Source organism: Pieris napi, chromosome 12 (genome assembly GCF_905475465.1).
Source record: "Pieris napi chromosome 12, ilPieNapi1.2, whole genome shotgun sequence".
NCBI classification, from domain to species: domain Eukaryota; kingdom Metazoa; phylum Arthropoda; class Insecta; order Lepidoptera; family Pieridae; genus Pieris; species Pieris napi.
In genome coordinates this window covers 507,935-968,378 of record NC_062245.1, presented here as the reverse complement: position 1 = coordinate 968,378, position 460,444 = coordinate 507,935, and the positions used below count along the sequence as shown (strand labels likewise).

General features: G+C 34.2%; 16 protein-coding genes across 33 annotated transcripts; 8 read left to right on the top strand and 8 right to left on the bottom strand.

Annotated features, from left to right (window-relative positions):
• Nucleotides 1-35,704: 35,704 nt before the first annotated feature.
• On the top strand, nt 35,705-279,076 carry LOC125054947 (homeobox protein homothorax). 5 transcript variants are annotated; one of them, XM_047657101.1, is made up of 14 exons: nt 35,705-35,986; nt 48,888-49,060; nt 53,424-53,565; nt 69,938-69,988; nt 75,689-75,739; nt 81,125-81,292; nt 131,233-131,272; nt 156,467-156,475; nt 171,497-171,595; nt 194,201-194,349; nt 223,252-223,328; nt 270,110-270,168; nt 277,528-277,714; nt 277,984-279,076. In XM_047657101.1, the coding sequence occupies exons 1-13, from the start codon at nt 35,972-35,974 to the stop codon at nt 277,698-277,700; spliced, it is 1,206 nt and encodes a 401-aa protein (XP_047513057.1). In that variant the 5' UTR covers nt 35,705-35,971; the 3' UTR covers nt 277,701-277,714; nt 277,984-279,076. The 5 variants fall into 5 exon arrangements, with proteins under 5 accessions (XP_047513057.1, XP_047513056.1, XP_047513053.1 ...); XM_047657100.1 differs by lacking the exon at nt 131,233-131,272 and adding an exon at nt 118,461-118,584 and having other exon boundaries at nt 171,497-171,583; nt 277,543-277,714; XM_047657097.1 differs by lacking the exon at nt 131,233-131,272 and adding an exon at nt 118,461-118,584 and having other exon boundaries at nt 171,497-171,583.
• A 24,903-nt stretch (nt 279,077-303,979) lies between these two features.
• LOC125054597 (all trans-polyprenyl-diphosphate synthase PDSS2-like) lies at nt 303,980-310,978 on the top strand. Its single transcript, XM_047656591.1, has 3 exons — nt 303,980-304,345; nt 304,910-305,131; nt 309,888-310,978. Exons 1-3 carry the CDS (start codon nt 304,106-304,108, stop codon nt 310,623-310,625), a joined length of 1,200 nt encoding a protein of 399 aa, XP_047512547.1. The 5' UTR covers nt 303,980-304,105; the 3' UTR covers nt 310,626-310,978.
• A 1,747-nt stretch (nt 310,979-312,725) lies between these two features.
• Nucleotides 312,726-316,388, bottom strand: LOC125054942 (all trans-polyprenyl-diphosphate synthase PDSS2-like). The gene is made up of 5 exons (XM_047657092.1): nt 316,178-316,388; nt 315,547-315,706; nt 314,735-315,041; nt 313,865-314,020; nt 312,726-313,291 (listed from the first exon to the last, which is right to left on the bottom strand). Exons 1-5 carry the CDS (start codon nt 316,360-316,362, stop codon nt 312,732-312,734), a joined length of 1,368 nt encoding a protein of 455 aa, XP_047513048.1. The 5' UTR covers nt 316,363-316,388; the 3' UTR covers nt 312,726-312,731.
• Nucleotides 316,389-325,440: 9,052 nt separating this feature from the next.
• LOC125054476 (exosome complex component RRP46) lies at nt 325,441-327,755 on the bottom strand. Its single transcript, XM_047656402.1, has 5 exons — nt 327,556-327,755; nt 327,246-327,372; nt 326,956-327,064; nt 326,152-326,350; nt 325,441-325,595 (listed from the first exon to the last, which is right to left on the bottom strand). The coding sequence occupies exons 1-5, from the start codon at nt 327,650-327,652 to the stop codon at nt 325,468-325,470; spliced, it is 660 nt and encodes a 219-aa protein (XP_047512358.1). The 5' UTR covers nt 327,653-327,755; the 3' UTR covers nt 325,441-325,467.
• A 63-nt stretch (nt 327,756-327,818) lies between these two features.
• LOC125054475 (ribosome quality control complex subunit NEMF homolog) lies at nt 327,819-336,592 on the top strand. Its single transcript, XM_047656401.1, has 15 exons — nt 327,819-328,013; nt 328,095-328,266; nt 328,349-328,551; nt 328,912-329,048; nt 329,398-329,573; nt 329,851-330,042; nt 330,549-330,731; nt 331,383-331,573; nt 332,463-332,658; nt 333,149-333,327; nt 333,557-334,097; nt 334,416-334,688; nt 334,915-335,067; nt 335,562-335,686; nt 335,983-336,592. The coding sequence occupies exons 1-15, from the start codon at nt 327,958-327,960 to the stop codon at nt 336,179-336,181; spliced, it is 2,976 nt and encodes a 991-aa protein (XP_047512357.1). The 5' UTR covers nt 327,819-327,957; the 3' UTR covers nt 336,182-336,592.
• A 686-nt stretch (nt 336,593-337,278) lies between these two features.
• Nucleotides 337,279-345,610, bottom strand: LOC125054940 (radial spoke head protein 6 homolog A). The gene is made up of 13 exons (XM_047657091.1): nt 345,276-345,610; nt 344,665-344,854; nt 343,897-344,022; nt 343,472-343,560; nt 342,957-343,044; nt 342,204-342,288; nt 341,651-341,784; nt 340,661-340,780; nt 339,890-340,043; nt 339,288-339,433; nt 338,959-339,173; nt 338,033-338,177; nt 337,279-337,405 (listed from the first exon to the last, which is right to left on the bottom strand). The coding sequence occupies exons 1-13, from the start codon at nt 345,404-345,406 to the stop codon at nt 337,310-337,312; spliced, it is 1,719 nt and encodes a 572-aa protein (XP_047513047.1). The 5' UTR covers nt 345,407-345,610; the 3' UTR covers nt 337,279-337,309.
• Nucleotides 345,611-346,156: 546 nt separating this feature from the next.
• On the top strand, nt 346,157-349,046 carry LOC125054751 (mitochondrial GTPase 1). 2 transcript variants are annotated; one of them, XM_047656804.1, is made up of 4 exons: nt 346,157-346,687; nt 346,812-347,020; nt 347,370-347,557; nt 348,296-349,046. In XM_047656804.1, exons 1-4 carry the CDS (start codon nt 346,284-346,286, stop codon nt 348,503-348,505), a joined length of 1,011 nt encoding a protein of 336 aa, XP_047512760.1. In that variant the 5' UTR covers nt 346,157-346,283; the 3' UTR covers nt 348,506-349,046. The 2 variants fall into 2 exon arrangements, with proteins under 2 accessions (XP_047512760.1, XP_047512761.1); XM_047656805.1 differs by lacking the exon at nt 348,296-349,046 and adding an exon at nt 347,794-347,877 and having other exon boundaries at nt 346,158-346,687.
• Nucleotides 349,047-352,935: 3,889 nt separating this feature from the next.
• Nucleotides 352,936-358,271, bottom strand: LOC125054450 (flavin reductase (NADPH)). The gene is made up of 3 exons (XM_047656359.1): nt 357,846-358,271; nt 356,939-357,325; nt 352,936-353,102 (listed from the first exon to the last, which is right to left on the bottom strand). Exons 1-3 carry the CDS (start codon nt 357,913-357,915, stop codon nt 352,945-352,947), a joined length of 615 nt encoding a protein of 204 aa, XP_047512315.1. The 5' UTR covers nt 357,916-358,271; the 3' UTR covers nt 352,936-352,944.
• Nucleotides 358,272-358,386: 115 nt separating this feature from the next.
• On the top strand, nt 358,387-376,758 carry LOC125054448 (rRNA biogenesis protein rrp5). Its single transcript, XM_047656357.1, has 20 exons — nt 358,387-358,570; nt 358,672-358,812; nt 358,966-359,121; nt 359,910-360,057; nt 360,353-360,472; nt 364,292-364,455; nt 365,060-365,167; nt 365,812-365,949; nt 367,829-367,961; nt 369,082-369,270; nt 369,772-369,863; nt 370,236-370,391; nt 370,759-370,878; nt 371,503-371,580; nt 371,693-372,640; nt 372,997-373,209; nt 373,376-373,504; nt 375,234-375,489; nt 376,061-376,226; nt 376,572-376,758. The coding sequence occupies exons 1-20, from the start codon at nt 358,496-358,498 to the stop codon at nt 376,729-376,731; spliced, it is 3,690 nt and encodes a 1,229-aa protein (XP_047512313.1). The 5' UTR covers nt 358,387-358,495; the 3' UTR covers nt 376,732-376,758.
• Nucleotides 375,940-378,759, bottom strand: LOC125054451 (N-alpha-acetyltransferase 80). Its single transcript, XM_047656361.1, has 2 exons — nt 378,602-378,759; nt 375,940-377,419 (listed from the first exon to the last, which is right to left on the bottom strand). Exon 2 carries the CDS (start codon nt 377,401-377,403, stop codon nt 376,825-376,827), a length of 579 nt encoding a protein of 192 aa, XP_047512317.1. The 5' UTR covers nt 377,404-377,419; nt 378,602-378,759; the 3' UTR covers nt 375,940-376,824.
• LOC125054449 (EEF1A lysine methyltransferase 1) lies at nt 378,479-379,716 on the top strand. The gene is made up of 4 exons (XM_047656358.1): nt 378,479-378,633; nt 378,800-378,965; nt 379,038-379,188; nt 379,294-379,716. Exons 2-4 carry the CDS (start codon nt 378,813-378,815, stop codon nt 379,635-379,637), a joined length of 648 nt encoding a protein of 215 aa, XP_047512314.1. The 5' UTR covers nt 378,479-378,633; nt 378,800-378,812; the 3' UTR covers nt 379,638-379,716.
• A 171-nt stretch (nt 379,717-379,887) lies between these two features.
• LOC125054447 (kinesin-like protein Klp98A) lies at nt 379,888-410,378 on the bottom strand. Of its 3 annotated transcripts, XM_047656355.1 has the most exons (27): nt 410,122-410,377; nt 409,182-409,251; nt 407,756-407,866; nt 403,139-403,255; nt 400,886-401,125; nt 399,869-400,044; nt 399,173-399,297; nt 397,889-397,995; nt 397,058-397,228; nt 395,713-395,952; nt 395,168-395,357; nt 394,300-394,474; nt 393,698-393,854; nt 392,936-393,109; nt 391,042-391,167; nt 390,685-390,804; nt 389,132-389,279; nt 388,634-388,772; nt 387,880-388,099; nt 387,206-387,296; nt 386,847-386,992; nt 386,269-386,477; nt 385,195-385,351; nt 385,086-385,125; nt 384,556-384,725; nt 383,794-383,982; nt 379,888-383,048 (listed from the first exon to the last, which is right to left on the bottom strand). In XM_047656355.1, exons 1-27 carry the CDS (start codon nt 410,166-410,168, stop codon nt 383,013-383,015), a joined length of 3,891 nt encoding a protein of 1,296 aa, XP_047512311.1. In that variant the 5' UTR covers nt 410,169-410,377; the 3' UTR covers nt 379,888-383,012. The 3 variants fall into 3 exon arrangements, with proteins under 3 accessions (XP_047512311.1, XP_047512310.1, XP_047512312.1); XM_047656354.1 differs by having other exon boundaries at nt 385,086-385,351; XM_047656356.1 differs by lacking the exon at nt 391,042-391,167 and having other exon boundaries at nt 385,086-385,351; nt 410,122-410,378.
• A 304-nt stretch (nt 410,379-410,682) lies between these two features.
• On the top strand, nt 410,683-411,527 carry LOC125054452. 2 transcript variants are annotated; one of them, XM_047656362.1, is made up of 3 exons: nt 410,683-410,832; nt 411,007-411,184; nt 411,402-411,527. In XM_047656362.1, the coding sequence occupies exons 2-3, from the start codon at nt 411,019-411,021 to the stop codon at nt 411,467-411,469; spliced, it is 234 nt and encodes a 77-aa protein (XP_047512318.1). In that variant the 5' UTR covers nt 410,683-410,832; nt 411,007-411,018; the 3' UTR covers nt 411,470-411,527. The 2 variants fall into 2 exon arrangements, with proteins under 2 accessions (XP_047512318.1, XP_047512319.1); XM_047656363.1 differs by lacking the exon at nt 410,683-410,832 and adding an exon at nt 410,839-410,863.
• Nucleotides 411,528-413,090: 1,563 nt separating this feature from the next.
• LOC125054446 (bromodomain adjacent to zinc finger domain protein 1A) lies at nt 413,091-427,148 on the bottom strand. 9 transcript variants are annotated; one of them, XM_047656344.1, is made up of 27 exons: nt 426,803-427,148; nt 426,271-426,600; nt 425,915-426,107; nt 425,078-425,303; nt 424,670-424,869; nt 424,283-424,438; nt 423,813-423,942; nt 423,528-423,672; nt 423,104-423,273; nt 422,041-422,165; nt 421,399-421,633; nt 420,685-420,873; nt 419,997-420,169; nt 419,457-419,639; nt 418,828-418,992; nt 418,526-418,658; nt 417,863-418,057; nt 417,013-417,287; nt 416,451-416,468; nt 416,051-416,166; nt 415,595-415,767; nt 415,143-415,268; nt 414,489-414,600; nt 414,168-414,235; nt 413,902-414,035; nt 413,574-413,737; nt 413,091-413,327 (listed from the first exon to the last, which is right to left on the bottom strand). In XM_047656344.1, exons 1-27 carry the CDS (start codon nt 426,913-426,915, stop codon nt 413,168-413,170), a joined length of 4,407 nt encoding a protein of 1,468 aa, XP_047512300.1. In that variant the 5' UTR covers nt 426,916-427,148; the 3' UTR covers nt 413,091-413,167. The 9 variants fall into 9 exon arrangements, with proteins under 9 accessions (XP_047512300.1, XP_047512305.1, XP_047512301.1 ...); XM_047656349.1 differs by having other exon boundaries at nt 415,179-415,268; XM_047656345.1 differs by having other exon boundaries at nt 419,997-420,166.
• Nucleotides 427,149-427,983: 835 nt separating this feature from the next.
• On the top strand, nt 427,984-447,970 carry LOC125054565 (DNA-directed RNA polymerase III subunit RPC1). The gene is made up of 27 exons (XM_047656540.1): nt 427,984-428,156; nt 428,501-428,636; nt 428,780-428,929; nt 429,204-429,545; nt 430,173-430,327; nt 430,799-430,976; nt 431,710-431,847; nt 432,916-433,113; nt 435,869-435,993; nt 437,257-437,368; nt 437,750-437,982; nt 438,686-438,786; nt 439,236-439,371; nt 440,034-440,147; nt 440,746-440,865; nt 441,009-441,088; nt 441,161-441,274; nt 441,885-442,042; nt 442,192-442,364; nt 442,699-442,803; nt 442,903-443,092; nt 443,897-444,115; nt 444,520-444,638; nt 445,519-445,731; nt 446,246-446,339; nt 447,128-447,328; nt 447,676-447,970. The coding sequence occupies exons 1-27, from the start codon at nt 428,113-428,115 to the stop codon at nt 447,883-447,885; spliced, it is 4,158 nt and encodes a 1,385-aa protein (XP_047512496.1). The 5' UTR covers nt 427,984-428,112; the 3' UTR covers nt 447,886-447,970.
• A 2,844-nt stretch (nt 447,971-450,814) lies between these two features.
• Nucleotides 450,815-459,431, bottom strand: LOC125054453 (retinol dehydrogenase 12-like). 2 transcript variants are annotated; one of them, XM_047656364.1, is made up of 8 exons: nt 459,341-459,431; nt 454,337-454,414; nt 454,092-454,218; nt 453,530-453,666; nt 453,190-453,346; nt 452,558-452,726; nt 451,923-452,127; nt 450,815-451,318 (listed from the first exon to the last, which is right to left on the bottom strand). In XM_047656364.1, the coding sequence occupies exons 2-8, from the start codon at nt 454,408-454,410 to the stop codon at nt 451,186-451,188; spliced, it is 1,002 nt and encodes a 333-aa protein (XP_047512320.1). In that variant the 5' UTR covers nt 454,411-454,414; nt 459,341-459,431; the 3' UTR covers nt 450,815-451,185. The 2 variants fall into 2 exon arrangements, with proteins under 2 accessions (XP_047512320.1, XP_047512321.1); XM_047656365.1 differs by having other exon boundaries at nt 454,337-454,410; nt 459,091-459,372.
• Nucleotides 459,432-460,444: the final 1,013 nt, after the last annotated feature.

The window sequence follows — 460,444 nt, the reverse complement described above, 5'->3', positions numbered from 1 at the left end:
CCCCCTACTCGAACCAGCTTGGGTAGTTCCAGCATTGCTGCAGAGGATCTTGATGTTTTAGATTTCATCACAGTATTATAGTTAGTAACTTCTTTAACTTTTAAATTCATTTCTTATTACTTACTTATTACTTACTTTTAATTCATATTTCTTTGTTTACTTTTATTTTTTAAATTTATCGCATGTACGGCTATATTTTATTGTGATTATTTTAAGAACGACTACAATGTTACGTTATCTAGAGTATTATTCTCATGTAAGTGACATTTTTTGTCTTTTTTGAGAAATAATGTCTTTAAACCTAACTTCATAGATTAACGGACCTTTTTAAATAGTCCGATTTTATGAAATCGTTATTTTTTTTACATATTTTAAGTGTCTAAAATCAAAAAATCAAAATCAAAATACGTTTATTCAATTTAGATGCTTCTTAGAGCATGCTTATGAATGTCAGCAACGTTTACAAAATTCACGAAAGAGCAAGACTACGCCATCCGTTCGCAAAACTACCAGGAGGCCTTGTTCTAATTATTGTATATGTGTTTATCTCGTGTATGTGTTACATATATTACTATATATGTAACACATACACATATATTACTAATGTAAAATAGCGTAGACGTAATCATATTTATTTAAAAATAAATAAGCGGGCGACGGGTGTCGCGTCGTAGACAGTGACAGCTAACAAAGCATATATTAAAAATGACACGTATTGAAACTCCTTTTTGTAGTTTATGAAAATAAAAATTACGTAATAGTTACGCAAGTCACAATGTGTTTTAGACATTTTATTACTTCGTTAATTGAATGGTCGCAAAACGGACCACCCAACTTTCAAGTGTTGTCACAACAGGAGGCAAAAGTGATTTATGTCCACGCTGGTGGCACACAAGCTTGCATCAGCGAAAGTGTGTTTTCGGTAGTGAATAGTACGTCATAATTGTGTCTTTAGTTTAAGTTCAATTCAAAATCATTTATTCATTTAGGTAACACAATGTACTAATAGATAAAACTTGAGCAGTGTGGGCCTAGTGGCTTCAGCGTGCGACTCTCATCCCGTAGGTTCGATCCGTGGCTGTGCACCAATGGACTGTCTATGTGCGCATTTAACATTCGCTCGAACGGTGAAGAAAAACATCGTGAGGAAACCGGCTTGCCTTAGACCCAAAAAGTCAACGGCGTCAGGTACTGAAGGCTGATCACCTACTTGCCTATTAGATTACCAAACAATCATGAAACATATCTGAGGCCCAGACCTAAAAAGAATGTAGCGCCATTGATTTATTCATAACACAATGTTCACATATGAATGTCAATGTGATTCGGGTATCTATATTATTTTTACGCTTTTCGGCAAAGACCACGAATCTCTTGGCTATAGTCCTGACGTACCTGTCTCATCATTCATCATCTCTCGCTCGTCTGTTATGGTAAAAAGTAAAAGTAAAAAAAATCATTTAGTCATATAGGTAACATAATGTACACTTATGACTCGTCAGTAAAGAAATACATATTAATGCTTCTAATTCTACATTTACTGCCAGTTCTCAAATCAAGGGCGTAAAACGGGAGAGAAGAACTGACAAAAAACTCTCCACCACTCTTTTAAATCGCCTTTTTTTTAACACAACGCTTGTAAGGAGCTGCAGCCATTACATCATGTTCCACATGACATATCAAGTATTTAATAATAATAACATAATTAAAAACAAAGACTTGTCCTCTATCAGCAGGAGGCATGGTACTTTTAACTAGTCCCTTCTCTAGTACGTTTTGGGTTTGGTACAAAGCCAATCCTACCCGACTTCATCCACGGTTGCTTTGTGTACTGGTCAACTGCTTCTCATTCCGTTCATGGCCGTACCACCTAATACCATGCATACCATGTCGTATCCTTGTCCTTTTAACCCACACTGCTCATGACTCACTCTTACTCACTCACTCATCACTCTTACTTATCCTATGTGTGTTATACCACACATACTTAACGCTCTCAATACGAGGGCATTTCTGCATTCTTTCTCTGCCATTATCAATACCGCCAGTTGAGCCTCGTTTAAGAACTCTTGGCTACACATATCACCCGCTCCATTATCCCCAGCATCTATATTACCAGGTCTAAACCATGGTATTTATTATACAAGGAGACGTTTTAGAGTCAAAACCTGGAATAAACGGACACTTTTATTTTATTTTATTTATTAATATTTAATTTCGGCCTTTTGTTGTTTTAAAAGTGTGTCCATATCCAGAATACAAATAAAAAGGTGGTATCACTCCATCAGTTGAGCCTTCTGCCCGTTTGCCAGGGCATTTCTTTAAAGAAAATAGGTCTGACGAATGACGTCATATTAGCTTATTTATATACGAAGACCAATCTAGGTAATTTAAATTCAACAAAAACTCTTGCCCAGTAGACTATTTTTTTAATTTCGTATTCATATTTTAGACATTTCACTACAGCAAAAACATACTTCATATCTAAAGACACCTAGAATAAAATCTATACACATAAATAAAAACACAGCTAAAATAATTATACTTTGTTGTTTTAATAATGTCTCAATATAACGTTAAAGTCAACACGTCTAGCATTATTTTTAAGATAAATCGCCTTTTCTGTTCTATTTCGAAATTTTGAAATTATTTAAATAATCTGTTTAAAAGTTAGTTTTTAGAAAGTATGTCTCGAAAGACACATCAATATACCCATGTAAGAAGTATATAAAAACACAATACTGCATTACTTTTCAATAACATTTATACTAATTAAAAATAATTACGCCGTTAGTCACAGCTTAATGTAAGTAGGCATCTCATTCATTATGAAAATAAAATGAATAATTTATCGCGAAGGCAAAAAATATTCGCACCACATCGCGAACTGCATTTGCATTTCCTATCAAACCTTTTTTCTACCATCTACTTTTCGCCCCGCTCATTTGACATTACCATTCCGTTTTCCCGCGTCACGCATTGGGAGGCACCTTCCCGCCAAAAGCTCGCCAATCAACTCGACCGCCATGTTGTTATCGGGGCGGCTACGAACTCCTTGAAGCCACATCTCCCTCCCACTTATGTAAACAAACCTACGTCTGTCCCGCTCGCACACGACTCTCTCTCATTGGCAGGAGTGCAATTAGCGCGGGAATTCGAATTCTATTTTTGAAGTAAATGTTTTTTCAGGGATTGTTTATGGTTAGGCGGTCGGCTATGACGCCCTATCGAGCGACACCTGTCTCGATTGTGAACTCTTTAGAGTTAATCCTTTTTGAATCAGTCGTGTAATGGTGGTTCAGATATAATGTAAATCTGCTAGGATTTATGAAGTCGTATTAGCGCGTTGATCTTTGATAGATTTATGATGTTTCGGGGATTAATTCGGGATGTTATGTAATGATTGTAGGCGGGACCTGTCGTTTAGATGATAGGCGCCTTGCTGATCAGTTGATGGACTGTTGAGTGGTTTACGATGTGAAATGAATATATAATTATGTTCGAATTAATTTTACGCTTGCGATTTCTAGTTTGTATTAGGATTCGAAATGTTGCAAATGGGTCTAAAATAAATAATTACATAGCCAAATATAATAATTTCTAGTAACAACCACTTGTCAGATGTGACAATTAAAAACAATGTCTTCGTAAAAAAAAGTAAATATGCATTTAGGATGTGAACAATGAATTTTTAAAAAAATTCTTAGACTATCTTATTAAATTACCATCTGGAAGATACAAGTTGTTTAAAGTGCGCAAAACTTAATAAATTAGCTTGTTCGTAAATATTGTACGCAATATTTTTTGTTGAACAGGTATTAGTGTTTCCGGTTTGAAGGAAAAGGCTAGCTCTTAGGTTAAAACACTATAGATAGCTATGATATCTTTTGAAGAGTTACTACGGGGTGTTTTGTGTATGTGAATTTGGTTTACGTTCCTAAAAATGGCTTAGCAACTGTTATTTTATAACTAATAACTAAAGGTTTGGATAGATTAGATAGACGTATTTTACGCATAACAAAGCAGGATCAGCAGGCTTAGACATTAGATGTCTATGGTCTTGAGTTTTAGGCCACTTATAAAAATAATAAATACATATTTTTTTTTAAGTTTAAATTTTCTTGTACATTTTCGGCAGTAATGAAGTTGATGCAGCAGACTTGGCCTAGTGGCTTTAGCGCGACTCTCATCCCTGATGTCGTAGGTTCGATCCCCGGCTGTGCACCAATGGACTTTCTTTCTGGGTATATGGGGGGCATATATCCTTTAACCATATTTTTACTAGCATAGCGTAACTTTAGGTATAGCAAAAAATGTTTGCCTAAAGCAGGTGCAGGTTCGCATACCTTACGTTAGCTCATTCAATTTACATTATTATAAACAAAGTTTAGTAATTTGTATAGAATTCTGTAAACGTACTAACGATTTGTTTGAAATAATCAAGTAGAGACTATAGCCAACACGTCAAGACTTGGTGAAAACCTTGAAGAAAACAGACGATACTACTTTCGTGTGAGAGAATAGAACAGACAACTTTTTTTTATGTAACAGTAGGCAAACAGACAGGAGGCTCTTCTGATGTTAAGTGATATAGCCGCCCATGGTCACTCACATTGCCAGAATTACTCTTTTCTTGAAGAAAACTAAAAGTATGCGTAAGAACACTTATATATAAATTATAAATTTCGAAACTCAAAATAACTTTAATCATAGGTAATGAATTGATTCTAAATTTACATTTACTACCAGTCAAGGGCGTAAAGCGGCAAGAAGAACTGGCAAGCAACTCTCCGCCACTCTTTTAAATCGCCAAGTTTTGAGTCATACAACTTGTTTGAACTGGAGCAAATCAAAAGCTTTACTGATTAATTTACGTTTAACGAGACTTTTGATTTTAAATATATTAAATAAAGAAATTCTTCTTCAGCTTTTTATTTAAGTCACATCGTACGAATGGCGTAAGAATTAGCCAGTTTATTAAATGTATCAAATGCTACGGCTAAATATTCGGTCGCTAGTTAAACGGCGCTATTTAGTAAAGAGGCTAAGACGATTGAACGACTAATTAAGCTAGTTGCGACATATCTAAATCCAATCAAATAATTCAGAGGTCACCGAGTAATGGCGTAGTTTTGTGTACCGCAATCAATGACGCTTATAGGCAGTAGACTGCTTATTAGGAGAAAGTACTACTATTGTAGCTCAGTAGAAGTTTCTCTTGACTTCAGTAGTCAGTGTGTGTCATATACGTCCTGACTCAAGTCCACCCATTCGCTAATGATGCCATCTTTCATCATTCTCGACCTGTTCTTTGATGAAACGGAATATTATTACTATGCAATAGTTACAAAATGTAAGTGTTACGTAGAAATTATTACGTCAAGTACAGTTAACACGTCGAAAGGAAGTGACATGCCCACGATACAGGGAATCCTTTTTTTTTAACAATAATAAAGTATTTCTTTTATTTTGATTAACAAATTAACATTGGTTTATTTATTATTTAAAGATGGATACCTAAAATTAAGTTAATTTGGTTGGTTTGGTAAAAAAATTACCCTCATGCGCCTTAAGAAGTTTCACTTCAAAAAAAATAATAGATACCATAATAGCTTTATAGCCAAGTCTAGCTAAATTTAACGTTCCTGAACTCAACCGTATCCGTTGTTCCACCACCACTTTGTGGGACCCGCTGACCAATGAAGTATTCCCAAATCAATTCGATTTGTGGTCCTTCAAGAAACGCGTAACAATTCTTAAAAGGCCGGCCGAAGTTACGAGCCTTCTGGCAATGTGAGCCTGCCTATTTGCCGCCTATAAGATTAAAAAAAGACAAATTTTCATACACAACTTTCAGGTAATTTCTTTCCGATGTTGTCCATTTAACACACATGACCTTTGTCGCCGACTGATATCGTTTCTGAAATTGGTGCCCTTTAGGGGCTGGGGATAAGTAGACTACGACCTGACGTAGTAGACGTTACCTGCCGACTTGTTTGCTTCAAGTAGACGAAATATTTAGTCTTCCAACGCAATTTTTCTGTGAAATAAAAGCGGTTACGGGTGGTCCTTCAAGTGTGTTTGGTGTCTTTGAGTTTCTCTTGAGTTGATTTATTATGTGCTAAAACATTTATTTATATTTTGACGGGTGTATATTTTGATACATTCAATTTAATTCCCGATTTAAAGTTATCAGCTTCTAATCTATAGAATTTTAGGGATTATTTTAAAGAACAGGGGGCAAACGGGCAGCTAACCTGATGTTTAGTGATACCGCTCATGGACTCATCAGATTTCGCGAGTGTGTTGCCGGCATTTTTCTTAAGGAGGCTTAGTCTTAAAGTTGTATTTGGTCAGTCAGTTTAATATTCTTATAGGTTTTGAATCTTATAAGACATTACGCAGACATTTTTGTTTAATCAAACATGAACACAACACTTGTTTAGTTCATAAAAGTTAAATTAAATTGAACCGTTTTAACCATCAACAAGTTAACAAACTCATCTCTCTCTCTTTAACTGTGTTTTAGAACTCCACAAACGCACAAATTTCATCTTTATACGCGTTAACTCCTGCGCATGATAAAGCAAATATCGCTATCAAACAAGGCTACTTGCTACAGAAAATTTCACCAACCATTTGAGCAATTTTTTTATTAATAAAAAATCATTTATTAGCTAAGACATTCAGATATATTTAATTTAAAATTTAATTATCACTGTTTACATAATATGTTTTACTTGCTTTGATTTGTTTCATTAATATTCATAATAATAGCCTTTTAATTCAGATAATTCTTTTGGTATCTGTGTGCCCTTTTTTGGCAAAGGCCTCCTCCAAACCCAGCCATTCCTCTCTGCACTGTGCCACTCTCGCCATGTACCTGCTGTTTCTTTAATTTGGTCTACCCAAGTTGTCTTTCTCTTTTTCGCTTGCTGTACCTTGGGCACCAGTTTAGTACTTTTTGCTCCACTTTTCTGTACATCTTGCCATGTGTGTGGAGATGGGCGGGATCTCCACTTTAGTTTATTTATTGTTATTGTAACATCTGTTACCTTAGTTGGTTTTCTTAAAGCTGTATTCTTTATTTTGTCAATCCTTTCTTCCCTATCAAACATCGTTCCATCGAACCACACCTGTAGCATTGTATGCTACGCCCGAGTTTGAGATCCATTAGAAGTACAGGTAGTATATACGTACTGAAGAGCTTTTTTTAATTATCATGTTCGTTTTCTTATTTTTCCTGACACCTTTAAGGGAAATTGTTCTATTAGTTGTGCCTAAATGTGTTTTTGCACCTTATTAATGCTTTTCTTTTCACAGTGGTGGCCTGGAATAGATCGCTTGAAAGCAATAAGGCCGCCAGTAGCCCTCCTTTTTATTTCTTTTACTGTATTTCTGATTAAATAATTGAAATATATATATCAAAGTTATACGGGTCTCTTTTCGCACTTGACAACTCAAGGCATATTTACTCATATGACAACTTTGACATTTGGAGTGGCGTGATACGGAGTACATTAGCTTAGATAAATGAATCAGATACAATACTGTGGGTGTGGTAAAAATAATGGAGATTGGTTACTGATTAAACCTTGAGACAGTTTTTAGTAAAAATCTAAATTTAAATATATTCATTGCAGTGTATCTTATCGAAGTGGCTTGTTTATTCCTACTGGAATGGGAAATAGTTCGTAATAAATTTTAAATAGGCAACAAAATAAACTACACTTCGGGCATTGATGACCTAATGTTACTTGAATGAGCTGATGTTAAGTGATGTCCATGAACACTTTCAAAGCCAGAGCTGGCGAGGACTTTTAAGATGGTACGTTCTTCTCTTGAAGGAACCTAAGTCGAGTTGGAAATACTTCTGCACAGTGGTTCCACATGTGATGGCAACTGCCTTAAACGCTCAGTTGTGGAACGACGGACGTCGAAGTGTAACTGCCGTCTGTCCGATGATGAAAAAACGTTTGTTATTGTTATTCTATTAGCTACGTCGAACAGCGAACGCGAAATCTGCTTTAAAAAAATTAAAATGGCCTACAGTATTATATACAGTAATTTGACGACTCATTGGTCTAGTGGTTAGTACCCCTGACTGCGAATCCATGGGTCCCGGGTTCGATCCCCGGCTGAGGCGAACATCGATGTGATGAGCATTTGGTGTTGTTCTTAGGTCTTGGGTGTTTAAATATGTATTTATATGTCTATCTATAATATGTATGTATATCCGTTGCCTAGTACCCATAACACAAGCTTCACCAGCTTAGCATGGGACTAGATCAATTGGTGTGAATTGTCTTTAAAAAAAAAAAAAAGGATGTTGAATCAAAAATACTTATACCATTTAAGGTAAGGACAACGAAAATGACTCTTGTATGTCAAAACACGTTTTTGACGTACGAAAGACATACTCTCAACTCTGAATCTTACTCTTAGATGCCTTAAAGGCAGTTAAAACATTTTATTGAGATAAATACATACGCAGTGTTATTTTAAGTGCCTTTATTCGTTGAAAATAAAATAAAAGTGATTAAGAAATTACAATAGCATCATTTATACAACTTTTTGTAGAAATAAAAAATAAATCGGTGGCGCTACAACCTTTTTAGGTCAGATCTCAGATTTCTGTATATGTTTCATGATCAATTATTAATCTAATTGGTAAGAGGGTGGTCAGCCTCCTGTGCCTGACGCTGTCGACTGTTCGGATCTAAGGCAAGCCGGTTTCCTTACGATGTTTTCCTTCACCGTTCGAGCGAATGTTAAATGCGCACATAGAAAGTCCATTGCACAGCCGGGGATCGAACCTACGACCTACGATGAGAGTCGCACGCTGAAGCCACTAGGCCAACACTGCTATGTAGAAATACTTTTCTTTATTTTATAACAGATAAGTGTTTTATAAATTACAATTCCTAATTTTAATGCGCTCTTAAATGTTATAGCGCTAACACCCACTCAGTTGAAATTAAGCCAAATTATCAACATAACTGTATCGTTCGTGTGATTAATACCATTAATTCAATAATGAAACGCAAACGCCGCCGTCACTTTGACAGATCGCCGCGCGAAAACTTTGATAGCCCTGAGCATTATTTTCACAGGTAATTCCGTATCTCCAATCATACTAAATCATAGCTTTTATTTCTTATTACGCCCGCTTTGCGAAACTACGCATTACACGCAGCGTTTTCGCGCGCTAATTTCAGTACAGCGCGGCGCACGCCTTTGACATCTGATTGACAGGTGAAAGGGCGCGAATTAGTGGGAGCGCGGGACCGATTGGCTGGAAACTTGGAAGACGTAGGAATTAGCCCAACAGAAAATTAACATAAAATCGTGCGAAAACAACATGCTGTGATCGAGTTAATTGCGGCCATGTTGATCGTTGGTTTTGGGGTGATTCTGTTGAATTAAGTCAGGTAGTCCATTAGTGTGACATATGGAGTTGAGTGGGCATAGATAAGATAGACCCATATGTCATAATGCGCTACCGTTTGGCATCTGTGGACAAACAGAGGATGCTTGGATTAGGAAGCAAATAACGCGAGTGTGATGTTAAAACTAGCGATAAAGATGTATGCTTGAGATAATGGAGGTTTTAGATATACAGCTTAGTCATGTCGGAGTGTAGAGAGGCTTGTTTAGGCATATATTTACGTTTATGTTGAGATAACGCGATCATTAAAACGAGAATTATTGCGTATTGTTAGCGAATCGCAGTGTATTTTTACGTCTTCATCCCAATATGAAGATTACATTTTATACGATTTTATCTGATACCCATATTGTTTAGTTGGATGTCTATTCGTGTAATTTTTAAATTTCGAACTCTGACCCTCGACGCCATGTTTAATCGCGTGACGTCATCGATCATCAATCACGCGGGAGTTCGTATTCCCATCAGAAATCAATATTAGTTAATAATTTGAAGGAATAAAGCATTATTATGATAAAACTATTAATTGTTATTACTTTTAAATAACTGTGTCTACGTATGGCAAGAGCGATTCTGAAAATATATTTTGTTGACATTTTCCAAGGGAAATTTTCATATGATCGCATCAAACAGTTTTGTTTTAATTTAAAAATAAAGGATGTTTTTCACAATTTATACCCGTGGTTTAGGCTTAAGAAATAGTTGTGAAGAAGTGGTAGTTATAGGTAATTGTAACAACAGACGAAGGAGTGTCATCTATATAGAACATATATTTAATGAAAAATTATTAGTTTTCCAAAATTACGGTCTATAATTTTTAGAACAAATCCCCAAAGTTAGTCAGTAATTTCTTGTGTTGGAGAAAATGTCTAATAAGATTTATTTTCTAAATAAGTACCTATTGATTAAAAAATCCAGTACCAGCTTCTTTCACTTGACCGTATTCAAGCGGCTTTCCGAGCTGCTTGATCCCTTGGCGTTGAGTTGCGTGGGGTCTCTCTGCATCTTCTACCGCATTTACCATGGAGAGTGTTCAAAGGAGTTGTTCGGACTAATACCTGCAGCTGAGTTTCGTCACCGGACGTCGAGGCAGAATACAAAACCATCCGTATCTCGACGTCAGTCGTTCTACAACTGGGCGTTTTTAAAGCAATTTTACCGCTAAGAGAACCAAGACCTCAAGAACTCCAGAACGAGTCGTTTTAACAACCTTGCAGTGTAATTATCATAACTATATGCTAGTATTTACATACTATATTCGCGGACGTTCGTTTTTTTTGTCAAATGTATTATAATTTTTCAATTGTACTATGGAGCTTATGTTTTGAATTAATTGTATGGTAAAAAGCAAAGTTAATGATAAAAGAAATCCATTCAAAGATATAAAAAACTCGCATCTCACACAATCTTTCTAAAATTCAAAAGCATTTCTGTCACCTATTCATAAAATGCAAATGGCGGTCTATTAATAGAAACACCTGCGAAATGAGCATTATAAATCTCACAAGGTGTTGCGACAATTTGTAACGGGAATAAAGTATTTTTATTATATTATGCCTAATCCCAGGTATTTACCCCCAATGGGGCATGGGGTAAAGATATTTCTGCGTCTGTTTGATTATAAGTATATTAGTCCGGGCCCCAGATTGCATGTTTATTTGTACACAGGTTGTTCCTAAATTGTTGTTGGATTCCATTAGTGAAGGGTCTGAATGCAGGACCTCAGGGTTGAGAGTCGCGCTCTTAAACTACGCAAACACAGCAACTGTCACCCATATTAATATAAAGTGCCAAATATTTTATGCAAAGTCAAGCATTTTTGTCGTTCTGTTAATAAAAACGACAAGTTTACAAAGTAACTCATTTTCAAACCCCGCTTTTCAAATACAGACATTTTGTTCAGACATTCAACAAAGCAACCAATTTCAGCTGAAAAACAACAACAAAACACAACAATATACGCTAATTAACTTCGCCCGTGCCCGACTTAACTGCGGCCATCTTGTGTAAAATATTGCGTTGTAAATTAATAACGAAAAATTACACTTTCAAATGTCGAACACGTAATTGTCAAGTTTTTTTGTAGTTTACGTAAATTGCTTTGAAATAGATGTATTTAAAAGGATTTTTAATAGATGTAAAGAGGTGGCAATATATAGATAGAGATTCCTCACTGATTCTAATATTATTTAAAATTTTATCGACTAAGGTGTAAACGCAAAACATAGAATTTTAAGGAAACACTTATATACCTAGGTTCTTGGTGAACGTTTTCTTCAGATAACTAGCTACAAATTATTTGAAGAAGTTTATTAAGAATGGGGTGATTATTTAATCAATTACCGTCTAAAGTTTCTCATGTAAATAATTTTTTTTTTAATAAGAAAATAAAGTTCTTTAAACATTAACTAGACTGATCACCATTTTTATTTATAGATTTATTCTTAACACACACTATTTGTATATTCTTAACCTACATAATAATAATAACAAATAGAAAAAAATTGGTTCTTGTAACGCTGGCAGCATTTCCTCGCCGTAGTGCGATACTTATTCCTTGAAAGAGGAAAGCACCAGCTCTGCGGTTACCGGTACCATCTATCAGACGCCAATTCAACATACAATTTTAGTTTGATTACCTTAATGTTATTTTATATATTAATGTCAGTTCTTTATATCTATAGTCAGTGCTTTAATATGTCTAATCTTTTATTATTGTAATCGTGAATTGCAAAGCGAGATATGTTCATATTACGACGGCTATTCAAGTTAATTTACATCAACTCATAAGTCCGCACTTTTGATAGGACTTTTATAAATTAATTAGAATTTTTGTATTAGTTTAGACTTGACTTAATGTTCTATAACCCCTAGATGGGGCAGAGGACGTCCACAGTGGGTGTCCATCGCGTTCGGTATTGAGCCTCGTATTTCACCTCACTTCAAGTATTTCCGACTCTCTTTACCTCATCTGCAACTGTGCTTCCGCTTTGATTGCGGGTCCAATCAAGCGAAGCTTGGGGATATAATTGGAATCCCTTCAGAGTGCCTATCCATTTCCACTTCCGCTCCCAAAGTTGCTTAGAGATCTTCTCGGAGAACGAAGACTTGGAGTTGGTGCGAGTTGCTTTAGTGACCTTCCACGTTTCACAGCCATAGAGTAGCTCAGATTTGATGTTGGATCCTATTATTTAAGGTAGGCTAAATTCGCAACCACAGCATCTTGTCAAGTCACGTTTAGATTAGAAAAAATAATGAAAATTGCATACTCCTACTGCAAATAGCATCCCAACGCGTAAATTCTATTCATAAATTTATCTGTGACACAACCTCTATAATCTATAGGTATTTTTTTAATCTGGCAAGGCGCAAGTCATTCCCCAGTCGTCTTCATTTGCAACAATGCGTTGTTAAATTGTACAGAGCAGTTATTACTAATTGTTCTTTAAACGATTGTCCGAGAAACGTGTCTTAATGACTCTCGAGGAAACAATGCAATTATACAAACTGTGTATTTTGTAATAATTCATCGGGACGACTGAAAATTTTAAAATGACGTTGTGTTTTCCGTGGATTTTCCCGCCGAGTATTACTTTTCAGTAAAGCATAATATCTAATTCAACTAATCACTGTGCTATTAATTTTAAATGTTTGTTATTTTATTCGCTTTTGTTTACCAAGACTGATTTTAACATTCAGTTTCAAAGATTTGATAATGTACCTATATACAAATAAAGCCCGTTTATTTTCAATCTTTACAAATATATAGTTTATATTTATCAAATACATTGTTGAAGATATACCTACTGCTTTTGGCGGGTTAGGGAAAAATGATGAAAGTACTGACGAAGTACCGACACCCTGAAGTCAACATTTTATTTATATTTTTTAAATTCCTTTATACAACTGTTGATGCTATATTTGTACGATAATTAGACAATGTTTCTACAAGAATATTTGTATCATACTTTAGCTATCATAAGCCTCTTGTAACTCACATGTCTACTGAACTTCAACCATTGGACGTGAATAGTAAATATCAATAGGTATATATAAGTTGCATGCTAAAATAAAAATGTCCATTTCTTTACGTAGAAATATTTTTTTGTGATATTTAAATAAACTTTTTGAAAAGATTTTTCGTTTCTTCGTCTTATAGTTTATTAGCATTCTTCTTTCCACTGCTTCTGGCACGCTACTAATTTGGTTTTTAATTTTTTCAGTGGGCGACTTCCAATAATAAAGTAGCCATGAGTGCTCCTTTGAAGGTTGACGATCATGGCTACTTTATTTTTCGAAGAAAATTGTACACTGTTTCAATATTAAACTACTAAATAAAATATGTAATTAAAAAATTAGACTGTCGTTACGTTACTAAAACCCGTTTTTCGTTTGATTTAATTGGTTTACAGTCTAGATATTGACCAATAGGAATCAAGCGACATAACGCAATAAAGGAAACGTCATTTATACACACTTTTACATACACAGAAAAACGCGTTTTGGGTGAAGCTCACCGATATCCAGATTGGAAATTCTGATAAACTAGCTAGTACTACTAGTACTGGATATTCTTGCTTGTACTCTTTGAAATCGATTTTCCATTAGAGTTTATAATTTATGAATTTTTTTTTTCACTTCAAGTTTGTTATGCCTAGAAGTGGTCACATTAAATCTTAGTTTCTTATCAGTGTGCCACGCGTTGACAAGGTTTTATAAGTAAACTAGCAGACCGGCCAAGCGTTGCTGTGGCTAAGGTTTTTGTAATATTACATACTTAGTAGTAAACTATTCAAGGGAAACGGTAGGAGAACTTATGTGAAAGGTAGATGACAGCTTATGTGAAACGTTGATAATTTTAACACAGCGCCATCTGTTAGAATTGTATCAAATAATAAACAAATATTTTGCAATAAAATAATATTGCGGGTATAAATTGAGATTTAAACTATCCTATCTCTCAAGTTGGATCGAACTGCACATGGTGTGCAAATTTGATTGATATCGGTTCGGTAGTTTAGGAGTCCATTGAGGACAAACATTGTGACACGAGATTTATATATATTAAGATAAAAGAAAGTATTGAGGTGGTATCAACTCCACTGGAGTTTCAATTGACAGAACTATTATTTTTTTCATTATTAAAAGGATAGTAATATTCAATTACTACCATCATTCTTCTTAGGAGAGAAGATAAGAATATGACATTATTATGACACGCGAATTCGTCACTGTTTCTCGATTGCTAATTGCGTACATGGAAAGAAAATTCTATTTTGCTCCGAAGAAACCCTTTTTACAAATAATAATTAATAATGTAAGGTAAATTACATATATTCTATACCTATATATACCTAAAGAATATTAAATTTCAGTGCATTTAAACAAAACAATAAATGTCAATCAACAACATAAACAAGAATGAAGCAATCTAACTAACAGATGTACCTAATGGTATATATGCGCGAATACCAATAGCGATTCTTAAAAGGCCGGCAACGCATTTGCGAGACTTCTAATAGTGTCAGTATCTACGGTATTAGGCAGATTATCAGGCCGTACCCATGCCGATTGCATAGCTTTATAAAGAAGTGCGTGCGTACAAAGACACATGTCAGAAGTGAAACTTCTTTGGCAAACTAATTTTAACTCTTGTTCATATTTATACAAATCTAAAACTTTAGATTTCCGAAACTTAGAGGGAGGGAAAAAGGAAGATATGTTAGGAATTTAATGAATTTAATTGTCATTTTAATGAGTCGGAAATTATTACAAATAATATTTTTTTTTAATTTATTTCTTCGATAATAATAACACGTGGCATTTTAATTTACAATTCGTCATTTGAGATTTCAATAAATTATTTTGCATAAAATATAAAATACTAATTTCATAAATTCTCTTTACCAAATTTTAATTTTAAAAATAGAATTTCTATAAGGTAATTCGCCCTTCTCATTCTCTTTCTCGCTCAATCGGTCTCAATCGCTCTCTCCCTGTTCTTGGACAAAAACGCTGCACATCTTCGTGACGTTCCGTAAAAATTTTACCTTCTTGCGCCTAAAGAAGTTTCACTTGTAAAAATATACGATTTACCTTCACATCTTAGACCTTAGTGAAGAGCATCCAGGTCGCATAACAAGTGTGATGGTAATGAACTGAGGGGCGAGTGGGGGAGAGGTTTAAGTGAAAATAATCTGCGCGCCGTTAGTCGACGGTATTACCTGGCCTCTTGGCGTGGGCTCATTTGTACCTGGATCTAGATATCTGGAAGTACCTAAAACGTATTAAGTATTATGGATTTTTTTTCTCACTGATGTTAATGGATACCGCCGTCCATGGACACTCACATTGCCAGAAGGCTCGCCAGAACGTTGCCGGTCTTTTAATAATTGGTACGCTCCTTTTTTGAAAGTCAAATTAGTGGTGGTGCGCGGAAAAAGCTGCCTAAAGAAACACTCAGTTGTGGAACGACGCACGTCGAGGTGATAGGGATTACTTTTTTTGTATTTTGCCCTGACGTCCGATGATGAAACTCAGCTGCGGGTATTAGTCCGAACAACTCTTCTAAACACTCATACTTTAGGTGGTAAAAAATGCCTGCGCTTAGTAAATTCCTGGCTAACTAACCCAGCCTATCTTCTTCCAGAAGCACAGAAGACTCCTGGGCACTTCGCAGGCTTCACGGAGCGACCTTACTGCTCCAAGGACTTCTGTACGTTGGGAAGCCATATCCACGCATTCCAGGACTACGTGGAAGTGACTGATTCCTCTGCACTGAAACGGCCTCTACACAAAGGACTGTCTGTCGCGCTTAGGACAAAAAGATGATAGTGAGCAGTGTTCGCCAAGTGGTTTCAACGTTCGACTCTCATCCCTGAGGTTGTAGGTTCGATACCCGGCTGTGCACCAATGGACTTTCTTTCTATGTGCGCATTTAACATTCGCTCGAACGGTCTTAGACACAAAAAGTCGACGGCGTGTGTCAGGCACAGGGGAAGAGCCTATTAGATTGAAAAATGATCATGACACAGATTCAGAAATCTGAGGCCCAGACCTAAAGAGAGTGTAGCGCCACTGTTTTCTTTATTTTATATTATTAAGGAGACAGAAGTCCGGTGAATTATTGTTTGGAGATTAGTTCTGTTGATTATTTTACACGGTAATATCTTGAGCCAAAAATGAGTTATTTACGCTGGCGACACCTTTTATGTTAAACTATACAAAATTATATTGGTTGTTTTTATTGGACTTAAATGTCACATTCGATCACACCTGTTATGGTTGTAGATGCTAATCTTAAGGTTATTAGAAAATACAAGTTTTTGAATAGTTTCGTCTTTTTCTGTTCACCTATGACTCAGTGTCGAGTAGATTTCATGGATTTTGACAAGGTTTCTGCGACCTGCAAATCTTAGTCTGGTGTTTTTTTTTACAAAAGACGCAACCGTTGAACTCCGTTGTTTGTGGAAATCGACAGTAAAACTTTAGTTATTTTGATAAGTTTAAATAAATTGGAAAATATTTTAAAATTATGCTAATTTAAACATGTTTTATGCAAAATAATGTTACTTGTATTGTGTATATGTGTATACTCATACAGCCTTTGAAAATGTGTCAAAATTTGGATGGTTCCTAAACAATATAAGTTAAAGAGGATTTTTAAATAAGATGGGCAAACGGCTCACGTGATGTTAGGTGATACCATCACCCATGGACACTCTTAAAGCCCGAGGGCTCGCAAGTGCATTGCCAGCCTTTTAAGAATTGGTAAGCTCTTTTCTGTAAGGACCCTGTCGATAGTTCCCCATAGTGGTGGTGCACGGCAAAAATTTCCTTAAAAACACTCAGTTGTGGAACTGGAAATTAGTGAAGACTGACTGCACATCATCATAAATAGAGAGACTGTAAGATTGTAAGAAATAAAAGAAAATTAGTTTTCTATTAGGCTATTGCAAAGTCCAAGCTTTTTCCGATTAAAAGTCGTATATATCGGTGTATTTGTGTAACGGATATATTAGGGTCATCCAGCGCTATATGTCGCGAGGTGTAATATGTTTGGTTGTGTACAGTTTGTAAGTCACTCTCAGCGGGGGTCAGGTCCCAGGCATATAGGTAATATCTGCTAAGCTGATACACACATTTTATTTTTCAAATAACTTCACATCAACTTACGATTTCCTCTCTTATCGAGGATTTTAAAACCATCCAATTCAAATAAAAAACATTTTTAATCTGCTTCGACACCAAAATTCGTTGTAATTTTAATACGATTTTTTATTATACACACCTGCTTAACATACTTTATTACTCATAAAAGATGGTCTAATTTAAGTGTGTTTATCACAAATGGGTAGTTATGGATAGTTATTAATAATAAAAGGTAATAAAATCACTTTATAACATCTAATGAAGTTCATTACGAATTGGTTTTATAGTTGAAAACGTATTATCGGGCTCTTAATGCGCCAAGACAAATCGTATCCTATCAAACTAGATAGGCCTGTATTAATATGACTATAAAGCTACCGCCTCTAACGTCTTCACGCTCGATATTTGAGGGTAAACGCCAAAGTCGTAACCTCAATCAAAAAGGCGATAAACTTTGACAAAAATTCCACTTTAAGCCGCATTTTAATTATCCATATATTACAGAATTCGAATTTTAAACTACCTGATGGCAATTATAAGCGCTCACCCACGTCAAAAGCGACCCATTCACTGATATAAAAACTCTTTAGAACTGGCCGGTTATAATTCAAGCGAAATGTCCAAACTGCTCTCGAAAAAAATTAAAATTGAACATAGAAAGTGTTAGCGACAATAGGATATACAGAATCTTGTTAAGTCTATGAAAAAAAAGATGTTTCCAAAAAGGCCGAGGTTTTTTTTTCGACGCAGCGTGAGATCGGATACTTGGATTTTGGACGTCATGTGTGTAGTTTTTGTTCATTTGAAATGGGCATATGGCTTATAATTTTTTTTGGAAAATAATTTTAATTCTTCGTGAAGTTATTATGAGATTTGCGAAGTGGGCGGCTCAATACCTTCGTCAGAATGTTTGTTTATTTGAACGTGTAAAATTGAGATAAATTTACGAAATTGTCAAGTTATATGATGTAATTAAGTTATAAATCATAATTACGAATATATTTTAAACAGTTATGAGATTTTAAACAATGGAACATGAGTTTGTAACAATTGTGTTTGAAAACAATGCTTTTGTTTTGTCAAGAAGGTTTAAAAATGCATTTTAAATAAATAATTTAGTTCGCTTTAATAGTTGTGACAAGATCTATTCATACTTGGAGCCTTTTTTGTAACTACTTTTGTTTGTCTTTACAATCTCCGTGTTTTGGCTCCATTGCTAATATCACTAGGATTATTTCAATGTCATCAGGAGGTCCTGCATTCGATTACAAGCAGGTAGGTCTTATAAATAAAATTTTATGAGTGAAACAGATATTTCTTTACAGATATGTCTTTTCCCCGTAGAATATGATGGGGCTTTTTAAATATTTAGTAATCCTACATCTAAAAAAGATGATATATAAAAAAAACAATTACACTAAAAATATAGCCAAAGATAGAATACATAATATTTACAAAAAGGTACAAACATTTACAAAAGGGAAAACACAATAAAATAATTATTCAATACATTTAACTAAGTAATACCTAATTTGGCTGTCATGTGTGATGGTGTAAAAGTGAGGGTAAGGATGTGAAGATGTGTATGTGGGGTATTAAATCAATTTATTATATGTATTATATATTACATAATTGTAGAGCAGTGTTGGCCTAGTGGCTTCAGCGTGCGACTGTCATACGTAGGTTCGAGGTAGGCTGTGCACTAATGGACTTTCTCTCTATGTGCGCATTTAATTCTCGCTCGTACGGTGAAGGAAAACATCGTGAGGAAACCGATGTCTTAGACCCAAAAAAAAAACTACGGCCTGTGACAGGCACTGGAGGGTGATCACCTACTTGCCTTTTAGATTCAAAAATGATCATGAAACAGATTCAGAAATCTGAGGCCAAGACTTAATAATGAAGGTTTATTTATTTTTTTAATACATAATGGTTTAATTTTAAACCATTCCTTAGCTTAGATCTACTTCCAAAAGATGACAAACTATTTTCGTGACGAGATTTTTATTAAACGGAATTATGAGATCATATATCTATTGCATTACTCATACTATTAATAATAATACGTAATGTACTATTAAATCTGCATTAATTTACTTTTAATCAAAAGAGTCTGTAGCCCCCTATCGTCCCCTAAGTCTTTCCAATACCTTAATATATAATATATCGTACAAAGTTTCACGAAAGCACACAAAACCCTTTGCATTTCGATATCTTCTCACATTTATCCACATAATAAGGATAAAAAGCGTGTCTGTCTATGTAAACACAGCGGACGCGTGTAAATCGGTACTCGCGCCGATAGATCATTCAATGCGCGGAGATCTATAGATCATTCAAGATGGCCGCCGCAACTGGTGTAGTTTACGGAATATATGCCCATGCATTATTATTGACTTTCTCTAAAGGCGTATAAATGGAAATAGTACGTGTAAATTTTAAACGTTTCGATTTATTATAAAAAAAATAGGCACAGAAATATGTCTAGCCCATTCCTGATTGCGATTGAAGGATTTTACTCTCTAATTATAAAGAATAAAAAGTATAAATTAATAGTTAAAAGCTATATCATTAAATATTTTTTCTAAACGCTTATCTATTGAATACAAATTTTGCAAGTTAATCTGTATATCAAATGCAGTCTGCTAAACAGCCCATAGCTGTCACTTTGACAGCTCAACGCTGCGCGCCGAAGCATACCAAAGCCTTTTATTTTAATGGCGCGAACACTTCCCAAAATCGCTACGTCACGATAATCAATCACCATTTAAAATATCGAAAATGATTATATTAATTCTCAACATTATTTGACTAAGCCCCGTAACAATGCCCCGAATGACCGTTTAAAAAGTGGCTCTATGCTGGATGACGTGTCAATTATAAGCACATCAATTGTCAGTTGCTTTATGGACGCCGGCATAGACAAGCTGGAGCCGTCAAAGTTTTTGTTTAATAAATTTTAAATGAAATCGCGTAACGGATATACATTTCTTCATCTGTATACCTTTTCAGCCAGTAACTCTATGGTTGATTTATGTGGTTTGTAGGATGATCTGTGAATAGTTACGATACTTCAAATTTTTGATTTTGCAATAGCTGGCTCTTTCATTTTGCTTACTCTAATAAGAGATAGCAACAGCAGGAACTTCTAAATTTGTTTAGTTCAAAACTATAAACCCAATGGATGAAATAGTTTAAAATACTATATCTAGCTCTTTCGTTAGCTTGCTAAAACAAAAGACAGCAATATTACCTTCTAAATTTGTGAGTGCTGTGATAGCCCTATACATAAGGTGCATTCGAGTTTAATTTGTAGAGCAAATTCACCCCGTCATGAGTGTAATTACAAAGCCATCTTGCTCTGACCACGCCTTCTGTTAAAGTCTTACATTTGCATAGCCATTACGGTGACCATGAATAAATGATTTGAGGGACTTGTAATTTTTTATCTATCTTTGTCTTCAGGGACGTTAACTTTACGGTCAACAACAAATGGCTACAGGCTTTAACTTTTGGACCATTCAGTCAAAAATACATGTCTCTACCGTAGAGACGCTTGTTTAATTGATAGAATTTACCCATCAATAAAACATAAGATAACATGCTTTTCATCATACGGACCATTGACACCAAGGCTCAGCTCATGGCTACATGAGTAATGTTTATAAGTATATATTTAATGGTTATATACACAGCAAAATTATATGTATCAGCCACAACTGACACTACAGAGTGATCTGCCAGAACTGCTGACTGCCCATTTATAACTAAAATAAAAAGTCAACAATTAAGAAAAATAGTCGACTCTACTCTATTGTACTTTATCAATTTATTAACTTACAAATATTATAATATTAAATGTGAAAATTAAAAAAGATATGGTTAGATATAAATTTTATCGACTTCTGAAGTAAAGATTCTAAAAAAAATCTAATTTTTAATCCATGAAGTTCCGTAATTACGGTCACATTTCTAACCTTTCGTGAGTTTACAATTAACACGAATCGCTATGTTAATTTTCCGCGGTTTTTAATAGCTTCCATTATGCATACAATTATGTGAATATTATGGAAATCGATAAAAAAGTGGGAAATACGCATCGCATTCTGGAAATATTTTCGTAATTAATTGACTTGTATAACTGATGTTCGTGCGTTTGAACTTCGGTGATTTTTCTATGACCAACAGGCGAATTTTGTGAACATATTAATAAAAATAAATAAATCAGTGGTGCTACAGCCTTTTTTAGGTCTTGGCCTCAGATTTCTGTATCTGTATCATGATCATTTGTCATTCTAATAGGCAAGTAGCTGGTCAGTCTCCTATGCTTCAGACACTGACTTTTGGGAAAGCCGCTTTCCTCACGATGTATTCCTTCATCGAAAGTCTATTGGCGCACAGCCGGGAATTGAACGACTTCAGGACTACTTCAGGACTACTAGGTCAACACTCGTAATATCGACTCATTTGTCAGGGATAGAAGCCAAATCGTATATTACTTTTAAAGAAAAAAAATCGAGACTTGTAATATTTAGAACAAAGATTCGGAATTTATTTTATAATGGAAACAATTAATTCGTTATAAAATATATGACAAAAAACCTTCAGTCTCCATAATTAATTTTTTAATAAACAAAAAGAGTTCTCCAAGTATTTTTAAAAACTATAAAAAGTTCTTTAAAAGGATAGTTGCGGACTTGTTTCAGATTAATTCTATATCAAAGTTTAATTTTAAAAAATACGTAATTATAACGATTTCTATACGGATTTAAGTGGTAAGTCCACCGCCCATGGACACTTGGACCCATGGACATTCAAAGTTATTATTATACTTCAGTGGGCATCTGCGACAAAAACTACCCTGAAAATACTTAGTGGATAAATTATCCAGAATTTCAGTTTCCCAACTTATAGTAACTGTTTCGAATATACCTGAGCACACCGCTTGGAGATAATAAGCCCAAAATACACTTAAATTTACTGCCCACGTGGTAATTAATCTTACCCGATCAAAACAAATCGCAAAATTCAGTTAACAGCCTCTGTATGGGCTGTAAACTTTAGATTATGTAAATATTATTTCTAGATCAAAAATATAGTTCAATCTGGTACACGCTCAATTTCACCGTTGAATCGAAGTTTTTACAGACAAGTTCGGGGTACGGAATGAATACGATATCAAGTGGTATTATATATATTTATTGGTGATATACACAACAAAATAAAATTAAGACAGGAGCAAAGTCGACTTTATCCTATTCTTTGTTAATTTATTATCTTATATATGTAGGAATATTAAAAACATACAAAATTGACTCTTTTGAAGGGCATAACGCGCGTTATATTTTAGTATGACTGTTATCGGTCAAAATGCGACTCAATTGCAATCTTGGAGCCTTAAGTGTCTGTAATGAATCGCTTTGATAAGTCCTTAGGGCGTTATTCATATCAAGAGAGGCGCTGGACAGAAACAGATAGTCCACTTCACGTTTCCTTGCTGACCACGACGCTCTTGCATGAGCTACCGACTGAAGAGAGAGAGAGAGTGAGCTCTTCCTGAGGTTGAATTTAAATGAATAGAGAAAGATATGTGTGTTAAGTATTTATTTATTTCTAAACACAAATCTCCAGTTTATGTCACAAAAATTTAATTTTACTATTTTATTTCGTTAATACTGTTTTAGACCAAGGGTACTGATTTAAGTGATTTACTTTTTTTTAATAATCATAAAACTGTATTTATGGTTGTGTCAAAATTCATCTGTATGTATGCGTGAATATTAGAATATTTAAGTTAAAATATGAGTAAAATACTGTAATGCCCTAATGAAGGAATATTAAAACCACTTCATAGTACACTTAAGGAATGTTTTGATTTTTTTGCGCTAGTTTTTATCCCGTCCCAATGTTTTGAGTGCAGTTTATTTATGACCTGCTAAGCTTTGTGAACCGACACATGCTTTGATTTACAATGTGTGACTATACATCTAAATTATCATATCTATAATTGTTTTAATTCATTCAGTGTGTGTACGAATATCATAGTAAGGATTTATTAATCGCGCAGAAGTCGCGCGTCATTTAAAGAATTAAAACGACCTATAAGATGAATATCATAAAACCATTTAAAACTCTCATTCCTGAGGTCGTAGGTTCGATCCCTGGCTGTGCAATGGACGTTTATGTGCGCATTTAACATTCGCTCGGACGGTGAAGGAAACCGACATTTCTAAGACCCAAAAAGGCGACAGCGTGTGTCAGACACAGGAGGCTGTTCGCTTATTTGATTGAAAAATGATCATGAAACAGATTCAGAAATCTGAGGCCCAGACCTAAAGAGGTTGTAGCGCCACTGGTTTTTTTTTTTCAAATATTACAGAAGGAAAAAAACAAAAATTATTCAATATAATTAAACTAAGTAACCTAATTTGACTGTGTTGTGTGATAGTGTAAAAGTGAGGGTAGTTATGTATGTGAGGTTGTGTTTGGGGTGTGGTCAAGATGCAGATGATTGAATTAATTAAATTTCGTCTATGGTTTTGACACATTAAAATCTCTGTATGTCGTGTATACTTTAATTGGTAGTGTAATATTTTCACTATTGGTATGTGTTATGGCTTATGTATAAATAAATAAAATATCTGAAGTTGACTTAAATGGCAGCTTTTAATGTTTTGCAATCGACGAAACTGACGATTTAATTTTACAAGGAAATATATTTTAGCGTCTTGAAGGAAAATTTCCACAATAGTTTTAAACACATAAACAATATTTGTATATAGTTGAGAAACATGACAGCCTTATGTGCTTATCTTGTTGATCTGTTTCTAAGTAAGATACAAGCATTTGCATCGTTACAATGTAATGTAACAATACTATTATTCTGAAATAACTAAAAGTTTATCGAAAATAACTAAAAACATAACTTGGAACATGGATTATACGTAGTAAAGTCCGTCGGTTTGATAAATTACCAATGGCACTACGTTTTAGTTCTGGGCTTCAGGTTTCTATATCAGCCCTGCGATTCTGTAACTCACTTTTCGAACTCACACAGCGGTTATCGCATCGGCGGTCGCTCTCAAATCAGTCGTGAAGCAGTCATTTTATGATTTGGCATTCTGAAAAGGTGGGAGCTTGTAGTTTATTGTTTATTAGATCGGTACATTTTAGTCTATGATATGTAATCGTATTATGTAATACTAGAATCAGCGCCCCTGTTTCTTAGAAACAACGCCATGTGTTTCTTAGTAACAAGAACTGACGCATATGGGCCCATGTTGTGTGGAGACGGATTTTTTAGAAACAAATCCTTCTTTTGTTTCTCTATAAAAGTCTATGGTGTACAATTTTACTACGCGAGACCATAAAAGTACTAAACGAATATTCCTTTGACTGTATATAGATTATTAGTTTTATGGCATATATTTAAACCGAATTTAATGTAATTATGCGGAATTTTATCTCATTTAGATGTCAAGACAGGTGCGTGAAAATACATATTAGGAGTTTTAAGACGAAAATAAAAACGGGGTTCATTGGGGACGCGGATAGCATTTACAAATAAAAATACCCAATTAAAAAAGTAATAAGCTATATGTATTAAAAATATATTTAGAAACATTATTGTGTAATTTTTACTATACAAGGAACGATAATATTGCAGATTATATTAATTGACGTTTAAAGTCATATTATTAATTACACTTAAAACTATTTACACTCTGACGTCAGCTCCGCCCACGTGTATTATTTTATTGTACGTTTTTTAAAATAATAATTAATTGCAAGAATATGGTACAAAAATGTGTAAGGTACAATCGTAAGTTCGCATATTCTGCCACACACAATGGCGCGCAAATTTGTCTTTAACGTAATTTTACATTATTAGTCATATGAATTAGTCAATTCTTATATTATTTGTACCGTACATATCATTTAAGACCATAAATACAGAAATCAATACAGAAAATCGTTATATTTCAATTAATTTATTCAAAACCATAATGAATTATACACTAAAAGCTTCTTCTGGAATCACACTATTAGCGCTCATAAAATGCGTTCGTTTTTTAGTCTAACCCGCGACCGAGGGGCATCACTTTGTTATATGTAAAGTTAACTATATATAATATTAAACTAATAATAATGTCAAATTTAAATAGACACACACATCACTTAGTTTTTCTTTTAGTTAGTTAGTTGTTTAGATGTTATAGTATTTTAATCGAAAATTTGAATAAAACGTCGATTCCACATTATGTTAGCCGTCAAAATCTTTACAAATGTGGACGCGGAAAGCCCTAAGCTGAGATGATTAGTTTTTTGTCTCGTTCTTAATACCCGAGGCGAGGCGAGAGAGATTAACGACGCCATTCTTAATTAAAACTCATACTAATTCTTGAAATACGTATAAGACAGCAAATTAGTTAACATTGAACTTTTGGGCTATTTTAAGGACTCAACAAAAAAATAAATGGACTTTTGTTAACGTGACATATACAATTAACATCAAATATGTATTTATTCTGTTGAGTGGTGGCCTAGTGGCGACTCTCATCCCTGAGGTCGTTGGTTCGTATCACGGCTGTGCACCAATGGACTTTTTTTCTATGTGCGCATTTAACATTAGCTCGAACGGTAAAGAAACATCGTGAGGAAGCCGGCTTGTCTTAGAACCAAAATGTCGATGGCGTGTGTCAGGTAGGGACTGGAGGTTGATTACCTACTTGCCTAATTGACAAATCTTGAAACAGATACAGAAATCTGAGGCCCAGACCTAAAATGGTTGTAGCAACTCTAATTTATTAAATTTATTAATAGAATAAAACAATCACGACGGAATGCCAAATATACTTAATTAAAAGACCCCGTTTCTTTTATAATTACAAATATAGTAAATCTATAAATACAATAAATATTTACTTCAAAGACTACTGTGTCATGTGTGTAAATAACATTGGCATGATGAAAATATCGATTATTTATAAAAAAATTATGCATATATAATTTTTCTTTAAATAATTAGTAGTACAATATAAATATATTACTTATAATTGGTATATATTGATTAGCATAGCTGAAATTTCAATATTTCAATTATAATCCTAGTTAATATTTTAATTCAGATTTGATAAAACTGTGTTCATGAAACATATTTTCCTGGGTTTATTAAAACTCCAAACGCAAGGTGTTTGATGCAATACTGACATGATGCTAATATATAGTATTTATTTATTTACTAAATATAAAGAACAATAACGAAACAAAAATGAAGAAAAAAACTGTTATATACGGATTATTAATCATTGTTGTAATAAAAATATTTTGTACCAAAAAAGAAAAATATCTAAAACAATCTATTAAAGTCAGTAAAGGGTTTAAATAGGTTAGTTAAATGGCATTTGGTTTAACAAACTAAATGTTTACTCAGAATCGGGGTTTAACCCGCATGCGCCGTCATTCAATTTAACCAATGCAAATATTTCTTAAGTCAAAAAATTATTTATGTTGACTAAGATTGATCTTCCAATCGCAATTACAGACTCCGTTGGTAGCAGTAGCTAAGGAAGCTGGTACAGCTGGCACCCTTTTGGACACTGAATCACTTGGAATTGCCGTACCGCTTATCAGCCTTACGCTTAGGAGTACATTAGTGTGCCATTGAAGTACCTTGGTCACCATGAACTCCATTGCCAAAAGAGTGCAGAACATGTTTCTCGACACGCCTTCGATAAGCACAAAAGTTTACGTGGCAAAGCTAGCGTAAATTAATAAACAGCAAAAATATAAGAGTCTTCCTCAATTTTGATTATATTCTTTTTGGAGTAGATACTCTTGAAGTATTGGGTTCAAGTGCACAGGTGCATTAACGATATAAGTTGGCGTTTGGTAGACAGTACCGGTGACCCAAGAGCTGGTGCTTTCCTCTCTCAATGAGTATCGCAATAGAGCGAGGAAATGCTGCCGAATTTAAAGGAACACAATCACAAGGACCAAACGATTTAAATGTAGACCGTGCGAGTTTATGTTCGAATAGAATATTAAAAAGAGTGTTTATATGTTTATTGAATGAAAACTGAAAAAATGAAAAAAAAAACAGTATGAAAAAATTCTACTATTAAAGAAGAAACTCTAAAATATTTTAATTAAATATACTAATATATAAATTAATAAATTACTCGTAAATTATATAAGCTACAATAAAAGCTAAAAGTTTTGTTCTTATTATTTTCTTGACAGTTTAAATATTTCCTTTTAAATGTCTTGGTTATTCTAGTTCAATTATATAGAACGCTTTAATAATGTATAATTGTAATAAGTAAAACTGGTACTTACAATTAATTTGTGATGTTCTTCAATCTAACACAGATGAACTGACTTAAAATTAAACAAACACATTCAATATTAACTTATTTAACGAAAATAATTCATATGAGTAAAGAAACTCAAAGTTGTAAACTAAGTAAGAAATTAACTTATTAAAGTTATAAATAATCTAAACTAGACATAAATATTTGCATTTTAACTTTGAAGACATTCAATTTTGATATTAACAATCGGCACTTAATTTAGTTTCACTACTCGCCAAAAGATGGCGTGAGTAGTGCGCAAATAAGTCCTTTCAAATAAAAACACATTAATCTCATGCCTGATACAATTTCTATTTTAAACTGATTTACTAGAATTAAACATACTACATAAACATTATTCATCAAAGACTAATTCCCGAAAAGCAGGGAAATAAGCCTATAAATAATAAAGTCGGATCGCGAACGTATCACGATTCGAATAAAATGCAGTAATAAAAAATAGAATGTTACCCATTATAGCGTTCATTAAATTTTTACTTCGCTTATACGATCGCGTCCTAATTTGTATATTTTCGTATCTTGTATTTGTTAAATATGTCTGATTTAATGGTAAATATATAATAGACAAACCTAAAATCGATAAAATGTAATTTATTTGGCATTTAAATTCTACTTCATTTGTCGTAACTTTTTCATTTCAAAAATTGTACTTTAATGTTAAATAATGAAGATTTATAAATTAGTTGACTGTGAATATTAATCGACAACGCCTTGGTCCAAAAAAAATATATGATAAAACTTTCTCTGACCACAATTAGTGCAAAACTACTTTCTTTTTGAGGAAGATTTATTAAATGAAAATTTTGTAGCGTCTAAATAGTATTCTTAAGAAAAATAGATCATTCGAATCACTTATATTAATTTAATACGAATACGTACAAATAAGGACATTGGTATTGGATCTTACGCACACGAACACCAATAAAACAGGCCATCAAGTGTAGCTGTTAAAAGCTAAACACAAGGCGTGGCTGCGGGGTCCCGCCTTCGATTCCCGACACGCAACTATTTCTAGCTTTTTGCGAGCTTTTTAAAATAAATGAGTTTAAAGCTCAATCATTAGACCTATTGTGCGGTTTTGAGTAGTAAAAATTGTTTTGATTCTCCTGCATGATTCCAGTGTATACTAGCTGTTCTTTTCTCGATTTCTATTGTATCACAAGTTTAAAAACTGTTTTTGTAACGATTTACTAACACATAATGTATTAATTATTGCTTGGAAAAGATATTTTTTGTAATTCGGGTAGTTTTACGATATAAAGGTGTATGTGAATATATAACCTGTTATTAAAATATTTAATTTAATATTAAAAATTTAAGTTAACGCCTGGTAGATCCAGGTGACCCCAGAGCTGGTGCTTTCCTCGCTTAACGAATAAGTATCTCAATATCACTGCCCACTGAAGTATTTCCGAACCAATTCGTCTTAGGGTCCTTCAAAAGAAAAACGTACCAATACTTAAAATACCAGCAACGCACTTGCGATCCTTCTGGCAGTGTTCGTGTCCATAGGCGGCGATAAACGTAAAAGTAAACGCCAGCATTAAAGGTACACTGCCACAGGGACCAAATTTTTAAAAATAAAAAAAAAAGGTAAAGAATATTGTAAATACTGTATAGGTATTAGTATTGGAAATAAATATAAATTTACTATTTATCTGAATAGTTTATTTTTATGTTCATTCAGAATCAAAATCCTGTATAGGTAATTTTTATACAACTATTGGTCTGACCCAGCTTATGTCCCAATTATTATTCCGTTTCGTTTTTTATTTAATATAGGAAATTTTTATTCGTCAAAATCCTCTTTATAATATTTGTGTAAATTTTTCTAATCGGTGGATCTGTCCAAAACTAAATTGTTACAGTTTTATTACATCCGTTGATCCCGCCGCGTGTCAGTTCTCGCAATAGACATTACTTAAATCAAAACTTTAAATACGATACAAACAAAAACATTACCCACAAATAAGTTACAAATTACTCAATTTTAATGAAAGAAAATTATGAAGAAATAAACTATTTATAATTGATCGAAGGGCATTTTAATGAATTTTTCTGTGGTTGAACTTTATAAACAACAGTTTTTACAGTTATAACAGTTTGTCGTCAGTTTATTAACAATCAAAATTGGTATTTGGAAATCATTCGGGTCCAATAAAAATTTCATAAATATTGAATATAATTACGAAATTGTGAAATCTGAAAAAAGGGGTTTTAAGTAATAATTAATAAGTACGTTAAGGCGAGGTAATGCCAATGCAAGTCAAGCACGAAACTAAATTATCGAATTTTAACAACTTAAACAGTTAATTTATATTTAAAAGTTTATAAGTGGTCTGTTTCACTATTTTATACAATAAAAATAAAATATATAGGTAATTTTGACTCTACATATAATAAATACTATCTTCCTTATTCATAAAAAAACAGTCTAGTGTAGTTACCTGTCTCTATTCATCACAGAATATACACAATTTGACAATAAGATACGAAAGAGATCTTTTGCGTACCTACTAAAATTCTAGATTGCGGGAAGTCACTTTGCGTTAAACTATAAGATTATAAACCTCATCGCATCGAGAGTGATCAGACTCGTTCGGATTAAAACCTGCAGCTGAGTTTCATCATGGGACAGTAGAATATAAAATACCATCCGTAATCCGTATCACCTCGACGTCCGTCGTTCCACAACAGCGTTTTTTAAGGCAGTTTTTGCCACGAACAGCTAGTACTGAGGTATTTCCGAATTAATTCGACTTTGACAAGAAAAGAGCGTACCAACTCTTAAAAGACCGACAACGCACTCGCGAGCCTTCTGTTCTATAAAAAAACCTTCCTCTTTAATCGTTTGATTCACCAAGTCAAGATCAACCGCATTATCTGTTTCGTAACTTTAAACACAACCCTACAGTGGCATGCTTTCCACATGCTTAACAGTGGCGAAGGGCGAAGGCTATACACCACCAGTATCAGGCAAACATGGACATGATGTCATTTCATTCAACAATTGTAGATTTATATTATTTATATAATTATAGATTACACTCCGTCAAATGCTCTATGGAACTACACTGCCAGATTCCGTCTTCCCCTTCTAAACAACGCTGATCTAGAAGCACGCTGGAGTTTCACCTCTTCGTTGTTGACATACCCAGGTGCCGCACGATTTGGGTCGTCGTTTCTTATTCTCACCACAAGTGGAACTCCTTGCCTCCCACCATCGTTCCTAGATAGTTTAATATGGGTTCATTCTGGCGGTTCAACAGGCATCTTCTGGACAGTTGTGCCTTGCAATAGGCCACATCTCACTTAACTTAAGGTGGGATTGGGGCCACAGTGTGTCCAGTTCTGTATATAAAAAAACGTGTGTGTACTTATGTGCACGCGTTAGAAGTTATACTTCTTTGGCGTAAGGTAAAAATCTTTTCAAAAATGTTATTCTACGTTTGTAGAAAAAACGACACTAACAATAGAAAAAATTAAAATGTTGACTATAGCTAACTTGAGGGTGTCGGTTTTTTGTGACGGTGTAAGCGTGCATCGTAAAAATTTACTCTCATCATTATTCCCTAACGTGCAAAAGAAGTATAACTTTAAAAATTAAGTCCAGTAGTTCCCGAGACCAGCGCGTTCAATAGAACAAACTTACTTTTCAGCCTTAAACTAAGAGATTCTTAAATCCACTAGAACTTTTTATCGGAACATTAATTTAGAGATTCTAATAAGATTCTCTTGCTTAAAATACATCATCATACGCTCATCTTAAAGAACTGTTTCCGTTATTCTAATAGTATCCAGTAGTTCTTTCTTGGTTTCAAAATCAATACCATCGAACCCTAAACCTCGAGGTTAATTAGATTAAATTCTTACTTGGCGTAAAAATATTACGTATTTAATTATAGTTAATATTTTTATTTATTGTAAAAGATTTAAACTTATAACTAACTAACTTACTAAATATAAAGTTCTTTCTACGCCATTACGTAAATCTTTGATAGGTATACTACTTAATAATGATATGGATTGGTAACAATAAAATCATTTTTATTCAACTGTCTATATATATATCATAGAAAGCAATTAACTTAAAATTTGTTGAAGAACACTTAGTATAACTTATACACTTATAAAACTTAAGATATACTATATTTCTAATAAGAGCACTAGGGTTGCAACCCTTATTAGTTTTAATATTCGATACTAGATGGCGTAAGTCGTAATGTTTACAAAACAAATTTGCATTATTGTAAGTTAAGGTTTAATTAATTGCTTTGGCAATAAGTATTCATTTGTTTGTATCAGTACGATTAATAATTGTTTAAATATAATATAATTCATGAATATATAATATCATCAATTGAACACCGTCATACTTGTTCGAAGCTATGACTAGGCTTGTGAATTATAAAATTAATCAGTGGCGCTACAACCTTTTTAGGTCTGGATCTCAGATTTCTGTTTCTGTTTCATGATCCTTTGTCAATGTAATAGACCTGTTGGTGATCAGCCTCCTGTGCCTGACACACGCCGTCGTCTGTTTGGGTATCTCGGTTTCCTCACGATGTTTTCCTTCACCGTTCGAGCGAATGTTAAATGCGCATAGGTCCATTAGTGCATAGCTATTCGAACCTACGACCTCAGGGATAAAATTCACACTCTGAAGCCTCTAGGCCAACACTCACAACACAACAGGCTTATGAATTAGCTGATAATATATTTAATTCAGATATATTGAAAATGGCGGCTTGCGTTTTCTTATTTTTCCCTATATAACTGGAATAATAACTAAAGTGAAGAAAACAACCAAACAAAGAATTAGTCTAGCTATTCAAAGGGGGAGCGCTGCCAGTATCTTCGGAACCTTACCTAAAGGGACTCCTTTTAATAATATATTTTAGTTATTAAAATTTAAGGTTAGCTATTGTTTTCAGTTAAAAATGTTGTAATAATAAAGTTCAAGATTGTTATTTAAATAAATACTGTATATAACTAAAGTATATATATACTCTCGTACTAGTAAAATAGTTTTATCTCAAATGTATAATTCTGTTCTTCAAGCACATTATTACTATAAAACGTATAAAAATTGAATTATTTGGAAAATATTATTTAGCCAGCATTTCTTCTTAGCACAAGCTCTGAAGTCACAGATTTTTTGGATTTCATACTTTATTAACGGAAAATATCGTGAGGATATCAGATAGGAACTAAGCTAACTCATAGACATATCATTTACTACTTACAAAACACACACACAGAAACACACCAAATAACAATAATCAAAAAAATAATTAAAAATAATTAAAGATAACAATTTTTTTTAAGAACAAGCTACGTTTTGAGTGTGTACTGCGTGTGTGTTATGGTTGTAATTGGCCTTAGCTCAGCATTATGCTGAGGAACAGACTGTTCCACAGCGCTGGTCATTCTGCCAGATACCACAACAGCTAGTTTGCGCCTAAAAGAAAATAATGTAATAATAATACTTAGTACACAAAAAATATATTAGTAAAAGTTAGCAGTGTAAGTAATGAAGTCTTGTATAAAAGTATATAGTAAATAAAATAAACTAAAAATAAGAATAATTGTAGATAAATAAATATTTTTGGGCGAATTAAAAACTAGTTTACGTGGGATTTCTTTGTTACTGCGACGAAAATTGGAATTTAAAAAAAAAATCCAAGTCCAGGTTAGATTCCACGGAACTACCAATTTATGAGCCATAATGTCAATATTGTCTTAATAACGAATTTTCGATAGAAAAAATTCTATTCTATGATTACTTTATTTTTAATATGTAGAGGAAAGGTTTATAACGAATAAACTAAATGATTTCAAAAAATATTAAATAAAAACGCCCTGAGAAATTTATGCTATTTAAATTCACAACATATTATATGTTCCGCCGCCAGAAGGTCTAAGCAACCAATACATTTATTGACACCAAATGGAATTTAACTGTTTTAATTTAACTGTAAAAATTCAGTTACAATATATTTTTTAATCCAAAGTTTCCGTGTTCACACTTCTCTTATTAATTTACTAAATAGTTCTATATGACACACAAAAAATCTAAAATATAAAATGTGTAAAACAACCACGGATTTAAATTAATTCAATATTTATCTTTTAATTGCGTAATACATATAAACTTTTTAATATAATAATTAGTCTGTGCACCGTTTTAACATAACTAATCTGTGTAATCTTGTCTCTATTCATCACAGCTTAAACACAATTTGGCAGAAAGTGACGAAAGACTTCAGCTGAAATAATATTTAACTTTTATGATAGGAGTTAGTCTCTATGTCGTATGGTCTTTGAAACTAACTGAAACTTGCTTCGACTAGATATTATTTGTGATACAAAAGCTGCTACATCTTTACATTAATTTTTTAACAGCCGGAGTTGTTTAGTTATATTTAATATAGATTATTGTTTTTCATACGAAATTCAAACCCAATGGTACGGTTTGTAAAATTCTTTTAGCATTAGAATTCTATATTGTCTTTGAGTAACACAGATATTTATTTCCATAATATTAAAAGATAGAAACTAAAAATAAAATATTCTTAATCATCTATTTCGAAGCAATACTTCCTAAGATTCGTTTAACTAAACGATGTCTTCTAGTTTAAAATAAATTAGCTACGGATTTCAGCTCCTACAAAGCACACACAATTGAAAATCTACTAACTATATACTTTAAGAAATAACGTCAAATAATATTCTGTTTAGTTAATCTACTACATAAGGAACAAACATAAGTTTTTTTAAATTATTTTTCATGCTTAGTACTTAATGATTTGCGTTCTTATTATAATTCCTTTGTTTTTGAATATTCAAATAAAACAAACGAGTTCGTTTACCTTGTTAAACAATTTAATAGAATTAATTTCCCACTATTTCAATTCTACTTTGAGCCCTCTTCGAAGTAAACAATAAAAAAAGCCATTTAAATTATCATAATAGTATACTGTATGTACTGAAAATGGTAATTTTGAGGAATTAGTCAAAACTAGGCATTCTAATTTAATTATCCGTAACAATTTTTGTTTAATTGTAACCAAAATTAATTAAGATAAGGTAATTTGCTACTTATCTTCTATAACGTTAAAGTCGAGTTAGTATTTAAAACATTTTTTCAAATATAACTTTTCACATTAAAAAATACGCATGCGCATTTACAAGTTACAACACAACCTTTAGGCAATTATCTGTAAAAAAACATTCGGATATCATAGACGTTCCACACGAAAGACTCTCAGATATTTTGATTAGGAAAAATCGGAGGAAAACTGAAATCGGTGCGCGGAAAAAAACGTGCGTCCGCGAATGTGAGCGTACGAAGAGTGGCGGGCGGGAACGCGGCTAAACCCACTCCTTCAGATAATAACGCGCTGTTCAATTATTAAACCCGCTTAAACGCTCTTCAAAATTTACTCAGCGTTTTTAAATAATGTCTACAATAAAAATTACTATAAAAACATAAATATCTTGAGGTTCCAGTGTACTTTAAATATTTTAATAAGCTTCTTAAAAGTGAACGAAACATCATTCTGCGTTCTATTGCTGTATAGTTACAAACAACTAGGCTTCAGCGCTGAGTTGGTCACGTTTGAGGCGACGGAGTAGCGAGTGCAAGGTTCCATCCGATGCTCTGTGTTCCCGCGCTCTGATTGGTCGATCGTGTTCTGGGAGCGACGCCACGCCCCGGCGTCAGCTTCAGCGCGGCACACCGCGCCAGTGTCCGACAGACTGCCGAGCGTGTCGGGTTTCCCGCACCCCGCGTTCGCTCGGCTACGCGTTTCGTTCGTTTTAAATCCCTAACCGTCGCGAGTGCATTATGACACTAGTGAGCTAGCGGGCCGCTGTGACGGTGTCTATTTGTTGTGTTTGTGATCACGTGCTTGTGTGGTGTGTTAGCTTGAGGCCGTGACATAAAACGTTCGTGGTGGCCAGCGGAGCCTTACACCCGGGCTCGGGCCGAGCTTTCATGGCTCAGCCTAGGGTATGTACAGTCTTTTCATATAGATAGGGCATCAATCCAATAGGGCTTTAATCATACCAACGTAGGATCAAAAACGAAGCGTCGGATGGTTTTAGCGTTAGCTTAGGAAATCTGAAACAAATCAGATGTGATTAGATGTCAGGGGAACGATCCCAAACGATATATTAACGTGTCCTGTCACCGGGGAGTTGTTTTAACAAGTCAAACGCGAAATGAATACGTAATTTTGTTTTAGAATGCATCGAACGACCGCCGACGCATTACGGCCGATAATGAAAACGAAATGAATGCTTTATGGTCATAAAAAGCTTAGATAACGTAATCACAACACTAGCCTGTCTTGGTAATAAAATAGAAAATGCGGTATAAATGAGTGTGAACCGTCAATTGTTTTGCCGACGCCATGTTTATCATAGGTGTTCTAAATTTAAAAGTTCTAACACCTGATGAGTTAGTTTAGAATGACAATAATGAGATAAAATGGCGTTCAGCGGGGCGTCTATTGTCGATTGCTCTTATGGGGTCGGTATGGAGCAGTAAAATAGGCCTTACAAGCGGCTTTAAACGCACGGTTGGGCACAAAAGGGCCTATCTCGGAAACCAACAATAAAATTCAATTGACAATGAAAAGAAAGTTTTTTTCGTTCGCGCCACAAAGATCCCTAACGGTACGGATGGGGACAAGTTTCCAAAGATTTAGGGTTGTATTGTTTTTACTCAGGTAACACACAAAATTTAATCCCCCATTGCGAACTGTTCGGAGGCATTCAAATGTAATGTAGTGTTGTTAAAGATACATGAATAAATTACTATCAACAAATGGCAATATACGATTCTATGAAACCATAAATATTAGGTACACTTAATATGTATTGAAAATAGTTTAATTAAAAGAAAACAAGTGTTATCAACTATTATCGTCAACATGATAATATTACAAGATAAATAAGATTTGGAAAAAGAATTTTATTACGTATATTGACAATTCTGTTTATTGGCGATAATATAAATTATTGTCTACAATAAACAGAAGCTAATCCGTTATGTTTTAATATATTTTTATCATTATTACATTGCCGACGGTACAGTCTACTTTTAGTTGATTTTGATGTTTAAAAGATGGAAAAGTTTAAGCTGTATTCAATATGTATTTACATTTTACGTTTAAAAAAATACTTAATATTAATTCTACTACTTTATAATAGCAAGAAATTTTCATTTGTAGTGTAGCTCAGTATTTAATATCCAATTTATTATTTGTTTATATCAAATTTATAAATTAAATTAATTACTTCCACTTATTTTTCATTTTGAAATGTATAAAAAAAAGTATACAAAATTAATTAGAATTTTAAAGTCCGCGTTAAACTGTTATTATAACTTAATTAACAATACTATACGATTTATAATAAATATATAATCTCTCGCAAATATAAATAATGCATATATTACAAAAATGTACAATAAAAGGACATTATTAATGTTTATTCAATACTTTGTGCCTATTTGACATTAATGTCACGGCCAGCATTTGACATTATAGTGGCCTAGCATAATCCTTATTCTTGTACCTAATTTAAAGTGTTTATGTTACGTTAGAAATATACTTAGAATGACAACGCAATACTTTCAAGTTGGTTTTAATCAACTATAAACCAAGAAGGAATAATTGTAATTGTATTTATTACCTATACATAGACATTAACTGTAATTTACTGGCGTTCTTAGACTTCTCTCTCTCTTTAATCGGCGGCTCATGTCTTAGCGTCTATTCAGCAAAAAGCATCTGGAGCTGACTATCTGTTTCCACCGGTTTCTGTCAGCGCCTCTCTTACAGTGTACAGTTTTGAGGACCATGAGTCTTTCACTTGATCTATGTTCAAGATTTTAAACAATAAAAATACAATTGGAAGTTACATATTTTTCGCGTAGACTCGTTTTTGTGTGTGTGTTTTTGTTTGTAATAAATGATATGTCTAAGTCTAAAGTCAAAATCCATTGCAGAGTTCTAATTGCCGTTAATAAAAGCGTTTCATTAAAAATAATATTATTGTATTTTTAATGGTGTATTATCAGTAGATACATATAGTAGCAGTACTTCGCGTTCAATGTCTTTCAAACTGTAATAGATATACATATATTTAAAACGGATATAAAAATCTTGCCGATATTGTTTCTAATTACATATTATATTCACACAAATCGTTAATTATTGCGTATCACTTTTTTAAATCTCGTGCCGTCTGGTCATTGACTCAACAAAAAAGCCTCTAGACACCATAATTGCTAATTTATTCGTTTCAATGTTAGTTTAATTATAATTTAGTTAATTTCGCGAATTATAGTGCAATAGGGGTAATAGAATTGTATGTTATATTTGAATACTCACTGGGTACGTCGTTGTTACGAGCAAGTAACGATTGTTACTTTTGGTTAAGACCAAGATTCGACTTGAATGTTCGTTTTTAAATCAATAAAACTTGCGCCGGCGTCGAACGGCGTTAGACAATAATATATCCCGTCTCTTAAATTAAAATACCTACACGACTTTTTGGAACCTTTAAACTTATCTATCCGATTTCGCCGCGCCGTTTATAAAATATAGTTTTATTTAATAAAACCTCTCGCATTGCGCGTGGGTAAAATTATTAAAGGGGGAATAAAATGACGATGTAATGATATTTGCTTAGTTGTTGTAATGTTTTGAGTGTATCATAAAGTTTATGATATCAATTTGTCCACGATAATTCGGCGATGGCCCACTAATATCACTGATAGCTTATCATGCCGTACCTGCATCTGTCAAATATTAAAAAAAAATATTATGACTATTAATAATTAATTTAGCGTAGGTACTTGAGTACTTGACACTTTGAGATTAAAAAACTATGACAAAGTCGGGTTTATACCTAACACTTAGCCTTACACTAAATCTCTAAAGATTATAATATAAATGAACGGTATTTTAAATCTTTGTTTATGTTTAATGAAGGACTCTGAGTACGCCTGTACGGCCCAGAGAAACGCCCGGCGAATTAACCGTCGTACAGTTGTGAGATTTGAAACTTAGTATTTGTTGGATAAATAAAGATTAATAATTAAATTTCCCGACGGGTACTTTGAAGCGTTATTAAAATTAATAAAATAATTTATTTGTAAGTATTAAAATTATTAAGTCTTAAATTTCAATTTTATTTTAATATATTTCTAGAATATGAATAATTTCATATTTTAATGTGTCTAATAATTAAGGAAATTAATTAACACGTAATGAAAAACAACAGTTCGAATGACTTTATTATTAAATTTATAATTGCGACAATGCTAACAGTTTTTTCAGCGTTTTAAGTCTCAGAGGACTTCTAAAATATTTATGAAATTCATTTAAAAATACAATTAACTAATGATATATTATATACATTAAAAAATGGACAGTCCAGTAATCTTAGATTAATAAACAGTATTATAAACGTTTTATAAATATTGTCTGCAAGTCAGATATGTTATTTAATTTTGTAAGAGTGTCTAAGTTTCGTTCTTCTGTTTCCGTTTACGCCCTTTGTTTAAATACAAAAAGTTATTCATGAGGCGTACTAAAAATATATTTTTGAATCTACTGGTATTTCTATTTGGTACCTACCTGGGTTACCATTAAATAAGCTAAACTGCGAATATAGTTTTGCCTTCATATGAGTCTTGCTTAGTCTACCTTTTCAGTATCTACATACCAACATATGGAACAATTTGCTATGCCCATAAATGATGATGACGATGGTTCGCTTTCCCAGAATTAACACCTAAGTAATAAATAAAACTAATTTATTATTTTTTCAATGTTTCTCCATTAAAACCTTTCTCAAAGTTAATGGCATAAATCAGAGTTTTACGTTAATTATATTTTGCTATTTATTTTTATAGATATGATTAAAAGAGAAAAGCTTTAGGAACGTAGTGATAATATCAAATTTATAGATTATAAATTAACTACCAACAGGCCCGACGGTTCGCCGGTAGAATAAAAGTTATGTCTTAACTATACAAAAAACCCGAATGAATTTCCTAGTTAGATAGGTACCTATATTTTCTCTGGCTAATCGTCGGCTGTATATATTTTTAACTATTATAAATTGTGTAATAGTTATTTCAGAACATACATAGGGTTAGTTTGTCTTGTTATTCATAATTTTAGCAGTGTTGGCCTGGCATCTGCTTCCGATTCTGACTCTGATATCGTAGTTACGTACCCCGGCGGTGTATCAATGGACTTTCTGCCAATAACACTGCTAGTTTGATTTTCCTACACCGTGAGAAAACCTTATAAAAATCGACAGCGTTGGCAGACCTATTAGGTACCTACCTACTGTCTACTTGCTTATTAAGAAAAAACACGAAACATACAGAAATCGGGGGCCCAGTTGTAACGCCGCTAGTTTATGTATTTATTAAACTAAAACGATTATTTTCTTAGTTACATATGTGCTATTTTGAGTTTAAAATGTCAACTTGCCAATTAATTTATTTGTCGTTCAAATTTATTATAATGTACCGACATTTTTAACAAATCGTTATTTGCAAAATTAACAAAATAACTATTGTAACATATTTTCTTTTTCTTTTTCTTGAAAATTTATTTGAACGGACATCAAATTTCCTACCGATATTTAAGGAAATATATTATGTGGAAAAGCTTTATCAAATAAACCATTTTTATAATCAACACAGTTAAAGTATACAGTAGACACAATATAGTTCATTATTCTTTGTGCGTTTCAAATTTGAATACTGTTAAATAATAAGTTAATTGCGCAGTTTAGATTCAGAGTTAATTCGTTAATTTGAGAGTTTATTGTAACCGAATGTTTAAACATCCTCTTAGGGTGCGAATCGTGAATTCCTAATTGCATTAAACATTTAAAGATGGACACAAAAATGTCGTTTGAACACACTAATAAATAACCCAAACTGTTTAACTTAACAATTGACTATTCAATTTAAACTTAAAAGGTCGGCCAACATAGCTTTTCAATGTATATATTATATATGTTTGGTTTATATACTGCTATACTAATTAAAGAGGGAATATATGTATCGAAAAACTCAAAAACGACTGGACTTATTTATCTTAATAATATAGGCTATAGTTATTTCTACAACAAGGAACCGGGATAGGCCGCTAGTTGGTTATAAAAAATAAAGTATGTATAATACTATAAACAAGCATTAAAACTACCAAAAAGATAATATGAAACCTTATTAGAACCGTTAAAATCACTGAAAACAAAGTGTTGATATTCATGTCATGTCCCACAACACTTTGTTTAACGAATGTAATTCTTCTAATACGTCAGCTACATTAAATAATATTAATTGAAGCGAGGTGATTCAGCTGTTTATCGGCCAAGGGTTGGAAGGACAATGACTCCGGCTTCGCTCTTGGTGCTCGAATTTTCGAAATTCGAATTTTGCGTTTTTAAATTAAATCTTTATATAAAACCTTTTTGTCAAATTTGAAATTCGAATATTATTAATATTGTCTGTGTTATTTTGACATTGATTTATAAATTTAATTCATTTGAAATTAAATGAAAATTATTGATTTTTGTTTGTATATATTAGATAAAAATATATTAAAAGAGAAATGAAAGCTTGCTTGGCGCAGAAATGAAAGCTTGCTTGGCGCAAGAGCGAAGCCGGAGTCATTGTCCTTCCAACCCTTGGCCGATAAACAGCTGAATCACCTCGCTTCAATTAATATTATTTAATGTAGCTGACGTATTAGAAGAATTACATTCGTTAAACAAAGTGTTGTGGGACATGACATGAATATCAACACTTTGTTTTCAGTGATTTTAACGGTTCTAATAAGGTTTCATATTATCTTTTTGGTAGTTTTAATGCTTGTTTATAGTATTATACATACTTTATTTTTTATAACCAACTAGCGGCCTATCCCGGTTCCTTGTTGTAGAAATAACTATAGCCTATATTATTAAGATAAATAAGTCCAGTCGTTGGTACCGTCAAAGAAATCGACTTTAAATAGTCAATCAAGAGTTGGTGTGGCTAATCTCATTCAGACAGGCACAATAGAGGTAACGAACGGACAAACGGACAGACACGATAATAAGACGCGCGTGGGCGGCTTTATGTCAACGTTATTTATGATGAGGCAGCTTTTTTTCAAATCTTTAAGTTATAAATGCCTAAACGCTTTGAACTAGTTTTTTTTTTTAAAATAGGTAATCGCCTTCCTTAGGTTTGCCCTCTTACTAAGAGCTGAGTAGGTACTTAATATTAACCTTATTAAGTATTAGAAATGTCACATACTTCCGTTTTAGCAGTGTTATGTTTCTGTTTTATTCGTCATACTACGCACGGGTGGCAACTAAAAATCTATGTATGGAATAATATCGTGGCTATATGTTAATATTATTTAAAAAAAGCCCACGTTATGATATTAGGACGTAACTTAATCGTTGCTGTGCGTGTTTAGTAGAAAATAAACTAAAAAATAGCACTCAATTGGTCGATATTTTCCGAGTTAATTTTTTTTTATTTGCAGCCAGTATTAATTTAATTTTTCTATAGTTTTCATATGTTTTGTCGCTTATATAGAGGAAACGAGAACGGAATGTTTACAATAAACGATAATATTATCTTAGTTCATATGCCAGTTATCGACCCCCTGTTTACAATTTTGAATTAAATCAATTTGTTAATTTAATCTAAGGCTGAGGTTAACAGTCTATTAAATTGTAATTAACCGGGTCGTGTAACTGGTAAAAACTAACAATATTTGTAATATCGTTAGTGTGTGTACTCTGTAATTTGTGTTATACTGCGAGCACGCTATAGATATCTAAAACTATATCGAAACTGGGTCCGAAATTGCTATTGGATGTTACTGAGTACTGTAGCAGGAAAACGTTTAAACTGCAGACGGGAAATGTCTCCTTTATACAAAGATATCAAATGTGAACCTTCATGAACGAATTGTGACGTAACACACTAACAGTAAAATATTATGATAGTAGACAAACCAGTAAGAAACAAACATAATATAGAAGGGCGAATTTATTTGGCCTCACTCAGTACATACTGAAAAAAAAAACAACAGAAATGTGTCTGCTTAAGCCCACGGTCAAAGCTTATAGACAATTATTAGAGCTATTGAACCTTCGTACGTACTACGTAGTCTGTGCAAACATTATTAAAATAAGAGATTGATGATTTATGGTTTATAGATAGTGCAATGCGTTGAAATACATATTGTTAAAGTATGTTTTGTTAAGAAAATTGAAATTATATAAAGCATTTGTTTATATGTTACGACTTTTTTGTCGGATTGAGTAATAAAAAAACCTTAGGTTGTAATTTTGAAATAAATGTACGTTAATAGTTTAGTGTCAATTCTCATTTGATATAAATTACTTTTCTATACTTCCGCTTACAACGTCCCATCTACCATTCGATTTTGCGTGTTCGTTTGTACAAATAACTGTGCCCCATGCCCCATTCACACTAAATAATTAAGGTGGGTTCGGAAACCGTTTTATTAACACGTGGTCCCTGCGGATGGACAAATGGAATAATAGTCGTCTGGGCCCGCATCCGTCTGCGATACAATTTTTCAATTAAACACACCAGACGGATCCCTAATAGGTGTCGTTAAGACGTTCCGATTTTGAACGAGACGTTTTTATTGGTATTTATTGTTTCTGCGCTCTATGGATAGAGTTAAATCACCCACAGCGTAAAGCTCAGCGGCGCTGCGTTAGCCTCGGTTTTCATTTATAGCAAAAATATAAGAAAATTTTAAATAAAGAATCCAATTTTTGTAAACATTTTTTAACTGCCAGCTTCTTCCACCATATAATTACAAAAAGTATAGAATGCCATAGATAACATTCTAAAAATACATGATTTATTAAAGCAATTAAATAGCGTATAAATTAATAGGTACAATTGCTACCATTCTATAATTATTAGGTATTTCAACAATACTGGTCACCCCAGCCAGATGACTCGGAGCGGGATAGATATACGATTTGTCTATAGGTAGGAAAGAGACAGGCTGAGGGTGGAACCACCCCGTGTCGCTTACAAGTGACGTCTTTCGAAACCCTCCGTTTTTCATATACTATTTATCATTCTTGGGTTGTATTTATGTAGATAACAAGTAATAATATATATAAAACGTACTACAGACATATTTCTGTATCCGTTTTACATGAATTTTATAGGCACGATCTTTGCCTTGGCTTGAGACATTGTGACTAATGTTAAAGCTGGCCGTTCATAATTTTAATGAAATCTCCATTTCTCAGGAATTTAAGTTAACACCCAACACGAAACCGCAAAAGCTTATATCACCGCAAATTCTCAGAAACTTTAAGAGATAAAAATACACCTATTTATCCACACAACTGGCAACTCAATAAAACTAATTAAAAAATAAATCGAAAACCATAGATCGCAAAAAGAACTCCACAGAAAAAGCCACAAGTATGGAAAAAAAATAACGATTCTTTTTCCGCTCGTGGGATAAAGGTTATCTCAAAAAAGGCGGGACCGAGCGATTCCATTTTTAAAACGTATCATTTAATTTTGAAACCGGCTCTCAAGACGTCAAAATGCAGTCATTACGTCTTTTCGTTAATGGCTAGTTTCGGTTTGGACTTAGCGCCTACAGATAACTTATTTTCTCATATTGTCTCTGTTATCTGTGGTTTTTATTACTACATATTTAATATCTGTACTACTATTTTGTACTTTTGTATTCTAAATTGTTTGGTCATAGTAGATATGTATGTTCATTTAGGTCATTGCCTTATAAGATGGGGGTGTTTAGAATTTTGTGATAAGTATTAAGAATTCTAGGTAAATAGGGTAGAGCGGGGCTAGTTGAGCATAGGGGCAAGTTGGGCAATCGAAATATCTCGGAAACTATTCACCCTACGCGGGAGTATCAAATAGCGAAAAGAAGGAGTCGTAGGAGAGGTAATCATCGCACGATAGCCAGTGGCAGCTCGACGAGTGAGTGAAGTGTGACGGCGTTTTGTTTATTTTGTGACCAAAAAGTAAAAACATTGTTTATCGCAAGTTTTCGTCTGTCTTTGTCAAATGTTCTCTGTTTTCAATCAGGAGAGTGTTAATCTTTCAGAAGATTATTGTATTTTTGATTTGTAAATAGGTTTTGAGTCTAATTCTAGGCATTTATTTACAATCCTACTTTTCTTTTAAAATTCCGGGTTGGGGTAAGTTGAGCAACTATAGCTCAACTAACTCTACGACTTAAACAACTGATGAGTAATGAATCTTTTATTTTTTGTTTGGATGCGGACTTACAAGAGGTAGACTACAAGATGTTCTTACACTACTGAATACTTAAATAATGCTGCAAAGGCTGTCCACGATGAGGGAAAAAGTGTGAATACCGCCGCTAAAGAATTCGGTATTGGTTGACTGTTAAATAAATTAAATGAAGGTGATGATTCATTTATGAGCTTATACAACACCGAGGGAAGTATATCCTCTCTCACAAGAGAACTGTTGAAAAAATTCTTGCTACAAATGGCATTTTTCTCCAAAAGACGTCCGTCGCCTTGCCTAAGAGTGTGCTGAAATTCCACCAAGCTGTGCAATTCAAAAAGATTTCCGGAAAAGAATGGTTGATGATGTTTTAAAAACAAAAAAATCATAACTATCCATACAGAAACCAGAACCCACCAGCCTTGGTAGAGTTTTTTAGAAATTATCGGAAGTAATGGATAGATATGGATGCTCATGTTTTGTTGATTCTAGTTTCGGTTAATTATACAAAGAAAATTTCTTTAAATTTTGTTGTTCTGTCAATAAAAGACTATAAATAAAAAGCTGACTGTCTAACACATATTTTATTTCATCTCAAGTTAACATAGAACCCATGGTTTGGCCTAGACATTCTTAGTGCTCAACTTGCCCCATACCCTTGCTCAACTTACCCCACCTATGGGGTACATTGAGCATACTTGACTTTCTGCATTTAAACATCTGTAGCTATTATATTGGACTTGTTACAAAAAAATACTATGGACACTTTTGTTAAGGGATAAATTACTAATCCATCAGGACACATAACAACTCATTGAGACTTATCATTGAGGAGCTATATCCAAGCAAGTGAAAAATTGCTCAACTAGCCCCGCCCTACCCTACTATATGTTCACAGCCGTATAAAACGGCGATTTATCATACCTATAATAGTCATATAAAATGATTTAAAGCGATATTGTTTCTACCAATAAAAGTACTTGACGCCATATTTGATGAAAAACAAATTTAATAATACAATTACATTTTTCATATTGAACTGTAATCCTTTGTTTTAAGGTTTAATTTTAAACGACAATATATTTTAAATTTGCAGCGTTAATTGCACGATTTTCATTCGAGCATATGTCAAAGGAATAAGGTTTTAATTCGCTTAATTTTTGTTTGATAAAGCGGTCTATATTAATAATGATTTATAGAGGTTTATTTGCGAGTACTTACAAGGAAGGAGCAGTGTTGGCCTAGTAGCTTCAGCGTGAGACTCTCTGAGGACTTTCTATGCGCATTTAACATTCGCTTGAACGGTGTAGGAAAACATCGCGCGAACCTTAGACTCGAAATGTCGGTTTGTGTCGGACACAGGAGGCTGATCACCTACTTGCCTATTAGATTGACTAACGATCATGACACAGGTACAGAAATCTGAGGCCCATACCTAAATATAGTACCTATATAAATATAATATAACATATTATATACAATATATTCCACGATAATATCTTTCTACATTAATATTCCTTCTAGCGCATATAAACTTTAACTATAAGGAAGTATTAATTTTAATAATTATAGTAATAAACAATTATAAATTAAATTAACTGTTAATTTAACTACAAATTAAAGTTTATTTCCCCTTATTATGAAGTTAACCTGGAGATTTTCGATTCCCGTTGGATCCGGGTTATGTGAGGATCCCGCTATTATGGAACTCAGCTAGGCTTTTCGAAGGTTTAGTATTATTATAAATAAAATAACAATTATAATAACAAATTGCAGTAAATTTGCTTACGTTATACTTGAGAGGCCCACTGTCAATGTCATAAAAGAAAAAATACAGCGTTTGAAGTCAGTTTTAAGTTACGTTCTAGAATACTTCTTGATCTAGATTGTAAGGTTAAATTATAGAAAATTTGATATAATTTTGTAAGTTATTAAAAAAGTTCGTGTCATAGCTACAGGTGTGTCGTATTGATCCATAAAAATGCTTACTCATCGTTTTTGATGGTTAACCGTTGTAACTTAACCTATTCATATAAATATTATATAAAGGGTGTATGTTGTGATCGTTATTTCATCTACCCTCTTTTTTGCGTGACATTATTTCACTAATTTTAGTATATTTAAAATCAAACATTTAATAGGATCTAAGGCTGTCCTATTATATTGGTATAGCTAGCGATATAAATTATTAAATATGGGGGTAGAAGTAAAAAGGTATTTTTTTAATTGTATAACAGACTAAAAACTTAATCCGTATGATAATAAATAATGGCATGGACCACTGCTTATAAAATAGTATATGACCTATTTTCCTATTCCAACTTAGATCTAGACCTACAGTTAGCAAAAAAATCATAAAAATCGGTTTAGCGGTTTCTAATGTAAGACCAAAACTTAAGAGACGACTGTCCAGGATTAAAATAATTTGTATATTAAATAAACAAATCAATCAGTGGCGCTCAATATTTATAGGTTTAGGCCTCAGATTTCTGAATCTGTTTCATGATCATTTTTAAATCTAATAGGCAAGTACAACATGTCGGTTTCCTCACGTTTTCCTTCACCGTTCGAGCAAATGTGAATTGACACTAGGCCAACATTGCTCCTTTCAAAACACTCTCCAAGCATTGTACCATGAGCGCTTACGAAGCATAAAATTATTTATCTTAGTACAAATTAAAAAAACAATATTCCATTAGTTTTAATTGCGCACAATCCTGGCTTAAAAGCCTTAATTGATGGTTTGATCGTAGATACAACCACAATGACTTAACCGATTCTATGAATATTCATTGGATTTTTGTTCCCTTTAATTGTGGCCTCTTAATGCGTTTATTTCATACGAGATGTTTAAGAAATTTAAATGCTTTTAGGCCTGAAGGGCGTTACAGTCTATGGTGGTCCATCTTTGTATTCAACTTCAGCATCACCTTGATGGCTGGAAGTCTATGGTTCGCTTCACAAGACTTCTTTTGCTTCCGGTGGGGGTCTTACTGGGAAATATGCCCTTCAATTGTTTAAAGAAAGAGTATACTCCTCCATCAAAGACCATGGGTACCATCGGCTGCGATGGCTTTCCTTTTTGGGCGTACCGTATTTTCCCGTCCCGAGATTATTACTTGGAATGGATGGATTCAGTAAAAATATTTTAATCTAAAGCCAATTCGGTAATCAATCGGTTTCGGAATCGAAGCGGTAATACCGTCCGATACTTCGCACACAATTAACGGTATTTATTCCTCGATATTATGTAACTTATATTATTATATGTATTATTAATTAGTCTTTATTTAATATCTTTGTGAAACTGTGGCATAATGTAAAATGTAAAGCCAAAAATGCATTTTTTTCGTCCGTTTAGTTTTAACTATAGAAGGGTAATACCATCCGATGCTTCGCACACACCAGCATTTATTCCTTTATATTATGTTTAATACTATATGTGTTACTGTATAGATTTATGTCAAACGTATGAATGGCGCCAATTGGAATATGTCATATTTAACATGCAAATTGCGCTAGTAAAAACTTTTTGGTGACTTATTTTTTATTGTATTTAGATTTTTAACAGTTTTCTTTGAATTTCCAGTACGACGAGAGCCTCCACGGCGGGGGCTACATGGAGGGTGGGGCGATGTACCACGAGCACCGGCTCGCTCACCCCCACATCCCCCCAGTGCATTACCCGCCGCCCGCGGCGCCGGCGCACGCGTTACCCGGCGAGCCTTTAGTGCATAAACGAGACAAGGATGCCATTTACGGGTGAGTGGGTGGTAAAGTGGCCTTTTGAAATTTTACATACTTTATAAAACTGCAGGGCTACTCCATAATCTTTGAGAACTACAACCCTTGGTCTTGGTCTCAGTTTTCCGTAGAAGTAGAACTAATATTGTCTTAAGTACCCACTACACATTTAAAAAAACTTCAGGTTTTGTTTAATTATTATTAAGTAATAATAGCTAAGAAATTGTATTGGGAATAGAAGTTCTATGTTAGGTTGCCTATTACGTATACAATATATATATAAAAAAATAAATATAAAATAGCCTTTATTCGAGTACCTACCTACCTACTACACTACACTCAGTTCATGTCATGTTTGACACTAGTACTCGACCTCCGACGGAAGTCAAGTGTGAAGGTTTCCTCAAAATTCTTCCACTTTTCTCTAAGTGCTTTTCTCTCTCTTCTCGTCTTCTTCCCACTGGGCCATTCCAAGTAAAATACTATATATATACATACTTGGATGATTATGAAGGATGGTTAATAATATAGCGTCTCAAACAATAATGCTGGACAATAAGTGTAATACTTTCCTTAATGATCCACCTTTTCCAGGCCTTTGATTTGATAACAAATTTAGGGAACTTTGACTTAAGCGTATTAAATAAAATTTTTGAGAGTAAGAGACACGCCCCAAGTTATAAATATACCTACAATTGGGACGTTAACATCTAAAATACCTACGCAATGAGACATCGGATGACGGAGTTTCTTTGTTCGTAAATTATATTTTTCCTTATATAAACCGTTTTTTGTATTCTTAGAAAATCGTCACAACCCGTCACAGTTAAACTTTATTTTGAACCAACCTTTGTGCACATGTTTCATCTGACATAGTTATATAATTAAAGATTAATAAAAATAAAAGAAAATTAACACTAATTTAAAAAGTTTGGTCCCTGTGGTGTACCTTACATTTCCTCGTATTGTGATACTTATTCGCCGAGCCAGAAAAGCACCAGCTCTGAGGTCACCGGTACCATGTGCTAGGCGACAACTTAAATCTTTAATAAGCGCCCAAGAGTCTCTAATCCAAAGGAAACAAAATCGTAGTTGGAAGAAAGACTCTTATATTAGAGCCGTTTGTTATTTTCTGCTCGCTCTGCGGCCGCCCAAGCTTATTGCTTGTCCGAGAAAAAACAAGTAATAACATAGTAGTTTTTTTTAAAATTAATTTCTTCTCACAGTGTTCAGCCGGGTAAAGTTCGATTCCCGGCTGAATGAGCTTTCTATGTACCTACGCATATAACTCTCTTGTACGGTGAAGGAAGAACGTGACACTGCCGTACTTTAGACCTGTGTCAGGCACAGATGGCTCACCTACTTCGAAAAATAATCACGAAATAGATACAGAACTAAAAAGTTATAAGTTTTAATGGAAACTTGTTAGTTGATATATTTATCAAAATATTTTGTAACAGGATTAATTGATAGGTACTATAATCTTAATAGATTAAATTTATCATAAACAGTAGCAAATCTTTATATGCAGAGACATTTGCAAAAGTAAATACAAAGTTTATAAGAATCTTATCGTTTGCAATAATTTAGTATTTCCAATGTTTTTCAATTAGCTTCATAATTGTTTCATATTAATTAGTGTTATATAATGTTTTAATTAGACATAGACGAAATATATATCATTTAAAATTTGAGTTCCTATTCGTACCATTTATTTATTTGTTAGTAATATAAGTAAAAATTGATCATTAACATTTATTAGTGTGTGTATTAGTTGTTTTAGTGAAAGTTGTTAAAAAATAGTTCCGTTTCTCTTTCTTTTCCTCTGATTTTTCTCAATGCATTGTTCAGATCTAATTGTCTTGTTTCGATGATTTTACGTTAAAAGTGCATACTTTTATGGAACAAATAGGCGGAGGCACTCTCAATGCCAGAGGGCTCGCGAGTGCGTTGCCGCCTTTTACAAATTTACATTATTGTGAGGTGGAGCGCCTTTTTTGGACATCATTGTCCAGTGCTTCGTTTTTATATGTAGCGGAGGGTGGTACTTGTACCATTTTCCCAAACCAAAGATTTTTTGTATCTATGGTATATTTAATTCCATAGATTCCCCGACTTCTTCTGTCATGACTCCTCCATACCATTACCAGTAGGTACATCGAGACTATTCGGTTCTCTCCACTCAGTGATAAAATGATGGTCCACAGTCTGGTGGTGATTTTTGTTGGTTAAGAATGGACGCTGATGATGCAAAGAGAATAGTTTAGAGAGTAAAGTCAGGTTAAGGTATGACGTCACGATACGATCAGTCGTAATGAATGGCGTCAGTAAAGTTAAATTGAAGCAGATATGACAACAAAGGTGTCATATCGCAGATCGGTGCACGAACTTTCTATCTGATCGAAACTTGTCAAACCGTATGGTGTCACTGATAGCGTTTAAAAACGCTTCCACTTAGCGGCTAAGCGAATTTAAATACATTTTTATGAATTTACTAGACGCCCCCGCGAACTTCGTTTCTCCTTAATGCCTAGCCTACCTTTTTAGTACATACCAACATGGAACATTTTGCTATGCTACCCCACAGACTGTTCGTTTTTCTGGAATGAAAACCTTTAGTTTTTCTGGGATTTTTTTCTCTGTATAAACCTCAGCGTTCAAGTCATAAGATTTTAATTAACAAATAAAAAAATGGTGTTGATCGTAGACGTAGAGGGGTGACAATTTAGGGTTGTATGTATTTTTGTTACTAAATATATTATAACATAATATATTTAGTAGCCGATTCTCAGACTTACTGAATATGCATAAAAATTTCATAAGAATCGGTGGATCCGTTTCGGAAGAGTATGGGAACGAACATTGTGACACGAGAATTTTATATTTAGTTTGCGCATGAAAAAAGTAGTTTAAAAAGAGGAATCTAACCATCAAATAAGGAAACTAACAACGAAGAAGAGACTTTCCTCCAATTTCGATTTTGTTCCCTTTGGAGTAGAGTACTGGAGTTGGTACTACCGGTGACCCCAGAGCTGGTGCTTTCCTTAACGAATAAATATCGCAATACAGCGAGTTACTGCTAGCGTTAATAATTATTACTATTACTATGTAGTAATACTGGATATTTGTGTGTTGGAAATACACACAGTTCTCTTTAGAATTAATACTTTTTCTTTAGTTTTTGTTCCGGTTTCAGTTTTGTCTACATGTATTATGATTTTTTGGCACTCCTAACCTTATCTATATTATTTAGAAGGTTGCCTGGAAGAGATCGCTCTAAAGCGATAAGGCCGCCAGTTGCTCCTTTTTGTTTATGTCAATTATATTATATTTCTTTTCAACAAAGGGTAAATAAATATATTAAAAGCTATGAATCGCTTGCCTATGCTAGCTTACATAGTATTTCAAATGCATTGTTTAAAGGTTAATCGCCGGCGCAATCAGCTGCCCGCATTTATTACAATTTTATTACCTTATAAAGCGTATTTACTACACAATATGTATTTCTTGTGTAACGGTTGGGTCAATCGTTTAGTTTATTAAAAAATAAACTGTCTATGTTTCTAAGTCTAGTATGATAATTTAGAAAAAAATAAATCAATGGCGCTACAACCTTTTTAGGTCTGGGCCTTGATTTCTGTATCTGTTTTTTGTCAATGTAATAGGCAATTAGGTGATCAGCCTCCTGTGCCTGACACTCACCGACTTTTTAAGGCTAACGCAAGCCGATTTCGTCACGATGGTTTCCTTCACCGTTCGAGCGAATGTTAAATTCGCACATAGAAAATCCATTGGTGCACATCCGGGGATCGAACCTACTACCTCACGGATGAGAGTCGCACGCTGAAGCCACTAGGCCAACACTACCTATTACCAATTACTAAAAGGCCGGCAACGCACTCGCGAGCCTTTGATATAACTGTGGTATCATTAAACAGTAGAACCTCCTGTCCATTTAAAATATAGATTTTCTATTCGTTAATTAAAGATTCCCGCGGTAAGTGCCGCCGCACAATGGTGTGATGGTATCACCATCACGTGCGGCATATCTCCATCTAATCGGCTTCTATGCACCTCAATTATTGCCTTTATGGCGTATTTTGCTGGATATACATCTTAACGTTGAGGTTTTTCTAGTGGTTCTTACATTATGGCTTAGAATGGGTGGTCAGGCATAGGAGGCAGTGATAATAAAAATATCAATGACATAGATGCGAGACCAAGATACATAGTGTAGCGTCATTGAATAGATTATAGAATAAAGTCCATAAAAACTCTATGATGCCAAGCTGATAAATTACATATTAATTTGGTTGTTAAATTAAACTATATATTTATTAGGTCTATAGGATGTGATTAAAATGTATCTTCTCTTTTCCAGGCATCCCTTATTCCCCCTCCTGGCGCTGATCTTTGAGAAATGCGAACTAGCCACATGCACACCACGTGACCCTGGAGTCGCTGGTGGAGACGTCTGCTCGTCAGAATCCTTCAATGAAGACATCGCAGTATTTAGCAAACAGGTAAGTTTAGTTAAAACATAGACTATACAAAAAACTAAGAACATAGACTATAGATCTGTCATAGATTAGGTACGCACAACGTTCAAAAAGTTTACTGTATTCTGCAAAGTTAAGTTTGTATTGAATAAAATAAACTCTGGTTTCTCATGACACTTTCCCAATGCGTTCGTCTGAATAGCTACCGCAATGGCGAAACAAAAAGTTTTCATCTCTTTCGAACTTCGATTACATTTCAAACTTCCAAATAGGATTTTAACGCTTTAACAACGTCCAATTCCGCTAGAAAATAAGTAAACGAGACAGTAATAAAAATCCAGGCAACCCCAATCGGAATCCACAGAGCCATTTTGAAAATGATTCGCGAGTCTGTATAACTTTGTGCACCAAAGTCCATTTGTGTCCATCAGAATTAAAAAAGTAAAAAAAGCGCGCGAACGCATTCGGATATTAAAATGTCGCGCAAAATGGCCGGCGTAAATCAACGGAGGCAATTTCTTGAATGCCTTTAATAAGTATAAAGTGTAATTAGCAACGGTAAATCTGTTATCGGAGTTTCGTATTGATTGTCATGCTTGTTTGTTTGGTTTCAATATCGTCTCATTTGTACGGTAAAGTAATTTAGGTATAATCGATTCGGCGCGAACGTAAAATTTTAATATTTGTAAATTGATTTTCAATACGCTGTGCGCCATGATTATTTATATTACAATAATAACATTTGCGATCGTAAGAAAGTGGAGCTTTTATGTTTCAATCACTACAAATAACAATACAGAAAGGCTTTGTTACGAAATACCATTTTGCGGTTTTAACAACAAATCAACATGCACTTAGGGACACCTATTATTTGTTCGATAAAAAGCTCTCGAAAGAACTAAAATGGAGTCATTTTGTTGCAATTCGGTCGGAACAGGTAATCTGGTAGACCGACAATCAACAGCCATATAATTTTCTTGTATAAATTTATTAAACCACAATACTTTTTCACTTTTTACCCCACAATGCCCTAACAGGCGTTGACACGTTGCGGTAGGATGCAATTTAAAAAAAAAAACTGTCACTTTTGCGTCAAATGTCAAACGCCGGAAGCGTCTTTGTATCGACAAGTTTCACTTTCATTTAATAACTTATTATCAGTCAAAGACACCATTGTGAGCTAATTATTGAAATTAAATTGTATTAATAGCTTTAATATTGCAAGTTGTCTGACCTCTTGATAGCTTCTAGATAATGTCAGTGTCAGAGAACTGACCAGTTCATGTTTATTTATGTCTCTTGACTTAGGTCTGATAAATCGGGATTGATGACATTTAATAAGTATTATTGTTACATAAATATAATGGAATCTGTATCGGGCGACAGTTAGTGATTGTAGTTGAAATATCGGTTGGCGATCGGGCCGTTAGCTGTCATATTTATCATCTGTACGCACATGTAACGCGTAAGCTAATCGCTTCTTTTTAATTACTTCAATAAAACGTTTATCGGCGGCGGTAGCACGTGAAATCGCCGCAAAAAGAGATAAAAATTCGGACCTCCCGCTCTAGAGCACTTTAATAAGTAACGTTCATAATTCATCGGCGCACGAAATAAATCATAAACGGTAAAGTGTTTATTTTCAACGTACTTAATATGTTATAAATTTATTTAAGTGGCATGCGGTACGATTGTGGAGTGATTGATATAGTGCTCTCTGGCGAGCGATCGGTTTAGTTGTGATACTGTCATCCTGAGCTGTCATCGATACATTCGCGGCACATCACTGCCGTAGTGATGCGATCGAGTGACCGCTTATCGAGTGCCTAAATTGTCAACTCGATGTTTTTATTGCCGCTAACTTCTATACACTATCAAAACAAAAATTATCTGATTACACCTCGAGTCAAGTTTACGACCGTTTTATGAACGCAACCACTTTTATTATCTCTTAATGTGGCCAGGTATTGCGTTCGTTATTAAATACTTGTCTTGCCATACGATCTGAATTTAATGAGTCCCATGGACTTATCAAGTGAAAGATAAAACACACGATTTTAATGAACATTTGTCGTACAGCAACTCAATTAACATAGAACAACGTAACACGTAGTTTTAATAACTGCTATAATCTGTGGAGCGAGAAATTAAAAGAGTGGAAAAAATAACGAGTTCCGAACGCGGTCGTGGCTCGATTATTTCTTAACTTTTTATGAATACGTACGGAATCGATTAATAAAATATTTATGGAAAATCGCTACCGACACTAACACCGCGTCTTAAATAATTGGTGATGTTAAATGGAGAAGCATGTATAATGAAAAATAATTGCTGGAATTTTAATGGCCAACGCGTAGATTCATTGAGAGCGATACACAGAAAACGACTCGTATACACCATAGAAAAAGTGTCGCGTCACAAGGTCACTTGTTGCGTTGCGCGCGTTTTTTACTGTCAACTGTCAACTGAGTAAGTTGTCATAAGACATTTGGCCTGGAATGTGGGGAATGCCGGGCGAATATTTTGCACTAGACGAGCGGTGTTAATTAGTGTGTAAAAACACGATACCTATTACGGAAAATTATCGGTTGTTAATATATTAATGACTTGCTTCAATAGGTTTTAATTGCCTAAGAAAAAAACATTTTGTTCCCACGCACTATACAATACCACTCAATCTTTAGTGTGTACCGGTTTTAGATATATATAATTGCTAACATCCGCAAATTCGGGTTAAAACTGTCTACTCTTTTTAAAATGATACGTTCAAAAATCATAACCATTTAGGAATGTTGCCACTTAACGCTGCTTACTTAAGAACATACATTTATTTAACTATAGATAACAGAACGTTGATGAATTCATTATAACATTTATCTAAAACCTGTATTCAAATATAGATTAAATCAAAGACAAACCAAACAACCACAGATTTCATCAGCCACAGATAATTTGGAAAGAGCACCCAAAACACAAATTGCCGCGACAATTAGAAGTACACTGTTAATTATTTATATTAAAATTCATTTATTCAAGATGCAGGCTAGTCGTTGAATATATTTACACCTTAATGTCTTAAATTATAAAGATGTATAGAAGATAAGGCAAAGATATTATGTGTAAAAGATTAAATTATTATGATTTCAATATCTATTTGTTTGCGACTTATTTGACATGTGACTTATTTATTGTCTTATGTTCCTTTTAAATACTGTGGGTATAAAATAAAAATTAATCAGTGCTAAAACCTTTTTAGTTCTCAGTTTTCCGTATCTGTTTCATAATCATTCGTCAATCTAATAGGCAAGTAGGTGATCAAAAAGTCAAAAGTAAAAAATCATTTATTCATATAGGTACACTTATGATCGTCAAAAAAGAAATATACATTAAATGCTTCTAATATTACATTTACTGCCAGTTCTCAAATCAAGGGCGTAGAACGGAAGAGAAGAACTGGCAATAAAGTCTCCACCACTCTTTTTAATCGCCTCCTATGCCTGACATACACCGATTTTTTGGATCTAAGGTTATGGTTCCTCTCGATGTTTTCCTTCACCATTCGACCGAATGTTAAATGCGCATAGAAAGTGCATTGCACAGCTGTTCGAACCAGAACAGATTAGAGTCACGCGCTGAAGCCACTAGGCCAACACTGGTATATAATATATGCACCTAAATACGTTTAAATATACATAACTCATTGAAATAATGAAGAACTTATGGTAACTATATCTGGTAAATCGTAACCTAACACTTTAAGTTGGCGAATTAAGTGCTGGCAACCCTGCCTTGGTTTCTGAGGTCCCAAAATCAAGTGATTACACTAACATTGTGGAGCACACGACTCACCCCATCAATGCTCTATTCGTTTGTCTGTTTGTTTACATCTGTCGTCTCGTTTAAAGCATCTATTGTCTATTGTTAAGGGATTTGGCGCGCAATTTGAGCTCTATGCCGCCATGATCCATTTCGCACGGAAATAATAAATATGGCGTCGCTGCAGCTGTGCGTATGGGATAAAGTCTTTTGATAAAATGGACACATTAGTGAATGTGGGTTTAGTACCTATTTGATTTTTTTTCTAGTCTATGATAAAATGGTGTCATACAAACACTTTCGCATACGTAATATTTTTTTTATATGCTATTTATTATAATAACACGGAACTGATTGAGTACACGAAAACAACATCGAGTCATTGCTCGGAGTTACTGGAATGCGATAATAAAACCATTTGTGTGAGATATTTTCACACTATACTTAATTATTATTGCAATACATACTATGTTTTATTACTTCAACATCGCTAGAGGCTAAATCATAGCAGCGTTTAGAATCTTTCTATTCAAAAGTTAAAAGTCAAAAATTCATTTATTCATATAGGTAACACAATGTACACTTATGAATGTCCATTCCATTCCAAAAAAAGTGTACAACGCCGCTAAAGAAGTTTTCACTTCAAAAAAATCCGGAACACAACGTAAAAAAAAGTACTTTTCTTGCCATAATAATAATGAAATTAGAGACATACGAGAGATGAGGTTTTACTATAACAATGTACTCTTAAAAACTACAGGTTATTGACTTATTATGGCAATTCGTGTCCTGATTGAACCCCATGCGATTGCGTGAGCCACTCAATTAGCGTCTGACACGTCGTTTTTGTACATTAATATGCCGATGGACTAAACATTTCAACACTGACGTCAGACAGGTTTACAATTTACAATGTTCGTTCCTTTTTTGAAAAGCCTCAAACTCAAACTCAAAATAACCGTTCCTTTTTTGAAGAGCCTCAAACTCAAACTCAAAATAACCGTTCCTTTTTTGAAAAGCCTCAAACTCAAAATAACTCTATTCATAACCAAGTACACAGAAAAGATGGTAATTTGATTCTAAATTTAAATTTACTACCAGTTCGCAAGTCAAGTAGAGCGGGCAAGAGGAACTGGAAAGAAACTCTCCACCACATTTAATCGCCAAGTTTTGAGTCATATAGTCTTAACTTTGAGCAGTGCGCTAGTGACTTCAGTGCATCTCTCATACCTTAGGTCGTAGGTTCTTTCCCCAGCTGTGCACCAATGGACTTTCTATAGGGGAAAAGCCGGATAGTTGCCCCACTTTTCGAAAAAGCTTTATATTTTTTAAATATGAACTTGCTGAAAATTATTTAGTATGTATCTCGCAACATTGGTCTTTTATCTTCTATAAAAGCCTATTTTTGTATACATAATACACAATGGTTTTGAATAAATACTGTTTTATTTCACCTCTCAGAAAAGGGATAGTTGCCTACTATGGCGGATAGTAGCCTAGCGTAGAAAATGCTTCGGGGGATACTTGCCTCGTGCGTTTTTATTTTGGATAGAAATAAATTTATATCAATTAGAGTAATCTTTATTATTTATTTAACAGTCTTTATAATTTACTGAGATATTTTATTAAGTACAATTTGAAATATTAAGAAACAACAGTAATTTTTCTCCTTTTTCACCGGAAGTAACTGATTTAACTGCTTTAGCACCTTTCTTAGCTAATACTTTACCAATTTTATTATTGAGTTGGACACCGCTTTCATCCATGTTAAATATTTTATCTGGCTTATCCAGAAAATTATTCTCAGTTAAAATAGTTGTCAAGAGTTTGAAAAAAAATTGCAACTTCTGTTCTGTTGAGACCCTTCGCTCTTTCAATTGATAAACCCTCAGCTTGTCTCAAAGTTATATCAGGATTTTAGCCATTGAGGTCCAGCCATTTTACTCTCATTAATAAAGTTGTGCTTTAATCCCAACTTTGTCTCAATTTTTCGAAGGCAAGTGTTAAGCTATCTTCTGTTGATGAGGCATTTTGCTTATTTATAATAAATATATAAAACTGTGAAGTAGATATATATTTAATTTACAACAAGTTAGAGACAAAGTAAATTCGAATAAACACCAAAAAAACAGCAAAAAAATAAAATCCGTCTTTGCTTGTTAAGAAATGTTTAGTCACTCTAGGGGCAACTATCCGCGACAGTAAGCAGGGCGACTATCCTTTTTGATGCGGATACTTGCCCTTTTTATTTGCGAAATAAATAAAAATTATTTAGCAATAAAACATGATAAACAGTGTAATTTAAACTCTAATGCATGCAAAGAAACAAAAAGTTGACTGAAACCACGATCAGTAATAAAAATATTCAATAGAAATTACTTACCAATATAAATATAACGCCCGTCAAAGTTTCGGCGCGGAAGATTTTTGCTTACACGTACAAAACACTTGGGCCTATTCCGATGGCTTACGTGGCATTTAGGCCTGAAGGGCAGTCACTACTTATTGTAGTAAAGCGCCAATACAAATTATAATCTTAACATAGTTTTTTAAACACCGGGGCATGTATCCCACCGAGGCAACTATCCGGCTTTTACCCTATGCGAATTTAACATTCGCTCGAACGGTGAAGGAAAACATCGTGAGGAAACCGAGATACCCAAACAGTTAACAGCAACAGATGCTGATCACCTGCCTACATCATAAAACAGATAAAAACATCTGAGTCCCAGACCTAAAAAGGTTGTAGCGCCCCTGATTTATTCTATCTTTTCTCATGTCCAATAGAAAGTGCGTCAAACATGCAAAAACCATTCAACGATAAAGACAGTTGCATGAAAACTACGTAATAAATTCGAATCGTTACGCTTGGCTAATTCGTAAATTTTGAATTTTTGATTAGGGAACGCGAACGGAACGGAGGGTTCGAAATTTGAATGCGCCAATGATGGGCACGGTGTGATGTGATTGGTCAATTTCTCGAATTTCATACCTAGTCTACCCTTCGCCTGCGGCTTGACTCCAATTTAATCTGTTTACTTATATGAATAATATAATTAAAATCTTTTGTAATTTAAAGCACGAATGTCCTTTTCGGTGCCGGCCGGTTCGTTGTAAAAAGTTGTAGCGGCGGGCGGTGGTATGGCGGATTTTTTTGACATCTCGCGATAAAAATGGTCGTCAAATGAGTATTAATTCGCACCGGTTAATAATGACATAAATATTGTTACAGGGTGTTTTGTTTTGAATTAGAGCAGTTTTTTAAAACCTTTTTTTTAAATATTAGTTTTGTTCACCTATTTTTACAATCATACTATACATTAAAAACGAGAGAATATTAGAATGAAGATGAGAAATTGTCTATAAAGTATCAAAGGCACTTAAAATACTTCGCTATGAACATAAAAAGCGACCTATAAATAATTAAGTTAATAAAGAAACATTCTGTATAAACTGCGGTGTAATTATAAGAGTCGCAGGCGCATTCCACACAACACGTCTTGGCTTTTCGCTCGCCGCGTTCACCGACTGCGTAAAAGGAAAGTTATTTGACGTTTCTTGTGTAAAAACTGACAATTCTATTGCAGATTAAATAGCCATCTAAATAGTTTTACATGCTCGTTTAGAAATCTGTAAAGAATTCCGTATTTTATCTATATAACGGGCGTGCTGGCAGGAGGCTCACCAGATGTTCAGTGATAGTGCCGCCCATGGACTCGCGAGTGCGTTGCCGACCTTTTAAAAATTGAAAGATAATCTCTGCGTTTACATTAAATATGATTATTTTATTTTCCAAACAACCACCGCTTGGAGTCTCCCTTCGAGGCCCTGGCACAGGTTTCTTTACTTGTCTTTAATAAGACTCAAGCCTTATACATAGAAGTTCTAGTATTTTCTTTCCTTGCCTGACATTACCTATGAAATCTTCGTATAAAAGGGAAGAGGAAAATATGATATTAAGGGTTTTTAACCGGTATTCGAATCCAAAGCCGCCCATTGCTATCAATCCCCATATAAACCTACATATCCTTTATCCCTAAAAATAAAAAGCACATGCATTTGACGTAACCAAAGTAGGTTGACCCGCCGCAAACGTATTTCAAATGAAATGTTTACGGCGCTGGTACTTTTATGGGGTCAACGTAATTTTGCCGAGGTAACCGATATACGTTGGACCCTGAGACGGTTTGAGAATAAGGCAATGGTGGGTCTTTGGGGTGCGGTAAATAAGGGTGGGTCAAAACCAGCTGACGCGGATTACAGGCTATACGAACTATATATTTGCTAATTGTATAATGTGTTTAATTTTCTAAAACGTAAATCGTTTTCGCCATTTTGAATTTATCGCCAGGCTTCTTTATTTGAATTAGGAATTTCGCTTTCTTTTTAAATTTAGAACGCCTAAATTTAAAAAGAAAGCAAAGTTCGAGAGGTTGTAATCATTTTGTCATAGACTAGTGTCTAGACCTCTAGGCATAGATAACAAACCTAGCTTGTGGTTCAGCTTGTGTCGATTTGATTCTTTTTTACAAGTAGGTACATTTCTTCCCTTTTAGTCCACAGTATATGCCTTAGACTCCATTTGACTACTTTTTACCGATAATTTTGCTGATTAGATTTATGATGATTTTATCGGATGTCAAGGCAGAATACAAAATACCATCCGTATCACCTCGACGTCCGTCGTTCCACAACTGAGCGTTTCTTAAGGCAGTTTGTGGCACCAGCTGCCCACTAAAGTATTTCCGAACCAATTCAACTTAGGGTCCTTCAAGAAAAGAGCCTTCTTAAAAGGCCGGCAACGCACTTGTGAGCCTTCTGGCAATGTGAGTAAGGTATCACATCAGGTAAGCCTCCTGCCCGTTTGCATCCTCTTACATAAAAATATAATGAAAATAACAAGTAGTAGGTACATCCGTTTTCCATATTTAAAATTAACTATCAGTTAACAAAGAAGCCCCCCTTAATATACATGTTTAACCTGATCAATGCCGCCTGTTATTAGGGAGCTAGGTTATTTCAATACGAACTGTAACTAAAAATTAATTTACCCTCGCAACCCTAGACAGTGTTGCCCTGTAATTATGGAATACCAGTTTTTATTTCAATTTTATTCCGCTTGTAATTTTAATTTTTAAAATGCCATAGATTATTTGCTAATTATGAAAGTTTTTGTATTAATGTCAGCTGTTAGCTAGCTAGCTTTAATTTTAATAGTAATATATATACCTACAAGCTGCCCCCGCGAACTTAATAACTAATAAATAAAACTTGAGCAGTGTTGGCCTAGTGGCTACAGGGTGCAACTCTCATCCCTGAGGTCGTAGGTTCGATCGCCAGTAATGCACCAATGTGCGCATTTTAACATTCGCCCGAATGGTGAAGGGAAAAATCGTGAGAAAACCGGCTTGCCTTAGACTCAAAAAGTTGGTGTGTGTTGGGCACAGTAGGCTGATCACCTACTTGCCTATATAGTAAAAATGTTCATGAAACAGATCCAGAAATCTGAAGCCCCGACCTAAAAGGTAGCACCACTGATGTTTTTTAAATAAATAATCTAAATTTTCAAGTATTCTTTTATTATTTTCCCCATAAAAACCTTTCTCTCTGAGAAAAGCAATTAATAAAAAAATACTTGTATAATATCATAGATTGAAATAAAATCATTAATTGATTGATTGACCGATTAAGGAACGTAATTAATGAATATTAAACGGAATTACTTGACGTCTTCCTTAATGCTTCATCGACTTTCTATTTATCGTTTATAATACAATGGTTTAGCGAACGAGACTCTCATCCCTGAGGGCGTAGGTTCGATTATCTTAAGGTAAGGTAAAATTAACGGTTACGATTGTCTCAATAAATCCTTTTAAAAAAAACTGCATTGTTATAACAAAAGCAAAATACAAAAATATAAAAGTAATAAACAAACATGCAAACACGGACCCCGATCCCTTTATAGTATTAACTTATAAATGATATTAACAAAACTCACCCGCAGATAAGTTATAAAACATAGCACCATTACACTTTAATTTAACCCCCAGGGGTTCTGGGGGATTAAAAAGAGCATGCAATATTCATATGCTTTTTACACGTCTGTGGTTGTTTAGGGTTGACTATAGTTTTAAAAATAGCGCGAAATTAATATATTTCTTAATTTTTTTACGTAAAAAGTAATGAAAAAGAGTTAAGATTTATACCAGAGCCAATTATAATAAAAAATGTGAAAATTTTGTAAATTTAAAAACTTTTTTAAGAGTACAGACTACTATTATAAGCAAAATATGTAACCTATTATTAAAAAGAAATATTTTGACTAAAACTGGCTGGAGAGAAAAAAAATGTTTTGATACTGGCCATTATTAAAAAATGAGAATGTATTCAAGTTTTTATCGATGAATACAAATATAAAAGCGAAAGATGCAGGATTAAGGGGCAGATGTATAACTTTTTTATTTTAATCTTCTTTACGATAAACGTTTAGTAAAAATGAATAATAATTTTAATAAAAAAGTTTTTATACTAATCCCCGTTAAGTATTTGTTTGGCTTGAAGTTTATACTTTAGAATGAATAATAATAATAATAGCCTTTATTTTTGTAAAATGCTTATCCTAGTAGGTACACAAAAATGTGAAGTACTATAAACACTAATAATTAATCGGCAAACCGGTTAATATCTATCTTACAGCTTGTCTTTGGACATTGGCCTCCTCTAAGAGCTTCAACTCTTCTCGGTGTCTAGCTTCACGCCACATAGGGCCTCCTGCTCTACTTATATCTTCCTATCTTCATATTTGTCTTCCTTGTTTTCTTTTGTCATAGCTAGAAAGCCATTCCGTCGCTTTATTCTTTCATTTATCTTTGTCTTCTCTCATAATGTGTCCTGTCCATTTGCATTTCAGTCTTTCACTAGAAGTAACAGCATGTCTAATCTTTGTGTCTGTCTTTTATTTCTTCTAGATTTACTCTTTCAAAATATACCATAGACTAAATAATCTTTGTATTCCAAATAGGTTTTAACATAAGAGTTTTTATTAAAACGTATTGACCGCTTAAAAGTGCGTTGACCGTTTCAAAATTAAATATGGCGGGTATGAATGCAAATTTATTTATTCGATTTTACCCTTGTATCTCAAGTGCGGACAAATAAACATACAGGGATTGTATACAAAATCGGGGAACACGCGTACTTTAAAAATAAACAGTTTTTCATCAGTCAGCCCCGAAATATAAACGCTTTGATCAAATAATCGATCGGTTTGGGGAGATTAATTCTGTGACGTCATTGCTTACGTCACTACGTGTATGTTTATAATGCTGTAGGGCTATTCTGAAAAACCGATATAATTTTCTGATGTCTGAATTGTCTAAGACAACGCGCTGCAAATTGACGTCATCAAAAATAAAAGAAGAAATATTTCGGGAGTGCCATATAAAAATCAGTTGTAGCGACAACCTTTTAGGTCTGGGCCTCAGATTTCTGTATCTGTTTCATGATTGTCCATCTAATAAACAAGTAGGTGATCAGCCTTCAGTGCCTGACACACCGATTTTTTGGGTCTAAGGCAAGTCGGTTTCCTCACGATGTTTTCCTTCACGAATGTTAAATGCGCATAGAAACTCCATTGGTACACAGCCGGGGATCGAACCTACGACATCAGGGATGAGAGTCGCACGCCGAAGCTTCTAGGCCAACATTGCCACATATATAGCTTTGGTATATACTGTATGTATACAATTGTCTAATACCTTTTGTCTAATCAAGAACTACGTAAGTGTGCACTTAATAGCTTAGTTGAACGCTAAAATCACATATTCCCTGCGTTATCCGGGCGTTTAAGCGTCCCCCTGGGGGTAATTTGGACCAGGAGGTCAGTTTTTCGGCCATTAACGCGATCAGAGGGTTGAAAAGTAGATCGTAAAGGTGTAATCACGAGTGGAGACGCGGTATGTTTCAAGTTTATTGCCTGTGCGATGGTTTAAGCTTTAACTCATTGAGTTAAATGTTAAATTAACCTTATGTCTTAGATTATTATACATACAATACTATCTATGTAAAAGTCTGACCTGCCGTCAGCACTACAGAAAAACTAAGAAATTTTGAGCGGGTCTGGCGTAAACAAACAAACAGCTATACTTTCTTCGTCAATCGCCACTCATCATTCTTCTATACAGATGAATTTACAATTTAACTTAATTTGTACCGTCAGTTTTTGCAGCACAGATAATGAGCAATACTTGATTAATCAAATAGAATGACGTCTCGTACAAAAACATAAGTGACCCGTGATTTAGAAGACAAATCATTCCGAACGAAATAACAGGTCCCGCACTAAAATTACACGTTAGTGGCAACTGTCAAAAACACGATCACGCCCTAATATAAATTAATAAATCAAATCTCCGTTAGTGACAAAACGCATCAGAGTCACAAATCGTCAGACACCAAGATCGTAAATCAACTTGCATTCTTGGCGAGATAAAAAAATTACCCAAACACCCTGCGAGCGTCTACCTGCTCGTATCTTTAGAATTTCTTGTATTAAAAATAAAATTTTCGAAGGCAAAGCAAAAAATGCAAGAAAAACTTCGTATTCGCTGTCTCGCTCTGGCTGTCTTGTCTTCATGTGGACTAGGCCATCTGCTTTTAGACTTTCATCTTTCTTCTCTTCATTTTCTTCTCAATTCATAGACATCTTCCAATACTTGTATGATTAGTTTTTATTATACGCTTACATAAGAAACGTTCGATTTTCAAAATAATAAAACCTTCAAATGTTTAAAGACAACTAACAATTTGAAAATCGAATCACGAAATACACTTTGAGGACAACGCCCAACTTTCACGCATTTATCAGTGAAATGCAGAAATCCCCATTCGTCCCGGCGGGGGTATAGGAACATGTGCAGTGTAGAATAACATTTTTTTGTGCGTACGCGTCATTACTTGATCCGACCCCAATCCAAACGAGTTTCGAAGCTCACCGTTGCATATTTTCGATGTTACGATCACTAAAATATTTATGAATTCCACTTATGAATAGTTTTCTATAATTTACATATTTATGGCGGGGCCGAGCAAACAAAAGGTCCGAATTTGTATAAACTTAACTTTATAGAGAATTTACGACTCACTCGTTCACAAGTAGTTCGAATTTTATGGATCTCAAAACGTTCGCAGTTCGGACCACACAGTATTTTTTGGTTAGCGATTTACGTTTCTATCCAAAGATATTGAACTAGACTGAATGAACTTAAGTACTGGAACAAAAAAGCTTACTAAAATTGATAAGCAAACGAAAAAAAGCTCCATTTAAAATTAGCCTTTATTCTTTATTGGACAAGTGCGTTATTTAATTAGCATCACCAAACTGCTTATTATCCTAAGTAAGGTATAATCGAAAGCATCAAAATCGTTACCAAACGCGGTACCCTGTAATTTTTAATAAAAAATCTATTTATACGGAGCTGAGAAGGCTACCTAAGATTCCCGATTGATCGATTTCGTCAAAGATTATTAAATCCGTGTAGACAATTTTGGCACTTGTCACCCACAACATATGATCGAAAATCATAAGAGATTTGGGAATTTAATGGTAAATTATTCCATACATTTTGGTCCTCCTATTTCATAAGTTTTTTGATTGACGGCGATGTGCAGGTGTTTTTTTTTTAAAACTCAGGCTTCTGAAGTAGTTAAAATTATAGTGTATTAATATCTGTTACGAATTTTATTAATAGGATGCGCGTGCGCTTGTATTCTTCCGGAACTATAAATGTCACGTTAAAATATGTCCAATCATTTTATTGTCTTATTAGGGCTTCCTTTATACGTTTAATGGTGGACAGGAAAACATTTCAAACATATATATCGTATGTAATATTAACTTTGAACAATATAATATATAACGACTTAACTTATATAGTAATAATGACTTATGACACATTATTTAAACTTGTTTTACTAAAGTTGAGTCAATATAAATAATAGAAATTGATTTTTTAATTAAAAATAAACTAAATCTAAGTTTTATATTACAATGTGTTTGTAAGAGAGTGTTGGCCTAGTGGCTTAAGCATGCGACTCTCATCCCTGAGGTCGTAGTTAAGATTCCTGGCTGTGCTGGACTTTCTTTCTAAGCATTTAACATTCGCTCGAACGGTGAAAGAAAACATCGTGAGGAAACTGGCCTGCGTTGTACACAAAAAGTGTGTGTCGGGCACAGGAGACTGATCACCTACTTGCCTATCAGATTGATAAATGATCATACAGATACAGAAATCTGAGGCCCAGACATAAAAACCCTTAAAATTACACTGTTTTATAATTTTAATAACAATCCAATATTTTTTTAACACTTTTTACCAGGTTTGTCAAATGTTTGACATAGTATTGTGATTGTCAAAGACTGAATCTTGTCATAAAGTGACAGGAATGGGAATTTGTATCTCCGTGACAAGACACAAAGGCCTACGGTGCATTGATTCAATTAGCTTTACAATTGGCCTAAAGTGCACAATAGGACCAGGTAGACGGACCATGAATAGGCCCGACAATTGTCGCTGAAGAATTTAAGTTATATTTATAAAAAGAGTTTAAGTATGATTTATATGTGTGTCTTTCTTGTGAAATTTGTTTAGTTTCGCTTAGTCTTGGGTTAGAGGCGGGTTCCACGAAGCTTTCATGAGAATTTTGCCTTTTGATTATCACAGAAAATGTACTATTCAATAAATTATTTTTATAAGCATTGACTTTGACTAATAATGTAAACTGTAAAATTCCTTAAGACAAATTTGCGCGCCATTGTGTGTGACAGAATATGCGAACTTTGTACCACCTTACACATTTTTGTACCATATTCTTGGAATAAATAAAATATAATTATTATTACAAAGTATTATTTCTTATTTTTGATAACTTAAATAAAGTGATGTATTTTTTGAGTCAGTGATTCATTTAAATAAAAAATAGAGTCGGAAAGCCTCTATCAACAAACGGACAGAAAAGTAGCTGACCTGCTATATATACACATACACATATAGCCACGAAACTATGTATAACAAAAACAAAACCATACTCAAAGCATCGCGTGGGTGTCGTATTAGCATTTAATTTGACCAAAAGTGGGGGGTTTCGGGTCGATGAGCCCCCAAATGAGGGACTTCCTCCATGAAGAGGCGTGACCTCACGAGATTGGTTGGAGATGGGCATACGTCATAGGTCACTGACCTTATTTAAATAAATGGAAAATAATGCTATATTAATATTTAACGATAGCTTTTCAGGTACACGGCCTTGTGGGATTATATGTTATTATTTCTTGTACTTTTAGATTCGTCTTAACTCATGCTATGTTAGCTAACAATAGCCTTTAAGTGATTTATAAGTTACACAAGTATTTATCACAATCACCATAAATCATATGTGGTGTGTGAAATTTTTTACATTCGCTTCAGTAGTTCTAGAAACTTTAATTAAACTCAAAACTATTATAAAAATAAAATAAATAAATCAGTAATCAGCTGTGCCTGACATACACCGACTTTTTGGGTCTAAGGCAAGCCGGTTTCCTCACGATGTTTTCCTTCACCGTTCGAGCGAATGTTAAATGTAAATAGAAAGAAAGTTCATTGGACCTACCGGGGATCGAACCTTAGGGATGAGAGTCGCACGCTGAAGCCACTAGGCCAAAACAACTCGATACTATTAAAGATGTGATAAATGTATAGCCAGTCTCTATAGTATCATACAAAGGCTTTCACAATTGTGGCACTATAGTACTTAAGGTATTACATTCGAGTGCATGACCCTATCTTAATAACAAAGTTTCATTACTTGTTAGTTGTTAAAAACAAGCTAAAGCCACGTTTTTGTACGTATTATTTTCATTTTACACAAAAAACTATGACATTTAAAATTCCGCCAGCGTGCACAGATGCGTGATAGTATAGCATTTCCGGTCAAGAAAAAAGGTACTCATAGACTAAGCGAATAACCAGACCGAGCAAAGAATAGACTAAAGAGGGAACTAAGATTTTTAATTATACACACACTATAATAAATAGAATATTTAAAAAGTTTGGTATTGCTGGCATTTCCTCGCTGTATTGTGATACTTATTTATTTTAAGTTTTTCAAATCTATTGTTAGCTTAACTAAAAAAATAATAATAAATATCTGGTTTTATCCTCATACAAATAACTAAGTTGAATAAATCAAATCGTACATTATTCGCCTTTCTGTAAAGTTATAACGTGTTAATAATTATGATAATTTAAATCGTAGAAGTGTTTCTCTATGATTTGTGTATCTATGATAAGATCTATAGTCTTTGTAGTCAACGAAGTGTAACCGCTAATATTAACTGACGCGATGTTTTCGTTCTATTTTTGAATTTCTACCTTGCAACTGTGCGAGTTTTCGTAATTTTTATGTGTGTAATTATTTGTATTCATCTTTTGTGTTCTTTGTTATGAACATAACAACCACAGCAATAAACTTCTTATGTAATTTATACAATTTAATGATGTTTTTGTTGATTTTATTAATAAATAATTTTCTTTTCTTCCAGATACGTCAAGAGAAACCTTATTACATAGCGGATCCGGAGGTTGATTCATTAGTAAGTACTTCATTCATATATCACACTTTAGTGACCAAATAATTTACAATTTGATTGCTCAAATCTAAAATTAACTGGCAACATCGGCAAATAAAAAAGTATTGTATGTCATAAAACCTTGGAGATTTTTGTCCCCCGCGGCTAGGGTTGCCATTAACGTATTTATAGATTTCGTATAACTACAATTATTGTCGTAAATCACTTTGTTTTATAGTAAGGGCTGGAGAATATTATAAAAGCCTTATTTGTTCAGGTTTAAAGATTTACACTAATTATAAAGGGTCTTCTACAGTGCTCTTAGATACTTGACATTTCTTTCATCTTCTTTCTTTTATCATTTGGACATATGTTTATAATTTTTGACAGTTCAGTAAATAATTTTATTTGAAATGAATTATTATTCAATAATACTTAAAAATTTATAAATAGAAAAATACAACAAATTTAAAAAGCTTGGTCCCTATGTACCTATAACACTGGCAGGAATTCCTCACTGATATTTGAGGCGAGGAAAGCAACAGCTCGGATCACCGGTACTAACTACCAAGCGCCAACTTAAACTACTAGCACTTGAACACCACGGCCCAAGAGTCGCTGCTCCAAAGAGAATAGATTGTAGATCAATTTGTAATTTTCCGTTTTAATATAATATATTTATTAAATATAAAAAAATCGTATTAGATTACGATGTAACCTTTAAGAGACTGGCAACCCGTGGTCTAGCGTCAAACAAAAAATTAAAAAACACGCCGACCACCCACCAGCCCGTTCGTTACGGATACTTAACCGATTTTGGACAAATAAAATTTGAGCCATTACGAATCGACGGTGGCCATTCATGCCTCGGATTAGAATTAAACATTATAAAATAGGTTCACCGTGGACAACGAAATGACATGTCAAAATAGTCAATTTCTCTTGCGTCCATTTTTGTTAGATTTCTTTCACATATGGAATGTGTTATTAGAAAAGCAGTTTTTCTAGACTTAGTAGTTAGCTAGTTCTCTATCTTCTCTTCCTTAATATCAGAACAGGCACTGAATATAGGTGATATTTATTTACTGACGTTCATAAGTGTACATTGTGTTACCTATGAGAATAAATGATATTTTGATTTGAATCTGAACTTTTGAGCTTATATGCTGAGTTTATAAGTGTTTTAATGGACGCTCTAACCTCGACGTCTATCATTCCACAACTGGCTTTTTAAGGCTCTTTCACGCCCTATTGCCCTCTAAGCTATTCGACCTACAACCCACCCATACCCCACAACATCATGACGTTCATCATAATACAACCGAGCTTTTTTTTAAAGCTTTTTCGTGCCCCGCTAAGCTTAGAATCGGGATCATTTTGACATAGGATACTTCTCACTAATTTTTATATTGTGATATTCATCAATCAGGCTTTCAATTTATAAGGCCTTAGTTAAAAACCTTAATATTTAAACGTTATGCTATCATCAGGTAGATCAAACAAGACTAGTGAAACAATTTTCCCTTCGCCGTCTCCATTGTATCTTGAACGGTAGCAGTCACAAACATTCTGATAAGCACATTGATAAGGAACACAAACAGAGCTTTCTTGGCAGTTTTGGGTGTCTTTTTGAGCTTTACTAGACGTTTTTATTTAATAAATGTGTTGCTTGTTTCTTTGTAATGAATACGGTCTCTGGAAATATAATAATATAATATATTTAGGACATATATAGCGTATGTTACGGGGTGTACATTTGAAATCGGTCCAGCAGTTTATGAGTTCTTATGAAGTTTTTCATCTTGGTATGACACCGTTATAAATTTTACATTTTTATTTTGCAGTATGATTTAGTATTATTATTATTAGAGCATTATTATAGTGGTTAAGTATAGGCCACCTACGTTTTATGGACCTACCTATTACATTATATCTCATATTTAATTTTGTATTGATTTTTTTTATTGTTATCGACTGCGTGCCTGTCTAGTTTTAGCAGTGTTTAGCAGTAAATTAACAATTTTAATTTGTGATTCTATATTCTTCACTTTTCGAGCCAATTTCAGAGCAGTTGGCCTAGTGGCTTCAGCATGCGACTCTCATACCTGACGTCGTAGGTTCGATCCCCGGCTATTGGACCTTCTTTGAGCGAATTTAACATTCGCTCGAACGTTGAAGGAAAACATCGTGAGGAAATCCGGCATTAGACCCAAACAATCGATGGTGTCAGAAATAATCATGATACAGATACAGAAATCTGAGGGCCAGACCTAAAAGGTTGAAGCGCTACCGAATCTTACCTAAAGATTTAATAAATTAATTCTAACATTATTATTCCGTATAGCTATACATTGATGAACTTTTATTACTTACAATTACGTAGCAACAATTTTAATTATCCCATTACCCATTATTGTAAAGCCTTAATTCAATGCGAAATTGGTTCAGCGGTTAACCGTTAAAGCCTTTTCTCAAGGTTGTCTCATTAACCCTGCAAATACCCAGGGGCTATTGTCCCAAGACCCAGCTGACACTTGGTCATATCCCGCTTGCAATGTGTCATTCATACATCAATAGGTGTTTAAACTATATATTTCTTTAATTATGTATAGTTTATTTTTTATAAGAAAGTCTTTAATAACACTACTTACAATCTCTATTTATAATACATGACCTGTAAATTCGAGTCCTGGGGAATAATTTTTTCTGTTCTGCACAGTCAAACCTGTACGTACTCAATATATTGTTTCTACTTTACTGAAGTATTTCCGAACCGATTCGACTAAGGGTCCTTCAAGGAAAGAGCGTACTAATTCTAAAAAGGCCGGCAACGCACTCGCGAGCTCTCTGGCATTGAGTGTCCATGAACGTCGGTATCAATTAACATCAGATGAGCCTCCTGCCCATTTGTTATTTAAAAAAGAGCTTTTAAAAGTTGCAAAACTAAATTTGACTAATCATATCAAAAACATATGTTTATCATTATGATGGTATAGTATTCTGTTTGTCAAAGATCAATAGTTTGTTTTTGAGAAGTTCAAACTTAAAACCCACAGTGTTTATTGTGCCACCACAGATTAGTTATGGGTGTAGGGTGACAACTATTTCATATTAAGGAAAAGATATTTAAAATATTCAATACCCTCGTTCTAGGCTTCAAATGCTGGAGAAAATGTGATTTTATGTTACTTACACACAAAACAATTTAAATAATCCATGGGGATACCATGACACTTCAACAAAAGAGCGTACCAATTCTTAAAAAGCGGGCAACACACTTGCGAGCCTTCTGGCAATGTGACTGTTCATGGGCGGTATCACTTAACATCAGATGAGCCTCCTGTCCGTTTGCCTCCTGTTACTTAAAAAAATATTTACACATACCGTTATTATTCAAAGTAATGTTACAACACCCTTGCTTGATGCACTGGTTCATAAATTGATAATTCTAGGCTTTAATTGCCACACCCCTTGTTTTATAATTAAGTTTTATTTCTAGTTAAATTTATGTATAATGGGACGACTAATTATCCTATAAAATTTGACTGCATGGTTACTACAGGTCCCCAAACGCAGTGAAGTTGTTTGCACACGTCACATCTGTGTTTGCTCCTGCTGCATTTTGAGTCGTTTAACACCATCAGATAGGGTTTAGCCTGAGTCAACAATACTGTGAATAATTAGGGAGATATCTTTAGAATGTATTAATGTATAAACTATTATTTTCCTTCCTTAAAACAATGATAGGTATCACAACAGTATCTCATTAGTTTTATAAAACTCATTCCGCTGCTTCTGCGGCCCCAAGAAGTGTCTTGGACATCGAAATGTTAACATCATACCCGCGTTTCAGTTTTAAAAGCAAAATTTATCCCACTATTAAGGATATATCCAACTCCTTGGCCTTGGTCCTTCGGGCCGGACTGTCAGTGGTTATATCGATCTAGAATTTTTTTATAGAACAGAGGGCAAACGGGCAGGAGTATCACCTGATGTTAAGTTATACCGCCGCCCATTTAATGATAGAGGGCTCGTCTTACCGGTATTTAAGAATTGGTACGCTCTTTTCTATAAGGACCCTAAGTCGAATTCAGAATTGGTTCGGAAATACTTTAGGCTAGTTCCATATACCTAGTGGTGCTATACCATTAAGGTTGGAGGAAGAGCAGCAGTATCCTTACTTCACATTAAATTATGAACAAAAGAATATATGAGATGGAAAATAAAAACATATATTTCCTTCCGTAAGGTTTATTTTCCCAACATCTTGGCCGATAATTCCTCCACAGATAAAAATATAACAACTTTATGACCAGTAGCATAGAGAACAAACATACCCCATGTTTACTGTCACTTGACTTTTTAGGTTCTGGGTTGACTTTTGTTCTAACAGACTCTGTGTCATGACTTCAATAATTCAAAGAGCACTTAAATTATAACAGTTTTATATTTTATCAAAAATAAATCTCTCATAAACAATATTTACCTTTTAAAAGGCCATTTTAAGTTGAAAAGCAATTCATCGTTTGCATTTGTAAGTCAATAAGATCGACCACACCCTATTTAATCAATTGTCTTTAATCCAATATTTATATAGCCTTAATAAAACAGACCTCCCCATTTTGCTATTAGATTATAGAAAGTCCTACTAAAAAGTTTTTTTAGATAAAGAATAGAATAACAAACGTTTTTAGCTCTGAGCCTCAGATTTCTGTATCTGTTTCATGATTGTCAATAGGCAAGTAGGTGATCAGCCTCCTGTACTTGACACACGCCGCCGATTTTTTCAAGCAAGCCGATTCCCTCACGATGTTTTTCTTCAACGTAAGAGCGAATGTTAAATGCGCATTGAGAGTCCAAGCCGGGGATCGAACCTACGACCTCAGGGATGGTGTCGCACGCATAGCTACCAGGCCAACACTGGTGTACTTTTATAACCTTAATTTTGAGGCATAACTCCATGTCCAATGCCCCAAAACGGTATCATTTGACCGTAGTCACACATAAATAACATTATTCACTCAAGACACGTCCAAATAATCACACACAAATCAATTATATTAAAAATGCATCGCTCGTCTATCAAGTTGATTTATCGAAAGGGTTCTTAGAACAAATGGCGTTATTACCAAAGTGTGTTATACTGTTTGTTTGTATGCGCTAATATCGGGACAGAGATATATATAGTTTTAAAATATAAAAATACCATCCGTATCACCTAGACGTACGACGTTTCATAACTGAGCGTTTTTAGGGCAGTTTTTGCCGCGTACAACCACTATGTGAAGTATTTCCGAACCAATTCCACTTAGGGTCCTTCAAGAAAAGAGCGTACCAATTCTGAAAAGGCCAGCAACGCACTTGCGGCTCGTAATTTTAGTGTCCATGGGTGGTCGTATCACTTAACCGTTTACCTCCTATTATATAAAAAAAAATTATGTAAAAACCGCAAATTAATTTTATAAAATGATCTAATCAATGATTTTAATACATCCGTACTCACGATAGAACTCTGCGTACTTTAATGCCTAATTAACTAACGAGAGCTTTAAGGAAAATTTTAGTAATTTCTTAGTAGACAATGGCTATTTATTTCGCCCTAAAGGGCAGGCTTTAGTCTTTCGCCCATACCTCTCGTCTATACGTAATTATACCTAATCTAACTTCTAATTTAAAAAATCGTTATGTTTTGAAACGTGTGTTCTAATTTTTTTTTGTCCACAGATGGTGCAAGCGATACAAGTCCTACGGTTTCACCTCTTAGAATTAGAAAAAGTAAGTGTCTTTTATATAACGAGGGAATACATTATGGAACCAGTTTTGATCACCTGACAATATTCGATTATACTCACAACGATCGAATCGAGATAAGATATCGATGACCCGTTCGGAATTTGAAATTTTGAATTAGTTCTTTTTGATATGGAATATCGGTTTTCAAAAATGGAATACGGTTCTAGTCTCGTATTCCATTTTTGAAAAACTTTAGGGATCTGTCAAATACTAAATATAGTTACTGTCTTTTTAATTTTAATTTTATTATTGACCGTAACTTTTGATAGTAAAATATAGTATAGCAATTTCATAATATGATATTTCCCATATCAATTGCAAACCTGTCTGCGCTATGTTGTAACGGTGTGTAAGATCAATCACACTTTTCGCATGTCCATGTTAATTATATTTCAAATTTTTAATTAATGCAATCTTGGGATTAACCCATCGAATTAATTTACGAAATGTGATAATTAAAAATTATTACGTCACAATACTTTGTAACACGTCATTTTTTAACTAAGCGCCATCTATTGTTCGAACAAATAATTGGGACTCATTAACTTATGATTATTATACCAACATCTTTACCACAACGCATGCATACGATTCAAAATCCCGCGCTCGATATTTTGAATTTGGAACGCGGCTTTATTTTTTTAATGGCTTTTATCTCGCCCTCCAGCCAGATTCAGATTGGGTTACACTCGTTATACCGCATTGTATACTTTTTTTTACTAATATTACCATTTCTGAACGACTGTACATCTATAGCCAATGGTTTTTTAAAATTTAAACAAGGAACTATTCTATGTGTTCTTTCAACAGATTTTTACTTGAATTAAAGGAGGTCTTTATATTGACAAAAACTGATTGTTCACCAAAAAAATATACTGTTAATGACACTTGCGTAAGTTTCTGATAGATTTTAATGTTAATAACCTCAAAATACGAACGTCATAAATTATTTAAATTTGAATTAAGAATTATACTTTAAAAAGAGAATAGTGTTTTAAATAAGGAACAAGTTTGAAATTACGTTTTATCCAACACATTAATATTACAAAGAGCTCGAAATGGTTAATGAAACGGAAATGAATCTAACGGTATTTTTTTCTTTGTACAAAAAACTTAAGACGAGATATAAAGCGACGTATGGGATTTCAACAAAAAACTGTTTTTGATATCAACAATTAAAACAGGTATAAAGGCTTTAATTATTACCTACGCCCGCGACTCCTATTTCGTATAGTTAGAATTTTAATATGAATAACAAACAAACATACTATATTTCGATTTATATAATTCATACACGATCAAATCGAATACATATATCTAAAACCTATTGTAATTGGAATAACCAAAGGTCAGACAATACGTGATCATACCGATGTAAAAAATACCACATCGATATATACCTAAATCATTTAAATTGTTAATATAGGAACAGGTACAAAAACTCACTTATCATTCATACACTTAAAAAGAATTATCCTATATTATAATATCCAATAACGTTTTTGATTTATGTTCGAAATTCGAAATTTAAAACATGGCCGGCGGCGGTCCTGTCACAGCGGACCTGATTGGTCTATACGTATGTACCCAAATTACTTTATGTATTCATTTTGTCTATCTCTTTTAAACGCTTTATTTTTCATAAATGGCCAGTTTTCGACAATTCAAATCGACAATTTTTTTTTTTAATAGCATTTTCTTACCGGCCTGCTACTTTTTTATTATTAAAAGAAAAGTTTAAAACAAGAATTAAAGAATTCTATATATCTTTATTAAACACCTTGTTCTGTTCCGTTTACAGGCACTCATTAAAACCTAGCCCTTTTTATGTTACTAAGTCGTAAACGTTATCTGTAACGTGGCTAAGTGATTTACGATGTAGGTCAGATTTGTTAGTTTACGGGCCTCGAACCTGGGACCCTCTTTATGACGCAACTATAACTTTTATAACCATACCAACATACGTTTAGTCACATGGAATTTTTATTGTTTTATTAACGATTTGTGTGGTTTTAATGACTTTGCGGATAAAAAATAAACACATCTGCTTGGTACATTGTCAACGTCAAATGTGAGGTAAAGCTTCAAGCTCCTTTATGAATATTTAAAAAAAATTAACTGTTTACATATAATCGCTTATACGGAAGAATAAACATTACTAATGGTATGGTTAGGTATTATATATGATACGTAGATAGCATAGTAGCGCGTAAACAAAACTATATATAAACTTTAAGATATATTAGTTTGTATAAACTCGGTCAGTAGCAAAAAAACAAGTGCGAATCAGCTCAATTTAAATCTCGACCGGTTTTTATTTAAATCGATGAAAAGAATCTTAACCCATCGAAATGTCGGACGAATACCTTTGAGTGCCGGTAAATAAAAGTATTAATACTTTAATATATTCCTATACTTTACGTATAATTTAAAATGTGGCTATGGAATTCGAATTTTAAAAATTACAATTTCCGCAAAGAAACCATAGATTCTATTCGCGTCAAATTAAGAACGTGTTTATTATTTATAGTCAAATCAACGTCGGAATAAAAATATATCTGTCACATAACATTTCACGGTTGATTTAGTAACGGAAAACATGAATATTAATTAAATCATACGCTAAAATAAATGTTATATGATGAATGTTGCAAGGTACCAAAATATATGGAACAATTTACGGATGTCAAAATATTCTATGAAATCAAAACTTGTTATTTTAATAAAAAAAAATCCAATTTGCGCTAGTCACACCCACAGGCCGCAAATTCAGGGTTGGCGCGAAGCTAGAAAATAGTAATAGGTCTTTGATTGAATAAATGATTTTTTAACAGCAGTAACACTTAATGGGTGTTAAATAAAAGTTATTCGTACTTTAATCTATAATTAGTAATAAAATATAAGCATTTAGTATTTTACCTTAAATAGATAATATGACGTGATTATAAACAGAAAACTATCGTTTGTTTTTATGTTTAAAAATGTCGGCTATGACAGCCCTAGGTAAGCCGCATTAGTGCGGGAAGTGGGTAGGTATTACAAAAAACCCTTTTAATCGCACATCGACCGTGGCACAGATATAGCGCCCACGCCTTGGCGCACTGACAGCCCTCAAAACTTTAAAAATAATTCCCGCATACCTTTATAAATGTACCGGACGATACTGATTAATTTGTTTTTACACTTGCCAAACGTACAAGGATGTGTTTTTAAATACTCTACTTAAAATAACAACAGATCGCGGCGTCTTGCGAATTTCGTTTATTCAGTGTCCAAAAGCCTCGTATCTGTTTCATCGAAATCAAACTTCGACGTTTAAATTGTGAAGCCATAATCTTGGCGTTCTAAATTTAAAGTTTTGATGTTAGTAACGATAATCGCCTCGGATTCGGGAATTGGGACCGAGAATGTCGTAATACCTCATTAAAGCCATCAACACCATACCGTCTCATCATCATATGTTTTTATACGATAATGACACTTAGAATTTATGTTTAAAGGCTATTATTGCGTGTGGTGAATGGTAGTTATGTTGTTTACAATTTTCATGGGACGCTGATCCGCATTTGGATATCGAAAGAGTTACGATGACAAACTTGTTCCAATGAACGGATTATTCGAATTTTATTCAAAGTTCACTTTTAATTCTTTGAGAATTTACAGATTATTTCGTAAAAATAGTGATTTTTCATACTTTTTGCGGCAGTTTTTTATAAAAATAATAATAAAGCCACTTTAATACCTTTATCTACGTACTCTAATCGACGGCCCCTTTTGGGTAAAGGCCTCCTGCTGAACTTTCCATTTGGTTCTGTTCTTAGCTCCGTCCATTTCTACCCACGTTTCTTTTTCCTGGAACTCCACTCGAGCGTTGCTTGTTGTTAGGACTAGGTGAACTAAATGTCTTTACATGATTCATCATAGATTGATTTAATCAAGAGGAAACACTCACTGTTATAATAAATTCAAAATTAACGCTCATTTTATAACTATTTTAGTGTATTCCTGTAAATTAGAAAAAGCTGTCGATTAGGAAGACGAACATAATTAGCTGTCAACGGTTGCACTGTTTCCGCTTCCGGCGTTGTTCTATTTTCAAATCCGCTAAGGTCCTTCAGACACCTGCTGTTTATTACATTACGCCGCTAAATTGTTTTTGTAATATGTTAATTTCTAAGTTAATTATGGAAAGAAGATTAGGGGTCGGATTTTATGGGGGCTCTATAGATTGATAGGCGATGCCATGTTTTATTTCTATCTTTTTTATTTCTTTAAAACGAAGCATCATACCATCATGCTCCTTATCATGTTTAGGTACCTATACGTTATCATTGAAATACATCTTAAGTAGTAGAGTAGATACTCAAGTATCTTTAAGTTCCGTTAAAAATTGTTGCCATATCATAAAATTAAAAATCATTGGTTTTCCGATTTCTTTTTTTTTTTTTATGTGGGCAAACAGTGTTAACACCACTCATGGGCACTAAAAGAACTCGCAAGTGCCAGCCTTTTAAGAATTGGTACCATCTTTTCTTGAAGTAGTCGAATTGGTTCGGAAAATCGTTAAAATAATTCAGTATTTTAATGTATGGAGAAATATTTTGTATTTATTTTACAGTAAAGTTTTTACTACAGTACGCAAACGGCAGTTGGTCCACGGTTCCAAATGTATTCCCTTTGTTTCTATTGTTGTGTTTTTGTAGCATTGTATACTAACATTAGTTTAAAGGTCGTATTTCGATGTTCGTGCGTTCAACTGGAGTCGCTGAACTTTGGGCACAGTTTAGAATGAGCAGTATTTTTATCTCCAGCACTAGTGTACTACAGTGGGCAGGTTACAAATATTAAATGGGAGATACTAGAACTTCAAAACAGTGACCAAATTAATGTTATTCAATTGTTTTTTATTTCTACAATAGTCTAGTTTAAAAAAAATGTTTAAATTTGTTATGAAAGAGCTGAAAGAGGTATATTATACTTAAAAGAGTTCCCTAATCTTACACATTGCAATGCATACTACATATTCAATAGGCCCTTCATAAGGCTTTTTGGTTTGGTTTGGTTATCCTACTGCTCTCAATGTCCTATGTTTCCAATTTACAGCATTATAAAATGCACTCTATACAGGGTGTTTAAGATTTAAAATTGAAAGAAGCGTCTAGGCATTCACGCTATAATTACTATTAATAAATAGCCTAAGCAATTCTTCTAGGACTCAAACCCTGGATCTATTTATATATAAGCTACATCCTTGGGAATTGAACCTTGGGACCTCTTCAGTTAGCAGTAATTATCAAGCATTCTTGCAATGCAAATCCAGCATACTCCATCTAGGTGAACAGCTCGCTAACCAATGCATTTCTGCAGGTGCACGAGCTTTGCGACAACTTCTGCCACCGCTACATCAGCTGTCTGAAGGGCAAGATGCCCATCGACCTGGTGATCGACGAGCGGGAGAGCGCACGCCCCCCTGACGCGAACGGCGAGCGGTCGGCCCCCGACTCCAGCCACGACGGAGCCTCCACCCCCGACGTCGTGAGTACCCCCTATAGCAAAACCCATCTCATTCAGAGGCGCGATCCCCAGCTAGCACCCAACTCGACAACGAGTTATCTCGTGCACCCCTGTTCTTAGTTTGGCCATTGCAAAAACGAAGTCTATAGAGGGGTGCTCGCATTTTAGTTTTTAAACGCCTCCCTCGCTTGTAAACGGACCTTCCGAGGGCTTCCCACGAAGCCTAAGGAATTTCCGCTAGTTTAAGTTAAAAATCTTCGTTTTTGCAATTGGCCAACCCTTTGACGCTGTAAAGTTTCATTCAAAAGTTACAAAATAATTGACAGTGAAGGGGTGTTTTGGGTGCGATCTTTTTTCACCGACAATCGACGTTGCGCCGTCGGTACTTATTTTGCGCTGCATTGTATACGATTTAACTTAAACTACGTATAACGTTGAATGTATGTTTATACTAATAACTTAGTGAATAATCTTATCTCTTCTTATCGGGAGCCGTTAACTCTTCTAGCGACTATAACTGAGCTTAGTTTAAATTAGGATATTTGGAGAACTATTTGAAAACGAAGTATACGTAAAACACTTTAACTTGCCTAAGTGAAGTTTTAATTAGGAATTTTAAATTATTGTCATTGTTTTAAAGGTGGTAGCTGCTAATCCTTTTGGCTAGAAATATACGTAAATAGTTAATAATTTGCGTTACTAACGAAGAAGCACTATAATAATAGAGTTCTAGTTAGGTCAATGGTTATACGTACTTGGTATACGCTAGGTGTAACATTAGGTCCGTTATGATTCGTTCGCCATTTACGTCAGTAAGCGATCTATCGCCTCTGACTGTAAATACGATCGATTATTATAATTGGATATTATATAATTGTATGTATGTGTTAGAGGTAGGCGCTTCAATGATATACACTTAGGTTTCGCGAAGAGAGCTATTATTTGCTGTATTTTTGTACATTGCAAAGCCTATTGGAACAGTTGGAAATCAATCGCCGATCAATTCTGTGGCGGTTCTGTGTGACATTTGACAGTTGACAAGTGACAGGATTGGTTGGAGTCGCGTTTTGTTTAATGCTAAGATATTTTTGGGCGTTGAGACTGATTGTTTTGTTTGTGTTATATATTTTTGTCAGTTTGTTAACAGCCATTACTTATACAGTTCTTAATCTGGTTGGTTCGGGAGTATTTTATATGTATATGAGTTTTAACATGTAGTTGATTGTCTAAGTTAGGTTTTAGATATTAACGCGGTAGATGTTCTGAATTTTCTCAATTAAATCTTAACTCGTATTGTATATTGCTATTTGGTGTACGTCCATCTTGTATGTCAATGTGATTTTAATTTTTTATTTTTCTGAACGGATTAAACAATAAAATGTTCTGTTTGAAATATCTTTGGATTTTATTTATAACAGAACTCATTTGGCACTAATCACTAGATACCATGCAATCTATACTTCAATACCAGAGACAATTTATCTGCTATCAACGAAGTACTAATGTAATGTGTTGAGACAGTCTTGTCGATCTAGTAAATCATATAATTTAAAATCAAATTTCCCAAGAGGAAAAATCCAGGAAAATCAATAGGTCCAAAATAACATTGTTAACTGTTTCAAAGCGGTGTGTTTTAAAGGGAATATTTAAGGGAAATATTGTATTTTTATCATGTACCGGGGATAAGCTCCCCCGACGGCGAGCGTTGGAAAATTGTTTCTTTACAACCCCCTACGCGATTATCTTTTGCGGCTTTCCGCGCCGTGAACGCACTGCGGGAAACTTGGGAAAATAGGTTACAGAAAAGATTGACAAAAGTTGTGTCAAGAGAATTGAATAAGGGAATTTGGTTCAATGTATTAGATAGTAAGTGGCAAATACTATAAGTGTCAAATACTTTTGGTATCAAAATACTATTTTAATTTAAATACTAATTTAAAAGTAGTAATTTGCGATGATAATAATAAGTGCCCCGTGGTCACTCACTTATAGGAGAGACATATTGTTTAGTGTTGAGACCAAGATAAAACTGGTGGTGGTACTTGGTACTAGGAAGGTAGAAAGATAGAGGAGTCTACATTAAAAACATGATCATTATATCAAAAACCAGTAGTGCGGATAAGGACCGTCTCGTGGATTCTTTTCAAGAGCGGTTTTCGTGCGACAATCTGATATTTTATTTATTCTTTATAGTCTGCCATTGACGTTTGATGGATGCCGATTGCGATGCATGCTGAGAAAGTAGGGGTCACGATAATTGGTACGAATATTTTGGGAATGGCGGGAAATTTCAGTGACAGAAAGAGACTAATTGAGGTTCTTATTTTAAATAGCAAAGAGGTTCTAGCTTTAAAAGGAATTATGAGTTGTAACTGATCCGATTTTTCACGGTTTTTATTATTATTTGAATCAAGCCGCTATATTCTCTTGAAGAAAAAAACTGGCAACTAAGATATCTCTTTATCTGTGTAGTTTCGTTCACAAACAAAACATAGATACAAAAAATAGGGAAAAATGTCCCGCAATTTTTACAAAAGAACGCAGTACACACAATGAATAATTTAAGAGCATTGGGGTAATAAAAAATAATAAAAATAAGGGGACAAAGACGGGATTTGATCCCGGATAGAGCGCAATTCGTCACGGATTCGTCACAGTGTCGACAATACTCCAGGGTTACCAGTTATGTTTCCCCATTATCCAGGAACGAGGGAATTTATCCCTTGCAATGGTACCCAAGTAAGATTACAAATGATAAAAGGAAGAAGAATAAAATTAAAAACAAAAACATTAAATGATGTCCCTTTTACTCAGTATGAAATTGGAAACAGACAGAAAATATTGCGCATAAAGTACATCCTTCTAAGTATTCATACTGTTTTTCGTTAAATGAAAATATCTAATAAACAAAAGGATTACAAAATCTCATTGCTTATGTACAGTTGCGCAGTCGAACCTGCTCGCACGCATACATCAGATTGTCAGTCCGTCTGACATGACTGCTTTATTACGTAGTATTTCTCGCCAACTTTACATATTGATTCATAAATTTCTTTAATTAAATCTGTAAAATATAAGTCGCCATCTTTCCGTAATTCCAAGATCCAATAAAATACTGTAAATACACAAATAAATCATTAAAATGTTTGTCCAATGGCAACACATAAAACGCATTGTTTTATATACGTTTAATTGGCTATGCAAACTGAATTTAGACTGCATCAACAAAATCCATTTTGGCGGCAAAACGAAGACGCCGCCCGCTCATAAAGCGCTTTTAAATTTCGAACGAGCCGCCATTGGCCGCCCGCTCGCCAATCTCGCTGAAACAAATTTTACGACAACGCTGGCCACACCGAGCACTATTTACGACTCCTGAGAATCGCAAATAATTCTATTAATAAATTAATCGTAAATGCCGTGTAATTTATTGTCATGGCGTTCCCTCTAATTATTTCCTTTATTAGAAATATTTGTTATTACCGCTTTTACGGGCTAATTCTGTTGAGGTTTGCAATAAATATTGTAAATATACTCAAGACAAAGAACAATTTCAGGCCTTTGCTTAATTATCTAATATGTTAGGTGGAAGTACTTTACCAACTTGACATTCATCTCAATAAATGCCTAAGCTATTTCGTCATTTTATACTTTCATCCTATCCTAGAGAGATATTCATATTCTCTCTCTCTTAAGTCGGTAGCTCATGTCTGACCATCGTTGTCAGTAGACGTAAATTAATCAATTAAGCTTTTTATAAATTTGACAAATATTTAAATGATCCTAATCCTTGGGACTGATTTGCTCCAGTTCAAACAATTTGTAAGACTCAAAACTTAGCAATTAAAAAGAGTAGCGGAAAGTTTCTTGCCAGTTCTTCCTGCCCGCTCTACGCCCTTGACTTGCGAACTGGTAGTCAATGTATATTTAGAATCAATTTAACTTCTTTTCTGACGTTCATAAGTGTACTTGTTCACCTGAATGAATAAAGTTATTTTGAGTTTGACCTTTTTTCACCAGTTTCCGCCAGCGACTCAACAGCATACAGTTTAGAAGAAGATGATTCTTTCATATGATCTGTCTATCTGGTTGGTTTACCACACTCAGTTTCTCCAAGTTCTCTCAAGTGACTCTGCGCATTGTTAAGACAGGCGAGTTATGTTAGGATCAAATTCAAAAATCATTTATTTATATAGGTAACAAAATGTACACTTATGAACGTCAAAAAAATAAATATATATGAAATGCTTCTAATTTTACATTTACTGCCAGTTCTCAAATCAAGGGCGTAGAACGGAAGAGAAGAACTGACAATAATCTCCGCCACGCTTTTTAATCGCCAAGTTTTTTGTTTTACACAACGTTTGTAAGGAGCTGCAACCATTGCACCGCGTTCCACATGACATTTAAGTAATTAATAAAATAAATCGATCAATTTCGCACATATTCCTAACATTCGCCTCCAGCACCACATCTCAAGTCCATCCCTTGCAATCCTTTTATATTTATATTAAAAATCAGAAACCACTAGTCCAATAGATCTTTGATAATAAGACATCTCCATAAAAGTCATCAAATGAAATCGTCCATATAAATTGTCTAATTCAAGAAATGGAGGCGGTAAAGAATTTCTATTTAGCAACAAAAGATATAATTATTTGAAAAAGTGCCCGCTGTGCCCCATTTCACGAAGTACGAGAAACTGCAGGCGGTCTATATCTTTATTAGGAATTGATTGAGCGAATCTATAGATCTATTTCTTGGCTCTTATGATTTTAATAGTATAAAACGTATGTAGGACGCCTTATTAATATAATGGCATTAATAAAGAAGATTATCAAAGGGGTATGGAGCGTTCTATGTATCGGTTGAACTTAAAGACAAAGTTAAAAACATTTTTAGGTCTGGACCTCAGATTATATCATGATTATCTCTCAATCTAATACAAGTAAGTGATCAGCCTGTGCCTGACACACACACACACACACCGACTGTTTGAGCCATATGTTAAATTATTAGAATATTTATTTACACTTACCATAATATATGGTAGGGGAGCCCAAGAGGGGATTTCGGGATTTACTCAAGCGCGGCAGATTAATATATAGGGGGATACCTTGTACCCGGTTAAGTACCTCCACAAAATATGAGGCCCATATATAAAGCCGCACGTGAAGGAGACAGAATCAGTTTAGTAAAAAAAAATTGACCATCAGAAATTCCCGAGCGCGTCAGATTAAGGTAGGGTGAGTTAATTACATCCTAAAAAGTGTATATTCCACTAATCTGACAATTTGAGAGTGACGGAAAAAAAGGGGAGGGCAACAAAGTTGTAAGAAAAAAACGTCATCTCGACATTCTCGAGCGTAGCTAATTTTTTTTTTATTTTGAAGGAAATAATTCAAGAATAATGAAAAATATATAATCTGACGATTTCCGCAAGTCGAAATAACGAAAATTCGTCGATAAAGTTAAATGCGTGCAGCTGCGTGATGCCTACATTTCCTTAAACCGATCGGAATCTACTAAACGGCGTTCTAAACATTTCCCTCAAAATTACATTTCCTGTGAATTTGAACCGATTCGGACCGATAGATTTTGAGAAATTTTGAAAAATCTTAAAAAAATAAGAAATATTTTTTTTTAAAGTGGTTTCTTTATCGATCAACTTCAAAAACTAATCCGCCTTTGAGCTTGAAAAACCACGTTGATCGCCACCAAGCTGGTCAAAAGCGGTTGATTCGTTCGAGAGATATCGTACACGAAAGAAACCCGAAAAAGTGTTTTTTCGGGATTACTCCGAAATTTGTGGTTCGATCAATTAAAATTGCAAAATTATTTATGAGGATGATAAAACTGCGTCGAATGCCGCCAACCGCGTGAAAATTGCTTGATCCATTCAAAAGTTATTGCGGTTTGAAAATTCCAAAAATAGTGTTCTATGAAACTTCTATCAGACTTTCGAGCTGGGAGAGCTCAAATGCATAGAAATGTTATTTCTTTGAACTCAGCGAGCTCAAAATATCAATTTTAAGCGCCCAGGAATGGAATTAGCGGGAAGTTGCAGGGATGGCCCTTTAGGTGAACCGTTTTTCTATTTTTTTTTTGTCAGATCAGGCGAATCCCTCTAGATAATCGTCAGATTATGAGACAGTACGTTTAGAACATAAAGATGAACCACATATATCTTAATCTGACGCGCTTGAGTATTTCAAAATTGCGATTTTTTTTTGCAAATTAAGAAAATGGCTGTGGGTTTGCGTCCCATCGAAATCGTCAGATTAGTGAATGAGAGCTTTTTTTTGGTGCACTTAACACTCCCTTAGAAAATCTGACGCGCTCGATAATTTTTTTTTTTTTTTAATTTTCAACCCTTAAATACAACCACCCGCATCATGCAAACGATCAGATTAATATACGTACATTATTAAAAATACGTAGGGCATAGATGCTATCAATATCTGACGCGCTCGAGGATGTCCATGCAACAGTTTTTTTTTACATATTTAACAATCTATAGCCGCTTCCCCCACCGATGAAAAGGAATTTATCATATAACATTTTTTTCTTCTTTTTATCTAAGCTTTGCATCCCAATAGGTCTCTACGACGCTCGAGTAAATCCCCATTTAGCATCGTGGGCTCCCCTACCAATACAAAAACATACAAATAAAAAAAGCAGGTTACATAAGTTATTAGGCAACGGGCGGCCTTATCGCTAACAAGCGATTTCTTCCAGGCAACCCTAATATGTAACAATAAAAAAAAGAAATACCTACATATAATTATAGAATATAGTAGAAATGGGAGAAATGTTACATTTCTGCGTCTATTCCACTTATTAGAATGGTGGTGCCATACACCACCGAGCCTACACAAATAGAATACAAATTACTTTTGCAAGTTCCCCTGAATTGGAGTTTTACGTCATGTTTATCCCAGGGTGGTCGGAAATCTCTGGTCTGCAAATGGCACCATGGGGCGACAACACGCTTCAGATATAATATTGAACGTTTTCCCTAATACAACTTCCTTAACATCTAGTATTGTTACATTCTGATGTCCAGGATTGGTAGTAACCAAAATTCTTATTGGAACAGAATATATTATTATTATAATTTGTTTTGTTTTTCTTTCCTTATTTAAAACGTTAAATGTTTGCCTACCCATATATGTATGTACTTTTTGTTACTCAATATGAATTTGCTGAGGAATGGAATGGTTATCCATATCACAGGTTCTTACCTAGTTTGGAAACCAGTCTCCCAATACCTACTTAACTGTAATCTAATTGTTGCAAATGTTAAATGGGAGAAATAAATAAATTATTATTATATTAGTGACGGGAATTTCCAAATCAAAATAAACAGTGTTGAATATATTGCCTTAGAAGATTAGAAACAAATTGGTATCACCTAAATACCAAGTCTTTTAATGAATTTCTTTAATTGACTTGATTTGAAATAAATACTGAAGGACGAATTTTAAACGTTTCCAGCCGCAATAATTGCTATTAATCAATTACGTATTTTTACCGAATACATTAATTTAATTGAGAGTTCAAATTATTCAATTAATATTCAGTGTTTATTGCTTTTAATAACTTACAATTAATTAGTGATAAATGCCAGAGAGCTACTGAACTCTCTCACAGACAATGTGCTTCATATAAACATGGTAACACCAGGAGTGGAAATAGCTCTTTTGAATTTAAATTTCGAATTAGATTTAAAACTTTAATTACAGAACACCGATCGGCTTCCGTAAAAGCACAACGGCGAACACATTTTCTAATTAGCGATTGGTCACGCGCTCGCCGGCCAATCGCACTCGATTCCAAATCCGAATCGGGTAATTTGAATTTGGAACGGTTCGGCTTATGATTTGCTCACAATGTTTCTTGTATTCATCGATAACGGTCGTGTTTTTCATTTAAACGACTTCTGTGTTCGAATGTATTCAATTATCTTCAAGTTATTTATACCTAATGACACGTCAGATTTGGCACGCCCCGCCGTACAAGTTTAAATTAAAAATATAATCGTGGATCGAGGTTAAAAATGCGGATGAGAAATTCCTCTCAGGTATTAGGCGAGATTTCAAAACGAACACTTTAATTACACGTTCAGATTGGCTTTTTTGAGCTGTGAATACTTAAGATTCCACTATTATGATTAGAACAAAAACCTTATCAGATATCTCGAGAGCGAATGAAGATAATATCTCGAGGATAATTAAGGAGTGTACGAGTCTTATTATGGGGTCTCAAGAGGCAAAAACAAAGCATGTTAACGTCGAACAAAAGAGTGTCAAAGTGATTGACGCGAAGTCAACAAAAGGAATTTTCAAATCAACCAATGTCACGCTACAAGTGGCAGCCGTCGCTAAATAAAGTGATGTCGTCACGCCAATTAAAAAAAATTATCCCCCTTAATAAGTGTCAATTCTTAACGAATGTGTGCATACGCATGATTTTTATTTCACGCGCCGGGGCAATGTCGCCGAACAAAAACTAAATGATAATAAACCTTAAATTAGAACTGTTGAAGTCCATTTTGTTGGTGAAGCAAATTTTACGATTATTTTTATTGACGCCAAGTCTCGACACTCAGTGTAGCAATTGCAGCGCGAATGGTCCTACGAACCTACCGAGCCAAGGAAAATTGCACCCTCTCCCACTACAATACAGTTGGATATTCAGAAATCATTGAATATAGTTTAAATATTTTACTACCAAGTAGTTGGTACTAATATGTACCGAGTCGAAGATGAATGTGGTAGAAGTGGCCATCAAATTTTAATTGTCCGTTAAAATAATAATCAATGAGGCGACTACCTTTGCGTACACTAGGATAATTGGACAGCGCACATGTGCCAACTACTAATGACACATAAAAAGGGCTATAAAAATAATTCGGGGAACAACTAAATTTAATATAAAATTACATGAATTCTTCAAATGAGACATTACGTATTCTAAACGACTTGAATTTCGTGAGGTGCGACGAGTATTTTGCTTTTAAAATACGCAAATTCGGTAAGATTGTCGCTTATCTTGGTATCTTTAGAATTACTGGCAGTTAATTCTCCATTTTATGGGTCGTTATTGGTTTAGACGTTAAAGTCACCGCATCTCCTGCGTCTGCGATCTTATTTCTGCGTTACCACTAATTAGGTGCGTAAATATGCTGATGTTGTCTTAATTGAAAATATATCTTCACTATTTACTGGATAATTTCCCGTTTAATTACGTTTAATATTAATACGATAATGTCCTTATGTGGTCTAGAAATATGAATATATATCACTTTTTAGGTCCTCGCTTTCTGTATCTGTTTCATGATCATGAAACGCTGTTAAAAGCACACATAGACAGAAAGTCCATTGGGGCACAGTCGGGGATCGAACCTACGACCTCAGCCATGAGAGTCGCACCCTGCAACCACTAGGCCAACCCTGCTGATGTGGTCTAGAGATAGTGCCGCGTTTATGAACGAATTATTATTACGAATCGCAATAAACGCTTACAATTCAAAAAATGCCTTACGATTCGTTTTATAATAAGAGCTTAGGTTTCTCAAATTAACCTCATTTGATTTGACATTTTAATCAGTTTTAATCAAATTTAAAAAAATCCGGGAGCACTCCGGGAGTGCCGGCAGAAGTGAAAACTTCAATATTAACGTTGTGTTTAATTATAAGTATAAAAGTACTATCATTTATGAGGTAGAATACAATGTTTATTTATTGCGCTATCGTACACAAATATGACAATTTATATGTTGTTATTTATAATATTATATCGTTATTTATATATTACATTAAATTTTATCTCTCAGAAAAATTAACTTCCATCCATAATTTCGACGACTTTTACACCATCGTTATTATCAGAATCATCATCGCAAATTTTTACAACTGATACAATTGGTTTATGATAACTGAAGTAAGAAACAAACAGTTTCGATTCGAACCTATTTAAGTGTCTAATAAAGACCGCATCGATAGTAGCTCAGGCACGGTAGAAAGAGTGGGAGATACTAGTTCCTCTCCCTTCCCCTCGATCTTACGCTTTTTCGATCAGCATCACGTGACCCTGACGAGAGTTTGAAAGTTTTTACCCATACAAAAAAGTGCTCAGCGCCGCTAAAGAAGTTTTCACTTCAAAAAAAAACAAATTTCCTTAAAAATTCTGAGTATTTATAGCTAACCGATTATCTGTGTCGTATCTATTGTCAAGTTTATCTTTATCAAATACTCAATCACTTTATAATTATCTTCCATCATAAAGTAACGGTAATCGGGCACTTAGGAAGTTAACAGCCCAAAGTTTATAAACATAGTTACAGATCATTTAAAGCATCACAATGCTTGTTTTCCCATGGCTTTTTGCTTTAGCTGTTAGGTCGTAATTTATTCGAAAATACATTTTCATGTTTATGCCATGGAGACTTAGCTATAACAATAATAATAATAAATCCACTGTAATTCTATACTGTTAAAAAATTACATGTCAAATGCGTGTTTGTTTTTTTATAATACTCTTAGTCTGCGTTAATTATTGTTTTAAGTAATAAAGATAGTAAATAAAGTATAGTAAAAGTTAGTAAAGGCCTGAACTTTCCATTTGGATCTGTTCTCCAGAAAACTATCCACCACTTTGGTGGTCTTTACACGTTTCTTTTTCCTGGGCGCTTGCACTATGGTCTGCCCGTTTCCATTTCAGCTGTAAGAGACTTGGCTACTATTAATAAACTATACAAAACACACAATGTTTGCTCATTTATACAGTATTCTTATTGATTTTGCCGTAGCTATTATAACAACTTCAATGGACCAACGCATTGAATTGACTTCTAGAGATGTTTGCAATGGTTTTCTGCTATTAGATGCTGTAGTTTTTATTTAATTAGTATTATGAAAATATATGTAAAAAGTTGCTTTAAACTAGACGTGGAAACGACATAGGAAGGAGTGGGGCGTTCTCCAAAAAAGGTGGTTAGAAAAAAATAGAAGCGTTAGCAGGAACGGAGATAGAAAGCTATGGGATAGAGATATTTGGAGAAAGCTGGAGGTCTTTAGCCATGAAGGGATTCCAATGGAACTGAAGCTAGGATAACAAAAAAAAATGAGCTTTATATACTAATTTGTAATAATTGGAAATTAAACGGGCTTTTATTATTATAAGACGTGTTGTTTTCGCTTGAATTTCAAGTACTTTTAAGAGTCAACGCATTCCTATTTATAAGAGCGACGTAAACACATATGATAGTCGCCTCTCCGTCGCCAACACTTTCTGTACGCACGTGCTCTATGATAATAATAAATGTTGGCGCATTATTTATTTATAGACACAGTTGCGGCTGTCGTTCGTCTGTCTGTGGATCTAAAACATTCTATGACCATTAATGAAGGATCAAAGTGTCCAGGACTATCTTTGTAACGTCTTTGTGTCATTGGAATGTCTAAGCCAAAATTAACAATTTTACGTTAATTTAACACTGAACAACCCCGTTATCAGTTATTATTCCCACAATCGAAATTCATACGGACATTTCAAAACAAAACTCATCTTCGTACAGTAATATCATACGGCATTGTTTTGCTCCGACGCTATTTGCGTCGTCCCCTCTCCTCTCGGAGAATCGTCTGAGCGCTATATTTTACCCGGGGTACGCTAAACTGTCAGAATCGCATCGGACATTCAACTCTTTATAACGAGCTACACTTAGGACCTTTAAATTTTGGTTTGTGCTTTGTTGGTTGAATTTTAGATTTCGTTTCAGTTTAAATTGTAGACTTCTGAACCGAAACACTAAATACATATTTTAAAGTTCATCATACATAGTACTAAATCTATATATAAAATTAAAAATAATATTAAAAAATACAATTAAAATATATACAAGATAAAATAAGCATACAATAAAATTACCAGAAAATTTTAGTAAAGCAGAAAAAAATCATCAGCAAAACAGCGAAGTAGGTTCGAGATAGGCACCAATGCTTTCTCTAAAACCGATCAGCCCAGTACAGAATATATCCAGCTCCGGATAAGCACTGTTCAATCCGTTAAAATCGCGAAGAATTCAAAAGAGAGGTGCCTGAACTCCTAGGTTGGTTTTTGCAGAAGAAATTTGGAAAATATTGCTGATAAAGTATTCTTGTATTAGGCAGCATAGCGTGTGTGATTTCGGCAAAGTCTTCTACAGCTAGAGCTAAAAATCTTCAGATGAAATAAATTATTTCTAACACAAACGCTAAGTGTCCTAATTGATATTGTAAACATAGATCGCATACTAAATTAAAGCCCAAATCGTCCGTCTCATGCAAGACATTAACAAGCACGGTAATAATTAGTTATAAATCATGAAAATCATCGCGACGATGCATTGATAAAAGACGGTCTATATCTCAAACAGATTTGAGTAATGGCGGGCGTCGAGCCGACACTTGGCGCAGTGCTGGCCAGATAATACGGCCGTGATGGATTTCTCCTTCAATGCACTTTATATGTATTTAATGCTTTTGTCTATGGCAGGTGTGTATCTCCTTTGTCCGAAATTTGAAGTTTAATTTTATATACATCAACATAAAATTCATTAGAAAACGCTTTATGATTCAATTGCCATCCGTTTTTAAATTCATAACGCTAGACGACTTTTATGAAGGCATAATAAAGTTTAAATTTTTAATTCCCAACACGTGAAATATCTTCATTTCCGAGTTGTTTACGACCGTCATTGCGACCACTTACCAACTCGTAACTACATTCTACAGTAACGAGATTCTTTATGACAGTCCGTATGGTGACATCCGCTGTTCAAACAACATAAATTATTCCTCAAATCACATCTGATGCGTATTACCCACTGGTCTACAAAAAGCTCGTGTATCTCTACATCTTCACGCAACGACAAATGTGTAACAAATAAATTATAAAATCAACGGGCATGGGTTTTTATACTCACGTGTGAATTGCCGTCTCGTTTCAACTTCCAGGGTCGACCATAGTCTTTTCCCGCTCGCCCGTGAATTGTCACTCCACATTCGCAGTTTATCATCAAGCGTCCTTTAATCATGACGTCTATATTATGTATGGGGATCCAGGACCGAGTTCAGTGCACTCTTAAATTATTCATCAAATGTGGTTTACTCAGCTCACTTAAGCGATACATTGTTGAGATCTAAACGTATTGGCTAGTGAGATCTCCACACAGCGTGGTAATTAACAATTTGTCGTTAATAAATTGCCGAGGTAATGCCTCGCGTCGGCTGCGGCGGGTTTAATTGCCAATTTTTCAATTGTAATTCTTTAAAATAAAAGTAGTTAGGTATCATCCTAATTAATTAGCGTGGCTATAATTAGTTGCGCAGGAGTTGCGGGGAGGTGCAGCTGTGACGTTTGACAGATGGCGACGCGACGTTGGCGCGCGCGCAGCTCTTTTGAAACCCGCCTGGAATGTAGGGGCAGGGAAACAGATCTAATTAGATGTGAATTTATTCTTTGATGGTATCGGAGCACACATCTGGCCGCGTCTTAAACGTAGCTTTACGGAGCCATAAACTTATCTTAACTGATACAATAAAACTGTAAAAAGCTCTCTAAATGATTTACAGTGCAATTTACACTTGGTCCTCCAATCATAAGCATCCCATTGTCAATACAAGTAATGCGATAGCTATGAGCGATCATCTACATCAAGTGAGCGAAGGAAAAAAGTGACAATTAATGTCAGACAAAGTTTAGTATCTGACATTAGTAATATAGTAATGCCGCGTTCTTTAATCCGGGTTCAGTTTGAAAAAGTTGAAAACGCTAGATTGACTCCGAGATATGTCAATTCAATATCGCGGCTAACAAATTTGTTATTGCTATCACGTAATTTATGTCGTGCGATAATGGAGCTTATTTGTTTGGGTATAGAGTCGTGGCTGTTCCTTTGATCTTGAGGAGCTGTGGACGCATTGGTATCTTAATGATATGCTCGTCTCGTCGTCCAGCTACGATTTAAACTCGTTTATCGACCATTGTCCGTCTGCTCCCAAATAAGTCGGTGAGATTAACAGGAATTCGTGTCGTTGGAAAAACTTTTTCGCGCGGGATTTTTATGAATTAATTATAGTATTTGTTACTACAACGTGAATGCTTTAGAAAAGTTATGGGTTGTGAAACAATGTTTTCGTAATAAGATTATGTACAATAGTTTTAACACTGAATCGAAAGTATTGTAGATTATGAATTCACAGTTTGATTATGAGAAAATGTACATAATAGACTATCATTATGATTTCCAATAAACATTTATTGAACATAGCATTTATAATTAACGAAACACACAAAATAATAATAAAAAAGGAATAAGGTACATTTTACGTGTGTGATGTGTGTGTTGTGGTTGTAACTGGCCCTGGCTCAGCATAATGCTGTGGAGAAGACGTGTTCCATAGCGCTGGTCATTCTGCCAGAGACCACAACAGTTAGTTTGCGCCTCAGACGCAAAAAAATAAATAAATGTAATATGTAATAATAATGATAGTAGAAAAAATAATAACAGTAAAAATTAATAGTGTAAGTAAAGAAGTCTATAGGTAATGGATAAATAAATATTTTTGGGTGGATTAGATTTATTTCAAAGTATGTAATATCAATAAACACAGAAATCTTCAGCAGACTTCGTTTAACTCCAGTATTGATTGATAACCTCTAAGAAATATTTACTACACTATAAATGCAATATATTTTGACACGTCTCAGACCTAGGAGTTGTCATTCCGCGCGCATTTAAGTGAATATTCGTCGCACGCGCATCTCAACTAAACTAAATACATAATGGCGTAACTAGAACTATGGTGAACGGATTCTCATGGTTCTATTAGAAGTATCAGTTGATAAAGAGAAATTTAATGGTGTAATTATGCGATTGAAATTTACTAATTAATTATTATGAAGAACTAAGGTTGCAGATGTTATAATAAAATAAATAAACTTAAGCTTAATGGGCGGGGCACATGGCAAGAGGAACAGAAAAGTGGAACAAGAAAGTACTAAACTGTTGCTCAAGGTACAATAAACGAAAAAGAGGGAGACAACTTTGAAGGTGGATAGACTAAATTAAGGAAACAGTATGTATGTATGTACCTGACATAGCAGAGAGTGGCACAATGCAGACATGAATAGCGGGATTAGACCTTTGCCAAAAGAGCACACAGATACCAAAAGTAATGAGATAGAAATATAAATATAAAGTGTAAAAGTATCTGAAATAAAAGGCTATTATTTATTACTAATTAGTTTAGTACAGTAGACATTATTCAACAATTCATTTCTCTGTACTAAAATTGCTACAACTGTCCAATCATACAAGAATTGGCTTTTCCATCATTTAATTACGCCTTTAATCCAGTTTATACATCAGTTTGTACTCTTTGTTAGTGCTGGAACAAAAATCAAATGATGCTCAACGAACCGGAAACACCTCAAATGCTTTTTGTCTCTGAACGATGCATGTCTAGATCTTCAAGTTGCTCTGATCCATCATAATTGATTTAAGAGTTGCATTCATACGGGTTAGTTGATAGAAATTTACTAATCAAACTTGAGAGGGTTAAGTGAATTATAAAACAGTTAATAAAAACCTGTTAAATGCGATAAGATTATCGTAGTTAAGTTATCACTACTACGCTATTCACTTTACCAAAGACCCATGTTTGATAAAATTAACTATTTTTTTAACTACATTGTAATGTTATAATCAACCGGAGTTGAGAACGTCCGTTAAAAACCTGAGACTGTCAAGATTTTAATATCAAAGAAACCACCTACAACCTCTAGGTCTTTGCCTCATATTTCTGTTTCTGTTTTGTGAACATTGTTTCTTAATAGGTCGTCTGTGCCTGACACGTAATCCATTTCTCCGTCTAAGGCCAGGTTCCTCACTATGCTATCATTATCATGGGCTGTCAAGCCCAACGGTGCACATAATTTGTCTATCTTGATGATATGCTAAAAACAAAGGCTGACCATCTGATCCGACTTCGTTTAAGTTTTACGACAGGCACTACTTTCAGTACTGAACGAAGCGATGTTCGATGAATGAAACATCTACCAACGAATATAATCGAACATAAAGACACAACTCACGGGTCAAACGCCTGTTAAAATTAGCTAAAAGATGATAAGCAAATTGTTGGGTGATAGATGTCGCTCGAGTCGTCGTGTCTCAGCCGAATACCAACGAGTGTACGCTGCGCTTGCGCATACTGAGTGCTTTTCTGTGACTGATCGACACTTTGTATGTGGTGTATGTTTGTTTTAATCTTGGATTAATGTTGATTGGTCTTATAGGGGCTTGTCGATATATCGCTTTTTGAATGTCTACGTGCGTTACGCTTGGGATAAATTTGCATTAAAGGAACACGAGTGGAAGTTCTAACTGAAAGCCGCAGGCGCAACTTTAAAAAAAAAATCAATGGCGCTACCACCTCTTTAGGTCTTGGCCTTAGATTTCTGAATCCTTCAGTGACACACGCCGTCGACTTTGACACGTGTAAGACATGTCGGTTTCCTCACGATGTTTTCCATCACCGTTCGAGCAAATGTTAAATGCGCACATAGAAAGAAAGTCCATTGGTGCACAGGCGGGGATCGAACCTACGACCTCAGGTTTGAGAGTCGCACGCTGAAGCCACTAGGCCAACACTGCTCGCAACTTTTACCTATAGATAAAACCTAGATAGAGAGATTTACACCTGATATACCGTTATATCTGGTGGATGTGGGGCAAACTATCCCTTATAACCTGTTCCACAATCCCGCCGAATATAAAATGCATAATTTCTAGCGCCCCGGGTGAGTAATTCAAAATGCAAATGCATTTCCATTTGGTATTCAAGAGCATGCCATGCAAGAAGTGGCTACGCCCATCGTCGTTTTTACTGGAAAATCATGTAAAAATCGCTCGTTTTTATTCCGTGCGCATGCGACTTATTCGCTGTTCCCATGACTCTAATTTTCGCGTACATTTTTGTAATGAGATTATTTACATCCGTATATATGCTATAAAGCGAAAGTCATTTTATTAAATTTTGGTTCAAAATAGGTGAAAGGGATTGTATTATTTTGTTATATGACAACACAAGTCAAAAGTCAAAAATCGTTTATTCATATAGTTAACACAATGTACACTTATGAACGTCACAAAATAAGTATACATTAAAAGCTTCTAATTGTACATTTACTGCCAGTTCTCAAATCAAGGGCGTAGAACGGAAGAGAAGAACTGGCTGAACTCTCCGCCACTCTTTTTAATCGCCAACCAACATATCTACTGTTTCAGTAATATAGTCTCCTTAAAAACCCCTTTCAAAAAACGTGATAAGCTTCACAAAATACAGTCGTTCATTAATATAACCCAAAACTCCTAAAATCCCGTACAAATGAGACGGCTGTTCAGACAGTAACTGGATGCCCGATTCTATAAAAAGTCGCTTCGTTAGTCCCTGCACCCCTCGCCGGTCTAAATTTAACCGGGAAACGAACCAAGGACTCAGCACGTGTTCCTACTTAGCACTTAGGACGTCCCGACTTTTTGTTTACGTTTACTGTTAAGTTACCGTTAATGTAAACGTCGCCGTTCTCGATAAAATTAAAAAGTATAAAGAGCTTTTGTTATCTCAAATATTACAGTTTATTACAATTTTAAATTCGAATCATTCCACTTTTGGTTTCAATGCCTCGGGCCATTCAGTATTTATGCTGGACTAACGACTTGACCTGGCTACGTTTGTTAATGTTTTTTGTATAACTATTGGTTAGGTAAGTTGTAACTTAGTTTAAATGACACCTGACATTTGGTTCCACGTGTATATATTTGAGAGGTTATGTTATTTTTTTTAGTTTCGCAATTAGAGAAAATAGCTTTAACACTTTGTCAAAGTCATTTTAGATTTGTGGTAATATAGTGCGTATACACACATACTAAAATGATTAAATTGAGCCAAGGCACCAGTTTTTCCACATCGGCCACTTACATATTCTATTTAAATACTCTTTTGGTTCAAGGATAGATTAAGTCTGAAAGACAAATGGAATAAATGTTTCCATCAGTAACAAATTGTTGTAACTAAAGACATATACTAAAATACAATAGGTATTACGTATAATCAGAACAACATAATAGTATAGTAATATTCACAAAATTAGCATGTGTATGCTTCAGTTCTTATATTCTCAATAGCAATGCATTTATATTAGCCAGACCTAATTACAATATATGCACGCGAACAATAATCTAAGAATGAAGCAAAAAGACGGCCCTTTATGGTCGCTCCAGCCCAGATTCAAATCCATTCGAAAGCTCAATTTGCTAAGCCGAATAGTTTTGTTTTGAACACAACCGCCATATCTCCGAAACTATCTTGAAAATAATTCAATGTTGCAACGCGAATCGCGCTCGCGCAACGCAAAAGGTGCCCTACGCAAACGCAAGACGGCACATTATCCGGCCGAAGTCCATATCCACATCGATTTTAATTGGAATTGAGAACCAATCACACGGTTATTGCCTTAAGGTACATATTGGTCTGGCGAAGATGAAGATATAAGTCGTTCTCGCGGAGAAAATGGTCTGGAATTCAAAGTTAAAGATGAGCGCGACAATTTTCGAAATACGAGGAGTGAAATCTGAAAGCCAGATAGCTTTTTGCGTGAAGACCGCGGCGGGGACGGTCCGCTTTTAATTATTCCACCGCTAATTAGCTTTTCGGGGTCCTTTTAATGTTTATGATCGACTATTCTGAATGCTTTATTTTTCGATTAAATTGTCACACATCGTGACGAAATAGTTTATTTAAAAAATATACGTTGACCATCTAAATTTCTATGGTTTCCTTTGACTTAATTCAGCATTGAATGCGCTTCACCTGTTTAATCGATTATATAGTGGGTTTAAATGTGGAGAACAGTCATATTTAGAATTGGTAGTCTCTTTTTTATGTAATAGGAGGCAAACGGGGCGGGAAGGGTCGCAAGTGCGTTGCCAGTCTTTCATGAATTGGTACACTCTTTTCTTGAAGGACCCGAAGTCGAATTGGTTCGGAATTACTTCAGTGGGCAGCTGGTTCCACATGAAAGTGCGCGGCAAAAACTGCCTTAAAAAACGCTCAGTTGTGGAACGACGGACGTCGAGGTGATACGGGTTTTTCGTATTCTGCCTTGACGTCCGAAGATGAAACTCAGCTTCAGGTATTAGACTGAACAACTCCTCTGAACACTCTCTATGGTAAATGTGGAAGAAGATGCAGAGAGACCCCACATCTCTACGCTAGTCTTAGTCCGATTTTCGCAATAGGCCAACTTCATTACTACATTTTCAAAATGTCCAGTTATGCAAGTACCACACATGGTATAAATGACGTAAGCCTGCCACACAAGAGCTCAAAGAGAAAGTACAATGTATAATATCAATAAACAAACAATGCCATAAAAAATCGTACGTCTCCTTAATCACTCAATTAAACGTACAGAACCAAAGATCATAAATAACTGCGCCGGCGCTGATTCCTCAGATTTTATGAGTTGTTCGGAAAGTTGTATCGCCACAAAAAACTGGCTACGGTCTGAGGCTTGGGTGTTTGAATTTGGCGACTTTTTCCCGCTAATATTAAGAGATGCACTTTGTCTCTCATTCACATATTTTAACTGGAAAGTTAAATTATGTCTGCTTGATCGTTTATCGACGGTTTAAAACCTAAGGCGATATTTTTTCAAGAATTTTGGCTCTTTTCTTACATCCAATTAAACTTTGCCGACGTTGAATATTACAAAAGTATTATTATAAACATTTTAACCTTAAAGCAATGCATTTAATATTCATGTTTAATATACCTGTTCCGTTCATATAATGGCTATACGTAATCCATCTTTCTACATAATGATCGCTGATTAAATCCTTAACGGAGTAAATTTCAGTATAATGTCGTGTCATTTCGGCGGTAAAGTAACCCAATACCTTGGAGGCAGCTTGCTCAGCCTTCAATGCTAAAATTGACGAGTTGTATTGTGCGCCACATTGTTATATGATACGCTTTACAGTTTATTAATCTTGCTCATCGTTACGGTACATTTTTAATTTCTATTCGCTTCATAACACAACAAAATTGGTTACATCGTCTAACATTATGAACACATCGAACGTTAAACACAAACCAAAATTTAAGAGTACAAATGAACTATTTGAACTGAAACTGCAAGACAATAGTCCTATTTCGATAACGAAAGACGTATGAATGGACGCAGGTGACGCGTTGACAATTTGTCAGATGCTGTCACTGGAATGAAATGATGACGGGGTGGACGCGTGATTAGGAGTGATGCCAACGCGCTGAAACGGCCTTTCAGTTATAGACTGATTGGATATTTAGCTAGCAACAACTCTTGGAACCAATGCTTTGATTAGCTTTATTAATAATCTGTGATATCAAGATCGGATGTATAAACGAACTTGAATTCTGTCTTTGATCATATTTGCAATTGTTTATCTACGTTACACTTGCTTGCAAAATAAATTACAAGATATTTCGACTCATTTTTGTCTGAAATCGAATCAGATGCAACTCTGCACATTGCATTACTTAAATGTTTTAGGTGTAATAACGTAACTCACAACTTACATGTATAATTATAACAAAACTAAAATTTGCGTTCTCAAAGCAGACATTGTATATTCAAAATAGCCCATTCAAGAAACAATTAAAAACAAAGAGTTGGCAGAGGACAGGAATTTGGTCAATCAGGTATCAACATTTCTGCCAATTACGAAATGCCGGCTTGGCACACGATGACATCAATGTCAATTCGGAATTACATGCATTCTAGGTCACCTGTGTTCTGTCTTAACCACCAGTCGATCACGCATTTTGTTTACAGCTAAATCCTTTATTACAGTGGAAACGTGAAACGTTTCTGTTTCAAAAGGTACCTATTTAAAGAAGACGCTGGCAAGCTTCTTCCTCTTGCCTGTATATCTCACTAGCGAGCAGTGTTAGTTAATGTCGTTTCGTGATTCCCAAATTCCAGAAGGAAAGTCAGTAAGAAGACTGGCATCTTCTGTTGGACATGTAGTTAATCACCTTCTTGTCTAATGCCCTTATCTCTTCATCTAATCCTTGCTCTATATGAGGCATACCCCCCGAGACCTCACTCTTATGACAACTTTTTTTCTTTACTTTACTTTTGACAAAAGATTACCATTACGATATTTAGGTTATATTTTATGAAAACGGCAAACAATAACAATTATCATAAGGCAATGGAATCCGCCAATTAATTTTGAACACAATGGCGTAACACATCATTAACGAACGTTAAATTATGAAGAATTCCAATTAAAATATAAATGTATACGAGACTTTTATAGACAATGAATTGGTGGAAAATGCAACAAGGAATATTGGTAAACAAACATAAAATCCGCGCGTTTTTTGATCTCCCGCAAGTAGCTAGTTAAATTTTGATTATTTTTCTCGATATATATTTGATTTTCCGACTCTTCTATCATGGAAAGGAGTGCAAACATTAGTCGTCCAACGGTTGATCCATTACAAAATACACAAGGACAAACAAATGTATCGTAGAAATTATTATGGAAAGCGTTTAAATGAAATGATACGGGGTTTAAAATATCTCCAAAGACGGTAATAGTTTTATATTCTTTGTTTTCTGTGTATATTTTTTGTTTAGCATATATAAATTTATTATTGACTGACAATTGCGAACTGTAGGTTCAGATCTCGTATGGTGTCTTGTTGATTTACGAACGCGTCCGACTCGTAATGAGATGCGCCGACTGTTATGCGCATTTGTAAATTAACAATACGTTAGCTTCTTGTTTTGCTTTTTTGCTCGACTCGGAGGGTGATAATGTTTTTCATAATTGCAATTAAGCTAGACGTTCCAGCTTTTATTTATTATCGTGGAATATTGAACTTTAAAGCTTTTCGAATACGTTTTTATAGTTTTTATAGTACATTAAAAACGCTTGTCTGAAAACCATCTTTTGTTTAATTTGTTTTCATTATTGTACATTGTGTGACTATAACTAATAAGGAAAATTACCCAACTATATTTCACTTATAAAGAAATAAATTACCTGCCTCATAACAAGACGGCAGAGGCCACATCAAGGGATCCCTAAGGGATCTATTTTCGGGCCCTCTCAGTTTACAAGCTATGTATTTCTTATAGAACTATGTAGTGGTATTCTAGTATCATGTGCGATACACATCTTGGAAGCATAACGAGACATGAATATCCACTTTTAACTAAAACTTTTTGTAATTATGAGTTTTGAAGTAGGCAACGAAGAATGTTTAATTTAAAACGTAACGAAAAGAAGGGATTTAATGAACGAAAGTGTCACTTTCTAAACTAACATTTCTCGCTAATAATAGCCTCGATCCACCCTTTAAGAGTTCCCGACAAATAGAACTAACAGACAGACGATCCATCACAGATCCCCCTCTATATATTATTTATGGGACATCCTGCTACCCATGGCTAATCTTTCAATATCTTGAGAAATTCGGGATCTGAACATGGGGTCCGTTGCATTCCAACAAAGTCTAGACGATGCAAAAACCAATCTTCCTGTGCAGGAAATTAGGACTATATTAGCTAGCGCTTTAGACGGATTTGACCGCAAACCTAATAATTCAGTTATTGTAGACATTATGGTAGAAGAAATAGAGTTTAAATTCCCGTGGCTCAGAGCGTGAAACACAGTAGGAATAATTGCAGGATTTGTTTGTTTTGGTGCGGTAGGAAAGTAATGGCTTTGCATTGAAGGAGAATTGTAATTAATAGTTGTTTCTTAATGAATTTGCGCTATGACGGCCACTCAGCGGTAATTTCGGTGATGTAATTATACTTGTATATGAGTGTGGAGATTTTTTTATTTCACTAGCATTTTACGATGTTGAATCATCTGTATGCTGTGGTTCGTGGTGATTATTACAAGAATTATTCAAAGTTAAAGTCAAATAATTTATTTCAATAAAGCCTATTAAAATATCAAGTTAAAAATATTAAAATTGACTAGTTGCCTCTTCCAGAAGGTAGTTTCATATGAAGAAGAATGGGCAAGAAACTCCATACTTACTCTTTTAAAATAGTTTTTTCAATATTTTGTATACATTGATATATATTATATGTGAAGACCATGTATCCAGAACAGATTAGATTAGTGGCACCGTTCTAAAGATGTTTAATTAACTATGAGTGATAATTTATCAGCAACTCTAAGTACTGCTGTCTGACTTAAGATTTCTATTAGGCATGCAATCATCATAAGCAAATCCTGAACATTATTGGCCAATAAGGTTTGTATTTAATTGACGTAAATACCAAATGCACTCTTACTAAAGTGATTCTAATGATAATCTGACACGCGATTCTCGTCTTTGTGTGAAAATGAAAGTAATATTAATTTACTAACTGAGACTGTATTGCGTGAGACGATTTTCTAAAGAAAAATTGTTTCATGCGGATTAGTACGGAATAGATAACTCAAACTCTATATTATGCCAAAATTCTACGTTATATACAATCATGATTTATCAAATATGACATCAGTGGAGGTGGGAAGGTTTTTTTTTTATAGAACGGGGGGCAAACGGGCAGGAGGCTCACCTGATGTTAAGTGATACCGCCCATGGACACTCTCAATGCCAGAGGGCTCGCGAGTGCGTTGCCGGCCTTTTAAGAATTGGTACGCTCTTTTCTTGAAGGACCCTAAGTCGAATAGGTTCGGAAATACTTCAGTGGGCAGCTGGTTCCACATAGTGGTGGTGCGCGGCATAAACTGCGTTTAAAAACGCTCAGTTGTGGAACGGCGGACGTCGAGGTGATACGGGGTGTACGAGGTGTACTTCCAACCTTAAGGATCCCCGAGCTTTGATAACGCGATTCAGATTTCATTTATGTATCTTTCCATTGATCAGTTCTCTTCATAGGTTCAGCTGTGGTTCAAAGTCCATCATCATCATCAGTCATACTTGGAGCATCTCTATTTTGCCCGTGCTAGTTTCTCTTGATATAATACAATGAAACATATAGAAGATTTTGTGAAACCTGCAAAATTACAATCCATAACCAAAATTACATAGACATTTTGTAAGATCTATTTAATATCTCGATCTTCGCTTGTCACTACTTGATTTACACATGCTCGTAAATCTCTCGGCTCGTAAAAGTAACAAATATCCGAATATAAATTGTTTGATATTATCTCTGTTTGACCGATAATGCTATCAGTTGTGAAGTTTACGTTTTGTTTGTCTCACTTGGGTCAGTGAAGAACTGTGGTCACAATTCTTGATACCTCACCGAGAATTGTGACCACAGGTACGTTGTTTAGTAGAAATTTTGGGTCATTGGTTTTGAGTGTTTTTCCTAAGAGATTATAATTTAAATGTCTCATACAATCTAAAAATTTTAGTTTTGTGCTTAAGAAATGTGAAAACGTTACGTTTGAACAATTTAACAGATTTTTATGCAGATTAAAGAAATATGGGTCATTATAATTGTACGCACTTAATACATCTCTCACAGGGTGATGTGTTCTGTGGGTTTTGAATGCTGAATTACTTTTGATCAATTTTAATATGAACTAATTTGATATTGACAAGAGAATACTGTTATAAATTCTGAGAAAAGGAAAAAGGCTTTTTAGTATAAAAGTCATTGATTTTTAACAAAAAGCTTTTCGAAGTTAAAAAACTTTCCAATACTAATAAAATATACTTACAAAGTTCGACAAATTGTCGCGTTGTGTGAATCGGAGACCTGACAATTGATTTTTGTTATTCACTGCGAGATCCAAAGTTTTTCCACCCCAAGGCTTTTACAGGAAAACTTGGGGTATCTTTAAAACCATACATCGTTTTCACTTTGTATAAAAACCGACAAAAGATTTTGAAACAAAAAATACATAAAAAATTTCGAGACTTATTTTTACGTCCAGTCTTACTTGGATTTCTTTTAGTCCTCGCTAGTGCCCTGGTTGAGCATAAATTAAGGAAGAACTGATGTGGAAACCAGCCAAAACCCAAAGGTCGGCGTCTGCTGGAACAAAGAACATTTCTCTCTACTTATTAAACAGTAACCTGTCCCTACTTGGGTCTAGAGTACTATTTAGGAAATAAATTAATCCTGCATCAGAGTATCAATCTAATACATCCCCTTCTAAAAAAACCCCAAAAATGTATTTATATTATTTGTTTGAAAGTTTGTCTGTTTAATACACTTATCGGACGTAACTTCAATCATACTTGCCCAAACTTTGTAAGTGTCCCAAAGTAAATTGATTTGTTTCAAACTTTTCCGGTTTAAATATTGAAACGACATTTCTCTATGAAAATTTTTCTTTTTATGTGGGGAAAACTTTTCGTAAAAAAGGGGTTGTCTTATGCAGTGTTTTAAACAGAACGTTCATTTCAAAATAATTGATAATGAATTCAATAAACGCATATTTATTAATTATTTTTAATAGTTTTATAATTAAATAGATTTATTATGGAACATATGATACAGGTATCACTTATTCCACGTCAATTAATTATTAATCCCTATTCATCGGCAATGAAGACAGATGATGTAGGCCGAGAGAAAAAGCCGGAGTAAAAAACTCTCGGTACTCTTTTAAAATAGCAAATCATCAAATAACACTTATTTTAAAACAAATATCGCAAATTAATTAGAAGTAGCCTGTATAGCACTAGTCCCAGGCCATTTTACCAACTAGATAATCGTTAACTTTATAGAAAGCCTTTTTACATAGCTTGTCTGTAATACATTTCTTAAAACTTGTCTTTAGTTAAGTTTGTAGTAAGCAAATTATTTGTTCTGTGAATAAAATTCCATCTAATTTAAGCAGCATCTCCTGGACAGGCGTACCCTTCATTAGGACATCTCACTTGACATCAGGTGGGATGTGGCAAACATCTGTTCACTACTGTATAAAAAAATAACAAAACAAAATCAATCGGTTCAATCCAATACACGCCTTGTAAAACTTAAAGTTTTAAAGTCTATTAAAAAGGCCACATATTGCATACGCCACATAAAAGCCGTTCCCCATTGACGGACATATTATTGTGGCTCAATTAGCCTATACTTAAGTACTTTTGTTAAACGATTATTTGAATTTTAAGTGTTTGTTTGTAGGGTGAACTTCAATAGGCTTTTAACCTACTTTTAAGTGGTATTATTAAACATATAGGTAAATTTATGTAAATTAAAAAAGTAATTATAATAATAGCCTTTATTGCTTATCCTAGTATATGAAAATGTGAAGTACTAACACTAGTAATTAATCGGCAAGCTGGTTAATTTCTGTTTTACAGCTTATCCTTGGACATAGGCCTCCTCTAAGTGCTTCCACTCTTCTCGGAGTCTAGCTATACGTAGTCACATTAGGCCAGCTGCTCTACTAATATCATCTTCCCATCTTTTTTTGTCTTCCTCGTTTCCTTTGTTAATGAAAATGTTCCATCTACTAAGGAAGTATAAACATATTTAATCAAACATTACAGACATTAGTAGTACTCACTTAAAGTTATTTAAACAATTTAGTATCTTTAGGTATATGTATTTCAATTATTTGGCAAAATAATCTTTTACTAATACATGTTTCAATCATACAAAAAATAAAAATAAATCAGTGGCGCTACAACCTCTTTAGGTCTTGGCCTCAGATTTCTGAACCTGTTTCGTGATCATTTTGAAATCTAATAGTCAAGTAGGTGATCGGTCTCCTGTGCCTGCCACACGCCGTCGACTTTTTGGGTCTACGACATGTCGGTTTCCTCACGATGTTTTCCTTCACCGTTCGAGCAAATGTTCAATGCGCACATAGAAAGAAAGTCCATTGGTGCAGAGCCGGGGATCGAACCTACGACCTCAGGTATGAGAGTCGTACACTGAAGCCACTAGGCTAACACTGCTCCAATCATACAATTCACCTAAAAGTAGAAAACGCGATATCCAATACGAATTTGCCCCACATTTTTCTGCCCCAAATAAACGCGCAATTAAAATCGGCTCGCAACCCGTCAGTGGTACATGACAGGCAAACAATCGAACCCACTACCGCACGCGTACACCACTGAACAATCCCCATTGTAATCAACCCCAAAGTTTTTCCCTATTTGTTTTGGTGCGGTAATTATTGTTTGGTTTTCTTGTGAATTGTGGTCCTTAATAGCCCCTTAGACGGATTTATTTGTAATTTCGTTTGAGTGTTCCTGGCGTTAATACGCTGTTGATTACGATTCGGGGGTGTAGGTAGCGGTGTTCTGTCGGATGGGTGACCGGAAGTGAAGATTATTGGTACTTATAATGTAGTAAATAAGAGAGTTCATTACTTATTATTAAAGGTAGATTAAAGTAGCCTGTGTGTTACCGTGGTAACGATGTTATTTATACATAAAAGGAATGATAACGAGTTAACTTTTAACACGGCCTACGGCTGTAAAAGTCGGATTTTTTTTAAATTTAAAGTTCAACTAATTACGTAGTACATAAAGATGAACTCTCCGAGCGGCTTGAGTCTTTGGCGTTGCGTAGAGATGTAGGATCTCTCTGCATCTTCTTCCCATACTTCTTCAGAGGAGTTGTACGGATTAACACCTGCAGCTGAGTTTCATCATCGGATGTCCAGGCAGTATACAAAATTCCACCCGTAACATCTCGACGTCCGTTGTATAAGGCAGTTTTTGCTGCGCACCACCTCTATGTGGAAACAGGTGCCCATTGAAATATTTCCGAACCAATTCGACTTAGGGTTCTTCAAAAGAGCATACCAATTCTTAAAAGGCCGGCGACGCACTCGTGAGCCCTCTGGCATTCAGAGTTTCCATGAGCGGCGTTATCACTTAACATCCTCCTGTGAACGTTTCTCTAAATTTTAAATATTAGTGTTTAATTTCCTACCTTTTATAAAGTGAAAATTCTCTCCCTAAAATTAACTAACTAATTAATTTGTTCACCCAATAAACAAAGCCATCCAATTAAATCACTAAACGTAATAATACTAATTTATACACCTACGCCGTAAAAACAATTAAACTAATTCTAATGTTACAAAAGTAATTAGTAATCGTTGCCCGTTCTCAATTGAAACGGAATCTAGACAATCTGATTTAAATAACATCACTATAAAAACATTACGCATTCAAATTGCCCGCCGGAAATGCGTAGACGCTTCCTAAGGTGCCCACAGATTATAATAAGTGCCACACTTGTTGCTATGTATAGATTAAACATGCTTGATAAAATTGTCTATGACATAGACTAAAATAGACTTGAATTAATTATCTATTACGTTATTAAATTATGTATTAGGCATTCTCTATGCTAAGTTTTTGGCTCTTCACACAAAAAGTTTCCCTGTTCTAAAGAGCGGTAATATAAATTGTCAATCTTAGCTGTCAAACGTCAAACTTATTAAATGTCAATGAGTATGTCACATTCTGTCAAGTATATATTATTGCGCAACTAGTGACTTGTAATAAGGCCTCATTTTCACAAATAAAGGGTAAAAACTTCCAGAGATTAGGCGAAGACAGTTCTGTCGTCAAAGACAATAGATTTCATTATATCTTGGAACGTCTTGACCGCATTGAATTATTTATGTCCCGTTCCGTTACATTGACTGGTTAATGAGGTGTGTTCATGTGTTTGTCTAGTTAATATTAATACCCCGTGTCTGCCTTACGTCTGATGGCCAAGAGATTTTTATTTGCTTCGTACTGAAATTCCACAATATGATACTTGTATATCAAAGGACATCAGTGGCGCTACAACCTCTTTAGGTCTTGGCCTCGGATTTCTAAATCTGTTTCATGATCATTTTTAAATCTAATAAGCAAGTAGGTGATCAGCCTCTAGTGCCTGACACACGCCATCGACTTTTTGGGTCTAAGACATGTCGGTTTCCTCACGATGTTTTCCTTCACCGTTCGAGCAAATGTTAAATGCGCATAGAAAGAAAGTCAATTGGTGCACAGCCGGGGATCGAACCTACGACCTCAGGTATGAGAATCGCACGCTGAAGCCACTAGGCCAACACTGCTCTAAATTCGCTTTGTCTATTAATAAAATTTCATAAATAATTTGCGCTACAACCTTTTTAGGTCCGGGTCTCAGATTTCTGTAGCGTTAAATGCGCACATAGACATAAAATCCATTGGTGCACAGACGAAGTACGAACCTCGGGAATGAGAGTCATGCCCTGAAGCCTCTTGGCCAACACTACTCTTGGTAGTAATATTGCTAAACTAAATTAGTTCACAGTCTCTTCGTAGAACTTACCAGAAGAAAATTCGTGATAATTAAAAGATCCAAAATACTTAAGTTTATTTCTGACTATAACAAAAAAGATATAGCTAATATTAATCCAAATCTTTTAATTAAACAAAACGAATGGTTATAATGGTTTAAAGCCAGTCCAAAATCAATGTCTCTGCGGGGCGCAGGCCACATGCCACGATTATTCGATGCTCTTTTATGGACCTTAAAAAAACTGCCATTTTATGGATCAAGTTTTAATCTTTTTTGTATTTTTTATGATTTAGATAACGATGTTTTTAAATGCGTATTAAAAGTCAGTAATTTCTTGTAAAATTCTTTATAATAGTTTTTTATTAAGGTACCTATCTAAAGGCATGAAGTTCATCTTTTAAAATAAAAAGCGAAACAGCCTGTCTTACTCAAGACTCAAAGAACAGAGTGTCTTTCCCTTAATAGAGACTGTAAGTAGTGTTATTGGACACTTTCTTATGTTAAATATCGTTTTTAGTAGTTTTAAATTACTTATTAGTCTTAAGTTAGGATCGTAATGTTCTCTCTTTGTACAGAGACTAGTTTTTTTTTTAATTTAAATAATTACATTATAATAGACACTTAAACAATCGTCTATGATAAAAAGTTTTTTTTGAAATTACATATTGCGCATTCAACTTCTACAATCGCAGCTTAAAATAATAATAATAATTAAAATAACATTTTATTTTCATACGAAGAGTATACTTTACTACTTGCTTTTTACTGATTAAAAAACGTCTTGTTAAACAATATATGTAACGAGATAAGCTGAGTTTTGACGCATTGAATCAGTGGTAATTGTTGGGGTTTGGGGGCAAATGATCGGGTTACTATTGTATGCGTGTGAAATGCTGGCCCCAATAAATTCTGATATAATGAGTTCTATTTTGAATTAGTTTAATAATTGTTATAACGCCGCTGTATTTAATAAGTAACTCAAAGTTTATTCTGATAAACCATAAGTCATAGTAACAGCGATCAAAACACGATAATGACTTGATACGAGTTGGAATACGGGAAGAGAATTATTTAATAAACCAAAAGGCTGGTGACATTTTTGTCTGTCTCATTTGATGACACATACCTGAGGTCGTAGGTTCGATCCCCGGCTGTGCACCAATAGAATTTCTCTCTATGTGCGCATTTAACATTTGCTCGAACGGTGAAGGAAAAACATCATCAGGAAACCGACATGTCTTAGACCCAAAAAGTCGACGGCGTGTGTCAGGCACTGGAGGCAGATCACCTATTTGATCATGAAACAGATTCAAAAATCTGAGGCCAAGACCTAAAGAGGTTGTAGCGCCACTGACTAATTTTTATTTTATTTTCATTTAATGACACAAGTCTACTAACAATTTCTTTATTTCGTAATCCTTACCGCTAACAAACAATTACACTAAAAATATAGCCAAAGGAATATATATTTTTTACAAAAAGATTTAAACATATACAAAAGAGAAAAAACTACATAAAATTATACAATAGATTTAACTAAGTAATACCTAACTTGGCTGTGATGTGTGATGGTGTAAAAGTGAGGGTATGTACGTGGTGTGTATGTGGGGTGTGCTCATGATGCAGATGATTTTGCTCTATATTCCGCGATAGCTTTGACAAGTCAAATCATAATTATTATTTAGCTAAGATTCGAATTCCCTTTAAAAGGTAGTTGTGGTGTATGCCATGCAAAAGGGAGATACAGTAGGAATATCATATAAAAGAAGAAAGTCAAGGGTTGGATTTTGATGAAAATTTTTAGAACATAATTCCTTTTTAAGAATGACCTCTACCGAGGAATGTAAAAGTATTTCCTTCAATTTTGATTTTGTCCCTTTGGAGTAGGTACCTAGAGATTCTTGGTCCGTGGGGTTCAAGTGCACAGGCGGTAATTTAAGATTTAAGTTGGCGTCTGCTGCAAGCAAAAGAACACTGTCACAGGAACCAAACTTTTTAAATTTGTTTTAATTTTTATAAATTTTTAATTATTATTATAATAACTATGTAATATGTGTATGATAATAGTTCTAAAGGTTCTCTTAACATTCAAATTGTGTCACTTTTAACAAAAATATTTCGATTTATTTTTATTTTATTTCATATTATGACCTATGTAATCTCTTACGAACGTACCATTTGTTATATATGTGTGTTGGAAATAAATATAAATTACGTAATATATCTTATACACACCCAGATTATAAGATTCCAATATTTACTCGGAAATTTCTAAGCAAATATGATTTTGAGCAAAAAATATTATCAGTACTATGTGAACTAGGGCAAGATAACCATATATCACTTTGGACCTTAGCACCTGGACATAAGGGCCATAATATTCTTTAATCTCGTTCCCATGGTGGTCACTGACCTGGCGCCGAAAATGTTTAAGAATTATCAACGCGTTCGCAATAAACGTATTATGGATACAAATTTAACTATCGTAAAATTTGACCTTCAATTTATTGAAACAGGCTATAAAGTTTCTAAATTATATAGCATAGAAACGCTGTCATATACGTGCCAAGTACTTCATATAAAAATAAATGGATAAATCAGTGGTACTACCTTTTTGGCTCTGCGCCTTAGATTTTTGTATATATTTTATGATTCAACCTAATAAGCAAGTAGGTGATTTGACACACCGACTTTTTGTGTCTAAAGCAAGCCGGTTGGTCACAATATTTTCCTTCACCGTTCGAGCGAATGTTAAATGCGGATAGGAAGTCCATTGCACAGCCGTGAATCGAAACTATGGTCTCAAGGATGAGAGTCGCACGCTGAAGCCACTAGGCCAACACTGCTAATGTACATTCTATACTTTAAAAAATGGCGGTTGATTAAAGCGCTTACTGTGAGAATCAGCCGCGACTTACCTTGTGTCATATATGCCATATCCATTTTGCCGTACCTACAGGAGTCACCCTGAGAATCTGAGGGTTATATGTTCCAAATGAAGATATATTATTTGAACATATATTAAAAAAGGACTGTATCTGGTTGGTGAAGAACCAGCCAAGTTAAGCCAGATTTCATTAAATGATAAATGATTTATTTTCTGTAACTAGGTTTGTACAAACACTTTTACACGTCAAGCATTTTTTTTTAAACTAGATGAGTTCGACGTTTCCTATCTGACTACTCTGAGAAGAAACGCCGAAACAAACTCAGAGGTCACAGTCTCTTTTAAAGTCCAGACATAATCTTGGTCAGATCATGTGAAGACCATGTAGATTGCAGTCTGAAATGGTCTTTTGAGGAAAGAACCACACAGATTGAGTGGACCTGTCAAGATTATGATGTATTTTTGTTTGAAACGTAACATATAATTTTTCAAAGAATTGTTAAGTGCCTATCTGTTTAGTAATTAGTAGACATTATATATGATAAAAATATAACAACTGTTGGATAAAAATAAAGAAACTTAAAATTGTCTTGTAAATAATATTTTAGATTTCAATCATTTGTTTTACGCACAAATACAACTAAACCTATAAGAAATGCAAATATATATTAATGCCAGCTGCCAGTAACTTGATCCTGCGCACGCGTCGCCAAACAATCGCACAATACCTTTCAAACCTTTAGCTTGTTCATTTGTTTAAACAAAACCCGTATTGTTTATATTTTTCTATCGTGAACAGCTGACAAGTTAGGTGTCTTTTTTATGCGATCGGAACCCAAGACATCCGGCCTAATAGTACTCAGAGTCATTCGTTAACCTAATCTACCTAATTGAAAGCCAACGCCAATTTTTTTCAAGTAAACTTTAATTCTGAACCCTTTCTATCCTAAATTATTTAACTAATGTAGTAGTTACTTTAAAACAGTGTAATAAAACCGATTTCGCCTAATTATGTATGTATATATGTTGCTATTTTTTATGGACATATTTATTTAAATAAAAACAATCATTTACTTAAATTGAATAATACAGTATTAAAATTTTCTCAATCTACATAGTAATAATAAAAAGAAAATTGAAACAAATTTACAAAGTTTTGTCCCTGCAGTGTACCTTTAACGCTGGCAGCATTTCCTCGCTGTATTGCGATAGTTATTCGTTATGGAAAGCACCAGCTCTGGGGTCACTGGTACTCTTTAATTAGCTGTGCACTTGAACCTCACAGCCCAAGAGTCTACTCCAAAGGAAACAAAATTTGGAGGAAAGACTTCTTATATTTGAGCCGTTTGCTATTTTCCGCCCCAGCTTACTTGCGGTTATTTAGTTATTTTGTAAAATAACATTCGTAAACTCGGAGTGTTTCTACGCATGAAATCAAATTAGGAATGCTATATATATCCTATCTATCAACATATACAACTATGCGTACACTTTTGCCAGTGTCATAAATTATATAATCAACTCTGGTCATTCATCACACATCGGCTAATTGTCGACGGAAATCGCACATTGCTTTATGAATACAAAATTAATGTACACGAGTATTTTTATATTAATATTTGGAACCGCTACGTTTTTAACCTTAAGCTTAAAGCGAAATAACAGAAAGAAAGCTTTGCTTTATAAGTAAACATGCAAAAATGTCCCCATGGCCCAGCGTGGAGTTACGGGTATATAATATTTAAATATAAATGCCAGGTTATACAAGACAGACTTACACAAGCTTTGTTTGCGGATTTAATATTTAGAACTGAATTTAATCGCGTTTCAATACAGTTTATTTTATACAAATTTAGGTATCTCGTGACCATAGCATATAGGTATGTACTATGTTTAATTATTATTAGTTTGATTAAAAACAGTAGATACTAATTAAACACACTGATTTTGACTGATTGACTGATTACGGATCGGCCTTTTGGCTTCGTACGTGTGGATTTATTTTTTTTATATATTGGAAATAGAAAATACAGCATTCTTTTTTTTATTTAATAGGAAGCAAAAGGGCAGGAGGCTCATGTTAAGTGATACCGCCGCCCATGGACACTGCCGTCTGAACTTAATCACTGTGTACCATAATCTACAATATTAAACGAAAATCAAATTCATTGATTTCGTCTGATGACTGTTACATAAACTTTGTTAAATTAATACATAAGTTTTAAACACATAAAATATACGAGAAACGCGGCCAAATTTTAACAAAAAATGACCTCAAAATCTCCAACCAAATTGGATAGATGTCGCGATAAATGGCGTCCAAGACTGTCCATTCCCAGTGGGAGGGGGAACTCAACTTTTCCATTATCATTAATCGTTGGAAACTGCTCACTATTGTCATGGCGAGGCGATGCGTCTTAATACAGCTTTTGTTTTTAAGAGCTTTTGCCGAATGTGTGTGCCAAGTGATTAAGATTTATTTAAAAGGGACACTTTAGTGTTAATATAAGGTTTGTTTATAAGGAATTTGTATCGCTATAATACTACTATAATACTGCAGTTGAGTTTCATTATCGGACGTCAAGGCAAAATACCATCCGTATCACCTCGACGTCCGTCGTTCCACAACTGAGCGTTTCCTAAGGTAGTTTTTGCCGCGCACCTCCACTATGTGGAACAAGCTGCCACCTGACTTAGGGTCCTACAAGAAAAGAGCGTACCAATTCTTGAAAGTGTCCATGGAAGATATCACTTAACAGGTGAGAGTTTGTACTCACAAAACATTTTAAAGATAGCTTGGATATTAAAATCACAAAACATTTTAAAGATAGCTTGGATATTAAAATATTTTTTAATAGTGATATTTTATTTTCATGTAATTAAATCTCTCTGGGTTAGTTTTATAATAAAATTTGTCTCTGCAACAAGATTTTGTAACAGAATATTGCAAGTTAATTTTCATTATGGGGTTGGCATTACATCACGCGACGGCGCGTGCGCCGGATCGGATTTCGTGGGAATTTGGCAAACTGCGAGATGGTCACACGAAATCATCAGTTACGCCCTTTTTGCCTTGGCCTCTGCATCGCTTTAATAATTTTTCTATAGGCCAGCACCTGACATCGACCAAGAGTTTTGGGTTTTAGACATGATTCATGATGTATACCTTCACAGTGCGATAAAAAAAGAAAAATTAATAAAAAAAAAACTATAAATGACATACCAATTATCAACACCTGCGCACGTCCAATAGTTTTTAAATAATCATAAATTACAATAAACTAGACAAAATAAACGCATCGCGTGTTGTCATATCGAAAAATAATTACAAAGGTGTTCGATCATTGACTGACAGTTTTTGCTAACGACACAACAACGGAATTGTCTATGGCCCTCGGAAACACGCTATTTTTGTTTCAAATTTTTTTTTTACTTTAAAAATTACTTTTTTACTTTTACTCGTTATTGTCAATTAACTAACTCGTGGTATATAATTACCGCGTAATAAACTAAGATAATTTTTATCGTCAATTAAACTATTTATTATACATCACTGTGATTCGTTATGAAAAATTCTAGCTGTTTGCTTTGTTTGAAGGCTTCCAAAATGAATAAATTCCGTGTGTGAGGAGGTCCTGACATGTGGATAAACAAAATTCGTTAATAAGTAAGTCATTCCGATTCTCACATATGGTGTGAACTGAGCGCATTAGTGGGCCCGCTTCCTGTCAAAAACACCAACAATTTGCTTTTATTTTAAAACAACACATTTCGTCTATGATCAGAATAAATTACTCTCTTTAATACATACTCTTTGAACAAACATGCTTTAAAAAAATATGTCAATTGTCAACGAGGAATGTATGATTTGAGATCTCAAGTTAATGCCAAAAACATATGTTCGATATTCAAATTAGGGAATAGACCTGAACATCGTCAGTTTTTGATCGGTGTAATTGAAAGTGGCGCGGCGGACATCTGTTCTAAATACAAATTCAAATTCGCCGCCTGTTTGCTTTCTGTAATGATTATTGAAATTGCCAGTTGGCTATACGCGTTCTATTTTTGAATGGAATTTCAGCTGGTGTTACATTTGTAATCTATGGTTTCGCCACAGATTACAACACGATTTTTACTTGCCTGAGGCGTCTCATTCAATTAAGTTGAGGCGCCATTATTTTAAATTAAAACAATCTCCTGTAATTGGACACCTAATGATCGTTAGTGCGATCAATTAAATCCAGCATGAATTGTGTTTTAATTGCGTTTCTTGTGAAATGCTGAGATATTAATTATTATCTCGTGAAAATATTTTGACTAACTTTGAATAAATTAATTTCACTTCACAGCAATACGAATAAAATTATCAATATTAATTGCAATATAAATAGCGTGAAGAGATATTAGGACAAGGGCGAACGCAATCCCATACAGTAATTTTTACTTCTTTTTTCTGAAAGTCGACAGCTTTAGCATAATTTTTGATAGTTTTTATTATAACCCTTTTACCGGTAACGAAAAATAATATTTCGCAACTAGCAACAGACGCAGTTAATGATGCGCGCGCGCACGCCAGCTCGCCATTACGGCCACCTGCAGGGTAATGCCAAGTTACGGTCAAATACATTTTATATTGTTTAATATTTTGTTGAAAATACGTGCTGTGTTAAATGCAAATACATTATTTATTCCTCTATTTTAAACCTTTCTACCACTACCTAGTTACCATAACCAATAAACCCAGAAAATTATAAATAAGCAGCCTACTTCCAACATACGATGTTTAATAACTCAAGGATCTCCCAATTGTCTCAAATGACAGCTCTCTAAATTGTCTATGAACCGGTTCGACTGTTGATGTGTTCTTGGGTTCTTCAACATCCTAACAGCTTAGCATAGCTTGCACAGTAGTATTAGGGGGGCGCGGAGAGCAGCATCATAACTTCGAGTTGTTGTCAACAGAGACCTCCCTCATCCTCGCTGTCATACGGCGCTGTGAATGACGACGTGCGCTCTCCGGGGTCGGGCGGAACCCCTGGACCCCTCAGTCAACCGACGCCACAGACCCTCGATGCGACAGATCCAGGTACGTCAAGCTCTCTATCCTGGTAACATTTGAAGTGTCAGATCGGATGTTTGTATGGAATTTGTTTAGTGTATCTATTTAAGCTGCCAAAGTTTTTTATTCGGAGCTTATTGTGAAGCTTTATTGTTACCAGTTGCTTCTTTAAAAGCGCTGCCGTGTTTAAATCTGCCGTTTGGAGAGTTGACAAGTAAGTTTTGCTTTATAGACGCTTTACGCTTGCTTTATTAACAACCCAAACGTATTAACTCTTATTAAAGAACGGAAATTCATTTGCGTTTGTACTGCTGAAATCTTGACAGCGATTTCGAAAGGTCAGGGGTTGGACGAGGTTTTAATGAAGCGTTGTCAATATGACGTACTCCTACGCAACCGGCAACCGACAATTAACATGTCTGCGATCTAGATGCACACGTCAACACCCGTCAAACGTCAATGTAAGAATGACAGGCAGCCATCGTCGCTATCTCGCGTCACCTTCCACAAAGGAAGTTTTTAAACCCTTCAAATCAGTCACTAGAATTAGTATCACTCAACGTTTCAAATCTCGATCGATTGTCGCGAGTCTCGTGTTCGGGAATGATAGATGACTTCTGAATGCGTAGTTATGATTTCCAATACAATGGCTATTGAAATGAGCCACTCGAATTGTTACGCGCCAGATATCACCTATTCATTACGGCGCAGCGCGGTAATTCAAATTTTTTTTTTTATAACAAAAGATGCGTTGACGTTTGACAGCTATCAAAAGTGGCCCGCCGCGGCGCGAAAAACTAACGGGGCGTCGGTGTTTTTTTTGCCACAATTCGCGCGTAGTTTTTTCATGGAAAATTATGCTTTCGACGCACGTTTTTGTAATTGTTTGGTTTGTCGGCTCGTACATGGCGAAATGAACGAAATTGAATTTTGGTGAGGCTGTACAATGATCTCCACCTATATAATGGGAAATTCGTATCGCCTTTTGTTTATTAAAATTCACCAGCGTGAATTATTTTTCATTCTATAGCCAGCATATCGGAAATTTTATATTATGAACGTAATTTACGTGACTGTAAATTTTACCTCTTTATTAAAATGGAAAAGTACCTAGTTATAAATGTGTACCTACAATTAATTAAATAAATAAAGCGATTATTTGCAAAGAAAGTGATACATTCAGATTGATTAATTATAAAAAAAGCACCGCACAATCAGCCATATAAAAGTAGGCAAATATCATATTTATAATCATAATAATAAATAAATAAATGTGTGGCGCTACAACCTTAGGCATTGGCCTCAGATTTCTGTATGTTTGATGATCATTTGTCAATCTAATAGGCAAGTAGATGATCAGCCTCCTGTGCCTGACTCACACCGTCGACTTTGAATTAAGGGAAGTTGGTTTCCTTACGATATTATACTTCAACGTTCGCGTTTGTCGAGAGAAATGTAAGCCGGGGATCGAACCTACGACGTCAGGGAAGAGAGTTGCACGCTGAAGCCACTAGGCCAACACTGCTGGTCATAATAATAAGAACAAGTTAATTGTAATTGCCTTTAAAAATTTCATCACCTTACCTTGGATTACACAGCAATGCTATAACTTCTAGGAAGGTGATTAAAAAGTTTTATAGCTATGCGGTAGTTTTTTAATATGCGTATTAAACAAATATTCATAGAGTCCCTTTATATACAAAATGATTTAAAATGCACATCACAATGCACTCAGAATCAACCCTAAACATTATAAAACAATTAACACACCAGTAGGTACGACCAACATTTGAACTAATTAAAAATTCAAATCTAAAAACGGAGCGTCACTCCCGCCATTCCAAAGGGCTAACTTTCCCGCGTGAATTATTCAAAATTCAAAATTTCCCTATAATTCAATCATCCCATCCCCCCGGGAGAGGGGAGGGGTGATTATTTGCGAATTTATTATTAATTAACTGACGTGCGCGCCATAATTACGTTTTTCAATTATATTCAATTATACGATGAAATTCGGATGCGAGACTGGCTGGTAATTTCGTTTTTTTGTCTGTGGAATGAACCATAAATTCGCTTTTGACAGTTATTATCTGTACTCCACATTCAGATTACCTACAGACTTTAAATTTCAAATCATTACAGTATACACTGCTTCACATACGATGCTGATATAGTATATACACTTATGAACGTCAAAAAGAAATATACATTAAATAAAACGTAAAATTACAAGTTCTCAAAAGTTCTCAAAGTTCTCGAATCAAGGGCGTCGAACGGAACAGAAGATCTGGCAATACACTCTCCACCACTCTTTTTATTCATTACCTAAAACATTTTTCAATTGTCTGTCAATTATTTTCCCCTTTAAAAAAAATATGTTTATTATGGAATATAAGATACAGGTATCACTTATTCCACGTCATTAAATTGGAATCGGTAGACATCCCTACTTATCGGCAAAGAAGACAGAAGGTGTAGGCCGAGAGAAAAAGCCAGCGTAAAAAACTCTCTTACTTATAGTCATGTAAAAATCACCAGCCCAATATCTCATAGGAATCCAAGACCCGGATGGCTGTCAGATAATTCATAGCACATTTGTGAGTGGCGGTCACTACGCGTGATGTGTTTAAATAATATTAGCGCCTACTCTATACGAACGTTGAAAAAGCTTCAACTTATCTTCCAAACGGTCTACCCGATGTGATAATCTGTGGTGATGCGAGAACCTATGATAAAACGTTTATTTTATATATTAATGTTAGAAATTGTTTGAGTCAGTTTTTAAAGAAATCTATGTAATTCGGACCCGACAGACGTTGTCATGTAAATAATAAACAAAAAAATCAAAGTTAAACCCAATTCCAAACCAACACTCTTTAAAGTCCTACCGTTTAGGAGGAGTTTCATTACAAACACACGATTTAAATCACATCAAATGTTTTGAAGCTAGAAACTAATTGTATTGGAAAATTAAGTTACCTATATATATACTCTCATTTTATATTTACGTGTTTCTCAATTAAAACCTTCCCTGGACCTCCAAATATTTCAGGATCAAAACTATCGAAATCGGTCCAGCCATTCTCGAGTTACGACAGAAATTAACAATGAATTTTTACATATAAAAATATCTATTGTAATCAATGGATTAATATCACGCTGTCCTGCTCGTGTGTAAACCGCCTTATTGTCAAAGTTATGAAGTAAATTGGAGCGTACAGCTTGAAGGAGCGGTAATTTTATTTGCAGACCCCAGCCGGGGAGGTAACACAATAATCGTTGTGTCAGAATCTATTGCCAATTCCGCATTATGGTAAAATCGTTACTTATGAAGAATACAAACCTTGCTATTATTCATTAGATTCCAATTTTATTATTGATTATTGGTATAAAATTAAAAAAAAAAGTGGCTCTACAACCTTTATAGGTCTGGGCCTCAGATTTCTGTTGGTGATCAGCCTATGCCTGACACACGCCGTCGAAGTTTTAGGTCACGTTTTCCTTGACCGTTCGAGCGAATGTTAAATGCGCACATAGAAAGAAAGTCCCTTGGTCCAGCCGGGGATTGAACCTACGACCTCAGGTATGAGAATCGGGGGTTCACGCAGTGACTAAAACTTTACCTAAAGGCTATAAATATATTTATAATTTTTGCCGGTCTCATTGCCCGCGTTTGTGATGCCAGATGGGTCAAAAAGACCCTTACTTGGAATGTCCTTGTGGGACCAAAAAGAGAGCACTCCCACCAAAAAACCTGGAAAGAAAAGAGATAGCCGTGAAAGATTGGAAAAACGTAGCGAAGATTAGAGATAAGTGGTAGAATTTGAAGGAGGTCGTGTACAATTAAATACCATATATATACTAAAGATCATAGAATCAAGCACTGCCGAAAACTTACTTGCGCCGGCGCAGCTCAAATTAATCGAGTGACCGTCACGCGTCAAAATGTGACGGAACGAAATTTTGAATCAATTCCCAGTTTCACGGCTGTCACTTTGCCATTATTTGTTACATTGTTACACTGATTTTGTAACTATGAATAATTTAATTTAATTATATTGTTTTATTATAATCGTAAAACATTTAATTAGATGATGCAGAGGCGTACAATGTGGGTCAAGCCTAAAAAATAAAAAAAATAAAAATATGTTTATTATGGAACATAAGATACAGGTATCACTTATTCCACGTCATCATCCATTCCTTTCCTAGTGATCATCTTTCTATGCCTGACAAATTCTTGGGTTCAAAACGTCCCGGCTCTCTCTCAGTTTGCCTCTTAGGGGGAGTTTTTTTTAAAGTTTTTCTTTTGCGACTGACACTGAATATCTGTTCAAACGTCGGTAAAACAGTCTGGGCCGCTAGTTGGTGCTTGCTCTGTTTTATCGACAAGTTGCATTGTCTGTCATGGCGTAGTATTTATTTAAACGAAAATAATGATTTCTATACGAGAAAACCCGTTCCAATGTGATAAAAAACATAGTGTTTATTGTATATCATGATTAGTACATATTATATCGTTTCGATTGGAATTGACCATTAAAATGGACAAAAAAAATGCAATTCGAAGAGGGAAACGTCCCTCTAAAGTGCTCGAAGAAAATTATTACGTCAAAGAAGTATAACTTCTAATGAGTACCTACATAAGTACACACACGTTTTTTTTTATGGAAAGGACACAGGCTGGAGCTGATTATAACAGCTCTGGTAATAGCTAGCATCACTTACATAACTAAGTCTAAGTCTTTTAGCCCGCATATATAATACACAAAGTCTATAAACAAACACGTCAAAAAAATCATAGTTAATCTATCTATCAGTCACGCCCTTTTCCCGAAGGGGTAGCCAGAGATCTCCACTAGCTATGGCCCTGATAGCTAGCACTTTCTTGACATTCACCATGCATGCTCATCGATGGGTAGTTTTGGCCTATCCCTTCTTTAGTCCCCCTGGATATCTCTACCTCAGCAAGGAAGCTTCTCATTCTTAGTTCTACAAGACCTAAACATTCCCCTTCATATACACACAGCTACACTGATAAAATACATCTATATCTAGAATACTCTCAAACCAGATTGATTCTTCATAAGTCATAACATAATTCGAAATCAATAATTCAATCGTAAAATTGAAAACGGCCATTCGTATCACGTATACAACCACTTACTAAATGTAATCGCAAAACTGTTAATAATTCATATTAAATTCGATATTGTGGAATAAATATTAGATTAGCTGGGAAGGGCGGGACCCACGTTTCACCGAAATATGATTGGCCCGTTCTGGAGGGTACATCGCGTGCGTCAAAATTCCGAAATGGATCAACGTATTTCAATTGTTTGTAGATGTACTGGTATTAAAAAATCGGTGTAAAGATATTGGGAAATGAAATTTTTACGGGCAGTAACTGATCAAGGCAAAAATATTCGCTCGAACGGTGAAGGAAAACATTGTGAGGAAACCGGCTTGCCTTAGACCCAAAAAGTCGGTGTGTGTCACAGGAGGCTGATCACCTACTTGACTATTAGATTGACAAATGATCATGAAACATATACAGAAATCTGAGGCCTAAAAAGCCACTGATGTTTCACTAATCAAGGCAAAATATTAAAGTTTAATGATTACATTCATTTTGATTAAATCTCTATATAAACCTTTCTTTTTCTATTCAACTAAATGTAATACATGTATTTTTGCACTTCTTGCCTATCTTATGTAATTTAATACTTTTTTTTTTCTCACAGTGGATGCCTGGAAGAGATCGCTCGAAAGCGATAAGGCCACCAGTTGCTCTCCTTTTTATTTAATTATGTCAATTGTACTGTATATGCAACGAAGTGTTGATAAATAAATAAATAAACCGTTGTTTAAAAAAAATATTCTGAACAATCTAAGAGACAGTCCAAAGTTAGCCCTAAGTATGGTAAAAACGAGTTGGACTTCGACATTCATGAGTTATGTTACGTGCAATCTCTTTAATTTAGTATTTTCTTATTCTTATTTCATTCATCGCAATCAAAATACATATTATTGATTCGTTATATAATCCGACTTCAGAAAACCCCAATAAGTTTACGTGTATTTCTTGTATATTTATATCTTTACGCCACTTGCTACCCTGACATACCTCTCTCACTTCATCCACTTTCATATTATGCTGTTCCTTCTCATACTAGAGTCTCTCAAGTAATTCTCCTGGATTTGGTCCAGGTATATACAAGGACTACTCGACTTCACAATCCATGGTTGGCTTGTATATTTTACCTGTAACAATATAGACATAGACAAATCATTTATTACAAACAAAAACACACACACATAAACACACAAAATAACAATAATCAAAGAGAAAAATTAAATAAAAGATATATAAAAATACATATATTTTTCCTTTTCCCATTCGGTTCGTCTAAAGTATGTAATGGCGTAATGCGTGTGTGCTGTGGCTGTAATTGGCCCTGGCTCAGCATTATGCTGAGGAGCAGGCTGTTCCACAGCAGTCATTCTGCCAGACAGCACATCAGCTAGTTTGCGCCTCAGTCGCAAAAAAAAAGAATATATTAACACTTAGTAGAAAATAATAATAATATAAGTTCCTGATAATTAAGTCTTTAAGGTAAATTTATATCACTTCCTACAGTTAAAGTTTCTCTGTCTACCAGAATTCAATACCGTTCACCGACATGGTGTGAAAGCGTCACAAACATTTATAATTTTATAAAGGATTACAATTTACTCAGACTATATTCATGTTAACAAAACTATAATATTTAATGCGGCCTTTGTTTGGCAAAGGGTGAAAATTAACAATTGGAGATCTGTCAAAAATGACAAAGTGATTCGTCATACAGCTGCCTGTTAGAGGGAGAGGCAAGAGCGGGATAGAGCGAGTCATGTAACAATCAAAATGTGAATATTTTATTATTATTTCTTTATATTATGGGTCTGGTACAGAATACCAGCACCTACTTACCTTATGTATTGATCAAAGTCAAAGTCAAAAATCATTTATTCATATAGGTACACTTATGAACGTCAATAAAGAAATACGTATTAAATGCTTCTAATTTTACATTTACTGCCAGTTCTCAAATCAAAGGCGTAGAACGGAAGAGAAGAACTGGCAATAAACTCTCCGCTACTCTTTTTAATCGCCAAGTTATTTGTTTACTTTGATTTGATGATTCGAATAGACATCCGAAAAGACGTCCACTGTTGGTACCAGCATCCATATTCTTAAGTAAGAACAGCATAGAACAGCTGAGAATATAGAAAGAGGATATCGTCCCCTACTATGAAAACTAATTATCACGTCCTAAACCCCATTAATGGTGGTGATGAAAACCCCCTCAGACACAAAAAGTCGGTGGATGTCAGAAGGTAGATCATCTGTTTGCCAATTACACCATGAAACAGATCAAAATAGTGGCACTACAATCTTTTTTTCTTAAAAAAAAACACGCCGTCGACTTTTGGTGTAAGGCCCGGTTTCCTCACGATGTTTTCCTTCACCGTTCGAGCGAATGATAAATGCCCACGTAGAAAGTCCTTTGGTGCACAGCCGGGGATCGAACTTACGATCGCATGTCCAAATAGTACTACTAAGGTTGTTGCGCCACTGATTTTAACCCAAAAAATGTATGAAGAATCTAATAAATTAAATTGAACATAACTTTATATATACATTATACAAATTGTTAACTGTTTTACAGTATAAATCCCGACATACGAATGTGTTACAAATATGCACTAAATGCACTGAAATTAAATTCTCCCTGACAGTTCCATTACTAAGGTATTTAAGGAATTTTCAATTACGCTTGATTAAACGAATCCGAGGTCTTCGTAACGTAAGGAATATTGTTCCTTTAGACATAGACAAAAACATAACATTTACACATATTACTAACACAACACACACAAAAAAAAAATGAAAGATAATATTTTTTTTCTTTTAAAGAACAAAGTACGGTTTAATTGTGTAATGCGTGTGTGTTGTGGTTGTAATTGGCCCTAGCTCAGCATTATGCTAAGGAGCAGACTGTTCCACAGCGCTGGTCATTCTGCCAGAGACCAGAGCAGCTAGTTTACGCCATCAATTTTGTTTAAAAACTGTTACGTATCCACTAAATAACATACTCGAAGTAACCACAACGTCAATGTCTACAATGATTAATTACACACATTTGCGGCCCTTTTACAACTGACAAACAATCTTAAATAGGCTACCAGAATATTTTTCAATTTTTAAAAAATGCTAATAAACCCACCAGTTAACAAGACCCCTGATCTCTTAATGCGTATTTGACAATTCCCGAGTAGAGGGGCTCATCGAAACTGGTCGTCCAAGAATAATTGTTCTTAAACGGTAGCATTGTAATGAGTGAAAAGTAACACATTGTGATTATGTTTATGAGTTGTAAAATGTGGCTTCTGGTGATTTAACGTCTCAGACAATGGCTGACGTTGAATAGACAAGTGACCACAGATTAAACAATGGAATTTGAATTTCGAACATGTCGAATACAGATTAAAAATTACTGTATTTTTGACAGTTACTGTGGCTTGTTAGCTAAAGTTTTATACACTAGCTGCGCTGTGCAGTTTATTTATTTATTATCTTACAGCTAACATACATATTATTAGTATGTTAGCTGTAGATTACATAAATAAATATAAAAAATATTAAAATAAACTGAAATTTAACATTAAACAAACGACATTGAATACTTAATATTTCCAAGCAAAAACTATATTGTTTTTGACATTAGCAAATTATGGCGAATTATGCGCAGTAATCACTCGCAGTGACGCAATGTCATAGAGCCTATAGATCTGTCAATGTTCATCTTCTATTCTGTATTGAAGATCACACAGTCTCATTCACTCACTCCAGTTTGGAAGTTATGCGCATATATTCTTGCGATTAGTTTTTATTGGCACACTAGAATTATAATAGCTTTATTAGATTAGTAAAATTAGGGGTTATTATAATTTTATGAAAGTCAGCGGTGATGTTATGTTGTCATCCATTTCTGATATTAATAGCGCTACAACCCTATGGATCTTGGCCTTAGATGGCTTCCAATTCTATAAGTAGATGGATAATTAGGTGATCATCTCTCTATGTCCTACACACGTAGATTTTTGGGTCTAGCCAGGTACCTACCACTTCACGGTTAGAGTCGCACGCAGTAATATTACCGAAATTACCATTAAGTAGAGATGTGGGTTATCTCTGCATCTTCTACCGCTTTGACCGTGGAGAGTGTTCATAGGAGTTGTTCGGATACCTACAGCTGAGTTTCATCATCGTGGTGATACGGGTAGAATTTCGTATTCTACCTCGACGTCAGTCGTTCCACAACTGAGAGTTATCTTCTGGCGCGCACCATCCCTATGTGGAACCATCTAGTACTGCTGTATTTCCGAACCAATTCGATGGGCTTTTCAAGAAGAGAGAGTGTCCATGTATATCACTTAACATCAGATTCTACCCATTTGCTTCCTGTTCTTGAAAAAAAAGAGAGTCAAACGTAATCAATGAGTCGCCGGTGGTCCATGAACCATGTCAAATCTCGTTAAACTATTCAAACAAGATCTGAAATTAGCATTTTAACCTTTATTTCTTACCCATAGATGTCAAATTACTGTAACCGTTCAACAGCTTCTATATGTACATATATTTCACGGTTATAAAATAGTTATAATTTACTTTGGCAATTGTTAAGTCTATTGTTTTAACTAATTGCTACTGTGTACGATTCTGTGTTGAGAAATAAGCTTTGAATTAACTTATTTAATCGTGAGTTTGTCGTCCATTTTTTTGGATTAGAGTCCTGGTTTGATAGAGGCGTTCCAGATGTGTGTTGGAGAATGGTTCGGCTACTATGGACTGCAAAGCCAACAAGTCCATTCTCAACTCGTCTACTTGGTCCATATTGCCAGGAGAACCTGGATAGTCTAGACTAACTAGTAGAAGTGATGGTAGGAGAAGTCGGGAACAGCCTACCCGTTCTGACCAAATAAGGGCAATTATGGTTCTGAACATCTTATGTCCACATGCGGATGATAGAGTGGTGTGGAAGTAGCAAGTCAGCGTATCGGTTAGGGTAAAAACAAGAGGATTAGTGAAGGAACTTATTATTCGGAACTGCTTTTCTCCTTTTCACGTAAGACCTTCCCTAACCACGAATGTCAAGTGCAGTACTGGTAAACCGATCAGCATTAGAAGCTTTTCTTAGCAGTGTTGCTATGATGGCTTGTCCTACTCATTACTGAACCTCGATTCTGGCTCTGCACAAATGGACTTCCTATTTATGAATAGGAAGGAATTGAGGAAACCGGAAAGCCTTGAAGATATAGGACAGATGGCGTATGTCAGGCACGGAAGGCTGACACCTACTTGCCAATTTGACAAAATAAATGAAACACGAATTTGATAGAATTCTAATGCCAAGACTAGCGATTGTAGCGACACTGGGTGTTATTTTAATCATTAAAATTTTGACTATTTTACTAACGTATTTTAACTGACTTTAATAAACGATCCGTTATCATTACGACGGGTACAGCACAGCGTCAAATAAGTCTCTTAGAATTTTGTAATCAGATTCATTCATACCTAAATTTATGAAAAATGCAATTTTTTCCTCTTTAATGTTTCGAAGGCGGTTCACTTTTTTTTATGTAATAGGAGGCAAACGGCATGAACACACACTGCCAGAAGGCTCGCAAGTGCGTTGCCGGCCTTTCAATAATTGGTACGCTCTTTTCATTAGGACCCTAAGTCGAATTGGTTCGGAAATACTTCAGTGGGTAGCTGTTTCCATATAGTGGAACTGGCTTGATTTCTGTCAAATTGTGTGTGTGTGTGTTTGCTAGTCACTAAAATAATGACATTTAGGTGTCATTATTAAATCATATTATTCATTCCTGGTTTAACGTGAAAACAAAAATTAACATCTTGAGGGGAAAAAATATTTTGATTAAAAATTTATTCGGCTAGGGTCGGTTCGACCCTAAGCTCTGTCAGATGTCAATCTTGGGTAGGGATGCTGTCTATTTTTTATTGTCTGTGATGGGGTGACCGTGCGTGAAATGATTCTGAATATTTATGGATAGAGCGGATTATAACTTGTAATTGTCAATGCAATTGAGATTGTCAACTGTCAAATTAACACTAAATTGGTTGATTATGGATTAGGGCTATTAATTGTTTATTCTTATTTAAACTGCAATCCTCTAACTGGTCGTTAACACAACGCTTCGTAGTAAATACCACTCGTATCTTGGCTATAGAAACCGGGATTTTAAGTCCTAGATACAAACTCTGTCCTAATGAAAAATTATCTTTCTATAAGCTGGAACGATTTTGATGAAATTTTTGTGTGAGTGAATTTGATTTACAATAAGATTCCTTGTCCGCTAGTATATTTATATACATTAAGAATATATAATATTTATTAATAATAAAATAATTTTTAACATAAAGGCAACCCCACACCAGGCGACAATTACTGTACAAAGGTGCAACAGATGATAATTGTAAGCGACGTATATAAATATTAATATGTCTGTCTGTCCGTTCGAGTGTGCCTTTTTACGTCCCCTAACTGTATTACATTAGTGAATTAGTCAAGCGTGAACTGGGAATATTAAGCATTTGATAATCTGTAGGAAAATATTTTTTTTTTATTTAAATGACGGTAGGTCATTTATAAACAAAGGTTTTCTTACTGACTTAAATCGTTTATTAGCTTCTAATGATTAATTCTGCCTTAAATGGTTTGACGCAGGTGGGTAGATATAAATTTGAAAATGGAATTTGCGCAAGTACAAACTGTCAGGTATTTTCGTTTATATATGTTAACGTAAAATTGTAAAAACCGTTAGATTGTAATCTATCGGTTATCGGTTATCGGTATTCGGTAGATTGTACTACACTAACTTAGTTATCATTCAAACTTCTTTGGTCAATTACAGATTATTTTTACTTCCCAACAATTTCATATAACTACCGAATAATAATACGTTAAATTGCAAGCAGTATGTTGAGTTGACAATCTTTCGACAGTTTACAATCTCGCGAGATAGATTACAATCTAACGGTTTGTCAATTTTACGGTGACATATATTCGTTATTAGTCCGAAGGAAAACGATCGACGCCGAGTGTCAGGCACAGGAGGCTGATCACCTGCTTGCTTATAAGATTGACAAATGATCATGAAACAGATATAGAAATCTGAGGCCCAGACCTAAAAAACTTGTAGCTCTACTGATTATTAAATAAATTATAAAAAAAATACATTGAAGTACTATTCTGTCTCTTTCAGTCAAAGTGTATTTACGCTGTGATGAAAAGGGACAGAACACAGTCAGACAATACTAGACACTATAAATTATAGCTTTAATCATTAACATTTTACACTTTTTACTTGTTGACTTAATTATAACTACTTAACACATTCAATTAAACCAGCGTTTATAATTTATTTGCTTATAAATAATAATTATTTTATATATATAAAAAACAATGGCGCTTTATTGTCTGTTATTTCTGCATCTGTTTCTAGAAGTTCTATTGCCTAAGCTGAGTATCGAACCTACGACCCCCCAGTCAAACTTAGTTAATACAAAAAAAATTTAATTAATGTTCCATTGTATCTTTACAGGTAAGACCGAAATATGAATTCAAAGAAGAATTGGATGACAGTAAGTGAATAGTATAAAGCATCTTTGAAAAGGCCGGCAACGCACTCGCGAGCCCTCTGACATTGAGTATAACACATCCATATAAATGTTTCATAGAAAAAAAAAATCTTGAATTATTATTTTTTAACTGTGGTATTGTGTAATAATTTGTGGACAGGAAATAAAAAAAACAATAAAATATCTAATTAAACCTCAGAAACAGCATACTAAGCGTTTTACGACTTAATAAAAGTTTCCCCGATACATAAAGTCCGCTGTCACTTTAGTCTCTATAAAACTAGAGAAAAAGTGATCTAAAAACCTTAAAAATTGTGTTGAGCACAGTGTATTTGTATCAGTTGGGCTCTCGCAAACGCCGTGTCCTTCACGGTAGAGCTTAAGATTTTATTGTAGTAGGATGGAGCTATAGCTGAGCGCCTCTCACACTGGGCACGGCACAGTTTATACTTTTATATGTTTTCATTGTGTGGAATAAATGTTTTGTTACATTATGAATGAAATGAAACAAATCCACATGTTTTTTTGTGCTTTTAGTACTGATAAGAAGTATTTTACTAATAATTACAAATTATATTGTTTTATTTATATATCTATCCTGTATCTTATATACATGGCAGGCATAGGTCCATATTCTAATTCCAATCTTACGTCACAATCTTGTATACAGAAAAATAGTCTGTACCTTAATAGGCGTGCCCTCCAATAGGCCGCACCTGAAGATTGTAGCCTAAGGTCTGTCCAGTTCTCTCTCTGAACTTCTACCTTGAGGGTAAATGTCATGAAAAAACAGTTCATTTGCAGTTAAAAAGTTATTGGTAAAGCGTTTTACCCAACTGTTTGAACTGTGCCGAGGTCAATTAGAGCTATTTTAACAAAAGTTTTATTAATAAATTTTATTGGGTTATAAAATATTTAATTGTAATAAATACCTGGAGACATTTATGCGCGCGTTGAGAGAACAATCGTAAAAATAACTATAAAATTTCTTTCGCATATTGCGCCTGATTCTCTATATATTGACCTTTAAGAAAAGAGCGTATCAATGATTAAAAGGCCGGCTACACACTCGCAAATCCTCTGGCTTTGAGAGTGTCTCTTTTATTTTATTAGTTTAAAATACTTTTGAACCAAGCTTTTATTTTAAATATATTTTAAAACATCGCTTCTTCACTCGCTCGTTTATTTTAAGCTTAAAAATAAAGCTTCATCTCCCGACTTTCTTCGAAGTATATTATTTAAAAAAAAAATTAGTTTTTTAATAAATAATAATGTAATATTTTAAAATCAAAATTTAATGTTTAATTAATTGAAAATTTTCCAGCACTCCCTGTGCTACCTCTCACCAATTGCAGGTTTAGCTGCAGCAGGAACTCCTCCACTCTATCCTAGTCATACTGGTCTCCGAACACTAGACAGGATCCGTTAAGCCTCCTTCACCACCTGATCTTGGGCCAAGCCCCAGCCAACGTAGTCAAACATACCAGTACAGATCAGTTAAATCTGATAATTTTCTTTAGTTAAAAATATTAGTTTTAGTTTTGATACGTTTCGTAGAATTGCGGCAAAACTAAGCCAATGTCTTTTCATAATATCATGTCTCTTATCGAAAGCTCATCATATTTAATTCAGCTTTGAAAAACCTAAACAACTTCGTTGAGAATTAGTTAAGAGATAATTTATCTTAGAAACGTCATTTCTCGTTTCCATCTCCCCTAATTTAAAAAACTCAGATAAAACTTGCATAATCTTAACAGCTGACTTATTACCGGGCTGTCATTTCGAAAAAATTGTAATTAAACTTCAACAATCGCGCGCAAATATCTAAAACGTTCAGTCAAAACGCTCTAATGCTCAGTTAGAAAGAGAGAGATGTCGTCTGCGCTGCATTTACGTATACGTTGGAAAGGGATAAGGGAAGAAAGTATTGTTTTAAAGACATTTTTAATTTCCCGAAGGTGATTTATCACTTTGTTTCGACTCGGTGTGAATATGGTATTTTTTGTGCTGCGAGGGGAGCGAGCGTCCCCCGCGATGATTTGAATTTAGAATAGAGTGGATTATGGAATGGAGAAATGCCTTTGCGGGTGACGGATGACTATTTTGAATTTGGAACATTTTCGAATGAGATTTTAAAACTGGCTGAGCGGAATTTATTTCTTTTAAATCCCTGGATTTATTCCAAATTTGATTTCGTAGATTTGAATAAAATTAAGTAAAAGTATTTATAGACTAACAACTCTACAGTTTATGAAATTATTGTGCACTACAGATAAAATTAATGAATTTTGACTGATTTCGTTTTTACTTACGAAAAGAAATATATTATTCACTGTTAAGTACGGATTTTTCTAAGGTTTATTGAGTTGTAAAGTTCACTCGCTGCCTTTTAAAGTAATCGGCTTATTGCGAGCTTAAACGTCAAGACCTTTCAGCAATGTTGCGTGAACGTATTTCCGCAAATAACTTTAATAATCATATCTTATCGTTTAAAAACACCAACTAGGCCATTTAAATGCTAGCATTTAAAAAAACTATTATCATTTTTTGATTCTGCTATCAATGGATTTATCGTAAATTCCCACGCTTAAATAGGTATTTATAATTAACCGCAACCAGTGACTGCAAAATTAACCGCAAACTAAGCTTAAAGTACATGAAATCTTGTCACAACCAAAGGTAATACAAGCGTTATAACTAAAAATACATTAATCGTTGTGGCATAGATAGACATTGGTCTAGCAGACGCGGAATTGTCTTTGATTGTATATAATACTTATTTACAATTAATAATTCTTATTAGTACATAGCGTTCTTTGTCTTTCATTTTGAATTTCGAACAGCAGTAGTTCCACACATAATCAACATACAATCGTCACATCTTACTGTTTGCAAATTAAGCGCGATTAGCATGTGTTTTAATCGCGTTCCAAATTCAAATTCACATTGGCCGTTGGTGGTCTATGTATTGTCTGTGGTGTTTAGGGATGGGCCACAGATTATGTAATGATGTATTTTTAGCAATAGGTATTTGAATTACCTTTCGTTATAAACATTATTTAGTTAGTAACAAGGCACACAATATTCGTACTAATCAATTTATAATGAGCATTATTATAGAATTTAGCCACTCTAAAGATTTATCTTCAGAAATTTTTTTTTTTAATTCTGTCAAAGCGTTCATAGAAATATTCAATGACCAAAACCTCTATTTTAATTCCAACATCAAAGGAAAACAAAAGAAAATTCATTTCCATGGTACATAAAGGCGCAGGTGCTCATCATTTGCATACGTAATCGCGGGACAAAGAAGCCAGAGCTTTGTAACTTATGTACGCCTGGTACGATTATTTACATTTCCCTGTTTATTTAAAAAGGTACCTTAAGCTAAACCCGCGGTTTTGTCTGTAATACAGAGACGTCCATTAAACATCTAATGAACGGTTTAACTAAGCGACGAAATGTAACCAGTTAACTAAAATTAGTTAAGTTATTTTGATAGGGCAACTTTTAATGAAATCTCTGAGTAGAGAAAATTAATTTCCCCGACATTATTAATATGTCAAAATGTTGTTATTAAATTTTTAATAAAACGCCTTACCTGTCAAAGAGTGTAGAACATGATAAAATAATATTTATTATTTTTCTGTATGAAACTAAAGTTATTATTTTTCATACTTCGGTATTTTGAAGATCGATTTAAATACCAGCATCTCATTAACATGTAAATTAGTTGGCCACAGTAACCGACCAACAAAAAGCCAAAGACTAAAAATGAATAGCGAAGAAAACGGAACGATTATTAATTAGTTCGTCCCAGCCCCAGGCAAAAACTCGAATTACCTAATACCTTATGAGGTCCTGGTAATTAAGAAGTTTTTTCTTTTGCTAAACAACGAATTGGAAATTTGACGAAATAAATAAATCTCAAAATTATTGTTAACTAGCTGGCCTGGCGAACATCGTACCGCCTGACAGTCGATTCTTTATTTTTTTTTAAATACTTATTCTGCTATTCGGGACACCGGTCTAGCTAAGATAAAAAAAAGAAAGTTGATAAGACAACAAATACATTATGTCAAAAAATAAAAATTTACCTTCCCGGAACACTAACACTTGAACTTTATGATATGGTATTAAAGTTCAAATTGACTTTTAAGTATTATTACGAATATTATGTATGGGAATATAGAAAAGTGTTGTTTTTAGACTTTTTCAGTCAATTTTTTAATTTTTCTCTCCGTAAGAACCATCCTCGTACTTCAAAGAATATTATAAAAAAAGAATTGGCCAAATCGGTCAAGCCGTTTTCATGTTATGTCGTGACAACGGAAAACGGTTTACATATTACATACCTATATAAAACCTTTATTTAGCATTTGCGATATATATTATGTATATTAACAACGCGGTTTCACTAGCGTAGATTTTTTAGGAAGTTTTATTTTACGCTACTTATAATTGAAAAATTCTTGATTTTTAGTTCCGACTCGAGATAAGCTAACATACAATAAATACGGTAAAACATTATTATTTCTGTAGATATTCTGTTTAGATGTACGATGTTTAGATGTATGATTTATTGCACAAAATTTTCTTCATCAATAGCGCACGCAATGACAGATTATATATTATTTCATTTTTGTTAGGGATCCCTATATTTTTTTAAATATAATATAAGCCTATGTCAGTCGGTGAAGATGTATCTTTCTAATGGTGGAAGAATTTTTGAAATCGGTCCAGTAGTTTTTGTGTGAAAACATTACAAAAACACAAACTCTTTATAATATTAGTATATTATTGCTTCAAATTACAAAAGCTATATAATATATCTCCCAATCTTTTTAGATGGTATACGATTTTAATAACTTCAACATCGCGATAACCAAAGAAATGAACGAAACAAAGCGATAAAACCATGTAAATAATGATTGTCGTACAACGTACAATTTGTACCACAATCGAATCCTCCCCAATAGCAATATTTCCAAACAATATTTTCGTATGAGGAAATCTCCGTCCCATATATCATACCCGCTCAGATTTAGCCCCGAAACAAGACCGGAATCTCCATAGAAATTGCCTGAATATCATTGGTACAATTTTATCATACGAAACGCCGGACCTAAATAACCTTATTATCATATACCAGGCCGCGATGGCACGGAATCGACGCATACTTCGCTTAAATTATCTTTAGGCCTGTTAAGTTGGGAGTTGGGGATTTGCCGAAAAACCGCACGACAATCCCAAAATTCATTAAAGTCTTGGAATTCACAATATTGAAATCGCTCGCGTTCTTCTCGACGCTATTACGCGGATAAATTGTTCTGTAGCAAATGCTTAGTTCGGATAGAATCCGACATTCCATTATAAAATTGTAACTTGACTTGGAGATTTTATATCTGATAGCTATTTTAATTAATGGCTAACAATATAAACTAAAATAAAATATGAGTAGAAAAAAAAATATTGTTATTTTTTCTTCTATTAATTTTTTCTTTTTTGGCGTCTGAGGCAGTCTCTGACAGAATGACCAGCGCTGTGGTACACCTCTGCTTCACAGCATAATGCTGAGCAAGGACCAGGTACAATCACAACGCACACACAATACACACTTAAAATATACCTTACATTTTAAGTGTGTATTGTGTCTTATAGATATTTTTCTTTTTGATTTGTATTTTGTGTGTTTCGTTAGTAATAAATATTATGTCTAAACTAACTAACGTTTAAGAATTGTTTGTAATAGTGGATGTAATGTCCCATTTTTAGTTTTTTCGCTCATAATAATTTAAATGTTTTCACACGCAGTCGATAAAACTCAAGCGAACAAAGCTACTTATCAAACATGGCGTCAACGCGGACATAAATTTATAAATTCACTCTCATTAATAATGAAAATATATCGTAAAACAATTTAGTCGATAATCTGGCCACGATTTACAGCGGGCAATATTCGTTCAACATAAAAAAGCGGTAAATGCGTATTAGTGGACGGGCAACCGTTTAATAACTGTTATTATAACGCAACCCATTAAATGACCACTTCACTAGTGAAGCGCCTAGGTGTTTATTATGTCCTGGTACTTTTTAGAAAGTTTTACTTTCCTTTCTATTTCTTTCTTTTTCTGGATTTTCTTTTACAGTTTGCATCTAAAGATTATGAAAAATAGGGTGTCATCTTTATATTTTTAACTATAGTAAGTTAACGTGTGAAGAAGATTGGTTGAAATAAAGCTGTAATTCATTTTATGGTAGTAACACTCTCAAAGTACCTGTAAAGATTAAACTAATGAAAGGGTCGCGTTTACAAGCGTTTAAGCAAATCCGGGGGCGGTGTTAGTAGCGGATAAAATGTATCATTCGGTTAATGTCGGTTCACTCGTAAAGAGTGCATCAGTCCTCCGTGTGTCGTAAAGAGACCTCTTCGACTAACAATTTCCTGATGGTCTGTAAATAGTAAGTTTATTGTCTTTTTATGAGGTACTCGGACCGTAAAAAGGAAATAAAAGAGCACCGCCGATGGTGATAATAAAAAAAATAATTTTCGACTCATCTTCGTGATTATCTCGCTCAGTTTTACGAGCGGTCCTTAAGCGGGAGCGGGACGGAGCGCTTTACGGCGTGTCGCGACCCTTTCCGATGGGGGTAAAGGTCGTAAAATGGAAGCATAAGGATAATGTTCTGGGTTTCCTATACTGCGCTTCATTCATGATTTCCTTTTAGTACAGTACATGTAAATCCGATTGCTTCGTCAATACTCTTATTGGATCGTTCCCTTGTACTACACTCGTAATAGAATTCTTCGTCGCTCCTTTATTTCCTCTCGAACAAGCCATTCCCTTTGTTTTCGACAGACGGTGGGAGAATAAAATCTAATGAAAAACGTCTAGTTCCAAATTTGAATTCAAATTTTCGCGATAACTGTTCCATTAATTGGGTGGGGCACCGCTATCCCGCGGCAAGTGGCGAGATCCCGACACTCGATTAGTTCAGCTCCAGTGAGCGGCCGGGACGCATCCTAATTCTTAAAGGGCCATCAGCAGACCTTTATGCGTTAATAAAGTTGCAATATAAAAAGAATGGAGGCGTCCGAGGGTGAAGGAAGGGTAGGCTTAAGTACGCGTTTAAGACGATGTAGAGGGCGTGCGAATTTGTCAACCCGTACTGTGAGGATTCAATTGCGATGATTAAATAAAGACAAGAGTCCTTTGTCGAGGAAATGTCCGATATCTTGGCTTTTGTTCGCCGATTTGTACCGGATGCTCACTTTGCGTACTTGGGACGGAGTGACTTGTTTATGGCCGCTTCGATTTTTATGACGGCTCCTATGATCTCGTAATGTTATGATAATGTTTTATTGATGTGCTTTGGGAAACCGTAATGTTTCGCTCTAAATGATGCATCAAATTGACGTGTTTAAATATTTTTATGGTAATGTAAGCATTTTCAATATCCTAACACATTATTATGTCTTATTTATTTATTTATGCTTTATTACCTTACAAACATACACATAACAAAAATACAAAAAAACATGTTACAAAAGTTATAAGGCAACGGGCGGCCTTATCGCTAACAAGCGATTTCTTCCAGGTAACCCTAATATGGAACAATAAAAAAGAAACACCTACAGAGGGTAGAGTACAAGAATTGCAAAAATTATTAACAAAAAAACAAAATCTTATGACGTTGCTAACGTGAAAGTTCTCTAAATCATTAGAACATGACTCGGCCAAGAAGTGTTTTATTTGCCTATCTTAAACTGTTTTTAATTTCTTAACTACCAAACAAAATGTATTTCTGGACCGATAGGACTACCACAACGCTGGCAATGTTCTCAGGAACAGGCACTCTAAATGCCCATGGGCGTCAGTATCACATAACAGCAACTCATCAATTTTCTTTCGCCATTTGTCAGCTTAATAAGCAAACATTCAAACCATCTATTAAATCCTTCCTAAACCCTAGTTGCATTTCTACGCTCATTACGCGAAAAACTATTTTCTTTTTTCCTTGATCCCAAACAAATAAGTATTTTCATAGAACATATTCACCGCTGAGATATCCTTAATCGCCCCGTTGCCCCCAAACAAAGAGTACGTCGTAAAGGAGTCGTGAGTGTTTTATGAGTCGTTCGGGGGCTTTATTTAACGGGTTCTCATACTGATTTTATACATGGCGACTGAATCTCTTATAGGCCCTATTACCCTGGTACTTTAATCGATTTCTTCATTTTAATTATTTATATTTAATTGGACTTTTATCAGTTGTATTATCCTAGTAGGTTAAATTTTATTATATTACATTTAAAAAAATGGTTCTATCAATACAGTGCCACTTACTTTTCTTGGCAGGTAAGAGCGTCGCTGTCATATTAGTATTGCCAGTAAATAAAAATTAACCATAATAATTTGAATTCATATAGGTTTACTTAATAATTTATTGTAATATCATAATGAAACAATGTGTATCTAGAAAATACAGTTCTAGGCTTAAATGTGACACAAACTAAGGAACAACTGATATTATAGGTTTTGTTACCTGTACTATTTTTAGAATATATTTATACTAGCGGACCGGACAGACGTTGTCCTGCATGATGTTTCAAGCGAATAGGATACTAAACAAAGTATGAAAGTACCGACTGCAGCGCCATCTGCCGGGTTAATTTATGAATCTAAACCATTCCCAGATCCCCTTGAACACACACAAAAAATTTCATCAAAATCGGTCCAGTCGTTTGAGAGAAGTTCAGTGACATACACACTCACAGAAGAATTATATATATAAAGATCTTAATTAAAATATACTTAAATAAAAAATTATTAGTATGAACAATGAACATGTAGTAAGCACCAAAATCGCCTGATAGTGGTATCAAGGGCTCCCTTGATTTGGCGGGACGTAATGATACGTTTGAGGAAAATTTGCCTGTCCCGGAATTTTCTCGGGATATAAAGGCCGTATGTTTAATAAGTTATTTATGAGCACTTGACATTGTGAGTGTACCGTGCTTATGTTATATTTTCAAGATTCATTTTTAGTTTTGTTTGGTTTAAGTTTTAAGTAAAAATAATTCGATACAAGAATTTCACTTCTCTTATCCCCATTAATCGCGTAACTCATGATTAGGTCATTAAACTTAAATGTACTCAACAAATAAGCCTAGATTTTAAACCTTTGACAATTATCTGAATGGGCAATATAAAACGGCTAAGCTCAATAAAATTTTATTATAACCGATTATAAGAGGAAATTTATGGCTTACAAAGATTGTAACACCTTTTACGAGCCGTAAAATATCGAAATCCCAAATACATCGTATAATAAAAAAGAATCAGTGCGCCTGTATAAAAAATAAGAAAGAAAGTTATAATTGTAGTCTGTATTTTCAATTGGAAGACGAAGATGATATTGTCTAACACTAAGACTGAATTTTTAATTATTTGTCATTCTTAATGTCAATGTCAATATATTTATCTCTATGCATACCTATGAAATTCTCGTGTCACAATGTTCGTTTCCCATACTTCTCCGAAACGGCTCAATCGATTCGTTTGAATTTTTTTATGCATATTCAGTAAGTCTGACAATCGGCTACTATATATCTATCTTTCAAACCTTAAGTGATAAGAGGTTTCCACCCCAAAATATTTTTTTTAATTTTTCGACAAAATTTTTCGTTTTTATAATTTTATGATACATACAAAAATACATACAACCCTTAATTTCCACTCCTATTTTTTATTTTAGTAGATAGTTATTTTTATTGAACTAAAATTTTTTTTCCTAGAAATAATATACATGGCAATACAAACGTTTACCGGGTCATTTAGTTTATTAAAAACATTACTGAACCTTATAGGTCATTCAAATAGTTCGAACAATTTAGTTATAGGTAGACTGCCGTCGAAGTATATACAACAATCATAAGAATAATTCAATTAAATTAGAATTCTTTTTCTTGTAGCAATATACCAGTGTGCCGAGCGTTGGCAAGCTTTTATAAATAAATAAATAAATAATGTTCTATGTACAACTAGGTTAGTCTTCCAAATTTGAAAATATTTTTCCCGCTCTTCAAGATACACAGAGTATAGTGCACAGAACATTCACATTCCACAGACGATATCACATCTCCAACCATCAAGTGAATACTTAAATAATCGAATAAAGTGACACTCGAGGAAAGCAAGTTAGGAACCCCTGCACTAGCTGGTAATCGAATTGCAGACCGCCACTTCACTTGAAGTGTGACGTTGTTAGCCAGTTGGGAGGGTTACAAGTGGTTACATTATGCAAAAATCTCATTTATTTATTCGACAATTGTGTGGTTTATAGACCCTATACGCCATAATCGTGGTTTATAGCAAGATATCTATGTATCAACTAAATTAAGTCTGGTAGATAGTACCGGTGACCTCAGAGCTGGTGCTTTCCTCGCTCAACGAATAAGTATCGCAGTACAGCGAGGAAATGCTGCCAGTGTCAAAGGTACCAATTCCTCTCTGTGTTGATTGTATCACACCCTTGTTCTGTATAATTTAATGTCAATGGAGAACAACAAAAAATACCCTCAATTGATCTATTCATTAAAAAATGATTCATAGCATTATAGACAGAAAGATGTTTTGTATACATAGTTGCGCATACAAAGTGCTATTGGATGTTATATAATGTGATACATTGTAGTGTTATGAAAATGATATACCTATAGGGTGGTCTCACTGCCACAGGGCAAACTTTTCAAATTAATTTTCTATTTATAATTTTTTATTATTGTTATTATTATGTAGGTTAAGAAAATTGTTAATACTGTATATTTGTATGTTGAAATTAAAGATTAAAATTCTGTTATAGATTTCAGCGTCTATGCACACAGTCTGACTGATTAACGCGGAGTTTGCACATATAACATACAAAATAGGATTAAATATGTAATTAAAAATATGTTATACCCATGGACACTAGTGCCAGAGGGCTCGCGAGTACGTTACGGGCCTTTTAAGAATTGGCACGCTCTGTATAATGCCTGCAAAGATAAATTTGCATTGTCAACAAAATATATGTGAAATACAAAAATTATTTTAACATATGTGTCGGTTTTTTATATTAAAGAATTAATTCTAGACATAGACAAATGAGTTAATTTACGTCAGAAGCGGTCATTGACATTAATTAAACCTGTATAGATAGATCGATAAGCAACCAAAACAGTTCATCAATATTCATTGTTTCGTTCAGATTTTGTTCTATACAAAGATAAAAGATAATAATATAGGAATTATTATTGTGGAAATACTAATAATGTTATGAAGAGGAAAGATTTGATAGTAAATTGGTCCAAAACTGGACTGATCTAAAATTTCACCATTATTATCTGTAATAAACATGGGAGAATATTCAAAAAAGTGACAATATCTAACGACAAACTCAAGTCCTTGTATTGCGTACGTTGCGGAAACTATTGACAATAGAGCATAGTGATGTACCTACTGTACTGTTATAGAAGACATGATGTCAACGTCCAAAATAGTTTTTTTTTTGTTCTTTTACTGTTATTCAAAACATCAAGACATCCCGCTATTCTTTCAATGATTTTTCCAAATTTAATCGTCTATTCCCGAGCTTATTCTGAAAAATAATTGCTATTTATATCTTACTAGCTGACAGGGCAAACGTCGTTTTGCCATGTGTATCATTTATAATAAAAAAATGGGGGTTGATCGTAGAGAGGTGAAAGTTAGGGGTTGTACGTATTTTTTAATGCTGTATCATAAAAAAATAAAACAGAATAAAATATCTAAAAATTAAATTAAAAAATTTAGGTGTGGACTACCCTTAACATTTAGGGGGATGAAAAATAAATGTTGTCCAATTCTCAGACATATCCAATATGCGCACAAAATTTCATGAGAATCGGTCAAGCCGTTTCGGAGGAGTTTAACCACAAACACCGCGACACGAGAATTTTATATATTAGATTATTAATTAAACCAACATCCCAAGGCTCCATTCTTGTCCAGACATTTACACACAGTAACATCTTTGGCTTTGGTCCTCTCAATACCTAAATACAGTACAGTTGTATTAAATAAAGGAAAACGCGGGAAAATTCGATCCGTGTGACGGAAAGCAATTACTCGGGCGTTGCTGACGCTGTAATCGAGGCGAGTCAGTTACAGTTTATGGCGTGACAATGACGACCGACGGTTAACTGTGCCAAAAGTCAGTTAATTTTATGCTTACTGTTAACATCTTGCGGTTTAACTATTGTTGCGTTGATTATGATTCAATTACGTGATTATCAGGAACATTTCCGCATTCAGACTTGCCTAAATTAATCAATGGCGGTGCAACCTTTTTAGGTCTGGGCCTCAGATTTCATGATCATTTATCTAATAGGATCAGCTGTGTCTGACACATACCCACTTTTTGGGTCTAAAGCAAGCCGGTTGCCTTCATTGTTTGAGCGAATCTTAAATGCGCATATAGAAAGTCCATTGGTGCACAGCCAGGGATCGAACCTACGACCTCAGGGATGAGAATCGCATGCTGAAGCCACTAAGCCAACACTGCACTGCAGACTGATCTTTACGATTACTATAGGATAAACGTACTGGAGACACTTAAACGACATGAGAATGACCAGCGCTGTGGAAGATTCTGCTCCTCAGCATAATGCTGAGCCAGGGCCAATTACATCCACAGCACAGACGCATTACACACTTGAAACGAACCGAATGGGAAAAGGGAATTTTTGAAGTTATACTTCTTTAGGCGCGTTATGAAAAATTTATGAGAGTAAAATTTTACGATGCGCGCGCACCATGACACAAAATTAACAGAATGAAGTTGCCCACGGAAGATGCTACGGCATTTATGTTACACTTAATGTAAGAGAATAATAATAAATATATCTTTATTTAATTTATCTAATGTAAACTGAACTTTATTGACTATAATGACTCCTTTTCCAGTCTTTGATTATTTAATTGTAATTAATTATTTGAATGCAATCAAAAACTATTTTTAATAATGCCAAAGAAGTATAACTTCTTACGCGCGTGCATAAGTACACGCACCCTTTTTTTATTGTTTTTGATATTCTCTCATTTTATTTTTTTATTTTTTCTCTTTGCTTATTGTTGTTTTGTGTGTTTATAATAAATGTTATGCCTATGTCTATGTCCATGCCCCTTTGGCTGATTTTTAAGACAGTATTTTGCATATATTTTTATTTGTAACAGTATCTATTCTTTTAATAAATGACAGTTTGACAGCCTCTGAGGACTTTCACATCAGTTAAAATTAATTAACAGTCGCCATTTTGGCATCGTCTGTAGAAAAATTTAAAATAGTTTCAAATAACTAATGATACCGTGTTAATGTATGCCGTCGGACGCGTCATCAGCTAAATTAATGTTTATCTTTGACTTGTTTCGACTTTTAAAGCTTTTGTCCTGATTGATGGAGTAACAGTTTCAAATTTAAAGATTTCTAAGCTATATATCAGTGATGGCCTAGTGGCTTCAACGTGCGACTCTCATCCCTGAGGTCGTAGGTTCAAATATGCACCAATGGACTTTCTATATGCGCATTTAACATTCGCTCGAACGGTGAAGGAAAACATCATGAGGCTTGATTTGACCCAAAAAGACGGTGTGTGTCAGACACAGCTGATCCTATTAGATAAATGATGATGAAACAGATACAGAAATATGAGGCCCAGACCTAAAAAGGTCGCACGTACTTTTAGTAGGAAACAAAACTGATGTTGTAGTAAAACCCATGTCTTCCCAGCTGCTCTATAAATATTGATAATTGGCTGGCTGAAGTAAAGAACTGATGGCGTCATCATAATAAACTAGAACTAAAAATTGTACATGGACTTTATGGTACGAAAATGTATCAATATCGTGATAGCAATTTGGACGTCGGCAGCCAGACAGTGTCCGATGATTAATAAATGCGTGACCAATTTAGCAATACGTGTAAAGATAATGTTATCGAAATTTGATAGTAAACTCTTCAAGTATCGTTTCTGATAAGATTTATAAATGTTACCTTCAAAAACAATGAACAAACAGTTACCAAGCTACTGACTGACACAAATATACGAAAACATCTTGTTTGAATTCTCGTGGAAAGATCCAGCGGTTATCTATTAAGCAAACATTGTCTATGCTTCATCTGATCTAGCCAACATCCGGCCTTATCTAATCTATGGTCACTGTTTGAGATACACCGAGATACACGCCACTGTAAAAAACAGCAATTTAAAATTGGAAGCCGTATTTATTCTATGCAAATATCAATAGATAAAGCTGGCGCCATTCGAAATTCAAAAATCACATGTCAAGATGTCATAACTTTCTTGTGTCAATGTTTTTTTAATGTCAAAGATGACAGGTCATACATGTGCAAGTAGGTTCTAATCGTTTTTACACGCTCAAGTATTGTCACTAGAGATTTGTGCCCATCGACTCCTCGAGTGGTTTTAAACAAACATCATTGAGTGGAGAACAGAGGTCTCTTGTGCACCCTCATAAACAAATAACGTTTATTTATTTAGAAAAATAGTAATCTTGGAGTTGAGATATCGTTGCATCCGCTACATGCAACAAATATTGAGATTTCTCACGGTAGCGAATTAAAATACCACAGTTTTTATTAACTAAATATTTCTTAAGGTTATTTTTAACTTAACGAGTAGGTATTTCTGATGTAAATAGCAAAACAACTGTATGCATTGTCTCCGAAGCCGCGCAGTAGCCCTAAAAACTTTTATGACAGGTAAATTCTAAGCAAACTTCAAAGCATCAGAGAAACCGCGATTTCACAAGTCGAATTACAAATGCCAAGTGTTTGTTCTGACATTATCTAGCGATTAGCCCAGATGACACAGACTTCAGTTTTGTTACGCAAATGTTTACTCTGGGAATAACGTCGACATTTTGATACCTCCACAAAAACCTTCTTTAGTTTTGTCACAGACTATAAAAGTTGTCTGTGGATCGATGAGTGAAAAATTGTTTTTTTAAATTATATTACTACATTAAATTGATATTAATTAGCTTGTTAATTAATATGTATTTGAAATTAAAACGAACATTACGCACAGTAACAGGAACACAGACAGAATCGTATGATGTCATCAAACAGTACCAATTACCAGGCAAGCAGAACGACGCAAGAGTTTATCTCTTTGATCACCTCCTTAATTACTACATTGGCTGCCTGACAGTGGCATTTTAACTAAGTATAGTAAATTCTGACTTAAGAAAGACGTAATGTGAAATGACGTTTTTTCGGTTGACAGTGACGTATGACGTACGGTTTCGTTTTCGGTAAAAATCAGAAGGTGTGTATTTCTTAATTAAGTTGTTGTGTAACAGGAGCAACAATCAATTCACTGATACGCCTAGTACTAGGCGTCCATAAGTCAGCAAGCACTAATAAAGACGCTGGCACATTGCATGTCCATGGTAAAACGCTGGGCGTAGCGACCCCGCCCCGGCGGCTTTTAGCGGACTTCGCTTTACTGCACTGGCGTTTTATGACTCCCTTGTACTGCCAACGAATTAGTGTAGACAATCGCGTGTTACTTCTGTGAAATGACCGCCGTCTTAGGGGTGCGTGGCAAAATAAAATGAATCCAATTTTTCCGCCAGTACAAACATATTTTACGATTAAACACTATGTAGTATAAATTTACGTATTTCAAACTTATAAAGAAAAAGATTATCCATATGCATATTATATATGCAGAATACCATCCGTATCACCTCGACGTTCCACAACTGAGTGTTTCTTATGGCAGTTTTTGCCTCGCACCACTATGTGAAACCAGCTGCCCACTGAAGTATTTCGGAACCAATTCGACTTAGGGTCCTTCAAGAAACGTACCAATTCTTAAAAGGCCGACAACGCACTTGCAAGGCAATGTGAGTATCACTTAACTGATGAGTCGCCTTTCCGTTTGCCTCCTATAACATAAAACATCACAATGCAGTACAATTCCGAGTATTATAAGTGCAATTACAATGCAATTGTGTCGATTGTTCAAGCGTTTTGTTTGTGCAAGCACATTTTACAATAGGTGCGAAGCTTAAGGCGCCAAATTCCTATTACCCCAAAATAATTGGTCAACACACGCGAACTGTCTATCAACTGAGGGTGCACCCTCACGCGACGTCAATAATTAATTCATTATTCTTCTATTAACTGCTCTTGCGGCGATTTTGCACCCCAGCGAATAGTTCAACTATTATTAAGAACTTAAACAAATTATTTTATTTATTTATTATAGAAATACATACTTACAAACTATTCCAATACAATAATGTCGAGATATAATAAAATATAATATAAAACACATAATATACAACACATCGCTACTGTGAATTCACTTTTCGAATATATAAGTATGTCGATATTGTGTGAGACAGCAGTGCAACAAACTGGTTCTTGCTTTTGGTATCATATAACCTAGGCCTGCGCCATCATATATATCTAATAGGTACAAAGAAACCCAGTTCTTGGAGTACACTTGGGTTGCACACTACCCTCAAGACTTTATATTTGGTTACGAGAAAAATAATATACAAAAATGTATTAGAAGAAACGCACGTTCTAGAATATATGTTTTTATTTATTAACACTTCGTTACCTTAAATATATAAAAAACCAGGATACATAAGTTACGTCTTTAGTGAGCAAGCGATTTCTTCCAGACAACCCTAGTATGGAGAAATAAAAGAGAAACACACACATATAGTTTTTATGTTAAGATTTGTGTTGAATTTGACGCAAAATATGACATTTTAACGGTCGCTAGGCCAAAATCAAAATATAATTTATCCAAGAAAGAATTTAATGGCTAAAAATTCTGCCAGTTCTCATAATCATGACGTAGAACAGATAAAAAGAACTGGCGATGAACTCCGCCACTCACTTTCGCAAGTAATGCCTGCAAGAAACTAAAAACATTGCTAACAAGATTCTACCTATAAAAAGACCAGCATTTAGCTTCTATCAGCAGTGCATAATATATGACTTCTTCATACGCTGATGGGCAGTTTTCCTTCAGAAAGAAACTTACACCCCGTCTTGCGGAATCAAACCCCGACGCTAAAGACGAAAGCACGGCTGTATCAATGTAAACAAAGTTGAACAATACGGAAAGTTTATTATTGAAGCTATATCAAAGACACGATTCCAAGAAAGCGGCTCTTTGTACGCCCTGCGTTTGTTCAATTGGAATTAGTGGAATACTATTTCATTACTAATTAATAATATGCTGTAAACTTAATATATGTAATACCTTTCGGGCCTCAGATTTCTGTATCTGTTTCATGATCATTTTGTGATCTAATTGGCAAATAGGTGATCAGCCTCTAGTGACTGACACACGCCGTCGACTTTTTTGGTTCTAAGGCTTTCGCTAATTTCGGTTTCCACACGATGTTTTCCTTCACCAGCGACTGATGATCGAACAATCTCCAAGATGAGAGTCGCACGCTGAAGCCACTAGCTCAACACCATCTAGGCAATATTCTAATCGTTGTATCATTATACCACCACAGCTTTATTTTCCTTTTGATGAACGTAGTTTTCACACCACTATTTCTTTATGATCACCCTTCTGCAGTTCAGTGTCGCGAGGGAATCAATAAAACTTGCTTGTATTTAATATTAATAAGTGCTTTCTCAAGTAAAAACATTTCAAGCCAACAAATAAAAGTACATATTAAAAAGCAATGCTTTAAAAACAATCGCAATGAAGAGTTCGGATGAACACTTAGGCGTAGCTCAAACGCAAAAATGGCGCATCTCTCGCTCCATATACGCTCGCATGATTTATGTACGTGCACATGCATTGTCCCGAACACATAAAATAATATAATAATGAAGTAATCGTCCCGAGAATGGCTCTTCACAATGGTTCCGTTAATTGCGCCCTTTGTGCCTCCGAATAGAAAATTCTCATGTTAAACCGAAATAGTCCTTTTATTGCCATATTTAAATCACGGCTTTGAAACGTCAAGTGTTTGCAGGGAATCGCAATTAAACTAAGCGCCCCATTTTGTTATTGATTATATTCCTTAATCGTGAATCTTTCAGAGGTTCACTCATCAATGGATTTTTGAAGTTATACTTCTTTTGGCGCGTCACCGTCACAAAAAACCGACACCCTGAAATTAGCATAGTTAACATTTTAAAATAAAAAATGTTAATTTCTTTAATGATGTAGAAATAATTTTTTTGTGATATTTAAATGAACTTTATTTAACTTGATAATACGTTATAGTAAAACTTTCAATGTATTAAATACCTTTTTTCTATTGTTAGTATCGTTTTTTCTACAAACGTAGAATAACACGAAAGATAAAAAATTTAAAAAGATTTATATCTTGTTACGCCAAAGAAGTATAATTTCTAACGCGTGTACATAAGCACACACACATATTTTTTTATCTATTTTTCTTCCTAGTTTTCTGAAAGTCTTGATCAGGGATGTTGAGACCCATAATTGTCTTAATTTAGACCACGAGTAGACCCCGACTTCTGCCATCACTCCTCCATTACTAAATTTTTTATATACGTGTAAAAAAAATATATTTATTTTAGATGGTTAATTATCTGTCATGTGTCAAAACTGATGATTTATTTAATTGTTAGTCTGTGGAAAGAGACGCGAGTCTTGGCTTGTCACTTGAATTTTTACAGATTCTGTTAAAATGTTTTCGAATTATTTGGAATTTGATTAAAATAGCACTTTCGAAGAACTTTTATGAAATAAACTCTAAATTTTGTTTCTGTATTTAAATTGATGTCACTACTTTATTCATGTATTTTGTTTTTGGTTAATTATTAATTAAAAACTAATGCTAGATATTGCAGCAACACATTTATCATATACGTTATAAACACTTGCCCAAGACATCCACTTCACACGTACTAAATCAGAGTCCAAAATCATGCGTTCTAGCGCCACTTATTACTAAATAAATACATGCAAAAGTCAATAAGGAGACTTACAACCGACAGAGTCGTTAATTAAATATTACTTAAGCTACTTAAGGTAGTCAAATGATTATCAAAACATAATCGTAATGAAATAATTTTTATAAACTCTTTGTTGAATGTTTTTAAAACAACATAATATTTCTATTCAAAAACATTTCGTAAAAAGTATCTATTTTTAATTTCGCCTTACATTCCTAGGAACTGAATTGTCTTTGAATGCGTTGCCTGGAACCGCATGTTTGTTTGTCGGACTGTAAACTGTATCATAAACTGTGTGTGGCCAGCTCTTACGACGAAATCTGAACAGATGTGTATAGATCAAAAGAGTTGCCAGCGATAAAAAAGTTAATGTAAAGTACTAGAACAGTTGTTTCATTCTCGTTACACGCCATATTCCACCTAGAACTCCATTTTCCAGGTAAGCCGCTTATTAGGATTTTTACATCAAATCCAGATATCAGACAAATCTAGATATAGATTTATACAAAGCTGAAACTCATGAATATGAATCTAAATGAACCGATTTTAATGAAATTTAAATAGTAAAGAAATTAATAAGTTAAAATTTAATATATTATATTTTTTTTATAAACAAAAATGATTGGATCATAATTACCAGGCAATTATAACTTTCGAATGGTTCATTATCGAAGGTAGCGGCTCCGTTATTAACCGGGATTACGGGTATCCGAGACCCGGATACAGGGATTTGCTCGGATTCGGGACCGGGAAATGATAACAGAATGGTATATATCTTTTGATACCTCGCTTGAATTATAGCTACGGTATTAGTGTAGGGCCCCTTGTGTAAAAGATATAAAAAACACAGATGTTTTACCAACCTTTACCTACTCAAAATTAAATATTAGTGGCGCTCAAAATTATTCTATGACAGGAGTGTCACAAAAATCCAACAAGAACTAAACTTGGTACTTCGCAGACTACAGTGAGTTTCCGTTCTTCCCTCTTGGCGATTGACCCTGCGACGGCCCAAGCCGAGGTCCGGCGGCTAGCGCACGCCCAAAAAAGCCCATTCGCAGAGCTACGCTCGCTTTAACAGCCCGAGCTAAGCTGTAAAGTCCCTTAAGGCCATTAGAAAAAATAGTACGTGCGTACTAAGTACACATGTCAGAAGTGAAACTTCTTTGTAAATTAATTATTACTAAGGTAAAAGCCCCAATAGATGATCATGTACCAGTATATGATTACTTCATGTATTTGTATACCTATGTTTGTGAAAAGAAAAAGAAATACTAATATTTCATTAATTCTCTTTACGAAATTTTAATTTTAATAATAGAATTTCTTCATGCTACATTCGCCCTTTCTCACTCTCCCTCAATAGGTCTCGCTCTCTCCCTTTTCTTCGACAAAAACGCTGCACATCTTCGTGACGCTAATATTTACCCTCATGTGCCTAAAGAAGTTTCACTTCAAAAACACTCGGAGTCTGATAAATGGATCTTTAAACTATGTTAACAAGATAAACAGCGAGTCCATTAAGCTATCAAAAATAAAAATTTAATCAAAGCCCGCATGAGGTGTACTATAAATTAAACTCTAATGCGCAAGCGACGCTGACTGATAGTACTCGGTGACGGCTAAGTGCGATCGCTTGTAGCTCGATATCGGCCTACGCTCTGGGACTCGTTTTTCCCTTTGGGATTTCTATTTTGGTCCCTTCAAATGTGACAGAACACGGTGCTGCTAAAAGTATATACTTCATTGTCGACAGGAAAAACGTCATCTTTGCTTCCATATCAGATTAAACGTCATTTGATTCCTGCAACTGTTATTTTTTATAGTACATAGAAGTTTGTTTGATATGCCACGTCAGTAAAAGTGTTTACATTGAAAACCCGAACTGTGGGATCATCTCCGGGTACCTGGGAAATAGTCCTCATCCCTCAAAGGCCGGCACCGAATTAAATGGGTGCCCATGGGCGAAGACTGTCCTCGTTGGGTGCCCTGTATGCTTGGCTCCCCAATAAAATCTATTCCTTAATGACCCAGGTTCGAATGATTAATGGTACATAATTAAACCATCCTTGCGTAAAAAGTCTTGTACAGCAGTGTTGGCCTAGTGGCTTCAGCGTGCGACTCTCGAAGGTTCGATCCCCGGCTGTGCACCGATGGACTTTCTTTCTATGTGCGCATTTAACTCTTGCTCGAACGGTGAAGGAAAACATCGTGAGGAAACCGACATGTCTCAGACCCAAAAAGTCGACGGCGTGTGTCAGGCACTAGAGGCTGATCACCTACTTGCCTATTAAGTTTAAAGTTGATCATGAAACAGATTCAGAAATCTGAGGCCAAGACCTAAAAGAGGTTGTAGTGCCACTGATTTATTTAATTTTTTTCTTGCGTCAAAAGCTCATAAATCCTCTGTGATACAGTAAAAAAAATGTATATCTTTATATGTACTCTGTCTGGTCGTTAGAACTCCATCGAGTTAATGTTAAACCAGCTGAAGTATTTCCGAACCAATTCTTAAAAGGCCGGCTCACGAGCTCTCTGGCATTGAGAGTGTCCATGGGCGGATCACTTAACATCAGATGGGCCTCCTGCCCGTTTGCCCCCTGTTCTATAAAAAAATCTGGGGGATCTATCATATCTAATATATTTATAAGCCGGCAACGCAACTAAGGTAGTTTTTTGTATTGGAGCCTCAGACTCCTTAATAACAACTTCGTCTGTTCTTGTTGACAAGGTAATTTAGTTCAATTTGAAAAAATCACCCGGGATCCATTGAGTTCTCGAAGTTTCGAAGTCCAGACACAGATTATAAATACCCAGTTCCCTTTGCACCGTTACATTCCACCTGAACTTGTTGAAATTGTCAAACTGAGCTCACGGCGTATAAATAGACCCCTGCGTATCCGCGATTACGACCCGTATTCGATTGTGATAGAGCTCAGTATCGTGATAAGACGTGTGTTATTGTATATAAGCTTATTAAGAACGAATCCCACTGGCGAACACGCAACATCAGTGGTTGGGGCTATATGGCGCTGTAATTAAAGAGAAATCTGATATTTTTATTTTATAAAAGCATTAAATTTAATCAATTTTAAAATGTTATGGAAATAGACGAAATTTCGTTGTCAGAAATAAAATTCTACCCTCTAATGTTAATAATGCATTTAGAATCTAGATAATTATCACTGAATCGATTAAAAACTCTCGATAAAATGTAAATGTTTAATAAATTTGACGATTATTTAAATGATCCTAATCCTTGGGATTGATTTGCTTCAGTTCAAATATAGTAATAATAATTTGTATGACACAAAACTTTTTGATTAAAAAGAGTGGCGAAGAGTTTCTTGCCAGTTCTTCTTACCTGCTTTACACCCTAGACTTGTGAACTGGTAGTAAATCTAAATTTAGTATCAATTTACCAACTTTTCTGTTGACGTTCATAATTGTACTTTGTTACCTATATCAATAATGTTATTTTGAGTTTGAGTTATCAGAATGTCAAAACAATTAAATATTGCTTTCTATATATCATTTATAAGACACCAGCTCGCTACTGTAGAGGTATTATATACAGAATTTTAATAACCTTATTTTTGTGTGTTGTGCTTACGTTTATAAAAAACGTAAATGAAGAACCCGCGCCATGTAAGCCCAGTCGGCGAGTAAGTGGAATCATACGTACATTTCCAAGTATGGCCGCGTCACAAGACCCGGTGCAACGGAGATCTTTTTATTTTAAACGACAGTTTAACTACGGTTTAAATAAAAATACAATTATTTTAATCTAACAATTCATTCTTTCTTCAACAGATGTATAAATAATATTGCTTCTTATAATCTTATAAGAATAATTATATTTATTAATAATTACACTTGGAAGAGTAAAAAGACAAAAAGTATTAGATCACTACCGTGTAATTCTGTAAGGGGAAGGAGATTAAATTTTTAAAGGCAAGGTGCCTTTAAAGGGAGAGTATAACCATAACTTTTACAGGGTCATAACTTTTGACAACCATTATAAATAACATAACTGTTCTTATAACATCATGATAATTAATATGACTTTTGCATGACTATTTTTATATGGCTGTTTGCGGTTTTTTATTATGAATCAATGTAAATGTTCTTTATTTGCAAATAAACAAGGGGTATACCCTTTCAAAAATAAAAATAAATAATTAAATAAAACTGTCTTATAATCTTGAAATGTCTAGACATTATAGCTTATTTATTTTTAAATAGAGCATAGTTATTGCAGAAAACAGCTAACATATATTATATATGACATAAAACAATTATACTAAAGATATAGCCAAAGGTTGAATACATAATATATACAAAAAGGTGCATTTGCGAAAGGAAAAAACTTAAATATTTTTTTTAATTAAGTATTAACTAATTAAACTGTATGTCGGTATGAAAGTGCGTGTGGGGTGTGTACGTGATCAAAAGTAGAGATTAAAAACAGTTCTAACTTAACTTGTTTTTATGAACATCAATTGAACAGTTTATTTAACCCGCCCGTTAGTGGAATGGTGGAATCGGGCGATCGTGCTCAGTGCGGAATGTAAATAGATTGAAAACCGGCGGTCTCTGAGCTCGGGAAAAACGTTTAATTATTTATTTACTCACCCGACTGCGCTCGGGATTACTCTAATCAAAATCTTTATATCGGTACTCCAGATATTCTAGATAAGATATATATATAAAAGATGTCGAAATATATTTTAGTTAGATTTTAAATGTTTGCATGATTTTTCTCATGACTCTTCCGTTCTACGCCCTTGATTCGAGAACTGGCAGTAAATGTAAAATTAGAGGCATTTAATGTATATTTCTTTTTTGACGTTCATAAGTGTACATTGTGTTACCTATATGAATAAATGATTTGATTTGTCTCCGACTTCTTTTGCCAGCACTCCTCCCTACCATTACCAACTTGGTCTTCTGGCAATATGGCCAACGTTAACAGTCTTGTGGTGATCTCTAGTTGGTTGAGAATGGATTTTATTGTTTTTTTTGCAGTTCATGATATTTCCAACATTCTCCTCCAACACTACATCTCATACATCGTGAGGAAACCGGCTTGCCTTAGACTCAAAAAGTAGACGGCGTGTGTCAGGCACAGGAGGCTGATCACCTACTGCCTATTAGATTGACAATCATGAAACAGATACAGAAATCTGAGATCTAAAAATGTTGTGGCGCCAATATTTTAAAATTTTAGATTATATTAAATAAAACTCCAAAATAAAAAATATATTGTCCCATCCATAAATTCAAACATACTATATAAACATGCTAACCCTATATTGGAGCCATCACCTGTCAACCTGTCACCTAGCTGTCAACCTGTCAAATTTGTCCCGATACAGATAAGAAATTCTAAGAAAATACGATAAGTCCGATAATACCAATGTTCCAGATGTAATATATAAGTGTTTATTATATTTGTAACCTCGACTTTGTCTGGGATAAGATTCATTTATTATATAAGTTGATTATGTGGCAACGACTTGTAGGGTTATATTGTTTGCCTCCAGTTACATAAAATAATATTTAAAACCCACTCGCGAGACCTCTGGAATGTCCATGGGTGTCACTATCATAAGACTCTTGCCCCCAGTTCTATAAAAGGGGTAAGATTATTCTTTTTAAATATTCCTAAAAAGCTCTCTGTGTCAGACACTAGCCTGAAGAAGCATCCTTAAAGGAAAGCCCATTGGTGTATAGCTGTAACGTAGCTCCCCACTGAAGTATTTCCGTCCTTCAAGAAAAGAGCTTACCAATCCTCTTCATCTTTATATTTTATTTGACGTTGTATGAATAAATGATTTGACTTGACTTAATAGGCCGGCAACTCACTCGCGCCTCTGGCTTTGAGAGTGTCCATGAGCGGTAGTATCACTTAACATCAGGTGAGCCGCCTTGTGCCTATAAAAAAAAGTAAAAAAAAATCACATTTTGAGAACTGTCAAATATGTAAAAAAAAATGGTTTGACAGTTGAAACTATGTTTAAGATTGATTGACGTTCGATTACTTAGGCTACTTGTAAACAATTTTTAGAATATTATTTTTTATGGTAACATTTTTAAATTTTTATAAACAAGTAGATAATAATTACGAGATATTTTTAAATTATTTACGTGTTTAACAATTCTTTCCTCTTGTTTCAGATGCAATGGGTAAGTGGTGCAGTGGTTTTGTGATGGTGTGAGTGGTTCTCTTCATAAATCATGTCTGCCCATAAACGTGGCGAACAAAAATTCCAATCTTCATAAAATTCGAAAAATAATTACGGTCAAGTTGACTTTAGGGCCCAGCGGGGACTTTAACGAAAAATTAACTCATATTATATATTAACTGACTTAATACATATATAATTTAACAGTTTTATAGTTTAATATTAATATTTTTTTTTATTTACTTTATACTTTTACACACAAATCTTTCAAGACTGAGTAAACTCACACTGTTAGTATTGACTATTTTAAATTATTTTTTGAATATTATTATTGTTACATTCCGAGGCAAACTAACTGAACATGTCTATCAGCATAATGCTGAGCCAGGGTCAAACACAACACACACCAATTACACACCTAAAAAGTACCTTATTCCTAAAAATATTTTTATTATTTATTTGTTATTTTTCTTCCTTTTTTTGATTATTATTTTTATTATATTGTGTATTTCTGTGAGTGTGTTTTGTTTATAATAAACTTTATGTCTATTTCTAATTACAAAATAACTATTCTTTTGACGAAAATCAAACTTACTGATGAGAATAAAACACAAAAAAAATTTTTTGTTATTTATTTAAACAAATGAAAAATTATCCAATTAAAGCCATCTAAACACCACTGTTTTAAAAAAAATAAAGGTTATTAAATATATATGTACTAATAATAAAAACAACTCTGTCTTCGCCACTTAGTTCTCGCAAAATTATATCGGGAAACACTAGGAGTCGTGAATTCGACTCGCGTCGTAAACTTTGATTAGGTCATTACAGATTGTTAATTTATTAGCGCAAATCGTCTGGTTATCAAAGGAAAATGAGTTTTAATATGTTCGTTTAGGGTTGATTTTATTCTGCGTAATTTAATTGTAATTCATATTAAAAAGTTATATCGCGTGTTATACGGGACTCATCGTTGTAGGAAGTATGTTTGAAGATTGTTTTGGTTTTTCTATAACGTTGCCAGTTACAATACCATAGAGTAATAAAAATTATAGAAAACATTTATAAAATTCATTGAGTAATATAATTTTTTGGAAACCGCCGTGTGTCAGACACAGCTGATCACCTACTTTTCTATTAGATTGACATACCATACCACAGATACAGAAATCTGAGACACAGACCGAAAAAGGTTGTAGCGCCATTGATATTTTTTTATTTACAAAAAAGTATAGGCTGCCAGTTAGAAAAAAAATAAAACGCATAGTCATAGGAACATTGCGCTGTTCCAATTTAAAAAATCATAATTTGAATTTCCATAACGTTCATTCACGCAAAATAAATTAAAGAAACAATTCCAATCGGACACGGGAATACACTCAAAACATTTTGCTATTTATCATAAAATATTGCTTTTCTCCATCCCTTTCTCGCACCGTACGTGTGAGTGGGATAGCAAATTGTTCTTTTCAAATCGTGTCGTGCGTTGATTTGTTCGTGCCGGCGTCGATGTAAGATATTAATTACGGAAATAATGAGCTTTCTTGTTATTTTATAGATACGGTTATAATATTTGGTAGTGATTGATTGGGTTCTGTACATTATTATAATATTATAGTCAATTCCTTGAGTAAAGTCCTTAAAGACCTGTTGATTACTAAATAAAAAATAATTTATATCACTTAAAATCATTTATGTAATTACTAGCTTTTACCTGCGTATTTGCTCTCTTGATGATGTTAACATTAAAATCTTAAATGAATGCAAGATTACCAATGTCCTTTAATAATAAGAAATATCATTAAAATCTGTTCAGTGGTTAAGGCGTGAAACCATAACAAAGTTACTTTTGCGTTAGAAGATTTGTGCTAAAGATTCGTTAATTAACATTATCCCTTAGATTCAGAGTAGAGACTTACTTTGTATTAGATAATTCATTTTTTTTTAATTACCTCCCTGTTTTTGTAATCCATTCATATATTACTTATGTATGAAAATTTTCACCCACGGATCCCAAAAATTGATTAATGGTTCCGTAGCACGCTGCGTGGTAGATAAAATCAGACGCGTTGACTAGAAACTATTGTTCTAGTGAGACTGACCCACAATCCACATCGATTGAAATATCGGCTAATGAAGCCCAGACTAAATAACGTATAGAATTTTTTACCTATAACTTGCTTACGGTTAAATGCTATAAACTCGAAAACTGCTGTAAAGATTTTTGTATGGTTTTCACCAGTAGATAGAGTAATTCCTGAAGAATGTTTAGGTGTATAATAAATCGTGGTTTTATGTAAATTGACGGAAATATAACGATTATTGTTGAGTAAAGTGTACCTTATATAATTATATATATTGTCTTGTTATCGTTAAAACAAATCCCATAAAAACTAAACAATATAATAATCTGATAACTCGTACAGTAATTAAAATATTACAACGATAAAATCGAACAATACCCATAATTTAATAAAAATCTAAATGTCGTAATTAAAAAACATGGCCATAAATTGCGCATCCGACAATTACACTAACGTTGTAATTGCAAGATGGCGTCCGATAGTGACAGATTGACATTTGATTACAGAAAGCGCTTATATTGTGGTACAAAGAACATTTTAAATTTAGAACAAAACATTAAATTATTTATTATGACCTACTAGTTTGATTCTCGAACTTCCTTACGTTCCTTAGTTCCTGGTAACTAGTGGTAAGGTGACCAGGCAAAAGACGTCTTGAATTCACCATAAGCTTTTCCTCTCTTCTCTTCTGTTAGATCAGAGACTTAGTGACATTCGAGTTATATAATGCCCCATTTTTTATATAAAATATACCTGTCAAATTACTGTATCTTATGATAACGGCCAAGTGTGGTTCTCAAAAGGAGACATTGTAATGCTGACCAAATAAAAAATCACTAACGAAATTCGATAAGAACAAAAAGCTCTTGTGCATTTCGAAACAAAACGACCACGTGAGACTTGACATTGAGTCTAAAAGAAATAAGGCATCGACGTCTTAAATATATTATACTGTTATTGTTAACAGCTTGTCCAAGTCACGCAAAACCGCTAAACGTCGCGTTGACACGTCCCAAAATGGCCATATCGTACGAAGATTCAAATTTCGAACGTAAAATTCAAGATGGCGACCTTCGCAAGTCGTATATCAATCGTGATTTACGCGCCACGGTCGAGGTCGACGGCCGCCCGAATTTCGTTCAGAAATGCACTGAGTAATTTATTTGTGACCATCTATTATTTTGTAGACTCGCGAGGTCCTAAACGCAGCTGACATTAATATATCATTTTATGCGATGGCACGGTTCATCGTTCTCTGTCCTCGTCGCGCGTACGTTTTAACGGTACGAGAGAAAGAGACGACGATAGGGGGGCGAGTAGTTCGTGTTTTCACTTTTTATAGTAGCAATATATTTGATCAGCTGATCGTCATGACGTTTACTGCCTGTGTGGCTATGTGTAATGTTTTTCATAATTTATATTATAGTGGTTTGTTTTTATACGTGTTGGATAGGTCGCGGTTTTATTTATAATGTGGAATATTTATCTAATGGCAACACAAGCCTCCATGTGGCCAGTGTTGACAGATAAATTTTGCATCGACTACCGTTTTTGGTTATTAAAAGTTTATTTATGGTTGAAACTGGTCATAAATTAGAATTTACCATAAATTCTGTTATTAATCACAATTAATATATTACTTTGCTTTATGGCTTTTCAATTGACAAAAATTATTATATTAGTTTATACATATGATGCCTTGTCATATGGAGTCCTAAAAACCTAACATAAGCTTTATTTCTATACTCTATGCTGTCATTTTAAATCTAAAAATTAAAAACAATAATTATACTCAATGAAACAAAGTTAGGTTACTATTAATAACTTCTCTTTTTTAAACCATGACAGATGTGTTTCATATCTTCTTTTAATCTTCTATATTATATAGTCTATAGGTGTTAAATCTATTTTAGACTCTAGTCAAATTAGGACGAAAACGACCGGTGGGCCGTTCAGGTGACGTTCAGAAACGGGACTTAGCCCCGTATGTCAAAATCCAATACCATTTCACATACTGCAAGTTGCCAGCATTAAAAAAATATAAACCTTCATCGCTTTTATTTTGCTTAAAACAGAGGATATATGAAAAACTAATAATTAGACACTGAACAAGCTTTGTAATTCTTTATAGTAATAATAATGAATTAAATTAAATGGCCGGCAACGCACTCTCGAGCCCTCTGACATTGAGAGTGTCCGGCGGTATCACTTAACATCAGATGAGCCTCCTACCCATTTGTCCCCTGTTCTATAAAAAAAAAGTTCCGTTTCAGCTTAATATATTGAAAGACTTATATGAAAGTGTGTTCGTTGTTTTCCTGGAAATCGAACACGGACACGGGTTATAAATAACTTAGCTTTAATATTAACTTAGTTAAAAACGATAATGTGGGAAGATGTGTATGTGTCTCGCACGTGAACGAAAATATTTTTGGTGGCAATCGATTTCCGAAATCCATTCCCCAGCCCTTGTGACGATGAATAGTTATGGATATTACTTTTAATTCTTTATCTAGGCAGACTTTATTATTATTTAGTTTCTAGACAAATGAACCGGAGAAACCCTAGATATCTTTGTTGTACATAAACACGAATCTATGATTTTTTACTTATAATCTGACTAATGAAAAATAGACGGATTTTTAAAGAACTAAATGACTTATAAGGGACATTACGAATTTATGTCACTAGACGACGTTACGAAACATCTAGTTGACAGATAACAAATTGTTTTTTTTTTAAATTACTACATGGGCATGGATACAATCCTTTAGCCAATTATGATTATTCAAATTTGCCGTATTAACACTACATTTGCCGTAAAATTTGTATTTGCATTCCAAATCCGTTAAAAAAATTACGTACGCACCAGAGACAATATTCTGAAAAATTATGTTAGTTCATATTCTTTATTCGGAGAGTAGCTACTACACATTCATCGTAACACATGCGAAATTGCTAAACCAATTTTAGATACGTTCATTATTCATAACGAAAACCTTATTGATATAGGCATGGGTAGGCACCGCAAGCGTGACGCAAATCATAGATTTTGAATAGTGCTGTAGTTTTGGCGGTCAAAAGTGTACTTGTTAAGTGCAAAATAATAACTAAACCCCTTCATTTAAAGTTACATTGTGGCAGAAATTTGCTGAAATCTTAATCACATGTAACTCTAGTACTACGACACTTTGTTTATGAACTTGTAAATTCACTATGATTGATGATCCAAGTGTTATCATGAGATAAACAATTTAAAAACGGCACCAAGATAAAATTATCAGATCAAGGATGTTGGAAATCTTCTAAATTTTGAGAAGCGCGTATTTGCCTTATTATATAATATTAATTGTATATATCATGTGCCTATTACAGTTAAGAATTAATCTGTATCTAACTAATGCCGCAGTAGCGCGAACACTTGCCACTCAAATCAATACAGTTTAAATTCTAAATTTGAATAAGTCTACCTGAAGTACAGTAAAAACATTCCAAATTTAAAATAATCTACGGCTTATCCATACAAATCCGTTCGCATTAGCGCGTATCGCACCGTCCTGGCATCATTAATCTACGTGACAGTTCAAAATTTAGTTACAGAGGGTTACCCCCTCTCCCGCTGCCGCCTCACACCCGCGCCCGAATGTATCGAGGCATTCCTAAATAAAGTTTCATTCTGTTTTTGAATATTGCTGGCAATAAATAGGTTTTATATTTCGAAAGATGCGTTCGAAACGCTTGTTAGCGTGGTCTTTTATTTGTGTATTTTTATAATCTGTGTCATTCTATAAGGCTTATTGATAAACATAGAATCTTACTTTTAACGGGTCTGTTATCTATTTATTATATTTTTTTTAGGTGTGACACAATATCCAACAAACATAAGTACTAGATATCTCGGAGAAGTACGTCTAAACTGATAACTTCAAAAGCAGCGTTTAGCTTCAAAAGACCAACATACATATATACATAGAAACCCGTATACAGCTATCTAAACCGCCTAAGGGAGTTATACAAAAGGGAATTAATCTGCACATAATTACAATATTCGATAGAGATCCCCGCTGCGTATGTCGTGAGCACATCCACTAATTACTACTTCCTATTTCTGATTGCCTGGTAATTTTGCTGTATATTTGATACCTTCTTGATAGCTCAGGCGGGTGGGTGGGTTTAGCCCAAACATCCTGGTTTGATTGGGAGACAATAATTTTCTAATAACACTAATTACTATGTTAGGTTTATAATTGCCTGGTAATATTGATATATTACTAATTATTTCATGGCAATGGTTCCGTTCAGGATAAGTGAAACAGATGCAGAAATGTGTCTGCTCCACAGAAGAAGAACATACTCTCATCATAATCTGATATGACTTTTGGAGGGTTTTTTTTTTATACCGGATAGTAATGGCAACTCCTTTACTCATTACTACCTACCTTAGATTTATGGATTGCCTGGTAATTTTGATATTAGTTATTTTTGACGCATTGATTTTTTCTCGTTCCATCAATAAAAGTATAAGTGAGACAAGCTGCTTACGAAGAATATATAAATATATACTCTACAGACACACATTTATATACTTTAGAAGGATTTTAAATCGGCTATCTAAGTACCCTTTAAGTAACCTTTAAGCTATTGCTCTAATGATAAACCGAAACCTTCTTTGGATTTTCGTTTAGAATTCTTCTGATTTCTTCTCAGTCTGAAACAAACAAACGTTTTCTATTGAATACTACTCGAAGTCGAAGTCGCAAGCATGTAGCTTTATACATATATGCATAAAAGAATTATTAAAATTAATTGTAAATTAATACAAAAATAAAATAAAATAAGGTTTTATAAGTTCGATGGGCAATGTCGGCTCATTAAAGTCATTTAGCTGGTTTCAACTAGACACGTTTAATTTTGCCAAGTCACGCACAGGACCGCACGAAAGATGTTTTCTTAATCACGGGTCAACGAACTTTCATTTTTTAATACATTTCGATTTTTATACAATCTCATTTAATCTACGCGACAACGATTTAAAATATATGTATGTTTTAGGTTAAATAATTCCGACCTGTATTTTAAATGACGCAACGGAATTTAATGCGCTTTATCGATAGATAGTGATAAGCATCTATATAAAACATAATTCAGTATCACCTCGGCGCTTTTTAAGGAATTTCCGTGCACGACTACTATGTGCTACGCTCTGAAGTATTAACGAACCAATTCGACTTAGGATCCTTCTAGAAAAGCTTCTAATTCTTTAAAGGCCGGCAAGACGAGCCCTTTGACTTAAGTGTCATGGGCTATTACTTAACAGGTGATACGTTTGTTCCTTAACAAGAAGAGCTATGCCCTTTTTAATAATGTCCTTATTCACGACTTGAAAATGAAGACTAAAGTTTAATTTATACAGTCAAAACATTAAATTAAATTAATTTACCACCATATATTTGTTTATTTAAAGTTTACTAATTCTTAAAAGGCCGGCAATGCACTCGCGAGCCCTCTGGCATTGAGTATCACTTAACAACATCACTTAACAACAGGTGAGCCTCCTGCCGGTTTGCCCCCTGTTCTATAAAAAAAATTTGATCGTTTTTTGGCTCTATGTTACATACAAATAATGGTGAACAGTTTAATTCTCAAGTAATACAAAGTACATGTAATTGAGACTAATAACAAAATGGCTGCAAATCATAGAGAATTTATTAAGAATACCAATTCTGCGATATCAGTTACTCAATAACATTTTAAAGATGAATAATCAAAAAAACATTCCCATTAGACAGTATGAAACTCTATTCTGGCCCCATAAAGTGTGTATTTAAGGGGATATTTCGGAATTTATGCCCCAAAACCGTGACTGGCACAATTCCGTACCGTTCGCCCTTTTTTATTACGGCCCCTGTGTACACAATGTATACTGTATGTAGGAAGGTATTTCGGTAACTCAATGGCCAAACCTAGATATTGATATTACAGAGCAACACTAATTAAATGTTCAAAAACTACTTCTAGCCATAACCCTGCTGTTGTCTATGAATAAAGGCTGTTACAGCTGATAGATTAAGGCGTGTCAACAATGCATTATCAGGTTGGACGTACCTTCTAATAAAGTATTATCAGAGGTCGATGCAGAATACGAAATTCCACCCGTATCACCTCGACGTCCGTCATAACTCTAGTACCTACTGAAGTATTTCCGAACCAATTCGACTTAGGGTCTTTCAAGAAGATACCAATTCGCAATTCGCGAAGAGCCCTCTGGCATTGAGTGTCTCTGAATAGGTGAGTCTCCTGCCTCCCCTGTTCTTAAAAAAAATAAATCGGTTGTCTGTAAAGTTGGTTTACTGACGATAGTTGAACGTGACAACGTCACGAATCGCTCACTCAAGTAGGAGAGAGACAGATGTCGAACGCTGAAGCGCTCTCGCTTGCACTTCAAGCCTTAAATGGAACGCCTCAGAGCGAGGTAACGCCGCATGAGTCATGTTTTTTCGTGCGTGCAGCCGGCTCCATTGATTTATAAGACGTTGTCACGTCAAAAACTCCATTTTGCTTTTCGTCAAGAAAAATCAAGTTGCACATACGTATAATTCGAAAACAATTAAATATCGCGTCACGCCCATGTTGTAGCCCTCGTCCCTGTCAATCACATTACCGAGTCACTTGTAAACGTGGATCGCTATCAAACCGTCATTACTAGAACACACCCCACCTTTATCTGGACGTTTTATATTCATTCCCTTATAGATGAGTTTTAAACTTAAGGGTCAATTTCTTGCAAAAACTGGTCATTTTTTGTTGGATTTTATGTGTTCTTATCAGCTGTCTACCTGTGCAGAAAGTTTTCTTCTAATATAATTAAATGGAGTATTGAGAATATCCATAGCGCTGCATTATATACCACATACATAACCTCACTTTCACACTATCACACAACACACCCGAATTAGGTATTGCTTAGTTAAATGTATTTAATGATTTTTATTGATTTTTCCATTCGTTAATGAACCTTTTTGTATATATTATATGTTCCATCTTTGGCTAAATAAATATACCTATATGTTCAATCTATACGCTAAATATGCGGCAATACTGATTTTATCTGTAATTATTTGCTTGGCGAAGGGTGGTATTTATTTTAGTTTAATTTAAAATAGTAGGTACCTACTTATTAATGGAAAATCTGAATTATAAATAACACCAGCTTAGATGGTTGACGACCACGGCATCTGATGATCCATCCATCATAATAGCCTGATGCAAAATTATGAAACATCTCCGCATTAATGTATTTATAATTTTATATTCCCACGATTACCTACGATCTCTGATCAATAAAGCACGTGGTCAATGACGTACGGCCGTGCATGATCGATGAACAGTCACACTGACAGTGTCAAGGTCGAGTTTGACAGCTGTCAAATCGGGACAGCCGCTGTCAAACTGCGCTGAAAAACGTGCCGCTGTCATGGCGTAATGGATAGCCTTCCTGACTCCGGCCATATTTGTTGTGATGAACTTAATATTTTTCACATGTTATTTTAGAGATGTGAACGTAATAATGTTTTTAGTTTAACTGGGGCTTACGATTAAACTAAATCATTACATACACTGAAACTTACAATACTAATACCTACTTATTGTCGCATTTACTATTTCACAACCCTTCTTCATACAATACAAGGCAAACCCAACTATTTAAAATTCCTCGGTCTAATACAAACTATTTACGTAACTCAGTCATGTATTACCTTCAGATTATAACACAAATTACCAGCAAATTGATATATTTAATGTAACTAAACGTTTAAAAAATAATTAAATAACTCTGGTATCTTTTATTAATAATGGCTTAGTTATTCTTCCTTGATATTAAATATATATTATAATGATCAATGAAACATATAAACTTTGTTATATGTTTTGTATATATAGGTGAAACTGTGCTTTGTTTATGTTTGAATGTGTATTCCGTTTTTGGCTTTTGTGTACAATGTACCTAATTGTTTGGATATTGTTTAGTGAGTAGCTGTAGGAAATAAATAAAAATCATTAAATACTTTGATAACACTGAACGATTTGACGGCGAATAAAAGCAGACACCTAAGCACATAGTCGATCGATTCGTACCTACAATGATATACCTAGAAAGCCTCCCTCTATCGACCGGGATGGCTTCAAGCAAATACTCTCTTTATCTCCAACAAAAGACGCGAGCTTTTCGTCTGACACCTCCGACTTTTCTTACCGTACATCATGTTCAATAAGACAGTAAAACCCAGTGGGCAGTTGTAGAAATTTAGCGTTTATTTCTATCGGCGGAAGGGTAAGGCGGATCCGCCCTAGCTAGGGCGGGCGCAATTAGGCAACTCGCGTTTAAAAATGCATTTTTTTATTACACACTGTTTTTACGCTCGGATGATATTTGAGGCGCCCATTGTTATTGTAATTACTCTTTGTTTGGTGAGAATTTGCGGAACGATTGTTATTTTTGTGAGTTTTCCAGCTAATTCCTGTTCGCGTGGCGTTTTATTGCTTTTATATTAAAGATAAATAACATGATAGTTGCCATACTTGCTCTTCATTTATTTCTTATATACCATACCAATGCTACAACCTTTTCTATCTGGGCCTCAAATTTCTGCATTCCGTGATTCAAGATATTTTCCTTTACCGTACATTAAATGTGCACATAGAAAGTCCAAAGCTCAGCCGGGGATCAAACGTACAACCCCAGGTATGAGAGCCGCACGTCATTTATTTCTTATACTCCGAACAACGAAACATAATTCTTTTGTCCTCAAGTACTTCAAAAACTAAGATTGAAATCATTAAGATATAGTTGGTTAAAAAGCTCAGCATCATGTATCAATAAAGCTATATAGGTAAGCTTCGTCCATTTTTAATCTGTGGACTTAAGCGATGGACATGTATGGGCACGTATATAAATATGTAGGCCCTCCGGGAAGGTACGGCGCCATTACGGAAATTGCTTTATAGGCCTTAGGATATTGGTTTCACGTTTTTGTAATATATACTCGGGAACGCGGCTTTGCTTCCTGATACGGGATCGGTCGGGATGTTAGATATAGCTTTTGTTAATATATTTTATTCCTAATTTAATTCCCTTATATTTAAACTTCTTTAGGTGCATGAGGGTAAATTTTTGCGGATGAAACGCAATCATAATAATATTAGCGTCACGAAGATGTGCAGCGTTTTTGTCGACTAAAAGGGAGAGAGCGATTGAGAGAGTGAGAAGGGCGAATTACCTTATAGAAAATATATTTTTAAAATTAAAATTTTTAAAGAGAGCTTATTAAATATTAGTATTTTATATTTTATGCAAAATAATTTATTGAAATCTGAAATTACGAATTGTGAATTAAAATGCCACGTGTTTTTATTATCGAAGAAATAAATTAAGAAAATTAAATTTATAATTTGTATTAATTTTCCACACTTTTAATATTTTAATGGCAATTAAATTCCTAACATATTATGTTCCTTTTTTTCTCCTTCTAAAATAATTTAAATAATAGACTTTTTTTCTTTTCAGTGCAACACAATTGTTTATTTGAATTTTCAATTCCAAATAAAATAAGATAAATTATCATATATATATATTAAAAATATATAGTTTACAAACACATAAAATGCAAAAAAAGGTCCCAAATCTTAAAACTGATTTATTGTGTGAACATTACAATTTACAGGTATAATGGCAGGTGTCTCACAAATCATCCCAAACGGTTTAAAAAAAACATCATTGATCCCATTTCAAATGTATATAACGACTTTTTATCAATAGCGTTTAAGCGACACTTTATTTCGAAAATTTCGTATCGAGTTAACTATACGAAAACTGTATTGTCGTGATAGTAAATTCGGTAGTTAATATCCAAGTTCAATATCTTCTTCACCATCGGACGTCATTCCACGTAGTACTGAATTCCCGAACCAATTCGACTTAGGGTCCTTCAAAGAGCGTACCAATTCTTAAAAGGCCGGCAACGCACTTGCGAGGCTAGCAATGTGAGTGTCCATAGGCCGCTGTATAGCCTCATCCCTGAGGTCGTAGCTTCGATCCTCTGTGCCCCAATGGACTTTCTATGTGCGCAAAACATCGCGAGAAAACTTTACCTTAGACCCAAAAAGTCGGTGTGTGTCAGACACAGGAGGCTGATAAACTACTAGTATTGACAATCATGAAACAGATACAGAAATCTGAGGCCCAGACTTGTATAGTATAACACTTATCAAACACAAAACTCATTAAAATTGAAGCTTTGGAATCAAAAGGGGAACGAATAATTAACTGTTACATTAATTGTTACCTTTACACTGTTATTATAATTCCCTGGATCAGAGATATGAACTTAATTATTGTTTAGAGTTATTAATATACTATAATATAGTTCTCTATATGTTTTTTTGTATATAGTTCACCACATACGTAATGTTTACAATGTGTTATGAGTGCGTTGCAAGCCTTTTAAACCTATATTCTGTGATAAAATTGGCTTTTAAAGATTGCTATTCGTCTGTATTTCAAGTTTACAAGTAGCATTATTAATTTATTTAAGTTCATACATATATAATGCTATATCTATATAGGTTACAAGCTATCCTTTCTAAAATACAAAAATGACTTACTACACTTCCAATTTTAGATATTAAGTACTAGTAATGTTTGTTAGGTAAGTAAAAAATGACGACAATAATGGCGGATTATGTATATTTTTTTATGTAATACACAAGCACAAGCACTCGCAAGTGCATTGTCGGCCTTTTAAGTACGCTCTTTTCTTGAAGGCACTTAACAAGGTTTTATTAAAATTGAAAACCACTACCGAATATTTAAAAAAAACAATTCGAAATAGCTTCTGAGATTATACCCTTAAATTAATTGTATATCCAAAATGTTTTAATAGGTAGATCCACTTAAAAACCACACACACACACTTTTATGTGGGACAAAATTTTGAAAACCAAAACAAATTAGTCAAGTCAGTGTTTCAAAATACTAACCTATATTTGGAACGAGTGTTATTCATAATTAAATAAAATAAACAAATTGCATTAATTCTTTTTTTTTTTCGCCGATGGCGCAGGCTATAGTCTTTCGACCATACCGCCTAGTCTTTCTTAGATTTTTTTTCTTTAATTATATATTTAGTTCATTTATGTATTTCATAAAATTCAATTTCTTTACAAATCCATGTTTTAAGTTATGTCAACAAATTGCATATAAGTATATCATTGTCACTCGTATACATAGACAATTTCCTCAAACACCTCACCCTATGGTTATTATAATTTTTCGCCTTATAACCCTCGAGGGAGTCACACCTCAGCAATTTTACTTTAATTCTTATTTAGAGGCTCACGCTGACAAGATTTTTAGTATTTGTTTATGGTGTACTCGGCAATTTTCGCTTTCCTCAATTTTCACGAAACAATGGCGCTTACGTGTCGTCAAATTACCCGGGTGAACCGGGAATCATCGAAAATTGTCTATTTAGCTCTTGAGATTATGTTTTTTTATTGTCGCTGTTATTTATGGCTGCTTTTAAATTCGTTTATATAAAATACTAACATTGTGAGCAAAATGGTATGATAATCATATATCCTGTTTTAAATTTACATATATAATAGTATAATTATTATAATTGCGCGTATGCTAAAGTCTCACTACTATAATATCTTACGTAATAATTTCCGCTATCGACTAAATAAATAGAAATAATATTCAAAACGCAATGGCGTCGTCCCGCCATTTTGATTTGAATATAGAATAAAAATTAGGTCTAAGACAAATTCAAAGACAGGTCAAGGGCTTTTTAAAAATCGAATGTTCATTTGGCGCGCGTCATCGCGCCGCTATCAATCATGCATGCACCATTGCTTTTGTTCGAATTACGAATTTCAAAAAAGGAACGAGCGAAAATTATGGACGGGTTTGAAAATGCCTCGCCTCCCGCGTGGTTGGTATTATTCAATTAAATAATTAAAAACACGTATGCGAGTTTCTGTTTGTATTGGTTTAAGAAAAAGGCATCAATTTACTTCATAACACGTCATATACCTACCTAAGCCATAAAATATAAACAGTAAAAGGCTGTAAGAGACACATTTGATGTTCGGGATAGTCGGATCACTTCGGTGTTCTTTATTTAAAAATAGCGCGAAACATATCAATGACACGCATGAATTATTCCACAGATTTTTAAATCTGTGCTACAGATAACAAATAATGCAACTTATTTCTTTGTATACTGTCGAATAGCTATGATATTAAAACAAGCTTTGAACGTATTGTGAAGCGAAATACAATAAAAGCATGACCCTCCATCCACAATCGGGTAATATTATGAAGCAAACAGTGTGACACCGTTAAAAAGTAGGAAAATTGCTAATGGTGTATGATATTGCTTCCCCTTCTGTAAGACTGGGGTGTCACCTTCGCGTTCCCAAGAGGTATTTTTTTTTGCTTTTTTTCGCTTCTTTCGTCGTGTTTTTTGCGTAATGACGCCTCGGTCCTATGAGAGTTGGTAGAATCCATTAGATAGGCGGGAAGAGCTTAATGTAACGGCTTTTTTCTTGAGAATCGAACCCCGAAAAGGCATTAGCGTGTTTTATCGGACTGGGGACGTTCCCAATTTGTTGCTACGCGATTTATCATTTACACAAAATACAAATAAATGCTTTGTCAACGATATACTAGAAGACTTTCATCGTGGTAATAATACTATAAAAGTTACCACAGTTCCACATATTGTAAATCTAAACTTTACTCAAGCTCGAATTTCATTAAAATCAGTTCAGTGTTTCAGTGACACAGAACAAATATTCATATATTTATATTTATTTCGAATAATAAGTGTCTTTCGAAATTCGAAATTCAAATAACGTTCCAAATTCAATTTCAGGCAAATGGTGTCCGTCGAGACGCGAGTGGTCATCACCTCCCGATGTAGCGAGACGGGTCTACTCCTCCGTGTTCCTGGGCAGCCCTGGTGAGTATCCAGGTATATATCGACCCAATTTTTTATTAATTAATTTCTAATAATCTTTATCAACTGTAATTTGTATGAAAAATCGTAAAAGGTATGATAGCGTTTAGGTTCACTCAACGCTTACTTAGCGTCTGTAATTATTATCTGTCAATGTTTATGACACTTGTCAAGAAGTGATGACAGCTGTAATGTGGGCTAAAAATATTTTGATTGTCTAGATACTGTAATAAAAACTACAGAAATTCCTTGTTAAAAAAATTACGTCGCGAAATAATTGATATAATCATCCCTATCGCGCTAATTTTGATTAAATAGCTCGTAACTTCAAAAGTTTTAAACAAAAAATCTCGAAACATCTCAATACAAAGCACTTGGCTGTCAAATAAATATGACATCAATACACCAGCGCCATCTATCGGCTCATTCATAACAATCAACTGTAACAGATACCGCATTCTACAATCGACCCTAAAAGTATATAGATAGAGGTACAATTAGAATAACATTGAACTGCACTTGCCACGCTACAACGTTAGTACAAGTAGATCATCCATCCCTCTCGCACTTGTGTGCTATTCGATTACACATCTCGCTTGTATTATAATACGTCAGTAACAGTGCCCGTTTCCATTACACTAAATCAATTACCGGACGTTGCTCACTTGACCGTACATCGATATGATACGGTCGATGTTTCGTGAAAAATTCAAGTAAATTTACTTTTTTTTGTTCTTATAAATACAGTGTGTCTCTTTTCCTTTCGATATACAATACTAATGGTACTGTAAGCGTCCATAGTAATGACTTTTTTCTAAATCCGCTTACGGGATCGATCAAACGCACCGCGGTCCCAAACACACGACGTCAGATAAAAAATAATAAACTACCAAAATCAGAAATGGAATCGGAAGGAGCAGAGTCAATTTATATGGCTTCGTTACAATTCTGATTTTTATCTACGTCTTCAATGAACGCCGAAGACGGATTACCGTGGAGCTGCGTCACAGAACAGACAGAAAGGGACGGCGATAGGTTATCGATTCTGTCCTCAACAAGAAAGGATCGCCGGAGCGAGACCGCGCGATGCGTCTTTACGACGTGAGAAAGAGATAAAACAATTCCTTACGCGGCGTAATGGAGACACATTCGAAATAGCACTTTACTCACTGATGTTACGGTCGCAACTGTCCTGTTATTATTACAACGATTGCGGAACCATCGAATGTAATGTTATAACTTCATTGCGCGTTCGATGCGACTTTGTTTTTTGTTTCTTACGACTTAGAGTTGTTTTTGTTGTCGCCTTTTAAGGACATAGAGATTTTTGGTTGTAATTTGCGGTTACTATGGTGACGCGCTTTGGAATGTTTAGGCTGAATCAAAGATGCTTGCTACTTTGATGATTTTCTCATAAATTACGATGTCATAAATGTAATTCATATCGTACTCAAATAGATAAAATAATTACTAAGTAGTTTAGTGTTCATGGCATCGTAGTAATCATTTCTGGATAATTTACTGGTCCTGTATAAAGTTTAATATGCTTATTAAATAACTATAAATATTTTACTGCCATTTTTAGCGGGAATTAAAGGTGAACTTTTTGAGTTTATACCAAAGTTATATTACCTCATTAAAACGCGTGTGCTTTAAGCATATCATAACCACATCACATGACAAGTTAAACAGACTTGTCTATGGTTTACATTAGTCTTTGTATGATTTGCAAGACAGTGATAGCTATAATGCGATAGGTATGTAATTGCTCAATTTGTGTCACGACGTTCCTTTTTCAAAAAATCCAATGAGATCGATCGTTCGCCATGTCCGCAAATTAGAGCGGGAATCGGTGTTCGTTAGCGTATTCACCATTCCGTAACGTCTCAAGCGCCAACTTTCTTTCACGGAGAAATCGCATCTGCACCTTTCGTATTGGTGCGTTTATGTCTTGAGTGTTTTAATCTCAATCTTCGTTCAAAAGCGCGCCGGTGCAATGCATTTTAGCTAGCGGTCGCGCTCATTTCGCTTGCTTTTAAGTTCCAGGGTCGTGCGAAAATTGCATTCTTCGTGGCAATGGCCACTATAAGTGATATAGAAATACCTATACAACATCTAAAGCCTATCTATTTATGTAGATACGAATTTAGAACCTGTTTCTACGGATAGAATGACTAGTCTTCTCTGATTACGTGTGATCAAGATAAAGAATGGTTTCAGATGGTTATCAGTTTAAACTTTATTCGCAGTTTTAACTTATAGATGTACTTTTAACGATCGTTTTTATGAACCTTAAACCTAATTACATCTCAAAGCAATTTTCCTGTCAAAGACACAAAAATTTATCTTTTGGTATCCGTCGGAAACTGGATGCTTTTACTTAATATTTTTTTATAAGAACTCAGTTATTAAATACACAATTAACATGATAATTTTGAACGCCAAGTGTTTTAAAAGTTCATCAGACTTCTAAGTAGATACCCGTAACAATATTTTTCCGCCGGTAACCGAACCCGGCTTATAAGCAACTACGCTATGGCAGTAGTCAAAGTACTAGGAACGCATAAAAAATAAGATTTAGTTTTGAACTGGTTGGAAACAAAAAACTAAAAATAAATTTTAAATTTAGAATAAAATGCGAAGCTTTATTCTCTAAACAAGGTAAATGTCCATTTTGTTTAAAATAATGATAAGAACTAATTGATGGAACTTAACATGGACGCTGGTGGTCATTGCGTGAGAGTGCAATTTGTAGCTGACCTGACCCCAAAGGAATGCGATTATATGCTAATAACTTTACGATTCTGTAAAACGTTTTAAAATGTTTCGTGAGATACGTTTTTTCATTTGTATTTTATTATGTAATAGTAATTTAATTGAGCAGTGTTGGCCTTGTGGCATTAGTGCGTCTCTCCCGAGTCGTAGGTTCGATCCGCGGCTGTGGGCCAATGGAACATACAGAAATCTGAGGTCGATGCCTCAGAAGCGCCATAAAGTTTACTATAATGAATTATATCATATTCTACTAGGATTGCAGAAGTCAGTTGTAGGTGTTGAATTTTATATAAAAAGAAAAATGAAATAATAGAAAGTAAAGAGGCGTAGGAGTCAGCGGGGCCAAAATGTAATGGATCAAACGTGTTTCGGTATTTAATACATAGACTAAGTGCTAAGTGTTACGCCCACGCTAAAAGCATTATCGAAATCAATCTCGTTAACAATAACGCGAAACAAAAACATCGTAAACGAATACGAGAAATGTAATCGACCCGTCGGGCCAAATAAAATAAAAACTCAATCAAAAATCTTAAAACATTCCGTATCATAACCGGAGCGGTGCGTCGACCCGGCCGCCATACGAGAAAAAAAACTAAAACTAACGCACTAAGTATCTTAAAGTACGCCTCGCGTCGGGTAGACCTTAGAGCTCGGTAGTTGGGTTGAAGTTAGCCCGGGGGTGAGGTGCGCGCGGGGCGGGCGGTGATGGATGGCCCAATCGGGCGGCGTGGCGGTCCCGCGCTAATCGCGCACTGCGCCCCGAGACTCGGACGCACACACACGTATTTCACACAAAAGCGCATCTTGATACCTACCGGAAAATCGATGGAAAACAGCCGCCCCTCAAACAAACATGAGTTACGTCGGGTCGATAGCTACCAACTGTTGTAAACAAGCGGGGAATTGGGGAAAAAAGCTCGCCACCCCGTGGGGCTATTAACGGCCACGTGACTAATTTTGTGAGCTGTCACCGGCAGGCGCACGTGGCTGTGGTCTGCTGCTGACCTTAAGCTTTGAAAAGTGGCTTCCACCAGCTGCGAATTACTCTTTGCTGACTTAAACGATTGTATGCATACTTTAGATACTAAATGAAACAATTGTATTAAACATTTACTCTGAAATCAATCAACTAGATAACGTTTTTTCTGTTAAAAAATATACTATATTTTACAAAAACTAGACTAAAATATATGTAGAACAACAGTACTTCAATGTTTTCTGTTTGTTATTAACTAATGAACTTTGGCTCAACAGATTGGGTCATTAAATATCCTGTGGTACACAAGAACCACAGTCCACAGAGCATAGACATTTTAGCGATTGCGTTGTATTTAAAAATTACTAAACGGTTAAACTAGCCGTAAAAGTATTATAGTTAATAAGTATTTATCTGTTTATTTGACGCAAAAGAACCCCCTAGATATTTTTCATCGCGCTTCCACAGATTATGAACGACCATAGTCAATTCAAGCACATTCCACGCATAATCTATGGCATTTGATTTTCAACATATTTATGAAATTACTATAATTTCGTGGGTTAAACTTAGAGCTGTCAAAATTGACGTCGGTATATCATGAGTGACCCTTTTTTGTTGCTCTAATAATTTCGTTAAGGGCTTTTTAAAATGTTTGGAATAGCTGCCGGTACTTAATAGTATGAATCGGTTTTATTGGAATTTAAATGGGAACTAAATTGATCATACAATTTGGTAGGAATTTTAAGTATGATTTGAATAATGGATCTCCGTGTGCGTTTAAGCCTAGCTCGGCGAACTTTGTTTTGCCAAAACAGTCATAATTCCTATTCTTATAATACTAAATAATAACTTTGGCTGGGCCATACTTATTTTTTTGAGTGATACCGCCGCCCATGGACACTCACACTGCCAGACTTGCAAGCGCGTTGCCGGTCTTTCAAGAATTGGTACGATCTTTTCTTGAAGGGCCCTAAGTGGAATTGGTTCGAAAATACTTCAGTGGGCCGCTGGTTCCACAGAGTAGTTGTGCACGGCAAAACATTACTGAGGGGTATAACAGACCTACCGAATATACACAAAACTACATAATACCTATGTATATTATAAAGCGGTCAATACGTTTCGGAGTTTTGTTTACAAACAAACGTTTAAGGCGATATCTAGAAACATTTTTTCGAGTTGGTAGTAACTTCTTAGTTGACTCAAGGTAGTTTTATATATAATTATTAATGTTTTATTTAAAAAGAAAAAATACTTCTCATTGATATTATTGACCAGGCCGGTCGGTCGGAGCGTAAATTAGGTATACCTAGATTTGTTTCTTCAACAAAAGTCAAAAATCATTTATTCATGTAGGTAACACAATTTACACTTATGAACGTCAAAAAAGAAATATACATTAAATGCTTCTAATTTTACATTTACTGCCAGTTCTCAAGAACGTAGAACGGAAGAGAAGAACTGGCAATAAACTCTCCGCCACTCTTTTTAATCGCCAAAATTTTTGTTTTACACAACGTCTGTAAGGAGCAGCAACCATTACACCATGTTCCACATGACATCGGGTTACGAATTACGAAATAAATTCCTCACCGATCTGCCTAGGTATAAACCCTAGAGCAACCACAGCTCACAGGCTTCTAAGATACAAAACTAAAAAGCACAAAACAACATCAACTATCAAACGAAAGGATTTATCATTCTCGTTATTCATATCTCAACAAAGAGGAATAAATTATGCGCCCCAAAAATATCTAAATCCTAATCCATTTGCCTCGGCCGTCCCCGAATCCGATTTTAAAATATGAAAAGAAAAAACGGACCGAGTTAAAAATAAAAAAACCCACGCCTCGAGGAACGGAAAAAAGTTAAAATGATCGCGGGCTTTTTTCTTTTTCATTATTCTGGGATTAGAGATACTGTCTCTTGATTTATACTTTTTGGGTGGTAATTAATTGGTCTATGGTGTTACTGTTATGTGTTTGAACCCTATTATGCGCAATTAACAATACCTCGAAAGGAAAACGTAAAATTTTTTAAAACATACAGAAATGTCTATCTTAACTGGAAGACTTTACACAGTTTTAAACTAGTATGACACACTATTATTATCGTGTGTAATATAATAATCAGATTGTAATTAGTAATGTATAAATGATTACGCGATTGAGTCTCGAAAATAGCAACATTAAATTCTGTTAATTTCCTCTTCACTCCATTTCACTACTTCCGATGTTTAATAATTATAATAAACTGGCAACATTTACATTTGACATTGACGTAGGGCACACACACGTGCGCTGTCAATATTCTTTGTCACATTTTTGCATCAGAACCGCTTCGAGACTTAAAATACTATAACGGATATAAAATGGCGAATTTATTAATATGATTTCTTATACAGGTCCTTATTAAATAAACTTTGAATCGAAAGTTATATCCCGCGCGGGCTCACGGCCGCTCGGTCACAATAAAAACAGGGATTTGACAAGATTAAAATTGTATTTCAAGTCTTTGACGTGTATCTTATTGCTTTTTCGCTACGGTGTTGCCCCCATCTTTACTTTTTATTGCTCAAACCTATCGGTGTATATTTAAAATCAACGTTGCCAACAATGAAAACGAATTTATTTTATGCAAATTAGCCACATTAATTATGAGACCTCTTACCGTAAGCTATTCGGATGACGTTTAATTTTTTACCGCCGTACAAAATGATGTGTCAGTAATTTTGAATATTTAAACTTACGGAAAAAGGTTTTAATGAAGCGAATAATTTCCGAGATAAAACGTTAAAATGAAGTTTTTATGTTTTTATGCTGTTAATACGTCAATAAAGGTACTTATGCAATGTCATTTTCGAGAATTTCGTAAGAATATCTTAATTCCATTTTGTAGCCATTTAAGAGAAGCTTAAAATACGTAATATTCACATTTATTTTGTTTGAGATAACGTTTTACAATAGTTGCTTAATTTGTAAGTAATTATTCATTCATCACAATGTAAATAAGCTAAAAACACGGCTCAGCCGACGTAAGATAAACGTTTTACTCAGATACAACTTTCCCATTATCTTTATGTGAATTTAACAACACAATGAACATTTTAAGTCCCTATAATTTTTATTGTCTTCCAACCTTTCCCACATTTCGGGACAATCAGCAGTCTGGCAACACAGAACTGAGCGATCACGGCCGCCATTACGGGAGATTACCTCTAATGTAATGTGTAGGTGATTTGAAATAATCACGCGGATTACCCTGGCCTGCTATTTAATCAATATACAAGTATTACATAAATGATAATATGAGCGCCATTGACAAATGAGGTTCTGTTTTTGGCGCCATACGGCTTATTATAATTCTGTAAACACAAACGAAACAATAGTATAATAGACTCGTATTTCACATGACTCCTGATTTATGGCTCTATAAAACTATTGGTAGGCCGCTGAATGAAAATATTTTTGTCTATTTAAAGCGTGAGCTATTAAGGTGACTTATTACTTTGTTTATTTTTACTCGTAAATTAAATTTAAGAGACCTCGTATTGAAACCTGTAATTATCTGTGACCGCTAAACCTTTCTACAAAACTCCCATAGGTTATAAAAATGACACGTTCAAATTGCCGCCAAAACCACAGAGTACAACGTGTGACAGGCTGGTTAGAAAAAAAAATTAAATGCGCTAACGAGAACTAGTAAAATATGTTTAAGTTGTGGTTAAACTTATGCCGTGCGGTTATTATCTGTGGCCGCGGGAAAAATCTATTTTAGAGGCTTGTATTTTAAAATTACCCGCCTCGAGCTCAGTGGAATTATAAAACGAATTGAATTAATTCGAAACGTAATCGATTTCCAATGTCAGGTACCGCTACTTGCCGACAGATGGCGTTGTAATTAGGCTTCATGTAATGGGCCCATCTTGAAATATCTTAGCGGTGGTTTTATTGTATTTTATTTTTGGTTGGCAACAAGGTTATTTAATTTAAATAAAAATAAAATAAAATAAACGCCGACAACTAAAAAATTTTGTTAGTTACATACTTTTCTTAAACAAATTTTTTTTTCCACAAATGAAATAATCAGCTTATTATGTCGTGACAACTAACCTACCTTATAAATAACAAATATTTGATTTCCTAGTTAAATTTGATATAAAAATATACACGGAAATAACACAAAGGAACCCGAAAAGCATAACAATATAGCTGCTTATACATTCCATACTCCGGAGTCGTAATTGAACATCGTATGCAAATGCGGCGCGCGCTCGCCATCTCTTTAATATTTATAGTACCTTGGTACTTTCATATAGAGCAGGTGGCCTATTTGTATTTTTATTAAACTGTTTAACTGCGGTTTCGCTTCTACCAAAAAACTGTCTATAAGACACATAATATAATTTTTAATATGTGCTTGCATAAATGCATTAAGTACATGTGTTTTAATAACACAATGTATGTACTATTTAAACACAAAGATAAAAACTTTAGCATTTCCGGTTTAGCTTCATTTAAACTTATCCATTTTAGAATGAACCACAGTAATTAAAAGATGAACTCAAAACAAGAAACTAAGATAAAGATCGCATCAACAATGACACAGTTATTTTGGTCAATGTCACCACATAAATCACGCTGATTTCACATAAATTTACATTTTAACACTCCCGACGTCGTTTAGGAGAAAATAATTATAATACGGAACAATTATCAGAGCGGAGTTTATTTTAAATATATGTACGTTAGTAATGTTCAAATGAATAATTTCTTAATTATTATATTTTGCATCGTGTTAATTCTATTTAGCTTTGTCTAGAACAGACTATACTCCATTACTAGAAAATTTATTGTCTATGAGTATTTTTAGCAACAATTTTAGTTTAAAATTCCGAAGGTGTACTACGCTGATTGTGGAATCAATTCCATACAATTAATAGTTTGTGTTTTTAATATTTAAATTAAATAAAGTATTCTAGACAAGAATATACAGTATTTAAATTCGTCAAACCTGAAATAAATTCTCAAAGACTACTTTAAAATTAAGTTACCACAGTATACCTCAGATGGCAACCTAGTCTGTCACGCCAAAGACAATGACATTTTCCAAAAACCTTGCCATATTAGAATTCTATTTAGTTATTCAAAATTAGAATGTTACCAGTTGAAACGCGTTTGTCACCGGTTCTATATTTAAATGGAGATGACTTCGCGTAACGAGGTGGGCGTACTGGCCGTTTCGGTTGTGCTTTTTTGCTTGTCATTTTATTATAAATATAATACGTCTGAATAGATGGTAAGATAATGTGTTTTGATACTTGAATATTTTATTATTCACGTGCAATTGAGGAACATCAGGCAGAGTAATTTAACATACATTTATCTAAAACTAAAACTGTCGAAATAATTCTGTTGTCATTGGAGAATCGTAGAAAATTAATTGATATCGTTTGCGTTTGAGATATTTACTTACATTTAGTGTACCCTCTAGATACCCCAGCCATTCCATCATCCCATTTGTCCTTTGAGAAGAACGCGTTTAGGCCAAAATTCTCAAAATAAACCAGCTAGGTCTGGATATCCATAGTTACTCCTCCCACACTTTGATATCTTGGTGTAATCTTTGCCTAAAAGTGTTTTCTTATACCAATGTTTCTTGTACAGAGCGTTGGCAAGCTTTTATAAATATATCAAAATACTCATTGATGATACGCTGTACATATGTGGGGTATAACGGCATCAAAGACACCGTACAGAAACTTTGAGAAGAGGTTTTATATGACAAAAAGCGTATATACAAATTACGCATTTGTCCCGCTAAACACCGGCTTATTATAAATTATCACATCTAACGGACCGGCTTATTCGCGTTAACATCACGAGGTTCGCGTACCATAAATTAAGTCTTAATTAAGGTTCGCATGGCATTTAAAATAGTACGGAAATTATAATTTGGCTAAGTAGTTTCACACCTAAGGATAGTTCTGAGTAGGTACGCGAGTAAAATACCGTACTGTGATTTTTTTGATGACCCCTTTATTTATTATTATATATGTAAACTAGAAGTACAGAATACACTAAAAACCGACTAAGGGGTTTAACCTGCCTAAAGAGTTTAAAAAAATACAATTAATACAAAAACAAACAAAAACATTACAACAAATATGTTATTAAAACGAATGAAAATATCACTTAGGAAAGAATATATTATGTCCCAATGAGTACCTACGACATATATTCATATCGTAGGTTCGATCCCTGGCTGTGCACCAATGCGCATTTAATATTCGCTCAAACGGTGAAGGAAAACATCGTGAGGAAACCAGCTTGCCTTAAACTCGAAAAATAGGTGTGTGTCTGGCCTATTAGATTAATAAATGATCATGAAACAGGAGATCTGAGGCCCTGATCTAAAAAGGTTTTTTATTAATATCTCTTAAAGGCCATACACATGATAAGTGAAATATATCATGTCCATTCATGTCTAATTTTACTGTAGAAGCAAAATTCTATAAAGTTATTTCCAGCTACATAGGCGTAAATTTCGGCCCTGTCACGCGTCCCGCCTAATTACGTGACAAATATAATCACGTATTTATGTCCAAGACGCGACATCAATCCCGCTAATCCAGCTTATTTGCAAAACTGCATTCAGTTATTTCAGTTCGAATAAATAATTGCAAAATGGCGGGCGTTTATGACGCGCGGCTTGACAGTAATATTTGTGTACTCGCTGATTTATTCTGCGATGCGTGCCCTCTATCGTAAAATGGCTGTTTTATTATCACAGATAATGACTGCTCAATTAAAGAACTATTTTAAATTAATGTCAATATGAATGAAGGTTGACATTAGGTGCTGTGTTGCTAGGTTAAAGTTCAGTTCATAAATTAAACATTGCTGACTTTAAGTAAACACTTGGCTCTACTATCTATTTAAATAAAAATGCGTGCGTACAAATTACACATGTCAGCAGTGAAACTTTAGATTTCCGAAACTTAGAGGGAGGGAAAAAGGAAGATATGTTAGGAATTTAATGAATTTAATTGTCATTAAAATATTAAAAGTGTCGAATTAATACAAATAATAAATTCAATTTTTTAAATTCTTTCTTCGATAATAAAAACACGCAGCATTTTAATTTACAATTCGTCATTTGAGATTTCAATAAATTTTTTATTAATTTTAATAAAATATAAAATACTAATATTTCATAAATTCTTATTAATTAAAAATAGAATTTCAATAATATTCACCCTTCTCACTCTCTCTCAATCGGTCTCTCTCTTCCTTTTCTTCGACAAAAACGCTGCACATCTTCGTGACGTTCCGTAAAAAAATTACCACCTTGCGCCTAAAGAAGTTTCACTTAAAAAATACTTGACTGTGATGGTATAACGCGGGAATCTCAACATTAGGTGCGATGTTGCCAGCTCTTAAAATTTTGGCAGGCGCGTCCTCTTAAGTTTGTCGCGATACGATTTCCTCAATGTATTGTTGCCAAATACCTATTTCCCGTATCTTGGTGGAATGCTTAAATATCTACAATTGACAGGCCCCGTAAAGTGCTCGACGGAGATTGCCAAAATTCGTTATTTGCTGTACAGTTCCTTGTAATTGTGTTGTTTATTTATTGCTGTCAACACATTTGGTTAACCTATGTTTATCATTCCATTAAACATATTATTTTCTTCTTCCATCTCTTTTATTATTGTTTTTTTTTACTTCTTGATTTTTTAAGAACTTATTAAATTTGTTTTCTCTGTAAATAGAACCAGAAAAGGGACAGAGGAACTTATATTTTATAAAAATTGTTTTATGTAACTCGGAAACACTGACATGCTAATTTCTAAATCTGAAAGTGACCATAGAAAAACTCGGAAACACTTACATGCAAATTTCTAAATCTGAAAGTGACCATAGAAAAAATCGGAAACACTTACATGCAAAGCGCAGCACATTCGAAGATTAACGGCACTATAATGGTTTTAATAACGCGTGTTAGTATTCTCTAAGCGCTTAGTTCAATCACGTCTGCACTCAAATAACAATTAGACGCAGGTCTCGCGCAGTCGACGCCAGAATATCTATTGTTTATAACCAGAACTGTGATTTGAATTACGGACAGAAGAACTTTTTGGTAAAACTTGTAATCTGTGTTTATTTTTATGAGAAAAAAAATAATGAAGAATCAGATTTTCTTTGGTAGATGAAAAATACATTTTATTCAATCAATTACTATTTTGTTTTTCTTATGTACATTATTTTTAATTTGTGACGCCAAATAATTATAAGCCATTTATTTTAAAAAGTATAATCAAACACGCACGCGTAGTTTTTGTCGTAATTATTGTAACAATGCGTGGCGATTATTGAAGATAATTTATATTACAACATGACAAGTTTATTATAGAAATGATATTGCAGTGAATTCTTGATTCTGATCATTTTTAATAACGATACTAATCAAATCATATTATTTAAGGAATTTTACGCAGAACATTAGTAATTATTATTTAAATCTTTCAACATTTTATGTGTCATTCGCATTAACCTTGACGTGACTGATTGGTGTTTAGGTTGCCATAATTAAAAATCTTGTTTTATACACGCTTAAAAAATAAAAATTTGATTGTATCGATTCGCCGTACGCGCATATCGAGCGATCGAAGGGCGATGACATTTCGCTTTTTTGTTTCTTTAGCCAAAGCCGTGAGATTTTTAATGTTTATATATATACATAGACATAGACATAGACATAGACATAGACATAGACATAGACATAGACATATATAAAAGTCGAAAATAAAAAGCATGGAATTAATCACACAACAAGTGTATAATGTTACGTGTACCAGGATCTCATGAGACGGCCGGTGTTCATAAATACGTAGGCCGCACACGGTGCTGGATTAATGTTCTCCCGGTCCTGACCGGTTAGTGCTACTAGGCGTAGGCGCATCATTTTATACGGCTAAAAGAATTAATACACGTAATTTTTTGAATATACATCAGCTTCGAGCTTTTTGTAATTTTTGAAATATTAATATATAACTGTTCCTTACACTATCTTGAATTTGTCATTACAAAAAACATGTGACTTATATCAGATTTTTTTTAAACATAAAAAATAATATATATCACACCGTCGTACGCAGTTATTGCATTAGAGTCAATCTACCACTCCCACCGCTACCATTTCCCGTATCAGGAGGCAAGCTGTTGTAAAGACTCGCTCCAAAATAGGTATTTGTATAATACCACTTATTACCCGCGGTTCGCCCTCGTTCAAAGCTTTATATTTTCCTCTATAAATGAGCTATCCAACTCTCAATGATTTTTGTCAGAAGTGGTATCCAAAAATTGTATGACCGCTATAATCGTTGAATCGCTCTCTCTATGTAAATAAGATTTTTTCCATGTTATGAACTTTTCAGGCCACCCATTTTTAGTTCTAAGATTAGCGCTTTCAAAGCTTTATGTTATGAGATGATTGCTTATGTATATACTTATACAAGTAGAATAAAACTATTTTCATTAAAATGAATAAGATTTCGCGTTACACGTTGTTCGCCCCCCGCTGGTTCTGCATAAAATTTTATAGAGCTTAACGAGGCAAGAGACATCGACCTGCGATTTCTATTATTAAACGTTTTGTTATGGACCCCCTAACGTGGACTGGTTTTCTTTGTAGAAAAGCATTCGTAAAATCGTATTCTTCAATACAATATCTGAGTTGAGCTTGACGCTAAAGATTTGCGCTGAAAAATAGCTTATGTATTTTTATTTATTTATAAGTAACCTAACAGTATATAAAGCCAACACAGATAAACAAAATATATGGAACAGGAAACATAAATACATTACATAAAAAGAAATCTGAAATTAAACAAAAGACAACTTAAAATTAAAAAGAAAACTAAATTGTCATAGCTAAATTCTTGACACTACGGGCTTAGTGAGAAGCTAAGAATAGGACAGAAACATTTGAATTAGTGTTAGTGCACGTTAGTCTTAAGTGCTAAACAGTGGTAACTGGTAAGTGAAGAAATCGTACACAAAAAAAGATGTCATGTGGAACACGGTGTATTGGTTGCAGCTCCTTACAAAATTTGTGTAAAACAAAAAACCTTGACGATTAAAAAGAGTGGCGGAGAGTTTGCCAGTTCTTCTCTTCCGTTCTACGCCCTTGATTTAAGAACTGTCAGTAAATGTAAAATTCGAAGCATTTAATATGTATTTCTTTATTGACGTTCATAACCTATGTGAATAAATGATTTTGATTTTTATTCGAATTTTATACATCTCTCTCTCTCTCTAGCAAGTTTTTTCCCGACCACTTGGAGAATAAATAATTATATTTTAGTCAATTTATTAGCTTAATGAAGCTTTCTTAGAAACACTGGTAAAGCTTACAAAAATCGTTTTTTTAGCTATGACACGCGATCGAGGGACTTAATTTTCTAATAAGTTTAATATGTCTTTATTAAAACACAAAAATATTTTTGTTTAATCCAACCCTAAGTTTATTATGACCAAAAGTCACTTTTGATTTGTATAAAGATAAAATTAACCCTTCAAATACGATAACAAGAGCCGACCGCGCGAAATGGGATGTATTAGAAAAATTTGCATTTTAATTATATGTCAAATTGGAATCAAGTTCCCGTTAGCGTCCTTTAACAGCATTCATATTAGAGCCTATGTTTAATATAAAGACTTGTTAGTATTAAATATAATGTTTTCGTTAATGTAATAATAGCATTTTTAAAGTTGTTTTTTAGTTGTTGTTGTTGTTTTTGTATTTGTTATTAGTAAAATTATATTCACGTAATTTTACAGTTAAATCTTTACGTTAAACTATTCGTCATATTTTTAGGCCTGGGGCTCAGATTTCTGTATCTGTTTCATGATGATTTGTCAATCTAATAGGCACGTAATAGCCTCCTGTGCCTGACACACGCCGTCAACTGTTTAGGTCTAAGGCGAGCCGGTTTCCTCACGATGTTTTTCTTCACCGTAAGAGCGAATGTTTAATGCTCACATAGAAAGTCCATTGGTGCATAGCCGGGGATCGAACCTACGACCTCAGGGATGAGAATCGCACGCTCAAGCCACTTGGCCAACACTGCTCACGTATCTGTCAATAATACATATAGATTTCACTAAGTTTTAGCTTAATTAAAAACAAACAACATTACTCGAATCCAATTAACAATTAATTATGGAATTATCTCGGAAAGTCACTTAAAGTATTCACTTAGCCATCAACTTTAAAATTGCGGAGATTTTAAAATACTTAAATCCCGCTTTTTGATAAGGCATTATCGGGGACAATTAGACCCTAAGTATTAAGATTATCTTGACTTGTGTTATGTTAGCTGAACTCAGAGTCAAGCATTATTTAAAGATAGTAATTTATATGTGTACAACGGTGAAAAAATTAACCGACTTAATTTTTAAGGAGCTTTTTGACGTTTGAGTACACTATTTAAAAAAATAGAGGTTCTTTTATCTAACAGTGGGCAATCGGTATGGCCGCCCATAGACATTTCCTCTGGCTCTTGTCTTTTCAGTGCTTCAGTCCTTTCAGTATTGGCACGCTCTTTTCTTGAAGGACCCTAAGTCGAATTGGTTCGGAAATACTTCAGTGGGTACCTAGTTGCAAAAATTCCTTAAAATAGCTCAGTTATGGAACGAAAAAATCTAAATGAAAGAATTCAAATACAAGAAGAGTATCAACGTCTAAAAAACACATACATATATATTATATACCTTACATTACGTTGTTTTGATACTATTTAAAGTGATGTATATGTGGCATTATTAAATTCGTCCCAATCGACTTCATTACACAACCAGTAGGGTTAAAAATATGCAAAAATCAAAGGCCGGGGTGAATTTTAAGCAATGTAATTTTGTATAATATTCAACAATTAAAATTCAAATTGAAATCAATGCGCGGATGAACGGCGTACTTCGTGGGGTTTGGGGGTAACTTTAATCCCTTAATGTGCGTTTTGCGACGTGGGGTACGGGGTATGGGACGACCCGAATCCGCTTGTGTTAATGTCCATTGAAGCTATTATATTTAGCTTCTTGTAACTTCAAATTATGCATGTTGAGGATTAGTTTTTGATGTGACTTTAACTTGTGTCGTAATAAAAAAATATGATACTAGCTGACCCGGCAAACGTTATTTTGCTATTATTATTTTAAGGAAACATTTTTTTAGTTTAATAAAGCTTTCTATCTACAATAATAAATAAAGGGGTTGATCGAAGAGGAGTGAAAATTAGGGGTTGTATGTATTTTTGTATGCTGTATCATAAAAAAAAACTACTTCACTTTCTATTCGTCTTTGTTTTTGAGTTAAAAAAATCTGTGACGCTACAACCTTTTAAGGTCTGGGCCTCAGATTTCTGTATCTGTTTCATGATCATTTATCAATCTTATAGGCAAGTAGGTGATCAGCCTTCTATGCCTGACACACGCCGTCGAGTCACAGCTGGGGATCGAACCTACGACCTCACGGAGAGTCGCACGCTTAAGACACTATGCCAACACTGCTCTTCTGCTGTTAAATTATTAACGTTTAAGTAGTGTATGATTTGTCAAACCGATCATTCAAGTAAAAGCTTGTTTAATCGCGAAATATTCTCAAAGTGTTCCTGAACGGTTAATGGCCTATAAACTCACCCCATAACTCGGCTATCTTCCCAATGTTATGCGGATATAATTGGCCCTTCCGCCAGGAATCCTCAATTGTAGATATTAAACTAATTTTCAATGCGTTGTAATCGCGCAAACGTGCAATAAGGGGTTGAGAATTTCAGTTTTAGCCTCTTCTACGCTTTTATTTGCTTTTATTTAAATAGTTTTTTAATTCACGATTTTATACAATAGTAAATTGTATATACTGTATTTACAATTTTAAAGGTCCCACGGGGACCAAAATTTTTAAATTTGTTTTATTTTATTTATTATTTTTTAAATATTTATTATTGTCAAAATCTGTTATAACGACATCGATAGGACTACTAATATTTGGTCGTAAAAACCGATAGTCGTAACAACCGATGACGTTGTTATTAAGAACCTAATACAATAGAATTCAGCCGGGACCTTTGAATTTGGTCAATAAAACCAGTATGTTCTAAACGATGTCGTCGTAAACTTTTTGATTATATATATATTTTAAGAAGCAATTTATGTTGGTCCAAAAACTATGTTTACCATATCGGATTGAACTGTCGTTAAACTTTTGTATATCCTGGCGAAGATTTTGAATTTTTTTTTATTCATGTTCGAAACAATTTTACGATTTAACGATAACATCTTAGTCTTATCAGCTTAGTAATTCTTGATTTTTACGAGCTCAACACATTTTGATGATGTTTCACTGATAACAAACCATTATTAACGAATTTTTATTCAATTAAAAGGGTTGATATGTGCATTTAATGCACTTATCGGGTATGTTTTTTAATCAATTCATTTATTTAATGTATATGCAAATTATAACAAATTAATATATTGATACTATGAAACCTAGAAACTTCCTTTTTGGTTTGCTTAGCTAGTTATAAAAAGCAATTTTATTTTATTTATTACCACTTCGTTGCATACAGAAATATATATATTATATATATTACAATTGACATAATTAAATAAAAAGGAGGTCAACTGGCGGAATTATCGCTTTGGAGTGATCTCTTCCAGGTAACCACTGTAAGATTTTTTTTAAAGTAGGGTAAGCGAACTAAACAATTTTGTGCTTTGTGTAGGTACCGAAGTCCTTACTTCATTAATCCTCTGTACTTCTACTGAATCAAAAATAAAGAGGAGTCATTCACTTGAAAAATACTTGTAAGACTAATATACAAAAATTCCCATACAAAAAAGAAGAGAATCAGATTTCCAATAATATCGCACGCTTCCGTCACACCCTTAGCCATCATTACATCACCCAATAAGCTCGAAAGCTTTGTGTTTTTAAGCGAAAATGGGCTTTATACCGTGACACTAAGATCACGCGTTTAAGTCCCCGTTTCGGGTGCCAATTTTAATTAGCTCCCCTCCCCCCCTTTGTTCCCCCTGCGTCGTCCAGATAAGGGTGTTTGCAAATAGTGCCGGCAAAGAAGCCAATCCATCAAATTGGAGCATTACCACACCATGTTGAGGGTTGCGCAATGTCGATAAGTAAAGAGAAATTTTGTCGATATTTATTTTTTAAATGTCGATTTAATAGTGCGTATCATTTTGTGATAAATCAAGTTATTTGTTTGTTTTTATTATTATTATATTTTCTTTTATTGCTGACACCCAGTATGATATATAAACACTTATTTAAGTCACATAACCTAACTTAATCTAATACTGACGTATTGATATTGATATATGACCTGATTTACGTAATCAGCGTGTCCTGTGACACATAGGCCTCTTCCAGCTGCTTCCATTCTTTTCTGATGTTACCTCTACTTGTCCAAGTTGTGCCTCTTATGCTCTTTATATCGTCTGCCCATCTCTTGCTCTTTCCTTACCTTTTTCCATCTCGTGGTTGCCATTCTGTAATAGTTTGTGTCCATGTCATCATATGCCCGGTCCAGCGCCATTTCAATTGCCTTATTTTCTTTATGATGTCCTCTACTTTGTTTGTTTTACATGTGTCTAAATTAAAGATATACTATTTTATTTTGTAATAAATGCCTCCGTGCTGTAGTGGTTAATATACAAGTCTGGTGTCCTAGGATCAAATACAAGTGAAAACATAATAGTGTCACATTGGTAGACAGATACAGTGTGCTTATTTCTTTTAAAAGAAGACACAGGTCTGCCCCGGTGGACTTCAAAGAATTGCCAAAATAAATTCCTTTCGACACGCGTTTCGAGAGAATTAATCGTGTAATCGATTCCCACGTTGTCACATCACTAGCGAGCGCGTGCTTTCAGTTGATTGGCGTAACTCGATAGCCCCACACTAATGTTGGTCGCGATAAATCTCACAGGAACCGACGGTGTCAATGACACGCAGGGTCTAAGTTCACATCGATGCTAAAAAATTGGGCACATCACTAAATTACGTACTTTTTCTAGAAATGGGATGACAGTGGTGGTTTTGTTTCGGAACACTTGGCTACTTAGGCCAAATTATAAGTCTGGCGTTGCCATGGTTACGATTCTTAAGTCATCGTTACCATGGCAACAAACATTTAATAGCTTAATTCCACGATATTATTTGGCGATCAAAAAGAGTGGCGGAAAGTTTATTGCCAGTTCTTCTCGTCCGTTGTACGCCCTTGATTTGAGAACTGGCAGTAAATGTAAAATTAGAAGCATTTAATATGTATTTCTTTATTGACGTTCATAAGTGTACATTGTGTTACCTAAACGAATAAATTATTTTGAATTTGAATTATATACCTACCTAGTTTCTATATAGAAAAGGATTTGAATATCAAATCAAACAGTAACTAATATTTTTATGCATAATTGTAAATAATAAAGAAAAAAATAAATAAAACTCGTTCTCAGACCAATAACACTCACACAAAGACTCAATGTAATTAATAATATTTTTTTTAGAAATTACCTTTAATTAAATACATCGCAAATGTTTGCCTTTTATTGGCTTGGTAATAATTGGCCCGGCCCCTAGTATAGTGGTGTGAGCTTTCGCAATGGGGTAGCGGATTCGGTGTCGGATTGCGGCAATCGGCTTACAAACGCCATGGGAGTCACCGCGTTGGGCCCTAATGAGCCATTTCGGTTATTGAACTTTAAACAAACGTCTTCTTTTCAATAATAATACTTTACTTCTCTTACGTGTAACGACTCGTAGAGAACATTTAAAAACGACTCGTAGCTATTACGTACTGGTACGAGGTTAATGTCTGCTTATTCCTGGGTCTATAAACGTTCGTAGGCTGTCATAGAATTGTTGATAAAATTGGATTTGATTTTTTTAATAGATACAGCTATTGTAGTGGTAATACAATTTTTAGACACCATTTTTATAGTTCGATTTGTCTTTAGCCTCAAAATAGGCTTCAGTTTCGGCGATTACTTATTCTTTAGCGCAAAATTTATGTCCAGCGAGCATTCTCTAGAGGTCTGAGAACAAGAAAAAGTCACTAGCGGCCAAATCTGGAGAAATATGCAACGTGTAAAAGAGAGTAGTTTCTATAGCCTACGATTCGTGGCTAACATGACTACTATTTTAATATAAAAACCGGGAGTTAGTCTGTTAAGCGATATACATATTGTATCACATGAAACCATTGCTATTGTTATCATATTTGTCTACTACTGTACCTACTGTGTGTGTTAGTAATTGCAAAAATTTGATAGGCCTAACTAAAACTCTTATATCTAGATATAGCTTAATGTTAGCACTAAAAAATAATAAGCATTACTACAATCCAGAAGTTAATTTCATTCTCTTGACTTTTCGCACGCGTGTGTTTGCACACACCCATTTCGGGTGTGTGGGGTTCGTTAATGTGCCCTAAGATGAATTAGGGGATTACAATACTGCATCATGCAACTGCACTCTGATTTTGCACGCTGATACTGTATAGGGTGATGTATTTGATGCATCACTACAACCAGTGTCATCAACCACCTTTCTTTGTCCTCTGGATTCTAAGGTACCGAGCCAAGATGTAGCTTTTCCAGGAGATTTAAAGCTGACACATCCGAAAGCAGGTGTAAGTGATCCTAGATGATAAGTTAATATAAGATAAGGTTTTCGTTCCGAAAGTAATCTCAAATTTTATTACTCATTAAAAGCTTTAAAATGTTTATCACCCATTGTAAAAACTAGATTCAGCCGTGTTTGACAATTAGGTGCCTATAAATTTAAAGAAAAAGAAATGATGTGTCAATTTTACTACCCAATGACAATAAAATGGTTATTTTGTCGAATTAAACATTTTTATTGTTACACCCTGTACGCTATGCAACTCTAAGGGGTGGCGGGTAATGGCCTAAAAGTAATTTTATTACTTTGCCCCCATTACAATGCATTACCATCACAATGCCACCGGTCGCGATATGCAGACAGATACTCGATATGTTTCGTCATTGTCAGTAATTTTATCTTTACGTAATCTATTTAAGCCAATGTTGAAAACTTTAATAAGAACGGGACCGAGATATGAACCTTGTGAAAGCCAGTATAAAAATTCGTACTTGTAGGCATTTTTAAAAGTAGAATCATAAAATCCAACGAAGAAAAGCTCTAACAATTTAAGTCGCTTGTTTAAAAAGGACTACAAAAAGTATACCAAATAAGGCAGAAGCTGAAACAATTGGAACGTGCTGCAATTCGGATTTTTTTTATTTATCAACATCGGATTACAAGGAATAAGGAGCTCACACCCGGTGATTCGATTTGTTCTTCCTCCGATGAATATTTGATGTGGCTCAGTGCACACTAATTTGTTTATCGTGTACGCTTTTGTTCAGTTCACATTCCCGAAGTGAAATTCACATTAATTATTCAGAAAAACAAACGTATCGCTGTATTGTACGTTTCTACAATTTCTCTTCCTTTTTATAATTCAATAAACACTAGTTATTTACCGTTTGGTTTTAGTCTTTCGTTTATTTCTTATACAATAATTTCAGTTGATTTTAATTTAATTAATAATATTATTAAAAGCCCGTTTGATTTCCAATCATTACAAAAGTGGAATATATAGCTGAGATTTATTAGATACACTTTTTATTTCTTGTTGTCCTAATGTCCTAGCTTCCTTCTGTACCGTTGATGTGAACCCTTTATGGGTTCAGCCTCCTCCGGCTTTTTCCAAATATCTTTCTCCATTCGCTTCCTGTTGACACTTCTATTTCTTTTATCCACATTTCTGGGGAGCCCTCTTTTCCTTCCATAAGTTGTCTTCATCTGTGCATCTTGCTATTGCTATTTTAATTTCAATAATTTTATAAAATTTCCAAATCCCTTTCAATTCCCTTCTAATACTTGTTTTAAAGTATGAGATTTAAGTCTTGCTACGCCACATAGGAAACACTATACGCGAAAAGTCATAGCAAAAAACAAATAGCAAATCAAGCACGTACCGCGACGCACCGCGAATTAATTGAATGTTGTAGATAGGAATCAGTGGAGGCAGGTGATTAAATAAATACTAGCTAGCGTTTCTAATTAATATGCCAGACGCAAAGTAGATAACACGTCGAAATATCTCCGCTTTAGACGCGATTAACACATTATTTTAATGAGCTACAGAATTTGTCGCGATGTCTCGTGATACATTATCTGACATAACCGCTAGATCCTGGATCTATAGATCATACTGCAACGTTTTCCCACAGATTAACTAGACATCACTGGACGTTTCGTTAAAATTATATGTATAGCTTTTACTGTTTCTGATGAAAAATTTATACTCTTGCTATACATGTTTATACTTTAAGACATATTGTAACGATATATATATAGGTATTATATTTTTAGTATGATATATAAATCAGTGGCGCTACAACCTCTTTAGTTCTTGGCCTCAGATTTCTGAATCTTATTCATAATCATTTTTAAATCTAATAGGCAAGTAGCCTCCAGTGCTTGACACACGCCGTCGACTTTTTGGGTCTAAGACATTTCGGTTTCCTCACGATGTTTTCCTTCACCGTTCGAGCTAATGTTAAATGCGCACATAGAAAGACAGTCCATTGGTGCAAAGCTGGGGATCGAACCTACGACCTCACGTATGAGAGTCGCACGCTGAACCCACTAGGCCAGCACTGCTCTAGTATGATATATAAGACACGAATATATATATTACGCTAGAAATCCTAGAAGTTTTTTATTAAAGTTCTTGATGTCTTTTACAGGTGACGCGAGTAATGCGAGTATTGGTTCAGGGGAAGGCACGGGGGAAGAAGACGATGACACGAATGGAAAGAAGAATCAGAAGAAAAGAGGGATTTTCCCGAAGGTGGCCACAAACATCCTGCGGGCGTGGCTATTTCAACATTTAACGGTAAGTTTAGGTTTAGAATGTTTAAAGTCAAATTTTCTAATTCGATTGGCAAAGAATATGGTTTATATTATTACAAATATTTTTTTTTTACAACTACCCACCTACACAGACAGCTTTCATTCGAATTTTAAACGAACAATATTCATAGATATTTGAACTATGACCCACATATAACTCGCTGGCGTGGAAAATGAGTAAAGTTCTGTAGCAATTGACAAAGCAAAGTTTATATCCTGTAAACGCGGATCGCGTCACAGATTTATTGTTAACAGTTCGACAAAACAGGAATCATAAATTGTATAAAGAGTAGTTAGTATACATTGCTTTAGGCATCAGTGTTGGCCTAGTGGCATTCGCGTGCGACTATCATCCCTGCTATGTATGATTATATACTAATATAATAATGCACCATAAATAGATATATATATATATATAATTTCACCATAATATAGAAATTAAATATAATTTGGTGCTTTGAGAAATTATATATTTTTTAATCAAAGCCTGTTAATATACCACATACAAAATTTATATTTTCATACTAATATAGTGTGTTTTCGTACATAAAGTTTTCCAGTAAAACCTACTATTTACATCAATCTGGATCAGTTCAGTTTTCAATTAAAATTTTCCCGTTAAAGCAATAAATTTTTCATTGCGTAAAGAACAGTGAGAGCGATTCTACGAACAATTAAACGCGTTGTTTTGTTTGAATCCTCTTGTTTATGCAGTTGGCTTTTGTTTAAAGGGCACACGGCTCATCCTAAACTGCTGAACGAGGCTCTATAGATTTATTTCAAAGGCCGCACAAATATATTGTTTAATCATAACAATATGTTTAATACGTGCAAATATGAAAATTAAGCTCATGTCAGTCATAGAAATCTACTGGGCACTTGTGTGCGGTTCGAAATTTAAACTTTAAAGTAGCTTTATTCGAAATTCAAAATTCCATTGTAATCTGTATATTTTGACACGGCTAGCGTTAGCGGCGTCGTAATGAAAGCACTTAGCTTTAAACGAAGCAATTATAAGCAATTCGGACCGTAATGGCGGCAGACGGGACGCAAAAACGCGCACTAAAAGCCTCCTAATTCGATTGTCAAGCGACTTTTTAAACTTCCAACCGGAAATAGAGTTGAAAAGTGTTTATTGAAATAACCAATGCGCGTTTGATTGAGTTTCTGTTTCAGAAAAACTAGTGTTTTGAAAGCCAAACGAATCTAAATTAAACTTGAAATTATCGCAGATAAAAGCTTTTCTTATAATTACAGCTAAATCATGAATAACAGTAACACTAATGTATTCATTTACATTCTAAAACATCATTACGTCAAATTTTCGAATCCGAGGCGATATTTCAACAAAGCTCTTCCGTTCCAATTAAAACTCGTTTCGGAATTCTCGGAATGGCTATAAAGAATTCGGAATCTCCTGAAAACAGAGTCTCAGGCGTCACCTGAGTAGTCTTCGGGCCCCGGTGATTTATGGACGCGGATCCGGACCGGTAATGAAATTGCACCCCCTTCTTGCCCCCCTCTTGCCCCGTTTCTTGCCCCGCATCCCTCTGAAACCCCCTTACTCCGCAAAGCCATTCGAGAAATTACAACTTCGCGACACTCGTCGTATGCTAATGTTTATTTTTAAACCATCCATCACTATGATAATATATCAGACATCGATAAAATTAATGTGTTTTATTCCACATTTTTTTTTAAATGTTATCTATGGCTTTCTCTACTTTAAATCTTTACCCAGACAATCCTAAAAACACTTGTTTTATTAAAAACTGTCTATCAAATAAAGAGTCTCCCGTCACATGCGTACGACTTTTAAAAGAATATCTCAAAGCTTTAAAAGCTCAATATTACCGATTCAAAATTCGAATAAGAACTATAACAAGTACAATTTCCATTTCCGTATTCCGCGTAGTGTAGACACTGTGGTGGAATGTCAATTGTCAATTCGGACAAGCTTTTATGCAGACGTGATAGTTGTAATATTCATTCGATTAGTTGCGGCACATCCACCTGTAGCTTTCACACCAATCTTGATTGAACGGAATATATTTTCGTTTTCAAGATATCGGAAAGGATTAAATGAAATAAAAAATCTCATTGGAGATTTGTGTTAGACACTGATAAGTCCAAGTAGAATAACAACTACTCATTGTACTCATATCTATATATTTCTTTATTTATAAGTAATCTAACACTAACATACATATTATAAAACAAAACACTTAGACAATACAGGAATCCAAAACAGATTACATAAATAAACAATATATACGAAACAGAAAACAAATAAGTACATTAATAGACAAAAATATAAAAAAAAACTAAAGAAAATTGAAATTTAACATTTGAAACAAAATTAATACTTAGGTAATATTCCAAATTACTGCTTAAACAAGATCAGAGTCCACCCGCCTCTTCAAATACTTTCTCACATCTTCTTTGGTGAGGTGGAAAATATCAAAATCCTCATAATTGCGTCATAGTTAGATAAAACTCGAAACATTAGCGAATTATGCAGGTAATTCGAGTTTGTACGAGGCACATTTTTGTGTATCTTGTCGCATAAGGAGGAGGTATTTTAAGAGAAATTAACGACAGCAAATAGGAGCTATCTATCCGCCCATTAAGAATAGCGTGTAAAAATATAATGCATAATAAATATTGTACGCCCTTTAAGCTCTTCATTCCGATAAAACTATTGGTACAATTATTTTCGACGTTGTTTTGAATTTAGAACACCATTTGTCCACGCCCCACACCTTGCCGATAATATTTCTTCCATACGTGTAGACACGTGTTCTCAGTGATGGAAACTAATTCTGTCTGGTGACCAAAAATGGAGTTAACTCGATGGTCGGATCGTGGCCGCATTTATATTCAGCGGGATGCAATATCGGTAACAACACGATTGTCCACTGCAAACTGAATGTTAAAATTGTAGCACGTTTGAATTCTATTGATAGCACTGAATTTTTAAAAACATAGATGCTGCCTATCAATTTACAATCCACATTTAAAATGGCAGGGTTTTCACAATGAGTTAATTAATTATACTAGTTTAGAGAAAGCATTGTGGGATGCCTTTCTCGAACCTACTTCGCAGTTTTGCTGATGATTTTTCTTTTTTTCTGCTTTACCAACAAATTTCTAGTAATGTTATTTTATTGTGTGCTTATCTTATCTTGTATATGTTTTAATGGTATTTTTTAATTTTTAATTTCTATTTTTTGTAAAACTTATGTTTACTTTAATTGTCATTCATTTTAGATGGAAGATTTTGTAAAATAATCAGTAAGTTTAGTACTATTTATTTATTTAGTACCAGCTGCCCATTGAAGTATTTCCGAACCAATTCGACTTAGGGTCCTTCAATAAAAGAGCGTACCAATTCTTAAAAGGCCGGCAACGCACTCGCGAGCCCTCTGTTCTATAAAAAAAAACTATGTATGATGTCGTAAATTTAATAAATAAATAAGTGCCTATACCAAAAATAACCTCGGATGATAAGCAATTAATAACTTTGCTGAACGTAAAACCATTGAACAGCTGTTAACATTCTGTATTCTAAGAAACAATAGGCGCGCGCCGCGGGGATTCTGTCTTGGGATTACGGCAGCCTTATAATTATTTTTAGCCCCCTGAAAGGGCTTAAAGTCCCAAGGTGGGATTTCGTAGGCGACGTTATTCAATATTATGTCTTGGCGAGGGCGGCGCGACACGTAGCGATGAAGTATTGCATGGGTCCCGCAATCCCGTGCCACGATTGATGATTAACGGGATTATAAGCGACGGCATACGCAATATGTGTGATGGAAGAGTCTGACAACAGCTGAAGGTTATTTAATATTTATGAATGTCAAGTGTATTAGTAATTATCATTAGTAGACTTCTGTATTTCTCTGTCTTGTTTCTGGATGTTTTCAATTGCTTTAACTTTTGTTTATATGTGCCAAAAAATCTAAAATATATCCATCTATAGCTAGCTGAATGCGATAGCTTTGATCTCCGCGACTCGGATCTTCCCATTATGACATCCATAATCATAAACTACCAAGAGCACATAACATACGAGAAACATAAATAAAGTATAAATTCTTTGCTTCCATTCCGGTGCGGTGCCTCTCAAAGCGAGCTACGTAATACAACACCGGCTAGGAATTCCGTGTTTCGCCATCTCTCCACGTCTATGATGTCCTGGTACTTCTATTAATATTAAATGTCATGTGAATTATGTTCGTGTGTGAAACGAAGCGTGATTTTCGGAAAATGTATTAGAAATTCTGCGCCAAGAAAGGTGATGCGAAACGGGTTTTATTAAATTAAACCGTCAGTTTTATAGTAGATGTTATGAACCGAGCAACTTTGTTCTCAAGGTATATTTAAAAGGAAAGCCTGGCTGACTGATTTATTAACGCAGCTCAAATTACTATCTGATAATGTAGAAAAATATATGCTAAAGAACACTTATTTGTGCAAAGTTCTGGACAAAACCCGTTAAACCCTTGATTAGGAATAAACAGCTCTAAAAGATTTGTCCAAATAGTCAATAATTCGTCCATCTTATTTGACGCAAAGCATTGTTTACGCTGTCACCAAAAAAGTTAATTCCTTAGACCCAACACGTTCCAATATTAATAAATTCTCATTTCCTGGATTCGTATGCAATTTGCCCCGGACTCCTCCAAGTAAAACTTACGGCCTTCCCTTACCCTAAATAAAGAAGGGCCGCACGTTTTGAGAAAAACGAAAATTGAGCCATATTTTGGTGTTCCCAGTTTATTGGATTAATGGCTCGGCTGGGCGTTTGGATAATTTTTTATGGTTAAGTGTTGCCAGTTTTAATAAGGTGCTGGAAAGTCGGGGCTTTTCTACTTTATGAAGAATTAAGTGTAGCGGGGTTAGGGTCATTGTTTTATTAAATATTGTCGCGAATTAATCGTTAATTACGCTCAAATATAGCATATAGAGAATGTTAATTGAAGATAGGAGGTAGGAATTTATAATGTTATTAAATAGTGAGAGAAGAAATTTCTCAAAAAATATTAGGTAACCAGTAATATTTGGTATCAATAATAACCGGGACCCCTGGTTTAGAAAATAATAATAACCATAATATTTTAAAATACGCATATAAACATAGCCTATTGTATTTTTTATTAAAACTCAGTGGTAAATGTTACTAACTTAATATTTAAAAAGTAACCCCGATCTCAGCTAGAATAGATCGGCAAACTCGCAAACACCATACATCTTACGTCTCGTTTTAAACTTCCGGTTATCCGGGTGTGTCCGGGTACGACGCGGACTATTTCCGGGCGCCCGCAACTTTTTCCACGGACAGGATATTCGCTACGGCCCGGAAATAGAGTGAGACGCTCTTAGGAATAACGGGCTTTGAAATTTCTTTTTTAAATATAGATATGTGGATAAATGCCTAACTTGATATATTTAACAAATTATACTAATAACTATATCTATTCTAAAAAAATATATGTTTTTGAGTTTCTTTGTTAAAAACTAAATTTTTAAAAGACTTCAATCTTTTAGACGATTTAGAAATGGAATGTGGCGGTAATTCGAAATTTAAATATCACACAGTAGACACTTGTTCTTTTTTGAATTCATCTACGAATATCCAAACGCCTAACTTGATACTATATTTTTCAAATTATACTAATAACTAAATCTATACTAATAAATAATATCTCAAAAATAATATAGGTATTTACGACTGGGTTAAGTTGGGCAAATTTTAAATTTTGTTATTCTACTTCAGAGATACTTACGGACAAACTGTATTATGAATAGAAATTATTTTTTATTGATTACAGAATGAATTTATCACAATTATTATTTATAGTTCCCGAAATTAGTGTTTCATAATATGTCCTTTTTTAATATAGTTTCACTGTTTACATATTTACATATTTTAATTTCTTTGCTTTGTTTCTTTTCGTCTAAGTAACTCACCTTAGCATGTTTTCATCGACCAAGCTCACCTTATACATATTTTTTCTCACAGTGGTTGCCTGGAAGAGATCGCTTGAAAGCGATAAGGCTGCCGTGTGCTACCTTTTACTTAATTATTTTAATTGTACTTACAGCTACGAAGTGTAAATGAATAAAATATAAATGTATGTTACTTCTTGCTTAGTAAAGGTTTTACGTCACATATTCCAATTGTGATCAGGAATTTAATAACACATCAAGGGCATGGAGTATCCAATATCCACGGAAACTTTAGCGATTCCAGTCGATAATCCACGGGCAATTACATCAGAACAACAAAGTGCCATTTCTAGTTTGACCAAAATTGCCCATCTCATATCTACATCTACCCCTTGGTCCCCCCGGTCGTTAAGATAAGAATGGGCTCAGGTTTCGGAGTGGTCAAGGGTTGATTTCATATTTTGATCTTTGAATTATGTCCGGGACGTTTGAGGACAAAATTCAAACATGAAAATTGTATGTTAAAAATAATATCAATCTTTCACCGTAACAGTACTGAATTGTCCCTTTTTAACACTGCGTAAATATAATTTGACAGAAAGAGTTGCATAGTTTAATCTGCTTTATGTGAATTAAAAAATTTATCAAGTGAATAGTTAACTAATATATACTTTGGTATATTTCCCCATTCAAACCATAACAGCTGAACTCTTGAACTAATGTGATCTTATATAAAACTAATACACTTTTCTTTTTATTATTATTTATTACAATCAAATATACAGTATTTACAATTTTCTTAACCAACAAAGTTATAATTAAAATTAATAAATAGAAAATTAAAACAAATTTAAAAAGTTTGGTCCCTGTGTACCTTTAACGCTAGCAGCACTTCCTCGCTGTATTTTTCTAACTTATTTACTAAGTATTCAATAACAGTCTTATCTTTTATCATGGCAACATTCCCTTTATTAAAGCTGGTGATATACGAATCCCGGAATCCCGAAATCCACACATGATAAATGCCCGAATAAGACCGTATGAAGATATCAAGAAAGAATTACGAAGGGATGCTATATTAAAATGGGGCCAGGTGTGAAATACTGCCAATGTCATATTAAATACTAAATTGTTAAAGGACTTCAATGTTGGACGGGTTTGAAATGGAATGTGGCGGAAATTCGAAATTCAAATTTTACACAGTAGACACTTGTTACTCTTATTATTGTTAGACGTTTTCAAGCGATACAAATTTACATTTGAAATTTTTTTATTCAATTTACTTCACAAATAATTCAAATCAAAATTGTTTTACACAGTAGATACATGCTACTTTAATTATTGTTGCGTTGATTTGAGTTGTATTTATGTTTACTAGGGTTCCTTTTCAAGCGAAACAAATTTACATTTGAAATTTTTTTATTCAATTTACTTCACAAATAATTAAAATTAAAATTGTTTTACACAGTAGATACTTGCTACTTTAATTATTGTTGCGTTGATTTGAATTGTATATATGTTTACTAGGGTTCATTTTCAAGCGAAACAAATTTACATTTTAAATATTTATTCAATTTACTTCACAAATAATTAAAATCAAAATTGTTTAACACATTAGACATTTGTTACTTTAATTACCTATTTAAAGTAAAAAGCGTTTATTAGAGTAGTGATTAGGGTTATAGGGTTCGTTTTGAAGCTGGACAAATATTTAGATTTTTTTATTCAGAAGCAAAAATTACGTCCGAAAGATTACCCTTTACAAATAATTATGATCAAAATTGTTTACTCAACGAATGCCTAATGTTTTTTCAATATTCCGTAGCACGGTTAATTAATACTTGTCACAGGATACTGTTTGCGAGGGTCCCGGGTTTGATTCCTATCGTCTTACGTTTGTATAGGATGAAGGGTTGTGGACAAAATACCATAATCTATTTGGTAACTTTTATCTTCTTGTCTTTTGTGATCCTTTTAAGAAACTTTATTCGCATTTATTGTAGAAGAATTATAACCTAAAAATTAATTTAATTTGTATAACAAAATTTTGCTTAGTTTTGCGTCCATTTTTATTTAGTTCTAACTATAATTGGCCAAATGTTTTTAGGTATACCTGAGTAATTCCAGATTCTATAAACAGCATTTTGTATAATTATCTATGGATTGGGCCGTAATTCGAAATTCAAATAAATTTTATTCGAAAGCTGTGTTAATTTCAAATACTGTCATTAGTTTTTAGATAGTTTATTTTTTATTGGAAAATTCGTACAAAAATTCGACTTAATTATTAGATCGTGTATAGCACTCATTATTTTAACAATTTTTTTTATATATCAAACCAGTAGTTCTATACATCATTATTAAACGTATCTATTTATGATGCAGATGATTAGTTAGTGTTGCAGTTTTGATACATATTTTGGACGCCATTTCTTCACTGAACGTCCAATCGTAGTTTCAAGAATAAACCACATGACCAGTTACACTGCCGTGTCTTTATATTTAATTCGTATTAAATGATAAACCTATTAAAATAAAAGTACTTGAGAACGGCAAAAATCAAGTGACACGGTATTTCCATTACTGTGTATATTCGATTTGCATAAAATAATAATTTAAATGCGATAAGGAGGACCGTAGTTCCCGGAGTCGATTTAGCTGATTTTCTACGCGACGGGTGACGATTTTTAAATTTCACTCGGTTTTTAAGGGTTTTAATTGGGTGTTAAGTGTGTATGCAATTTATTTAAATAATTTCTTTAAATCATTAGAATTTAAATTAGTTGTTTTTAAGTTTAATAAGCCTTTAAATTAATGCATCAGTGTTCAGCGTGCTAATCTCATTCTTGAGTTGAGGTTCGATCCCCGGCTGTGCATAAATGCACTTTCTAAGTGTTACCATTCACTCGAACAGTGAAGGAAAACATCTTGAGGAACAGTGCTTTGGATCCAAAGTCGATGGCGTGTGTCAGGAATTGGAGGCTGATCACCTACTTGCCTATTATTGAAAAATGATAATGAAATAGATACAGAAATCTAAAGCCCAGCCTTAAAAGGTTTTTTTTTTAATTCTTTAAATTGCAACGTTTAAACATAATCAAATAATATTTTAATTTGTAATAAAATAAATTAAAAGCCTTTTTTATTTATCTTTAATATCTATTTTGATTACGCGGTTAAAGCTAAACAAAATACAATAAAACCGAATGCAAAACCCACTTATCAACCAAGTTCATAAAATATTTATTGATTGCGCTGCAAAAACACCATAAAACAATCAAACTAACCCTACATCACTTAACCCTTAAAAATACGTAAGGGTCTGTTCCTTCATTAAATATTCATCGGAATCGAACCCACTATCAGGCATAAAGTGTTTAAAATATTTGTCGGTTTATTTCTGCCCTGGGGAACATTTTTTTGCAATATTATGAATGAAACGAAATCGAAAAAAATATTACAGACTGTGTTAGATGTTTTTAAATATCTTATTTAATAGTTGTCTGATTAATTTTAATATAGATAAACATCTGCCCCATTGCTGTGGACTTTTAGTAGAGTGATGGGAGAAAGTCCAAAAGAAGGAGGGCTTTGAGATACAAAATAATAGTTATATTTGATAATAACGGACACACGAACATAGTGTCAAAACATTATAAAACACTAAGACTGTCAATGAGCATTAAGCATTTAAGCTATTCACTAGTATTGTAGAAAATTCAGTCAAGTTACTATACTTAGTAGCCATAATTATTGTATAAGCTAGATTATAATTACATACCTACGCATTATTTTTTGTGAACTTTGTTATGGAATTTTTTTTTATAATAAAGTGCAATTAAAATTGATAACATACTTCATTGACTATTAGAACCAATGAAAGTGGTTAATAACCACCAGAAATTAATTACTCATCATGACGTCTTCACAGATCTTCAGTCTTTAAAGAGCATATACCTCTATCAAAGGCTTGCTACGCAACCATGATCTAAATGCGTGTAATTGTTGCTTTTAATAGCTGAACCACAGGAACAATTTATATACAAAACATTTTGTTCCAAAAAAACTTTCCGTACTCACAGTTTAGCAGAGCTATTTTTTCCAAAATTTTGCAATAACTTCGCATCTATATCTTTCGCTTTTTAGACATACATATTTGTAGCTTAGGAATGCTGTGTTTACCTGTTAATTCGTTTTTATTGTTATTGTTGACAAACCTTTTTTAAATACATAAATCGACATATTAAGTATTTGTAAAAGTAATTACGATAAAACGTCTGCTTCTGATACACAAAAACCAAATACAATATCCAAATAAAAGCCGCACCCCGGTAACAATGTGATTACAGCGTAATTTCAACTTGCCCACTAAATTGGGTGGAGCGTGGAATTTTTCCCGGGAAACTTTGAAAGAGTAATCTAAAGTTGGCGCTGTTTAGATGCACATCTTAACTCACCCATATATCTGGATTGTGGACTAAAGCTGCCTTTTAAAGACAATGCTTAAAAATTTGTTAGAAAATGCGGGTAGCGGGTTTATTAAATCTATGGTATTTCAAAAAGGAGTGAAATGCAGCGCTGTGGAAGAGTCTGCTCCTCAGCATAATGCTGAGCCAGGGCCAATAACAACCACAGCACACACGCATTACTCACTTGAAACGAACCGAGAGGGAAAAGATTTTTTTTTATATCTCTCATTATATATATATAATATATATATATATATTTTTTTTTATTATTGTTGTAATGTGTGTTTTTGTGGGTGTGTTTTTGTTAGTAATAAATGTTATGTCTATGTCTATTGCTAATTTTTTGGTCACCGTTTTAAATATTCCAGACAAGATTTTCTCTTTCTCTTCGAGATAATACATATGATTTTCTTTTAAACCTTCGGAATTCGCAATCCCTAAATAACGATTTATACAAATTAAAAAACTCTAAACAATTAATTACATAACAATAATGCAGTAAATCAACTATTCTAATATCCAAAGGGTCATGCCATAATCCATAGAGTCCAGCTTAGCTAATCAGCCGGCGGACGATTGCGCCTGAGCCGATAACGTCCACGCGATTACACTGACCGTCCCAAGCCCCCGAGTTTTCAAACTTTAATCTCATTTTCGGGATTTGGCAATGTTGTGGAAATTCTCGAAACTAATAACAGCGAGAGCGTTTTGTTATTTACGGAATTAAACGGACACATAGTTTTTATATTCAAAACCTACTTTCGCCTGATAAACCATCTCAAGAACTACCCTCTAAATTACTAAACTTAATTTAGTGAAACTTGGACCCTCTTTTTTTTTGGACATTTCACACCAATTGACCTAATCCCATGCTAAGCTGGTGCAGCTTGTGTTATGGGTAGTATACATACATATTATAAGTAGATATACATATACATTATACATACATATTTAAACAGCCAAGACCTAAGCACAACACCAAATGCTCATCACATCGATGTTTGTCTCAGCCGGGGATCGAACCCTTGACCCATGGATTCGCAGTCAGGGGTACTAACTAGTGGTGCTCATCTGGTGCATCGATCAATCAATCAAAAATCACCTTGATATGACTTTTGGTTTTCGAGAAATTTTTTACATAATATGTTTGGCACACGAAATGAAATAATATCCAATGAAGGCCTCAATTTACTGCACTCTCTGTTAATAAAAAGGCTCGGCTACGGCTCAAATATAAGAGTCTCTTCTCCAGCTTCGAGTACAGACAATTGGGCCATGGGGTTCAAGTGCACGCATTAAATTTATAAGTTGGCGCCTTATAATACCAGTGACCCCAGAGCTGGTGCTTTAACCAATCAGTATCGCAATACGAGCTTTCAAGGCACTGCCACAGGGACCAAACTTTTAAAACTTGTTTTAAATGTATTTGTAATTATTATTACTATGTTAAGAATATTGTAACTACTGTATATATGTGTGTTACAACAGTAGACAAACGTTTTTAATCAATTACGAATTCCCGCAGTACGAATTACAGTGATCAGTAATAAGTCATGGTTGTATTGCATTATCAGCGGCACGCAGGGTTTGTTCATGCAAATCGCTGTTTAAAATTAAATATTGGTTGATGGTGATACATATTTAAGCAAGCGATATAAGCCGGAATTAAAATTAAATGTTGTTTATCTACTGTACAAACAAAGACGTATTCAGTGTCTTTCATAAATGATGCTATTCTTTTCTAAACCAGTCGTTAGCTAATCGGGTATTATAATTGGGTGTGTCGTAGTTGAAAATGAACATATTAATCTACTTAATTTATTAATTTGCTTAAATAAAATCAAATCTAGTTATCGTGTGGTTCTTAATTGAAACTATCAATAGTAATTATCACGACTCGTAGATATCTGACAGTAATTCGCCTATTTTACATTAATATATATACGTATATAACATAATATATTAAAATGTTGTTTATGTATTATATTCCGTAGGTAAATGTCAAGATCGATAAACCGTTTTAAAAATATCTAGGCAATTACAAAAGTAGACTGTATACAAAACAATTACTTAGCGTGGGCGTTGCAGACTGGTGGGGGCGTGGGGGGAGGCTATCCGAAGCCATTTTCATAATGCACCGACTTTAAACTTCATACTTTAAAATAATTCAAGAAGCATGTTTCTTTACGTTGGCACTTTTAAAGTAATTGCAGATAGCCCAGCCCAGTGGTTTCGTTCGAATCGCGGCTTTTCACTTGCCGAACGAAATCATTTTTTTACGTTCGTAAATGTATGTTGTTATATAAATATATTATTAATATAAAAACACAGAAATTGAAGTGTTGATAACCAAAACATTCAGTTAAGAAATCCTTTAAAATCCTCAAAGATTTCGAAAGCAAAGTTTCAAAATATAAGACTGAAAATAAATCCAAGTGAGACGTAAATCTGGAGGGATTTTTAATGTGCCTAAGTGCAAGGTAATTTAGTGGGTCCTAGACTAGACTGCAGGCGTGGCAGAATATTAAGACGCATGATATATTAGCTTGGCTTGGCATTCCTCCACTATCTGATGAATTTTATACAGTGCTTTTTTACAGAAATTGATACCACAGTATTTATTGATAAAAGGTAAACCAGTGGCGCTACATTCTTTTAGGTCCGGGCCTCAGATTTCTGTTTCTGATTCATGATTTTAATAGGCAAGTAGGTGATCAGTATTATGTGCCTGACACACGACACGTCGGTTCCTCACGATGTTTTCTTTCAACGAGGGAGTGTCGAGTGTACAGTCTGGGTTCGAACTTACGACCTCAGATGAGACAGCAGCCACTAGGCCAACGCTACTTTATGATTTATAAGGAAATAATAGTATTCCAGTCGTATAACCTTGTATGGGTAGATGCTGCATCATTCTTTTAGATTCTTATAGACAAGTTCAACCGAATGACTGAGGATTGCCGATTTTGTCTCCTTATGAGGCAATTAAAATGATAATTGCCAAAACCAACCTAGGAGTTCAGGCACCTCTCGTTCGAATTCTTCGTGATTTTAACAAATTAGTGTGTGGTAGTGTGCTGATCGGTTTTGGAGAAAGCATTGTGGGGTGCCTTTCTCGAACCTAATTTCGCTGTTTTTCTAATGATTTTTCTTTTTTTTCTGCTTAAATAAAATTACACTTATTTAAAAAAATTTATTTTAATGTGTGTATTGTCGTGTGTGTTTTAGTTGTATTTTTTTTAAATTTCTATTTGATTTTTTTTGAGAAACTTATGCTTGCGTTGATGTACGATTTAGTGAAATAATTGGTCGATTTAGGACTGTGTGTGATGTCGTGGGCTTGATAACTTAATAAATTAATAACTATCCCAATTTAATGACAAATAAACTATATTTATATATGTGTTTATAAAATATGTCACGAAAATGTTAATTAGTAACAATTTTCGTTAGACATACTAGAAAACTGTTATTTTGCTAAGGAATTTTCCACAGTTAAAGCGTATTTAGTTTTAAATGCCCTAAGGTGATGCTTCAAAGCTACAAAAGTTAAATCAAGTTGAGGTCAAAGAGAATTTTCGTCTGATTAGGCATTGCTTTGTGATCTTTCGACTTTGAAGATGACGGACCTTTGGGCGTATCCTTTGTCGTTATGTCAAAAATTACGAGAAAATTAAACTGCGAAATTTGTTATTTATTTGTGTGCAAAATTAAGTCCAATGTAGTGAATAGAATAAACCAGAATCTATGAAACTTGGGTCTTCTGGGGTTTTTCTTTTACATACTAAAAACTATATCTACTTCGTAACATATCGTACGAAAAACATATTAGTGATATAGTATGAATAGCTTCCTTCTTGGCTAATAATTGCTATTGTTTCAATAGTATTGAAATTACAATTAAAGCAGTTTTTGCCGCGCTCCACACCAATAGCTGCCCACTGAAGTATTTCCGAACCGATTCGACTTAGGGCCCTTCAAGAAAAGAGCTTACCAATTCTTAAAAGGCCGGCAACGCACTCGAGAGCCGTCTGGCATTGAGAGTGAGCCTCTTACCCGTTTGCGAACTGTTCTATGAACAAAAAATTACATTAAATATACTATTCATTCCTCTGAGCTCTCTTTCTCTCTCTCTCTCTCAGAGAGAACTCGCAGTTAATTTCTTAATATCACGATAGAATTCCTAATATTAATTTTTAATAGAATTTTAAACAAATGAAATCCCACTATAACACACAACTCATTTCATCATGACCCGTGTAGGCATTGTGAAAAGTGTCAAACTCGATAGAGAAAACATATAAAAGTATAAAATCGCTACCGCCTATACCTTGATATACCACCAGATAACCCTGTCAGGCGTGTGACGGAGTGCGCTAGTTATCGCGACGAGCCATTGTGCATTGTACATCCACATCTTCATAGGGATATCGCATTACCCTATAATTATACCTTTTGTAACATATATTTATGTAAAAACCTGTGTAATCTACGTCTTAGAAATTCAATAGATTATACATATAGATTACATGTACAGTTTTTGTCTTGTTAATGAGTGTAGCTGTTTTATTTCCTAGTTATTAAAATAATAATTTTATTAAAGACCAGACAACCCGTTCAATAGTAACTTACTTTATTAATAAAACAAAATCAAAGGCGCTACAACCTTTTTAGGTCTAGGCCTCAGATTTCTGTATCTGTTTCATGATAATTTGTTAATCTAATAGGCCAGTAGGTGATCAGCCTCCTGTGCCGGACGCACGCCGTCTTTTTGGGTCTAAGGCAAGTCGGTTTCCTCACGATGTTTTCCTTCACCGTTCAAGCGAATGTTAAATGCGCTCATAGAAAGAAAGTCCATTAGGGCACAGTCGAGGATCGAACCTACGACCTCAGGGATGAGAGTCGTACGCCGAAGCCACTAGGCCAACACAGCTATGCTCACTGTATTAATAACAGTTGAAAAAAGGCAGAATATCCTACCCTCGAATCCAAACTGATTATTTTTAGTTACTTTATGCCGCGCACCACTACAACCACCAGCACACTGAAGTATTTCCAAACCAATTCGCCACAATCGCCTATACCTTGCACCACATAACTTCGCGCATTGTTAGCTGAACTGTAGAGCTCTTAGCCATTGTCTCGTGATTGGATACATCATTGTTGCGTATCGAACTCCCTACAGCCTGTTACAAATTAGACTGTATTCACTGCGCCATTGCTTCTATACGTACGTTATGATAGGTAATAGTGTCTTCAGTTTGAATATAGATATAGATTTTGTGTATGTGTGTTTCATGATCATTTGTCAATCTTATATGCAAGTAGGTAGTAAGCCTCCTGTGCCTGACGCACACTGACTTTTTGGGTCTAAGGCAAGCTGGTTTCCTCGCAATGTTTTCGAATCTAGCGGATGTTAAATTGTTGATTTTGTTTATTTAAAACAGATAACTAATATATTTATTACTGTTTACACTCACTCATAGACAATTTTGTAACCCAGAAGCTTTAAGCACAAAAGCTTAAAGATATAAGCATATATCAGCAATTTCTCCGTTCACTTACAAGCCATATTCACAATTACATACAATAAAGTAAAATCCATCAAAGCCTCGCCGGCGGTCCGTGACGTCTCAATCCCGATACAATCTCTTGAGCTACGACCTACGCAACCTTATACTCTTATCGAACAATCTACCATTTTTACGTACGATTCGTCTTGTAACAATATCATTTTTACAATAAATAACTCTGTATTATGTTTCAAAGCATGTGTTTCTGAATTATTATTAGTATAGGAATTTAAATGAACAGTGGCTAAGAACTTATGTACTTTTTTGTCTATATGTTTAACACTCGCTTGAATGAAGAAGAAAAACATCAGTACTCCGGTACTCCTTAGATTTCCTTGGACACCCGAAAAGTTGAATCACGAAAGAAATACAATATGTAGGGCAAAGACTTGTTGAAGCGAAGAAGAGAGAAAAATGAGAGTGAGAGTGAGAATGAGAATGAGAGTTTTTTTGGCAATAAGGTGGTTTCTTGCAGTATGAGCGATTCTATGAACTCGGACCTAACGGACGCACGTACATACCTTTTAACACAGAAATCATTATGTAAACAAGACTATACGTAAACAAGATAGATATGATTTTGGGCACCACAAATAACTTGTAACATGACAACTATACGTAATACGCCCTAAAAGCAGCCATTAAGTTAAAATGGCCAAAATTATAATATCAATTACCGATGCATTAACAATTCATAAGTCAGACGTGAATCGTAGGGTGGGGGTGGAGGGGGTAGACAAGGCAGCCGCCGTCGGAGAGCTGTCAAAATGTCAAATTTCTCGGCGCAACTTCAAACGTGCCCCTACTGGCATGCACCGGCATCTCTAATATAGTTATGGAAGCCTGGTACTCTGTTAATATTCATGCATATCCTAGGCAGCCATTTTCGTGAAAGCCTCTATGAATATGAATTATCCATTTCTTGGATTTAACTTTTGTCAGTTTATGAAGAAGAGTTTTGTTTGTTTACTTTAAGAAAGCTTTTTATAGATAGCTTTTACACATAAACAATTGAGTTAGCGGAGATTTTTATTTATTCTTTATGGTTCAGAAAGTTCAGGATATTTCGAGGTCCGTTTAATAGAAAATCATAAATAAAATTCGGAACCAGACAAGAGTTAATAACACTCAAAACCAAGTAAGCCAAAACAGAAATTGGAATTTTCAATTTGGCTACTTCCTGGAAAATAGTCAGTTTCATCTCCCTAAAAACTACACAACCTACCGACGCTGTCTGTCCCAAAGCTGACGTGAAGGATATTGGACCGAACCGAAAATGAGAAGCAAAAGAAACACAGATTTTTGACATTTCAATATGCACTCATCTGCCCCACGACTCACGAGCCAGTAATTAATATTACGGATGGAAATTCAATCGGAAAATACACCTTAACGCGACGCCGTCGATGCCAAATTGCCAGCGACAAATAATCAAAACATTTCTTACGTTAGAACACTTGTACTAGAGCGTTTACGAGCGTCAATCACAACTGTCAAACTTGACAGAAGTCAAAATCCGCCCAATATTAGCGGGAAAGGACGTTCCCAATTTGAAAAACACACGTACGCGCGTGCTCGATTTGGCGATTAGTGTTTTTTCGAAAATGGAACGGAATCGCCGCCGGGCGAGCCCGCCTACAAAATGGCGGCTCTAATCAGCGTTCGCGGGGAAGAAACTGAATGATATACAATTTTATTGAAACGATGTGTTATTACCGAGTTGAACGTATAATTACGTGAACAAAACGCGTGGGAAGATTAGAAAAAGCATCTTTTGGGCTCGTGCTCTGTAATTGGTGGCTCGGGGTTACAATGGGGCACGGCGCAGGCGCTCATCTGATTATAACAATTTGTTTGCAAATAATCAAAACTAACTCGCCCTTATTGTGTTCCGGATTAATGTTTTAAACTATTTTATATCTAAACCATTGTTGGCGAACGAAACGAACTACAAAGTTTATTGTCTATAATAGGTATAACATAGACACACACATGTTAAATGTCGATATACCTTTTTGCTATACTCACACTTATTAAAGTAACCCAAGTACGATGTATGATGATACAGCATTGTTCTGTATAATACAAACAATGAAACATGAATCCGTCTAGGGATAACTAAATTCTGCTATCGTAATAAGGCTGATCACCAACAAGTTGACCCTGCAAAGGTCGCGTGACAGTCCCGGTGGCCACGTGTATAGGCGGGCGCCACGCCCACGGTAGGGCTCCTTTGACACAAGTTTTGCGGGGCTCAAATAACATGATCTCACGCCATTTAAACTATTACCAATAAAGCTGGTATGTTAATATTTTAAACAGAAGTACTGTGATTTATATATGTGAGTACCAGGTTTCGGCTATCATAAGAACATATTTGTTTAACATATTGAGATATATAAGCGCATAAGTTATCTTAGCACAGTACCAGCTCCTTCCACTTGATCGTATTCAACGAAGAGATGTTCGACCGGCTCGATCCCTTGGTGTTACGTAGAGATGTGGTGTCACTCTGCATCTTCTACTGCATTTACCATGGAGAGTGTTCAGAGTTGTTTGGATTAATACCTGCAGCTGAGTTTCATCATCAGACGTCGAGGCAGAATATGAAATTCCACCCTTGTCACCTCGACGTCCGTCGTTCCACAACTGAGCATTTTCAAAGGCGGTTTCTGCCGCGCTATGTGAAACCAGCTGCCCACTGAAGTATTTCCGAACCAATTCGATTAGGGTCCATCAAGAAAAGAGCGTACCAATTCTTAAAAGGCCGGCAACGCACTTTCGAGCCCTCTGGAAATGCGAGTGAACCTCCTGCCCATTCGCCTTATATTACATATTAAAAAAATATTTATTGTGAAAAAAATTAGGTCTTAAGATTACCTGTTACAATTATGACGTAACAATATTGTCAATATAAAAAAACTAATTTAACACTGCAGCGACCTCAAATCCGACGACACTTCTACACCCATAGACTACAGAGGTGACTTACAGTACTATCTTGACACGACTATGAATGGGAGGGTCATTCAGTAGTAACAGGGTCAGACGCTCAAAACATAAGTTTTGCGGGGCTCTGGAACATCTAAAAGGTGTTATAATTTGTGTTTTCTTGTAGGTTGTATATGGGGAGTTTAACCTTCAATATAGGGGGAGGCTTTTACTACATTAGCATGGTATAAAGTAATGAATAAACTAATGTGGATAGATAACGTAAAATTCCAATGGTGAAATCAATAAAAAAACAAATGTTTTATTTTTATAGTAATAATTCAAAAGTAAATACATACTATGAAAAGGATTTCTAATCTATACAAATAGGAAATACATATAGACTATGTTGTGATAAAATAACATTCTAATAGTAAAATTAATATTCCGTTAGCAACGTAAGAAAAAACAAATATTGTCTCTTTATAATCTGGGTAATTAAAAGAATTAAGATGTAGTGTATAGGTGTAATAGGTACTAGGTTCAAAACGTTTTTTCTTTTAATTTGTCAGATTAATGCTTAGAGTTAAAGTACTTAACTTTGATACAATTCTCGTAACTACCTTGGTTTCTGGCCTACAATATTCGTTAAATACAAGTGTATATATCCTAAATAATTACATAGAGAATCGTGTGATTAATATTAATACATAAACCGTATATTGGTTGAATAATAAAAGGCGCTAATGATTCCTGAACGCGCCACATAAATCCATTGGGCATTGATTAGTGCCGCTAGCGTAAATAAAATACGATTCGATTTTAACTACGACTTTATGGTAATAACAATAGTCTGTTTGGAATTAGGTTTTAAAATCTTTGTTTAGCAGACAGTGATATAAAGAAAACAACTATGAAACTTTTTCTATAGATTGAACTCTGTGTTCAAACTACACAACCTGAACCCGCTATCCCCTTTCAACGCTCATCTACAAGCACCGGAGTTTCACCCTTTCATTGGTGACATCCCCAAGTGCCGCTGTACGATTTCTTGTTCACAGCACAAGTGGAACTACTTGCCCCCTACCATCTTCTTTAGACAGTTATATGGGTACATTTAAAATAGGCATCTCCTGGACAGCGTACTGCAATAGGCGGCATCTCATTTAACATCAGGAGGTATTGTCGCCTAATCTGTCCAGTTCTGAAGAAAAAGAACTGATAAAACTGTTATGAAAATTGCTACCAAATCAGAGTTTTCCCAGATTTTCTTTCTCAAATCTACCATACAAAGAGTTATTCAATAGAATTTTGTATTTAGCTATGTACATTACATGTAATTAACATTAGAAAAGCAATAGTCGAAATAACATTCGTGGCGTCGCATAAACAGTAAATCGATTGGCCATAAATCATCGTGTGTGTAGCCGCCATTGCTGAGAGTGCGTAAAACATTCTACCATGATTTGATATGATATTTTCCTTTTATGAAGATATTATTGATTTTTATCTAAGCAATAAATTTTCACGTTTAAAGATTTAAATTCAAAACAACTCTCAAACGTTGTCGATTTTTTTGCACTGTCAACCCTATTCGGAACTGTCATTTAGCGTCGATCTCATGAATATTTTTTCATGTGTTTACTTTGCGCGAGCGCAGGTGACTCCGCGGTATTCTTTGATCTCAATCGATATGCAAAGTATCATACTTACATATTCATCAAGCTCTGTTCACAATGTAAAGAAATTCTTATTTACCGTCCATTCAAGTTAAATGTTGCCAGTTTCGCGGAAGATTTACGTTCTATTTACAATTTAGTCAAGTTATACTCATGGTAATATTCAAAATTGTTCGTCAGTATCGTTATAGTTAATATCTAAGTGTAAAAGTTACCATGATCTATAAAAATTCAATGATATTCATAGCTAAAACTCAATTTTCCAACCAGTTCCTACCAAATAGTTCATCACAATGTCATTCTGAGGGTATCCGCAAAACAAAGGGTATAGTGTATACTGTATAGTGACGTCACCCAATTCGATCAAAGCGCCACGTCACGGCGCAGTTGTGGAACATCTATCTCATTTCCTAACCCAGTTGCGTGTTCCGAACGCTGTCAACACGTCCGGCTCGTGCAGATTCCTATCGCCATTTGACGCCCTTTGTTCTTATTGGTCGAGACGTATTCTATTTTCAAAAATCCAGTGGGTAGTTTAAAATCATCTGGTTTCAAATAATAATAAAAACAATTTATTTGTCCAATTAGTATGTGAAGGGGCGACGAAAATGTATTGTGTTGCGAATAATAAAGAGTTTTTTACTAAATTTAGCAGTTTCGAAAAAAGGCTCTATTTCAGCAAGTAAATTGCACGAACGCTGTCCATTACACTTTTGCATAATTTAGACGATCCGTAGCGGTCGGAACACTGAATTCTTTATCTATAGGTATTCAGAGTAAAAATGTCGAAAAATAGCAAATGTCCGATTTGGGAAATAAAAAGTATCGGTTTGTCTCTGGCACGTTGACATTGGTATGCAATTAACGTGCAGTCTGCTTCGAGCTTATGTGCAATTTGATGTCAATTGTCAATTCATTCACCATCTTGTATCGCCATTAGAACAATTTGGTGATTTTTGGTTTTTATGTTTTTATCGGCTACTAAATACATGCTGTATCATTATTATAAATAAATTTATATTTACAGATAAATAAACTAGCTGACCCGGCAAACGTGGTTGTGCCATGTATATTATTATTCCTAGGAAACATTTTTTAGTTTAATAAAAAATAGGGATTGATCGCAGAGGGGTGACAATTAAGGGTTGTATGTATTTTTGTATGCTGTATAATAAAAACAAAAAAAATAGTCTAATAAAAAGGGGTGGGTACCCCTTATCACTTAAGGTTTGAAAGATAGATATATAGTAGCCGATTCTCAGACTTACTGAATATGCATAAAATAATTCATAAGAATCGGTCGAGCCGTTTCAGAAGAGTATGGGAACGAACATTGTGACACGAAAATGTTATATATATAGAGATTATGTTATATTTTGTATAAAACGAACGAAAGGATTTATTTATTTAAAAAGAAATGTTATAAATAAAGTGTTGAAAAATAATGTCCCTCGCATAGTAGGCGATCATAAATAAGCAAGAGTTGCAAGGCAAATGGCACCATCCATCTTGCCACATCTTCGATAGGGTTAGGACCTCCGCACCTTTATGGGTCCCTGGTGGGCCGTAACGCACGTACCCCTGGACCCCTGGTACTTTGACATCTATTTTGTGGTCACCAATGGCTTGAATGTCTTGTGCACATAGTATTTTAATTAAAAAGTAAGTTGTAGTTTAAATTTGGAATAGTATTTGTGGATATTATCATCTTCAGAAGAAATTTAATCTCATTTTAGAAAATAAAAATTGCGTGCGTGTCTATGAATCAAAAACTAAAGAGTCTTGTAAAAAATAGTTTTGTCGAGTCCCATAGCAACCTGTAATATAAACGTGCATAATTTATAGAGGAGATATGAAAACGTCACGTCGAGCGCGAGAAAAATTTAATACATCAACCTGTTTGGAGGTGTTGGCTATAAATATTAAACTTTCAAAGGTGGAAAGAACTTTATTGTGTAGTCCCGTGGTATATTCGTGTGTTTTGTAGTTCGTTAGGACTAGGCCATCATAAGGTACATAGACGAAATTGAATTAATTACAATAAGGCCTACAACGCACTAGCGGCTGGCCGTGATGCGGTGTGCCGCTGCGGTAGGCCGCAGTATATACGGTCTGCCGTAGCGGCATGCCGTATTCCGGCTAACCGTCCCTATTGCGGTCCTATTGCGGTCTGCCGCAATCGTCACTCGTCAGTGCTTCTTGAAATATTACAAATTCAAATTTAATGACGTGGAATAAGTGATACATGTACTATCTTATGTTCCATACTAAACATTTTTTTTTTTTTTACTCTTTTAAAATAGGTTTACAATATTTTGTTTACATTTGTTAAATAATTATATGTGACGACGTAGGTAGGACGGCTAACCGCGCCGAGTGAGTGGAGGGGACACGGCGCGCCGCATCATTCAACCGGTGCGGCTCGCCGCAGCTCCAGATCAACCGGAGCGGTTGACGGTTGACCGCAAGTCAGTGCGTTGTTATCGTGCGGTTTCATGTAATAATCGATGTGCGGCCAGCCGCAGCGGCACTCCGCATTGCGGCCAGCCGCTAGTGCGTTGTAGGTCTAAGAAGCGCGTTGTAATTATTTAGTACTGTGTCTTATGAAAACTTTACACCATAGCTAATATTTTTTGATAAGTAATGTAAAAACAAATTAAAATAAAAAGTGCGTCCGTACAAAGTACACATGTCAGAAGTGAAACTTCTTTGGCAAATGATTTTTTAAGTCTTATTCATCATATTTATCCAAATCTATACATTTCTGAGACTTAGAGGGAGGGAAAAAGGAAGATATGTTAGGGAATTTAATTAATTTAATTGTCGTTAAAATATTAAAAGTGTCGAAAATTAATACAAATAATAAATCACTCTCTCTCAATCGGTCTCAATCGCTTTCTCCCTTTTCTTTGACAAAAACGCTGCACATCTTCGTGACATATCCGTAAAAATTTTACCCTCATGCGCCTAAAGAAGCTTCACTTCAAAAAGTCCTTTTTTAGTGAAGATTTTGAACCCTAAAATAGTCAGGACTCAAGAGAGCTCAATGCTCGCATCTCAAAATCAACCTTATCTATATATTATTGTTATGGCGGAATTGTGAAAAACTGCCGCCTCTTCGGGGAACTACGTGCCTTTTAGTGTGATTTTATTTGAATATACGATTTTGTTTTTCCAAGGACGAGGGTTTTAAATAATTTTCTTGTACATGACATTGTATCCTGGCCAAATAATTCCACGTGTTTTTTCATAATTGCATTTATCAACTACCAGGGAGATAGGAAGTGCGATTTATTTAATATAGTATTAGTATAGATGTTATTTATACATGCCCTTTTACCTCTCAATAACAACCGTAAGTACTTTTGGATGTACCAATCGGTAAAGTTCGTAGTTATTTTATTTACAAGAAACTAGTTAAGATTGGTTTGACAAGGATAAAAACATATCCCTTTCAATTCAGCCAAGTATTAACATATTCCATTCCGACACCCCATAAAACAAATGTATCTGAAATTTATTGTTTCGCAAGAGGCGAATTTTTTCAGGCCCTCCGTTCAATATATTTCTAACTTATGCCTCGTATAATCGTGATTTTAATGCGACATAAGATTTATGTGTACACCGGATTGCTACGAAATTTGATATCTCTATCGCTTTATGGGATCCTGGTACCTACAGCTCGTTAAACAGTAAATTTATTACGTATGCTAGTTATGTCTTAATTAAGTTTAGCTATTGGTCCGTTAAAAACTAACCTTGCAACTAAAGTTCGCGTCCGAAAGCTTTTGTTTAATAGTCTTTTTATCCTCCATCCTCTCACTACTTCTATTTCATCAGCCAGTTATATTCTATCTTGATCTTCTTTCGTCCAACTTCCAATTCTTATCGTAACAAACGAAGTCCTTGACAACTCCATTCCACTAACGCAGCCTGCTATCTCTGTTTGTCAAGTTTTCACTTGGCACCAGGTCCAGTAAGGTCCTTGGGGTTCTGTCATTTGGTGCACACGGCGTATACAATCACGGCCGTCGTAAATAGGGCCAAAAAATCTTCCAAGAAGGCCGCTTCCGAGAGGAAGCTCGTCCTTCTTGCTAAGACTATCACAGAGACAAGAGTATTTTTATCTATGATTAGAAGTCTATTCTAGGTAAATTTAGGTACTACACAAAATCTGTTTCCTGTTTCCTCATTTAAAATATCCCGTAATCAAAAAGTATCCGAATCTCAAAGCTATCCGATTTAAAATTAAAATGATTTTAATAAGTCGGCTCCTTACATCAATACCGTTAAGGGTGGTCACGATCTGTATTGCAAAATTAAAAATAATTGAGGCACGTCAGCAAAAAGCCGAGTGCCGGCATAAATTTGACAAATCCCGTTAGCTGGCCGGCTCGGCTCGCCAACTTTATCATTTCACTGTTTTTGTGTACATCGTAATAGGGATCATAAATTTTTGATAATGTTTTTTCGATTTTCGACGCGGTCTCGCGTGCTGATGAAAAACCGACACAAAAACTTGTACCGTCAACGTTTCGTTCAATATTTAAACTCCGAAATAGGCAAGACCGAGTTTTGTTTCAATTTGTTTCAAACGAATTGTGTCGCTGTTATTTATAAGCGGATTAATGGATAAGTTTCAAAAACTCTTGTCTACGCCACGGTGTTTTTGTAGCTAGTCTGTGAACAACTTTACGGTATAGATTCTAAATTTAAAAAGGCAAATGGCTACCTGACATTGCAGATTACCAAAATACTTGTCAAGGAACCATAGACTAACGCAGGATTAAAGAGTAAAGAGCAAAAGTTCTCCGCATCCTGCATCTATATGCGCACAGCTGATACACAGTCAACATATTTTGAATTTCCGAAGAAACCGTGCAATCTTCATCGATTCAGCAAACATAAACATCCGATGCATTACCGAAATGATTACAATCGATCGAAACAATAAACAGAGGACCTCCCATATTCTGTTTACTTCATATTCAATAAACAGTTCGATTTAGAATATGGCTAAAATAGCTTTAGATTCGCTTTTAATTATTTTTCTCACACTTGACATACCTACACTGACAGCATGAAAGCAAACGTTGTAAGCAAGGAAACATAATTATATAAAGTCAATAAAAAATATCATTACCTATATTGAAAAAAAAAAAATCCTGTAAGCCCCTTAAGGGTCTTAACCTCAAGTATCACCATCGCAATTTATATCGATCTTCTTGTGTCCAACTTCGAACTCCTATTGTTTCGAGGTCCTTGACAACTCCATTCCACCAACACAGCCTCGTTCTACCGCGATTTTTCATGGCACCAGGTCCAGTAAGGACGATAGGGTTCTGTCATTTGGTGCACACGGCGTATACAATCACCGCCGTCGCAAATAGGGCCGAAAATTCTTCCAAGAAGTTCACTTCTCAGAGGAAGCTAGTCTTTCTTTCTAACAGTATCACAGAGACAAGAGTATTTTTATCTATGAGTAGAAGTCTCTAGGTAAATTAGCTTTTTATTCAGGACATCGAATTTTATAGTCTATTTAAAATATTACGAGTGAAACGTAATTCGGCATAACACTCTCCCCTTAAAATGGAGATGTTTTTACATGTTTACTATGAATACATTACGGGAACTCTTATTTTTATTAGTTGTTTTATGGCGCACAGCTTTTCCAACCGCATGGGGAATAATTGATATTTTTTTATGTCTACGTTACTTAACGGGCTTTATAATTCCAGTTTTCTGTACACTTATGTCGCTTTAGAAATAATAATAGAACAGTCTAGAAACAGATTATTTGTGTTGCAATGCAAGATGCAACTGTACGGTAAAAGTTAAAAAATTAAATAGTTGGTTCATTTTATATAAAATCTTCCATTTTTTTAAATAGTTTAGATCCTATAAGCTAACATCATTATGTTTTAACTGTAAAAGTATAAGTTTACTTGTTTACTCTAGCCTGACAATATAAGAAAATGAAGCGAGATAAAAAATTGTATTTTTAAAATGAATAACAATTTTCCGGGCGCAGTAAATCATAATAAAGCTGTGTACACACTCGGACAATGGTGCGTTATGCGTCGTGTACACGACTGTAAGTGACGTATCAATTTCTCTCAGAAACCGATGTGTACAGGGCCGAATTGCTGACAATTTGTTTTTTACCTCAAAATTTTCGTTGGTTTTCTTTAAACTTTCGTTTATAGATTTTATTTGTTTATTTTTTCAATTCATTTTCAAATTTTTACTCATTTTATAAAAAAATTAAAGTAAATCACTACTATATTTGATATTACTTATATTTTTCAAGTTAATCAGTACTATATTTGATATTACTTAAATTTTTCGAAATAATTTCAAAAATATGTCTCTCTTTCTCTCAATCGGTCGCTCATGTTTGAGCGTCGTGGTCAGCAAAGAAGCATCTGGCGCGGACTATATGTTTCCACTGGTTTCTGTCCAGCACCTCTCTTATAACAGTGTACAGTTTTGAGGACGATGAGTGTCACTTGATCGGTCCATGTGGTTGGGAAACGGCCTTCTGTTTTACCAACCACGATCAGTTTCTCCAAGTTCTCATCTCCTCTGCGCATTGTATGGCCGAAATATAATACAACATCAATATTCAAAGAAACTAAGAATCCCTTGTATTTTATGAGTATATATTGATCGCCAGGGCCTCTTAAACTTGAAAGGCCAAGTCCGTCCCTGTCCATATCAGTGAAATCTGGCATTTTTATACTTTATTGTTACACGCGCGTTCGTGATTTTACGAAACTGATGTTAGTGTTAACTTGTATGAATAATGTTCACGAATATATTTTAAATAGTTATCCCTGACTGTGTGACTTAAGAATTTTAGAAAATATATTTTTGGCTTGACTGTTGGTCTACTGGCTTCAGCGTGCGACTCTCAACCATTTGGTCGTAGGTTCGAGCATTGTCGATAGACTTTATTTCTATGTGCGCATTTAACATTTGCTCGAACGGTGTAGGAAAAGAAAACGTGAGAAAACCGGCTTGCCGTACCAAAAAGTCGGTTTGTGTCAATCACAGGAGGCTAATCATCTGCTTGCCTATTAGATTGACAAATGATCATTATACAGAAATCTGATTGATTTTTATTATTTTTTTTGGCTTATAAATCTAGATAGGTGCGACCATTCAATCTTTTTTCTTATATAAAATAAATACAAAGTCTTTGATTAGAGTTTTTAATGAACGAATTATTTTCCATTATTTTTTATTCTATTAATACTAATTATATGCATTTTATATCTTTTTGGTACACAACAAGATTCTTACGCACACCTAGCCACTAGGCTAACACACACATATATATATCTTTAGCAAACGAAAAACAACCGAAATAGCTTCAAAGTCACGTCTTGAGTCGAGCTGGGAATCGAACCTGTTAATAATTTACACTACCTGTACCGGGATGACATGAAATAGAGGAGATCCCCGGGGACCGCCCTCACGCCAGAAACCAATATCATTAGACTTATCTCTCTCTACTATTTATGTTTTGTTTTCGTTAATTCTCTTCCTAAATAGGAATTTTCCTTTTATAAACATAGGCGTTGATTAAAATATATTTAATAATAATAATGTCACAGTGTTTATTCGATCTTAATATAAAAAACTTTGGTACTTTTTGTTAAACTGTCGTCTACACACACATCTTTTTTAATTTTGGCTATCAATATAGGATATATTGATTATGTTATGTTACTCCGGGATAATGTAGTTTTTGTGTGTGTGTGACAAACAATAATAATAGTATTTTATTTCAGATATTTTTACACTTAAACACATTTATATTTTTATCTGATTATTTTTATGTGTGTCCTTTTTTGGCGAAGGCCTCCACCAGATCCCGCTATTCCTGCCTGAACTGTGCCACTCTCTTCCATGTACCTGCTGTTTCCCTAATCTGGTCTACCCACCTTCTAAATTATCTTCCTCTTTTTCGTTTCAAAATTTAAAATCATTTATTCATATAGGTAACAAAATGTACACTTATGAACGTCTAAAAATAAATATATATGAAATGAGTCTAATTTTATATTTACTGCCAGTTCTCAAATCACTTTACTGTACTCTGGTCACCAGTTTAGTACTTTCTGCTCTATTTTTCTATCCCTCTTGCTATTAAAAAACATATACAAAAATCTCCTCTTTACAATAAATATTTAGTACACAATTACAATACTCATAATGGCAAATGAGAATTGGAGAGTTAATTAGCAATTATATTAATTAGATTTTCCTTTTTCAGCATCCGTACCCTTCGGAGGACCAGAAAAAACAGTTAGCGCAGGATACAGGGTTAACTATACTACAAGTCAATAATTGGTAAGTACAAAGCCTGGATTTTCCATTTACTAAGTATTTCAATAGGAATTCAAACGCTTTGTTTTTTTAAATATATTATCTTGTTTCATATTAGAGAATACGGATTGGAAAAGGTTAAGGGAACTGCTTCTGTATATGTTTCATAAAAAGAGAAAAACAAATAACATAAATTATTAAGAATGCGGCCTTATCGCTAATAAGCGATCTCTTCCAGGCAACCCTAGTAAGGAAAAAAACTAAAAAAATAACTATTCAGTGTGAAGTGCAAGAAGACCAACAAAAATTATATTACAAGTAACATTTAAAAAGTATAAAATGACGAAACATAATATAAAATAATACAAAAAAATAATTAAATAAACTAAAAACTAATATATGATATCACAGTTTTGATATTACAATGCAATACAAAAGAATAAGAAAGATATCACTACATAGTATAAAACAAAGTCGCTTTCTCTGTCCCTATTTCCCTTTGTATGCTTAAATCTTTGAAACTACACAACGGATTTTGATGCGGTTTAGTTAAATAGATAGAGTGATTCAAGAGGAAGGTTTATATGTATAATAACATCCATTAAATAGTGGAGAAGTACTGTTATTTTTGAGGTTTTTAATGTGATGTCGTAAATAATTACATTTTTTCCGCTTACATTGCAAACGCAGGCTCAACCCTACGAGTTTTATCAAAATAATGTACTAAGTATTATACACATTGAAAAGGTCTACAGAAAAGTCCGTGATGGTATATGTCTATCTCTTATGGATAACCCACAATAACTTTTTTTTGTCATTTACTTTTTACGACAAATAATGGCTAATTTTCGAAGCGATTTTAACCAATACAGCATTAATCCTTAACCAATTAAATACCTTGAATACATTGTTCATTTAATATAGATCTATATGGCCCTTTACACCGTATGATTTAAGTGAATATTTTCGAAGATATTACAGATTTAAAAATTGCGGGACGTAGCGTTTGCGGCGGTACCGGCCGGCCGCACAGTTTTTCTGTAGTGTATTTAGTATCAGCATTGCACCCGTGCGAAGCCGGGGCGGGTCGCTAGTTTCTTATAAAAGTCACGATATACATTTGTATATTTATATCTATAAAAGGAGATAGGATTTGATTGTTAAATAGTGCAAATTAGTCATTAACTAAACGGACATTCAGGGTATTAGAGATTATTTAAGAACTCTGTGTACGGTTGTTAATGTGTTTAAATCTTTCACATATATAAATCCGTAGGATACGCATAAAACACAAATATATAATAAAAATACAACTACCAATTTCCACGTAAAATAATTTATTGAATAAAATCGTATAATATCCGATTAATGTCGTGTATGTTATTTTGCACCTACAGGGTGACATTTTTAGTATTATTAAAAGCCAGTCCTCTCTGCATTTCTGAACATCTCTGTAATGCGACACCTTTATCTTTATTTTGCATCTGTGGCGTCTTCACACGAGCTGCGTTTAAAACGCTTTCAAGTTATTTATGCCTTAGCTTCAGTCTTGTCTTACCATTAGGTATAATTTAAGGATTGCTAAAGAATCATTGATTGGTAAGCTTTTAAGGATGTATTTGTTTATTTAAAGTATTAGATTATAGCGACGTTCTTAGAATCAACTTTTCTTTATTGTTCTCGTGTTAATATAAACAACATCAAAAACCTTTTTCAAGCAAAAAATAAGTTTAGGCAGGAATAGAAAAACACCAAATTTACCGTTTTCTGTTATCAAAACTAAATATTTGTAAAAACCATGTCTTAAATATATCGTTTTTAGCAAACAAAATAATATTTACGTATTCAAACACGCAAACGAAATGCGACCCATATGAATACGACCTTACGAGAGGCGACTCGATGCAAAACATAAAATACTAATTTTACGACATCAGCCTCCCACTTCCCCGCATTTAAAATTACCTGCCTCTACTTAATATCGTAAGTGTTTATTTTTGTATTAAATTGATTTCACAATAGTTTCTTTAGTATTTGTACGTCGTACTTACAGAATTGTTAAAGATATTCAATACAGCGGTCATATATTATTTACTTATGTTTGTCTCCTGAGCAGTGTTGGCCTAGTGGCTTCGGCGTGCGACTCTCAACCCTGAGGTCGAAGGTTCGATCCCCTGTGCACCAGTGGACTTTCTTTCTATGTGCGCATTTAACATTTGCTCGAACGGTGAAGGAAAACATCGTGAAGAAACCGGCTTACCTTAGACCCAAAAAGTCAGACACAGCTGATCACCTACTTGCCTATTAGATTGACAAATGATCATGGAACAGATATACATATCTGAGGCCCAGACCTAAACCGTTGTAGCTGATTTTTTTATGTTTGTCTCCACTAGATTGCTTAGATCCTAGTAGACCTTGCTTTATTCAACCAATTTCTCTAGTGAAGTTTCAAATGCGATTGAAATCTATAGAAAAGTCAGTGGCGATAACAGCTCTGGGCCTCAGATTTCTGAATCATTTGTCAATATAATAGGTAAGTAGGTGGCTTCTGTGCCTGACACACGCCGTCTAAGGCAAGTCAGTTTCCTCACGATGTTTTCCTTCACCATTCGAGCGAATGTTAAATGCACAAAGTCCATTGGTGCACAGAGATAGAACCTACGACTTTACGGATGAAAGTTACGCGATGAAGCCACTACCAACACTGCTCTGAAATGCTATAAGGCTTTATTTTACGAGTGAATCAATGATAATGAAACAATTATAACTCATCTTAAACATATTAAAAACGACATAAAAATTAATCAATAAGTAATGTACAATTGTCCACGTGTTTCACGGTTAATCCCGACCACCCAGAGTTATTTATTAAGTGGATTTTAAATAAATCGCGTTGTAGAATCCTCGACAGCAGTGGACAATTTGTTTAACACTTTACGGCAGTACACCCACTGCGAATCGCTTTCTTAATGACTCATAGTATTTCAGAGGCTGACTATCAGAACTGTATATTTTATTGCAATGACGCCATGATAAAAGGCGCTCTATATTGAGTGGGACCCAACGCCATTTTGATTTTTCCTAAGTTAGGAATTTTGAGTAGTAATACCTGCAGTTGAGTTTTATCATCGGACAGCATACAAAATACTATTCGTATCCTACTACTACTAGTCGTTCCACAACTGAGCGTTTTTTAAGGTAGTTTTGCCGCGCATCATGTGGAACCAGAAAGTACTGAAGTATATCCGAACTAAATCGACTTAGGGTCTATCAACAAAAGAGCGTACTAGTTCTTAAAAGGCAGCAATGAACTCGCGAGCCCTTTGGCATTGAGAGTGTCCATGGGCGGCGATATCACTTAACATCAGATGAGCCTCCTACCCGTTTGCCCCGTGTGCTATAAAAAGACATAAATACCTGCGCCTGCGCGTCCCTAAAGTATTCTAAAATAGAGAGTTAATTTGTGTCTCTGCACTTATGCTTTATATATCTTGTGTATATGTTAACAACATAATGTAACTGCTTTTAAAATTGATATTAATTTATTAATATACCAGTGACAGCTTAGTATTTGTCGCGTATTAATAACCTGGAGATTCGATTTTTTATGGGAAGGCAAAGAAAATATATGAAAATTGCATAACTTACATATCGTGGGAATCGCTATCTTGACAGAATTAATATGAATATGTCTAAAATATTATCAAACTCTCAAGATAAAATAATCTTTATATAAAAATAAAAAAGTTAGCATAATATCCTCTATATTTATGGAATTTGTCGTATTTTAATACTTGAAACATCGACAAAATTGCAAGCTTGTAGCTTTATTAATAATAAAAAGTATCAGATGATTATTTTAATTTAAGTCTTTTATTAAAACGTGATCTGTGGCCCGTGACTGGAATGACCCGTGGAATGAGTTTCTAAGGTCACAGGTCAGCTATTGTCTAACTCTTTTTCACCTATGATCCCCTGGTTGCTGCAATAATTATATTAAAAGCTTTTTTATATTTAAAATAAGCGTCAAAAAGGCTAAAGACAAAGACTTTATTACTTACAAAAAAACACACACACACACATATTAACAATAATCAAAGAATATAAAATAAAATGAGAGATAACAATTTTTTTCCCTTTCGGTTCGTTTCAAGTATGTATGTAATGCGTGTGTGCTGTGGCTGTAATTGGCCCTGGCTCAGCATTATGCTGAGGAGCAGACTGTTCAACAGCGCTGGTCATTCTGCCAGATACCACAACAGCTAGTTTGCGCCTCAGTCGCCAAAAAAGAAAAATAATGTAATAATACTAATAATTAGTAGAACAAAATAAATAAAATTAAAAGTTAAAATATTAATAATTGTTAAGAAGTAGATAAATAAATATTTTTGGTTGGATTACAAATTATTCGTTTCCGTTTCCACTGAAAGTACCACAGTTTTATAAAACGTATTAAAGTGACTATTATTTATACTCTAGAAAACAAAATACTGTATTTCCGTAAACACAAACACCTCGGAAGCGACTCCCTTGAGGTATGAATGAAAAAATTTGAAATTCAAATCCGTACGCCTTATCAATTACATGTACCGAGCAACAATACGGAAGAGCGTTCTTCTAATTTACATCTTCATACAATACCAATTAGGGGCTCGCTTAATGCGACAAGGTCCCAATGGCGGTTTCAATTCGAATGCGATGTAGTAATGTGATTATGGGGCATTTGCATCTATTTTATTCCCTCCTGGTATCACTAGTTGATGTTATTTGAATAATTCGCTTGTTTTATTCGCAATTGTTTTGAAACACGAACAAGACTAAAAAAACTGCCTGAAATTCAAAACTCTTGTTAAACGTAAATTAATCAGTAAAGAAAGCTTTTATAAATTTGACGATATTTGAGGATCCTAATCTTTGGGATTGATTTGCTCCAGTTCAAACTTATATGACTCACAACTTGGCGATTAAGAGTGGTGGAGAGTTTCTTGCCAGTTCTTCTTCTGCGCTCTACGCCCTTGACTTGCGAAATGTAATTTGTAATAAAAAAACATGTGTGTACTTATGTACATGCGTTAGAAGTTTTAAATTTTTTATCTTTCGCCTTATTCTACGTTTGTAGAAAAAACTACACTAGCAATAGAAAAAAAGTTATTCTAGTTAAAGTTTATTTAAATATCACAAAAAAAATTATTTCTACATAATTAAAGAAATTGATTTTATTTTAAAATGTTAACTATGCTAACTTTAGGTTGTCGGTTTTTTGTGACGGTGTGCGCCCGCATCTAAAAAATTTACTCTCATCATTTTTCTCTAACGCGCCAAAGAAGTATAACTTCAAAAAATTGTAGTTGATTCAAACTTAATTTATTTTGAGTTGCTTACTTGCTCTGGAAATGTCTTTAAATCTAAAGATATATTATATCTTAATAGGATATTTCTAATCATCGAAAGGCAGACAGTGCATATAGACGTAAGCCTATATAGGAGGTTTAGGCCAGCCTAGGCTGCGTCCGAGGGATTACAGGCTTAGGGGATCATAAAGGATTAGCTGCTCAATAGATTGGGATGGGCTTATAACTCGACTAGTGTTAATTTGTTGCTTGTAATTATGAATTCTGCCATGTGGATGCTACTGGGAACTCTTAAATTGCCAACCAACAATTCCTCAGATTTATTATCAATTAATAACTATTCAAATGTCAAATATCATTTATTCATATAGGTATCACAATGTACACATGAACGACAAAAAAGAAAAAAAAAATGCTTCGAATTTTACATTTACTGCCAGTTCTCAAATCAAGGGCGTAGAACGGAAGAGAAGAACTGGCAATAAACTCTCCGCCACTCTTTTTAATCGACAAGTTTTTGTGTTACACGATGTAAGGAGCTGCAACCATTACACCATTTCACATGACATCTTAAATAATTAATAATATAAATTAAAAACAAAGATTGTTCTCTATCTATTGTGTCGGTGGCATATTCCACATTAAACAATTAGCAAAACATGTCACATCATTTAAACGACATTAAACACGATAACAAATTCATCGGACAATCAAAGTAAATATTGCAAATAAAATGGCAATAGACAACGGAGTAATGCGCCATAAACTGTCACTTTTCCCTCCAAAAACCCAAATTGTCCATCAAGAATCACTGTCGCAGTTTACGAGGCCGCCGTAAAACAAGTTAAGATGGCGCGTGAAGCACTCCGCCATTTTTGTTTACTCCCGATAAAATCGCATATCTTTTTCCCTTATTTTTACAAGCTCCTAAAGAGCCTTGTAAATGAGATGGTGGTTATCTTTTGAGTACGCGGTCTTTTAATTAAGATCGTTTATGTTTACTTCGACAGAGTTCCATGTCGGGACATTTAGCCGCCATAAAAATTCTTTACTATATTTTTACGAAGCGATTTGAAATACGAGAACAATGTAGTACTACGACGGAAAACATTGAAAAAGCCAACATATCTGACCCAAAAAATCGTCAGGCATTATTCGACTGATCACTTGACTACAAACGGAAAAAATCAGGCTTTTATAATCAGATCAAAAATACCACATGAGTGCAGTGTTTATCTAGTGTTCTGGTATCTAAGGACGTAGATTTGTGCGCGTTGCCGATACTATGTCGGAAAACATTGGCAAGAAACCGTCATATCTGTCCCAAAAGTCGTCAGACCACTTGACTATTTAAAATTTAAAGCTTTTATAATCAGATCAGAAATACCACTAACCGCTCTCTTCCTCTTCTATAAATCATTATGCAAATACAAAGATTACATCGAGGATATCGAAGGTAGCATCGAGCATCTACAGGGATCGGGTAAAAATTCCGGCTCCGATTACAGCGGGGAAATGGGTGTTTTATCACAGGCAATGCCGTAGAACGAACTGGCGAACATACGGGTTTAGACTTGGGGCGGACACGTAGAAAAATATTGACAATATAAGCATTAAGTATTATGTGATATCATAGTGACACAACGTGACATAGACACACAATATGATATAACAAAATCTCACCTCCCTCGGACAAACACAAAAGCTGGCGCGGCCCAGAGCAGACGGAATGCCTCAAATATAAGAGTGTTTCCTCCAACTTTGGAGTAGACTCTTGGGTAGGGTAATTAAATATTACCCTACCCAACCTAATACCTATAGCACCAGGTGGATTCAGGTCACCCAGAACTGGTGCTGTCCGTGCTCGACGAATAAGTATCGCAATACAGCGAGGAAATGCTGGTACATTGCCACGTTGCCAAACTATAGACGCGACGTTTGATTCCGAATTTTCGCCCGTATCTCTCACAGAATGGGGAAACGCGATTCCAAAGGTGTTGTAAAACGTAAGTAAAACGCAATAGTGCTTTACACGGCGTGATTTGATCGCGGTTACCGCGGGAATGGAATCCGATGGCTCACCAATGGGCCGTTTGATAATTCTATTTGTTTTTTGTTTGAATTCTGTAGGGTTCTGTTATGCAATTTGCAGATAAATTTTGGTCGAACTTTGTATACTACTACAACAATTTCGTACCTTTAAAGATTATTTCATTATATCATATTATGGTTGTGTGAATTCACAGTAGCGATATTGTGTATATTATATACTTTATTATATTTTTCTCGATATTATCGTATTGGCATAGTCTGGAAGGATAATGTATGTATGTATTTCAATATATATACGTAGATCATGTTTTTTATAGCGTGCGTACATTCCTTATCAAATAATACGTAGTATCGCATATGGCGTATCGGAGTTCGATTTCGGGCAAAGAACAGACGGCGTAGTCTCAAATGTCATGTGACATTGACACATGATAAAGCAAAAATATGTTATTTGTAATATCATCAATTCAAGTGACTATAAAGAAGACCACATGCCCCATACCAAAACATAATTAGCAAAAACAAACCAAAACGGGCAATTACAGCAAAAACAAGCAAATTAAACTAAAAACAATTACCTCTTGAGGCAATAACAATTGCCGTAAACGGGACTCGAACCCCCGACACTCGTCAAAATAATTCATTTTAATTTTCTTTACGGGCTAGTAAACCTTTATTTTACGAGAGCAGAGCCCGAGATAACTCGGGGACTCCCTTAAAGGCTGTTGGACCCTTTTACATCCCCTACTAAGATGTGATAAAATTCACCGCGAATTTTCTCTTTTGGATTTTCTTTGTGTTTTTTAAATCCACGCTTAGACGGACATTTAGATGAAGATTATGAAGAACCCGATACAGAAATTTTCTTTTTTACTCTAAAATGGTCGGAAACATAAATCCAACATACAAATATACAGTATTTACTAACTTAACCTACATAAAAATAATAATAATTAAAAGATTAATAAATAGAAAATTTAAATAAATTTAAAAATATTTATCTACTGCTGGCAGCACTTCCTCGTATTATATATATATATATACTTATTCGTTGAGCGAGAAAAGCACCAGCTCTGGGGTCACCGGTACTCTCTACCAGGCAACAACTTAAATATTTAATAAGCGCCTGTATACTTAAAACATGTGTTAATAAGTTACTTAATATAAGTTACTTAAAATCACTCCTGGATAATTCTGGTCTGAAATCGGACCTGTGATTGGAAATACACGAAAATAAGAAACACATGTAGGATAATTGTTAAAACACATTACGACATATAAGAAATAAACATAGAATATTCTACTAATTTAAGCTAATATCATAAAAATATATCTAAAATACATGGAAAGATTATATTATCGTTATCATATCGTGGTACAGGGGCACAGAATACAGATCTCAACATTCTTAAGGCGCGCAATTTTTCGCGTCTTGTAAATATTAATTATAATTAAAGGGCTTTTTGTGTAAATAAATTGCCGCAGGCCACTTTTTCATTGTTATTTTAATTAAATATTCCTCATTGTTTCAGGTAAGTGCCATTTGCTGTTTACGTGCTACGAATTAATATAACTTACCGGTGGTAAGTAAATACTTATTTAGACACCAACGTTTTGGGGTTGATTTTTCCCTTACTAAAAATCATCCTTATGCTCTGTGTAGACAAGTTTCCGTATTGTCACGATTTTTGGCAAAGCACTAATTAGTCATTCCAAATTTTCACCAAAGAACATCCCGCCAAAAGTGACAACTACATTTTTCACGAGCGGAAACTGGCAACATTTGCAAATTAGAACCTTTGTTGACCGTTACTTGTAATCGCGAATTTCGGCTTTGGTAAGAAAAACATTCGCTGTTCAAATTTTCGAATGTGGGAATCTTTTTTTCTAAAACGAAACAAACGGTGAACGGAACACAAAAGCTTTGTCGTTCAAAAACTCCCGACCCTTTCAAAGAGTTTCCGCGCCGTCGGCGTGTACTCATTTTTCACGGCTCCTTCCATTTATTTTATCTGTGCGCCGCACGCTCTGCCCGCGATACGGCTCTGTTTCGAATTTCCAACATCAGCTGTTGAGACGCGGGTGAGATTTATCGTCGATGCCGGAGCGCGGGCTTTTTTCGCGCCCGTTTCGAAAATCGAATACAATTCCTATGTCGAACTTAATTGCATTTGAAAAAGTTCAATTCTCTTAGCTCACATTTTTTACTAGCCTATATAAAACCTTATTAGTGCATCCGCCAATCCAAATTAAAAATGCAATAATCTGTCAAGATGACAGCGCGGTACAACTACAGATAAGAGAGTATTGCCATCAATAAGACGTAAAAATAAAAGCAAAACATAATCTTGAATGTATCCATTGCTTTCTTAATTAAATGTCAACATGGCGGTCTTAAAGGGCAGTACTAGGCTTAATTAATTCATTTTGATTACAATTTATGGGATATCATTTTGAACGTTATCTAATATATATTTTACATGAACGTAAAACTGGGCGTTTATTAACGGTGAATTGAGATTTTGTCGATTTAGCATTTGCAATCTTTTAGTCATTAATTCGTTTACAAATAGTTGTTTTTGTTATTTGTTGGTTCAATAACGAATATTATAGGCATTTATCTCCAGTTTTCAAGTTTATTAAGACCTTGATACGGACGTTTATATAGACACTTTCTTAATTATAAAATAACCCTTAGACTGTGTGTTTGTATGAATGTGATAAACTTTAAAACTACGGAACGGATTTTTTTACAGTTGTAACTAAAATATAGTATGATTTTATCTAAACCCCACGTACATACCATCACACAAAACATCCGAATTAGGTATTACTTAGTTCATAATTTTTGAGATTTTTCTTTCGTAAATAACCTTTTTGTATATATATACGTATATACTATGGATTTTTTTATATGTAACAGGAAAAATGCTCACCTGATATTAAGTGATACAGAGGGCTCGCAAGTGCGTTGCCTTTTAAGAATTGGTACGCGTTTCTTGAAGGACCCTAAGTTGAATTGATTCTGAAATACTTATTACGAAATAAATAAATTTACTGAAACAACAGTTATTAAAGAGGTCCAAAAGACACCAAATCCAAGTCCGAAGCTTCTTTATTAGATTTGTATTAAGCACAGAAAAGCATTAATCATGACCTTCGAAGCCTTCGAAGCAGTTCCAATGCAAGATACAAGTACTTAATTTTAAAATCAGTACGTGCCCAAAAGGGTCGACTCAGCGACATTTCCCTATCTCATTTTCCATTTGGCAAACATCATTACATCTTCCGGGCGACAATTTACCCACTCCACTGCATGCGACCCTATTTTATACGAATGATATGTTTTTGCCTTCGAATAAAGATTTATTTTAAATGTATAGACATACTGGGTACCTACAGTTCGATAGCGTACCAATTCTTAAGAGGCCGGCTACGCACTTGCGAGCATTGGCAATGTGAGTGTCCATGGGCGGTATCACCATCAGATCTTGAAAATATTTGAAAAAAATATAATTACTGTAAGAAAATATTCTTAACCATCATAGTAATAATAATAATTAAATTGATAAATAGAAATAATAAATTTAAAACGTTTGGTCCCCGTGGCAGTGTACCTTTGATGCTGGCAGCATTTCCTCGTATTGCGATACTTATTCGTTGAGCGAGGAAAGCACTAGCTCTTCTCTCTCTCTCTCTCTTCTACATTAATGTTTTATAATAATGTCACTGACATATATCTTTCAATAACAGCTATATTAAAATGAAACAAATATGGGGTTGAGCAAACGCAACTTACTTATATTAAAAAAAGTCGATCCAAGTGCGGTTTTTCGAAACCTTTCTAAAACAAAACAATTCAAACATATTCCCATCTAATCCTTTGCTTTTAGCAAAAACTTCGTCCCAAACCCACCCCAGGCAATTAATCACCTCCCCCGTCCCATGCCCCGGTATTGTCACATCGGGTTGTGCTGTTTCATTACAAAAATAATATGACTCATAGAAAACATGTTTATCTTTGAATTACAATAACATATTATGAACATATACGAATGATACAGTAGTAATTTTTAAGTAGAATTTTTTGGTCTTCTACTTTTATCTTAAAAGGCCGGCAACGCACACGCGAGCCCTCTGGCAATGTGAGTCCATGGGTATCACTTAATATCAGGTGAGCCTATAAAAAAATAAGACAACCTTTTCATGACGTTATCCTAAGTAAGAAAGTGAACTATTTCGCTATACTTAAAATAAATATCTCAGTGGCGCTACAACGTTTTTAGGTCTAAGCCTCAGATTTCAATCTATATCTTGCCTATAAGTAGGATCAGTCTCCTGTGCCAGACACACACCGATTTTTTGGGTCTAAGGTAAAATTTACTCACGTTGTTTTACTTCACTTTCTTCTAGAAAGAAAGTCCATTGGTGCCCACGGGGATCGAACCTACGACCTCAGGAATGAGCATCGCTCGCTGAAGCCACTAGAGCATACTACCAAAAATACAAATACTCAACCAATTAATTGCCTCTAGATTACATTTAATAATCTATTATTAACATATACTATGTCTCCATGATGAACATGGCCCTAAATCTGAGTCCCGAAGTGTTTTCCACGAAGGAAGTGGAACATCTATGGTGAAAATTACAATGAATATTGGAAAATCATTCCCCCAATGTATACAGAATGCGAGTAAAACCAGATGACATCGCTAATATACACAACAGTGAAATACTCTCGTCTGCATCCCCTGTTATCTACAACCGGAACATCCCTATACAGGGGTGACTAGTGATGTGGCTGTATCGATAAATTTACATGGCTATTTAAAATATATAGACTGCCTATCGTTACGAGGGTTTATAATAATAATTATTATCATCCTTCAAAAGGCAGTTATATTAAATAGAGAGGTATAGGCAAGAATAACCCTCAAATTTCTTCAAGAAAACCCATTAAAAGAACTGTGTTCACTTGGCTTAGAACTAAAGTAAACAGTTACCAAACAATAATAATAACTTTTTTAGATCACAACAACGAGAGAAAAATTAAATTAAATAAATAATGAAACTCAGCTGTAGGTACTAGTCACAGACGGGTCTAAAACATGACGGTTCTGTCTCTATGTTTTTCTTTCATTAGAAGCAAGTGTTTATCGCGGGAATAGGAAAAAATCCTTTGCAAAACGGGGTATGAACTCACTCAAAAAGTCCTAGTAGTTGTATGTAGTGTGGACTTAGTTTCCGCTCTAAGACGCTTATTATATATAGCCTAGCTCCTTCCAGCAGCTCAGAAGTTTCCTGGCCACTTCACAGGCTTCACAAAGCGACCTGCTAAAAGGATTTCTGTTCGTATACATACCTAAATTGTCATTACCCTGCATTTTATTAAATTTCTTGTAATTTGATATCTAATTTTAATTTGAAAAATCTTGTTTTACTATTATGTAAAAAACCGATAAGACACCGACACATCACTAGCACTCGAGGCGAGACGGAAGCCCTCGAGATTCCTGTGTCTGTTTGTTTGTCTACAAAAACAACTGCGGTAAAATTGTTTTTAAGTAAACCTATTTACAGAAAACACATGTTTTTAATCAAAGGAAACTTAATAGCAAAGTATTTAGTATTATATATTAAACAATATCCTATTGATGCCGTTTATTTTATACAGTATTTAGAAACAATTAATAATATTAAAAAAAACAAAACTAAATTCAAACTTGACCAGGGACACATAAATCGTTATTACCGTATTATATACAATAGTTAAGACAGATTTTGTTTGTCGAGAATAACTTTGTACGTTTTAATCAATTCAAACAAACAGAACGAAGAATGAAGATAGGTCATTCGTTCATTGTTCTTAAATTCATTCCCGGTTCGGGTACTAATATTAAGTAAAGGGTGTACAATAAAACGCGCGTAAAACGCATTACGAGATACGTTGACAAGATTCACCCTACAATTTCACTTTATGACGTATTAGTGAGACGTCAGACGACGACGTTTATGACGTCGTAAAGCGACCTCTGTTCACTTGTTGAGTTTATTGCTGTGGTACGATGGCGCGTGTGAACGGACCTTATTGTCAACACTAGATTAGATTGTTTTTAATTGTTTTATGATTGGGATATGAAAACACTGTAAAATATAAAATAATAATGGCGCTGCGACTCTATATGGGTCAATACCCACAGATATTGTTAAAATAATGAAACAGAGCCTAGAATAATGGAATACCAATTTTAATACAGATTATATTGTCATCATTCCACAGACTACGAAATGTATAAAGCCAATGCTTTAGATTGTATCTGTTTCTTTAAACATTTTTATTTCATAGGCAAGTTGATGATCCTTGTCTAACACATGTTGTAGATTTCTTTATATGAGATATATGGTTTCCTCACGAAGTTATCCTTCACTTTACGATTGACTTAGATGCGCAGACAGAAAGTCCATGCACCAGGTGATCGAACCTACGACCTTAAATGACTAGACCAACACTGCTTAACAGTAGAATTAAAAAAAACTGCATACATGTAGTCTGTGGAATGAAGACAATATAATCTGTATTAAAATTTGTATTCGTCTACTCTAGGCTTTGTTTCATTATTTTAACAATATCTGTGGACGTAAACGCTCACGGCATTCCAAGGCTGTGTTCCATCATAAATCGTTCCAATACATCGTAATTACGCCAGAGACAAATGTTCATAGGTGTAAGTTATGTGCGGGGGTTAATAGCACTTCTTAATGACCACGCTCCTCTAATGCGCCACGTGGGACCATCTAGCGGTTATGTTGCCCTGGTCACCTGCTAATCTTTTACTATTTTATTACTTGCTTTTAATTGCTGTTTTACCCTCAAAACAGCATACAAACAAAACAATAGGTTCTTTCGAAACAACCACTCCAATAAAAATTATTTTGACAGAATTAGTTTGTCCACAGACTTCTTTCTCAAAGAGAAATGACTCAATTGTTAGTTACGTATATCTATTATTGCTAGTTTATCTTGTATTATTTTTAATGACATGTTTTCGATTACTTTAAGTTTCTATAGTTATAGATTTATGACACAATTAAGATACGAAAAGATGTTACTATTTCACCATTTAATACTCAATATAACAGGTTTTGGTCAGCAGATTAGATACTGAGAAAAAATATTAAACTTTTCTATCATCAGCACCACATTGGAATCTCGTGACTAAATAAATAAATACAAAAATTCGTGTAATTCTAAGTAATAATTTTACGACAAATAAGATGCAGGTTATTGCTAATTAAAATTTTAATAGCCTATAAAATTTCTAATCAGGGATTTGTACAAAAAACGCAAATAAAATCTATTAAACTCGCACATAAATCACACCGAAATGATCCTGAATGCAGGCGCCTTCAAAATGGCGGTCGAAAATAACACGTCAAAACATAAACATGTCGGACATTTTTACGTCCCAAATTTAATTGCCTATACGATTACAAAGGAATCCTTGTTTTCACAGGCCATTTGATTTATTATTCTTTAAATAATGCTAACTTAATCCTTTGAGGAATAGGAACTTTGAGAAGTTTGTGAAAATATTTAAATTTACTACTGGAGTTTGATTTAGATTCGGATCTTTGAATTTTATGTGTCGTGAACGAATGTAAACGTCACGGAAGATTGAGGAGCTTAGAAATCATTCGCTTATTTTTGTAGTTTATGACTCACATCAAACTTTGAAGTTAACTATTATTTGTTTGTTTTCCGTTAATATAATTTTTTAAATCTATTTCTAAATTAATATTACAAAATTACCCACGATTCTACCATATGCTCATAATAATCGTAGTTAAGTTAATAGCTATGTTAAAAGACGATCTTAATTAAACTACAGCGATCAATCTTAACCTCACCTTAACGTTTAAACTACACACAGTAATGGTAGATACGTAAACTGTCTCGCGAATCGGCCGGTGCACAAAATTACCCCGAATTACGAACAATTACATCGAATTACATGTTATAACAACGGGTATTATCGTGTTATACTAACGAAGGCGTGAGCGTTTAAAGCCTGAATAATATTATAGCCTACATAACGGGTATATATGTACGACTATTCTTTATACTTGTGTGATATATAGGTGTACTCATTATAAAGCTAAAACACTAATTAATAAATGTATTTTAAGAGAAAGTAGTAAGTTGGCAACATTATATTTCTGTTTAAAAAATCAAAGTCATACCCTAACCAACGAAAAACCGCAAAAAACGTCAATTACGCGTTCTGTGCGCATTAAAAACAATTTGTGTAGCGGAGATCCTGTGCTAACGCGGGCGGCGCAGGCACCTCAGTCCTCACCGCAAATTGCGCAATCCCGCCGTTTACCGGAACAATTTACGCCAAATGTCAATTGTCAAACGTCACTTTTACGCACGCGGCCACAGAATGCCACAATCTGTTCTAATCGCTTCCGGGCCTTGAAGATAATTGGGTGACCTTTAATTTTCTTTGAACTTTTGAATGGTCTGTGGTTTAATTATTCAGGTGGGGCACAGAATATATAGGTATAGAAATGCCTTTTGATTTTGAAATATAAAAACTTATGCACGTTATTGCAGATAACATGATGACGTAACATAATGGTTATATCAAAAGTATTGTACTTTACATATTCGAAGATTGTTTTTATTTGATTATTTCGTTGAAATGCCAAAAACTTAAACGGCAATTTGCGCGCTTACACTAAACGTAAAAGATAACCGAACTTTAATCTTTGCATTTTTGTATGTGCTATTAAAAAACGTACTTCATAGATTCGTAAGCAAAAGCTCAAAAGCTTTTCTTTAAAATTATATATAAATGAAAGTGGAAAACATGTATTGAATTATATAATAATCTAAGGATATGTGACATACAGGTGGTACAATTTTCCCGGCACTTTCCAATGATTTCCTCTGAGACTCCAAACACTTCGATTCCAGCCTAAGCCTAGCCACGCCTTCTAAGACACACCTACCTTTTGTACAGAAAATGAACAAATCATTTTGTTCTAATAGATTACAATTTAATGTAATTTTATTTCTATTCCTATGAGAACTTCCTCCACACCAAATAAGGGAATCAGTCTTAGAAAATGTATCTTCAAGTAACTTGTTTTGTCTGCCGTTATTAGTAATATAACAATATTTTTTTAGTTGAACGGGTTTGATTCTCGACGATACAATTATTTCGTGAACTTGATCACCTAATCACTAGCGACTTAGATTGCGTCATCACAACAATACCCCGAGGACATAGTAACCTGTTACAAATTTAAAACCATTTTTACACGCTTTATATTAGCTTAACCTGTATGTATGTATGTATGTAACCGACTCCTTCGGACTCGATTTTGATCCACTTTTAACGGACAGATTTAATTCAAACTTTGCGCACCTGTCAAAGATCGATGACAATGCTATAATCCGAAAAAAAAAGAAAAAAAAAAAACTAGTTTAGTTTGATGTGCTTTAAAAGCGTGTTTTATAGGTTTTTTTTAACTATTATTTATTACGAATATCTTCTACTCCTTCACACACGTCAACTAATCTTTGGAAAGATACCGAACAAACTCAACCACTAAACCAATTTCGAAAATTATTTCGCTGTTACATTTTGCCTGCGTAACGGTGTAATTTCCAAAATATGCCCATGTAAAGGACAGGAATAAAGGCAATATTCGGGACATCATTATGAGCGAATAAGAGAGGTTACAATCGAATCCCGCGGGATCAAGACTCGATCGCACGCCGTCCCGGAATAATCTCACCCGTGTTATATGATACGGATCCCGGATTTAGTGTATTACGATCGATATTTTATATCCATATTTGTGTCTTTTAGTTTAGACACACGACGGCTTTTGGCTGTGTAAATACTTTAGGTGTAATCACTATTTGAACTCTTCATTTCTATAATATAACTACGATTTACTACCTTTGGAGTAGACTCTTGGGTTGTGGGGTTTGTGGGGTTTTATTAAAGATTAACGTTGGGGTATGGTAGATAGTACTGGTGACCCCAGAGCTGGTGCTTTTCTTAATTTATTTATTTATAAAAGCTTGCCAACGCTTGGCACATTAATACATTGACAGAAGAAAAATAAAATACAGTTTTCAATGTGTCAAGCACTTACAGGCAAACATAGCATACAAGAAGTAATAAAATTAATTAATCAAAACAATAATAAAATTTAAACAAACACGAAACGAAAATCGCTCTCAAAGTCTGAGGTGAGCAACTATAGATGTCCAGATCCAGGTCGTTTAACAGAATGCTCAATCTGGACATCGGTGAATTTCGGCCAAAACGCGTTCTCCGGAAAGGAGGGATATTATTGGGATTAACGGATAAGTATAGTAGTAGTAGTAGTATAGTGCAGCGAGAAAATGCTGCCAGCATTTTAAATTTGTTTTAATTTTCTATATATAAATTTAATTATTATTATTATTACTATATAGTTTAAGAATATTGTAAATACTGTATATTTGTGTGTTGGATTTATCTATGGATTAAATTAATTGTGGATCCGGTAAAATGTTAAGTACATTTAATTCAACGTAGTAAGTCAAATGTTAAGTTTTAAAAAAGGTATTTTGAACTCAATACCAATTTGGCAATTACAACCTTTGTTCTTCTTCTGGTGCCACTTTATTGCTAAAGGTTGGCTGTTATCAAGTAGAATTGCCGGGTGTGTTGTGTTAGTTTAAAAACTCCTCGGCGGATGTGGATCCAGTCCCGACTTCTTCCTACCAGTCTTTTGCTTTGAAACACTACTGAATAGTTTAAACGTATGATACTATACTGATCTAAGGGATTTTATATGTTATTCTGCTTTTGTATATTATATTACTTTGCCCCATAGTTTCTGCCCGTTTAATCGGTCGGATCTGATGTTAATACTATATAGCCTTATTTATTTATTGAAGTTTACCACATTATACATAATTCTTTATCTACAGTATATGTTACAAGCTATCTTTTCTCAAATATATGAAAATTTTGGTAAACAAAAAAATTGAAATACTTTAAAAATTACTAGCAAAATAGCCGATTAGTTGAGATAGGCACTTAAAAATGCTTTCTTTAAAACCGATCAGCCCACTACCGAATATATCCAGCTTCAGATAAGTACTGTTAAATCCGTTATAATCGCGAAGAATTCGAATGAGGCCTTCCTAGATTGACTATCCAATGCAATATTAATACTTCACTTCGGACCAGTAGTTTCTAAATAAAGAGTACTCAAATACTATCAAATAATAATGAATGTAAAAGATATAAACAGATAAAAGAACATTCGTCGTGTTAACATTGCAGGTCGCAGACTTGTAGTTTTTAGTGCAGGTGTAAAATATAATATTTATGGGGTAAAGAAAACAGCCGGGACGCTTGTTAGTGATAATGAGGTGCGCGCGCATCGATAAATTCGTTCCGCCGCCCGCCGCCTGGGGGCGCGGCTCATTTGCATCTTTATGTATTTCGAAATTCGAATTCGCCTTAACACTCGCTGGGTCATTGGCTTTGCATAGAACGTTTGTGTGGTGGCTATTTGGCGATAGATGGCGCCGTTCTTTTATGTTCTACCATCTATATATCACTGTCCTATGTGCCCTTAAAATATCTTAAAATTTATTTGTAGTCTGTGAAATTTTATTTTTATCTATCGCAATCTAATCATTTCTTCTGTCTATCATCTATGTATCCTTAAATTATCTTAAAATTTATTTGTAGTTTAGTTTAGTCTATGCCTTTTATACAAAGATTACAAACCAGGAATAAATTATCTATAGAATGTATTATTAGTACATTATTGGAGTAAAAAAAAATCATTATTATCATTTTAATTATAAGAATTAGAAAAGTATATTGTAATTTATTATAAATAACTCAGAAATAGCCAAGTTAGTTAAATTGGTGTTTCATTCACTAAAAATAGCTGAGTTTATTTACCTGCTATCGTTTAAAGCCTTGACCGCTTAAAATAAAAATCCGACGTGCATTTTCCGAGATAAAAGCTCCGCTGAATCACGCTGAGTCAGCAACTTTCGGCTCCACTCGGCTCGTTAAGCGAACACGGCGCCTGTCAGCTGTCACTTTTGACAGTTTTTGACACAGACATCGATCGCTCGTTACATTATCACAGATATCACACGTTGCTATTAGTTCTGTGTGGTTTTGTTTTGTGATAATGATCCTAAATCGTTTTGTAGCATGACTGACTTTTTTTTTAATTTTGTATTCTCTTAGGTCTATAGAGTAGGAATTTATTTATTTTAAACTTATAATTACCAGTAAAAGAACTACACTACGTCTCCAATGTTTGATTTAGCTCCAAAGAGTCTAGGTTCTAACAAAAAATGAGACGGTTCACAGAAAAGAGGTCCTTCAAGAAAAGAGCGTACCAATTCATAAAAGGTCGGCAACGCACTTGTTAGCCTTCTGGCAATGTGAATGTCCATCACTTAACATCAGATAAGCCTTCTCCGGTTTCCCCTGTTACATAAAAAAAAGTAAAAATTTAACTATTTTTCTACTTCACCTACTTACTATTTTCTCTTTAGTTAAGCGAGAGTCCTAAAACAACTATTTAACATTGAAGTACTTTATATATTTATAAATATATATATGCAAATCGACTCAATGAATAACAAAGTAGCAAGTCTACAATTTTTGCATCTTAAAAGCGGTTTAAAACCGCAAGATCGCATAAATCACACACAGAATAACGCTGCGAGGTGAAAACGTTATTATCGTTATAATTGCACGTCAGCCCCGGAGCTGTTTCTTCCCTTTTTCTCTATTTTTCCCGTTTTCCACGTGATATATCGGCCCATGAATACGCTATGTGGTGACACGTGCTTATGGAACCGAAAATTAGATTTAAATTTGGAATGTAAATACTTTTGTTGGTAACACTGGTGTAGTACAGATTATATAAAAGTCTATTATATTCTGTGGATGATCATTTATAACCTGGATTATCAAGTCTCTATTTTGTCTCTTCTCGATTACTTTAATCTGAACCCAGGTTTCTAGGAACTTATGTTACCCAAATTGATATTCTAAAACCAGATTTATTTAAATGAATGGTCAAAATAGGTGTTAAAAAGAATTGGTCAAATCAAGTCGGCTTTCCCACGCTCAGGCTGCTCTATAAACAATGCCCCCACTAAGTAACGATGACCGCGTAAACTATTTTGATTAGAATAGAATTAAAAAACGAAACCGAATCCGCCGTCCTGACATTTCTCAAGTTGTCAAATGTCGACCCCGCGCTTTTTGCGCGCCAAATACCGCGCGCTCCCTTTGAAATTATTTTTTTATAGCACATCTTTGACTTGAAATCTTAATTCCAAAGTTTTTCCCTCGACCGTAAACAAACGGCGATTTATAGAACTCGATAAACAATAACGATTTGTTCCTTTCTCGGATCAATGATTCGTAAATGTCTTAATTATATTTTGTATAAATTCATAAATAATATGAGATATCAAACTACCAATATTTCTCGCCATGAATGGGTAATTACTTAACACTAAAAAGTATTTATTACATCTCGTGCATCGGAAAACAGTTTGGATCATAACTCATGTAACGTAATACGCGACGATAAAATCAAAAATAAGCTTAAAACAATAATTTAAGTCCTGAATATTCCGCATTATCAGCTGAATTCGCCTAATCCGGTCGGCGAGATGCGGACATTCGAAGTCGAAAAACAAAACATCGATCAAGTCCGTTCTCTCCCACATAAATCACTAGCATGTGAAAGAGACGGATCGATTTTACAAATGGGCGGAGCGAAGTGTCGACAACGAAACAAAAGAGCGAAATGGCAATAATTCGAGGTGCAAGTGCAGTACGTGCGAGGGGGAAGGAGGTCTTTTTTGCAAGACTCTCGGAAAATCTTAGAACGTGTTCCATAGTTCATTACGGCTGTTTGAAATAGGAATTTTCTAGTAAACGTGGAAAAAATCGCGTGCGAATCGTACTTAATACTTATGCAATGCGGTTACATTTTTCAATGTCTTATTGTAGGCGATTTTGATAGAGTGTAATTTTGTTTGAATTTATTGTATTTTTATACTAAAGAAACTGCTCAGGTTATCATAAATTGTGAAAAATTATGCATATAATTTTCACGCCCTCTTTTCTTTAATTTAACCAGACATTAGATTACATTACAAGAACAATATTTATTAAATTGAAATGATTCATTTTTGAATTTCGAACTGTAAATATTGAGGCGTGACAAAGAAGTTTGTATAAAAATAATTGACGCGTCACAGTTTACAAAAGAATTACACAGATAATAATAGTATTATCTGTCAACCCAACCCAATTCCCGCCATTGATCGTGACCGTGAAGCGTGGCGTCATGTCACTGTCATGATACGAAAATTGCCCAGATTGCTCAAATTGCTCAAAACAAGTTTAATTCAGCAATTTGTAGTTTCAATTGTGTACACATCACGGAGCCAGTGTTGCTTGATTTAAAATTACACTCAATTATTTTCTATTAGCCCTAATTTACATAATACGCTATGATATTTTAAAATTATTTAATGGGCAGTTAATGCAACTGCTTTTTAAACTTTTAAAAGTTTATTGCGCATTTAATGACATGTGCCAATTAATTACCTACAGTTTATTGCGTTTCAATCAAATCGTTATAAAACGCAAATTATAGACAAATTATTGTCTGTCATTACGTGATTTTCACATTGCAAATTGCCAGATAATAATTGCTAGTTTGTACATGACAGCTGCACTTCGATAAATGATTTTTTCTTTTGTTTTTTTTCCGTAAAATGAAATAAAAAATTAAATAACAAGTGTATCGATATCTTATTTTTTTAATACACACCTTAATCCAATTAATTTAAATAGGATACAAATTCGAATCGGTAAACTTAAAACTCGACAATCGAGATGTTAATCGTAGCGTTATTCGATACCATGGCGAATGATTGAAACCGCTGTCCAGAATCGAGATAAAATCGGGAGAAATCGGTAACTCCACTCCACAAATTGCTTCTGTTTATTAGAAAGATACCTTATACATAAATTGTTTATTTAAGAGAAAGCGGAATACGAAATGTCTCTGGACGCCCACAGCTAGCGATATCTTCCATATAGACGCGAGAAACTCAAAAAATACTTAATGGATTTTTATATAGTTTCCATTAATTGATAGTGTGATTCATGAAGGTTTAGAATTTAGATGTATAATTCATTATGGTTGTATGTGAATTGACTGAAATATAGCAGTTAGTAAAAGCTTGCCAAAATAAACCGTGTCGATGCGGGCGGATAGTAAATGAAATTCGTATATATTCTAAGTATAGTGCCATATCCTTTTGAAGATTTGATCATGGCTACTTTCTCAGCCAGGAGGACTTGGTTTATATAGTTTATGGTGACAGAACTAAAGACTATCTTCAATCAGCAGCTCATGTGAGCTCAGGGTACTATCTGTTTCCACTGGTTGCTGTCCAGCGCCTCTCTTATTACAGTGTAGTTTTGAGGACAAAATTCACTTGATCACGTCTTCTTTGTTACCAACGAGTGCGCTAAAAAAACTAAAGACAAAAGAAGAAATGACACATATATTTTTGTATATTTTGTTATCAATAATTATCGATCTTAAATTAAAGTACCTATATATAGCCTTTTTGGTCGAAGGCTTAGCGATCAGATCTTGCATTCCAAGCATATTTTGATGTTATTCAACCGTTTTCGGACCGGTATTATAAATATCTTTTATTTTTTCTTTGGTGAGATTACATGAACTCAAGTGTATGGGTGGCTGATTCCTTTGTAAGGTAGTCGATTCATTACGTTCGGGGAAATATGATCTTTAATTGTATAGGCATACGTGTCAAAGTCATACGCGGTTTTGTGAGCATCTTCGCCGACAGGACAAGACAGGCGAACAAAATTAACGCGCTGAAAATTATTATGATATGTTTTTTATGCACGAAATAAATATTTTAAGGATTTAAATTATACAACGCGTTTAAAATCGTGATGGTAGCTTATAGCAGTGTTTCCCTACGTGGGGCCCAGGACCCACAGGGGTCCGAAAACATGATGTACGTGAATTTCAGTTCTTGAAAATTTACTTTATTTTGTGTAATTTCAGAGTAAATTCTTCTATCATTTAAGTTTCTTAAGTGAACAAATATTTTTTTATGTTATATAAAAAGCATAAGAATTTTAGAAACGCTAAGATGGGAAAGAAAAATGGGAAGCACTGCTTTTGACCTGTGTGTGAGGCACAGATGGCTAATCACCACGATAAAAATATAAACGCAAGTCTGAGGCCCAGACCTAAAAGGGTTTTTGGAAACATTTGTAACTCGATATATTTTCGAAATAATTCGCAACTGGATGGATTTATTGATACTAATTTTAGTCGATGTCAAGAATATTCTAGAAATTAACGTTTTAAAAAATATATATATATTAAATGGATTTCCGTTGACTCGTTAGTAGAATGCATAGTAGATTTAACACTTTATTTAAACAACGATTTTACAACACAAAAGATTATAGAAAATGGAAACTACCTTATAAAGATACCCTAAATCCGCCCCTAAATCTTACTTGTACGAGAGGAGAAGGCAAAAAAGGCTCTTTCAGGCTAACTTATGTGGATTCGTGTCAGGTATGACATAGTGGTACCAGGGCGTCACGTCACAACGCACAATGCCTGCGTTATTGTCCAACAATGCGTGAAATGGCGTGACAAACGATGACAGCGGTCGCCCGATGCGCTAGTATGCTGCAATTTATGATATCCTAGTATGAGATTTAATGAATAAAGTCCATTTTTAATTGTGCGCCTGGTACTAGACTTGATTTGAAGGAAATTCGTTAATTAATAAATCATTGGCGCTGCAACATTTTAAAGTCTGGATGGATTTTTAAGTCTAGGTGATCAGCCTCCTGTGCCGGTTTCCTTCACCGTTTGAGCGAATGTTAGGTGCGCTCATAGACAGAAAATCCATTGTTGCATTGGTGTGATTCTGTTTATAATAAGTATATGTATGTAAAAAAGATATTATTACTCGACTTTAAAAAGGTTATCGATGTGTTTTTAATTATTTTAGCATTAAAAACGTCGATAAAAAAAAAGTTATCAAAAAAGTTTTCCACACTTTTCTTTTCCAAAGCAAGCAAAATCTTCGTTTTCCCCAAATATTTGCAGCCGTCTCATAAATTGTACCGGGGCAACATACATAATGCGGAGCTCGGATCGGTAAACATATTGTAATGGAAAACGTTGTTTGCACTTTATGATGTCCTGGTTGTTGTAAACTGACGCCCCGTTTGGACGAGATAGCAAATATTCCGAATTTTCGCTTTGCAAGTAGCAAATTTATGAACGTTGAATTACTATAATTCCAAGCAAAATAATAAATACAATAAAATAAAGAATTTTGAAGTGAAACTTCTTTAGGCGCATGAAGGTGAATTTTTTACGTATAAAACGCAATAATCATAATGTTAGCGTCACGAAGATGTGCAGCGTTTTTGTCGAAGGATGAGCGATTGAGACGGATTGAAAGAGAGTGAGAAGGGCGATATAGAAATTCTATTTTTAAAATTAAAATTTCGTAAAGAGAATTTATGAAATATTAGTATTTTTTATATTTTATATAATAATAATTTATTGAAATCTCAATAAAAATGCCACGAAATAAATAAAAAATAAAAAATTATAATTTGTATTAATTTTGACTCTAAAATATTAAAAATATTTTAATGACAGTTAAATTCCTAAGATATCATCCTTTTTCCCTCCCTCTAAGTCTCGGAAATCTAAAGTTTTAGATTTGTAAAAATACAAAACTGAAAAATTAGTTTGTCAAAGAAGTTTCACTTCTAACATGTGTACTTTGTACGCATGCACTTTTTTTCTTGTTAATGAAACAGTAATTAAGGAGAAAAAACTTTTTCGTCAAACGTTCTAATTTCAAAGAAAAAAAATGCAAAAGCATTAGTATTTTTAATCTGTGCCCTTAATTCGCAAAAGCAATAACACGTGCACCTCTATCAAAGGTTTGACAGGACGAGCGTATCCCATTAAATACGAAACTCTCACCTTCTACAGTTATAGCACGTACAAAATGAAAATAGGGTGGGAGGAAGGGGAGGGTTGGGTATGGAAATGCTGGTCAAATATATCATGCGGTGCCTGACAGGGCAATTCTCTTATCGCTCCGGCGCGGCACGGGAGCGATCTAAGCGAGCTTAGCTAATATAAAATGGTTTTAAATTCAAGTTTAATTCTGACTATCTCGGCCCGCTCTGCCCGCACAAAGGGTCGATTTACGGGGCCGAATGTGTAGCTTTGGCACGTGGCTCTGCCTTTCTAGATGTTTTGATACGAAGCTTTTCTTAAGTAAGTTTACTTAAGTATTCAAAAGTTATGATGAAGCCTAAGAAATCCTAGATTAAGCGTATGCTCATGCCACACCCCTATTACAGGTTTTAAATAATGCCTTAAGGAGAAGTTATAGCAATAAAATATACAGTATAGTGTTGGAGGCACAGCTGGTGTGTTCGTTATAACTTGCGGATTTTGTATGAACTCCCATTGGGCGGGGCTCTTGCGTATTATAATTATTCATCTCTGTATAATTAGGCATCAGCTTTGCTTTCTAGTTAAAATAACTACATTGACGTTTGTGCCAAAGATAGATGTTATGTCTCGTGACATGTTTGGATATATCATTAATAGGATTATTAGTAAGGAAATTATTAATAATTTTGTCGGTTATTATCGTATCGGAAAGGGCCATCAGGGAAAAGAGAGGTCGCGTTAGGAGCTTAAAGAAGTTAGTGGAGAAGATTGGGGGGAAAAGAGATAAAGAGATATGGAGCTAGTTGGGGGACAAAAAATATAATTATTTCTGTATAAAATTTTAAGTGGTTTTTTGTATTGTTAAAGTTGAGTTTCAAGAAATAAATGAGGTGAAATAACCTTTTTAGTCTCAAGTTTGCAAAACGCAATGCACCAGGAACCACAAGGCCCAACCGCATGCCGGCGGCTGCCAAATTTTTAATTATTCACACAGACTACGTAATGCAGACGTGACGTCACCACATTTAGTGTCTATTCTCAAAAATGGAAACGAATAAATAACCTGATTATTTGATAAATGTAAAAGAATTCCATCTAAATCCAGTTTCCTCTTTAAATGTTTTTTGTTATACATATTATAAGTATTTTTAAATCGTTCTATCATTCTTCAATTCCTATATAAAATTAGTGCAATTATTACGTAATTCTCATTGCCATAAAGTACTCGGAATAATAATTTAAAGATAATCTAGACACGCTAGCTGTTGAAAGCACTGCATTCGAAACGAGTAAGAAATTACAGCAATTTGTAAATTGATCAATTTCCCGCCTAGCCGCCATTTTGTGTTAGTGCGATGTCATTGGCGTAATTATAGAATTATCCATAGATTATGTATCGGTTACTGCTTAGATAAGAAAATTATAGACTATATAAGTGCTGACTGTTATGCAAGTCTTGGGTAATTGATTTAAAAAATAATTTTTGTATTATGGCACAAATAAGTGGGAATGTATATGTCGGAGTAATGGCGCTGGTATTAGCTGCCATTTTCATTATCATTTAATAACATCAAAGTCAAATTAGTTAAAAAACGTTATACGGTTTATTTAATTTGCTACAAATAGACTTTCTGATATTGGCAAATCAAATAAAACAAAAAAGCAGATTTTGAGTACGTTTTATTTTTGTCATACACATTGAATTTCGATATAAATTTTGAACGGTTGACAGAATATATTAATTATTAATGAATATTTAATATAATTCTCGCATTTAAATATTTAATTAATCCATTACCAATTCGTTTAAACGCCGTTACGAAATTTCTGAAAAATGTCATTTTTCAAACCGGATATAAGGACAAAAAGCTTGGAGCAGTATCGCAAATCAATATCTGAATGGAGATCAGGGTGTCCCGAGTGGGGCATGGGACAATAAATCAAGCTATTGTGACCTTCACTAATGTATTGGCTTTTATCCCGGTAACGAAAAATTCTGAGATACGAAATAGTGCTGTGTAAGAATAGTTTTAACATTTGTTTTATTTACAAGATAAATAAATCAGTGGCGCTAGAATTTTTTTTTAGGTCCGGGCCTCAGATTTCTATATCTGTTTCATCATTATTAGTCAATATAATAGGCAAGTAGGTGATCAGCTTCCTGTGCCTGACACACGCCAACTTTTTGAGTCTATAACATGTCGGTTTCCTTACGATGTTTTCCTTCACCGTTCGAGCGAATGTTAAAGCCGCATATAGAAAGAAAGTCCATTGGTGCACAGCCGGATTGAACCTACAACCTTAGGGATGAGAGTCGCACGCTGTAGCTACTAGGCCAACACTGCTATTAACAACACATTAAAATTAAAAAAAAAATGCAAATTGTCGCCATTAAATTATCAGATGTTAGCGTTTGTATTAGTCAATTGTCAAAAAAACTATTTTCACAAAATTTGGGAAAATAGTTACGAAAACCTGTGATAAAGCGTCGAGAAGGCTTGCGAGCCGTAGTACCTTCGTATCAGCTGCTCCAATAGATATTTAATCCTATTTATGCATTGTTTTAGAACTAGAACTGTAAAGGAAGACCTAGGAAACCAGCATGCTGATGGTAGGATTCCAGTAGTTTACAGTGCCAAGTGCCTATGCCAAAAATATTATTATACATTTGATATATGTCGAAATCGATACTTTCAAGACTTTGCATTAAGTTTGAATTGCGTACGTCAAAAATGACTTACGGGAGTCATAGGTAGTTGCTTGTTAAGTCTCGTTTCCTAAAACTTACCCATTCATTATCGACCACTAGGCACAGACTAACTTACTATAGAAAAATTATCTATGTCAAATAATCTATCTGTGATCCATAAAAAGTATTGAGGGGTTTTAAGCGGTTTTAATATGTGATAAGCAAAGCCGAGTGTCCAAACAGTATACTAAGATAGCATAATACTAGATTTATACAGAGTATTAGCGCTGGGCTTTCATGATGCGGGAGCTTTTAACAGAGCTTTTGGCGACCGGCCAGGAATGGATGTCACTTGTATACTAAATATACTACTTAAATACTATATTATATACTGTCTTTCAAGCGAGGACAGAACTCCACTTCAATATCGACATATCAATAGAAGTTTATATATCTATTTTTTTATTCGGATAAAAGTTATATTATGTAAAAAAAGTACTAAGTTTTACATTAAAATAATCACATATTAGAGGCCCTTCAAGTATTACGTAAGCAAATTTATTGCAATTCTCCCCCCCCCCCCCCCTCCTCTTGTCAGCATAAGTAAGAAAGCTCTCCAAAATAATAGTACATAAACGTATTAATTTTTTGTAGTAATCCACGAAAATGCATTTCGTTTCAATCATAGACAATGTGTGGATAATATGTGTAAAAAAGTAAGTAATTACTGTTGACTTAATCACCAATTAATAAGAAACTCAAAGACCCCCCCCTCCAACCCTCGATAGTGCTTAGATAATACTTGAACGACCCCGAAGTATTAAACAAAAATACAATGTTAAATTATAGATTACATGTCAATAAAATTAAAGAATAATGCGCCATAGCGTTATTTAAAGTAATTTAGAGTTCTAGAATTCACATCGGCGAAACAAAGCTTTAGTTCGTAGGGCGTATACGGTAGTATGTTAAAACTCATAAATTAATCAAAATTTATAATCCTTTTCACATAAATTAATTGCCAAAAATCTAAAACTCTGTATAAGCCCGAATTAGTTTTACCAGATGAAAACTATAACCATTAGAACAACGTGCTGTCAAGCTGTCACACTCTGACACACGCGATTAACATAAGTGCGAGCGAGTGAAATATAGCATTGTTTGTTACATTCTGTGGACAAAGGAATTAGCTACGGATTTATGCCCGACCAAAAATGGTATTTATTTGTGAAAAAATGTCTGCTTACGTTGTTTTTAAATGTATTTGTGCAATTCGTGTTTTCTATATCTAATCATTCATCATCAAAATGTTTTTTTTTTATTATACACTTTTACTTACACCGCTAACTTTTACTAATATTATTATTATTTTTTTGTACTAAGTATTACATTCTTTTTCTTTTTTGCTTCTGAGACGTAAACTAGCTGCTGTGGTCTCTGGCAGAATTACCAGCGCTGTGGAACAGTCTGCTCCTTAGCATAATGCTGAGCCAGCAAGCCAATTACAACCACAACACACACGCATTACACAATTAAAACGTACCGTGTTCTTTAAAAGAAAAAAATTGTTATCTCTCATTCTTTATTATTTTTTCTTTGATTATTGTTATTTTGTGTGTTTCTGTGTGTGTGTTAATAAATGTTATGTTTATGTCTAATGTTAGTTACCGCATTGGAGTAATCTGTAATGGTAGCTTTTTTTCATAAATTTATTTAACTTGCATTCGAGCTATTGAATTCCGCACTCAAAGAATTTATTTTAATACTTTCTCGATCAGATTGCCTGAACTCTATTAAAACTTTCCGTACCTTTAAATTCAAACCTAAGCCATCTGATAAACGAATAAAAAGTTTGAAAAACTGAACTTATCTTTCTTAATACCACAATTTGAATAGACTTTTTTATTGCTTTTATCACAATCATCCATTTCATTTAATGGAAACACTGAGTTTGCATAGTCTGTAAGGTTCTCTATGTATTTTGACAGAGCAGTGTCTTGTCAAAATACATAGTGTTGGTCTTGTGGCTTCAGCATGCGACTGTCATTCCAAAGATCCCCGGCTGTGCACCAATGGACTGTCTATGTGCGTTTAACATTCGCTCGAACGGTGAAGGAAAACGTGAGGAAACCGACCCAAAAAGTCGGTGTGTGTCGGGCACAGGCTGATCACCTACTTTCCTATTAGATTGACAAATTATGATGAAATAGATACAGAAATCTGAGGCCCAGACCTAAAAAGATTGTAGTGCCACTTAAGCTCTAAATCTACGTAAAATTATACAACAAAATATGACAACACAATTTTACATACATACCTACACATCAAATATATTAGAACATTAGCAAGCTAGTAAGGGAAAAAAATATCAATGAAACAAGCAACCACATTATACTTTTTATTAAAGTTTTAACTAAAACTGTCTCCGTTTAAATCAAAAACATGTGTCGTCACTTTTCCTCATTAACACAAACAAATATTCAAAAGTCCATAAAGCACATTAAAACTCGATAAAAAATCGAATCGCCACGGAGCGATCATTCGTCTTGTGCCCACGCGCATCGATTTATGTAAGATATCGACTCATTTGTTTTGTTATTAATTCGATTAATTAATTTCCCGGTAGGCATCGTGTCCGTTCGTGTGTAATCGATTCTCCTTTTTACATCTTAGAATGGATAAATTATTGCGACACCTACGCGTATTATTTAAAATTGTAATGCGTGCCATCCGATAATTAAATAAGGAATTTATTTTTCTTGAAGCAGTTTTCTAACTGTTACGTGCGTGCTACTGGGAATTTAATGCGGGCTCGCGAGCGGGAGAAACGATGTTTTTTTTCGATTATGCAACATAGGCAAGCCTTTTTGACATATCTGCTATCACTGCTATTTTTGGGAAAATAGCAGGAAAGTTAAGTATAGGTATCGTACAAAGTGTACTATGGAGAGAGTGTTCTGCGGTGTTCAGCGTCACCTTCATTTCGAACTAGCTTTGGAATGGACTCCCGGTGGGGGTCTTCCCTGGGAGATACGACCTCCAATTGTTCAAGGAAAGATGAAGTATAAGGGAGGAGTACTCCCAAGGTCCAGGTGTCCATGCGCTGCGATGACTGCCCTTTTTGGCCTCGAATGATAACAATTAAACTGTCTTGACATAGTCACGGGCTGAGTAATGGGTAAGATGGAGTCACTGTTTTGTTTTTTTGACAGCAGTCATACGACGCTCAGAGATATTTCTTTATTACGGATAAGGATATTTAGACGGAAATAGAAAGTAAATTTAGAAATATTCGAAAGGCTTTGTAATCACATGTCGGTAAACGTAAAAAGGCTGTGTTAATGGGGAGCCATGACATGTAATTAACGGGCAAAGCGATCAATCACCACTGCAAATTGCCTTGTGGAACCATAAGCAACAATTAGACATCACATACGATTCGATTATTTATGTATCGACATGTCCACTATGATTTGAACGTGTAACGTGCTTGATTATCTGTGGTTGCATTAAAAACTTCTTCAACGACTACAGAGCACCCAAATTGTTACAGAGGCTTGAGTTGAGTAAAATTAACTCGTGTAGGTACACTACGAAAATACGACACAATTTTGTTAAATGTGTTTTGTTTATGTATATATTTCCTCTAACATAATAATAAATAATAAATGACTATCTATCAGTAGAAATATAAAAAATAGTACATTGTTTCGTATTTCATATTAATACCACGATGTTTATTAGCAAAATGATAAGCTTGTACTACAACGGCCATTTTGTTTTAGAGACGTGTTACAAGACTAAATTTAATCTATTCTTGAAAGCCCCTGGACATAGATAATAAAGTAAACCTGACAATGTTTTGGCCCGTTTTCAACATATTTTAAAACTAAGATGAAATGTTTCACAAACAGTTTTTTCATGTCAGCGATGTATCATATAATCATGTAAATAAATCTCGTCGTATGACTAAAAGCATAGAGCATAAAACTATAAATTTTTCCAATCTTATCACGAAATTGCGAGACATACATCAATTCTAATGGAATATAATCTACACCGGTTCGCCATTGTCTATTGTTTTTTCTTGAGTGTTGCCATAATGGCTACTTGATATATTTTTCTTTTATGTTGTGTCATCGCGTTATAAAACTTGAGACTTTAGGTTGCTATTCGATATGAACTACTACTATATTAGTTAGTCTTTTGTCGTTATACAATGATTTTAATTGACTATGAATATTATATACAATTCGTAATCTATTATTATTTCTTACAATATCTAGGGCAGATTATTAATGAAGAGACACGCCTATTCTTCTATTGTCTATTATAGGTATTGTTTGTAAAGATTCTAGTTATAGATAAGACTTTCTTTTACCATAGATTGTAATTATGAGGCATACATTAAGCTTGTTTACGTCTGTCTGATATCTTGTATATGTGAATTAATTATATTTAAAAATATATACAAACATTCATAAAAGCACACTTAAGTCCTCAATTACAGTTTGAATAAGGGAAAACAAAGGGAGGGACCCTCATCAACTAATGACACGCCGAGTCCACCTGAGCCCACTGAATTATATAAAAACTGCACTTAATCCTTTCCAACGAGAATACAGGCTATCTAACGACTTACATTTTGTATTACGAGCATAGACTACAAACAATTTTAACAAAGAGTAGTATTACCATGTTTATTAATATAAGTAATTTAACTTAAATGTCAAAGATACTAAGATAACGTGCAAGTATTTCAATAACGTATAAAAATATATTATTAAAATGAAATTACCATTTCAGATCAAGAACGATGATAACTGTTACTGTTATTCGAATCGCATCGATTTTTCAACTCGATGACAGCTCGATCACCGATAGCGATATTTTTACTCTGTGCAAATAATAGGATGTTAATGCAATTGCAATAACGGAAAGCGGATGTGACCGCGTCTTCTGTCACAATTAATTTCCGGGTCCGTTGAAATTGGCGCGAAAACTGTCGCGGCGCGCGCCCGGCCGCCATGGCGGGAATTTTAATTACGGATCGTATCCCGAATAGCGATGTCGTCTTGTTTAAATTAAATATAAATTATACGCCTAGACGCTGTTCGTTTTGTAATGCGAATTGCTACTGTTGAATTAAATAACGTTTTTGGAATACGCAAAATGCGTCTTGAGATGTAAATTGAAATTGTTATGAACTGGCATTTAATTAAGAAAGGTTACAGTATGGAATTTACTATTGAATGATACAAGAATACTAATTACGCTAGCGTACAGCTGCTTGGATTATTTCTTTTTAACTTCCTTTTTTATTCTTGCCTACCATTCCTACTTATTATAAACTTAAATTTTAGCTGAATTCTATTGTAACATATTGGTGCCTGTTTTACGTACTTCAAAAACATTATAAGTGTACTTCATAAAAAATAAAATAAATCAGTGGCGCTACAACCTCTTTAGGTTTTGGCCTCAGACTTCTGAATCTGTTTCATGATCATTTTTAACACACACCGTCGACTTTTTGGGTCTTAGACATGTCGGTTTCCTCACGATGTTTTCCTTCAAATGTGCAAATGTTAAATGCGCACATAGAAAGAATGTCCATTGGTGCACAGCCGGGGATCGAACCTACGACCTCAGGTATGAGAGTCGCACGCTGAAGCCACTAGGCCAACACTGCTCTAAGTGTACTCCATAACTTATAAAATATCAATAGATAAAAACGTAATTACAGCAGACTCGCAACTTTGATAAAAAGATTAGCTGTGACAGTTTGAAATATAGCCGCAGGAAAAAGTTCTCCATTGTTGGGACTTGGTTAATTCGGAAAGAAGCAGGCCACAGGTGCACGGAGTCGTATTAATTTGCGTCTAATGTACGGGCCGCAGCTGGTTCTATACAACGTATAGGGATTATGATGTCTGTCATAGTTTAGATTCTATTTGTTTTTAATTATATCGCCCGTTTTGTGTTATAATTGTGTGCGGATGTTTTGTTACGCGCTTATTTTTAGTGAATTAGTGTGTACGTTAGCCTTAAGTGCTAAACAGTGGTAAGTGAAAAAACACAAAGAGTCTTTTGCTAGTAGTGTTATTGGACACTTTATGTTAAATATCATTATTAGTTAATTAAGTTAAATTTACATTAAATGCAGGTTAGTTTACCGTGTTATCAAATTATTAGAACATCATTTAAAATAAAAATATCGTTTTTTAAACCTAAACATAACAATCAAATATGTATACAGTATGTACAATTTTAGACTTAAATTACTTCTTAGTAATTACTTATAAGTATTAAGTCTAAAATTAAGTAATTGTTTAAAATAAGTTACACGTATAAAAAAACGCGCTTCTTTCGTTTGGATTTTTTTTCTAATATCTATTTTATTTTGACGCAATAGCCATTTTTTTGTGGGTAAGGTTTGTGACGTTTTACACACAATAAAATGGCTGTAATATTATCCTATGTATGTCATTTAAATCTGTTTGACGTCAGATTATGTATACAATAAAAAAAATACAAATGTATGTTATACTCCCTTTTTCTTTACTTTCAGAGAAAGCTTCTAACCAAATAAAGATAATCACTCGTTCGTACTCATATTTCGTTGTTTCTTAGAATGATAAGAGAGATAAGGGGAATGGCGGAATGAAATGTCAAACGGTGCGGGCCGTCACTATGCAAATTCGCATCTTAATTACTGAGCCTATCTTAACTACGATCGCAGTACGTTTCTTTCGAAATTATGTTAATAGCAACAAATCTGGATTATTTAAAATTAATTCTTAGTATTTTTCGTGGCGTGTAAGATGGTGAGATAGGCTTTTCATCGATACGCGGTAATGCAACAAATTTGGAGTCTAAATAAGGCTATATTTTTGACTCAGAGTCTTTCATTAATTAATTATATATTTAAATAAGTCTACAACTAACTAAAATTTTAAAACATCAGTGGCCCTACAAGATTTTTTAGGCTTGGGCCTCAGATTTCTGTATCTGTTTCATGATCATTTGTCAATCTAATAGGCGAGTAAATTTAAACATTCTATGCCCGACACACACCGACTTTTCGGGTCTAAGGCAAGCCGGTTTCCTCACGATATTTTCGTTCACCGTTCGAGCGGTGACCAGCTGGGGATCGAATCTATGACCTAGGAATGAGAGTCGCACGCTGCAACACTGCTAAAGTTAAGATTACAACTAAACTATGAAATAACGCCATATTTGTAACTACTTTTTTAGTTGTCAATTGAAAAAGAATTTTAGAATTTTTATTTTTTACTATTAACACGTTTTGAGAATAAAAAGTATGTATATAAAAAGACCACTTGTTAAAGAATCATTAATGAATAGGTACAGCCTTCGCTATCTCTTATTTATTAGAAATCGGAAATTATATTTGGAAATCTTAATTTCATTACTATTATTAGTTAATGCAAAACATTTGCTTATAAATCCCATTACTCGCCAGAAATAAACATTATGCTAGGGGCATAAACAAAATAGAGTGACAGCAATTTGTCACCCCAATTCTCTGATTGTCAAAGGGTTGCCAGCGACAATCCGTCCGTGTAAAATCTAAGCTTTTGTCTATGGTGTCTGATCGGAAAAGTTAACTTGTAATCTCTGGTTGTTTTGTTATGGGGTTCTGGCATAACAGTGGGGATGACTGCCTCTTTGAAGTTAATCTTTAGAACATACAATATATATTATATTTAGCTTGACAAGATTTTATACTTTTAGTAGAAGTAAAGATTACGTAAAACAAGTTAGACATAGTATTCAATGAAGATCTTCATACAAAATATTCCTTTCTTTGTAATCCTAGAGTTACTGGAACTAAAAGTGAATAGGCTATCTCTTACAACTTAATTACTAACAATAATGAAAATATTGATATACTTATTTTATAACAGTCTTCCAACTTACCGTAACTTTGCTTATCTCTTAATGAGGTTTTAGTTTTCATTTAGTTTTAGTTATTTTTTCCTGCTAGCTTGCTTATGTTCTAATATAATTGATGATGTATGTGTGTAAAAATTTGTGATATCATAATTTCTTGTATAAATAAAATACACGTTTTTTTTATAAATAAATAAATAAATACGGAAATAGGTAATACTTAGTTTTGTTGTAAATTTTGATTTCAAATACAACTATGAAAGTTATATTGAATTATTCGCAAACGCAATCTATATAATTAACTCCTTGTTTTAGTCGAAATTAATTTAAACTACAATTAATCATAATAATTTCAATAAACAGTGTTACGACACTAAAGTTAACAGCCATCACGTTTATTAAAGTCGTAAAAATTAAAATTCTAATTAAGAATAGACATTTATTACATAATCATGGTAGAACAAGTCGTAAACAACGTTACGGCTTCAAAAATGATAATTTTACGAGGCGTTAAGATTTGAACATTACGATCAATTAAATAATCCAATATATTATCAACTACATTACATGAAAAAACGTTTATTAACATAACAATCAACTCTCCTACATAGTAATAATAAACATAATTAATAAATAAATAAAAAGAAAATTGAATGATTTTTTTAAATTTGTTTTAATTTTCTCTTAAATGTATATTATTCCCAAGATTAGCTTCTAATCTAAAACAGAGCAATAATTCAAAACAACGCGCTGATAAGGAACTTTCATTAACGGGAGGTTGAATTTAAAACCCGGCTTAAATGAGCTTTATTGGGGTCCACGCCACCTGTGTGTTTAGGAAACGGATTATTTTGCGAAATTTTCCTATGACATTGAACTTTTCCAGGGATTTTTCTGTTACACAATGTTTCAAACGACGTTTATTAAAGCAGGCATTATGAATTTGTTGTTTTCTAAAATAGTCCAGTTTGATAAATAAGGCTGTCTCTATCAATCAGGATATTTTCAATAGGGATAGAAAATCACATACCTTTTAATATGTTTAATAAAACTGAAACTGATATTTTTATACATACGTATCTGAAATTGTTTAAAAAAATCAATTAAAAAAACCCCACGATCTGTTTGTGTGTGTCTTAAACAGTGAGTGCCCGGGGCCTGTACCAGGGTAGCAGAGAGCGGCAGGAGCTAACCCCTTCTTTGATAAATGGCCAATTACCCAACCCTACTGTTAGCTTGTTGCCTATTTTGAATTGCTTTTTCGTTTAGATTAATATCTAAATAGGATAGATACGAATCCTATCTACGTTGTTTTTAAACGTAAATTCGGCTTTTGTTTTTCTTTCGCATTGTTCGCGTCTTTGTTGGAACGCCATTGTCCTAATTCTTGATTACGTATGTCTAGAATTCGTTGTGTTTTGTAAGTTTATACAAAAACATGTCTAATTTATGTGTTGATTAATGTCGCCGATAAAAATAATCGAAAATCGCATTAAGTCTTCGAATGTATGCTATTAATGTACGTCAGAAATACGTTGTAATATATAATATGTCGAAACTTTCTTACGACATATTATTTATTATTTACTTAGATTTTAGCATATTGTGGGAATTTAGGTATACTAAACTGGTATTTTGACGCATTAAGTCATGTTAATTGGGACGGATATCAATTTAACAAAAATAACAAGTCCGAAAGCTGTATTAAAATATGTCCAAATTTATTGAATATCGAAATACAGATAATACAAGTATTTTAACAACGTAGTACAAGTCATAACGACTAGATTCTGTGGCGATAGCCGTCCAGAGACAATAAATAAAGTTAAAAATTTAAGGGCCGACGCCATTAGAGGGCCTTAAAGATGGCATCGCGACGGCCTGCGTGAAATTGTTACTTGTTTATTGAGCTTCGAGGTATCTTCTGTCTATAGATTACAGACTGGCTATAGACTATCCAAAGTGATTTAAAAGCGAATTGGATTCTTCTTCTCACAGATTATTTTACACAGAGTACGAGAAATCCAATGTCAAAATCTGACTTTTCCTTATTATAATAAATTTAATAAATCAAATTTCAGTTCAATATAAAATAAAAATATTAGTTGATCTGCAAATAAATAAAAAACAAAACTGAAATGAGTGTGAATCTATTTCGTTTAATAAATCTGCAATTGATAAAATCATAATAAGCATAATGGAGACAGTTTTATTTTATTATTATACATTAAAACGGATAGGCGTAGTAATCTATCAACTATTAATGTATTTATTAATGAATTCAAAATAATTTAGTGCTTTCATCACACTAATTGCCTAATAAAATTAATAAATTAACAAACCTATTCTTAAATTTAATGTCGTAAGACATTCGAAACAATTTATCGACAAACTTGACAGATGACATAATATATAACGATTCTAGTTTATGACTTAAAAATTTAAGACTATTTTATAAATAGTATACGATTATAAATTAAAAAAAATAAATAAACATGCCAATTTCAAAAGTTCTTATTATCTATTTGAGTGATGTGTTATGAAATGTCAAATCTTTTCAACCTGTCAGATAAACTTTGAATTTTAAATTCAGACTTGTCAAAACAACGAATTTAAAATTGGAATTCTAAACAAAACCGTGAAAAGCGAAGTACACACGACATAAAGCGCGGCGTACACGGGGTGTGTCGGGCAGCATCCCGTTGCGATTCGCGCACATTTGTCAAATTAATGGCGCGCGAATCAGTTTTAAGGGCACCTGATGGCCATTGTGACGTCACAGCAATCCTTAAACATCCCATTCGTTATAAACATATAATTCTAAGTAATATTTGAAGACCAAAGACGAGTATTTTACAGTACCTTGATATATAACTGTTAGGTGTAATTCATATTAAATGATGAACATTTCATAATTGTTTATTAAAACGAATCGGTGACATTTGAAATATGACATGTTAACTGTCATTTTAACAGAGTGACGAAATATTTCCTAGAGTTTTTAAAAAGTTTTTGATAGCCTGCAATGAGAGTCAAAGGCGATCCATCACTGTAAATTAGTTCTCGCGGCGGCCGCGGTGGCCGCATGGCGCTGCTGTTGCACTCATTAGCGGTCGACGAATTGCTACAGCTCTATGCTGTCCTAGTCCTCGTATTTTATGTAATATTTGGCTTTAGTTGAAAGAAATTTGTCAAAATGGCATGATTGTTCTGTGCGGTTCTCAAGACATTTATAAAAATTCTGACTTAACCAAAAAATAAGTAAAACGTTTTTCCTACAACTTGGATTTTGTTCCCTTTGAAGTAGAGACTCTTGGGCCGTGGGGTTCAAGTGCACAGGCGCTAATTAAAGATTTAAATTGGCCCTGCTAGAAAGTACCGGTGACCCCATACCTGGTGCTTTAAGGAATAAGTATCACAATACGAGGAAATGCTGCCAGCGTTAAAGGTACACTGCCACAGGGATCCTTTTAAATTTGATTTAATTTTCTTTTTAAGTATTTTTACTATCATTAGGTTAAGAAAATACTTTTATTTGATGTTTAGTTCCATTAATAAATAATAAGGCGTACTTTAAACACCGAAGCGTTAATTATATCTAATTAAAACTCTATTCATCTCATTAAGTAAAATAAACAATGTAAAATTCAAGTTATAGCACCAAAACCAAATGAATGATTACCTAAATTCGTCATATCAACGTAATCTACATTATATATAGTTAGAATTATCACGTTGCCATATTATATTAAATTCAGTACATCTGTTTGCACCTTAACCCCTTTAATTTGAGATAAATACGTTTTCTCGCAGTCAGAGCAATATGGCGCCACGATTATCACCATAGCACGATATTCGCGTGCGGGTGTTGCCACTAAATAAGCGGGAATATCACAAAAAAGTATGTCCAGTTATTCCTTTTTAAAGTATATACGTTTTTATCGAAATTTGTTTTCAGAGAATTATCACTAAATAAATTCAAAGCCCTCGTTAAACGTAAATTAATCAACAAAGCTTTTTATAAATTTGACGAATATTTAAATGATCCTAATCCTTGGGATTGATTTGCTCCAGTTCAAACAATTTGAAAGACTCAAAACTTGGCGACTAAAAAGAGTTTCTTGCCAGTTCTTCTTGCTCGCCTTACGCCCTTGACTTGCGAACTGGTAGTAAATGTAAATTTACAATTAATTTAACTTCTTTTTGATGTTCATAAGTGTACTTGTTTACCTACATTAATTAAGATATTTTGAGTTACCTTCTGCCACTCTTTTTAATCGCCAAGTATTGTCATACAAATTGTATTGATTGATATTTGTCTAGCTCAAACAGTTGAATCGATTTTAGTATACGTAAGAAGGGACGTAGAAATAGTCCGGGTGGGTTAGAATGAAATTAACTATATATGTATGTATATCTTGTGAACAGTAACAGAACTATTTCAACCTATCTAGAAAGCACCTATTAAGATACTGTCTTTCACAAGAAGGGCAAACACAAGTGTTGCCATAATCCCGATCCGTTTCGCCCAATCGTCACCCTTGCCCTTATTAGTGAAGCACCATATGCCGACAACTCGATAGTGCTGTAATTATCGACAACAGTTGTTTGACCCTTGTAACCACGGCTCGATGTCAATAAGTTTGGAAATGTCATTAATTTATGATATAAAGTTAGCGCTACCAAAATTAGTTCTACGATTTCTAAGTGGGAGATGAAATTACAGCGAGCGAATTTAGGGTTCATATTTTTAAGGTAAACGATTTCATGTATTACTAGTTCCAAACACACACACACACATACAGCTCTTAAAAACGTAATTCATATCTTTAGAATCAATCAATCATGTTCTTAATGAGGTTTAAGTTTCTATTTAGTTTTAGTTATTTTTTTGTTGTTAATTTTGTGGTTGCTTGTTTAATTTTTTCCCATGCTATCTTGCTTATATTCTAATATAATTTATGTTTATGTGGGTAAAATTTGTAATGTCATATTTTATGTATAATTTTTAGCATTCACGTTGTTTTACATAATATAAATATCGTTCTTATATGAGTCTATTTCGGATATATTGAGTTTTCCAAAATTCAAAATCAAGTACTACACACTGTTCAATCTTCTAGCACAACAGTGTATTGTTAAGTCATCAAAATGACCAATAAAATACCTCTGTATCACGTACGTAACGTAATCCCTGAGTCCCGGGGGCGATAAATATTTTTCATGAATCGAGCGCGGGCGGCGCATAGAAACTGCCCTAAATCAGACAATTATTAGCGTCCAATTATAGTACCGGGATCAAAACAATTGCCATACGAATCCAAGATTCCGAAATAACTTACGCAATATTTACGTCAATACCAGAACAGAAAATAACAATAGGGTCAAAGTTTATTCGTAGGTACATATATGTTCTAAGTTCTTAAATACGGTAAAATATAGTAACAAATATAGCAGGTAAAACAGTCAAGGCACTTATATTTATTTATTCACAAAAATAAATAAGTAGTGGGAAGAATTGCCTAATACCTACAGCTGAGTTTCATTATCGGACGGCAGAATACAAAATACCATCCGTATCACCTTGACGTCCGACCCACAACTGAGCGTTTTTAAGGATGTGTATAATTTTGTGCTCAAAAATCAAACCCAAAAATAATTTTACGTGCAACGATATTGTTAGATTCTAAATATAATCTAAGACATGACAATTATAGAAGCAAAGGCGGCAAAAAATTCACAGCCTATTATGACGACTCATTGGTCTAGTGGTTAGTACCCCCCCTGAGGTCTTGGGTGTTTAAATATGTATTTATATGTCCACCTATCTATAATATGTATGTATATCCGTTGCCTAGTACCCATAACACAAGCTTCACCAGCTTAGCATGGGACGAGGTCAATTGGTGTGAATTGTATTTAAAAAAATATATATATATACATATATAGCCTTGAAAATTTGTAAGTCCGCCACTGTAAACTGACCTTTGTCTATTAAGACATTCTCTTTCATAGCCAACGTCCATTTAATCAAACAAACCATCCATCCACAGTGGATTTGTTACATATCGAGAGATCTACTCAATTTATTCACCCTTTATTGTCCGGCTCACGAAGCAAATCTTTTAGATTTATTGCCAGCACTTTAATAGTTTCCTACTAAACAACTTTGTACCCTATCATCAAATCTTTTTGTTTCAACTATCGATGGTACCACAAATACTAGACTAACAAGACATGTTTTTAAAAAGGAAATGTATTTTACTCCATGTGGAAGAATTGCAAATTTGGGTTTAGTTGTTACACACAAAATACAAATTTTCTTCTTTAAGCGTATTAATTTAAACTTGAAAGGAAGAAATTTAACTATACATAATAGTGCAGGATTGGCCTGAGGTCGTAGGTTCGATCCCTGGCTGTGCACTAGGACTTTCTTTCTATGTACGCATTTAGCATTCGAATGGTGAAGGAAACATCGTGAGGCTCGACTAACGTAGACCCAAAAAGTCGGTGTGTGTCAGACACAAGAGGCTGATCACCTACCCATTAGATTCATAAATTAACATGAGGCAGATACAGATATCTGAGGCCCAGACCTAAAAAGGTTGTACCGCCACTGATTTATTTATTTACAAATAGGACATTTAGTTAAAAATAAAGTGCACTAGTCCCACACTTGCGTTTCTGTCTCTTCCATTTGACATGTTAACTCACTTGACATAATCATTTCCTAATAACACTTACATTTTATAATTAATCTATTGCATATTAAGAATATTTTCCGTTTAAGCCTATTTTATGTTTAAGATTATTAGTAAAAGAAGCTTTCTAAAATAAACATTTCGACATCTTCGACATAACTACGTTGACATATTCCATACATTTTCTCACAAATGCCTTAGAATTTCGCCAATAACCTACAATATCCGGGTACAGGGGACAAAAACAACTAATAATGAAATATGCCTCGCAACCGCTGACCGTACTTTCTAATACGTCGTAAATTTTTATTGTTCCGTTTGTTTTCCTCAACGTTTCACCGTACGTTCTGACTTTTCATGCTTTTGGGTATCACGAAACTCTATATCGATCTGTCATTTAATACAAAAGGAATTATTGAAAGCAAAACTGTCTAAGTAACTGTTCTTTAAATAAATAAATCTCTTTTTCTCATGTATATTAGTATGTAATATGTATACTATAAATAGATATACAGTTGTTAGGGTCGGCTTATCTCTTTTATACAAAAACAGTATAATATCTCTAATTGCACAGATACTAATTGATCTATGGCAAAAGATTATAGAGCATCCATAGACAATCAAGAGGTGACCATAACGCGCACCTAGCTCAGTCTTTGATTATTACTATGTGATTCCCCCAAATAGGAAAAGTTAAGTGTGTCATTTAACGGGCTCGACACGTTCTTAGGGGTCCCCAGGCATATACAGAGCTAATTTAAAATATAATAATATCGTCTTATTACTCTCAATGGCATTGGATTGTAAAGCTAATCTGGCAATCTTCAGTCTTTGCGTTTATTGGAGACAAAATTAAACAGCAATTATAAAAGGCCACTGTCTAAGCAGCATTGGTTTACCTGTTTAATTTTGTTTTTTAAAACTATGTAAATGATATTAATTAAAGATTTAAACATTAATTAAAAAGCAAACTATGTTCTTGAAAGCTGTCATAATGTTTGATTACAATAATTAAAAAAATAAATACGTTACAAGTATTTTTTCGTATACCGCAGATCTTATAATTTTGCTCCAAATATTATTGTAAGTTTTGTAAGTGACGCATAAAAAATTAATAGTTAAAATATACCTACTAATTACACTGTAAAGCATAATTTTGTAATTAAACTATAGGTTTAAAAATTAGTTGTATTAATCAATTACAACGCATAACTTACCAGGACTGAATAATTTAGGAAAAGGTAACTGAAATTTAATTCCAACAAAGTTTTTAGATTTTAATCACCTAAGAGGAAATTAAATAAGAGGGAAAACGGGAGCGACCGTGACGTGAAATTAGAATTGTTTCTTTGTTAATTAAAAACGACTCGGGTAATCGGCCTGATATAAGAAAAAATAGTCCATCATCAATTAAGTTATTAAATAAAAGATACTCTTTAATATCACGAAAAGAGAAAAATCAATTTATACTAAGGTTATTGTAATCAAATCAGGGCAGTGTTGGCCTAGTGGCTTCAGCGTGCGGCTCTCATCCATGAGGTCGTGAGTTGTTTATATAGTTATTAGTTATGTACCAAGTAATAGTCTTGCCCTAAACTGACTATTTCCATGATCATTTTATTGTTATATACCTCATCAGCATTTTGTGCCTCCCTCATTTTTGGGTCTAATACACGCTGGTTTCCTCACGATTGCTTTCACTGTTCGAGTGATATAGAATGAAAGATTGCACAGCTGTGATTCGACCTCACGAACTTAGAGAGAGTCGCACATGTAAGCTACTAGGCTCAGTGCTTAATTATGTTATATGTATTATAGAAATAAATGCAATAAAGTTATTTTTGTTAATATATATATAAAAAATATAGTTATTTTTTGTAACAATAATATCAAAATAGTTATAAAATTAACCATTAGTGCAGCAAACACGATAACACCCCTCTTAACGCCTTAATCTCACAACAATTACACTAATTTGCATAAAAAATAAATAAATCAAAAGTCGTATCCCTTTTTGACCTAACCCTTCCACTACATTGGGTATTAAACCATCTCGCATGATTTATTACCAAACTATTGTGAATTTTAAAATGTACGCAGATGCGAAATTTGCGTAGCTTTTTATTTTTAATGCCTAAAATTGATCACTTTAACTAATTGTAGCTTAAGGTGTATTTATAATTAAGGATAAGGTTGGATTAGTTTTTAGTTTAAATTGAACTAAAATCAATGTCGCTGTCAATTTAACTGATGTGCAAAATCATAAACGATGATTCTCACGTACTTACAGAATGCTTGCCATCCTTATTTATCTACTGTCTATCACACGCTTTGCACATGTTGTAAGATGAAATTCAATTCCAATTTTAAATTTCGAATCACATCGCACAAGTAGCAAGGTTGAATTTTATTCCAATTTTAAATTTCGAATCGCTTAGCACAAGTAGCAAGGTTGAATTTTATTCCAATTTTAAATCTTGAATCACTTCGCACAAATAACAAGGTTAAATTTAATTCCAATTTTAAATTTCGAATCGCTTAGCACAAGTAGCAAGGTTGAATTTTATTCCAATTTTAAATCTTGAATCACTTCGCACAAATAACAAGGTTAAATTTAATTCCGATTTTAAATTTCGAATCGCTTAGCACAAGTAGCAAGGCTAAATTTTATTCCAATTTCAAATTTTGAATCACATCGCACAAGTAGCAAGGTTAAATTTTATTCCAATTTTAAATTTCGAATCACTTCGCACAAGTAGTAAGGTAGTTCGCCCACCATCTTTCCACTCGCCCATCAACCCACGACCAGAGCAAGTCGGAAACAATAAGTGATTCGTCATAAATTAACAAATACACAACCCTCAGTTCGTAAAATATTTAATTACGAACTCGCAAAATCTAATAACACGACAATAAATCTCACGTCACGCGTCATATTGTAAGAATAACAATTACAACCCCGTCCCAAGGGCCAAAGTCGGGACCTGTGGAGTTAATGAACTAATCGCGATATTAACGATACATTACTGCCAGACTGCTGTAATTACGTAAGGGTCTCTGTTGTTTTGACCCGGAGGGTTAGATCATAATTTTATGACGCCATTTCATAGTTTCGCGGATTGGGTGGACAGATTCTTTGAGATCATTATACTCTGTAGAAACGTTTTATCTATAAAGATATATACTTGAGCTACTATTTAATACAATTCAGTAGTTACGGAATATCTTGTGTGATAGTTATAATATTCCACAGACAATTTAAAGTATTTTAATCTGTGGTTAACTAATACAAAAATACAAATTATTTTTAAGTGCTTTTGTACTTGCGAACCCTTTGGCGTTGAGAGTGTCAGAGGCAGAGGAACAGAAAAGTCAAGCAACAGAGTAATAAACTGGTGCCAAAGGTACAAAAAACGCATTAAAGATAGAAGGTGGATATACCAGATTAAGGACAGACCGAAATGGTGGGATCTGGAGGCGGCCTTCGCCAAAAAAGTTCGCCACACAGATCTCTAGAAAGAGATGATTGATATAAATGTATTTAAGTAGTATCTGAAATAAATGGTTTTTTTTTATTTTATTTTATTGGACAATTCACACCAATTGTCCTAGTTCCATGCTAAGCTGGTGAAGCTTGTGTTATGGGTACTAGGCAACGGATTTATATAGATATTATAGATAGATAGATAGACATATAAATACATATTTAAACACCCAAGACCTAAGCACAACACCAAATGCTCATCACATCGATGTTTGTCTCAGCCGGGAATCGAACCCAGGACCCATGGATTCGCAGTCAGGGGTACTAACCACTAGACCAATGAGCCGTCCTTTTTTTCAGGCTTTTATTATTATTATTGAGCGTCCTGCCGGATTGCCCCCCTGTATGTATAAAAAATAATAACCAAGAATTTAACTCTGATTTTTTCTGTACTAATTATTGTATTTTTGTTTCAGGTTTATAAACGCGAGACGTAGGATAGTCCAGCCAATGATCGACCAGTCAAATAGAGCAGGTAACATTTTTCTTATACGAATAATTTTGCCTTTAAATCACCATGCGTTACACCTGCTATGCAGATGTTTGAGGTGTCTATTTTAGCATTTAAATTTGAATTAACGCATCCTTGATACACCTGGCATGGCAAGTATAACGATTAAATGCAAAATTTCCGTGTTGGCCTAGTGGCTTCACGGTGCGACTCTCATACCTGAGGTCGTTCGTTCGGTCCCCGGCTGTGCACCAATGGGCTATCTATGTGCGCATTTAACATTCGCTCGAACCGCGAACGAAAAAACCTCGTGAGGAAAGACGACGGCGTGTGTCAGGCACAGGTTGATCACCTACTTGCCTATTAGATTGTCAAATTATCATGATACATATAGAAATCTGAGGTCTAAAAAGATTGTAGCGTTGAGATTTTTTCCGTGATCTATGCTTGACACGTCGTCGTTTTATGTGTTGGTTTCATAAGTATTAATAGGGAAAGGCAAACTCGTAATATTGACATCACTTCTGGACATTACATATTAACTTAACAGGTCTTACAAAATTCTACTAAATCTATGTATTAGTGCTTTGATGTACTAGCTTTTTTTAAGATTCAAGTCCCAAGAGGACAAGTGCATAATGCATACTGTATGAAGGTCCGGTCAAGTCAATTCACTTCAAAGGGTGGACGTGAGCCGATTTATTGATGCGGCACTTAGAGTGGACCACAAATTTGGACGCAATAAATAAAATATTTCAGAAAGTTTCCTTTAAATCGAAATCTTTTTAAGCAAATGCTGAAATTTGAAAGAAATCTCTTTAGATCAACGTATATAAGCAAAAGCTCTCATATAAGCTTTATACGTAATCGAAGATATTTTACAGTTAACCAAATAAGTAAGTTCAGTAAAGTAAAGTTTAAAACAACGTCCTCTTGGGAGTGAGCTGCTGTCCTCCGGGAGCTGCATTCGCTAATGTATAGATGAGTTTGCTGACGGTACTTTCATACAGTATGCACGACGTAAGAAATGACCATTTGAACACTATTTCTTTCCTAACTCTACTAGTGCTGTGCTATAGCTACGATAGATCGATTATAATGTGCAATATCTTTCATTGGTTAATTGAATCACCATTTGAGTTTTTTTAAATAAATAACTCCATAGAAAATCTTGAATCAATTTATCTCGTAACGTTAGGACATAAATGTTGGATAATTTATATGAAATATTCTATGTGGCCACATCTTGCCACTGAAGTATTTCGGAACCAATTCGACTTAGGGTCCTTCAAGAAAAGAACGTACCAATATTTAAAAGGCAAGAGTCCTCTGGCAATGTGAATGTCTATGGGCACTTAACATCAGATGAGCCTCCTGCCCGTTTGCCTCCTAAACATAAAAACAACACATTCCCACACACACTTCAACCAATAAACTATTAGTTAATTGTCTTTGTTAGTACATAATATTTTTCGTATATGGTGTAATCCTTTTTTTGATCAATAAACTTTTAAAGAATGGGAACATTTGTAACAATCAACAAAGCATTAAAATATCTAATATTTATATCGATAATAGACCATCACTAGCACTTTATCGCGACACATCTGCCGGAGTGAAATAATGAGTAGATTACTGGCACGGACGGGCGCAGTGCAATTGTCACAAATTACTTCGTAGATACCTCTTGCTGAATCTTTAGTATCTTTTAAGGATATTTAATTGCATTTTGTCTCTTTTAATTTAAAGTTGGCTAAGTTAACACTAGCAGTGTTGGCCTAGTGGCTTTAGCGTGCTACTGTCATACCTGAGGTCGTAGGTTCGAACATCTGTGCGCTTTCTTTTCTTTCAGCGCATTTAACATTCGCTCGTTAGGAAACCGGCTTTTCTTAGATCCAAAAAGTTGGTGTGTGTCAGACACAGCTGATCACGTACTTGACCACCTACCAAGGTTGTAACGCCACTGATTTAAATAAACGCTAAGCGCTCTTTTTTAAACAGACGTTGCGAGAATACATTATACACATACTCATTTTTCATAAAAACTAAATCAGACACTCATTTTACTAGAGAATTACTTCGTCTCTTTCTAACAAATAGCATTTAAGCTATGAGGAAAAGAGACAGAAAAGTTAGTAGACATAATTAGACAGTATTCATTCACATACAAGACAGAACATTCTTTAATTAAGAGTTTTTTTTATGAATTGTGGAACTCAGTCATCGAAATCTAACTTTTTAATTAACGGTGCAAAGCCTTAATTAAATATTTAATTAATAATTTTGGCAAAATAAACGTCAAAAACATGTTAATATGAGATATTTTATTAATTTCCAGAAACCTTCCCATATCTCAAAAACAACTAAACTATTTTGATGAAACCTGGACGGCTACGGTGGAAAGTATCAATTCCGAGTATGCACTACACATACATTATCACATTACACAGGTCTAACTGATAGGCAACCTCATTGATATTCTTCAAATCAGCTAAAAATTAATTTATTTGCACGTTACCTTAACATATAAAATAATTAAGCAACAGTTTATCGCTAACAAGCCATTTATTCAGGCAACCCTTGTATGGCAAGGTAAACAAAGAAATACCTACTGAGGGTAAATATATAATTAACAGAATCTAAAAAATAATCTTAATGAAACCCTCTTTTTATTATATAAATTGATTCCTATCAGAATCATTATCGGAATTGCGACCATACGTCATTACGTCACACGAAGACAAAAGCATCTAATCCCCGAATAGGCAAGAATGTCCGAGATGGGGTGAATTGTTCGCGTGATGGATGGCCGCGGACGGGTCAACGAATTCGTACATTATTCTTTTTACCCTTCTTTTCTCGGCCTCTTTGTGTCCTTTTTGTAGTGTAGGGATGTTTTTAACGTTATAAATAAGCCCATTTGGCTTTAGCGAGTGGTTTTTGTCGAAGAATTTTATATTATGTAATAAAAAAGTCAAATATTTAAAAAATATCAATTCGGACAACGAAAAAAATTACCATTATTAATTAAAATTACATTTGTGTTTATTAGGATATTTTGACCCGATTATGAAACTTTATTGCGATTCATATAATAATAAGGATTTATTATTAATAACTATTAATTATTAAACTTATTAATAATTAAGTAAGTGCCTTTATAGTTTGGTAGACTTTTTAGATCATAAGTTTTGACAACAAATATAAAACTTAACTATTATAATGATAATTAATATGACATTTGCATGCCTATTTTTATATGGCTGATTGAGCGAATTCATTGATTGAAATAAACGGTTTATTATTTATTTATAAACTTAAACTTATATAAGAATGAAGACTCGAATTAAAAGCCAGGGAACTTAAAAGCAAATTTCAACCATAAATATTATTTTACTATAAACTCTCCATGAATAAAAAATACACCCGCAAATCTAGGGTCCATTATATCACCATCAGTGTCCAACAGAAATTAAATTTATTACAAGAGCACAAATTGCCCACTTGCCCAATTGCCTATTGATAGGCAGCCATTAATGACACGTCAGCATATTACAATACTCGACTGATCGACTGATTTTCCATCAATAAACCTACTTTGTCTGACCGGTGATTTTTAATACGGGGTATTATTTTTAGGGACGAGTTTAATAATTTTAAAGTAAAGAGTATCCGATTTTAAATATAGAATCATAAACGAACTTCCGGTTATCAAACGTTCCATTTTCAAACTCAACACCTAACGTCCGAAATAGCGACAGAACAATTCTTTAAATTCGACAAACGGTCAAGCTAAAAAAGCCATCACGACTTCCTTTAAAATTGCTCACGGCCCATAAAGTCTAGTGTTTGCTAACAGGAAGCTAACTTTCGTTGGAAAATAGAAAAACGCGGACAACGGAAAATTGTTTTGGCAATCGCTCGAAGAAAACGACCACCGCATTTCCTGCGGTCAGCTTATGTATTCCCGGTTCGTTCCAACTGCCAAGGGAGGTTTTTTCCTTTAGTTTTCGCTTAAAAGGGGCTTGTCAAATTCGAATGACTAAATGGAATCGGCAGTACCTTATTTTTGCCGCTCCAATAATTCAACTATGCGGGAAAATGGCGCCGATTTCTAAAAGGCTGCATTGTTCTTTAAAATTACAGAGAGATATTTCTCACATTTGCGGTCATTTATAGACGTCTTAATACGATCTAAATACTATTTTAGTGGCTTCAGTAGTAGGTTCGATCCCCGGCTGTGCACCAATGGACTTACTTTCTATGTGCGCAATTAACATTAACTCGAACAGTAAAGGAAAACATCGTGAGGAAACCGACATGTCCTAGACCCAAAAAGTCGACGGCGTGTGTCACTGGAGGCTGATCACCTACTTGCCTATTAGATTTTAAAATGATCATGAAACAGATTCAGAAATCTGAGGCCCAGACCAAAAGAGGTTGTAGCGCCACTGATTTTTTATTTTTTTATTAATTAGTTAAAACCGGCAGTTAGTTATAAATGAATAATCTATATGAGTCGAATAATTATAGAACATACATATACTCTTTCAAGTGATGCATGTCGGTAGCGGAAACAATAACGGGTCCCTCGGGAGAGAGCGCCACCAGGAAACTATGATTTAGTGAGCGATAATCTACGTCCTTCACGTGTTATTGCGAAATGCTTCTATGGTGCTCTGATAGATTGATGTTTTTGTTACTAATTTTTATTAAAAATTAAATACAAAGTAATATTATTAAATCGAAGGGAAACAGGGTGTGTAACACTCTGTCTTCACGGTCTCGGGGACGGGGAACGAGAACTAGGTACAATGAACCGATGACGAGAAAACACGACCAGGTTAACAAGAACAAGAACTGATAAAAGAAGATAATGACGTCAGCATTTCTGGGCATCAGCCGTTAAATTTCGACATTAGAGTCAACTTTTTAAAGGCTTCTGCATGGTTCCACTGCTCAATCGTACCAACCAGTGAATGTATTTGTGATAAATAAGTTTCGTGACATTTCGTGTACTAGTTCCTTGACGAAACCCGAATCGACTACAGTGTCAAATAATGAATGAGAGTGCGTGCTCCTATTTCACCATGCCTCCTGCTGATATAGGACAAATCCTTGTTTTTAATTTATTTTATTATTATTTACCTATTACGTTGTCATGTGGAACATGGTGTAATGGTTGCAGCTCCTTACAAACGTTGTGTAAAACAAAAAACTTGGCGATTAAAAAGAGTGGCGGAGAGTTGATTGCCAGTCTTCTCTTCCGTCTCTACACCCTTGATTTGAGAACTGGCAGTTAATGTAAAAGTAGAATCATTAATGAATATTTCTTTTTTGACGTTCATAAGTTCAACCTATATGGATAAATGATTTTTGACTTTTGAATTAATTTAATATTGAGTAACTTTAATTTTATAAGGTTTTAAATTATATATTACTTTAAATAATAACAATGGCTATGAAGTTACTATTACTGTTATCAATTAATCTGTTAATTTGTAGATCTAGTAATATTGGCCTATAAACACGGTGGTTAATTGACAATACTTTGACATTGTCAATTACGAGCTCTTTGACATACAATAACAACGGCAGACGATACCAGCGTCATTGCTCCAACATGTATTATATAAAAATATAAATATAACGTGTTGGTGCAACGTATAACAACGGTTAACTGACGTGGAATGTTTATTAAACAACGTATTTCTAACTTTCAGTTACTTGCGCAAATAAGCGTATTACCATTATTAAAACGTTATCGTTCATATCACTAGGTTATAAAAACTCTATCCCACAAAGCAAACGGAAACAATATAGTTTATAAAAACAATTTAGTTTTTCGTAGTAAAACGTAAACAAAGACCAAGCAAGCATGAACGCGTTTATCAAGCAGTGTGGGGTGTAGGAAAAACGTTAATAAGTTTCTTCTTAACCAACTTAAAAAGGAAGTGTTTTTGTATGGCCTATTTTGATGCGGAATACAAATAGAAATGTGTCTATTGCGCAACGGTTAGTTTTAATTTAAAAAATCTACCATTAGCAAAACGCATAGGGTAGTCCCCAAATTTAACTAAATATATTATTTTTATTGTCTATTGATCTTAGCCTTAAAACAAGCAAGGTGACTCTGTAAAACCGATAGCGATTCCGAAGTTTCAATACTTGGCTGCAATTGGAACTGTCGAGTAACGATTTCAAATTTTATTATGTAATAGGAGGCAAACGGACAGGAGGCTCTCGTAATGTTAAGTCATACCGTCGCCCATGGACACTCATACTGCCAGAAGGCTCGCAAGTGCGTTGCCGGCCTTTTAAGAATTGGTACACAATAAATTCCTCACAAAACGAGATACCCATACTTCAATAACGTAATATGGCAACCGCTGTTTTAGTTACAGTATAAGTGTGCATTAATTATCACTTTTTCTAGTATGACAATAAAAATTAAACTTTATTTGAGCAAATACAGCAAGAATTAAAATCAATTAAAAGTTCGAACACCATATCGGATCGATATACGTTTTATTGAAGCAAAAACGCTGCAACTCAGTTACATATACGAGTTATTAATTATTCACGCGAATCATAGGCGTGTAATTAAAGCAAAAAAATGCATTCAACTGAGTATATCTCCATATAAAGGATAATTATTTTTCATTTTTAAATATAGTCAATTGTCAACAACAAAAAAAGAAGGTTTCCAAATTAAAAAACAAACGGCATTTTATATTTCGAATGCAAATAAGGCGCGCTCGAACGATCTGTCATCGTCAAATTCAAAAATCGAATACACGTAATGAATGTTAGAACTTTATTCTCCTCTCAAGTATTTTCAAGTAATTCGAAACGACATTGCGCTCTCGTGTTTGCGAGCTCAGAGCAATGGCGCGTGCCACCATAAAGACCCCACGACGGCGGAAATCGGCGTCAATAATGGACGAACACCATTAGTTTACGATTGATAATCCCCGAGGATATATTGCTTGCGGAAGGCATAACAGTTTTGTGGTAAAATTGAGCGAATTCCTACCGACTTGACAATTGTGAACGTTTTTTGTCAGAATGTGTAATGTCAGCTTTATTACTTTCGGGGTTATTAATCGCATGCAAAATTGCGTGTAACGAAAGTTGGGAGCAATAGTTATCTATCCGTTAATTTGTCTATGGACAAGTTTAATTTAAATTGAAATTAGTAAAAGTGAACGAAAACCATACGATATATCGTCCCCTTAGTACACTGAAACAGAACCACAATATTCTATTAGCTATGAAATTACCAGTCCTAGAGCAAGTCACAGAAACGTCAAAACCGCTTAACCATAGAAATAAGAGTTCTATCCATAGATATGTCAACAGCAGGCCTAATTAACCGTTCAGTGTTCTATCCTGCAGTGTTCCCGCATGCGGGTCCCAGTGGTGCATACAGCCCGGAAGCGACCATGGGGTACATGATGGACGGCCAGCAGATGATGCACAGGCCGCCCACGGACCCCGCCTTCCACCATGGCTACGCGCAGTATCCCGCCGAGTATTACGGCCATCATCTTTAATGCAACTTGTACATGTAAGTAATATTCAAAAATAAAATACAATCACAAGTTATAGGGACTTAAAGTAAGTTTGAAAATTTAAAGATTATGATAATAGGGTAAGGTAAAAACTGAATTAAATTTAAAAATTATTAAAAGTCAATAAATAATTTATATTTTGTCTAGAATGCGTTTTAATAAGATTTGTAATTTCAGTTGAAAGAAACCAAATTCGAATCTCCAAGGCCTCGTAGTTCTTGAAAGACTTATTCAAATGAAATTAATTATTTTTTTCTCTTTTCAGATATGAATAACGTACACAATATTTGGCCTTAGTTAAAGGCCGATAAGTGTCCCAAAATAAGGCCCCTACTAATCTCGTGTCTCGATAAGAAGCGTTCGTGCGACTGGACGCATCCCCACCAGGCAAATGTGCGACTGCGCATCTCATCTACCAGTCGCGAAGCGCCGCGATGCGTCCGTGCGACCGGACAGGCACGTGATACGAACAAACAGGAGAACTATGCTATGTACATAAAGCTATACGTTTTGTAATATTTGAAACAGTATACGATCTCCTAATTAAGATTTAAAGTCAACTCTAATGTTAAAATTAATGTAAATTAACGAAGTGACATTGTGGACGCTGTATTATACGACTGGTGCAATCACCTATTATAAATATTATAAAATCGGTTTATCACTCGGAACAATAGGAGCAAGTTGATGAATGTAACAATAAACGGTTTGATAGTTATCGTATAAATATTTATAGCTAATTGTGTATTGTTATTACGTAAATATAAATAAATAATTGATTAGTAAGTAACTATCACAAGTGCTGGGCTCGCTGGAAGGACTTTTGTAAGAGCTGTGTATGTAGTTGTATTTAGCATTTCTGTTTATAATTTGTTATGCGAGGATTCGGATTTCCGCGACCGTTTTAATGACGCACGGTCGTTCGTGCGTTCGAGTCGTAAGCAGTTTGGGAGCAACCATCGAATTGAAATTTCCGTTTTCGTTTTCCTACTTATTTATAAAGCTCAATTTAACGTCAATTTTCTTCGCAATTTTGCTTTACAGGTGACATACATATCTTTGAATTAACTATATATTATATTACGATTAGTAACATAGTTTCACCTTGCCTTGGTGTTCAGTAATAGCACAATTTGTAACCCATGTATACGATGAAATAAATATTTTACACTGTTGAAACGATGAGATTTTAGCTATATTTTGTCTTGATAATAAATTGCCTTACACACGGATTTGATTCACAAGTATATGTGACCGGTTATTTGAATCGCATCAGAATATGTTAAGTCAATTGAAGATTCCATCGCACATTAAACATATTTTGAAGCGTTTTAATTGAACTGCCTCGTACATTGGACTCAGTTTCATGTTTTACATTATGTATACTTTGAAAGCATTGAAATATAAGAATCATATACTTACTGGATCGTGTTTTTTGTGTATTAAACATAAATTAAAACGGCTAATGTTGCAAAAGTCAAAAGAAGCCATAAGTTTTGCCGGTAACTAGGATATATGTCAGAAGTTTATCTGATCCAGTACATAAGTACCAGGATGTCATAACTGTCAGAAGTTTATGCTGCGTATACGATTCTTTATGTTCAAATTCTAATAAAGTCGATAGTATACTATAAGGTGACGACCACGAAAGTAATTTTAATGGTAATTTCTCGTTACCAGCCTTAGCGATGTATACGAATGGGAGCTTTTGAAATTTGACAGAATTTCGATAAAAATTTTTGATCCTAGCCGCGGTTTTTGATAGCTATAGTTATCCGGAAACAAGCTTTATTCTATTTTTTAACGTTGTGACATGATTGATTCATACTTCAAATGACTACTATAAACCCTACTGGATTCTACTGTTTCAAGAATAAGTATCACGTCGGTATGTCAATTTTAGATTTTTTTTTAAATTTTATACATTAGCGCCATCCAGATTTTATCATCCTATATCCTATTCATAAAAAGTCTTCAACTGTTTTAACAAAAGCTTCTCTTTCAGTCACATTTTCATTATCGTGTGATGGAAAGAGACAAGCATTTGTTAAAATCGTGTAAGAATTATTGTGAATAATCGGGATATGTAATCCATAAAATTTGAATTTGAAACAATGTCGTCACAACAAATCAATATTATATTCGTTATACACTGTAAATATATTGTATTAAATATTTTTGTATAAAATGTTTCGTTTCATGAAATTTCAGTATTAATCGGATTTCGGTTCAATAAAAACATCCCCAATTTGTTACAATTTTATTGTTAAAATTCATCGCGTGTAATATATTTTATTAAGAAAAGTCTTAAATAGTAGTTATTAGATTAATGTATTAATTGAAGAAATTTATTTTGATTTTTCTCTAAAATATGTATTATACACAACTTATATGCATTCTCCTAAACACTGTACGGGCGTAAACAGTAGTATTTTATGTACAACCTACCTAATTTCGATAGCTGAAAAATGTTTTTCCTTTCACGTCTCTTGTTCATTAAGTACAGTTTAAAGTTGTGTCAAAGATAGCCCTGTACAGTCTGTCTACTAGAATGTATAAGTTAATTATACATAATGAGTTTGGGAGCCATGAGGTCTGTAAATATAGTATTACATTGCGCGTCTGTCAGCGAAGAAACCTGTATAATTTTCACATTGCAACCGATCAACACATAATAGATTTTTTGTTTATATAATAATAAGGTCATACTAACACGCTGATGAGACGTTTTCAAGAAAAATGTCAGCATTATGAATGCTACGAATTGTGTAAAAAATATTAAAAACCTAAAAAAAGTTTTGTATTTTATTTTCATGATTTTATCCCTAATTAAGAGTACAATAGTTAAGAAAAGTTAGGTTGGTAAAATAAAATATTAAAAAAAAGAAAAACTTAAAATTCTTCTATCTCTCTCTTTAGTCGGCAGCTCATGTCTGAGCTGACCAGCAAGGAAACATCTGGAGCTGACTATCTGGTTACTGTCCAGCGCCTCTCTTACAGTGTACAGCTTTGAGGACGATGAGTCTTTCACTTGATCGGTCCATCTGGTTGGGGAACGGCCTTCTGTTTTACCAACCACGATCAGTAACTCCAAGTTCTCATCGCCCTTACACATTGTATGGTCGTAATAAGATACAATTCGCTGTAGGCATATGGTAGTGAGGCGACTTCGTATGCGGAGTTGGGTCAGGATCAATGTACCAAGCGCTTGGAATTCCAAGCTTTTCTTAGCAGAAAATCTAAAGTCTTTTATATCCATACTTAGAAATCAATTTGCAATTGTTAACTATTAAAACATGCTTTGTCTAGAGAAAGAGAGTTAAAATCGATAGCCAATAAACTAGCGGCTTAATTAATAAAACAAAAAATATTAACACAGAAACAATAGAATGTTTAGAGAGCTACGGCGTAGATGCGAGCGCTACGCCGTAGCGCGGGCGTGGCATCGAAAATGGCGGCCGACAGTGAGTAATGGCACGTTGCGACGGGTCCAGTGACGCGTACTACAAGGGCTGCCAATATAAGAGTTATATTTATTACTTACAAGTTACAACATACACAAATTCATGACAGAAAATTGAAATACATAATTCTTACTAACTCAGCAATATTGTCACTTTAACTTTTAAGTATTAAGATATATTATACAGCCATTTTTAAAGACAATTATGCATTGTAGGAGGTGGGTCTTACTAATAATTATTGCATTTTAAAAGTAAACTAAAGACAACCTTAAAGAACAAAATTACTCTATATTTATTAATATACTACTATAATATAGTCACTGCAATTTTATTCCACCAGAAAAGCCACCTTTATAACAAATTATGATTTTATGATTAGCTAGCTAATGTTACTGTATCAGGTTCGATTTCTGGCTAAGAGATATCGTAAAACTGATACAATTGGTTAAATATATAAAATTCGATGTTTTTACAACTTGTTAAATTCCTTACAACATAATTTTTCAGTTGGCAACCCTAGTTTTTTCCTTCGTAGCTGTAAGCAACGCACCGATTGTATCGCTCGCGGATGCTCCGAGCGGCCCATTTGTCAACCTTAGCCCCCTACACCCCTACACCCGCAAAGAAACTCGGATGCTTGTGATATCTACCTCTTAGTTCTATTATTCTGGCTCTTAGATGTACCAGGATAAAAGAACTTTATTGTTTTAATAGAAAATAAAGAAAATATTGTCTATGTTTCTCTCTCTCTCTCTCTCTCTCTCTCTTAATCTCTGACACCTAACGACCTAGCCCTTACTGAAAAAATCTAATACAACTATGACATATTTTATACTATGATACGTTTGAAATGTTTTATAATTATACAACTGAGATTAGTGTCTTCTTTGGATAAATCTTGTCAGCGTGTATGTAGGTGTGGACTTAGTTTACGCTCTTAGTCGCCCATTAGGTCCGTTGTGAGTAAAATCCTGACCATAGCCAGAGTGGCTCCTGCCAGAAGCTCAGAAGTTTCCAGGGGAGGCTTTAAAAATAGTGAAAAATAAGGAACAGGCAACAAAAATAATTGTTTAAACTTTACTACTGACGCTAATCAAATAATGATGCCAATTCAGAATGATTTTATTCAGCCTCTTCGATAAATCCTAATAATCAAAAACCAATTACCAAAGTATGACCGTGAATCTAAGCGCAAATAAGTTTTAATTTAGGAATTTGAAACGTAAAGTTAGTTGCCTATTTTGAATATAAAATGATTACTGAATGTTATTATTTATTTCATCCGTTGTATAGACAAGAAAGAATTCACTGAAAATACCGTACATGGCTTTAAAAAGTTTTCATTAGAAAAAGAAAGTATTTATTCAAAGGAGGTTTTAATTAATCACAGTATTAAGCATTTTGACATTAAATTGAACCCATTTAACATGATTATAGCGAGGAATTATATAAGTTAGCCTTATTTAAGATGGCTCGAGACATGTTTATTGGTTAATTAAAGTTTTACGTTCAAACAAACAAGTAGAAAGTACGGACAACGAATAAAATTTATGTATTTTTCGTGGAGGTTGTTTTTCTATCCATATACGGCAGGATTTGTATTAAAACGCTCTTCTAAATATTGCCCCTTCAAAACATGAAAATCTTTTTCTTCTTCTAATGCTAGTCTTTAATTAATTATTCTATTTAAACATTTACGTGTTTACGTTCGACTTATGAACTTGAGTGCATGAATCAATTTTGGACAAAAACAAAAAAAATCGAACTCAAAATTGTGAAATCTCTTGACTATGGTTTAGTTGTAGTTCTGTTATTGAAAACAATACAAATCAGTCCTATGAGACCCTTGAAACGAAGTGGACAGATCTTTTTATCACATAAACACAACCAAGAAGAAACATTTAAAGGCCGGCAACTCAATTGCGAGCCCTCTGTCATTCAGTGTCCATGGGCGGCGCTATCACTTAACATAAGTTGAGCCGACTGCCCGTTTGCCCTCGGTTCTGTAAAAAAAAACATAGGAATTAGTAATTCAATGAAATACTATAATAATATTAGTGTCTTTGACTTTATGTCCTATAACCCCCTAGATGGGGCAAAGGGGGTCCACAGTGAGTCCCTATCGCATTCGCTTCTTCTATTCGTCTTAAGCCTCGTACTTCACCTCGCTCCAAGTCTTTCCGGTTCTCTTTTCCACTTCTGCAACTGTGTGAAGCCAGGTTTGCTTGGGGCGGCCACGCTTCCCCTTTCCTTACGGGGTCCAATCAAGCACCTGCTTGGGGATATGATTGGAATCTCTTCGGAGTGTATGGCCTATCCATTTCCACTTGCGTCGCTTGCTGGATAATCGGGGTTTCTCGGCTGAGCTCCCTTGCTCTTTAGAGATCAAAAAAGGCAAGACGTATTTTTTTTTAATATCCCTTTCAGGTTTATGCTATCCGTACACATTCAAAATCACCTGAACGGCAGCGGCCTGCGAAACAATAAGGCGAGAGCACAATTTATCCGCGATCCCGATTACGAGACCCCCCCGGTCTTCCCCTTACCCCGGCACACCTTGGGATTGACTTTATAACGGACAACTGCCTAATAATGAGTTTAGACCAGTTTAATAAATTGTTATAGTGTAGTTAATACTCGGAACAAACGCAGGCTGCAATTTCCCCGTACTAGACTATCTAAAGTTAGTAATTATTTTTTGGGAAAAGATATACTTTTATTATAAAATCCCAGAGGCTCTTTTATCTCTGCCTTTTAATAAATTTAAGATGTATTAAAGAAAAGCTGTGTAAAGGCTTACTATAAAGTTAACGACGAAAGTTGATAAAAGGGCCTGGGACTAGTGCTAGACAGGCTACTTATAATAAATTTGCGATATTTGTTTTAAAATAAGTGTTGTTTGATGATTTGCTATTTTAAAAGAGTACCGAGAGTTTTTTACGCCGGCTTTTTCTCTCGGCCTACACCCTCTGTCTTCTTTGCCGATGAGTAGGGATGCCTACAGATATAAATTTAATGACGTGGAATAAGTGATACCTATATCTTGTAATCCATAATAAACATATTTTTGTTTAATACTGTAACTTATAAAATAAATTAATGGTACAGGACACTTTCTCAAAGACACAGTGATTAGTTATCATGGATACGGATATCATGATACGAATCATAAAACAACGGACAGATATTCCTACCTTTAAATCTATTTGATTTTATATTTGTTTCAAAATTATATAAGACTAAACAACTAAAAGTACAAAAATACGCAAGTAAGACGTAAGTAATAAATACATAATTTTACATATTTTATTAATTTATTTTTGTTTGTTTTGAGCCATTTAATTAAAATTTTAATCACATTGATTATGTATTTGCCATTTAAATAAGTCTGCTGAGGTTTTCTGAAGACCGAACTCAACTGAAAGATATTTCTGTGTTCTATTACGTAAAGAATAATTAACCACGAGATCTGGATGCAATTAATAAAACTAATTACGAGAATGTCACATCGGTTATCCAATAACAGAAACAATACAAAAAATTACCTGGGCCTTCATGTTTTAGCTTATACTAAATATGCACAGTAAGCCTAAAAAACAATAACAATAAGTATAGAATGAAAAACGCAAAGGCCTGACTTACTAGCTTTTGGGGTGTAATTTTTGAACATAGTGCCTTATTTTTAACCGACTTCAAAACACCAAAGGAGGTTATCAATTTGACAGATATTTTTTCATATGTGGGTATAACAGTATATATTTATTTTTTATATAGCATAGCTAAACGTGCAGGAGGCTTACCTGATGTTATGTGACAACGCCGCTGCCCATGGTCACTCACATTGCCTGAAAGCTCGCAAAGCTTGCAGTGCAGGCCTTTAAGTATTGCGTACGTAACAAGATTCACATTGAGCTATTAAAAATCGTTATTTTATTTAAGTTATTACTTATACGATTTTAGAAATTTTATCACATATAAGAAGCCTTATCAAGCTACGAAGACATCGATAGATTTACGTTCAAAATTTAGTAGCAGGAATGTCAAAAAAATTCAAAAATCGGCACCCGAATGGACTGTCCAGTCGGCAGTCATACCGCATCGCTCCATTTAACTTGAAATACACCCGCGCAGCGGATCCACTGATTTATCGTGCTCTACGCTTTATAAGAGTGGAGCCTATATACCTAATATAAGCTTTTGAAACATAAGCTTTCCCTAGAAGCTCCCTGATATTTTCTTTAACAACAAAAAAAAATCAAAATCATTGATTCAAATTGGTAACTTACTTACTTATGAACGTCAAAAAAGAAATATATATATTAAATGCTTATAATTTTCCATTTACTGCCAGTTGTCAAATCAGGGGCGTAGAACGGAAGAGAAGAACTCGCAATAAACTCTCTGCCACTCTTTTTAATCACCAACTTTTTTGCACACCACATCACCATGTGAGCTGCCCACTGAAGTATTTGCGTACCAATTCGACTTTGGTCCTTCTAGAAAAGAGCCTACCTAAAAAGGCCGGCAACGCACTCACGAGCCCTCTGGTATTGAGTGTCCATGGGTATCACTTAATACAGATGCCCCCTGCCCGATTGCCCTCTGTTCTATAAAAAAAGGTGTTGTTACACAATTTAGATTCCTTTCAGTCGTATTCAACACAAAAGCATCGCACGTTTGGCAAACCTCACCACAAGCTACATCAAAGCGAAAGTCGCGTTCGTCAGGCGACCGAAATGCGATCAGTCGTGCGACTAACTGGCGTGTCGTTTAGTAGCGTTAGCAAAAACGACAAATTATTATCTTAATTTTGATCAAAACTACTGTCGACTGGGCCACATAGGTATAGGATATAATTTATTACTTTTTAGGTCTGGGCTTCATGATCTTTTGTCAATCTAATAGGTAATCAGGCAGGCTTCTGTGCCTGACACACGCCATCGACTTTTTAGGTCTAAGGGCCGGTTTTTCGATGTTTTCCTTTACCGTTCAATGAAATGTTAAATACGCACATAGAAAAATAGCTGGGGATCGAACCTTCGACCTTAGGGATTAGAGTCGTACGCTGAAGCCATCGGGCCGACACTGCAATATGTCATAATCATGGTGTAATTTTGACAAAACACTGCGCGTACTCACCATATAATTTGTGCTAAAATGTTTATATATTTTGTATTATTTATATTATATATACTACAAAATCTTTTAATTTTTAGGAGCCGTAAAGGTCTGTATAAAAATTTACATGAACTTTTAAGTTGCAACAGAGAAGTTATGTTTCAAACTACTTATCAACTTGAGAAAAGAACGTCTTTCCGTATAGACTATGCGGTAAGAGAAGCGTCGTGGGACTTAAAGACGCTGCAGAGCTAAATTACCTTTATGTTTTGTTGACACCAATATTACGTCATTATAGTTCGCCAGTATCTTGTTACTTGTTACTTTATAAATTGTCTCTGCACAAAGACATCATTTAACATTACCATCTAGGCTAACTTAAGACTAATAAGTAATTTAAAACTACTAAAATCGATATTTAACATAAGAAAGTGTCCAATAACACTACTTACAGTCTCTATTAAGGGGAAGACACTCTGTTCTTGTGTACTATATATACACTTACCACGGTTTAGCACTTAAGACTATTGAATGATTTTGTCCTATGCAATCTTCTTACTAGGCTCGTGGTGTTAAATTGACATAACCTCGACATTCACGTGTTGGTGGAGCTTTTGTTCGAGGGATCCAGCAATCATTTTGTGGTGACATCCTCTACATTATGTGTAAAAACTTAACTACATAATAAAAGTGAAAATTATACGCCGGTTCTCTTTCAGCACAGACCTTTCTGTATTCTTAGATTTTGTTATAAAAATGATGATTATAGTAAGAATAGGAAAAACTGTACACCAGTATAATCATCACCGACGAAGACTGCAATTGAAGGAGCTTTTTTATATAACAAACGGACCTGGGCCTTGATATTAAGTGATATCACCTCCCATAGACACTCACAATGCCAGAGGACGCGCGAGTGTGTTTCCCGCCTTAAGAATTGGTACGCTCTTTTCTTGTCCTAAGTCGAATTGGCTCGGAAATATGCATGAGCAGTATATTGAGTGATGCTAACGGTACCTAATCGCAGCCCATTTGAAAAATAGCGCGACAAACAAACGCAATGCGGTCACTTGATGTACTAGACTCGTTCGCGACAACGATTAGTTGCCAACGAAACTAACAACTAGAGATTTTAATCAAATAACGTTCAAATTTATCTATATTTAGTCCTTGCATTTTGATGGAAATTATAATTATACATACTCAATGCTTTATCAGTATAATGGCCCTCTACACACTTTTTAGGTCTGGGCCTCAGTTTTCTGTATCTACTTCATGATCATGTCAATCTAATAGGTAAGTGGGTGATCAGCCTCCTGAGACACACACCGACTTTTTGGCTGTAAGCCAAGCCAGTTTCCTCACGATGTTTTCCTTCACCGTTCGAGCGAATGTTAAATGCGCACATAGAAAGTCCATTGGTGCATAACTGGGGATCGAACCTACGATCTCAAGGATAGAAGTCGCACGCTGAAGCCCAACGGAGACGGTAAAAGAGTTGCCTGGACAGAATATGGCTTTACAGCAAATGAGAGGAGGAGCAAATGTAGTAGATTAATATTGACTTTATGAAAACTAAGAATCCTACAGTTGTGCCCATACAGATATTAGTAATATTGGTGCAGATACCAAGAGTAGGTTCAGGGATTTTCTCAAAGCTATCTGGAAAGCTCACCACATAAATTAAGAGCTTGAAGACTTCACCACTTTGAGAGAGTGACACTAAAATACTATTCACCGTGTCTCATGTTATTTTAGTGAGCTGTTGGTGCATCGCTTTAGATACAAAAATGTAGGACAACCGTGTCAACAGTATCTGCGAATTCATTGAAATCTGAACCCACGAAATCTGATCTTAAGAAAAGAGTGTTCTACTTCCCTGTAGGCAGTACTTATAAAACTTTTCCTGGCACTTTTTAAAAACATCGCAACACTATTTTTAATTGAATTTATCTTTTATTTTTCGTAAAATTGCTCTGAAAACAAATGAATATATTGTTCCGTGATTTTGTAATTAAAAAAAATAAAAGTCATAATTTACTTGTCAAAAATCCCCTTTTTTATGTAATAGGAGGCAAACGGACAGGAAGCTCACCTGATGTTAAGTGGTACCGCCGCCCGTGGACACATTACTAGAAGGCTCGCAAGTGCGTTGCAGCCTTTCAAGAATTGGTAAGCCCTTTTCTTGAAGGACCCTAAGTTGAATTGGTTCGCAAATACTTAAGTGGGCAGCTGGTTCCACATATACGGATGGCATTTTGTATCACCCTTATTTGCAAAACATAGATCTGTGTAGTTACAATAATAAAAAGGCTAATACGAGATAAAGAACATACAGGTATCATAATAGAAAAGTAACGACGAAAGCTCGCTTCAATTGAATATGTCTAGTAAACCATAAAAATTGTATGAATAGTCGATATTCTCCACCTGTCAATGGCTGAAAATTTGACATTCAATTGAAGTAGGTACCTATAAGTTTTTTCATTTTGTCAAAAAAAAAGTCATCAGGGTTTTTTTATTAATGAAGCGATATTAAGACGGGTCAAAGTCACAACAATGTCTATTGACTATATTGAGAAGTTTTTATCTAAAAAACATGATCAAACGTAGAATTCTCATTACTAATAATGTTATTTAGTATAACATCCATCTCTATCTGGCATAAGGCATTTTAATACTTCTTTCTCGCTTTATCATACGTGACTGGCCATTCTAATGGAAGCATAATGGCCGCTTTGACAATAACATTAGTTTTGGAGGGAACGCATTGATTGGATTATTGAAAGACGTCACGTGATTTATGACGGCCTGGTACTTTTGTCATGATTGCGTTGATTTTCCGCTTCCGGAAAACGGAAAATTTCCTTTATTGGTTTAGAAAAACAATTTGGAAATACAGATCAGGCAACAGATTTTTCTTAATTTGATGTTAGCTCTAAATGATGTTCGGGACATGTACACGTGTTAGAATTGTTTTTTTTTTTGTCCATTTTAATAGTCACTTCTAATTGAAACGATATGTATTAATAATGATATTTTACAATAAACACTATGTTTTTTATCACATTGGAACAGGTTTTCTCGTATAGAAATCATTAGTTTGGTTTAAATACAAGACTCTGAAAAAAGTAAATGTAGAATTAGAAGCATTAAATAGTTATATAAATTATTTTTTGACGTTCATAAGTATACATTGTGTTACCTATGAATAAACGATTTTGACTTTGACTTAAACTGCTTCTTATTTCCGTTCTACATGGCCAGAACCACAAACCATTTCCTTTCGTATCCTTGGCAATACGTCCTCTGTGAACCCACACTGTTTATCTATGATATTAATTGTTCAAAACTCTTAAGGTTCTAATTTTCCATATTAAGTCAAAACCAAAATTACGTTAGATATCCAGATGTAATGTTAATAGTGAATTGTAAGCAGTCGTAGCATGCATGTTCGTATAGTCTGTCAGACGGGAGCTTTAAGTACATTTCCTTCATTTCGAAATTCCCGCTCACAATCATTGTAGCAATTTTCCGGGGCATCCGTCGAGAGGGCCACGGGGGCTGTAGCACAGGAGATGCTGAAGATACTGCATCGTTATTTCATAACTAGAAACTTATATTTATACATTTGTTCTAGTGTTTCCCAACGTGGGGGGGAGGCCTCACGGGGGGGCAATTTGATTGTTAAGGGGGGCAAGTCGAAAATTTATTTAAAAAATTTGAAATTGTTTGCAGTATGTTTTAAAATTTACTTATTGTGTAAAACAAATGTGTGAAACTTATATTTATACATTTGTTCTAATGACTAGATGACTCTCAAGCCCAGTGTTTCCCAACATGGGGTTTACGCCTCACAAGGGGAGCAATTTGATTGTTAAGGGGGGCAAGTCGGAAATTTATTAAAATTATTTTGAAATTGATTGCAGTATGTTTTTAAAATTTACTTACTGTGTTTCGTTAACAATTTCCTAGTAATTTCTTCCTAAAACCTATCATTTGAGGTTTTTAAGTGAGTAAGTAATTAAGTAAGTAAGGCATGGCACTTTTTTTCTACTTATGTGTGAAATTATTACTTGCTCATACATTAAAGGACCAAAAAAATTACAGCGTTTGTACTGCTGATGACATACCAATAAAAAAATATTATCTAGAAAATGCAAAATCTGAGGCCAAGATCTATACAGAGTTGTAACACCAGCGCATGCATAATTTAAATAAAACCTCCAACCTTTGAACTTTTATTAAAAACTCGCCCAGAAATCTTTGCGTCATTGGGTAATCTAACTTAGAAAAAAACAATTTAGTGATATTCTCCAGTGTTTATAAAAGCTTCACAATAATATGAGCGGCTCTCGCACTAAGGGTGTCGCGTTGGGCGGCTGGGCGGTCTGGGCGGCGCTGGGCGGGCGGCAGTGACGTCGCTTGAGCGTGCGAAAATTACATTCCGAGAGCGCCTCGCATATCTATCACTTGCAAATTTAACTTTAGTTTCTGAACTACTCTCCACACTTTCATATACCTCATGTTTTACATAGTGGTTGGATTTTTAAACTCCAACTAGTCAGGTTTGAACGACAATAATATAGAAAAGTAATAAGAATCGCTTATTTATTATTTTTAGTACTATGCGTGTTGTTCCCACGATAATGTAAGCGTGTGCTCCTAATTCACCATGCCTACTGCTGATAGGGCAAATCTTTGTTTTTTTTATTATTATTAATTAACTATAAAGATGTGGAACATGGTGTAATGGTTGCAGCTCCTAAAAAACATTTTATAAAATAAAAAACTTGGCGATTAAAAAGAGTGGCGGAGAGTTTGCCAGTTCTTCTCGTCCGTTCTACGCCCTTTTGAGAACTGTCAGTAAATGTAAAATTAGAAGCATTTAATATGTATTTCTTTATTGACGTTCATAATTATGTTACCTATATGAATAAATGAATTTGAATTTAAACAAAGTTTTTTGAGCTGACATCCTAGTGGGTTTGCGACTCCGACATCCAAAGTGAAAACGACTTTTACGCATCTCTCGCACCACAGTGAGTACGAGGGTCAGTGGGTTTCACCTCACTCCAGGTAAATTCTCTACTGCTCAATGAGCTGGGTGCAATTACCCACTATCACCACATAGGACATCTGTTCTGCTGCTCTCAGAAGGAGGGGTTTACTTCGAGGTTTACTTTCGCCCTATACCTGAAGATTTGCAGGAGAGCTGAAACTATAAGTTGTAACCATCGCACCTTGTTCCGTATGGAATTAATTATGATTTACGGCCGCTTTATAAAACCTGATTGAATATCGATCCATCGATCGGTTATTGAAAATTAGTTATGAGAAATGAATTATCTATCTCTCGTATATATATATCTCTAGTAGTAAAAATTGGATTGGAAATTGGGATTGAGTATAAAAAGCGGCCGTTAATGAATAAATAAACGAACGTTTTGCTTCATTACGAAATAGGAACACAATATGGGGTGAACCACACGTCACTTAGGCTTCGGTTTTAAACTTAAAAAGAAAGTCCAAGTTTGGCAGATATTATTATTATACTCCTCTAAAGTCTAAACGGATATGCTTCATCTTAGCGGAATTTCAGAGTATTTTTTGCTATTACCCTCTAAGTTCTCGCACAAAAGCCTATTTAACAATCTACGCTTACAACATTTATCACATTAAAAATGTAAAGTGAACACCTCTTGGCACCTTCCCGTAGCAATCAGAATCACATTAGTGGTCTCATTTGGCAACTCGCTGTAGCTTTATTGATTTTAAGTTATATATTATGTTTAAACTTTTACTAGTTGACAACAAACAGTTTCTATATATTTTGCTTATAAATTTATAAAGGAAGGAAGGGAGAAAAAAAAGCGGTATACAAACTTATAAACTACAATTCACAAAATTTGTAAATTGGTAAATTTTCAGAACTAGTACAAGAACGCCAAAGACCTTATTCATTTTAAAAATTTATTCAATCACTTTTCTGTTTTATTTTAGTATTGCTAACTTATTAAATCTTTCATATTACGTTATTTTATTAAAGCGTTGATTTGAATTTGAATTATTTAATATTCGGTTGAACGAATAAATCAAACACGTCGGAATTAATATGAAAGCCAAACATCATCAGGTGTATTTATAATTTAAATGCCAGCGATACTAATAAAATTTATTATTGGTTTATTTAATGGTTTGTCTTTTGTTTGAGGTAAAAGATTAAAATAACGTTCAAGGTGAATTGGCGCGGCTGAGACAGAAGACTTTTTCGAATACTAACCAGTTCTATGATTTTCTAAAAACGAAGAGAACAGAAGTAAATGAAAGATATGTATATTTTAAAGTAAAACGACATTTTTTTATAGAACAGGGGGCACCTGTTCACCTGATGTTAAGTTACACCGCCACCCATGGACACTCTCAATGCCAGAGTGCTTGCGAGTGCGTTGTCGGCCTTTTAAGAATGGTCGTGCGTGACAAAAACTGCCTTAAGAAACGCTAAGTTGTGGAACGACGGATATTGAGGTGATACGGGTGGAATTTCGTATTCTGCCTCGACGTCCGATGATGAAACTGTAAGTATTAGTCCGAACAACTCCTCTGAACACTCTCCATGGTAAATGCGGTAGAAGATGCAGAGTGACCCTACGCAACGTCAAGGGATCAAGCCGCTAGGAAAGGGATTGGTAGTCGACGATTCGAACCACTCTTCGTTGAATAGTTTTATATTGTATAATACGCAAAATAGATAATGTCTATTTTTTATAAAATTAAAAAATTAATTGAACGCATTTAATCCGGTCAAATGTATATTCTTTGTTTTTTTAAATAAACCTTACGCGTTAAAAAATATATTATATTAAAGCTCCACCTTGTGTCAAATAGCGGAACTTTGTCAAATGAAATACAGAAACTGACCTTATTCTCTTTACGCCAGTTCAATTCGAATTTTTAGATTAATTCGTAGATTTTTTATTTCAGTTGCTCGTAATTTAAAATTAAAATGAAAGCTAGAAAAATACAGTGATAGTACTAGAAAAATTTACGGTTTACCTTAATTAGTTTTCGGATAGAAATTTCTAGAAGACCTTAAAATGTATCGAATATTATAAGTAATAGACCAGTGCAGATAGCCTTTAAAAATAATAAAAAGTGAAAAAAATTACAGTAGGATGAAACCCATTATAAAAGCAGGGGAATATGATCAAAATGAAAGGAAAAATAAATTACGGTCGATCTGAGGTCGGGAAGGGGTAGGGGGGGAGGTTTAAAGGTAAAAAACGGTTTATCTCGATTTCCGGCAAAACTAAAAGTCCTATCGAAAAAAACTAAACCGCAAAGTTGTAGGTCATAAAAAGATCTACAACTTTTGTATTCACACATTTTTCACATAACCTCAAAATTTATGTGAAAAATTCAAAAATCCAACTTTTTGGTTTTTTATTTCTATCTTTTACAAAAATTAATTTTTTTAAACGAAATTTGGTGAAAACTTACCTTATTATGTCCCAAATATACTGTAATTTATTTGATTAAAAATATTTATTTCTTCACCTTATTTTGAATTAATATCGAAAAAACACCCTAATTTTCAATCGAAAATTCTGACGTCAAAATCTCAGCTTTTTTTAAAAAGTTGGTGTGCTTTCAGTTCGTTGAAATCTCTACTTTCCTATGGTAAAAAAATATATATATACTACCATAGTAAATCTTCTCAGAAAATGCAAAAAATCGTATGCAGTAACGCCCAGACCCGTCATCCCCTTCCCTACTTCTCTATTGAGAAGAGATTTTGACGTCAGAATTTTCGATTGAAAATTAGGGTGTTTTTTCGATATTCATTCAAAATAAGGTGAAAAAATAAATATTTTTAATCAAATAAATTAAAGTATATTTGGGACATAATAAGGTAAGTTTTCACCAAATTTCGTTTAAAAAAATTAATTTTTGTAAAAGATAGAAATAAGAAACCAAAAAGTTGTTTTTTTGAATTTTTCACATAAATTTTGAGGTTATGTGAAAAATGTGTGAATACAAAAGTTGTAGATCTTTTTATGACCTACAACTTTGCCATTTAGTTTTTTTCGATAGGACTTTTAGTTTTGCCAGAAATCGAGATAAACCGTTTTTTACCTTTAAACCTCCCCCCCTACCCCTTCCTGACCTCAGGTCGACCGTAATTTATTTTTCCTTTCATTTTGATCATATTCCCCTGCTTTTCTAATGGGTTTCATCCTACTGTAATTTTTTTTGGTTTCAAAAATTATCGGCACTGGTCTATAAGTAGTAATCTTACACATTATAATGAACTGTTGTCAAATGAATAAACACATTTTTGTTTTATTAGCTTATACGTAGTCTATAGCACTTGCTATTATTTTTTCCTAAACAAATATAACATTGTTCTACTACGTTCTTGTTAATATATCTACTTACCATATAATAAACGGATACGACCATAAAATACCCACGTATTATTGTACCCCATACGGACGATGTCATACTAATATTATAAACGAGAAATTTTGTAAGTGTGGATGGATGTTTGTTACTCTTTCACGTAAAAACTACTGAGGGATTTTAATGAAACTTTTCAATAATATAGCTTATACATCAGAATAATACATAGGCTACAATTTATAAATTTATTGTATTGTCCAAAATATCAAGTAAGTAGGAAAAAATCTACCATCTGCGAGCTATTCTGGCGTGCGCTGCCAAAACCGCTAGAGTTACACATATGTATGATGGAAATGTTTATCTTAAATAGTTCTTACAAAAAAGCCTGCCATAGTATATATCTATGTAAGTGTAACCCATTATAGCCAAAAGAATAAACAATACAATCAAAATTGACAATTTATTTCTAATGCAAATTTGGTAGTAATAAATTGATTACTAAATGATAATACTTTTATAGCGTCCGGTATTAAAAGTAGATAAAATATGTCTTTCATTTTTTTTTGTACAAATATTATTTAAACCCTGCGCAGACGAAGTCGCGGTAATAATTTATAATATAACTGATAACAAGTCAAAGTCAGTCATATAGGTAACACAATGTACACTTATGAACGTCAAAAAAGAAATATACATTAAATGCTTCTAATTTTACATTTACTGCCAGTTCTCAAATCAAGGGCGTAGAACGGAAGAGAAGAACTGGCAAACTCTCCGCCACTCTTTTTAATACATAGCTAATAATTTAATAGATAGTAGTTCCACGCTTATGTTTTTAACTATGGAACACTGTGAAGCATTTTTAATTAACCTACACTTTGACAATGTCACCTTTTCTCGCGCTGTCAGATCTCGGTCAGCGGCGAGATCAAAGCTTTACATTGTACGTTAATGCGACCATTCATTCTAGGGTTGTGTTTAACTCAATAATATACGAAAAGAGAAATATGTTAAGAAACAACGACTCAAAGTATAAGGTGACCAATGCTATGCAATGTCAGGCTGAAGTGCCATCCTTATTAAATAAATGGTATTAGCTGTACGGTATCAAAAAAAACTTAAAACGTATTTTCATATTGGAACAAAAAGTCGTGTTTTATTTATTTATTTATTAATTAAAGCTTACCCCATCATACACATGTAAAATTTCGACAATTTAGGTAACCATAAACTACCGGATATATTCAGCTCCGGATAAGTACTGTTTAATAGGTTATAATCGCGAAGAATAGGAGAGATCGTGTTAAATATATTGTGAAAATTTGTGGCAGCCCTATCCACCACAATGTCCAGATCTACATACAAACTGAAGTGTATTGAAAAGCCTTTTGTGCGAAGGTCGTGTGTTCGATCCGATCGACCGAACTTGTTTCGTGTCCCTCGAATAGGACATTCACCTTTGTCCTAATCCAGATAAATACGTAGAAAAATCAACCTGTGTAAAGACTGCTATTTAGGACAACCATTATAGGAACGGGTGTCTTATATATATATATATATATTAAAATAGTATATTATCGTTGAATTCTCTTGCAAATAAACTATAAAAAAAATATATTTCTATGAAAATTAAAAAAAATCGCTTATAAGCCAAACTAATAAAGTTAGTATACATGTCAACTCGCATAATTAATCGTTGAATAAACAGCCTAGTCTCTTTACTAAACAGCGGCGTTCAACTAGCGGCCTCAATGATATTCAGCCGTCTATGGCCACACTAAGAGTAACAGTAAGAACACTAACATTTTAAATATATTAAATAAAGAATTTTATTATTATTTCTGTCACATGATCGAACGAATGGCCTAAGGCAGGTTATTAAATGTTGTAACAATATGTTAAATATAGTTTTAGTAGTTTTAAATTACTTTTTAGTCTTAAATTAGGATCGTAATGTAAAGTTATGTATTTGTTTAGAGACAATTTATTAAAAATATAAATAAATATAAATTTCCGATTACTCAAAAACGTCAAAAATTATGAATAACGTATTGCATTTGTTAGATTGGGTACGAGTACCCCATGATCATAAAGTCGGGTTGTGATGCTAGAATCCCGTGGAAAAGGCAAATCTTCATAGGCAGACTTGAATCGATCTATGTGTTATTGTCATCCTGCTGCACTAATTGAGTGAACCTCCTACAGCAGACTTGATCAGGTCTGTCCAACGCGTTGGTGCCTTCCACCTTCCCTTGGACGACGAGGCGTTCTATGGACTGATCACCACGCCAATAATGTAATATTGTACTATTGAGAACAGACGCTACTTAATACCGAGTTCTTGAAGTATCGAAGCACGTTTCGAACCCCAAGCATTCTTCTCCAGCACCACATTTCCATAGCATCTATTTCCAGCCTTTCCACGTCTCACAAGGTCCTCGATTCAGCCGCGTTTAGAAATATGGGGACTATCAGTGTCCACACGAGCCTGGTCTTCGTAGCTTTTGGTATACACCTGTGTCCATCGCCGTTCTTGTGATGACCACACGTCGTTTGACCGCATTGCATCCGCCATTGCTTGACATCTGAGCCCCAAGATGATACTGCAATAATGACACACAATTCGGCGAAGTCCAACTGGCGATGAAGATGACCTCAGTAAATACAGATTTTTATCTCTGCAATACATATATTTAACACATACATCTTCAGTAACAAGAATCCCATAAAAAGCTCAAGACCCTAGTCTTAATTAGCAATTTTGTTTGCGCCGGAGGCGGCAAGTGCTTTTCGTTTTTAATTATTGCTCATTTGAAGTCTGTTATTTATGTTTTATGGAAATTAAGGTTTAAATTGCCTGAATATAGCTAAAGGATACCAAAATTACGTTTTGATCAACTGGTTTAATGTCGTAATGTTGGCACAATTGTGTGTAGCTGCTAATTTTATTCGTTGTCCGAGTTTGATTCCTTCTAAAAGTTATTTCAGTATGAGATTTCTTTGATTGCCAGTAAATTCATAACAAATTATTGAATTCAAATGCGTTAGAGGCTAGTTTAAATGCTCGTTGTCATGACTTCCAAATGTCAAAAACGTATTTGTTTTTACATACAGAAGTCATACTTAAGAAATCAAGAACGATTTCACAATCTAATACAGTTTTACATAGTTAATCCCAATAAAACTCACAGCATGTTTAAATAATCTTTTTAATCCCACTTTTATAGTTACCACGAGTAAAGTACATTTAAACTTGATATTTTATCTTCAAAATTTTATAAACATAAAACAATATTATTAAATGCACCTCCATTTATAGAGACGATTAGTTGTAACAATGTATAGATAAAAATAAATCAGCAGCGCTGCAATATTTTTAGACCTAAGCCTCAAATTTCTGTTTCTGTTTCTGGATCATTTGTCAATCTAATAGGCCAGTAGGTGATCAGCCACCTGTGCCTGACATTCGTCGACTTTTTGGGTCTAAGGCAAGCCGGTTTCCTAACTATGTTTTCCATCACCTTTCGAGCGATTGTTATAATGCGCATAAATATGGTGCATAAATTCCATTGGTGCCGGAGATCGAACCTACGACCTCAGGGAAGAGAATCGCATGCTGGGCCACAGTACATGATTAAACCATAGACACTATTATTTACGAATTTATAACCAACATATTGACATCAGATTCAGTTTTTGTGTTAATAGTAACACCTATTTATTTGTTATTGTATATTTTATGGATGATCCATTAGCGAAACAAAACATCAATTAGCTTGACAGCATTACAAAAGACAATATATTAAGCCATTATATTACTTTTAATATCAAGTAACTGTTAATGAACTAATGTACTTATAATGTATGTTAACAAATTAAACCTACCTGAAATTGTTTTTCAGTATTTAGAAAATAACTAGCTGACCAGTAAATATTAAATCGGTAAAAATAAATATTATTAAAACACAGTATTTATTATTGTTATGCTCTATGATCTGTGTTAAACAATATTTGCAGCGCGCATTCTGTCAATCGATGACAGCTATTTGAAACGACTGACAGTTATGTGAAATTAATATCCGCGATAATTTTCCTAAATTTTGTCTTGTTCCACTCAACTTCATAATTTTTTTCTTTCATATGACAATAATAAACACAACAAAAAAGCATTAACGAAATTGTTCCATCCGTTCACGTGTGATGCGATGGCTAATGGAAATAGACATTCATATTTATATACATAGATTATAAATAAAAGAATAATCGTTATTTAAAAGGAGGTTATAGCTTAATTGATTTAGCACCTTTGTGGTGGCAGTACTGATGTCGAAAGTGTACGATTCGAGTTAATGATTGAATTGTAAACCTCACTCATGGCTTGTTTCAAAATGATGATACAGAAGTATGTCACTTACAAGATTATACACAAATTCTTCTCTTTTTCTCACATTTCACATCCATTGTCCGTCTCTATCTAAAATAATCGTTTTTAAATGGCCACGATTGGATAGTGAGGCAATTTTCTCGACGAAGCCTATACTTACTAAATTACACTATGCATATTCATGTTAATTTTAAGGCCGGACTGCGAGGGAGTTCTTTCCTTATATATACGTAAGCATCATTTCGTTTCTGGCTTGGACTATAATAAACACAAAAAAACGTGTGTGTGTGTGTGTGTGTGTGTGTACTTATGTACACGAGTTGTAAGTCATACTTCTTTGGCGTGACTAGATAAAAATCTTTTCAAAAAATTTATCTTTGGCCTTATGCTAGGTTTATAGAAAAAACTACAATAACAATAGAAAATAAACTAAAATGTTAACTATAGATAACTTCAGGGTGTCGGATTTTTGTGACGGTGTGCGCACTTGTTAAAAAAACACTCACAATTACTTAAATATTTAAGTTGGTAGATAGTACCGGTGTCCAGCCTTGCGATTCTGTAACTCACTTTTCGAACTCGCACAGCGGTTTTCGCAGCGGCGGTCGCGCTCAAATCAGTTGTGAAGCAGTCATTTTACGAATTGGCATTCTGATAAACAATAAACTATAAACTACAATCCTTATCAGAATGCCACGACCGCCGCTGCAAAACCCGCTGTGCGAGTTCGAAAAGTGAGTTACAGAATAGCAAGGCAGAGCTGGTGCTTTCCTGGCTCAACAAATAATGCAATACAGCGAGGAAATGCTATCAGCCTTAAAGGTATACTGCCACAGGGACCAAACTTTTTAATTTTCTTTTTATTAATTTTTAATTATTTTTATTATTACTATGTAGGTTAAGAAATTGTAAATACTGTATATTTGATTACTTCAACAATAAATATATTACGAACATATAGCACAATTAATAAATATTATATAATTCGTAAAACTGCATCGATATTTTCTTTACTTTTTAATAAAAATCGTTTTCAAAACTAACAAACTGTGTTGCCATTTTAGTTTTCGCAGATATGTAAAATGGAGATAACATCAAGGCGTGGTCCTAGTGTATTAGTGAATTATTCCCGCGAAATGAATGCAGCAATTAGGCTGGTAATTGCCAAGGGCCCGCCCGTCGATATATAGATAATCTACTCGTTTGACCACCTTTGTTTATTTCAAAAGTTGTTTATGTATCAAAGAAGTCAGTCTGTCTGAGTAATTTTGATCAAATAAATACTACGTAAAAAAAACAATTTATGTGTTATTGTCAAAGACAACAAATGATAAACATAAAATATTTAAAAAATCAGTGGTGCTACAACCATCTTAGGTCTAGCACTCAGATTTCTGTATCTGTTTCATGATCATTTGGAAATCTAATAGGCAAAGGTGATCAGCCTCTTGTGCCTGACACACCGTCGACGTTTTCGGTCTAAGGCAAATCGGTTTCCTCACGATGTTTTCCTTCACCGTTTGAGTGTTGTTAAATGCGCACATATAAAGAAAGTCCATTGGTGCACCACCGGGGATCGAACCTACGACCTCAGGGATGGGAGTCGTGAAGCCAGTAGGCCAACACTGGTATAGCAAAATAAAATATGTTTTGTATTAACTTTTTAACTGATATTCTTGCTTAATTACAACCAAAAAAAAACCTAGTTTAGTCAAAATTTATCATTATTCATGAGCCTTATTAAAAAAAGAAATATTCGACGAAGTCGCGGACCTCAAGTAGCACATAATAAATGACAAGGCTGTCTGCCTTGACCTTAAAAGCATCCTTTAAACGTTGTCATTGAAATTCTTATTATTACGTAAAATAACGTAAAATACATTTTATTCTTAATTGCACTGCAAATATAAATTGGTTTTGTAAATCTTGTGTCACATGAATTCTTTTTATGTTTAGTATTAAATAAAAACCTTTAATGCTGAGTTATGTAACATATCATTAGTTAAGTTACATAAATATTCAAAAATTTAAAATTCGAAATCATTTATTCATAATATAAAATGTACACTTATGAACGTCAAAAATGAAATATACCTATATGAAATGCTTCTTATTTTACATTTACTGCCAGTTCTCAAATCAAGGCCGTAGAATGGAAGAGAAGAACTGGCAATAAACTCTCCGCCAGTCTTTTTAATTGCCAAGTTTTTTGTTTTACACAATGTTGATAAGGCCATTTACCACATGACATCTTAAGTAATTAAGAATCATAAAATAAATTTAAAAAAAAAAGATTTGTCCTCTATCAGTAGCATATTTTAGGTAATAATTAGAAGTGTAAACAAAATGTAAACAATTATCGCACACTTGAAGCCAATATGAGCCCTTTAGTTTTTACCACACTCATAAATTACAATTTAACATTCTCGTTTCCGATAATGTCCAATAACATAAGTGTCACTTAGATGTACGAACCCTTCAATAAGTCAAGTTAGTTTTTTGTTAATCCAGCGTCGCAACCCCACTACCTAATGTTATCTTATTAGTTATAAGCTCATGTTTTAAACAATTGTTACCTAGCTTCAAACAAAGTGTTTCCTTTAACATATATTTGAACATATCCATACAAGAACCGCCACCGAACTTAAAGGCTGTTCGTCCGTAGACTCGCAAGTGCGTTGCCGGCCTTTTAAGAATTGGTACGCTACTTTCTTGAAGGACCCTAAGTCGAATTGGTACGGAAATACTACAGTGGGCAGCTGGTTCCACATAACTTACATGCTACATTTAAAGTAATATAATAAAATGTAGTCTAGGTATACTTAGTAATTATCTTTCGGCGAACGGTAGTCATAGGTACTTCATAGTCAGAACTTAACATTAGTTATGTTACATATATATATTTTAGTAAATTAAAAAAATTTAGATGTACCATAGCCATAGTAGATGTGGCAATTATATTAGTATTAGCATTTTGCATTCGCTCAAATTTTTTCGTAGGTAGGTGAAAATATGTGCTTTTGATAACTTTCCAAATTGTTTCATTCTTATAACATTTTAATTAATAAACAAATATGTAGTTAAAGATTTATACTGTTATAACATTATTACACATGATTTTTCTTATACGGAAACAAAGATTTTCTCTTTTTACATTCATCAATTTACCCTAATAAACAAAACTCATTGCCACTAACAGGGCAAAATTTATTTTTGTACACGTCTGGCGTACCTCAATCAGAAACACAGCGATCAAAATGCAAATGTATATTTTTTAGTTGTTTTGCGGACGAAACGGGCCACCATAAACTGGCAACAAATTATACGTCAGTTTTATTTTTAATTGCTATGGAAGCCACCGACTTCGCCAGGGGCTTGACCCTTCTATTTTTGAATAATGGCGCGCAGACACGTGATTGGCTGGCGTGGAAGCGTTAACGTACTGTTGTGTTTATGAACGTTTTCAACGATAACAATCTAGATGGAATACATAATTGCCTTAATTCTATTCAGTGTACAAAAACGATTCTTTCTTAGTTACATAACAGATAAACGGTATATATATTACAGGATTTATTCAATGAGACTCATGATGATGGGCTTTAAAAATTAAATTAATGTAGGTACTAATTAAGAAATTCAGTATTATGTTTAAATTTAAGTTATTCTTCTTTTTCTTCGTAAACTCATTACTGTAGATCGTGCCTGTCTTGAAGAGCGTCGACTTGCTGCCTCCACACCAGTCTATCCTCAGCTTGTCTTAGTACATTAGGGATGTTGAGACCCATAATTGTTTTTATTTGGTCAGACCAACGGGTAGCACGAAATCGACTTCTCCTGCCATCACTCCTTGTGCCATGGTAGGGACCATTACCAGCTTGTCTAGACTATTTGGTTATCTCCTAGCAATATGGCCAAAGTAGCTAAGAAATCGTTTGAAAATGATAGTCGACAGTCTTGTGGTGATGTTTTGTTGGTTGAGAATGGACTTATTGGTTCTTTTTGCAGTCTTTCGTCATCTTTTTTCGGTCCGCTGCACGAATTAACCAGGACTCTGATCCGTACACAAAAATGAGAAACACTAAAGTTCTAGCGAATCGGCTCTTGGTAGCATCCGACACGTTTCTCTAATGCCATATTCTGGTCAGTTTGCTTATTGCTACTGCTCAAATACTCCCTGGTTACTTATGAGTAATCCCAAATATCAAAGTCCGCTAGTTCAAGAATGAAGTACTTATTGCATAATAAATCATTTATTTGCTACTACTAACTCAAACTCAAAATATATTTATTCAAGTAGGTAAACAAGTACACTTATGAATTGTCAGAAAGAAGTTAAATTAATTGTAAATTTACATTTACTAGATACCAGTACGCAAGTCAAGGGCGTAGAGCGGGTAGGAAGAACTGGCAAGAAACTTTCCGCCACTATTTTTAATCGCCAAGTATTGTCAAACAAATTGTTTGAACTGGAGCAAATCTATCTCAAGGATTAGGATCATTTAAGTATTCCTTAAATTAATAAAAAGCTTTATTGATTAATTTTCGTTTAACGAGGGCTTCGAATTTGTTTAGTGATAATTATCTCATTTCGCTAGGGAGTTTGTTGTAAAAACGAATACAATTTCCATATAAGGAGTGGTTTAACAGTCAAATTATAATAAAAGCAATTAAATTATTTATTATGTTAGTATGTCAAAACTTAAAATTTAGGAAGTGAAGTGCGAGGGGCGTTATAAAACAAAATATTTCAATATCTAATCACCTTCCTTCAACTCTAGCACCAATAGTGGTTTGAGAGTCCGTGTGACGTTTACACTTGACAGCAATACTTTATAGAGTTTTGATAGACATTATGGCAGATGTATCCTATGATTTTTGACAAATGACAGTACATGCAAAATATAAAACAGTTTCAAAAGTGATCGTACGAAGGCGCGCAATTTGTTTTGATATAGATTTTTCTTAAAATATGCGTTAATAGTTTTAAAAATTTAAGATACATACAGAAACTAGACATGTCATACACTATGATTAGGCTTTTACGTCGGACAGTCATGTTAAAACCTCATACACGATCCGAAAGTACGATGACTAACCTCACCCAAGAAGAATATGTCTTTCGACCTCCCATCGCTCAATGGAGTAAAGTTATCAAAGAAGCTGAGAAAATTGTGGGATATCCAACATCGTTTATGAATTTGAGGTGGTTGTTAAGTGATGAATTTGCTAATTTAGCTCTACATCTACGAAAAATCGTAAGTTCGATACACTTCTTAAAACATTGCTTTATCATTATATCAATACTTAGTTTATTTTTCCTATGATTATTTTCATTATGTAACTTGTTTTTCAAAGGTTGACACTGTCCTTTCATTAAAATTAATGAGATCTAAATACAACGTGTTCTAAATGACCTTAAACAGGCTAATTGACTTAGAAATCGTGATATCAAGGATAATTCTTAATAAACAACATTTTTTTGCTATATTATCCTTATTACTTGACTAAGAACTTATTACTATCATAAGATTAAACATATAGTATTGTTACAAAACATGTTTAAACATTATGTAATAACTTTGATTCAAGGTTACAAGGATATGTTTTTTGTGTTGTACTAATACCTATACATAAGGTTACTTGCAGTTTGCAAGTTATGTTTATTTAACAGTAAAAATATTAATTTTTGGAGGTTAATGTCTAAATAGGCTGAAAAATTATTGTTTTGATTCTTACTGTTATAATGACCATGACTAAAGTTTATTGACAATTGACTTTCAAATAAACACAATGCTATTCACTATACTGTTATATTCTAGGTTGGGAGCAATCATCCAATTATGAAAACAGCTAAAACAGTCTTATACAATGAACATAATAATTTACAACCTTGGGGTCTTATAATCCTACTATTATCAAAATCTGTTGCTTCAAAAACAACATTACTTGATGCCAATCACGTTGCTGAACAACAAAGGATGCTTGCCGAACTAACAGAAATGATAAGAACTGGCCATTACATTCATAGAGGATTGTTAAACATACCTCCTTGGGGGGGGTCGGTGTTGGTCTTAGTGGGGCATAATCTATGTCAGGGAATATGCTCCTATAAAAAGCTAAGCATACCGAAGCGCACGCCTAGGCAATGGAGCTAGGCTATCAGGCGCGCACCGAAAGTTCTTCATACACGTCCACGCCATCTCTGTACTATCGCAGTGGTACATAGATGGGCCCACACTAGTTCTACCTTGTGGGCCGTCTCCTCCGGGCAATGCTGTGATCTGCTACGAGCTCCATTCGCAAATACCTCGAGATCGCAGTAGCAAAGTATGAAGAACGAAGGCGAGTCTTCGGCGCCTTAACCGAACCAACTGACTAAGGGAAGACAACCCTGACAGAAAATCACAAAAAAAAAATGGAAGCAAAACCTAAAAACAGTATACCCCAGGAGGGTACCGGTGTAGCCGGAGAATCCCTCTCTGAGCCTTGCTCAGGCTGTCCCACGTATTCTGGGGGGGACAAAGTTTTGCTAAACAAAGATACACTCGCAGAAGAAACCTGTAAGAGGGTGGGAACCCAGGCCCCCTTACCAGTTAATGCTACTGGTCCTAATGTGAAGGATAAAAAGCTAGTTCAGCAAGCCTTTCATCCTAGCCTATTTCTGGCTCGACCAAGAAGCTCATCTCTAAGTTCAGTAGCAGATGTTAACATCCAAAGCCCGACAGCTCTATTGAATAGAGTGCAGACAAATTCTAAAGACATTTACATAGACAAACAGAATCCTCCTAACTGGCAGAGAGCACCGACACTAAGGAACGCCAAAAGGAAAAAAGTTTCCTCACCATCTCCAGATAGGATACCAGTTTCCAATCAATTCAGCGCCCTTCCAGTAGATCAGGAAGCAAATAATGATATAGAACAAACTAAAAAGATATCTAAACCTCCGCCTATAATCCTATATGGTATTGAAGACCTAGCCAAACTTACCGAACTCCTGGAGTGTGCCGTAAACAAAACCGACTTCGTCTACAAAATAATAAACCAAAACCAGCTGCGCATAAATTGCGCCAACGTGGTGGTTTACAAAAACATAATAGACCTTATCCGTGAAAAAAGACTGATCGGACATACATTTAACAGGAAAGACAAAAAACCGTATAGAGTGGTTATCAAAAACCTACATTATTCAACTCCTATCCTTAAAATAAAAGAAGCACTGGAAGACACGGGAAACGTAGTGATAGGAGAAATAATAAATGCAAAGTATGGACCTGAAAAGAAACCTACATCTACATTTTTTGCAACCCTAGAACAAAGTCCGAGCAACAAAGAGATAAAAGGTATAAAGTACATAAACCACCAATCGGTCGTTATAGAGGAACCACGTAAAAGGAACTCCATAGTCCAATGCCAAAGATGTCAGCAATATGGTCACTCTAAAAATTACTGTATGAGGCCCTATCGCTGCGTGAAATGTGCGCAAGCACATAGAACAGCAGACTGTCCAAAGCCTGATCGAAGTACTCCAGCAAAATGCACCTTGTGCCTCGGTGCCCATCCAGCTAACTTTAAAGGCTGTGAAGTATATGTAGAAATCCTATCGAGAAAATCTAAAAGGCAGTATACCCGCGGATCAAGGATAAATAATAATAATCCGGAACGACAACGCAGCTCTAAACAGATGGCACCTGAGATGAACACACTACCACAGTTAGAAAATAATAAACCTATTGGTGACAAAAACTCCCAGTCACTATCACAACCACAACACTTATCTAGGAACAAAGAAATACCTAACCATGGAAATTATCGATCAAGCTACGCCGATGTGATAGGATCTAACCAGAATACTTATAATACACCAAAACCTACAATTGAAGAAATGTTAGTCAAACAAGCTGAAAAGTTTGATCATATCTTACAACAAATGAGCACTTTAATCAATTTAATTTCAACATTAGTCACGAAAATGTCCAAATGACTTCCCTAAAGATAGCTACCTGGAACCCAGATGGGCTATTGCCTAATCTAGAAGAAGTAGAAGTACTACTACACACACACAACATAGACATATTATTAGTGTCTGAATCTCACCTTACAGAAAATAACAGAGTCACATTACGTAATTTTAATATTTATGCTACAAACCATCCCGACGGTACTGCACATGCAGGAGCAGCTATAATTATAAGATCAAACATCAAACATTATGAACAACCACAGTTTCAGAAACCCTACATACAAGCTACAACGGTTGCAGTTATAGATAGAAACGGTACGTTTAATGTATCCGCCATCTATTGCCCCCCCAAGCACACTATAAAAGAAGAACATTTTGAAGAGCTTTTTATATCACTGGGGCAGCGATTCATAGCAGGAGGTGATTGGAATGCCAAGCATGTTCATTGGGCCTCTAGGCTAACGACAACAAGAGGCAGAGAGCTTAAGAAAAGTATAGATAACAACACTCTGACAGTGATTTCAACGACGGACCCGACCAACTGGCCGACTGACTCAAACAGGCTTCCGGACGTCATAGACTTTTTCGTCATGAAAGGCCTGTCTAGACTTTCTTACCAAATACAAACTTGTTTAGACTCGAGTACAAACCATGTTCCAGTTATATTGACTATTGGAATAACTGCCTTGAGCAAAGAACACAGCCGTAAATTGTACAATAAACGAACTGATTGGAACTCATATCGAGAACTGGTCCATGACAGACTAGACCTAAAAATTGCCTTAAAAAGTGAAGCAGACATTGATCACGCAACTCGCTTACTAACCGAAGTGATCCAAGAAAGCTGCTGGATGTCCACGCCCGAAATCACTGCTCGTCTGCCACAGAGTAAGACCTACTCGGACACCATACGACAAAAAATATTAGAAAAACGAAGGCTACGTCGAATATGGCACACTAGTAGACTGACATATGACAAAACGGCGCTTAATAAAGCGATACGTGATTTAAAATCCCTAATATCCGAAGCTAACGAAGCAGCCTTGAGTAAACACCTGGAAGGATTGACATCAACAAAGGCAACCGATTACTCGCTCTGGAGAGCCTGCAAAAACCTAGCTCGACCACTACACCAAAAGCCACCACTACGAACGCAGAACGGGCAGTGGATTAGAACGGAACGAGAAAAAGCTGAAGTTTTTGCCAATCATCTTAGTCATGTATTCAAACCGAATGACCCCAGGCCTAATGTAGATGAATCGGATATCGAACTAATCATTGACCAAGACCTGCAACTTGATCTACCATTAAAACTAGTGAGACCACGGGAAATTAATCGCAATATCAAATCTATGGATAATAATAAAGCGCCGGGCTATGACTTAATAGACAAAAAGGTCCTCGAAGAATCACCACGCAAAGTGATAGTGTACCTTACAATGCTGTTTAATGCAATCCTAAGAGCTGGGTACTACCCAGACTTATGGAAGGTATCACAAGTAACTATGATCCACAAACCTGGAAAACCGATTCACGAAATCACTTCATATAGACCCATTAGTCTGCTGCCTATAATGTCCAAATTATTTGAAAAATCGCTACTGCATAGAATGCTGGACATAATAAAAGAAAAGCATATCATACCAGATCATCAGTTTGGCTTTAGGCAAGAACATGCCACAACAGAACAAGTCCACAGAGTATGTAGAAAAATAAGAAACTCCCTCGAGAGGAGAGAATACTGCTCATCTGCATTTCTAGACGTACGACAAGCCTTTGACAAAGTGTGGCATAAGGGTCTTTTGTTTAAAATAAAATCCTTATTGCCACACACATTCTATAGGATTCTACAATCATACCTGTCTAACAGACTATTCCAAGTTAAAGAAGGTGCCAGCACATCCGGTTTTTACGAAATTTGCGCAGGTGTGCCACAGGGCTCAGTCCTCGGACCCGTCCTGTACACACTGTATACATACGACCTACCACAGAGCCCAGAGATTACTATCGCCACCTTCGCTGATGACACGGCTCTACTTACCTCCAACAGAAGTCCCATTCTAGCCTCTAAAATTCTACAAAATGGCTTAAATAAGGTAGAAGACTGGTTGGCCAAATGGAGAATTGCAGTTAGTGTGTCCAAATCGGTGCACGTCACTTTCACGCTCCGAAAGGAAGACTGCCCCCCTGTCACTCTAAATGGCACCCAATTACCACATCAAAACACAGTCAAATATTTAGGAATGCATTTAGACCGCAGACTCACCTGGAAAAAACATATTCAAACAAAGCGAGACGAAATTAACCACAAATACAAGGGTCTCTACTGGCTAATGGGACGAAATTCAAAACTATCCACTGACAATAAGTTGCTCTTGTACAAAACCATTCTCAAACCCATATGGACATATGGAATACAGCTTTGGGGATCTGCTAGTGCCTCAAATATAATAATAATACAAAGAGCTCAAAATTACATACTCAAGCAAATATCAAACACCCCATGGTTCCTCAAAACTACAGAAGTCCATGAATTTCTTAATATGCCCATGGTAAAAGAGGAAATAATCACACATGGGTATAACTACAAACTAAGACTTCAAAAGCACCCCAATCAGCTAGCAGGACAGCTAACTATACCAGAAACTACTCGACGACTAAAAAAGCGGCGAGACATTTTTGATCAGGACAACCCAACAGACTGAGTTTAAATAAGAATAGGCAGGCTCCGCTGGGAGTAGCGCCTAACACGTCAAAAAGCTCTCAACGTATCTACTTATAGTCGCAAAGACTGATTGTATGATTATTAATAAAAAAAAAAAAAAAAAAAAAAAAACATACCTCCAGAAGAAAGAAAAGGGAATAACGACTCCCTGTTTGCAAACAAAATCGCTATACTCCTTGGAGATTATTTATTAGTAACAGCTAATGGTATGCTTGCTAGGTTAAGAAATCAAGATTTGTCTTATTTAATATCAACTGCATTGCGTGATTTAAGTGAAGGTGAATTCTTTGGGCCTAGAGATGAACAAAATATACCAATACCAAGTATACCCAACCAAAACAAGCCTGATGACTTCAGAATACGATGTGATACATTACCATTAGAAGTAAAGGATGTGTTAGGGTCTCCAGTACGTGAGTGGACATTACGAACATTGTACAATGGTGGTACTTTGTTTGGTCGAGGGTGTCAAGGTGCCATGTTTCTAGCTAAACAAAGCGTTGAAGAAGAGCAAAGGGCATTTTTGTTTGGTTGCCATTTATGTTTAGCATGGCAAGCTGTAAGTGATCTACAAAAATTTATGGATACCAAAGATATGTTTTCTTTAGTTAGTGCACCAGTGTTGTTTGGTCTCTCTCATTCCCCACATTTACATACACAAGTAAGTAATATAAAAAATATAAATGAAGTTAATTATCACAAATTAAAAGAAGATATATTAAATACAAATGCTGTTGAACGCACAAAGTTATTATATTCAGAACATGCAGATAAGGCAAAGCGTTATGTTGAGCTTTTTGGTGACAATGAATCGGTCAGAACTATCAAAAGTATGATAAAAAATTCATAGCATTTAGAAGGTCCTAGTTGAAATTAATAGGAACTTTGAAAGTAAGTTATGATATTAAGGAATTCACATAAGTACAAATATTTATCCTAATTGACCAAATTGGGGAAACTTTGTATTATTTGTATTTTTTTCTTATTCCTATTTTTACTTTAGATGTGATTTTTTCTTTTTATTCTTTTTACAAATTACATACATCAGGTTATCTTAAAATAGAACAAAATTTACACCATTCATATATTGTATTATTTTTCATAGTGGATCCAATCCTAATTTTATTTAATAATTTATGTGTACAAGTAGATCGATTTACCATGTAAATAGTTGTGTATATAAATAAACTTTGTTGTGTTTTCTCATTGAGTATTATTTAAGCGATTGACACAATATATTGAGTATCTGTTGTCAATGCTGCAGCCACCTTAAGGACTTCAGAATTTCCAACCAGAGTAGTGTGTTTGGCCTGCATATATAGATTTATTAAATATTGAAACTTTTTATAACAAGTCCCATATACAAGTATAATAAAAATATTGCATTATATTGGAAGAAAAATAACATCAACGCTACGATAAGTTTAAGACACATTAACGAAAGAGAAATCGTGAGAAAAATTTACAGTGCCCGAGGTAACGCCACTATTGAAAAAAAATTGTTAGTACCGCTAATTATATCAAAAATAAACTCAGCCACAAAGTTATACAACTAATTTAATTACTATTGAGCAGTTTTCAATCACTAAAGTTAGTTTAATAAATTTAAAAGCGTAGTGTAAAATATCCAATACTGCGTACATTTTCATTTCCTGCAAGCATCCGGCCAACATGACAGGTCAGGTTTCATTTAAAATGTTCAACTTATTGACAAGTTTATAGCATAAATATTGCAAATTCAAATAAGCACAGCACAAGTTATTGTCCTGTGTTTAACGGCTGAAAAGCCAGTTCACGAATGAGGATAAAAAGATATGACACTTTTTACCTTGAATGCTAAAACTATTGTTTTAAAATAATAACTATGGTTGAAAACAGCTGAAAATCGTTAGGATAAATTAATAGGTAATAAAGTAGAAAATATAGAAGCCTGTACAAATTACGATTTTTGCCTAGAATAAATATGACACTTATAACAAGTAATAACCAATGTTGGCCTAGTGGCTTCAGCGTGAGACTCTCATCCCTGAGGTCGTAGGTTCGACGAGCAGGAGGCTCATCTGATGTTAAGCGATAGCGCCGCCCATGGACACTCACATTGCCAGAAGGCTCTGCGTTGCCTGCCTTTCAAGAATTGGTAGGCTCTTTTCTTGAAGGACCCTAAGGCCGTTTCTCCACTGCTCCGGTCCGGCAAACGTTAATTACCGATCCGATTTAGAAACTCACAACAGTACTTACGTGCTTCTCCACTACTCCGGCATCCGGTTTTTAACGATCCGATAACTTGCTAGATCGGAACGCGGTGTTTTATCGGTCCAAGTATCCAAGAGGTTATAAATTATTATTCACAGGTTTATTTATAGTTTCTTTAATTTGAAAGAATCTGGATAACCTGGACCAAACCAAATTATGTTGCTATTTATTTATGTTTTTATACCATAGTATTAGTGAACTATGTATTTATTAGGTAGATAGACAATATAAAAAAGTAATATACTAGCCAGGCAATAAAATATTCAGAATTTAGAACGATTTATTAATCAAATTAAGTATATGGGTTTTAGTTAATATAAGTGTTGCATGATAAATACACAAGTATCGATTATTGTCGGATCGGATATAGTGGAGAAGCGCAATCCGGCCTTCCGATATTTTTCTCATGACTCATTCCGGTATCCGACGCCGGACCGGAGCAGTGGAGAAAGGGCCTAAGTCGAATTGGTTCGGAAATTCTTCAGTGGGCAGCTGGTTCTCCATAGCGGTTGTGCGCGGCAAAATCTGCTATAAGAAAGCTCAGTTGTGGATCGACAGACGTCGAGGTGATACGGATGGTATTTTGTATTCTGCCTCGACGTCCGATCATGAAACTCAGCTGCAGGTATTAGCCTTAATAACATTCGTAAAATAACTAAAACTATTTTGTTATAAATTGACATATAATATATAAACAATCCAATTATTTTTCCATATACTGCAAAGTTTCACCATGGACAGTCAACGCCATCTTTTGCAATGCCGATCTTGCATCTTCAACCGGAAACTTGGCGCTATATTTCATAACTGCCGCTAATTCTTCATCCAATAACGTTGAAATATATTCCATAGATCTCGTAGCACGCACCGCGTAATATAACTGCTTAAGCTCTATGGGTTTCTTTTCCATTTTAGATGTCCAAATATGCCCATAAATCGATGGATATTCCCATAAGGCAATAGTGACTGGCGCGCCAACCAAGGAGTATGAATATGGATGTGTAAAAAAGTCTTTTATGTCTAGATAGAGTTGCCACATTATGGCCAAATGTCCGCCAAGTTTGTAGGCGTCTCGTTCAAATTTCTTGCCCTTATTTGCGAGTTTCATTGCCCCTTGACAACCCTTGCCGAGTAAGCTTCCAGAGGTAAGCATAGTGCGTACCAACCACTCGTCTTTACCTTGGCCAAGGTATGTATTGGAGCCAAGTTTGGCAAGATTCTCTTCACTTTCCCAATCATAGTTCTCTATGATTTCGTTGCTCGCTACGATGTAAATATATTAAGTTATTACTTCGCTTTGTTTAAACGAGAAAGAGTACGATCTACTTATATAATAATAATAATAAAAGCTTTATGACAAAAGGGTTGTGACAGAATTCAACTATCGCTAGTCACTAGGGAGGACCTGTGTTGTGGGTAACTAGAAAAGAATTATTACTTGGTACAGTTTAAAAAAAAAAAATTTGGTGTTACAAATTAAGAATGAGCGTGTGAATGCGCATGTATTTGAGAGTGTAGCTGAAAGTTGTTATGATCGTGCACTGTCTGTGTTAGTTTTTGAAACCTCAAAGTCATACCAAGATATTATGTAGTAATGCCTCTGTAGATTCGAAATCCAATTTGGCTAGTGTAATTTCTATGTATGTGTGTCTAATAATATATTTAATCTAATTCAAAACATTTTGGGCACTGTCACTAGTAGGTGAATTTTACTAACTCATCATCAAACTAAATTTTTAACAGGAGTTTGATTCCCGGAAAATGTAATGTTCGGGATATGTAATCAATCAATATCTTCGTAAGAAAAAAACAGCTAGGGAGACTAATTCGTCATACCTTTGGGCTTTGTTGGCAACGGTTTATGCTCATCATCATGATCACCAATAAAGTCTCCTTCTACTAGATCCCTTAAACCAGTGGAGATCAGCTCCGTCACTTCATTGTTACGCAGACCACCGAGGTGCTGGAGACATCGAGCTAGGAGGTAATCACCTAAAAATAAATAAAATAACCTTCAACGTCAATACGTTTTATTTGCTAATATATTTAGATTCTTAGGTAAACCAGACGGTGTTTGATTAAATAATAAACACTAAGAGAATTAAAATTATACATAAAAACTAGCGGATCCGACACACGTCTTACATACAAAAAATACTTATCTAATAATGTAAATTATTCTCGACTCCACTTGAAAACACAAAATTTTATCAAAATCTGTACAGTCTTTTAGGAGTTTAATTAAAAATGCACTGAATATTTATATATATACCAGCTGTTTATATGCTGTATAGATAACCTTGATACCGCCTGTAGCGCCATCTGCCGGGCTGAATTGTGAATTTAAACCATCCAGGGTGCTACCCAAACACACACATAATTCATATAGGTAACACAATGTACACTTATGAACGTCAAAAATATATATAATATATGAATTAATGCTTCTAATAAGTATTAATATTTTCCGGTCACGTTTCAATATATGTATATATTAGCTATTTGAACATAATGATACTAATTCATAACTTCTATAACATTAATGAAAATGCGATATACTTACATAATAATCAGGACTCTATATTACGAAGTATACCTTTTCGATTTTGTATTAACTGTATAACAGATACAAATAAACGAAACATTGAATTATATTATATTATACATTGGCGTTTAAAGGTACATATTTAATTTAATTTGAGGCACCTGTTAGCAAAACAATTTTGTTCCCGTATAGCAAATCCTGATATTTATCCCCATACTTTTGCCGGTCCTTAAGATTCTCCATAGTCTTATGAATCAAGTGTCCTGTTCTCTTCATTTCGACTATTTCTGCGAGAGCCCTTTGGGAATGAAGGACGCCACAGTCGTGGGTTTCTATTGCATGGTGTGCAGGGTCGAACCCAGCCGCTTTGGACACCAGGAGGATGATCAAACCAACAGATTGTAGGTTGCTTTTAGATCCGATCAAGAGATTTTTCGCCGATTTCAGTAGGGGGTGGTTCGTACCTACCTGAAAAAAATGCGTAGTGAAATGTAGATTTTTTTTTTATTGTTATAGGTATATCTAATATATAAAATTCTCGTGTCGCAATGTTCGCTCCCATAGACCTCCGAAACGGCTCGACCGATTCTTATAAATTTCTTTATGCATATTTTTTATCCCCCTAAATGTTAAGGGTGGTCCCACCGCTAAATTTTTATTTTTGAGACAAAACTTTTTGTTTTTTTTAAATACAGCATACAAAAATACATACAACCCTTAATTTCCCCTCTACGATCAACCCCTATTTTTTAGTAGATAGTTATTTTTATTAAACCAAAAAAATGTCTCAATAATATACACGGCAAAACGACGTTTACAGAGTCAGATAGTAAATTATAAAATTTAAAACTCCTGCATTCGATTCTCGGCGATACAATAAGTGTTTTGCGTTTGTACTTGCCCCATTAATGTATCTACCTCAAGCGGAATATGTGAGTTTTTGTTTAAGTTGTATAATAAAACAGAACCTTACCAATTTCCGCAAATGTATAGCGGTGTTTGCAATCTCATCGTTGAATAGCCATCTAAGGTTGAGGAAGGAGGTTGGATAGCCCACTATCTGCTCTGCTTCCGTAGTTACGTCACGCCAGTCCAGTTCTGGAGGGGCTCGAAGCACGTGGCATTTGCGGCAACTGTCATAAAGTAAATTTTATATATCTATTTTTATTTAAATATACTAGTTTCAATAATTATAAAAGCTACCATATATGTGAAAATATCTATAAAACAATGTTATGTTGGTTTGTGTAGGATTCAAAAACTCAAAAAGTTCTGCACCGATCGAGCTATAATCGACCGATATATAATCGGTATCAACGATTGTTTTTATCAACTTTTTTTTTAATTTATAATTTTTTTTCCCACAAATATTGCAAAATTAAAATGAAATGTATTCTTTGTTTTGTTTCTCATTTCTCAACACATCACAATGCGATGCGTGGCAGGGTACAGCTAGTGAAAATATAAATGTATCTACTATTATTACATTGGAGGCTGATCACCTAGTTGCCTATTTGATTTAATAATGATCACGAAACAGATTCAGAAATCTGGGACCTTAAGAGGTTGTAGCGCCACTGATTTATCTTTATTATTATAAGCACCATATTAAAAAAGTCCGTTTGAATGCTTCAGAACATCCGCTCGAATTCCAATAGTTAACGGTCAACGATTTGAAACCACGATAGCACAAATTAAACATCAACAAGTCACCATTTAATCGAAACGTATGTGATCTGATTTCTGAATTTAAAACAAATTTTAAATACGACAGATTTCTTGATAACATTTTTGCTCCTCACATTTATGGTTATTTGTGAAGCCAATATTGTGACAAATGAAGTCAGGATTTGGTGTTAAAAAGTATGGCCAAATGAGGTCGGCTATCAGTTTGTTTGATCTGATCGTCGCGTCATAAATATAGAGAATATTTTAGGGGGAATATTATAGAACATCAATTGGTGCTGCAGGACTTTTCTACAAAGTGTATGGAGTGTTCTGAAGAGTTGTACGTTCATTACTGTACGAGCCGTATTAACTCCAAATTTCACTTTGATGGCTGGCATTTCGGTTCAAAGATACTTTATTTCTCAAAGAATTACATTCACTTTAAATCCAGGTGTCCAGAGGCTGCGATGATTGCCCTTTATGGGCGACTGGCAGGCGCGTTAGCCTTTAAAAAAAATGATCGAATTTGTGTTACTGGTTCTTTGATTATTATTCTTTATCAACAAATACATGACCAGCTGTCTATACCTAGACATACCAGGGAATATTTAATGTCGAATATGATATCCTTCCAGCAAGTAAATTGACTATAGAAATTTCATGACAGACTTCTGAATAAGTACCTATACCTATTGCTACCGGTTTTTAACTATATGGGCATACATTGAAAGATAAGCCAAACGCTAATATTGACATCCAATACCTATTTGACATAATAATAATAAGCCTGTTACGTAACCCTATACCATGGAATCTGCATTTCGCAATTTATAAAGAATCACACGTCCCTCACGTTACATGGTGTCAGAATTTGTTGCCTCATTATTTCGATATTTAATGTGCCTTAAATTTCCTAACTTCGGGTTGTTTAGCCGTAACTTTAATTTTTAAATAAATTTGTTTAAAACATTTGTTTTGTAACCTTCCACTGTAGCCTTCGTAATTAGCCTTTATCCACACCTTATTAACATACATATAAAAATAGATATAAATACAATTTTTATTACTCCTGAGAAGGTCTCCTCCAACCTATTTTATTTTGTGCCATCGTCATCCAATTTTTTCCAGCTACCCTTTCGATCCCGTCGGCTCATCGCTCTATTGGTCTGCCCATGTTTTATTTTTTTTTGAACCACTCCATTCGGTTACTGTTTTAGACCATCTGTCATCTGTATAACGGGCTACGTGCCCTGCCCATGTCCATTTAAGTTTTTGGGCATGCACGGGAGTCGTATTTAGCGCTATTAGTCTCGATGATGAATTTTAGTAGAGAGATTAACTGTAAAACTTGAAGTATACTTGAACAACGCGATATACCTACAAAACTGTTGTAATTATAAATCAGCCACAGATACAAAATATGGACACCATTGCCGCAACTCGGTTAAACGTTTACCGCCCGCTGGGCAACTAAAATTAAAGGAATATGGAGTGCAGTTTAAAATACCAACCATAATTAAAACCGAATAAATTAAATCGTGTAGAGAAATGTAAACTAGTTCATTATCATTCATAACTAATTAATTTAAACAAGATTTAAGATCCATAGTGATAATAGTCACGTACTACCTAGGCACTTACCATAAAGAGGATATATCTACTATAGGTTGTATACCTATATTCTATACTATGTTATATGTTCTGACCCACCATATTGATAATAGTAAGGTAAAGCAATATTTTTACCGACTTCAAAGAAGAGCGATTAAATTCGATAAAATAAAATAAACTTTTTGTGTATTTTAATTTATCACTCTAACCCAATGTTTCCCAACGTGGTCCCATGCCCCACAGGGGGACAATTTTATAGTAAAGGGGCCCCCCCCTTACGATTTTTTTTGTATTTTCAGTTTTGTTAACAATTTCTTCCTAAAAACTATTATTTAAGTAAGTTTTAAGTGAGCAATTCAATTTTAGATATTAAAAATTATGTATGTTACATGGGGTTGGGGTGGGGGCTCTAACCATTACTCAAAGACGATCGAACGTTAGGGTATTGAAACCAGAAATCTATTGATCTACCTACAGTCGAACATTCAATAGCAGCAACCACAAGACTAATTAAACAATTCCTACATCTTCCAGAAAGCACAGATTAAGAGTAGAATAATTCCACAGGATAATTATTTCCTATTCTTCTATTTTTGAATTTAAAAAAGAAACAACATTTAAATGTAGAATTACGGAATCAGGATTGCCACAATTAAAAATTCTCCCACTATAATTACCTATAATCAAATACTGGCTCAAATGCACGCGGTTTATAATTACAACTAAATAATACGTAAGAAAATCGAGGGATAATAATTAAGGCAAGGCTTAATCGATGGAAAGGAGTAATCTTAGTTTCGATCTCGCAGATGGACCGCGTTAGGCCATTTTTAACAAGTTTACGAGCACCTTTTCAGTCGGCTGTCTAATTATTGGAAAGGTTTTTAATTTAGATAAGCTTTTAAATTAAATAGTGTTAATGTCTTTAATGTATAGGTATGTAATGTATGTATGTAACAGTTTCACAACTATATTTTAAATAGGTTTTATATGGCTGAACATATATGTTTAATAGAGCTTATTAGTTCAAGTAATTCGGAACGTATAATTTACGAAACACAAAGAATAATAATAATGATGAAACTTTTCGAGAGTGATAGTGGTAAAATCCTATATCGTTCTATGGTTTCTTCGTGTAAGTAGTTTTTAATGTAAAGTAAATTCTCTCATTCGAATTCTTCGCTGATACAACAGAATAAACAGTAGGTACTTTTATAGATAGATAGAGATATTGATATATTCGTAAGTGGGCTGATCAATGTAAACAAAAATTACTAAATGCCTATCTGGTACCTAAAGAAAAGTAAAGACTAAAATTGAAAGTGTTTTTTTTTTAATTTATGTTATATTTACTCTATTAAATACAAGAGTATTTTACGAGCTATCTATAATATCCACTCGTATATGTTACTATATATATAGTATTCTATGATGAGGAGTACTTCAATAAATAAATAATGCACATAACTTATCTACTATGTACTTAGTTATCTTATCATCATACAAAAAATAGAACATTTTAAAAATATTTGGCCATGACGAAAGTAAGATCCAAGGAGGTACGCCAATACAAGGATTTGACATACAACTTAACAAAGTAAAGTGCCCTGTAAACGATCAAATTTGCTTGACAAACTTGTTTGTCAAACTTCACGTTTTCATCAAACAATAGCTTAGACGATTAAACCAAATATCTATCAAATTTGTTAAATTTCTAGTAGATTCTCCTTTCGTGACGTGACGTCGCCGTGCCGAGCGCGAGTAATTCAGATGACGCAGATGGCATTGACTCTAGCACTGTGTATCAAGACAAAAAAAAGAAGACGATGGAGTCGAGAATGGTTGAAATTAAGAGATAAATACGAGAATTTGCTACGGGAAATATTGCGCACTGAACCTAAAGACTACGCAAACTTCCTGCGCATGGACCATAAAACTTTTGAAGATTTACTGACTATACTCCATCCTCGTATTGAAAAAAAGGACACAGTTATGCGGAAATCTATACCAGCTTCTCAAAGGTTATCAATAACTTTGAGGGATACCTCCTTAGGATAGCCAAATATGGCTAGCGGCGATGATTTCGAAGACTTAAAATTTCAAGCCTGCGTTGCACCTCGAACATTGAGCAACATTATCATTGAAACTTGTGAAGCAATAAATAAAATAAAATAAAAAGCCTTTTATTTCTTGCTAAAAGATATACAAAATAACATAGGTTTACTAAAAATAAAAAAAAATCACGATAAACAGATATGAAATGCAACATAAATTCTATTTTAGTAATATTGACACTCATATTGTCACTGAGCGTAGCGTCCTCCATGATGTCAATACAACGAGTGAGATCTTGTTTCAAACTCGACATCAATCCAGATTTTCATCAAACACGACAAACACGTAGATTGTTTGACAAACGCGTCAAACAGCAGTACACTATCAAATAATTTGACAAACACGTAAAATTTGACAAACAATTTGATCGTTTACAGGGCACTTAAAATTCATGTTGGTTTACCTATATGTTATGTTATGAACACTCTCATATCCTGCAGCCATTTTATTTTAAATATATTAGCATAAATAAAATAAGTTACATATTATTATGTAGTCATAACAAGTATGTAATGGCTGGTTTAAATAACTACGTAAATAAGTGGCTCAATTATAAAAACCTTCCTTGATATTATATACCTACAGGAAATATCACAAAAACAATTTCGTAATAACAGGCAACCGATTTACGATCCTGCAACCAGTAGGCGCTCGTCTTGCCACGCCCTGTTATTATCCCAGTTTTTTGGGGAAGCCGACATACGGCAACGATACCTATATATTCTGAACTGGTTACAACGAGGATCAGTAAAAGTACAAAATTCAACCCATTAAAAACAAACTATTACAAAATATTCCTCCTTATTAGTAAATATCATATGACTAGAATATTGGAATTCAGTTCGTGGCTTGGTACGTCTAAAAATATATTTCTTGTACAGCTAATAATAGATATTGTTAAATAAACTAGATATAATTAAAGACCTTTAAAGAAAAAACTTTTTACCGGATTAAAGTTAGGTATTATTATAAATTTAGAATTATTTGACATAATTTTAAATATATCCGACGTTTCGTAAATTTAAAATTATATCAAATAATTGTAAATTTATAATAATACATAACTTTAATCCGGTAAAAAGTTTTTTCTTTAAATGTGTAAAGGTTATGTTAATCAAAGACAATAATTAAAGACCTTGTAACTGCAACGAGAGAATTCTTTATGCACAATATCGTTATACACAAGTAGTTTGTGATTTAGGGGTACGCACGCGTATAATTTAGGGCATACAGCCAGGAGGCTCACCTGATGTTAAGTATGGACACTCACATTGCCAGAAGGCTCACCAATGCGTTGCCGGCGTTTTTACAAAATCTATGTTACAGATAGCTGCAGCGCATGCAAATTTTACTAGACGCAGTTTTGATGCCGTGTTTAGTGTGTTGAGTAATTTTTTAATATATAAATTTATAAATTCTCACTTAAAGAAAACGTCTCGAGGAATACGGGCAATTCCCAAAATTATGAAGAGTAAGAAAGGGTTGTAACATCACTGGATATGTGTCAATGTATAAAAGATTGGGTGCGTTCGTACAAAACTTAAAAATAAAAAAAAAAACAATGGCGCTACAGCCTCTTTAAGTCTTGGTCTCAGATATCTGAATCCGTGTCATGATATTTTTTTTTAAATCTAATAGGCAAGTAGGTGATCAGCCTCCAATGCCTGACACACGCCGTCGACTTTTGGGTCTAAGACATGTCGGTTTCCTCTCGATGTTTTCCTTCACCGTTCGAACCAATATTAAATGCGCACATAGAAAGAAAGTCCATTGGTGCACAGCCGGGGATCGAACCTACGACCTCAGGTATGAGGGTCGCACGCTGAAGCCACTAGGCCAACACTGCACTTAGTAATATTTATATACCAGGAACATTCTAGGAATCGGTTATGCAAATATCACAATTAGATTGGAAAAGCCTTGAAATGATGACACGCAGCTTTCAATTGGCTTACCTGATTGCATCTAGATTTGTAGGACACAATCAAGAGACTGGCGATCCGTTACCGTGGGAACATTCTATATGGCTAGAATATATGTTGTCGTAATTTTGCTGTTTATAACTAGATGAAGCTTGCGACCTTTGTTTTCTAAATAAATGAGTTTTTAATTTACAAGCAGTGGGGAATTTCCCAGCAGGCTGAGTAGGCTGCAGCAGATTTTTAGAGCGGCAAATTTGGGAACTGATTTTTTTTGCTGCCTATTAGAAATCAAAAAGATTTCTGCATGATGGTGTTCTGATGTTTTACAGGTCTGCAAAAAATTCTGCCCAACCCCCGAAACAGTAATCAACCTCTGTACCCTCAGATCTCACTTTGTATGAGTGAAAAGAGCGAAATTGTAGAAAATTTATTTGCCTCTTTCCTCTTCCCCCTATCAACCTATTCATATGTCAGTCTTACTACTGGTGGGAGGCTGCAAACTTATTTGTGTATAATTTTGTGCTCAAAAAGCAAACCCAAAAATTATTTTACGTGACAATTATAGAGGCAAGGGCGGCAAAAACTTCACAGTCTCTTCCTTGAAAATTTGTAAATCCGCCACTGAGCAGGGAAATGGGAAGATGGATTGCCTCAAACGCAGATCATGTTGAACATGAAAACAGTTATTACTTCAAGCCTTGAAGTCCTCGTTGGCCTGTGATTTATGTATCTGTGATAGATTTTCTATTTTAGGCAAGTAGGCTTCTGTACCTGATACACGCCGTCGATTCTTGTGTTTTAGACGTGCTGGACTATTCGACGCAGTTTTCGTAGTTTTAGAAAGTAGCATACATATTTAGTGTTTGAACATTAGAGTTTTTGAGTTTGAGTTATACTTTTCCATTACATATCACCTTTGACACAAAGTCAGGCCCTCGCTAAATGCATAATGAAACATCTAAAAAAACATAATCCATTCATATGTTATGGCGACAGTAAACAAAAAGCTTCATACTAAAATTGGTAAACATTGAAACCAACCAGATAACTAAATCTTATCTATTAATTAAATAAGGCTTGTGTTTTTAAAGTCGACACAACTGAACAGTGTTCACATTTCAAACTTAACAAAAATTAACGCCTGTCAAAAATAGTAAGGCACATATCAACATTTTAGAAACACGTTCTTAAAAAAATAGCAAATATATTACAAAACTAAATGGAGATTATAACGGACATATTTATTAAGAAACAGGCATGTAGTAAATAATCGATAAACAAAGGTCAATTTAGAAGGAATAAACATGTAGACTGGTTGCGTAAAGGTTTAGGTGCGTAGATCTATGATAGCAATTAATGGTATAGGTCAAGACGATATTTTGTACAATAGTGTTGATATTAGTGTTCGAGCACATGCTATATTTTGTATTTATAGCAGTAAAATAAGATAAACTACAGAATAAATTAAACAAATATTATTAAAGCCGTGTATTATTATGATTTTTATAACAGAATACAGAAGAAGAAACGTCAGATCTAGTAATTACAAATTGTTATTTTCTTATGTATTACTATTACATACTTACTTATGAATAACTGAATAAGCTAAATTACTATAAATTATTTACAAAACTATTATAATCGTTCTGAGGAGGCATCGCGAAGCAGAAATACGATTTTCACCATGCCTCCTGCTGATAGAGCACAAAATTTGTGCAATAAATTAAAAACAAAGATTAAATCTTTGTTTTAAATTTATTTTATTATTATTATTAATTACTTAGGATGTCACGTGGAACATGGTGTAATGGTTGCAGCTACTTACAAACATTGTGTAAAAGAAAAAATTAGAAGCATTTAATATGTTTTTCTTTTTGACGTTAATAAGTGTACATTGTGATACCTAAATGAATAATTTTTTTATATGCCTTTTACTACATTAATCACTATATGGCATAGAATAAACTAATTATATCATTTTTTTGAAAAATATAGATACTTAGTACACGGCGAAAATGTCAATTCCAGGTTTTACAAGCTTAGTAGTGTACTATCGGCCCACAGCGCGACGTTTGCCCAAAGTAGTTGGCAACTTATCTAGAGATCATTAGCCATGTTAAGAAATTCAAATAAGGTCTACGCTATGATCGGTATTTAAATCAAAGTTCTCAAGACACCCGGTAAATAGAGCAAAAATGACGGAGCCATCACCGGAGAGCGGTGACATTTAAATGTGCAGGCGGCACTTTTACGTTCTCCATTTGCATCAAATCGCGTCGATCCAATCTCATGTTTGTTTTTTCTTGCCAATACGTTTTTGGAAATAGGCTGACGGTACACTGGGGTATTCCCATCTTCTAACCCAATGAAGCGTTTAATACATTATAGGTAGACTGAAAAAAGGTAGGCAGGAGGCAGAAGATTCGCCTAACTATTTCGCCTAAAACCAGGTAGTTATTTTATGTGGAAATCATGCTAAATAAATAGAAAGTATTTTTTTGTGCGCGTTTTAGTATTTTCTAAATAAAGTTGAGCAAATTATATTAGTACTATTTTGCACCACGGCATAACCAAGCACTGTACGAAATCAATTCATTAAGTAGTCGAATCGAATTCCTTCCAGAATCTGATCAAACTCGAAACTCTAAGTAGAAAGTCTGCTTTTAAGACGGTGCCTATTTGTGCCTACACTATCAAGTCTCAAAAAAAACCTAGATATAATTATTTCACAAAGGAATAGTCTAATATTGATTAGACTATTCCTTTGTATATAAAAAACATTGGTTTTTTATGTCTTGTTTAATTATTGGCACTAGTACTCATTGTGTCGTACACTTAATTGAAAAACAATTTATTATGCACTAACCCGCATTGTTTATATTCGGTAGCGGCTCCGCAAAGGATTGCATTCAATTACTTTTGTTTATGCCTTGGCTAGGATTTCGTCATTTCACATACATTTTCTCTGGTTTTAGTTAAAAGGAGTGAAGTGAAAGAGACAATACTATCTTAACGTATCGTTATAGACTTTAGACCATATATTGTAATATTAATAGTACGCTACGCATAGGTTTACGTCAGTTTTCTGCATCTACCAATATTCGCATACTTTTAAATTGTTTGTCTACTTATTTCAGTGGCGGATTTACAAATTTTCAAGGAATAGGCTGTGAAGTTTTTGCCGCCCTTGCCTCTACAATGGCCATGCCCTTGATTATATTTAGAATCCAACAATATCTTTGCACGTAAAATATTTTTTGGGTTTGATTTTTGAGCACATAATTAGACGCAAACCAGTTTCAGTAACATGTACCTTTGGGTTGATAGGGGGAAGAGGAAAGAGGGCAGTACACTTTCTGCAATTTCGCTCTTTTCACTCATACCATCAAAACATCAGACCACCGTCCGTCTTTAAAATTTGCCATAAAAATCTGCTGCTGAGTAGTCCCTTCGATATCGTTATTACAGATTTTGACTGTATTTTGATTTTTTAATGCCGCTCTTATTATTATTATTTTTTTCAATTTATTTTTATAAAAAAAAACATATAATGGAAATAATATATTTATTTTAATATTTTAGCCTATAACTTTACAGTACGTAGCAACAACTTCTCTATAAAAATCAAATACAAGATCGCTGGCCGCTCGGCATCTTTCTAGAGCTTCGTCGTATGCACCTTCACTGAATGTACCCGTTGTAAAACCTAGAAAAAATGATATACATAAATATCAAAATTTAATATGATTTTGGCTTACAAAGTCAAATATCAATTATAAAAGGTTCTCTATACCATTTAGTAAATATATTTATATGAAAATAAAATATAGATGAAGATAAAAATTGGGCAGTTTTACAGATGTAAGAAATTAAATGCCATTTTAGGTTTAACTAAAAATAAGATGGCTGTCATATATCAAACAGATCTTAAGTCCCTTTTCTAAAAGCCAAAAACTTCCTTGCAATGTTCATTCTGAGTAAGAATTAATTTGTAATCCATTAGTACACCAACACATTATATTAAAGGGTGACTTAGTTTTAATAGATTTTTTGTTAGCCAGCTACCATTATATATTTGCGCCTGTTTTATTTTGACAGCCAACACTGACTCCAGCAGGGCTATTCAGAATACCCTAGTATTAATAATTATAATATTGGTGATATTCATTTAAAGGAAATAGCTTATTGTATAACTCTCATTATTTATTATTATTTCCTGCACAATTCTACAGGTTGCAAAACATTAAATTAGGTTGTTATACCTGTAACTAGAGTCTTCTCTCTACTATCAAATACAAAATGCATAGTAGCTGCAGCACTCTGGATTTGGTCAAAGGTAGGCTCCAGCACTAAGTTACCACTATCATCGAGTGCACAACTAACAGCTGCAACAACATGTTTCATTGACAAGCCAGAGTTCAGTAAAGCTAGACATGTACAGTTCACTGCGCAGGTAAGTAGCTGAAACAGTTAACAATAAAAATATGAGTGTTAGTAATTTTACAACTATTGAGCTTGACCTCATTTAAAATTGTAAAAAATTTTTTTACAAATTAAATTTTTTTTAAATTTGTAAAAATTTTATTTATGCTAACCTGTGCTATAATATTAAGCTTATTTGTGATTTCACACCTAATTAAGGTAAATAAAAGATATTACAATTGTATTGAAGTTGCTCTATTATGTAATAAATAATAATATTAATACAGAGTAAACTCTTTATAACGAATTTCAAGGGACCAAGCATTTTTATTCATTATAGAGAGGTTTTGTTGTAGCGAGGGAAGAATTAATGTATGGGTATTGGGTTAAACCATATAAATTTAACGCAATTTTTCGTTATCACGAATGAAGAGTTATAGTAGTATAATAAAGAGTTTACACTGTATATTAAAACCACACCAAGCAGTCATTGGTTTTTCAAAATATATGTGTTCAGGTGCAAGGTGGTGGTTTTTAGTTAACAACAAAAAGCAAACATCTACTTCAAAAAACATTCAATGACACAGACACTGCTATATATGTATTTATTCCATACGAATCAAGAATATGTATAAATTTTTTACCCCTCCAAAATCCTCTAGTTCTTGTATGGTTACTGTTATACCTGTACGAGGATATAAACACCCCAATATTGCAGTTTCACAAGTTTGCCTTATCACACTCTCTTTGAATCTGAAATTATAAAAAGCTAAGTTAAAATTTGAATTTTTGCTGTGTACAGAAGTACTACTATATCTCTAAATCATCAAGATGGTTAAATGGATGGTTTAATTAAAATATTGTTGAACTCACTTATTGGTTAAATCTTAGATAAATAATGAAAAATTTTAGAGAACACTATTAAAATATATACCTATCAGATACATTAGGCTTTCCTCCTTTTGCACTAAATAATACTTCTAATGTTGCCTTTTCCATACTTTGGCTAGTAATTTTTATATCAAGTGGCCCATTTACACTTGCAAGTACAAATGTTTCACCTGAAACCCAATATCCACATTAATTTAAAAACCATTATTTATTGACTAGGTTATCTAAAGTAACAACTGATTTTTTATTAAGAATTATCTCAAATCTAGAAAATTAATTACTGAATTATAGATAGCAGCTCATTTCAAATGATAGTAAATATTAAAATTTATATTGAACTAAGAAAGTCTGACCTTGCGCTAATATTGCCGAACCATCAGATTTACTTAAATAGTTAAGTTCACATTTCATCGGTTTCAATTTAAAGTCTTTAAATTCTTCTGCAACCATCTTAATGTGTTGAATTATTAAAATTTTATTAGAGATAGTTGATATAAATTCATGTAAATTATAAACAAAAACATAACCTCCAAGCTTAAAAACTCTTAATTTCCTTGTCAATTGTCAACTATTTTCATATACTTAACTAACAAATGACATCAAAATTTCAATATTCAAATCGGATTTTCAATTTTCGGTGACGTTTCTAACCTATCCTGTTTGTATTATAATTGATTACATTTATTATTTAATTTTTGTTCTATTATAAAGCAGAAGTAACATATTAAATTAATAAATAAATTATTTCTTTTAAAATGAAGACCCGCTTTAATACATATGACATTGTTTGTATGGTGACAGAGTTACAGAGGTAAGTTTCAAAACAAATCCCTCCCTTTAGAAAATTATTTTAGAAAGAAAACTATTTCCTATGATATTTTTTTTCTTTCAGATTAATTGGTATGAGAGTGAACCAAGTCTACGATATAGATAATAGGACATACGTTATCCGGCTTCAAAGGTCAGAGGAAAAGAGTGTCTTGCTTCTAGAGTCGGGGAATAGGTTTCACAGTACACAGTTTGAATGGCCAAAGAATGTTGCTCCATCAGGATTTACTATGAAGGTATTAAAATCTCTGTTAGTATTTCATATTAGCATATCTTTTAAAGTATTAGTACTTTACTACTTCATTTATATCTTTACAGCTCCGAAAGCACCTCAAAAACAAACGTCTAGAACATCTTACTCAACTTGGTATAGATCGTATTGTAGATCTTCAATTTGGAAGTGGAGAAGCAGCATACCATGTTATTTTAGAACTATATGACAGAGGAAACATAGTCCTTACAGATTATAACTGGATTATTTTGAATGTCTTGAGGCCTCATGTAGAAGGTGATAAAGTCAGGTAAACTTTTTTGCTGAAATATCATTGTATTTAATAAATATAATAAAAAGAAAAATATTAACTCAGATGTATAGGTATATCCCTATTTAGTACAATTATCTTTCTTTTTAACCTTTGAATAGATGGAATTCTACAGAATGATTTCATTTTAACACATTAATTGAAAGTTGTAAGTAAGGTGTATGGCAAGTACAGAATTTACATAATTCATTGCTTTGAGTGCTTACAATAGAAAACTATTTAATATCAAAAATATTTGTAAAAAACATCAAAGACAACATGAAGTAATTACTCTTTTGAAAACAACCTAATAATTAGGTCATACATTAACAAAACTTTAAAATATTCTTTTCTTTTTAGATTTGCAGTGAAAGAAAAATATCCATTAGATAGAGCAAAAACGAGTTATGCAGCCCCAAATGAAGAGCAATTAAGACAGATAATTTCGAATAGTAAACCGGGTGATAATTTGAAGAAAATACTTAATCCTAATTTAGGTATAGAGTTTGTTTTTGATCTATACTTATTTAAAAGGTTGTCTAATTATGCTAATCTCAGGTAATCTGGCAATTAATCGAATAGAATAGGGATGTGAGGTGATCCATTTCAGTTTAATTTTTTTCTTATATACCAATTCTTAAAAGGCGGGCAACACACTCGCGAGCCCTCTGGCATTAAGAGTATCCATGAGCGGCGGTATCACTTACCATCAGGTGAGCCTCCTGCCCGTTTGCCCCCTGTTCTATAAAAAAAAAGCAGTTTATCGGACTTATACATATTGTTAATTGTACATAATTTAGAAATTTCATCTCTTGCCTACTTTACTAATATTATTTTATTTTGTAGAATATGGTTCAGCTATAATAGACCATGTTTTATTGGAAAATGAACTATCAGGCACCTTAAAAGTAGCATCTGACCCTGATAAAGGGTTTTTCGTTGACAGAGATGTTGATAAATTGGTGACTGCTCTAAAACAGGCTGAGAAGCTTATGGATGAGGCGAGGAACCAGGTTTCTAAAGTAAGCTGAAACATAAAAAAACCTCCAAATGGGGCATGGATATATTCCTAAAAATAGAATTAACTTAAAAAACAAATACATAACCAAAAAAAGGGTTGACCTGTAGGAAGTTTTATTAAATAAATAATATTTACAAAAAAAAACATTGCTTAATATAATAAAATTGGATTTTAATTTATTTTTTAGTAATTAACCATATCTTCTGTTCAATGGTATTGATTAAAAACAATACAACCTATGGTATATATGGTATAATTTATTTTTTTGTTAAATTCAGGGATTCATTATTCAAAAGAAGGAAGAACGTCCAAATCCTGAAGCTGCTGGTGACTTTTTACTAACAAATCAAGAGTTTCATCCGCTCCTCTATAGCCAACACAAGAATCAGCCCTACTCTGAGTATGAGACTTTTGATAGAGCTGTTGATGAGTTCTTTTCGGCTTTGGAAGGTCAGAAGATTGATTTAAAGGTATTTTTCACTTTATTATCGGTAATAAAAAATCTACTCTTTACCATTTAAAAAACTCTTTAAAGTCTTGTGGGATAGTACTTAGGTGTTAATAAATAGTGTATTTTTTACTTAAGATTATTTATTGTATTATTTTGTCTGTTTCATTGATGTTTTATAAGGCTATTAGGTACATGGTACTGAAAGTGATAAGACCGCATGCGCACCAACCCGATTTTTTTTTTTATCAGAATTGAATCCCGGAACTTATGGTTCTGTTACTTAACTATGGAGGTAATCTCTCTAACAACTTTTTAATAATTAACTCTATAATATTTTTTTTTAATATAATACGGGGGCCAACGAGCCTACGGAACGCCCATGGTCACCCATTTTTAGTGGGTGCGTTGCCGGCCTGTAGGGAGGAGTACACTCTTATTATCTACATATATATTTATTTACTCTTGTAATTCTATATTTGGTCGAAAGGATATCCAGTTTTTTTTATGAAACTATATTTTCAACAGACAATCCATGTGGAACGCGAAGCAATGAAAAAACTCCAAAACGTAAAGAAAGATCACGAGAAGCGTATCACTGAGTTGGAGAAAGTCCAAATAGAAGACCGACAAGCTGCCGAGATGATCTCCAGGAATGAACAAAACGTCGAAAGAGCCAGGCTCGCTATTCAGACTGCTATCGCCAACCAGGTAATTCTTTACTAGCTGATACTAAGACTTCGTGAATTTACATTTAAGCAGGCCAAAAAGAGACGATTAGAGATGTCTAAAGCAAATATTAAACCATACTTATTATTTATTTTATGTACGCAAATTAAAAAAGGATATAATTTTTTTCAACTTAAACAATTTACTACAAATCTGCCAAATTTCATAGTTTTTGATCTATTGTATAATTCTCGTGTCTCGTGTTTGTAATTCCTCTGAAACGATGTCACTAATTTTTTAGTGTGGTGGGTCTGATAGGTCATAAACAATTAGCACCTAAATGATAAAAGTGGCCTACTCTAATTTATTTATTACTTTGACGTGATAACTGTCATCGTAATCGACGAACGCCTGGCTGCACACACGAAAAAGCATTCATTGTCCCGTTACGCTCATTGTACGCTTGCGCCGCATCTATCTCTCTTCTCGATTGGCCTATGCGTCCGAGGATTCACTCCTTTGTATCCATACAAATTAGTGATAATTCAATAAAAATTATTCAATTTAAGTCACGTTAAACTATCGTCCGTAAACCGACTTTACAGACAACCATTCTTTTTTAATGTTTTGTCATTAAAATTCATATAAATGGCATTATATGGATGTCTACTAATTAGTTAAATATAATTTTAGATGTCCTGGGATGACATACAACTGTTAGTCAAAACGGCCCAAGATAGTGGAGACCCTGTAGCATCGACTATCAAACAACTGAAACTATCAACCAATCATATCACGTTGCGTCTGACAGATCCTTATGAAGACATGGGACCGATGATGGTGGATATTGATCTGTCTTTGACGGCCTTTGCTAATGCAAGACGGTAATAATCTTTAAAATCTGTAAATAGAAGTACTGAAACAGATATCTTTCTCTATCTATCTCTTTTAAATGAATCTGAATTTAATTATTTACTTGTGGTTGTCTTTGTTGTTTTTAAAATCCTTTTGAAATTATAATAATAATAACAATTTATTTATTGCAAGAATATGGTACAAAAATGTTAAGGTGGTACAATCGTAAATCGTTCGCATATTCTGCCAAACACAATGGCGCGCAAATTTGTCTTAAGGAATTTTACATTATTAAGATTATTAAATCAATTCTTATATTATCTGTATCGTACATATCATACTTTATTAAATTTATTTACAGTGTCTCACATAAATAATAATCATTTATCGAATTGTATATTTTTTCTAAAAGTAATACACTAAGTCGCTTTTTAAAGACTCTAGTCGGAAGATCTTTTAATTCTTTTGGTAATTTATTGTAAACTTTAATTGCCATACGAAAGATGTTTTTCCGAAACATCTCCAAATTGATTTTTGGCACAGCCAATTTCTCTCCATGCCTACTTCTTACTTCGACTTAAAAATATGTATGTTTCTGTGAACGAATAAGGGGGGAATATTTCTAAAATATAAATACATGGAAGAGATAAAATTATTATTATTATTAAAATGTCTTCTGTTCATGTACAAACATTTTACGTCTCCTTAATTTTTTATAGAACCTAATAACAGTCGTGAGAATAGAATAACGCTTGTAAATTTTAAATAAAATATAACAAGCGTTGCGTTATTAGTAACTTATTTGCCTAAATCAATTGAAAAGTACTGCGTGAAAAACCTGCGTCATAAGGCATGATATAATATCGGCTATAGCGTGTTTTAAGAAACCGCGCAGAAATAAATACAAATGATTTACAGATACTATGATCAAAAACGCAATGCAGCTAAGAAACAACAGAAAACAGTTGAATCGTCGGGAAAAGCTCTGAAGAGCGCTGAACGTAAGACCAAACAGACGCTCAAGGAAGCCCAAACAATCAGTACCATCAGTAAAGCGAGAAAAACGTACTGGTTCGAGAAATTCTACTGGTTCATATCTTCAGAGAACTATTTGGTGAATATAAATGTTTTATTTATGTTAACGATTTTCATTCATTCTATAAATCATCAAAACAACTTTTTATAAAGACACCGCCACCGCTTGCATAGAAGCCTGGCTATACTTTATTTTTTTGTATAAATTTAAAAACCTTGTAGATTTTTAAGGTTTTTTTTATTTCACTTTTTTCTAATCATAATAAATTACGGCACTGTTTCATAGGGACCTTTCATGTATTACGTTAGCAGACTTACTACAATTTATTAACCCCCCCCCCCCCCCCCCTTCTTCCTCTTGTCAGCAAACGTTAGTTATTTACTAGCTCTAAAAAATAATAGTACATAAACGTATAAATTTTTTGTAGTAATCCTCGAAAATGCATTTCGTTTTAAAGCATAGACAATGTGTGGGTAATATGTGAAATAAAGTAAATTGTTACTGTTGACGTAATCACCAAATAAGAAAATCAAAGATAATATATAATTAGGTGGTAAATATTTCTCAGGTAATAGGCGGTCGCGATCAGCAACAAAACGAATTGTTAGTTAAGCGTTACATGCGTTCAACAGACGTGTACGTGCACGCTGAAGTGAGTGGTGCTTCGTCCGTAGTGATTAAGTGTCCGGCGGGTTTACCTCCTCCTCGGACGCTTAGTGAGGCAGGACAGGCAGCGGTGGCTTACAGGTTGGTTATTGGTAATTTATAAATATGAAAAATATAGGAACGCAAAGACATTTTATTTCTTTGCAGTGTCTGTTGATCTTATTTTGGTTATCCATTTTATATTATGACAAATTCTTAACATTTTCATATTCAGTTCGAACTTGAGTTGGTTTCAAATCTAGAATGCAAGGAGTTTGTTCCCACATTAAATATATATTTTCTTCAGCGTAATACTTTTCTTATATTTTAGTGTGGCCTGGGAAGCAAAAGTTCTAACTCGTGCGTGGTGGGTGTACGGGCAGCAAGTATCAAAATCCGCCCCAACCGGTGAATATCTAACGACAGGATCCTTCATGATCAGGGGCAAAAAGAACTACCTCCTTCCAGAACATTTACAATTTGGCTTTAGTTTCCTCTTTCGGCTTGAGGATAGCTGCATAGAAAAGCATAAAGATGAGAGGAAATGTATAGCCGATGATATTTCTGAAGTGGCTGAGAGTGAGCAAGATACAGAAATTGTCGTATCAGAGGATTCAGATGACGAAAAAGATAGTAAAGATATATTGGATACAATAGTTGAAAATAAGGAATTACAAAGTAGTGATAGTGTTGAAGAGAATTTGGAAAGTGCTAAAGTTTCAGATCAGAATAAAACTGGTAATTTAGAAGACAAAAATGTAAGTGAAGATTTAAATAAAGTAAGTGTAAAGGAAACTAAGGAAGTGAAAGAAGAAGATAAAAGTGACTCAGATAGTGATAGTTCTGATGATGTCTTGGATACACATATTAAGGTAAGAGTAAAATTCACACACATTACAAAATCTATCGCAAAAATCTCTATTCAATAACAGTCACGCTTTTCTTTTCTTAAATCTTTATATGTTAGGTCTTTCTTTATGTTCTATTGATTTTACGTCGTTCTTAATTTTAGCCGCTAATTTTATTCTTCGTACTTGTTCACGTTTAGTTGTTTCAAAATATTATTTCGTAGCATTAAATATAACTGATTCTACTCCTCTTACCTCGGAGACTCTATCTTAACTTTTATTCTCCTTCTGCCTCCCATTTTTTAAGGTAGAAAGGAGTATTTATTTATCTTATCACTTCAGGTCGATCACGGAACAGGGCAAGTAATAACCGCGTCCAAAACGCGAACAATATCAGAAATGTCAGAACAGAGTGAAGAGCTACAATTGAAATTCCCCGCTATGCCCAAAAAGAACCCTCAGAAGAAAGAGAAACCCCCGCAGAAGGAAAAAGTTCAAAAGGAACAGGAGAAGAATGGTCCAAAGCGAGGCCAAAAGGGAAAATTGAAGAAGATAAAGGAAAAATATAAGGATCAAGATGAAGAGGATCGCGCGTTCATGATGGACTTATTAAAAGTAATTAATAATTATCGACTCGATTCTTCGACTCTTAGTTCGACTTAGTTGTTGGCAGATCTAGAAGTGAATTAATTATTAATGTTTTATCATACGTCGAAATATCGATGTCCATTACTGAGGCCAATTATAATGATTTATTTTAACATTGCAAATTTTCTGATAAAAAATAGCATGATTTCCCAAAAACCAGTAGCCAAATTTTAAAAATAAAATATCATTTCAGCCAGACAAATGCGCAAAAGAATCAAAGAAGGCCCTAAAGCAGGCTGCAAAAGGCAACAAAGACAAGAAATCTAATCGCGGACCGAAGATACCACAACCCCCTCCATTACTGCTTGAAGCTGAGTCTGAAGATGAACCGGAAATCGAAGCTGAGGTAAGATTTTATGCCAATCTTTCTCTAAGAAAAGAGAAATAACTGGTGAAGTAATTTATCTATTTCCAACACACAAATATACAGTATTTATTTATAATATTCTTAATCTACATAATAATAATTATAAAAAAAAAATAAATAGAAAATTAAAACATATTTAAAAAGTTTGGTCCCTGTGGCAGTGTACCTTTACCGCCGGCAGCATTTCCTCGCTGTATTGCGATACTTATTCGTTGAGCGAGGAAAGCACCAGCTCTGAGGTCACCGGTACTCTCTACCAGGCGCCAACTTAAATCTTTAATTACTAATCTAAATAATAAATAACTTAATCTGTGCAATTGAACCCCACGACCTAAGAGTCTCTACTCCGAAGGGAACAAAATGGAAGTTGGAGAAAAGAATCTTATTTTTAAGCCGTTTTTTTTCGACTAGTCTGCGGCTGCGCATGCTTGTCCGAGGGAGGTGAAACGGGGCTAAATAAATATTTTTCACAGACGGAACAAACAGGCGATGCGGATACGGAAATGCTGTGTCAGCTCACGGGCGCGCCATATCCTGAAGACGAGTTACTATTCGCCGTACCTGTTGTAGCGCCGTACTCCTCACTTCATAACTACAAGTAAGTTGGATTATTTTTAAGGCAATATAAAATATAGAGAAAAACATTTATTATTAAGTAGTAATGTCATTTAAATGAAACAATATTTTTGCGGAATTTAAAAATCATAACTTAAATTAGATGCAACAAAAATTGATTTTTTACGTGTTTTATACTGCATGATCAGACTGGGGTAAATGTGATTACAGTGTTGCTAGCGTGATTATTTTGTGAAACATAATCATTTAATTAAATTTTAGAACCAATTTTGTATCTACGATTAGACGTAAATTAACGATTATTTTGCCATTATCAAGGTTTAAAGTAAAATTAACCCCGGGCACAAGCAAAAGAGGAAAGGCGGCTAAAACAGCTGTCCAGGTCTTCTTACGGGACAAGATGGCATCCGCACGCGAAAAGGACTTGTTAAAAGCGGTCAAAGAGGAGAATGTTGCTAGAAATTTCCCAGGAAAAGTGAAATTGTCCGCCCCACAGCTGCATAAACATAAGAAATAGTACACAAAAAGCTCTAATTTATCGCAATAACTTTCTGAACCTATAGTACATTTTTTACCCGTATAGGTATGTAAACCAGAGACAATAAAGTATGTTATAAATTGTAGAACACAGAGCGAACGAAAGATGTGAACTGGTGATGCACGATTTAAATATTTATTTCAATTCAGGCGACTGCAATTATTTATACCTTCATGTTCGCGTTGTGTTTGAAAAATATAGCTATTGATTTCATTGTCTGCAATAAACTTATATTAATTGGAAAACCATTGTTTAAGGTTTAGTGCGAAAATAGATACCTCTTTTGTTTAACTATATTTATTTAAAAATGTAATGTAATCGTAAAATAATTTAAGATGCGATTAACGATATTGATGTGATATTGTTAAGTTTAATAAATTTTGCACAAAACACTGTATTTTTATTGACACATCCCACACCCTGTTTTATTGAAAATAAGTAGCACACAGAAATGTTTTAAAACTCAAAACATTGTCAGATTTTGTTGCCTAGCGTATTCTGTGGACTATATTAGTTGTAGTCCTGTCAAATTAGTTAAAAAAACAAGAGAGCGAGCGTCATTTTATGCACACGTTTCCACGCCACCTCTGAGGTAGTGTACCTACTTAGCGCTACAACTTTCTGAATCGTTTTATCTCAGAAGAGGTAGCTTTTAGAAAAAAAAATATTCATAAGGTATCAATCAATTTTATAGATAGTTTTGTGATCTAAAATTTTTGTCGTTGTCAATAAAACTTGCCGTTTTGAAGAAAATCCCGAAAAAAACCTTTTTTTGACATTTGGCCTTGACTTAATTTTTTTCCATGGGTCGTAACGATGGAGAATTTTGAACAAGTTTACTCAGTTTCAGCTTGATGGTAATTCTGGTAGCTTGCAATGTATAGATTGACCGGACTATTACATTGTTAAAAAAAAGTACTATAAAATCTTATAACAAAGAAACGGTCATATTAAGTGACTCGTCTTTTTCTGTCAAAATTGTATGCACGCTGTGATGAAAGAGATAGGCGAGTTAAAAAGCTCAAAATTTTTCAATCGAAAATTACAATTCTATTATACAATGCCAATAAAATCGCTCACAACTAAATAATGTTTATTATAATGATATTAATCTTCATCTTCCTCCTCTTCTCCAAAGGCACCTTCTCCCTCTCCAGGTAGTTCTGGCAGTGGGGGTGGAGGCAAATGAGCAATACGATATGCCTGAAACACCCCAGTTTTTTCTTTAATGCAAAATTATGATTTGATATGTAGAAAGCGAAAGATTTCTTATCCCTGACGCAAGTTCCTAATCTATATAAATGAAAATCAATCGCAAAATATGTTGCTAAGCTCAAAAATCGAAGACGGTAAGACCAACTCGAGTAATTTTTATTTATTCCTTGAACTCTGGGGAAGGTTTTATGGAAAGTAAAAAAGAATATAAATAAATAAATATTTTTTTTCGTATCTATGGGGTAGCACACTAAAAAGGTAGGCTAAAAAAACATATTAAAGGGAAAGAAAGTTCGCGGTTTCGCGGGGACAGCTAGCGTAGAATAGTTTTATCACGAAGGATAGGCTTTCCGCTAAAATTTGTTTTCGTTGTGATGACTACTAATACCTAAATAGTAAAAACGGTGCAACCAAAATTTAATCTGATGTATTTTTTATGAATAAGTAGGTTAGGTTAGGTTAGGTTGTTTTAAAAATTTTACCAGAAAGTGAGTTTTGGTTTAGCATGTACATTGTACATATGAGCCACTCTGGCTGACTGGACCTTTACTTAAAAACCGTTAGGTTTTTTTTCGTGGAACTGGAAGAGTTACGAAAATAAACGAATGAATTTACCTCTTCATCAGCGAAAGTAGGATCTGCCATTTCCATAACCTCAGGTCCAACCATGTATTCATCTTCAGGCCGAGGCAGTTGGAGTGGAGAAAAATTTGGCGGCTGGTACTTCAATCCCCAGCCGACATACATACATTCTGATCTCCTACGAATTTACAAATGGCTTCTATTGGTATCGAGCAAGTTACGAGTTAGGTACTTCTTCACCTGATTAGACATTTGAACCGTGGAACAAATATTTATCTGGCGATTTGGATACTTGATGATTAAGTGACAAAAACTAAAAAAAATCTTGGCGTATTTTGGTAATCCGCCCGTTGCCTTATAACTTTTGTAACATGTTTTTTTTTGTATTCTTGTCATAACAAACTTAAATAAAACTTGTCAAAACAAACTAAAATGTATGTTTGTGAATAAGGTAATAAAGCATAAATAAATAAATAATCCGATGCCAAAAAATAGACGTAAGTACTGTTATGAATTGTCTTACTTATTTCCTTTGTTAGTTCACTAGTTGTTTCTAGCACACAACAAGATAATTGTGTACATTCATATCACTGAAAGATTGCAAGTTAACTAAATATAGTAGGTATGTATAACAAAACTAACTGAGCAGTGTTGGCCTAGTGGCTTCAGCGTGGGACTCTCATCCCTGAGGTCGTAAGTTCGATCCCCGGCACCCATGGACTTTCTATGTGCGTATTAAACATTCGCTCGAACGGTGAAGAAAAACATCGTGAGGAAACCGACATGTCTTAGAACTAAAAAGTCGACGGCGTATATCAGGCACTGGAGGCTGATCACCTACTTGCCTATTAGATTTAAAAATGATCATGAAACAGATTCAGAAATCTGAGGCCTAGACCTAAAAGAGGTTGTAGCGCCACTGATTTATTTATTTTTATAACAAAACTACTAAAGCATACTTTCCAGTAGTGGCATACGCCACAGCCCCAGGCCACACGTTGCTTCTCAAGCTAACGAGGGCTCTATCCGGGGAAAGAGTAGAACTGACTCGAGGGGTCCAAGCTGGGAGTCCTTCTAAGTGAGCATCCTCTGATAGCGGGGTGAAAAGAGAAGGGCCACTCTCCGGTTGCACTGGAGGTGGACCCTCGTCCTCTTCTTCTTCTAACCCCTCTTCCTATTAAAAAAGCAGGACAACTAAGCCCAAAAATGTTATTCTAGCTAAATGGAAAAATGAAATAGGCCTGTCTTATTTCAAGTAATAGATAGGCCTTAGTAAAATCATATTAACCATTCCAGCATTAGGGTTCCACCAAATGGTTCTTCCCTGTTTCAAAATATGTCTTCCGTGATGCACCCAATATGTTAAATTGGTGTCCAGTAGATCCTTTAACGTGTGCCCTTGGTAGAAGGGGTTGGGATTGAAAGCTAAATCACCTGGAATAAATTTACATTACTATTAATATTAGAGCTTTATTAATAATTCCATACAAAATGTAAGTTGGTTTTTTACATTACTTAATACTTATTTGTAACAAATATTTGAACTTTATTCGCTAAAAAAACATAAACGCGTTTTCTACATACTCAAACATCTAGCATTTAACCAATTTGATTGTTCCATTGTTACATAATGTAAATGTATGTAGTCGAAAACCTTATAAAATTATTCACATTTTATAAACAAACATTTCAGGGGAAAAAATCTCATTAACAACAAAGCCAAAAAAAAATCCGATATACTGAGATAGGTCGACCCAGAATTGTCTTTCATAACTTTTGTAATTTTACTCTTCACTCTATTATAGAATCATCCCTCACACTCGCACATAAACAGTTCGTAATGCTCAAGTAATTAAACCAACTTCTAGTTAATGAAACTTAATTGTGTACCAGCTCCTTCTTCCATATCAATATCTTCCTCCTCCTCTCCAGAACCAAAAGTGAAGAAGCCCTGAGGTGCGATAGACGTAGCTGCCTGGATTCGAGCTATTTGAGCACGAAGATAATTACGCTCCGTACCATCGAATGGCGGAAATGTTTGTATCTATAAAACATTAGAAGCCTGTTAAAATACTACGATGTATTAAACTTAATAAATTATCCTTTTATTTTATGTTACAGGAGGCAGAGGGGAAGGAGGCTCATCTGATGATAAGGGCTACCGCCGCCCATGGACACTCGCACTGCCAGAAGGCTCGCAAGCGCGCTGCCGGCCTTTTAAGAAATGGTACTCTCTTTTCTTGAAGGACCCTAAGTCGAAACCTCAGTGGGCAGCTGGTTCCACATAGTGGTGGTGCGCGGCAGAATCGCCTTAATTGCACTCGGTTGTGGAACGACGGACGTCAAGGTGATACGGATGATATTTTGTATTCTGCCTTGACGTCCGATGAAACTGAGCTGCAGGTATTAGTCTGAACAACTCCTCTGAACACTCTTCATCTCATATATTCTGCTTCTGTATAGTATGTCGCATTGATTCTCATAAAAGGCTTAAACTTCTGAATTTCGAGTCGTCGATATATCCAGAAGAGTTCTTAATACTGTATCGATACTGAATATGAAATACACACACATCTAAAAATATTACTTAATAAGTAATACATACAGATACAACAGAATACTGAATATGATAATTATTAAAAGTATTCAACAGAATCTCACCTCAGCATCCAAATCACCAGTCATACATCTGACAGAGAGACGGGCCACTCGGACCTGGTCAGGTGTCAGGTCAGGAAGGCATATCCAAGATTCCCCAGGCAAATTGCATACCCAATACACCTATAAATTTGATTGCTTTCATGCTTAAGCTTAGGTTAATTAGATGCCTATTTATTACTATTTTAAGATAACTTATATATATCTGAGTGACCTTAAAAAAAATTTTTAGCCTTTAGATGGGATAAAATTTTCGTATTTCATAGAGAAGTAGGGAAGGGGACGACGGGTCTGGGCGTTACTGCATACGATTTTTTGCATTTTCTGAGAAGATTTACTATGGTAATATATATATATATTTTTTTACCATAAGAAAGTAGAGATTTCAACGAACTGAAAGCACACCAACTTTTTGAAAAAAGCTGAAATTTTGACGTCAGAATTTTCGATTGAAAATTAGGGTGTTTTTTCGATATTAATTCAAAATAAGGTGAAAAAATAAATATTTTTAATCAAATAAATTACAGTATATTTGGGACATAATAAGGTAAGTTTTCACCAAATTTCGTTTAAAAAAATAAATTTTTGTAAAAGATAGAAATAAAAAACCAAAAAGTTGGTTTTTTGAATTTTTCACATAAATTTTGAAGTTATGTGAAAAATGTGTGAATACAAAAGTTGTAGATCTTTTTATGACCTACAACTTTGCCATTAAGTTTTCTTTGATAGGACTTTTAGTTTTGCCGGAAATCGAGATAAACCGTTTTTTACCCTTAAAACTCCCCCCCCCTGCCCCTTCCCGACCTCAGATCGACCGTAATTTATTTTTCCTTTCATTTTGATCATATTCCCTGCTATTTTAATGGGTTTCATCCTACTGTAATTTTTTTCACTTTTTATTATTTTTAAAGGCTATCTGCACTGGTCTATAGCACATACTACAACATATATTTGTTTTATAAAGTTACAGAGTAATTCAAAACCGAAACATACTTTCTTATTAACCCCTTGGCCTGGTCTTTCAACTGGTATGGGCGGAGGTGGCTGCCACGTAGATACAGGAATTGGAGGCAATTTGGGAGGAACTGGCTCTTTGGGTTTCTCTTCCCGTGTCTCGCCTTCACCCACTAGAACCATTATTTTAGTACTTGTTTGAAAAACTGTATGGTATATATACTCATTTTGATCGGTTGCATCGAACATATGGAGAGAGATAGACGGTATCGAGCGCGAGGTGCTCTCAACAGCTGTTAACGATAAGTTTACGAGAGAGGAAAGTTATGAGGTGAATGTAGGAGTATCAGTCTAGAAGCAAAATAACTGAAAATAGTAGTGTGATTTAAAATTAATTTAATTAATTTTATAGTTTTCGTGTTTAAAAGATTCCTTGCAATTGAAATAATTAATTGAATTTGAATTTGACAACTCATTGGTCTAGTGGTTAGTACCCCTGACTGCGACTGCTAGTACCCATAGCACAAGCTTCACCAGCTTAGCATGGGACTAGGTCAATTAGTGTGAATTGTTTAAAAAAAAAAATTCTTACTTATTTCTTTCTGCTCCTCCGCTTCATGAGTCCTATCTTCATCCATACCTTCTCCTTCACCAGGCATATCCTTCATATCGAACTCCTTCACATAATAAATTATTATTTTTAGTTACCAAGATTTAGATTACTGATTCTGCGTTTTATCAGTGACTGAATTATTTTTTTCATGCTTCATAAGTTTTTAATACTATATTTTACAATAGGGCAAAAAGTATGAATAAAAAAAAAATAGTTGGGCTACAACCTTTTAGGTCTGGGCCTCAAATTTCTGTATCTGTTTCATGATCATTCGTCAATCAAATAGACAAGTAGGTGATCACTGATCAGACTCTTGTGCCTGACACACGACGTCGACTTTACGGGTCTAAGGCAAGCCGGTTTCCTCACGATGTTAATTGTGCAAATAGATGAAAGTCTATTGGTGCACAGCCGGGAATCGAACCTACGACTTCACGGATAAGAGCCGCACGCTGAAGCCACTAGGCCAACACTGCGCAAACAGTATGAGAGATCTGTATATATTATGAATGTCTCTACTAAAATTAACTAGATTATACCCCGTATACGCAAATATTAGGCCTAGAACTTATAGTTTGAAGCGGTGTTTTTTATATACCAGCGTAAGACTAGCCACATTTCCATAACTTTATTAAATGATTTTACATAGCGTAATAATCAGCGTTTACAATTAATTTATTAGATTGGATTTAAAACTATTTTATTAATAATTTCGTTTTATTATCAATTTACCCGAATCCTTCGATCCAGCTCCTCAATTGTTAAGTCTGTTTCCGCAATGTAGTAATTAGCTTTCGTACCATATAATTTACCGAAGAATCTGAATCAGAATAAAAAACAAGAATTTAAAACCATTTGGTCTGAAAACCTTTCTATAGGTATATTAAGACTAGCTGACCCGGCAAATGTTGTTTTGCCATGTATATTATTTCTAGGAAAAAAAATTTAGTTCAATAAAAATTACTATCTACTATAATAATAGAGGTCGATCGTTGTATGTATTTTTTTATGCTGTATCATAAAAAATAAATTGTCTAAAAAAATTAGTGGGTGACCATCCTTAACATTTAGGGGTATGAAAAATAGATGTCCGATTTGCAGACCTAAACGATATGCACACAAAATTGCACAGACCCATTTCGGAGGAATTTAATAACAAACACCGTGACACGAGAATTTTCTTTATATTTGATTTAGACAAAACGTTGGATATTAAGTAAAATATTTTTTTTACAGAAAATACTCACCTAACTGTGGCAACTGGTTCTTTGATAGCCAACATATTAAGAGCAATGTAAAGGGCATAGCATTCATTTTCTGGTAAACCATATCCCGCCTGGAATTAAATGTAAAAGTGCAGCTTACGTGCTTGACGATTGTCGCATTGCTCAGAAAAATTCATAAGGACTTAAAATTGTATCTCAAGAAATTCATTTCTTAATATGTATTATTCTTTTTTGCACCAAAGTTTATTGTCGAGGTGAAAACAACTACTAAATTGACACGGCTTTGCGGCTGACAGAATATGAGAACAAATCATTGTTGTACCTATACGATATTTTTGCAAATGGTTATGTACTATTATTTCTTCATCATTTAAAGGATTTTAGAGTTTTATTACTCCTTGCTCTTTTTTCGTAGCAATGACGCAGATAACACATTAAATAGTCACCTGTTTGAAGTAATAGTTATTATCTATGAGGTCAGATATCCGAGGTTTCGCATCTTCTTCTTCCAGATCTAATTCCTGTTCCTCTTCGCCTACTTCCTCCAATTTCTGCGACTTACTGGCTACTAGCTACAGATTTTATTTAATTATTTTAATTGAAGTACAGATACCGCCAAACTTCTTGAGATTAAACAAGGGAGTGGGGGAAAGCGGGGCACAAAAGTCAACTGATTTACCAATAACGCGGTCGACACGTCCGCGCCGCCGCGCACTACCGCCCGCCTAAAAATCGCTTCTGTGCTGGCAAGGATATTTGTTCAAGATGTTTGCCGGTATCTACCGGTTATAGTGTTTTAACCCGCTTGGAAGGCAAATAATATTGTTATTCTAGACATAAGGTTAATAACCTCGCCTACTCTGTAGCTTCAAAAACAATTCCTATTTCTATAATCAATTTTCGTACCTTGTATCCAAATTTGGAACATCAGCGCGACTGAGAAAACCATATCGAAAATCTGTTTCATCGTTATATAATTAAATAATTATTAAATTAATAATTATTTTCACATAAATATTCAGCATTGACACTTTTTTAGAGAGAACCAATTTTAAATCTGATTTTGAATTAGTATTGCAATTACATAATAAGCCTACTGGAGAGATATCAGTGACGGTCGGTTCTCGTAGATTAAACCTCTAAAATGGAGGTCAGACTGTAATGTGGCTTTTAGTTATAAAGTAACAGTTATAAGTTTAACAATAATTAATTACACGAAACATTTCGTCCACCCTCCGCACAATGGTTAGTTGAGACGGCGATAAATAGACATCGTTAAGTAAGTCGAAGTTTGGCCGAAATTTCTCTTGCTTCACTTCCCATGAATATTGCTCAAAGTTATCAACTACATTTGGCGGTTTCTGTGTCAGAATCTTCTGAACTATGTCAACGAGGTGGTCATACCTTGAAATGTTTATTAAGTAAATTATACAAGAAAGTAGTATTAATTAAGTGGGTAACAAAGATGATGTTCTTTTAAATGTATCGATTGCTGTAGTACTTAGTAACTGTATTCTTAAAAGGCCGGCAACGCACACGCAAGCCCTCTGGCATTGAAAGTGTCCATGGGCAGATGAGCCCGTTCAATAAAAAAACTAGCGACTATAAATATTCTTCACTAACGCTGTACTACTGAAAGCGTCTAAATAGTTATTAGTTACTAGTAGATACCTATTACGTTTGATAACTTATGTAACTTACGAGTCGTAGGTAGTTTAGAAGATTCTATGTAGTAATTAGGTACAACTTGTATTTCTGATATAGTGCTGCAACTTATAAGTATCTATAATCTGGCTGTAAATTAAATATTGTTTGGAATACTCACAAAGAATCTGCAGTAGCTGCACTTTGCTGTTTCAAAAAGTTTTTTGCTAAAACTAAATCGTTATTGAGATCTGGCATTGCATTTTCACCGGCTGCGATTAAATCAGGCTCCAACATAAACGTCTTCGACATCTTGAGGGCCTCCTACCTATTTGTATTACGTGAACTTTATCTCTTAGAATAAAAATATTGTGAATTATTGTGAAGTGTTTATTTTGAATGTCATTAGTTGACGGGTTTTATGATTTTTTATATCAAATTAACTGGCATGTAGAGAATGTTACATAGGTAAATTCGTTCGGTGATCATAAATCGCAATAGTAATTACTAATTTAGAACTTTATTCTAAATATATTTTTATATTGACGTCTCAATATAATTCAAGGTAATTTGTAATTTGAGGTCTTTTGATTGTGATCCTATATCGATAATGTTTGTCTGTGTAGACTTAGTGATTGTAAACATTGGTATCTTTTAAGCGTTATGTTTGTGCACCTATCATCGTGGACACACATTGGTTGCAAAATGTATAACTTCTTCTATCCTGTTTATTATTATGTGTGGCCTTGTTGCCGCGGCTTTTAATAAATAAATCTAATAAAAATAACCTACATTGCCTATTATACAATAGTTATTAGAATATTGAGATGAGGTTTTACTACACCACATAGAGAAATACACGTTATAAAATATATAACATATACTTACTGTATTTTTCAATTGACGATTCCATTCAATTATAATGGAGGAAGGAAATCTATTTTCTTCGGGATCTATGGTACTTGACAACTGACATTCAATAAATACGTTGACATTGGACAAGTGCCGAGTTTATTTGTTTTGATAAAAAGTTGTGTCTTTTCTCCTTAATTTATTTATATGCATATAACACAGCACGTAAATGCAATTGTTTATGTCATAATATGTTATATTACATAATATTGATAGTTAAAAAAAATATGGTGTGATTTACGTTTGATATTATACGTAAACATAACCTCTGATAAGAATGGCATTAAAATTTGATGCAGCAGCGTACAGTTTTAGAAAAACATGCCCGTACGTAGCCAAAGATTTACTGCGTTGGTTTCCTGGGCACATGAATAAAGGTTTAAAACAGATACAGAGGAAATTAAAATCCGTCGATTGTGTCATGGAAGTTCATGACGCAAGAATTCCTTTTTCTGGGAGAAATCCCATTTTTACAAGTACAATAACAGGTGCAAAACCACATATATTAGTGTTAAATAAGAAAGACTTAGCCATTAGATCATTAGTACCAAGAATCAAGGATCAGTTAATGACAGAAGAAGGTGTAAAACATGTGGTGTTTACAAACAGTAAAGATCAGTTATGCAGAGGACTTAAAATACTCAAACCGCTAATGATAGACCTGATAAAGGACTCCAACAGGTAATTTGTAACTGAAATGTTTAGATTTAACTATTTAATTGATAATTTTTTTTATGAAATATCTATAACTATCAAAAAAATGATTTATTATTATTCTCTAAATGCCTCTAATTGTTATTATCAGATATAATAGAAGTGAAGAACAAGATTACAATGTATTGATAATTGGTGTACCTAATGTGGGTAAATCTTCTTTAATAAACATGCTCAGAAGTAAGAATACTCACCAGAAACATGCTTTACAAGTTGGCGCAGTAGCTGGAGTTACGAAGAGTATGCATACTAAGATAAGGATAAATAGCAATCCCCATATTTTCATGTTTGATACACCTGGTAAGATTTCTAGTTGTATTATATATACATTCAACAGTTTAATAAAATATATATGTATATAGTTTTTTTTTTCATACAATACCATATAAGTAGTAAAAAAACTTATTTGTTTGTGTAATGTAGTTTGTATGCACTAATCATACATGCATTAACATTTTAAGAACCATTGTGGTCATATTATGAGCAGTTTCAAGGTTTTTTCCATAGTTTTTCTTATCTCATTTAATTCCTTATTTAAATCTAGTCTAGTATTCTAAGTAATAAAAACAATTTACATAATTGAGTTTTTATAAGTCTCAAAGTCTATAATAAAATTACTTCATTTTATTTTATTCTCCTACGTTTATAGGTATTTTAGAGCCATCGGTAACCAATGTAGAGATGGGTTTAAAGCTGGCGCTTTGCGCATCTTTACAAGACCATTTAGTTGGTGAAGAGATAATAGCTGACTATTTGCTGTACTGGCTCAATGCTCATGAGAACTTTAAATATGTAGAATATATGGGATTGGAGGAGCCAACCGATGATATTAATAGGGTATGCTATTTTCACTGGCTACTTTGTTTGTTTGTTATAACTTTTTGTTTGCATTAAGACTGCAACAATCTGGTAACTTAAATTATTACAAAGGCTACAGACAATCTAATTGCTGATTCAGGGTGAAAATAACTCTTAATGGAACAAAGTTTTTTGATACAACTACAAGAAGTAAATTGCTTTCTTTATTAATTTTGATCATAAATAGTCACAATTTCACATCCTATTAAATGTAGATCACACAATATTATAACTAGTTCCTGTTGCTTAAAAAATGCGTGGGTGGAAAGAGATTTGGGACATATGAAGGTCCAATAGAAAAAAAAAAACAGATGCCTATTTAGAGGGCTTTGTTTGGAAGCCGGAACGCCTATTATTTGGAAGGAAAAAAAACTATAAAAACAGTGGACTAAATGTATAGTCCTCTATAAGACTATGTTGATAAAACTTATTGGCTGGAACAATTATTCTTTATTAAAAAGACTTATCAAACCGTAATCGTAATATTAGTTAATTTTAAGTTTGTTTCTATTAGATTTATGTTTTTAGAACAGTTGTTGGCAATTTGGCCTGAAACGCAAAATGTTGTGTTAATTTTGGCTTAAATTAACATTGAAATGAAATATCATACCAATTCAAGATAATGTTTTTATACAGAAAATTACCGAATAGATTTTCTAAGATAATTAAGGCGGGAAGGAATCCGCCATTATCGTTATTATGTTATAATTGTTTTAGGTATTAATTGCTGGCAGTACAAAATTCAACCGAATAAGACGTGTACGCGATTATGACGGCCGAATGAGGGACGTCCCAGATTTAATAGAAACAGCACGCACTATGATCCGGGGATTCCGAACTGGGGAATTAGGGAAGACATTGCTCGATATACATTTATTAAAGGAGACTAGTAAAGAAAGCTTAAGAAGCCATTCAGAGACAAATTAACATGCGATTGAGGTGTCCCATTAGTGCAAGTCTACCTTAATGCCATATTTGTTTTTTTTGGCCATGGCGCAGGCTATAGCCTTTCGAACATGCCGCCTAGTCTTTCGTAGAACTGTCATATTTGTATTCAATTAAATGAAAAAATGTGATGAAAATCGACTATTATACCAAATTTGGCACTGCTGAGTTGTCAATTGTGCAATTAATTAATCAAAGCCCATTGTTAATTTAAACTAATTGAAATTTGATAATAACAATGAACTCTCTCTGGAATCTAATAAAATTATTTGCCATGTAAGTTTTGAAGGTCCAAGTAAAAACGAACTAAATGTCTTCCTTATTTTTGTGCCTTGTTCGAGACTAAGTTTCATAATACGAATTTGAACACCCAGCTCAGCCGCTAAGCTAACACCGGTCTTAGCTCGTCTTAGAAGTGTCTGTAATACCTGCTAGTTGGAGATTATTCCGGAACAACTATTGTTTTATTATAGTTTGCTATTACAGTCAAAACCGTTGACGACGACATCGTTTAGACTTTAGACAACATACCAGCTATATTGACAAAAATCAAAGGTCCAGGCTGAATTCTGTATAAGGTTCTTAATAACAACGTCATCGGCTGTTACGACTATCGGTTTTACGACCAAATATGAGTAGTCCCGTCAATGTCGTTGTAACAGATTTTGACTGTATACCTCGTTCGGGAACATTTGTGGATCGTCCTTCATCGCTGCTCACAGGCAATTCACTAATACAAAGCCACTACAAACGCAAAAATGTATAGAAATAATATTGTCTAGATTCCTTATCTCTTCAAGAAATCATGTAAATTTTATCTTCGATTTACGTGATACATTTGAATTCATATAAAAATGTTTAAATTTCTCGTTCTGTTGTTTAGTTACAATACTTTTTTTCTGTATGCTGATGGGTGTTCGTTCAAAACAGACTGAAAAGGAAAACTGTTTTATCTAATTCTAAGATAAAATGTATAAATAAATATATGATAATTGAAAGTGTTATTTATTTGTATTTATGAAAATGAATATCATGGGCGTTTGTACTATCAAAACCAGGACCGGAATTAGAGATCTGGAGGCCTTGGGGCTAATAGGAGTGGAGGCACCAAATTCTTTTCCAAATTAAATAAACCATTTTTTTCAATGATTTAATATTGTGAAATCTAGTAGATTCTTTTAGTATTTTACAAACATAAAGACATCAATGATTTCTGTTAGTATTTAAGAATAATATAATCATGTTTTTACAAAGGTAAAGGTCAAAAAGGGGGAAAAAATATCAAAAGAAAAGTTGTTCACTAATCGGAATTTGAAACATTTTTTTTCGAAGACTATTGTGGGGGTCCCGGGCCTTAGCTTCGGTTGCCCTCCTCTAAAGCCGGCCCTGATCATAATCCTCTTGTTTCTACAAAACAAAATCATTCTTATCGTCTCAAGTCTCGTAACGCTGAATTGTGATTAGGCTATGATGAAAAAAGACTTTATATAAACCTTCATGATTCATTTTTATGACATGGGTATCAATTTATCGTTTCGATATGATTACAGTTATAGATACGATATTATTTATCGTTATTTAACTTTACAAAGGTCGTCTAAATATACATAAGGGATTGGTACCATCATCGTCATGCCTATAACATGGTTTAATATTTTAGTTATTGGCTTTATTTGTGTGCCTCATTTAAAATGATAATTTAATCAACCGAGCGGGAATTTGAATTATAATAGCGGTATTATGTTTAGCATGATTATGTTCTTTCTAGATAGATATTTTTAATGTCTCGCTCTTCAAGTACAAATTTTTAACCTACAGTAATATAGGAATGGTGAATTTGTTTAAGTTGCCATAAGTCTGCCAAATTTTAGATGAATGAGTGTTTGGTATCATACAAACTCTTTTTGATTTGGTTTTTACATCTCTGTCTATGTCAATATATATAGTGACAGAGTCAATAAAAATGTCAAAAAAAATACACAACGAATTCGAAATGGCCAAAATATTGTAAAGTAACACATTAAAAATTATTATGTAATCATTCTGCTTAAAACAAAATAGTTATATTAAAAACAGGCGATTTTATGAAAGAACAAGTTTGATTTATACGGGTCTTTTCTGATCCTCAAAATGTATCCTTTCCAATTACTTGAAGACGTGTACAATACGATTCAAGAGTACCGCTGGCTTATCGAAATCGCAACAAATTGCTACCCAATTACAACAATGTCAAAAATTCACACAGCATGAATATAACATGGTATCTGAGTGTGATGTATTGGCTCACAGAAAACTGTTGATTTGGAAACGGCAACGGTCATTGAGGATATCGACAAGCACACCCACCATGTCGAGTGGAAGTAACACGCGAACACAATATTCGACTTCGTCATTCGCCGGTGACACTTACTTTGAAAAGATATCTTCGTTCACCACAGATGATACCCTGGATATGATAACATCGCCCTGGACTACTGAATCGTGGGAATCGGATACCGTATCTTCTGGCGACCCATTTAATCTAACTTTCTCCAGTGCTAGCAGCGATAAGTTAATACTTTTATCGTCTATATCGTTTCAGCCTAAATCGACTTCGTCGTACGGCCCTATAAGTGTTGCTAATTGCAGCTTGAGTAGAAATACACTGACGGTGTTTAATAACAATACACTGCCGCGAGACAGCGTTGTAATTCAACCAATGGTGAAGTTGTCTAAATCATCAGGAACGCTAAGTTCTTGGACTGTCGAGTCATTTTGGAGTGATGGTCGGTTTGCTTTCAACTCTGGAACAATGAAGCCGTTCTGCTTTAGCCCATATTCGATGTTTAGCGAAACTGACTTGTATCCAAGCACTTTGGAGTCGAAAACCTTCGTGTCAACACCTACAATGTGTTCAGATAGCTTTGATATAATATTAAATGAACAGAATATTTTGGTAACTTAATAAAATATTAATGTCAATTATGTTTTGATGTGAACTTGCACTAAACTTAAAATACTATCGATTCATCGTTGCTAGATATAATACAGTAGAACCTCTATAAGTCGAACATCAAGGGAGACGCCAAAAAATTCGAGTTATCGAGTTTTCAACTTATGGAGGATTTCGACTTAGGCGGATTTTGATTCGACATAAAGAGTTTGAGGTTTATTCTTATAAATTTTGACACAAAGCAAGCAAACACGTGTTTCCATGAATCATAAATTTATTATTGTATACTCCTAAAATGTTTTCTAAGAAACAATAGTGTACTCACATTGTCGGCAAGTTCTTAAAGTCGGTAACTTATTTTTGTTCGAACAATAGAGATAATAAATTCCAAATGATCAAGTTGTAAAGGTTGTAAAATAAAACGTTCCTATGTTCGAGATACAGAGGTCAAATTTAATTTTTCGAGTTATAGAGTGAAAATATGTACCAAAATGGCTTGGAGGGACTCGGTGATTATTTCGATTAACAGAGGGTCAAGATTTCAAGTAATGGAGGTTTTGGTGTTTTAAGGGAAGGGAAAACGAACGCCTGAAGATTGTAATATAGTACCTACAAACTTTTTCGTATATGATTATCGTATTCTAATACGTTATATCACAATGATTGTTCGCATATTTGCTTCTTAGATTCTAAATAATGTATGTGAATATTTGGTGTTAATTGCTCGCTTGACCTCTTATTTTAATTACCGACTCACGCGATTCATTGCTTATTTATTTAAAAAACGTCATTCTATATTTTTACATATTTGGAGAATTCGTTCCATGTATATAGTTCGTAGTAGATTGATAGTAGTAGTATTTATGTAGTAAATCCTTTTTTTAAACCATTCTACGTGTATGATATAATATAAAGAAACTTTCTAAGTTAAATGTTTGGGTCGAACACAGGTTTCCGTAGTCTATTGCTATACCAGTATTAAACAAAACTGGATTTCTTTAATTTCCATAGAAAATATCCTTGTGTTTGTAAAAAATTCAGTTTTAAACCATCTGTTAACCCAAAATGCTAGTTATAGTTGCGACGAGAATTTTTCCACAGACTTATTTGTTCTCTTAAGTAGGTATTTGACATCTCTTAGTAGTCATTAGGATTGACGAAAGAATAATAAAACAAATATTTACCAACGTCTATTGAAATAAATGCATTAACAACCAAGCGTTTAAATAAAACAAGAAAATGTACTAATATATAAATTATTCTTTAAATGTAATTTAACAATAAATAAGAATTTTCTCTAAATTTCGTAGTGTATATAACAGTTTTAAGGAGCTTAGAAAAATTATAATAGAATTTTTATGACGTAAACCAAATCGCAAATTACAGATACATATTAAAACAATCCTTAATACTTGTCTTTCATATGAGAAGTCTGCTTAAAAATGTTATACAATGCTAATTCGATATTGTAGTGGATTCATAAACGTGTTTATGCTTTAGGTACATTGCACAGACCAATAACCGTCTTATAATATTTGGATTCGGTTAAAGAGTCTACAAGAAATCTTCCCAAATCGTGTTTGGAGACGGCGCGTCCAGGCGACTTCTCGGGGTTGACTTCAACGATGATATCCCGGCTTGGGTCATCTGTGAACAAAAGGTAGGTAAAAAATTCCTTCAGAATTTGGAGACAACTTATGTCTAAGTTTTTGGGCTTTATAGCCTGCATGGATATTCCTGAAACTCCTGCAAAAATCTATACATCAATAATTTTTAGAAAATCCATACGTGCACAGCCGGAAGCATGAACTCGTGGTGTTGCAACCTTCATCACCGATAGAATCTACCAACTTTATTCACATTTTATTTTAATATGACACTATTTCCAACGAAGGTAAGGTTAACTTAGATTACCATCTTTAATGAGACACATAATAAACGGAAAACTTAAATTCCTTTTTCAAGGTCCGATGAATTTCCTTATGGCCTGGGAATTACTCATTCCAAATTGTTCGAGGAAATATACTCTTATTCTTAGCGCATAAATTAGTAATACTTCATTATGAAGTACGTCAAACTAAAGATAATATTTGTGTTGGCCAAAGTGATATTTGCTCTAATATTAGTATTCATTGGAGATTATAAGAATGGGCAAAGGTTCTCTAAACAAATCATATAGGACTTCTACTTCATATATTGATATTTGTAAGAACGTACTATAACTCTTCATTAGATTTTTGTCACGTTTATTTTCTTAGCGAGAGTGATAAGGGAAAAACTGTTTATAAATAAGTGCAAAATAGATTCTTCGTAACTACGTAGGATCTTTACGATATATATTTTCTAAAGAATTGTAGGGTCAGATAAATGTTACGTATATGTAGGTCGCGCTAAATCTCGTCTTCAAAAACAAGACATAATATACTAATTTCGATTAACTTACATAACCGTTATAACTTATTAAACAACCCTAATTAAAGTTTTTTTACTGTAACAAGAGGCAAACTGGCATGAGGCCGCCAATGTTAAGTGATACCGCCGCACATGGACCGCATTGCCAGATGGCTCGCAAGTGCGTTACCGTCCTTTTAAGAATCGTAACGCCCTTTTCTTGAAAGACCCTAAGTCGAATTGGTTCGAAAATACGTCAGTGGGCAGTTGGTTCCACTTAGTGGTGGTGCGCAGCAAAAAAAATGAAAAAAGCTTTTTCAGTAGTGGAACGACGGACGTCGAGGTGATACGGATCAAAAACTTGACGTCCGATGATGAAACTCAGCAATAAGTAGGTACAATTACTTCACTATGAAATTATAATATTGCTTTGAATACAATTAAAATTAAACCTAAATTCAAAGATATAAGATCAGTTATAGCAAATTCAATACAAGTTGAAGAGTGATATTACCAATTGTCTGAAATTACACCGTTTCTATAACAGGACGTCCTAGACGGATGTGATCAATCAAACAAACGAACAAATCTGTATAACAAGCGACAGATAAGGGTACCTTTTATTGCAAATACCCTTCCGCCCGCATGTTATTTAGCAGATTACGTTAGATTAAGGGTCAATAGACACGTCACGTCACGAGGATACGAAGATTGAAATGGAAATGGGCTGGTCATAAAATAAGAGATATAGAAAAGTGGAACTAAAAGATCATATATTGGTACCCAAGAAATACCCAAGGAAACGAGGTAGACAGTTTCGAAGGTGGGAAGACCAAGCAAGGAAAGCTCAGAACAGAGCAGAAATAAATGGAGGAGGCCTTTGCCAAAGTTGGGCAAACAGATGGGTTGTCGGTGTCACCGACTCACTAGACACTAGTTTAAGATTAAAATAATGTAAAATTTATGTCTGAATAAAGACTTATATTATTATTATAAGGGTCAATAGCTCATGTCAGTAAAAAAGGGGAGTGGTAAATCAAATCCACTAATCTTAACAGTGTAGGGATGATCGATGTCATAATCGAAGGCCCAACATCGATGTTCGACATTTATCAAAAACCAAACATCTATAAAAATCATCATCATGAAGTCTCGCTCGCTCTTTATCTCAAAATTTTCCGTTCGAACGTTCAAAATTTTAATAAATCTGATTTGTGTATGCGTTCATAGAAGACATAATTTGTTTCGTAAGTTGCATTGGTCGTGCCATGAGTTAACATCGATTTAACGATATTTTTGGTATAGCAACATCGATGTTTTTGCTTTCAACATCGATGATCATCGAGCATCCCAATACCAGTGTTCTTAGGGTTATCAATCCTGAGGTCATAAGCACCAGCTAAGTACCAATTATATTTCTTTCTAAAGGGGCAATGCCCAGGTAATCTCGCCAAGCTAAGCGTGTTGCACAGGCAAGCAAGTTAACAAAGGTTTTATGAGTTACAAATTAAAATAAATGGAATCTATCGAAACTTAAATCGATTCATATTTCGAATTTAGATGCAAATTCAATTGAATATAGTTAAATAACAACCTTCAATAGCGTTGTACATACATATTTATCGTTCTTATATTTACCATAATTGATAGGCTGGCATATGTACCTATTGGATAATAATTACGTATGAAATGGACTTTGGAAAGAGAATAAAGTACATATATTAACTTTATCTAATATATAAAATTCTCGTGTCACAATGTTAGTTACCATACTCCTGCGAAACGGCTTGACCGATTTTTATCAAATTTTATATGCATATTCAATAGGTCTGAGAATCGGCTACTATCTATCTTTCAAACCCCTAAATGATAAGGGGACCTCAACAGGTTGAAACGAACAAACGAAGACATAATTGCAATCTATTAGGTACTTCAGAAAATGCACATGCTATATCTGAAAACATGACTAAAATAACTTTTCATGAGTTTCCTTTGCTAATTCCAGTCTATAACTCTCCAGGATGATAATAAACCTCCACCTGCACCTCAGTACTATACAGTATTATGAAGATTAACGATACGTTTACTATATAGTAAACGGTAAATAAATACCATATGGTAATTATTGAACATTCATAGCTCACACGTGTAGTGAGTAATAATAATTAATCAATGCGATGCCTATGAATTGTTTCATTTCCAGTTAATTGATACTTCATACTTTATCAATATCATTGTTTTCGTTACTTATGATATTAAAATTTACCTAAATACATTTAAGTTCTATTACAACTACTTTTTTTCTATTGATTAGAGGAGGTTAGGCGTCTTAGTGAAAAAAAATATTTGTCATATCGAACATAAGAAAAAAAATGTCTTCTATACATTTTAATAGTATTAATTAAATTGATAAGTATACATTATAAGGTTATAAAAAAGAAAATACAAAACGAGACTGTTGACCCTTAGGTATATTACATAAAGGTTATGTAACCTTTTCGATCAACTCATCTTTAATACACTTTCACAAACTTTTTTTTAACTAGTAACTTTAAGTCTACTTGAACGTTAAAGACTAAAAGTTTATTTATTATTTTGCAGGTCGTTTCAAGTTGGTAGTTCACCTACTTAAAAAGACAATTTAAAAACCTCGTGAAAACAAAGAAAAACTATCAGCCTGTCTCTGCTCTATGAACTTAGTCTATTACTTATCATAAAATAGGGTCTACAGACAATCGACCACCGCTCATTACTTGCCACTCTTCCGACTAGTCTTTAAAAATCGACTTGGTGTATTACTTTTGGAAAAAAAAATATTATTCAATAAGTGATTATTATTCGATTGAAACTATTTTCCAGCCTAGCGTACCAACCCGAAATAGTCAACCGGGCATCAAACTTGGGATCAAAGTTTAATTACTAATAAACTTTAATATTTACTAGTTGTTTCAAAAATGTAACATCGCACTTCAACTATAAAGCCACATTGGGATTCATAAAACTAATAAGGAATCTATCATTTGTTAACAGGCACTCCAAACCATTTTTTATAAATTAACAATTAACATTTTATAGTAATAAAAAAAACTAACCAGAAATATGAGGCGAGAAGACCGCGATCCAGTCTAATCCAGATCCCTTAAGCTCCTCGAACATTCTCTTGTGGTCCTTGGTGATCGAAATAAATCTCTCCGGGACTTTGTCTGCTTCATAAAACAGGAAAGCGGAAATGCAAGCAGATACCACCTTCACGTGTTTCGCTCTCATAGCGTCGATGATATTTTTCGTGCCCTCTGACATATCTGAAGTCGGCTCTAGAACACCCCGGGTACCTAAGGCAATGACCACACCATCTGTGCCTTCAATGGCGTTAGTTACGGAGTCAGCTTCCAAGACATCGCCTTTGATAACTTCCACTTTTGATCTCAAGTCCTCGGGAAGCTTTGACGGGTCGCGTACGAAAGCTCGGACTTCATATCCTTAATAAATTAATTATTACATTAGATACTTATCTGTTCTACCTGCATTTTATGATTAGAAAAGTTTTTTTTTTAATTAATTTAAGAAACCACTTTAAGAGTGCATTCTTACCGCCAAAAACTATGTATTTGTATTTTAAAAATTATAATCAAGTTATTAACATATTATTTAACACAACTACAATTGTGTTAATAATGAATATTAATTAGATATTCCTGTTCTAATAAGCATCATGGAATGACTATTCTTTTTCAGTTAATTAATTGTAATATATTTAAAGAATTAAAGACGGTTTATGTCTTGTCGTATACTACGTACCTAATAACTATTTTTTACAAATAATTTCATACCACAACTCTAAAGTTTTTAGTAAAACAGGAACTCGTAAAATTTACTCTGTCTGTATCTATTATAAAGATATAATATATATGTAGACAAGATATAATATATATTTACATAAGTTCATAATATCTAGAAGTCAAGTTTAAAGTTAGTCACGATTAATCATAATCAATTTACCTTTTTTTAGAGCTGCTTCAACAGCGCAAACACCGGTCATGCCGGTGGATCCAAATATTACGACCTTCATGGCTGCTCTTGATATATGTCTACACTTACACCACAATCAAAAAATTCTGATAAAGGATATAAGGAGTGCTAAGATTCTTTCGGTATATTATCTAATCTTAGGTTATCTAAAAGACAAACCCAGAAATGATTCAACATACGTCTAATACCTTTAATGCACCGAGTAATACTGATTACTGATTGGCGCGCGGATAATTACGACTGAATAAAGTTAGCAAAAATTACAAAAATCACTTCTATTGACAATTAGTAAGGTATCTTGAACAACAGTCACGTTCGGTTCAATTTACGAAATTTAAACCATCGTATGTTTTCTGGTTATTTATACGTGAAATCAGCTGAGAATTGTGTAATTCCTACGTCTGGTTTTATACTTCACAGCTTTTAAAGTGTTAAATGTTAAAGTCGATGCCATATCGACGTTGACAGTCTGTCAGATTTTGAAGTATATTGTCAAAATTCAAATCTCATGAGAGCCTGTAAGTTGTGACTTGTAACCTCAAATTTTCATGCCGTCAACAAAAATAATACGTACTGGTAAAATTTAATTGCACAAAAACGATAAGAATAAATGAAAAACTATGGCAGACGTTGAAGAGTATTTTCCTAGAGGAGGAAAAAAGCCAACAACAACCAATTTCGTGCAAACTTCAAATGTAAGTTTAATAATAATACCCAATGATTGTTTTAACCATAGATTTATATCGTTTTAACACAATTATGCATATTAAAATATCATTATGAATAAACCTTACAGTTTTTGGGCACAACTGAGAAAAAAGAAAGAAAGAGAAAACAAAAGAAAAAGTCAGAAGAAGATGATGGGTACTTGTCTGAAGAAGCTTCCAAAGATGTTGATAAATCATATAAAACTTGTGGAGTTTGGCTCAGTTATAAGGTATGCGATGTTCTCAAAACTTCAAACGATTTCAATAAGGTGTATCTCAGTATATCTTGTAAATAAAGAGTACTTACTCTCAGTATATCTTACAATAAGCATATGTTCATATTTTGCATGTTCACCATGATATGAATTTACTACTTCACACAGGCGCTGAAACAGGACTTTGTAGTATTGGGCCGGATATCTCAAATCAAGGAGACTAATATGTTGGTCTCTTTGCCAAGTCGACTGATTGGAACGGTTATGGCATGTCATATAAGTGAACCTTATAATAAACTATTGGAAGCTTATGTGGATGATAAGGTATGTAATTCGTAGTTTTATATTTTTTAAATTAAGAGGATACATGATATATAATTAATATTTATTACATCCACTTTAAGATGTGGTTTGGATATACAGTCAAACCTGGGTATAGTGAGAAAACTCTATAAGTGAGAGTAATGGCCGGGACCCGTCATTTTAAGCTCCCAAAACCTCTATTAGCGAGAAACAGAAACCTCTGTAAGAGAGAGTCGTTTTTCCCTCATGGACCTTCGTAAGTGAGACTGCTACTTATCTATACCTCTATAAGCGACAGTCGGCTTGATCAAGCAATATTCGACAAAATTTATGAGTTAGAGAAAAATATTTAAATTACAAAAACAGAAACCCAAATTGACGGATTTTTTTAATAAGTTTTAAAAAAAATAAAATATTTATGTTGTGCACATTATGCACATAATTTTATCATATTACATATTTACTACATTCGTACTTGCCGTGACTTGTTATTGCTGCGTACCTCTATAAGAGAGAATCGCTACCCATGTACCTGCATTAGCGAGAAACTCTGGTTAGTAAGAAACCTTAAAATGAGATTATTCTCCCTTGAACTCTTGCTTATCCAGGTTTGACTGTATATGTCTACTGTTTTTATTTATTTTGTTTAGTAAAAGATATAGATGTGTTGCTTAGACTGAACTTGTACTTAAAAATAAAACCTATTTTTTTTTTAAAGAAAATATATCTGTTGTAATTTAAAAATTATAATATACATGTTTTCATATAATATTTTTCTCATAATGCCCAATTAAACTGATTGTTTGAAGATTGACAAAGTAAAAGAGCTGAAAGAAATCTTTAAACGTGGGCAATATGTCTGTGTCAAAGTACTAGAAGTTAAAGATAACCATGCCATGCTAACAATGATGCCGCAACATATAAATAGCAATAGAAAACATAGTGATCTACATAAAGGTATGTCTAAAAACACTAAATATTTTTTGCGTTAATAAAGAAACAAATATTTGATTTTTCCTTACTTTCATGACATACACCAAACTTTTTATGTAACATTAAATATGTTATGTTCAAATAAAATTATACATTAAAACAAATTTTGATGGGATGTAGCACCTCTGGATTATTATTTATCTAGTTTTTTAAGGCATGGTGGAACAAATTATAATTTCTTTTAATATTAAACAGTAGCTTGGTTTATATTACCTAGTGACATATATTTATGTCTGATAATTTTGTATTAAATGGTTAGGTTCTCTCATCCAAGCTGCCATATCATCAGTAGAAGACCATGGATACATCATGGAGACTGGTATACCTCATACAACAGCATTCTTACCTAAGAAAAATGCCAAGTCTGATATAGAACTCGGTAAGTATTCGGACATTCTGCTATTGTTTCAATGTGATTAAAAGGGTCTTTAGTTCCATTCTTAAATTAAAAAGTATTGGTGTGGTAGAATTGTTATCATATATATGTAGTCATATGATATCAAATAGAGAGAAACAAGTTCTGTGCCGCATTTCTTCTATTTTACTTAGCTAATTGGTAATTTATTCACACATTATTTTCCTTTATATTGTGCCATGAGTATTGGCCTAGTGGCTTAAGCGTTGCGACTCTCATCCCTGAGGTCGTAGGTTCGATCCCTGGCTGTGCACCAATGGACTTTCTTTCTATGTAAATAATAAAAATATTCAACATTCGCTTGAACGATGAACGAACATATCGCGAGGAAACCGACCCAAAAATTGTGTCAGGCACCGGAGTCTGATCACCTACTTGCCTATTAGATTGAAAAATGATCATGAAACAGATTCAGAAATCAGAGGCACAGACCTAAAGATGTTGTAGCACCACTGATTTATTTTATTGTGCCGTTAGTAAAAAATAAATGTAATTTTGCAATACAAATGGTCTTGTTTAATTATTTTTTTTAAATAGGTAGCTAATCTCGTAAGTTAAGAATTAAACCAAAATTTAAATTTTTAAGCGTTGCATGTAAATGTGAAAAAATCATCATTTTATGATTTTCAAGATTAAATTTATTATTATAACTGACTAATTGAGTTAGACGACAAAAAAAAACGTAATTTAAGTCAATGAAACGTTTTCCCTTAAATATGAGAAGAAATTCTTACGAAACATAATCTTATATGTATCGAAAACACCGGCTATTTATAGCCCAGTTTTATATTAAAATACACTACTGGGTCAACAGTTTTATTTTTGGCACAAAATATTTTTGTTTCGGGTCAATTAATTGCGAAACGTAAGACCAACGTTGTTAATCGTAAAGTTATCTTGGGTACACATTGCACATATGCTTTGCATAATGGGTATAAAACAAAAACACTTTCAAAAAATTATTGTTAAAAATGTCCATAATATATTGGTTGTAACTAGGGATGCACCCGATACCGATGCCGATACCGATATATCGGCGATACTTTGGGTTAGCCGATATATCGGCATCGGCGATATTTTCATTGCCGATTCACCGATACTTTTCAAATTTCACGCGCATTTTGTATGATCTAGTTTGTTGCAAACGATCCACGGACTATTGTTGCCCGAGAAATCCCCGCGTTTTATTCAGTTTGTTGTCTCTATCATTCGCTTGGGGACAAAGCATTATTATTTATGTATATATGTATTTCATTTCGCTAAACACTATTTATTTATTAACACTTTGTTGCATTACAATATAAAAATTGAACATAATTAAATGAAAAGGAGGGCAAAAATACATTTAACATATAAACTAAAAAAAGTCTACATGAAAAATAAAAAGTGCACATGAATCACGATAATTTACGATCAGTCTCACGTCAGTTAGTAGTTAGTACGAAAAACTCTTGTTGGATTGATTAGTAGACCAAAATTTTTACTTTGCCAGCGCATAGTTATTAGCTAATGTGGCTTGCGGGAGATCATTGAGACTTTATTGAACGTAGATTTGAAGATCATTTAGTTGGCTTTTAACTGCTATCGCGAGTAGTATTTTTTCGATACCAAATTTAATAAAATACAGAATTACAACAATGTTCTCATTGTTAATTTTAATTATTAACAGTTATTTATTTTATTTTAATTAAATTATTACTCTTAATTATTAATTTTAGTAACAAAACCTTTAAAATAATTCAAAGTTTGTGACTATTTTTTTTATAAATATATTTTTTAATAAAAATTATAAACTTTAACTTAACTTGATATATTTTTACCTTAATTTAATTTTAATTCAATAAGCGTTGGTATCGGTATCGGTATCGACGATATTCCTATAAGTGTATCGGCATCGGTATCGTATCGGCAAAAAAGCGTATCGATGCATCCCTAGTTGTAACGAAATAATTCACAAACTACTAGACAGATTTCACCATTAGAATGCTACTAAGTTAAATGGGCTCCAACAAAAAAAAAAAATATGTCCAACTGTACAAAACAGCAAAACAGTACTGGTTTAAAAATAAAATTTGGGAAATATATTATGTTGGCAAAGCATTACTATAAACTTCACCAGACGTCCAGTTTTGAACGGAACTATCCCTTTTTCGAATTAGGAGTCCCGGTGTCCCCGAAATGAACTTTGGGATGCAAAATTGTCCCGTTTTCAGAAACCGCGCGAAAATTTAATATGAAAAAAACGTGCCAAGAGTTTCATTCTTATTTGAAATCGTCACCAGCTATATTAAAACAAATTTGTTCTGATAAATATAGCTAAACATTTTGGGTACCTATACTTTGTAATTCGTAACTTTAAGCCAACTAACTTTTTCTAAATAAATCACTTTAAAAAAGGTGTTTTTTTTATTGACTACTTATAAATTGACCTAAATTAAGACAATGTCCCGTTTTGAGTCACAGAATATATGGTCACTTTTAGCATTACTCATTACTCAACCACGTTATTAAGTACTCTCGCTTTTTCGTTGAAACTTCACGAAAGTATTTTCGTAATGTTCCATAAAGATTAAGTTGTGCAAAAGTTATTTTTAGATTCGATTTGTTTGTGTACGTATTTTTGGACACAGAACAACCAGTTTCAAGTATATTTTGGAATATTTTATTGCGTAATTGTATTAATGCGGTCAAGTACATTGACCAAGATTAAAAAACAAAAGGATAAGAGAACTCTAGTGAGACGTTCTAGTTGCTTGACCTGCTGTCTTAGCCATGATGCTCATTAGATAGACCACATTCATTTTGCATTTGGATTTTAAATAAATAAACCAATTTCACTTTGACTAATAACATATTCTGCTAGGAATTGGGTAAAATAATTAATATCTTTTATTTTTTTTTATACACATATATAATTATATAATCAATACAATAAATATATAATATATTAATTATATAATAAATACTCATCCCGGTTGAATTATTTTATTTTAGTGTTTTAGTATTTTATAAATTATTTGTCTTTCATTATAACTTGCCATAAATACTGAAACAAAGAAAAAAAAATGTTTTTCTATTGCAAATAAAATTTGTTACTTTTACAGTGTGCTAGTTTAATACATAAATATAAAACAATTGAAAATATAAAAAGCTTATTCGAAGTGGTCTCCATTATCTGCGATACAGTCCTTTAAACGTTGAGGCCAGTTTAATCAATAGAAGCACATTTTCCATTAGAAAATTCACTGCCAACCTTACGGATTGTTGTAGGGCTCCAAATTATTATAGCATTTAGAACAAGCCGTAGTCTCTAAAAATGACCACAAATCATAATCCAGCTGATTCAGATCGGGCCTCGACTATGGCCAGTCTTCAGCTCTGAAGAAATCCGAAACGTTCGTTTCCAAACAAGACTGCATAGACCGAGCTTTATGACCCGGCACTGAGTCTTGCTGGAAGGTGGTCCTTGGTTATTGAACATGGTTATTAAGGGGCTTCACTACATTCTCAAGAATGGTATCTTGATACACTTGTGCTGATGTTTTGATACCTTTTTCTCAAAAGTATGGCTCAGTCACTACTTCATAGCTAATACCCCACCAAACCATCAGTTAAGTCGGATATTGCCCACGTTGCACTGTGTCGACTAATTAGGAAGCTTCCTTAGAGCTTTGAGCATAAATACGGTCGTTTTGTTTGTTTAAATGTTGCTCAATAGTAATAATTGTGAAAAGTTTCATATACGGGATAATTAAAAATACTCAAAAAGGCATTTTTTAACAGATGTGGGTATGGTTACATGGTGCAGTGTGAAATCCATTCAGACTTCGTCCGACAATAACGTTATAACGCTGAGCAGCGAACCAACAGCACTACAGAACGCATTCCAGAAATCTGCCACAACCAATATACCTCCGGGGACGTCTCTTGAATTTATTGTTGATAAGGTAACTTCAACATGAAACGTCATTACATATACATATTTTACTTAATACACCATATTTATGTAGCAGCTATTAAGCTTAAATAGCAGTTCAATCAACAGCCTAGCCTCTACTAAACAACGCCGTCCAAGTAATGAAACGTCATCGATTCAATTTAGCTGAATAGCTGAAGCTGTTTAGTAAAGCGGCTAGGCTGTTGATTGAGAGTTCAGCCAGTCCTTCTCTTCCGTTCTACGCCTTTGATTTGAGAACTGGCAGTAAATTAGAAGCATTTAATGTATATTTCTTTTTTGACGTTCATAAGTGTACATTGTGGTACCTATATGAATAAATGATTTTGCTGCGACATATAGATATCATGAATAAATAGAATATAACCTTAAGGGGCTTATCCCTTGAGAGAGAGATTCTTTGGTAGCTATTAGTTTTTATTTATTTTCTAATAATGTATCACTATAGAAATATTTATGATTGTTTAAAGTTTCGAAAACCATTACAGCAAACATATTATTGATATAATATCTTTTATTGATTCAAAATCTAATTTCTTAGTTACTTTTTGGATTCACTAGTAATTCGATTTCGATAAAAAATATATGTTTTCCAGCCTTTGGACAACGGTATCGAAGGCCGTATATTTGGAGATCGGACTGCGTATATACAACGACACCACATCGACTCTATAAAGGGAAAGAAACCAGCTCTAGGGGCTAAGGTAATACATACTTTGAAACAAAATTTATTTTGTATACAAAAATGTAATCTTTAAGAGTTTGAATAGATAATCATTTATTGCATACTATATGTACTCGGTCAACAGGATGTTTTAAATATAGGATGGGATATTAAGGATATTATTTTCACTATGTATTAACCAGGTATAACAAAATAATAATGCTAATTACATAAACGTAATTAATACTATGTGCTTGTTCTTATTAAACTTAGTATCGTTCCGCTTATAAAACAACGAAAGCCCGAGTGAGCAAAATTTAGAGTCTTGCCTGTATATCATTTATAAATAATATTTGACACGCACAAAGTATGTATGTATACAGTTTTGGAAGATTTTGTTATGTTTTGGTTAAATTAATATATAATATCTTAAGATAAGAAGTCATTTGCCCTGTTAGGTTTCTTTAATAAAAGAGTGTATAAATTCTTAAAAGGCCGCAACGCACTCGTGAGCCCTCGTAATTGAGTGTCCATGGGTCCACGTTTGCCCGCCTGTTCTATATAAAAAAAAATATATATATAGGCCCATTAAGCATTTGCGAGCGTAACACGGATAACCACTGAAATGTTTAATTCATATACAATAATTTCTCTCTAAAAATATCTCATCAACACTTTTTATAGATAAGGGCGCGTCTCCTATACACGCTGTCAGTGACAAACATCCCATACTTGACTATGAGAGATGTTTTCGACCCTGTATGTGTGGACATGACCCAAGAACAAAAATACAGCGACGGAGATATTGTTGAAGAAGCTCAGGTAATAAATAATAAAGTTTATTAAATCTATTAAATAAATTAAATACTTCTTTTTGACGTTCATAAGTGTACATTGTGTTACCTAAATTAATAAATGATTTTGATTTGATTTATTAAATGATATTGTTCTATATTGGGGAGACGCTGGTCGTTATGTCGTTTATAAAATAATAATAATTTATTTCCATGAATGTGGTACAATCTAAACTTCCCATATTCTGCCACACATGATGGCGTGCAAGGTTTACATAATTAAAGGGTAGAATTTTACATACCAGTTACATATTACATTACATTATCATATCGTACCTAATAGTGGCAAATGTTTCTATACTCTGATTTTTTAATTCCGTAGAATTCTGACAGCTGTCATCTGTTGACATGTCAGAGATTACAAACCTTTTTGGTCGGGCACATTTTTCTATTTCACTACGTGTCTGAACATTTGAGTCTATACATACATTTTATTTGTTAGTGAATGTGTCAATTTTATTAAGTGCGGTGCTCTACATTAAAAGTGGTTGTACAGCGAGTGATAATTACGTCCCTTTTCATTACAAACAGTTAAAAACTCACAAGTAAAAATAACATTTTTTTAAAAAAGGTTTACTAAACCTGGAATTAGTAGGCAGTGATGCCAGCAAAAAAATAAAAAAAGTAATTAAGTTAATTCGATATATTGTTCGTGATATTGAAATATTTGTTATTTTTGTATTAGGTCACTTGAGTAAGTAAATATTTAGATTTACCTTTTTGTAGGTAAACCATAATAAATTATTATTTTTATTTTTTATTGTCCTCAAATGGGTTAAATTTGTCCCTTTTTCGGTGGAGAACTTTTTTAGTAGCAACACTTATGAAATGTCAGAATTCTACGGAATGAAAAATGAGAGTTTAGAATTAATTCGACTTGAGTTTTTTAACTCAACAAAGTTTTCGAGTGTTAGAACCCGCAGTCTTGACCTCTGGTTTCTTTATCTGTTTCTTAATCATTTTTATAGCCAAGTACGTGATTAGCCTTCCATACATACGTTACTTTTAGTTTTCTCACGATATTATATTTCACATAGCAAATACAGTTGCATATAGAAAAACTGTCCAATAAAATATAAATGTCCACAGGGTTATTACTATTGTATTTGAGAAATACTTACTGCGTTTTTAGAAGACTTTTAAATAAAATTCTCAAAAGGCCGGGAACGCACTTAGCCTTCAGGTAATGTGAGTGACCATGGGCGTAATCACTTATATCAGATGAGCCTCCTGCCCGTTTGTTCCCTGTTATTTTAAAACAAATGGTGACGTAGTATACTGGTGACTTTCACCAGTATAATACGCGAAATAGAACTAATTTGAGTGTGCGAACAACCAGGCTCCAGAAGATAAACCACTCCTTATATGGAAATTGTATTCGTTTTTACAACAAACTCCCAAGCGAAATTAGAGAATTATCACTTAATAAATTCAAAGCTCTCGTTAAACGTAAATTAATCAATAAATTTGATAAATATTAAAATGATCCTAATCCTTGTGATTGATTTGCTCCAGTTCAAACAATTTAAAGACTCAAAACTTGGCGACTAAAAAAAGTGGCGGAGAGTTTCTTGCCAGTTCTTCTTGCCCGCTCTACGCCCTTGACTTGCGAACTGTAAATTTACAAATAATTTACCTTTTTTTTTGACGTTCATAAGTGTACTTGTTTACCTATATTTATATAGTTATTTTGAGTTATAGTTATATACAAAAAAGTTTCCTTTACTTAGATCTTCAGTTTGACAGAAATGTTGCCATATTAAGATTTATTGCCCGTAAGATATTCCTCTGGATTTTCACAAAAAAAGAATTACACATTACGGACTTAATGCTGAAATATTTTGCAGGTGCTCAAAATTCTAGGTAGATGCGTTTACTTTAAATTGAGTGCAGGTCAAACAGGTGTTCTTAGTATCCGTAGTCTGCAGATGGATGAGAACTTAACTGATGAAGAGCTTCTGGCCAAGTCCTATCCTATAGGTGAGTTCTTAATTAATTTTATACTGGACATTTTATTTTTGAAGTAAATGTTTGCTCACATACAATAAACCTATAATACATAGAAAATTTGGGCAGCGCTTTGAGGGGTATTTAGAACTAAAAAAAGTATTTTAGAAATACTTAACCGACTTAAAATACTGTTTCCTATATAAGAGTTGCGTGAATTCAGAAATCTCGAAAACTACTGAAACTATTTTGATGAAACTTAAGGCCGATTTACATTATCTTAGTGTTTAGGAGAGTGCTTTAGTACAACTTGAAAGGCAAGTTCTTTAGCGTAGCGTTTACTAAAGCAAGTAGCGTTTACATGTTTCAACTAAAGTACTATCCTAAAGCACTCTCCTAAACACTAATGATAATGTAAATCGGCCTTTAGACTGATCCCTGAAATATACCTAATTTATATCGGAATCATTTCGACGTTTCCGCAATTTGTGGACAAACATGCATACAGAAAACTGAAAACCTCTACCTTGAAGACGGTTAAAGACAGATATCCTTCGCTTTCGAATAGTATTCGTGTAGTAAACAATACTAAATATACGTAAATATGCTTACGTACATACTCCTTCGAAACAGCTCGACCGATTCTTATGAAGATTTTATGCATATTCAGTAAATCTGAGAATCGGCTACTCTCTATCTTTCAAACTTCTGAGTGAGTCGGGTGTCCACTGTCCATCCCAAAAAAATATATTTTTTAGACCAACATTTTTTGTTTTTATTTTTTTATGATAGCGCATACAAAAATACATACAACCCTTAATTTTCATCTACCCTCTTCGATCAACCCCTATTTAAAAAAAAAAACTACAAATTTTAGTTTACTTAGTATATACATATTTAAAAAACGTATTCGTCTAATGTGGATTCGGTACCCGATAGGTGCTTAAAGCTTTTTTTTAAAGTGATCCGCCCAATCTGTTCTAGGATCTCTGCCCTACACACGTTTTAAAAATTTCAATGGGAATACATCGTACGTAGCTTTTAATCAACGCGTTATTTTTGAAATATTTATTGTTAAGAAAGCTAGATCATAAAGTTTTTCTTATATATTTAGTTGTATTTGCAGCATACATTAAAATATATTTCTCTTCAGGTAGCACACACAAAGTACGAGTCCTCGGCTATCATCTCGTCGACAGAATGTACTCGGTCACAGATCAACCAGACATCCTTCGAGAACAGTATTTCACTCTGACACAGCTCAGCGTTGGGGAATATGTCACTGCCACTATTACTACTGTGGCCGATACTTATTTACGGGCGACTGTTGGAAGAATACCAGGTCCCTACACTAAAATATTTTTATAATAGGGCTCGCAAATGCGTTGCCGACCTTTTGAGATTTAGTACGTCATTTCCACCCTTAGTCTAATTAGTTCGGAAATATTTTAAAACATTTTTTATTTGTCCGTTTTGATCTCTTAAATCTACTAAAAGTGCGAACCTTAAAACTACGCAATACATTTGATGCAATATTCAATTTGAATAAGTTTGGTGGTAAATTTGTTTATTTAAAATTGCTATAAAAGAAATTAATAAATTATATTAACTCCAAACAATTGTCAAGTAAAAGATATTAAAAAAAATAATACTAAATAGTGAAAATATGGTCAAACGATTCAATGGTTTAAACTTTTAGTTTTATGGGTTTTCACTAAAGTTTAAAGTTATAACGCTAATATATATCAAAGTTAATTCCACTTTCTTGTTGTTGTTTTTATTTTATTTTGTACCACTATCATGGCAAATAAAGGATTTATTGTTATTATTATTATTATTTCAGGTTTCGTCCCACAGATACACATAACAGACTCGGGTGTGTTCGTAGACCCTAAGAAGGCCAGCACCTCCAAGCTACCCAAGAAAAAGTTCAAGGTTAGTTCAGTCATTATTCACTAATTAATATTTAAATATTATTTCATTATAAGTTTCCTTTCAGTATTGCCTGGAAGTGATCGCTTCGTGATGATTTAGGTCTGGTCCTCAGATTTCTGTATCTTTTTCATGATCATGTCAGTCTAATAGGCAAGTAGGTGATCGGGCTCCTGTGCCTGACACGCTGTCGACTGTTTGGGTTTAAGCCGGTTTCCTCACGATGTTTCCCATAACGGTATTTGCAAATGTTTAATGCGCACATAGACAGAAAGTCCATTGTTGCACAGCCGGGGATCGAAGCCAGCACAGCTCTAATATTTATCCTATCAGTAAAAAATTATTGATAGTATGATGTGAATAATTCCTTTCTAGGTAGGACAAGAGGTAAAAGCTCGCGTATTATACGTAGACCTGGCAAAGAATAATGCGGTACTAACGTTGAAACCGACGCTGCTGTCGCCAGATTCGTCTGTTCTTTTAAATTTTGAAGATGCCCTCATTGGAACATCGTACACGGGTGTTATAACGGTAGGTGTTTCATTACTAGGTTATTTTTACACAAAAAGCCTTTCAAAATTGATCATCATTAATTCATAAATTGTGATAAGAGGGTAGATAGTGAGGGTAGTTAGTAGTAGGTGGACTCACAAAATGTTATTATTTTAAATGCGCAAAATTGATAAAATGATTTCGCTTGCCCCGGGGAACAAGGTCGTAAAAGCAAAATCTATGTTTTTTAAATAATAAAATGAGGTACTGCTAATTATTACTAGGATACTATTTAGTCAAACAGGCATACTAATTTTCCTGGTAATAATAATACGCTTCTACTACAAAATATGTGGTAGCAAATAATTAATAGATGGCTTAGAATTATCCAGTATTATTTTTTTAGACAATACGTGACTACTTGTTAGTAACATTCTTCAACAATATAACATGTTTGATTCCGCGGAAGTTTGTGAGCAGAGAGCCAGTAGAAAATCTCATGGATTCCTTCCATCTTGGGCAACTGGTGAGTAGAACACTTTTCCTAAAAAAACCTGTGACCATAAGAATGACAAATGCAACATAAAAATAGTATTTTCTTTTAGTAATTGAATTGGAATCATAGTTTAATTGAAATTTAAAATAATTTTAATGATTAGGAATATATTTGTTATAATCGGCTTATTTTCTAACCTTTCTTGTCAGTACCATGAAGGGTATTTGTATCAATGTGTGCTTATAAATCACTGCCGTGATATGCAACTTCTCGGCCTTAGCCACTTAGGCCTTAGGCCTTCGGGTCAGTCAGTGGTTAGACGACGAGTCGACGATACTTTGCGTTTTTTTTTTATAAATAATACCAATTCTACTCCCCTGCCATAGTGTCCAGGGACTTTTTCTATCTCTAAACTTCACATCACACGTCTCGCGAAATACTCCTACTACTACTTAGGTTGGAGGAACAGTACACCATGCTTTCTCCATATATTTAAGTAGGGAGTTTACGGACCAACATTATATATTCCCAAAAAGAATTGTTATCAAATGATTAAAAACAGAGGGTATTCCCTTTTAAATTTAATTTGGTCCCTGTTTAGTTCCTCGCAACAGTTACAGCCCAAAAAAATTAATTAAAATTAATAATTTACAGGTAACTTGTGTTGTTGTACACATTAATAAGGAAAATAAGAAAATCATTGCCAGTCTCACTACAGAGCCATTTGATCCAGTAAGTATAATTTTCTTAATATATAAAATATTTTACGGAGCAAATAGAAAAAATATAAATTCCTAAAGACATTTAAATAAATTAATAATAAATTGTATACTTTTTATTTTAGGATATTAAGAGGTCTAAACGTAAACATGATCAAGAATCAAATGACAATAAAAATAAGAAGCGAAAAAGATCTAAGGAGCCCGTACAAGAAAATGAAGATACAGTCGAAGAAAATTCCAAAAAGGCTAAAAAGAAAAACAAAAAAGCAAAAGATATAGCCGAAGATGTCGTAGAAAGCGAAACGGTCGTTGAGGATACTGTTAAGCCAAAGAAGAAAGATAAAAAGAAAAATAAAGAAGCAAAAGAGGCAGATGAGATTGACTCGATGGAAGTGGAAACAGTTAACGAGAATGTAGGCATAACAAAGAAGAAAGATAAGAAGAAAAAGAAAGAAGAACATGAAGAGAGTTATACAGAACCCGAACCAGTTGATAAGAGAAAAAAGAGGAACGATAAAAAAGAAGTGAAAGAAGACATGGAGGAAAGCGATGCAATAGAGACTGATATGCCAGATGACCAATCTTCATTTATACATCCTAAAGATCTAAGCCTTTTAGATCTCTCTACTTGCGAAGTAAGCGAACACTTTAAAGAACGCATAACGCAGTTGCTCAAATCAGTTAATAGAAAAGTAAAAAAATCTGATTTTATCGTAAACAAAATACAAAGACTAGAAAAAAAAGGTCTTAATCCTAAAAACAAGAAATATCATACAGAGTTACACATCGAAAGATTAACCATCCAAGAACATGTTACAGAGTTATTAGAAACGGTGAAAATAGCGCAAGAGAAGCTAAAAGAACTACAAATGAAAGAGAAAAGCACAGTAGATGAGCCGGTTAAGGTAGAGAATAAGATAGAAAGTGAGAGAATGGATAAACTTAAAGAAGTTAAGGTGTTGGATAAATTGGAGCCTGTGATTGAAGTGCCCAGTGCTAAGGACTTTTGGTCCATGGATAAGCAAGAAGTTAATCCAAAGCAGGAAGAATCTAGTAGCAGTGAAGATGAAGTGAGTTTAACTACTTTTACACTTGTTTATCACAATTCTCAGTGAGTCTTTTTTTATATCCGAGGTGGCAATGCATTTGCCCATCCCCTATTGCCCCAGATAATTGTCTCACACCAGAATCTCTGCTATTCAGGGACTGGGTGAGCAATACCCACTAAAACCACCTAGTAGTTTCGCAAAGCTCCATTGTCGCACTCGCATTCTACCGGAAATCACATTGAAACTTTGCGTATTTTGTCAGTTTTATGAATAATTTTCATAATAAGTGATCTTAAATAAAAGAACGAACTCGATTCAATTCGAATTATTATCGTTTTTATATAAATAATCTTAATATGTTGACTTAATAATTTCAGGAAGAAGAAAAACCAAAAAAGAAACGCAAGAAACTGACAGCAGCAGAAAAAGTGGCTAAAGCGAGGGAAGAAGAAGAAAAAGTGAGAGAAATGGAGAAGAGAGCGATAGAGAGTGAGAATGAGCCCCGGTCGGTTGAGCAGTTCCAGAGGGCGCTAATGGCGAGCCCGGACTGCAGTCAGCTTTGGATTGCATATATGGCTTTCCATCTGCAGGTATGAATAATAAGGAATTAAGGAAATATTCCTGCGGAAATATACGCGCTCAGACATGAGCTACTAATAAATATTTGACAGAAAGAGACAAAATAGTTCAGTTCTAATTTGACAGTTAAAATATTTCACTGTATATAAAACGTTGTCTCTCTTTGTTCCAATACAGGCGACAGAGATAGAGCGAGCGCGTGGCGTGGCACGTAAAGCGATTAACACAATTAACTTCAGAGAAGAACAAGAACGACTCAATGTTTGGATCGCTTTACTAAACCTCGAACATCGGTTTGGTACCAAGGTAAGCATTCAATTACACGATTAAAAGTTATCTTTATAAAAAGCTTGCGACGTTTGGCACACTGATACAAGAAAAATAAAATATATAATATTACCAGCACTTATAGGCAAACATAACATACACGAAGAGAAAAAAATAATCATTGATTCATAAATTATAAAAACTAAAGGAGAACTGATTTCAAAGCGTGAGAAGAGCAACTATACCCAGACCCTAGCTAAACTCTGATTTTTAATTCCATAGAATTCTAACATTTCATAAGTGTTGCTACTAAAAACTTCTCCACAGATAATGGGACCCATTTATTATTATTTTTATCTTTTACCTACAAAAAGGTAAATCTAAATATTTACTTACTCAAGTGACCTAATACAAAAATAACAAATATTTCAATATCACGAACAATATATCGAATTAACTTTAATTACGTTATTTCATTCTTTATCTGGCATCACTGCTTACTAATTCCAGGTTTAGTAAACCTTTTTGAAGAAATAATATGTTATCTTTACTTGTGCGTTGTTTACTGTTTGTGATGAAAAGGGGCGTAATAATCACTCGCTGTAAAACTACTTTTAATAAAATAAAATACGTTTATTATGGAACATAAGATACATGTATCACTTATTCCACGTCATTAAATTTGAAGGCATCCCTACTCATCGGCAAAAAAGACAGAGGGGGTAGGCCGAGAGAAAAAGCCGGCGTAAAAAACTCTCGGTACTCTTTTAAAACAGCAAATCATCAAACAACACTTATTAAAACAAATATCGCAAAGCAATTAGAAGTAGCCTGTCTAGCACTAGTCCCAGGCCCTTTTATCAACTAGATAATCGTTGACTTTATAGTAAGCCTTTTTACACAGTTTTTCTTTAATACATTTCTTAAATTTATTGAAAGGCAGTGATAAAAGAGCCTCTGGGATTTTATTAAAGAAGAGTATCCCTTTCCCCAAAAAAGAATTACTAACTTTAGATAGTCTAGTACGGGGAAATTGCAGCCTGCGTTTGTTCCGTGTATTAACATTGTGCATATGTTCTATTCTAGTAAACTTAACACTATTTTTGTATACATACATAATATTTTCATAAATATATTGCGAGGGAAAGGTGAGTATATTAATTTCCTTGAATTTATCTCTAAGAGATTCCCTACATTTTAAATTATAGATTGCACGAATAGCCCTCTTAAAAATAAATTAGTAATTCTGAAAAATAGTTTCGACATCAGCAGCATGACCCCATAATAATAAGCCATAAGTCATTAAGCTATGAAAGTAACTAAAATAAACAAGTCTAGCTGTATCGACATCAGTTAGTGAGCGAATTTTTTTAACCGCGTAGGCTGCAGAACTAAGTCTCTTCGCCAATCCGTTAATATGAGGGGACCACTGAAGTTTTGAATCCATGGTGATTCCGAGAAATACAGTTGTATCATCCAGATTCAATTCCTCATCGTTTATAATTGGTCTAGTATCCATAACCCTTGCATTTTTTGCAGAAAATTTAAGGCATTTTGTCTTTTTTGCATTAAGTAGAAGGTTATTCATACTAAACCAATGGACAATCGAAGACAGAGCATTGTTCACATCGTCAAAATTTGTTATTTGTCGTTTGATTTTAAAAATCAAGGACGTGTCATCAGCAAACAAAACTATCTGATGTTTTCTTGAAACTTCTAATGTTTGTAATGTGGATCATGTGAAATGTAGATCACCTAAAATTTCCAGGAAACCCAAACAAAGACCCTCGAAGAAGCCCTACAAATGAACGATACGTACCAGGTTCACAGCAAACTACTGGAGATACTCCTAGATACCAGTAATCAACAGGAGTTAATCCAGACTTGTGACTTGATGCAGAGGAAATATCGGAAGAATATTAACATGTATATCGTGTGTGGTTCTGTCTGTTATAAAGCCGGTTTATTAGATAAGGCAAGGCAGCTGATGCAGAAGGGTATGGCGGCTTTGGAGAAGAAGGAACGTGAGTATCGAAATAAGCATGACCAAAAGTCAAAGTAGACAAGTTGTTTCATTGAAAATCTTTTAATCGAGATAAACCCAAACAAGTAATTTGCGAAAGTACGCGTAATTTATTTTCGGTAATATACGAGATATATATAAACTAGTTTTCCCCGTGGTGTTATCCGATACAAATCTTTAGATTCAGCGCCTTTAACTAAATACAAACTCTTCAACTTTATATATTTAAAAAAAATCCTTTAGTCTAGGGTATTTTTTTTTTCTCTCAACAAAAAGTCCTTACCCAAATGTCGCTATTTTGATCTCTCCCTAGCTTTTATACCATTCTATCCCGGCTCCCTTTCTCATGTCGTCCTCACATCGCCTCACCTGCATTTGTTTCTTCGCTTTCCATCTTTGAGTACCGTGAGTAGAAAGTTATATGATCTAAATGAATTTAAAAAAACAGCAGTTACGGATAAATTACATTTATTAATGAGAGACATACAAAATGATACTTTCTGTGAAACTTCTGCGTTGAGGTAGACAGTTCCCAATCTCTTAAATCAACAAGACATATTTATCTGTTGCAGATGTGTCGTTATTAGTGCAATTCGCGCAACTAGAGCGAGCGTGGGGCGAACGTGAACGAGCCGAAGCGTTGTTCGAGCAAGTGCTCGCCGTTTATCCTGCTCGCGTTGACGTTTGCTGCGCTTTCGTCGATATGCTTTTGAAGACTGGTGACGTCACTCGGATCAGGTATTTATTACAGCATATAAGAAACATATATAATTGAAACTTAATAATGCATATATTATATATATTACATATATTATACGTACGTATATTACTTAAATACTACTTAAATCTAACAACCGCTTAATTCTTGTGTGAAGTTCTGTTATGCTCCTTGGGCATTTAGAGATGCTCTCTGCATCTGTTTGATATTTAAACAACTAGATTCTTCTATGTCTATCTTTGGGTCTAAGTTATGGTGGGTTTCTAACAATGGATAATTATTTCTCGCGAAAAATCCATCGCGCTATAGTTATATTACATTCTAATTTATATAAATGTGAATTAATTTATATAATCTCTTCATAGGCAAGTGTTGGAACGGATGACGGCTCACAAGTTGCCAGCACGCAAAATGAAGGTTTTGTTCAAAAAGTGGATAGAAGTGGAAGAGAAGTATGGAGATAAGGACCAAGCGGAGGAAATTCGTCAAAAAGCACTAGAATATGTAGATAAAGCGAAGTTTTAGATAATTGAATTAAAAATTTAATATTTATGTGTTTGATTAATTAATTAAATTTAACACGCCCTTTAATTTGATAGCCTTACTTAAGTTTTGAGTCTACAAATATTTAAACATAAATGTTTTACTTGATTTAATATTAGTACTAGCAACACTCTGAAGCTTGGGTAATGGAGGAGGAGGGGGTATATTTCCACATGTTTCTTTCTTCATTTTGTCTGGTTTATCAGGTTTAATAACAATACTGACAGGGTTGCCATAAGTAGAAACTGGAGGACATATCTCATACCCTAATTTGCTGTAGAATTCTTCTTGTCCCTTTGTAGATAAATGTAGCATTTTTAAGTGAAGAAAATTTTTGCAATAGCATTCAACTTTTCTCATTAAAAAAGTACCCAACTTTTTACCACGCATATGTTTAGTTATAACGACAGTTTCAACAAAACAACTATTTGGTATATTTGGCAAACGAGTAAGCTTAGCGTGACCTAGTAAATTCATTTTGTTGTTTATAAGTATTAAACTTGTAGGCAGATTGTCGCAAGATGCCGTCAAAGACATCATTCTGGCAGTTTTACTTCTAGGCCATTCTTCATTTATCATATCCACGCACGCTTCCAAATATTGAGAATGTTTGTGGAGAGGTAGCACTTTCAAATCAATTTCAGAACACGTCATGATTCTCGAGTATTAACTGTAAAATATAAATATTGATTGATTAGGTACGTGTAATACATATGCCCAATTCTTAAAAAACATAGGCGTTTCATATTTTTGAGGCTGAAGTCTTATGTATAGTGCTTTTCATGAAAGAAGTCCCGCGGCGATTTTTGGAACTAAATTTGACAGGTCGGCAATGTTGTCATTCGTCGATGTTATCAAGTTCGTTTGTTGTGGTAGATTTTTGTGAATTTTTAACTAGCTTAGTGCATTTTAAAGATTGATTACAATGCCAAAAGTTGTAAAAAGTTCGGCTCGAGAAATGATATTAAAGGTGAAAGAGTTCTGTGAAGCGGAACATAAGAATCAAGGTGTTTTAATACCACTAAACAATGTTCGGAAGAGAGTTGCCGCCATAACAGGTACTTTTTAGAGTTGCCATTTAATAATTTTTTGCTGTATTGATGGGACTTTTATGATATAAATTCGTTTTTGCGACAAAAATTAACAAATACTTAACGTGATGAAACTAGGTAACTGAAATTAAAACATATATTACATATTACATAAGCATATAAACTTAAAGTTATTATTATTGTTAATTGTTCATAATTTAATTGCAGGTGTGTCAGAGAAAACTATAACAAGAAAATCAAACGAAGGTATTGTAACAACAGCGGCGTCTACTTCGAAAAAAATTGTAACCCAACAATTATGCAATAAAACTCTGAATAAAAAATTGTATTGCTTTTCTTTACCCTATTTTCTCATCTAAATATATCTCAATCAAAAATTTACATGAGATATATCTCAATATATCTCATGTAAATAAAAATATACTTTTTACATAACAGAAATATTGTTTCATCGAAGTATGCAGAAAATAATATTATTTGATAAATTACATCTGCTAAATGTAAATAAAATAGGTAAATTTTTTACTCATAAATGGCAACATTACGGCATGCGATTGCAGCGCCGCGTCTGGGGGACTTCTTTCATGAAAAGGACTATAAACTGTGCAACGACTGTCTTGTCTGACTTGTAGTCTGTAATATGATATGCAGTTTATAAAATTTATAACTATGTTAACTTTCAACAGTAAATTGTCAAATGAGATATTTTTTAAATTTAATGTTTATTTACAAATATTTTTAAATAAAACCTTATTTATAACCTATCCATATTAATAAAGTTGAATATAATTAAAACTTACCTTTACCCTAAAAACAAATCGTAATATAACAGGTAAGTATATAGGCTTATTACGATTTAACTTTTTCGTTGTGGTATTACTACACGTGAATGGTGCCAATTACTAACCTTAGAGTTTAGACGTTGAGCAAACCAAACTACAGGCCACCTAACCTATTTTTATCTGTCAGGGTACTCGGTACTCTTCATATGATAATAGGTTAATTAGAAAAATGGATGAAGATGATGATATTCCAAGTTTGTCGGCGGAAACTTTTGCAGCATTACAAGAATTCTATGCCGAACAAGACAAACGTCTAGAAATACTAAACAAGTTGGAAGCAGACCAAAAATTAAATGAAAATATTATATTTGAAGAAAACTGGGTACTGGTATATTAAAATTAAGTCTTAAACACTATTTAAAAGTAATTAACATAATAATTTTATTTTTTTTAGCAACTAAGCCAGTTTTGGTATAATGAAGCAACAATACAAGCCCTTGTCCAAGTAATTGAGAAATCTGTTCCCAATGGTGGGAAGGTTGCATTAATATCATGCCCCACACTTTTTGTACCAGCCAAAAGACATATGGGAAATAGAATTAGCTGTAAGTTGTACCCATTAATTATTATATTTTAATTATTTATTTAGGTATTAAAAAATAGAAAAATATTACCTGTTATGAAATAACACAACTCTATATTTATTTCAGTATCACTTTTGGAATATGATAGAAGATTTGAAGTTCATGCGCCAGATTATATTTTCTATGATTATAATACACCAGATAAGTTGCCACAAGGTTTAGAACACACATATGACTTAGTTATTGCAGATCCACCATTCCTAGCTGAGGAATGTATTCAAAAAACTTCAGAAACAGTCAAATTATTATCTAAAGATAAGATTGTAGTATGTACAGGTACAGTTATGAAAGAAAATATAGAAAGATTGTTGAATTTAAAAATTTGTGAATTTGAACCACAGCACAGGAATAATCTAGCTAATGAATTTTCATGTTATGCTAACTTTGATTTGGATGCTGTTTTAAGATAAACTATAGGCACAATTTGATTTCAAATTATCTATTGTATATATTATAATGAAAAATAATTATTAAATTAGGTACAGATTGTGTAATTCTTTAATTAACAGGCAACCCTGAGCACTTAACATTTCATTAAAAAACTTTGGTAATTATTTTAAAAAAGTTCTCATTAACATGTATAGACTTGACAGAATTTACATGTTTTGTTACTATAACAAAGACACTTGTATGTATATAATATTAAATAAAAGATTTAAGTGTAAAACATTCCATTTTATTGTTCTTAACAAAAGTAATTGTTAGCTGGTTAACTTCTACCAGCACCATATACATTTGGATATTACATAAATAGACCTCTATTTGTGAAGGCAATCATACATAGAGTAATTAATTTAGTAACTACATTTCAACGCCAATATTTTTTCAACAATATATTTTTATGAGAGGATCAACCAGCAACTTCTTAAAACTATTTTCCTACAACTATAAATATGTATTATGCAATAAAAAGAACACTTCTAGATAAGAGGCAACAATTAAAGAAAAACAAAAACTATAGTTAGTAATTAAAAAATCCATTTCGAGACAAAAATTGATAAAAAAGAAAAAAATGCATATACTTATATACTAGTTATATTGCAAGTTGGTGTTAATACACCATAAGACTTTGGGATATTTATATATCATATTTAGATCTAATTGATTTTTGTCTAATAAAAATAAGTAAGGTTAATTAATATTACAATATTTATATCCCAACGCTTTTAATAAAGATTTTATAATACCAGCTGTGGTCCAAAAAACTTCTCTTCCCAGTCTAATTAAAACTAACTGTTAATGAAATAAATAAATGTGCCAAGTGCATTTTGTACTAAAGCATAAACTTCACAAATTAATATACAATCAATGAATACTAAAATATCAATCTGGTGATCACATGACATGAAAATTGTTACTACATTTTAGTATTTGATATCATAGACAAAATATATCTAAGAATGTATTAACTCACTATAATTTTCTTAAATTCGATATTTTTATCTATCTACAAGGCCATTTATCTTTATAAGCCATTTGTTAAATAAATATTTGTAAATTTGAACACAACTAATTAGACAATACTGAATTATTGAAATGTACTATATCTGTTTTGTTAGACAAGAGTTTTCTGCACATTGAATAGGCAAAAATCCAGGAACTGTTTAAACCATTCAAAATCGTCGTATTTAATAAGATTGTAAGTTCTAGTTACCGGGCCCCCAAATGAGGTATATAATTCTTTTGAAAATGCCACAACAAAAAATTCTCGTCCAACAATCCAATAAAGACATTTTGTACCATTACTCAGCTACATTACAAGAAATAATTATAGAAATATATAAAATATTAATTGTTCAAAATTGGAGTAAGTACCTAAATATTCTACGCATAATAAAGTGAAGATGACACTTTTATACAATATAATATCGGACCTATTTGCCTAAATTAAGAAATAGTATTTTTTATTCCACGACACAGGACAACCGCCGCTGTCATCTATTAGCTATGCGCAAAATAGTATTTGTTATATTACATATTTATTTTAAATAGTCAAGATCTGTATTGTCACTTGGAACTTCAAATCGTGCATGTTAGTAGAAAACTTAAACAAAAATCACAACCATAACACAAAAATCAAACATGCTAATATCGGCCATTTTGAGAACAAATGAATGTTGATACGCAAATAATTCGAAAAATGAAGATTGTTTCAAGTTTTATTGCTTATTTGTTTCTAGTCAAATTAAGCAATAAAAAAGGATTTATTTAGACTTTATGCAATATAGATGTATGCAAAGTCTTTCGAAAACATCAGCAATAATTAAGCTTGGCTATATAGTTTACTAACAACAATATGTTCAGGCCTATAAGAAAGAACTACAAAAATACATTTTCGTGACATTGTGGGTATGTTAGTTACAATGAGATAAAATCTAGTGCATTTATTATTTCCTACCTACAGATAAAATTTCCAGAGCTCGTCACATGCAAAAATAGACTAAATATGGGTGCTTTATTCCATCTTCCATGAATCTAGAAAAGACAGAATCATACTTTCGTATAATCGAGATATCTAGATTCTTCAAGTAAATTTCTCCATCTCTTTCTAAATATAAATACGTAAAAGAGATGCTACGCATTCTTCTCAAAGGATTGTCCCCAATTGATACAAAACAAGACTAAAGGAAGACTTGAACCTCAAATATACAGAACACTCCTTAAAGGTATTCCTAATAAATAAATTAACTATGTCTTTCAATACAATTAATGACATCTCCATTGCTTTGCGAATGGTTGGTTATCTTCATTCGTTCATTCACAATATATCATTTTAAATGTATCGGTTTCAACACTAGATGGAAACGTATCAACACAATTGTAGATATTTTCTAGTATTTTTGAAGTACTTCTAGATGTAATAATTACCTAATATTGCCAAACTCAACAGTCAAATAAATGTTTTTCCACTTAAGGTGTTGGATTTCTCTTCAAATACTACTTTAATTGTGCGATGCCATTTGAACTAAATGAATGAACGAATGATTTGTTACCCGTCAATAAATAAAAAGTATTTACTAAATTGGAATAATAAACAAAGGAATGGTAAAGTCAAATCAAGTTAAGGACATCCGATTTTGTGTCGATATTATTATCCACTCTTTACTTTAAAGCAGTTTTGTATATGGATAGAGAAATAGTTTTCTTACAATTGTGTAGCTTCAAGTGTTTTTCAAGCGATTAAATTGATTTTTTACTATTAATAATATCTGCGTTAAGTTTTATATATATACATACACTACAGTGACACATAAAGAGTGGAAATAACAGAACACAATACATAAAGGCACCCGCATTACTCGCTTATACGCTACACCGAGGGAAGTGGGGACATCGACCAATCTTTGGGGGAATATTAATTATTTTATAATTGTTAAGTTACAGACATTTTAGTCACTTTTGAATAAATACAATCATGCATTACGTATACGTTAGGTAATTTCTTAAATCATACAGATTAGGCCGAATCACATTATAATTCTGTAAAAAAGCAAAATAGTCCACAGAAGTAAAAAATTCTTACATTAAATATGATTTTTTTTTAATCAAGGTTAATACAGTCGCGAAGTTATACCTCTAAAGTTCAGTTAATGATAATTCACCCCAAGTCAAGTCCCTCACAAGCCCCTAAAGTGAAGTCAGCCCTATCTGCGGCTGAGCCGTAGATAGAGGTAGTAGAGCGCCAGAGCGGCGCAGCGTGCGAGCAGGATGAGCGCAGCGAAGGCGACGTGCGCGAGTCTGCGCAGGTCGGAGCGCAGTGCGCGAGTGACGAGCTCCGCGCGGCATCATCCCGTGCCGCACTTGCCGCTTTCGAACACGCCCTGACAATTATTTCACATTGCATATATGTCGTGGTCGGGAATTAGTACACTATTCATCGTTAGCAGATTTGTTTGGTTGAGCCATAATGGCGGCACAGATTAGGTACACACCAGAAATTTATGACAGATAGGTTAGAACGCTTTGGGGAGAGCTTCTAAGCTTCTTGTTAACCTTTATTACGTCAGAACAGAATCGATAAGAATAAATAATATTCGGTCCTTGCATATAAAATTGGAATGTGCCAATCTATGCACTTTTGCCATCTTATAGGAAGTTCATTGATCTCTTTACTAAAAAAACCATCCGAACGGGAATCAATAAAATCTTTGTAGGCGGTTTCGGCTGCCCCATCAGAGTTAAATTTTTTACCTTGCCTTTTATTAGTTATCCAGATTTCGAAAAAAATAGTACTCTGTTGGAGCAAGGTCCGGGGAGTACAGTCTTAAACATTCCAATCGAAGCTCCTCTAATTTGGTAGCAATCCTTTGTGCAGTGTGTGGTCTAGAGTTCTAAATAATTGGAATTCCTAACCAAAGAAGAGATATTTGAGGTCAAAATGCCATTACAACATAACGCCAATATCATATGTAAGGACCTAATATATCACACTGAAGATAGTACTTCCGAATGAAGAGAACTTTCGGAACTATCAACTGATAGATTTTTTAAGTACCTATTCTAAATTTATTAGAACACCGATGTTAAAAATGCTACTACATTATTGAGAAGCAGATAAAGACTCACCTTCCTAAAGAAAGGCGAGAACGCGACGAGGTTGTCTCGGGTGAGCGGCGACGCGTGTAACGGACATCGGCGGTCGGTCGCACAGACCGCTAACAGCCGACGGAGGAACATCTCCAACTGCGGTCTTCGCGACCGGGCCAAGCCCTCCGAAGACCAGAGGGCCCGTCCGGGAAACGGTATCGCCGCTACCTATAATACTTTTTTATTAAGTCAATTGTAATTACAACAAAAGTTGCATTGGGAATGATGTGGTTCTATTAGTAGTTTTTAAATATGTATTTCAGAAAAAATAAAGGAAGGTAATGCTATTATTACTAGGATACTAAGTACACTACATATACAAATATAAAACTATCTTTATGGTTGTTGCGATCATTTCAGGAAAGTAAAAGTAAATGAGTATTACTAACATAGTAAGAAAATAATTTTCATAGAATAAAGATACCACACATTTTATAATAAAATTTTATCCAAAAATCTGATTGAAAAAAATTCTAACTACGGTTATAGTACCCAAGGAAGTCTAAAACGATTTTCTGCCACGGGGTAAGCGATATAATACCGTTATAATAAACTATATGATAGTGTCAAGTATTCGTTAATACGATAAAGTGTAACTAAAACGTTATTATTTTAATAAGTTAACTATTAATTAAAAACATTTTTTTCCTCAAGCCAAGGGTAGAGATAAATAATAAGTGACACCTGCGCAGAATTAGAATAAAACATTTTCTTTGTATAATGAAGTCTTTTGAGTATTACCTTCTCCCCGTACTGTTTCCGGGTGAAGAGATAGAGGTCCCTGAAGCGGCGATATCGCCTGAGCAGCTGCCAAGAGCACCTCGGGCCCAAGCGTATACGCACTTCGTACTCGTGGTGCGTGCCCGCGCCTGCTCCGCGCGTCACCCAGCCCGGGACCGATATTACCTCCGCTGTTTTTTAAATTCTATTAGTATTTGAGTAATAATTTATAATCTGCTACTCCACCACATAATCCACAGCATAATACTGAGCCAGGAGCAAATATATATATTTTTTTCTTTTTGTTTATTATTATTTTGCGTGTTTCTCTAAGAGTGTTTCGTTACTAATAAATTTTATTGCTATGCTATTTTATTCTTACGATATCTTATTGCAAAATTTTAAGTTATTAAAATATGTAAGTAAAATTGATTAGTTTTAAAACACGATTTCTGAATGTGTTTCTTCGAACCAATAGGCCAACACTGCTTACATATATTATCATGTAAATTTGTGTTTATTTTACTCTCATGAATGTTATATATACTTACAAAAATCTATTGGATGGCTGAGACCTTCTAGCGTGTAGTCCTGTAAGAAAATGTGGCCGTTAGCTAGAAAATCGGGATCAAATAAACCCACATAAAAGATACCACATACCGGTATAACTAGCGGCGCCCGGTCATTTTCGCATTCGTCGTCAGTCTGCTCTGGGGCCAAAGCCCGAAGAGGGTCAGGCCAGGCCTGCTCCGAACTCAGCTCATCGTTTGATGTCGACACGTTGTCTGACGCTTCTATCGCCTCTTGTTCTTTTAACCTACAGACGACACGTTTTTTTTAAATAATTATATTTAAAATGAAAATTAGTATGTTAATATCTCAAAAACCAGTGAATCGATTTTGATGAAAACTGTTACTTCCTAAAATAATCGTTGTCTAGAACATGATTTAATTTCAGAGAATTTGTGGATAAACATTTACATTTAGCATTAATTCTCGATTGCGAATACCTTTTTGTAAAGTCGGTTTATATTGATGATTACAACGCATTCATAGTCAAATTATCTTGTGTCAATTCCAACCATGCGAATATTCCACATTAGAGAACAGTCCAAGTTATCAAAATCGATTAAGTAGTTCGGGGAACGTGTATATATGCACCTAGTTTTTTTTTTTTTATTAATTTATTTATATTATTTACGGGTGAAACGTTTTTGTCGAAAAAAGGGAGAGAGCGATTGAGACCGATTGAGAGCGAGTGAGAAAAGGCGAACGTAGCATGAAGCAAATAGCCGTGGAGCGAGAGCAAGCAAGTGAGAAAGATCGAGAGAGTGAGACAGAGCCAACGTCGCATCACGCACAGTGCCATGGAGCGAGAAGTGGTAGAGAGCTATAGTGAGAAATATTGAGAGAGAGAGAGTAAGGGAGATCGAGAAAAATACACGCTATTGGTTGATGTATTCGTTTAGTAGTTACATAATAGAACTTTAGATGGCAATTCTGTCGCATAACGTCTTGTGCAGTAAACGCAGAATTTTTATTTATTTATATTATCATTAGCACGTATACAGTGTGAATATAAATATACAAATACATGGAGTGATCATATATCGGTACATGATCATCTATTGGGGCTTTTACCTTAGTAATAATTAATTTACCAAGAAGTTTCACTCCTGACATGTGTACTGTGACTTTAGAACCAGACGAGTTTTACAGTGGTTCAAAACGTACCTATGCAAGAGCGGGTCCTGTATATAGGCATTGTTATTTTCTTGGTCCGTTTCCGTGGCTACGTGCATGTCACTCTCACTCAACGTAAGAGATGGAGTCTCTTGTATCGGAGTCACCATAATAGTTCTCTTGTTCGGCTGGTTGTCGAAGAACGAATATTGCAGCGCCATCTCTAGACGAACGTATTTCTTTTGAAGTTCTTGTAACACCTGGAAATCATCTTTATGTAAATCGTAAGATAAAAAAAATAAGGGCCCATTTCTATGCATTTTACTATTAGAATTTAAATGCTTAGAAGTTAAAAAGGAGAGGCAATGAGATAGAGAGATACAGAAGAATCACAGTTTTAATCCTTCTGTTATTCTTATGTCCTCTGATATTCTTATCTTTATTACCGACCACTTCTTGTTTGGACATGTACAGCGGTTTTTAAGAATTTATCAAATAATAAAAAAATCTATAGTTTTCCGTTTTTTGCAAAAGAGTTTACAATAATTATTGTAAACAATAAAGATTAACAACAAGACTATAGTCGTCTATAGTCTATACCAAAATCCGTTCCTAGTTTTAGCTCGTACCTGTATCTGTCCATTGAGGTCCTCCTTGGAGCAATCGTTCTCCAGCGAGGAGATGACGAGCATCTTCTGCGAGGCTATTCGCGAACAAAGCCGTTGCATCGCACGCAACGCCTCCGCCTCCGTCACTTGACGACCGCGACGTTCTCCTGGAGATAGAGTTCAACTGTTTTCTACTTTTCTTTATGAACATTCGTTTTACTTATATGTTGCTTGTATGTAATTTCTATGTTTTAAAAGGAATGCATTTCGGACTTCTAAATAAACAAATAGAAAGGGTGAGAGGATAATTTTTTTACTTCAGTTAAAATATGTATATTAACAGGTTGATCCAAAGAACAACTTGTCTGCAAAAAACTTACCTATTCTTCTCCTATATTTAGACCTTTGGTGCCTCTCTTCGGGCGATCGTTCCACAGAACTGGACGACTGACCTTCCACTATGCGGCTTGGCTAAAAACACAACATTCACACTTATTAACTCGTTATTATTTCATACAACAAATGTCCATCCCATAAGCATTTCCTTTATGGCACAAAAAACTTTAACTGGATATTGTTTTATAATATTTATACAGGGTGTCCCAAACAAGAGTGCCAAGCGGATGTCCAAAGATAGAGCACCCTTAGAGGAATCCGAACTTTCTACGATCGAATGTTCTACGATTTTTGTAGTTTATAAAGTTATAATTTTTTTTCTGTTTTTGGTGAATTTCGCTTTTTAGGTAAATTTTAGGTATATTTTTAAAAATAATGAAGATAAAAAATTGTTACTGCTTTTATCACTTAGCTTAAACACTAGCCTATTTGACATAAAAACATAAATCGTACAAGTGAAATTATTTTTTAAATATTATTAAAGAAATAGAAAACAATAATTATAATTCCTTATTACAATTTATTATTTAAGTGCTTTTTTAAATTAAATCATTTATCTGACTATTTCTTTAAAAAACACTATTATTGTGACATTGTTTACGTAGAGGTCCAAGGTTATTAAAGAAATTGAGATTTCAGGGTCATAATAACTCCTCACCTTATGATAATCCTCAGTACTGGACATGTCGTCGCTATCATCAGCTGTGTGACCCAGACGAAATCGTGGTAGGGGCTCGCTTTCGCTGGGGAGCGCCGACGCCGTGGTAGAGGGGCTCGGCAGGTCAGATTCCGACGGAATCGCTTTCGGAGACGAACTCGCCGTGTGGAAGGTGTCAGGGGAGGTTATTGACGGGAGGGGGTCTAGGCTTAGACTGAGGCTGGAATCAGAGAGAAACTGAGAGATTTAGCCAAGTCTATAACTTTTAATTTTTTTTATCTGTAGACTTGTATATTTCAACAATTATGAGGATATTGATATTTTCCACCTCACCAGAGAAGATGCCAGGTGATATCTGAAGAGGGGAGAAGACTTTGACTTTGTTTAGCAGTAACAATTTAGTTTTTTCTTAGAAATATTACAATTTTTTTTTTCTTTTTGTCTATTAATCCACTTACTTATGTTTTCTGTTTCATAATATTGTTTATCTATGTAATCTGTTTTGGCTTTGTATGTCTTAGTGTTTATGGTGTTGTATGATGTGTATGTTAGCTGTAAGATTACTAATAAATAAATAACAATTAGGCAGTGTTGGGTTAAGCATGCGACTCTCACCCTAGATTCAAACCCCACCACCAATGGATGTGCGTAATAAACACTTGTGTAAGGTAAAGGTGACATATAAATTTTAGGCTTATAAAGTATTTTTTTTTAAACATATAGAATAGTTGATAGATATTTTTTTTATAAATACCTAAGCCGTCTCGCCCGATAATGTTCCCTCTCATCAGCCGACAGCGGTTCGGGAGGGTCATCATCTCTGGTCCTCAAGACCAGCTCAGATTTACAACGCTTCACTCCTTCCAAAGGTGAGGTGTCGCTGTCACCGTCTTCTAAAGAAATTTTCAAATAGGCATAGATATAAGATATATGTATATGTCATATGTAAGATAGCATAGAGGAAGCATTCAATGCTAGAATAACCCATTTTTATCTAAACAAGTTTTTATTTAGTATTTCTTTTTTGTGTAACGGGGCAAACGGGCATAAGGCTCACCTCATGTTAATGGGTTCGCAAATGCGTTGCCGCCTTTTAAAAATTGATACGCTTTCTTGAAGTAAAGAATTATATGACGATAAAGTGTTGTAAAATGCTTAAGTCAAAGTTATTACTAAAGTTTTTTGCCGTTTCTGGATAGAGTATTTGTCTTTATTTACTCTAGTGCTTTTGCTCATGTAATAATTAAAATACCTTGTTCAGCTAGAGCCCTAGTGATCCCTCTTTCCCTCGCTGCCAGTAAGGCCAACTCAGCCTGAAGCCTCTCCACTTTGACCCTTTGAGCAGCCACTGACGCCACTCTGCCTTGCAACTCTTGTTCCAGAGTTTCTAACTCCTTTTTCTGCAATGTATTTTCTTAAATTACTCTCTTATTTATTTATATTATAACGTCGAAGTAGTGTAAGGATTTTTATGGGATTTAGTTCAATACGAAAAAATAACTAACTTGGTTCATATTTGTTAATGTTAATAATATTTGTGACCTTACTATAAATTCTGATTGTGACATATTTTAATAAATTAAGTTTTCCTGTTTCCTTAATTTAATTATACATTTATTTCGTATATAAAGAGTAAACGATGATGATCAGATTTAAAGAGGTTTATTCTGATTGAAAACATTCATGTCACTTACAAATAAGATATTGTGAGATAAAAAAATATAAATTAGTTCCGCGTTATACAAAACGCGTTGTTGAAGTATTCTCACATAACGCGTTATATGTACGTTTAATTTTTTTAAGGATGATAAAGAAAGAGAATTTTTTTTAGAATCTGAAGTTGTTTTAAGTTTACTAGCTGAAGCGTTACTTCTATCACATAGACATTACATTTATTATTAACAAAATCACACACTCATTATAACAATAATCAAAGAAAAAATAATTTTTCCTTTCGGTTCGTTTCAATGTAATGCGTGTGTGTTGTGGTTGTAATTGGCCCTGGCTCAGCATTATGCTGAGGAGCAGACTGTTCCACAGAGCTGGTCAAATATACAAAACATTAGCTTTGCCGTCACTTATTCATTACCAAAGTTCAAAATCAGCAGAATTTTCCAAATTCCGTCTGCGAATCGATCGAAAAACGATCTAGGAGTTCAGGCTCTCATTCAAATTCTTCGCGAATATAACGGTACATATACTACTTATCCAGAGCTTAACATATTTGGAAGTTAGCTAATCAATTTTAAAAAAGCATTGTATAGACACAATGTTGCCTAATCTGCTGTTTTTTAATGATTTTTTGAAAAATTTATGTTGACTATAATTATTGTATTTTAGAAAAGATAGCCTGTAACAAAAGACATTACTTATGAAGCGGAGAAGTTTAATAAATAAATATAATAAATGTGATTTTACTAAGGAATTGTATAGTGTCACTCGAACTATTTATGGAAAGCTGGCAACATTACGAAGTGAGAGGAGATAACCTTGCCTTGACGGAGGATATACTATGGAGATATAGTCCATGGTATCTTACTTTGTCTTTTTGTTTCAATATCTCAACTTATTTGACATTGTGCAGATATTTATTATTAATTAATCTTTACAAATAAGCAATTTATTATTTAATTGAACACAGATGATTTAATTTCCATTCCACATATGACTACTCTTGACCAGTATTCTTTAAACCTAATTACAAAGATTAATATTTGGTCATAAAGATACCTTCAACGATTTATATTTTATTGGAATTTCCTTTTAACATCGAAGCGGTCGGCCATTAAAATATAAAACACTTACATGTCTTTCAACAGTTTCTTTAATATTATGAGCAGTCTTCGGTTCGCATTGCTGTAGAAGATGCATCAGACACTCCGTTGATGTTTCTGACGCTGGACTTTCTGGGCTCGGAGACAAATTCTGTATAACATAATGTACTTTCACCAGAAAATATAAAATGTATTGAAGACATAAATTTATGGATATATATAACGTGAAAAGCAAGCAAAACCAAGTTACAAGCAATAATTGGTGGGAATTACACGCAAGAGAGGAAAATTACTATTAGAAAAACAATTTAATACTTTCACATTTAAATTAATATTAAAATCGGTCTATAACATGGCCTGTGACTCCCACAGGAAGCGAAAAACATACCTCATCGATGATGTATCCTTGAGAGACGAGTTCCTTGATATGTTTCGCTACAAAGTCTTCCAATTCCCTCCTTTTCCCCCCCATCCGCCCCTCCAGATCCGTGATGATAACCTCCTCCTTTTCAATCTACGGGGCACGGGATAGCAAAAAAAACTATGATAAAATCTGACTTTGGGTCTAAAATTTTGTTTCGTACAAATTTGCCAATCGTGTGTCAAAACTGCCCAAAATCAGAAATTCTAATAAAATAATACAAATGACAAGCACTAGTCTATGCGTTGCTTAGCTAACACTTGTGGGAAAATAAAACAATATCATTGTCTGAGCGCGATTACGATATGGGCTACTAATTGTTTTCGAAACATTTCGACATTCGAAAGTCATATAAGGTAACATAATTCTTTATCTATAACTGAATTTAATACGTCATTTTTTATTACATTTGATATTAAAATGGACCATAGATAAATTAATAAGTACCAAGAGTTCAAAATAACAAGCTTTTAAATAACCACGAGGTTGACTCAAGTAAATGAGAGTTTAATCAAAATTCGTGATTTAATTAATACAAATCTGTGAACAATGGGGACTAATTAATAATAATCGAGAGATTCAAATTAACGAGAGTCGACTGTATATATAATATTATGTTAATCTATAAAATTATACTTGTCTTGGGTTTCTAAACGTATCTGATCACAGTCAAAAATAAAAACACGGGCAATGAAACTCGCTCTCAATGTTCCGTGGCGCAATTTCAAAAATGTTAAATAAATGAAAAATATCTGATAAAATAACCTGACAATCATTTAAATCAAATAATTTATCCGTACAGTACTTTTTTATATGATAAAAAAGTACAGGGCAGTCATCGCAGCCCATGGATACCCATATTAGTGGGTGTGTTGCCGGCCTGTGATGGAGGATATTATATATATTATACTTAACAGACAGTAAAAATCTTGCTAAAATTATACTCATTACTTTTACTCACGCAATGTTAATATCGAAAACCATTAGTAACAATATCCACGGCACTAACACGAGCGATTACAGCTATGGCATAACGCAATAAATAAAAAGTGTTCAATACAATGCACGAAGTACGATACGAAAAAAACATTTCCGTATTATGCAAAAATCTACACATACACATAGTAGATAAAGCACATACTAACTGGTGCGTGTGACGTGTACGCAAAACAAAAGACGAACAAGCTTTTCGTTTGTGATTGGTTGACAACGTTGGCCATTCACAGACGCGCAACACGATACGTATTTTCGTTTCACCAATCACAATTAAACGAATCGCTCTTTCGTTTTTTAAACGATAGCGCATAATTGCGCAATTGTGTTCATTTTAAGTATTACACATAGTAGAACAGTGTTGGCCTAGTGGCTTAAGCGTGCGACTCTCATTCCTGAGGTCTTGGGTTCGATCCCCGGCTGACTTTCTGTCTTAACATTCGCTCGAACGGTGAAGGAAAACATCGTGAGGAAACCGACTTGCCTTAGACTCAAAAAGTTGACGGCGTGTCAGGCATAGGAGGCTGATCACCTACTGCCTATTAGATTATCAAAATGAAACAGATACAGAAATCTGAGGCCCAGACTTAAAAAGGTTGTAGGGCCACTGATTTCTTTATGGTGTCGGATTGCAAACCTTTTCAATCTGGTTGTACCAAAATACTAGTTATTTTGGTCATTATGGAATAGCTCATTTAAGTAGTATTTTACGAGCAGTAAATGTTATATAAAACTTGGTCGAAAATTTCAAAAATTTAACTTTAGCCATTCATATATAAGGAACTTAACTACAGAACTACACTTACAGGCTTACTATTATTAAAAAATAAACCCATTGAAAATGGTTAAATATTAAAAGTTAACGTACCTGCGCACGCGCAGCGCGGCCTGCAGCGGCGTGTCTATGAACACGCGCGTTTAACTCTCTCTGCCGACATCTTAACGCACGTCTACGTAACGTCCACCCGCGTTCCAACGCTCGCCAATCACCTGATAAACGCCTACACGCCGCTGCATATTCACGCTCCATTGCTGAACGTTCCTATACAAGGCATTGGCGTTATAACCCTTCATCTTGACTTCACATTATTATATCTTTATTGTGATAGAACAGGGGGCAAACGGGTAGGAGGCTCACCTATTAAGTGATATAAGCCCATGGTCACTCCCAATGACAGAGAGCTCGCGAGTCCGTAACTGGCCTTTTAAGAATTGGTATGCTCTTTTTCTGAAGGACCCTTAGTTGAATTGATTCGGAAATCAGTGGGCAGCTGGTTCTACATAGTGGTGGCAAAATTGCCATAAAAAAACGCTCAGTTGTGGAACGAGGGACGTCGACTATATTTTTCCCGGAAATGACGTCATTAAACTTGTTAAAAGTTAAAATATTATTCATATAGGTAAACTAACACACACTTACCTACAATTATTAATGTCATTAAAAAAAAGATGATGCTTCTAAATATTAATATACTGCCAGGTCTCAAATCAAGGGCGTAGAACAGACAAGAAGAACTAGCAATAAATTCTCCATCCTTATTTTTAATCAAAGGCCAAGGCAGAGTTATACCTATCTTTATGGGACAAATAATTATACAAAGTTCGATAAAATTTAGTATGACATCTTTACCTCATCGAGTTGTTTTTGGGCTTTAAGCAGCTCCTCCCGTTCGGCATGCCACCGTCTCTGTCTCTCCTGTTGTTGTAGCACGAATTGCTGTCTCTCTCTTTCCAACTCCGCTCGCTGGGCCGATATACGCTCACAACGGATCTCGCTTTCCAAGTCACTACAATATCATGAATATTTTATGAATAATTCTAAACAAATTAATTTAGTTATTATACAAATCAGCTACTTTACCATACCGACAAAGAACCTTAAGTAAAGTATGTGTTTATTTATTCCTACCTATATACCTTCAAAACCGAAATAATAAATGTTTGGAATGGAACCTGAAAGTCACTTTTTGCTGAGCATCACAACTATTTAGAACCGGCTGCCCACTGAAGTAATTCGGAACCAATTTGACTTAGAGTCCTACAAGAAAAGAGCGTACCGATTCTTAAAAGGACGGCAACGCACCGGCAATGTGAGTGTCCATGGGTGGTGATGCCCGTTTGCCCCCTGCACTAAGAATATATACTAATAATACTAAAATATTTTCCTGAATATTTTTTTTCGTCGGGAATAAAACCTTGTCTGAAAAATATTGTTTTATAATCGTTACTCACGACAGTGTATTATTGAGATTTTCAGTACTGGCCGCCAGATCGGTGGTAGACCACGAAAGAAGAGACAGCCTGGAGAGATTCATCATAGAAGCGCTGCCCTCTTGGCGAAGTTTTGCCGCTTCAGCTGGGTCGTTGTAGCGGAACATGTTTGTCCGACCCAGGAGGAGGATACAACCTATAAAAAATATTCAAAATTCAACGTAAAAGTAAACAACTGTTTTATTTAAATATCACAGGTAAAGCAGTGTTGAGTTTTAGGAATTATAAAAAAAAACAAACTCGTAATTTATTGATAGACAAGTTGTCGGATAGGTACTAAATTAAAAATTGAAATACTGTTTTTTTCAAAATTGGTCGCGATACTCATTATTTATATATTTATTAAAGTTTACCACATCATACATAATGATCTACGGTATATGTTACAAGCTATCTTTTCTTAAATAGGTACATGACAATTATGGTAAACATAAATATTACACAAAAAAATAATTGTTAATAAAGAAATCACAAGCAAAACAGCGGTTTACGTATCAGATAGACATTTAACAATGGTTTTTTTAAATATTTTTATTTAATATAAAATGGATATATTCACTAACAAATAAAATGTATAGTCTCTGTTCACATTCCACGGAATTAAAAATCAGATTATAGGTTGGTTTTTTCAGACGGAATTTGGAAAATTATTCTGATTTTGACCTTTGTAATGACCATATTTGACCATTTGTGATCATTACCATCTAATTTTAACACTAAAAAAGTCCTGTTACTTTCTCGGGAACGAATGAATAATTAATCCGACGTGAGTTATTAAAAAGACTACAAATTTCGAAAAACCCTTTTTGTTTAATCTCAAAAAACTTACCCTGGCTAAGCTTAGCCGGTTTATCCAATAACACAGTGTTGAGCCAGCACTGAGCTCCAGACGCTGGCTCGATTGTGGCCACACCTTCGTGGAGTGTCACCTTACAGTGCAATGGCAACACTCCCGCCCCACTTAGCACTATATCCGGAGTTGGGCTGAACTCTTCACTTCCTATTACCGTTTCTCCTTCCTGCAAAATATACTTATCTTAGTTTTATTTGAAAAATAAACTTTTAGAGTTATTCTTATTAAAGTTTTCATCATTAATAGAGCTAGATAACATGTCTATTATATCAAAGTCCAATTTTATTTCATTAACATTATAAGTATTAGTAAATTACGTAATTATAACAATTTTTTTTTTATTTACTTACATAAAAAACTAATGTATATTACAGCAAACATGATTTAGATTAATATGTTGCACTTGATCATATTAAATACAATTTGATATGTTTGATTTAAATTATATATTTACAATTATAGAATATCAATGTGATTCAAGTCTTATAGCACCTACTTATAAATACAAAAATCTAAAATACCTTAAGATGGTACAAGGTAACACCAGTAGAGAGCAGATTATCATCAATGCCAACAAGATGAGGCATATCCGAATCCAAAACCACGCCCAATCCGCTTTTCCGCAGACCCAAAGCCTTTTGTTCGTGCAAAATTTGTTGCGTTTCTCGCCATTTTTCCGTCCACTTTTCGGTTAATACTTTTTCTTGTGCCTCCTTTCGCTGAAGCGTCGCTAGAACTCCGGCTTCGGTCTCTACAGGTACCTGTTGTATGCCAAGCTTTATTAGAAACGTATATGTATCATGCGCAACGTATACGTACGTATAAAATTAATCAGTGGCGCTACAACCTCTTTAGATCTGGGCCTCAGATTTTTGAATCTGTTTCATGATCATTTTTCGATCTAATAGGCAAGTAGGTGATCAGCCTCCAGTGACTGACACATGCCGTCAACTTTTTGGGTCTAAAACATGTCGGTTTCCTGACGATGTTTTCCTTCACCGTTCGAGCGAATGTTAATTGCGCACATAGAAAGAAAGTCCATTGGTGCACAGCCGGGGATCGAACCTACGGCCTAGTTCACAGCTAACACGTAGGGTACGTTCCTAACGCTAATTTAAAAATAATATTCAGAAACATCGTAGTACGTATGCGAAATCATTTTCTTGTGTGAGTCAATGAATACGGAGTATATTAACTTATTTAGTACTTTGACACAAATTTTAATATTTAAATAACTGACACAGACAAATATAAACTAAAAATAACTTTATGCATATAGGTAACCAAGTACACTTATGAACCTCAACAGATAACATGTTAAATTGTTTGTATATTTACATTTACTATCAGTGCATAAGTCAAGGGCGAGGAGCAGACAAAAAGAAGTGGCAATAAACTCTCCGCCACTCTTTTAAATCGCCAAGTTTGAACTGGAGCAAATCAATCCCAATGATTATAATCTTTTAAATACTCGTCAAATTTATAATAGATTTAACTTATTTAATCCATTTTTTAATAACATTTCAGTTATAAAATAAAAACTTACTAACGATAAATATCATAATTATTCTGTAGTTCATTTTGTTATCAAAATTAAAACAAAGTTCATTTTTGTATCGCGCACCTCAATCATACAACGACCACCATTCAAGCCCTTACTTGTTTAAGCTATCGCGGAATATGCTTAGAGTATTAAGAATATCCATAGCGCTGCACCATATACCACGTACATACCCTCACTTTCACACCATCTCACAACACAGCCGAATTAGGTATAACTTAGATGCAATGTATTTATATATTTAGTATAATTGTTTTTGTTGTATATAATGTATGTTAGCTTAGGATTTCGAAATAAATATCTACCGTATTGTGCGATATCTGTGCGCGCAGTTTCTCAATTTCCTCTCTGAGTTCTCTGATAAGTTTGACATTCGGATCCTCGTTGATTGTCGGTTTATTGATGATATTCTTAGCTCTATTCGCGTAACGAAGAGTGGACAGGGTCTCCCCATAGTTACAATCAGCTGGCGATATCTAAAATCAAAAATTATAAATTAATATTAAATTACTGTATCTGTTATGTAATAGGCAATAAGGTGATCAATCTTATAAGCCTGACACATACCGTCGACATTTTAGAGTCTAAAGCCGGGTTTCCACCGCGAGCGGAACGGACTCATTAAGGACTCGGTCTAACTCGCAAGAGTAAACTGCATACTTGTATTCCCACCAATAAATAGTCGGGCAGAAAGGACTGAGCGAGCAGAAAGAGTTGAAAGGAACTCGCTCAGTTCTAGGGAGCGGAGCGAAGTAATTACGGAGTCCGTTCAACTCGCAGTGACAAATTACATAGTAGCGTTTCCACACAGAAAGTGCTGAGCGGGGCGGATCGAACGGTATCCTCACGATGTTTTCCGTGCGAGCTAGTATTAAATCCGCACATACGCAGCTAGCCTATTGGCAAAGCCGGAGAACGAACATACGACCCTTATAATATCTAAGCGAATGTACATTTATTTCGCTAATATTATAATAATACCCATTTAAACAACTTCTTTGAACACGAAAAATGTCGAGTCGTGTTAAATAATTTCACATGCAGCATATCAGCTGAAATCGTTTTTACTTTCAATTAGGTGAATAGTAATTACCTTATGATTATAAAAATAACTAATGAATAAAGCTGATACTCACAGCTGCAATCATTATTGTCTTAGAATTCCCACCTAAAGAATCTTTAAGTAACCAAGTGAGGACGGAGTCGCGGTATGGAATGAACACCTTTTTCTTTGGAGTCCGATCTGTAAAAAAAATATACAATACTGCCAAAATAATAATAGGAGCAAAACATATAAACATGGGACGTGTGCATCGAATGGTAGACAAAAGAGCCCCAAGATTATTGCTGAACTCTAAACCTGATGGCGAAAGAAAACCCGGTAGACCAAGAATCTAACGTGTCCGAAATTGGACGCAAGACGCCTGTGTGCAACGGAATATTACAAAAAGTAGATGATCACTACAGATTGTCTATTTATTAAAGAACTTCAGGCATTTTTATACTATTTTACTTTTGAATAAGTTACGTATTTTATTTTAGTGTAGTAGTTTTTTTTTTTTGTTCTAGGTACATGGTCTTCACATATAATTATCAAATCTATGAATACAAAAAAATTTAAAACCTATATTAAAAGAGTAAACATGGAGTTTTTTGCCCATTCTTCTCCATATGAAACTACCTTTTTGAAGGGGCAACTAGACTAGCTTTTTTTTTTAAAAAATTACTTGTAATTTTCAAAAGTGCATTTTTAATATGCCTTATTGAAATAAATTATTTGACTTTGACACTATCAACATATCACTTTAGTAGTCAAAACAATCAATGTAAATTTAACGATAAACAAAATAGCAATGCTTTCTTTGTAAACATTAAAATTACTTTATATCTAACTAAAGGTTATACCGAAGATCGCATTCTACCAGAGGAATATTAAATCGAAAATCGTATACTAAGGTCGTATCAATTACGGCTGATATTTTAGGCAGTAAAACCCTTACACGCAACATTTTGAGGCCTGGGACTCAGATTTCTGTATCTTTTTCGTGGTCTTGATGATTCTTGATTTGTCAAATAAGTTGGTGATCAGCCTCCCGTGCCTGACACTCGCCGTCGACATTTCGGGTCTTAGGCAAGCCGGTTTGCTCGCGATGTTTTCCTTCACCGTTTGAGCGTATATTAAATTCAAGTCCATTGGTGTACGGCCGGGAATCGAACCTACGATCTCAGGGATGAGAGTCGCACGCTAAAGCCACTAGTCCAACACTGCAAGATATACTACCTTATAAACTAAGGCCGGCAACGCGCTTGCGAGCCTTCTGGCAATGTGAGTGTCCATGGGCTATCACTTAACATCAGATGAGTCTCCTGCCCTTTTGCCTATTACATTTAAAAAACCTTATAAAATATGGTTAACTTACTATCGACGGGTTGGCTGGACTCGGCCAGCGCAGAAATGACAGAACCAAGAGTGACGAGGGATTTGTTAATGTGGGCACCTTCGACTAACCGTTGGCCAGTCGCACCTGTGGCATCGGCCCTTTCACTGTGAAACAAATGGAAAATAATGTCAATAAAAGAAGTGTGTGCGTGTAACCTTTACACACGATTGAAGTAAAACTTCTTTGGCGTTGACGGCATATATCACTGAAATGATTAAATATTAACTTAAATTAAAAATATCATATTATAATTTAATTATATTTATTATTCATGTGCTTTACAAAGATTATTCAAATGTTGTATTAATATTATTCATTCGAAACAGGTAATTGAATGTCATAATAGTTTCTTACGTATGAAATTATAGGTGATAATATTACATATACTTACGACCAATCCGAATTATTATTTTTTAATAGCGGAAACTATAGTAAGCATTACTTCCGTCAGAAAAAAGTTACTCCCTAGTCGCGCCTAAAGAAGTTTTACTTCAAAAAAACTTTCAAACATAATGTGAAATGTCCTATAATACAACCAGGTGTGTACTTCACTGTATCATAAAATCATTAGGAAGGGAAAATTGAGGGTAAGAATATTTTAGTATTGATTCGATTTACTAGTCTCATCGTAGACATCTTCAATGTTTGTGTAATATTAAAATTAAAAATAAATACCTTCCAGCTAAATCTACAAGATGCACTTTAGACACCGTCTCGCTGGGCATGTTATTGTGACGAAGGTAGCTCGCCTGTACGAACGTGATCGTAAATATTGCGTGCGAACGAGACGACACGTCATTCATCTGCGTAGACGCTGTGGTGCGCTGCAAATTGCCTCTGTGCATGCATTCCTATAAAAAAATACAAGGTTATACCTAAAAAAGATTTGAGTCTTTATTTATGGTACGTAATTATACTACTCGTGAGAGTGTACATGTAGTAAAGTGAATATATCGGTTCTAATAGCACAATAAATCATTCAAAACACAAGTGAACTCGTAAACTGACTCAATTATTATTTCCAAAAAAAGACTTACATACGGGGCATTTCACGTGAAGCGGACGGCGATAAAAGTCAGGTCGTTGTTTATATTCGGGTTAATCATACCTCTAGTACTAGGGTATTGACGCAAATACGTAACGTTTTTTATGTTTATTTTTCAAGTTCTATAACTTGACCTTGAAAAATAATCATTTGCCTTTAAAAAATAATGCTTATTGAAATTCCGACGTTTTTGGAGTAGATAATTAATGGGAAATTATTTGATTAAATATCACGCTTTGCGATTCGTATAGATCTTTCTTTTCCCTTTGAAAAAAAATTGACCTTCAAACCCGGAAGTAGAAATTTCAAATGAGTTTCTCAAAAAGTTCGACCAAATGTCTTTATTCCAAAAAATTGCTAAACGTATATTTTAAGTATACTAGAAGTTTCATAGTGGGATGATTACTAGTTAGGAAAATAGGTAAATTAATGTATATGCATGTACGCCTCACGTGAAATGCCCTATATTATATATTCATAGAAATGACAATCACAGAGTAAGATCAGAATTAATTGTTACAAAAGAAAAAAGAGAGGATTATCATTTCAAAATAACTAATACCGTCTCCATCATAAGGAATATAATTTAATTATAGATACTGTTAATGTGGTTTTATTACAGTTAAACGACAATTAATCATACAGACCTGTATATCATCATAATCAGACACCAAGTGCTTAGACAGATCCTGTACATATGGTCCCAATTTTGGATGCTCCCTGACCCTTAAAGAGTGCCCTGCATCAGTCGATAGCAGATCCTTTACCCGTTCATTATAGATTTCGAGGTAGCTAACTTCTGTACGATATGATGCACCGGATTCCTTGCCTGCTGCGACTCGAGAGAACAGTTGCCTGCATATTCGAGGTATTAGGCCTTGCGAATCCTAAAAATTAAAAAAAATACGACATCATATCATGTTTGCAGACACATTTATAGGTAAAATTCTAATATAATACCAAAATATACCGATAGAGTGTATAAATTATAAACCTGTAAATAAATGACAAGCGATTTTAAGATAAAATATGATAATAGAACATTAATTATGCAGATTCCTTGAACCATCAGCAATTATTATCAATCTATAGCTAATAATAATTGCCTTTATTCAGATACATTTAAACAAATTTCCATTTTAATACTCTTCTAGTATCTGTGTGCCCTTTTTTGGAAAAGGCCTCCTCCAAATCCCCCCCCCCCCATTCCTCTCTTCACTGTGCCACTCTCTCCCATGTACCACCTGCTGTTTCTTTAATGTGGTCTATCCACCTACTGAGTTGTCTCCCTCTTTTTCGTTTGCTATACCTTGGGCACCAGTTTAGTAGTTTTTTGCTCCACTTTTCTGTTCCTCAGTGCCGAGCCCATTTCCACTTTAGTTTATTTATTGTTATAGTAATATCTGTTACCTTAGTTATTTTTCTTAACGCTGTATTCTTTATTTTAATGTAAATGTAATCTATAAGCTACATAATTATAATTGGCTAAATCAAACATTAGGATTGGAGATTAGATTTAGATTCAATGGAACTAAATATGCCTTTGTCTTTGCGTATTTTGAAGCAGTGTTGGCCTAGTGGCTTCAGCGTGCGACTCTCATCTCTGAGGTTGTAGGTTCTATCCCCGGCTGTGCATGCTTTCTGACTATGTGCGCATTTAACATTCGGTCGAACCAAAAGAAAACATCGTAAGGAAACCGGCTTGCCTTATACACGGCACAAGAACACCTACTTGCCCATTAGATTGACAAATGATCATGAAACAGATATAGAAATCTGATGCCCAGACCTAAAAAGCTCTACAGATTTATTATTGGCCGAACTTAAGATATTTTTAAGTTTTGTCGTAAAGGCGAAGTCTTTACTAAACTATTTAATCTGAAAACGGTAAGTGATCTCGTTTAATGTTACATAACATATTTGGTAATTAAAATCACGTAATACAGAGCCATATTTCACAACGTTTTGCACACAGCTCTTAATATTTAGTCTGGGACGAGCTTAACCAGACGCACATATTGTACAAATATTTATGAACGTCTTAGTATTTTTCTAAACGTTTTACTCTAGAAGAAGTGATCTTAAAATATTTTAAGTTATAGTAAATTATTAAATTAGACTTCTTTTAATGATGCCTTTACGCGTAGCTGGTACTATTAACATAGTGTTTCAGAAACAGGCTATTATTATATGCGTCTGTATGTCTGATGGAGATGTAGAAATTGGCGTATCAGTCAGTTTTTGTAATAAATAGAACATTTTAAGATCACTTCAAAACATTTCGTTGTTCAACATGTCATCGTAATCTTGATGTTATCTGGGTTTCGAGATCTATACACCTTTATATTTCAGATATATCTATTTCTTACATTTCGTATCCCCCATCAAAGATACTTTTAGATGGACCTTTAGCAGTCAAAGTTCAATACATAGTCCGCGTTTACTTTGGACATGAAATTTAATCGTACTATATTGTATAATAACAATAATTTATATGCAAGAATATGGTACAAAAATTGTATGGTGGTACAATCTAAAGTACGTATATTCTACCACAAATAATGGCGTGCAAATTATTATATCACTAATACATCATATTATTAAAATATTTTATTACTTTATCGAATTTATATTAATTCTAATGTTTCTCGCAATTATATTTTTTCCCACAAACGTCGATTTTTAAAAAGGTTTTTAATTTTCTAGTAGGAAGATCTTTTAATGTTTTTGGTAAATTATTACAAACCTCGATTGCTACACAAAAGGTGTTTTTCCTATACAATAAATCTCAATGCGTAACAATTAAATGATAATACATTTACATGTTTTTACATATTGCTTTTGTTTTTCAGTTGCGTTAACTTCCTTGAGGTATTGCCATGTCGATATATATAACTTACCGGTGATCCCATCATAGTAAATGTTTTCCCACTGCCCGTCTGTCCGTACGCGAACACGCACGCATTGTATCCCTCGAATGCGCTGTCAATTACGTCCAAACCGAGGTCTGAGAATACCTGAAAATAATTAGGTTCTCATTAATCGGAAACTAGACAGAAACATTTACTGGCTTCCTTTAGAGGAAAATACAACTTTTCGTGATTTGCCCTGGTTTATTTAAAATCTAAAGAAATGTTTTTTTACAATATAAGAAAATTTGATATTGTAGCGCGTTTGATTGAACCCTAACAAAATTTTACTGTTATAAATAAATTTTGATTTTTTTTTTTAATTTCCCGGAAACAAGAGGCGATCGAATTCTGCATGTAGAATTTGTTGTAAAAAAATATAGTAATTTGTAGTTTCCTATTACATAATAAAATATGTGATGTATCAAAGCATATTTTTTGTGTCCGATCCCAAAGCGACATCACCATCATTTCTAAGTAGTTCCTTAAATATTTGTTGAATGATCCAAATTGCATACAAAAATGTCAGGACATATATTGCTTTTTTACTATTTATTCAATTTATAAATAATAATTTAATTAATAAATATGTTGTATATAATAAGATCTTCATAACTATCAAAACGCTTTATTACATTTAGCGCGAACATTTAGCATTAGGATAGAATATGCCATCTGCATTCTTATAGGGATAACGCAATACTATTCAAGTAAATTAAGAAGTCATAAATGCGGAGTTGTAATCTAGATTTCATATAACTTATGCCAACAATGTCGCCTAAAGCTTTCGGTACTTTCAAACTAACCTTGTTTACTCGATTTTTTATTAAACGAACGGTATCACGATCTTTAGTCACAATTAAACCGTAACCATTTAAGTGGGTTAAAATTTGGACCGTTATCTTACTTTTAACAAACATAATTGTATTAGGTTTTGGAATAATTCCTATGTTTTTGATAAATACGTAAGTATAAGTCTATTAAAGGACTAAGAGGGCGCCCTAGGTGGTGGATAGAAGATATACCAGAATTAGCAGGAAGCGAATGGAGAAAGAAAGACATGTAAGAGATATTTGGAAATAGCTGGAGGAGGCCTTTATCCATGAAGGGGTTCCGATTAATGGTACTGAAGGAAGTTAGGATATAAAAAAGAATATATAATAATCTTTTTTATTTGATTTATTATTATTGTTATTAAGTATATTAAGGAGCCATGACATTAAATGGTTTATATATTCGTATTATAACAGAAAAAGTTAATAAATGTCTTCCAGTCGAAAACTTTTTTCGAGATGACATAAAAAAGAATTGTGCATGATGTACAGACCTAAGCGGTAACAAGTTCGGCTCTGTACATCGAGAGCAAACAACGTATATGACGCTGAGATATTTGCCACCGCGGCTAATAAATGGCCTAACCAAAAGTATATATATATATAGCCTAACGTTAACCAACATAAAAAGTAAATTGAAAAACTATTTTCATATGCATTTCTCGCGTTCCTAAACAAGACTGCTATTGGTTGCTAATGTAACGTGTATTATGATTTTCTTATAATATTACTAGCTGACCCGGCAAACGTCGTTTTGCCATGTATATTTTTCCTAGGAAAAATTATTTTAAGTTCAATAAAAATAACTTTCTACTACATATAATAAAAAATAGGAGTTAATCGTAGAGGGGTGACAATTAAGGGTTGTATGTATTTTTGTATGCTGTATCATGAAAAAAAAATGAAAAATTTGCCTAAAAATTAAATTTTTGTGGTGGGACCACCCTTAACATTTAGGGTTATGAAAAATAGATGTTGTCCGATTGTCAGGCTTACTGAATATGCATACAAAATTTCATAAGAGGAACGAACATTGTGACACGAGAATTTTATATATTAGATGTAAAATAAATAAATAAAAAATAAATATATATTGGTTCTATCCCCATCCAATAATTAATCATGGAAACATGTTGCATATTCCAAAAGGTATATCGAACTTAGCCTAATCCAGGTTTAATAAAAAAACCAGCTGTCAAAACCTAGGACAACGACCCCGAGTGGGTCGAACTTGTCTAGAAGAATGACACCTAGTTTTCCTTAGAAGATGCAAACTGCTTTATAATTATCGCAAAATTTGTATATCGCATAAGAGTATGAGATAATCTTAGTCATCGGATTTAATAGTTTACGAATACGACGTACGTAGGTCGGTGTGTTAGGGCTGTAAATTTTTGTAACATGTACTCTAGATTTTAAACTATGCACGCTATAGAAATTTCGAGATGCTGTACTTCTTCACTATAGACGAAACATTTGAAACACCACAGATGTAAACTTAAAATATATTTATTTCGTAATCCCACAGCAAATTACGGTAAATTTGTCGAATCACGGCTTTACCTTAAAAGTTAAAACAGCACCAAATTTTTTTCTATCGTTCTTTACTAATACCCCAAGTAAAATTAAGGAGGCGCATGGCTTTGTACACCTTATTTTTTTTAAACTGGTAATATTACATGCATCATGTAAATTATATTGTCTCAATTCCCAGTGGGTCCCAGTGGATAACATTAGGTTAGGTTAAAAATGTATACCTTCTTTCATTCATTTCACATATTATGACGTTTTAATGAATTTCTATGGGGTTTAAGACCATGCGCCAGCACATTATTGAATGCTACACCATTGCCGAGTAATGAAAATACAGAAAAAAGAATTGGAGCTGGTTAGAGCAAAAACAATTATACTAAATATGGAAAACATAATACATACATATATACAAAAAGATTCAAAAAATTATTAAATACATTTAACTAAGTAATACCTAATTCTGTGAAAGTGAGTGTATGTTTCATCAATTTCTAACTTATAATACGACAATATAATAAATATAATAATATAGATGACAGCCCTAGTGATATGTAGATAAACGAGTTCTTGGTCATTACCGTTCAGATCATTATGATTAGGTAATGACGCCTCCTTTAGATCAGCATACGCCTGAATTGAGTGTGAATAAAAATGTCGCCAAATATCGAGATATTACAAATATATATATACCACATGTATAAAGAATTCCCTTAAGAAACACTAACTTATAACAAAACTAGCTGCCCCCACGAACTTCTTTTCACCTTAAAGCCTAGCCTACCATTTTAGTACAGACCATGGAACATTTTGCTATGCTACCCTAGAGACTGTTCGGTTTTCTGGAATGAAGACTTTTTAGGTTTTTTTATGATTTTTTTCCCTATATATTATATAAACCTCAGAGTTCAAGTCATTAGATTTTATTTAACAACTAAAAAATAGGGGTTGATCGTAGAGGGGTGAAAATTAATGTATTTTTGTATGCTGTATCATAAAAAAATTAAAAACAAAAAAAAAAGTAGAATAATATATATAATAGAATAAATATTTTTGGGGTGGACATCCCTTATCACTTAGGGGTTTGAAAGATAGATAGTAGCCGATTCTCTGACTTAGATAAAAAAATTCATAAGAATCGGTCGAGCTATTTCGGAGGAGTATGGGGACGAACATTGAGAAACGAGAACCAGCTGCCCACTGAAGTATTTCCGAACCAATTCGACTTAAGATCCTTCAAGAAAAGAGCGTACCAATTCTTGAAAGGCCGGCAACACACTTGCGAGCTTTCTGGCAATATGAGTGTCCATGGGCGGCGGTATCACTTAACATCAGGTGAGCCTCCTGCCCGTTTGCCTCCTATTACATAAAAAAAATTAACCTAAAATGTTGCTCTAATAGTTATTTTTTACAACCCACGATTTTCCCTGATTTTCATTACCATATTACGTAAAATCCATGAACTCAAATGTTGGTCACACACAATGAGACATCTGTTCAAACAGAATAATGAATTCGTTATATACAATACTCGCCAAGGTCGTCTCCAAACCAACGTTTTAATATGAATCACGATCCTTTGGTTAAATTGATTTTAAATAATTGTATCATCCTAAAAATCTTTAATTTAGTCAAACATAATTATTCGTATAATTCTTAAAGTCCCTTTTCAACACAATCAGAAGATCGAAGCTCTAGGACCCAACAATATAGTATACAACACTTATCTTTATATATATAATTGTGTGTATGTCACTGAACTTCTCTCAAACGACTGGACCGATTTTGATGAAATTTTTTGTATGTGTTCAAGGGATCTGGGAATGGTTTAGATTCACAAATCAGCCCGCCAGATGGCGCTGCAGTCGGTACTTTCATACTTTGCTTTACTAATTGCTTGAAATATCATGCAGGACAACGTCTGTCGGGTCCACTAGTTTTTCTATAATTTTCACTACTTCATGAATAATGCTCTCGCTCTAATATACATTTTTAACTTTCAAGACTGCATATTCAATACGTATCACGTTCAACATACACTGTTAAACATTTATATTATTTATTATACATTCTAAACTTAAAATATAATAACTAAAATATATTATGTCCCTTTAGGCAAGGTTCCGAAGATACTGGCAGCGTTCCCCCTTTGAATAGCTAGACTAATTCTTTGACCGAGGTAGCTGCCAGCTCTTCGGTCTGGATTGTGTCTTAATATGTTGATAACAATTATTTGGTGTTATACCTGTTCCTGTGTAGCAAAGTTGTTGTCGGCGCTGTCATACGACCAGTAGGAGTGGTCAAATGTGAAGTCTTTGTATTTCTCCCGGTTCGCATCGTTCTGATCTTTGCTACTCTGTAATTATAATATAAGGCTTACATTCTATAGAAAATTCTAAAACTATATAATATTGACATTACGAAGTTCATTTAATGTTACCTTTATGTGGGCTATAGATCACGTACATACTTGATATTAATTAATAATGTTTTGTTTTAATTTATTCACACTAGCAGTACTATATTTATGTATGTAAATATACAGAAATATAGTACAATTAACATAATTAAATAAAATGATAGGCAACTGGCGGCCTTATCGCTTTCGAGCGATCTCTTCCAGGCAACCACGGTGAGAAAAAAAATAGATTCGATAAGCGCAAGAAGTGCAAAAATACATAAGCCATATAGTTATATAGATACAACTTATGGAACAAAACAAAGCAAAGCAATTAAAACATATGTAAACAGTTAAAAGGACAATATTAAAAAGAAAAGGTGCACATAAATCATGATAGTTTCAGATCACTTAGTACGAAAGTTGGGATACGATGTGGACGGGCTTGTACTTGTTGTGTAATTGGTATGTTAAGGAAATGCTGCCCTGATCTATGCGCCCACAATTAGGATTCTTGCTTTATAATCGAAATTGATTTATAATTGTATAAATAATAAATATACTAGCTAATAAGATTGTTTGCAAAATTGTTATCTCATTAAACATGTCGCTTCTATAAAATCTACATACCATTAGTGCTTGTAAAAAAATTTACAACAGTATTATTAAGTATCGTAAAATAAAATTACGACAGCAATTATTAGGGTGCGAAACATGTCGATATCGGAAATCGCGGAAACCGCTGGATATTACGTAAAACATTTAAATGTACTAACGTCTCAAGGTTATCAACAATACACCAGTAAATTTGATAACATGCATACAAATTGCAGTTCTGCAGTTTTAATGTACAGAATTCAGTCAAGCTTTCTGCAGTGAGATACAGGAAGTTGACATTTGTGTAGATATAAATCTTTAACAGGGAAATATATATCATCTTTTAGTTACCTTCAACTAAATATTTTATTTATTGTAGCCCAACAGTTCAAAGAGACTTATAAACCGCAAATAATCTTATTACAATACAAAATACAAATATACCGTACTAATTGTGTTGCTAATTGATAAAATGAGTTTTTGATGCTACTTTAATTATTGTATCTATAAACATATATTTATATAGAGACAAATAGAATCCTGATTGGAACTAAGGATAACTTATAATAATATACATGTTATTGGCTGTTAGTTTTTATAAGCTTCAACTAGTTTTTAGAATAATATAATATTTTATTTTTTTTACAATCCATGCACAGAGAACTAGAATACTTACTTTTACCGTCATCAATCTTGTCTTTTTCCCATCCATTTGTACTATTAACTTTGCATTCATGTCTTTCTCTCTGCAAGAAAATAATAGATAGAAAATACTGCACTATATAAATTTAATTAATTCTTTGGAAGTTGTGGTTTTGTTTTATTCATTTTACAATAATTATAATAATAATATGCATAGACCTATGCACAACAGACCGATTATGAGTCTAAGTGTGGAAAATGAGTCCACCAACCATATTGGATGATGACCAAAATTCAAGTATTCCAAAATCAAGTATATTAGACTCTGGATCAAGTATATTGGACTCACAAAATTTATGAATCATTGAATTGTGATAAGTGAAACAAATGGAAGTATGCTGAGTATTGGTAAACAAACATAACAAAGAATAATTCTTTATATATGATGAAACAACAAAAAATTCCAATGCAAAATCTAAATTTTATTAATTATTCATGTATGCTATAAATAGAGCTTTTATTATTGATACATCACTCCATATTATTACACTTTATTTAGAATTTCAATAGAGTTGTAAAATTTGTCAAATATAAGCAATGATAAACATTATTTATCCATTTAAATCGTTATCATTTTTAAAATTAATTATAATTTTTAAAATATATTTTGTTTTTAAAAATGTTACGTGTAGTTGGAAGTAGTAGGTCAAGCTTTTTGCATATTTGTATACTTTCAACAACCAAAAAACAGTTCGAGATCTAAATGCAAACGAACCGTGAAAGCCTTCGAGTGACATCATTGCCTTTTTGTACTTTCAAAATAATGTCCCGTAACAATAGAAGCACTCACATCGTTAGATACTATAGTTTATATACAACGCACTAAGATTAGGTTTGAGATAAAATTAACAAACAATGTAATAGAAACAAAAAAAACAATACATTTGTTATGGTTTAAATGACTAATTTCTTACCTTTGATTGAACGGGCGAACCCTTACAGCGACTTTTACCGAAGCCATTGTAACACATTATATACCCCGTATCTAAATGACGAACACTTTTGGATCTTAAACTTTTAAACCAAATCACACAATAACAATATCACATTTTACAATATTCATTTATATTGCAAACATTGTTTCTTGCTATTTGACACAATAATAATAATATCACTATCACAGTCACACAGCAAGACTGAAAATTTCAAATGACGGACGAAAGAAAAAAGTAATGACGGACACTAAGAAAATTGTCATACACAGACTAGAAAGTCTAATGAGCATGGCAAAGACGAACAACAATAATTGTAAATTGTTAAATGGACATTGACACTATTAGAAATATCACTATTTGAAATTATTATAGAACATTTTAAATGAAGCAAATTTAATTTAAAAAATATACATACACATACTTAAGTGCATGTGATGTGTTAACTAATAATTAACCCTGAAAGCAATCGTTATTATATCAATATATCTAAATTATTTATATCATTTAAAAAAAACCTTTTCGATTCAATTTCTGAAAATATTTTTCGAAATGTCTGACATCGCCAGCAGTGTCTGTCAGCACTGTTATGCTCTGTGCTCACTTGACTATTACCTGTACTAGATAAGTCAATGTATTATCTACGTTATATTTTATAATTTTGCAAAATTATCGAATATCGAAGCAGAACAGGTTAGAACTTTGAATTTTTTTTTAAATTTATGTATGTGTATAATCTTAATATTTATAAACGTTTCTAAATGTATAGCTAGATCTAATTATGTGCCAAATATACGTTACATTGGCGTTGTTATTACCCGAGTTTTCCACAACCAAGTTACATAATGTTTTCTTATCCTACCATAGCTCATCAACATCATGTCCGAGACTCCAGCACGCCCGATGAAGTTTCCGTACACTCTCACTGCTAAGATCGCGCAGTTCCCTTTGAAATACTATTTCCAGAATCAGTGGATCTGGCGTTATTGGTTGGCTGGTGGAGTAGTCCTCTCCATTCCTGTCTTTTACAAGATCCATAAACTTTGTAAGTATTTACTATTAATTACATTAATAATTAATGTTAAATTATAAATTTATTATTGAATAATAGCTTTACTTGTGTAGTTTAAAAATTTGTAATTTTTATGTTATTTTTTAACAGTTTCAATGTTTTCAACTTATTATTTGTATAAATCATAGGTAAGTGATATACCTATAATTATTGAACTGGCTAGTCCTACAGATTTAATAATTATTTACAGCCAACTCTCCAGAGAATGTAGCACTGTGGGCTGAAAAGCGAAGGAAGGAAGCTGAAGCACACCACTGAATTGATGTTTGAACCAATAATTGTTATTAATAAGTGTAATAAAATCATGTAATAGTTATATGTTTGTTTAATTATACCAGTATAGAAACAAGTACTTATACAAACTCATATTACCAGTAGGTAAGCATTGAGAGTTGATCAAATAATAAGTGACAATTTTTAGTCTTATTTTTGTCAATGCATGGTAACAATAACAATATTGGTACAAGTAATTTTACACCTGCTTAAAGCTGCAAAACTTCAATTACAACAAATTGAATAATGACATCAATATATTTATTGAAAATTAAAACTACACAAATATTTTCAAATCTTTATTTACTACCGTATAAATTAAAAAAAAACGTATAATTACACCAATAAATAAAGAAAAAAAATTATAATAATGAAAGTGAAACAAATTGAAAATTAACATAATACAGTGTTTCATTGGGAATGTAGATTTATCATGAATTCAAGTAAACTTCTAAAAGGATCTTATAAAAATACTGAACAGCTTATTAATAAAATTTAAAAACAAAACGTGTCCTAACAACATTGGAATGAGCAATTAAACAATGCCATGTCATACAGCATTTAAGTTTAAACATTATAAAAGAATGTTAAATAAGCCTGACAATCTTAAAAGCATTAATTTAGTAAAAAATACAATTTTACTTTAATCTCCACAAAAGGTTAAGCCGTTTGTACAAAAAGTATATAAGTTAAGCATATTTAAATTCCTTAACAAAAGCAACATAAATCTATAACAGACATTAATCACTAATTAAAGTAGTACACACCTAAAGCATCATAGTAATTATTTTAAATAATTGTAACTAAAATTCACAAAAATCACATTACTGATAAGTTAAATCTTATTTTATGGTATTTAAGGCAGAATAGCCTGTTTGAGTATTAAGAGAAAAAAAGTTGTGATTTAAATGTGAATTCTAACAATTTTTAAAGAAATGTTGACAAATATTACCACAATGTATTAAAGTTTGATTTTTTTTTTAATTTTAAATAACGAGACCTATACTGCTATTAAACAGTATGGTAACACACCTTGGTTTAAATGTTGAGTTACACCAAGCTTTCACTTATGAATTTTGCCAAAACTATAATTCAGAATATTATGTCAAAAGCCACGAGTATAATATTAATACTAACTTTACAATTTTTACATTTATAAGGCATCCCTTAAGCAATCTTTACATTTCTATTGTGTTTTGAAGCCCAACCTACAACAATTCAAATAATCGATTTAAACCTTTGAAGGAAAAAAGAATTGGCTTCACATATACAATAAATTGTTCATTTGTCTACTTCTAGCATAATTACTATAAGCAATATTTGGTTGTGGAGTTATCACAGCATTATTACTCCTAAATGCCTATTACCTTTTGACCTGCAAAAGCAAATAAATCTATAAATTTTTCAAACCAGTGTTTTCCCAAGTGTATACTTGTAATATCTATTTAAAAAAAACATAACAAGCTTTTAGAAGTATGTGTGCTAATTGTACTTTGATTACTTGTGTTATAAATGGAAATAGTTATTCAAGTTCTTCCTGCAGGCATTGATATTATAAGAAACCACAATTACAGATACTCTACGTCATCTGTCTTCAACAGAATAATTTTTATTAAAAATTCAGGATTTAAATAAGATTCCACTTTTATTGATTTCACTAAATACTCAGTTCACTAAATCACACTATCGCCTTGCTTTCTTTGCTTGAGGTGTTTCATCGCTCTCTGGTAGACTCCTCTTTAGTGGTACGTCATCTTCATCATCAGGATTACTTTCAGGTAGTGGTGGTAAATTAAGTTCCTGACAGCGTTTGATTATGTATTTCTCCAACCGGTATCCAGCCCTGCAGAGTTGAGTAAATGAATAAATAAATATTTACATGCTTATGTACAGTTTAGGCCCCTTTCAAAAAATATTTACAAAATAAAATTTTCATCTTTCAAAAAGTATTAAAATATTTAAAATCGTCCACAAACCACAAAAAGTGGTTTAACTTTTTTTATAGAAACAATATTAAAAGTTAATGAACTTAGTAAATATCTCATTACTTTTATGAGTTATTCCCTTCCCATAATAGAAATACACCTACTTAGCCACTGGATGTGTTTCCTGATTGTATGTGTAACAGTTATGGAAGACCAGCGCTACATCTGAGAGAAACTCTTCATCTTTTGTGTACTGTCCATCTTCTAGCTTCTGTTTTACTGTGTTCAGGTCCATTGGAGTGGTTATGACATCTAGATAGTCAGGGACCTACAATTAAAAACAATTTAATTGTTACTTATTCTTTTGGTTCTTCTAATTTTCATAATTTAAGGATTAATATGCATCAAAGCTGGAGGAGTTTTAAAGGATAAAGGTAAAATGTTGAAATAGGGTGCAAATGGTGATGTGATTAAACTCAATACAAATCTTACATCATCTATAGACACTGGTTCAAAGAAAGGCCAGCTGTCCTTGTGTTTTAATGCATCTCTCAACAAATGTTGTAATTCGTCAGTGTGCAGTTTCACATCGTGTTTCCCTCTTTTCTTTCTATTGCTGGAATCATCTGAAAATTTAATTATAAAATTAATTCAAGTAATACAAGATCCGTGCTAGCCAAAAAGCTTGAGTGTGCGACTATCATTCCCGGCTGTGCACCACTGAATGTTCTGTGGATCTAAAAACTTTATAAACTCACCATGTACACCATTAGTAAGTGAATTCTTTCCTCTTTTAGTTAAACTGCCATTGAAATCTTCCTTCGATCTGAAAATAAGGTATTATGTTGTTAGTAGTTTAAGTATTGTTTTACCGTAAAATAAAATCAAATCAGTATAATGTTTTATTTTGAATGACCCTGTCTTTACATTACAGTGTTATTTCAATTATAGATAAAGTTAAAATATAATGTTTGAATACCAATTTAATGTTGCTGGAAATTATGTAAATGCAGTAAAGTAATAGGATGTTACAGAAAGATCCTATTGGATTTATATAATATTTGTGAAGGGAAACTCACTTTCTGCTTCGTCTATTATTTCCATTAGCCATTGGCGAAGGTTCTTTGCTGCCCCTTGATCGCTTTGACTTTAATCTTACTAAAGCTGTATTGAATTCACTATCTTCTGAATCTAGAAACAATATTTAATATTATTTTATCAAATACCAGCTTTGGTTTTTTTTTCTTTAAGAATTTTTACGCAACTGGTTTGCGGTACATAGAAAAGTGACTTAATAAAAGTTGAAATTGAATAAATTATATTAACATAACGTTTACGAGTTAATTCAAATTAGCAGAATGGCTGAAAGTAATAAGGAAAGCATGCGCATACGCCATCGAATTGTCAACTGTAAAGTAAGGACAGACTATAGAGGAATATACATTTTCATAATAAACAACAGCCCCCCAAAAACTGTTTATATGACTGTTTTAAACGACAAATTATAAACTAAAAACAGCAAAAGGATATTGGAAAATAAATTTAGATGGATGTGCTAACGCCATAGCGAAATAAAAGACATAAATAATAGTTTTAACAAAAAAAATCGAGAAAAAGTAGGCAAATGACATTGTTATACCAGGATATTAGCAATGTTAAGCAGGAAGAAAAGAGATGTTAGGCTGAATGCTGAAGAATGATGATACAACCAATGAAAATGTCAAATGAAGTACCAGGAGATAAGCGAGTGATAGAACTGGGCAACAAACCCGTCGAGTAGGATCGCTTGTGCAAGTTGCGCGCGTACTGCTGTATCGAAGACATGGCCGCGGCCGCACAACGACGGCGGAACGCCGGGGCTTTACAAATTATTATATTATTAGCTTTAAAACTAAGTACAGCAATTAAATATTATAAATAATCGCACTAGTGAAGCTGAGACTTAATTAAGTTTACATTTAGCCTCATACTAAATACAAAGCAAAAAATACAGCATAGTATAAGCAACATATGCCATTGAATTAAATTTGTCCGAGCAAGATTTTTTGTAACCTCCAACAATTTTAAGACCAGGACTCCGATATATGGAACAAAAATAAGTGAAATATAAATTGTTCCGTACTAAGGGAAAGACCACTTTACTAACACAATTGGGCAACTAAAAAGAGAAATAAATAAAAATTACCTCGTGATTGAGGAGGCGCCAGGCACTCGGCGCAGGTCCATCTCTTGGCAGCTCGGGCTAAGGGCGGCTGAGCGCACTCCATGTGGTACCTGTTGGAACAGGCGACGCAAGTGGCACCCAACTCACCCCCACTTCCGCAAGTGGCGCATACGCCGAGGGAAAGGTCTTCGTCGCTGAAACATTTGTTAATAATAATTAAAAATAATACATATATATTATAACGAATTATCTAAAGGTCACTAAATAATAATACTAGTTTAGACATAAGTTCTGTGACACCATTTTAAATGTATTTCGTTAGTAACCCACTTTAAGTAATATTTGTATATATACTCTAATGCATTTCCACTCGTTATAATTATTATGCTAAAATCCACACCCGAAATTAGATAAACATTTGTGTTACTAAAATTGACGTCTAAGAGTAAATATAATATATCAAAATTCTTGTTTTACCTATCTTCATCCCCTGGCTCTTCCATACTCTCTTCCGTGTAAAGTTTCCTGCGTTTACGCGGTGTTTTTTCTTTCGGCTTACATTGTTCACAAAACCAGTCGCCATCAGGTACTTTCTGTAAAACAATTAAATATATAAGTAAAAAAGATTAATATATACACATTCATTAATTTATGTAAATGTTTTCATACTTATGGAATTAACTATTAAGTTTGTTATGGAAGAGCTGGGAACCCTGACACAGTTATTTTTTACATATTATATTATTGCATTATAAGGTGCATGATTAATTATTAATAAACACATATTTATTTATTTTAATCAAACTGCCCTGATGCAAATTAAATGTCTATCTAAAATGATGATATGAATAATATTACACGGAACAATACTATTTACCTGATATGAAAGCCCAGACTGTAGCATGAAAAATTGTTACAATATAATAAAAATGACAAAGCAGGAAATACGGTGAAGTAGTAACAAAACGTTATCAATCTATTCTCATGAAAAACTTCAGAAGGTTCAATAGGCTGACACTGAAGTCTTTTAAATGGACGTTTTTATTAATCTAACCACTCATAATTATCATCTATAAATGTTATAGGATTAACCTATAACATTTATAGATGATAGAAAAAAGAAAACTGCTATTAAACTTTAATTTAACAAAAACGATTGTAGTAGGCAAGTACAAAAGAGTAACAGAATTATTTTATTTTATTGTCTGTATGTACATAATATATATGGAGAAATGGATGGAGGAAGCAATGATCCAAATGGAAAGTTCTAGAGAAAGCCTTTACCCAAAAGGGGCCCAGACTGGAAAACACAAACTAACTAACTATAACTTACATCCATCTGATTTGTAATTTTTATAGGATGGAATTAAAATGGCTATTATTATTATAAGTACATCAATCGCCATAATACAGATACTTTAATATTTTAAAAAACTTACAGTTAACTGCGGTTTCAGACAATACAAATGGTGTCCCTTATTGCACCCATCACACAGCAGCATGTTATCGGGATCCGTGCGTCGTCTGCACAATTTGCAGCTCGCATGAAGCACGCTCGCCGCCCAGCAGACGCTCGCATCGATCACGAACAGGTGGAGGGTCAGGGCGGCGATACTTCGGGACTCCATGAGAGAGACTTCCCACCTTTCTAAGGCATCGAGGTCGCACGGTTTGTTTCTGGCTTCTCGGTCTTTTCGCTCTTTGTCGTCTAGACCTGGAATTCATAATGTTTATATATAAACCACCAACAATGCGCCAGAGATTTTTTGTTAGATTAAAGAGTGTCACTAAAAGGTTACGCGCCTAACAAATTTTGTTTCTCTATTAAATGAATACAAGGCAGTTATAATTTACATTAGGGAGCGTTCAAGTATTACGTCACGCAATTTTTGGAGATTATTGACCCCCCCCCCCCCATATAACGCACCGTAATGTTTTTCTTGTACACAAGTATAGTAAAGTTACATAATTATTATGTGGTGTAAAGTTGAAAATAATAATAACAATAACGCATAATTCAATTCCCGCCCCGAATCGTAACGTTTTACAAAAGGACCCCCCCCAAATTCACAAAAGCCCTTCATGGGATTTCAGGGGATGGCTTTTAATGGCTGTGTTTATTATAAATATTTAATATTATAATACCTATTATAGATAAAAGATTTGATTTTATGTTTGTGATAATTGTGCTCATAAATTAAATAAACTTTAAAATACTGACACGTTCATTATCAGTAAGTGACTTTAGGCACATAACAAAAAAATTATAATAATTGAAATTGAACTCACCAAGTGGCCTTTTAATATATTTGTGATGAATTCCCTGAGAGACTTGCAATAAGGCACTCGCCAGACCTCTGATGACTTCAGACTTTGTATCTTCAACGGGTTCCACCTTGATTCCATTCGATTTGGGTGTCTCCAAATAGTATACCGGATCCCTGTATTTGTTCTTTGGTATTTTTATTTCTGTTTCCTCTGTGCCTGAAAGAACAGTATCCAATTAGTTACATTACCTAACAAAGGAGATCCGCTGAGGCCACAGAGTCTAGGAATTGGTGAGTAGGCACAACTGGCCGACTTTTTAGCTAAGGTTTAAGAATGAAACTAATGTAGATGCGTTTTCTTTATTGCAATAAGATTTCGGAATCAGTAAACATTAAATTAAATTAAACTTTTCCCTATTTTAGGGCCAAAAAAGTTGGAGGCCATCTCCCGGACAGGGAGAGCTTCTTACAGAAATTAAATTGTACATATATATTTATTATTTTACCATGTATGTGTCAATAAGGTTATATATAAATAAAATTATTATTATTACTAAGTGTCAAAAATCTTTGAAATTATATTCTTAATTTCAATTAACAATTCAGGGTTTATAGTAAGAATAAATTAGTGAGTAAGACTGCTACAAAAGCACCTGTTTATCTGATTTGTTTACAATTTCCTTACCATTGGGTATTCGTAAAGTTCCGTCCGGTAGATGCGTGTCATCTCTAAAGGCTTTGTTTGGTCCCCAGTTCAAGAACTCGGCTTGCTTGTCGTAACTTCGTAACATTATTGTGCCACGCCAAGCTTCACGGTCCTGATAGTAACATAATATTTATTTAAAACATTATCAACACGACAAATAACTAAATACACTGAGTAATTTTGATTTTCTGAATTTTAACGTAATTTATATCTAATAATTCTCAATACTTCATTGTTCAGTATATACATATATATTACATACATAGTTCTGAATAACATACCTTAACTTTAAGCGCTCCCAAGCATCCGTGATGAATCTTCTCCTCCAGTTCCAGGATATGGTCTCTCAGAGCCAGCTCTAAAGCCTCCTCTAAGGAGCACTCCGGGGGAACCACTAGAGAAGGTCTGATGGCTCGACGACGAGTTGACGGCGGTTGCAAGGGAGTCTGTTAATTATAATTAATAGATTAAATAATTTAATTTTAAATAATCATAATTAGACTGTCCGTCTGATCCGTATGAATCTGAATACTCTTCAGTTTTTTAAAGGAATTCTAACCAATACGTAATATATTAAATAATTTTTTTTTTTTTAAATAGTTTCTTATTTTTATTCAAGACCCAAGAGAAAAGTCAAGTCAAATACTTTTGCATTTTGACATTGACATTTAGTATAATTGCAACGAATCAAAAACATGCCTAATAAGTTTTTATTATAGTTACTAAGCAATTCACACCTAACAAATTGAAATGATAAATATTATATGGGACATTACTTAATACTTACTAAAAGATTTTTTTTTTTTTTTATATAATAGGGGGGCAAGATACTTCCCAGAAATGTTTTTCTGTATAAATACATGCTTTTTACATTGTAAAAGTGTCGTTAGGTATTGGGTACTAAAAATACCTGTGCTTTAGACGTTCCATTAACTGCAAACGGACTTTTAGCCAAGTGTTCGATGAGCGAGTTCCGTTCCATCTCCAGCGCATGTTTGAGATCTGCTTCGCGAATTCCGCGTTTGTTGAGGGCCGCTATGAGGGCGTCTACTTGAGCCTCGTTTGTGTACACCCACCATTGCGGACGCTCGCTCTGGAAATCATCATTTATCGCTTTAAAATTAAGTTTTACATCAAGTCTTTAAAGCTTAGTTTCTTTTCTTTATAGTTTGTCTTTGGTTTATCAGAGCGACTAAAAATGTATAGTAAATCACCCCCCCCCCCCCCTGTTACTCGCCGTAACGTTTTTCAGTAACCAAGTACAGTACTATACCTGTATAGTAGTATAGTAAAACGTTTCATGACCACCTAGTGACTCTTTAGTTACTATTATGTGGTGTAAGTCGAAAAAAATATTAACAATAACGCGTAATTTAATCACCGCCCCGCATCGTTTTACAAAACATATAATATATATATATATATATATAAAAACATAATCATCACATACCTTTCCATGCACATAGCAAGTGTTAGCGTCGGCCGTACAGACCATCAAGTCTCTCAGCTGTTCGATGCTGTCGGGTGACATTTTAATATTGACGCCGTTGACGTGGGCCAAAGGCTTTTTGGGGGAATTGCCGCGAGAATTTGAACCAGACTCGTTTTCTTTGTCACTGCCTTCTGAGGGAAAATTATTTTACACAGCTATTAATACTAACTAAATTAAAACTAATAACAATTAGCAAGAGCAGTAGTAGCATCCGAAAACAATTCAGTCGCCGGTGAGTACACCGGTCGATTGTGTACATATGATATTGACTTCTATTACTTTGGAACAAGGTGCAAAATGCAAGTGCATTGTTTAGAGCCCTTAAGATTCAATGATTCGGGTGATACGACCACTGGCGAAGATCTGTACGCGCATTATTAATTTGGGAGTACTGTACTCGCCTATTAGATTGACAAATGAAACAGATTCAGAAATCTGAGGCCCAGACCTAAAAAGGTTGTACCACTGATTTTTCTTATTTATAACAATTAGAATGAATATTAAATTAACTATCCGGTCTTTAATTTGAATTTCCTTTGTTTAATTATTTATTTAATTTTTATAGAGGAGTAGGTGTGCTCTAAGTTTTACGAACTTAGTAGAATTAAATGAGATTTCTGTAGAGAGCGACGGCATTGAAACTGACCTTTCTCCTTAGCCCCCGAGTGGTACAACTCGGTGACGTAGGCCAGCAAGTCCGCGGAGTCGGTGGGCGTCCGCTCGGGCAACGGCACCGGCTTGGGCCTGCAAGTGCCGCGGTACTCGTTCCCCGCCTCCACGAAGAGGCCACCCACGCGACGCGAGATCCAGTAGCGGTGGAATGCTCGGTCCATACCTGCAAACATTTTTCTACGATTAATACGTATTAGATGTCTTTGTTTATATAAAGTTAGTAAAAGCTAGTGAATTCGATTTTTTTTATAAATATCGGTTTAACAGGTTTTAGAATGGTCAGATTCAGAAACTAATTTAATGCGAGTTGTTTTTGACTTACGGGAGACATGCAAATGAAACCTTTCATTTAAATTTATTTTATGTTTTAAATTACTCTTGCGTTTTAGTTTTATTTTCTACAATCAAACATTTATTTTTTAATATTATTGATGTATAGTTGCATGTCGACATGTACGTTAATTTACCTATCTTTCTAACTGGTCACCATCCTACTTTGAAAGTCTAGAGTCTAGTATTATTAATAACCTAGCAATTTAGAAAACAAAATATATAATTATCTTATCTGCAATTAAAAAACTAAATTAAGTACATCATTTGAAAATTTACTTCCTTGCAATAATTATTTTTACTTATAATAAACACAATATCTTACCTTCACAAGATTTTATTTACAAAGATATCTTACCCAGATAGTTAGTAAACTCGAACAGCTGCATCTGCAACTCTTTCGACTTCTTCTCAAATTCAATCTTCTTCTGTTCGCTCTCTTTAGTTATCTTGTCAATATCTTTCTTCATTTGTTCGTCTACTTGTTTCGCCTTATCTCCCGATAGTTTCTGTTCTTCCTTCTTGGCTGCTGCTTCGCGACGCAGTTCCATTCGAGCGGTCGCCAATTGTGGCTCACGTTTACGTTCGTTTATCTAAAAGAAAATTTAAAAAAATCAATATTTTTTTTTATATATTTTATTTAGTTTAATTTCTTGCAAAATAATGCAAAGCAAAACATCATAACGCACCCGTGTATAAACTATAGATATTAATTATTGTCATATATGCACATCCAATTAAAATAGTTTTATTATTTTTTTATGTTTTAGATATACTATGAGATAAGATAGAATTAATACTATCTAATAGTAATTCTTGTAATTTTATTTTTGTTGGCACTTCTTTCACTTTCTTTCATACTTTATCCTTAATATTTCTGTTTTTTCCTTACTAGGATTGCCTGGAAAATATTGCTTGGCCGCCCGTTGCATTCGAAATAATTTATATTTTTTGTTTTTTTTTATGTAACAAATTTAAATGAAATTTACAATAATCTCACCTGAAGCAATCTGTAAGCCTGCTTAAGATTTTTGTATTCTTCAAATTTATCCTCCACTATGTCACGAACAGTCGCGTAACTTAACACTTGGTTCATAAGGCATTGCAGAATTGCGAATTTATCATCTGAAATCAAATAAAAGTTAAATTAAAGATAAAGTAATTCTGTTTTGATTTGAAATTTGAATATGTGAATTCCGTAGTTTTTGAGAATTTAATTTAATTGGTAATCGATATATAATCTAAATTATTAAGTCCAAATTTTAATATTTTAGCGATCTAAACCACTTTAACCGATTCAAGTAACTATTTCATAGAATTCAAAACGTATAAGGCTAATTCTCATTGGTCTATCTAGGCTTTAAGTAATAAGCACACACACACACAAGTTAACTTATACGTAACTAGCGACCCGCCCCGGCTTCGCACGGATGCAATGCTGATACTAAATTCAAAGTGCTATAGAGTATAGGGAGAACCGCGGCCTCCGACGCGCTGCGTCCCGCAATTATTAAATTTGTAATATTATCGAAAATATTCATTTAAATCATATGCTGTAAAGGGCCATATAAATCTATATTAAATCAACAATTTATTTAAGGTATTTAATTAGATAAGGATTTATGCTGTATTGGTTAAAATCGCTTCGAAAATTAGCCATTATTTGTCGTAAAAAGTAAATGACAAAAAAAAGTTATTGTGGGTTATCCATAAGAGATAGACATATACCATCATGGACTTTTCTGTAGACCTTTTCAATGTTTACAATACTTAGTACATCATTTTGATAAAACTCGTAGGGTTCAGCCTGCGTTTGCAATGTAAGCGGAAAAAATGTAATTATTTACGACATCACATTAGAATCCTCAAAAATAACAGTACTTCTCCACTATTTAATGGATGTTCGTATACATATAAACCTTCCTCTTGAATTATTCTATCTATTAAAAAAAACTGCATCAAAATCCGTTGCGTAGTTTCAAAGATTTAAGCATACAAAGGGACATAGGGACAGAGAAAGCGACTTTGTTTTATACTATGTAGTGATAAGCAATAAAACTTACCCATCGGCAAATCGGCAACATGTTTCTGCGTGAGTCGCTTGAGCAGCGCCGGCCTCTGTATCCTGAGATGGAGACCCGGATCGTCATTGGAGCTGTACCCACCGCGCTGGTGATACCGCCAGGCCACACAACGGCTGCCTGCGGCGCTGCCGGACGACAGCAGGTGAAGCCTGGAAGTCATTATTTATTTTGGTCCTTCGAGCCGGAATTAATCAAGTAATACAAGATATAACGTATTACCATATGGCTCAAGCCAATTGTTTTTTGCAGAATGCACGAGGTATACGATATATATAAATAAGTGAAGATTAGTAATATAAATGTTATCTACATTATATGTTTATAAAAAATAAACCAAAAATATTATTGATAGTTAGTACATAATGTCATAGCTGTTTTATAGTACTCTCACAAAGGAAATCACCTCAAAACCTCGCTAACAGTGGAAGGATCCAATGGAAGCTTGCTAAGTGGAGTTCCGAGGTAAGTCTGGGCCCACTTACTAGCGCGAGTCGCTAGCTCTATTGCCCGGTTTACGCCCATCTCTGTTTCTTCACTATTTTTTTCAACTAAAAATTAATTAAAAAACCTTACTAAATGTAGAGATTAAAAGCCACAAGGTTATATTTTACAAAAATAAAATCTTATAAGTCAAATTCAAATATAAGCTATGTACACATAACAAAAGACATTCATCAAATCATGTTACCTGTGGACTCCTGAATGCCTCCTTTCTCATTGTATTCTTCTGCTTCATCTTCTTGCAATGAAAAGATAGCACTCAGAAACATCTGTATTAAGTCACTAAATGATCCCGCTGAATCTTTTACAGTTAGGGCCTGAAAAGGAAAAAGTTGAGAGACATTAAATTATTCTAAACTTTTAAATCTATATTATTTATATCCTCTATTATATTAGAATGTGTAAATTTGTGGTTATATTTGGATGCATAATCCTGATATAATTTGACATATTAAATAATAGTTTTTTTTATGGGAAAAGACAAACAAGTAGACACTTTTTAAAGTGTTAAAGCACCATAGCGACGATGGGAACATTACAAGTGTGTTGCATGCCCTTAAAAGTAGAGAGATATTCATGCTTTAGAGGTATTTTCTATGTAATTAAAAATGTCAATAAAAAAAATCTAATTATTGTAATTTAAAACACTTTATTCACCTTACGGAAAGTATCCCAGTCTAATTCATTGTGGAAAACATCTTTGGTCTTGAGCACTTCAGCGTAGGTATGTACAAAGTCTAGCACAGACAGGAAATCACCAATGTGTTTCGGCTCTATGCCTTCTATAACTACTGGCGTACCCTTTGGTAATACCTGAGGAATTTTAAAATTGAATAGTTCATGTTTATGAAAAACCTTCAGTAGTAGACTAGAATGAAATAAGAAAATTTGACACAACCAGTAGATAGCTATTTAAAACAATATGAATAATGAATATACAAATAAACAATATTATTAATTTGATAACCAATTGATGTTGGGCTGTAGTTTAACTCTACTGGAAGCATTATTAAAGTTTTAAAGCAGAAAAGTATAAAGCAGTACCTTATGGTCTTCCAACTCTAAGTCATCCTTGACCTTCTGCCATTCCTTCATATACGCCATCACACGAGCTGTCTTCTCCTTTTTCTTGGCCTTTTCATCTTCCTTTCTCTGCCTTAATTGTTCCTCAGCTCGACGCATCTTCATTGCCAGTTCTTGTGCATTCTTTCTAGCCTCTGGATTTACTATTTTTGGTTTACTAACTAAAGTTAAAGGAATGTTTAACATGACAGTAAAATTCATGAAGTTATTAGTGCCCACCAATTGATTTTAAGACTGAATAGTAGTTGATAAAGATAGTAAGATAAACAACAGGAAGTAGTAATTGAAATTCTCTCAGGTTTTATTAAAATGGGTTCAGTGGCTAATGATAATATTAAATTATAATGTTAGTCACTTTATTCTACATACCATCACTTTTGTCCGCCTTCTTCACAAATTTATCCATTGATTCCTGTCTGCCCTTTTGTGGGCTCTTCATGGACTTAAGCTTGGAAGCGGATCCAGGTTTTGCCTGCACCTTGGATGTTGACGGAGACATTAACAACTTCTTAGATGGAGGGAAAATTGGTGGTGCTCCTGTGAATATTTGGTCAAAGTGGACTTTGTTGATGTTGTATTTCTCTATTGCAGATGCCTGTAACAGGGAAATTGAAATTATAGTATTATTTATGCAATTATAGCAAGTTCGCTTTGTTTGAAATTTTGTTATTTGTTTTAAATTGTAAAATTTGAAATCAATATTTTTTTGTCATTTGTATGGTTATCAAAGCACTTGAATATTGAACAGGTGAATAAATATAATTTAATTTATTTATATTACTGTTTGACTCAATGGGGTAAACATTAAGGGAAAAAGAGCAGAAACTAGAGCTTCAAGCGGTAGGTACAGTATTTTATGGTAAGAAATAGTTTATATTAGAGACCATTTTTTGAATGGGACATATCTTATTAGATTTAACTTATCTTATTAGCAAAGCAAAAACTGAGATTACAAACCAGTTACAACTACTACACCATTAAACAGAACAAATTTATTATTAATTAACTAATTTGTTTTATATTTGGTACAATAATATTACAAAAAAATCTGGCAATTTATATAATTGTCATTACAGATGAATTATTACCAACAAGACATATCTTCCAGGCAACCAAACCGACAAATGGAAAAAACACACATATATATATATATGAAATAAGATAAAAAAATTAACTAGAATAATATAACAAGGCAAAAAATCAGACCTTTATGGTAATAACAGGTCCCATTTGAACAAATTGTTTAAGAAACAACCTGTTTTTATCCCGTGAATAGATGCCCTTGCGTCGTCTTATGCGTTCATAAGGTGCTGTTCCAATTTGGCCAGTAGCTGATGAGTCACTTTCATCATATTGTTCCACTTCATAACAATAAGCAGAAGCAGGTAACATTGTTTTGCTAGAATAAAACAGAACAATTCTAAATAAACTTTTTCAGTTTTCTCCTAATTATTATGTAATTGGTTGTATTAAACTATTAATTTGGAAAAATTAATAGATAAACAATGAAATGTAGCAACTGGATTTAGCTGGTGTTAAAAAAAATTATAAGCTGGACTTACTTATCTGGATGTTGTGTTTGAGAGTCAACAGATAAGATATGGGCCTCCCGCCAATTGTCACCCTCAAGGCAAGCTTCCACAGTCTCCCCTACAAAGTATCTCTCTCTCACATAATTAAACACATCTTCAGACATCTCAGCAAAAGAACTCCTATTGGTTTTGGTTGCAAGGTAAAGTATTGGTATTCTTAGTTCCATTGGGAAATCTCTTAGAGATTTCCTTGCAGCTTTTTCAGTTTCCAGAGCTTCAGCATACGTCAAATTATTCTTTCCCGTCATTTCACAGGACCATACCATCGAGTTAACGAGAATGATTCTTTCACAGTACTCCCTACAAACAAATTGAAAAAAGTTTGATAAATCGCAGTAGAACACAACGCGACGTGATAAAAATGAGAAACCTCATGTCACGCTCGCGTAACTATCTAAGAAGCCGCACGAAACAATGTCTACGGCGTGCTCAAGTGATATCTTAGAAAGAGTAACGAAAAAAAAATTAAATGCGCGAAAATTATGTACCGACTAATACTTACTCATAATCCTTGAATATCTCATCGGTGATCTCACAGTGGAAAACTTCATCATCGTCACGCAGATACCCTGACGCCGATGATTTCTCAAAGGCTTTTCTTTTTAACAGGGGCATGTTTTGAGTTCGCGGGTCACAGCGGTGGGAAAACTAGTTACAATTCGATTTCTTTTAACACTTCACTCCTATTTTACACAAGTTTGTACGGCGCATTGAAAAACACAATTCGATTTGTTAACATTAGCAAATTATTAGCATTTATCAAGACTGGAAATGTAAAAATTGTTGCGTGGTTTCAGTTGACAAGCCAAAAAACGGCGCGCTAAGCGCTTCCTTCTACGCCAGAAACATATGAACTGGGTTGTCAGGTGAGCAAATAATACAATTAGTAGAAGCATTTAGTAGAAAATTTTCTGTATCTATTTGTATATTCAAAAATTTACGTAATATATTGAAAATCTGTTTACTTTTAATATATTAACAATTATCTTAAACTACATATGCAAACCATTTTTTATTTAAAATAACTAACGGAACAAAAATTTGATATGCCACTATTTTCGAACAATAAATGTCTTCCGGAAACTTGCATTAAAATCACCTTTAAAGAACAATTAATTAATTTACTAATTATAATCACCTATGGGCGATTTAAATTACTGACCCATTTAGGTCACTTATTTTAATCGTTTTTCGAAATTTTTGTCATTGTAAAAGCGAGTTTCAGTACTAAAACATTTAAACAGCTAAATAAACAAAAATTAACGTATGCTGAAACGGTTACAACTATTTCTTTTAATTCTAAAATGAAAAATTCTTATTTAGCGGAATACTAAATTTCCAAGATTGGAATCATGACAACCCTTGAACTTTTTGATTTTATAACTAGTAGTAATTAAGATTCCAATTTAAAGTGAGTAATGATGAAAATGCAACTTTCAGTTGAACAAAAATTTAAATCTATAAATCAGTTTAAAATTACAAAAAAATTATAATAAAAAATTTTACCCAAATGTAATGAGAGCCGATTTATGGTAGTAAAATATGTTATGCATAATCTGTATGCAGTGAGACCATGTTTCTACCATCTGAAGTTTAAAAGAAATGTCAACGTCAGAAGAAGAACCTACAATTTACAAAATTGAATTAGAATTGCTATCCCGATTGTTGTCTCGATGCTGTCAGCTGATGTGACAGCTGGGTTTGTTTTTATTTAAATTTTAAATATATTATATATTGCTCTAAATAAATCTTTAGATACGTGAGTAAAATGTGAATGTAATTTAAAAAATAAAATAACAGTACCTATTCAAAATGCCCAAAGAACAATATCGGGAGACTTATGTCGGAAAAAAAATGTAAGTAAGGTTATGTTTATTGTTATTACTTTACTGCTATTATTTATTTCAAAAATTAAAACGAGATACATACTTTTCATTAAACTATAACAGTTCTATACCATTATTGGACAGTCTGCTGCTTAGTTAACCTTAAATAGGTTAAGTATTAAGTTTTATATATTTTATTCTTTTCAACATTCCTGATTTTTTCTTTAATATGATTGGTTTTGTGTGCAATCTTCATACTTTTTGATAGTTTATATTGTAGAAATAGAAAATACAAGTAGACAAGTGGGTTTCAAATAAATAAATGCAATGTGTGAATATATGTTGTAACTTTATAAATATATGACTTTTTTTAGATCCCATGTAACATTTAACGTAGACAGTCCATCTGATATTCAGCTAGCAGCTCACATACAAGTGATTACGAAAAACTTGTATACACAAGATGGCCAAAGAGTACCAGCTACATATGGAGTGCTTGATAGAAGAATGGTATCTATTTACATTTTTTTACACTTCATAATCACAAAATAAATACAAAGTATGTGTTCAAAAAGTGCTATGGTGCTATTAAAAAAAAAGAAATATAAGTTATTTTTATTTTCAAGATCGCTTTTAATTAATTCTTTTTTTAGGGAACAAATCAAAAAGATGCAAATTGTGAGACATGTGGTTTGGGATTGGCAGATTGTGTAGGACACTATGGTTACATAGAGCTGGCTCTTCCTGTATTTCATGTGGGATATTTCAGATCTGTTATTACTATACTTCAGACTATATGTAAGGTAAGGATTTAAAAAAAAACTCATTTCCTGTAACATAATTTCAAACTGAGTATTTGTGAGATAAGTCTTTAGCCCATTACTCAATTATACTCAATGTGGTCCTTTGTTTGATTACCGGCCGAACTAAGTTAAACTGCATAGCAATTACATACATACTGTATGATACCATCATATGGTTAATTTGCAAGTAAGTTTAATATTAAGATTAAGTTTGGTATTGTTGTTCAATACTCAATTGACTTTCTGACTTTAAATTGTTATCTCTTTTATTTAGACCTGTGCTAAAGTAATGCTGGCGGAGCCACTGAAAAAATCATACAGAAGAAAATTCATGAATCCTGAAATCTCCTATCTTCATAAGAAAAATCTAAGAGCAGCCGTCTTAAAAAAAGCAAAGACATGTAACAAATGTCCACACTGTGAAGCTCTTAATGGTGTTGTTAAAAAGAGTTCTGCTGGTATTTTGAAGATAGTTCATGAGAAGTATAGGGCTAAAAAGCCCACAGATCCATTGGTGAAAAGGGTTTTGAGCGAGTTCAATGAAGCAAAAGAAGCAAATAAGGAAATAGCCGGGATAGTAAATAGCGGCTTGATTATTGAGATGAATCCCTTGGAGGTAATGTTCTTACTTTAATTAGAGTAAAGTTATACAATGATTTTCTTTTCGCAATCATATTACAAAACATTATGAAATTTTTCTTCACTTGGCTTATTAGCTGGATTATCTTTTTTTACAAAACTTTTATAATAAATCTTAGGGTATGATATTCTTTTATTAGCTGATTGTTTTTTTAACTTCATCTGTGTACATGTATGGTATTTTTCTTTTTTATATATATTTACTATTGCTGATTCTCCAACTATGTTGTCGTCGCGAGTATGTGATGTCTACGTACATACTATCATTAGCTACTTTTCTATTATGTTGGCAGAAATATTTAGAAAAATTAACATTATTTACAAGCTAGTTTCTATTATGTCCATGTTTATATTCTGTTTGTTGTGTCCGCAGCCATATTCGACACTCCATCTGTTTAGTTGCAAGGACAGGCTGCCTTTAGCTATAAATTTGCAAAAGCTTGAGAGTCCACTGCCCTGTCAACATCTGTGTTACCAGTCCTGTTGGTTTTATATAAATAATAAAAGCACAAATATCCCTTAAGTTAGCCGAGTAAACTATATCTCTGTGTTAAAATCAATTAAAGAATCTTGCAATAGTGGCTCATCAGTAAAATTTTTTCAGGTGCAAAATTTATTCCGACGTATCCCCGATGAAGATGTACCTCTCCTTGGTATGAGTGTTAAAAAATCCCGACCCGAGGATCTCATTCTTACAAGGCTTCCAGTCCCGCCGCTCTGCATCCGACCAAGTGTAGCTTCTGATATGAAGGCTGGCACGTAAGTTACTACGCATGGGTAATGCAAAATTTAGAACCTCTCGGCAATCACATTCTAATTATCATTTCGTACAAAACAACCTTTACTTTGTCATGTCATGTCATACTTTGTTTGTCATGTCATTATGTCATGTGGAACATGGTGTAATGGTTGCAGCTCCTTACAAACGTTGTGTAAAAAAAACTTGGCGGAGAGTTTATTACCAGTTCTTCTCTTCCGTTCTACGTATCCTTGATTTGAGAACTGGCAGTAAATGTAAAATTAGAAGCGTATTTATTTTTTGACGTTCATAAGTGTACATTGTGTTACCTATATGAATAAATGATTTTTGACTTTTATGAAACTTAATTAATTTAGATAAATTCAATTCTCAATTACACACTTGTAACCAAGACTGCTTTTGCGTAGTAGTACTTTTCACTAATTTAATAAATAACGACTATAGATGAAACAACAAACTTCTTTTTCCAGTAACGAAGACGACCTAACAATGAAACAGTCCGAGATCCTCCTAATCAATGACGTCATAGCTCGTCACGTGGCCAGCGGAGGCAAGTCCGAGATGGTGCAAGAGGATTGGGATTATTTGCAGCTCCATTGCGCATTGTATATCAATAGTGAGATGTCTGGGATTCCTTTATCTATGCAGGTATGTAATAATATGTTTATTCTCGAGTACTGTACTCTTGAACTATATGTGAATAGCTATTTCTATAATAACTATAGATTTTTGGATGCGATCAATAACTAATATATAATAGTATTGTCGTAATATAATATATGATACTATAGTAAAGTTCGTGTTGGCCTAGTGGCTTCAACGAGCTACTCTCATCCCTGAGGTCGTAGATTTGATCCCCGGCTGTGCACCAATTGACTTTCTGCCTATGTGCGCATTTGACATTCGTTCGAACGGTGAAGGAAAACGTGAGGAAACCGGCTTGCCTTAAACGCAAAAAGTCGACGGCGTGTATCAGGCTGATCATCTACTCGCTTATTAGATTTAAAAATGAAACCGATACAGAAATCTGAGGCCCAGACCTAAAAAGGTTATAGGGCCACTGATTTATTTATTTTATTTTACCGTAAATTACGCTATACTTATTACACACTTCTGCTCTTTGCTCTTATATACCAAGAGAATCGTAGCGGCCCATATGTAGACCTGTAGTGATAAATTCCTATGTTTGATATTGTTCGTAATTCCGCTTTTAACTGGATCTTGAAATACTACGAAGATTTATGAGTTAATCATTTAATCAAGCCATGTATTTGTGAGTGAGCTACTAGCCCTTCTTCGACCTAATTACTGCAGGGAATCAAACCCAAGACTTCCATCAAAGAGTTGAGCCTAATTTAACTAATATACATAATGATTTCAGCCGAAAAAGCCGGGCCGAGGACTAGTACAGAGACTAAAAGGCAAGCAGGGAAGGTTCAGAGGAAATCTATCTGGAAAGCGAGTTGATTTTTCTAGCAGAACTGTTATTTCGCCAGATCCTAATCTGCAGATACAGGAGGTGAGTGATATTTAACCGAATCAAGTTAATATTTTGTATCAAAATTATGTCTGAAACAATGGGCTTTCGAATTAACAAAATTAGACCTTATGTTTAAAGAAAAAAAATCACTTTTATTTGTAAAGGGAGCGTTCAAGTATTACGTAACGTATTTGGGGGGGGGGAGAAGTTCCTTTTGTGAAACGTTACGATGAGGGGGCGTGGATTAAATTACGCGTTATTGTTAATATTTTTTTCGACTTACACCACATAATAGTAACTAAAGAGTCACTAGGTGGTCACGAAAAGTTTTACTATAGGTACTTGGGTACAGTACTGTATTTGGGTACTGAAAAACGTTACGGCGAGTGACATGGGGGGGGGTCAATAATCTCCAAAAATTGCGTTACGTAATACTTGAACGCTCTCTAAGTTGCGGGATGGTTTGTAGGCTAACATAGAAAACATCATTTTTATTTACAATTTGATTTAATTAGTTTTTTCGTGACTAGGGTTGCCTGGAAGAGATCGCGATAAGGCCGCCCATTGCATCTCTTATAATTTTTATGTATTATGTTATTTGTTTTTCTATAAATGTAATGAAGAATAAATAAATAATTATTCAATATTCTAGAGCGATAGCCTTCGAGAGCGATACAACGTTTCCAGCGGTCATACCATTTTTTACCATTTTTATAGTACAATTCAAAATAGGCTCCAGTTTTTCTGTCCAGCTAAATTAAATTTTTTGTCTATATGTCATTATAATCTGATGTTTAGACGTTTCGGAGTTTTAAAGATAAATTGTATTTATTTATTTGATTATATAATATTATCTTCACGCCTTCCTGAAGGGGTGGGCAGAGACCACGGATCTACACTTGCTACAGTCCTAACATCCGTCGTTTGTGGGTACTGGGTTCGATTTCAAAAATAAAGTGAAGAGAGCTATATAATTATATATATATAATAAAGTGAGGTAGCTACCTTCTCATTAGCGTAAATTAAAATTCTAATACCTGTCACCACGCAAAGAAACAACTATTGAACTCTTCAAGGTTTATAGTGTGTATATATATGTACTTATAGGTCGGAGTTCCAGTGCACGTAGCCAAAATACTTACATATCCAGAACGTGTATTTCCGGCGAATCTTCAATGGCTCCGGAAACTCGTTTGTAACGGACCGGACGTACATCCCGGTGCAAATTACGTACAACAGCGTGGAATCAGCTATAAAAAGTACCTGAAATACGGTAATAGGGAGAAAATTGCGCAGGAGTTGAAGGTGTGTATATAATAATACCTGTCGACTGAAATTTATGTTATAGATATAAATCTCAATAACTAAGCAACCCATATTGATGAAACTGATGAAATGGCTGATTTAAATCATAGCATTGATATTAATTTTTGGTTCCAAGAAATTTGTAAACAAATATAGACCACAAGCCCATGAACAAAAAATACCTGTGAAATGACCCAACCTGAATTACGCTTAGAAGGCTGTTACTATATCTGAAAATAGCTCTGAGCACTATGCCGTCATTTCTGAGCGGTACATGTGAGTACGTGAGTGAATGGACTTTCTCATGTACAATGGGGGAATTTCGACTAATTATTAATGTACGGCTTTGTTATAAGTGTATAGATGATTAAAAATAAATGTCGAAAAACCTAGTGCCGTACAAAAGTGATGGTGCCGGAAGTCGGTGCAAATTTTTAATTCGACGACAGTTGCAGAAGCAATATAGGTCATTTATTACTGTACGGCATTTGTGTGATTCCTTTTGGACACATATACAGATACTTTACCCGTAAACGCCGTACATATTCCCAGCGGAACGGTCGAAAGCCAAGTGTCGGAACCCTACCCCTACACCCATATACCCTAAGGTCATTATAAAATGTACGGCAACATGTTCAAAATATTATTTAACACGGACAATAATGTTTTATAATTATGCCGTCCAAATATTATAGTTAATATTTGTGTAATTAAATATTTATCGAAATTTCAGGATTTACCAAGTTCTTACTGCTGTAAGATCAGAGAATAATGTACGGCAACTTGTTTTTTTACATAATGTTACTAAATATTACCGTTGTACATTATAGCCGTTCATTATAAATGGTAACAAATAAAAATATTATGATAAAAAATATATGAAATTTCCGAAATTTAGATGACTTTTCAAATAATCCTAGAGTAATATGGGGAGTAATATTTTCAAAGATTATTGTTATTTTATATGTAACAAATATAAATAAACAAAAAAAACCAGATGCCGTACATTTTACTCCAGATTATTCTTTACAGCTGATAAAAACTTCGACGACGTTTGAGGTGTCCCTTAAGGTCATTAATAACTATACATATCTGAGTATACTACCATAAGGCTGTAAAGTATATTTACAGCCTTATCGTACCAGCAGAGAGAGGTAAAGGAAAAATATTTTTAACAAAAATATATATAATACAGGGCGTCCCAAAGTTATGAGACACAAAAGGAAAGTACCTTAAATATCGCAGATAGGGTATTTTACTAAAAGAAGACTTTATATTATTTATAAAAGTTAGTAATTCTGCATTCAAAGATTTTTAAAAACTACTTGCCTCGTCTGGAAATCGAACCGGCTTAAATTAAAAAAAAACCACCCTTACTTTTATGATGCCAATCGAAAGAATGGTCAAAACCTAATAACTTTTCTAAAGTAACAGACTCGTAGGGGATTTTTTTAGGCCGAATACGATAGATAATGTTTTTAATTTGATTAAAAAGATACATTCACGCTGTTCCTTTCTTTTAAAATACTATGTTACTTAAGAAGAGTTATTAGTTTTTGGCCATTCTTTCGATTGGCATCATAAAAGTAGGGGTGTTTTTTGTTACATTTAAGTCAGTTCGATTCCCAGACGAGGCAAGTAATTTTTAAAAAATCTTTGAATGCAGAATTAATAACTTTTAAAAATAACATAAAGTCTTCTTTTAGTAAAATACCCTATCTACGATATTTAAGGTACTTTCCCTTCATTTCCCATAACTTTGGGACGCCCTGTATTGGTAGGCGGTGGTAGCGGACTATCGAAAGTGTACGGCATTTATCTTTTATTGAAGATTGTCTAAAGTATTAATAACCCGTGTTATTGCCGTACAGATAAAAGTCACCGGAAAATGACTCTTTTCTGAGAAAAGTAATTTACCCCATACACCTATGTGTTCCACAAAAAATGTACGGCATGCTGGAAAATGTTATCTATTTGTGAAGTACTCGCAATATCATTTAATTTTATGTTGATTCATATCATCATCACCTATATGCTAATCAGACATATGTTGCGACCCTTGGCTTTCGACCGCTCCGCTGGGAATATGTACGGCGTTTACGGGTAAAGTATCTGTATATGTGTCCAAAAGGAATCACACAAATGCCGTACAGTAATAAATGACCTATATTGCTTCTGCAACTGTCGTCGAATTAAAAATTTGCACCGACTTCCGGCACCATCACTTTTGTACGGCACTAGGTTTTTCGACATTTATTTTTAATCATCTATACACTTATAACAAAGCCGTACATTAATAATTAGTCGAAATTCCCCCATTGTACATGAGAAAGTCCATTCACTCACGTACTCACATGTACCGCTCAGAAACGACGGCATAGTGCTCAGAGCTATTTTCAGATATAGTAACAGCCTTCTAAGCGTAATTCACGTTGGGTCATTTCACAGGTATTTTTTGTTCATGGGCTTGTGGTCTAATACATAGTATTGTCTTTTATTTGTCTTGACCATGCACGCTGTAAAGCACACAAAACGTCGGAAAAATTTAAAATTATGTAAAATAATTATAAGTTTATAATACATAGCTTCAAACATTTAAAAACGTGTTTTCTGTAAAGAAATACATATACAAAATAACTTTTTTGTACAGTACGCTCTAAGTTTCAATAGATCACATTCAAATGCTACCACATTCTGATAACCTCCTTTATTGAAGTAGGTAAGAAATGACTAAATAATTAATTAAATGTTATAGTGCGGAGATATAGTGGAGCGCCATCTAGTGGACGGAGACGTAGTCTTGTTCAACCGTCAACCTTCACTTCATAAGCTATCCATCATGTGTCACCGAGCGAAGGTTCAGCCTCAGAGGACATTCAGGTACATTGCCAGCTTATTTGAAATATTATTGTATGGCAAAGTTTACTGGGAATAGAAATTGTGCAACACTTTGTAATTTAAGTCTATCTGGCTTTTCTTAGAATCTAATATCTTTAAATGTGTGTAAAGAAATAATTAATTTCTTTTAGATTGTTATCTGTCATGTGTCAAAACTGACGTTTTATTTAATTATAATATTGAGTGGTTGTTAGTCTGTGTAAAAAAAAGTATAATAATATAATTTACATTTTAGTATATAATGTATTCATTACTTTTATTTTTTTTAGATTTTAGTTTATTTTAGCTATAGTTAGTGTTACATGTTATTTTATTATATTTTTGTTAATTTTTTGTACTTTATTTACCCTCTGCAGGTGTTTCTTTATTATTTTTCCATACGAGGGTTGCCTGGAAGTAATCCCTTGTTAGCAATAAGTCCGCCCGTTGCCTAATAACTTATGTAACCTGATTTTTTTATATGTATGTTTTAATATAACGCAACGAAGTGTAAATAATTATCTTTGAAATAATACATAAACACTGATTTTTTTAGCAAAAAGTGTTCAACAACACCACTGTGCTTTGTTACAAATCAAAATTTGTTAGATTCAATAAACATACGGCCTCTTTATAGTAATGTAACGATTTATTAATTTGTTTTAAAACTTATCGAATTGTCGGACAATGAGTTTCATTTCGATTAAAAAGAGTAGCGGAGAGTTTATTGCCAGTTGATTTGAGAACTGGCAGTAAATGTAAAATTAGAAGCATAAATATTAATTTTTTGACGTTCATAAGTGTACATTGTGTTACCTATATGAATAAATAACTTTTGACTTTGACATTGTCCGTTATGAATTTGGTCAGTGTTAAACTAAAAATGTCAACACTGTTGAGTGTGCCAATGCACACGTAAGTGCTGAATCCCTGAGCAAGTTAATTGCCATTTCCCATGCCTAGTGTACCGCAGCCCCAAACACATCTGCATTATGTACCCGTAAGGATTTCAAATAGGTACCGAATAATAGCCAGATGTTCTATATATCAATGCGCTTAAATAAAGACAATATTGAATAGATAGCAAGATGATCGGATATACAAGAATTACCTAATAGTGTTTTTATTAACAGTTTGTTGAATTCAGAATACAATTTCTTCTATAGCCTAGAAGAAATCCTATTCTAAATTAGTATATTCTGGCAAATAAATTTCCTCAAAGAGTTTGGGGACATTTAACAAAAATAAAATAGTATTTATTTGTAGGTTTAATGAGTGTGTCTGCACACCTTACAACGCGGATTTCGACGGTGACGAGATGAACATGCATTTGCCGCAAACGGAGGAGGCCAGGGCTGAAGCTCTTATTCTGATGGGAGTAAGTGTACCTACCTTGTTTGGTTAACAAAACAGTAATATTCAAGTAAGAGATGTGAATACGCAATATGCGTGCCGTCCCACTCTAACGTACCTGCGCTACGTCACCGATCATGCCAGACCGATGTGAGATGCATTATGCGTTCCGTCGCGCTCTAACGCGTATTGGCCGCACCTACATGACGTCATCGTGTGTTAGGTTTATTTTCGTTACAAAATTTCTTGATTCGGTCTCCTTGCTTAAGTCCGCGATTAAATCTATGCAATATCATTAAAATATAATTAAAATAATAAAGTATGTAGCTATGCCCAAGCCAATTGCATTTATTTTGGTCTACCCGCATATTCAGGATACTGCATCATTTAATTATCGTTTTTCCAGAACAAATCAAACTTAGTAACCCCAAGAAATGGAGAGCTTCTCATAGCAGCGACCCAAGATTTCATAACGGGAGGGTATTTGATCACCCAAAGGGACACGTTCTTCACCAAAGCGGATGCTCAGCAGTTAGCCAGCTGTCTTCTGGCAGGACCTGACTGTAATATGAGGATAGATATGCCTCCACCAGCCATTCTTAAGCCGAGGAAGCTTTGGACTGGAAAACAGATATTTAGGTAGAGTAGTTGTTTTCAGTATATAATAAAAATTAAGGATTTCATTAACTAATCGTCGTGTACAAATAAATACAATATGTTTATATTGTACTAGCTGCCCCCGCGAACTTCGTTTCAACTTCGTTCTTCGTGAAAACTTTTAGATTTTTCTCTGTATAAACCTCAGAGTTTAATTAATAAGTTCTTAACTATCAAATAAAAAGTAAGGGTTGATCATACAGAATAGATGAAAATTAAGGGTTGTATGTATCTTTGTATGCTGTATCATAAAAAAATAAAAACCTAAAAATTTTGTCTAAAAAATAAAAAAAAAATAGCCGATTCTCAGACTTACTCAGTATGCATAAAAATTCATAAGAATCGGTCGAGCCGTTTCGGAGGAGTATCGGAACGAATATTGTGACACGAGAATTTTATATATTAGATTTAATTGTTGTTGTGATTTCCAAAATTATTTCGAATTTTTAGAATGATATATCCCTAAGTAATATAGGTTACAAATATTTGCAAAATATCTGAGACATGTCCTTAGGTTTGAATATAACCATAACATAATATTTCGTGTAGATATCGCTGTAAATTTTTCCTCAAATAACTAATAAATTTTGGTTTCTCTGACAAACTCTACTTCCTAAAAACATTATTTTTTAAATAAATCTTTAAAATTATTTTCTAGAAAGTTAATTACATAATATTATTTTAGTCTAATATTGAGACCAAACAAGAAATGCGAGGTAAAAGCAAACTTAGAGACGAAAGGCAAGAACTATACGGGGAACAAAGATATGTGCGTACAGGACTCTTGTGAGTAATTTTTATAAATTTGTTCTTATTTTTTTCAGGAATGATAACAATTTATTTAAAAAATATTTATCAAGAATTTAATTGTATAATTTTTAGATTCGGTAAGATAATTAAAGAGGAATATTAGAGGAAATTACACAAAAAAGATGGTCTGTTAATCTAATTAATCTAGAAATGATGCAGGCTGAAGTTTAAATTCATAATAAGATCACGTTTAATATTTGTCTATTGTAGTAGCATAATACAATATTTCACAAGAAAAAATATTTTGAAGTTTTAACACACAAAAGCTCATACATCAACAAATTCAGATTTATTTTGTTATTCGTGATAATAAATGTAAAGTAAAATATTTTATAATCCGACCGACCGAAATATTAGTATTTAATTTTTTACAAGTATTTTTGCCGTCAATTTCGTTAGTAATAAGTTTGTTTAATGCTTTCTAGATGTGATACTCCGGAATTCTGAATTACTCTGCGGATCGATGGATAAAAGCACTTTAGGTTCTGGTACTAAAACCTGTGTCTTCTATATCCTCTTGCGGGATTGGGGAGAAGAGTACGCTGTTAGGGGGATGTGGAGGTAAATTTAACTTTAAGATTTTATATTAATCTAACTAATAATATTCAATAAATACGTCTTTACGAGAATGTAAGTGCGTGCTCCTATTTCACTATGCCTCCTGCTGATAGAAGACAAATCTTTGTTTTCAATTTCCTTTCTTATTATTAATTACTTAAGATGTCATGCGCAACATGGTGTAATGGTTGCAGCTCCTAACAAACGTTGAATAAAACAAAAACTCGGCGATTAAAAAGAGTGGCGGAGAGTATTGCCAGTTCTTCTCTTCCGTTCTACGCCCATAATTTGAGAACTGGCAGTAAATGTAAAATTAGAAGCATTTAATTTTTTTGACGTTCATACTACTTTTGACTCTTTCTTTCTCTTTAATGCCCTATAGCCCGTAGTCCTAAACCCGTAATCTCCATCGCGTTCGGTCTTGAGCCTCGTATTTCACCTCACTCCAAGTCTTTCCGGCTCTCTTTGTCTCATCTGCAAATGTACGGCGCCAGGTTTGACTGGGAAGCTTCAGCTTTTCTTGCGGGTTCTAATCAAGCGCCTGCTTGGGAATATGATTGGGATTCCTTCGGAGTGAATGGCCTATCCATTTCTATTTAGCGACGCGACACATATATTTGTTAACAACGCCCTGGATACTTTAGAATGTGTTTTGTGGTTTTTAGGTTAGCCCGAATGGCGTCTTACTACATGATGAATCGCGGATTCAGTTTCGGCATTATTGACGTGACTCCGGGCAAGAAGCTCGTGGAAGCGAAAAATAAATTACTTGAGTCTGGGTATGTATATAAACGTTTATTACTTATAAATATATAAAGCTAGCGACGTGCACTGAGACCGCATCTTTTCTCTTGTGTTGAAAGTATATATTCTTGTAGAATGTTTCACATTTCCCTATATTTTTGTAGACACGTAAAATAGTTTTAACCAGAATAATTGCCTACTTAAAATAACATAATATTCCATATGTATGTTTGATAGATGTCAACTGTCAGCTAAGTTATGCAATCCAAATTTTTTTTTTTAAGTATGTGGCTAGCAGTGCAGAACGGGAAAGAGTTTGTCTTCAAGTAAAGATTCTGTGATGAGCTTATTCTAGTACTTAAACGTTAAGTACGATACCCATAATATGTAAAATCTAGTACGTTTTTGACTTAGAAGTCTAACTTAGTCTCGACTTTAAATCAGCAAGAATAATATTGATAATCGTATAGTTAAGGTAACTTTAAATGATTTAATAAAATAATTAAACGAAAGATCGTTGGTTTATGTAGAACCAATCGCACAAACATACTTCCAAAAGCATTACATATATTTAAACAAATATATGTACTGAAAGCGGTATTGTTATAAGCGAACGTTCTTTACATTACGTAGATACTCAAAATGCGACGGATATATCCTCGAGATGGAGAAAGGCACCCTGCAGTGTCAGCCAGGGTGCAGTATGGAGGAGACCTTGGAAGCTGTTATGCTGAGTGAACTTAGCAGCATTAGGTAAGTCTCTGAATGTCGCCTACATCATATATATCCATCAATATAGTTATAATTGTTTATATGTTCAATCAAAATTCATCATAATAAAAAGTCTAGCCATAAATATCTTTATGGCTAGACTAATATGATTTGCAAAATTTCAGAGAGTTAGCGGCGAAGGCTTGCTTCAGAGAGTTACACCCGACGAACGCACCCCTTATCATGGCCCAAAGTGGATCTAAAGGTATGAAAATGAAGTTCATTAGTAAATAGATGAATATTACTTTCTTATGTTAAAATATGTTTTATCGTACAGGTTCGAACATCAATATATCGCAAATGATTGCGTGCGTGGGTCAACAAGCTTTGAACGGCAAACGAGTACCAAACGGCTTCGAAGATAGGTCGTTGCCGCATTTCGAACGACATTGTAAGTATATATTAAATATCTCGTCTTGAACTTTGTCAGCTCTTAGGAAAAAAAACCAGAGGCGCTACAACCTTTTTAGGTCTGGGCCTCAGATTTCTGTATCTGTATCATGATCATTTGTCATTCTAATAGGCAAGTAGGAGATCAGCCTCCTGTGCCTAACCCACGCCGGCGACTGTTTGGGTCTAAGGCAAGCTGGTTTCCTCACGATGTTTTTCCTTTCCCGAAGTTTCAGCCCTTAGAAACCAGATTTATAATTGACGTTTTGAAATACGGACATAAGATTTCTCATCTCCAAGAAGTTACTTCTTCAAATCTTTTAATTATTATTAATATTTAATGTATACTTGGTTAATTTACTATTAAAATAATAAATAATTATTGAATTTTTTTTATACATTTCTACGTTATGTAGTTTTATGTTATGTTTCCCTCCTTCTTCGACCCGGTAATTATCCCTAGCAACCCTAGATCAGATCACAGAGTTTTAACTTTCCTATTCATATAGTCTAACCGCCAAATAAAACCAGCGTAGATTCTTTTTACCTCAAAAATATCAATGATGAACTGGTTCTGAACATGCGTAAATCTTTCTACAAACAACTTGCAGCAAAGATACCAGCAGCCCGTGGCTTTGTTGAAAACAGCTTCTACACTGGCCTCACTCCTACCGAATTCTTCTTCCACACGATGGGAGGGAGAGAGGGACTGGTCGATACTGCTGTCAAAACTGCTGAGACGGGATATCTGCAGAGGAGATTGGTTAAGGTATCAGATTTATAGAAATTCTGAACAACTTTTCTAAAATGGCTCTAAAAACCCAATGGGGTATGGGGAAGATACATTTCTGTCTGTTTATATATCTAAATACACAAACAAAAATTTTTGACGACTTGTTTTTATATCTCTATTTGCAGTCTCTGGAAGACCTGGTACTCCACTACGACATGACAGTCCGTAATGCGACAAGCGAAGTCGTACAGTTCCAATACGGCAGCGATGGACTGGATCCCAGTTATATGGAAGGAAAAGACAGGCCAGTAGATCTGCCCAGGGTGCTGGCTGATGTCCGCGCACAGTGCATGGACAGGTGAGCTCTTAATGGCGTTTATAAAAGAATCACAAAGACATTGAATCTTTAAAAAAAAAATATTTTGGGAGGTATACATTCATTTTTTTAAGCAGTGTCTGTGATTGGATTTTTCGAGAACATAATTTATATTTAATAGTTAAGGCTGTCGCGGGAAGGGAAATGTACATAATCATAGCTCAAAACTGTAAAAAAAATCATGTCTTTTTAATGGTTCTTAAAAGCAAGAGCTATTTGTGCGATTTTTATTTGCAATATTAAAAAAACAATTAAGGTTTTTAAATATTTTTTTTTATATTATGTATGATATGATTGACCTGCGTTGTGTTGCTAGGGATGAAGAGCCTCTAGACGGAGACGGCATTTTGGTGGCAGCGGAGGAGACATTGGCTTTAGACGATTTTAAGAACTGCACTCCCGATTTCAAGACTGAATTGTTGTGAGTATCAGAATATTTTTTATTTTATTTTGACTAGTCAATAAAATTTCTATTTCAATGTGAAATACCTTCCTTCTTACCTTCGACCTTATATTCCAGAACCTTCCTTAAAACAATAGCCGACAAAGTACGCATTTTACGTGCGAGGTACGCAACTTGCGGGCTCGTGTCAAAGCAGTTGGAGCGTTTGACATTGACTCAACTGGTTCGGTTCTTACGCGTGTGTCACGACAAATATCAACGGAGCGTCATCGAACCTGGGACCGCTGTTGGGGCACTAGCGGCACAGGTTTGTGAAAACTATAGTTATTCATATATCTTTGTAAATTGTTTTATGACTTAAAAAATGTTTTATAATGGAGAGGTGTAGTGATGTGCGTAAGAATTGTAGAGGTACATGGATACGTACGATCGATATGTTAAATTATATTAAGTATTAATAGGAATAATATTCCGATATCTGAAAATAAAAGTTTTTAATTTGTAAGATAAATGTCACCGTTTAATTTCATCAAAACCACGTTAGAAAATAAATTCTCCATTGTGCGTATTGCGTAACGAAGCGTAAGTAATGTAATGAGTGTTATAACAAAAAATCTTATATTTATAGAGAAACAACAAACTCGTAACGACTAATCAGGAGTCAGAGTGCGTGCGCACGTAGAAGTATCGTGGGTATATTTATTGCCTGACGACTCAGTTTAAAATGCGTCGACTATATTTACCCACAACAGGGCCTGGTGTGATTAGCGTTAGATCAATTTTGTCACAACCATATTGATGTCATGTATAAAGTTATTATTATTTATTTTTGTCTTTATTCATTCACTCACTCACTCACTCACTTACACATTTGCACCCACACACTCACTCATGCACTCAGGCGTGTTGATAACAGTTGAAAAGTAAATAAAATAAAAGAAGTAATTAAATTATATATAAATATTTTAAGGAATTTATACTTAAGTTTGTTATGAAAGAGCTGGGAACCCTGACACAGATATTTCTTACTTAAAAGGGTTCTCAAATCTTACACATTGTAATGCATATGTACTTAAAAGGAATAAACACATTTTATTGATTTATTTTGTAGAGTATTGGTGAGCCGGGAACTCAAATGACGCTGAAAACTTTCCACTTTGCGGGTGTAGCCTCCATGAACATTACACAGGGTGTTCCCCGAGTTAAAGAAATCATTAATGCCTCTAAAAACATTTCTACACCTATTATCACAGCCGAGCTGACCGAATCCTACGACCAGGAGTTCGCTAGAAGAGTCAAAGGAAGAGTGGAGAAGACAACGTTGGGAGAGGTAATTTTAAAGTCTCCATTTTTTTTAAGTTATACTTCTTTTGGCGCGTTAGGGAAAAATGATGAGAGTAAATTTATATAACGCGCGCACAAAAAACCGACACCCTGAAATTATCTATAGTCAACGTTTTAATTTTTCTATTGTTAGTGTAGTTTTTTCTTCAAACGTAAAATAAGGCGAAAGATAAAAATTTTGAAAATATTTTTATCTTGTTACGCCAAAGAAGTCTACGTTACGTATACGATTTTTTAATCTAACAGGAGGCAAACGGTCTGGAGGCTCACCTAATGTTAAGTGATACCGCCGTCCATGGACTATCACATTGCCAAAAGGCTCGCAAGTGTGCTGCCGGCCTTTTAAAAACTGATTCGAAGCCAGTTAATAACAGACTAATTGAATTTTAGATCACCCATTCAATAGAAGAAGTGTATCTTCCCTCATCGTGTTTCCTTCTAATTAGACTCGACGCGGAACGGATCCGACTTCTATGTCTGGAAGTCAACGTTCACTCTATCATTTATTCGTGAGTATCATTTTATTAAGCAGCAGTGCAGCAGCAGTGTTGGCCCTAGTGGCTTCAGCGTGCGACTCTCATCCCTGAGGTCGTAGGTTCGATCCCCGGCTGCGCACCAATTGACTTTCTTTCTATATGCGCATTTAACATTCGCTCGAACGGTGAAGAAAAAGATTGTGAGGAAACCGACATGTAGTAGACCCAAAAAGTCGACGGCGTGTCGACATGCAGAGGCAGATCACCTACTTGCCTATTAGATTTAAAAATGATCATGAAAAAGATTCAGCAATCTGAGGCTAGACCTAAAGAGGTTGTAGCGCCACTAATTTATTTATTTTTGTAAATAAAAATTAACCATTAGAAGGGGAATAATTTGAAGTCATGCAGGCTAATTTAATAATTTATTAAAATGTCTTAATAAAACAATGTGTACCTAGAAAATGCAGGTCTAGGCTTAAATAAATTTAAATTAATTTTTTTTTTTTAATTTTCTAATTTAAACTTAGGAACAACTGATATGATAGATTTTGTTACCTATACTATTATTATAATATCTTTTAAGATACCTAGCAATCAGAACTGATAATTAAAACTTTGTCATTGTAATTAATAATGTAGGGAATAAAAATAGATTTTAGTTGGATTTTATTAGATGTTGGTAGATTTGAGAGCTAACTGACAATGTCAGTCTGACATTTCAAAATGGCGACGGTAGTACCAATTTCAGTCGCCGGCCAAGAAAAGTATGTGGCACTGTAATTATTTTAACGGATTACATTATTAGTAATGTTTTGTTTCCGCGAGTTTTATTTCTATTGAAGTTAGAACGAAAACCTTAAAACTTGTTCGAAAGTTTAAACACGATATGAAAAGGAATTTTCTTTTTCAGTATCTGCACGTCTAAGTTAAAAATAAAGCAGGCTAATATCGAGCCGGTGTCGGAATGGGCGATAAAAGTTTTCGCCGAACCGACCAAACACTGCTTGTGGTTGAATATGGCGTTACAGCAGTTGGCGAGACAACTACCCGCAGTCATTGTTAAAGGATTGCCCAGAGTTAGTCGAGCGGTTATTGCTTGTGACGACACTGCGAGTAAGGCGAGGTGAGATGTTAATATATCATTAATCGGACGTTGAGTATCACCTCGAAGTCCGTCGTTCCACAACTTAGCGTTTCATGCCGCACACCAATGTGCTGTCATTTATATTTCCGTACCTATTCGACTTAGGGTCCTTCAAGAGAAGAGCGTACCAATTCTAAAAAGGCCGACAACGCAATTGCGCGCTTTCTGGTATTGAGTGTCCATGGGTGGTATCACTTATTAACATCAGATGAGCGTCCTGCGTGTTTGCCTTTTTTTTATTTTGTTACATAGAAAACGTATAACGAAACGTCAGTTTAGCAGGTTTACTCTGTAGCTGTAATGGAGATTAGATGTTAATACTAAGTTTTCTTTATCAACAATTTTAATTTGCGAAACTATCCTTTAAAAATTGAATCAGAACTTTGTTAGAGAATGCAAATTCTAGCGAAATACACATAATCATCAAATATTAATTGAGCAGTTAATTAATATATTAATAGTACATAAAATTACTCCATACATACTTTCACAGATATAAACTATGCGTGGAAGGAGACGGCTTGCGGGACGTAATTGCTACGTACGGCGTTGATGGTAGAAAGACGTCGTCTAATAATATTCTGGAGGTAAGTTTATTAAACATTAAATTATAGGAAGTTGAAGTTAAGGAAGGTTCATCGTCTTGACTTTTCATGAACGGTCAAGTACGACATCTTGAATACCGGTATGTCTTACCGGCAACACCAAGGTGTCTATGGAAAAATAAAAGAACACGAAATATATATCTAAGGCCAAGGCCTAGGTTCGTAGCACCACTGTTTTTTGTGCTACCCTCATTTAAGTAAGATGTCACGCCGGACACGAAATTTTTGAAAATAAACATAAAAGATGTCTTTGGACCGATTTTGACCCCAATTACTGTATCAATCAAATATTTTTTATATTAAAATGGCTATAGTGTTACTTATTAAAAAATTACCATTTGAGAATCTGTATTGAGAGCGAAGCCTACCAAAGGGCTGAAATTGAAGATGTTTAATACTTAATCATCAGGGTTGGCCTAGTGGCTTCTGCTGTCATCCCTGAAGTCGTAAGTTCTTCGACTTTCTATGTGCGCATTTAGCATTCGCTCGAACGGAGAAGGAAAACATCGTGAGGAAACCGGCTTGCCTTAGACTTAAAAAGACGGTGTGTGTCGGGCACAGGAGGCTGATCACCGACTTGCTATTAGATTGATAAATGATCATGAAACAGATTCAGAAATCTGAGGCCCAGACCTAAAAAAGGTTAAAGCACCACTGATTTATTTTTCATACTTGATCAGGAGCAAAATGCAATAAAACGCGTTGTGATTAATTTGTAAGAACATAAACTAAACTGACTTTTAGATATTTAATTTAAATCGTTTTAATAGGTATTTCAAACCCTGGGGATCGAAGCCGCTGTATCCACCATCATCAGCGAAATACAGGGTGTGATGGCAGGTCACGGGATGTCCGTAGACAGGCGGCACGTGGCTCTTCTCGCGGCTCAGATGTGCGCGAGGGGAGAAGTCCTGGGGATCACCAGATACGGTCTCGCCAAGATGAAGGACTCCGTGCTCAATTTGGCTAGTGTAAGTTTTGTGGTTTCCATGGCAACGACTAAATAACGTAAATTAAAAAAAATGATAAATCACAACTTAAGATTTAAGAACTGTGTGTAAGAAATGTTTGTGAAATAAATACAAAAATGTCTGCTCCATTAATTAAAAAGTGTGTACAGATATCGGCAAACTTCTTGAGCATTAAACAAGGGTTTGGAGGAAAGTTTGCGCATCGCATCGTGGGACAGAAACGTAACGTAACGTACCTAAAAATCGTTTCTGCGCAGGCAAGGACATTTGTTAAAGATGTTTGCTGGTATCGTACACGAAACTGTTTTCGTAAATGTAAGCAAATTTTAATAAAAAAAATATTCTAGTTCGAGAAAACAGCAGATCACCTCTTCGACGCAGCATACTACGGTCAGAGGGACAGCATCGAGGGTGTCTCCGAATGCATCATTCTCGGTGTTCCCGCTGCTATCGGAACCGGATTGCTGCAATTGCTGCACAAGCACGAGCAGCAACAGACGCGGACCAAGGAATTACTGTTTGATTCTCCAGATTTACATACGTCCATATGGGAGTAGACGCTGGTGTTATTTTGACTATGATGAAGACTTCATCTGTTTAAAAATTTGCGACGTTACGTTAAGATTAAATGTTTATAATTTATTTGTATTTTATTTATTATAATATTTATATATATATAATTCTACGGCACGTGTATATGTCACTGAACTCCTCTTAAACGGCTGGACGGATTTGAATGAATTTTTTGTATTCTTTTGAGTGGTGCCCTGGATGGTATTGATTCATAAATCAGACCGGCAGATGGCGCTGCAGTCGGTATCTAGGTTATTTATCTATACAGCAAATAAACAGCTGTTATATATATATCTTCTGTGCATGTATTCGTAATTAAACTCTTAAACGGTTGGACAGATTTTGATGGAATTTCATGAGTGTTCAAGTGGAGCCAAGGATGATATTATATATTTTTTTCCTCCATACTTGGTATTTTTCTTGTACTACTATCACAGGTCAATCTGACGAAGTTTTATGTACTATAACTAGCTAAAAAACCCGGCTTCGCCCGGGAGTTGATATGAGATGACGTGGTAGAGTCGAAATAAAAAAATAAACTATGACGTAAAAAGTAAAAAAAAAGTTTATTAAAAACGTTTTCTCATTATTTACAATACTTGTTTATAAAAAACATTTTTCATTTTATTGTCCGGAGTATACATAAATTTTTCGGATTTCCTACTCTTGAGCAAGCTACATATAGCTGACCGTGAGAGAAGCAGGATTCTTTGAGGTTAATGCCACAATATTTTAAAGTTTGTCCTTGCGCTTTGTTAATTGTAAAACTAAAGGCTAATTTTATTGGAAACTGCAGTCTTTTAAATTGAAATGGCAATTCCGAAGAGATCAGAGGTATTCTAGGTATAAATACTGTCTGTCCTTTGGTCTTTCCAGAAATAAGTTCAGCTTCAATGATATTATTCGATAGCTGTTTTACGATCATTCGAGTTCCATTACATAATTTTGGGGAGTTGAGATTTCTGAGTAATATGATTGGAGTTCCAATTTTCAGACGAAGGCAGTGTAATGGCATTCCTGGTACTTGTAAAGAGTTTAGAAATTCAGTGGGGAAGTTGACACTTTCTTCAATGGATACCATCGTGTCGATCGATTTATATATTTTCTCTTCACCAGGTATTTTCTTTAGAATATTAAAATTGATATTGTCAACAATATTATTTTTAGTGGCCAAAATTGCTCTTTGAAATAACCACTCTGCATTAGTATAGTTCTGAATAATATTTGGATAAATTTTGTCGATTAGTTCGTCTTCAGTAGTGGCTATATTACAGAAATCACTATTAAGTTCAATGAGGCCGGTCGTTTGGTCAGTAAGATATGTACCTTCGCCGATTTGTAAAAGTATTTTAGCAAATTGTGCTGTTGTTTCATCTCTTGATAATTCAACTCTCATGTTTTTTGTTAATTGCAGTATTTGTACTTGTGGCCAGAGATGTGATTTTTTCAAGCATGCATTGATCTCGTCTGCTGATGTTGACTTGGGAATAACTGGAAGTGTTTGTCGAAAATCTCCTGAGAGTATTAGTAGAGCTCCTCCCATTATTTCAGAGTTTTTTCGCAATTCTTGTAATGTTCTGTCCATGGCTTCTATAATTTTTTTATGGGCCATGGTGCATTCATCCCAGATGATAATTTTAGCTTGTTTTAGAATTTGACCACGGCCAGATTTTCCTGAAATTTTACATACCGGGAATTGTTATTCGGCTATATTCAATGGTAGTTGTAAGGCAGAATGGGCAGTTCGTCCTCCTTCCATAAGTGTGGCTGCAATGCCAGATGATGCTAGTGCCAGTGCGATGAGTTTTTTAGCACGTATTTCCGCCAGTATTAGATTTATGAGAAACGTTTTACCAGTGCCTCCTGGTGCGTCCAAGTAAATAATTCCACCAATATTGTTATTTATCCGGCTCATTATAACGTCGTAAACTTTTTTTTGATTGTCATTGAGAAGTGGTTTGTTGTGAGCAATGTATTCAAGTAGTTCATTGATGTTGTAACTTTTTTCCTTCATAATTTCGTAGTTTAGCACACTAAAAGCATTTCTTTGTGGTGCTGGCATTCCAAGTTCTACTAAGGCCTGATTATTTATTGCTAAACATTTACCTTCTAAGCAAATGAGTGTTTCATTAAAGATCTCGTCATTGAATTCTATAGTCAGTTCAGGATTAGCTTGTCGGACTTGGTACAATATATCATCACTCATACTCCTTTTGAAAGAGTCCCATAGCTGTTTTGGGTTTGATGGGTTACATGTTGTTAATATTATAGCGAATAACTCTCGAATTTGTTCAGCTGAAGCTGTGAGTGTGGCTTCTTGTAGTGTTAATTCCCAGTGGTTGTCGTTTTCCAATAATCCTAAGCGTTGACATGCTTCTCTGTAAGTCTGGCATAGGTAGCCATTAACGGTCCTGAGATCTGTAAAACTTGTTGGTCCCCGTATTTCGTGTAACAACATCCGGAGATAAAAACATTCGGCATTGTTTGGATGTACAGTGAATACTCTACTAATACATGTACTAATACAGTGAAATTTAAGATTTTATTGAAATTGGAATTTTAAATTTCGCGCCACTACTACACATGCTGCAATGGCTCACAACTATGGAGACTATACACTATGACTATTGGAGTGTATAGTCTCCATAGTTGTCTTGAACGAAGTTCAAATATTCGATAACAGATGGCGCCACTGCACTTAATTTCCAAGTTGAAGGGTCGGAAAGTCCCTTATATCTTTAAAAACATGCCCTTTAGATTAAAACGGGAACTTTCTTGTTCGAGGGGGGATAAAGGGCTATCACACCACATAAGTCCCTTTATCGTGTCGGGACTCCTTTTTAAGTTTTATCGGCACGCACATTTTATCGACTTAGTTTTATTATATATATATATATAGATAAAACAAGTAAATAGTCTTATAATTTTATTTCACTAAAAACTACCCTAAGATATCTTAAAAACCATACAAATGCAGGGCTAACTGAACATTTAAAAACATCTTGTCTCTTGTTTTATATCGAAATTATAAACGATTAGGACTCCAATGCCTTCTGAAGAGTTAACTTAAAATATGAACTGGGTGCGGCTTAAAAACATTTTCTCGATAAATGTATGCAGTACTACTTCTGAATAGGCTACCATTATGGACCTACCGAATTTCCCAAGGAACCAAAATTTCAGAGTATAGTCAGTCGACAAAATTTTAATAAATTAGAGCCACATTTCTTAATAAATGTAATCTATAAATGCTCAGTTGTATTAAATACTAAGTTTAAAGTTATTTAGGCGGCAAAAGCTTTTTGTAACAAAGCCTTGTGGTGGTAAGCTTTTGTCCATTTCTCGCTAACTTTCCACAACCAAATTGCTGACTCGTAATCTTCGCCCTTTTCTGTTAACTTTCCAGGCTTCATGTCACTGCAGAAAAATATATTGTATATAAAAATAACAAAGGAAAATCAACACTTATTACATGACCGTAACTAATAAATCGTTCATAATTGTCTTATATATGTCACCGTAAAATTGTAAAAACCGTTAGATTGTAATCTATCTCGCGAGATTGTAAACTGTCGAAAGATTGTCAACTCAACATACTGCTTGCAATTTAACGTATTATTATTCGGTAGTTATATGAAATTGTTGGGAAGTAAAATTAATCTGTAACTGACCAAAGAAATTTGAATGATAACTAAGTTAGTGTAGTACAATCTACCGAATACCGATAACCGATAGATTACAATCTAACGGTTTTTACAATTTTACGTTAACATATATATATACAAATAGGGAACCTATTTTAATAATTGACTCGAAAGAAAGTCGTGTAAAATACGGTGATATTACAGTTGTATAATAAAAGGAATACGCTAAAAGGTTACTTTTTATCTAAATCTGAAATGCTTTCCCCTACTTTGAAACCAAGATTTCTGTCTAAATCAAACACAATGTCATGTAGTTATAATTACTGCCACTAGATGGTGCTGAACTAACTAACACTGAGATTATCAATAATACTTACACAAAATAATCGCCCTTGCAATTTTGCAACTTCGGCTCCAGTGCAGCATGAAGAATGGTCTGAGCACCAACTCGAGGTTTCTTCATCATGGGCCAAAATAGCGGATAAATGATAAACCTGGTCAAACTCTTACTCATGGCGAGGTTACGGGTCAAATCCGTATCGGTTAGGCCCGGGTCAACCGCTAACACGGCGATATCCGCCTCTGAGAAAGAAGTAAAACATAACTTCTTAAATATCCACGAAAGAGCAAGAATTTGGAAAAAAGTTTGGCTTGCAGCTAGAATGTCTAGGTCAATTGAAAACAAATTCAGTTAACCTGCTAACATAAGGTAAGATACAGAAACGACACTTAATGCTAAGTTTGACTTCCGTACGTCAAAATATGACATTTGACTCGTTTCTGAATTATCAATTTATTTGTCTTAAGTAAAGCTCGCCGTGTATATAAAACAAAATGACATAAAACCTATTTACATAATATATCGTGTGCTTTGTGGCATCCTAATTTAATTAAATGATATATGTAGAAAGCAAAAAGCTAATAAAGTCAACATTTTTGACCATTAGAATTGCTACTCTTTGCTCTATAAAGAGATTTTGTTGAAATAAAAGAGATAAGAACGTATAACAACCCAGCATCCGTCTTCCAAGTTCCCTGGAGAACAGTACATTAGCTAATTTGCTTTGATTGTAGGCTGCGTGTGCGTCGTAATTCTTGCTAAAATTCAAGTCTTCTTTATTGATATCTCCGCGGCTGTATGCGCTACAGGTCACTGTAATTACTCTACTGGGGGTTGATTCCTGTAAATAAATTAATAAATTTCATTAAATAATTGTATATGAGCCAGCAATTTTTTTTTAAATTTTAATATTACTACTAGAGGTCAAAACTAGTATTAGATTAATTTATTCTTATGGGCACAGACAAAAAGAAAAACAAAGGAACTGGTATGATTCTCCAATTATTATTTTCGTAATTGCGTAATACAAATGGCAGCCGAACAACCTTAGAGGTTGAGAATCACACGCCACCACCAAGTTAATACTGCTGAAGTGGTCTCTGGCAAAATGACCAGCGCTGTGGAACAGTCTGCTCCACAGCATAATGCTCTGCCAGGGCCAATTACAATCACAACACACACATATTACACACTTGTACCTTATTCCTTTTTTCCATAATTTATTTTTCTATTATTATTATTATTTTGTGTGTTTCGCTAGTAAGAAATGTTATGTCTATGGCTAAGTATCAGAATATTTTTACCTTAAGTGTGTCAATAAGTAAATGTGTAAGAAGAAAATGTCCCATATGATTAACACCTAACTGCGTCTCAAAGCCATCTTTAGTGATACCTTGAGGTGGCTCCATCACAGCTGCGTTATTTATCAATACGTGAACATGGGGTTCTTCTGACTTAAACCTAAAAAAAATACTTATGTGAATGTGGCAATACAGCTGGACAAGTTAGTGTTGGATTATTTATTTATAAAAGCTTGCCAACTCTCGGCACACTGATACATTGGTACAAGAAAAATAAAATACAATATTTAATGTGACAATTATTTCTAGGCAAATATTACGAAAAGAAAAAAAAAATACCAACCGTTCAACGAAGTTCCTGATGGAATTGGTATCAGCGAGATCACAGGGTCGGCAGTAAACGTATTTGTTGCCAGTCTCTAGTACAATTTCTTTGCGCGCTGCTTCACAACGAGACATGTCGCGACAAGCCATGAACACCTAAAAGTATAGAGAAAAGTATTTTTTTTTACTTCTTTCTTATTAAAGCTCAGGATGAATTACTGTTAGTGCACGTTAGTATTACGTGCTAAACCGTGAAAAATATAGAACACAAAAACAGAGTGTCTTCCCTTTAATAGAGACTGTAAATAGTGTCATTGGATACTTTCTTAAGTTAAATATTCTTTTTAGTAGTTTTAAATTACTTATTAGTCTTAAGTTAGGCTAGATCGTAATGTTCCATGATGTCTTTAGTAATGACGAAACACAACGTTCACTTCATTGTGTTATTTATATGAATTAATGACATTTTGGTTTTATTTAATTAATTGTTTTTTCAATTCATTATTATTTAATTCTTCTGACGTCATATCAGATTATCCTAACTTCTACCAGCTGTTATATTTCTTTAATTAAAGGCAGACCTTAGCTCCTCGTTTAGCAAATTCCCATGTAGCTTCTCTTCCTATCCCATCATTGGCGCCAGTTATGATAATCGTCTTTCCTTCCGCGGATGCTTCTTTTTCGTACGCTGGTCCACCGTACATGTCTCTGAAATTGATAAATTTGGTGTTAATATAGTAATGCAAGAAGTCTATAGGATGGCGACGAGTGCTTAGTGGGCCTCAGATAGTGGGACGATATTAAAAAACAGTTTATTCATACTTACTTAAACAAACTAACAAGTCCAGCGGTGGCTGCTACGCCCGTAATAACTGTGATCGGTAAATTTGGAATCCACATTCTCCTGAAACAATTATATCGCTTAGAGAAATATATTATGAATCAATTTTAATTTCAATAGGTCTTACCTTAATGTGTTGCCACATAATATGAATTATAGCGCAGAAAAGAATTAAATCTAATATTAATACGACAGTTTGTTTCTCCTGCTTTAGGCAAAGTTCGTTAAGTTCAAAAAACAAGTACATCATTACTAAATCACGAATATCGGCAAAACTTATTTATAGATCAGCTGACCTGAAAGTCATGCGGTCGAACCCTAGCCGTGTATCAATACATAATTAAATGAAAAGTGCTTCACTGCGTTTCGATCTGTATTTGTTAGTTGTCGGCAAACTACCATAATCCGCACTGGCAATAAAACATCAATTTTTGCCAACGAAAATTAATATATTAAGTAATAAAGTTGAATGAAAACTTTTGACGAAATTATTGAATGATTTGCGTTAACTAAGCTGTATATTATTGGAGCCTTGTTGTATGTACAAAAATATAAACAATTTTAAAACAAATGGTGACTTTCACCAGTATAATACTCGAAACAGAACTAATTTAAGCGTACGACCAACCAGGCTCCAGAAGATAAACCACTCCTTATATGGAAATAGTATTCCTTTTTACAACAAACTCCCAAGCGAAATTAGAGAATTATCACAATTTAAAGCTCTCGGTTAAACGTTAATTAATCAGCTTTTTATAAATTTGACGAATATTTAAATGATTGGGATTGATTTGCTATAGTTCAAACAATTTGTATGGCTCAAAACTTAGCGATTAAAAAGAGTGGCTGATAGTTTCTTGCCCGCTCTACGCCCTGAACGAACTGGCAGTAAATGTAAATTTAGAATTAATTTAACTTCTTTCCTGACGTTCATAAGTTATTTGGACTTTGACCATAGAAATAATTGCGTTGAAAGATGTTAATACCAGTAAATAATACTCAAGAAATCTTTTACATTTTATATTCAGATTTACGTTAACAATTGTTAGTTAGTTCTGACATGTACAGTGCTTTATGCGTATTCGTTCACCCTTTTACCGTTTAACGAAAAATAGTTTATAAATTTGCATTAAAAAACTTATTAATACAATGTTTTCACTTTAAAATATGTATAAATTATATTTTTTTTATAATTGTAACACTATTGATAACATAGATAATACTGAAGTGACATAAAATAGCTTAAATAAATGCACGAGGTTCGTTTTTTACCCACTTTTTTATATAAATACTATTTATATTTTAATACATAATATAGATATCACATGTGCCTTGCCAAATGTATGTGCACCAATATTTAAATAATACTTTACGAAATTAATCTCGATACTGTATGTATCTAATGGAAATGAGGTGGTCTATGTTTCGTAAAAAAGAATTTCAATGTGTTAATAGTACAAAACAACCTTATATAAAAAGAATTTGTACTGAATTAATGAGATACTCAATAACAAACATTTTGATATTTTCATAATAAATCAATTATTGTGTCAAAAATAACATTAAATGATATAAGATCTAATTAAAGCTGTTTATTAAAAGGATTTAATAAAGGATTTTAAATTAATATTAACAGTCATATTGTCGTTTTCTGCGAAACATTGTCTATAAGAAAATGAGTATTGAATACAACGAAAATTATGAGTTAACTCTATTCACATAAGGGTCCATTCTTTCTTTTCTATATTCTATTTAGTCTATACTCATATGCTATGGCAAGAATTTAGTTTAACATGGAAGATTTCTTTTAACAAGGTAGCTTTTTGATTCATTAAGCAGTATTATCGGTAAAACTTTTATAAATTACTTGATTATAAATTCATGATGCCCGATCATTCTGTACATTACTTTCATTGGGCTGAGAATTTAAGAATATAGGCCTAATCATTAAATACCTATGATAATTTTGATGTTTTTATTTTAAAAACAAGTTATTTGATAATTGCTCCCTTAGGTTAATTAATGCCTACAAAATTGGTACTAGTGATAAATCTAGGGTACAAGAGGTACATCTAATTAATTAAAATACATGCAAAGAGTATAGATATATACAAATAAAATTAAATAAAAATCAAAATATGTTTTACTAAACTTTTGTAAGAGAAAAGTCCCTGTTTATTATTACTATAGATTTTAATTAGGATAAATATACCTCTCTAAAGTACCAAAGAATTGTAGTCTATATGATGCTAAGTTCTATATCTAATCTTAAATAAACTTGGTGTTTTAATAATAGTTCAGACATAGTTCCACACATCTAATAGCTAAAATGTCATGTCAAAACATATTTCTTAACAAACTTAACTTTGTTTAAGTGTTGAAAACCATGATTGTACATTTGTTACTTTACTTCTCTATTATTGTATAATTTATTTTACAAATAAACATTTTTATGACTAAATTAAAACATTAGTTTCACAAAGATAACATTATTAGTAAATTAATCTGTTTTGTACATAAACTTACCTACAAGTGAAAATATAACATATAAGCATTAAAATTGTGCATTATAAAAGGATGTGATCTAAATATTTAATTACCTAATAAAGCGTAGGTTATTATTGTATTACAAGTGTAAGGCTCGAATTGATATATCAATTTTGAGCATTCCTAATTCCCTAGGATTAGAAAACAATTTAAACGGGCCCTAGTGAGACCAACGTATCTGCCCCCTAATCACGTTCTAAACGCTGGATAAAAAAATAGCTAAGCGTAAAATAGATATGGTTTTGACTAGTTCTAACACAGTAGAATTTATGAGATTAACTCGAATTTCCAGTTAGGTTTGTGGTGCTCTTTGACTTTGAAGTTTCATGTGAGGGCAGAGGTCTAGCTATTCCAACACGAACTACACCTCGCGGCGCGCCTTTTAAAGCTTGTACAGCTTGGTCCAAAGTAGCATTTTTAATTGTACCACCATTCACAGACATAACTCTATCACCAGGTGAAATTTGACCATTTTTCTCAGCAACCCCTCCAGGAACCAAGCTTCTAACAACAATAACCGTTCCATTAGGGTCAATAGGGTCTTGGTAATCAAGAATTGAGAAACCTAGGCCTTGATCCCCTTTCACCAATTCAACTATATCTTCTTTACTTTGCCACATTGCTAGGCCAGACACACACTCAAGAGATTTCGATTTTTTTGATTCTGTTGGATTTGTCAATGTTGCAGTACTTGAAGTATTTATTGATGAGTCAGATTGAGCTTTTACGAGTGTAGTCAAGTTATTTAAGCTTCCAGATATAATTTTCCTAGCCTCAAAACCTTCTCTGTCTTGCGACAAGTTTATTACTGGCCTAGGACCACTGTCTATGCTGCTTCGTGCACAAACTAAGCGCACACGGTTTGGAAGTTGTTTTAGTATATTAACAACTTCAGTGTGTGTTAGACCATGTAATCTATATTGGTTAGCTTCAAGTAATTCGTCTCCAGCTATAAGTGTTCCCTGTTGTCCTACAGGACCTTCAGGTAGAACTGATCGAATGTAATGGTGTGGGCGGACTTCTAAACCTCCTTCAACGTCAACTGTACCTTCAAGACTTATTCCTAGCCCAGAAAGTTTATTTACCTCAGCAATGAATATCTCTTTATCTGGGCCTACTTCAGACTCCCATCTCTGTTTAATTTCTTCAGTATCAACATTAAGTATTTCATCTAGTCTTCTATCTAATTCTTCTTGTGTGGGCTCCTGAATATCATCTGCAACCTCTAAAACACTAGAGTCAATTGTAGTATTAGATTCAGGTTCAGGCTCTATTTCAGTAACACTATTATCAACTTGGGAAGGCACTGGAAACCAAGTAAGGGTTGTGGCTGATGGGGATGGGGAAGCTGGCCTTTCTTCATTAAAAATGGCAAGTTGTAGGTGTTCAAATTTAGGACCCCGTAGATATCTCTCTAAAACAAGATGTACAGATATCCCTGTATTCCTCAATATATCGACAGCCTGAGGGTTACTCTTATCAGTCAAAGTGACACCATCCACTTCAATTATTCTATCATTGATTTTAATCTTACCACTCTGCTCAGCACTGCTACCTTCAATTATGCTTTTAACAAATATTCCAGATAGTTCTTCTTTTTCACAAACATATCCTGCAACAGTTATCCCCAATCCATAGACATTTTTATTAAGATCCACATAAATAGTTTCAACTTCTGGTAAGACTGGTAGTTCTACTGGGACTGTAATAGTAATTGTAGGAGATACAGAGTCGGCTATGATAGGAAGAACAGGTATTTGTTGTGGATTATCAGCAATAACGCTAACGGCAGCTACTACGCTTTCAATATCGCCATTTTGTCCATTAATGTATTCTCCATAACACTGTGAAAGATCGTATACAGCACTATATCCAGTTTCGATAAGATGGCGGTCTAAGAGCTCCGGGTCAGCAAGCAATTTTGTAGGAACGAGTGCGGTGCCAAATGGAGCAGCTTGTAAGGCTGCAGCTGGGTCCGCAGGTCTTGCAACTAGCAAGCGGACGGTGGGTCCAGCCTGACGTAAGACAGCAGCCACCTGTTCTGATGTAAAACCTCGCAAGTTTACAGATCCCACTTGCAGTACATGATCACCGCTTTGAAGACGTCCATCCTTGTCCGCGATACCGCCCGGCAACACATACTTTATAACAACACCAGTGCTCCTTCCGCCAACTAAATTGAAGCCCAATCCGTTTCCATCGTTCGTGAGTTCAACCACTTCAACTTGTGCCCACTCCGTGCTCAAAACCATCGTCTTCTTGACCATCGGGAACCATCCAATGTTACGTTACGCAAACGATTAGGTTATAACCGAACCTCCGCAACATCGCGTAAATGAGATCTAAACCTCTGAATAATATACAAATTGCTTATAAGTTGTTATCACAGTACCGATTTAGTTAAATGTATTAAAATTAAATAAAAAAATGACATTTACATACTTGCTGAATCGAAGACAGCGAGAATGTTGCTAGTTGACAGCTCCCTTATCCCTATGACAGCTCTTGACACTTTAGTGTTGCAACTTGCAAGCACCTTTGCAAAGTGCTACCAAAATTTTCTCCCATTGTTTTGTTAAATAAGCTTTTCTGTCGTGTTTGTCAAATGCAGTATTAATAATTCCATTAGCGTCAAAAAATTAGAAAAAGTTATTTAATTAGTGGGAAAATCAAGCTGAATTAGTAGAACAAAATGAATAAAATACAATATATATTTACATTAATTAGTATCCAACGACATCTGTTGGATAGTTATCACATTGCTATAAATACCGCTTGGCGCTTGCCTATTTCAACAACAATTTTTAGTTTTCGTAAAGAAAAACCAAAGGGTAGGTGACGTTACTGAGCAATTTAAAAAATTAAATAATTTTTACCGACTTCTTATATTATACAAACTTATATTAACCAATTCACAAAGTTTAAATAAAATTGTCTTTTTATCGGTATGATTATTTACAATCATATTAAATTGTTAAAGGTATTCTTAAGTTCTTTAACGGAAATACCTGAGAGCAATTAATTACATAACTCGAGTTCAAAATCAAAATAACTTTATGTTTAACAGTTGGTGTAACTCGTAATTTAGATTATTGGTTACATTTTCGTCTATAGAATTATTGATTACTAGCTGGCCTGGCGAACATCGTACCGCCTAACAGTCGATTATTTATCGTTTTTAAACACTTATTCTGCTATTGGGGACACCGGTCTAGCTAGTAAGATAAAAAAAAGAAAGTTGATAAGACAACAAATACATTATGTCAAAAAATAAAAATTTACCTTCCCGGAACCCCTCCACTAACACTTGAACTTTATGATATGGTATTAAAGTTCAAATTGACTTTTAAGTATTATTACGAATATTTTGTATGGGAATATAGAAAAGTGTTGTTTTTAGACTTTTTCACTCAATTTTTTTAATTTTTCTCTCCGTAAGAACCATCCTCGTACTTCAAGGAATATTGTGAAAAAAGAATTGGCCAAATTTGTCCAGGCGTTGTTGAGTTATGCGCTTACCAACACATTTTGCGATTCATTTTTATA

What these genes read in the sequence shown, in the direction of transcription:
- LOC125054942 (XM_047657092.1), bottom strand. Translation starts at nt 316,362, where the DNA reads ATGTTATCAAGAAATCTGTCGTATTTAAAATTTGTTTTAAATTCAGAA. An exon ending in CTATACATTTGCGGAAATTG is followed by an intron (nt 315,042 to 315,546) that starts GTAAGGTTCTGT and finishes CATTTTTTTCAG; the next exon opens with GTAGGTACGAACCACCCCCT. An exon ending in CAAAATTGTTTTGCTAACAG is followed by an intron (nt 314,021 to 314,734) that starts GTGCCTCAAATT and finishes ATTTATTTTTAG; the next exon opens with GTGATTACCTCCTAGCTCGA.
- LOC125054947 (XM_047657096.1), top strand. An exon ending in ACCTCTTAGAATTAGAAAAA is followed by an intron (nt 75,740 to 81,124) that starts GTAAGTGTCTTT and finishes GCATTTCTGCAG; the next exon opens with GTGCACGAGCTTTGCGACAA. An exon ending in CGACCAGTCAAATAGAGCAG is followed by an intron (nt 270,169 to 277,527) that starts GTAACATTTTTC and finishes TTAACCGTTCAG; the next exon opens with TGTTCTATCCTGCAGTGTTC.
- LOC125054448 (XM_047656357.1), top strand. Translation starts at nt 358,496, where the DNA reads ATGGCAGACGTTGAAGAGTATTTTCCTAGAGGAGGAAAAAAGCCAACA. An exon ending in TTGAATTTATTGTTGATAAG is followed by an intron (nt 364,456 to 365,059) that starts GTAACTTCAACA and finishes TATGTTTTCCAG; the next exon opens with CCTTTGGACAACGGTATCGA. An exon ending in AACATCGGTTTGGTACCAAG is followed by an intron (nt 373,505 to 375,233) that starts GTAAGCATTCAA and finishes TAAAATTTCCAG; the next exon opens with GAAACCCAAACAAAGACCCT.
- LOC125054453 (XM_047656365.1), bottom strand. Translation starts at nt 459,165, where the DNA reads ATGGTCAAGAAGACGATGGTTTTGAGCACGGAGTGGGCACAAGTTGAA. An exon ending in GGACTTGTTAGTTTGTTTAA is followed by an intron (nt 454,219 to 454,336) that starts GTAAGTATGAAT and finishes TATCAATTTCAG; the next exon opens with AGACATGTACGGTGGACCAG. An exon ending in ACTTGGAAGACGGATGCTGG is followed by an intron (nt 452,128 to 452,557) that starts GTTGTTATACGT and finishes CTTCTTTCTCAG; the next exon opens with AGGCGGATATCGCCGTGTTA.
- LOC125054449 (XM_047656358.1), top strand. Translation starts at nt 378,813, where the DNA reads ATGGATGAAGATGATGATATTCCAAGTTTGTCGGCGGAAACTTTTGCA. An exon ending in TTATATTTGAAGAAAACTGG is followed by an intron (nt 378,966 to 379,037) that starts GTACTGGTATAT and finishes TATTTTTTTTAG; the next exon opens with CAACTAAGCCAGTTTTGGTA. An exon ending in TATGGGAAATAGAATTAGCT is followed by an intron (nt 379,189 to 379,293) that starts GTAAGTTGTACC and finishes TATTTATTTCAG; the next exon opens with TATCACTTTTGGAATATGAT.
- LOC125054565 (XM_047656540.1), top strand. Translation starts at nt 428,113, where the DNA reads ATGCCCAAAGAACAATATCGGGAGACTTATGTCGGAAAAAAAAT. An exon ending in GGATTCCTTTATCTATGCAG is followed by an intron (nt 430,977 to 431,709) that starts GTATGTAATAAT and finishes TAATGATTTCAG; the next exon opens with CCGAAAAAGCCGGGCCGAGG. An exon ending in AAGCTCTTATTCTGATGGGA is followed by an intron (nt 437,369 to 437,749) that starts GTAAGTGTACCT and finishes TCGTTTTTCCAG; the next exon opens with AACAAATCAAACTTAGTAAC.
- LOC125054446 (XM_047656344.1), bottom strand. Translation starts at nt 426,915, where the DNA reads ATGCCCCTGTTAAAAAGAAAAGCCTTTGAGAAATCATCGGCGTCAGGG. An exon ending in ACTGGGATACTTTCCGTAAG is followed by an intron (nt 423,943 to 424,282) that starts GTGAATAAAGTG and finishes TTTCCTTTTCAG; the next exon opens with GCCCTAACTGTAAAAGATTC. An exon ending in ACTGTTAGCGAGGTTTTGAG is followed by an intron (nt 423,274 to 423,527) that starts GTGATTTCCTTT and finishes AATGACTTCCAG; the next exon opens with GCTTCACCTGCTGTCGTCCG.
- LOC125054451 (XM_047656361.1), bottom strand. Translation starts at nt 377,403, where the DNA reads ATGACGTGTTCTGAAATTGATTTGAAAGTGCTACCTCTCCACAAACAT.
- LOC125054447 (XM_047656354.1), bottom strand. Translation starts at nt 410,168, where the DNA reads ATGGCTTCGGTAAAAGTCGCTGTAAGGGTTCGCCCGTTCAATCAAAG. An exon ending in ACTTTGCTACACAGGAACAG is followed by an intron (nt 403,256 to 407,755) that starts GTATAACACCAA and finishes AATTATTTTCAG; the next exon opens with GTATTCTCAGACCTCGGTTT. An exon ending in CAGCCATCCAATAGATTTTT is followed by an intron (nt 384,726 to 385,085) that starts GTAAGTATATAT and finishes TTTAAAAAACAG; the next exon opens with CGGAGGTAATATCGGTCCCG.
- LOC125054450 (XM_047656359.1), bottom strand. Translation starts at nt 357,915, where the DNA reads ATGAAGGTCGTAATATTTGGATCCACCGGCATGACCGGTGTTTGCGCT. An exon ending in TGAAGCAGCTCTAAAAAAAG is followed by an intron (nt 357,326 to 357,845) that starts GTAAATTGATTA and finishes TAATTTATTAAG; the next exon opens with GATATGAAGTCCGAGCTTTC. An exon ending in CTTCTCGCCTCATATTTCTG is followed by an intron (nt 353,103 to 356,938) that starts GTTAGTTTTTTT and finishes TTTTGTTCACAG; the next exon opens with ATGACCCAAGCCGGGATATC.
- LOC125054751 (XM_047656804.1), top strand. Translation starts at nt 346,284, where the DNA reads ATGGCATTAAAATTTGATGCAGCAGCGTACAGTTTTAGAAAAACATGC. An exon ending in TTTCATGTTTGATACACCTG is followed by an intron (nt 347,021 to 347,369) that starts GTAAGATTTCTA and finishes CTACGTTTATAG; the next exon opens with GTATTTTAGAGCCATCGGTA. An exon ending in CAACCGATGATATTAATAGG is followed by an intron (nt 347,558 to 348,295) that starts GTATGCTATTTT and finishes TAATTGTTTTAG; the next exon opens with GTATTAATTGCTGGCAGTAC.
- LOC125054597 (XM_047656591.1), top strand. Translation starts at nt 304,106, where the DNA reads ATGTCATACACTATGATTAGGCTTTTACGTCGGACAGTCATGTTAAAA. An exon ending in CTCTACATCTACGAAAAATC is followed by an intron (nt 304,346 to 304,909) that starts GTAAGTTCGATA and finishes GTTATATTCTAG; the next exon opens with GTTGGGAGCAATCATCCAAT. An exon ending in TTCATAGAGGATTGTTAAAC is followed by an intron (nt 305,132 to 309,887) that starts ATACCTCCTTGG and finishes AAAAAAAAAAAC; the next exon opens with ATACCTCCAGAAGAAAGAAA.
- LOC125054475 (XM_047656401.1), top strand. Translation starts at nt 327,958, where the DNA reads ATGAAGACCCGCTTTAATACATATGACATTGTTTGTATGGTGACAGAG. An exon ending in GTAGAAGGTGATAAAGTCAG is followed by an intron (nt 328,552 to 328,911) that starts GTAAACTTTTTT and finishes TTTTCTTTTTAG; the next exon opens with ATTTGCAGTGAAAGAAAAAT. An exon ending in CGAGGAACCAGGTTTCTAAA is followed by an intron (nt 329,574 to 329,850) that starts GTAAGCTGAAAC and finishes TGTTAAATTCAG; the next exon opens with GGATTCATTATTCAAAAGAA.
- LOC125054940 (XM_047657091.1), bottom strand. Translation starts at nt 345,406, where the DNA reads ATGTCGAAGACGTTTATGTTGGAGCCTGATTTAATCGCAGCCGGTGAA. An exon ending in ATAACTATTACTTCAAACAG is followed by an intron (nt 343,561 to 343,896) that starts GTGACTATTTAA and finishes ATTTAATTCCAG; the next exon opens with GCGGGATATGGTTTACCAGA. An exon ending in GAACCAGTTGCCACAGTTAG is followed by an intron (nt 343,045 to 343,471) that starts GTGAGTATTTTC and finishes ATTCTGATTCAG; the next exon opens with ATTCTTCGGTAAATTATATG.
- LOC125054452 (XM_047656362.1), top strand. Translation starts at nt 411,019, where the DNA reads ATGTCCGAGACTCCAGCACGCCCGATGAAGTTTCCGTACACTCTCACT. An exon ending in TTACAAGATCCATAAACTTT is followed by an intron (nt 411,185 to 411,401) that starts GTAAGTATTTAC and finishes AATTATTTACAG; the next exon opens with CCAACTCTCCAGAGAATGTA.
- LOC125054476 (XM_047656402.1), bottom strand. Translation starts at nt 327,652, where the DNA reads ATGGTTGCAGAAGAATTTAAAGACTTTAAATTGAAACCGATGAAATGT. An exon ending in AAGCCTAATGTATCTGATAG is followed by an intron (nt 327,065 to 327,245) that starts GTATATATTTTA and finishes TTATAATTTCAG; the next exon opens with ATTCAAAGAGAGTGTGATAA. An exon ending in AGAGAAGACTCTAGTTACAG is followed by an intron (nt 325,596 to 326,151) that starts GTATAACAACCT and finishes CATTTTTTCTAG; the next exon opens with GTTTTACAACGGGTACATTC.